Raw genomic sequence first — 462,897 nt, 5'->3', positions numbered from 1 at the left:
ATTCCCAGTTTTCTTCGCCTTCGGTTATGTTAACCATGAACAAGCAGGGCCACATACCCGCACACTGGTGTGACATTGGCACTCGGTATGTGCAACGTTCATCATGAGACTTATCAGCACAAAATCTTGTGATGGCCTATAATAACCCCATGAAAGTGACGGATGGTGTGACAGGATGTATGATGTGAGATCACACACAGTAAGTTTCATATGAGCTCTTGTGGTAATTGCACAATCACTGTGTATGAGAATAATATCAGAGAAGAAACAGTGACAACAAGTCCTCCATTGTACAATGCACAGCCTGTGATTGGGATTGCAGAGGCAATGAGCTACTGAGAAACTTTTAAGAAAGGTTTGTTTTTTCTTAAATCACAAATGTATGTTGTTTTAAAAATATATAACTGATAAATCAAACTGTTGATGTCTTCAGAGAGCTTGGAGAATTTACAAAGCCAACCAGGAGTCACGCATTGCCCATAGCTGCAAAAATAACATCTCTTTTAGCCATTTTTAGCCACGGTCTGTTTCCAAATTGTGGTAGGTGACAAGAAAGGCTAAAGTCAATCTGCAACTTAGTCAGAGATGTTTCTAATCAATCTTTTGTTATTTCCTCTAGAAACATAATGGAAGCAGATTGTACCTCTTCACAAAATAGGCCCTATGTGAAAATGAATCTGAATGTGGTATCAGGAAGACCGTTCCCCCATACAATGTCCTAGGCAGCAGATAAATCTAAGACCACTCCCCCAGTCTTGACTTCTGCTGGCATTCTGCTTGTGTGTGTTGTTGAGGCTAATATTTGGAGCTCATGGGTTAAAGTAAGGCTAAAGGCAAAGGGAGAGTTTCCAACCCTCTCCTTCTCCTGGGCTTGGGGAAGCTCACCTCCCTCTGGCTCTTCACTGTTAAGTGAGGTGAGACCAAATCCAGGCTGACGAATCTGATGTTGAAGCAATAGGAGCAGCTGGTACCTGACTAGGGAGTTTCTGTGGCTCTAAGCCTTTCCTGCAAGGAGTAGAAGCAATCCCAACACCTCACTGAAAGGAGAAGAAGCTGGGGTGTTCCATCTGCCTCCTTTCTTCAACAGCACATCAGGGTGCCGAGAGCAGAACCTACCCCTCCCTGGCCCTTTTACTTAGCTGAGCTCTATTCATCTGCACGAGAAAGTAGCATTTTCTTCCATCTGCATTAGTGGGAGGCATAGATCCTGTGGGTTGGGGCGGGGTGTGTGATTGGGCTAAAGTTACTAAACTGTGCACTTGAAGCTAAACCAGCACTATCACATTGCTGGCAGAGGTGCAAAAGTTCTGAATTGGCTTTGACCAATATGCTAAGTAACTTAATGGGCCAATTATTTCATAGACTATGTGGCTGGGTTGTCTGTGTGTTGTTGTTTTTTTTTTCATTTTTAATAATCTGCCTGTCTTTCTGCTCCCTGAGGTTATTCCTGTTCACAGCAATAATGCTATGCCAGGCTACGTTGGCACAATGGAACAGGAATATTAACAGGGCAGGTATAATGTACAGTTCCAGGAGACTAGCCAATATACACAATCGTTCTGTTGCTGATGACTGTTCTCTAGCGTTGGCTTCATTATTAAAAATATCTTCATAGAGATGCCAAATTTACCTTTCTTAGGTCTATACAATTTACCTTCATTTTAATATTATTCTGTTTATTGTGTTATGTGGCTCAGAGAATGTGCAGATTTCAGTAAAATTGTACGTAACTTCTTTTTAAAGAAAAGAACATTCTCTGAAACCGAGAAATCTCCCCTAACTTTCAAACTAACTCTTAGGAGAGGGGCCTTGACCTGTACTCTAGAGTTAAGTAGCCTCTGATTCTCTTGGACCCAATGGGTTATGCAATTCTGAAGTTGAAGGTCATCTGCCAATAATGCTTGGTCACTTCCTCACAACTGTACAGATCTAGGCACTGTTAACTTTTAGATCTGCTAAGACTGAGTCATTTGGAGACAGATGCAGGCTCTCTCTAAAACGAGTTTTTAGTAGAGTTTTCTCCCCCACACCCCAAAAAAGGTTAACTCTTCAGCAAAAAATCAAACCCCAAAATATTTCAATTTGGAAATGCTACCATAGTGCCTCATGGGAGTTGTAGTTCAGATACCGCACGCTCTCAGCCTCCTGTGTAGTCCTGTCTCCCTGCTCAGACATCTCCCATGATGTACCATGGTTTCACTCTCACCAAAAGATGGATGGAGGTAATTGTATCATAGGAGATGTGGTCCAACTGGGGAGCCCAACCCATAGAGGAGAAAGGGGACATAAGGAAAGTGAATTACAACTGCTATGAGGTGTCACAGCAATATTTTTTAATCAGAAAACTGACCAGCTTTAGTTTTTAGCATTGCCAATCTTACATGTAGCATGTAATTGGATTTTAGAGCACAGTTACTGATCCTTAGTTTTGTTAAGTTTCCATTTAACGGACATCCATCTCGTAAACACTGACAGTAAAGTAGGAATGTTAGTTCTGCTAATTGGGAAAAATACACCCCTGCTTTTACTTAAAGCAAGAACACTTTTGCTTCTTGTTCTCATTTCACCTCTAAGTCTCCAAGTGGTCATAGATGAAATGCCTCTCTGCTCAAAGGCATCCCTGACTTGGTAGTTCCAAAGTTTCACAGATCTTGTCCCCTTGTTTATATTCCCAGCAAAATGGTAATGGCTTGTGTTCTCAATAAAGTTACTTTACTCATGAAATACATGTGGATTTGTAGCGCGGTGGTTACCCGCTCCTGCCCTGAGGAGTTTGGAACAGCCCTGGGAGAAGGCTGTTCCAGGGAGAAGCAGCTACTGGGCTGATTGGGGAAACAGCCGCAGCTGGGCCATGCCCCAATCAGGCCCCAGCTGGCCCTATAAAGGCTGGGGAGCCAGGAGCTCAGATAGAGTCTTTCTCTGCACTTAGAGAGGGAGAAGGGCCTGGCTGCAGGGAGCCAAGACAGAGTACCTGGGTGGAGCAGGGCTGGAGAAAGGCTGAGGAGCTAGGGAGCTCCAGCCTGGAAAGCCCCAGGCTGCGGCCTAGTATTAGGCTAAGGGGTACTGGGGGTTGCAGAGGGCAACCCAGGTGTAGGCCAAGGCAGCAGGTCCAAACCCAACCTTGCCTGTGATGAGTGGCTGATACTGCAGTCTGCCCCAGGGAGTGGGGCTAGATGGTGACTGGCAGTAGCCTTATTCTGAGGCGAGGTGGGTTTAGTGGGTGGGGGTTCCCTGGGAGGGGAGACCCAGCGTGTGTGGGTATTGTCAGGGGGCAGCACCCAGAGCAAGGGGCACTGGGGTCCTGGGAGGGACACGGGGGCCAGTGCAGACAACAAGGTGGATCACTGGCCTGCAGAGGGCACTCCAGAGGCTGGTGAGCTAATTCTCTGGATGACCAGCAGGAGGCACCGCAGGGGTGAGTCCGACATTTACAGCATTGTGCATCTGTGGAATGTAAATGAAGCTTTAAACTACCTGTGATTCATTTTTGGAATCAATTTTTATCATGTTACAGCAGGTCTATGGCTCGAAATTTCCAGGGTCAGAAGTGCACCGTGAAAACAGGTTTGCATTACACACACAATGGTAAAGGTGGGTCTAAAACGAGCAGCACTGAAGACCTATGCCCACCTGAAGAATATTTACTTTCTCTCTTGGAGGAAAAATAACCCGCTAAACTCTGTTTTAGCCTCCAGATGGCATATGATACCATACCATTATTCTTTCCAGAAATAGATCTTTCAGGATATTTTTCCTGTTACTCTACCAACATTCTTCTTCTTCTTCTGTAATTTTAGCCCATTACTTCTAGTAACCTCCCTTTGTGCCATACCCTAAATAACTACCCTCTTTCCAGGAGGTTTAACCCTTCAAATTCATAAAGATGGTTATGCCTCCTCTCCAGCCCAAAGTGGTTGATTCAACAAAGCATATATGCACTTATTTGACTCATTGACTTCAATGGGATTTAAGTGTGTGCTTACAAGTAAGAATGTGCTTAAGTGATTTACTTAATCCAAGTTTTAGCCAAGCTATTCACAAGTGTATGCATTTCAGTTCTCCAGCTTCCCATCACTTTTGTTGCTCTTCTCTGAGCTCCCTCCAATTTGTCAATATCCTTCTGGTATGGTTGTACCTGTAAATAAAGAGATGGGCCTGAGCCACAAAGTTTGATGGGCTGTTTAGCTCCACCATTTCAGTCAAGGCCATTGTGTAGATGCAGTACAAGCCAGGCTCAAAGTCGGAATCCAGATCTCAACTTCCTCGGTTTTTGAAGGTGTTGGGTGTGAACCGAACCTGCGCTTTCATCTGTGGAATTAAAGCTCAAGATTCAGATGGCTTGTAACTTGCTACACTCGCTAAGAAATTGTAGTTTCGCTTTTACTCCATACTCGAAAACCCATCACAGGGATGCCAATGTTTGACACTCTATTTCCCCGCAGTTATTCCAAAGTCGTGTCTTGCTGAATTCTAGAGGTTTTTGAAGTGGCATATGGTGTTAATCCCATGTAGCATCACAGATTTAACAGGAAAACTGCCTAAGGGTGGTATGATTGCAGGCTGTCAAATGCGGCATTACTTCCAAGATATGAGAGTCCAAAGCACAGTAACATATAGAATGTTCTTTACAGCTTCCAATAGTTTGGCAAACCTCCGACTCCAGATAAAATCATTCAAATGTTGACCTAGAAACAGAAATTCTCTTGCTCACCATTGTGAAAGTGCGATAACGGACAAGGTAGCCCGGGTGGGGTGAGGGAGGAGGGAAGGACAAGGCCACATTGCTTATTGTAGCCACACTACAAATCAAAACTGTTTGAATGACAGCCTTCTGTTGCTTGGACCATCCTCTGGAGTGGCTGGGTGCCCGGAGCCTCTTCCCCCTCCCCCTTCCCCCCCCCCCCCCCCCGCATTCTTGGGCATCTGGGTGAGGAGAATATGGAACGTGGGGAGGAGGTCAGGGGGTTATACAGTGGATGCAGTGGCGATCTGTGCTCTTGTTACCTTTCCTGCAGCTCCATCAGACACCCGATCATGTCCATTTGCTCCCCCATTACCCTCAGCATCGCCTCCTGCCTCTTCTCATTGCGCTCACTTAATGCTTTCCTGACCTCTATTACTGAATGCCTCCATGCATTCAGCTGTGCCCTATCAGTGTGGGAGGACTGCATGAGCTCGGAAAACATGTCATTGTGAGTGCTTTTTTTTTTTTTTTGCCTTCTAATCTGCGATAACCTCTGGAGTGGACATGATAGGGGGAGGATAGAAACATTTGCACCTGTGGGGGGATAAAAAGGGAGAGTAGAATTTAAGGAGATACATTTCTGAGAACAAAAAGGAGACTCTTTCACAGTGAATGAAGCAATTCACAGCAGACAGTACATGTGCTTTAGGTACAAGGTCGCATTTTGCTTTTTATATTGAGTGCCTGCCGGTATGGTGACACATCACACATGGCTGGGCAACAGAATTCGGTTTCCAGGCAGCCATGGTAAGCCAAAGGGTACGTGGGGTTGGCTTCTTCCACCTTCATAACATGTTGGAATGGTTTCAAACTGCAGCGTCCTCCTTGCCCATAGCAAGCAATGCTGGTTGGGTTTAACATTTAAAAGGAGGGGCTGCGGTTTTCAGGTGGATGTGCAGCACACCCCTCCCCCCACCTCACTGCATGGCTATTCTCTGGGATGATCCCTTCACCCTACCACAGGGCCACCCAGAGGACTCAAGGGGCCTGGAGTCTTCAGCGGCGGGGTGCCCCCGCCGCTGAATTGCCGCCGAAGACCCGGCACTTTGGCGGTGGGTCCCGGAGCGGAAGGACCCCCGCTGCCGAATTACCGCCAAAGACCTGGAGCGGAAGAAGCTGTGGGGGCCCGGGTCCCACGAGAGTTTTCCGGAGCAAGTGAAGGACCCTGCTCCAGGGGCCCCACAAAACTCTTGTGGGGGCCCCTGTGGGGCCCGGGGCAAATTGCCCCACTTGCCACCCCCCACCCCCTCTGGGTGGCCCTGCCCCACCCCACCATGTGGCTATTCTCAGGGATGATCCCTTTTAACAGCCCAGCATGAACGGGGTCCTTTTACAGTTCCCTTACAAAAATTCCCTTATTTCAACCAGGTGACCATGAATGATATCACTCTCCTGAGGCTAACATAGAAAGAGAGAGACTGAATGTTGCTTGAATGCGACCAAAACCCAGGACCATTCGCTGCCATGCTTTGTGCTACAATGATTCCAGACTACTGGCTTGGCATGGTAAAGTGTCCTACCGTGGAGGAAGAAATAAGGCAGCCCTCCCCAGAAACCTTCTGCAAAGGCTTTCAGAGTACCTCTAGGAGAGCTTCATGGAGATGTCTCTGGAGGATTCCCGCTTCATCCCCAGACATGTTAACAGACTTTTCCAGTAGCTGTACTGGCCGTGAATGCATCCTGATTCTTCAGGGCAAATCAAACCTTAAACACACCTGCTTTTAACCCCTGTAGTGTAGTTACAAATGTGCACTCACCAGAGGTGACTTCTCCGGTTTCAAGGTCTGGGAACCCACCTTGGGAGGATATTGGCTCCAGGGTGATGAAAAGGTCCCGGCTGCTGGAGAGAACGGATTCGCCGCTTGCCTGCTGTGCATTCTCCTCCTCCTCCTCCTCCTCCACAAAATCCTCCTCCCTGTTGCGTGAGACTCCCCCCTTGCAGGTGTCCATGGACAATGGTCGGGTAGCGGTAGGGTCCCCCTCCCCCAGAATGCCATGCAGCTGATCATAGAAGCGGCATGTATGGTGCTGTGAGCCAGAGTGACGGTTTGCCTCCTTAGTCTTTTGGCAGGCTTGCCTGAGCTCCTTGACTTTCACAGGGCACTGCTGTGGATCCCTGTTGTAGCCTCTCTCCACCTTGTCCTGTGCAATTTTGGCATATATATTAGCATTTCTTCTTTTTGATCAGCATTCGGCCTGCACAGATTCTTCTCCCCATACCGCAACCAGATCCAGTGTCTCCCGTTCGGTCCATGCCGGAGCTCGTTTGTGATTCTGGGGAGATTGCATGGTCACCTGTGCTGCTGACCCCACCACACTGACCAAACAGGAAATGAAATTCAAAATTTCCCGGGGCTTTTCCTGTCTACTGCATCGGAGTTGAAAGTGCTATCCAGAGCGGTCACATTGGAGCACTCTGGGATAGCTCCTGGAGGCCAATACCGTCGAATTGCATCTGTACTACCCCAAATTTGACCCAGCAAGGTTGATTTTAGTGCTACTCCCCTCGCCGGGAAGGAGTACAGCAGTCGATTTTAAAAGCCCTTTAGGTTGACGGAACAGGGTTGATTGTGTAGATGCATTGCTTATAAAATCAACCTAACACAGCTAAATTTTACCTAACCTTATAATGTAGACCAGGGCTCAGAATAGAATATCTGGGTGGGAAGGAACCTCAGGAGGTCATCTAGTCCAATCCCCTGCTCAAAGCAGGACTAATCCCCAGATAGATTTTTGCCCCAGATCCTTAAATGGCCCCCTCAAGGATTGAACTCACAACCCTGGGTTTAGTAGGCCAATGCTCAAACCACTGAGCTCTCTCTCCCACAATAGACAAGGTACAGAGGGTAGGTATACACTGTAATGCAAGCCCAGGGTTAGTGGGATTCTAGTCAGCTGACCCAGGTTAGAGAATCCAGAGCCGTATTACCCCTACATTAAAATTTTTCTAATACAGGCTTGAAACTGGGGTTGTGCTGTCCACACTGCAGCATGCAGTAGACCTGAGGCAAATCAATCATATCCCAGACTTCCTAGTGCCCTCCCGAAATGTGGCCAGTCTTGCACTTTGGCCGTGGTGCACTGTGGGAAAACTTGATAGCCCTCCCTGACCATGACAGAAATTTTGAACAGCCTGCCAAGCAACATGGAGGAGACCCCCTTTTCAAGAAGTTCTCTTGCTTGCTCTTTCACTTCTGTGGCAGGAAAGGGACAGAGCTTCCATGAGGTGCTGGTGGACATTTTGGTGGTGTTTTCTGACCTACCAAAGGCACCTGATAGAGCGTTGGATGGAACAGAAGGAGGAGGAGGAGTATCCTGGCATGGCAGACTTGCACTGGCTAATGCTGCTCAATACACTTGGTATAGCTGCTGAGATCCCCTCCGTACACCAGCGCTTCTGACAAGCCCAGACTGGCGGGATCACATAATCAGGCAGACCTGAGATGACCTGCAGGGGGTTCAGAACTTTCACATGAAGAAAGCTACATTTCTGGAGCTTTGTGAGCGGCTTGCCCTGAGCCTCCAGCGTAAAGACACACGCATGAGGCCACCCCTGCCAGTCCAGAAGCAGGTTGTGATAGCCATCTGGAAACTCACTACCGGGTCCATTGCCAACCGGTTTGGTTTTGGAAAGTTGACTATGGGCAAAGTGGTTGCCTCAGAAACCTCTGCCATCAGGCATGTGATTTACCCCAAGGTGGTGGGCATAAAAGATATTCCTGAAGTAATTGCTAGCTCTGCGAGAATGGGGTTTCCTCACTGCGCTAGGGCCACTGATGGGACATGTGCCCATAGTTCGCCATCCTCAAGGAACTCATGAGTACATAAAACACAAAGGGTTTAACAGACCCTCATGGATCACAGAGGTCCATTTACGAATGTCAGCATGGCCGCACTGGGAAAGTTCATGATGCTGGGGGGTTTTGCCAGTCAAGTCTACATTCATGGACAGGCTAGGACACTATTTCCACCAAATGATATTATCATAAATGGCATTACTGTCCCCCACCATTATTCTGGGGTTCCCCAAACACCCCCTTTTGCCTCAGCTTATGAAACAGTACATGGATTTCAGAGACCCTGGCAAAAGACGGTTTAATTACACTCCCAGCAGGTGAATAGCTGTTGAATGTGTTTTTGGCAGATTGAAATCTCTTTATTGATGTCCACGGCCCCATTTGGATGCCAGTGTCATCGATGCTGTATTGTATGGGTTACTGTGGCTTGCCATTTCCCCCTGACAGCGAGGGGCTGCTGAATAGGGATACTCAGCCAGAAAGTGTACCTACTGCAGCTAGAGCGGGATGCATCTGGGCAACAGAAGTCAGGGATGCTTTGTGCTCCCACATTATGGACTTGCATGACCCAGTTGAAGATGGGGAAGAGTACCTCTATGAATTTGCTTGTGGGAAGGATGGGGCTAATTGATTTTGGGGGGAGTGCTTGGGGCGGGGGGGCTCGATTGCCATGCAGTGTAGGTCTGAATGACACAATGGTTTATGAAATGGTGGGGCCAGGGGGAGATGATTCACAGTATGGATTCATATGAGGAAGTGAGTGAAGTGTATATTGCTGTACATACCTGTATAGAGGAATAGAGTTTGGTTACTAATTTCTAATTGTTCCTGATCATGTGTTTTAGCTTTATTATTTCAGATCATGATTGTCTGATGAGATTCGGTGATAGCAAGAAGCTTTCTTGATGACATAAAAGGCTTTATTTATAAATGTATTAAAACAGGACAGCGTTCACCCATTGCCAGGCAGGCGAGCTGCCATTACAACACCCAAGCAGCAGTTACAAAAGAACAGTTCTAGAACAAAATAAAATAGAAGTGCATGAACAAGTGAAAACATGATATAAACCCCCTATTGCTGAGGTCCCCAGCTCCCCCCTTTCTCCTTTCCCATCTTTCATCATTTTCTGTGCACTTGGCACTGGAGGAGGTATCCACAGGAGAGGGGGTCAAGATGGAGGGCTGCATGGGCTTTAATTTCCCTGCCCAGACGCTCATGGAGCCAGATCATATGGACCATCGACCCAGGCCTGGAGTTTTCCAAGCTGTTTCCTGACTGAGGGTACATCAGAGGGTGAGGGAGAAGCAGCAGGAGCTGGTAATCTTGATATCAGCAGCTCAAACAGTTCACGCTGCTGAGCTCTGTCCTCCTTTAGCTACCATTCCTGTTCCAGGAACTGTATAGCAAGTGCCTGCTCCTGTGCTGAAACCCAGTCCTCAGGTTTTGTGGTGAGCCTCAGCCTTTCCTCCTTCCTCTTGGCATGCCTTTTTCTCTAGTCTTAAATCCTTTTGTTTCTGGTACTGGACCTAATTGATGGCCCTCTCAAGAATTTCAACTATCAGTTCGTCACAGAAACACTTCCTCTTGGAAGAGTCCGTGACAGCACATGGGGCCAGGTTTGTGCTGCACTATGGGCAAGCTGTGCGGGACAGCAGCCAGTAGAGGTTGCGGGGCCTGCAATAGGAGAAGACACAGACGGTTATTGTCTCAAATAGTTCAGTGGAGATGCACAAAATTCATTCTTGTGGAATTTCAAGGAAATAAAATGTTACATTTCAAAACTGAACTGCAATGTACTGTGAAAGGGATGCTTCAGTTCACAGAATCCCACAGCCTGGTTAATCACAATTAAAATAGTGCAGAGACAATGGTCAGTTAAAAAATCTAACTGTTCTTGTTTGACAAAAATTGCAGAACTACATGGGGTGGGGGGTGGAATGGTCAGTAGCTTTGCTCCAAAAGTTAACAGAAATGGACTCGTTTTGAAAATGGATCACGTCCCCCCCCAAAATACACACAGCGTTCACTGTTTCCAGATGGCTATGCAGACTGTTGAGTGATTACTGAGCAGCATACATAAAGGCATGGCAATGTAATGTTGTTGTTTTTAAGAAACAGGAATGGCCCTAGCAAAAATCTGTGCCTTTCCGGTAAAAATACTCTTTAAAGATGTTCTTTACTTTGCCTTAATCAGTCGCCATTTTGAACTCCATTTGGTAAGGGGGAGGAGGACACCAGGGAACTGGGATACAATCTGCCATTAGTGGATACATGCTGCTAGCCTGGGTATCTCCTAACTTTTGCATTGGTTCTTAGAGCGGAAATCCCTCTCATTGCTGTAGCAATAAACATAAAACTGGAGCCAGAAACTTACTGGGCTCAGGGATGGCTTCTGTCCCTTCTATGTCTGCTGCAGGCTTAGTAGCGGGCCATTCCTTGGGAGAGAACAAATAGCTCCTCTGAGTATGGACCTAGAATTTGCTCGTGATCCTGTTTCCAAGTGTGTTCTGGGACCAGATTCAGCCCCAGAATGACTTCATGGTTCTCACTCGGTGCCTGCTACTGGCTCCCATCAAGCCCCATGCTGGATTCTGGGGCCAGCAGGACACCATCCCGGTTGACCCAGGTTATCATGCACCACAGTAGGCTCTGTGCTGGGCACAGTACCGAGCATCCAGACAAACGCCTCATAAATCAGGCACAATGTTGGCGAGTTGCCCAAGGTGCAGTTCTGGTCCCTGGTCTTCTAGTTCTCAATCCTGAGCCACTGAATCTGCTTCCTGAACTGGTCACTGGTCTGGTAAATTTGCAGAGTTGCCAGCTTCTTTGCTTTCTGCTGTTATGCCTGTTCATTCCTGGTACTTTTACTAAAGTTCACAGTTTTGCTGGCCTTGCACCAGAGATTCTCCAAAATCAGGCTGTGCTCCCGTGACCATTAAGCAGTGCGCTTCGCAAAAGGCGTATTCTGGTCAGTCTCCATTGCAAACACAGGAGGATCTCTGATGGGGTGTTTGCAGCTCAGTGGTCAGAAGACAATGGAAAGGTTAACACTGACTCACTGAGCTGCTGGTGTATGCCAAGAAGGGTGATTTCTGTTTTTCAACTGAGTTGGTTGGAGATTCTTGGGATAGAGAGGACAAAAGAAGTTGGCCCATGGGATTGTGGATTACTTTTGTCAGACTCCCAGGACCCAAGTCAAACAGTGCTGTGTTGACACTACAAAGCAATAGGGCATGAACCCTGGGTCATGGCTTGACATGGGCACAGACCCTCTACCCCTGCAGGTTCCAAGGACTCTAGGTCTGAGCCTGAGTCTGAGAGATTTGTGTGTAGATGGAACGGGAGGTTGGGCTCAAGCCTGAATCAGAGCTTACATTGCAGGATAGACATACCCAGAGAGATTAAGTGAATTACCCAAGGTCACACAGAAGTCTATGGCATAGATGGGAATTTGAATTTAGATTTCCCCAAGTCCCAACTCAGTGCCAAACCATGAGCCCATCCTTCCTCCCCAAATCAAACCTCCACCTTTTACTCACGATAAGGACTGTCAAACATCTTTATTCTTCCTAAGGAAATTGGCATCTCTTTTTGTTCAGTACAGTATCCTGATGAGCCCCTCCCCCCAACCCCTGTGAGGAAAAAGCCCTTCTATTGCATAATCTCCTCCCCTGTCTATTACTCAAAATGACAGGTTGGATTAAAATCACCTTCTTCCTGCCTCTTGCTGGCAGCACCCAGCCCAGGAGAGTTGCTGGACAATAGCCTGAGAAAGAAGAAAATTGCAAACCACTGTACGTGTAAAAAAAAAAAAATGCAATCAAGTCATTTCTTTGACTCCTTTGCAAATAAAATGTTAAAAATACTCAACTAGTTCTCTATTTTAGAACCACTTTAAATTGTTTGGTAAATGGCAGCTGAACAATATCTGTATTGCTGGATAATTTACCTTTCTGTTTTGCAGTTGCTTTAAGATCTTCTGGGAGTTACATGATTGATTTCTTCTAAACACTTGTTTTGTCAGCAGTTTTAAGAAGCTATATAGACAGTGTGGTATTCAATGATCAAAGAGGGGTTAGCTGGATAGGTCACTATATCACTGCTCATGACAGACACATTCCATTCCTGCCTCAGGCTTTGTATTTTTAATGCATGAGTGGAGTACAGATTTTTTTTTATATATTGGCTACTCCAAGGCTCTGCTATATAGTTTTATTAATGAATATTTTCTTGTGCATCTACACATTACTTTGTGAGGATTGCAGGAAGAAATCATTCCACTGGGTCTCTACACGCTCTCTTAGTCTCATTTTACAGCAAAATTGACTTTGGATTCCGTCATTATTAAGGCATAAACTAACTTCCAACTATTTAGATCATTTAATAGGCGCTATTTATATATTTCCCTTTGTTTGCATCAGCTGTATGGTAACTAAATCGGAATTGCTGTGTTTAACCTTCTGTAATCTCCACCCACATCCCCAAAGTTCTTGTGTGCATCAAGGACGCAGTATAGATTTTCAGTCTTAGACAAGTGGGAAAAGGACGTGTAGGAAATGCTCTACTTAGGCCTTATTGCAGGCTTGGCTCCAGACATACCACACTAAAGATGTGGGAAGACATTTGCCCTGGGTTTTTTTTTAATTTTACATCCTCTTTTTTACTTAATGATTCATCAATTGTATTCAACCAGTTAAAAACGGTGGGCCGAATTCAGGATCAATGTATCACAGCATGAAAAATAGGTGGCATTATTGTTATTTATATTACAGTAGCACCTAAAGGCCTAAACTGAGACTGGGGTACCATTGTGCTAGGTGCTGTACATACACCTAATAAGAGACTGTCCTTGCCCCCTAAGAGCTTGCAGTCTAAACAGACAAGGCATACAAACAGAAGAGAAAGAAAGAAAGCTGTATTACACCCATGTTGCAGATGGAGAACTGAGACACAGAGATATTAAGGGACTCTATATAGTGTTAACCATCTAAGCTACTAAACTTAAGGTATTGTAAATTCCTGACTTTTCCATGCTAAGAGTAATTGATTAAATATAAAATACAGATGATAAATATATTGCATCTATCGTACTGTAAGATACGGTGTCCACAACTCTAATCTATGCACCGTTCTGACTTGGGAAGCTGTCGAGGTGTTTTACGAGCAAGGAACGTAATTCAGTGTCTTTGAAAAAATGTCATGGTGAACGGTGTGCTACAGTGCTGTCAATTTATTTTTATGTATGATAAGATAAGCTACATTTTATTGATCCACTAATACATAATTTGTGGGCATTGTGAGACATGCCAAGGGAGAGGCCAACATTTCTCTTGTAGCCCGTTCATGGTGTCTCTGCTGTTTTTTCAGCTTTACTTTACTAGGTCACTGTGATCTTTGCTCTGTTATTGGTTTGAGTGTGGCTCAGGAAAGAGTAATTCCAAAAACCTGATGACATTCATCTGATGGCTGTTCAGTGCCCCATGTGAATAAGTTGGTGGAAACAGTTCAGATCCTGGTGGACAAATGGGCTTCTCATGAAAGCTACAAGCAGAGAGAAAGGATGGTCTTGTAGTTAAGTAGCTCTGGGTTGAATTTCTGGCTGTTACTTCCTGTATATCTTTGGACAAATGGCTTAAGCTCTGCCCCTCAGTTCCCTATTTGTAAGATTTGAAGGATAATTCTTTCCTCCCCCACCCTTAGTTTGTTTGGTCTCTTCAGAATTTAAGCTCTTACTTTGTGTCTGTACAGTACCTAGCACTACAGGGCTTCTATGCGCTAGCATACTACACATAAGTCATAGAAAACACATTTGCTATTAATTGGCACCCTGCATTGGCAAATCAATAAAGAGGCCAGGATATGAATGGGCAATGGAGACTGAACTATCCCCTCACCTTATCACTAGAGGTGGTCCCTTCTCAACAGAGGTGAGGTAGATTAGGGGGATGGCATAGGGAAGATTGCCCCATTGAACCAATTTTATGGATGACGGGAAAATTTCAGTCCCCAGAGCCACCAATCTGGCACCCAGATGTTTCCTTTTAAATAAAGGGTAAATCAGACACATTTCAATGCTGCCAGTGTATCTTCTTAAGTAAAACTGAACACAGAGGTCAGACCTGGATAAGATGAGGGACTGGTGAGAAAAACCTGGTGGCACTTGTTACTGAAGTCTGAACTTCAGCTGCACCTGACTGACTTATTTCTTGCCAACAAATCTTGTTCTGATATCAGCCCTTTGTTCTCTTTGTGTGTTTGCAAACCAATCCTAATTTCTGGGCACACATTTGTTATTCATACGTGTTCACTACTTAATTTCTGTGAACAAATTCTCAGTCTAAGGGCTGCACATGAACTGTTCACTTTGCTTGTTCGCAGTTCATTATTTGCAGGGTGTGATAGGCGAAAAGTCACATGCTATTGTTCTCCCATCCTGACTTTGCCAATCTCACTGTGATGGAAGGTGTTTGCTGGTGGCTTCACTGAATGATCAGGCAGTTGGCCTCTGTTCACCATGCCTCTACTTTTTCCCAGGCCACCTTCACATCTGGTGGTAGTCTGTCTTTTATTCAGTCTTAGCGATCCCTGAGGTGATGGGGTTCCTAGATATGAGGTTTGGCTATTGACCCCCATGAGTATCCAATCCCTACAGTTGTTCCAGAGGGTATTTGTCCTTTCCTTTCTTCCCCTGCGGGTCTGGGGGGGGGAGCATCTAGAAAGTGAGAGGTTTTGTGCCCTTCTTAATGAGTGGAGGGGAGTTGGTTGAGGTGTTTGGGCTCTGTCCCAGGGCACTGTAAGGGTTACCAAATGTCCAGCACCCAGGAGTGCCTTAAGGCTGCCATGCTGGGCCACTTCCTACCACCCGCTCTCCTGTCAAAGTCTTACAGTCTGTCTCAAAGTAGTAAGAGAAATGGTACTAGTTGAACCTTCAGCCCTCCTGGGCTCAGCAGGCAGGCTCTTCCTCTCCTGCAGTGTCCTTCCTCAGGAGCCCTCAGCATAGGTCCCTCTCCCTGCCTGAGCTATCTCACTCCCTCTGAAACGCTACCTCCAGCTGGAGCATGCTCTACAAGTGTGGGTGGGCAGGGTCATCTGAGCCTGGAGTTGCTCCTTTTTACATGCTCCATATGGTGAACTCAACTTCTAGCCACAGAGTTTCCTTGGCTTTATGGGACTGAAGGTATGAATTATGCTAGCACTAATAATAGCTGTCACATAGGTATTACTGAAATAGATCAATGTGCATTTTATATAAGAATAATCTCTTTATGTAATATTTATTTTAAGGTAGAATTTTAATCTGAGCAGTTGTGGAAAGTATCTGCTTTTTTCTGAAGAGCACTGCTTTGAGCCATCCATCAAACACACATTTAGGTGCTTAGCTTTCCATTACATGGAGAAAAATTTGGAAAAGATTTTTTTTTTTATTTTTTTTTTTGCTTCTAGCAAAGTTATCCCAACATGGTCTGACTGTGCATGGCTGGACAGGCTGCAATTCTACAGGTCTGTCTGAGAAAGGCAGATTTATTTAAAAAACTGAACCATAAGAGACTGGCTAAAAAATTACTGGCTTCAAACAATATTAAGAGAAGCACTTTGAATATTTTTTCTATGCAACATGGCCAGTTGGTTCCCAGTGAAACATAACTCTAATAGCCCATCTATTACATAAAGAGATCAATGTGCTGTAACTTTTTATTAGACACCCTCAGAATCCATGTGAATGTGCAATACCTGGCTGTCTGGCAAAACTGTGTTAGCGTTACTGGTAGATTAGGACAAACCATGCCATTGTAATGTTTTACTGGATTGCTAATGTAACACTTCGTTTTGGGGATTAGGACTTTGGTATTCAGTACCTTTTGGAAGAGGAAGGAGGTCTGATTATAAAGGCACTGAATTATCTAGATTGAGTTCCCCTCTCTACCTCAGACCTCTTGTGTGATCTTGGGCAAGTCATTTAAGCTCTCTTTGCCTCAGTTCCCCTTCTGGAATATCTGTTTGTAACACTGCCTTTGTCAAATCCTTTGTTTGGCTTCTTTATTTAGATTGTAAATGCCACAGACTGGGGATTGACCCTTATGATATTGAATGTCCAACACCTAACTTAATGGTGCCTTGATCTCAGCTGGGGCCTTAGATGCTACGGTGATGGTGGTGATGATAATAATTGAATCTTGAGGACATTTTGTAACCAATGATATCGCCTTCCAACTGAGTATCTCAAACATTTGAGAACCATTAACTCATTTTAATTTTATTGAATGATACAGAATCAAAACAAGTTTTGAATTTATATTCGACATCTTAAAATGTTCTGAGTGATGCGTTTTAAAACATTGAGTGACGTGATTAAGAGCTGCGAGCACCTTGCAAGGTACAGCTGCTGCTGGTGAAAATATTAAACCTTTTCTGGTGGAGTCTGAAGAGTCTGCAGACCAAATTCTGTGCTGCCTCAACATGCCGAAGTAAATGAAATTGCACAGGATAAAAATCAGTGCAGACTCTGGCCCCCTGTGTTCTCGCTGATGGGAAAAATGGGTTGTATTTGTAATGCAGATCATCTCTGTAGAATTACAGAAATGTCAAGCTTCTTCTGCCAGAGATAGCCTCTTGTCATTGGCTTCATTCTCCATGTATAAAATATTGCAGTTATTTGAGGGTGCAACATTGCACCATCTGCAATATTGTACAGCACCTAGTTCAGTGGGGTCCTGACTCCGATCCATAGCTGGCACTACAAATAATGCAATACCTAGGTTATGTCTTCACTGCACCATTAACTCAGGCTCTTCCTGGGCGTTGCTCCTAATACCCCGCCTGTCTACACGCACACACAAACTTTTCACCTGAGTATAGTGGTGCTTTACACCCAGGCAAGTTGATTTGGTTGGACTGTAGGCTAAAGCCCAGGTTCTGCTTTCGCTCAGGCTGGTAACCCACCCAGTTTGCAATGAGGACATAGGCTAGAACACTTGAATCCTGATCGTCCTCCAGTGGTTTCCCACAGTTCTCCCCATGTTCCCAGAAGAACAAACAACTTCTCCCACAGGTCTCCGGGAAAGAATCATGGAGCGGCTCAGCTTATTGCAGTACAAAGGACCACGGGCTATGCCCTCAGAAGTTTTAGCAACACACACAGATCAGTGCAGCACCAGTAAGGACACAGTAACTAAAGTGTGTGGGTTTTCACACCTAGCATAATGGGGTCCTAATCTCATTTGGGGACTGTAAACCTTACTAAATTACAAATAATAATTTGTAAATAATCTGACCCCACCAGATAGGATAGCTCCTGAGGTTCCATATGCAGTTGATCCCTTCCACACACCTCTTCCAACACACAGGGCTGAATGGAGATTTGCAGTATGGCTGATGCTGAGTTTGAAAGGCATCAGTAAATGCTAATGGGCTAGAAACCAATTAGCTTCTAAAATGGGACTTGATTTGACTTTTTCCCCATGCTGAGCTGCAGAAGAAGAATTGGAGTGTGTGTGTGGGAGGAGGATATGATATGTGTGACCATGAGTCAGTCCCGAGTGAAAAGAGGAGCAGTGAGATTAACCTACCATCAGATCAGAATAGTTGGTGAGCCACAGAACCTTTCTGCATCAGCAACTCCCTTTCCCTGCACCCATCAACAGGATTTACTCCACACTTTATTACATTTTCTAGGGATTCTTTAAAAATATATATTTTCCCTGCCTTAAGCAGAGCATTTTTGCTTTTAGCATTAATACTACTTTCTATTCAGTACCTTATATTTCAGCTTCATCTCCTTGAGTCTAATGGAGAAGTAGTTTAACAGAGATTTCCTTATTTCAAGAGTAGAGTTACTGCCTCAGTGTCATCCATTGTGGCTTCTCGATCCTGACAACATTTATTCACTTTCTCCTCTTTACATGGTTGCATTTTCTTTTTGCATCATGTGCTAAATCATTCTGACACCTTGTCTTCTATAGCTTTTCAGTTCTTAGAAGCAACTTTCAGAGAACTTTCAGAGAACCTATTTTTCCATACACTTTCTATTTCTGTCTCAAGAGCAAGGCACCTATTTCTATAGTAATAGAGCCTGGAGACCCCAGCCAGGAACCAAGGACCCAGTGTACTAGCACTGTATGCACAGAACTAGAGCCGGTCAGAAGACAGAATTTCCATTCTGCCGGTAGCTCTGACCTTTCAATATATTTATTGTATTTAATTTTTGGTTCTGAACTGGAAATTTCTAAATTTCCCATGGAACAAAAATTGGGAACAATTTTTACTTGGGACTATGGAAATGTTTTGTTTCAATAGTGTCAGACTTCATTATTTATAAAGTCTAAATGAAATTAAAATAACAAAGTCAACATGAAATGTTTTTATCCTATTGAAACAAAACATTTTTACGTTGAATCATTTTGATTCTCTCATTTCATTTTGACTCTTCTCCATCAATTTTTTTGTGAAATCGACACATTCCCACGAAGCATTTAGATTTTAGCAAAACTGCATTGTCTGATGGAAAACTCTTCCATCAAAAATGTTTCAGTCAGCTCTGCATACAACAAAAAGACAAAAGACTGCCCCAAAGAGCTTACAATCTAAATATATAAAAAGATACAACAGCCAGACTCAGAGGAATACAAGGTAGCAGGCAAATTACTATCATCAGCATAAGTAGCAGTGGCTGAAGCTCATCGGCTACATAGCCATTGTCAAGGCGGACTTTCCATGTGTCCTGAGAGCACTGGGCAAGCACCACTTGTGCATTTAAGGCAGCATTGAAGAAACAGGTGATCTTGTGAAATCACAAAGCATTTCCCACTTTGAATGTGCACATGGTGTCTCATGCTGTATCTACAATAATGTAGCTGGCACCTCTGGAAACTGCATGGCTGAAATCCTGCCCTGTGCCTTGAGCCAGACCCCACGTGCCGACAGCAAGGCAGATTCTCCTTACTGCATTAGCCTCAAAGGGAGGGTGTATAGTCTCCCAGAAAGAGAGCATGTTCATCTCCCACTTAGCTAGCACATGTGCTCCAACAACAGCATGCATTAGCTGGGGTACACACTGCTCTTTTATACAGCAGCAGCAAACAGACCCTGAAGCAGGACATTCTTCAGCCTGCAAGATAGCTTTTGCACTGAACCAACCAGCAGTGGCACTGTTCTGCTCCCCCCTCTCACCTTGCATGACTACATTGGGGAAGGGTAGGATTTAGTCATAGATAGTCATGCACAAGGCCCAGAAGTAAAATGCCTACAATAAATCCAGTTGGACACCCAACACAACCACTGTCCTAAGTGGAGGCCGGCGGTGACGTGTATGTTGCATACACTCTTTCAAGCTAGGTATCTGGAAGCTTTTCAGAACATGTGGTGCTTTATTTCTCTGCTCACATTAGATGTGTTCAATGGCATACAGTGCAGTCAGGAAACTATTTGTTGGTTTAGGACACCCAAAGGCATTGTAGGCACTTCATAGAAGCCATAGAAAGATCTGCTTCCTGCTCCAAAGAATTTACAATCTAAGGCCCCAATCCAGTGATTGGATTCACATGGGCAGACTGTGATTACAATGAGATTACTCACACACTTGAAGTCAAGCATGTGTTTAAGTATTTGCAGGTTCAGGGCTCTGGTTTCCTCCATTTGTGTGTTTCACACAAATAGGGGAGAGAAAAACATTTTAAACACAGGAATTCAGGGGCAAATGTAGTACCACCGACTATTCTCAACTCATCTATGGAAATGCACTATATTTCAAACTGATGGTGGCCCTTTAACTCCATCAGCAAATCACTTGGATAGAATCAAAGGTGCTAATAGCTGAGTTTTAAGGTTCCTTGATGGAAAGACAAGAGCTTCTACATGTAACAAAGTGAATTTTCCCTGATCCCAAGAGTATCTGCCTGTACTGTGATTGAATAGTCTGTTCTCTTGGCTGTCAGGAGTGAATTGTGTTGTCTTGATCAAAAGTGCAGTTTACTTGGGGTACAGGTAATTTAATTATTAGTGACAAACCTGACAAAAGTACTTTGATGTGACAGATTCAGGATGCCTAAGTATTAGCATGGGGTGGAGGTGGGGGAAATTGATTGATTGAATAAATCAGTAACATATTCAAAGATGATTCTGAAACACAACCAAGAGGCCAGAGAAATGCAAAGCTGATAGCAGAGTGGAGTGAGCACAGGCTGACTGGGAGAGGGTCATTAATTCTGTATAAACTAGACTCTGTATGGTGAGAAACCTGGGTAAGTAAGTCTTTTGAAACTGTGTTTAGATCTTGTTCTAGCTCTTCCTATGCTAAAACAATCTAAGGACTTGATCCAGCGAGGACTTTCTTTGACTTCACTGGGTTTGGATTCGGCCCTACATCCTTGGAGATTTATGTAAGTGTGCTAATTTGTTTAAGGAGTTTACTTTCTTGGTACATCTAGCATAAATCTTAATATTTGTAAGGTGAAGGTGATCAGCATTGGCTGTAGCTGAGGCACTTAGACACAGACAGTGCCACCATCAACCACAGTGTGCTACTACAAGTGAATAGTTCTGTACCAAGCTGGATGACTCATGAGTGCCTGCAAAGCAAGGGGTTAAAATGCTGCCCTAGGTATCCAGAAACCCTTCAGTCATTGACAGCAATTAGGCTTGAGAACACAGGAGTTCCACGAGGGAATGTTGACAGGTTGGCAACATATGCCAGCTCCCCCTCAATAGAAAACCAGCAGTTTGGTAAGCCTGAGATTTGGTTGTGGGCTGAAACTCACCTCCATATTTAGAATAAAGAACTAGACTCTCTCACTACTCTGGAAGCTGGGATACAAGAACCAATGGTTAGTGTAGCTGTGAAATAAAGCGTGCTGCCGCAGTAAAAACCCTGTTGTTCTGATTCCTTCCCTTGATGACTGGCCAGTACACCAACTGTTGACACCTTGTCAGTTCTGAGAAGGACAAGAGATGTCTCTGCTTGTGAACTAACGCTTACAGAGTCTAGTGAGGTCTGACTACACAGCAGAGGGGAAGGTAGAGCGGACAATGAGGAGACAAAGGTGTCTGTGACTAATAAGAGCCAGAATACTTGACATGGTGTCTTTTATGCAGCATATTCTAAAGAGTTTTATTAAAAAAACCTGTTGTGATTAGTATACGTTTGGAAGTATCTATATTACTCTGCAAACTCCATTTTGTTTTGTGATGGCCAGTTTGATTATAGAAGTGTTCTGTGCCTTCACCTCGGCTCTGTAACCTCCATAATGAGCTGCAATGCACAGGAGGTGTCAGGAGAAATTCATGCACCTACCAAAGGGCTAACAATGGAGGGTTGTTAAACCTTAACGACCTTCCATTCAAATGGCTGCACTCTTGGACAAAGATCTGGCTAATATCCAGGGAAAACCGGCTGGGTTGGTAACCAAACAATGGATCACCTGACAGTGGACTTTGATCACCGGATGGGGGTTTGAGATTGACGATGGAGGTCACGTGACAGAAGGGATGGGAAGCTATAAAAGGACAAGGTCTGCTCTGAGTAGCTTTCTCTCACTAACCAGAACTAGAAGGTAAGATGGGGTAGGGGAGGGGCTTGAGGAAAGTCATGGACTCCCTGAACAGACACTGACCAAATCCCAACGGGCTCTTGGAATGCTAAGGAAGTTGAGGCAGGGATTTGCATTCACGTTTTGTTGTTGTTCCATACAGCTGCACCTCTCGTGCTGTCTGTGAGTCAAGTGTGATTGGTTCAGAATTCCTTTTGCCAAGGCTGTGTGTTCTTGCTTCAACTATTATGTGTCCACTATCCCATGTCCCTGAAGGATTAAACTATACACCAGAGCAGAGCTGAGCACCCAGAGGGTGGAGCTCTGGAAAGCATGTGCTTGAACAACTGGTGTGTCTTGAGGGGTCGGCACTGGTCCTGGGGAAGAGGAAAGCTGGACCATGAGCTTCCATTCCCTGGAAGTGGTACCAGATAGTTTGTGCCCAAGAGGCCAGAGACTGTGGCTGAAGCCTGCTGAGACACAGAAGAGCTCAGAAATGCCGTGACCAGTGCTTGGATCCAAGCACAGCAGCCTGGAGAGTGTCCAGCAGGGAAAGCTAAAACAGGTCTGACAACTATAAAAAAAAACAAGCAAGTAAATCAACAGATATGAGGGTAATCATAAATATGTCTACAATAAAAAGTGTGCTTTAACCCCTTCATAGCCATATGAGTCTTCAGTGTGCAATCATCAACATGCAGTGTATTGCATTGGATTGGGACCCAGGAGACCTGGGTTCCATTTTCATCTCTGCCACTGGCCCACCGTGTGACCTCGAGCAAGTCACTTCATCTCTCTCTGCCTCCATTTCTATCTGTAAAATGGGGGCAATAAGACTTACCTCCTTGGTCAAGTGCTTTGAGATGCATGGATGAAAATTGCTATATAAAGAGCCAAGTATTATTGCATACATGTCACAGATCCTAATGAGTGATCCCTAGAACTGCTGTGAGGGGAATCCAAGCCTCTGTGTTCTGGATCCCCTGGGGTGTGTTAAGCTTCTAGAGCCTCATAAGCTGCAGCACGGGTTCCTCCCTTGGCGTCTCTGGCATGTTTCCTGGACAGTGATGCTCGGTCTGCTATCCCGTCTCAGAAATGGAGCGCCTTAGCCCACATGACCTAGACCCCCCAGGAGCAGCGCTGGTCCCCCATAATAACTCACTTATTTAAACACACCCTTCTCCAAGAACTCCAACCCAAGGGTGTGAAGCTTCTGGTTTACAGTTTCTCCCTCTCAGAGGTACACAATATGTGTGGAGCGCGCGCGCACACACACACACACACACACACACTTTGCACAGTCTAATACCTTTATGCTCCTTTTATACTTAATCATCTAAAGCACAGGCAGGGCCGGTGCAAGGAAGTTTCACGCCCTAGGTGAAACTTCCACCTTGCGCCCCCCACCCCAGCCCTGCGGCAGCTCCCTGCCACCGCCTCCACCCTGAGGCGTGCCCCCCCCCGCAGCGGCGCCCCCTCCCGTGGCAGCTCCCCCTCCCCTCGGGGAGCCATGCGGCAGCTCCCCACCCCAGCTCACCTCTGCTCCGCCTCCTCCCCGAGCACGCCGCCCCCGCTCTAATTCTCCTCACAGGCTTGCAGCACCAAACAGCTGATTGGCGCCGCAAGCCTGGGAGGTGGGAGAAGTGGAGCAGCGACAGCATGCTCCGGGAAGGGGCATAGCAGAGGTGAGCTGGGGTGGGGAGCCCTGCAGCAGCTCCCCCCCCAGCCCTAAGGCACACACACCCCCGCGGCAGCTCCCCACCCACCCGGCCCGGGGAGCCGTGTGGCAGCTCCGCACCTCACCTCATCTCTGCTCCGCCTCCTGCCTGAGCACACCGCCCCCGCTCTAATTCTCCTCCCCTCCAAGGCTTGCGGCGCCAAACAGTTGATTAGCTCCACAAGCCTGGGAGGCGGGAGAAGTGGAGTGGCCGCTGCACTGGGAGAGGGAGTCTGAGCTGCACATGTCCGCGCGCCGCCAGCAGTCTAGCCCAGGAACTCTGTTTTAAAAAAAATAAAAAAAAATTGGGGCACCGCTTTTTGGCGCCCCCAAATCTTGGCGCCCTAGGCAACTGCCTAGTTTGCCTAAATGGTAGCACAGGTCATACAAAACAACAACCATGTGAAACTGCAATGTCCCTCACTGTCTAGCTCACCCTTCCCCTGTGAGTCCTTGAGGAATCATCTCAGTCCAGGAAGGTAGGGTGTCCCCTGCCCCATGAGGCATTAGATGCTGGGTTGCTTATCCCTTATGAACTAGAGAAAAAGGACCCCTGAGCAGAACAGCTCAAGCCCTTTCAGAACCTCCAGCCCCCTGTGTCAGGTGCCACCCTTGCCAGCTTCCCCACATGAGCACAGACTCCTGCCAGGTGACTTCATTGGCAAGGTGACCTTCCCCCCCTTAGGGTGACCAGATGTTCCGATTTTATAGGGACAGTCCTGATTTGGGGGGATTTTTCTTATATAGGCTCCTATTACCCCCCCCCCCACACACACACACACACACCCCGTACCCTTGCTATCTGGTCACCCTACCCCCACTGTACCAGTTCTTCTGGGCAGGGACCAGTCTTTAGTCTAGATTCAACAGATTGTCAACAAACTGGGTACTTAATTACCCTCTATTGTTCTTTTGCCACCAGCCTTTGGAATTTTTCAACCTAACATGGAGGCAAATAGAGCATACAGAAGGCAAAAGGCTGCACATTCAAAATGGAGTTTGCAGCCTGACATAGACACACATGGTTCATGAACTCATGCAGAATTCAGAAATTATATAGACATATTCCTAGTTCGTCACATTATGTAACTATATTTTAAGTCTCTTAGTTCTTTAGAAATTTTACATGCTGTAATAGATAACTAATTAATCTATTTGCCTACCATTTAGGGCCTGATTTAAAGCCCATTGAAGGCAGTGGAAAAACTGCTACTGACTTCCACTGGTTTTGGATCAGACCTATTTAGTGCATGCAACACCGTAATATCTCTTAACAAAACTACCACAGTCCACATATAAAAGGCCATCAGGTGGGCACTTTCCCTTCTTTCCCTGAATCAGCCACAGGATTTTTCTTCTCATCCTCATTCTGCTGCCTTTCTCTCTTGGAGCTACTTTTGTGGAAAAGTAGAGTAGGAGGATACAATGGTAGAAAATTCCTAGCTGCTGAGTTTGCTCCAGCTGTGGTGATCAAGGGGTTACAGATACGCTGAATATTGTTATGGGCACGCAGAGCGCTAATGCTTGTAGGGAGAATTTATTTCATAAGACGGAAGCCACAACACCCAGCTGGAATTGCCTTTGGCAGCAGATGAAAGGTGTGTGGTTGTAGAACAAAGAGCTCAATTTCGCATGTAGGAAATTAAGAGATCAGCTGAGTAATGTGATGCAAGCTTGGGGGGTTGCGAGGGGGAAATTAATGTTCTTTTTTTTTTTAACTTTTACAGTTGATGTATCTGGTGGTGATGCTGACAATGGAATGCTCTGCTAATTGAAGTTTGGATACAATACAAGTAAGGAAGCTGGGCCAACAAATGAGCTGTGTTGACAATATTCTAATAACCCACTCATGAGTCAGCACATTGGTGTTATTAAAAGATATCAAAAGTTATTGTTCAGAAATAGCCCCAGGTGCCATCAAACCATTTGGCAACAGGAGCTTTGATAATAAGTGGGTCAAAGGAAAATTCCAAATGTAAACAAAAATATTTAGGTTAGTACTCTTCTAATAAAAATTGCAGGAGCTAACAGTTTATTCCTCTCACTGGTTTATTCTTAATGTGACGTGTGTGTGTGTGTGTGTATAGGCAGAAATGCAGAGATAAGCACCAAGAGTGTTCTTCACAGAATGATTTTGAGGGGCCCGATCCAGCAAAGCATGTGCATAACTAAGGCACACGTAATCTCACTGTGGTCACTGGGACTACTCAGATGCTTTAAATTAAGCATATGCTTACGTACTTTGCTGGTTCAGGGCCTATAACCAGGAATGGAAGCAAGTTAACCAAAGCGAAAAATGGAGTAACACGAGATTCCGAGCCTGGCGTCCTCCCCAGTCCTATGACCCAGGAGTGGAATAGTGCCTATTCATAGGTGTCCTCCCTTTATTATCTCCCAAGCAGCTGACTTATTCAAGGAAGGAGGGGAAGCTGAGGTTGAGAATGTCCAGGGGAAAACCTCCCCAGCTGGCTTTCTTACCCACTTCCCTTTCTCCTGGGAAAGCATAGCCAATCTGAGCTGCTGCAGGAGTACTCTCCTACTCCCCCGAGGAGCATAGAGAGGTTATTGGATATGGGATGGGGGAGAGGGAGCAGCCATTATCATTTCAAATGAGGAAAAGAGTCCAGCAGCTGAAATGTGGGTTAGGTCCTCTCTCATGCTGGTACACCACACCTAGGGAGGGAGAGAAGAGAACCCCCTTGGAACTGCCTTCCTCCAGTGTTGAGAGGGGGTGAAGTGCCCCCACGGCTGCAGGAGGAGCACAGGTACACTAGGACAAGGTTGGGCACGGGGGCTGGAGGAGTAGGCAAAATTATTGTGTGACTGAGTGAGTAGAGTTGATATGGGACTGGGGCAGATGTGAGAACTAGGAAGCACCAAATTAACTAATTGGGGTTAGGGGGTGAAAAGTTGATGTAGCGTGTGGAGCACAAAATTAATTGATATAGGAGTAAGTAAGTAAAATCCATTTATTCATGTATGAATATTGGTGACATCATAGCAGAATTTTAGGAAGCCTTTTAGTTCCATCGCTAGCGTCAAGCACTCAACAGCTGGTCTCTCAGTGATGCGAGAAGCTCATCCATCTCCTTGCTGGTTGTCCCCTACTAAGGTGGCCTGCCAACAGTTCCTTCCATGATAACTTTCTCAAGTTATCAAGGTTGATTATCCAATCAAGATTCTTTCCATCTCTACGCCTAGTGAAAGTACATAATTTTCCACCTGTTGATTTCCACCAGCAGGGTCTGCTCTCCAATAATATTTCTAACATAATCCTTTGTTGTCTTTTCCATACCAGAGATGTGCAAGAGTCTTGCCAGTACCATGTCTCAAAGTCTTCAGTTTTCTTCTTACTGGTAGCATTAATTCCCATGATTCACATTGATAGGTCACTATGGAAGAAATTAAGCTTTTCACCAGTCAAATCTTTGTACACTTTCAGACAATGTACACCTTGAAATGTACAATGTAGGAGTGCAATGGCCAAAATCATATTTCTCACTATAAAATGGCAACACTAATTGTCTCTCACACTTTGGAAAAGTTCCAAAGTTAGAAGAGAGAGCTCAAAAATTATTTAATCCATTTTTAAAATAAATCTCATTATGTTTGTGCTACTCTCATTTTGGGGGGTCTGACTCCTGATTTTTGAATTTCTGGGATTGGCGGTACTGTGGTGGTGCCCCTCTACTGTCCTCTGTGTCCTGAGGTGAGTCTCTGGTGCTGGATGGTCACACGAGCAAACAGATGCAGAGCTTGCACATATCTGCTCCAATGTGCAGCCATCAAATGAGAGACACAACTTGCCATTATGTTAAATATTAACAGCAATTACACAAAGCCAAGATTTCCCTGATTGACTCTTTGGAACAGTCATTAAGATATCCAGCTCCCAACAAGTAACAGCTACTGCTGAATCTAATATTAATCAGGAAGGGAGGGGAAGAACGTAGTGCTGTATACAATAAATCTTCGTATGTAGAGAGCCTCAAAACACAATGGCAATATTGCTGTTTAAACCAATATCCCTGCCCATGGTAAGGGAGCACTTCTGTATACAGGTTCCACAGAGGCTGCCATGAGAACGCTTGTGTTGGGATTGAGAGGTTGGAAAATTTAAAGATAAATTGACAGAGATGCCACTGTCACGAATGAATGCTCCAAGAACAATCCTGCCATCCCTAATAACCCACTGAAACGTGTACCAAATCTTGAAAGGATAAATAAATAATGGTGCTCCATTCATAGACCTAATGGCAGAAAAAAGATCAAGGGAATAGTCAGCAATTTAAAAATAATAAAAAACTATTGGCAGCTGCAAACCTCAGGAGGAGAGAAGCAGGAGCAAAACTGATGAAAGCAATGGTGGGTCTTAATTCATCAGACATCATTTCCTACAGCACCAGGTTAAAAGAAATATGAAGCCACAGTAACAGCTCCCCGAGCTAACAGCGAGCCAGCAAAATGGGCAAGTTAACATGGAAAAAAAAGAAATTGGGAGTCCAGGCCACAGCAGCTTTTCAAGGGGTCTGATGATGAAAATCATCAAAGGATAAACTAGAGTCTCGATAGTCATAGGACCAGAAGGGACTTCCTGGGTCATCAAGCCCAGTTCCCTGTTGTCGAAGGCAACCCTATCATATAATTCCATTCATAAATTTATCAAGTTCCCTTTTAAAACTAGTTAGGTGATTTGCCTCTCTAGCTGTTATTGGGAGGCTGTTCCAGAACCTCACACTTCTGATGGCTAGAAACCTTCTTTTAATTTCCAGCCTAAATTTATTCATGGCCAGTTTTTACCCATTTGTTCTTGTGCCACCATTGTCCGTTACCCTAAATAGCTCTTGTTCCTCCTTGATGTATTTAGAGAGAGGGATCATATCCACCTTTCAGTCTTCATATTGCTAGGGCAAGCAAGCCAAGCTCTTTTAGCCTCCTCTTGTAAGATAGGCTCGCCATTCCCCTGATCATCCTACTAGCCCTTCTCTGCTTCTGTTCTAGTTTGAATTCATCTTTCTAGAACTTGGGTGACCAGAATTGTACAGAATATTACAAATGAGGTCTTCCCTTGTACAATGGCATTAATACTTCCTTATTTCTACTGGAACTTCATTACCCGATATATACTAGGATCACATTTGCCTTTTTCATGGCCACATTATATTGGTGGCATATAGTTATCCTGGAATCAACTAATACACCCAAGTCTTTCTCCTGTATAATTCATCCTGTATAACATTCCAATTCTCCTCCATTTTGACAATGCCTCTCATCTTCGTGTCATCAGCAAATTTCATTAGCACACTCCTACTTTTTGTGCCAAGATCACTAATGAAAATATTAAATAAGATTGGCTCAAGACTGATCCTTGAGGAACTCCACCAGTAATCTCCCTCCAGCCCAATAATTCTCTTTTCATCCCAACCCATTATTATCTCCCCTGTAGCCTATTCCTTACAATTCTTGTACTAATCCCCATTTTCTCCAGTTTAACTAATAACATCTCATGTGGTACTGTATCATATGCTTTACTGATCGCTACCCCTTCCTGCTTCTCCACGTGGGCACCAATGATACTGCCAAGAATGATCTTGAGTGGATCACTGCAGACTACGTGGCTCTGGGAAGAAGGATAAAGGAGTTTGAGGTGCAAGTGGTGTTCTCATCCATCCTCCCTGTGCAGAGAAAAGGCCTGGGTAGAGACCGTCGAATTGTGGAAGTCAACGAATGGCTACGCCTAATGAAGAGAAGGAAGAGCATCTTCGCAAGCAGGCTGGCTAACCTAGTGAGGAGGGCTTTAAACTAGGTTCACCGGGGGAAGGAGACCAAAACCCTGAAATAAGTGGGGAAATGGGATACTGGGAGGAAGCAAGAGCGGGAGAGTGCAAGAGGGGAGGAGTCCTGTCTCAGACTGAGAAAGTGGGACAATCAGCGAGTTATCTTAAGTGCCTATACACAAATGCAAGAAGCCTGGGAAACAAGCAGGGAAAACTGGAAGTCCTGGCACAGTCAAGGAACTATGATGTGATTGGAATAACAGAGACTTGGTGAGATAACTCACATGACTGGAGTACTGTTATGGATGGATATAAACTGTTCAGGAAGGACAGGCAGGGCAGAAAAGGTCCGGGAGTTGCATTGTATGTAAGAGAGGAGTATGACTGTTCAGAGCTCCGGTATGAAACTGCGGAAAAACCTGAGAGTCTCTGGATTAAGTTTAGAAATGTGAGCAACAAGGCTGATGTTGTGGTGGGAGTCTGCTATAGACCACCAGACCAGGGGGATGAGGTGGACGAGGCTTTCTTCTGGCAACTAGCAGAAGTTACTAGATCGCAGGCCCTGGTTCTCATAGGAGACTTTAATCACCCTGATATCTGCTGAGAGAGCAATACAGCGGTGCACAGACAATCCAGGAAGTTTTTGGAAAGTGTAGGGGACAATTTCCTGGTACAAGTGCTAGAGGAACCAACTAGGGGCAGAGTTCTTCTAAACCTGCTGCTCACAAACCAGGAAGAATTAGTAGGGGAAGCAGAAGTGGATGGGAACCTGGGAGCCAGTGACCATGAGATAGTCGAGTTCAGGATCCTGACACAAGGAAGAAAGGAGAGGAGCAGAATACAGACCCTGGACTTCAGAAAAGCAGACTTTGACTCCCTCAGGGAACAGATGGGCAGGATCCCCTGGGAGAATAACATGAGGGGGAAAGGAGTCCAGGAGAGCTGGCTGTATTTTAAAAAATCCTTATTGAGGTTGCAGGAAAAAAACATCCTGATGTGTAGAAAGAATAGTAAATATGGCAGGCGACCAGCTTGGCTTAACAGTGAAATCCTTGCTGATCTTAAACGCAAAAAAGAAGCTTACAAGAAGTGAAAGACTGGACAAATGACCAGAGAGGAGTATAAAAATATTGCTCAGGCATGCAGGAGTGAAATCAGGAAGGCCAAATAACACTTGGAGTTGCAGCTAGCAAGATGTTAAGAGTAACAAGAAGGGTTTCTTCAGGTATGTTAGCAACAAGAAGAAAATCAAGGAAAGTGTGGGCCCCTTACTGAATGAGGGAGGCAACTTAGTGACAGAGGATGTGGAAAAAGCTAATGTACTCAATCCTTTTTTTGCCTCTGTCTTCACAAACAAGGTCAGCTCCCAGACTGCCGCACTGGGCAGCACAGTATGGGGAGGAGGTGACCAGCCCTCTGTGGAGAAAGAAGTGGTTCGGGACTACTTAGAAAAACTGGACGAGCACAAGTCCATGGGGCCAGATGCGCTGCATCCGAGGGTGCTAAAGGAGTTGGCGGACGTGATTGCAGAGCCTTGGCCATTATCTTTGAAAACTCATGGCGATTGGGGGAGGTCCCGGATAACTGGAAAAAGGCTAATGTAGTGCCCATCTTTAAAAAAGGGAAGAAGGAGGATCCGGGGAACTACAGGCCAGTCAGCCTCACCTCAGTCCCTGGAAAAATCATGGAGCAGGTCCTCAAGGAATCAATTCTGAAGCCCTTAGAGGAGAGGAAAGTGATCAGGAACAGTCAGCATAGATTCACCAAGGGCAAGTTATGCCTGACTAACCTAATTGCTTTCTATGAGGAGATAACTGGGTCTGTGGATGAGGGGAAAGCAGTGGATGTGTTATTCCTTGACTTTAGCAAAGCTTTTGATAGGGTCTCCTACAGTATTCTTGCCAGCAAGTTAAAGAAGTATGGGCTGGATGAATGGACTATAAGGTGGATAGAAAGCTGGCTAGATCGTCGGGCTCAATGGGTAGTGATCAATAGCTCCATGTCTAGTTGGCAGCCGGTTTCAAGTGGAGTGCCCCAAGGGTCGGTCCTGGGGCCGGTTTTGTTCAATATCTTCATTAATGATCTTGAGGATGGCATGGACTGCACTCTCAGCAAGTTTGCAGATGACACTAAACTGGGAGGAGTGGTAGGTACGCTGGAGGGTAAGGATAGGATACAGAGGGACCTAGACAAATTAGAGGATTGGGCCAAAAGAAACCTGATGAGGTTCAACAAGGACACGTGCAGAGTCCTGCACTTAGGACGGAAGAATCCCATTCACTGTTACAGACTAGGGACTGAATGGCTAGGAAGCAGTCCTGCAGAAAAGGACCTAGGGGTTACAGTAGACGAGAAGCTGGATATGAGTCGACAGTGTGCCCTTGTTGCCAAGAAGGCTAACGGCATTTTGGGCTGTATAAGTAGGGGCATTGCCAGCAGATCGAGGGACGTGATCATTCCCCTCTATTCGACATTGGTGAGGCCTCATCTGGAGTATTGTGTCCAGTTTTGGGCCCCACACTACAAGAAGGATGTGGAAAAATTGGAAAGAGTCCAGCGGAGGGCAACAAAAATTATTAGGGGGCTGGAGCACATGATTTATGAGGAGAGGCTGAAGGAACTGGGATTGTTTAGTCTGCAGAAGAGCAGAATGAGGGGAGATTTGATATCTGCTTTCAACTACCTGAAAGGGGGTTCCAAGAGAATGGATCTAGACTGTCCTCAGTGGTACCAGATGACAGAACAAGGAGTAATGGTCTCAAGTTGCAGTGGGGGAGGTTTAGATTGGATATTAGGAAAAATGTTTTCACTAGGAGGGTGGTGAAGCGCTGGAATGAGTTACTCTGGGAGGTGGTGGAATCTCCTTCCTTAGAGGTTTTTAAGGTCAGGCTTGACAAAGCCCTGGCTGGGATGATTTAGTTCGGAATTGGTCCTGCTTTGAGCAGGGGGTTGGACTAGATTACCTTCTGAGGTCCCTTCCAAGCCTGATATTCTATGATTGTATGATATCCAGATAGATTAGATCTACCACATTGCCCTTGTTTAAAAAAAATCAATTATCTAATCAGAGAAAGATATCCCGTTTGTCTGGCATGAGCTACCTTTGGTAAATCCATGTTTCATTTCATCTACTTCTCCGTTTACTTCTATGTGTTTAATAATTCTTTCCTTCAAAATTTGTTCCAAAGCCTGCATTCTGTTGAGGTCAGGCTAACCGGTCTGCAGTTGCCTGGATCATGAGAGCAGCTGAGATGGGACAAGTTGTGCTTTGCAGGGCACAATGCCAGCCTCACCTGCTTGGCTATGGTGATAAGGGGGGATGGGTGTAAGGATCATTAGAAGATTATATATATATAATATAAAATTGACCACATAGCAGCACTCTGATGCTGATCTCAATTACATTTTAAATCAGGTGCAACTTTATTGAGGTCGGTGGAACTGACACCAATTCACCAATTAAAGTGAGAGGAATAGCTGGCCTTGGGACTTTATTTCTATTAAAAATAGGAAGCTCATATTTCAATGGCAATAACATGGCTTTATACCTGAGTGTGGTTTTTTTTTTTTTTTTTGCTTTCTGATACATTTTGCCTTCAGCAAATATTTTTCATCCTTCGTGCCCACAGCCTGGTCTGCTCTGAGCTCCATTTTTGCTCTCTGTAACTGAGAGGTTGGCAGTTGCTGGGTAGAGGCCAGTGTCCAGCTACAGATGTGAAGTAGGGCTGAGATCCAACCTAATGGAGTGTGGGTGATGGTGAAAGACTCAGAATTGATTAAATATATCAACTGATCCTCAAGCAAGTGGAAAGAGAAGGGAGTGGGTGGAGGGAGGAATTCGTGAATAATAAAACTCTGAGGAGGAGCAATATAAATAATATATGATACATTTTAATCCCAAAAGCAGCAAAGTCAGCATGGATAAAGTTTATTTTAACAAGTGTAAAGTGGGATGTGACATACTATTTATCCCAGAACATGCATGTGCTGATATTTTTCATTTATTTATATGGCCTTTTTTCCTATAGTATCTAATTATTTTGGGTAGAAAGACTATGTATGACTGAGCTGGGAATTGAAGCCAGTTCCTATGTCCCAGGCCTATGCTTTTTCCAGCAGATCAGCTCCCTCGCGCCACAACTCTCCTAATAACCCCTTTCTGCACTCAGAAACCTATGCTGTCATTTTGCTTGCAAGCATTTTCAGTTAAAATGGGTGTTTATAATGATTTGTAATTAAACAAAAACCAAGAGTTTTTAAACAAGGGACTAGGGTGACCAGACAGCAAATGTGAAAAATCAGGACGGGGGTGGGGGGTAATAAGAGCCTATATAAGAAAAAGACCCAAATCGGGACATCTGGTCACCCTAATGGTGATGCATACTAGGCTGTTCTGACCTCATACATAAAATGTACTCTCCTTCCAAATAGCTGCAGATGCAATGTAAATTATTTATATATTTTAAGTGGTTGCCTCCCTGATGGATGGTTCTGCAGCTGCCAAGCAGAGGGCATGGTCCTTATGCTGCAGCATCTGATTGCTTTTTTTTTTTTTTTTAATTGTTAGTAGATCTGTTCATATCACGTCTTCTATTAATAATGTTAGTGCCCCTGGGCTAAAATTTTGACCTCCCACCCTCAAAATTGCTTCAGATTGAATTCCAGTGCATCCATTTACTAGAAACACAGGTATCAAGAGAAAGTTATTATGCTGTCACAGAATGGTTCCTAAATTAGTCAGCATCTGCTGGAGTGCCAGGCTCAATGCTTATCAGGTAATATGTATTACATCCAATTTCCACTTCAGAAATTCCTGCTATGCCAAAAGCAACATTTGCTACTTCATCAAAGATGTTACCTCTCTCTTCCCCTACCCTGTGCTGGCTCTAACTTTTTTGCCGCCCCAAGCAAAAAAAACAAAAACAAAAAAAAACGCCCTGCCGTAACAACCCACCTCCCCCAGCGCCGCCCCGGCGAACCCAAAACAAACAAAAAAAACCCAGCGCCGCCCCGCCAAACCAAACCAAACAAACAAAAAACCCAAGCGCAGTCCTACCACTCCAAGATTGGCCGCCCCTTACAAGGTGCCACTGCCGCCCCAAGCACGTGCTTGGTCGGCTGGTGCCTGGAGCTGGCCCTGCTTGTGCCTCACTGGGGAAAGCTAAGTTCTTAGTGTATGGAATCTGATTGTCAATTGCTAGAGAGGATAAATCCATGTGGCCTAATTCTATTTCGTGCAGATGGCTCCTGGGTTTTAGACATGGAGGGCTCCAGCCAAGGGTGAAAGTAAGTTAAAGGACTTACTGGTATGCCGGAGTCGTGGGCAGGTGCGTGGCCTCAACCGGAAGAGGCGGGACCTTTAAATCACCCCAGGAGCTACCAGCTGCAGAGGCAGCAGGGAGCCCCGGGGTGATTTAAAGGGCCCGGGGATCTGGCTGCCGCTACCGCAGTGGGCCCGGAGGCCCTTTAAATCGCCGATGGAGCTCTACCGCCGCTACCCCGGGTGTCTGGTGGCACTTTAAAGGGCCCAGGGCTCCCCACAGCCGCAGGAGCCTCTGGCCCTTTAAAGCACTGCCTGAGCCCCGGGGTAGGGGCGGTAGAGCTCCAGTAGTGATTTAAAGGGCCAGGGGCTCATGCGGCTGCAGGGAGCCCCGGTCTTTTAAAGAGCCGCCCGAGCCCCACTGCCGGAGCCTGGGGGTAGTGGCAGCAGGACTCCAGCGGTGATTTAAAGGGCCAGGGCTCCCCGCAGCGGCAGGGAGCCCCGGGCCTTTTAAATCAGCAGCCTGGGGAAGCTGGTCGGGTCCAGCACGGTGTACCGGCAAGAGCCCATACCGGCCCATACCAGCTTACTTTCACCTCTGACTCCAGACTTGCTTTGTGACCTTGGATAAGACCTTGAGCCTACATCCTCAAAGGTATTTAAGCATCTAACTCCTATTGATTTAAATGGAAATTAGAAGCCTAAATACTTCTGAGGCCCTTAATCTCTTTGGCATGATCCACAAAGGTAGTCAGGCACCTAAACCCAGACTTAGGATCCAAGTCTCAGTTTAAGGCTCCACTGTGATCCACAAAACTCCCATCAAACCCTGTAGGTGCCTAAACAAACTCATCACCTAAATGTTCAGGGTAAAAGTTCCCTGGGAACCTATGTTTCTGCCTCTGGGTCCGCATTTTGATGCAGGCATCCAGGCCTCTATGCCTCCTAAGCTCCAGAGTAATCCAGGAACTGGGGGAAGATAGGTGTTTGCTCCCCTATCTTGTGTGCAGGGCCTAATCTAGTAGATGTACTTAGGGGACACTGATTGGATCAGGTTCCATTCAAAATCTTGAAGTGGTGTTGCCCACCTTATAATTTTCAGTCCAGGGGTTAGAGAACTCACCAGGGATGTAGAAGATCCTGATTAAATTCCCCCTTCTATCTGAGGGAGCGAAAGGCTTTGAACAGGGGTCTCCTACCTATAGGTGCTGGAATTAGGGATGCGGGGGAGTGGGAGGAGGAGAGAGGGGTGTGCTGCAGCACCCCCTGACTTGAAGTGGTTTCCATTATATACAGGGTTTAATGGCTCTCAGCACCCCCACTATAAAAAATTGTTCCAGCACCCCTGCTCTTACCTCTAAAGAGAGCACTCTCCCCCTAAGCTAAGGAATAGTCTGATCTGGGGCTCTAAATCTCTCCTGTGGAAGCTTTCTACTGTGGCTTAATAATGAAAGAGTGATTGGAGCTTTGGGACTGGATGCCAAGTCTCCCACCTCCCAGGTGCGTGCTATAACCACCCAGTTACAGAATCATTCCCACTCTGTGTGTGTGTGTGTGTGTGTGTGTGTGTCTCTCTCTGTGTCCCAATGGCTATTTAAGTATTTATCCGCAGTAGAACAGTCATTGGGCCAGAGAGAGAAATGGGAGGGGGGCTAACTACCTTAGATGCTTCAGAGAAAAATCAATAGATCATCTGTTACCACAGCAAGTGAAGTAAGTGTTTTTAAAGATTTTTGTTGTTGTTGTTTTCTTGAAAGTTACAATGAAGCACTAATTTGCATGGCCAGCAGTGTTATGATTTCTAGCACCCCAAATTGAAAAGTACCTAGCACAATAGTGATAATAAAATGCCCTGTTAACATTCTAATTTAGTCAGATTTTTCTTTCTTTTCTTCTTCTGTTGCCTTGATTTGCACAGGCTTTGCCTGTTTAAAAATAAACGGGACACACAAACATAACTGAGAAAAGGGAAATTGCTAAATTATCTGTTACTAATTAATTAGAACCAAAGACACCTTGACTAAGTGTAGAAAGATCAGAATATACTATTAGCCAGTGCCTTTAACATCTACAGCTATAGTTTGTGAGTGGTGAATGGGGGAGTTAACCAAACATTGTCTATTAAAAGCTCTCAGGGCATTTTTGGCCACTGTTCTGTGAGTCAGAGAAAATCCACACACGTTTCCAGTTTCTAGTACAGTGTGCAAGCTCTATTTTGGGGAAAAGCTGAACAAATAATGTCTGTCACTACTGTGAGATGCCAGCTCAATCTAACTGAATTTCTCTTCGTGTCTTAGGGCCCAATCCAGAGAGGTACTGTGTAACCACAATTCCCACTGAAGACAGTGTTTCTCAGTGTCAGGCCCATTATGAAGCACATTTACTATCTGTCTTTAGCTTGGGAAAGTCTGTTTTTGAAACAGTTTGACTGCTCTGAAATATCTTGGCTCAAAGAGAAGTGAAGTTTGCAATGATCCTTCCAGTGTCCTGTAGTGAGTTCTCCTAGCAGGGACAAGTGAGGGGTCCTGAGAAGGAGCCATGGACATACCTTCTCACGGGAGAGTACTTCACTACACCTGGGGCCTTTGAGAGGGCCAGTGTAAAAGGAGACAAGAATTTGGAGAAGCATCTCCAAAAATGAGACAGTAGTGAAAGGCAGCGTGGCCAAGTGGCTAGGGCCTTGGACTGGGGGTCAGAAGACCTGGATTCTAAGCCTGGCTTGGCTACCGACAAGCTGTGTGACCACTCTTGGAGCCATGCACTGTAGGCCACGATCTGCTCTCTTAAAGGCACACTCCACAACATCCCTGCAGGGTTTAGCTGACGCATGGTGTCGATGCGCTAAGAACTCGGAAGCAAAGACAATTGTAAATTAAATCTGCTAATTTCAACTTCATTGTCCAGGCTGAGGGAAATGCAAAAAAGAGTAAACAGTCAATACACAAAGAAATGCAAAAAGAGGAAACAGCCACTATCGATGGTAAAGCCGGCATGAAGTGATGTGGCTCCATTGATTGAGTGGAGCTAAGCAGCCTTGCATCAGCTGAGAATCTGCCTCTAAATTTAAAAAATGCTGTTATTTTTAACATTCTGAGGGCTCAGTAGTAACCATGGTTAAAACAAATATGCACCTAAACATCAGAACACTGGACAGCAGCCTCTTCGCTAGTCTCCCTTCAAAGCAGGGGTGGGATCCAAAGCTCTCTGCCAGGAGAAAGCATGATGGGAAGGGGTTGGAGACCCAAGCTCTCATGATGGGTAAGGGAGAAGATGGAGGGAGTAGGACCAGATGCTGACTATGTCAGAGGGGAAAGAGCAGGAGGCAAGTAGCAACTGAAGGAAGTGGCACAGACCACACTACTCCACACTGCAAGTGAGGAGATGAAGCAGCTAGAGCCCTGCTGACTTCTTTATGAGGCTGTTGGATCCATGGGTGTTCACAGAAGCCCATAGAGACATCTTCAGCACACAGGGTGACGCTCTCCACAGTGCAGAGACTTATGCACCAAACAAGTAAGGTACTTATCCTTCTATACTTCCCAGGCTTCATTTAAAGCAGCTGCCTCTAGCAAGCATCTGTCCTGCTCCTAACTGCAGTGGAGACATCATTGTGTAGTACTGTTTGTCTAATGCATTGTGAATGAGGCCTGTTTACCCAGCACACACACACAACTTGGGGTACCTCCCATTTTATAATCTCCCTCAGGCTGGCAATGCTATTTGCAAAGTCCTGTTACTGAACATTGTGTAGAGTAGCATTAAAAAATCAACTCCCTTGTTCTCCAAAGGATAATGGAAAGCCAGATCCTCAGCTGGAGCAAATCCGCATTGACTTCAATTGGACTATGCTAATTTACATAAACTGAGTATGTGACCCCTAATGCTTAGCCTGGTAATTAGCACCCTTTGGGTTCAGATTACAAATCCTAGGCCCCTGGATTCAGTTTGTGTGCTCCTAAAAATAAGATGGCTATTATGTCATTTCACCTTTTCCCTCTGGTTTCCTAAGCACTGTAGTGCAACCAGAGCCCCAAGAGAGCTGAACTCTGGCTCTTGTTCCCCAGCAGGGGCCCAGTACAAGCCCTTAAAGAGAATAAAGGTTTCACTTGAAGAAGAAGAAGGAGAAAAATATGCAAAGAATCAAAGCAGAAGATTAAAGGTACTGCCATATGAAAGGACAGAGCAGCTATTGCTAACGGAAGTGCTGTTGACCCTGTTCTGCTGTAATCCTTTTTCTGTCACAAAATGCTCCCTTGTAAAAATTTCTCTCTATTTCAAGATGCAAAGTCCAGGCTTTTTCAGCTTTTCACACTAGGGAAAAAGGTGTGTTCTTACCATGTGCTAGCTAACGTGGTAACAGTCTAGTGAAGATAAGGCAGTGGATAGCATGTTAAGGTAAATGTTAAGGGGAAGTCTAGGGTTATGTCTCCACTTCCAGAAAGATTATGTTTTTACAGTGAGGTAGCTATCACAAATTAGCTAATTTGTTCTAAAACCCTAATGTAGATAAGGCACAGGCAGTTTTTATCTTTGATAGCTAGTTGAGGTCAACACCACACCCACCCCCCTTTGCCCACCTGAGGTTTACCTTGACCAGCTATGCTGAGGTAAAAACTACAGAGCCTTATCTCCACTGGGATTTTACTGCAAGATAGCTAATGTGAGTTTACTATCTCACTGCCAAAAAGCACCTTTTTTTTGGCTATGAAACCATAGCCTAGGGTTTCTCTTGACCTGTTAATATATATATAAAAACTACAGACTGTCTTGTCTTCACTAGGATGTTACCTTGTATTAGCTAACATCAGCTCAGAACATATCCTTTTCCCTTAGTGTAGATAAGGCCTCAGGCGTCTCAAGTTATTTAAGCCAAGCCTGAATGCAACTTCACAAAATTTTCTATCACTTTGTGTCATGGTGATACTACCATAGAACTTAAGTCTAGAGAATGCAGGGAATACAGGACCTCTTCCAGAAGATCTAAAGACCAGATAGTGGCAGTGAGCCATTCTCCTGCACTGGGGGCACTGCAGAGTCACACCCATTGTGCATCAGTCTTTTATTCAATGAGTACTCCCCCAGCCCTCCTCTTCAGAGTTTGCTGTTGCTCCTCAATCTCATTGGGTGGGGGTCTACAGAGGCAGTTCCCAAAGGCCAGAATTTTCTGGGAATTCGTTGCCTATGCAGATCGGCTCCTCTTTCCCCCACTTCCTTGGTACTATGACCCTGAGAGCTGTTGGGGTTGAGGCTCCTTTTCTGTCCTTGCACTGGGTGAGGTACATGGCATGCTGAAACTGTGTCTGCCACGGGCACGCTCACCCAGTGGTGTGGATCTGCAGGAGCAATATGCTCAGAGAACTCCAGTTACTGTTAACCACTTTCTTTTGTTTGAACCGTCGGGAAGAGCATGAGGCAAGGTAAGTCACCAGAGTATAAGAGACTGGTGGCTTGACGAAGTTAGAAAGAAACTGATGTTTCGATGGTACACAGATCATGCCCACCCCAAACAGCTTCTTACCCTCCCCAAAAAATAACTTACGGTTGTGTTCATTGTCATTTCCTTCTTAACTAGGGTGACCAGATCACCCAAGACAAATATCGGGACGCGGGGGGAGGGGAGGGGCGTGGCGGGGGGCGTGGCGGGGGGCGGGGTCCAAAAAAAAAACAACCCTTCCTCCGCAAGCGCTGAAGGGAGGCCCGGGAAACTCAGGGGAAGCGCGGGGCCGGGGTGAGTAACAGTCCGGCCTGGTCCCTTGCAGGCAGGACTCAGTTGGGTGGTTGGGAGAGGAGGGGGGCGGCTCGTGGGGCCAGGCGGGCTGTTCTCACCCCTGGCCAGCGGGACTCGGGAGCAGCCGCTGCTGCAGCTCCCACTGCCGCGGGGGCAGGAAGCGGCCATGGCGCTCCGCGGCTGCAGCTCTGGCGCCCCCGAACCCCCCGAGCCGGGGCCTGCTGCGGGGACCCAGCAGCGCGCACGCTGCGCCCAGCCCAGCCCCTGGCCAGTCGCGTCTGGGCTGCTGCCCAGCTGGTGCTATCCCGCGGCGGCCCCGGAGCGGGGGCAGCAGGCCCCAGCCCCCCCGTCCCGCAGGGGAACGAACGGGGCTGGGCTGGGCTGCCGATGCCTCCGCCCCGGGGCGCCGCGCGATAGCACCAGCTGGGCAGCAGCCCAGACGCGACTGGCCAGGGGCTGGGCCCAGCGTGCGCGCTACTGGGTCCCTGCAGCAGGCCCCGGCTTGGGGGGTTCGGAGGCGCCGCAGCCGCGGAGCGCCATGGCCGCTTCCTCCCCCGCGGCAGTGGGAGCTGCAGCAGCGGCTGCTCCCAAGTCCCGCTGCCCGGGGGGGGAGAACAACAGCCGCTGCCTGGCCCCGCGGGTCGCCCCCCTCCTCTCCCTACCACCCGACTGAGTCCTGCCTGCTGGGGACCAGGCCGGACTCTTACTCACCCCGGCCGCTCGCTCCCTCTGAGTCTCCCGGGCCTCCCTCCAGCGCTTGCGGAGGGAGGAGGAATGGTGAGCCCGGGGAAGAGGCGGGGATTCGGGGAGGGAGCCAATCGGGGGAGGAGGGGGCGGAGTCGGGGCGGGGGGGGGGGGGTGCGAGCACTTCCGGGCTCTAGGCTCCAGGGTATTTCCTTGTTTGTCCAGTGTCCCGACCGGGACGCGGGACAAACAAGGAAATATCGGGACACCCTATTCTTAACCCCGCCCCCTCGGTGTTATGGCTGATATGCCTCCTCTGTGTCAAACAGTGACTGACACTGGCATGGACTCATGAATCCGGAGCCTGCTGTATTGCCTTTTCATGCTGAGTTCATGAAGCACCTGCTTGACTGATTGAGTCCTTTATCCCTGTTACTGTTCAGAATTGCTCTCCATCCATTTTAACTAGATGAGTCAAGTGCAAGTTGTTTTCCAGGCAGGACATCTGTGCACAGCAGTAGTGTTGAGAGGGGCTGAATATTTGGAGAGTATCACCTTAGCATCAAGCACAGTGTTTTCCTGCACTCTGATGCTGATTTTCTTCTTTACTGGCTGATGACTGAGCCCACAGTCAAAGCAGATAGAGGAATAGTCTCCTGTGGAATGGCAGCTTTAGACAATTTTATTGGCTGATGAATCAGATCTTGTCTGGCCACTTTCCACTAGCACTGGATTGCCTGAGATTAAAATGAAAAGAAGGTTGCTCTGCCTAAGGCTCTAAAGGACTTGTTCTGAGACCAACACAGCACTCATGCCTTGCTGTACAGTGAGTATATTAAGAGAATACATATAATATTTTATAGTATTGTTGCTGCAATATTTAATGAAACAGGCAGGTGCTGTGGTCTGTCTCATTCACCGCTTAATTGTGTGAAAATGTACAGTACTTAATAAATTACTTGCTGTCACTAATGTTCCATTACTGTTCCAATGATCTAAGTTGAAATACTGCATTTGTCTCCTCCTCTGATTAATTCCTTTGCTGCAAGATGTTGGTTTGCCATTAAAAAAATACAGCTGCAAGATAATGATTTTAAAATATTTTCTTAAGCTTTAGCCTTTTGTTATTAAAAACCAAAACGCCAGAGGTGCCTGTTTGCTAATATATTCTGCAGTCTTCTAAAAATTGCTGATTAATTTTGCTTTTTGTAAAATGGATAACTTCTTTGAAGTTTGATACTGTGGGTGGTTTTGGGAGTTTGGTTTCCAGCTGAGCAAAAATAGGACAGAAGTAAGTAAGAAAATGCTTTTAATTTATGTTCCCCTCCCCAAATGTGTTCTGTTTAAAGTGGCAGGATGCTGCATTGCACCTAAATTAGTTGCAAACCATTCTCCTTATGGAAGTGACTTCAAAAACTATTGCTTCCTAAGGAATTGATGGGTGCTCCAACGCACTAGAACAGATTGAAGGAATGCAGCTTTTTAGACTGCAGTAGTTTTATAATATTTAAAGCTACAGCTAAACCTGAGAACACAGCAAACCTGCTGCTTCAAAATTGCTACTATTTTTATTAACTTTAACTCTAACAGCCTGCAATGCTCCTAAAATCCAGTGGTTTGGGAATCTGTGACTTCTTAATAGCTCTTGGAATTAACCTTTTATCACCTCCGCGTTGTAAAAAAGGAGATGCTCTGAACGGGGTTTTATCACTCTTTGGGGGAGCATAATTTATTTTTTTGTGCAAACGTTTCTGTGACCAAATCGCTGCTGAGTACGGTGCAGAGATGACCTAGAATTCCCACACAATCTCTAAACATCCTGAGCCAGCTCCTCCAGTACTCTTGAGCTGTGCTTGGCGCACCTGTGTGGGAGGTCCTGCGGGGGGCCCAGTGCAAATGAGAGCAGCCCTGAGGCCCCTGCACCAGGGACCCAGGAACAGGTGGCATGGGGCCAGTTACAATGGCTATAAACCTTCTGGGGAATCCACAGCTGGCTGTTTACACCACCTTTTCATCCCTTTTGTGCCATCAGAGCTGTTTAGAGGGGACAGAGCAGGGGATGGGATCTGGCTCTTGTATTTTGAAGGCAGGGGGAACTAGGGTGATCAGATGTCCCAATTTTATAGGGACAGTCCCGATTTTGGGGTCTTTTTCTTATATAGGCTCCTATTACCCTCCACCCCCTGTCCCGATTTTTCACACTTGCTGTCTGGTCACCATAGTGGGGAACAGAGGAAAATGCAGTCTTATGCAGAACTGCTAACTGTAGAATTAATAACAATGCTACCCCTTGAGAAGGGGGAAAAAGGGAAAGATTGGGGGTTCCAACTACACTGTAATTCTTACTTCTTACCATGTGTGGGGACGCGTTGTTGCAACGTGGTTTGGTCATGCAGTATAGGCAAACCATGGTTTAACAGTGCTCTCCAAACAAGCAACGTCCTTGCTAAAGTCCAGTGCATAGCCCAACACTGGGACATGATTAAAACATAATTTACTCCTGTCTCTCGTACAAGACCAAATAATTTGTCAACCATGTTGGAAAATTACTATGTTGTGCCCAATCCCTTGCCAGTAGTAGGAAGTGCAGTATAGAAGTGGTGCGGGGATATCTCTGGTATCAAAATGCTGTAGGTTGTCAGGAAACTACAGCCCATTTCTCTATAGGTTCAGATATGACGAAGACAGCTGCATTTTGTCCAGGCAAGGTGAGATTGCCAAAGTAGCCAGACACCCTTTTGTTGCTGAGTATCTCCTTTCTCGGACCTTAGAAATGGTCAAAACTATGGGCTTCATTTTCTACACATTTCCACACATACACTTACTAATTAGCTGGGCTTTTCAAAGGAGCCAAAGGCAATTAGGCACCCAAATCCCATTGAATTTCAACCTCCCTTCGGCACCTTCGAAGCCATAGCCTTCCTCTGTGCAGGACTGGGCCTGTAACATAGTAATTTCTAATTTTGTAAACATGCGTTTTCTCATTTGTTCTTATAGCTCTATAATATTTGTCTGGACTCTTCCTCCTTCTCCCCTCCGCCCCCCCGCCCCCCGCTTATGTTTAAATCTAAATGAACATGGGAAAACATTGTGTTTATCACTTCCCTCACTATGGGCGTGATCCAAAGCCCGCTGAAGTCAATGAAATGTCTCCCACTGACTTCAGTGGCCTTTGGATCAAGATTTCTCTGAATGTTGTTATGAGTGTAAGGTCTTTGGCATGGTGGGGACGAAGGCTTCTTTTGTGTTTGTGCAGTATATTGTAGAGGCTCCTGGAAAGAAGTAATAATACCTTGGCAACAAAGGCAAAAGCTATTTTTTCTCTTTGTTAAGGTGCTGATTCTGCTACAAATGAAATGAGCGGGAGCTTTTCAAAGGATGTCAGTGAGCACCAGATCAGGCCCTTAGTATAGTAGTATTTTTGCTTGTGGTAGCACTCACAATGCGCTAGGTGTTTTCCAGCCACGCAAGAAGGTATTTGTTCTGAGAAGCTCACAGCTTGTGTTATTGCCTCATATTTTGGGGGTTGCTGAATGTTTCTAAGTCATGTGCTATTTGAACCAGTGATGCCCTGGTTACAAATAGTGGAAAAAATAAAATCTGAGGGAGGGGAATAAAATGTTTCATCCATTAGAGAATATCTTTCAAGTTAAAGATGATTCCTGCCTCGCTTGCTCTCTCTCATCTGTTTAAAAAAAAACAAAAAACACCCCAAACATTTTCACTGAGGGTTTTGTTTTTCAATTGGGGTTGTGGGTTTTTTTTGTTTTTTGTTTTTACAAAAATCCAAAAATGAAAATTGAAAAAATATACTTTTCTCCCATTTCTCTTACTTCTTTTACTTTTTTCTCCCTTTTTGCTTCTCCCTGCCACCCTTTGGTGGTAAAATAAGAGCCGGGGGAAAAGGAAACAAGGGAGAGAAAATGGTGTATGGGGAGAAATAGAATTGATTTTCAGTTTTTAATTGAAAAGGAAATTAAAATGTTTGTTTTGGAGAAAAGGGCCGTTTTTCATTTAAAAGTGTTTTTGAACAAATAACTATGACCAACTCTAGTTTTATATGCGAAGCTTCTGAAAGCAACCAGACATTTGTTAGGTGGGATGTAAGATGATAATGATGACACCTCTCCTATTGTGTCCACACTAGACTATTTTATTTTCCAATTCCCCATTGTTGTTACTGCTGGTGCAGCTCCACTAGAGGTAGCAATACTGGGACTACTAATGTAAATCAGCTACTGATTTTGTAACCACTATATTTTCCTATTCTGTTCAGAATAGGTCTAGATGGCACAGAGGTTAAAATGTCAGTAGCTTCTGGCACAGGATTCTTCATCAGTGGCAATTTTTAAATCAAGATTGGGTATTTTCCTAACAGAGATATTCTAGTTCAAACAGAAATTAAATCAGGAAAGTCCTGTGGCCTGTGTTATACAGTCAGATAGATGATCAGAATGATTCCTTCTTTAACCTTATCTACCCTTGAGCTCCCACTAGTCAAAGTATAACCAGCATAACAACCATGGTAGCAGTGTTGCAAACTCTTGTGGTCCTATCATGCACCTCACGATACTTGGAGTTTTTCTTAAAGATCAAGCTTCTGGAGTCATGTGAATATCAGAACCTCCGCTTTCATTTTAAACCAAAATTATAATGCACTCATGGGTTGTGGAGAACTGTTGGAAACATGAACAATGAAGACTCAAATACCAGAAGGCAAACAAAAATAACACAAAATGAGTTTTTCTCATGATTTTCAGGGCCTGACTCTTTTAATTCTTGCAGTTGACAATACAGCCGTAAAGCTGGGGGGGGGACTCTAATGTAGACATGTCCTTAAAAAAGGTGGCTTTATCAGGGATTTATTTTAAGTTCGTGTCTTCTAAAGTGTGTTCTTGTTGTGTGTCAATTACAGTGGAACCCCTCCCCTGAGGTGTGGCTCCAGTTTCCTCCCTGGTGCTTGCTAATTGGAGTGGCTTCTCCCCCCTCTCCTCACATGGGTTGGGTCCTGGGTTCTTTTTGTGGTGCCTCCACCCAAGGTGACTCATCACTGTACCTGGGACACAAGGGGTGCTGTCCCTTGGGGAAATGATTAATGTTACTATTGCCAGCCAGGAGTCTAAAACCCAGTACGCATGAAATGATAAAGTACATCACTGCAACCCCCCAAAAAAGAAATAACACCTCAAAAATAATAGTATAACAAAGGGGATTTTACTGAGAGCAGGATAATACGATATGGGAAAGGAAAGGGTAAAGATTAACTACTAAAACATCAAAAAATCAACACATTTCCCACCTCTTAACACTCACAACTCTTCCCAACCCTCAGTCCTTCCCAGGTGCATGGTACGCTGAGGATGAGTCCTGAAACAAATGCTGCAGCATGGTGAACATTGGTCAGTTTAAACAACAGAGCAAAATAAAAGGGGTCCTTTTACAGTGTCTTTGACCTTGAGGGGGGCAGGGTCCCATCATTTTGTGCTTTGGGAACTTTAAAAAGGCTCTTTTAGCCAATATAGTTTTGTAATATGTTAGTTCAGAATGCAGTCTTGCAAATTATTTTGGTATTTAACAGAATGGAACTTTAAATGTCGATATCTTCTTTGACCATTTTAAAGAGTAACTTCAATCTTTAATAGTAATCTTGTTTCATGAGGATTTTAATTCTTCAATTATGTATCTCTTGTATTTAAAAACATAATTCTATTAATGTGTGTGCAAGAGAGGATATGTTAAGCTGTGTGTTGTGAATCTGTGACTAGAATATTATTGAGCTATAATTTGAAACATGTACTATCAATACTCATTCAGAAGCCTGACGTGTTGTGAGTACAGTTCAGGAATAATACATAACACATGGAGCCAGACTATGAAACATGGAGTGTGTTTACTGTGTGTGATCCAAAAGCCCAGATTAATAACTGGAATAGTAACGGAAATATCACTTTTCAGGTTATACTGCCACCCTGACACATGGTGCATTTATTTTCCATTATTAATAAATAGCCCTAATGGTATATTCTGTTGCTTTTCACAAATATATTGTGTGCAGCTATCAGAGTTGGCCACTAATTTTCAATTAGTTTTGAAATTCCCTCGGGGTTTGTGTGTATGTCTTAAATTGAAATTGGACCTGTCAGGAGTGCCATTTATGTTGAAAAAAGTATCCCCCTGGTGTCCTTTTTAGATTGAAGCCTCATTAAGGCCGATCAAATATCCACTAAATCCAATGGGAGACCTTCCAGTGAATTAAATGGGCTTTTGAATTAGGCCTTTAGACAAGTTTTAAGATTTGATCCAAGAAGATATATTTGTGGCCTTCTGTGTGGATATCACATCAGTAGAGTACCTCAGCTGGAGCCTAAAAGGGGAAGAAGCTTCCCAGTGGTGTGGAGAAAACCTTGCTTGTTTTGGCAAAGAAGTTTTACAATATGCTTTAAAAAGGAGAGAGCCAAGAATGATTCTTTCAACCCATGCACCTCAATGTACAATGGATCTTCTGCAAAGCTAGCTGGGATTGTTCTCACCACATCTCTGCTCCCTCAGTTTGACTGCCAGCTAGATATGCAATGTGTTAGCTTGGCCCTTTGCAAAGCAAACTCCATGAATTCCAGCCACTTTTCTCTTATTGTAAGGACAAAAAGAAGATATTCTTTTAAATGTGATCGACCAGACAACAGAATTATTTACCCTCTAATCAGTACCGAGTTTACCATGGCACTGGGCCCAGAGTCAGAAGGGGCCCCCGACCAGCCCGATCCCCCGGCCAGCTGAGCCAGCCAGGAAAGCTGCCCCCACCCTTGCTCCGCCTCTTCCCCAAAGCCTCTGCCTCTGCCCCGCCTCTTCACATCCCTGGTCTTCTCCAGCCCCACCCCCACTCCACCCCTTCCCCTGAGCAACATCCCCAGGCAGTGGCGGATTAATGATTTTGTCGCCCAAGGCCCTGCAATAATTGCTGCTCCCAGGCCCATATGAACTTGTTTTAATTTTTTTACAAATTCATTTGAACTAAAATGAATCTAAATATCATTAAAATAATTGAACATTTACAGGTTTTATTATAAATAAAATTACAAGTACTGCGGACCCTCGCTTGAACGCGTGTCTGTATAGCGTGATTTCACTTATAGCGTGGGACCATGCATGGATCCAAAACTCCGCGTTCAGCACTAACTGATACAAAAAAGGAATCTATTTTGTGCATTTTTGCTATCATTTCATTTTCCCTTTCTTTCTTTTGTATAGCATTTTTTTAAAATTGAGAACCGCTTAATTTCTTCCTTCCCGTCATATTACGTTTAGGATTCTCGCGAGTATATTTACTAAATGGCGTTGCGCTGTCATTGGTGGTTTCAATACGCGCTATGATTGATAGAATTGCGGTGTCACTGATGCCCCGATTACAAAAATGCTGCTATTATAAATTTGCCGCCCCTGCAAATTTGCCACCCTAGGCCTAGGCCGTGTCGGCCTAGGTGATAATATGCCGCTGTCCCAGGGGACAATGCAGCAGGGGTCAAGTGCACCCTGCACTCACCGGGTGGCAGGAAGTGGAGCGACCCGGCCCCAACCTACTCTGCACCGCCAGTTAGTGCTGGGGGGCGGTTCCCCCCTACCCCCCAGTCCCAAGGCTGGGAGCCAGGGGAGCAGAGTGGAACAGGCTGGGGTCAGGTCACTCCACTTCCCAACGCCCCATGTGTGAGGGGTCAGGCCCGCCCTGCAATCACCGGGTGGCAGGAAGTGGAGCGACCCCGGCCCCAGCCCGCTCCGCTGGCTCATGCTGGGGGGCAGTTTCCCCCCTGCCCCCCAAGTCTGGGGAGGAGATGGAGCAGTGGGGAAGGGGCATGAGATGGGGAAGAGAAGGGGGAAAGAAGCAGAGGGGAAGGAAGGGTGTGGGGTGGGGAGGAGATGGAGTGGCATGGGAGGGGGAAGAGAAGGGGATGAGTGGGATGAGGAGATGGAGTGGTAGGGAAGGGGCATGGGATGGGGAAGAGAAGGGGATAGGGGAAGCGGGGGCACAGCATGCAGATCCCCTTGGCAGCAGTTGGGACTCCCCTGTTAAGCAGGCCCATCAAACCCTCACCCTGACAAGCCCGACCTCCCCTGCATCTGTACCACCCCGATGAGCCCCCCCAGACACCCTCCCCACTGAGCCCCAACCACCTACACCTGGACCCCCACCCAAATGAACCCCACCTCTACTGCACCCAGATCTTCCCATCCCCCACCCCCAGCTGAGCTCCAACCACTTTCACTTGGTCCCCCGGCAGACTCCTATTGCCCCTGCACCTGGAACCTTCCTGTGCATCTAGATCCCCCACTGAGCTGCCTGCACCCAGACTTCCCCCCACAGAACCCTCTTACCCCCATCTGGATCCCCCCACACTAAGTCCCTCTGCACTTGGATCCTGCTGCTGGGCTGAGCCTCCCTGCCCACATCTGGTGTGCCTGGCGCAAAAGGGTCAGGGCCCCAGGGTGTTTCTGTGGCAGGCATGGCCCTTGTGCTGTGTCAGAGTCAGGTTCAGCCTCACTGCCAAGTCCCTGTCCCAGGGAGGCAGGGGAGGCTGCAGGGTATTCTCCCACCTCCATGCAGCCAGTGGCCTGTGCTCCCCACTGCCATGGGGGAGCTTCCACATTTATTTATTGTTTACAAAAAAAAGGCAGAATTTTAAAATATTATGCACAGAATTTGATGCAGAATTCCCTCAGGAATATAGGGCACTGTACAGCTGTGATGGTGGGACTGTGAAGGGGGTGCTGGACAGTAGGGCATCTGTGGGTGGGGGAGCTGGGCAGGGTGTGTGGTGTGCAGGGTGCTGTGCAGTTGTGGTGGAAGGTCAGCGGGAGGGGTCTCTGGGCAGGGGATACTGGGCCTAGCAGGTCTGGGGGCACTGCGCATAGGGATCTGTGGGGGAGGTCTCTGGGTGAGGGGGTGCTGGGAATAGAGATCTGTGGGGAAGTTTGGGTGACGGGGTGCAGGGCACTGGGCAGGGGGGCAGTGTGGAAGGGGCACGCTGGCAGTGCAGGGCTGGGCGGGCCAGTGTGCATCTAGCAGTTGTGGGTTTGTAAACAGTGCCCTTGTGCTGGGCTGAATGGGGCCACTCCCGCTGTGCTGCGCCTCATTGCCCCCAGCTGGCCCCTCGCTCTGCGGACCGCCCCCCCATCACATTCCCTATTTCCCCAATGGGGGCCCACAAATACATTTGGTGCCAGGCCCACAAAAAGTTAATCCAGCCCTGCCTCTAATAAATGCATAATAAATAATTTCCACTCAGAGGAGAGGAGGCTGAAAATCAAGCTAAGGCCAAGAACTTCCATGTTTTTGTATCCAGGCAGGTGTGGAAGGACCGTATAACTGCCGCACCCTATAATCAATAAAGAAAACTCCGTTTATGTGCAGACACGTTATCTAATGCCAAGTCGGAGAAGTACTAGGGCAGCAAGAACAGGATGGAGCTTTATAGTGATTTTATCTGATATCAGGGACAGAGATCAAGGATTGTATGGTTCAGATTCAACAAGAGATTCTCTCTGAGAGAAACAGAATTCTCCTGTTCTTGAGCCAAGCCTCATGATGGAGAAGAACCAGAAGATTCTTGAAGAGATCAGGAAATCTTTTGCATATAAAGATGGAGGAACAGAGTCTTATAGTCCTGTGCCCTAGCAAGCTGAGGGCTTGATACGTGGATAAAACATACATCTTTTGGGGAAAAGGACCTGCAAAAAAAATTCTGACTACAATTCCAAATCAGAGCTATGTCATTTTTAGAAATTTCTCCCTCCCCCTCCAAATATCATTGTGGGTGATTTCAAATCTTACTTGTCCAGCAAATGTGACAAAATGGCTACTTCCACAACAAATGTGTCAAGCACTGAAGCCACCTTTTACACAGAGATGGACAAGTTCACCCAGAAAAGGGGGGGGTTTTGAAGTAAAAAATCAGTGCAACTTGATGATTTGTTTAAAAAAATGGCTACATCTTCAAGTTTGTCAGGAAATGCATAAAATAACGACAAAATCTTCTAATGTTGAGTTGTTTTGCTTTAAATAGGAACTATTTCTTCCATTTCTTTTAGAAACAGAAGTAAACAACAAGAAACCCAGTCAGTGATGCTTAAGATCGGGGAATATTAACTTGGAAAGCCCAGCCTGCTAAAACTTTTCTTTCATACCTTCAGTGTTTCATTGTCTGTAGTTTACACATTTTCAGTTACAGCTCTGCTTCCCTTCGCTTCCTTCCTTTCTACACCTGCTCTCATAGTGGATGGATGGATGATCATTTAATTAAATATGTCCCATGTAGTTCATATTCTTTGTGATATTACTGTGACCCCTTTGGTCCAAGCAGTTAGTCCAGGGGTTCTCAAACTGGGGGTGGGGACCCCTCAGGGGGTTGGGAGGTTATTACATGAGGGGTCGCGAGCTGTCCGCCTCAACCCCAAACTCCACTTTGCTTCCAGCATTTATAATGGTGTCCAGGGCCAATCAGAGGGGGGCCATTTGGCCTGGGCCTCAAGCTCAAAGGGGGCCTCAAATTTAGACACTTGTTAATTTTTTGGCATTTGATAAGTTTCACAAGTTTGTTTTTATGCGCATCCTTATCGGACCAAAATGTGACACAAACTTTCAGCTTAGAGCTGCAAATTTAAGCAAATAAGAGATGTGATTTGGTAAAAGACATAATTTTTTTGTTAATTGATATAGATTTTGTCATATTAAAGAGTTAAAAATGTTCATAAATATTAATAAAAATATATCGGTTCTGATGGCACAAGATTAGACTGCGATGAACGTGTCCTCTCAGATCAGCTGATTATATAAACAAACCACTAATGGCTCGTGCTGGATCAAGTGCATGTTGAAAGGGGCCTCAAAAGCTAGAAGTGGCCCGGGCCTCTCTGGATCTCTGAGAGGGACTGATGATGTTAAATATATAAAAACGTGTTTTTAATTTATAAGGGGAGCTGCATTCAGAGGCTTGCTGTGTGAAAGGGGTCACCAGAAAAAGAGTTTGAGAACCACTGAGTTAGGCAGTATTTGGGGCCTTGCTGGATTGTCTCTATTAGGAGACTAAATCAATAGTACAAGTCAGGTATTTCTTTGGTCCAATCCCTTTTGTTTACAAAGGCTGTAAACAAAGTCCTGTTTCCCTGAACACAGTAGAAATAAACAGCAGTCCTCTGCCCCAAAGAGCTTGGTTCTTCTTCTCCCTCTCAGCACCACACTTACAACTGCTGCTCCCACCAATTCTCTGCTTCTCTCTCATACACACAGCTTGCCAAGCAATCCCCCATCTTTTGGGGGGAAATGTGCACATCTCTTCTGCTAATATACAGATGTGTGTTTTACAACATGTTGCATTGTCGGCATACAGTGAACCTTGCTTACAGCAAACTTAGTTGTAATAAAACTTTACTTTCGAGTGAGGCAGAGTGAACTCTTAAACTTACTCCAATGGATGTCCATTCTCCTAGTGAAATTTCAGTTTACTCTGTTCCACTGTGTTAATCCCTTTGGAAGTTTGAAAAATTATCACCTCCCACATGAGTGTTAAATGCTGCCCTCCTAAAAGATTATCACCTCCCCTTCTTCCTCTTCTGCTCTGGTTGTAGAGAGGAGGTGGTGTGGGAAAAGCAATGTTGCCACTACTTCATGGGAGAAAAAAATAAACCCTGGCTCTTGGGCTTGCTAGAGTTATTTTCTTATGGCAGTGAAATTATGGGTACCTAGAGACCTCATTCACAAATATCCACTGAAGCTTCAGGAGATTAATAGAGTCCTGGCATCACTCCTGAAGGGAAATGCAAAGGATCTTTTGCCTCTCCAGTCAGAGTGAAACTCATACAATGAAGTTTCCATGTTGTGCCTGGGGGGCGGGCTGGGGGCAGGGGGAGCCCATCACTATAAAAGTTTGTCTCCATGGGAAAGTTTTACTAGTTAAAACGCTCTACTTTTACTGGTATAACTTCCCATGTGGACATTTTTATTCTGGTACGAGAACCTTTTTTTCAGTTTAGCTTAAAACCCTTTCCAAAGTGTCTCAAACTAGCTACCATTATAATTATGCCAGTAAATCTCCCTGTATAGCCAAACCCTTAGGGTATGTCTACACTATGAAATTAGGTCAATTTTATAGAAGTCAATTTTTAGAAATCAATTTTATACAGTTGATTGTGTATGTCCACACTAAGCGCATTAAGTCGGCAGAGTGCGTCCTCGCTACCATGGCTAGCATCGACTTACGGAGCGGTGCACTGTGGGTAGCTATCCCACAGTTCCCACAGTCTGCACTGCCCATTGGAATTCTGGGTTACGCTCCCAATGCCGGATGGGGCAAAAACATTGTCCAAGGTGGTTTTGGTTCCTGTCGTCAGTTGCCCCTCCCTATGTGAAAGCAATGGCAGACAATCGTTTCACGCCTTTTTTCCTGGGTTACCCATGCAGACACTATACCACACAAGCATGGAGCCCGCTCAGCTCACCGTCACAGCTGCTGTTGTGGGCAAGTCTACTGTGGGGGTTGTTGTGATCCAAGTAGCCAATGCAATCATTGACGTTCTGTTATCAAGGGTATTGACTCTGGGAAATGTGCCGGCCTTTTTAGATTTTAGGTGTATCATATTCCTGTCCTTTGTCGCTGGTGAAGAAGTCTTGCAGCCATACATTCCAGTCTGGTTGGCGCTGTAACACCCCATAGCACTTCTGTGGTTGACACATGTAACAGCTCCAGGGCTCTTGCTCTTTTGCCTTGGCCGAGGTACCTTGCCCTAACCGGACCTCCAAGCATTCAGCACAGAAGCACCTGCAGCAGCTGGCATAGCTACACAGCAGCAGCTCCTTGCCTTCGCAGCAGACGGTGCAGTAGGATGGCTAACCGTCGTCATCCACCGCTTCCACCGCAACTCTGCTCTCCTCCTGCGTGCTGCTAGCAGCAGACAGTGCAGTAGGACTGGTAACCATCTCGTTGGATATGTAGCTTGGCACGGGGTTCTGGGAACGTCTTCCCTGCCCGGCTCCTAGCAACCTCCAGGGCATGGTATATGGCTCCACCATTTCCCCTGCAACTCTGCTCTCCTGCTCCCCAGCAACAAGATCGGGGGATCTGTTCATGAAGCCTGGACAGTAGTAAGGAGCAGTTCAACTATAGGCTGAGCAAGTGCAGAATTGTGGTAGAATGTGCCTTTGGACGTTTAAAAGCTCACTGGAGCTGTTGGTCAGACCTCGGCGCAACCAACATTCCCACTGTTATTGCTGCTTGCTGTGTACTCCATAATATCTGTGAGAGTAAGGGGGAGACGTTTATGGCGGAGTGGGAGGTTGAGGCAAATCCCCTGGCATCTGATTTTGAGCCGCCAGACACCAGGGTGATTAGAAGAGCACAGCAAGGCATGCTACGCATCAGAGAGGCTTTGAAAACCAGTTTCATGACTGCCCAGGCTTCGGTGTGACAGTTGTGTGTGTTTCTCCTTGATGCAAACCCGCCCCCTTTGTTGATTTTAATTCCCTGTAAGCCAACCACCCTCCCCACTTAGATCACGGCTGACAGAGGAAATAAAGTCACTATTGTTTTGAAACCATGCATTCTTTCTTTATTAATTAAAAAAAAGTGAGATAACTGACAAGGTAGCCCGGGTGGGGTGGGGGAGGAGGGAAGGACGGACAAGGCCACATTGCTTATTGTAGTCACACTAAAAATCAAACTGTTTGAATGACAGCCTTCTGTTGTTTGGGCCATCCTCTGGAGTGGAGTGGCTGGGTGCCCGGAGTCTTCCCCTCCCCCCCCCCCCCGCGTTCTTGGGCGTCTGGGTGAGGAGGCTATGGAACATGGGGAGCGGGGTAAGTGGTTATACAGTGGATGCAGCGGGGGTCTGTGCTCTTGTTGCCTTTCCTGCAACTCCAACAGACACTTCATCATGTCCATTTGCTCCCCCATTAGCCTCAGCATCGCGTCCTGCCTCCACTCTTCATGCTCACTTAATTCTTTCCTGGCCTCTGCCACTGAATGCCTCCATGCATTAAGCTGTGCCCTATCAGTGCGGGAGGACTGCATGAGCTTGGAAATCATGTCATCGCGAGTGCTTTTTTTTTGCCTTCTAATCTCCGATAACCTCAGGGATGGAGATGATAGGGGGAGCATAGAAACATTCTACACTCTATGATTCTGGGGGGACTGCATGGTCACCTGTGCTGCTGAGTTTGCCACACTGACCAAACAGGAAATGAAATTCAAAAGTTCCCGGGGCGTTTCCTGTGTACCTGGCTAGTGCATTGGAGTTCAAAGTGCTGTCCAGAGCAGTCACAATGGAGGGGGGTTCAGGACAGAGGGATGGGGCTGTGGGGGTGCAGGGCAGAAAGAAGGCTGGGTGTGTGTTGGGGTGAGGGGGTTCAGGGCAGAGGGCTGGGGTTTGTGGGGGTGGGGGTTTTGGGGCAGAGGGCTGGGTGTGTGTTGGGGTGGGGGGGGTTCAGGGCAGAGGGCTGGGGTGTGGAGAGTGCAGGGCAGAAGGCTGGAGTGCTCGGCCTGTGAGGGTGCTCCCAGCCCCCTCCCTGAGTGGCTCAGGGCAGGGGGCTGGAAGGGATATGCCCTGTTCCACCCCCTTCCCCCAAGCTTCGTCCCTACCTCTTCTCTGCCTCCTCTACGGAGCTGTGTGCACGCTGCCGCTCTTCCCCCTCCCTAGGGCCATCAGCTGATTGGCCAGGGATGGAGAGGAGGAGGGGCAGGAAAGCACCACGCAGTGGGAAGAAGAGGGGGATGGGGGAAGCTTGGCTGCTGCAGAACCAAGCTTCTGCCTCCTGTCCCCGCAGGGGAGAGCGGTGGGCGGGGGGCTGAGTGGGGCTGGGGGCCGGGACCGCGGCAGGGAGCTGCGTGCCACTTAAAATCGGCTCACGTGCCGTGTTTGGCATGCGTGCCGTAGGTTGCCTACCCCTGGTTTGGACTGTAACTGCTCATTCTTCATGCCCTTACGCAATGTTGTGTCCACCTGAAAAATGCCAGCAAAGGTTAATTTAATTTTTTTTAAATGGAGGATTTAGTTAACGTCTCACCCTCTTTACAAGGTGTATTCCCCTTTCTGGCTAGGGACGAAGACATGAAAGACTGTGGTTAAGGAAAAATGATTTAATGCATTAACCTTTAGTCAAACGTCAGCTCCAATATGGAGAATCCAACTCTTCCCTCCCCCCTGCCCCCGCTCCCCGCACAAACATAATATCGCATGGCTTGGATGGATGCGTTCATGGCTCATTTGTTTTATTTCAATACCTTCCCATCAGCTATCCAATTTCTCTCATTGTAATTTCTCCCCCCCCCCATTCCCTCCAAAAAATCTTTTTCTTGGACATTATGCTCCAAAAAATGGTGATTCAATCTATGTTTATGTTCTCAAAGTGATCTAATTGAGGCAGGTGATGAGAGAAACAATGGCCAGGCATCTTACCAAGTGACAAGCATAGGTACGGTATGACCACCCATTATGTATGATCTTGTGTGTAAGGCACAGGACAGGAAGTTAAGAGGCCTGGCTTCCACAGACTTCGTGTGTGATTTTGGGCAAGTCATTCATCTGTGTGTGCCTCAAGTTCCTCATCCTTGTATAAACTGTGGACTTTACCTGATTACAGCCCCTGGTGTAAATGCAGAAATGCAAACCCCTAGTGCGGACACGCTTGTGAGGACCCCTAGTGAGGACATGTCAGTGCTGCTTTTGCTTGCGTCATACTGGGGTTAACCTGCATTTGTGCAAATCATGGCTTCTAGTGGTTTATCCAGTCTACACTAGCCATTTGCACTGGTGCAGCTATAGCTTTGGCTGGCTTCTGTAGAACTTTGCTGACTTACACCAACTGGTCTAGAATGGTCTGATCTCTTGAAGTGTTTTTTTAATTGTGATGTTTATCTCTCAAGAACAGTAAGTAAAACAGAGATATCATGGAAATGCCTTTCTAATTTTTTTTACTAAGATAGGATCATGCTGTGGTCATTGGCATGTATTTATTACATGCAACAAAGTTATTTCTTTGCCATGGTTTTGCTCCATATTTCTGTAAAGTACATAGCAATCACTCATGGCTTAAATCAGATGTTTTATGGTTGTTCTGTAATAGGCTGGTTCAAAGGTATACCTTTTTATTTTAACACAAAAATGATCTGCAAAGTGTTTCACTTGCATCTTTTCCCTTCTACTGTTGAGCAGGTCTGGTTATGAAGGTGAGCAAGTGATTGTCACATGCTCATAGGAGCCAATCAGATTAAATTACAATTTGGCAGAGCTTTTATGGAAGGTCTGTTGGTGTATATATTTGCTACATTGACTAAAAAAAAAGGCAGTTATCTGATTTGTATATTCATGCATGCAGATTCTAATCCTGGATATGAGCCTTATTTTGCTTTGATTTATTTTTAGTATTTTTTAACTAACATTTAGAGGAATGGAGGGCTATGCTGTGTATGTATGTGTGGCTAACCAGGAAATGAAAATACTCTATTTGGTGTGTACTGAATAAAGCAGAGTGCTGCAGAAACCATTATTAGTTTGGCCAGCATTCTTTTGAGAATCTAGTAACCTATCTATACAATTTTTTTAACAGCAAAATGGCTTTTGGATTAAATGGAAATTTTTATGAAAAAATCAATTATTGTCAAAAAATGTTGGGGCTTTGTCAAACACTGAACACAGGAATGGTTCTGTTCTTTAAAGTGAAAAGTGTTGGTTGCTGAAAAAAATCATTTTTTTTTTTACAAAAACATGAAAGACGATGTAATTTTTAATTAGTTCTACTTAGGGTGACCAGACAGCAACTGTGAAAAATCGGGACCAGGGATGGGGAGTAATAGGAGCCTATATAAGAAAAAGACCCAAAAATCGGGACTGTGCCTATAAAATCGGAACATCTGGTCACCCTAGTTCTATTTAAAACACAATGGGCTGGCTGAAAAGCTGTTGTAGAGGACTGTAGCTCATATTGAGGTCAATGGAAAGATGCTAATTTAACCCAGCTGTAGATCTGGCTGTCTGCATGTACCTACAGAAAAGAAGAAAAAATGTTAAACCCCAAACAAATAAAAATAAAAAACACCTTGAGAAATTAAAAAACCAAAAATCTTTATTTTAAAAAATCAGTTAAGTGACCATGTAGTTACTTATCGGATAATTTACAAAACCAATGCACTTAAAAGCAAGGAAATTATTAGTTAAAGGCATCCTATATTTGACAATGTCTGCAATGTTTCTGATCAAGTATAAAGAATGTGTATTTTACCACAGCATGGCAAGCCAACTCTTAAGTTTGACCCAAAATGCAAAGTGTTTTTTTTTAGCAGAAATCTCACAATATTCAAAAAAGCCAAAACCTTTTGAAAAAGAAACCTAAACTTTCTGGGTCAGCATTTTACCTGGTTAAAATTGGTGTAGCTCCATTAAAGTCAATGTAGCTACACCAGTTTACACCTGCTGAGTATCTGGCCCGAAATATATAGATTAATGACACTTATTGATCACTCTCAAATGCAAGTTCCCATAAATACTTTATCTGACCATAAACAGACCATATATGTTACGCAGAGAGTTTCTCATTTCCCTTTCAGCATAAATCTGGCAATTTGGAGCCCAAATCAGTTGTCCAAGCCAAAGCTATAGTGTGCTAAAATAGAACGGAAACTGGATGCAACATTAACTATGGAGAAGTTGCTGCCTCTCCACAGGCAACATAAAATGTTTGGTTTTATTTTCAGTCCCATGATTTGTTTAAAAATAAGTCATTTTTTGACTGTTAATAGCAAACCTCCAAGAGCTGCTCTTTTTATTTTCCATCTGAGGGATGGGGAGGCCTAGCTGATTACAGAATGGATTAGGCCACAGGGAAATAAGGCACTGCTTAATTTGTAATGAAAGAGGTGCCAGGGCTCAAGCTATTAGGTGCCGGGCCTCAAGCAATTTTTTTACATTAATAACTGATGCAGCAAGCCCAGAGGTGCCAGGGCTATAGGGTGACCAGATCACCAAAGACAAATATCGGGACGCGGGGGGGGGGGGGGGGGGTGACGTGGGAGGGGGGCGTGGCGGGGGGGTGACGTGGGGGGGGCGGGGCCAAAAAAAAAAAAAAAACAAACTTCCTCCGCAAGTGCTGGAGGGAGGCCCGGGAGACTCAGGGGAAGCGCGGGGCTGGGGTGAGTAACAGTCCGGCCTGGCCCCGAGCAGGCAGGACTCAGTCGGGCGGTAGGGAGAGGAGGGGGGCGGCCCGCGGGGCCAGGAGGCGGCTGTTCTCCCCCCCGGGCAGCGGGACTCGGGAGCAGCCGCTGCTGCAGCTCCCACTGCCGCGGGGGAGGAAGCGGCCATGGCGCTCGGCGGCTCTGGCGCCCCCGAACCCCCCGAGCCGGGGCCTGCAGCAGCGCGTACGCTGGGCCCAGCCCCTGGCTAGGCACGTCTGGGCTGCCCAGCTGGTGCTATCCCGCGGCGGCCCCGGGGTGGAGGCATCGGCCGCCCAGCCCCGTTCGTTCCCCTGCGGAACGGGGGGGCTGGGGCCTGCTGCCCCCACTCCAGGGCCGCCGCGCGATAGCACCAGCTGGGCAGCAGCCCAGACGCTGGCCAGGGGCTGGGCGCAGCGTGCGCGCTGCTGGGTCCCCGCAGCAGGCCCCGGCTCGGGGGGTTCGGGGGCGCCAGAGCCGCGGGCGCCAAGCGCCATGGCCGCTTCCTCCCCCGCGGCAGTGGGAGCTGCAGCAGCGGCTGCTCCCGAGTCCCGCTGCCCGGGGGGGAGAACAGCCGCCTCCTGGCCCCGCGGGCCGCCCCCCTCCTCTCCCTACCGCCCGACTGAGTCCTGCCTGCTCGGGGCCAGGCCGGACTGTTACTCACCCCAGCCCCGCGCTTCCCCTGAGTCTCCCGGGCCTCCCTCCAGCACTTGCGGAGGGAGGGGGAATGGTGAGCCCGGGGAAGAGGCGGGGATTCGGGGAGGGAGCCAATCGGGGGAGGAGGGGGCGGAGTCGGGGCAGGGGGGGGGGCGCGAGCACTTCCGGGCTCGAGGCTCGGGGCATTTCCTTGTTTGTCCGGTTGTCCCGACCGCACGTCGGTCGGGACGCGGGACAAACAAGGAAATATCGGGACGGTCCCGATAAAATCGGGACGTCTGGTCACCCTACAGGGCTATGAACTGCCCAGCCCAGAGGTGCCGGGCCTCAGCCCTGGCACAAATTAAGCACTGAAATAAGAAGTAAAATATAATTTTAAAAAAGGCTGACTGGCTGAGGGCAAACTGCTGAAAATATACAGCAATTTGGAGACAAGTCAATTAACTACCTAGGCCTTTGGTGGGAAGCACATGCAGGCCTGTTTAATTTGACCATATGTTGCTGCATTATAAAGTGGCTCTGGACATCAAAATTTAAGAATTAAGAGCTTCTGATTTTGTTTTAATGCTCAACTCATCTGTCAGGCGGAATTCTACCCTGCTCTTCCAGTACTGCAGGTTCATGAAAAGGGCTTTACCTTCCTCTCAGGGATCCAGTACTGGTCTGGTCACTGTTGGAGAGATGACTTTAGATTTGATGGACCATTTTCTGACCAGTGTGGCAAATCCAGAAATGAAATAATAATACTTAGCTCTTTACATCTTCAAAGCAAATTGAGAACATTGGAGTTGATCCTGCTCTGGGCTATGCCTGATTCCACCAGCAAAAGATTCCCAGTGGCAACCAGTCTTCTTTGAGAGGGAATCTGTGATGGTGCACCCTCTGCTCTGCTGGGGCGGGGGCCTGACAGCCCCCAACATGGATGACACTGGATGAAGTGAGAAGGGGAAAGAAGCCACAGCACCCACAGGATGCCCAGAATCAGAGTATTGTCAGGTAACCAACACCAGCATGGCTTGAGAGATTGCTGATTGTAGTTTGAAACTTCACATCACTAATAAAACCCAGAGGGGGAGTTTGGCATTGCAAACACGGTTAGCACTCCTCCCAGGGGAGCAGCCCCAACTGGAGCAAGCTATGTGTGTGTACAGTTTGCACCAGTGGAGATGAATCAACTCCATTAACTAATTCTTCTATCCCAAGGATGGTTAGTCTCATCCCCATTTTACAGAGAGGCTAGTTAGCAAAGAGGTTGATGTCACATGGACAAGGTCATTGTCAGAGCCAGGATTAGAAGAGAGCAGGACAGCTAAGCCACACCTATGGCTTCAACTAGCTCTTTGTCTTTTTCTTTGAGATGAGTTTGGGTTGCAAAATTCAGATTTAGATTCATCCAGATGTTGAATCAACCCAGGAGTTCAGGCGTGTTTGCATTTGGGTTTCTGATTCAGCACTTTATGCAGAGATGACCTAATTGTTAGTTTAAGATCAGGATTTGCATTTAGAGTTCAAAACAAACTTCTCCAACTCCAACTTTTGGAGGAGTTCATATAAGGGTCTCTGATTCAAAACCCATGCCTACTCCATAGCTGGGGACACCAAAATAAAACTAATATAACCTAACAAAAATACACTCAATAAACTGCCCATAAAGGCCAACCAATATATTTCCCCTGCACATCAACAAAGCTATCAATCATACACACCCAAGTTCTCTCTGTCTCTCTTTTCTTTTTTTTTTTTTAGTAAGCAGCCCTGTTAAATACGACAGCACATGCCATTCTGAAACCCGCGTGTCTGAGCATAGTGAATTAATCAATAGTGCCCATAAATCAATACAGTTAATGTTGGGAAGCATATCTGAATTTCAACCTAGTCATAGGTGCAGATAGTATCCCTTTCATTGTTGGAACAAAATGAGACATCTAATCTCCTGACTTCCTCATTTTCTAAATGGAATGGAGGGGACTGAACGAATGCTACTTAGGTTTTTTATTGTATAATATAAATTTTCCCCCCTGAAGCACATTTATTTCTGGGGCTGAATCCAAGGAAATCTGAATCCTAGCTCTGAGTCACAAATACAGAGTAATTGGTTAAATGCTCATAACTAAGAAATGTGCTTTCATTTATTTTGGCATAAAATGGATAAATGTTTCCACATCTTTTAAAATCACTTTAAAGATCTGTGTACAGAAGGAGGGGCTCAAGTCACACAGTTCAGAACCATTACAGAATCCTGACTTCCCCAAAATGTCAGCCCCCATTTGGCCTCATCTTTAGTATTAACAAACATAAGCACAACCACTGATGAGTTTTAAAAATGCATGTATTATGTATATTAGAGTTATAATACTGATCATACATCCATTGAACTCAATGGAAAGATTTCAGTGGGCATTGCATTGGGCCCATTATCTCTTTCCTTCCTCTCTCACTATTGCCTCTCCATCATTTGTCTCCCTCCTTTTTGTTGTGATCTGCAGGAAAGATAGCTAATTTTGAAAACACTAGGCTAAATTTTGCCCTGGGTTGAATAGCTGCAATACCCACCGATTTCAAAAGGAGTAGCACGTAGAACAATCGAGGGCAGAATTTTCATTAGTGGCTGCTGGCCCAGAAAGTATGTTAGCTTGCTTAGCCAGGGCCAGCTCCAGGCACCAGCTGACCAAGCACATGCTTGGGGCGGCACCTTGTAAGGGGCGGCCAATCATGGGGTAGCAGGGCGATGCTTGGGTTTTTTTGTTTGTTTGTTTTGGTTCGGCGGGGCGGCGCTCGGGGGGGTTGTTACGGCGGGGCGTTTTTTTTGTTTTTGTTTTTGCTTGGGGCGGCAAAAAAGTTAGAGCCGGCCCTGTGCCTAGCCCACTGCTTTACCAAATACTTCAGTTTTTGTGTGGCAGAGAACCAGCCCACTACTCCCCTGATTCATCAGGAGGGCTGAACCTTCACCAACTTAGTATCCCTTTGTTAGCATGGGGGGTAAAATTTCCAGAGTTTCAGACTGGGAAGAGTGGCATGAATCCAACGCTCCAGAAGATTCTAGAAACTTTCAAGGAGCGTTCAGCATGGAATGGTTGGTGATGTATATGTGTAACAGGGTGGCTTGCCCCTTAAGGCCTGGGCTTGCTCCCCTCCAAATCCCCTGATTACTGAATGAGTCACAGGTGGGAGAAATTAGGTGATTTTCCTGGAAAGAGCAGCAGGAAGTTTCAATAGGGAAGCTCAGGAAACTGTATGGAGTGAGAGAGGGGAATTTGGAAGCTAGAGCCAGAAGACTGAGCTCCAGGTAGGTAAATCCTGGTGAGAGTGGGAGCTGAATCAGAGGAGGCAATGCAGACCCCTCACGATTGGAAGAGAGGACTGGGCCCAGTTTAAAAGTGTTGTGAAGATTTTGTGTTTGTTTTGGGCTACTAGGGGAAGGATACTATTGAGTTCTGTTCATGACAGACGTTGTTGCTAGCCTGAGTGGAACTGGTGAAGGGCAAATCAAAGGGACCACGGAGAAGACAGCCTAAGCCCCTGAGGGTTTCCTTAGCGAAGAGGGGAAGGTTTGGGCAGGGCCGGCTCTAGCTTTTTTGCTGCCCCAAGCAGCAAAAAAAGTGCCGCCCCCCAGACCCCCCGCCGAGCGCCGGGCCGCGCCGCCCCCCCCCAGCCGAGCGCCGTGCCACCCCCCCCCACTGAGCGCCGCCGGAACCCCCCCCAGAGCGCCGCCCCCCCCGCCGAGCGCCGTGCGCCGGAGCCCGCCCCCCCCGTGCCGAGCGCCGCCGGACCCCCCCCCGAGCGCCGAGCCCCGCAACGCCCCCCGGCGCCGGAGCCCGCCCCCGCCCCCTGCCAAGCGCCACCGGAACCCCCCTCCAGCGCTGCGCCCGCGCCGCACCTCCCACCCCCGAGCGCCAAGCCCCGTGCTGCCGGAGCCCGCCCCCGCCCCCTGCCGAGCACCGCCGGAACCCCCTTCCAGCGCCGCGCCCGCCCCCCCCAGCGCCGCGCCACGCCGCCGGAGCGCCCCCCACACATAGAATGCCGCGCCGCGCTCCCCCCGCCGCCCCTTACCAGGTGCCGCCCCAAGTATGTGCTTGGGTGCCTGGTGCCTAGAGCTGGCCCTGGGTTTGGGGGCCTAGAGGGCCACTGGAGACTGTGCAAGATTAAATAAACTAGTCCCCTCCCATCCAGAAGGGGTAATTTTGTTTGAAATATAGTGGGCTGTGCTGTTTTTATGGGCCCTGAAGAGAAGGAAACGGACAGAGTGCTGCAGAGTGATCCCAGGCTATGACAGGGCAGTCAGGAGGCTGCTGATCCTGTTATAGTGTCACCCAGGGAGTTTCCTGTGTATGTAGGACCTGGGCTGTGATTGAGATAAGCACTTAAATGCATACTTAATTCCACAGCACTTGAAGTCAAGAAGACTTAAACAGGTGCTTAAATAGAGATGCTTTCCCTAATTGTAGCCCCCTGGTGCATTCCTAAGAAAAATATCTTGATTGAGAACTTCAAAAACTGAATTTTTTACTTTCAACTCTTTTTCAGTGGTTGAAAATTCGAAGTTAAGGTGCAGCATTCCTCATGGCTATGTTGCTTTATTACCAAAAGAAATCTGTGCACTACCAGAAACCGCAAAGAGAAATAGGTTACTGATTTCTGGGGGAGAGAGTTATACGAGATTTTACGTTCATTTGAAGTATATCTTTGAAGCTGCTTTTGCTTGAGCTTTGCTAGTGATGCCATGCCTTGCTAGACTGGTCCTCTGCCCAGGAATGTTAACATCAGTTTTCACTTCAGCTTTTTGCCCCTGAGTTTCCTTGTGGTGAACAGTGGTAGTATGACAATGCTGTACTTTGACAGCCGCTAGTTTCAATAAGATACGCAAAAGCAGTTCTAGCATAACTTTCCCTACCACAATTGTGATAAACTTAACAGGCCAGATTCTGCGCAGGTTTAAATAAGTGTAGCTGGCCCAACTTCACTAGTACTTTTAGTTTAAAATTAAACTTATTTTCTCTGTTTATATCCTCTGCTTTATGAAGCAACAAATCACTAGCCCTGTTAGTCAAACTTGCAAGTCTCCTCTCTCTACAGCCTCATGCTAGAAACTCAGTTATTATGCTAAATTCAGCAATGTTTCAGTCCTCAAAAGCAGTGTGTAACAAAGCTCCATTTTGAAACAAAAGATATGAATTAAGGCCCAATCCTGATTCCAACTAATGTGGCAGTGTGGGGTCTCTAAGTCCTTGCAGGCTGTACTGGCTGATCCTGAGGATGGTTGGGCCCAGTGTGCAATGGATCTGAGGAGGAAAGCAGGACCTGGAACTGCTTGTGGAGAGAAGGACCTCCTGTCACAGGGTTTTTTCTTCCCACCATAAGTGGTCCTACTCATCTCTGGTACAGTCTCTCAATTCTCTCAGCCATTTAATTTTGGATGCCTCCATTTCTGGCTGATTTTTATAGGTACAGAAGCATCTACCCACAGTTAATGGTAGCGGTGGGGGCTCAGCATCTCTAAAAATCAGTCCCTGGCTATCTAAAGTTGAGCACTCCAAAATTAGAGTCCATTTTTGAATATGTCACTTGACCACAGTCAGGCAGTGAGTCAGTAGCAGGACAGAGAATAGAACCCTGGGAAAACTGACTCCTGGGAACAGAACCTAAAAGTGTCCTGCTATATTCTAATTGCTACACACATTCTGACACTCTTTGGATTGTAAATGTTTTCTTGGCAAACCTAATGACTTTCATTGTCATTCTCTTTGGATGACAACAGGATCATAGCAAAAACATCAGTGGAGTCTGTTTCTAACAATGAGAACCAGATGCTTTTAGATTCCAGAAATAGTGTAGTCTCATTCTGCTCTCACTACTAGTAAATCAATAAAATTCATATTGGCAAATGAACTATAAATGAAAATAAATCTCTTAAAATATATTTAGAGGCAGGCTCCCAACATGCATTATCTATATTATAGTTCTCTTAATTAAATGCCTAAAGGAGGATGAAACCTATTGGCTAATATAAAATGCATACCAGCTAATGAAATGGAATCAATATCAGCAATGTTAAGTGACTATGTTATGGTCTCCATCAATTTGTGTTGCAATCATTTACCCTGCCACCTCTTAAAAATAATCTGTGATTGAAAAAGCATATCTATTGAAAGCCCAAGGATGATACGTTTTTGAAAAGTTTCTATTCTTTAACAGTTCCATGTGACAGCATCTAATTATATCTTTAGTAGCACTGGGATGTAGTTTTATCTTTTTATATTTCATAGATTTAGTTACGTTAGCCCTCATTTATTCTAGTCAGTCTATCTGACACTAGAATAATACAGTGCTCCCTCTCTCAAGGGCAGTTCTTAGGAGCTAAGGTTTTTTTGTATTTGAGAGAGCTGTGTATTATGGGGTGAAATTTAACGCTGTGCAGAAGGCCAGCACAAAACTTAAGCATCCCTTAAAATCTCTGTTTAAGCCTTCAAAAGAGGGTGTAAGTGGAACTTAAATGGTGCATAGGTCTTGACCTGGCCCCCTGCATGAGGTGAATTTCATACTATAGTGGGTTTATAGTAGATTTTCCTGCAAGAAAAACAAGCAACAGTATGTATGCAAGATAATAAAGCAGGGTAAGAGATTACTTTATCAGCAGTTAGGGTATGAGACTGGGATGTGGGAAAACTGGGTTCAAATTCTTGCTCTGCCTGATTTGAATTGGTCTAGGATGAAAAATCTGCTCTGAATCAGTCAGAGCAGGGACTTAAGCTTGGGTCTGCTACCTCTCAGCTTAGTTGCAGTAAAGTGGTCATGATAGGTTAACTGGATCATCCTAAGTATTATGGGATGGAGCCATCCTCTACTCTTCCTTACTTCCTGTTTTTTAAGTGGGAGTTTTCCTCCTCCCACTCTGTTGTGATGCAGTTAAATAAAGCAGCAAGTTCCCACCCTGCAGTCCTGTGAGCAGAGTATTGTTTTAGTTGAACTGAGCAGTGCCTTTACAAAACCAATACCATAGAGTGTCACTCTCACACACCCTCTCTGCCTACGACACAATTCTCTTTTCATTAAAATGTTTGAAACATTTTGGGTTTTTTTCTTCCATTGTGGAATGAAAACACATTTTGAGAACTCAAAAGTTGCCACCAAATGGAATTATTGTCCTCTCGTTTGAAATGAGAGTTAAGCCTGGAAACTGAAGATTTACAAATGCTCAGCCACTATATTCAGAAATAGATGTATGTCACCATTGGCTCAGTATCAGAGGTGGCAAATAAATTCAGCACAATGGCCCCCAAGATCTTTGGCACGAGTGTGTCCTCTACACCCATCTATATATTAGCCTCAGCACACAGCTGTTTCCACAGTAGACAGCCAAAAACAAAAGCTTTCTGCTTCAGCACATGACATGTTCTGCCAAGGAGTAAATGTGAATGCTCTATGCATGGATTACTGGCAATGCATTTAGCTGTAAAATGAGTGAAACTAAATTCAAAGTAGTTGTGAATTCTGGAAAGCAGTGTCTTCCAGTTTTCAAAGTAGACACTGAGCCCACAGTGAACTCAGGTATCTGCTATTTAAGTGTGATTTTAGATACAGTAAAGGATAGTAGAGACTATCTAAGTACTGTTCAGAGCAGTGTGCTAGCAAAGAGCCTTAAGATGGCATGGCAGGGCTGCAGAAGAGCATTAATGGAGGCAAGCATTACAGAAGACCAATGTATTGAGTGTCTTATTAAAGACTAGCAATAGCAAAGTGTGGGCTTCAGGGATTAAACTATGTATCCTATGATTGCTCAGAGTTCAGAAAGGAAGTGCAGGAGTAAGCAGGAAGCTGAGATCTAGCTAGGAATAAGGCTGCCTAGCTGATGGGCAATATTTTATTATTATTATTATAGTGGTGAAAGTGTATTGGTTCATTTATAGACAGGTAAGAAAACAAAGTCTGCACCCCACAGAGCTTAAAATCTAGCAAGTTAACTCCTATGGGGTGATGGTTAATGAATAAATAAGTGCTCCAGTAATACACACAGATGCCCACTTTCGTGTAGAGATTTTTTTTTGTCAGTCTTTAATTACCAACGCATACAGTTTTGGGTGCTAAATACATTGGGTTACCTGATTAATGACTGTGTTTTTTGGCATTGCCCCCAGTTGACATGGCAAGACAACTGTTTCAAACCTCACTCTTGGATCCTACAACTTATACTAGGGGGACTTTCTGGAACTACTTAGAAATACCACCCAAATTCAATATTTAAATAGGAATTTTTGAACAGACATTAACTATACTAATGTATAACCTGTATATCATCACGTACAAAGTATGTACAGCCGGAGTGTGTACAAAAGTACTAAGGCCTCAGTACTCAAGTATGAAACATGTTGGATACCTAATCTTGTTTGCGGTGGGAAGTAACTGGTCTGGCCTGGCCCCTTGTCATAACTATAAAGGGAAGGGTAACAGCTGTCCTGTGTACAGTACTATAAAATCCCTCCTGGCCAGAGACTCCAAAATCCTTTTCCCTGTAAAGGGTTAAGAAGCTCAGGTAACCTGGCTGGCATCTGACCCAAAGGACCAATAAGGGGACAAGATACTTTCAAATCTTGGAGGGGGAGGGGGGAAGGCTTTTGTTTGTGCTCTTTGTTTGGGAGTTCGTTCGCTCTTGGGACTGAGAGGGACCAGACATCAAACCAGGTTCTCCACATCTTTCTAAACAAGTTTCTCCTATTTCAAACTTGTAAGTAAATAGCCAGGCAAGGCGTGTTAGTTTTCCTTTGTTTTCTCAACTTGTAAATGTACCTTTTAGTAGAGTGTTTATCTCTGTTTGCTGTACTTTGAACCTGAGACTAGAGAGGGGTTCTCTGAGCTCTTTAAGTTTGATTACCCTGTAAAGTTATTTTCCATACTGATTTTACAGAGATGATTTTTACCTTTTTCTTTAATTAAAAGCCTTCTTTTTAAGAACCTGATTGATTTTTCCTTGTTTTTAGATCCAAGGGGGTTGGATCTGTATTCACCAGAAGTTGGTGAAAGGAAGGAGGGGGGATGGTTAATTTCTCCTTGTTTTAAGATCCCAGGGGGGTTGGAACTGTATTCACCAGGGAACTGGTGAAGAGTTTCTCAAGGCTTCCCAGGGAAGGGAATCCACTTGGGAATGGTGGCAGCGGACCAGATCTAAGCTGGTAGTTAAGCTTAGAAGTTTTCATGCAGGCCCCCACATTTGTACCCTAAAGTTCAGAGTGGGGAAGCAGCCTTGACACCCCTACTATTTTAGAAAGAGATGACTTCTTTGTGTCCTATTTTCTGCTGACCAGTTTGGCTCAGGCTGCAGGAAGAGATTATAGTGCAAGGGTGGGAAGATTTGTTTTACAAACAAGGAAAGCCGGCTTGATCCCAGTAGGGGGGTTTCACCATGCAGAATAAAATGCTGGTAATGTATTAGCTTCAGATATCCACTACCCTAGCTGCATTAATTTCCTTTTTACACACCAACTTGAACGAGTTTGTGGGTGACAGATTGTGGTGAGACCATGTACCTGTTGCCAGAGCTGAACTACAGGAATCAAAGGGTTCATTCACAATGTGTTTCAGTCTGAAATGAGGAATCCGCCAAGTAGTAACTGTATTAGAGACAAATTGGGTTTTTCACATCCTGCTCTGGGGAACCGCAGTTACAAAGAAACAAAAATAAAGAACAAAACCCTTCTTTCAGGTCCTAGAACTCACCCGGGGTGAGTGGCATCAATAAGAGTCAAGAAAAATTCCTTTGACTTGCCTTTAGAAATAAGCAAGTGAGACAGTGACTTACACAGGGCCAGATCCTCAAATGATGTAAAGCTGGCTTCAATTGAGCCATCCCTATTTACACCAGCTAAGAATCTAACCCCAAGGGTGCTGCTTTTTTCCTTTACTCAAAAAGGCTAGAGTTGATACTGGGGGGCCTGTAATGTGGTTCCGGTCTGTTTGTCTGTCTTGTCCGATGCACTTCTGTGAGGCCTTCCTCCTTTGTTTTGCTGTTGTTTCTCTGTGGTGCTCCTACATGGCCTTCTCTGGGGCTGTCGCCACTCTTGGCTGTCAATGTTTCATTTCTAACTGAGGAATCCTTAAAAGAGCTTATTTTCCCTGTCCTCTCATGTGACTAAGCACGCCAGCCCCCGAAGGGCAGTTTTATTTTATACTCAGTCATAAGAGTGTCAAGACCTCCTCCTTTTCCATGGGCAAACAAACATAGTGCACTTGTTGACGGAGAGAATTGTGGGGATCTAAAAGGGACCAGAAAAGGGAAATCTGCCACTGCATTTGGTTTTTATTGTTTCTATAGCTGTGCATTTCACCCACTCAAACAACAGGACGCTGTGCAGAAAAGCATCTCCGGTGAACTCGGAAGTGGTCCACAGCAAAAGCAGAGATGCACATTAGCCAGAAAGCTCTGAATAGGCTCCTGATTGCTGTGGTTTGCGGCAGTTGTAGCAGAATGAGCAGGTGAGCAAGACTGCAAGGAGGAAAAGAACTGGACAAAAGAGAGAGGAGGAAAAGAAAGTCCATCCTGTTCCTACTATGCGCCTGCTTTGCTTTGTTGAGAAGAGAAAAGGACACTTGAATAGACTGTAATCATGAGACTTCTGCTCCATCCACAAAGTTTCCTGACAGTGCCCTGGCCTGAAGAGATATCTGCACAGGGCTGGCCTTAGGTTTCATAGAATCATAGATCATCATAGATTATAGGACTGGAAGGGACCTCGAGAGGTCATCGAGTCCAGTCCCCTGCCCGCATGGCAGGACCAAATACTGTCTAGACCATCCCTGATAGACATTTATCTAACCTACTCTTAAATATCTCCAGAGACGGAGATTCCACAACCTCCCTAGGCAATTTGTTCCAGTGTTTAACCACCCTGACAGTTAGGAACTTTTTCCTAATGTCCAACCTAGACCTCCCTTGCTGCAGTTTAAACCCATTGTTTCTGGTTCTATCCTTAGAGGCTAAGGTGAACAAGTTCTCTCCCTCCTCCTCATGACACCCTTTTAGATACCTGAAAACTGCTATCATGTCCCCTCTCAGTCTTCTCTTCTCCAAACTAAACAAACCCAGTTCTTTCAGCCTTCCTTCATAGGTCATGTTCTCAAGACCTTTAATCATTCTTGTTGCTCTTCTTTGGACCCTTTCCAATTTCTCCCCATCTTTTTTAAAATGCGGCGCCCAGAACTGGACACAATACTCCAGCTGAGGCCTAACCAGAGCAGAGTAGAGCGGAAGAATGACTTCTCGTGTCTTGCTCACAACACACCTGCTAATGCATCCCAGAATCATGTTTGCTTTTTTTGCAACAGCATCACACTGTTGACTCATATTTAGCTTGTGGTCCACTATAACCCCTAGATCCCTTTCTGCCGTACTCCTTCCTAGACAGTCTTTTCCCATTCTGTATGTGTGAAATTGATTTTTCCTTCCTAAGTGGAGCACTTTGCATTTGTCTTTGTTAAACTTCATCCTGTTTAACTCAGACCATTTCTCCAATTTGTCCAGATCATTTTGAATTATGACCCTGTCCTCCAAAATAGTTGCAATCCCTCCCAGTTTGGTATCATCCGCAAACTTAATAAGCGTACTTTCTATGCCAATATCTAAGTCGTTGATGAAGATATTGAACAGAGCCGGTCCCAAAACAGACCCCTGCGGAACCCCACTCGTTACGCCTTTCCAGCAGGATTGGGAACCATTAATAACAACTCTCTGAGTACGGTTATCCAGCCAGTTATGCACCCACCTTATAGTAGCCCCATCTAATTTGTATTTGCCTAGTTTATCGATAAGAATATCATGCGAGACCGTATCAAATGCCTTACTAAAGTCTAGGTATACCACATCCACCACTTCACCCTTATCCACAAGGCTCGTTATTCTATCAAAGAAAGCTATCAGATTGGTTTGACATGATTTGTTCTTCACAAATCCATGCTGGCTGTTCCCTATCACCTTACCACCTTCCAAGTGTTTGCAGATGATTTCCTTAATTACTTGCTCCATTATCTTCCCTGGCACAGAAGTTAAACTAACTGGTCTGTAGTTACCTGGGTTGTTTTTATTTCCCTTTTTATAGATGGGCACTATATTTGCCCTTTTCCAGTCTTCTGGAATCTCTCCCGTCTCCCATGACTTTCCAAAGATAATAGCTAGAGGCTCAGATACCTCCTCTATTAGCTCCTTGAGTATTCTAGGATGCATTTCATCAGGCCCGGGTGACTTGCAGGCATCTAACTTTTCTAAGTGATTTTTAACTTGTTCTTTTTTTATTTTATCCGCTAAACCTACCCCCTTCCCATTAGCATTCACTATGTTAGGCATTCCTTCAGACTTCTTGGTGAAGACCGAAACAAAGAAGTCATTAAGCATCTCTGCCATTTCCAAGTTTCCTGTTACTGTTTCTCCCTCTTCACTAAGCAGTGGGCCTACCCTGTCTTTGGTCTTCCTCTTGCTTCTAATGTATTGATAAAAAGTCTTCTTGTTTCCTTTTATTCCCGTAGCTAGTTTGAGCTCATTTTGTGCCTTTGCCTTTCTAATCTTGCCCCTGCATTCCTGTGTTGTTTGCCTATATTCATCCTTTGTAATCTGTCCTAGTTTCCATTTTTTATATGACTCCTTTTTATTTTTTAGATCGTGCAAGATCTCGTGGTTAAGCCAAGGTGGTCTTTTGCCACATTTTCTATCTTTCCTAACCAGCGGAATCAAAGTCCATGATTGAATCAGACATGCAGGAGCCCAGATCTAGGGGGTGGGACTGTTTGGTAGCAGAAATTAAATGTTGCCCCTTTGACCCAAGTGGCTAGCCAATATGTGGGGCCTTGTTGGGCTGTTTCTGTTAGGATGAGAACTCGATGACACAAGCAAAATATATCCTTGGTGTAATCTTAATTACTCAAAAATGTACACAAACTCCAGCTTCCTTGAACACAGTAGAAACAAACACCACTAGGCAGTTTCCTTGCTCAGAAATCCTCTGAACCTGCCACTTCTGTGAGCTCCATGCCCAGGAAGCTCTCCTCTGTCTCTTAGCTTCATCTCAGGATCATGCTTACAATCCTCCAGGTTTTTTCTGCTTCCAGCACACACAGACGACAAACTGATATCCTAGCTGCCGCATTGGCAACTAGAGAAACATTTCCATCCACACAGTCTAGCTGTGGCCTGCCATGAGGCCTAGTCCTGGGGTGGTAGCCTCCATTGTTTGCAACTGTCCTTACTACTTAAAGGTGCTTGATTGCTCCTGCGGAGCCTGAAGGAAAGTGCTTGGTGCATCCATTGGCTTTGATGAGGTCTGTGATTGCTTTTGGATCCAAGACTCACAGCTGGCAGCCACTAGCACCTTTCATTGGGGTGGATGCAGGAGGATTTTGGGAAGCGAGGAAGGGGCAGGGTGTTTTTCGGTTTTGGGGTAGCTAAGAGGAGTTCCTAAAGTGGGAGGCACTTTCATTTCACAACTCATTTTACAAGATATGTGTTCATGGGAGGAAAAGGAGGCAGGTTGGCACGGAGGCTGGTAAACTGAGCTCCCTGCAGAGAAGAAAAGCTCTGTGCAATCACCTGTGAAGTGCTGGCCCTGGTCCTTGTAGCCTGGAAGCCAGACATGGCTTTCACTTCACTGAGTCTGTATAGTTTCAGATACTCTTCTCCTGCTTACACTTAGCTTTCTGCATTCAGGAATCTATAAAGTCTTTAAGCAATAACTGCTATCCCCCTTATGCAGAAGGCAAACTGACCTTCCAGTTCGGTGTGCCAGGCAGTAGCAGGGTCACCCAGAGAATTCAGGGGGCCTGAGGCAAAGCAATTTCAGGGGCCCCTTCCATTAAAAAAAAGTTGCAATACTATAGAATACTATATTCTCGTGGGGGCCCCTGTGGAGCCCGGGGCCACACTTGCCCCTCCCCCTCCCCCCCGGGCGGCCCTGGGCAGTAGCCCTCTTGACTTGAAAGAAAGGTCAGCATGTCCCTGACAATGCAACTGTCTTGTGTCCCTCCCCATCTCCCGTCAGAGCCATCCACGGGTAGCCTCCACGTGCTTTGCATGAAATGAAGCTTCCGCCCCTGGGAGTAGCTGATCTCACCGGGAATCTGTTTGATTCTGACACTTGGCTGCACTTTAGCAGCACTAGATCTAATTTTAGAAGGTAAGTGTCAGGTTTGTGAAAAGGACAAAGGAAGATCACAGCATATATCAAGAAGATATTTGAGGTATCTGTCTCAAGCCAGTTTGAACAGTTCAAAAGCACAGCTCTTATTGTTCGTCTCTAAATCATGCTGAATGGCAGCACAACTCAAGTTAAAACATCTAGAACTAACTTGTATAATAAATATAAACTACTGTCGGAAAAGGTCATAGTTATGTTTGCGACAGTAGCACTGTACAAATAGATATCAAAAGATACTATCTGCCCCAAAGACCTGACAATCAAAATAGACAAGGTAGGTGTAGGTGGGAGAATTGTTTATTGGCATTTTACAGAGGGGAACTGAGGCAGAGAGAGTAACTGACTTTCCCCAAGTCACACAGGAAGACTATGGGAGAGCCAGAAACTGAAACCAGATTTTCTGAATACCAATGCAGTGCAGTAACAGCACCACCATCCCTCCTCCCTGGATTTTAGGGCAGAGTTAATTACATATGTCATCAACTAATTACATGCAGACTAATTTACTATAAGATTTTTTTCCCCACTGTTTTAACTATAACATTTGGCTATACACACTTTACACGTACTTCTCAGACTGTCATATGCATCTGCAATGACTTCACTCATGCAGATACATTCTTCTCACAGACACACAGACATGTATGTATTATCACACATGCATCATTCTCTCACTTGTACAGTCTCTTATCTTGCACAGTTATTGTCCTTACAATCACATTCTTTCACCTCACTCATATGTGCTCACATTCACAATGCTCACATACACACTGAAATACACAGCAGTGAGCAAACCCTGGTGGGGGCGGGGGATAACTTTTCATTTCGGTGTGAAGGTCTTGGATGTTATCAATATTTATTTGTACTGCGGTATCACATAGGAGCCCGCGTTATGGACCAGGATCCGGATCCAATGTTCAGTAAAAATGCCCGTACCATAAGCATTCCATTGGAAAATCATTTTAAAACCTTAATTCAGTTTTTTTAAGTACTTGCTTTATAATTTATACATCAAATAGTGTTTGTACGTGCCTGTGCCCTTGATATGAATTGCAGTGCTATTCGTTAGAAAATCAATGTATTTGAATGATCCAGGATTGTAATTTGTCTTTTAAAAACCACTGCAGTTTTCTTGGATGTCATGCCAAAGGCTTGTAAGTGCCAGAAAATGCCACTTACTTCTTCATTGAAAAGAACAGTGCTAAGCCCTAATCCAGGAAGATGCTGAGCACCAGTGCTATGAGCCCCTTAATTTCAATGGGAATTGCCCATGTTGACTTATGGTCTTTATGATTTGTGCATGCACCTTCATCTATTTGGATGTCTTGGAACAGATGCTTCCTGAAGGAGACTGTGCATCTCAGGTAAGCTGATTAACTCCTATCAATTATCAGAAGCTGTGTGTTGCTGTTTCAATCAACTTAACCACCTTTCATTACATATTTTTAAGCTTTTCTGTCTGGATTTATGGCTATACTTTGGGCTCAGATTGCAGCAGAACTCCCATTGGTGTCAGTAAGAGTTATACACAGGAATCCAGAGCAATGTGTGGCCATGAATAAACTCTCTTTGTATTCATTTCATGAAGGTAAGGTGTAATATAATTTGGAAAGGGTAACACTGCTTATCCAAACAGCTCAGGAGAGCTATACTGTTTTCAAAGCAGTAATCAGTTTTTCAGCATATGGGGTCTGATTTTTCTCCTGCACTGATTTTACGCTAGCATAACTACATTGGCTTCAATAGCGTTACTCTTGATTTAGATCTAAATTTAAGGGGGCACTGAGGCATGTGCTTAAGTTTTAAGTCCTATTGACTTTAATGGACTTTAATTTAAATCTGTGCTTAAAGCTAAGCATTTGCTTTCAGTGCTTTCCCGAATCAAGGCTTTTGACTGGTATAAATGAGAGGAGAATCAGGCCCACAATGTGGTTGGAATAAGACTGAATTATTTTAGAGAGACAGACTCTCTCTCTCTCTCTCTATCATACCACTACCTTTTTAGAGATTTCCAAAGATTGAAGTAAGGGGTAAATACTGTATATACACCTCTAACCTGATAGAACACAACCCGATATAACACGAATTCGGATATAACGTGGTAAAGCCGTGCTCCGGGGGCCAGGATGCGCACTCCGGCAGATCAAAGCAAGTTCGATATAACGCGGTTTCACCTATAACGCGGTAAGATTTTTTGGCTCCCGAGGACAGCGTTATATCGGGGTAGAGGTGTATCTAATAAATATCCCTTTCATCTCTCCAGACCTACAGTATCTGCCGGTATTCATTTTTGGATGTTAAATCTCCATTTAGTCGTTTTTCTTGTGCACACACAGAAGAGATTGATATTTAAAGAAAAACCTAGGCTTTAAATGTTTTGAGGGTTTTTCAACCATCATCATTAGTGGTGATGGGCCATTTACTCCGGTTGCAAAGTTTCTGTAGGATTTCTATATGTCTGAACCAGATGATGACTCTTCACAGGGGTTGAGTACAGACAGCTTGACTGTTTTAGTGACTTGTATTAACAAGAGGATTAAACCTTTGGGGTTTCACAACACCCACCAACATTAGAATGTTTTTATTAGTCTTCTACTACTTCAGTGTTTTCCATGGCACAGAGCCTAATCCTGTTTGCTTTGTGTGGGCAAACTCCCACTGACTTCAATTAGAGTCTTGGCTATTGAAGGGTGTGTGTATGGGATCTGGTCCTATGACCTGATTACTACTGGTAGTGTGACAATTCACAGTCTAGCCCTCTACAGCACCACAGATCAGTGACTTGGAATCCCTGGCACCCTGCCTTAGACAGACCATTGACCCTCCAGAAGGACTCAGTTTATTGTGGCAGCCATGTTTCTCATGCCATGTATTATATGGACAGCTGGGTAGGTAATGATTTTCCCATCCCACAAAAGCTTTTGTGATTTCAAAAGTTTTTCCTGTTCCACGGTGGAATGAAACTGAGACCTTTTGAAGTTTTCAAAAACAAGTGAGACCCTAGCATAGCCAATAGCCTTGTGGTCAGGGTACTTGCCTGGGTTTGGGAGACCCACGTTGAAGTCCCTGCTCCAAGTTTTCCTTCGTACTATTAGGGTTGGTGCTTCATGTGAGGTTTGGTCTATATTTTGGCTGCGCTTACAGTGAGTGATATTTTGTGCCAGCTGTGGTAATAACTAGGAATGTGATCCTGATTCTCCACTGCCTTGTGCTTGATATAGTCATTACCACTTGCACAAAGTGGGCTTAAAGTGTGACCAAATCAGGATTCTCCACTGAAACTGGTGGTAACAGCACTTGTCCCACCAGCACACATCTACTCTGGGTCCATTAATGCTGGAGGTAGCTCTTTCTGGAAGCCCTGCTTGTATTTCCCAGCTTCTGTACACAAATTGTGACTCGCTTCCTGTGCACATGTGCTGGAGAGTGGAAAGAGGCTCCCTGCACCTTATACTCCCTCTAGCTCACCCAAATAGAAGCAGGCATAATTTGGCCCCTAAAGTGTTGAAAGCTCAGGTTCCAGGGTGCACTACCAGTACTTTTAGCCTGTGAGGACAGCAGTCAGGGCGTGATCTCTCTATCAGACCATTCCCAGGAGAACTGAGCAAAGGGGATTAAAAAGAATATATGCAGATGCCCCTGAGGACATTCCTCACCAGATCATAACAACTGTAAATCAGGTCAAATCTGGGGCTTCCATTATTGTTTAGATTGCATTCTGTGTACAGCGCCCAGCATAATGGGGCTCCAATGATGACTGGGGCCTTTGGGTGCTTCTGTAATATAAATGGTTAATAATAATTATCTGGCCATCTCCCTTTAAACTTCCATGGCTACAGCATAGGAGGAAAATTAAAAAAAAAAAAAGAAAAAAAAGAAATGCTTGCACTTCATACACCAGATGCTTTTTCCCTAAATGCTCTTAGCTCTAAGTACCATAGCATTGTCAGTAATCCTGGCAAAAGTGGCTGTTTGCTGGGGGGCAATGTAATTTTAAATACCCTTTTCAACCTCAGAGGGTGGAAGACAAACAATGTTTGGATATTAAAATATGTAGGCTCCAATATACTCAGAGACCCCAGTCCTTAAATTCTTACCCAGGAAAAATGCCCAATAACTTTAACTGTAGATTTCAGGACTGAGCCCAGAATGCATAGTGGGGATTCAGGTTTATTGGAAGATAGATAATCCTCTAGTTAGAAAGACCAGGAGTGAAATTTTAAGAGGAAATCTTTCACCTTGTTAAACAATTCAAAACCCAGGGCTGGGTCCTCCACTGATGTAAACAGACTCCATCTACTCAGCAAGAGTACTCCCATTCAGAAGCCCTATGCATATTGCACTTTGAGGCCTGACACAGAGATTTGCATCTGACTGATAAAGGAGCACTGTGGAGATCCATGTTTCTCAGCTGTTGAAATACATAAAATCAAATGTACACAGAAAGGGATTTCTTTTCTTTTCAAGTTCTCAGCAGTTTACTTGGCACTTTGTAGGTTCAGTGCATGTACTTAATAGGGCTACCTCATGTGGACAAAGAGTACAGCCAGTTGGCTGCTACTGGGAAGAAATGGATGGGAGCCAATAGCAAAAGTATTTGTCCAGATAGTTTCATTTCTAGTTAAAAAAAAAACAACTGATCATGATTCATGCGTTTCTTGTGTTTACATTAGAGTCCTTTTATGAAAGAAACAGGTCCCATAAATGCACCAATCTAGATAAGGTGTTGTGAATGACAGCTTTCAGCTCTGGTTGTAAATGGCCATAAATCATATCGTGTAATATTATTAACAATCAGACTCTCTCTGTATCTCTCACTTCTGTATAGGGTGACCAGACAGCAGATGTGAAAAATCGGGACGGGAGTGGGGGGTAGTAGGAGCCTATATAAGAAAAAGACCCCAAAATTGGGACATCTGGTCACCCTACTTCTGTATAGCACACTCAATTTATCACCAATACATCTCCAAGCTCCAGACACTTAACTCTAGTTAGATCTTTTCTATGAGGGAAACAGCCCTGCTGTTTTCATCTTCTAATTGTCATGCCATTTCCAAAGCCCTTGGACCTTGCTACAGTAGGAAAATTTTCACTGGTGTAAGTTACACCAGTGCAAGGCTCTAATGTAGATGTGCTGCACCAGTGTCTCTGAGAGATTTGCATTGGGGTGACTTAATTCAATAACTCACTGGAGTAAGGTAGAGCAATGAAGTCCTGACAGCATTGGTGCTGTCCCTCTATTTTAGTGGTCTGGTCTGGTATAACCAAACTCCAATGCAAATTTCTCTCAGGTAGTCAGGGCCTAGGTCTCCACTGCCTTGCTCCTTGTATAGTCATTTCTACCAGTGCAAAATGAAGGTGAAGTGCCTGTAAAACTCTAACATGCCAGAATAGTTGCATTTTTACAACAACTTTGCATTCATCTTGCACTACTATAAATGGCTACTCAAGGCAAAGGGCAGTGGCGAATTAAGCTCCTGGTTTGAAATTTACAACGTTTTTAGTGTAATGAATTCCAAACCAGGCAAACTGAAAATTCCAAACAGTGTCATACTCGTAGTTGATAGACCACAACCTTAGTGTATTTAAATTGTAGTGGACATGTAACAAAGTTAGATATTTCTAATATTTTCAGGCCAGATCCTCAGTTACTGTATATTGGCATAGATCATTGGAGTTTATGGCTGAGGTGTGAGACAGGCAGCTCCAAGACTGGTCCTCAGGCAAGCATTGGGCCACAGTCCTTAGAAGTAGAAAGTATTATTGTTTGTTATTACATGTCACCATCATCTCTGTAATTGTCATTACCAACCAACTCCTGGATATTTCTACATTTTTTTCCAAATTGTCAATTTTAATCAATTTGTAAACTACCAGAACATGTGATAAAAACGTCAATGTTTACTGATTCTTTAAGAAATAAACTTTCTGCAGCTGCATCTGTTATTAATTTTGGTAGGATTTTACACAGGCTCAGCACCTCTTGGGAATAGCCACCCCCAAATTTCCAACTTTACCTTTTTTTTTTTTTTTTTAATAGCAGCTGGGGAAGAAGTGAGTTTGTTTTGGTTCATTTTCTCCCAGCAGGTGTCGCTATAGGGCAAAGAGATAGGTGAAAATTAATAACAATGGAAATATTTGTTTCAGAAACTGAAATCTAATGATAATCGCTGCAAAAATGTGAGGAAAGTGAATAAGCGTGAGTGTAGCAGGGGATTCTAGCAGCTACCTGCTGATTGAGGATCTGGAGATTTTTCCTTCAGGAAATGAGTTGCTTGGTCCTTCAAACTAGCTTTGTTCCTCAGTTAAGTCATTTTATGGGCTGCATAAGAAATCTAAATGAGATTAGGGAGGTTGCAGAAAGAGGCTTCTTTCTTTAGAAATTTCTTATTTCTAATGCAGCTTCTTAGATATTATTTCCCTTCCAGCTCTGTCTAGCTAGTGGGGACCAGGATGTGATCTAAGGGGGGGGCGGGGGTTGATTATCCCACATCTGCCTTCTCCAGGGTTCTAACACCTTCCCCTGAAGCATCTGGTTTTAGCCACTGTCTGAGATAGAATACTGGTTGCAATGGACCTCACATCAGATCCAATATGGCAATTCCTCTGGTTTTAAGAGAGCAGTGTTCGACCCTGGACTTCAGCGGAACGATGCTGATTTCTACTAGCTGTGCATCTGGGTCTTTATCTTCAGGCCTTTTTATTTGCATACAGCACATCTCTTAGTGCCAAACGGGTTTATAACAATAATGAATCAAGGATAATTCAGGGTATAAGCCTCTAACCTCACCTTTCTGCAGACATACTTGTGGCACTGTAATGAAAACATTATTAAAAACCAGAAATAATCCAAATGTGAAAACATTTCAATTAATTATTTTGTTGACATTTTAAAATGTTGACCAAAACAATTAAAGAGGAGGAAGATTTCAACAACATTTTCAGGAATTATTGTTCCTGTTTTTTCAGGCAGCTCTAATTTAAAAACCAAACGCAAGAAGAACAAACCTGGAACACCTATCAATTTTTAAAAAAGAGAGGGGCATCTGAGACAAAGGAACGAGGGGGAAGGTAACAGATAAGGCCCTATTCCTGCCATGAGACCTGCCTATGTGACAGTGGGGCTCTCCAAGGGTACAGAGGACTGCCTGACTGGCTGTCACTGCAGGATCAGGCCTCAGAGGCCAGCAGTGGACATAAGAGTTTTTAAGTATATAGGCCAGGCATTGATCTTTAAATATTGCTTAATAGTGTAAAGGAACAGGCTGAAACAGGTGCCAAAGAGGAGCAAAAGACAGGTAGCAGAAGATCTATTTGTCTTGCCCCAGGCTTCCCTCCATGACAGCATGGTAGGAAATCCTACAGGGTTATTATGTACATTACATTGCCTGTGTGGACTCCCCGTATTTTATTCTCTGCCTGATGGAAGAGTGCCAATTTAATTTCCTCTGAAGACCTCCACGTCTATGGGGAAGGAGATGCAAAACCTGCCCCAATCATCTTAAAGTTGCTCAGAGGTGTCTCAATTGATGAAACCCACTGAATGTTGACAAAATATTTTTCCTATCTGTATCCCTGCGGGTTGCAGCATATTGTAACTAAGTACATGTATAGTGGTAAAAATATAAATGTATCTTCTGGCTAATTTGATAAAGTTTTCAAAAAAGCTGCATATTTTATTATTGTCATTTTAATTTTATTTCAAAGCCCAGAGTATTCAATTTTAATCACACTGTACAGTCTATAAAGTGACTTTCTGTTAAAAGATCTGTTGCAATATACAGCCATCCAGAAAACAGGATGTTGTAGGTTTTGAGTACTAGAATGTTGCCATTTCATCTGAGGGCATGTCTTCACTACCCGCCGGATTGGTGGGTAGCAATCGATCTATTGGGGATCGACTTATCGCGTCTAGTGAAGATGCGATAAAATTGATCCCTGATGGCTCTGTCGTCGACTCCAGAAATCCACCGCGGCAAGAGGCGAAAGCGGAGTTGACGGCGGCGCGGCAGCGGTCGACTCGCCGCCGTCCTGACAGCCAGGTAAGTCGACCTAAAATACGCAACTTAGGCTACGCTATTCACGTAGCTGAACTTGCGTATCGTAGGTCGACCCCCCCCTCCCGCCGTAGTGTAGACCTAGCCTCACTCTGCATTGTTATTCAGGGAAATAAAACCTGTAAGAGCCTGTGCACCCATATCTCCCATTTTTTATTTCAGCCACTAATCTGCTGTAGATTTCAGCCTTTAGCTTGGGGTTATTGGAATGGCATTGTCACTGGATAACATCTGTTTCAGTTTTCATCCATCTAGAATGCAAGCATTAATCACTACAAAAGGAATGTGAAATGGAAAGAAGAGTTAAATGCACATTTGATTCTGAACAGTCTCAGAGAAATGTCTTTCGGGATCTGTCCAAATGGAAAGCTCCACTATGATATAGTGGGGTTTACAATTGTGACTAGAGTTGAACGCCTATCACATTTTCATTAGAAATATCTCCTTCCTGTAGTTTATATTATAACTGCCCTATAAATAAATGTCTACACTTAAAAAAAACAACCCAAAAAGCAAGTTGTCTTTTGTTTTATTTAGGTTACTGGAGTGCAAAGAAAAAAAAATTCCTTGTTCCAGTCTCTTTGTGCCCTTAGCACATTCTGTGCTCCTGGTACTGTCCAATAGCTTTGCTTGTTCCATTAAAATGAAAATGTGCAGGCTATTGGCATGTGGCAAAGGATTTGCAAGGCCCTATGTGAAGTAAGATATGCGGGGCCCCTTCTAACTCCCTCCTGACTGGTGACTACCCCCTCCCACTTTTGCACACTATGACAGCTTCACCTCCTGGCTGCCAAGTGAATGCAAAGGCTGCTGGGGCATTCACAAGCTAGCTGGCATTCAAACAGCTGAAGCAAGGGATGCTGCACCAGATCACAGATGGATGGGGAAGAAGAATGGCTGAGGAGGGTCGGGGGACTTAGGGGATCTGAGAAGTAGGTGGTCCATCAGCAGCTCTGTTCCTGGGGCTGTCAGTTGTTTGGTACTGGAGCCCTGAATGCTTGAAGTCCTGTGCTGCAAATGGGTAACATGTACCAGGCTCTTTTTGGGGTCTGATGTAAATTTATCAAAGACTAGAGAAGATACTGGAGAATACACTCCAGGGAACAACCCTGCACTAGCAGAGTGAGGGACAAGAGTACACATTTATAGATATTTTTTTCCCATCTCCAATTTCCAATTCTAGAATTCCATGACAGGTGGAGTTTGATTAGAAATATTTTTCTATAATCCAGCTACTTTTACATTCTAAGGAGCAACAATAGTACTCAGTAATCATTTAAGGAGCAATAGGAGTGAAATATTGATAGACTTTTCAGCCTTCACTCCAGATTTATTTATTTTTGTACATTTTAGTCTCTCTTTTTTTTTTTTTTTTTTTAAACACCTACATTTAGTTCTAGTTTGCCCTTCCAAAGCAGTGTTTTGCTTTTACAGCTAGGTAAATTCATAGTCATTGAGCTGAAATTTGTTTTAAAGACAGGAAGGAAAGCAAAAAGACTGCTGAAGCATGGGTCTAGAGCAGGGGTAGGCAACCTATGGCATGCATGTCGAAGGCGGCACACGAGCTGATTTTCAGTGGCACTCACACTGCCCGGGTCCTGGCCACTGGTCCGGGGGGCTCTGCATTTTAATTTAATTTTAAATGAAGTTTCTTAAACATTTTAAAAACTTTATTTACTTTACAGACAACATTAAGTTAATTATATATTCTAGACTTATAGAAAGATCTTCTAAAAACATTAAAATGTATTACTGGCACGCAAAACCTTGGAGTGAATAAATGAAGACTCGGCACACCACTTCTGAAAGGTTGCCGACCCCTATTCTAGAGTTTGATCCTGCCAATCCTTTACTCATGAGAATAATCCTTGTTCAGGTAAAAGAAAAATCTCTCCTGAGGTCCATGTATTTGTATGGTTAAGGGTCTGGAGCCTAATTTTGGATGCCTCACAACAGTTTGCACATGAATATTTAGTCAAGATTGTGTTTCTCATTTTTTGCATGTTCATTCTCCAGTTACACTCTGGTAGAAGGTATACACTGCTGGAAATGAGGCAAAGAGAAGACTCAAAATCTTTTCCTTGCAGTTTTAGGACCATGTTATTGCCTAGCTATCCGTCTCCTTTTGTTCAGTGAAGCTGACATGTGTTTCTTTTACAGCTCTGTTGGGATCCACAGAACTTTAGACATTCAGATATGCTGGGCTAAAGACTTAAATAGAGCCAGTAGGTGGACAGCTGTTTCCATTCTGGCCAGTCATGTGATTTAGAACTTAGACAGTAAAAACTGTCAAACTTATAAATTTCTTTTACTGAAATTGCCTTTCATCTAGGAAGGCTACTGTGGATGCCAAAATGCTTAATGTGACTATCTCGTGTATCTCTTCGTGTTCCCTATAATCAAAATGAGGCAATTTTCTGATGGTATTGTATCTATCTAATTAGTTTAGATAGAGCAGACAGTTTGCTGTTGAGAGGCACATTGAGGGGACGTGATTTGCAAATTGCTTAATGTTGCTTATGTTGCGTATGCACGTGTGCATGAATCTCACTAGTGAGGCAAATTTCTTCATAAATATGCACCTTGGGTGAAACGTCCATGACAGCTGACTTCGGAAGGCCTCCAACACAACAGAATGTTGGGGGTAAGTGGTCACATATACATGGGGACATTGTATCCCTGAGTCCTCCCCTGCAGGGATCCTTTGTCAGAAACTTTACCTTTAACCCCTTCCTTCAGGTTTTACCCTAGGGAGGATACAATGTAGCCCTAAATTTTCTGGGGATGTGGGATGGACTTACTTGTTTTCCTGGTGCTCTAAGTGTGCCCCCTATGTTGGTGAATCCATTCTGTGGCATGGCATGTCTGTCTTGTGAGATTATGGTTATTCTCCAGACTGAGAAAACAGCAAAAATCAGCTCACCCAGGTATACTTATTTCGAAGCTACATGATAACATAGTGGAGATTCCTAATCAAGCTCTTCAAGTCAGGTGATCCTCATACAAACGGGTGTAATTAGTTTCTAAAATCTCAGAGAAGGTTGCTCACAGACGTCCTCAAAGAAAGTAGAATATAAGTCCCCCAGAGCAATCAATACTACATGCTATGTTCATTTGAAAGGTGTTCTAATCAAGATAAGGTTATATGGTTTCCTCAGTGTGTAATGTTGGTACGACTCAATAAGTTCAGCAGACTGTCTAGTTCATCTTCCCTTTTTTGTTGTTGCCCCTCTCCCCCATATGTTGCCTTTGTTAGAAACCTCTCTCAGTGCTTTAAACAGATTCCAACTACTGAAGAAAGCTATTGCTGGGTTTAATACGCCACTTTTGCCAGGCCACCGTGCCAGTCTAGCAGGTGAGTAATACCTAGACCAATGTTTCCCCAGTTTTTGAAAGTTGAGCCCTACCTTCAAGAAAATAAAATCACTTGCACTACTTTGCCATATGTTGTTATGACCTATCTATCTTAATTTATGCATGTTCTGCAACCCTGGCTAATCCTTCATCCCCCACATTCTAGAAAATGCTGCTGCAGCCCTTCATAATATGATACTTGGTTATCTTACATTATTTTGATTAGTAGTGAAATAGTTAACAATATTGACATTTAAAATATCATTGTTCACCTCTGAGTTAGCATCTTTTCAAATGAACAGGGAGTTTATACCTCACAGGTGTTGTTTCAGACTCTCTGCAAACTCAGGGCTTGTCTACATGGGGAAATTATATAAGTATCATTTAAACCACTATAGTTATACTAGTATAACTCCCCTTGCAGGCGGTCTTATCCTGGACTAAGAAGACCTTTTTCCACTTTAGCTTGTCACTTTCAAAGCAGTTAAGCTAAATGGGAAAAAAAGCTATTCTTATTCCAGAATAAGAGTGCCCATGTGGAATTATAACAGTATAAATATAACAGTATAATTAGACCAGTGTAACTGGAAAAATCTCCTGTATAGACAAGCCCTCAGGTAGCCATCTCTGCATCCAGTTATACTCTACATTTTGAAAGTTTTCTTTGCAACTTTGCAACCGTAGCAGGTCAAGACTTGCTTTTTAAAAGAATGAGATCTGAAATGCTGGAGAACAATTGAGAGGGGATTCACCCTGCACTTTGAGTAAACTGACCTAGAATTTCTACCACTTCTTTCTTCCTATAGAAGGTTCCTATCATACTTACTCCTCCCATCTTTTTATTAAAAAAAAAAAATTGTACTGCTGCTCTATCCAGACCTAATGGTTTTTGCTGCTGAACTGTATCATGAATAAGGTGGTCTCTCACTCTGTGTCCCAGGGACTGGCTCTGCCAATATACATAATATATTATTGCAAGGCCCTAGTAGTTTCTTTTTCTAGAAACAGACTTCTCTAGCTGTTTTTCCTGTCTCTAAAAGCAACTCTTCCACATCGCAACCTCCTTGGATTTCAGAGGCTGCTGTACTAGGGCATTTGTTATATGTGCTCCTTAGTACTTGGAAAAAATGACAACCCTGCAAAAGAGATTTGAAAAACAGAAAAAAAATAGAATATCTACAATAAGTGATGGAAAGGGGCCTTTTAGTGAAACTCCATATTATTAATTATATCAGAATAGCAGTGTCTAGAGGCCCCAACCAAGATTGGGGTCCTATTGTTCTAGGTATTGCAAGTAAGAAACCATCATTGATCTAAAGAGCTCTCAATCTAAATAGACAAGAGATGGGAGGAAGGGAGTGTTGTTATCTTCATTTTATAGATGAGGAACTTTGAAGCACACAGACATTAAGTGACTTGCCCAGGTTCACACAGGAAGACTGTGACAAAGCTGGGAATTGAACCTAGATGTCCTGAGTCCTATCTCCAGTCTGCATCTTTTGGCACCCTAAATCTCCACTCTGGCAGGAATGGTCCCTATGAAGCGCTTTGCCAGGGAGGGATCACTGGAGCGCAAGACCTCAGTCAAACTCCTTACGTAGAAAGTCTGCAGAAGAACCCAGAACTGAATCCAGATTTGCTGAATCCCAGTATGTTGCTTTACTTATAAGACCATTCTCCCTCTCTGCTGTGCTGTAAGTTTTTGTACACACTAACAGAATACACTTTTTGAAACAATGTTCATGTTAATAGCATGAACCTCATTTGATGAGATTCATGCAAGGAAGAAGAGGAGCACAGGATGCATTCCATATTTAATGGGAAATAAGACATGGCAAATAAGACTTTGTTCTGGAAGAGTGTGTGTGTGTGTGTAGACAGACACATGTACATTTTATTTATATATATAAAGTTTTGCAAAATTGTCATGAAAATTTACCAGCCTAGTCACAAAATCTACTTGCCCAGTCTTAGCAAGATCATGATTATAATAAGATAAAATCGCTAAATCCTCAGCTGCTTGTAAACTGACATAGCTCGATTAAGGATCTGCCCTATGGTATTTTAGAGTCGGTCTACACTGCAAAAAAAGGTTTGTTTCTAACCCACATTAGCTACCTTGGGTTAAATAGCAGTGGAGATATGGCAACTCTGCTTGTAACGCAGGTTAGCAGCTCAAGTTAAAGTTTATCAGGAGCCTGGGGTTGACCTCAAGTTAATATTCCAAGTCACAAACTGAGATGCCATGTTTTCACTGCTGTTTTAGTCTGAGTTAGCTGCTGTGAGTTACAAACACACCTTTTGTTTGTAGAGTGGACGTACATTTAATTGCCCATTGAAAATAATATTTCATGCCCTTGGGGAATAGAATTTTTCAAGACCAATATATATTTATAGGTTTACTCTGGCTTTTACAGAACCCACATTGCAAAGGTGTTGCTGAGACCCTATACTCAGTGACATTCCCAAGGAGCTTTTTGGCTGACTCAAAAACCACTGTGTTTCACCTGGTTCTGCAGCAAAACTATATGGAATTCTGAGTTTTGCTACAAGCCCATAAGCTGGCTGAGGTTTGCTCAGACCCTTGGCAAAGCTTAAAGAACCTTTTTCATGAAGATGGAATGAACTTTGAGCTTGTGACCAAACCCCAGACCAGGTAAACTTCATTTCGTTTCTAATTTTGTAATGAAACTTTTGTACCACTCTTGCTGAAGGTCACTTAAGGTTTTGCCACACACTGTAAGGATATGATTGCATATTTAAGTAATTATTTGCCTCCTGAAATAGCTTAATGGAAAGATTTTATTCTGATCTGTTCCTTGCAGCATTTAACAAGCAGGGGATCCAGTGGAGAGTAATGGGAGGTGAGAAAGAACAGCAGTTGTGACAAACTTAATAGAATGGAGTTCTGCAGCAACTCTCATCCTGGGCAGCTTAGAGCTCAATAAAGGGCCTGAGATCTAGTCTCCTTCAAAGCTCATCTAATCAACAGCTTCTCTCTAGCTCTCCTACATTAAAGTAAATACAAATATAGTACTTTGAACTTGTATGCTTCATGTACTTGAGCAATTAGTACAACTCCAGGTTCTATGCAGCCATGGAGATGGCTCTGTCCTACAAAAGCTGTACATTCAAAGCTAGCAGAGAGTGTGTCTTGTCTTTGGTTGTCAGGGTCATGGAAGTTCAGTGGTGCAATCTACCATATACTCCCCATAGCATTGCAAAGTCTCATCATTTTATTGCATGTCTTGGAATATTTGGTGTTAGATTCAAGAGTCTGCTTGAAATTCTTTGCATTTCTTTTTAAAAAAAAGTTTCTAGTGGTTATGGTTAAAAGCTAGCAGAGGTGAAGTGAGTGCTAGCTGAGAAGCCAGCAGTCAAATGAAAAGCAACCCAAGGTTGTTTTTTTTTTTAATTTCATTATTGTGAACACTTGGGGTTGTAGGGCTGCCCCTTTATGGTGCTCAGAGCAAGGACTGGAGGCACTCAGTACCATGCAAGATTTAGCCCATTGGTCCTGGCATTTAATATTTTTTTTAAATGTTGTCACAGTTACAGGGTAAGCTGCACCTTTGACTCCTCCCTGGTTGCATTTAGTAGGTAAATGCAATGATGCAGAACAACTTCAAAACAAAATATTGTTATTTATCTATAGAAGCACAGTATTCAGAGAAAAGGATTAAAATAACAAAAGGCCTCATAGGAGTCAGAGAGTTTAAGGCCGGAGGGACTACCAGATCTAGTCTGACCTTCTGCATATCTTACTTAAAGGTTAGCATTTATGTGAAAGCTTAGGTAGGCCCCCATTTATTCCAAGTACCCCTGCTATTAGGGACTGGCGTTCAGTCTGTTTTCCTGATGACTGTGCCTGAACTCAGGTTTTTATCTGCTCTGCCGTTTCTTGTTTTAGTCTTCCTGCTTGAAGTCCCCCTTGCCTGTCCCATGCCAGCGGTTTTGGCCCAGTGTGATCAATGCTAAACTTCAAAGGCATTGATAATTATTGTCTGCAAAGTACTGGTGCCTGGGTTGTCTAAAACAGTGAGCTCCTGCAGGAGTTGATTCTTTTGAACCTATATAGAAAAGCAGCATGATAACAAAAACAGAAGTACACATAATATTAATAAAAACACCACCAATATCTCCTATGTTCTTCACAAATGTGCATGGTATTTGCCTGTAGATGTGATGGTAGAGGTAAACAGACTTCACTGAGAGCTACCACTGGTCGTCAGAGGACTAATGGGGAGGAGAAGCTCAATCCCACCATTGTGGTGGTTGCTGTAAATGTCCCCATGTGATGGAGTCTCTGGTGTGCCACAGCACCCTTACCTCCTCAGAAATTCAGCAGTGCATCAGGTGTTCCACGACTTGAAAGCAATTTAGATGCTAGGCCTTATAGGTTCTTGAGCCCAATGGGTTGGGTCACTGAAAAAGGCTAATTTACAGAGGCTGTCAGGAAAGGTCACAAATACCATAGGCCCAATGGCTTAATAGCTTAGAATTGCAGTTTACAATTGGGCTTAATCTGATACGCTCCCCTCTGGGAAGTGTCCAAAGGAAGGCTGAAGCTTCTCAGGCTTAGCAGGTCCCCTTTTTGTCCATTCTTCCATTAAAAGCAATTAGCAATCCCTCATCCCTGCAGGCCCCACTGGCTTGGGTTCAGTGCCATGGTTCATCTAACCTGGGGGCCCAGCACCCAGACAGATCCACTAAACTCTTCCTTAAACTAATAAGTGTGTCTGGGCCATGTTGACTGCCACCACTTACTAAAGGTAAATGCCCCTTTCAGACTCTTATAGAGTTGCTGACTCTGTGTTCCTGACAGCCTTATTCAGGCCCTTTGCTAGTCAGCTTTCTAGCTGTGTGAACCCTGCACCAATCGCTGTTGCTTCCCATGGGTTCTGGGAAATTCTTGTTATTTCCTGCTGTTGTGGCAGCTTCTGTTTAGCTTGCTGGGCTTCTTACCCGACTCCAAAGGCTCCAGCTGCTAGATCCCCAGAAAGCCAGCTCCCTTCCTGGGAGAGATGGTTTTTAAGGGTTTTTGTGGGGGGCAGGGACACTCACTGTATGGGCTAGGACAGGGGACTAGGTCTGCTCTCCTGCTGAGAGTTGAAGCTCCAGTGATGAAGGAAGAAAAATATTGCGTCTATTGCTCAAGACCAGGCCAGGGAACTCCAGGGAGAGAAAATATCTTCAGCCCTCAAAAGGTAGAGGGTTTTTTTAAAAATTAGTTTAAGGTACAGTGGGATTTTCTGTTAAAGTAATTGAATGGAAATACAGTTTTCTAGATAAATTTGCTCCCCTAGTGCCTGCACAACTGCCTGCTCACAGCCTCACTTACAATCTAGTATGTGGAAATCATGCTGGGAGACCCGAACGTTTTCTGCTCTCAATATGTCTCATTTACATTTTCTCGCAGGAGAAAAATCAGCCTACTGTATATATCTTTGTTTAGAAGGTGTCCCCTCTTAGGAACCCATCTGATTTCAACAGCTGCTCCTCTATCATGGAAGAGATGGGGGAAGTCATTACATTTAATGAAAGTCAGCTTCTAAATGCCGACTTTAAAAAAAGGGCGTCAATGTAATCCACAGGAGAATCAGGCCTATTGGCTGCAATAGTAAGCTTTCTGGTAGCCAATGTGTGCATGCTCCCTATCTATTTTATTTATCTGGGTTTATTAAGCATCCATCCAATGCTCTGGGCTCTGCACAAAGACATTAATAAACAAAAGCATTCAGCAGGTAAACAGACTTCAAGCAAACACACATATACACAAGACTATTCCCCACAGTTTATTATAGATACATAAAACAGATGTTCTGCTTGACAACCCAAATCCCAACACCATTTCCCCTTCCTACCATACCTCAGTCAGTCTCTTGATCATGCCCCATTCCTCTCTCTTTCCCTAGTTTTATCAACATTCAATCTGAGAAAATAAGAATGGATCCAGATCTGAGTTTCCCCGGGAGTCATGCGACACAGCAAGAGCTGTTGCACTATTGCAAAGGACCAAGAAAAACAACACATGGCAGTGGAGCAGTACAAGGCATCGGGCTTGAAAACTGTGGGACATTAATAATCTTGTTTACCAAGCGATGGAGAAAATACTTACAGGATTCTATGGTGACCATCAAATTCCACCCTATTTCAGAGTCAAGTATTAGGTAAATCCAGCCATCCCCAGAGAACTGTGGTTTGGGGTCTTTTTACTTGAAAGACTACTAATCTCCCTGTGCTTTACTGCACAGTTATGATCAGTGGAGATGCTCAAGATGGATTTCCATTGGTTCAAAAGGGAGGGACCCTTGGCTCTGAGATTATCTCCCTCTACAGGTGAAAAAACAGCCCTGTTCTATTGACCTTTATGGCACACGGCAAGGTATATCCATTTGGGCTGATGGTGGGTTTTTATGGGGTGAGATCTGTGCTGTGGAAGGGAATTTTGTGTTCTGTTAGGGGCTGGGCACTGCTATTTAAGGTTTTTATTTTTGTGCTTGTAATTTGCAGCAGGGACCTTAGACAGGTGCCCCTATATAAGTCCTAAGAAATAATACAGGCTTCCCCCAAATGCAGATAGACCAGTAAGCCAGTTGCCCTTCAGCAGTTTTCTAGGCTGTAGAGAATATTATTGAAACTTTTATCTTTCTGAGCTCGTCTGAATCCCTGTGGCAATAGCAGGTGTTCTGTTCATGAGTGGCACCAACAATAATACAGCAGCCTCAAGATTAATTAACAGTGAAGCAGATTCTTATCCTAATCTCTGCTGGAGGCAGATGAAGAATTTAAAGTGAGAGCAAGAAGTGTGAGAGGTTACAGTAATTTAGCGTGCCTGAGTGAAGATTCAGAAAAGATAAAGGGGTCAAAAATAAGAACAAACATCTAATAATGATTGGAAGCAGCAGCAGACAGAAATATGGCTTAGTGCTATTGTAAAGCTAGAGATGGATTAGCTTTCATAGAATCATAGATTATAGGACTGGAAGGGACCTCAAGAGGTCATCGAGTCCAGTCCCCTGCCCGCATGGCAGGACCAAATACTATCTAGACCATCCCTGATAGACATTTATCTAACCTACTCTTAAATATCTCCAGAGACGGAGATTCCACAACCTCCCTAGGCAATTTATTCCAGTGTTTAACCACCCTGACAGTTAGGAACTTTTTCCTAATGTCCAACCTAGACCTCCCTTGCTGCAGTTTAAACCCATTGTTTCTGGTTCTATCCTTAGAGGCTAAGGTGAACAAGTTCTCTCCCTCCTCCTCATGACACCCTTTTAGATACCTGTAAACTGCTATCATGTCCCCTCTCAGTCTTCTCTTCTCCAAACTAAACAGACCCAGTTCTTTCAGCCTTCCTTCATAGGTCATGTTCTCAAGACCTTTAATCATTCTTGTTGCTCTTCTTTGGACCCTTTCCAATTTCTCCACATCTTTTTTAAAATGCGGCGCCCAGAACTGGACACAATACTCCAGCTGAGGCCTAACCAGAGCAGAGTAGAGCGGAAGAATGACTTCTCGTGTCTTGCTCACAACACACCTGTTAATGCATCCCAGAATCATGTTTGCTTTTTTTGCAACAGCATCACACTGTTGACTCATATTTAGCTTGTGGTCCACTATAACCCCTAGATCCCTTTCTGCCGTACTCCTTCCTAGACAGTCTTTTCCCATTCTGTATGTGTGAAATTGATTTTTCCTTCCTAGGTGGAGCACTTTGCATTTGTCTTTGTTAAACTTCATCCTGTTTAACTCAGACCATTTCTCCAATTTGTCCAGATCATTTTGAATTAGGACCCTGTCCTCCAAAGTAGTTGCAATCCCTCCCAGTTTGGTATCATCCGCAAACTTAATAAGCGTACTTTCTATGCCAATATCTAAGTCGTTGATGAAGATATTGAACAGAGCCGGTCCCAAAACAGACCCCTGCGGAACCCCACTCGTTACGCCTTTCCAGCAGGATTGGGAACCATTAATAACAACTCTCTGAGTACGGTTATCCAGCCAGTTATGCACCCACCTTATAGTAGCCCCATCTAATTTGTATTTGCCTAGTTTATCGATAAGAATATCATGCGAGACCGTATCAAATGCCTTACTAAAGTCTAGGTATACCACATCCACCGCTTCACCCTTATCCACAAGGCTCGTTATTCTATCAAAGAAAGCTATCAGATTGGTTTGACATGATTTGTTCTTCACAAATCCATGCTGGCTGTTCCCTATCACCTTACCACCTTCCAAGTGTTTGCAGATGATTTCCTTAATTACTTGCTCCATTATCTTCCCTGGCACAGAAGTTAAACTAACTGGTCTGTAGTTACCTGGGTTGTTTTTATTTCCCTTTTTATAGATGGGCACTATATTTGCCCTTTTCCAGTCTTCTGGAATCTCTCCCGTCTCCCATGACTTTCCAAAGATAATAGCTAGAGGCTCAGATACCTCCTCTATTAGCTCCTTGAGTATTCTAGGATGCATTTCATCAGGCCCGGGTGACTTGCAGGCATCTAACTTTTCTAAGTGATTTTTAACTTGTTCTTTTTTTATTTTATCCACTAAACCTACCCCCTTCCCATTAGCATTCACTATGTTAGGCATTGCTTCAGACTTCTCGGTGAAGACCGAAACAAAGAAGTCATTAAGCATCTCTGCCATTTCCAAGTTTCCTGTTACTGTTTCTCCCTCTTCACTAAGCAGTGGACCTACCCTGTCTTTGGTCTTCCTCTTGCTTCCTCTTTGTCTATCTCTGACCTGATTGACACAATCACATTAGCTCAGGTGACAATAACCAGATTCAAAAGTTTGAAAATCAGAATGCTAGTCTAAAAAGACAAGTGATTAATAAATCAGAACTAAACTGTACATATCTGGTTTGTTAATCAAGTAATTTATAAAGAGAGTCCCAAATTGTAAGTTTATGAACAACTAACTGTAGGTGCTTCTTCTAATAGTACTTGCTTCAGACAGACTAATCTTGTTAGCATCTGCTCTAAAACTTTTCTGGAGCAGGAGGAGAAATAGACTGGAAAAAAAAAGTCTTGTAAATCTGACCTCACGTGGAGATTTACCTTTTGTACTAGGGAAATATCTAATCTAGGATCATTCAAGAATGTGTTAGTTATCCCTGTTGATTTTGATGTTGAAATCTAATCCAGCTATGCAGGGGGAAATCACATCCATATACGCTTTAGTCCATCATTGTTTTATTAATGCTGGTTTGAGTTCTAGTTAACTCAAAATACATGGAGAACAAGAACCTCTGGAATGTTTTGGAATATCAAGCTCTTGCTTTTTATGTCATCTCTCCAATAAGGCTCTTGAAGTCTGGCCCAGATTGGGTTGCACTATTTATCAGATTCCAGGATCAGCCTTGCTTTCTAACTATCACTACCTCCTATATTTCTTTGAAAGGATGTCATTCAGCAATTATAATATTTTCCCTCTTGTTGTGTGGGCAGGTGCACAATCTACTCCAATACCACAAATTAGTTAACAGGGTGGCCTGCTAGAGAGAATGAATGGTCAGCAAACCCTTTGATCCACCTGCTAACAGAGCCCTGCTGGCACCATTCTGCAGTACTTGTCATCTCCGATTGTTATAAGAAATGAAAACAGACCAATTGCATTCCATTTTCTATCACTGGTCATCAGAAAAGAAACGAGGGAAAAAAGGACTAATCCAGCTACCATTAAAATTAATGGCAAAGCTTCCTTTGATTTTGGTGGTAGCAGGGTTGAGCTCTAGGTTTGTGCAAACCATGTTGCAAGAACCAATCTAACCCTCAAACCAGAAGTCACTAGCATAAGCCCTAGCACACATGAGATTTGAAGACTGCGCTGGCCAGGGCTCAGAGCAGGGAGAGAACACAAAAAACAAGATACCTGCTTGTAATTCAGGAGAAGGAAAAAGGGTTTGGGGAGAGGGAGCTGAAATAGAGTCCTGTTGAGATTCATAGAGCAGAGGTTAGGGTTTAGTAGGGCTTGTAGGAAGGGGACATGATAAAAATAATGAGAACATGATCAATGTATATAAAATAATGAATGGTACAGAGAAATTAGATCATGATGTCTGTTCTGCCAATTTCGTAACACAAGAACAACGGGCCAGTCAATGAAATTAGAGGCTGACAAAATCAAAATGGATAAAAGGAAATACTGGTTCATATGCCATGTAATTTGACTGTGGAACTCATTGTCCCAAGAAGTCACTGAGGCCAAGAATTTAGCAAGATTAAAAAAGGGATTGGACATTTATATGGATAGCAAGAGTATCCAAAGTTAAAATTGTTAATGCTAACACAAGAGATATTAAGTCATTAGAGATCAGCTGAGACCTAATGTGATTGCCCCACAGCTACCTACTGTAGGGCTCTGTGACAGTGTTGGGACTCACCACCCGGTGCCTCCTACTGGTTGTCTCGGGAATTAGCTCTGTCCAGTGGAGCGCCCCCTCCTGGTGTTGTCCCATCCATTGTCTCGCCCTCGGTTGGCGTGTGGACCTGTGTTGCTCTCTGGTTGCGGCGTCCTCTTCCGGACCACTGCCCTCCGGCAGTGCCCCTTAGTCCATCCACACCCCCTTCTGGGAGGCGGGGGGTTAGCAGGAGTCTGCACTGGCCTCAGCAGCCTGCCACAACCCCCAAGTCTAGCCCCTCTTACATCAGGGGACAGGTTGCAGCCTGACTCGGCAACTGCTCCACGGCCTGATGCAGCACAAGGGGGGGGACCCAGGCCCACCCGCTACTCTGGGTCCCAACCCAGGGACCCTCTGATGGCAGCCTCTCGGTCCTCTGTCTCTTCCCTTGCCTTCAGCCTTCCCTGGGTCACTTCCCCTCTGACCCCATTGCACCCTCTAGACCCTTCTACTCAGGGGCAGCAGTCTGGCAAGTATCAGGCTGAAGCTCCACTCTACTTCCCTGAGCCTGCCCAGCACTATGCTGTCCTGGGTGCTAGTCTCCTACTCAGGAGACAGACCTTCCTCCCTGAAGGTCTGGGACAGACTGACTCTCTGCTCTCGGAGCAGCCTTTTTATAGGGCTGAGCCTGGCCCTGATTGGCTGTCTGCAATCCGGGCCCTGATTGGCTCCCAATAAGCCCTTCTCTTATTGGCTGCCGGGCTGCACAGGCACACTGGCCTGCTGCAGCCCCCTCTAGCATGGGGGTGGGGCAGATACCCCACCACAGGCTCTTACACCTTTCTCTGAAGCATCTGGTGCTGACCACTGTCTGGGACAGGCTACCGGACTAGATAGACCTTGGACCTTGCAATTCCTACATAAAACAGAACTCAGATTTTTCTATGGGGCATATAAGAACCATCTCAGACTTCTGAACCTTTTTGTGGTTAGGCTATCATAATAAATTCATAATCAAGTAATGCTATCCTAGATGGTGAAGGCCACTCTGGACCATTGCTGTGATTCAACCAGAAGAACCCTTAGATTACTTGCACAATCCACCTTGTCCAGGACTGTTCTGTTGAAGACCTGGAGCTCTGGGTAATGGCTACATTGCCAAGGCCTGTCAGTTATAGCACAATATTTTTTAAGTTGAACCCAAGCCAACACAAACATGTGTCACTCAGGTACCATTACAGGCACAAAACCTAGAAGCGTGGAACCAGGGAAAAATAGATGAGATATAGCAGTGAAGTTTACACCAGACCTTAACATTATGTCATCGCCCAACTCAAAGGGCGAGTGTAAAAAGAAAACAAAAATAGTAACTGCCCTGTGGTACCATTTATGTGAGCAGACGAGTTGGAAGAAGAGTTATTAATAATGAAACACTCAAGAAAAATGTCCTGTAGTTGCCAGAGAAAGCGCAGTCAGAATTTGTGATCTCAAAGGGAAACACACACCAAGAGAGAGACACACACAATGTAGACAATATCGCAATCTTTATTATCAAAACACAAGTGACTGTGGGATTCTGTTGCTTTTCATGATTGCACGTTGCCAGGTATGCTGTCTCCACGATGCTGCATTTATACTGTGCAGTATGACAAGGGAATCTCTGCAAAGCTGAATTCCCTATATTTGTCAGTTACTGTGTGGCTTGCTAAATAAAGCTCCAGTTTTCGTCAACGTTCAGTTGGTGAAAATTTTCCTCTGCCTTTTGCCGCAAGAGGCCTCTCTCTGTCTCAGGAGGCGTCCAGGGGGTTGTTTGTGGGATTTTTTTCTAACTTCCCCAGAGAACAGCTCTAGCAATCTTGCAATTAAAGCCCGATTTAGCAATATCATTGTTTTCCAAAATGAGCAAACGTGTTAGTTCTAGCATTCACTTTTGCTAGTGATCTCTGAAGAGGCACTTTACCATTTGCTAACAAGGATGTCTCTGTCCAGCTATGGCATTAAACATTTTAGCCAATGAATTCTGCATCAGGAAACATTTAAAGGTAAAATCGTAATCTTTCTGTTTCATTAATTTTATATGTCTGTGTTTAAAAGTTATGGATAGTGAAATGATTAAATGACTCTTGGTTTTGGTCCATGATCAGCTATAAGCTTAAGGACAAATTACTTTCATTGCTGGCAAGACCCACTGTAGTGTCAGATCAATATGGTTATGACTGCAGAGGCCTTGTGTTAATTATAGTGGTATAAATATGGCATCAGAGCTGTTGTTCTCAGATTCCATTTTAATAAGGAACAATATTTACATTTGGTTACTTTTACAGACTCTAATCCTCTTTTTAATTATACATACAAGTTTGTAGTATGCTTAAAAATGAGAACTGTGTCCACAATCATTTTTTTTATTGTTCCATATTGGGTACATCGCAAGATCAGAAAAGCATAAAATACAAGTCTTGTGTACAATCAGAAATGGATGGATGTTTGCATTTCACCCAAACAAGATCCAGGGTGTGTGTGTGGGAGGACAGTCTGAAGAAAGGAGCTGACTGGGTAGATAAGGACAAAAGGTACAGGGATCAGCAAGTAAGCCTGTGGGGAGAGTGTTTTAATCATGTATAAGACTAAATTTTAAGCAGATGAACTGAACGAATTGTGTGCTCTGTCTGTTTAAGCATGGGGCAGTGCACATATGTGCCTCAGTTTCCCCTAACTTTAAAATGGGAATAATACCACATCTCACAGGGCTGCTGTGAGAATAAATTTGATACTGTTTGCAGAGTGCCAAGCATTGCAGTCTCTTCTTTAGTTGCCGCACTTTAGCCAATAAGGGTGAAACTGAAGTCAAAACTCCCATTGACTTCAGTGGACCAGGATTTCATCCCAAGTCTGTCTTTTGTAGAATACGATGAGGTGTGTAGGAGGAGAGAGAAGACATTCCAAGCAATGGAAAAAAAGGGACCTCCTGCCTTGAACAAGTTAGGAGTGAGTGGGTTGGGGCCAGGGAAGAGAAGAAGCCTGACTGTACCATACAGAGTCCTCTTGCTATTTCCCCACACAATTTCCCTTGCAGAACTTCACTGAAATTACTAGGTACAAATACAAGTGTAAATATAACCATATATAATAACAAATTACCTACCTCAAAGAGGTTGGAGGACTTATTTAATTAGTGTATAGAAAACAATTTGAGTTCCTTGAATGAAAGGGATAGTATAACCACAAGAAGTTGTTATTATTCCTTCTAAGATTTCATTTTGGATTTGTTCTCAGCAGTTTTGTGTATTGTATAGAAAATGCAATCTGTGCCTAAAGGCTTGATCCTGCTGCCTTTGAAGTCAATGGGAATGTTGCCATTGACTCCAATAGGTAAAACAACAGCCCTTAAATTAGTATGCCATGTCTGCATGCATGCTTATATTTGTTTGCAGTAGCGTCCACAAATGTACAAACAAACAGGAAGGCACTGGCCCTGCCCTGAATAGTTTACAATGCACATAAAGACAGATCTGGCTTGTACTAAAACTACCAAGAAGGAGTTAAAATAGAGTCTGAATTGTCTTTCACTCCTGGAAAGGGTGGACCTCTTCACTCCCTTGATATCAGGGTGCCTGATCTTGCAGACACTTACTGTTGAACACAGTGGTTACTGCTGTGTAAAAGTCCCACTGAATTCAAAGCAGTGAGCATTATACTTTGCAGGGTCAACCTCATAATTACCTCCAGGTAGCCTATATAAAGGTAAAAATGGGGATTGCACTCTGCTGTAGGCTCCTGCAGTCCATGTATAGTCCATGTCACAATGTAGCCTTTTGTCAGGAGTAGAGCTCGCTGACATTTTTTCTGTGAATAGGAAATTTGCTGAAAAATATATTTTTCAGAGCATCAAAACTATTTGAGAATTTGGGTTGAATTCAGTGAAGAGTTTCGGTTGAAAAAAATTGAAACAAAATTTCAAAAGTCAAAACATTTCAACTTTTCATATTAAAATGGTATTTTATTTAGAAATGTAGCTACATTTTAAAAAGAAGGTGAAAAACATCCCAAAATGACTGGAAATGAAATTTTAAAACTGATAAAAATCATTCTGGGTTGTCATTCTTTTCATTTTGGTGAGAAAAACTGAAATGCTTCACTTCAGGTTGGAACCAAACCAATTGGTGAGGGGGGCGGATTTTTCAGTTTGGCTCCCAAACTAAAAATCAGTTATTCCCTCAGCTCTAGTCAGGAGAAGGCTCTGGTCATCACAGGTGTCTTTTACTAACATGAGGGTCATAGACCTGGTCACATGAGGTGGTTTTGATTCCCTATACTACATCTAGGGTCTGTTTTTTATATGAATGGGCCAAAGACTGGAAAGTGAGAGGATAGTTCTGGCTTTGGTTTATGCCTCCTGATGTCTGGGGACATCATCTTAGATTCAGGTATCTTCTCCATGAAATTGGTTGGCAGCTCTTCAGACTTTTAAAGCTACCCAGGTAGTGAGAGGGCCATTAGGGTTGATTAAATGATTCTCCACTCATGAAGTTCTGCTGGTCATGATTTAGTTGCTATGATGACTGAGGAGAAAAATGATCTCTTTGCTTCAAGCAGGATTGTAGGCAGGCCTTGAGTTGAAGTCTGTTTCTTCTTGTGATTTCCATCATTGATGTTCAAATTTCCTTTGCTCCTCCTTTAGCATCAGAGAACCATGGTGATTTACAGGGCTGATGGAAAGAGGAGTGGTGTTTAGATGTCTGTGTAACTATAGCTGTGCTCAGTGTATAATTCTAGGGTTTCACCAGATCTTCCACATGGCCAGTTGGACAGTCATAGATTTCTTTGAGAAGATGGGATCTATGAGCAGTGGACCAGGATGGTACTCTGTCATCCTACTCTGAGGCTTGAGTTCTTATGTGTACCTATGTCCTTGACATAGGAGTAGTTTTTGTGTCCTCTGTATTCAGTGGAAATCCGACTAGGAATAGGGTATGCCCAGCTCTATGCATAAATTTGGATAATGCTTGTAGGAGACCTAGAGTGGATTCCAGTATGGATTTTTGGGCCATAGCATCTGATGCTGAGGTCTCTGAAGACAATGAGCTTTGGTGACTTCCCTGCCATACAAGTCATTATCTCTATTAGTTCTTTAAGGAATCGTTTGTGTCTGAAAGCCTGTAGATTAGTAATATGTCTCTTGACTCACAAGCTAAGTAGTGGTATTTAAAAGATTTTTGTCGTTCCTGGGGATGCCCTGCTGCATTTAGGTCCCAGTTCAGAGAAACACACAAACATGCTTAACCTAAAAATGTAAGCAACCTCATTGACTTCAGTGGGGCTACTTATATGCTTAAACTTAAGCATGTGCTTAAGAGCTTTGCTGAATCGGGGCCCTACGTTGGATGGAATAAGAATGGCCATTCTGTCACTACTCCTGTGTGTTCTCAGAGTGTGATTCACTGCATATCCCGAGGAGACCATGTGGGATAGCACTGGGCAGGTAGTGTCATTTGGCCAGTTTTCGGTGATGCTGTTACCAGGCTGTGTATGGCTTCTATGTGCAATGCACATAGCTTGAAGCTGTGTCTTCACCACTACGCCTGTTACAGGCTAATTACATGACCGCCACCTCCAGGGTTATTCTACAGGTTGAACCTCTCTTGTCCGGCACCCTTGAGACCTGTTCAGTGCCTAACCAGAGAATTTGCCAAACCACGGGAGGTCAATATTGTAGCGAGCGGGTCTCTTTTTATTTTTATCTCGCTGAGGCGAATAAATGGAACAACGCTTGCAACATCGCCTAGCCAAGGCTTACCGGCTCTCTTCATAACAAAGTGTTAGTGTTGTTACACAATTTTACTGTGTTGGCCATTGCCGGCTCCAGCTTTTTTGCCGCCCCAAGCGGTGGGGAAAAAAAAGAAAAAAAAGAATCTGATCGAGCTGCCGCCGAAGAGGAAGACAGCGAGTGAAGGACCCGCCGCCGAATTGCCGCCAATCCGGAGTGGGCGGATTGAGCTGCCGCCAAAGTGCCGCCGCCGAACCGGACCTGCCGCCCCGACAACGGACGCACTGCCGCCCCTTTCTATTGGCCGCCCCAGGCACCTGCTTCCTTCACTGGTGCCTGGAGTCGGCCCTGGTATTGGCACAAGGAAATAAGTAGGTAAAGCATAAAAAACATAAAATTAAATCATGCCGGACCAGGGATGTTGCTGGATCAGAGAGTGCTGGACTAGAGAGCTTTAAACTGTTTTCAGAGTGGTAGCTGTGTTAGTCTGTATCAGCAAGAAGAAGGAGGAATACTTGAGGCACCTTAGAGACTAACCAATTTATTTGAGCATAAGCTTTCGTGGGCTAAAACCCACTTCATAAAATGGTGTGTAAATCAAAGGTAAGGTATTGTTCATGGTAAGACCTTCGCCATTAGCTTCTTTTTACTTTAGCCTGTGCCTCCCCCCTCCCCAGTTGTTTCAGATTTTAATTAAATGCCTCTTTTGGAGATTGATTGTCCAATAGGGGGTAGCATGTCCCTTGTCTGAGTAAGCCTGCTCCCATTTTCTGTTCTGCAGGCTTTGAATGTCTAAGAGAAAGAAAATCTCAAACTCTGGGGGAAGAGAGAGCAGAGGAAGGTTTATTAGAGTGCTAGAAACTCCACATTCTGTGAGTAATAAAGTCTGTGGCACTCTTGGGTAAATAGTTGCTATACATTTATCTCGTCCTGATGTCTTGTTGTTGATTCCTCTCCCCCCCCCCGAGTAAAGTAATCCCCCCTCCCCCCCATTCAATTATAAAAGTGGGCAAACACAGTGTTAAAATCCAACCCGTGATTCGATGATCCTGCCCAGGTTTTATATGCTTCCTTTTTTTTACCCCCTTTCTAATGTGGTTGGATAAGTCTTCTGGTATTTCCTGCTGCAGACTCCCTCAAACAGCTGTACAGCTTTCTAATGTAAATGCCTTTCTCCTTCGCGCTGTGTTTCTCTGCTGCTGCTCTCCCTCCGAATCGGACCGAGAAGGGGCAGCTTCAGAGGCCGGCTTACGCGTAAATAGCCAGAGTGTTTTGACTGAAGGAGTTAGAGCAACAACTGCTTGGAAAAGGCAGGGGCTGCCTGCTTGCAACTGACAGAGCACAGCCCACCAGGCACCGAGCCGTGCATGGGGGAGACTTGGTGACGGTGACAGTTCGGAGGAGGAGGAAGGAGAAACGTGTCTGGCCCCACAGAAGGATCTTTAAATCCAAGAGCGGGGGAGGGAGGCTGGCAGCCACAACCGAGCTGGGCATCATGTCAGACACCCGGTGGCGATGTGTTGAGAGGAACTTTTTACTATGGTGAGGAGGACGCAGTAAGGACATGGGAAATTTGCTCCATTGATCCCCAGCAGGATTTGGGGCAGGGGCTCTGTCGTCCGAGCTGTCAGGGATTGCGCTCTGAGAAGGTAAGGCATCCTTTCTGCTGGCCGAAAATGTGTGTGTGTGTATTTGAGATAGCTGAGATTTCTTATGCCTTGTGAACTGGCAAATCTTCCTTCTCCCCACGAACAATACCTGTGCTATTGAAGATTAGATTGTACTGTCTCGCCTCTCTTTATTAATGCAGTAGTAATAACTGAATCCTGACAATGCTAGCAGTTAAATCCTTGTGAACTCAACATCACATTCAGAGTCTGCGTTTCTAGAAATGCACCCACACAATGGAGCAATCAGCATTCATTGGGATCTATTGCTTTGAAAATATGGGAATCCTCCTCAGACAGAAAATTAACATTTGCAAAGAAGCCTCAGGACTATTAATTTGTATAATATTTTACTTTTGAAATGCCTACCCATCCTTTGCTTGGGGCACAGGTACAAATATTTAAGTTGCACTTCACAAAAATCCAGTAGACCATAATAATAGCACCCAGGTAGACAGCGTATAACATGCACCATGTATCCATTCCTCAGTGAATCAGACAAGAAATGCACCAATACTTGCTTTATGGTGCCATTATCTTCACACATTAAATGCATGTTGCACTTGTTTTTCTGTGGCATTTTATTTTCAGTCATAGCAACATAGCATCACTGCTGTCTTTTAAAAAAATAAAATTTCCACAGTTCCAAGCTTGCAATTAGAAGCCATACTTCCAAGAAAACACTGGGTGAAACTGAGATTTCATTTCCTGTGGAGACTGAATTGTCATCCCTTACTCATGCAAAGATCCCCATTGAAATCACTAGGAATTTTGCCTGAGTCAAGATGTACAGAAAACAAAAGAAAACAAAATCTCATTGAAAGCTGGGACACTGTGTTAAGAAGAACATAATTACAGAACAACTCAGTCTTTTCTTTTTGTTTAAATGAGATCTCATCTGACTGCACAATTATATGCATTTGCTTTTGTTTTCATTCATATGCCAGAGAATATAATTGTTCTTGGAATCAGTACCCCATGGTGGTTCTATTTGTATAAGCAGGAAACCATGGAATTTTCCTGTTTATCCAGATCACAGTTTTGTTACATCCTAGGAAAGGCTGTGTTTGTGCTGAAAGTGAAATTTGTACACATTCTAGCTGTCACTTCTGTATATAAAAGAGAATAGTTTCCTTTCTGAATGAGTTTACCCTAAAGGTCCACTGTTACAATAGCTCTTTATTTAAAATCAGGCTATTTATACCTTGTTTTCTGACAGCACAGGCTAGTTACCTACAAAATGATATCTATATATCTGTACACAAGAGCTAAGGAGACGACGTGAAATACATTAGAAGAGTTTGGAATGCTCAACTAGTGAAATGATCAAAAATCTTTTAAGATCTGAAATGCGTAGTGGCTAAATTTACTAACGCTTTGTGAAATGGCTCACCAAGGCCAGCACGCACAGAGCATATTACTGTTTTTAAAGTGCATTTGTTGCACTTTGGGATTTAGCAGTGGGAGCAGTGAAAAGTCAGAATAGTTCAACTCTTTCTCCAACAACTAATCAATCAGGCACTCAGAGCACCTTTATACTAGAGCTAGAGATGGATTTGAACAGACTATCAGTTTTGGCCAAAGGAATTGGGAGCTATTGTAAGTGACATAGTTTCCTTTAAAAATACATTATGTCTGGCTGGCAGGACCCATTTTCAATGCACTTCCTGTAATATGAAGGGTAGGTAGATTATGGCTTTGATCCAAATACTTAAGCCTGTGTTTAAGTTTAAACACAGCACTAGTCCCAGTGAAGTAAATGGTCTTACAGTTAAACATGTGTTTAATGGTTTGGAGGCTCAGGACCTATATTTGTCAATTGCTTTGAAGACTAAACGTGCTGTATAATCTGAAACTAGTGATGGAGGTCAGTGTGGGACTAGCAAATTGCTAACCTTTACCATCAACACATTCATGTCACCCCACTTGAATTAAACACTCTGGCCCATACATTTCACCCCAGTGCATAGGGCAAAGGGGAACAAAGCCGAAGAGGTTCACATAGTCACTATTCTCCCGTCTGTGGGGTACCCTTCCCCCCGCCCCCAATCTTTCTCCCTGACACACAAATTCTCAGAAGGCATGACCAGGCAATGGAGGAGGGAAGTGCTGGGGAGAGCTGCCCTTTGCAGTTTATTTCCCTCGCTCTCCACAGGTAGGGTTTTTCTCACCAAAAACCTGCAGAGGTTAATGCTGCCCAGAGCAGAATTAGCTTTCCCTATAGGCTTGGTAAAACTCTGTCAGTGGTTCACAGCCTGCACTGGTAGTGAGCAATGGCAGCCACTCTGCCATTGTTGGTGAGAGGGACCCTGGAATGAATGTGAAGGTGGAGGATAATGTCTGAACTGGGTCAGTAATCTGTGGGGTTTGCAATGTATTCCTGTCTTTTTGTTGGCTTGAGGCTACATCCCTGTGGTTCCTCTGCTCCACATGGACTGCAAGGATAAATTCTGTTTTATTCAACAAAATAGGATTTAAACAGGCACCTTAATCTGGGTTTCATTTGGAGACTGGAGACCTGAGTCCTGTGTAAATGTACTGAGATTATGGAATGATTTATTCAATGTGGGTTGCATAAAAACGTAGCTGAGGCAAGGATTTGCTCCTGTATTCTTTTTATGGCCCCTACGTTTAATTTCCATATGTTTTATTGCAACACTGAATCACGAGTTGAGTGGGAGAGAGGGACCGAATTTCAGTTTCTGTTACTAGGCTGTGTGTTTAACAAGGCGCGTTACTGGACAGAGCATAGGAGAGGATGAGTCTCTCTGAACAACCCTGAAAAAGCTTCTATGGTTAGGAATCTGCAGTACCTTCAGGCTAATGCCACTTTCTGCCCTTGAATATACCCAGGGGGATCCTTTTGAAATCAATAGTACTTGCATTCCAGGGTAGAATTTAGTCCTGCTTATTTTATATTATGCTACAGTATTTAGTTAGATCAGTCTGATTTAGCGTTCGACTGACTCATTGTCTAGGTGATCCATTCATTGCCCATTCAAGTCAATGAAAAGACTCCCATTGGCTTCAGTGGCTATTGGACCACTCTTCTAGGGCTAGATCCTGCCAAGCTCTGGAACTAGAACTAGGAGGCAGCACAGATTAAGCCGCTACTGCGTATGCTGGGCATGGTGCTTACCTGCTTCTGATTCACCAAGCCAGTAGAAAGCTGTTCCAGCCACTGTATCTGCAATTTATAGTCACTGAGTTAAAGGGCAAGAAGCCTAATCTGGGGTTTCTTCATTAGTGTTGCCTCTCTGCCTTGTGTGCATTAGCACAGGATTTGCTCAGTGAAAACTGCTGTTTTTCATGGCTCCACTTTCCGTGGTGAGATGTCTCTTGCAGCACATTTCAGGTGTGCATACATTCCTGCAGTGGTTACTAAGGAGATTGTAAGGGAAAACAAGATACATCTTAAGCAATGGCAGTTGGCAATCAGAATGTGTCTGTTTGGAAAGGAATTACAGGGGCCTGTTTGCTGTTTTACCCTCACGTCTCCAGCTGCTTCTGTTCTTACGCATGGCTGGTGCTCTTTAGACTGCCTGTGCTGGGATTTGCATCGTGCTTTCCAGAATACATGACTCCGACACTGAGCACACTGCTACAAGAAGGTACTAGAGGTGAAGCGTGTAGTAACTTTTATGAAGTAATGTGGTTGTTGTGTACCTAACTGAAATGCATAGGATTGCACTTAAATACCAGGCTTCCAGCCTCACCCAACCTCACCTACCAACATGTTCTTTCTGGCCACTCGACACTCCTCGGTATTTTTGTGTGAATGTAAGAGGACAACCCTGGCTCAGAATGGTGTGGCTGAATTTCACCCTCTTCTCAGCACACTCTGGGCAGCTGTTGAGCTTAAATTCCTTAGCACTTAAGGAACAGCGCTCAACACCTCCAAACCTTTTCATATTCTGTCTATTGCTCTGTAAAATTGCCATTAAGCAGAAACGCATGCTGCCTTGATTTTGCCACCTTGGTGTCCACTTTATAAACATTCCTAATTCTAGCTTCTGAATCTCTGTTAATCAGTTACTCTCCTGAAGTACAGTTTTCCTGACTGCAAAGTTTATTACCAACATTCTGCTGCCATGATGATAATTTGACACATTTTAGCATACTGTAAATTTCCAGCCAGCATTCTGACAAGGCTGTTTCAAACATTTCCGTAGGCTGCCATTTTGCAGATGGCAGGAGCCAAAGAGATGTACAGTATGGATGCAACATTTTTTTCCTTTCTGCCCAGCTTCCAAGTGAGAGAACAGGCAAACAAAAAATCCTGAAATAACATATCCAGACTTAGAATGCTTCATTTAAGATGGATCCAGGGACCAAGACTTTATATCAGTTATTCCCACATACTGTCTAAAGGCCTTTTATTGTACTTGTATTTGGATCCAGATACTGTGTGTGCAGGTATCTGTGTAACATACGGAAACTGGGTGATTTAAGAAGGAATATTCTGCAGAATTTGTAGCAGCTGACTGGTATGTTTGTTAATATTGCCTCTCCATGACTTCAGGCCTTCACAAAGGATGAAAGAGGATTTTTCCAAGGCAGAATTGCCAGGCTACTTGTTTAATTAGCAATGTGGATAAAGAGAAACTAAAAGGTACCCATTGTTCTGGAGATGGAGCCTTCCCTTTGGAGTGCTCTGAAATCTCAGATTATTTGTGTTATGTTTGTATAGCTATAGTGGAGGTTGTGTCAATATTTCCATTATACTCCCTTTGGTTTGTGGGCTTTGTAATGTGGAGACAAAACTTTGCTCTGGGCTGAAAACTAACACGTACGAAGTCTTAGCTTGGGATTCTTTTTTTTTTCAGTTATAAAATATAACGTTCATGGTACAGCACCTTTGACGGGTGCAGGCTCTTATGCAGTTTTTCGCTCTCTAAGATATGAGAATCTCTTGTGATTCTTTGCTATGAGCCAAGATCAATAACGTTTTCTTGGTGCTTAAAGCAGCCTTCTCAATGTTTATGAAATATATTCAAAACAAAACTCTGCCCTTGTGTAAATCAACTCTAGTGTAGTGACAGTTTTGCAGCAATTCAGTTTCCATTTGAATGATATAGTATCTGTGTTACTTTTATTCAGTAACACACTGCAATCAGCCCTGGAATGGGAGTGTTAAGATTGGAAATATTACGTAGCCTTAATTAGCATCGACAATCACTGGTACACTTATGGAGCTCAGTATTGATTAATTAAGGAGGAAGAATCAAATACATTTACTATAAAAATCCCCCCCAAAGAAATAATAGTAATTAGATTATTTGTATCCTGTTAGTGCCTAGAAGTCCAAGCTGAGATTCAGACCCTGTTGTACTAGGAGATGTATAAACACACAGTAAGGCTATGTCTACACTACCACTTATGTCAGTATAGCTTATGTTGCTCAGCGATGTGAATAAGCCACCCCCCAACCCCCAGAGCAACATAAGTTACACCATTCTAAGCACCAGTGTGGACAGCGCTATGTTGGCAGGAGAGCTTCTCCCACCAACATACCTACCGCCACTAGTTGGGGATAGATTAAGTCGATGGGAGAGCTCACTTCCATGGGCTTAGAATGGCTACACTAGTGAGTTTACAGTGGCACAGTTGCGCTGCAGTAAGATCTCTAGTGTGGCTATAGCCCAAGAGACAATCTCTGTCCTGAAGAGCATACAGCCTAATAGACAGACTAAGGGTAGCAAGAAGGAAGGATTATTATCTGTATTTTACAAGATGGGGAACAGAGCCACAGCGCAATTAAATGACTTGTCCTAGATCACACAGGAAGTATGGTGCAAAACTGGGAGCTGAATTCAGATCTCCGGAGTCCCAATCAATTGCCTTAACCATAAAACCATCCTTCTTCAATTAACTCTTCCCTTAATTAGCACCCTCCTCCCCAAATAAAGATACAACAGGTGCTAACTGTCTGCACAACTTCTGCATCCAAAGAGTCCTTGCTGCAGAATATGGCTAAAAGCAGCAATCAGCATGTGTGGTTTTGAGGAATGCATGTAAATAAAATCCCGAGATAACAATCTGAATGCTGTTAGCTGGTTATTTTTTCAAATTGAAAGTCAAGATTAATCTAAAGATATTTTTACACCCACACTAATGCAGCACCAGTAGAAGCTCTGGTAGCTGCTGGGGTTTCTTCAGTGCTACAAAGAGGTCGTGATTTTTGTTACCTGTAGGTGAGTGCCAGTGAAAGCACACCAAAAAAACTAAAACTAAAAAAAATCAGAAGCCAGTGTGGCAGCTCTTTTCTTTGATTGTAATGACACAGGCTTCTAGTCTCTTGGTAAACAATTTACACATCTCATTCACTAGAGTTAGGGAACTCTGCTGTACAGCATGGTGTGGCTAGCTATTAGTCACTGTGGGAAATCTTGGCAAAATAGAAGGAACAATTTCTCCCTGTCTTGAAAATTGTCTGGCACATACCCTGAATCATTTTTCTAAGGAAGCGGGATGTGACCCTAAGGATTCAAGGCCTTTTAACATCTTAGTGAATGTGTTGCAATTCACTGAGGAAAGGCTGCTGAATGATCCATGGAATCCCTGGAAGTCTGATGTGAAATTACCACTGGAGTTACTACTGGACTAGTGGGTTCCTTTTGATAAGCTCCTGGCACAAGCACAAGTAGAACAGATATACATTTTATAAGGTTAATCTCTCAGCTTTCTGTTGCCACGTTGCTTTAAAAGGAAACCCCACACTGTATTGTAAGTCTGTTACCTTTTTCTTTTAGATGTGAGTCAAAGTCAATTCAGCTTTGAACAACATCAGCTTTTAAAAAAATTCTCATAAAGGGGAAAATCCTTACTTGGTTTATGAAGGCTTTCTCCAAACACCGAATTCATCTCATTCTGGTTGGAGCATTAGCAGACCAGGCCAATAATTTGAGCTGCATTCCAAATAGATTTCTACTATTGTCAGTCCAGAGAGGGACATAGGTGTTTGGGGTCGGAAAAGCACAACATTTGTGTTTGTGATTCTGTTTATAATGGACCAGTTTTCCTGCCTGATGTAAATCCAGTTAACTTGGCCCAGTGTATCTGTTTTACACTATTTATAATGCCCCTCATGATGGAGAAGAGACAGAATTTGATTGGAATGAATATAAAAGGGGTTTGTTCAGTCAGGCTTGCTGGACACAGATCCTATGTCTACACTGTGTTAAAAAGCCCATGGCACCGAGTTTCAGAGCCCGGGTCAGCTGATTCAGGCTTGCAGGGCTATCAAATAGCAGTGTAGACGTTTGGGCTCAGGCTGGAGCCTGGGCTCTGAGACCCTCCCCCCTTGCAGAGTTTCAGAGCCTGGGCTTCAGCCCGAGCCCAAATGTCTACACTGCTATTTTTAGCCCTGCAACCAGAGCCTGCACGCGTGAGTCAGTTGACCCGTACTCAGATGTTGTGCTGTGGGCTTTTCTTTGCAGTGTAGACATTCAGACAGATCCTGTAGTTCTTTCTGGTTCTCTAGCTCCCAGATGAAGAAAACACATCCTGTGCTGCCTAATATCACCATACACTGTCTCCCTAAATCCTGGCCTGGACTCATGGAAAGGTCTGTTGACTACACTATTATCATTATGTATTATTTATTTATATTGTGGTAGCACCTAGGAGCCCCAGTCATGAACCACGACTGTTCTAGGTGCTGTACAGACTCAGACCAAAAAATGTATTGTGCATCTAATACAATTTACTTTGAAGTAATGTTCAAGTTTTGGCTTTAACCCAAGGGAGGAAATGGATGGTTAATGAGAAAACCCCCATCAGTGTAGGTGTAGTGGACCTGCTCTTCTGAGTGGTGAGCTGTTTTGGGATTTGAAGAGGCTCTTTCTGTGAAGAACCTTTCAGACCTTGGAAAGGCAGTGTGGGAGTAGATAGGGAATTGGGGTTTGCCCCGGAGCAGTTGTTTGTTTTCGGGCATGTCACTTCAGCTTCCCATGCCACTGTTTCTCCTCCCAGCCTTTGTCTGTCTTGAGTATTTAGACATAAGCTCTTTGGGGATTGGCCTGTCTATTACTGTGTGCCTGTCCAGCACCTGGTACAATGGGCCTTTAGTCTCAGTTGAGGCCGTTAGGTACCACTGTAGCACAAATTAATAAAAATAACCCAGTAATGTTATCCCAATACAGAATAATGACTGTTGATCAGATGGGAGGAGAGATTGTGCAACTGTTCCAATTTTGCCCTTTCTATGACCAGGTACATCTTCATGAGGGAGTATAAAGTAGGTAGGGAGTAGATGAGAAAAGCAAGTGAGCAATGCTGTAAATACAACAAACGGATGGTGTGACTCAGAAGCAATTTAACCAAAATAATCCCTGCAGTGCTTGAAATTTCCCTTCCCAGAAAAGCACAATATGTTGTTCTCTGCTATAAAACTGTCCTCAAGTGATTGCGTTGTGATAACGTGCACCTTGTTGTTATCTACAAGTTGCATAGTTAATTGAGAGCCACTGCTAATTATTGGTAATGTTCCCTCAACTGTTGAACAATGGTAGCAATAAGGACATTTCCTCTTATGATGACAGGTATCAACGTACTCTGTCAAAAATGATACTTCCAATAGCAGTTCAAATATTACAAGCCAATGTTTTATTTCTTTATGAAAACACCAATTCACCATGTATCAGAGTGTCACTTGGATAGCTGCTTCCAGGCAAATGATCACTTTTCCCTATAGTGCTATAAAGTTAGTTGCTTTAAAGATGAGCTGGGCTTCTGGGGAAGTTCTCATTTTGGGATTTTCACAGCCTTCTGTGGTGCAGAAACCAACTAGCATGTAGTTCAGTCTTACAAATCTTACTCACATAGAATGTCTCATTGACTTCAATGGGCTTTCTCCCCTAAGTAGGGACTACAAATGTCAGTAAAGGTTTGCAGGACCTTTGAGCCCTTATAGTTTAATATCATGCAGTTAACTGGCATACAAACATATTACATATATCCATCCCCCTCTTGGCTTCTGTGTTTCCCTGAATGATACTGTGGGTAAAATCCTGGTCATTGACTTCAGTGGAGCCAGGATATCACCCTGTATCTTTTGAAGGAAAACCACATTAACACCAGGTCATTAGTCTGAAATTACTCATACTGCAAAGATACACATTTTTATTTGTAGCCAAATTTGAATCCTTTCTTCAGATAAGTGCTTTGGAGGATAAGATTAAAATTCAAAATGATCTGGACAAACTGGAGAAATGATCTGAAGTAAATAGGATGAAATTCAATATAGACAAATGCAAAGTACTCCATTTAGGAAGGAACAATCAGTTGCACACATACAAAATGGGAAATGACTGCCTAGGAAGGAGTACTGCCGAAAGCGATCTGGGGGTCAGAGTGGATTACAAGCTAAATATGAGTCAACAGTGTAATGCTGTTGCAAAAAAAGCAAACATAATTCTGGGATGTATTAGCAGGAGTATTGTAAGCAAAACATGAAAAGTAATTCTTCTGCTCTACTCCACGCTGATTAGGCCTCAACTGGAGTATTGTGTCCAATTCTGGGTACCACATTTCAGGAAAGATGTGGACAAATTGGAGAAAGTCCAGAGAAGAGCAACAAAAATGATTAAAGGTCTAGAAAACATGACCTATGAGGGAAGATTGAAAAAATAAGGTTTGTTTAATCTGGAGAAAAGAAGACTGAGAGGGGACATGATAACAGTTTTCAAGTACATAAAAGATTGTTACAAGGAGGAGGGAGAAAAATTGTTCTTCTTAACCTCTGAGGCTAGGACAAGAAGCAGTGGGCTTAAATTGCAGCAAGGGCGATTTAGATTGAACATTAAGAAAAACTTCCTAACTGTCAGAATGATTAAGCACTGGAATAAATTGCCTAGGGAGGTTGTGGAATCTCCGTCATTGGGGATTTTTCAGAGCATGTTGGATAAAACACCTGTCAGGGATGGTCTAGATCAGTGGTCTCCAAACTTTTTTGATCCAGCACCCCTATCAGTAAAAATTTTTTGAGCACGCACCCCCTGCCATGCCGCAGGGCCGGCTCTACCATTTTTGCTGCCCCAAGCAAAAAAAAAAAAAAAAAAAGCCGCTCGGACTCCCGCCCAAACTGCCGAAGCAAAAAAAAAGCCGCTCCTCCTGCCACGCACCCCGAAGGATCCTCTTGTGTACTCCACTTTTGCACTTTGGAGACCACTGGTCTAGATAATATTTAGTCCTGCCTTGAGTGCAGGGGACTGGACTAGATGACCTCTCAAGGTCCCTTCCAGTTCTATGATTCTATGAACTTAACTGAGGTCATTGTGAGCAAATGTAAGTGAGATGAAAATTGCCTTCTAACAGCTGTCTCGGTGGTGGAACTGAAGCCGCCTTAGCTATATGTGGGGAACATTGTGCTGCTATTCTCTAGTTATCCTTTGGACATGTAACATTAAATTCAGAAATAGACATTAGCATGGAGGAGGTTTAAATTCTGAGTTGTCTACTCACTGAGCGGCAACAAGAAAGAAAGGTCACACTATTAAATACGTAGGCCCATTTTCAAGTGACAGGGTTTAAGAGAGGTAAAGTAGTAGCTCTGGAAAGGAAAGAGTTTCCTTTTCTAAACATTTTTAATTTGCCATAATTATATTAAGTACTAAATTGAGAGGGCCTTTTCCATGATGAGGGTAATGAATAGTTGTGCTGTATTACTGTAGCCAAGGCTGGAAAAGGAAGACCATTGTGCTTTTCTCCAGCTGTGAAAGCATATTTGGACCAGTGTGGGACTTAATAATTTAGTTTCCCCATTAATAAACTGCAACACCGATTCCCAAAAGATATCACATAGCTTTTGCTTTTAAAACTTTGTGCTCTGCCCTAGGGAGGTGGCAGTTTTTAAAGGGAAATCACCAGGCACTCAAAGTGAAAATGGCTTTGGAAATAGATCTAAAGGGCTAGATTATACCTTCAGGCACAGCCCGGAAGCAGGGGTGCTGCATATGCAGTGTTGTCCTAGGAATAGCTTCAGGAGGCACTTTGCCTCAGAGAGGCATCTCTGAGGCTCAGTTCCCTCCCTTCTTCTCCTTTGCTCCTGGGGAAGCTGTAATTTGCTGTTGAAAGTTACCACACCTTGACCCCCTATTCCAGCACAGCTGGTGGTATAGCCTTGGTGCCATTCATTTCTCTTCTCCCCCACTCCCCACCCCCGGTCCCCAACCATCTGCTTTGTCTGTGAAAATAGGTAGGCACTGCACGCCTGTGTACCTGAACTCAAGGTCCAGGTAACTTACAAAGAGATGTAGGGGAAAAAGAACCCCACCCATCCCTTGTGTGGATGCATAATCCAAATCACAAGATAGACCACAACTATATTTTTTAAAAATTACAGGTTATTGCATTTCAAATACACTTTCTTATTTCATGTTTAGTATAAATGGCAGGAACTCAGTTCTAAGTTTTTTGATGTAGGAACTGCTGCAAATACAGCCTAGTTCTTCATGTTATTAAAAATGATTACTTGGGGGAGAAATTTCATTCAACCCTTTTTGAGCTTACATAGTCATTGGGAGCACATGGACTGCTCCTCTGTCTGTCTGTCAACCTTTGATACTTCTAGTATGCAGATCACCACAGTATCTAGTCTCTGCATTATTACAATGTTCTCCATCCCCATTCATTACTTGGCTTCTCTGCTGGGACTGCCATTAACTTGATCCATGGTGATTTTCATGATATGGACACTAGTTTTCTAGGAATTCTTTTCAGGACACTCCCTTATTTCACACAGACTGCCACCAGACTGGATTTGAACCAGTCACCTAGAGGTGAAAGGCTCAGTAGTTCATTACTAATCTGCTGAGCATTCCAATTCCCAGCCTAAAAAAGTTTAAGCAATATAAGTCTTCTCACGTAATTACTATGAGGTCCATATTGGCCCTGGATGAACTTCAAAAAGCTCAGAGGTTCAGTTCAGATAAGCACCAAAAGTTTGTATCCTTGTCCTAAATTCTCTGGATTGCAATATTTGTATGGAAAGCTTCTAATCATAAGTTTTTCTCTGATACTTCTGGGATCTGCTTCTAGATGGGTTGGAAATATCCCAAGAATAATTTTCCTCACCGTATTTTGGTAGATGTGGTCCCAGACGGAGTGAAGAGCATAAGCCAGCAGCCTTAGATTCAGAAGATCTGTATTCAGTTCCTGGCTCTGCCACAGGCGTCTGCTGTGACCTTGGGCAAATCACTTCCTCTTTCTATGCCTCAGTTCCCTGTTTAAAAAAAATATAAAACAGCTCTACCTCACGTGGGTATTGTGAGAGTAAATCCACAAATACCTGAGAGATGCTCAGATACTGTGGTATTGGAAAGGCCGGGGTCATATATATAAACCTAACTTCAATTAGAGTTATTTGCCATTTAAAAGTAAGGAGGAAAAACAAGGTATTCAAATGTTTTGTTGGGTTGTTAACTTTCAGTGTTTTTTTGTGTGGACTGAGTGAAAGCCCAGGTCTCCTCTTGTTGCAGCTGATTCATCCATCCTTAGTCTGCTCAAGAAATTCACTTCACAATACACTTGTTTGCGCGCACTCTCTCTCTCTCTCTCTAAAGCTAGTGATAAAATCTTCAGGCACATAAATTCTTCAGATGATAATTTTGTCTTTCTGTTAAACTTGTGAGTAAAAACTAAATGGAGAATTAAATAAATACATTTCAAACTAACTTTTATAACATTTCTTTAATGAGTTGAGGTGTAATTATAAATATATCTGGTGCCCTCAGGAGACCGAGATTTGTATGATAGATTGGTTCATGAACAATTTCTAGTGCTGTCTGTAGACCTATGGCTGAGTGAGTGTCTCCTGGGTACACTGCAGATGAGACACTCAATATTGTAAATAACAATAGCATTTATTATGAAGCACTGGAATGCATAATAGCAAATGAAACAATAAAAAAGTTAAAAAGCAGTTTTTCTGTGGCATAATTTTAAAACGGAACAGTTCAACAGAGGTAGTGGCGAATACATGCAGTGTTATAGGGCTAGGAATGTTCAGCCATTTTAGCAATACTACCTCCTCATCACTGAGTGCTTTGTCAGTTGTTTTGCAATGAGTTATATGCACTTCTTAATTGTGCCTGAGAATAGAGTTTTAGAGCTCAGGATTGTACTCTATTTATATGCTTTCCCTGTAAATGAATGAGAACCAATAGAAAAGCTAGAACTTCCATATTTGAACTGGTGTTTCTCAAAAGTAATATCATAGCTTTAAAAACCGGCAGAGGCTATTATGATCATCTTGTTTGACTGCCTGCTTAACATAGGCCATAGAATTTCACCCAGCATGTCCTGCATAAAACTCAGTAACTTGTGGTTGAACTAAACCATCTATTTTAGAAACACATCCTACTTTAATGTAAAGACTTCAAGTGATGGTGGATCTGCCTCATCACATGGTAATCTGTTCCAGTGGTTAATTATCCCCACCATTAAAAATGTGCACCTTATTTCCAGTTTGGCCTTTTCTAACTTTAATTTTCAGCCATGGGATATTTGACTGCTAGTTTAAAGAGCCCATTACTATCTGACAACTTTTCCCCGTGTATGTACTTATAGACCATGATCATGTTGCCTATTAACATTCTGTTCAATAAGCTAAATCCGTTGAACTCCTTAAGTTTTTCCTTGTAAAGTGTTTCACTGATCTTGAATTATTCGTGTAGCTTTTCTCTTAACCCTCTCCAATTTTTCAACATGGTTTTTAAAGGGTGAACATCACACAATATTTTGGCCATGGACTTGTCAATGCCACATATCGAGATAATATCATCTTCTTATTCCTGCTTAGTATTCTCCCATGTATGCATCCAAGGATTGTGTTAGCCCTTTTTATCCATGGTATCATATGAGGAGCTCCAATTCAGTTGTTTATCTACCAAGAGCTGTAAGTCAGAGCCTTTGCAGAAGACTGAGGTACCTTCCTGGAAAGGGGGTGGACAGTTGGTTTGTTCTGAGGCAATACAAGTTTTTTATTTTCTGTGCTCTCTTTCATTTACTGTTCTTACAGCACTTCAATTATCTGCTGGCAGTCTGTAGGCAATAAAAATATCAAGAAAAAAGTTCTCTCCTATAAATTGTGGCATTCGAATATTCCATTTTTAAAACAAACATGCCTTGCTTGCGAGGAAGGTGGAGCCATCCGCAGCTTTGGTAAAAGACTGGTAATTGGTTCAAATGAATGGAAAAAGCTTGCAGCAGTTTTCATAAGTACTTATGTGCTGCAATGGTGCCTGCTTATTGCATTTATCCCCAGTAGAAAGCGGAAAGCAAGTGAGGAGTGACCACAATAACAAAAAAGAAGTGAGCAAACGTTTGTGCTTGGAAAATAAGGCATTTAAAAAATCCCTAGAATTAACTCTATTCTCTGTAGTTTTCAGGTTGCCGTGAATTCATAATTTTCCATGCTGTCTTTCCAGAAAGCTCCCTTATTCCCAAAGTACAGTATTTCAATAGAATTAAAAGCTGCATCCCTATTTTTCTCCCCAAATATCCCTATTTATAGCTCTGAAATGTTGGCAGATATGTAAGCCTAAGTCTGAAACTACCATAATGTTTTCCTTGCAAAACCAAATGGCCTTTAATGATACAGAAATTATGGCACTGGAGACAGGGTTATAGCTCAATTATAGCACCAGCTATGCTGACAAAGTTGAAAATAGTAGGAGATGGAACTGATGGAGATGATAATGTGCCATGTCCATTCAGAAGGGCAGGACAAACAGCTGGGACTGCGAGTTGGGGGCAGTGAAACATACCTTACGTGGTAAAGGTGGGAGTGGTTTAGGTTTGGATTGTTTGTGGCCATTTTACACATACTATTGAAGTGAACATAGAGTTCTGTATTCCTATACAAAAAAAAAAAGCAGCTATACATTTCAGCTGGAATGCCTCTTACTCTAAAATTAAGGGGAAAGAACGAAAGTAAAATCTTTGTGAAGGAGCAGTCAACTCAATAACGTGCTGTCTCACAAAATGGCAACTGCCTCTGCCAAGAGAAGATTCCTAGGCCTTTAGAGGTGCAGTACACAGAAAACAAAATGACAACAGTTACAAAGCTACATTTACCACAAAGGTGCAGGGGGAAAACAGGAGAAGTACATATTGTATGTGGTTCCAAACAATCCTCAAAATGCAGCTGAGCAGAAACTCTTTCCAAAGGGGGAAACAGCATACATAATCCCGAGATAAATGTGTCATGTTTCCTAGAGATTGCTTAGCCTTGAGAGTTGTCATTAAGTGTAAATTCAATGGGGAGAATCTCCACATTTAGCAGTCAGGGATTTTGTGTTGCTTTTATTTGGTGTCGGAGGGAAGCCAGGTCTACTCAAAATGGATTGCTTTCAAAATGTGCCAGTTTGCTATTTCAATGACTTTATCCAAAGCACTCCTGGGTAGCTCAGTGGGTATTTTTTTTCCAGTGGTAGCATCATATGCGCTGGGGCTCTGCACCTGTCAGTTCTGGCAGTGGCTGCTGGATTATAAAACACTGAAATATACAGTAGTTAGAATGATGCCCCATCTGTGTCAGGCTTGAAAAAGCAGTCCCAGCATCTTGGCATCCCAGGGGGGCTAGTATTCACATTCAGGGCTGCTTTACCAGTCCTGCATATCTAAATGGTTTAAAAGTCCATCGTGCTGCATCAAAATAAGTAAATATGTGTGTGTTTATTAAATGAACATGTTAGTCGTCATTATCCACCAAATGGTTGATAGGTGCAGGGCACTTACAAAGACTTAATGGAAAATGCATAAAGGTTTGAAGTTAAAATGTTTGTTTATTTATTTATTTGTTTTTAAAGCATCCTGTTCTAAAGACAGCTTGGTTTTAGAGCAGTGGCTCTCAGCCATTCCAGATTATTGTACCCCTTTCAGGAGTCTGATTTGTTTTGTGTACTCCCAAGTTTCACCTCACTTAAAAACTACTTGCTTACAAAATCAGACATCATATTACAAAAGTGTCACAGCACACTAATACTGAAAAATTGCTGACTTTCTCATTTTTACCATATAATTATAAAATAAATATCGTACCTACATTTCAGTGTATAGTGTATAGAGCGGTATAAAGCAAGTCACTTTCTGTATGAAATTTTAATTTGCACTGACTTCACTGGTGCTTTTTATGTAGCCTATTGTAAAACTAGGCAAATATCCAGTTGAATTGATGTACCCCTGGTTGAGAACCACTGTTTTAGGGGACCCAGATCATCCCCTCTTGCATAAGAGAGCCTGTAAGAGGATTCCCTTGATTGTCCCATAGTCTGTTTCCACTTCCCCATAATATGCTGCTCCCCACAAAATATAATTGATCCCTCACCAGAGAGCTTCAGTAGGCCAGGGCTACCTCATCTTCTCCCTAGTCACAGCTGCCCCCAGAAACGCAAATATAGTATAATGAGTGGGGCTGGTGAAAGAGGGTCTGGTTTCAGGAGGATCTAGTCGGTAAGTGACATCTCTAGAGCCCAGGAATGCAAGTTGGTGGCCAGGATGCTATGGAACAAATGCAGGCCTCTCTGCATGCAACACTAGGGTTACCATACGTCCAGTTTTTCCCGGACATATCCGGCTTTTCGGCACTCAAGCCCCCGTCCGGGGGGAATTGCCAAAAAGCCAAACATGTCCGGGAAAATGCCGGCCGGGCACTTCCCCTCCCGCGGCTGCTCTGCTCCTTCCCTGACTCTTCGGCTCTGTTTAAGAGCCGAGCTGCCCGAGCGCTATGGGCTTCAGGCAGCCCCCTTGCCTCCGGACCCCAGCCGCCGGCCGGGCACTTCCCCTCCGGGGCTCCGGCGGTGCAGGGTCCGGAGGCATGGGGGCTGCCCGAAGCCGGTAGCGCTCGGGCAGCTCGGCTCTTAAACAGAGCCGAAGAGTCAGGGGAGGAGCAGAGCCTCTGGCCGCAGCGGCTCTGCTCCTCCCCTGACTCTTCGGCTCTGTTTAAGAGCCGAGCGCTACGGGCTTTGGGCAGCCCCCATGCCTCCAGACCCTGCGCCGCCGGAGCCTGGGAGGGGAAGGGAAGTGCCCGGCTGGGGTCGCAGGGTCCGGAGGCATAGGGGCTGCCCGAAGCCCAAGCGCTACCGGCTTCACGGTTTGCTGGGCAGCCTCCAGACCCTGCGCCCCCGGCTGGGCGCTTCCCCTCCCGGGCTCCAGCTGTGCTGGGGAAGCACCGGCAGGGGGCGCAGGGTCTGGGGGCTGCCCGGCAAACCGTGAAGCCGGTAGCGCTCGGGCAGCCCTTTTCGCGTGGCTGGGAGTGGGAGGGAGGAGGGGGTGGAGTTAGGGCGGGGTTGGGGTGGAGTTGGGGCGGGGCTGTGGGTGGGAAAGAGGCGGGGCCAGGGCCCGTGGAGGGTCCTCTTTTTTTATTTATTAAATATGGTAACCCTAGCAACACTGGCCTCTAGGCATGCTCAATAAAGATCTCTTTCCTACAGTGCTGCCTGCCTTGCTAATGAAACTCCAGGCTGTATTTTCTTTTCATGGGAATTTCTATGGCTTGTCCCCTTCCCCAACACAAACTTTGGACTCAGACAACTGCTTCTATCGGGTCTGGGAAAATGGGGTACAGTGCTGCGGGGACCATTATTACCAGCCTCCAATTTTCCCAACCCTCCATGAGTTTTTCATTGGTTCTTAATGTGTCTTTGCTGAATTGTAAACATTAAAGCATTTATCAGGCACTCCTACATTCCTAAACGTAGTCCGAGAGAATAATTCCTCCTGCCTTCTCTTATAAAAGTGCTCTCTTATCTGATACAATATTTAGATAACCATGCAAACATCAGAAACTGTTCTGACTACCACAGTAAAGGAAATTAGACTAGTGTCATGGCATTTAATGTTTTTAAATTATTGTTTTCCATTCAGACTTTTTTAGCAAATGGTGATTTTTTTTTCTATGTGTTTATATCTCTGAGTTTGTGAGAAACTGCCATGGTCAGTGCCGGTTCTGGAAAACCTGCCAGTTAAGACTGAATAACTTGTCAGTCCCAATTTTACTGGGAAAAGAGAGGTTAATGAAACTCGAAGAATGTCTCAGTACCTCAGCTCTGCTATAATAAATCTGGATAAAAAGCACAGGTACTATTAATTCAGAGTTATGTTAACTTTCAGCAAACCACAGCCTCTCACTCTTTTTCACAACTCTCTCCCTTTGTGTTGTCTCAAACCTTTCCGATAGATAAGTGTTATTATTGCCCACAATTCAGAGCTGTGCTTCTCAGGAGACTCTGCGATGGGAATGGCAAAGTATCTCTGGTCCCCACTTGTATGAAATACACGCTTTACTTCTGTCTAATATATGTAGGTAGGTAGAGCCTAATCCAGCTCCAATTGAAACTAATGGAAAGACTCACATGGACTTGAATGGAAGGTGTTTCAGGTCCTTATACTGTACTTGTTACCAGAGTATATGAGCATCTTATCTTTGTACACATTTGAATCCACATCTTGTTTCAATCCTCTTCAACCCTTCACTATTCAACCCAGAGCACCCTACAGTTGAAGATTTGAAAGTTTGTCTGTCACTCCTAATGAGGTTTGGGAAATGCAATGTCTTTAGACCTCGGGGGCGGGGAAACTTTCTGAAGGTAGCCTCTCCTGTCTGGAGGTGATGTAACTGCTAGATTCCCAAATCCCTCCCTAACTGCATGGTTAGACATACAGCATGTGCAGTACCTTCATAAGTGCCTTGACTCACCCATTCCCCACCTCAGACTTGTCCACTTTTCCTGTCATCTGTAATGTGACAAGTCTTGCACAACACTCTGTGACACGCACAATGGCCTCTGTTCTTCAGAGTAGCTTTGGGTGAATTGGCTACTCAGGTTTCTATGCCAAGAGCAGCCTTGCATATCCTAGTATGGGTTCAGGCCCCACATGGGGAGCACAATAAGTCAGAAACATCAGATAACTTAGCCCAGTTCCAACCTGACTGAATTCATTGACTCATTATTCTTGTTGAGTATATTCAACTACAGTGACTCCTATTTCACAATGGAAGGAGAGGAATAGGGATAGTGGGGATTATTAATTCCCACTTGCAGGGGAGTCTGGATTTGTTTCTTTCCTGTTTCTAGAAAGCTTCCTCAAAGCACATGGGACAAGATTGAGATGTACATTGAGGAAATGACAAAATTAGTTTTATTGTTTTTGTTTTTTTGCTATGGTAGAAATTCATAAATTTAAATGTCCGAATGTTGCTCTCACTTATACCAGTTACAGGAATGCTCTCTCTGCATATATGTAAATAGTTAGTTAATCAGTTAGGTGCCAGTGGGTTTTGTAGGGCCAGTACATCTTGTTATTTGTATTGTGAATGGGTTTCTCTGGCTGCACTTTACATTACTCTTAACAACGCCCATACAATCCTATTGACATCAGCGAGGAGAAATGGGTATAAATGAGGGTAGAATTTGACCGAAGGTTTCCCCCTCACTAAGTGTCAATACTGTTATCTTCCAGTCTGAAGTAAATCAGGAGAATTAGGGCTTGTCTAAATGGGAAAATTTACCAGAATAACTGTATTGGTATAATTATGCTGCTATAAATGCCCATATGGGCACTCTTATTCTGGAACAAGAGTGCCTTTTTCCAGTTTTGCTTATGTTGCTTTGGAAGCAACATAAACTAAACTAGAAAAAGGCACTTCTATTCCGGAATTAGTGCCCATGGGGAGTTCTACTACTATAGTTATATATAGTATAATTATATTGGTATACTTCTGCCAGTAAATTTCTCTGTGTAGACAAACCCTTCCGTATATAGGAGCATGGAGAACACTGAACTGTCGGTGGTTGAGCTGCAAACAATAGTCTAATCTGTCTTTTGTCTAAAAACCACTTAGGTCTCCTACTTTGTACGTCTTGCTTTTTCTTCTTCCCTTCCTCTTGTGCAGTCTGTACTGTTTTAATACTTGCAACATTCCATCCCAGGGGTAGCTGATTTCAGTTTCTATATGCATCCGAAGAAGTGGGCTGTAGTCCACGAAAGCTTATGCTCTAATAAATTTGTTAGTCTCTAAGGTGCCACAAGTACTCCTGTTCTTCTTTTTGCGGATACAGACTAACACGGCTGCTACTCTGAAAACAGTTCTGGGTGTGTAGGTAATTTGTTAGGTGTTTTTGAATTCTTCAGGATGTAAGAGGCTGTCTTGCTTATCTGTCTAAAATTATCGTGTGAATGACTGAGAGAGTTGAAATATCTCTGATTCAAATTATGTAATAAAGCTGATCTCCAGTAGGTAGCTTTAATCTGCAGGGCTGACCTGCATTCAGTGAGCAGAGCACAGAATACTGATCTTGGCACAGTACCACCGAGAAGTTAGTTCTACATGGATTAATTGTCATTGAACAATTCTTCCAATATAATCGTCTCCCACCTGTTTCTTCTTTTGTCCAAAAAGCACATAGTGTACAGTGATGACTTCAGTTATTTCCACTGCAGTCAGCAATAGTGCTACCCTAAGTGAATGCAGGTTAACATTGCTGATTCTCAAAATTTGCAAGAGATATAATGATCTTTGGGGGATGTTAGTTTTAATTGACCTAGATGTCCTCCAGCAGCGGGGGAAGAGCAGCCGATCTCCACAGTTATCGAGGATAATTCAAGGAAATGGCCCTTCTCCATTTCTGCTTGACTTTTTGCCTTCCAATCATGTCCTAAGGTGGCAACGAAATATAGAATCTTCTTGGGTATTGCATTTTCTGGAGGTGTCCATATAAATCCTTTTACCTTTAATAGGATATAGGTAGTGTAAAGATTCTGTGCTATAGTACATTAGGAATAGCATCATAGGGATTCATTATTATTGTTTATTCGTAGTGCCTAGAGGCCCCAAACACAGCCCACATTTTGCTAGGCACTGTATACACACATAAGGAAAGATAGTTGCTGCCAGAGTGCTTACTGATGGCACAGAAACCATTTCTGTGGCATCCCTGCATGGGTTCTCTGCCCACAGTCCCTTATATGGGGCAAAAGTGGTGCCGCGACCTTTCAGAAATTAAATGAATCCAGCTTGTAACCCATAATCAATGGAAGTTTAACGGGAGAGGCCCCTCTAAAACCATTAAATACAATCTGCTATAACAGGCAACAGAGCTCATATTATTCATTTAATTTTGAACTGCCTTGTTAAGAAGAGATCTAGTTAGGTTTTAGAATTAAAAACAATAGAACACAGACACTTATGCTTAAAAAACCACCTTAAAGAATATGAGTTACACCAGGAACGTGTAGGGTCAAGGTTGAGACAGTGTCCTAGACATAGAACCAATGGGATAGAAGGGACCACAAGGGTCATCTCGTCTAACCCCCTGTCATTAAAACATGCATTATGCACAGGAGTAGTGTAATTCACACTTAGCTAACTTGCACAAAAAAGCCCAGCATCTCTTCCCCACTTCTCAGCCAAATTTTAATAGCAAAGGGCACTAGTCAAGGCTTCAAGGCTGTTACAAAATACACTACAGAGAATTTAGCAGTATTTTGTGAAGTATTCACTGTTGCCAACTCTTGAAATTTTATTGCAAGTCTCATGATAATTGGTGTCTTTCTTTAAGATCTATCTCCTGGAGTCATGGGATTACATGAGGGTCTCCGCTTTCATGGGAAAAAAATAAAAGGAAAAAGAAAAAATAAATTTCTGATCCTCACAGATGAAAATGTGATTTTACTGTAACCTAATGGCTTGAAATTCAGCAGGCAGTGAAAAGGAACCCAACAGTTATTATTTTTTAAAAAATCTCATTTTGAACCCAATCTCTTGGTTTTTGAGGCCTTGTCTCATGATTTTTGATTCCTTGGAGTTGGCGATATTGTCCTAAACAACTAAAGCTAGACTTAACAAATAAATGAGCAAAGTACATTTCACAATGCACTGTCGCAGCTGTTTTAATTGTTTGTTTACAGACTCATTGATTTGCAACATCTGGTCATACATGATCTCTGCCTCCCAGTCATTAATATGAATTAGTAAGGGTCCCTTATGTTGCTTTTGAGTTGGAGGAGGGTGGGGAGAAAAGGAGGAAGCTTCTGAAACCCAGACAATTTTTTGTGTATTTTTCTATGCTGAGATTTTCAAAGGAGCCTAAGGGAGTTAGGCACTACCAATGAATGTCAATGGGATTTGAGTGCCTGATTTAGGCTCTCATGAAAAATCCCAGTCCTGATCAATTAATAGAAAGTATCTGACTAGATTTAAATCCTTTTTTGGAGGAGAGGAGAGAAAATATAGATTCTTAAGCATGTTCTTAATTGTAAGCTTATGAGTAACCCGTTCCCCATCCCTGTTTGTTAAAGCATTGGTAGTAATGGGATGTAAGCACATGTTCAAAGTGAAGCATGTGTTTAAATGCTTTGCTGAATTAGGCTATAGTGATCAGGCTGACAGCTTGCATGCCAACTTTGGTAATAGTAAAGGAGGAGTCCATAGCTAAACTGGTGGCCAATTGTGGCCATTTTGACTACTCAGACTACTTATGCAGTTGTGCCTGATTGTACTCAGACGGCATCACCAATCCCATCCAACCCCATTTGACTGTCCAGCTGTTGCCTTTTTTATCATCTTCCACTGTGAGCTTTCTGGGGATCAGTTTATACAGAGTCTAACACAATGGGACCCTGATCAGTGATAGGGACTTCTAGGCACAACTGCAATATAGAGTAATTCTTATCCAGGCAGACCAAGGGGATGGGCAGGAGTGGGGGGATGTACCCAAAAAGGAATGAGTCACTCTGTATTTGGCGATAGCTGGAATGAGTGATAAGCATTTTCATTGTCTGTATGATCGTATCAGCACTTTCCTTGATTCATGTGCTGTTAAAGTATTTTCTGTGAGTTTTGGGCTATACTGTTTTATTCAGGGAATGGGCAACTTCTGCTGTTGTATTTCACAAGCCTTTCACAGATGTCCTTCTCTGCTTAGGGGAAAGCATCTTTATCTGTCAAATACCTTGGTACTATCCTGTGCTGAGATTATTTGTGTTGACACAGCAGACCTGAGGCAGGTAGGGAGGTTCTCTACTCCTTTTGTTGGTGGCAGCATTAAAAAAGGAAGGTATGTAAATTATTATAGCCTAGAGGCAGCAGTCATTTGCACTGCTACGACTTGGGCTGGTTTGATGTCCAATTTTATAGCTTTTTGTAGATATATCGTATCGTTGTTCCCAACATTCCCTGGGCTGAGGAAGGAGACTGCCAAGTTCACATCCAAGTGGATGTGCTGGAGCAACTTAGTGCTGGCTGCAACCGTGAAACTTTAAAAAACAATCTCTCCCCCTTTGTCTCCTCTGACAAGCTCCTGTGGCGTAGTAGGGGGTGTCCTTCATTCTGGGCTAGATTATCAGCTGCATTGAGTTTCCCCATGGAGCAGCAGATAGGAGAGAAGCCAGTTAGAGACTCCCCGATTCTCCGCCTGGTCCTGGTACAGGTTAGAATAGCCTGAGAGTTGCTTTAATCTGTGCCAGCTGGCAGTTGTTCCTAAGGGACTGTCCAATAGGTGAGGAAAGTGCTCTGGCTGCATCTCTTTCTCACAAGTAACATGATTGTCCTCACCTCCAATATATCCCTGCACCAGCGGCTGTAAAGGAAGGTGACATAGGCTATTCTGGCTGTGTACCTGCTGGGGGAGACTGGAGATAGTAATAGATTCCATCCCTTCAGCCATACAAAGGGGACAGGCCAGGGTAGAGTATATGCGCCTCTACTTCTACATCGTTGGCAGTACAGAGATGGGACTGAACTCTGTGTATTTCATAACACAGCAGTGAGTTCACATGGAATGCATGCAGGCGCGCACACAGCAGAGGAGATAGCGCTCCCTGGGGCTAGACAGTTGATGCTGTAGGAAAATAAGTATTACAGGAAAACATGACCTGTAACCCCAAAGGAGTATTTGGGGCCAGAGCCTCAGCTGACATAAGTCTGGGTAAGTCCATCACTTCAATGGAGCTGTGTTGATTTAAACCGCCTGAGGCTGTTGCTGAGTACTCCACCACACCTTTCATGTATGGAGACTGATCACGTTCAGAAAGACAAGTTGCTTTATTTTATCCACTTTTTCCCATTTAACAAATAGAATTGACTCAGCGCTTGTAATATTGGAGGCTGAGCTGCATTCATAATATGATTCTTTTCCTAGTAAGTTGTAATTTGGGGGACCTGGCTCATCCATATGAATTACTCTGTTGTGCAGAACAAGGTCATTCTGCTCTATATCTCTGCCTTCTTTCTGTCTAACCAGACACCATGTCCCCCTGGCATTTTGTTCAATGCCTGTGAAATCATTTTCAGTTCACTTCATATTTAGGTTATATGTTTCCCCTGTTATTGGTGTGTAGGGCATATAGAAAAATCAATGGTCTGTTTTGTGCTCTAAAAAATGCAGTAAATTGTGTTATCATTGTTGATTGCATATTGTGGAAGATAATATCATGCCCAGCTCTTCTATAGCATATGTTATGGCTAGAGGCCCCTAAACCTCACAGGCCCTATACTTCCACTAAGTGTTCTGGTTGTACTCAGTCAGGCACATTTTCATATATATTAGCACTTTCATATTCAACATAGAATATAAATACTACATTTATCTATGTGATATAGCACCATACATATTGTATTCTGTAGTACAATTGGAAGTATAAATGCATGCGTATGCATATAGAGACACAGTACTTATATGAAAAAGAACGTTCCATCTTGAACGTTCAACTGACTCCTGCACCCACATGGAGAATTGTTGACTTCATGGGGTTCCACACTGGACCAGAGGTTGGCTCCCGTGTATTAACTCACAGGAATGGAGCCTAAGGGCTGGTCTACACTGGAAACTTATGTTGGAATAGCTATGTTTCTCAAGAGTGTGAAAAATCCTCACCCCTGAGAGATGTAGTTACAACAACTTAACTCCAGGTGTACACAGTGCTAGGTGGATGGAAGAATTCTTCCACTGACCTACCTGCCACCTCTTGGGGACGTGGATTAACTACTGCAATGGGAGAACACATCTTGTCGCTGTTGTGAGCGTCTATGCTGAAGCACTACAGTGGCACAGCTGCCGTGGTGCAGCTGAAGCGTTTTAAGTGTAGACATAGCCTAAATATATATAAAATGCCGTGGGCTAGATCACCCCTCCCCTGGGAAAACTTCCAAAAGGAAGTATGAGAGGGAACCTTTTGCCCCATAAATCATTCTCTCCGTAGATTAGGGGTTGGGTGTGTAGTCCCAACAACACAGGCATCAAAGTCTACTGGAGCCTAAAACTGTCTTGTGTGGATACCCTTAGAGCTGGTAGGAAATTTTTTCAACAAGGTGTTGGTTTTTTTGGTTGGAAAATGCTGATCTGTTGAAACTGAAACTGTTCACAGAAATGTGTCAGTTTGACAAAACCTTAATTGGGAAGGTTTCTCAGGTCCAGAATGATTGTTGATGGTGTGGTTTTGTTTAGGGTTACCATACGTCCGGATTTTCCCGGACATGTCCGGCTTTTTGGGCTCCAAATCCCCGTCCGGGGGGAAATCCCAAAAAGCCGGACATGTCCGGGAAAATCGGACATGCGGTCGGTGGCTCGGGTGCCTGGCCGGGGGCTCGGGGGGCCTGGCCGGGCCGGGGGCTCGGCCGGCGGTGCTCGGGGGGGGCCCGGGGCCGGGCGGCTCAGCCGGCGGCTCGGCCAGCGCTGCTCGGGGGGGCCGGCCGCCGGGCTAGGGGCTCGGCCGGCGGTGCTCGGGGGGGCCCGGGGCCGGGCGGCTCGGGTGCCGGGCCGGGTGCCGGGCCGGGGGCTCGGCCGGCGGTGCTCGGGGGGGCCCGGGGCCGGGCGGCTCGGCCGGCGGCTCGGGTGCCGGGCCGGGTGCTGGGCCGGGGGCTCGGCCAGCGGTGCTCGGGGGGGCCCGGGGCCGGGCGGCTCGGCCGGCGGCTCGGCCGGCGCTGCTCGGGGGGGCCGGGCGCCGGGCCAGGGGCTCGGCCGGCGGTGCTCGGGGGGGCCCGGGGCCGGGCGGCTCGGGTGCCGGGCCGGGGGCTCGGCCGGCGGTGCTCGGGGGGGGCCGGGGCCGGGCGGCTCGGGTGCCGGGCCGGGTGCCGGGCCGGGGGCTCGGCCGGCGGTGCTCGGGGGGGCCCGGGGCCGGGCGGCTCGGCCGGCGGCTCGGGGGCCGGGTGCTGGGCCGGGGGCTCGGCCAGCGGTGCTCGGGGGGGCCCGGGGCCGGGCGGCTCGGCCGGCGGCTCGGCCGGCGCTGCTCGGGGGGGCCGGGCGCCGGGCCAGGGGCTCGGCCGGCGGTGCTCGGGGGGGCCCGGGGCCGGGCGGCTCGGGTGCCGGGCCGGGGGCTCGGCCGGCGGTGCTCGGGGGGGGCCGGGGCCGGGCGGCTCGGGTGCCGGGCCGGGTGCCGGGCCGGGGGCTCGGCCGGCGGTGCTCGGGGGGGCCGGGTGCCGGGCCGGGGGCTCGGCCGGCGGTGCTCGGGGGGGCCCGGGGCCGGGCGGCTCGGGTGCCGGGCCGGGGGCTCGGCCGGCGGTGCTCGGGGGGGGCCGGGGCCGGGCGGCTCGGGTGCCGGGCCGGGTGCCGGGCCGGGGGCTCGGCCGGCGGTGCTCGGGGGGGGCCGGGGCCGGGCGGCTCGGGTGCCGGGCCGGGTGCCGGGCCGGGGGCTCGGCCGGCGGTGCTCGGGGGGGGGCCGGGGCCGGGCGGCTCGGGTGCCGGGCCGGGTGCCGGGCCGGGGGCTCGGCCGGCGGTGCTCGGGGGGGGGCCGGGGCCGGGCGGCTCGGGTGCCGGGCCGGGTGCCGGGCCGGGGGCTCGGCCGGCGGTGCTCGGGGGGGGCCGGGGCCGGGCGGCTCGGGTGCCGGGCCGGGTGCCGGGCCGGGGGCTCGGCCGGCGGTGCTCGGGGGGGCCGGGTGCCGGGCCGGGGGCTCGGCCGGCGGTGCTCGGGGGGGCCCAGGGCCGGGCGGCTCGGGTGCCGGGTGCCGGGCCGGGTGCTGGGCCGGGGGCTCGGCCGGCGGTGCTCGGGGGGGCCCGGTGCCGCACCGGGCCGGGGGGCTCGGCCGGCGGCTCGGGTGCCGGGCCGGGTGCCGGCGGTGCTTGGGGGGGCCCGGTGCCCGGGCCGGGCCGGGGGGCTCGGCCGGCGGCTCGGGTGCCGGGTGCCGGCGGTGCTCGGGGGGGGCCGGGTGCCGGGCCGGGCCGGGGACTCGGGTGCCGGGTCGGGAGCTCGGCCGGCAGTGCCGGGCCGGGCCGGGGGTTCGGGGGACGGGCTGGGGACCTGCGGTGCCGGGGGTGGGCCGCGCCTCCTCCCCCCCCCCCCCCACACACACACCCCCTTACCTGCTTCAGGCTTCCCGCGACTCAAATGTTCGCGGGAAGCAGGGGAGGGGGCGGAGATTTTGGGGAGGGGGCGGGGTTGGGGCGGGGCTGGGGGCGGGGCTGGGGCCCCTTTAAAGTGTCCTCCTTTTGGAGGCACTAAATATGGTAACCCTAGTTTTGTTTTTTGGCAGGGAGTGGGAAGGAGAGGGGAGGAAAAAGAGAGAGACTTCATAGCCTATTGGCTATGGGGCACTTACCTGGGACGTGGGAGAGCCAGGTTTAAGTCCCTGCTCTTAATCAGGCAGACTTGAACCTGAGTCTCCTACATCTCTGGTGAGTCTACTTTTTGTTCCAATGCAGAATGAAAACATTCTGGGGCATTGCCAGTAGATTGAGGGACGTGATCATTCCCCTCTATTCGACATTGATGAGGCCTCATCTGGCGTACTGTGTCCAGTTTTGGGCCCCACACTACAAGAAGGATGTGGAAAAATTGGAAAGAGTCCAGCAGAGGGCAACAAAAATGATTAGGGGACTGGAGCACATGAGTTATGAGGAGAGGCTGAGGGAACTGGGATTGTTTAGTCTGCAGAAGAGAGGAGTGAGGGGGGATTTGATAGCTGCTTTCAACTACCTGAAAGGGGGTTCCAAAGAAGATGGATCTAGACTGTTCTCAGTGGTACCAGATGACAGAACAAGGAGTAATGGTCTCAAGTTGCAGTGGGGGAGGTTTAGGTTGGATATTAGGAAAAACTTTTTCACTAGGAGAGTGGTGAAGCACTGGAATGGGTTACCTAGGGAGGTGGTGGAATCTCCTTCCCTAGAGGTTTTTAAGGTCAGGCTTGACAAAGCCCTGGCTGGGATGATTTAGTTGGGGATTGGTTCTGCTTTGAGCAGAGGGTTGGACTAGATGACCTCCCTTCCAACTCTGATATTCTATGATTCTATGAAATGTTGAAACCTTGAAATTTTTCCAAATCAGACTTCTTGTTTTTCAGCCAGCTCTTGATGTTCTTTGCATTTATACTAGCTCTGATGCCCCCTGCCACCTGCACCCTGGCAGCTTGACTCCATTGGCAGCTGGCCTCTGCCCTCCCCAGCTCCCTCCTGGGTCCTCCAGCACGCCATGGGCAGGAGAATTATGCCTCTGGTGTGAGCTCATTGGGGGAAAGGGCCCCAGCACCCTCTTCCTTTCTAGCTCAGATATCCAGGGAAAGCCACAATTCTGTCCTTTCTGTGTAACCTTGGATAAGTCATTTTAATGTAACTCTTATTTCCTCTTCTGCAAGTTAGAGGCAATAGTTCCCTGCATCACTGGAGTGTTGTGGGATTAATTACTGTGTGTAAGATGCTTTGAAGATGTAAAGTGCTATATTCAGTAAAAGCTAAGTATTATTATCAGACAAGTAGGGTTTTTTAAGGCAAAATATGGAACTGGTTATATAATTTAAACCAGGCATCTTCACAATGAATCTCTCCCACGGCATAGTGACCTGCCAACATTGAAAGGCTATGCATAGGGTCACACCCTGTAACTACATTGTTCTAGAACAGTGTTTCCCAAACTTGAGACGCCACTTGTTCAGGGAAAGCCCCTGGCAGGTGGGGCCGGTTTGTTTACCTGCTGCATCCACAGGTTCAGCCCATCGCGGCTCACACTGGCTGTGGTTCGCTGCTCCAGGCCAACGGGAGCTGTTGGAAGCAGCGGCCAGTACATCCCTTTGCCTGCGCCGCTTCCAGCAGCTCCCATTGGCCTGGAGCAGCGAACCGTGGCCAGTGGAAGCCGCAATCAGCTGGACCTGCGGACGCGGCAGGTAAACAAACCGGCCCGGCTCACCAGGGGCTTTCCCTAAACAAGCGGCGGCCCTAGTTTGGGAAACACTGCTCTAGAAAGATCCTAGGAGAGAGCGTGTATTAAAAGGAAAAGCATTTTGAAAAATAAAAATAAATAGGGCCTACCCTTACTGACTAGGGACTCATTTGGATAATAGGTTTGGAGCAGTGGTGGGGGGGGGGGCTTGAACTGTACCATATGGGTCAGATATGGGCCCAATCTGTACATATGGAGTGGATATGTGCAAAATCCAGGTTTGGTCCCAGATCCCAACTTTCTCAAAGAGGGAGGTGTTTTGACGTGACCGATGCAACACAAAGGCGGACAATGCAAATTGGATAAAGCATATCTCCAAACAAATTGGTCTTTATCCTTTAGACAGACAAAAGCTTTGAGGAAATGTCAAATTCTTTATAAATACCATGCAGTGCATAGCTGGTTGTTCCCTGAATTTGCTGGCCTGGCGGGTGTGATCTATTCAACAAGAGAATAGATGTAAAAAAAAAAAAAAGAATACTATCATTGTTGTGCTCCTGTTCTTAAAAGTAACCATCTGCACATCCCCAAGCCCTGAAGGAATGGGTTGTCATTATCTTCCACACATTGCAAGTGCGTCTAGAACGTGTCCACTCAGCACCCTGGGAAATCCTGGAATATTCCATAACTGCCAAGCACACAAATGCAATCCCAGAGCTGGCAAATTTGTATGAATAATTCTACAGCTCTGTAATGTGGGCTGGAAATAGCAAGGCTAGCTCCTTACAAAGGCCACAAATCCATCATTTTGAAATGTCAGGCCTTTGTTGCCTAAAATAGGCTGTTTGTCTTCTTTTCCATGCATGCTACACAAAACGTTTATTTTTCTTTAGAGCACACAGTGTAATTGCCACCAGAGACAAGAGGATGGGTGGTTAAGGAGCTAGAAGGAGCCAGCTCACAGGGGTTGGGCTCAATAAGGACTAAATGCTCCTTCCCACCCACATGTGGACAAAAGAAGCCTTAGATGCAATCAGATTGTTGTGGTGGAGTGGGCCACTGGGGTATGTCCGTACTGCAGTTAAAAACCCACAGCTAGCCCATGTCAGCTGACTCCGGCTCGCAGAGCTTAGTTTGCAGGGCTGTAAAATTGCTGGGTAGATGTTCGGGCTCCGGCTGGAGCCTGTGCTCTGGGACTCTGCGAGGAGGGGAAGGTTCCAGAGCGCAGGCTCCAGCCAAAGCCCGAATATCTACACTGCAGTTTTGCAGTCTGAGCCCCGCCCTGTCAGCTGACACAGGCCAGAAGTGAGTGCTTAATTGCAGTGTAGACATACCCTGAGAGACTGCTCAGGAAGCTCCACTCACCTGGCCTGGGATGGAATTCTACTCCACGGTGTCGCTATGCACTGCAGTATTGTGGGGTTATGGGTGTGGCAAGGATATAGCGGGTGGGGGGGAGGAGGAGCAGCTGCTATGCAGCTCCACAAGCCTGAGAGCCCTTTATTGGGGTCGTGCAGGGGTTGGAGCCGCTACTATTGCCCAGGGACAGCAGTAGTGTCATTCTAAATGACTGGATTCATAGCGTGGATTCTTGCTTCTTGCAGTGGCTCTTCTGTGTAGCCCACAGTTATCTGGATTATGCGTGAGAACGTGGTGTGAGCTGAGCTTCTGTAAGTGCCCTCGGTTCAAGACTCCTTTCAGGGACTTAAAATAACCTGACTGTGAGCAGTTTCTGGATCTGGATCGTGTTGGCTGGTGGGGAGGGAGTGGTGTCAATGTGCGTTATAGGACAGATTGTCCCAGAGAAGGAAGGAATCCTAGGTTAAGGTCCAGATTCAGTGAAGCACTTAAATGTGTGCTTGATGTCCATGGAAATTAAGCAGGTGCCTAAAATTAAACATGTGCTTAAGTGCTTTGCTGAATTGGGGCCTTAGTGTCCTGGCATTGTTAAATCTGGAGAGGACTCTGCAGCACTGGTAGTGGAGTCTGCAGGTGCTACAAGGCCATTTCAATAGGTGGTATTGTCCACAACAGGACAGGCCCCTGAGTAGAGAGGCACTAGTGGGGAAATATTGACTGTAAAGACAGAGAAAGGTTTCAGTGGCATGGTGTAAATGCCTCTTCTGAGTCCTGTCAATTAATTTCTTAATCTGGAAACATTTGCAGAGTTTGTTTATAGAGCATATAAGTAAAGTGGGATTACTTGTGTGAGTAAACTGCTCACCAATGTCAGTAAGGGGGTCACAGTCTGGCCCCAACTGACAGCTGCCTTGGGTTAGTTTAGTTGTATGTCTCTGTCACGTTTCTTCTGGAGAATGTACTGTGTGAACCGGAAGGTTTTTAACCTGTCAAGACTTGCGTTCAGTGTTTGTGCTTCTTCTGTGACTGCCACATCAGCATACAGAGTGTCACACTTTATGCTGCTTTAAGTGTCATTAATGCCACCGAGGATTGCAGAAGAAACATACGACACCAAACGCTGATCTTGGAAGCTAAATACGGGAAGGGCAGATTTTCATCTCTAATTTAAGCGTGTACATATGTCTTTTGTAGATTTGTGATCTTCCGGATTTTGTTAATTGATTTAATTTAAGAACAGTGGGTGGGGGCAGGCGGGAAGGTTTTCTGTTCTCCTTTCCCTTGCTCTTTCAGGCAAGCTCCATGAATTTTCACCTGTGTGCCACTCCCTTGGAAAGATGGCCAACCCCTATTTCCATTGAACATGTATATTTCCTGACCTTTGGGAGAGGGCAGAATATCAGGTCTGTGCTATTCTTTAAACAACTGGGCAGAGTAAAGCAGCTGTGTCGTTTTAAATGACAGGGTATCCGACATCTAGAGGAGGGTGAGAGGGGCCACTTCGACTGAGTTTGAAATGTCATTTTCAGAAACATTGTTCAAGTCCCCATTTCAAATATCTGCATATATTTCCAATGACTGGAATTTGAACAAAGGGCTCTATTTCCAGAGTGTGTGGGTGTGTGTGTAAATGTGTGTGTGTGTGTGTGTGTGTGTGTGTGTGTGTGTGTGTGTGTTGGGGCGGGGGAACAAATATTTCTGGGAAAAGGCTAAATAAAACAACATCGTGTCACAGAGAGATTTTCCGAGTACTGTTTGGCCTGTAAAAAGAGGACCTTTTTCTATCGAATACAATTAATAGAGCTTGTTGGAGACTGACCTTTTCTCCATGTGCAAACAGTATGAAAATTACATTTAGATGGACCTTCATTCGCCCAATGTGTGTTAATTAGTGAAGTACTATGTTGATTTTGACATGAATTCATTGGCTAGATAGATATTACTTAGTATGCATGTTGCAGTAGTGCTCAGCAACGGCCTATGAAATCAGGGTCCTGTTCTGCTAGGTAGACACAGTCCTTAGTTTACAGTCTAAACTGTAATCCTCCAATCCAATCTGCATGAGCAGACGCCTGTGCAGAGTCCTGTTGAATTCTACTGTAAGGTGTAAGGGTCCATTCACATAGATCAGTTTGCATGATCAGAGCCTAAGAGATTAAAAGACCTATGCTTCAGTGAGGAAAAATACAACACATATTGCAAATATGTTTCTGAGGAAAAGAGCCAGCATACCTGGGGTAATTAATATACTGCACTGTAATTTCTAACTCCTTGATTTTGACATTTTTTCTTCACCCTGGCTTTGAGATGGGAATTCACTGCTTCACCATTTGCTCATACATTTTTAGAGCTGTGCAGAGTTTTAGCCATCTGACACACCTTGTTTGATTCAACTCAGAGCTACACTTCTACAACCTTGCATAGACTCTCTGAAAGTGTATATGGTTGCAGGCCTTTCTGTAGTGCTCATCATCATAGTATTTGAGTGCCGGCTCTTATGGAAGATGGCCCTTGCATATGATGCTGTTAGAGAATAATTTCGGGGAAAGTGCTCCTTTCTGTGGTAGGGTTCAGGAACAGACAAATTATTTTGGGGAATGTGAGTGCTGCACCCTGGCAGATTCTCTAGGGAAAAATGCCACCAACAGTTGGGGCTTGATCCAAAACCAATTGAAGTCAATGGAAAGACTGCTGCATCAGTCAGCCCCCGTGCATTGCAGTTAGCAGCAGTAGCAGAATTTTATGCATATGTGCTGTGTGACTGGTACCTGACAGGGAGCTGTATGTGTCACTGATAGGATCTATAGAAGCAAATTCTCATACAGAGCAGGGAAAGCTCAGTGCTATTGTAATTTGAAAAGATTCTGTTTTACCAACAGCTTGAATTTCCTCATTTTTCTAAGGTCAGGCCGAATCATTGTAAATTTCACTAGAACATGCAGTAACATTGACTGATAACCTCAGAACATCCCATTGCTGATGTAATGTGAGCTGATTTACAGTTAATCAAATGACAAGGTTTTCACTGAACTCCTAATGGATAATGATGGAGCATCTCCATAGTGCTCTTGTCTAGATAGGAAGCAATACATTGAAAACACTCTGATCTTATTTTTTAAAATCCGCGTTGATTTTGTTTTAAATAGCTTCCTTTTTTACCTCAGCAATTAGCAAGTAGAAAGTCAGTCCTGCTGGGCTGAAGCAGGCTGGAGTCGTCTGAGTTGTTGCTCATCAACTCAGCCTTGCACAACACCCAGGAAAACTTATGACTTCGCTGGAATCCATCTGGCTTACTGCCCCATCCTCAGTGTGTCACAGATTGAGTTAAGGAACTAAGCTATCCCATTTGACCCTCACTGTTCAGCCAAACACTGTTAGAAACTGACTCTAAATTTGGTTTAAAGGCAAGGCCAGTGGAAATAGGCCCTAGAATATGATACTTTTGCAACTCCTAGGCCAGAATTTTCAGAAAGGTTCGGCCCCCATGCTTAGGAGCCAGATTTTCGGATGAGCGCAGCATGTTGAGTACTCTTTTGAAAATCCGGCCATTAGCATTGCAAGGGTAACTGCAGGGTGCTCAGCACTTTTGAAAATCTGGCCCTCATAAAGGTGCCTAAGTGGGAGCTGAGTTCTGGTGAGAATCTGGTCCCATTTGCGGGCATGGAGCCCTGGAAAATCAGGCCCACAGAGTATACTTTTACCCCTTTATTTATGCTCAGACCTCAACATAAGTGTGTTTTCTTTTGCTCTGTGAGCGCAGTCCCATTGTGGCTGTGGTTGCCAACCCTCCAGGATTGCCCTGGAGTCTCCAGGAATTACAGATTAATCTTTAATTAGAGATTATGTCGTGATTAAATCTCCAGGAATACCTCCAGCCAAAATTGGCAACTCTAGTTGTGGTCTGTATTACTGAAATCTTGTCAAAAGTAAATTTACTTTTGTTTGATCTGCATTATCAAACAAAACCCCCTGTTATTTCTCAACCCCTTCTTTGGGGCTTCTCAGCACCTGCTGTCTTCAGACTGCAAGCTCCTTGGGGCAGAGACTGTCCTCATTTTGTGTCCTGTATAGCATCAAGCATATTGTTAGGGCATAAAAATATAATAAAAAGAAAAAAGATTGGAACCCCAATTTAATATGTGTGTTTATACAGTGAATGGTACATTTGGACTCTTCCAGGACCCAAGCTTCCAGGATAGGAGAGCTCAATGAGTGAAAATACTGTGTTTCAGATGTATAGGTCTTAAAGGTACTAAGGAGAGAGAGCTGATTTGTTCCTGCCACTTCCCTCAAAACTGGGGTAAACTGAAGCACTCACATTCTATAGTGATGGACTCGCTATAAGAACCTTGATGGACAGTTTGACCTCTTGTGCTAGAACTGCAACCCTGTTAATTATACATATGGGCTTAAGCCCCAAAGTTTGGGTACAGATCCAAACTTCCTCTGAAGGCTGAGGGTATTTAGCGGTGGTACAGCCTGGTCCCTGGTTAATTAGCAGTCAATGTTTGTATTGTCACCTCAGCAGCAAGAGGTCCCATATGAAGATGTACTGCAATGCTGGAATTGTCTATTCCCTGCACACGTGAAATATGAAGCCATCGAGAATGGAACTCCTGGGGAAATGATTAATGGAAACCTTGGAAATCTGACAGCTATACCACTGAGCCTGTCTGTACTGAGAGATGAAAGGTCTGGCATCAACAGAGCTATACTCGACTTGGAAGCTTGAGAGAGCATTGCTGCCCCTGCTTTTCTCTCTCTGTCTTCCTCTTCCTTATTTGCAGCTCTCAGTGTTACCATAAGATGGATCAAGGAAACACAGACAGCTGGTGAATTGCTGAGCAAAGAGTAGTTTCCCCATGGTATCTGGAAGAGCATCTCTGTTAAATGAGATGTACTTTAATAAACATTCGGGGGTCAGAAATGTTGAAATGCATTAAGTAGTGACATCAAAAATACTTGATTTTTTTTCTCTCTTCAGAAGTAGGAAGTAAGTGTTTGGAGCCTGATATTGCTATGGAGAGCTTTGAAATACACCTTTGATAATCCTCAGGTGCCAGACATCATATTAAATCCCAGATGCCCATGTGGTTCCCGACCAGAATGCTTTTCCTGGATACTCCTCATTTTGTTCAGAAATGCTTAAGCTTCCAGCCCAGTGGCTGTTGCCAGTAGCACGTTGTGATGCCATACAGGAAATCTGAGCACAGGAGCAATGCTGAGACTTCTGTTTCCAATCTGGGCAGCAGCTGGCAAAACTACAGATGAGACTCTCCATTTCTTGGAGTGGGGGCCATTTTGCAGAATGCTCACCCCATGTCTTCTAATAGCTGATCTTGGAGGTACCTTAGCAGCAGGCGGGTAAGTTTGTTAGGATGTAGGAGATGGAGAGGACAAGGCCTTATTCAGGGGGAAATGAAGTCCCAGAATAATAGGGATGGTGAATTAAGTTCCCACTCCCCTTGTCTCTTGTTCTTTAAGAGCTAGTTGTTTGACCCTTACTCTCTTTCAGGCACACTTACTCATGCAAGCAATTCCCCTGAAGCTAACAGAACCACTCATGTGAACAAGTTGTCTTAAAACATAAGTATTGCACAGTCAAGTCCTAAAACATCAGGGGCTGGGAATTGTGTGTTCTGCTGCTGCAGGGGTGGGGGAGGGGATATACTGCATTGCTCAGTATTAACCCCTCCAGCCAATTAAGCAACAGAATTAACTGGAAGGAGTCCCATTCAGGGTACATCTACACTAAAAACTTAAGTTGACCTATGTTAGGTCGACATACAGCCACTGCAGTAATTCCTTTGGAGGTGCATGTCCACACTGGTCTCCTTCGGTCGGCAGAGTGTGTCCTCACCAGTAGCACTCCCACTGACCTAAGGGGACAGTGTGGGAAGCTGAGAGCCCAGTCTCAGCTCCCTGGCTGGGAGCCTGGCTGCCTCACAGGCTTCCGGGATCCCGGTTGGCTGTTTCACACACCCCCTCCCGCCCCCCACAGCTCCCCGCCGGGAGCTAGGTCCAGCCACCCAGCTCTCCAGGGGAACGGGGGGCAGCTAGGTTCTGGGCTTTCTTATCAATTTCACGCTCTGCTAAAAGCCAGTGTAAGTAACTCTACCAAAGACACTGCTTTGGGCCCTACATCTCTCGTGGAGATGGAGTTATTATGTTGGGGTAATAGGGCACTTACATTGGCAGGACAAGACTGTAGTGTAGACAGATATAATTAGGTTGACGTAAGGCAGCTTCTGTCAACCTAACTGTGTACTGTAAACCAGGCCTCAGTCTTTCTCAGACGGTAGCTGCAACATGGGGTCTTGAAGGTAGATGTGAAAATTCAAAATATTTTGCCATAACAAGGTGCACAATTCTTGCAAAAGAAAAACCGGGAGGATGGGGAGAGGGTGGACAGAGAAATTGGGGCTCCTTGCCCAAAGAACAGTTTCCATAATGGTAAATGGTAAATAGAGGAGGTCCTGAGGATGCCAACGCTGAACAAAACAGTTCATCTACCAAAGTAAAGGGGAAACATGAGTGTTCCCTGCCCCCATACATATTTTATTTTATTTTATCACTAGCATAAAGAAAAGCAATCAGCTTTCTTGTGCTTCATTTCCATTCATTACACTTGGTTGCGTAATCCAGTGAGTGCCTGAGAACTAGGTAGGGATGGTTTTCAAGAAGCAGCCGTTAGCATTTTTTAGATAAACAGACCGCTTCCTCTGCGGCACTTAAGACTGAACCATTTACTCAGAAAGTGAGGTCCTTTGACCAGCGTCTTTCGGGAATAGCATTTTAGCAAAGAAAATAATTTTTCCTTTAGGTTTTATCGATGTTTCTTCTCTAGGTGTATGTGAGGTGGAGGGCAGCGAGAGGGGGAAAGCAGAAGCCTCAAAAGAAGCTCACAAATGTCTGGGTTGAAATAGCACTGAACATCAGCACTGAACAGAGAAGCTGTGTTCAGATAAACTCCCCAGAGTTTGGATACTTAACCTAACCTAGTATGTCTGAAACAGCAGAACCTGAGCTTGCTCCCAATTGAAATCAACGGCAAAATTCCCACTGAAATCAGCAGCAGCAGGATGGGGTGCTTTGGCTCTGGATGCCCAATTAACAGTGTACAACAAAATGCCGCTGCTAGGCATCGGTCTGGTGATGGCACCTTACTGCAGTTCTGGCTCATTTACATTTTGCTGACGGAGAGTCAGGTCCTGAATTTACCATAAGATGACTATCTTGCTCTCCTAAGTTTTTCTGGATCCTGGTCAAAATTCTCCCTTGTGCATGCATGTCAGCTGCAGCCATCTGAAAGCTGCCCCTTGGCCTTACCACCACTACATAGATGAAGTAAAATGCTCCCTTTTCATCTTTTAAATCAACACCACACAAGGTTCACTCATGTTCTCCTTCTTCCCCTCTCCCCCCGCCACCCCAGTCATTAGCTTGGTTCTGCAGACTGTAGTCCGTATTGTGCCATTGGAATTTTTAAACTGAACTTCCCACAGAAGTCAATGAAGAGTTTGGCTTAAAAATCAATGATCCAATATAGCCCAAAGTAAAACTATTGTACATCTTTCCTAAATTACCTGGGGATGTCTTAGTAATGATCAGATTCTTACAGAGGTTGAGGAAAGTAATTGCTGTCATTCAGGGGATGGTTTGGGGGGGGGGGAGAAGTGCTGATTCATAGAAATCTGCTGTGCTAGGTTTAAAAGAACAGCCATTGTGAATTTGAGCTGTCCATGTTCTGAAACATAGTTTGCTTTGCACTACTTTGTGAGTTTTGATTTGATCTGTCCTGACATAGCTAAGTGGCTCATACCTAAACTCTCATAAAAATGCTCACTTGTCTTATGCTTGTTATTGGTTTATGGAACGGCTACTGATAATCAAAGGAAAAAGCATTGCATGCTCAATTATTTTCCCTCTTGATTTATGCTCATTTACCAGGCAAGGCAGCATACATACTATATACATACTATACTGTGAGAAACATACTAATATCTGTGTGTGATAAGAGACAAAGGTCAGATATCAACATTTTGCAATGGCTTCTTGGAACGGATGGCTTAATCTGTTATTGCAAGAAGAAATTATATTAGAAAACACAATTTACAAAGACTTGAGAGTTTTGAGTCTACGTCCCTTCTAATGGAATATTCGAGGGGAAGTTCCAGTGTCATTCTAATCCTTTCAATTTCATTCTGTATATTTGTTTTTGTTTATTTTCTGCCACGCAGTTGTCTGTTTCAGCTACTTAACAGAGCTCAACTGACATAGATTACTATTAGTATATGGGATTATTACTCTTATTTATTTATACTGTGGTAGTGCCTAGAGGCCCTGATTTGGAATCTAAACTTCATTGTACTAGGTCCTGTACACACCTAGTTTAAAAAAAAAAAAAAAAAGACAGCCCTTACCCCAAATTGCTTACAATCGTAGCACATGATGAGAGGCAACAGGCGAATAACACAAACAAATGGGGGGAAGGAGCAAGGTAACCCAGAAACATTCATGGTTAATAGAATAAGCAGCAGTCACAGCACACCACCTCTCTAGCTATAAAGTGAAAAAGGCCTGTGACTAGCAGAGAAATGGATGATAATTTCTAGGAAATGTTTTTTCCAGGTGAAACAGCCTTCAGCAGAATGTTTGCCTTTTTATTACTGTTTACAGTGCTTTTTTAGTTTAGAAAATCTTTTTAGCTACTTTTTGCAAAGCCAGAGCCAAACTCTGCTAATCTGTGACCACATGAGGCTTCTTCTATACACAGAGATTATAATTGGCTGTGAAATACTGTATAAGGATTTTGCGTGATAAGCTCTAGAAAATTATATTCCTTTGAATTGAAATGTGGCCTATTCCCTAACCATTACACACATGAGACCAGATATTGCAAGCTGCTTGACAAAGGCATTCAGGAAAGCACCTAACCATATGTTTAGCTCCTATGGAAGACAATAGGAGTTAAGCATGTGCTTTACGTACTTTTCTCAATCAGCACTTAGCCTGTGGGTCTAGTTCAGGGTCTGTAGCTCAATTTTTAAAATAAATTCTTTACATTTGTATTTTTCATTTGTTTAATATCTTTAAGCACATGAATACAGTATTTCATATGAGCGACAGAGAAATGGTGTCACAATTAGTATTATTCTTATTTATTACTGTTTTTCTCTTACCTGGACAGACAAATAGTCATGACTTCATGCCCTTTTGGTGTTACAATTCAGTTCATTCATTTTTATAGGGAAATTTAAAATATTTCAGGTGTTGATTTTTAGAATTTTAAATTAAAATACAAATTCTACAACTCAGCAGCACGTTCAGGTTTCCCAGAGACTGATAGTGCTTAATATACTGTGTGACCAAATTCTGCTGTTACATAATTGAAAATCCAAAGTAATGCTATTGAATTCAGTGGCCTTTCTCTGGTGTAACAGCTGAGTAGAATTTGGTCCAAAAAGTACTAGGTTTGGGATTTCCCAAGAAGCCTAAGTGAATTGAGAAGGAATTTGGGTGCCTAATTCTTATGTTCATTAGAAAATCTCAGCTCTAGTACAGTCAGCTGTGATCTAAAGGAAGGTGTCCAAAACCTCCACTGCCTTTTCTTGGCATGACGGTGTGTTTTTCCAGCCAGCCTGAAAGCAAACCCGTTTCTTACCTTGGAACGGTGCAGTTCATTTTTAGTTATTCAGCTGGCACCCACGAGTAGTCTTTGCTGTTGAACTTTCATTTCAGAGGTGTGCCAGACCTAGCAGGCAGATCCAAATTTAGGTATCTGCCTTTAAATGGAACACAAGGTCTAGGATGCATCCTTTAGGATATCTAGACACCATCTGCCAATGACAAACCTTACTGGCCACTACATGCGTCACTGTTGCTTCCATAGACCTAAAATATACTAGGCTGCTGACTGTTTTGTTATTAATGTAATCAATATAGACTGTTATAATGCCTGAGGCACAGTCCTTAATGAATCTGCAGTGATGTCCAAACCAAAGCAGAAAGCAGCAGCTTTCAGTCAGGGACAACATGCAAGTAAAATCCTTCGTTGTCATCAAGGCCCTGCATATTTTTGCCCCAGCCTTGCTCACTTCCTTACGTTCTGCCTGCTCCTCTTGCCCAACTGCTTCTTTCGTCTGCTTTTCGTTACTCTCAGCTTCATGACTTCCATGATGGTGCCTCTGTGTGTGGAACAAGATTCCAGTCCTCTTCTCTGTTCTCCTTCGTATCCCTTTAAAACCCACCTCTTTTAAAGAATCCCAACAATCCCTCCACTCTTTCTTAACCTGCAGTGTTTTCATATGGTTTATTTAGTGTTTATTTGCCTTGTGTTATATAGTTTATAAGGTTGTCAGAGCAGGGACAAGGGGCACAAAGGGAATATAATCTGGTGTCATCTGGCTGGGTGAGAATTCCTCCAGCAAAAGGAAGTTCTCAACTGGTATAAGGCTGCCCTGCAGGCACCGCCCCCACAGCTCCCATTGGCTGCAGTTCCCAGCTAATGGGAGCTGCGGCGTTGGCACTCGGGGCACAGGCAGTGCATAGAGGCCCCTCCCCCCCCCCCCAAGGGGTCACAGGGACGTGCTGGCCGCTTTCGGTAGTGGCGCTGGGCCAGGGCAGGCAGGGAGCCTGCCTTAGCCCCACTGCGCTGCCAGACTTTTAGCAGCCTAAAATCTCCCGGGTTGGCTTCAGTAGCCTCTGGGAGATAGAGCCCAATTCTGTGAGACTCCCGGCGAAACCTAATTGCCAACCTGGTATAGGGGAAGTGTCCTAGGAGGGAGGGAGCATAACAGGATAAGAAGAGAGTGGAGCTCTTCTATGGCAGTTCTCAACTGGTGTGGACCATAGCCAGCTGCTATAAGTTAGAACAGCACCGAGGCTACTCTAACTCACATCATGTGAGAGGTTGGGCAGCTTGAGAATCAGGGAACTACAACGGGCTCCCTTGTGTCCCCAACTCTCTGCACCAAAGATATTCCAGTGCAGTTGATAATCAGGCACCAGAGCTGGATTGATTGGGAAGGGATGAAAGTGAATGGCCCCGGGCAGAGACATATGTAGTATGTTATGTATACAGTTCTGGAGGCCAAATGTCCCCTTCTATATGTTTTAGAGTCACTGAATGATTTGATATGATTTTTTTTCTAAAGATTAACCTCATTTAAACTATTACAATGTATTTTTATGACTCTTTGCACCTTTGGTGTCAGGATCTAACAGCTGGGCAGGAGTCACTGCTTTCAAAAATTAACTCCCACTTAAAGCACGATTCTAACAGCAGCTCTATAAGCTTGTAGACTACTTACGTTTTCATTGTGTTTATCCTTCAGAAACATTTGAAGGTAAATGCATTACCCCAGGTCTGTATTTGTAGGCATATATGGATACAGCATTTTTTTTCAGATTTTTAGTAGCTAATGTTTGGCTAATAAAATAAAACTGAGCAACGCTATTGCATTTTTATCAGTTGCCTGATTTATTCAGTGCCTCTTTCACTTTGTTCATGAAGGAATTTGATTCTTAGAACCTGTACAAACAACTGCAGCTCTTTAACACATGCATCAAGTGGTGCATTCTCCATCAAGTCCTATGTTCTCCGAAGTTCTTGGTCTGTTTGAGTCCATATCTAATTCCAATAGAAGAGCAACACGTCAAGGGTTCACGCGATTAACTCAAAAAAATTAATTGTGATTAAAAAAATTAATTGCAATTAATCGCACTATTAAACAATAGAATACCAATTGAAATGTATTAAATATTTTTGGATGTTTTTCTACATTTTCAAATATATTGATTTCAATGACAACACAGAATACAAAGTGTACAGTGCTCACTTTATATCATTATTGTTATTGAAAATATTTGCACTATAAAAATTATAAACAAAAGAAATAGTATTTTTAAATTCACTGCATACTGCGTACTGTAATGCAATCTCTTTATCATGAAAGTGCAACTTACAAATGTCGATTTTTTTAATTACATAACTGCACTCAAAAACAAAACATTGTAAAACTTTAGAGCCTACAAATCCGTACAGTCCTACTTCTTGCTCAGCCAATCGCTAAGAGAAACAAGTTTGTTTACATTTATGGGAGATAATGCTGCCCGTTTTTTATTTACAATGTCACTTGAAAGAGAGAACAGACGTTCGCATGGCACTTTTGTAGCCAGCATTGAAAAGTATTTATGCACCAGATATGCTAAACATTCATATGCCCCTTCATGCTTCGGACACCATTCCAGAGGACGTGCTTCCATGTGATGACACTCGTTAAAAAAGTATGTGTTAATTAAATTTGTGGCAGAACTCCTTGGGGGGGAGAACTGTATGTCTCCTGTTCTGTTTTACATGCATTCTTCCAGATATTTCATGTTATAGCAGTCTTGTATGATAACCCAGCATATGTTGTTCGTTTTAAGAACACTTTCACTGCAGATTTAACAAAATGCAAAGCAGCTATCTATGTGAGATTTTTAAAGATAGCTACATCATTCAACCCAAGATTTAAGAATCTGAAGTGCCTTCCAAAATTTGAGGGGACGAGGTGTGGAGCATGCTTTCAGAAATCTTAAAAGAGCAACACTCTGATGCGGAAACTACAGAACCCGAACCACCAAAAAATAAAATCAGAGTTCTGCTGGTGGCATCTGACTCAGATGATGAAAGTGAACATGCGTTGGTCTGCACTGCTCTGGATCGTTATTGAGTAGAACCCATCATCAGCATGGACGCATGTCCTCTGGAGTGGTGGTTGAAGTACGAAGGGACTTTAGCGCATCTGGCACGGAAATATCTTGAGACATTGGCTACAACAGTGCCATGTGAATGCCTACTTCCGGAGGCCCTGTTTTATGAGGCTTTCATAGACTTCAATGGTTTGGAGTCATGGAATTAAACACAATAAAGCCACCTCTAAAGTTTATCAGGGTCTTGTACTAGTACTTGTACTTGTCTCCTTTGCTGAGTGCTCAGTTACCAATAGAACTAGCAGAGTGTTGCATGCATGCAGCCAATCTCTCTCTTCTATATGGCTGACAAAATGAAAGTCTGGTATATGTAGGTGCTTATCTAGACTTTCAGAACTGGAACCTTCTTTATCAATATTACAGATGTAGAAACTTCAGTCATAGGTGGCCTCGTGTCTAGCTAGCTAAACTCTTTTACCTCACAATTCTCTCATGATTTATGGAGAAGTATGTGATACAGTGCTCTGCTCACTGCTCGATGGCACCTCCTCCTGGCTATTGTGGGGTTTAGCTCTGCCTGGCCAACACCCTTTCCTGTGGTTGCACTCCACCTCTCTCTTTCTGTGTCTGCAACCCCTCTCTCACTCCAAGAGCTGCTGCTTCCTCTTCGTGACTTGGCCATCCAGTCAGGCCATTAAGTGGTTTCCTCTTCCGGGGTGGTCTTTCAAGGTTTCTCTCCACAAGCAGCATTAGGCAGTTCTCAACCCCACTGCCCTGACAGTGTTGCTCCAGCAGTGACTCCAACCGTCTTCATATCCACTGCCCTTAGCAATGCCACTCTGCAGTGGTTGGTAGGGGAACCCAGGCCCACCCTCTATTCTGCGTTCCAGTCCAGGGCCCTTTAGTGAACAGTTAAGGACTGCATCTGTACCAATCTGACTGCTCTTACCCCTGGACTCCTTCCCACCGTGCTTCTTCTCCCCTTACTTCCAGGTGTGAAACTGCCAGCTTTCTCCCTGCTACACATTGTTGCCGGCCTTCTGGCTTTATAGAAGCCCTGCCTGTTGCCTCAAAGATGAACTTCCTTCTAATTAGCTCTGTCCACACAGCCTAAATCTCCCCAATTTACAGCTTAATTGGCTGATTGGCCAAACCAGACAGTCTCTACGTAAAAGAATAAATGGACACAAATTAGACGTCAAGAATTATAACATTCAAAAACCAGTTGGAGAACACTTCAGTCTCCCTGGCCACTCGATTACAGACCTAAAAGTCGCAATATTACAACAAAAAAACTTCAAAAACAGACTCTAACGAGAGACTGCTGAATTGGAATTAATTTGCAAATTGGACACCATTAAATTAGGCTTGAATAAAGACTGGGAATGGATGGGCCATTACATAAAGTAAAACTATTTCCCCATGCTTATTTCCCCCCCCCCCCCCCACACACACACGGTTCCTCATATCTCCTTGTCAATTGCTGGAAATGGGCCCTTTTCATTATCACTACAAACAGTTCTTTTTCTCTCCTGCTGATAAAAGCTCATCTTAACTGATCATTCTCCTTATAGTGTGTATGGTAACACCCATTGTTTCATGTTCTCTCTCTCTCTCTCTGTGTGTGTGTGTGTGTGTGTGTGTATATATATGTATATATATCTTCCTACTGTATTTTCCACTACATGCATCCAATGAAGTGGGCTATAGCCCACGAAAGCTTATGCTCAAATAAATATGTTAGTCTCTAAGGTGCCGCAAGTACTCCTGTTCTTTTTATATATATTAACAGTTTCAGGTTGTTAGGATAGTGCTTCCCAGGTTGCATTAGAATAGCTGGCTTACACAGGCAGATTACAGTTTTGTGGAGCCCTGGGCCAGAGCAAGAGGGGGCCCCTCCTTACCCCTTCTGCCTGCAGTCCTCCCCAGCACTCCTGCCAGGGAAATGGGGTGGGGTCACGGGGCTTGCCCTGCCCCCCCCCCCCCCAGGCAGGACTCCTGCTGGGGAGCAGGGTCGGGCTGTGGGGGCTTGCCCTGTTCCCCGGCAGGAGCGCCAGGTGAGCGGAGCAGGTCAGGGCGCCCATTTTTCCGGGGCCCCTGGGCACAGGCCCCAGTGGCTAATCCGCCACTGCTGGCTTAGACCTTGTACATGTTAGTATGCTATTGCATTTTGTGTTTTCATTTCCTCCCGCTCCACCCCGCCCCCCGGTTTCTTTTTAGTTACTTAACACCAGTAATTGCCATGTTTCACGGAGAATGTGAACGGCGAAATGATGCTGAAAGGAATCTTGTTCAAGGATGCATAGAACAGTAGGAGACAGTTCAGAGGGTGGTGAACTTCAGAGGCAATTTGAAACTTGACTTTAAAGAAAAGATGCACCCTCCTTTTGTGTGGTTGTTCAGTGCTATTTTGTTCCAATGGCGAGAAATATTCATTGTCCTGTACAGCTGTGTATTGGAATTCAAACTTGTGAGGGTTTTTTTTGTTTGTTTTGTTTTTTTTTACTGGACGTGGCATTTTTTTAGTGGTTTCTATTCTGAATAAAAAGAGTAATTGGGTTGGGGACAGGATGGATCAGGAGGTTGCTAAATGTCTTTAATTTCTAGGTCATTACTTTAAATCCCAACCCAGTTTAGTAGGGACCACTAAGAACCATGCTTTGGCTGTTTGCTGGCCAGCATTCACTGAACTGGTATCCTCAGGCTACTGCCTAGGTGCCAGGTACCCACATCACACAGACCACCAGCAAAATTGGCACTGATTGGTATTGCTGGCAAGCATCACGAACAACATGATTAATATGTGACACAGGGCCTGCAGGGCAGGCATTAGGCAGGGAGTGGGTGGATTCCAAAGGGCCTACACACAATAAAAAGAGACACTGGTAGCTGTATCCGGACACAGGCCAGGAATTGGAAACTACTTATCTCTTTGGTGCAGAGACTGTCACTGACTATATATTTGTACATCATCTGCTATAATCCAGCCTTGACCTGGCTCTCTAATAGTCACTACTATAATATAAAAGTTAAATAATAATAATAATAATAATATATTTCCATCCTTCTCTAACTGCAGTTTCAAAATCACAGGGCGTTGGGGTTTTTACTGTTTAAATGCAACAAGTTTTATTTTTGTTATGCAGTGAGGTTGTTGGAGCTTTAAAGCACGATGGAGACAGATTGGTTTTGACAGTCGCTTGTGCTTCCATGCATTTGTTTAACAAGATGACGGCTGTCAGGATGCAAGAACATTGAAGTGGCAGCAGACTGGGGATGGAACAAATGATCGGTGGCTTGAGCGTCGAGCGATCCAGGGATGCAATGCTCTCCGGGCAGGTGGAGATGTGGTGTCTCCTTCCCAACAGAGCCAATTGAATTCTACGTTCCCTACTTTCTCCTTTCAGATACCTCTCTCAGGCCTCTCCATCCTTCAGCACCTCAGTATCTTTTAACCCCTGGCTTGCTCCCTGCATTGTCTCTGTTCTCCTTGCTTGCAGCAGCTCTAGGGTCACTAGCTTTAGTCCACACTCCCTCCCCTTCCCACAGAGCTGCAGATCATTAAATGGCCTTCTGGTTGAAAAAACAATAGAGTACTTACACCCCAAACCTGTCCCTGGCAATGGTGGGAACTGTGAATAAACCATAGGAAAAATCACCATGACAAGTTTTCAACTTTAGGGACATACGTTTCCATTTTCTAGGTTTTCTTTGCACTGTAAAGGACCAGAACTTATCCTTTCTCTTAAGTTAAAGTTGAGATTTTGGGGGAGAATGTTTCCCCCTCAGTTAGATACTGACCTTACATCCATCGATCTCACAACCTTGATTCTGATGCACATGGCTATCAGCAAGAGTTTCAGAAATATCTATGTGCAGGAAAAATGTCAATTTCTAGTAGACTTTTATTCAGCAATCAGGTGTTTATCACCATGTAAACTTTCCAAATTTTTCATTGAGCAAAAGGAGGGTAGGCAGGCCTCGAGGTAGAAATGGATATACTGTTAATATGTATGTATCTACAGTTCACCACATTTCTGTTTCATTGAGGTTTCTCTTGTCAAATATTTGTAATAACCCAGCCATTTGTTAAGCAAGCAAAGAAATCCTGACTTCAATTTTCATTGCCAATACTTAATTTTACACAGGTCCTTTTGTGAGAGAAGTTTAGATATCAATGATATTATTTAGATATCATTTCAGATGGCCTCTACAATTCCACTGCTACTGTTAGGGAACCGTTATTTCATGCTGCTTAAATCTGTCTCAGAAGCTGTTAATGTGGTGGTCTATTTCAAAATTGCAGAGAGGAGCACAAGCTCATTAGAAAATTTTAATGGCGATAATTTCAGCAAAAACTGTCAGTGTAGAGAGATTGATGTTTTAAATGTCTTATCAAATTAGTAATAACTATCAGGGATTCTCTACCACGCTTCCCAAAGGAACAGATCTTTCATAAATGAAGCAATTAAGTGCAGCACCTTCTGCACTGATCTAATGCAGACCTTTCTCGTTGTCCTATTAGTTAACTATTATGCCTACAAGTCATGTTTTATATACTTTCTTCTTGCAAACTGGCAAGGCGTCTGAAGCGGAGATGGGCAAATGTGATCAGGATTTATGGTAAGTGTTTACTGCAGATTTCAAATACCCTGGGTAGAATGAATTGTGATTTCACTGCTGTAGAAGTGGGATAAACCAGGAATATTTCCAGATACAATACAGTAAACAAACATTGAAATGCCAAAATATTTCGACGAGTGGACATGTTTAAAAAGAAACATATCTCAACTCATTAAAGGCTACAAGATGGTTTTGCTACACGCCCTGAGCAAAGAGCAGCATGTAGTTGTACCACTGCAAGAACAGACTGGAACCAATTGTGGTTCCTTGATTTTCCCCTGTGCCCTGGAAAGGAAGACCTGTACTTGGCATACATCACTTCCCCCAAGTGCCCTGGCTCAACAGCAGTGTTAGCTGACATGTTGTGGGAGGAGGGTGCCAGAGTCAAGACCATACGCCAGTGGTGGGCAACCTGCGGCCCGTGGGCTACACGTGGCCCGTCAGGGTAATCCATGGCAGGTCGCCAGACAGTTTGTTGATATTTGCACAGCCCTCCGCAACTCCCAGTGGCCACGGTTCGCCGTACCCTTGTACGGTAGACATTATTATAGCAGCCCACTGAGCTGCTTTGCCAGCACTGTTTGAGGCAGGTAAAACTCAGAACCCTGAATTCTGAACTTAGTAGGTAGCTAAAGGAACTGATTTTCAGCTACAGTGTTTTGTTTTAAAATATACTAATTTGCAATTAAATCTACATGGTTTTATGTTTTCTCTCATTATTTGTGACCATGTACAGTTTTTCTTGTTAACTAGCTACTGTAAAGGATTTTGAAGGGCCATAATAGAATGTTTTATTTTTATTTCTATCCATTGTACTTAATTTTAGAGGCATTTCAGTCCCTTTTCAATGTAGTGGGCCTGATTCTCACTTACACTGAGACCACTTGGTACTACTCTGGCTGTGCAAAGGGGCCTTATGGTGGGAGTAAATTACCTTTACATTCACTTTAAGTCCTCTTTGCACTGCCAGAGTGGCATAAGGCAGCCTTAGTGTAAATGAGAATTAGGCCCCATAGATTTTCTTTATCTGATGAGGCAAGAAATACTATAATTGCTATTATACTGTACTTTAAAATTAGAGCAGTTGTTAAAAATGTTCATTAAAAAATTACTCTCTTGCTCGAAATCTTAATGGTCACCTTTAAAAAAATAAAATGTGGACATTTTTTCATTAAAAATAAGCCATGTGGATATGATTTGTTTCTCTGTTGCATTTACCCATGTTCAGCTGATCTTATCTTTCTTTTTATGGTGATGGGGTTGATCTTTATGCTGTCAGGTCCATGGCTCATGCAGGCGCTCTGGGGATGGCTTAAGGCTTTTCACATTGGTTTCTGTTTGCCGTATTAGTCTTGTCAGCATGTTTTATTCCCTCTGGATGTATCCAAGAATGCAAATGCCAGACTTGCTCCCTGAACAAGTTTGTAGCAGCTGCCAAAGCCTTTAGCCTTGTGCGCAAGTAAATTCTCTCCTCACCCATTTATAGCAAGCCAAACGTTACCGCTCTCCAAATGTCTCCTCCTGAAAAGCACAATTAGCATGCAGAAGGGCTCAATGATATTTCATTTTATAGGGTTTTTTTCCCTGCAGCTTTTTCCAGCACAACAATATTTTAATTGAATTTATTTTAATATATAAAAGACTGCTTACTCTTTTTCTTACAGGCCCGGTTACAATAGAAAATACTGTTCTTCCAACACCAAGCATTCAAAAAATCATGAGTCAGGATCCTCAAAATCATGAGATTGTCATAAAAATCTGGAGATTTTAAAAAAAAATTGATTTTTCATTTTCCTTCCAGTTTCTGAGCCTTTAGAGCTCACTCAGTTCATGTTTTCAGGCTTTTCTGTATAAACGTTAGGGCTATAAACTTACTTTTTCTTTTAAATGAAAGCTGAGATGCTCACCTAATCACATGACTCCAGGAGCCATGGTCTTAGAAGAACATCAAATATCATGCGACGCACAATAAAATTGTGAGAGTCAACAATACTGTAAATATATAACAGTGATGACCCTTATATTACATTTCAACATGGCTGGCGCAACCCATTAGGTGACCTAGGCGGTCGCCCAGGGCACTAACATTTGGGGGGTGGCGACCGCGGTGACTGGATGTTTGGCCGCCCTGGTCGTTGGCGGTATTTCGGGGGCGGGACCTTCCGCTGCCTCTGTCGGGGGCGAATAAATTTTTAAAGGTCACTTTATTACAGCAGAATCATAGAAGTGTAGGACTGGAAGGTCATTGAGTCCAGTCCCCTGCCTTCACAGCAGGACCAAGTACTGTCCCTGACAGATTTTTGTCCCAGATCCCTAAATGGCCCCCTTCAAGGATTGAATGCATAACCCTGGGTTTAGCAGGCCAATGCTCAAACCACTGAGCTATCCCTCCCCCCGCCCCTGAAAAAAATTATATGGAGATATACCTATCTCATAGAGCTGGAAGGGACCCCAAAAGGTCATTGAGTCCAGCCCCCTGCTTTCACTAGCAGGACCAAGTACTGATTTTGCCCCAGATCCCTAAGTGGCCCCCTCAAGGATTGCGCTCACAACCTTGGGTTTAGTAGGCTAATGCCCTCCCCTTTACTCAACCATTTCATTCATTAAAATGGGGAATAAGTTATTGGCTGGTGGATAATAATCTATCTTGCTTATTTGGCAAAGGGAGGTAACTGGAGTAGTTTATTTGTAAAACTGTGTTTTTAAAATGTGGCAGGGTGCACCAGGAACAAAAAATAGGCACCCCGCTTTGTGCAATGTGTGTACAAACTGGAGGGAAATAAAATAAAACATAATTAAAGTCATAGACTTTTCCAGCCAACACAACAGTACTCATCATAATACATCAGATACAGGAGACTAAAAGTAAATCAAAGCCTCTATAACGACTTGGGAAGGAGAGGGGAGGGTTGAATACATTCGTGATCCTGGGCCTTGATGGAGCAGAAACTGAAGGTAAGAAAGTACCCTTCAGAAAGGAGTTTAGGAAGAAAGTAGGCAAAGAACAGACTGTTGTAGAGACCAGTGGATGCATAACCACTAACCTATTAAAAAAAAAAGTTAGTTTGGAAAAGTGTTGGAGGTTACAAATGCAAGACAGATGGATGGACGGCCCTCAATGAGGGTCCTGTGCATTGTCTACAATCAATTATTTGTTCAATTCTGTTTTTTTGTGGTCCAAATCTAAAGCCCCATTCATATCACTGGGAGTCATTCTATCGACTTCAATGGGCTTTGGCTTAGGAGCTTTACTACTATCCCAGGGTCCATGCAGAATGTAGGAGTTGCAGATTAATCTTGTAGATCCCAATTCAACTGTCCATAATAGCATGCACTTAAAATTAAGCACATACTTCTGTGCTTTACTGAACAGGGATGGACATGAGTGTACGCTTAAATATTTTGCTGAATTGTAGCCACAGACAAGTTGCAGAGATGGAGTTTATCTTAGGTCATTTCCTAATGAACAACTTCAATGAGTTGTTCAGAAGAAGAAACTTCCCTGGCTTTTTATGCCAGTAATTATGCTGTTATATTTTTAAAGCTAATAGACATTCTGTCACACTATCCTTGTACTATGTACACTTTTCAAGCTTTTAATTCAAAGACATTTTCAGGGACTGTCCAATTTAATAAAAAGCTTTGATCTCTCTTTATTGCCCTCTATCTTTGAGGTGAACATGCATTCATTTTCAGCTCAGAACATTTTGTTTTGAACAGTGATGTTCCTTTTATTTTAAGCAATGACACTGGCCCTGAGATTTGTTTTTGTTTTTCTCATATGATCTAAATACATACAGATGTTTTTTTCTGAGTCCTAAAAATTAGCGTGGTCTTCTTGAGGAACTTGTGAAATATTTGCATATTAATCAAAACTCAACAGCCATACCTCTTCCCTGTTTTAGTTATCTCCAAGCTAGTACTACAATTATTTATTAAGTCAAAAATTCTCAAATGTGCTCATAGAATGGATCACATTTAACCACAGAGGTTGTCTCATGGACCACTTTCCTTCCCATTTGTGGTTGTATGCTCCACCTCCTTTTTCCGTTCATGACAGTATTGCATCCCGTTGACAGTTACTGGAATTGTTTACGTAGGAACGCATTTACTTAATATGTTTATAGAATTCTCTTAATGTGATTTAGCAGCTGAAGATAAGGTGAAGCCATCACCATGTGATGAGCTAAACCCTTACAAACCACTAATTACTCTGCTGATCACCAATGGTCCACAGGTCACAGTTTGAGCATCTTTGTATTAAATTGGTTGCTTATCCATTATCCATTGTAAAATGCAAGACTCTTTTTTTGGCCTGGAAGTCTCCATCATATTGTTCCAGTTTATTTTTCTGATCTGTTACTTCATACATTTTTACAAGCGTTTCGAATGATGCTCTAACCTTGTGCCTTCCCTGCCTTTTGGCCAGAAAACAGTAGTTTGAGAATTCAGGGTCCCACCCTCCAGAATAGAATAGGAAAGATTTATTGAATTGTACTTGGCTCACAACAAAAAACTTCTGAAGCACCTTATCAGACAGAGACATCTTGAGATATTTTTAAAGTTTAATACATTCTGCAGAGTCAGTGATCCTTAGAAGCCCGTGACAACAAATATATCTTTACTTTAGAGACCTAAACAAGGAGTTGGGGACATTCATGTTTCCTGTTTGAAGTTGGCATGACAGCTAAAGGCTGAGGCCTCTAGTTATAGCCAATGGCTGACCTCCAATCGCCTTAAATGGGAACAAGACCAGGCCCCAAATTCATGTCTTAGATAGGGATAATGTTGCCAACACTTGCAATTTTATTGCGATTCACACAACATTTGGTGATTACTTTAAAGCCCCAGCTTTAGGATTCATGGGGTCACTCATGATTGCAGAGAAAAACTGGAAACTTTCAATTCTTCATAGGCTTAAATAATCAAAATGGGAATGAAAAAAATCAAAATATATTATTGTAAAAAAATCAAGAGATTTTTGATTTTTTTAAGCAAATTTCATTAGCTTTTGGGGTCTGACTCATGGATTTGTGAACGTTGTGGTATGGCATTCCGGCAGGCATGTGGGGATCCTGTTGAAGTAATTGGGAGTCACACATGCAAGCACAGAAATTGTCTTATAAGAGGAACCACTCAAAATTATTTTGATCTTCTCCCAAAAGGAAATTATGCCTGGGGTGCTCTGCAGCTGCTTGGTTTACAGATTGCAATGTTACTCTCCCTTTCTCTTAAAAAGTCTTCAACAATAAGGTGGAAAATGTAAGTAACCAACATCAACTATGAAGTCCAGAAGTTACTACTTGATGAGCGATGGTGCGCAGTGTTTCTTTTCTAGATTATAAAGGTAACTTGCTTGCAAAAGAAAATTGTACTTCAAAAACGGGGTCTAAATGTGCATCCAAAATCTTCCAGAACTTGGCATGCCAAGAACTGTAAGAATAGATTCTTTCTGTAGAAGTCTGAAAATCCTTGCAGGCAGGAAATGGGGCTGATGAACGAAGGATAGGAGTTGTTACAGGAAACAGGATCTAGAAAGCTGTCAGGAGCGCAGGCTAAAGCTATCTCCCTCATCTGGATAAGCAAAAGGCCCGATTCTGAAAACCAGCGCCACAAAGAATTTCCATTGGCTTCAATGGGAGTTCTATATCCCAAGGGCAGGAAGAATTGAGTGCACAGATGTCCTTCCAAGAGACTGGGTTCTTGCCTGAGTACCAGTATGTTAGGTTTTCACAGCATGATATGAATATTTTGTGACTTTATTTACCCCACAGAATTAACTGTTGCTGTTGTCACTGCAGCCCTAAAAGCGATACAGCAGCATCATGTGTGTCTCTGCTCAGACCCTCATGACTTTTCCCTTTCTGTCTTGGGTCTTATCTGTGTGCTGCTTAAAAGGACCCTATGAGCCAGGCCTTCTATACATAGCTGTAGCAGCATCTGGACACTCTGGAATCTCCTCAGGCAGTGAGGCAACACAATTAGTGAGCTACCGGGAAGCAATTATACCCAAAATCTTTCCTTGGTGCTTCTGTTAGCAGCGTGTTTCATGTCACATCTAGTCTGGTGGCTCTCAACTGATACCCAGGCATACTTTGTCTTGCTCCCCCTCTCATTGCTTGCCTTCCACTTGCCATAGAATCTTCCGGATCTCTTCCCCATGTCCCTGTCACAACATTCCCCATTTCAGCCTCTTTCAAATGTGAAAAAGGTCTCCGTTCAGATCAAGTGCCAGACCAATTTAGTTTTTAAAATGATCCTGTCTATCATAGGTGATAGGAAATTGATAACTTTTTTTTTTATTCTTGCCAACATGCCCCCATCTCCCTCACAATAAATAATCATGTGATGTATTACAATATAACTTTTTTTTACAGTGGGTCTGTCATTAGAGCAGTATCCCCCAAATGCTTTAAATATCAAGTTCAAATATATAATGCATGTGTACAGGTCTCTCTGGATCCTCAGCTAGTGTAAATCAGTGTTGCGCTGTTGAAAGAGGTATGCTGATTTATGGAAGTTGAGGATCTCTCTCTGAACAGAGTTTAGTAATAAATAGCAGAGGGGAGAAATTATGAGGTATATGCAAATAGGAAAAGATGTTTCAAGCTGTGGTTTAAAATGAATGATGAGTCACTGGGGCAGACATAAGGCAGTTCCCAATGGCAGGAGCAGCAGAGGAGAGTGCATTTTCACCAACAATGACCCACGGTGTGAATGAACAGTGAAGATACATTGATGAATAGACAGAGTGAGAGGAGAGTGTGGGGGGAAGATCATTTTCTTCAAATTCAAGAGAAAAACTAAAGCGCCTAGATGCTGAGAATCTGTATGCTAAAATTTCAACCTGGGAGGAGTTTTGCATTAGCGGCAGAGATGTTATAAATCCCTGAAAATAAGGGTTTAGAATGGAAGTCCTGACAGAGCCCTAAATATAGCTTTGCAACTAAAATGCTATTAATTTCCCTCCACAACTATCTGTATAATAATAATTCTAGTGGTAGTAGCTGTGCTATTAAATCATTCATCATTTTCACAAAGGGAAAGAGAGTTCCAGTTTTCAGGGGGAAGACAGCAACAATGTATAGCTCGGGGGGCGGGGGGGGGGGGGGGGGGGGCTTGAGAAGCTTGTAGAAAATGTTCATTTAAGTTTGACCCCCTCTCCCCAGGATTTTTATTCTGTTGCTTTTTATAGTTGTAACCAGGACAAAAGTAAAAGATCTGAGTTTTTCGCTTAAATAAACCTATCAAAACATGCTGACACGATCTTAACAGAGATAAACATCCTTCTCTGCGTTTAAATATGGTGTGGGTTGAGAGAAAAGGTGCTCTACAAGAGCTAAATATCAACAATATACTTGAGATTTAAAAGGATGCTATTTTGATCACATACTCTGTGAACAGAACTCCCTGTGGGTACAGCTTTGCTTTGACTTTGTGTGCTGAATTGGCAGTCGTTTTAGATTTCACGGATAAGGTTTGTGGATTTCAGCAAAATGTGTAGGGTTTTGATCCTGCAAACTCTTATGCATGTGCTTAATTTTATGCACATGAGTATTCCCATTTACTTCATTGGGATTACTCACATGAATAACATTAAGCATGTGTCTAAATCTTTGCAGGATCAGGGCCTAAGTCATTAACAACTGTTGATTTTCATCTTTGTATTTAAGTGAATCAGAATAAATAATACCTCAGATGTGGCATCTCATGAAGATCTATTAATTGAATTTGCTTGTGCAAAACTCTGTTGAGCCTGATCCTCCACTCTCTTAGTTAGATTTTTTCCACGGTGTTCTTGGATTTAATGAAGTTAAACTGGCATAAAATTGATGTAAATGGGTAGCAAATCAGGCCCATTTTTGACAATTTAACCTGCTCATATATCTGTATATAGATTGGCCAGATCTTCAGCTGATTTAAATCAGCATAGCTTCCTTGAAGTCAGTGTAGCTATGGAAGAGGATGAGAGAAAGAACAAACGACATGTGTGATAGATGTTAGTCATATCTCTTATACATAGAGCCCTACTGAATTCACGGCCATGAAAACTGCACCATGGATCGTGAAATCTGATCTCCTCATGAAATCTGTTCTTTTGTATACTTTTACCCTATACTATGCAGATTTCACGGGGGAGACCAGTTTTTCTGAAGCTGGGGGTCCCAACCCAAAAGGGGGCCCCAACCCAAAAGGGGGCCGTGTGGGGTGGGGTCGCAAGGGTTATTGTAGGGGGTCACAAAATTGCCACCCTTACTTCTGCTCTGCCTTCAGAACTGGATGACCAGAGAGTGGCAGCTGCTGGCCAAGGGCCCAGTTCTGAGGGCAGCAGCACAGAAGTAAGGATGGCAATACCATAACATGCCACCCTTACTTCTGCGCTGCTGCTGGCGGTGCCGCTGCCTTCAGAGCTGTAAGCAATGCATCCCTCTGATAGTTTAATTAAAAAACATTGATTTTTTTAAACATTTTTCTCCAATATATATCTATATAATTTGTTCTAAGTTTGTCATGTTCAATACCATTATATTTGTGGGAGAATGGGCTTTCAAATGATACCCAACTTCAACCATTTCTAACAACACTGTATGATAAAAATTTCCACCAACCGAAGGACCTGGAGCTGGGAGCCGGGTGGCAGCAAGTCTCCCCTGCCATTCCATAGAGGCTGGCCCCAGTGAAATTATGATTTTGTAGCCCTTAACGTTCTATCATTAACTTTCCCATGGAATTACACATGCTCCCAGAATACCCTTTTGCAAGGAGCAGATTCTTCTTTTAAGAGATGCTTCTAATGACTAGAGTTGTAACTCTGAATGTAACCAATGCTGTTTGGATTAAGCTGAAGTCACTTGAGTTAAGAATGAGTCATAATAAGCAAACATTCTGCTATTCAGAGGAAATGACTCCTTCCTTTCTTTTACATTCCATCCACACAAAACCAAAAAGCCACATCATCAACCGGGAAGAAAGTGCTTGCAGTCACGCAGCAAGCAAGGTACTAAAAGGGGTCTAAGTTAATCATCTTCATATAGGTTTCAGAGTAGCAGCCGTGTTAGTCTGTATCCGCAAAAAGAAGAACAGGAGTACTTGTGGCACCTTAGAGACTAACAAATTTATTAGAGCATAAGCTTTCGTGGACTACAGCCCACTGCATCCGAAGAAGTGGGCTGTAGTCCACGAAAGCTTATGCTCTAATAAATTTGTTAGTCTCTAAGGTGCCACAAGTACTCCTGTTCTTCATCTTCATATATTGCCAGTGGGAGTCCAGAAAGCAAGTCATCTGCAGCAGCAGGCAGTTTTGGACTTCTGTATACAATGGGTCTGTCTTGATGCCTTTGTAAGCTTGAGTGCGCCGTAATTAGTGTTGTAGCTTTTATTTATTTACTGTCCTGCAAAGAATGAGATCAGTACCTGAAAGATCTGCATAGAACAACTGTCATCTAAAACAAAGTTTGATAGGGTATGTAGAGTGAAAGTTCACAGCATCTTTCCAGCCAAATATATCTGGAGGTCGACAGTAGCCCAGACAATTGTAAGCGCACCTGGTTTATGAGATTTAACCACCTGGTGAGCCACAGTGTAACTGTCCACAAAGCATTGGTATACTACAAATATATTAGTGTGTAGAATATGTACTACGAACTGCTGCTGTGTTTTGGTTTCAGTTAATTTGCCAAACACTTTCTCTTTTCTCTTTGCATTGGTATTGATGGGTATGAATTTTCCAGTTGTATCTAGCAAGGCAGCTTTTAGTCAACAAATCAAGGATATTGCCATTGGACTTTTTTTTTTAGCAACTGATTTTCCTCACTACAGTTAAGCAGAGGAGTTCTTGGTAATTTTAAACACAAACACCAGGTATGTTTTTTCCCTATATTTGGTAATGAGACCTCTTCCTAGGCCTGCCTCAAAGAAGCAGAGGGTGAGAGTGTCAAGCCTCATCTGTGTGAGAAAATTACCAGTAAAATGTCCATTGACAGAGTTTAATCCCATGTATCCAACTCCAGTCGAGTGTGTTCAAACAGTTAGAGATGTAATAGTATGAATTACCAGGAACTTCTGCCCTGTTGGCCTGATTCAGAGTCCATTGAAGTTGATGGGAATCTTTTTGTTGATTTTACTGAGTATTGGAGCAGGCTCTTTGTCCATGCTGGCATAGCACTGCATTAGTTGTGGCTCATTGACCTCTGGGTATGTATGCCAAAGTTGCTGGCACCACTCTAAGGCCCAGGTTCTGGGCAGTTTTCACATGGGATTGTGGGATACCTCCAGACTAGATTTACAATCCTCAAATTGGCAGGGGCCATACAGATTGAGGAAGGTAATACATTCACTATGTGGAGAACTATTTCCTTGTAGCCTGGTAGAAGAGGTGGCTTTAGTGTCAGTGGTTTTTCTTTCTGGATTAGACCAGTTATCAACAGACATAGTAAAGAAGACTGTGAGGGGGAGCATGATATGCCTACATAACAGAGGTCTGAGATATTAAGCCGCACTTTAGCCTCGCAATACCTTTCACCATCGCCAGGGACTTTTTTGGCTCATGAGATATGTTTAAAACGAAAGCTGAACCTCTTAACTGTGGGCATGTTACTGTTCCAGGGCAGCCCTCATGTGTGACATGGAAGCACCTGTCACAGTGATTTTTCCACATCTAACAGCTTACAGCAACTGTTTGTTTAAATTCGTCATTCTGTGCAAAACATTGTTGTGGGAATGTCCACTTATTTTCTGAAATGCCAGGCTTCCATTTTAGAGCTATCATTTCACTGTGGGTACACAACCACTTGTGCATTTGGAAATGCCCACCATATTTATATGTCTATTTCTCAGAAAGGTTTCACTTATGCTTTGCACTGCTTTCATTTTTAAAGGGCAAGTAATGCAGTAAGCATATAGGGTCAAAATCATGCCTGGTGTAAGCTCTGTTTAACTCAGGCATTAGTCCAGTGCTTTACTGTAAGCTATATACATCTGTGGTCAATTATGACTTCTTCTGTTATGATAGAAACTAAATTTCCCCTTTAAAAAGAAGTGGTTGTTCTCATTTTGTTCATCTTGGAATTACTGTGGTAAACAGTAATGTGGGTTTGGTTTTATTGCTTGGTGTGCATATGGTTTCAAGCCGATGGACTGCTTGTTTGTGAAACCAAGGCCGTGATTAGTTCATTGTTAACACAGTGCGACAGCTACAGTCATCATAAGATAGGGTTACCATACATCCGGATTTTCCCGGACATGTCCGGCTTTTTGGGCTTCAAATCCCCGTCCGGGGGGAAATCCCCAAAAGCCGGACATGTCCGGGAAAATCGGGACATGCGGGGCCGGCGATGCTGGGCCGGGGGCCGGGCCGGCGGTGCTGAGCCGGGGGCTGGGGGCCGGGGCCAGGCCGGCAGTACTGAGCTGGGGGCCGGGGGCTGGCGGTGCTGGGCCGGGGGCCGGGGCCGGGCCGGCGGTGCTCAGCCGGGGGCTGGCCCGGGGCCGGCACCCCAGGGCCCGAGCCGACCCAGGCTGGAGACGCCGGGGGGGCCAGACTGGGCCGCGCCTCCCCCCCCCTTACCTGCTTCAGGCTTCCCGCGAATCAAATGTGCGGGGCTGGGGGCGGGGCCAGGGCCCCGTGGAGTGTCCTCTTTTTGGACACTCAAAATATGGTAACCCTATCATAAGAGTAAAAGGTATAAAAAAACTACTAGATCATTAAGTCCCTCTCCTCAAAAGGGCAAAATAGATCCTGGTAGAGGATGTTCCCAGCATTAAACTAAGATCATATTAATCTTAACCAGAAGGCCACTGCTTCAGAATTTCTCATGTTTGTTTACAGCCCAATCATGTCCACTTTTGGGGTATGGAAAAAATGGCATAATCCAAATTTAGCCCCCCTTTGAGTTTTTTAATGTGACAAAATGTTGTCTTTAACCAGTTTTGAATTTTCTTAGGTGTTTTATTTACACACTCTGGTAATATAAATGGTTTATTTAGAAACGTTTACATGGCCTTGTATTTCAGTGAGGACAAGTGCTTAGGACATGTCTGAAAAGAGTTGGTTTAGAAATGTCAGAGTTATAAGTGCTTGACAAATACATACTCTGCAAGCTCAATAGTTTCCTACTAAACTATTAATAGTGTTCTAAGAGGCAGAGCTCTGTGCTTATTTCAGTCCTTACATATTCAAATAACTCTGAATTGTGCTGTGCTGTATACACGCTAGCACTTTCAAATGAACACACGAAGTAGGCTGAATTCTGCACTCAAATGTATGATTGGGCCCCAATCTTGAAAACACACACTTGAGTACTTTACTCATGTGAATAGGCCCATTAGGCTTAATCGTACAAGGTGCTGAGCACTCCGACTCTGACCCAGAAATTTTTACTTTGTGTGTTAATTTACATTGAGTAAACGTGCTTTACTTTAAGTAAGTCTGTACTTTAAGTAGATGGACTCTCCATTGACTTCAATGGAATTGTATCAGGGCCTTTGATGTCAATGAGAATTTTACAATTGACTTTAATGGGAGCAAAGTTAGGCTAATGCTGAGTGCTTTTGAAAATCCCACCCTTCATGTAGGGCCATCTACATACAAGAGTAATTTATGAGTTATGACTCATAAATGTGAGTAATCACATGAGTCAAGCTACTCATGAGTATTAATGGAAGAGTCTTTGGTGATCATGAGCAGCAAAACCCAGAAGGTTTTGAGAGATATAGTCCTACAGTTTAATAAACTCGTCTAGATGCCACCTCTAAAATGTCTTATTGTTGCAATCACCTTCCTATGTGCAAACTGTCCTGCTGTCAATGTAGATAATAATGTAGCATTTTTCAGAATATATATTGCAGGCTATTATCTGGGATGCATTTTATATGGACAGGTAACACATATGCTTTGAAACAGATGTACTAGGTATATCAGTATCTGATGTAGATCTTTTGCTGCTTTTCTCTCTCCATTTACTGCAGGGTCATACATCTTTATTAATTATAATTATACTATCATTGAGAGCTCCCATTTCCCCCCCTCCTCCTGCCATCTGAACCCAAAGTTACAACAAGAGAATTCAGAGCTTTTGCTTTGTTTGCTTGTTTCCCAGTCACCCTTCATGGTTACAGATTGATAATTTCCTCCTAAATGGTCCTTTTGAGAAGTGCTGATGTGATTTATGTGCCTTCTGCGCACTGCTGTGAAAAGGTAGCCATTTGTGCCTAATGACCCTCTAGGCACTATGCCCATGAGATCTCGGTCAGTGTATTAGGATGGAAAGCACTGGGATGAAGGTAATTAGAATGGGGTTTAATGCGATATGTCAGGTATCTATGTGATTGGGTGTACAACTATGGACGGCAGTACGTTATTCCTTCAGTTTAACTGATGGATTGATTCATTAATTTAGTAAACATAGTGCCTATGAAAAGGGCTGACAGTCCTCAAGATTGGAGTTCTCAATTTATTCACAGAATAGGTACAGTACTGGCAGCAGCAGCGTAAGCTTTTCCCCACCCTGCCTTACTAACAAGCCTCAGGGCTTGTCTACACTTCGAATGTACAGTGGCACAGCTGTGCCACTGCAGCACTTCAGTGTAGATGCTATCTACACCGATGGGAGGGATTCTCACATCGCTGTAGTTAATCTACCTCTCTGAGGGGCGGTAGACAGGTCAATGGAAGAATTCTTCTGCTGACTTAGCGTTGTTTACACCGGGAGTTACGTTGCTATAACTACACTGCTAGGGGGTGTGGATTTTTCACACCCCTCAGCAACATAGTTATACTGGCCTAATTTTCTAGTTTAGACCAGGCCTTGTACTGGAAGGCTCACCCTAGGAGTGAGAATACAGGTCATGGATTTGTTATTAAGGCACTAGGACTTAGCTTCTGCTCCACTGAAGTTATTGAGAGTTTTGCCACTGAGCTCAACATGAGTAGGATCAGGTCCTAGTTGTGAATCGGTAGTTCTATCATATTGGTTTTTGTCCCAGTTCCAGTCTCTCTCGCTCCCTCCCTTCCCCCCACTCTTCATCCAATCTTAATCTCCATCCACCTGCTGGCTTCCAGGCCTGGAAGCCACCCCCATTCCCCCCCCCCAGATCTCCTTGTTTATCCAGTCCCAGTCTACCCCCAACTCCCAGTCTCAGTCCATTTCCTCCTTCTGCTGGCCCCCAATCTCAATCTCCCACTCCAGGCTACTTGTCCCAGTCTACTCTCCCCACAAGTCTAGCTGTTGTCCCTCTGCGTTCTAATCAAGAAGTTTCTTCCTCCACTGATACCTGGGCCCATCGGGGATCATTGAGAGCACTGGAGAGACAGGATCCCTGCTGTCAGTTCCAGCGCCTGGACCCAGCACAACCCACAGTAGCGGAAAGCAGCAATCTCAGGATAAGTCCTGCTCAGCCACGGACTGAAGCATGCCTAGTGCAGACAGAATCTTCGGGAACTTTAGCTATTAAAATCTAAGAAGTCTACTGAGCAACTCCCTGCGCCAAACGATGGGGGTGCTAGAGCTTTTCCGAGGAAAAGTCAGAATTTTTCAACATGAGCAAAAGAATATATTTTCCCCAGCTTCATTCTCAGAAATGGCTGGTGTATCTTGGCTGAAATTTTCCAGAAATAGTCAGCCTGAAGCATGGAAAATGTTAGCACAAATAGTTCAAGTCTGGCAAGATTTAAACAACTGATAACAGGGCCTTATATTGGGAAGTGTTGGGCAACCTTAATAATAGGCGGTGCTACCAGTTCTGCCTATAACTATCCTGTCCCTCTCATCCTACCCAACAAGAGTGCCAAATAGCACCCATTACGGGGGTGTTTTTGTGAGGACATCTGTCCTTTAGACACTGGACTGATACATTTATTAATTTAGTGTCTGTTGTCATAGCACTGTCTGAGACATTGTTGTCACAGTAAATGTATTTATAGGTTTAAAAGTGAATTTCTCAGTGTGTCCAACAGTAGCTTGCACTAATTAGTGTTGCCTTAAATGGCAATTTGTTTGTGTTACAATGTGTTTTGTGTGCACCAAAGGACAACCTCTTATTAAAAAGGCACCATATTTTTGTAGTTAACTGACCCTCCCAGCCCATAGTACAGTAGTGATAATAACAGGCACCAGTTATTTGGGAGGAGGAGGAGAATATCGTTGCAAAACAAACAAACAAAAGGGTTGTACCCAGAGATGAATGCTGCTATATCTTTTTTAAAGTACAGGGTGACATCTGTTTATCTAACAGCAGCAGCTGTGGAATAGAGCAGACATCACCCCTTTTCAAGAAATCACTCAAGTGAAACCCATGTCGGCCTGTGTGTGTTGTATGCTTCTCTTGCTCCAATCAGCTGGGACTCTTCTGGGAGCATTGTATTTGCAAAATAACCTGCTGGGTTTTTTTTCCCCCCTTCTTTTTCTAGAAAAATATGGTGGTAATGAACTGAATGAGGCTATAAGATGAGACAACCAAAATGCTTTTGGGTCATATCTTCCTTTTGGTTGCATTGCATATAAACAGAAGTCACTCCAGTGGAATCAAAGGAGTTACTCCAGGTTTACATCCCTGTAACTAGGAGCAGAATTTGGGTCAATAGACCAGATGGAAGATTTGGACCAGCAGCTTGAACACCACAAATGTTGGGGATGTTGGGCTCTCAGGTTGTGGTTTGAGCACATCCCTAACTGTTAGATTTGTATCTGAAGCCTCCACAAACAACTGTCACCTGCCTAGAGAGAGAGTGGTCTCAAACCTGAGCCCTGCTTTGGCCCCTATGTGTCACTCTGGTGGTGCAAAGGCTGTCTTAAACAGTGTAGCCAGTGGTACGGCACCCCCCTCTGATTATTTTCATAGGAGGTGCATTGGAAAGAAGCATAGCACATATGGTGAGAGGACATGGCTGGAGTACATTGCATCCAGTAGTCCCTGGCTGATGTGCAGACCCATGGAAAATGTTGCAGCTGGGCTGTAATTTAGAGTAGTAGTTCCCAAAGTGGGTTCCCTGAACTCCTGAGGGTCCACCATGGCTTATGTGAGGGTGTGACCCTTGAGCCGAGGCCAGAACAATGTTTACTGAATGGAGGACCCCATTTTGTTCTCAGTATGGCATCCTCCGCATAGCGTGACCTCTTGTGTGGAGGTGTTCTGGTAGTATCAGAAATGACAGGGGTACATGACATTTAGTAAGATGCCAAGGGGGCCCTTGGGGAAAATTTTGGGAACCCTTGGTTTAGAGCACCATCAAGACAGGAGCTGAATTGGCCTTTGGCTAATGCCAGAATCTGGCTCCTGAACTTCTGCTGCACTCAAAATTGAGCCCTGTGTGTATATTCCCAGTATATATGCATAAGGGATTGTGTATTTATTCAGGTCTGAGACTGCTCCTGTCAGAGCGTGTTTCACATTAAGTGTTTAGCAAAGTCTGGCCTGGAGAATGTGGGTGTTATGTTTTTCCTATGTTTCTTCTTGTGGTCTCACAGCTGTGCTGGAAGCACAGTGCTTTCCTCTTACCCATGCTTCTGTTACGAGTTCTGAGTCAGGCTCCATGGAACAAAAAGCCAGAGAAGAAAAGTGAGGCAAGATTTTGAATGGAATGCTGCCTTCCTGGCCATGTTTTCTTGATGCTGATATTCCTCTAGATATAGGAGACTTTTTGGTGCTGCCATCTGACCCACCACGGCTGCCTCCTCCTCCTTTTGCTGTACTGATGGTTTTCCCAATTGCTTTCCAGTTCACTCCTCTCATTCGCCTAGACTTACCAGATTCATTTTTTCTTATTGTTGCACAAACCAATGTGAGATGCTGGGGCACAGAAGGGGAGCAACGGGCAGGCTGACTGAAGGAGGAGCTCCTGTAATGTCTCTTGGTGTGTCATGGTTTCAGAGAGGAGGAAAGAATCTAGAAGGGAGAGGAGATGGGAAATGAAAAGGTGGGAAGACTCCCTTTTAGCTTGTCTAGGAAAACTCACTGTGTTTAAAAAATGATTGTGAGGAATAATTAGCCAGCCCACAATTGATGGGTCATCATAGACAAGAATCCTCATTGTTAGCTAGTCATGGTTAACCCCTGGTCTTAATAGAGTTTAACCCAAACTATTATTTAGATAATGGTAGAGTTTAGAAGCCTTGATTGAGATCAGAGCCATACTGTGCTATGTAATATACATACATATATATTAGGAGATGGTCCCTCCCCCAAAGACCTTACAGAGGTGAAGTTACTTGACCAGGTCACACAGCAGGTTAGTGGCAGAGCCAGGAGTAGAACTGGAAGTTTCTTTACTCTCAATCCAGTACATTATTCACAAGACCGCAGTGCCTCTCTGACTAGCTGGCGTCATGCTAGGTGGACTCCTCCCAGTCATGTTCAAACGTAAGATGCCCTAGTGAAGATAAGCCCACAATGGCTGGAGAGGAGAGGAGGCTGAGAGAGAAGAAACAGGAGGGAAATGTTTCCTACTTGCTTTAAGCATTTACTGTGCTATTTTCCAGTGTGTGCTATTGGTGGAACTATCAATGCTATGATGTTGAGAAAAAGAGTCAGAGAGTGAGTGTTGCAGGAGTTCACTTCAGTCCAATGTTTAATGTACATTATATATTGTATTTAGAGTTAAATGATACCCGTGAAAAAAATGTTGTTTTTTCCTCAAAGGGATGGTCCTTATCATTTTAAGAATCATCTTTCTCTCTCTGCAGTTCCTATGAAACTTGCTGTGGACATTTACATTTAATAATTGTTATGCTACCTGAATATAGAGTCTCCCAGGGAATGTGTACGGTGAGTGAGATGGTCATTTAGTAAGGGAAGTGGCCTCTTGGTTGATGTGAAGAAAACAGAATACTGAGTCACTAAATCATGGACCTAAATCATCTAAATCCACACTATCGTGGATTTTATCTATATGGCTATCTACTATATATAACTTGTGTATTACAAAACACATTAAAAAGTGTAAAAGCAGAGGACCCAATGGTTTTATTGTTTATGTATTTTAAAAACTGTTTGCATCCTAAACTCTGTTCAAGGAATGCTGCATGGGATTATTTTCCTTTTCATCTACCCTTTTAAGAATTACTATCTTTTTAAAGATGAAAGCAGAGTTAATATATGTATCCATTCCCCACATGCTGATAGATTCATCTCATGGAACACTTCCTCTTTCTTAAATGCAGAAATAAAGGCAAATTTTGTCACCCTTGCTCACATTGACACCTTACTCGTCATATAGTCTCCTTGATATCAATGGGACTACTCATGGAGAATGGGAATGAGGTTATCATAATCTGGTCTGTTTTACGAAATCATTGTTTTTTCTGTGTGTTTTCTGTGGAATCACAGGACATATTCAACCAATGTCAGCTAAGCATCCTTCAGATCTTCTGGCATAAATCAACATTGACTTCAATAAAGTTATGCCAGTTTACATCAGCTGAAGATCTGGCCCCATGTTATTAGCTTAGCTGTGTGTATTTAAATGCTGTTGGGAAAGAGATCTAAAGGCATATCCTCAGCTGGTATACGTTGTCATAGTGACAACTTATATTAGCTGAAGTTCTGCCTGCTGATCATTTGCAAAGATGCTGAGATATGTTCACCCCGACAGACTCTTACTTCCTAGTTTCCTTTAAATACATTTCCAGCCTTGGCTCTGAGGAAAGACTAAGTCCTGTGCTGAGAGTAAATTAAGACAGTTGAAGCTCCGCTCTTAAGACTAGACAAATAAACATGGTATTTGAGTTTAGACTGTGTCCTGTGTGGCTTATAATTATTACCTGATTTGCTTTAACAGAAAGGCCCAAGTTAGTCAGCTGCCACGACATTAGACTAAGTTGTACATTTTGATCTTTTTCTACAAGCAAAGTTACTCCTGTTTATGAATACTCCACATTCATCAAGCAAACTTGGTGCACTGACTCAGTAAAACGCCAGGAAGATATGTGACTTTGAAGTTAGAGTCCTGATTTGTATGAATGTCATCTAAGGACGGTGAGGTGTGGTGAGGTGAGGTGGGAGAGGAGGAGGGAAACCCTTTTTTTCATCTTGAAAGCCTCCTTATGGTGGATTTGCTGGGGACCAGATACTCAGTGAAGCTCACAGATGTCTCAGGATCAAAGAGGAGCCTTTGCCAGCTCAGTAACTGGAGTGTTATTGATAACAATTCCAGACGGAGAGGAGGGTATTAAGAGTAGCATGCTGTTTGAGCTGGCAGAAGTTAGGATCATAAAGTTGTAGCTCTCTCTGTGGAGATCGTACAGCCAGCACTTAATTGGTTTTATTCTTTGAACCTAATTCCTATGAAACTAATGCAAAAACCTTTCATTGACACCCTATGCTTCATAATATCAACATTTGGGATTAGGGACTACTAAATCCTGAGAGGTGCTGAGCAGCTCCAACTCCCATGACTGAAAAGTAAAAGGCAAATGAGGTGTCAGCTGGAGCTAAAAAGTAAAGGAGATGGGATAATATAAACACTTTAGCTTCACTCCCTTTGCCAGTCCACATCAGTGAGGTTTTTCACCTACCAGCCAGGATGCAGCAGCTAATGGGAGCACTAAGAATTTGAATATTTCCAACCTGGATTTCCATTATTCCTCAATAGTTCACCTCCATCTGGAGTGGCTCATGGCAGGGTAATTTCCTATCTCATATGGGTTCCTAGAGTAACTGTACTGTTGCCTGTGAATCGGCATTAAGAAGTTGCAAGGGAGAGATTTTTTTTCAGTCAAGGTTTGTCTGTTGTTTACCTCTAGTATGTCAAAATTTATTGTAATACATGTTCATAAGCTAAAACCTACCCCTCTTTTTACTGTACCTTACTGATGAATGTTCTGTAGCATTGCAAGAATCTTTCTCCATAAGAAAAGAAAAATTGTGACACTCAATCCCCCACCCAGTATTTTGCATTTTATGACACTGTATATGTGTATAACCATAGTGGTAAACATTCTCATTCTTGTATATTTTTAGCTTGTTGTAGACAATTCTAAAATACCACACAGCTCTTCCCTTCGGTATATATTTTTTCTGACAAACCAGAGATATCTATAAATTCTATTTTTTATTTTTAAATCAGTTTTGTACAAAGCTATAATGGCATGTGAGGGAGTACAAAGCAGGGGTCCAATGCTGCAAACCATTGCTCAAATGAGTAGCTTCATTAACTTCAAAGTGACTACTTTTGTGAGTAAGGCTTTGCTGACTTGAAAATGAGAGTATTTTGTCTTGTGGTAAATAAAGTCTTCTTACCGCAAGACGGCATTGCAAGAATAGGATAATTTCCTGTCTTACAGTGAGTAGGTATCATTGTGGATTGAAATCACATGGTCACTCACATTTGATTACCTGGGGCTGGATCCTGCTCTTTTTGAAGTCAATTCGAGTTTTGCCGTTGACTTCAGTGGGAGTGGGAACTGGCTCCCGTGTTTTGAAATCACCAGTTTCAATTATATGTCAAATTAGACTAAACTTCAAGACTGCTTATTTTTATGAGCGGTGGTTCAAATTTTGTTAAATAATTCATGAAATATATCAGTGACTTGCAAATATATGATGGGTGTAAAAACCAAGGATGGAGAGAATTATTGACGGTGATGCCTACGATATAACTAGGAATAATACAATGAAATTAAGAAAAGGAATCTCTAGACTGAATTTCAGGAAGAATTCCCAGAGAGATGGGTAAGCCTGAGGAATTCTCTCTCAAAGGCATTGATAGAATCCCCAGTACATGGGATGCTTAAAACTAGACTGCACAAAGCACTATAAAATATACTCCAAAGAACCATGTTACTCTGGTAGAGGGTGGATGAGATGATCTAATAGGTCTTTTCCATTTCTAATTTCTGTTGGTTAGTCAGCATACATTGGGTGTGAGCAAAGTAGTTGAGATAAAAATCAGAACCAGCTTCATATTTTGCTCAAAACTTAGACTTTCTAAATTTATACTTTTTTATTTTTAGTTTGGAAAATATTCAGGAACTTGCCCCCACCCCATATCACTGCCCCCATCCTCACTGTACTGTGGCATTTGTTAGGTGGCCTGTTCTAATCATAGAATCATAGAAGATTAGGGTTGGTAGAGACCTCAGGAGATCATATAGTCCAACCCCCCGCTCAAAGCAGGACCAACCTCAACTAAATCATCCCAGTCAGGGCTTTGTCAAGCCGAGCCTTAAAAACCTCTAAGGATGGAGATTCCACCACCTCCCTAGGTAACCTATTCTAATGCTTCACCACCCTCTTAATAAAATAGTTTTTCCTAAAATCCAACCTAGACTCCCCCACTGCAACTTGAGACCATTGCTTCTTTTTCTGTCATCTGCCACCACTGAGAACAGCCTGGCTCCATTCAGGTCCTTTTCAGCAAATGACCCCTAACTTATTGCCATTTGTATCTTATGATAGGTTATGAACTCAGGTGGTATGTTAATTAAATATGTTAATGTTATTCTGATCAACATTTCACAAATCACTGGCCTCTTTCTATTATCATGTTTTTTGTCAAAGTATCGAGGACTTCATTCTTCCCTCATTTTCTGCTAGATTTATGCACCTATGGGAGTGGTCTCTGCTTTCACTGTCAGCAGTTGCTTTAGCTTTCCAGTCTTACATATTCTGTGAGTTTATGTCAATTATTTACCATGCATCTGTCACCAAAAAGGCACCAGATGCCATACATAAAATAAATAAAGAATCATAAACCAGGTTCAGTGGCTGAGTTACAGGGTTCTCAACATCAACTGTCCCCGCCCTTTCCCGTCTGTGCAGAAGAATAGGCAGAAACAAGAGAAGATAAATGGTCATGAACAAAATGACTCATGCTAGGACTTCAGTTCTCAAAATAGCCACACAAGGGAATCCAATCATCACACTGAGGGAAGGGAGTTTCACTGAGGACAGCCTGCCACCGAGAAGGCCTGACCTAGATTGAACCTCAGAAAAATGAGCAAGCTCAACCTCACAGGTCTATATTACTTTGGTGGGATATAGGCTGAAAAGCAATCCTGCGAGTACCTCATTGTGGATCAGTTTTTGATTTAACAAAATCTTCCCACCTCGTCATCTCTAGTGACTTTAACACTTTTCATAAAAGGAGTGGGTTTGTTTGTCATGGATTGTCTTTCCAAGTTTACTTATTTCACCTGCTGCAGCTTCTTGAGCTTCGGACTATGATGGTGGAAAAGAGGCTGTGAACAAAGTACTTACTCTCCTGAGGAACTTGCACAAAGTTATCCTACAGGCAGACATTCTGAGGAAACAAGTCAGTGAATAAAACTAAGTTAAGTCAGGATTTAATCCTCCAGGAATCAGATTTTGAATCCTGAGCTAATAGCCTTTAAGATTTGAGTCAGGACTTTGAGAGTTTTAAGTGGGCCTAGAAGAAAGATCTTTGGAATGATTTTTATAACAGTAGTTGTTTAAAGCTGGCAATGAGGGGGTTTCAAGAAGCTGACATTTAGATGACAGTCAATCTGATTCCCATCCTGAGTTAGAAGAGAGAGGTCATTGTGTGGTGAAGAACAAATAGTGGAACTGATCCTGGTGTTTTTAAGGGAGAAGATGTATCTTGTGCTTACAACTACAAAGGGGCGAGTGTGCTTTTAGGAGTTCCTATTCTCACCTCTTCCAATGAGTTTATTTAGTTTTTCCCAATACATGTAATAGTAGAAGGCACCTGGACAACTGGTGTTTGCTAGCCTGAAGGTCTCATGCCTTTTGGATAGAAATCCAAGCGTGGTATTTTCAAAGCTGCCTAAAGGAACTGGATTCCCAGTTCCCAAAACCACCTAAGGGGTTTGGGCATCCAGTTCTTAGAAATTCCCACCCTAAGAGTCAAATCCTGCTTGTCTTCCTTATGCCTCTAGTCTTATTTACTGTGAGCAAGAAACTCCAGCACTGAGGGTGGATGAAGAGCTCATAATAACAATACTCTATATTAAAGATTATTTTAGTAGTAATACTGTTGCAATAGCATCTGGAGGCCTCAACCAAAATTGGGGGCCTATTGTGCTAGCTGCTGTACATACACATAATAAAAGTTCCTGCCCCGGAGAGCTTACAATTTGCATTGCCCAAATCAGATAATGGGTGGGAGGAAAGATTATTTTTCCCTATTTTACAAATGAAGGAGGTCAAAGACTGATAGAACGAGGAATTGAATCTAGGATTCCTGAGGACTAAGCCAATGACTTAACCACAAGGCTATCCTTCCAGCCCTTTGGAAAGGGTACTATGTTAGTGTGTCAGATGCTCCTATTCTTCCTTTATCGCCTCCCACCAGCAAAAAAAACTTCAGTCAGAAAATGGGGGAACCCCTTTGAAAGAGGAGTTTCCCTGCCATACCCACTGACCCAAATCAACAGGCGAACAAATTCAAAAGAACCTATGAGATATTAAAAGAATCCTCAGAGCCAAAGTCTTGAAGTCAACTAGGTTTGTGCAATGTGGCGCTTTTGGGTGAAAGTTAAAACTCAGCCATTGGTTCTGGGAATCAGGGCCATTTCCAGGTAGTTATATTCTATTCTGTTCTTTACAAGTTCTTATTCCACACTCATCACCATAATATTTGAGTGCCTTCCAGGAGTGAATTAAGGATTGTGAGTATCATTATCATTTGTCATGTGTGGTTTGTTGTCTCTCTCATCCCTGTCTCAAGGGAAGAAGTGTGTGTGCAGTTTTGGTTGGTAGGGATTTTTTTGTTTAGTTCTTGTGGGAGGTTTTTTCCTACTGTCTTGGACTGGCCCCTGAGAAACTGCTGTCTCCTGCACAGACAAATTTACTCTCATTGTAGAAAGTTCTCTTCTGCTAGAGAAGCAGAGTTATCAGCCACAGACTTCACCAGAAAGCATTAGGCATTTTTTTAGATATCCTGGGGCCAGGCCAGGAGTGTCTTGGAGATAAGAACCAATACCTTGAAGCAATACTTTTACTGCCTGGCAGTACTGCTACCAAAATAGGCTACCAAAAATGCTTTCAGATGTTTGCTATCTATTGATCTTTGAGCCACCCAGCCTTGGGTGAACCATCAAGAATTATGCCAGAAGGAGGAAATGTATATTCTAGTTCTGAAGGAAGTATACTGAGCACAGATGGTGAGGGGTGAGAGAGGAAGGTGGGAAGTTAGCAGTATTTATTATCACAATAAAAACCTTGCATACCTTAGTTGGGTAATGTAATAAAAACTCGTGGTATTCCTGACACTTCCATGAAATGAGTCAAGCATTGGCAGGGCTGTAGCCTAACTGTCTTAGATCTCTCTATATGATAACCCTACTGTAAAAGTAAAGCAACTTACTGTCTGTTCTTTTGATAGGCTTAACCATCATATTGCTTTGGATCATGGCTTAAGCCCACTTGTACCTAGGGTGACCAGATAGCAAGTGTGAAAAATCGGGACGGGGGTGGGGTGTAATTGGCACCTATATAAGAAAAAGCCCCAAATATTGGGACTGTCCCAATAAAATCGGGACATCTCGTCACCCTACTTGTACCTACATATATTTCACATAATTTGGAAATGACTGGAGTTTTTCATGGGAAGGAGGGCTTGGTATGGCATCTTCAACTGACTTTAATACCTTGGAAGCTCACGGTCCTTCTGAAAAAAAAAAAAAAAAAAAAGACGAGATTGGACACTGAACACTTTTTATCTTTTCTTTATCTTCTTAGTATCACTAATTTAGAATTGAAGCCTGGTTTTGAATGGAACCCACCTTAACACATGCAGACTAGTAGACTGCTTTGTGGACAATTAGCAGCCATTGTGTATCTGTTTGTAATACAGGTATGCAGCTCAGAAGCCACCTTTAATTCCCTAATACACTGGAAAGCCTGCGGGGAGTTTGGAACTTTGGCATGGATCCTCCCTAAAGCTTCCTCTACCACTTGAGTCAGATGGGCAGCTTCCTTGGTTCACAGCTGCTGCTGTTCTCCCTGCTTCGGCTGCCAGTGTAAACTTGGAAGATTTTCTTCTTTTTCATGAGTGAGATCTCCCAAGCTGTTTGGCAAGATGATAAGCTTCGAACGAACGCATTTGACTCTCACTATTAAAAATCTGCCCACTCTTGCACAATGCCAAAGCACGAGCAGGCATATATTACAATAGCACATCTAAAAATACCATACTCCTGCTTGCTCTGCTCATAGCTGCAAAAGTACACCACTCGCAACAAAGCAATTCAAAAAGGAATGCTGTGTTCCTTGCCCTTATCCCAGCAGCTGCCACCTAGCTATAGAATTCCAACCCAGCTTCCACCTTCGTATTAATTCATGTATTTCCTCTCTTTAATACAAGAGTAAATAATCCAAGAGCCAGCCTTCGCCACGCAGTCAATTGTTGCTTCTCATGGACCCATTGGACCACTAGCAGAGCCAGTTCAATGGCTTGACAGCATCTCTGGTGTCTCTAACATCATTTTCTCAGACTCACAGGAAGGTTCTCTTGGCAGAAGAGTTCATAGCAGGAATGTCTTTAGAGCATAACTCTTTGTAATATGTGCTATGTTGCATTTTTTTTAAATGGTATGTTTTGTGGGAAATGCTCTCTATTTTAAAGAACTGCCTGTTTTGGTTTAGAATTAGAAACCCAAACAAATACTCCCTCAGATGATATAGATTCATAGATTCATAGACTCTAGGACTGGAAGGGACCTCGAGAGGTCATCAAGTCCAGTCCCCTGCCCTCATGGCAGGACCAAATACTGTCTAGACCATCCCTGATAGACATTTATCTAACCTACTCTTAAATATCTCCAGAGATGGAGATTCCACAACCTCCCTAGGCAACCTCCCTATCTGTCTGTCTATAGCAACAGAAAGTGTATAAACCTCCATGGACAGGACAGAACATCAGTCCTCTCTCAAATAGCCCCCGTTCATTACTAAACACAAAGGGACAGATCCTAGGCTGATGTAAATAGGCGTAGTTCCATTCAGGTCAGTGCCCGGTGCCACAGATACCTGGTGGGGTTTTTTCCAGCAATGACTACTTAAAAGGGACGCTATCGTGATTTTTAGCTCTCACCAATGACTTTCCTTCAACCATGGTCCCATTATTGAATTACTTTCCATTATATTCTAAATAATACCTATCTCTAATGGGTTATTTTTGTCGGTGGTATTTTGGGGGGGGGAGGCGGAGAAAAGCATTGTGGATCTGAAAATATATGAAAGCTATAGGCTTTGTTTAATAGTAAACAAACTAAGGAGTGTCTGGCTTTGATTACTCACTGCCGGGTGCACGAGAGATCTAGCATTTGGTCTGTTGTGGTGCTGGCATCATTTTAAAATATTCTACACAGCTTTTGTCTGTCTAAACAAGCATATAGCTTGATGAAAAATAAGGGTGTTGGAGAGAAAAGGCTGTTTGCTTTTGATGGGAGTGCCTGGCTTTCTGTTTTAATAACAATAGTTCAGCCTCTTATAGATTATCAGTGAATGGTGTGATCTTTAAGCATTATACTTCAGAAGCAGAACACTGTAACATGAATGCCTGTTCCATTCATCAGGTCAACACAGGCTGGGTTGAAAACCCTGACCACAAAATAAACTGTTAACATAGTCTGTTAAGTACTCACTTTTAAAAAACTCTAAAATGTACATAAATATCAGTATCATGTTAGAAGGCATCAAAATAACTGATGCACTCTGTTGGCTTCAAAGACATAAGGTCTTGGATATTGAAGGATAAACCTCAAAAGGGTTTGGGCAAGTACTTCAAAGTCTGGATGCTTTGTAGATTCTCTGGAGATTGCTAAATATGGATTAAAAAACCTTAGCAAAATAGGCTTTTTTGCAGTATTTCGCCCCCTTGAGGCTCTGTTTCTGGTCAGAGTCCAGAAGTCCAGAATTGTGCAAAAATGTAAAGTAATTAACCAAACATTTCAGAACCATCCAATAGGTCTGAGTCTAAAATTGGGCAAGGGATTCCACAAAAGTACAGGATCTGCCTATGCAGAATAGCTAGCAGGGAAGGGGTTTTGGATTCTCACTGATCTCTGCCACAGTCTGTCCACTAGATTTGAGTCCATGGCTGGATTTATATTTTTTTGTATTTTTTTTTCAAGGAATTTGGTGTTGAATTAGCCTCCAGAGGGAGCCTATCCAGTTGTTGGAGTCCAATGGAAACAGATTGAAACTGATAGAGTAAGCAGTAGTGTTCAAATGTCATTCAGTGGTTCATATTGGCCTTTACATAAATGGAAACTCAAATGAAAGTCAGACATTGCTTAGTTTTACTTTTTTATTAAAGGAAACAAAAATGCTTTTGCCCACTTTTTTTCTTATCATGGGAAATAGACATGCATAAGATCTATGGGTACAATTTTCAAAAGTCCTTCAGCATTCTAGAAGCCTAAGTGCCATTTTTCAAAAGTGATTTAAACAGTAAAGAGCTAAGTCCCATTGATTTTCAATGAGGTTTAGGCTCCTAAGAACCTGCAACAGTTTTGAAAATGGCATTTAGCCTCCTAAGTCACTGAAGCATTTTTTAACCAAGAAAATAAAGCTACAGTAATTCAAAGTCTCACGTTGTGGTATTAACCTAGATTCTCCATGGAGTTTGCTTTTGCTTTGTTGTATTTAATGTATGTTTAATGATGATTTATCTGTATAAAGGCTATGGATAAACTTTGATTGCTTTCTGTAGTAGAAAAATGAGCCTGATTCTCCATGTGCAAGTCATTTACATCTTTGTAGAGTGAGCAAAAAGTGAGTGTAAAACATTGCTTTTCAGATTTGGTATCGTTTTTACATCCACTTTGCATGGAGGTAATAATTAGGCAAGGTGCAAGGCGGTGGAGAGTCAAGCCACAGGAATTCATTCTCAGTATAAATAATAGAATCACAGAAATGTAGGGCTGGAAGGGGCTGTGAGAGGTCATCTAGTCCAGCCCCCCCGCACTGAGGCAGGACCAACGTATGTATTAAATGACATTTAGTACATAATTTGGGCATTTCACTATAATGAAGCACATGTTTCACAAAGCAATATTTCCTCGCTAAGGCTCCAATTCAGGAAAACATGCCTATTGAGGAAAGCACTTACGGACATGCTTAACTTTAGACACATGCTAAGTTCCACTGATGTCAATGGGATTTAAGCACATATGTTTAAATGCTTTCTTAAAAAGCAATCAGTTTATGCAGATGCTTAAATGCTCTCCTGAATTGGAGCCTAAAGGGCCGATCCTGCAAACATTCTAAAGGACTTAGTTTTTACAACACACTCACAGTAGTAAGCACTAAGCCTGTTAGAAAGTGTTTGTGGGATCAGGCCGTAAGTAAGCCAGAGACATCCAGAGAGAAGTGATTTATTAGCTTTAACAAGGTGTTTAGACAAGGTGGTGAAACTCCTTTGGCCACTCTCCTGAATCCATCTCCATCATTGTCCAATACACCTTCTGGGCTCTGACCCTTCTCTATTGCCTTCTGATAACTCTTGTTATTTTCACACTAGGTCTCCTTACACTCCTGCATGGCTGCAGGGCTCCTTGTTTCTCAAAACTGCAAGATATACTGGCTGTAATTCCCTCATTTTTCATGAAGTCTCTTAGGTATCTATCTCTGCATCACCAAACCTGCACCTCTCTAGTCTGATACTTTTACACTAATTGCTCAATATACCTGTCATTATCATTACTTCTTTATCCTGTTACCACAGTATTTCTCTGTGTATGTGCAGTGGAGTTCTTTTGAAGGCTAGTAGGCTATGGCACTTCTGACAGATTGGCTCTGTAATGAAATGGAAATGTGTCGCATGCATTAATACATAGTGGGGAGAATGTCAGTGTTTGTCTAATTCAGGACAACATAAATTAGCACAGAACTGAACGATCGTGATCGTTAAGAATTGCAATTGTGGAGCTGTGCTACTGTTGTTGTATCAGGTGTGGTTATATGATGACCACTGTTTTTAACGTTGTTGTTATTATAGTTAGCAATTGAGATCACTCTGATTTAGAAAGTTTCCTTTTTCGACATAGGCTAAATTGTTAACAAAGCCTAGTCACAAATGCACTCTGTGCCAAGCAGCAAACATGGTTCACTATTGTGCATATCCTGCTTCCATGGCCAAATTCATTTATAGGTGAGGAACGGGTAATATTTGAAAGAAATTAATTTTTAGACGCATGTAGGACCCTGAGCATCCAGGTTTAGCATACTAATGAAAGGATGACATATTGCCAAGCTGCCTGCTCTCTCCCATGTTATTTCTTCAGACATGAAGCAGCAAGGTTTTCCATATGTGGCATTCAGCTTCTTTTCATTATTATTTTTATTATACATCCATGGTGGCATAGCACAGTGCAGTGAATAGTAATCTCAGTGGCTGGAAATGTATTATAATACTTCTAGATCCTGATTCTGAACTCATTGTCCCTGGTGCAAAATCAGGAGTAACTCCGGTGAAGCCAATGGAGGTAGACTGTTGTAAAACTGATGTGAGAGGAGAATCAGGCCTCTAATAATTAATTAAATCCATCCAGAGGAACTGGACTGCAAGGGTGAAATTCTGGCTCCACTGAAGTCAATGCCAAAACTCCAATTGACTTCAGTGGGGTCAGTATTGCACCCCAAGTTGTGTGTGTGAAGCTATATATCAAATACGAAGTGGTATCATATATAATAATAAACTGCAGAGTCGTCTGATAGATAGACTAGATATGGAACTCATGGTGGTGATTATCAGTGTGAGACTAGAATGGCTGCGCTATTCACAAGTAGCAAAGTCACCAAGTGCGTTATGCAGGTTGTCCCAAACAATTGCAGATAAAGGCCCATATTTTTTTGAAAAACGAAAGCTTGGTTTCTGAAACACAGTTCTGCAGAAAGGCGTGAAATCTGAGACAACTTTTTGGTGGAAATGGTAGGGTATGCGGGACCCTGGTTATAAAGTATAAGTGTCCTTACAAGAAGCAATTTTAAAAATAGCCCAATGAAGTTTGGCTGTTTTTTTTTTTAATCCAACTTTGGGCTGAGAATAGTACAAGAAGGTCCAGCTAACTGTTGAGCTGCTGGTTCCTTTGTCATTATAAAATGTGGAGTCCTGAATGTGTGCAGTTAATGGAGAGTTTGGAAGCAGCAGTAAGATGCGGCAAGGGTTACAGCGCAAAGCAGCTATGCCCAAGTCTGCTTGCTTCTCAATCAATAGAAAAGTAGGGTTGAATTCAGGTTCTTTTTGTTTGTATGTGTGTGGTGCTGTGGTCACCAAAAAATTCAAAGCTTGAGTGATTTTTGCCTTTGTGATATTTCAAAAGCATATTTTACGGCATTTAGAAGAGTCACTTATTTTAAAAGCTAAAAATACATCATTGAGACTGTACTAACTGAAGACTTAAGGTTCGAGGGCCCAATCCTGGAAACCCTTATTGGTGTAAACAGTCTTTATTGATGCAAGTAGTCCTATTGACTACTGTGAGACTACGCACATGAGGAAAGACTGTGCAGGACTGGGCCCAAAACTGCTGATGTTACTGAACTGGGTGTGGGCTCAAGAATCAATAAATTTGAACCATTGTATGGTGGTGTCTATTCTCTTTTTTCTTACAGTGGTCAATGTGCTTTTGAAAATATGTTCACTGGCATTGAGTCTAGAAGTACAAGAAAAGGAACCATATCGGGGTGCATAAATCAAAGTTTGAAACTCAATTGTTTTCTTGTCCTAAATTTCTAAAAGACCTACTGACCTGCAGGCAAGTCAGTCTACTTGAAGACCTGTTTCCATATAGTTTGCTGATTGAGTAATTTATAAGCAAAAAATGCACAGTGCTTCTATGTATTTCACTAAATCAGTATTTTATATTAGTAAAGTCAGTGTTTAACAGTCATTTTCACTGTTCTTTTGGAGGGTGGAGCTTGATTCGATTAAATCAATGAAAAGATTACTTTGGATCAGGCCCTTGATCGAGTTGTTTTTTAATTTTTGGAATGGCAAACAATATAACAAAACATATAAAGAAAAGCATCCGATGTAAACATGCATATGGCAGGAGAATGCAGAAATCCCTTGTAGAATAAAAGAAGCTGGTACAATGGTACTCTACCGAAACAGGCCCTAATCAAACTAAGAAATAAAATTAATAGTAATAATAATATTCTGTACGTAGACAGTGACTTTCAACAAGAGTCTCCAAAATCGGTGTAAAGATTTAATCTACATGGACTGGATCCAAGCAAACCACCACTGACTCAAAGTCAGAAGTCTAATTTAATGTTATAAGCCAGGGAGACTACACCCACGTACAGACTAATCAGAAGTTGGTTTCAATTTTGGTTTTAACCCTGAACCATTTTGTGTGGGAAAGGAAGCACATCTAACTAGCAGTGGCTGTATTTCTCCATAAACCTAACATTGGTGGATTTCTTCTCATTTTATTATGTCTGAGATGGCTGAGGTGGGTGTCATCATTTGCTAATGAGGCTCCCCTGGTTCTCCTTTTCAGATGAGAAATCGTTGTATCACATCTAGCCAGGGCCAGATGCATCATAAAGACAGGACTTGTGGTTGCCTAGGTCAGCAGAACATTCCCAAACTGTTAGTGAGAGTGACTGCAGGCTGCTAGGGGCTGACATATATTGATCTGATTAAGGGCAGGCAGGGGACTCTTAGAGGTGCCTCTGCATTGAGCCAACCAAAAATTCATCACCTTTTCACAGGAACTCCTGACTAAGGAACTGCTTGTTTTTGGTTATGCTGAAAGAAGAACAACAAACCCCAAATATCCTCAATAACCACTTGGAGACTGATTTTCCTAGAGGCCGAACACCCAGAGCACCCCCTGGTTAAAGTGGAGCTGTGGGAGCTCAGAACTTAAGAAAATCATCTCATGTGACACTCGTGCCTGGAAACCCATGTGGATTCTCTTGCACCCAGCAGGGCTAAAGAAAGTCAGCAGGGATTCCCCAGCAGGGATTCCTCTGGATTCTTGGGGCCACTGCTGAGCAGCAAAACCAGATGGCCTCTCTGCCTCCTCTCCCACTGCTCCACTTGGTGACTTACAGCCATCAGGAAGTGGCAGGTGGGCATCAGGAAAGAGTGGGCAGGACAGAAGGTGAGTAGAAAAAACTTGCTTCAGCGCCATAATCTCCCAGGCACCCAACCCAGCAAACTGCCCCAAAATCCTCCAGCTGTCTCACCACACATGCACTCAGCTTCTCAAGCACCCACTGCACACACTCACAGAGTTACCCCAGGACCCACCAGGTATCCCATCTCCCTAACAGCACAGCATCCCACCACTCATGCAGCTGACTCTGGAATTTCTCATCAACAACTTGAGTTTCCCCAAGCATCTCCTCCAGCTGCTTCCCTCACCTTCCCTGGAAATGGGGTTCCTGTGTGTGTGAGGAGGGGGCTGTCCCATCTGTCACTTCTGAGGAATAACAAGGAGCCTGCTGAGCCTATTTTCTCCTAGGGCATGAGGTGGGGAGGGAAGGAGGTAGGTGGGCCCCTTTGTCTCAGCTCTGCCACTGCTTGTGGAGGAGATTGGAGGAGAAGGAACTGTCATTCATCCATGAGAAATTTCATACCTGGAGCTGCCCAGAGCCCCGGAGCTTTGTATAACCCTTACTCCTGTGAGCATTGGCATAACTATCCTGTGGGTGTAAGCACCACTTGTGGGAACAGGAGTAGCATGACTGAGCCCTAGAAATTAAAGCTAGTCAAACAGTTTTATGATGTCTACATGGAACCTGAGTGACGGGGCTGCTTGCTGGTGGTGAGTCCTGTGCCACCGGGGGAATGACTTTCACACAGAGTTGTGGAATGGAGAATCAGAATACAGGGTACCAAGTCATTTGAAAAGAGGCTTAGTTTATATTTGAAAAATAGAGCAGATTAATAAGAGTAATTAAATGGGCCAAATACTGCTGATTTGCAACAGATCTTACTCAGGGAAAACTCCCATTGAAATTTCATGGCTGTTCAAAAGTGGCAATTTATTATTATTATTATTAACCTTACAGTAGCACCTACAGGCCCCATCCAAGATTTGGTCCTTATCATGCTAGGTATTGTACATGCACATAATGAGAGACAATCCTTGCCTTGAAGAGCTTACAAACTCAATAGGCAAGATGGACAAAGGTTGGGAGAAAAGTATTGTTCTCCCCATATTCCTGGGGAACTGAGACAGAGAGAAACAAAGTGTCCAAGGTTACGCAGGAAGTCTAGGGCACACCCAAGAATTAAACCAGGACTCCTTGTCTAGTATCTTAATAACAAGATCTCCATCTTCTTAAGTTGTTGGGGGTGCCACAATCATTCTGCTTTGCCTTACAGTTCTCATGCTCTATAGGCTCCAAGAGAAATGACTCCAGTTGCCAAATTGTGCGAAGAATGTTGTTTGTTTGTTCGTTCTCCTTGCTGTACCTACCACAGCTAGCTGCTGCAGCACACTGGTTGGATTGTTTTAGCAACTCTGCAGTTACCTGAGAGGTATTTTTGTGGCATCGTTATGGTCTGGCTCTGCTTCTGTACCTTCCAGAAAGGTTTCAGAGAGTGGTGGGGCCAATGTCCTTGAACTGAAAATTCCCACCTGTCTCTCGTGTGTCTGTCAAGGAAAGAGTGGAGAAAGCCAAATTGAAACAAACCAACCCACTTCTATATCTTTCTCATCTTACTATCTAAGGGCCAGATCTCCAGATGGTATACATTGGTGTAGCTACACCAGCTGAGGATCTGGCCTTAAATTTCTCCTTTGTGCTATCAAAACACTTCAACTATCTACATCAAGGTGAGATTTCTGAATATACTTATAGTTTAGAACTATACAGGATGGTACAGGATGAAATTTTCTTGATTGTTATTCAGAAAATGGCTACATGTGGTTTTTAGTTGAACTGTAAATCCTGCGTTGATTTAAGAATTATATTGAGCTGTGGGGCCCCAATCCTGCAACTGGTAGCATGTGGGGTATAGTGCTGTACCAGCCTGGAGCCCCATGAAAGCCAGCGAGGCTCTGCTTGGGCACAGCCACCCACGCACACATTATCCACTGCAGGATCAAGGCCTAATTCTTCATAGATAAGCAGGGCTGGATTTCCAATTAGACACAGTAGGCACGTGCCTAGGGACGCCAGCGTTCTAAGGGCGACTTACCTCTCTAAAAGTATGTGCAACATGAAGGTCAGCTGTAGGAAGGGGGGGCGCTGAAGATGCTATGCCTAGGGGCGCGTAAGGTGTAAATCCGGCCCTGTGGATAAGGCCAAAAACGCTGCCAGCCCCTTTCCTTTCACATGTCAGTAGGCCCATATTTCCCTGCTCTGACATCACTACATTCCTCACTCCATCTTTATAAGATTCATAAACTCACACACAGCAACTCGGATTTGGGAACGGGAGACTATGGCCCTGATCCTGCAAACACCTGCGCGTTTGCTTAACATTAAGCATGTGAGCACTGGTAGATTTCAGTGGCCTTGATGGTCACCTGATGCTGCTGTACGGGTTGTCATTGCCCTAGAATGGCATAATGCTAACACTGCACATCAACAAATGGCTTGTACAAGCTGAGGATGTAGTGAGTGTGTGACCAAGAAGACAACTAGTCTAAGGAGTGCTATTGCAATGAGTAGCACCTTCACCTCTTTTTTCTCCCTTCACCTTTCATGCGACTTAGGTCAGCAGAAGGCAAAAGAGTAGACCCAGTCTTAGGGTTACCATATGTCCGGATTTTCCCAGACATGTCCGGCTTTTTGGGCTCCAAATCCCCGTCTGGGGGGAAATCCCCAAAAGCCGGACATGTCCGGGAAAATCGGGACATGCGGGGCCGGCCATGCGGGTGCTCGGGGGCCGGGCCGGCGGTGCGGTGCCGGGCCGGGGGCTCGGGGGCCCGGGGGCCCGGGGGCCGGGCCGGCGGAGCGGGGCCGGGCCGGGGGGCCGGGGGCTCGGGGGCCGGGCCGGGGGCTCGGGGGCCGGGCCGGCGGTGCCGGGACAGCGGTGCGGTGCCGAGGGCCGGGCTGGGGACCGGCGGTGCGGTGCCGGGGGCCGGGGGTGCTCGGCCGGGGGCCCGGGGGCCGGGCCGGGGACCGGCAGTGCTGGGCGGGCCGGGGGTGCTCGGCCGGGCCCGGGGCCGGCACCCCAGGGCCCGAGCCGACCCAGGCTGGAAACGCGGGGCTGGGGGCGGGGCCGGGGCCCCGTGGAGTGTCCTCCTTTCGGAGGCACTAAATATGGTAACCCTACCCAGTCTCCTCTCCTGGAGAAATAGGTCGAGTGGGGAAGAAATGTTTTACATGGGTCTGCCCCAGGTAGAGATTTGGCTTTCTAGGGACCCCACCAGCAGGGGCCTGAAGCAACCTGAGGGCTGGGTGAAAAGATGAGAGCCTACCAGAGGAGCTGGCTGGTGGTGGTATACTTCGACTCCCAATCCAGAAGTCCCTTCATGTGCAGTACTCCCATCTGTAGGGTCCATCATGGTAGAGAAGTGACAGAAATCTGTTGGAATTAATATAAAAGGGAATTCTCTATTGAGGCTGCTGGACACAGACGGGACCCTGTAGTGCTCTCTGGCTTTCTAGTTCCCAGACTAAATAGAGCCTCTATTGCCTAATGTCATCACACAGGATCCACAGGAGTTTCCTGACACTCCGAGGGAGCATGTCCACTGCACAGAAACATTTCTATTCCTTCCCACATGAGAGTAGCTGATGCCCCAGGGGGTGCTAGTAGGGGCTGCAGTGGTGAGAAATCCGCATTGTACTTTGAGCACCTTGTCGCAAAGCTGTCCATGATAGAGTGCCCCCTCTAGGAGTTACATGGTGAGTACACACATCTGAGTCCAATTATCCCCCACTCTAGCAGGTGTTGTAGAGGGCTGGCGCTCCATCCTCTGGCTGAGGCCTCTGGAGTCTCGTCCCTTCTCGGGGTCCCCTGCAAAACCACAGAACAGCCCACGGTAAGTAAATGGGGTGAAACAAAAGAAAGGAAAAGAAAAAACCTGCAGGGAAAAACCCTGGGAATATCACTGTCCACTTTAGAGGCCACTGAGGTTCCAGTATAAGTATCAGTCCTCTTTCCGCCTCTGCTCAGTGGTCCTGCACCATGTATCTGCGAGGAGGGGCTCTGCAGTCTGTCACTCTTCTCTTCAGGGCTGGAGAGGCTCAACAGCCTGTTCCCTAGGTTGCCCAGGTCTGAGAGGAGTTCCCTCTCTTTTAACTCCTCCTCCAGTCCTGCCATGATTTTCAGGTGTGGAGGGGCAGGGCCGTTACAGCCCAAAGTATAACTACTTCAAGTATGGTTGGGGATTGTGCCTTTTTATTTTCTGAACCTTGGACAACTGCATAATTTATTAATAACCAAATGCAAGCGGGGTAATAATTTGCAAATGTCTGAGGGTAGGTCTGCAGTGCAGGCAGAGGTGTGACTGCAGTGCAGCAGCACAGGTGGCCGCACGGGATGTACAAGCCCACCCAGGACTCTGGATATGTATTCAAGCATCTAGCCTGTGCAGTTTCCTGCACCATCACAGCTTCACTGCTATTGTTATTTGAGCTAGGTAGATAAACGCTAGCTTGGATATGTCTACAAGTGCTGCACTCACCCCTCTGATTGCAGTGTAGACATACCCAGAGTCTTCACATGCCCTCTTCTGTACTCTGTTGTTGAGTAAATAGGTACAGGCTCTGAACCCCTAGACTAAGGATCATGTTTGTATAGTTTCCTGTCAAGGGGCAGTCATTAGACTCTAGGAGATGTTCTTTCGTGCAGCTTTCCTTGTGAACATAGCCTCCCACATGGGTTTCAGCAGCCTCCCCAGGCAAGAGTCTCTGAGATTGCTGAAATTTCTGATTTGATGAAAGATCTTCTTGTCTCAACAGGTACTATGGTTTCATCAAACCGTGTACTGACAAGCATATGGAATGATGTTTATATGCTCACTTTACTTCTTGTTTGCACAGTGCTTTGTAGATGTAAAATATCATAGGAATGCTAGCTTATTATTATTATTTATTACAGTTATTATTATCTTACTCGCCTGTAGTTTTGAACAGCGGTTATTCATGAGAAATCTGTGCAACAAGTGGGAGTTTTTCAAACCTTTTCCGGTCAGATTGTGTCCAATCACATGATGCCAGGTGTCTCAATATAACCCTGATATGATGCAAAAGCAAATAGGCTGGTGTATGACAACTGGAGAAGCCAGCAGGTATTTACAGAAGAGCCAGCAATACAAATACAACATCCACCCACCATACAAAGAATAATAAACAAAAATAACAATTGATAATAATAAGGCCTTTTGGCTGATTGCAGATGTGGTCGTGTAATTGCGGAGGCAGTTGCTAGAACCCTCCATGGAGATGCAGGATTATTTTTGCTGACTTACTCTGATATTGGTTCAGGTAAGTTCTCTTATTCCAACATTCAAGCCTATCTCTGAGATAGAGGGAACATGTTCTACGGGGAAAACCTTAGGAACAGCCACATTCAAACAAAAGCTTACGCTTACATTTTATTCTTAAAGGGAAACCCCAGGCAGGGGGAAATTTGGACCCACTTCCAGTGTCTGATGCATTAAAAGCAGGGTAAGATGTAAAAACACTTGCTTTCTGAAGGGATCTGTGTATATATTGCTAAGGGAGATAATGAATAATATCTATTTTACTATTTTTGAAGGTATAATAATAATAATACATTAGTGGGTCTGTGTTGAAAGCTATGACATTGGTGTTTGCTCCTAAGATATGTGCACGTTATGCACTATAACTGTCTGACCCACTTGATGCTTGGAAAACTGTCCTCTAGAAAATAACTTCCAAACTGCTTGGCAAATGGTGCTTGCACCTTTTCTCAGTGTAGCTCAACTGACAGGTTTCTATCAAACTTGGTATGGCTGGGACCTTTGCAAAATTCACTGAATACTTTTTTTTCACTGTTGCAGGGATTTGCCTTGTTCCTTATAGATGAATTACAAGGAAAGATTTGTAGCCCAGTGGGCTAGTTTGCCTTTATTGTATTTACTGCTTTGCGTTATATTCTGCTTTGCATTATATCCAGCAGTAATGCAAGAAACCTACAGGCCTGTGTCATGTAAGACATTAGCTTCAGCAAGTTAGCTTAAGGCTTGAGGCCTATGACCTTCAAACAAATAAACCACAGATAAATAGCCAAAGGAAACCCCAAGTATTGGGAAGCCAAAAATAAAGTGTTTAAGGGGAAGTTTTGACCACAGGTGCATGATTCAACCACAAAAGTGTCATGGCAACAAATTAACGTATATAACAGGTATATGAGCTACCTAATCACAAGAGGGCCATGGCATACATTTTAATAAGTTGAAATCATTGATATATTAAACTACAGAAGAAAAACACTCCAACATTAGCAAGGTAAGAAAATTCAAATAAGGAAAAGGAAAAAATCCCTTACAGAATATGCATCAAACATAACGGCACCCGTGTAACATATTATAAAAGTTGCATCCCAGCCTAGGGAGGGGGGAAAAGGAGATGTAGTCCGTGGGATGTGCCAGAATGATGGCCACTGGTAATGAAGGAAAAGGTAAAGGTGATGAGGAAGATGATGGCTAACATTTCAGATTGTTCTACAAGGGATGGTGAGAGTATATGGATGTGCAGATGTACATTTTGCAGTATTTTTATGTACCTTACTGAGTTGGGGTGTTTGTGACTGTGCTAAATGTGTTAATAAACTATTTGTAAATATAAACAAGTTCCTATAGTGCAAGTGTTGCAACTGGGCGTATCGGGGTTCCCAACTATATAATAATTTAAATAATACTGGGCCTGATCTTGGAACACAAACCTAGTCAACCCTCGAAGTGATAACGGGATTCTTAAGTAAACAATACATATATAATCTATAAATCCGGCTACAGATTAATCTACTTTTCTGTAGTTTGCCTGAAGGTTTTGTGAGCCAAGAAACTACTTTTTTTAAATGATATACTGTAAATGTCAAAAGCAGAATCCTGCAAAGAGATGCAGTGTTATTTTTGCTGAATCACTGTAACGTCAGTTCAGGGGGTCCTATTAGTTCTAGTGCTCTCTATGTCATCATGCTGCTCTACAGCTTTTCACTTACCCTGGAAATATTCATGAGTACATATTCCACCTTACTTTTTCATTACCCTTCTCTTGTCTCTTGCTGATGTCCAAAGGAGGGGAACTCAGAAATGCAGCTGCATACTCATCCAGAAGGCTCAAACTGGGGGGAAAGGAATGATAAGTTTCTATGTTTCTCCTATGAACCAAGTGTTTCCTACTTGAGTTGCCAAAATGAGGTGCCACACAGTGGATTGTGCAGATCTTCGTAATAGGATAGTCTCTCTTCTTTCTTGCTTGCTTCCATCAGCAGTGAAGTAGTTAACAATGATGACAATTAATTTATCGTCATTGGGCATAAAAGTAATAAACTCACTGTGATGAAGGTGGCAATTCAGAACTCTCTGGGCTTTTTACAAACTCAGACAGATGTCACAGCATCAGTTTGTGCTCTCTTAGTGTTCTCCAGAGTCATAGGTTATATGTAGGAACACCACCTCCCTGAATGATGTTGGCTAAATGGACAGAAGCACTCTTCCGTTGATATACCTGCATCTACACTGGGGATTTTGTCAGCACAGCTTTTTCAGTCAGGGATGTGTATGACTGATGTAGCTATGCTGATTTAACTTGTAAGTGTAGACAAATCCATCATAGCTAGAAACTTACTTAAAAAAAAAGAAAGAAAGAAAGCTGAGATTCTAGACACATGATGGAAACTTGTGCGTGGTATGCTCCATACCTACATGCCCCTCCAATATGAGCTCTTTGTGTGCATGTCGTCTCTGGATCACCAATTGAATCTGAGCCAACAATGTGATGCAGTTGGAAAAAAGACTAGTATACTGGGTGTATTCACAGGAATGTCATATGTAAGACATGGGAGGTAACTGTCTTGCTCTACTCAGCATTGGTGAGGCTCAGCTGGAGTATTGTCCAGGTTTGGGTGCCACACTCTAAGAAAAATGTGAACAAACTGGAGAGGGTCCAGAAGAGAACCAAAAACATGGTAAAAACTTTAGAAAACCTGACCTATGAGGAAAGGTTAAAAAAACTGGGCATGTTTAGTCTTGAGAAAAGAAGACTGAGGGGAAACCTGCTAGTCTTCAAATCTGTTAAGGTTTGTTATAAAGAGGACAGTGATCAATTGTTCCACATGTCTACTGAAGGTAGGGCACAAAGTAATGGGCTTAATCGGCTGCAAGTGAAATTTAGGTTAGAAATTAGGGGGAGAAATTAACTGTCAGAGTAGTTAAACTCTGGAATAGTCTTCCAAGGAAGGTTGTGGAATGCCTGTCATTGGTTTTTAAGATTAGGTTTGACAAACACCTGTCAGGGATTGTCTGCCTACGGTTGGTCCTGCCTCAGTGCAGGGGGTCGACTAGATGACTTCTTTAGGTCCCTTCCAGACCCACCTTTCTGTGATTCTATGGTTTGAAGCCTTGCAGATCTGAAGGTTGAAGGATCTTCGGAGAGACTAATACTCAGGAAGGGAACAGAAAGCCCTCCTATATACACACTCAAGGAAATGGGCAGAATGGCTCCTGAAAAGTGACAGTGATCCTTGCATAGGTACATCATGAGAGAGAAGAAAGATTGTTCTCTATGACTCCATTCTGCGGTGAATTATCTTGCCCACAGAGTCACTGCATGTGTAACACCGACAGACCCCGGTTGTCAGCAGGCAGGATTGAACCAAAGACCTCTAGAGCTTAGTGCATGAGCCTCTACCGCAGGAGCTAAAAGCTATTAGCTAAGGCTGTGGAGCAGATTCATTTTATCTTTCTCTTTAAGTGGTCTCCGTGCCACTAGATGGGACAAAACACCACACTCAGAAGGTGTGCGGGTTACACATGCACATAGCCTTTCCTATGTCTTTCCTTAAATCTCCCTTCAGACTATATGCTTTCTTCAGTCCTTTCTATTTTCTTCTTTCCCTTTTATATTTTCTTTTTTCCCCCTCACCCCGTCAGGGCTGAATCCCCACTCTGGCACTTCGAGTGCAGAAGGTGGGGGTCCGCAAGGATTCTAAAAATTAATACTTGCCACTCCAGGCTTGTATTAAACTCCCAAGGTTACAGCTTTTCTCTGACATTGGCTTGGTAAACGCGGCCACCACCCAAATGCAAAGAACCCCTTGGACTCAGGAAGGAACACTTGGGAATTCCTCCCTGTAGGGTACCCTCAAGCCCTTACACACACACACACACACACACACACACACACACACACACACACACACACACACACACACACACACACCAGGGAAGAGCTGAGAAAGAAAAAGAAAATTAGCTGTTGCGACCAGCTAATCAAGCAACATGCACAAACCTCTTGGTCCTGCTTTGAGCAGGGGGTTGGACTAGATGACCTCCTGAGGTCCCTTCCAACCCTGAGATTCTATGACACCAAAAATCCAATCCTGTTCCTAAAAAGGGTAAATTTTATTAAAAACAAAAGGGAAGAAAATAATCTGGAATTTAGGCTTTTGCTAGATTTTAAAAGAGCAATTCCAAAAATTAAGCACCCAAAATAGCTTTCTTGGGGGTTTAGTTTAAAGGTTACAAGCAAACAAAAGCATCTGGGTTTAGCACATAGGAGATCCATAAGCTAAAATAAAGAAATAAACCTGATCACGTTTATCTAAACGTTCCCTATCCAAATGATTCCTTCTAGGTATTGGAAGATAATTTTTCATACCTGGTTCAAACCTTACACGGCATTCCTGCTTATAGCATTGCTGCTCCGTTTCCCTGCAGCCCAGAGAGAACAGCAGACAAAGGGAAACTTTCTGTCCCAAATTTAAAAAGTTCTAGCCTTCCCATTGGCTCTTTTGGTCAGGTGCCCTTTTCTTTACCTGGGGGACTTTTTAAACTCTTTACAGGTAAAGCAAGCAGAGAACAGCTACACCAAGAGGGATTTTACAGCTAACTGACTGGCTGGGTGTCCATCAAAGGGAGCTAAACCCCCCCCCTTCATTTATCACACCCCCATATTTTTTTTCACTGTTGCAGGGATTTGCCTTGTTCCTTATAGATGAATTACAAGGAAAGATTTGTAGCCCAGTGGGCTAGTTTGCCTTTATTGTATTTACTGCTTTGCGTTATATTCTGCTTTGCATTATATCCAGCAGTAATGCAAGAAACCTACAGGCCTGTGTCATGTAAGACATTAGCTTCAGCAAGTTAGCTTAAGGCTTGAGGCCTATGACCTTCAAACAAATAAACCACAGATAAATAGCCAAAGGAAACCCCAAGTATTGGGAAGCCAAAAATAAAGTGTTTAAGGGGAAGTTTTGACCACAGGTGCATGATTCAACCACAAAAGTGTCATGGCAACAAATTAACGTATATAACAGGTATATGAGCTACCTAATCACAAGAGGGCCATGGCATACATTTTAATAAGTTGAAATCATTGATATATTAAACTACAGAAGAAAAACACTCCAACATTAGCAAGGTAAGAAAATTCAAATAAGGAAAAGGAAAAAATCCCTTACAGAATATGCATCAAACATAGCGGCACCCGTGTAACATATTATAAAAGTTGCATCCCAGCCTAGGGAGGGGGGAAAAGGAGATGTAGTCCGTGGGATGTGCCAGAATGATGGCCACTGGTAATGAAGGAAAAGGTAAAGGTGATGAGGAAGATGATGGCTAACATTTCAGATTGTTCTACAAGGGATGGTGAGAGTATATGGATGTGCAGATGTACATTTTGCAGTATTTTTATGTACCTTACTGAGTTGGGGTGTTTGTGACTGTGCTAAATGTGTTAATAAACTATTTGTAAATATAAACAAGTTCCTATAGTGCAAGTGTTGCAACTGGGCGTATCGGGGTTCCCAACTATATAATAATTTAAATAATACTGGGCCTGATCTTGGAACACAAACCTAGTCAACCCTCGAAGTGATAACGGGATTCTTAAGTAAACAATACATATATAATCTATAAATCCGGCTACAGATTAATCTACTTTTCTGTAGTTTGCCTGAAGGTTTTGTGAGCCAAGAAACGGCATTCCTGCTTATAGCATTGCTGCTCCGTTTCCCTGCAGCCCAGAGAGAACAGCAGACAAAGGGAAACTTTCTGTCCCAAATTTAAAAAGTTCTAGCCTTCCCATTGGCTCTTTTGGTCAGGTGCCATTTTCTTTACCTGGGGGACTTTTTAAACTCTTTACAGGTAAAGCAAGCAGAGAACAGCTACACCAAGAGGGATTTTACAGCTAACTGACTGGCTGGGTGTCCATCAAAGGGAGCTAAACCCCCCCCCCTTCATTTATCACACCCCCATATTTTTTTTATCTTCAGTTATTCTTTCTCACCCACCCTTCCTTTCATTACTTCCATTCCTTCCCCTTTAAAATCAGATGCAGCATCATGGTAATAAGCCAGGTTCTTTGAACATTTCTAATGTTGTGTTTAAAAACTGTTGACTGGCAGATACTGCGTATGAGGGATTTATAAATACCCTACCCGCTGTATGTTGTAATTAGCTTCATTAATTGATACTGTCGTTAAGTTAATATGTTATAAATGGTTGGCCTTGTGACTGCCCTCTGCTTCTAAATAATTTGGGTAAATTTCCAGCTGTCGATACGGGATAGAGAGGTTATTTATTTGTTAAGTAGCTTATGCCTGATTCTGGGATTTTTTTACTCAGACAAAAATCTCATTCAGTTCCACTGTCCCTTTGCCCTGGTTCTTCCCTAAATCTATAAGCTGCCACTCATATCATTGGGAGTTTTGCCAATGACTTCAAGGAAAGCAGAATCAGACCTAGAATAAGCCCACACCTTGGGTACACATAAAAGGTGTACTGCTTTAACTTTAAAGTTATAGTTAACAAGGACAACCCCCCCCAATGTGGATGCAGTTATACCATAATCAGTGTTCTTATACTGGTATAGCTTATTCCCGTATGGGAAAAGGAAATAAGTTCTACTGGTATAAGGTATCATTGTATCAGCATAACTACATCCATACTCGGGGTTGTAATGGTAGAACTACATTTGGTCAAAAATCACACCCCTAACCAACATAGTTATACAGCTACAAAAACTGTATGTAGATCATGTCTTAGGTCACATATACACATACAGTGCTGCAGCATGTCTGGTGAAGAGCTCTCCCGTCGGCATAATAAAACCACCTCTGCGAACGGCAGAAGCTATGCCGGTGGGAGAAGCTGTCCTGCCGACATAGCACTGTGCACATGAGCACTTACCTTGATGTAACTTATGTTGCTCAGGGGGGTGGTTTATTCACACCCCTAAGTAACATAAGTTATGACATTTTGGAAGGTGTGGTGTGATTAATGGAGAAGAAAAGACAGGGCATTTGGATGACTACAATGCTGTCCTATTGGAGATGCATTTTACTGTGTTACTGATGGTACTGGGATCAGCTGATTGGTTTGTTGAAATAATTACATTGAGTGGCTGGTGAGGAAAATAATGTTTACAGAACCTAATGGATTCCACTTGTTGAGTTAGTGACACCTCTATTCTATTTAATTCACATATATACTTACTGTTACTATCATTTCAAGGCTGCATTTCTGGACCTGTCTTACCACAAAACATCAAGACTGCCAAGGTCATGGCTGAGCAATGCGTTTTCACTTTCCAAACTGTAAACAAATTACTTTGCCACACACTCTGTATTGCACTCTCCCCATTAGAAATACTTCTTTACATTTGCTTACCAAGCTTTTTTCCTTCTCTCAATACCAGACATTTTAAAAAGAATTATTTGTGCTCATTTCCACATTCAGTTTGCATATTCAAATCTTGGATCTTCACAAATAAAGATCATCTTTGCTGTTGACTCGTGATGATGATATTTTCTAGACATTGTATATGTGTCATTATATGTTACTAGGGGTGTAGCCGGATAGTCAGAGCAGGGTACTGGGAGATAGAACTGCTCAAAGCCATTGACTTCAAGCAAGACATTTGTAGCTGGTTTGTAACCCTACAATCCAGCTCACTAAAGCTCAGTGCATAATCTGGTCTCTGCTGCTTCCTCTATGCTTCAGGGGGGAAGTGATCTGTTGCAGCTCGTTTGCTGGTTCAGATAACTTTCCCCTTTGCACTGGCTCCAGTGCACAGGCTGGCAGTTGAGGGATGGACCTATGGTTCTGCCCACCCCTTGCTCCTTCTTGCATATTCCCCACCTGTCTTTTTGAGGATGGGAGTAGCACTGACAGGCTGGCGGATGCTGCTCTCCCTCCTTGCAGGTTCTGGCAATGTGGGTGGCCCATGCAAGGAGTAAAGGAGTCCCTTAAGTTCCTTGATCTACCCCTTACATGCAGTTGAGTTCACAATCTGGACCCATAAAATGGGATTTTCAAAAGTGCTCAGTGTAGGCCTAACTTTGCTTCCTTTAAATCAGTTGGAGCAGAGTAGGGGAACAGTGGGGCATTTTTGGAAATCTCACTCTTAATCCCTCATTGCTGCAGTTTATCAATCTGTAAAATGGATATTATAGCAATAATATGTACCTAAATCCCATCATTAATGTCTGTAAAAGCACATTGCGAGCCTCAGAGGAAAGGGCCTATGAGTGCAAAGCACTGCCATTATTGTTACAATACGTGCTACAATATATCCAGAGCTTTCCTTAAGGATAAGAGTCGACTGCATTATTATTCTTGCTGAGAATCTAGAGGATGAAGTTAAAATTAAAGTATCTTCTTGTTCAGCTTTCTCTGGCTTCACCCAAGCTATCAGCCCAATAGACTCGCCACTTCTTTGGTGTGTATGTGTACTGCTGCCCTCTGCTGAATGGAATCAGGCCTGCTTAGGTATCGGAGGCTATTATAACCCCAGTAATAGGGCCGGGACTGCTATTTACTGTATACTTGTACAGTGACTAGCACTATTGCTGAAACCAAGTTGTTTGTTATGGGTTTTTGTAAGAACAATACTTAGAGGCATATGATATGTCATAGTGACAGAGCACTGGACTAGTACTCAGGAGGCATGAATTCTGTACCTGCCACTAACTACTGCGATGGGATGATAAATAATTAAGGGAGATTCTTTTAGCTCTGGTAGTAGAAATCTGTGTTTATGCCATATGTATGCAGAGTAGACGGTATGTACACAGCCATGGAATGTTAGCGCTTAATCCTATGTTCCCACAGACTCTGGGTTAGACCCTCTGCCGCTCTGAATATGATTATGGTCTGTGGGGACTGCCTCACACCAGGGTTATTTATTCTTTCCTTCCTTTCCTTTTCTCTCCAAAACCCATCAAGTCTTTTTTTAGTCTTTGTGCCTATAAATACATACATATGTGTGTGTGTGTGTGTGTGTGTGTGTGTGTGTGTGTGTGTGTGTGTGTCTGTGTACTGTATATATAAACTCTAAATTGTGCTGGGTTTGGAACTGTTAAACAACAGCATCTCTAGAGTGTGCTTTTGTACTATAGACCAAATTGTCCCCAGAATGAACTGTCAGCTTCACCCTCCCCTGCCCCTATTAGAACATTCTAGATCTTTTTGATATGGTTCCCTTTTGGTCCAAATTATTTGAGTGTGACTGTAGTGGCTCGATCCTCAGCTAGTGTAAATCAGCATCGCTCTAGTGGAGTTCTTGGAGCTATTCCAGTTTACAGCAGTGCAGGATCTAGCCTTAGATCACTGTTGTTATATTCATTTGATGTGCTTTGTTCCTGCTAAGCCACAACCGTCCCCTATTTTGTAATCTTAAAGTCCTTTTCCTGCAATAGAAAAAAGATTAGGCAGGCAACCCACACAGTGGCTGCAGTGTGACTCCACTTCAAACTGTCTGTCATCTTTCACCAGTTCCCCCTACTGCTTCCTCTTCACTGTGGAGATAATGGAAGAGTTTCCTGTGAGCTCATATCTCTTTTTGATAAATTGCTGTGATCTGTATTGAAAAGCATTGTCTAGCTGCTCTTACATTGTGATAAAGGAATTCTGTAACTGTCTGCTTTGTGTTTTGCTTCCTCTCAACCAGAGTGTAGCTGAACGGGTCAGGACCAGATCCTTGGCTGGGTCAAGGCTCTGCTCAGCACAGCTGAGGAAGTTCGGGAGGCAAAGATAATTTTTCAAACCCACTTTGCATTTTTCCTAGCCCCTGGAGGTGATGGAGGCTAATCTGTCCCATGGCATAAATTATGACCTGCTACAGTGGCCCCTACAGGCCTCTTGTGGATTACAGGAGCACAGCACACTCCAGCCACACTCTGCCTCCACTGGCACGTGCCCCTCTGATTGGGGAAGTGGCATGGGTGACATAGAGCATGCTATGCTGGATAAGCCAGGGATTCCTCCCAGAAAATCCTCAACTGCCTGTATCGGGAAGCTCTGTGGTCCCTACACCCGAAGATTCCAAGCTGTAGGGTTTGGATGGTTGCAAAATTTGATACTATTCAGTTTTTTGCTTAAATCCTTCCATTTAATTACATAAAAATCCTGGGCCAGTATAGCTCGACTCTAATCTTTAAAGTGATATCAACAATCCTCCCACTAAATCTAGCGCTGCTTTCAGCTTTGTATTTTTTAAAGAGTTGTATTGCCATCTTTCTGCCTGAGAGTCTGGGGGCCAGATTCTGCTCTTGCTTACATTGGTGTCAGTCGGGAGTAACTCCAATGAAGCCCATAGAGTTACCCCAGTATAAGAGTGGTGTAAGTGAGAACCCAATCCAGGCCCTAGGTGTCGGATGTTTCCAGATAATAACCACTGAAATATATTGGATACTGTTAACAAGAGAGTTTGTAATCTGTGCAGAGCATATTTAAGTCACTTGAGGGCCTTCCTTTCTCATCTAAATGAATTCAGCAGCAAAATGTGCAGTGCATTATAATTGCATTATTTCTGTGATCCTCCCAGGCTTTTGCTTATGGTTGATAACTAACACAATGACTTATCTCATCCAGCGCCATGAAAGTAGCAGCCTGCCAGCAGGCGCACAAGAATGCACACTCACAGGATGCTCTCCCGGAGTAACTGAGCAGACAGCAATAGTGCTATTGTAGTAACTATTTGGATAGCTAGAAAACAGCAAAGTCAAGTGTGTGTGCGAGCTGTGATCATTATGGGTGAGTTCACCCTCCTGCGCAAGGTTCTCTACACCTGGAAATCTCCTTTTAGCCCTCCCTGGGGAGTAGAGGGAGAAATCACCACAGAGGGAGTCTTCCCCTAGGGTTACCATACGTCCGGATTTTCCCGGACATGTCCGGCTTTTGGGGGCTCAAATCCCCGTCCGGGGGGAAATCCCCAAAAGCCGGGCATGTCCGGGAAAATCGGGAGGTCAGCCGGGCCGGCGGGGAGCCGGGTCAGCCGGGCCGGCGGGGAGCCGGGCCGGCGGGGAGCCGGGTCAGCTGGGCCGGCGGGGAGCCGGGCCGGCAGGGAGCCGGGTCAGCCGGGCCCGCGGGGACCCCGGCCGGCGGGGAGCCGGGTCAGCCAGGCCCGCGGGGACCCCGGCCGGCGGGGAGCCGCGTCAGCCGGGCCCGCGGGGACCCCGGCCGGCGGGGAGCCGCGTCAGCCGGGCCCGCGGGGACCCCGGCCGGCGGGGAGCCGGGTCAGCCGGGCCCGCGGGGACCCCGGCCGGCGGGGAGCCGCGTCAGCCGGGCCCGCGGGGAGCCGGTCAGCCGGGCCGGCGGGGAGCCGGGCCCGCGGGGCCGGGAGCTGGGGGGTGCGCCGGGCCGCCGGGGGCCGGCAGTGCTGGGCGGGCCAGGGGTGGTCGGCCGGGGCCGGCACCCCAGGGCCCGAGCTGACCCAGGCTGGAAACGCCGGGGGGCCAGCCTGGGCCGCGCCTCCTCCCCCCACACCCCCCTTACCTGCTTCAGGCTTCCCGCGAATCAAATATTCGCGGGAAGCAGGGGAGGGGGCGGAGACTTTGGGGAGGGGGCGGGGTGTGGGCGGGGCCGGGGGCGGGGCCGTGGGCCGTGGAGTGTCCTCCATTTGGAGGCACAAAATATGGTAACCCTATCTTCCCCTAGCTCTGACTGCTGCATAGCTGAGCTTTGGATCTGCTCTGAATAGGCTGGTGTGGAAGGAGTGATTGAGTGGGCACGGGGAGGGGCCAATACATCCAAGTTTATGTAGATCCATGCAGCAGCCTCAAAACACTGGAACAAAGGGCAAGTGCCAGTATGCTGCGGGGGTGGGGGGGCTGTACTGGGGCTGAGGATTCCAGCCCCCGACCCCTGCAGAATTCCATGCACAGAGCCCAGTTCCTCTGGATTTGGGTAATACAGGATGAATTCCACCCTAAATGTGCTTTGCAGGCTTTCTCCCCTAGAAAATGTCATTTTAAATCTGGAACTGAAACAACTGCAGTGTGGTCCTTTAGCCACTGGGATGGGAAAACGTGATGCTTTAGTGAGGCTTATGAAAGATATATATGTGTTAATCTCCATTCGAATCTGATGGATGGTTACCACTTCAAAGTAAGTGTAGTTAGCGTGCTGGACATAAACTACTACTTTACAAGGGGTGCTTGTATATAACAGAGTCCAGAAATCTGAGACACTAGACCAGGGACTTATAAGGATCTTTTCAAAAATAGATGCACTTCCTTAAAATGTATTTGGCCTGGCTTATCCAACCCTCCCTTGTTAAGACCCCTGATGTTTAGATTGCCTGTTTGGGTATGAAAGAGGAGACAAGAAAGCAAGAGACTGGAATTTTCACCACCATTGGAACAGCTTACCAAGAGACATGGTGGATTCTCTATCATCTGGAATCTCTAAAACAAAGGTTGAATGTCTTTCTAAATGGGTTACTCTAGTTCAACCACAATTTATTTGGCTTGATATAGGAACCACTAGTTGAAATTCTATGGCCTGTGTTCTGCAGGAGGTTAGACTGTATGCTCCTTGGGGCAGGGACCATGTTTTTGTTCTGTGTTTGTACAGCGCCTAGCACAATGGGGTCCTGATTCATGACTGGGGCTTCTAGGCACTAATGCAATATAAATAATAAATAATAATGAAAGACTAGAAAGTCGAGAGGTAATCATAGTGGTCTCTTCTGGCCACAAAATCTATGAAATAACTTATCATTAATGGAGAAATAGTCTGAAGTTTATAGGGTGAAATTCAATAAGGACAAATGCAAAGTACCCCATTTAGGAAGGAACAATCAGTTGCACACATACAAAATGGGAAATGACTGCCTAGGAAGGAGTACTGTGGAAATGAACAGTTCTGGGCACCACATTTCAGGAAAAATGAGGACAAATTGGAGAAGGTTCAGAGAACAGCAATAAAAATGATTAAAGGTCTAGAAAACATGACCTATGAAGAAAGATTGAAAAAATTGGATTTGTTTAGTCTGGAGAAGAGAAGACTGAGAGTGGACACATGATAACAGTTTTCAAGTACATAAAAGGTTGTTACAAGGAGGAGGGAGAAGAATTGTTCTTCTTAACTTCTGAGGATAGGACAAGCAATGGGCTTAAATTGCAGCAAGGGCGGTTTAGGTTGGACATTCAGAAAAACTTCCTAACTGTCAGAGTGGTTAAGCACTGGAATAAATTGCCTAGGAAGGTTGTGGAGTCTCCATCTTGAAGATTTTTAAGAGCAGATTAGACAAACTCCTGTCTGGGATGGTCTAAGACAGGGGTCGGCAACCTTTGGGAAGGGGTGTGCCAAGTCTTCATTAATTTAAGGTTTCGCGTGCCAGCAAAAGGTTTTGTGTGCCAGACTGGCAGTGCGGGCGGCAGACGGAACCCCAGACCGCTGGCCCCTGCCAGCCAGGGTCCCGGCCACCAGCCCCGCTCAGCCCGCTGCCGGCCCAGGTACCATCCATCCAGGCCGGCAGCGGGTTGAGCAGGGTTGGCGGCTGGGACCCCGGTTGGCAAGGGGCCAGCGGACGGAACCCCAGACCGGCAGCAGGCTGAGCAGCTCATCCTGCTGCTGGTCTGGGGTTCCGTAATCCAGGCCGGCAGTGGGCTGAGTGGGGCCGGCGGCCAGGACCCCTGCTGGCAGCAGCGTGCCACTAAAAATCAGCCCACGTGCTGCCTTTGGCACGCGTGCCGCAGGTTGCCAACCCCTGGTCTAAGATAATACTTAGTCCTGCCATGAGTGCGAGGTCCCTTCCAGTCTTACGATTCTATGAAGTGAGGTGCATGGATGAAATATACAGGACATTTAGATAGACTACATCGTAGCACCATTTTGATGGGAGAGTTATAATTAAAATTTTGCTGTTGTCTCAGCTGCTTTGACTTTGGTATGGCAGGGAATTCCTGAGAAGAAAACCTGGTGGAAAATACATCCACAAAAGACAACTTGCCATATTTTCAGGTCAAGCCAAAGTCCCTGTGAATGATCCTGAATTGATCTATGCCCTGGGAAATCTTTGTGAGACTGCATAGCACTTGTGCTCTCTTTTTTTCAGTGTTGTCCCCATGATATTTTTAGCGTTCCTGCTGTGTGTTTGCATTGTACTGCCGCCTTGCTGCCTTTGGGCCTACAAATTGTGAACGCCTTCAAATCCCAATGCAGTCAACAGGATTTGAGAGTCCACATCTGGCCTTTTCTGAATATAAACTTCTTACAAGGGAAGAGTGCTTTACAAACAACAACAACTAGGATGGTGCTAGGAAGACACTATTTATCATGTAAACAGGTCTTAAAATGAGATTGGTATTTCCCAGTAATTGTGTGCTGGGAGCCTAGATTTGAGGCATAATCTCTCGGATATTTAATTATATGAAAGCAAAGGTGGGTATTACAGAAAGCCATCAGTGAGGTTTGCAGTACTCTATTTTCATTAAATGCCATTAAAGCATAAAGTAGTGTCCTTCCTTTAAGAGGGGATAATTTTTTATTATGTTGTTTAGATAGCAATGTGTAACAGTAATGATGTTGTTCATATGTTCTTTTAAAGAAAAATGCAAGATAAAAATGACCCTGAAGTTGTGAGAGCCTTGAAAATGACATAACTGTGTGATGGAAAAAGTTAATTCTGTTATGGGGTTAAGAGCTCAATGGGTTTAAGATAAAGCAACTTTGTTAATTTGTCATTCCTGGGTTTTTTAAAAAAATATTTCCACATGACTTGTGTATCTGCTATTTCCCAGCCAGCACTTGACCTATACTCTATATTAATCAGGGGCCCAGTCCTACTGGGGGCTCTGCTTGTTCAACCTCCACGGAAGTCGATGAGAATTGAAGAGCTACTAACAGAGGGCCTGATCCAGCAAACTCTTACTCGTGTAGTCCTACTGGTGTGCAGTCTTGGGCCCAGAATTATGACCACAGAGAGAAAACTTCTAAACAAAGTCAAGGAACACATGGTACCAATCACCACTCTAAGGGCCTGCCAGCCACAACTCAGCCAAATAGGAGAGCATATCCCACAAATGACGGCGCCCAATTCTGTTCTCAGTTGCCCTGTTGCAAATCTGCATTGATAGCAGTGGAGTCACTCCAGATTTGTACCAGCGTGAATGAAAATAGAACTAGGCCCGCAAAAGCCAGTCTTTTTGAGGAGATGGATGTAAGCGGGTCTAAGGCTTCTATACTATGCAAACATAGACTATATCCAAGGCATTCAGTAAATCTATGCAAAACCACAAGTGAAATGTCTTCTGAAAGGAGCAATAATATCACAATCAAGATTTAAAATGTATTTCTCATCTGAGAAGTGACCATGTGAAAATGGGATTGTGGGTCCCACGTTTATTATTGCTCAATGTTTGTGTCTCAATGATTTCCAGATAACACAAGTTCAGTTTGCAAATTAAAAGTATTTTTGCAAATTGCCAGCTTGGCAGACTCAACCTTGGTGGGGCTCTTTTCTTCCCATGCATCATCATCAGCACCAATAATAACTATTCTTAAAGCCAACTTCTGCCCTCAGTGACATCTGTATCACACAGTTGTCTTCAATGGGTTTGCAGTGGTGTTAAAATTTGAAACTTAGGCTGTGTCTGCACTGCAAGTGGAGGAATAATTGCAGCTCAGGTCAGAATACCCATGCTAGCTTTAGTCTAGCTAACACAGCTGAAAATAGCAGTGAAGATGCCGGCTAGCAATGTGGATATGTAATCAGGATTATAAACAGGCTTGTACAACCTGCACTGGAGCCCATACAATGTGACTTCACTGCTACTTTTATCAATTTTAGCTAGTATGGGCAAGTTTACCGAAGCTACAACCATAAATGGGTCATAAATGTACTATATTTATCTGTGTAGTTCAGTTGTGTTTGGTCATGTGAATCACATGTTGTGGTTTCTGTTCCTTGATTGGATAGACATGCTAGCTGTACCAGTACTGGAATTTGCCCTTTTTGAACATTTGTACCTGTAAACTATATTGCAGAAAGCAAGGATGGCAGGAGCATAAATATATTCAAAACGAATTCATTTAAAAAAAAATCCAAAGATAATTTTTGTTATTCACCCAACTCTAATCCTTTGATAAACTCAGCCTTTCATCTTTTCCAGTGTTTTGCTAGGTTTTTAAGTGAATACATTTATCCGTATCTTAATACAGCATAAATAGATTATTCAGAAAAATAAAATCTAATTTTTCCAGACATCTTAATTTGAAATATCATACAGTACAGATCTGATTATCCAAAAGTCTCATGGGACTGCTATAACTTTCACAGTCCCAGGGGTTCAAATAATTGAGGACCAACAAGCTTTGAAATCCATGTGCATGCTTCCCTAATCCTACGTGTAGATTCCAGATTATACAGGCCAGATCATTCAGTTATAGTCAGAAAGCAGATTTCCCCAAGGCCAGATAGCTGTGTATTCCACTGTTGTGGAATTTAGGACTTCTCAAGAGTCAGACTTCAACCTTGGGAGACTTATCTGACCTTTGGGTAACCAAGAGTTTCAGTTTAACTGGAGTCTGGATAATCTATGTTTGACTGAAAGTAAGAAATTGGGCATGATTCACTGTTGCCCATCATCTTGCATAGTCATTTACAGGAATGCAAAGCTGGTGTTAAACTCTACCATTCTTCATTTGTAGCACGTTATACCCACTTACTTTGCACTAGAGCAAATAACTACAATAAGTGAGGTGAAACAGCGAATTAGTTTACAGCTGTTAAAAAAACACCCCACACATTTATGCCGTACTGACACTTCCTGGCATAACCATATTACTGGAAACTGTTTTCAAGAATCCATAAAAATGTGTAAAGTTGTTGCAGACTGCTTGGGATCACATTTGCATTATTCATCCAATAGCATTATGGGTTTTCTTGGTTGTGTGTGTTATTTTGGTGGTTCATATATCCTCTTCTTTGGGAGGCATTAGTAATTGGCATTTTGATTATTAAAACTGCATATATTTAAAGTAAAAGTCAAGTTAAGATCACTGGTTAACTTATGCCGAACAGTAGCCTATGGATAAGGGGTGAGTAGCATGAATAAATATTCAGATACATGATTTATACTGAGAGTGGTTTGATTGTCAACATTTTTAGTTGTGTTCTGGTCAACATATAACATAGGACTAGAACATAAGAACGTCCACACCAGGTCAGACCAAAGGTCCATCTAGCCCAGTATCCTGTCTACTGACAGTGGCCAATGCCAGATGCCCCAGGGGGAGTGAACCTAACAGGCAATGATCAAGTGATCTCTCTCCTGCCATCCATCTCCATCCTCTGACAAACAGAGGCTAGGGACACCATTCCTTACCCATCCTGGCTAATAGCCATTAATGGACTTAACCTCCATGAATTTATCCAGTTCTCTTTTAAAAGCTGTTATAGTCCTAGCCTTCACAACCTCCTCAGGTAAGGAGTTCCACAAGTTGACTGTGCGCTGTGTGAAGAACTTCCTTTTATTTGTTTTAAACCTGCTGCCTATTAATTTCATTTGGTGACCCCTAGTTCTTGTATTATGGGAATAAGTAAATAACTTTTCCTTATCCACTTTCTCCACATCACTCATGATTTTATATACCTCTATCATATCCCCCCTTAGTCTCCTCTTTTCCAAGCTGAAGAGTCCTAGCCTCTTTAATCTCTCCTCATATGGGACCTGTTCCAAACCCCTGATCATTTTAGTTGCCCTTTTCTGAACCTTTTCTAGTGCCAGTATATCTTTTTTTAGATGAGGAGACCACATCTGTACGCAGTATTCGAGATGTGGGCGTACCATCGATTTATATAAGGGCAATAATATATTCTCAGTCTTATTCTCTATCCGCTTTTTAATGATTCCTAACATCCTGTTTGCTTTTTTGACCGCCTCTGCACACTGTGTGGACTTCTTCAGAGAACTATCCATGATGACTCCAAGATCTTTTTCCTGACTCGTTGTAGCTAAATTAGCCCCCATTATATTGTATGTATAGTTGGGGTTATTTTTTCCCATGTGCATTACTTTACATTTATCCACATTAAATTTCATTTGCCATTTTGTTGCCCAATCACTTAGTTTTGTGAGATCTTTTTGAAGTTCTTCACAGTCTGCTTTGGTCTTAACTATCTTGAGCAGTGTAGTATCATCTGCAAACTTTGCCACCTCACTGTTTACCCCTTTCTCCAGATCATTTATGAATAAGTTGAATAGGACTGGTCCGAGGACTGACCCTTGGGGAACACCACTAGTTACCCCTCTCCATTCTGAGAATTTACCATTAATTCCTACCCTTTGTTCCCTGTCTTTTAACCAGTTCTCAATCCATGAAAGGACCTTCCCTTTTATCCCACGACAGCCTAATTTACATAAGAGCCTTTGGTGAGGGACCTTGTCAAAGGCTTTCTGGAAATCTAAGTACACTATGTCCACTGGATCCCCCTTGTCCACATGTTTGTTGACCCCTTCAAAGAACTCTAATAGATTAGTAAGACACGAATTCCCTTTACAGAAACCATATTGACTATTGCTCAACAGTTTATGTTTTTCTATGTGTCTGACAATTTTATTCTTAACTATTGTTTTGTCTAATTTGCCCGATACCGACATTAGACTTACCAGTCTGTAATTGCTGGGATCACCTCTAGAGCTCTTTTTAAATATTGGTGTTACATTAGCTAACTTCCAGTCATTGGGTACAGAAGCCGATTTAAAGGACAGGTTACAAACCTTAGTTAATAGTTCCGCAACTTCACATTTGAGTTCTTTCAGAACTCTCGGGTGAATGCCATCTGGTCCCGATGACTTGTTACTGTTGAGTTTATCAATTAATTCCATAACCTCCTCTAGTGACACTTCAATCTGTGACAGTTCCTCAGATTTGTCACCTACAAAAGCCGGCTCAGGTTTGGGAATCTCCCTAACATCCTCAGCCACGAAGACTGAAGCAAATAATCCATTTAGTTTCTCCACAATGACTTTATCGTCTTTACGCGCTCCTTTTGTATCTCGATCATCAAGGGGTCCCACTGGTTGTTTAGCAGGCTTCCTGCTTCTGATGTACTTAAAAAACATTTTGTTATTACCTTTGGAGTTTTTGGCTAGCCGTTCTTCAAACTCCTCTTTGGCTTTTCTTATTACATTCTTGCACTTAATTTGGCAGTGTTTATGCTCCTTTCTATTTGCCTCACTAGGATTTGACGTCCACTTTTTAAAGGAAGTCTTTTTATCTCTCACTGCTTCTTTTACATGGTTGTTAAGCCACAGTGGCTCTTTTTTAGTTCTTTTACTGCATTCTTATATTCTTATGTTCTTCTTAAGGCCACAGCTCCTAGAGTCATGTGATTAGGTGAGCATCTCAGCTTTCATTTAAAAGAAAAAGTAAGTTTATAGCCCTAACGTTTGCATGGAAAAGCCTGAAAACGTGAACTGAGTGAGCTCTAAAGGCTCAGAAACTGGAAGGAAAATGAAAAATCTATTTTTTTTTAAAATCTCCAGATTTTTATGACAATCTCATGATTTTGAGGATCCTGACTCATGATTTTTTGAATACTTGGTGTTGGAAGGACAGTATTTTCTATTGTAACTGGGCCTCTAAGAAAAAGAGTAAGCAGTCTTTATATATTAAAAGAAATTCAATTAAAATATTGTGCTGGAAAAAGCTGCAGGGAAAAAAACCCTATAAAATGAAATATCATTGAGCCCTTCTGAATGCTAATTGTGCTTTTCAGGAGGAGACATTTGGAGAGCGGTAATGTTTGGCTTGCTATAAAGAACTAAGGATCTGATTCAGGAAAGCAGTTAAGCACATGCTTAACATTAATCATGTTTTGGGACTTAAAATTAAGCATATGCTGAAGTGCTTTCTTGAACAGGGATGCTTTCCTGAATTAGAGCCTGAAAGAGATTAATAAAAAGCTCAATTTGCCGAAAATAAAATGCAGGATGTAGAACAAAGATAATAGAGAAAATTGTTACCAACATCAAGTGAAAGGTATCTATAAACCACCTTGCCATTCTGGAGTAGTTTGTTAGACAGGCTGTATTGTCAGTGATATTCTAAAGGGCAGAACTCTGCAGATGAACACTTTTATGAGGAGAAGCGATTGATGCAGATATACTAGCTTTAATTGTGATAAGTGAGGTATGATTTCTGCAGTTAGCAAGGGGACAACCAGTAAAATTGCTAAGTCAGGAATGTGTCCCATAATGCAAGTGAAAAATGTAATGTGCTTTGTTAAATTAATGAAAGGTCAGAGGAAATGAAAAAGTGGATGTAAAAGCCCTGGAGCATTTATTTCAATGACCCCTCCAAACCAGCTCTAATTCTCAGAAAGGATAAGCAATAAACTCCCAGTGTAATGTTCACTGAGAAAATGGCAACTAATTCAAGGCAAAACAAAGGATGATCATATAGTTAATATTTACTGTAAATACATTAGATCCCATTAAAATAAGGCCAGTTGCGGTGTTCTTCATCCCTTTCATCCCACCCGCTTAAGGTCAGACTGTAATTAATACTTAAAATGGGATGCCACAGTGCAGTCTTCAGTGAGATTCACTTTTGGCTGATTTTTCCAGATTTCTATCATCATATTCATAAAACTGATTGCCTTAGGCTGCTGTCCTGGCCTAGTCAGAAACATGTCAAAAGTAAATGTGCATAGGATTCATCCCTGATTTTGTTTTCATCAAAAGATGTTCCCTGATGACACTACTTCAAGCCACTGGATCCCTGTTCTGCATAGGATGACTAGGGAGGTGTGTGGTACCAAATGTCATAAGAGTAACAGTTCTGAGGTTACTTCTATCCTCCTCTTCTTCCTCTTCCTGCTCCACATCATTAAAGCTGGATTTAAAATGTCTATGCTGAGGGAAAGAGGTCCAGGGTGTAAAAGTTGTCTGAATGAACAGAAAGCAGGACACAACAAGTGGAAAGACAGCTTGAAAAGCAATACATTTCCCAGCATGAAACCAGAAATAATACTACTGATACAATGATAAATCAAAGGAAAGGGAAAGCTGTTCTGTCATCTAAAGCCAAGTCCCATATTGCTTTGGTATCAGTTTAGTGCCTACTAATAGTAAATGTTTATCCAAAGCAGAGGTGATTCATAAGATGTTCTTCAGGGTCAAGCCATACTAGACATGAACAGTTTCCAAGTGGCTCGAGCCAATTATCTGATGACTGAGCTAATTCCCAAGGAATATTATACATCTATTAAAAAACGAGTTGTTGATACAACCTGAGCTGTAACATTGAGCCTGTTATACGTGAAAGTGGTAGGTCACATGTAATTACCATGCAATTACATTGTGGTTTTGCTTTGTGATATATGAATTTTAGCAATAATTACAAGTATCTGCAAAGTTTATTACCTGAATGAAAATAATCTCAGTGTAAATACAGTGGGCCAGATCCTCAGTTGAGGTCAGTTGTCATGGAATGGAGCTATGCTGATTGACACCAGCTGAGGGTCTGGTTTTCTGTAATTAATTTACCTGGATTCTAGTAGTATAATCTGTATAAAGAGGAACTCCTAATTTGTGATAACTTGTGAGGAAGGTAGTCCATTGCTGTTAGAAAAGGAGTGTTGATCAAAAGACATTCTCAAAGATTCGGTTTTCCTTGGTTGTTTATAAATTTTCCTCAGTTGGAATGACTCTGAACATCCAAGCTGGGAAAAAACAGTTTTATTTGTACAATTCAGTGTGTTGACATGTGCAGTGTCACGGGGTGCACGGCCGGCCCCTCTTCTTCGGGGCCCGGTTGCCCTGCCCAGGGCCGGCTCCAGGCACCAGCTGAGCAAGCTGGTGCTTGGGGCAGCAGCTTGTAGGAGGCAGCATTCCGCCCAATCCTAGGGCGGCACGGCCGCTTTTTGTTGTTGTTGTTGTTGTTGTTGTTGTTGTTCCGCTCCGGCCGCCCTGTAGGGGGCAGCGGCGTGGAGGACGGGAGCGCCCTGCAGCAAACCCGACAGGGCAGCCCCCGTCCTTCCCTCCCAGCCGACCGGAGCGGCGTGGAGCCCTCCTGGCAGGGGGCACGGCGGGAGGGGCCGCGTGGCAGCGCCTTGCTGAAGCCCTGGCCGCCCCCCTTGTCTCTCTACCCCCGCTCTCTCCCCCTCCCCCGCTAGCCGGGGCACATCTGCAGGGCAGGGAATTCCCCTGCACCCCGGCTCCAGCCGTGCCGCAGGGTTTTTTTTTTTTTTTCCTTGGGGCGGCCAGAAAGCCAGAGCCGGCCCTGGCCCTCACAAATAAGTCCAGGGAGACTTCAGTTCTGTGCAAACACATGTGTCCTTTATTCTTTAAGCATTTTCCCACCACCAGTGTCCAACTATATACAATCCTTATAGGTTTCTCCCCTACCGCAGGCTGGGTCAGTAACCAACTGGAGAGGTAGCCGTGTTAGTCTGGATCTACATCTGTTGGTCTTAAAGGTGCCACAGGAGACTCTGTTGCTTTCAACTAGAGAGGTTCCACCTCCCTGACTGACCTCTCTCTCTGGCTGCCTCCCCGCTTCTGGCTCCTTCCCAGCCTTTGTAACTCTTGCCTATCAGGCTGGCAGGTGTTGCCAATCGCCAGGCAGACATAAGGCTTTTCAACCAGCCTCAATCTATCCCCCTTGATTGGGGCTGGTGTGGCAGGGGCTGATTAGGTGTGTTTGCAGCAGCACCTTGCCACAGACAGCAAATAGACAAATCTCACATATATGCAAGAGTTTAGATCCCAAGCTTGAAAAATCAAACACGTTTCATCTCCTTGGTATGCATCTCATACTGTATGCAAGCTTAGGTGTCCAGCTGGCATGTTCTGACTTGTACTCAACCTGCTGCAGCTTGTGTTGAAACTTGTTATAAAACTTTATTTGTTCAGGTCTCCAAAGTATGGTACAGGATTACAAAAGTCTACGTGTAATCTGCAATATGCTGCATTTCTTTTTTCTGCCATCAGGTGTGTACTTTGCCATATTCCCACCCAAACAGGTGGATTAATTGAGGAGAATTTGCCTAGGAAGGAAGAATTCACTGTACTACACCTTCCTTTTTATTAAGCTGTGATTAGGTGGGCATTTCTCCAATTTTGTATCCTGTAACTAGACATATATTTTAGGAATAGCATCCTGAAGTGGAATTCGGGGACATTTAACATTGGTCACACTGCTACAGCTGATGTAAATTGGCAAAGCTCCATTAAAGTCATAACAGCTACGATGATTTACACCACCTGGGGATATAGCCTGCTGTTTTCTGGTTTGCGAATATTCTGAATCTTCACTCTGGTAGGTCTATAATAGCAGAAATGCATAAGCTAACAATCTGCCCTGCTTTTTTGAACATGGAAATTTTGCCTCCTAGAGTTAATTGAATCAGGAAATGTCATCTTCTTTACATTTCATCTTCCTTTTCAGTGCAGATTCTAGAGATTGAGTTACTACTGTGAATACAAAATACAGTTTAATTTAATATCTGAGAAAATTTAATGACCAGAAAAAGAGAACGTTGCTTGAAACAAGCCTTGAATAAAATCAAATACTCCCCTTTCACTAACGCAGTCGGGAAAGGCTATACCAGACCTTTAATTAACTATTTATAGAGATGTGCATATTTCCAATCTATTTTAAACCCTGTAAATGACAGTAAGCAAACCAATCTACCCACCAGTTAGCACAAAGCATGGACAGCATAATGTCCGTGCAGTGTCTAGCTACTTGGTAATTACATATCAGCAACCCCGAACGTGTGAAGACGGAGCTGCCTAGCTTGATGCTAAAAGCTGAAACCTTCTGCCATCTTCCTCCACAGATGCAGAAGGCACCACGTGCATCATGGAGGGCTTCACTGCACATGCATGTGCCATTGTTTATCTATTATAAATATAGCAGTCATCGTGACCACCCAAAATGAGTCCGCTGAGCGTTGACAGCTCCCATTCAGTTCAAGGGAAGCTGTGGGCATTCAGCACCTCTGAACAGCCTATACAGTATTCTTACTTGTTTGTCTCTTCATTGGTTTGTACTTACTGGTGAACTCATTTATGCACTAAAGACAGCACCAGGCAACACCAGGTCCTGTCATGTTCACGGCTTTCATTGCCTTCTATTTTATAAGAGTTTGGTTCAGTGGGTTTATTTGGTGACTGGGGTGTTTCCTCTTGTGCAAGCCCTGGACATTGGGAACCAGGTACACAGCTCCCATTACATTTTATGTTGACTCTCTTAAAGAGCTGTTGACACCTAATGGGCAACCTTGAAAACTATTCTATTTAGGAGCAGTGCTGTCAATATTCTCTGTATTTCTCTTCCCTCATCTTTATGGTCAAGAATATGATGGAAAGCTGGAGATTCGTAGTTTCCAAGACTAGAAGGGACTACTATGATCATGTAGTCTGATCTTCTGTAAAACAGAAACCATAGAACTTTCCCAAAACAATTCCTAGAATGTATTTTTTAGAAAAACATCCAATCTTGGTTTGGAAATTGCCAGTGATGGAGAATCTACTATGACCTTTGGTAAATTATTCCACTGGTTAATTACCCCCACTGTCAAAAATGTATATCGTCTTTCCAGCCTGAATTTGTCTAGCTTCAACTTGCAGCCAGTGGATCGTGTTCTACCTTTCTTCGCTAGATTGAAGAGCCCATTATTAAATATTTGTTCGTATGTAGATATAGACGGTAATCAAAGTCACCCTTAACCTTCCTTTTGTTAAGCTAAATAGATTGAGCTCTTCGTCTAGCACTTTAACATGTTTTCTGATCCTTTAACCATTCTTGTGGCTCTTCTTTGAACCTTCTCCAGTGTATCAATATCCTTCTTGAATTGTGAGCACCAGAACTGGACACAGTATTCCACCAGTGGTCACACTAGTGCCAAACACTGAGGTAAAATAACCTCTCTGCTCTTCTTTGAGATTCCCCTATTTATGCATCCTAGGATCCCATTAGCTCCTTTGGCTACAGTTTCACACTGGGAGCTGATGTTCTGCTGATTATCCACCATGACCCACAAATCTTTTTCAGAGACACTGCTTCCAAGGATAGAGTCAACCATCGTGTAAGTATGGCCCAGGTTCTTTGTTCTTACATTTGCATTTAGCTATATTTAAATACATATTAGCTGCTTGCATGCAGTTTAACAAGCGATCCAGATCACTCTGTATCATTGACTTGTCTTCTTCATTATTTACTACTCTCCTGATTTTTGTGTCATCTGCAAACTTTTATCAGTGATGATTTTATGTTTTCTTGATTAAAAAATGGCAAATAGCATAGGACCAAGAACTGATCCCTGCGGGACCCCGTTGGAAACATTCATGCTTGATGATGATTCCCCATTTACAATTACATTTTGAGACCTATCAGTTAGCCGGTTTTTAACCCATTTAATTTCTGCCATGTTAATTTTATATTTTTCTTGTTTTTTAATCAAATGTTGTGTGAGTCAAATGCCTTACAGAAGTCCAAGTATACTACGTCAACAGTATTACCTTTATCAACCAAACTTGTAATCTCATAAAAAAATCAAGTTAGATTTACAGGATCTATTTTTCATAAGCCCATGCTGATTTGCATTAATTACATTACTCCCTTTTAATGATTAATCAAGTCCCGTATCAGTTGCTCCATTATCTTGCTCAGGAGCTATGTCAGTCTGACAGGCCTATAGTTACTTGGGTCATTCCATTTACCATTTTAAAAAATTGGCATAACATTAGCTTTCTTCTGGTATTTCCCCAGTGCTCGAAGACTTATTGAAAGTCAACATTAACAGTCCAGCAAGCTATCAGCCAGCTCTTTTAAAACTCTTGGGTTCAAGTTATGTGGACCTGCTGATTTAAAAAGTTCTGACTTTAGTAGCTTCTGTTTAACATCCTTCAAATATATTAGTGGAATGGAAAGAGTGTTGTTATCACCATCTGATAAGACTATATCATCTGTTATTTCCCCAAATACAGAACAGAAATATTTATTGAGTACCTCTGCCTTATTTGTATTATTATTGATAATTCTACCATTTCCACCTAGTAATGGACAATGCCACTGTCAGGATTCTTTTTGTTACCAATATATTATAAAAACTCCTTTTTATTGTCCTTCAGTCTGCTGACCATAGATTTTTCCTTGTGTCCCTTTGCTTTCCTTATCAGTTTTCTACAATTACTAACTTCTGGTTTATATTATTTACTTCCCCTTTCTTCCATTTGCTGCCTCTACTTCCCCTCTAACTAGGTCTTTTTTTAAACCAAGACAGCCTTCTTCCTCAGTTGTGGAGTTCTGATTTTTGGACATCTAGTAAGGTGTTCTTAAATGATTCCCAATTATCATTCACATTTTTCTGATAAATTCTTCCTAACAGCTGATTCGGCTCATAATTGTTTCCAGCTTTGTGAAATTAGCCTTAGTAAAGCTGTGTGTGTGTGTGTGTGTGTGTGTGTGTGTTTATTCTGCTTACACATTTATAAATGTGATCAAGTCATGATCTCTTGTACCTAAGCTACCTTTAATTTTTAGTTCTGTGATCAGTTCAACTTTATCTGTTAGAACAAGGTCTAATAAAGAATTTCCCCGTGCTGGCCGCAACTTTTTTTGAGTTAGGAAATTGTCATCTATAATATTAACAAATTCCAAGGATGTTTTAGGTGGCCTGACCTACAAAATACGGTAGAGGACTCTTTAATCTACCAAAGACATGACAAGTTCCAATGTCTAGAAGCTAAAGCTGGATACAGTAAGGCTAGAGATAGGATGTAAATTTTAACAGTGAGGATAATAACCATTAGTAAAGCTTACCTAGACATGTGGTGGATTCTCTATCACTTGAAGTCTTTTAATCAAGTTTAGATATCTTTCCAAAATATGTGCTCTAGTTCAACTAAAAGTTATGGGCAGGGCCGGTGCAAGAATATTTTGCGCCCTAGGCGAAACTTACACCTTGAGCCCCCACTCCTTCTCCCCTTCCCTCGGAGCATTGCTTATTATAAACTTACAAAAATGAATACTGCATAATGTGGCATTGTTCATTAGAATTAATACACGTTCGGCTTGAAAATTTATTAATTTCATTATTTAGTCTACATATTTAATGAAAATAAATACACCCTTTTTAGTTACGTATACTTCCTTTCTTCATTCTTTCATATCAAAATCTACTACATTTTATTCTACCTTTAGAATATCCAGTTATAGTTGTTGTTAATAAAATTTATAAAATTAGAATGGCGGATACTCTGTCATACAACAACTGACAATATCAATATGACAAATTTCAACAACAAACACACACATATTCACACATGATAAACATATACACTCAAATACTTAACATACACACACAATTGACACAAAGAATTAGTGAAATGATGCAGCAGCAACTGCCTGAGTCTTAGATCTGAAACAACTCAACAAAAATAGTTAGCCTCAGTCGACAACCTCCAAAAACTAGTAAACTTAGCATTACAAACAGCCTGTCAGAACGGGTAGCGGCTCCGCGCAATGAGAAAAACGATGTCCTTGCCACCTTGTACCGTAGTGAAGCAGTTCGCTTGTGCCCGCAATGCATAGCTGACGTAGGCCATAGCTGTAATGTACGAGAGAAGAATGACAAGTTAAAATGCAAGTTCAACGACGTTTCTCTTTTCTTTATTCATTCATTTTCCAGCAATAGTGTAAAAAATTTTGGGGCACCGCTGTTTGGCGCCCCCAAATCTTGGCGCCCTAGGCGGCCGCATAGTTGGCCTAGTGATTACACCGGCCCTGGTTATGATGCAGGAATTACTGTGTTAAATTCTTTGCCCTGTATTACACAAGCAATCAGGCTATGTGCATAAGGGTCCTATTTGGCCTTAAAATCTATGAACCTGATCTAGATTTTGAAACCCACTCTCCATATTTTTAAATCTAGGGGGTTGTTTCAGCTTGGAGCAAGCTCCAAAATACATATCTAGATCTAGGCTAGGATTTCAAAATAATTCCACTCCCCATAAAACCAATAGCAATAATGTAATGTCCGAATCCAAGGTGTTTGGTTCGGGCTCATCTTTAATAAGAACGAGAGTGCTCTTGCTTGGATGTTCACTTCTGATGTTGCATATTCTTCAGCTGAAATCCTAGGGCCAAATTCAGGCCTCAACTGATTTTTGGGTCCAGATGGTCTTACATCAGTGCTGCAAAGGCAACATTAATATGAGCCTGTGTTCTGAATTGGTTACAGTCTAAACACAGCCCCCACTCCCATCTCATATAGATTATTCTGGACAGTGGCAGGAGTAAATTATATAAGACATGCCAAGTCAGGGACTGTGTGTGCTAATCGACATTGAGACCCATACCTGTTGGACCCAGGCCTTGCCTGTCTCAGGATACCAGCTAATTTTATGAGATTTTGGTCATCTGGAATGGTGGAAATCTCACAGGATCACTTGTTCTTGTGAAATTGCACCCACGTCCAACTTAGAACCACAAAACTGGCCTCTTCCAATGTTGGATCTGACCTGGAGCCAAAACAATAGAGATTGAAATCCAGCCACTCCCCTTGAAATTCAAAGGGCTTCACACCTGCTATTCCCCTTTTGATCCCTCTCAAGTAGCAATGGGTTTGGAATGTCATCTGTGGGAAGCAAAATGAATTCCATACATGAAAGTTTCTCTTATGGGCAAAATCTGCTCTGGATCGATGGATGCTAAGCACCCCATGCATGGAGGAACCAGTGCAATACTGCTGTTGGATGGGCAGAATTTGGGAACTCATGCAAGACTCCCACATCCTGAGCATGGCACAAGGCGCAAGTCTGCAGGGGCTTCCTGTGCAGTTTTGAGGAGGAGTGAAAATGAGGCCTAGGGACAAATGAGTGGAAGGTTCAACACCCAGTAGTTCCCACTCAGATCAGTTCTGAAAATTTTGCCTCTGGTGCCTGCAATGGGTATTACCCAGAGATCTCAGGAATGCTATATAACTCTAGACCAGGGGTAGGTAACCTATGGCACGGGTGCCGAAGGCGGCACGCGAGCTGATTTTCAGTGGCACTCACACTGCCTGGGTCCTGGCCACCGGTCCGGGGGATTCTGCATTTTAATTTAATTTTAAATGAAGCTTCTTAAACATTTTTAAAACCTTATTTACTTTACATACAACAATAGTTTAGTTATATATTATAGACTTATAGAAAGAGACCTTCTAAAAACATTAAAATGTATGACTGGCACGCGAAACCTTAAATGAGAGTGAATAAATGAAGACTTGGCACACCACTTCTGGAAGGTTGCCGACCCCTGCTCTAGACAGAAACAGGCAGGAGAGCCCATATGAACAGCTATAAAAATTACAAGTACAGTATGTAATCCCAACTATCTAAAGGAATTTGAATTACACCAAACAATAAAGTGTTCTCACACACACACACACACACACAAAATTGTTTCATGTGATTTTTCTACTTCATTGTGCACTGAACTCAGGAATGGAGTAAAATTCTCTGTCTACTAAGTTAAGTCTGCATATCTCAGCCCATTGCTGAGAAAGCATCATGGGAATCAAACTCTTCACATTTTTGAGAAATGAAATCTAGAGATATGTTTACACTACAGTTAGACACCAGTGGGTGGCCGGTGCGAGCTGACTCGGGCTCATAGGACTTGGGCTAAGGGGCTGTTTAATTGCAGTGTAGATGTTCAGGCTCTCGCTGCAGTACAGGCTCTAGGATCGTGAAAGGTGGGAGGGACCCAGAGCTCGGGCTGCAGCTCAAGCCTGAATGTCTACACTACAATTAAAAGCCCCTTAGCCTGAGCTCTGCAAGCCTGAGTCAGGTGGCACAGGCCAGCTGCAGGTTTTTAATCGCAGTGTAGACATACTCTAAGAGACCAAGATCAAGTCAACATCTGTTTTCTATACTGTTTTCTATACCAAAAATAAGGAAGAAGTGAATCTGGCACAGAGAGTTTCTACACCCTAGGATCCAACATAGAAAAGGCCCTGTCACCTGTCAAATTTAAGTTGCAATGATGAACATAAGAACATAAGAATGGCCATACTGGGTCAGACCAAAGGTCCATCCAGCCCAGTATCCTGTCTGCCGACAGTGGCCAATGCCAGGTGCCCCAGAGGGAGTGAACCTAACAGATAATGATCAAGTGATCTCTCTCCTGCCATCCATCTCCACCCTCTGAAAAACAGAGGCTAGGGACACCATTCCTTACCCATCCTGGCTAATAGCCATTAATGGACTTAATCTCCATGAATTTATCTAGTTCTCTTTTAAACCCTGTTATAGTCCTAGCCTTCACAACCTCCTCAGGTAAGGAGTTCCACAGGTTGACTGTGCGCTGTGTGAAGAACTTCCTTTTGTTTTAAACCTGCTGCCCATTAATTTCACTTTGTGGCCCCTAGTTCTTATATTATGGGAACAAGTAAATAACTTTTCCTTATTCACTTTCTCCACACCACTCATGATTTTATATACCTCTATCATATCCCCCCTTAGTCTCCTCTTTTCCACTGGGGGTCACTAAAAGATGGATGGTGCATGAGGACAGATGCTTATCAGGATGAGGCTCAAGGGTGAAGTCTCAAATATAGCCAGGGTCTACAGACTACACCCTTAAGAGTTTTATAAACCAACAGTGGCAATGTGAAGCCAATCCATTACTTGAAAGGAGGCCAGCAGAGAGAATGCGTGGTGTGTGAATAGAATCACATGTGTTCAAACCAGTGGACAAATGTGCTGCTGCATTCTGAACAAGTAGGCAATGGAGATGCTCTGCGTCAGGGATCTCTATTTAGCGGGAATAACAGGAATCAATCTTCATGGTCACAAGGACATGTGTTGTTGTTGCAAGGTTATGATTACAGCCTGTACGAAGTGTACACTGGGGAAAACCTGTTCGTACACTGTCACCCAGTGGCTTCCCCCAGCTGACAGGGACATCAATGTTCCTTGCTGCAAACAAGTCCCCTCAGTAAGTATGATGAAGAAAGAAACAGAGAGTAACTTCATAATAATGAGACTTTTTCTGTGACTCAGTGATGTGAAATAATAAATGAAGAACACAATAGTGTATAAAACATGTGCCCCAATGTCATCATAAATATGTAGATACAGTAGACAAAGACTTTGAAAGTAAATGTATTCCGCCTGGCCTAAGCAAATACAGAGCACTATCCTGCTCCTATTGGAGGCTGTAGGAGTTTTGGCATTGATTTCAATGGAGCAGGCCCACCGCTCTAGAATCGAGTCTCTTGTATTATTACTGAGATGGAGCGATGCACATTCTCAGCTTTCTATTAAAAAAATCAAAGAGAAACTCTGCAGTGAAAATTGGGACTAGTGATAAGAGACAGATGGAAAATAGAGTTAAAGCTTGTAACTTATTCCTTAGCCCTCTTTCCATTGGGTGGACATTATGTTTCTGAATGATTTCTTGTAGCTATTTTTGATAAAATTGGCCTGTCTGGGCCAATGCTATTTGGGGAGAAAATCCCAAGGGTCTGCTTTTGCTTATGGCATCTTAAAAGCAATTCCAAAGGTGGAAAGTTCAGACAGCCTTTCTGGGAATGGAGACAGAAAATATCTCAGTGTGAGTATTCTAAAAAGAGTTATTTAAGCCAGTGTTATTTTTAAATATTTTTCCATGAGATAAGTGAACAGTTGCATTTTCTTTTTCTTTTTATTTAAATTAACTTTGAATTTAATGTTACTCCCCAAGTACTCTATAGTCACAACGTAGAAATTTACACAACAAATGGATCTGTCAGCATCCATACAATTATTCTCTCAATCCAAATTGGCCCCAAACTGAACACTGGCTAAGCATCCTCTCAAACCTGTGGAGCAGTTTGGATCTGGACTTTGTGGCTCAGGCCCATCTAAGATTGAGCTGTCCTGTCCCCCAAAAGCAAATACTGGGACTGATTCTCCACTGCCTTCATTGATCCCCGTGCAAAGTAGTCACAATGAAATCCTGCTACTGTGACTCCTTAGCCTTTTACATCCATTTTGCAGAGGGGTAAATAATAATATTTAGAAGCTTTAGAGAACTTTGTATTCTCAAAGCATTGTACAGACCTTAATTCATCTTCTGTGAGGTAAGTGACATTATTCCCATTTTACAGATGGGGAAACTAAAGGCAAGAAAGGTAAAGTGATTTGCCAAGGTCACAGAGTGAGTTGGGGTAGAGCTGGGATTAGAACTCAAGACAAACACTGAACTCATTCTTCTGGATGACACTGCCCTCGCTTCTGTAAAAATGCATATAATAGTGCATATTAAATTAGGTTCACATGCCCTAAAATTGATCTATGCGGAAGAAAGGAAACATCTTTCATACCATGACACGCCCCAGGATTGTGAGACACCTCGTCACCATCTGCCCTAAGTGTTAAGAAAGTGTGGTCTGTGCGTCAGTTCCCTTAAACCACCAGCCTCAGGCAACACAAACACTGCCTTCCAGGCCTCACTCTCTCTATAGGGGAGCATTAGGCCCAAGTCCTCCCAACTTTCCCTTTAGTGTCCAGACCCTTACCCACTGAACTGGCACAGAATTACCAGGCCTGCTGCTCTCTGAAAGGAACCCAGTACACCGCGGTTTATTACTTATCCCTTGGTACAAAACTCTGTTAAACACACAGCTCTTAGATATATTTATAGTGCAAACAAGAATAAATTGATTATCAAAAACCAGAGGTTCAAATGATAGTGAGTATGAATAGTGGAAGCAAATGGTAACATATAAAGAAGAACAAGCTTCCTAGAGACTAAACTTTAACTAACAAGTCTAGCTAGCTGTCTAAAGAAGCTTATCTCACCCAAAGTTCTCACCAGCATTTTCAATGAAGCCTGGATGAGACCCCCTTTTTCATGAAGCAAACTCACTCTGTTTACTTCCTAGCTGAAAGATGCCAGAATGTCTTCTATGTCCACCAGATATTCGCGAGCAGACCTCTGATGTGCACACCTTTCCCCCTCCTCCACCCCTCCACTGTTTACTTCTTCCTGCAACCTTTTTCTCTTTGAAGATTTTGCAATCCTTCATTAGTATTCGGTTCAGACTGGTGAGAGGAGACCCATTGTGAACCGTACAATACCTAATTGACATGTAAACAGCTGGATAGATTAACATTTCTTGTCTGGTGACCAGTCCCTAGACACAGACCGTAAGAACATAATTTTCAGTGTATATTCATAATTCCTTACATAACATCCGTACATGCATTTTGCAATTACAATGACAGTTATAACCCATGTCACACTGGCTTTTATTTGAGACCTCACATGACACTCTTTGGTGAACTAGGTTGAACATGCCAGACCCAGAAGATCCCAGTAACCCTCATGCACCCCCTCCGGTGCCCCTTACCAGCTGGCACTAATAGATTCCTGGCTCACACTTACCTTTGGGCAGTGTAAGTGCTATTTACAGGGCCAGCTCTGGCTTTTTTGCCACCCCAGGCAAAAAAGCCTCCCGCTGCCCCTCCCCCCCCGGCGGGGAGCCCGGCCGCGGCCCCATTCTTCCCGGCCGGCCAGAGCGCCGGGGGAGGGTGGCGAGCCCGGCTGGGACCCCACTCTCCCCGGGTGAGCACCGCCCCCCTCCAGGTGCCGCCCCAAGCACATGCTTGGAGGGCTGGTGTCTGGAGCCGGCCCTGGCTATTTAACTCAAAAACCATTATTATTGTTATTGCTTCCTATATGGATCAACATAGCAGGTGCCAGAGACACTGCCCTAGCAAAATACAAGAGGATGTTTTCTCACATTCTGCTAGATTCTTGCCCTCCCCCCCGCCCGCCTCCTGCTTTGTACTGCCTCAGTAGTGAAAAGCTCCCCCGAAGGGGCAGTTGAGGCTTCTCCTATCAGAGATGGAGTGGGGAGGGTTTCAGATGCAGGGAGGTGGTTTTCCCAGGAGCAGGGTGGAATGCACAGCATCCCCCATGACCCTCAGCCAGTACAGTGGTCCATGTGGTATCACTTCAGCCAGTGTAATTTAAAGAGCCCCTAGGCTGCTTTAAATCATGCTGGGAGCTGTTTCCGCTGTGTTATCCTCAGCTGCACCAAGGAGCTGGCCCGTTATTTCTTCATAGCACGAAGAGATGGGCAAATTTACAGGCCATTTTTCAGGAAACAGTGCCCTGAAATTCCAGTGGGTCTCCCCCAAGCTCTCTTTCTTGTGCAATAATTCATCCTGTGAGAGAAAACATACCATGTATTCCCTTCAGCAAAGCCTGAAGGCAAAGTTAACTCCTACCACTGCTCATGAGAACTCTGCCTCCAATTGCACATCAGAGGGAGAATAAAGCCTAGAAATCAGGAAGATAATCATAATACTCAATTGTGATGGGTAAAAAAGAACTGCTTGTCAGAAAGGTATAAAAGAAACCTTTAATCCCAGTCAGGATAATCTGTGCTTCAGCTGTGCGGTGGTAAATAGCACAGCACTACCCAGCTTTTGTACTGAGATGTAGGGAGGCTTTCAGGAAGATAAGTGCTGTTCCATAGCCCAATAGAGAGGAAAAGCTTACCCCTATTGATCAAACTTTGAAGCTGATCTAATGGCCATTTGAAAGAAAGTGTGATGCTGCTCAAATGTGCTGTTTGAAGAAATCGGGCAGGAGGGACACTGGTTTTTCGGTGCTAGTTCCCTGTGCAGCTCAAGTTACTCATATCAGGATCCTGGCAGCTGATCTTCCTCTATAAACCTTAGACTAGACTCTGATCTCAGTGACTGCAGCCTAAAGCCAGAACCTTCTTTTTAAAAAAGGTAGCAAAGCAATTCGGTGTTCTGCTCTTGCTAGGTCCAGAAAGTAACCATTACCTAGGAAGTATCTTCAGAGCCTCATAAAGGAATGGATGTTACACCGGCTGGATCCATGAATGGGAGTTTGTAGCAGTGTCACTCCACTTCCCCACAGTTCATGAATGGCCAAGAGTCAGAAGAACAGGAATTTGGCTGTTCCTACTAATATAGCAGTTTCTTTGAAGAGCTTTCTGGCATTCTAAAAATGGAATCGACACTCTGTTTAGGTAGCTCTGAAGAAGCAGAATCATCTGCATGTGAAACTTTGGTTTCTTGTGTCTTGGCATTAACTGTTATTATTTCTGTCCCTTCCTTTTAGAAAACCCCTACTGCTCATGCCATGAAGGAGGAGAATTTTCTTCGTCGCAGGTTCTCTCTCTGTCCTGCTTCTTCCACCCCTCAGAAAATTGACCCTCGCAAGCTGACACGGAATCTGTTCTTCGGGGCTGATAATGAGATCTACCCACTCAGCCCAGGTCAGTGCGTGCTACATGGCTTCACAATGTGCCACATGCTGCTCTCAGCCTATCTTCAATCATCTCAAATCTCAGTGCAGCGCATATGCACAAACAAACAGTACCACACCTACTGAACTAATCCTCTGGGTGGGTGAGTGTAAGTGGATTTTATTAGAGCATCTGCAAGAAACAAAGAAAAACAGCTTTATATGGAAGCATGAGCAGGAGATCAAACTTGTTCAGCAAAGGAGGCCCCCAATCCTCCCCCCAATGAGGTATTGAGTGGTTCCTGTCAAATGCTACAACCCTTCTGCTCCCATTGATTTAAGTGGGGAATGAAGGACATTCATGCCTCAGAGATGGGGCTCAGAGCTAGTTAAACACTGAATGGCCTAAAATTTAAGAAGTGATTTTGGATATCTCTGTTTTGGGGTGCCCAATTTGAGGAACCTAAAATGGATCACCCTAAAAGGCAGATCCTTTTAAGGCATCACATGGGCACCCAAAAATTGAGGAACCCAATATTTCCAGCCCCTTTTGCAAATTGTGATTACTACTTTTAAGTTACTTGACCCTACAGCGCACAATAAACGTTACAAATGCAAATGCTCTTTCACCAATGATCATAAATATCTTCAGCACTTTTCCCGGCAATATGCTCAGCTGCAGTAAGTATAACACCAGCTTCAAGAGTTCACAATACTTCCTTCAGGTTTAGTCTAAAATTGCTAGCAAACATCTGCTCTACAGGAAATGAAAGTCATGATATTGTTTTGGTATTTGCTGTGTGTAATAAATACTCAATCAAAATGTTTCTCTGATTGCAATCTGCAAACAGTGCTTCAGATTCCAGTTTGTAAACATGTGCTTTAACCTTAGATGAGGGAGCAATCATATTTTTGCAAAGTCATAATTTGTGGTTGTCATTTCTGTACTTAATAATCAAGTCTAGTAGCACCTCATTGAGTTGTCAGCACATTGATATTTCAGGAGAAAAGGACACAGCACCTGCAAAAAGCAAGGCAATATTTAGTATTTATATAGCACCCAAAAAGATACTCAGGGTTAGATCCACAAAGGAATCTATTTAACTGCCTCTTTAGGCACCTAAGTCCAACATTTAGGCACCAATGACATTCACAAAACCACTGCTCAACTATCACCTCCCCCAGTAGGTGCCTAAACTCCATAGACATCTGTGTTTCTGCCGCCAGTGGGCATATGCAAAGCTGCCTGAATCCTGATGCCACCAAGCTGTTTGATATCTGAGCTCACATCTAAGCCCTGCTGGGGTTCTCAAACCACACATTTTCTTGCCTATCTTGCTGGCATGCCTACCTAACACAAAAGATATCAGGGATGAGCAGATGAGGACTCTGGGAGGCTGGCTGGCATGAGTGTAAGTGCCTAGTGTATGCACCTGAGATATGGGAGATACCCAAATTTGAATCCCTGATTTGGAGCAGGGACTCAAACCTGATTCTCCCACATCACTGGTGAATGCCCTAACCACTGGGATATACAGTCAAACTTGCCCTACTTTTCTCTTTGGCCTATTGAATATTTAATCATTCATACTAAATGGAACAGTTTCAATAGGAGAGATTGAAACCCATCCTAGAATAGCCTGTAGCTCTGGCACTCTCCCGGGACAAGCAGACCTAAGTTCAAGTTCTTGCTCCAAATCAGAAAGAACAGAAATTTGAAAACAGGATGTCTATGTGCCAGGTAATTGCCCTAGCCACAGGGCTATAATGACATGGGAAAGGAGCGGGGGTCTGACTGACTCCCAAGAAGAGGGAAACACCTTCCTCTGGCCCAGAATTAGGCACCCAACTACCTTTATCCCGGCCGTTCTCTGTGGCATTGTTTACTGGCTAGCTTAGGCAGCTCCATGCTCAGCTTTCTGGCTTCTGATTCCCTTTCTTAGGCACCTAATTCTCTCCATGGAGAGCCTGGGCACCTAACTCAGGACTGTGAATTCTACTGGGCAGCAGGCACCTAAGAGACCCCTTTGTAAATCTGACCCTCAGTGCTTCACAAACAAAGAACAAGGTCAGATCTGGAACCAAAGAGCTGACAAGCGAGGGCCAATCGTAGGCCTGGCCGAAATGCTGAATTTTTGGTTTGGGGCAAATTTCAACATTTTGAACAACAAAATTAATTACAATTCAGAACAGAAATAACTATTATCAAAATTCCTTTAAATTGGAATTTCCTGAACAAAAAAATCAGTCTTGGAAAATTTGTTCAGGATTTTAGAATGTTGTTTCAGAGTTTCAAAATTTAATTTCAGATTTTATTTCATTAGTTTTATTCTCTTACATTTTTATTTTACATTATTTCATGACCTGTCAGTAGTGCGAGGTTAGTGTTAACAGTATACGTTACAACTATGTAGGGTTGTTAGTAGTACCACTGACGTGTCATATTATGCTATAATGTTCTATTGTAAAATTCATTAAGGGCAGCTGCAACTTTGTACCAATTGAAACATCTTATCTTCTGTAGATCGAAATGTCTCCTGTTTGTGTTGTAATGAAACAGTTTAACTAGCAGCTGCCCTTAATGAGTTTAAAAGTAACATAAAAATAATAGGATTTTAACTATCATGTCATTCTGACATGCCAGTTGTACTAGTGCATATTATACACTACTACAACTCACATCGTGAAATAATGTAAAAATATAAATGTGAGAAAAATTCCAAAGAAAATTTGAAATCCAAAATGAAATTCCAAAATCCCGGTAAATTTCTAAAACATTTTTTTCCAGTTCAAATTTTCGGTCACTCTGTCCTTTTAAAAATATTTAGATTTTGATTAAACTAGCATTTTCCATTGAAAAAAGGTGTTGACAAAAAATTTCTATCCAGCTCCAGTCAATAATTTAAAGATTTGTGGGTGTCCAGCTTGAGACAGGTTGGGCCTGATTTTGAGCAGTGCTGACCAATTGAAAATTAGTCCACAAGCTTCTCAGCCTCAACATTTAAACGTTGAGACACCTAATATGTTTGCCCACTTTCAAAAGTTTGACTGCAGACAACTACAACTCCATATAGATATGTGGCAGGAGTAAAAAGCCTTTGCAGTAGACTACTTTTGTCATTGCTAAGCCAACCCAGCTTTTAGAGTTTGGGAAGCCTATTTGTCAACTTTAGGGAACTTAAATTTTGAAGAGCATGGGCAAAGAGTTTTCCTGCTGTCATCAGCTTCCTCTGCTGCAGGATAAATGGAGATCAGCTGCTTGTCATGGGGTCCATGCAGAATAATTACCAACAGTCTCAAAAATTCAATTAGCTCATCTGTGAGGTGCTGAGTGCTCTTTAACACCCACATAAACCAAAGAGAGCTGAGGGTTTGTAGCAGATGCTCAGCACATCCTGGGTTGAGTCCCCTCTTACCACAGGCTTTGATTCTTTATCGGCCTTTTACATTGTTTCTCCTTGCTTCTTGTAGATGGAGCAGTCTAATTGGCCTGGCCTAAACCCACTGGGTGTATGTGTGTAACAAGTGCAGTGTGCTGGATTAGAGTTTTTGTTGCCTTTCTCTGCTTAGCTAGAGGAACCTGGAACATTGGTACAAGTGATGAAAACAGCCACCCATCTTTCATCCCCTCCATCCTCAATTTAGGAGAGTGTGGGCCAGAGATACAATTTAAAAAAGCACAAATTAGTACAAGTCGCTGTTCTAACTAAGAGTTCTGGGTGTGTGTCCGGGGGTGGAGGAGTCTTACTTTTGTCCTCCTTCCTTGGATTTTTATCCCCTTTATTTTTCCTTCCAGCTCAGTCTATCTCCACAACACTTCTTAAGTTTGCCTTTTATTTCTTTGAAAGAACAGACTCTCTTCCACCATCTCCTATGTTTGCTTTCTCCCCACCCCCAATTCTCTCTTCCCCACGGTGTGTTGTAGCTTCCTCTTTACTCCTTTTCTTCTATTCCCTTTTTTCCTACTGTATCTCATTCTATCTCCTTTCCAAGGGTCAATATGGTGTCTCTCCTCACTGGGAATCACCTTTCTAGTTCCCCTCCTCCCATGGGCTCTGATAGATGCTGCTACTCCTGTGAAGAAGTCTGGGTTTCCCTTCTCTCTATCCGCTGTGAAGGCTTTTCCACTGATCACTCTCTTTCCCCCCCCCCCCAAGTTTGTGTCCGGATGCTGTATTATCAGCTCAGAGAAGGAACTAAGGTAAGTTGTATGCAGCCCCATTACGGGCTAGGAAGGAGCTTGCAGTGGCCTCGCACCATCAGCAGAAGTTCAGCTATTTCTCACACAGAATCAAGTCAGTCATAGTTGCTCTCTACCACAGCTGAGGCAACAGGTTTCACAAGCCCAAAAACTAGCCTTGGGTGGCTTTAGGACATGTAAATAAATATAGTAAAAAGTTAGTAACAGAGTTTACACCCCTGTCAAACTATATTAGGAAGGTTCTCTGAAGTGAGGCAACTAGTACTGTTGTTTTGTTTTGTTTTTTAAGGGGGAGATCAACTGAAATAGCTCTTCTGGCTCTTTGCCTACTGTTACATATAACACTTCTGATTACTGTAGCTGAAATAATTTAGAGGAAGATATATTTCTCTGTATATAGAAGGTACACAAACTGGAGAATCGGTTTCATTAGTTTCTCTTATTTATGTTTTTTTGCCCGCATAAGGAAGAGAAACCATTTTTAGAAGAAAGTAGGATGTGGTTGGAAGACCACAGAATTTGGCAGGGGGAGTAACACTTTTAACCATTTTTTCTTAATTGGCTACACTTCAGGTGGATGTTCTCTCTTTAAATCAGAGCTTAGAGTAGCCCTGGCACATATAGGTCCCCCCAACATTAGAGATCCACACCTCACATGCTATGGGCCCTGCCTAAGAGCACATACCTGCAGGTATAAAGGGCCAAAGGTTCATATAAGTATAGTCCCCTGGTATTTCTACCATTCTGGGTAACACTTTCCTCCAGAAAACACAGACTCTATTTGCAGTGGAAGTTTATTGCTGTGTATAGTATCAGTTATAACTAAAGTTTGAGTGTTATCTAAATAGAAAGAAAACTAAGGGAAAAATTTAAAAACCTTGCACCTTTCAAGTGAATGCATCCAAAGCTCCCTTTAAGGTGAAGGGAGAGGTGAATTGGGTTTGTGCCCTTTTTAACTTCTTTGTCATGTATAAAGAAGGCTTGAAAATAGTTCATATAGAAAAAAAAATCAGTTCTCTCTTTGCCAGAGAACTTTGGAGAGGACTGGAGAGCTAGTGGGATAATGACATCATAAGCAACAATGAAAGGTTAGTAATTGAGAAAGGGATTTTTAGTCTGGCTGTTGAAAACCCTGAGTTTTTTTCTTTAATTTTGTGAACCCCTATTTAACAGAAACACCTGACAAACACTTGGATGAAAAGCTCTTTCTGATAGATTCACACCTGCCCACCCTCTCAATTACAGGCTGAGAACTCCCACTCCAAACCACAAAGAATTCCTCCTGCAGAATCAGAGAAAACAAGACTTGGTATAGAGATTTTTTTTTAAGTCCCTGAATGCTTTTCAGACTTTAAATATGAGACAGGCATCAAACCACCACCAACGAGCACTTAGAATTATTAGTTACAAGGAACAAGAGGATTAGTACAGGCACAGCTACCATTGTCGGAAAAGTGGAAGCAGCATTATCTACAGAATGAACTTTGTACAATTTAAAGCGAGTCTCCCTTGGAGACAAGCCATTTATGCCTATGCGAGTTGCTGAACAAGGGTGAGGGCCTTACAAAAGCTTCTGTAAGGAGACTAAAGATACTTTAAGAAATGCTTAGATACCTAAGCAGGTTAGGCGCTTAATATCTATTGACTTTTAGTGGGAGTTAAGCACTAACCTGCTTAAGCATTTTTGTAAATCCCAGATGCCTATGTGCATCTTTTGGTTCCTAAATACCTTTGTAAATCTGGCCCAAGATCCATACACACAACTAAATTTCAGCCTAATATCTACTTTATGCAGTTTTAACTCATTGTGATCACACTAGCTGGGCATCAGTGCAGGTTTTGCTCCATATTGTCTTGTTAGCGGGGAGGGATAGCTCAGTGGTTTGAGCATTGGCCTGCTCAACCCAACATTGTGAGTTCAATCCTTGAGAGGGCCCCTTAGAGATCTGGAGCAAAATGAGTACTTGGTCCTGCTAGTGAAGGCAGGGGGCTGGAGTCAATGACCTTTCAGGGTCCCTTCTAGCTCTATGAGAGAGGTCTATCTCAATATATTAGTTATTATAGCCTGTGTTTTTCTATGTGGTTATTCATATGCTATACCAGAAAGATTATGAAGCAACAATTCTCCTATTGTATTAAGCTAATCAGTGCACTCCTTATCCTGCACTTATTTAGCTTCATGTTAAGAGAAAGTGACCCTAGTAGTTATCAGTCACGCTTATTAGATTGTCACTTACTAAGGGAGAAGTAAATTGAACCTGTGGGTCAAGACATGGTAGTGAGCCTCAAGTAAAAAAAAAGCTGCTACTCTTCCAGAAAGGATCAGGATATTTATTATAACTATATAGAACAACAAACAGAAAGTATCAATAACTCAAATGCATAACATATGGTATATAACCACAGACTATATTATTACAGGCTTTCTCCAGGATGTTTTTAGCACTCAGAAAACTGATTTCACTATGCTTTCAATACGATCAATTAATCTTCCTTCTGGACCCATTGCTATTACTGAGCTCAAAGCTTTTGCTTTATCCTTTTATAGGAGCCTTTCCCAGAATGCTGTCTGTCTTAGTAGCTGGCCCTTTAAATCTGTGAGGGAATGAGCTGTAGCTCTAATATAGTCATTTTTTGATTGGGGGGGAAGGAACTGCTGCTTTTTAAAAAGCTGGTAAGTGTTTGTTTTTTTATGTATTTGCTTGTTTTTTTTTTCTGGGGGGGGATAATGTGCTTTCTGCTGTGGAGGGGGGTTTATCTTTTGGGGTCTGCTGCTTTTTTCACTTTTTGTGTTTGATACTGGGAAACTTCCAAAGATCCTTTGAATCTGCCATCAAAAGAAGGGCTTTCTGTCTCTCTGCAGTGCTACAAGAAGCCTGCTTGAGATCGTCTGTTAAAGTTACCTGAAAAACTGATATCTTACTGTGTGAAGTTCTGTGCAATTAATGAAGAGCATAAGGACACAATATAACCTAGATGCTGACACATAGAAGCATTTATCAGCATGTATCAAATGCTTCTATTTAGTAGGGTGAACAAGAGGAAAGTATTCAGCTGTGGGAGAATTACAGACTGCAGAGCTAAGTACAGCAACTGCATAGATGTGTGAATGCATTCTAACTTCCACCCAGTCTCGGATGCCTGTAGGAATATGGGGAGGAAAGTGCCAGCAAAGGTACCAAGGGCAAGGGATCAGTCAGAGTCCTGGCTCTCATTTGCATGGTTGAGCTCTGTGTACTCTCCCTCCCCTTCCCTTCTTCTTTCCCTCCCCCCACCCCCAACCTTCCTGTGGCTTTTTTCTCTGTGAGCTGAGGGTGTGAGGTTTTGGAGTACCCTGTTTGCAGGGTTGGACAGGGGTATATGAAAACTTCACAAGAAGATCTCCAAGCTATGGTAGACTGAGCATAAATTCCCCTAAAATCTATGTTTGGTAGGGGGCCAACCCAACTGAGGTCCACAAAAGCATCAGTGAGGTCAGGAGGCAAAGGATTTGGAGATTTCATTTGGGTTGGGGACTGACCTGAGGCTATGTTCTAGCATAATATGCTGCCATATGCCCCCTCCTTCCTTCACTTCAGTGTTGTAAAGAGGCCTTGAACAAGGAGCTTGGTTTTGACTGGCTGTCTGTGACAAAATATATATTGGGTCACCCCAAGTGACACTTCCCTGCAAGAGATCTTTCATTATGAAGAGATGAGGATATGCCACTCGCAGAAGTGAACCTTTTAATTTTGCTCTGGCATACATACTACACCAAGGTTGATTTGAGTTTTCTTTGTTAGTAAATGTACAATAGGTATGTAAATAAAATCAATATAAAAAGCCATATTCAGCCAATTTGTTGCAAAATACAGTTATGTTTTCCCAGAAATTATGATAGTTTTAAATGAAGTCTATAGGATCTGTGGTTTGCTGTTACGTGAATTAAGAACAGGAAACATGGGTAAACTACAGATACAAAAACATTTTAGTGTTTTGTCTTTTGCTCATTTCACACACAAAAAATATACGAAGGCACTATTTGGACACAGCTGGCTCCCAATAATCATGTTTATTAACTGTCTGCAAACATACAAGGCCTAGCTCAGTGCATACTGCTGCTCTGAGTGATTTCTGGTGGTTCTAAAACTGAAAACAGTGCTTGCAAATTACTTATGCCTTTATACTATTGTCAGTTGAAGCAGCTAGTTGAACTGTGAGACTCACACAGCAGCAATGTGGCTTGGTACACTTCAATGGAATTTGGAAAACTCTCTCTGTGGTTAGAATATCTTCACCTTCTTTGTGTTAATTCCAAAATTCCATCATAGAAATGCCAGCCCTCAGTTCGACCATGTTTGTGGGAACATGCAAAATGGTTCCCAGTGTTGTATGTTGTCCCAACAACTTTGTAGCTATAAGGACAACACCTTTGCTTCAAAAGACTCTGTTTCATGCAAATAATTTGATGGCTTATTGAACTAACCAGTATTTTGAAACATTACTTTAAATGTTAACGCTATATTCAGTTTACTTGGAAAAGAGCTACAGAGGGCAGAGGAAGGATTTTTCTGAAGTAGGGCATTTCATTTTTCTCTGATCAGTGAATGGTATTTGAAAAGATACAGGAGTTGATCACCCTTACTGTTAAATGAGGCATACATCTTTCTAATTTGAATTTTTCTGGCTTCAGCTTCCCGTCATTGGTTCTTGTTCTCTGCTGGGTTAAAAGAGCCTGTTACGACCCAGTATTTTGTCCATGTTTACACACCATAATCAAGCCATATCTCAGTCTTCCTTTGAATAAGCTAAACTGATTGAGCTCTTTAACTCATACTGTACAGCCCTTGAATCACTTTTTGTCTCTTTTCTGTGCCCCCTCCAATTTTTCAACATCCTGTTTAAATGCGGACACCGGAACTGAATACAGCATTCCAATACTGGTTTCACCACTGCCATAATCAGAGGTAAAATCATCTCCCTACTAGTATTCATTACTCCTATTTATACATCCAAGGATCACATTGGGAGCTCACATTCAGTTATTTAGCCAAGTCATTGATAAAGTTGACAAAGTGGAAAGTTTGCTTATGAAATTTGTGGATGACACCAAGATGGAAGGGGTTGTAAGCACTTAGGAGGGCAGGATTAGAATTCAAAATGATCTTGACAAATTGGATAATTGGTCTGAAATTAACAAAATTAGCTTCAATAAAGACAAGTGCAAAGTACTTCACTTGGGAAGAAAAATCAAATGCAAAACAGGGAATAACTGGGTAGGCAGTAGTACTGCTGAAAAGAACCTAAGGGTTATAATGGATCATACAGTGAACATGAGCCAAGAATGTGGTGCAATTGTGAAAAAGGCCAATAGCATTCTGGGGCCTATTAACAGGAGTGTTGTATGTAAAACCAAGAGGTAACAGTCGTGCTCTACTCAGCACTGGCTAGCCTGGGCGGAGAACTGCGTCCTGTTCTGGGCACCATGCTTTAAGAAAAACGTAGAGTAAATTGGAGAAAGTCCAGAGGACAGCAACAGAAATGCTAAAAGGTTTAGAAAACCTGACCTCTGAGGAAAAGTTACAAAAACTGGGCATGTTTTGTCTTGAGAAAAGAAGACTGAGGGGAAACCTGATAAGTCTTCAAATACGTTAAGGGCTGTTATAAGGAGGATGGTAATCACTTGTTCTCGATGTCCAAGGAAGGTAGGACAAGAACTAATGGGTTTAATCTACAGCAAGGGAGATTTAGGTTAGATATTAGGAAAATCTTTCTAACTACAAGGATTGTTAAATATTGGAATAGGTTACGGAATCCTTGTCATTGGAGATTAAGAACAGGTTGGACGAATGCTTGTCAGGGAAGGTCTAGATATACTTGATTCAGCCTCAGAACAGGGGGGCTGGACTAGAAGGCCTCTCAAAGTCCTTTCCAGCCCTACTTTTCTATGATTCTATGATTTAAATCCTTTTCAGAGTCACTGTTTTCCAGGACACAGCCCCCCATTTGATAGATATGGCCGGTATTCCTTGTTCCTAGATGAATTAAAATGGATTTTGCTTGAATCCAGATCGCTCTATAGGACTGCTCTGTCCTCCTCATTTGCCATTCTTCTAATTTTTATATCATCCACAAACCTTATCAGGAATGATTTTTATATTTATCCTGATTGTTGGTGAAAATATTAATGAGTGTTGGGCCTAGTACTGATCCCTGCAGAGCCCTCTAGAAACACCTCCATTCAGAGAACTTTGTCAACTACTTTTTGAGACCGGTCAGTTAGCCATTTTTTAATCCATTTAACATTTGCTTTAAAAAGTGAGTGCTATACAATATCAATAATCAGCATGTCATACTGTACTCAGTCAAAGTATATTATATCTATTCTGGAGAGATTGTGATAGCACATTCACTGCTGCAGTATTTGAGCACCTGGAAGTATTGTATTAAGCAACGTGACTATACATCTATCTTTCGGTGTTTGTTCTGTCATCCTCCCCCACCCCCAGGGATAGAAGCAAGTGCAGTGGATTGTCTTGTTTAGGTTTGTTTGTTATTTAAAAATACGTGTTGCTATTATATGTGTGTTAGAGAAGGCAAGGTCAAAGAAATTAGCCTTGCACTTGGAGTAGAAGGTGGTGACGTTTGTGATTGTCCTGAGTTCCTGGTGGAGTTCATTTCACAGTCTGAGAACTGCCCCCCTTGAAAGTTCTGCCTACTGCATGTACAAGCTTTATTCATAGATTCATAGATTATAGGACTGGAAGGGACCTCGAGAGGTCATCGAGTCCAGTCCCCTGCACTATATTTGCCCTTTTCCAGTCTTCTGGAATCTCTCCCGTCTCCCATGACTTTCCAAAGATAATAGCTAGAGGCTCAGATACCTCCTCTATTAGCTCCTTGAGTATTCTAGGATGCATTTCATCAGGCCCGGGTGACTTGCAGGCATCTAACTTTTCTAAGTGATTTTTAACTTGTTCTTTTTTTATTTTATCCACTAAACCTACCCCCTTCCCATTAGTATTCACTATGTTAGGCATTCCTTCAGACTTCTCGGTGAAGATCGAAACAAAGAAGTCATTAAGCATCTCTGCCATTTCCAAGTTTCCTGTTACTGTTTCTCCCTCTTCACTAAGCAGTGGGCCTACCCTGTCTTTGGTCTTCCTCTTGCTTCTAATGTATTGATAAAAAGTCTTCTTGTTTCCTTTTATTCCCGTAGCTAGTTTGAGCTCATTTTGTGCCTTTGCCTTTCTAATCTTGCCCCTGCATTCCTGTGTTGTTTGCCTATATTCATCCTTTGTAATCTGTCCTAGTTTCCATTTTTTATATGACTCCTTTTTATTTTTTAGATCGTGCAAGATCTCGTGGTTAAGCCAAGGTGGTCTTTTGCCACATTTTCTATCTTTCCTAACCAGCGGAATAGCTTGCTTTTGGGCCCTTAATAGTGTCCCTTTGAAAAACTGCCAACTCTCCTCAGTTGTTTTTCCCCTCAGTCTTGATTCCCATGGGACCTTACCTATTAGCTCTCGGAGCTTCCCAAAATCTGCCTTCCTGAAATCCATTGTCTCTATTTTGCTGTTCTCCCTTCTACCCTTCCTTAGAATTGCAAACTCTATGATTTCATGATCACTTTCACCCAGGCTGCCTTCTACTTTCACATTCTCAACGAGTTCCTCCCTATTTGTTAAAATCAAGTCTAGAACAGCTTCCCCCCTAGTAGCTTTTTCAACCTTCTGGAATAAAAAGTTGTCTCCAATGCAGTCCAAGAATTTGTTGGATAGTCTGTGCCCCGCTGTGTTATTTTCCCAACATATATCCGGATAGTTGAAGTCCCCCATCACCACCAAATCTTGGGCTTTGGATGATTTTGTTAGTTGCTTGAAAAAAGCCTCATCCACCTCTTCCACCTGATTAGGTGGCCTGTAGTAGACTCCTAGCATGACATCTCCCTTGTTTTTTGCCCCTTTTAGCCTAACCCAGAGACTCTCAACATTTCCGTCTCCTATGTCCATCTCTACCTGAGTCCAAGTGTGTACATTTTTAATATATAAGGCAACACCTCCTCCCTTTTTCCCCTGTCTATCCTTCCTGAGCAAGCTGTACCCATCCACACCAACATTCCAATCATGTGTATTATCCCACCAAGTTTCAGTGATGCCAACAATGTCATAGTTGTATTTATTTATTAGCACTTCCAGTTCTTCCTGCTTATTCCCCATACTTCTCGCATTTGTATATAGGCATCTGTGACCGGGTCGGTAGCTCACCGCTGTGGCGCCTCCTCCTGGCCGCTTCGGGGAATTAGTTTTGCGCCAGTAGAGCGCCCTCTTTGGGTGGCGTTCCGCCTGTCATCTCGCCTCTGTGGGGTGCACGGACTTACGTTGCTCCTGACATCGGCGTCCTCTTCCGGAGCACTGCCCTCCGACAGTGTCCCTTTGTCCAATCACACCCCCTTTCGGGGGTGGGGGTGGTTACACAACAGCCCCACACCCTCGAGTCCGATCCTCACAGTCCAGGACCTGGTGTAGTTCTGACCGGCCACTCCCTGCGGCCCGTGGCTGTGCGTAGGGCAGCACAGCAAACAAAGGGGGAAAAAAGGGGGGGGGGGGGACTCAGGCCCGCCCACTACTGAGTCCCGGTCCAGAGGCCCTCGGGTGACAGTCTCACTGTCTTCCTTCTCCTTCCTCCTCTGACTATCCCCCTGGACCGCTTCCCCAACAGCCCTTCACTACGCTAGGCCTCCTTCTCCCAGGCCTGCCGCCTAGCAGGCTATGGAGTAGGGCCTTCTCCCACTCTCTCAGGCTGGTCTGCACTGCGCTGTCCGTGGTGCTGGCCTCCCAGCCCTGGAGACAGACCTTCCCCTCTGAAGGCCTGGGACAGACTGACTGCTCCTGCTCTGGGCAGCCTTTTATATGGCTAAGCCGGGCCCTGATTGGCTGGCTCCAATCTGTCTTCTTATTGGCTCCCAGTAAGCCCTCTCCTGATTGGCCGCGCGTCTACGCAGGCGCCTAGGCCTGCCGCAGCCCAGTCTCTCTGGGTGTGGGGTAATCGCCCCACCACAGCATCTAAGATACTGGTTTGATCTTTCCTCCCAGTTTTGTCCTGACTCTCCTTTCTCTCTGCCAATATAGCCCACACTCCCTCTCGTTTCCGACCCATCTCCCCGGTCTCCATGTTCCCCACTTACCTGTGGGCTTTGCTCACCTGTCCCCGTCGAACCTAGTTTAAAGCTCTCCTCACTAGGTTAGCCAGTCTGTGTCCGAATAGGGTCTTTCCTCTCCTCGAAAGGTGAACGCCATCTCTGCCTAGCAGTCCTTCCTCGAATAGCATCCCGTGGTCTAGGAAGCCAAAGCCCTCCTGGCGACACCATCTTCGCAGCCAGGCATTCACCTCCATGATGCATCTGTCTCTGCCCGGGCCCCTACCTTTGACAGGAAGAATCGAAGAGAATACCACCTGCGCTCCAAACTCCTTCACCCGTACTCCCAGAGCTCTGTAGTCACTCTTGATCCGCTCAGTGTCACACCGCGCAGTATCATTTGTGCCCACATGGATGAGTAGCATGGGGTAGTAGTCAGAGGGCTGGATAATCCTCGACAATGCCTCCGTAACGTCTCAGATACGGGCCCCCGGCAGGCAGCATACCTCCCGAGATGAAATGTCAGGGCGACAGATGGGCCCATGCACTGCTACAGACTAGGGACCGAATGGCTAGGCAGCAGTTCTGCAGAAAAGGACCTAGGAGTCAACAGTGTGCCCTTGTTGCCAAGAAGGCTAGCAGCATTTCGAGCTGTATAAGTAGGGACATTGCCAGCAGATTGAGGGACGTGATCATTCCCCTCTATTTGACATTGGTGAGGTCTCATCTGGCGTACTGTGTCCAGTTTTGGGCCCCACACTACAAGAAGGATGTGGAAAATTTGGAAAGAGTCCAGCGGAGGGGAACAAAAATGATTAGGGGGCTGGAGCACATGACTTATGAGGAGAGGCTGAGGGAACTGGGATTGTTTAGTCTGCAGAAGAGAAGAATGAGGGGGGATTTGATAGCTGCTTTCAACTACCTGAAAGGGGGTTCCAAAGAGGATGGATCTAGACTATTCTCAGTGGTACCAGATGACAAAACAAGGAGTAATGGTCTCAATAGTCCAAGAGAGAGGGGGGAGGAGTTGATGGAGACAGCACCAATTCTGGGCCCCGTGAGGATTCAGGAAGGCATAAGGGAAGATAGGAATAGGCACAGGTCAGGACTAGAGGGATCGGAGACTAGATTACTAGATCGCACTGTTGCCAGGCGACGGCAGGTGTATGTAATTGGAGACTCTTTACTGAGGAGATTGGATAGGCCTGTGACCAGGGCGGACCCGGAGAACAGAAGGGTGTGCTGTCTACCGGGCGCAAGGATACGCGATGTGGACCTGCGGTTGAAAAGGATCCTACAAGGAGCAGGTAAGAACCCCCTGATAATCCTTCATGTGGGAACGAATGATACGGCTAGGTTCTCGTTAGAGAGGATCAAGGGAGATTATGCCAGGCTGGGGAAGACGCTCAAGGAGATAGAGGCTCAGATTATCTTTAGTGGGATTCTGCCCGTTCCGAGGGAAGGGCAGCAAAGGGCTGATAGGATTGTGAGAATAAATAGTTGGCTAAGGGAGTGGTGCTATAAGGAGGGCTTTGGGATGTATGGACACTGGGAGGCTTTCGGGGACAGACACCTGTTCTCGCGGGATGGGCTTCACCTGAGTAGGGAAGGAAATAGACTTCTGGGAGGGAGGCTGGCTCATCTTATCAAAAGAGCTTTAAACTAGCAAGTTTGGGGAGACGGTTGGGAGATGCACAGTTAATCTCCACGCCAGATTCCAGTATGGAAAAGGTGAGTAAAAGGAGAGGAGACATAGCTGAGGAGATGAGATTGGACATAGGAAGGACAGGAGGGACGGACACTAGGAGGCCCGCAACATATAGTGCTACTAATGGGAGACGGGCTAAACGACATACATTAGGGTGTCTATACACCAATGCCAGAAGCCTAGGTAATAAAATGGAGGAATTGGAGCTCCTGGTCCAAGAGCTGAAACCAGATATCGTAGGAATAACGGAAACGTGGTGGAATGACAGTCACGACTGGAACACAGGTATGGAGGGGTATGCGCTGTTTAGGAAAGACCAGAACAGAGGTAAAGGTGGGGGGGTGGCATTGTATGTCAATAGTGAAATAAACTGTAAAGAAATAATAGTGGATGGATTAGACAACACAGAGTCCGTCTGGGCAATACTCACAATGGGTAATAGGACTTCTAGAGCCTCTCCGGGGATAGTGCTTGGAGTGTGCTATAGACCGCCGGGATCGACCCAGGATATGGATAAGGAATTATTTAATGTGCTTAGAGAAGTAATTACTAATAGAAACTGTGTAATTATGGGGGACTTTAACTTCCCGGAAATAGATTGGGGAACAAACGCTAGTAGCAATAATAGGGCTCAGATGTTCCTAGATGTGCTTGCTGATCAATTCCTCCATCAAGTGGTAGCTGAACCGACGAGGGGGGAGGCCATTTTAGATTTGATTCTGGTAAGTAGTGAGGACCTCGTTGAGGAAGTGGTAGTAGGGGACAATTTGGGCTCCAGTGATCATGAGCTAATTCGGTTTAAAATACAGGGAAGGAGTAACAGAATTAAGTCAAAGACTAGGGTTTATAATTTTAAAAAGGCCAATTTTAACAAATTAAGGGGACTGGTAAGGGAAGTGGATTGGGCAAACGTATTAATGGATTTAAAGGCAGAAGAAGCCTGGGATTACTTTAAGTTAAAAATGCATGAGCTGTCGGAGGCCTGTATTCCCAAAAAGGGAAAAAGATTACCAAGCAAGAGATTTAGACCGAGCTGGATGAGCGACTGACTCAAAGGGGCGATTAGGAAAAAACAGAAAGCGTACAAAGAGTGGAAGAGGGGAGGGATCAGTAAGGAAATGTACCAAAGTGAAGTCAGAGAATGTAGAGATAGAGTGAGAAAGGCCAAAGGCCGTGTAGAATTGGACCTAGCGAGGGGAATTAAAAGCAATAGTAAGAGGTTTTACAGCCACATAAACAGGAAGAAAGCAAAGAAAGAAGAAGTGGGACCGCTGAAGACTATTGCCGGAGAGGAGATTAAAGACAATCTAGGCATGGCGCAATATCTCAATGAATATTTTGCGTCGGTGTTTAATGAGGCCAATGAAGGGATTAGGGATACTAGCACCATTACAGAGGGGCGTTCGGGATGGGGGATTACCGTATCCGAGGTAGAAACAAAACTTGAACGCCTTAATGGGGCTAAGTTGGGAGGACCGGACGATCTTCATCCGAGAATATTGAAGGAATTGGCGCGGGAAATAGCAGGCCCGTTAGCGATGATATTTAATGAATCTGTAAACTCGGGGGTGGTCCCGTTAGACTGGAGAATAGCTAATGTGGTTCCTATTTTCAAAAAAGGGAAAAAAAGTGATCCGGGTAATTACAGGCCTGTTAGTTTAACATCTGTAGTGTGCAAGGTGTTAGAGAAAATTTTGAAGGAGAAACTAGTTGAGGACCTGGAGGGTAGTGGCAATTGCGATAATTTACAACATGGTTTTACGAAGGGCAGATCGTGCCAAACGAATCTGATCTCCTTCTTTGAGAAAGTAACGGATTTATTAGATAAGGGAAATGCGGTGGACCTAATATACCTGGATTTCAGTAAAGCGTTTGATACTGTACCCCATGAGGAATTATTGGTTAAACTGAAAAACATGGGGATCGATTTGAAAATCCAGAGATGGATAAGGAATTGGTTAATGGGGAGAATGCAGCGGGTCGTATTGAAGGGTGAATTGTCAGGTTGGAGGGAGGTTACCAGTGGAGTTCCCCAAGGTTCGGTTTTGGGACCCATTTTATTTAATCTATTTATAACTGACCTCGGAACCGATTGCAGGAGTAGGCTGGTAAAGTTTGCGGATGATACGAAGGTGGGAGGCGTTGTAAATTCGGAAGAGGATAGGGATATCCTGCAGGGAGACTTGAATGAGCTTGTGAATTGGAGTGTCAGAAATAGGATGAAATTTAATAGTGAAAAGTGTAAGGTGATGCATTTGGGGATGACCAATAACAATTTTAGTTACAAGATGGGGACGCATTGGTTAGAAGTAACGGAAGAGGAGAAGGACCTAGGGGTCCTTGTAGACCGCAGGATGACTATGAGTCGACAGTGTGACGTGGCGGTGAAAAAAGCCAATGCTGTCTTGGGATGCATTAGGCGAGGTATATCTAGTAGGGATAAGGAGGTCCTGCTTCCGTTGTACAAGGCACTGGTGAGACCTCATTTGGAGTACTGTGTGCAGTTCTGGTCTCCCATGTTTAAAAAAGATGAACTCAAACTGGAACGGGTGCAGAGAAGGGCCACTAGGATGATCAGAGGAATGGAAAACCTGTCGTATGAAAGGAGACTAGAGGAGCTTGGGTTGTTTAGTCTGACAAAGCGAAGGCTGAGGGGGGATATGATTGCTATCTTTAAATATATTAGAGGGATTAATACAAGGGAGGGAGATGAATTATTCCAGCTTAGTACTAACGTGGATACGAGAACGAATGGATATAAACTGGCCGTGGGGAAGTTCAGGCTTGAAATTAGACGAAGGTTTCTGACCGTTAGAGGGGTGAAATATTGGAACGGCCTTCCAAGGGAAACGGTGGGGGCGAGGGACTTGTCTGGCTTTAAGATTAAGTTAGATAAGTTTATGGAGGGAATGGTTTAATGGTAAAACATAGTTGTCAAGGAAAACCAAGCAATGGTAGGTAAATAGCATAATGGCTAAAAGGGGTCAGGATGGAGACTCTTGCCTATATGCTCGGGGTCTTACTGATCGCCATATTTGGGGTCGGGAAGGAATTTTCCTCCAGGGCAGATTGGCTGAGCCTCTGGAGGTTTTTCACCTTCCTCCGCAGCATGGGGCAGGGATCTCTAGCAGGAGGGTCTTTGCCGATTGAGGTCACTAATAACAGGATTGGGGACTTCAGCAGCAGAGTCCAGGGAAGGGGCGGGGACGGTTTTATGGCCTGCAGCGTGCAGGGGGTCAGACCAGATGATCATAATGGTCCCTTCTGACCTTAAAGTCTATGAATCTATAAAAAGTTGCAGTAGGGGAGGTTTAGGTTGGATACTAGGAAAAACTTTTTTACTTAGGAGGGTGGTGAAGCATTGGAATGGGTTACTCTGGGAGGTGGTGGAATCTCCTTCCTTAGAGGTTTTTAAGGTCAGGCTTGACAAAGCCCTGGCTGGGATGATTTAGTTGGGGATTGGTCCTGCTTTGAGCAGGAGGTTGGATTAGATGACCTCCTGAGGTCCCTTCCAACCCTGATATTCTATGATTCTATATTGTAGAGTTACATTGTGCCTGAGGAGCAGAGCTGTTGACCATGGAATTTCTTCCACATCTTAGGAAATCTTCTAGATAGCCTGAACCCAGGCCATCAAGCACCTTGAAGATAAGAACCAAGGTCTTTAAATTGCTTAGAAATTCAATGGGAAACAACTGCAGAGAGCAGAGGATACATGTGATGTGTTTGTGGTAGCTTCGGTTGCTGAGGAGGTGCCCTGCAGTGTTCTGTACTAGCTGGAGCTTCCCAAATGCTGAAGGTTTCATGCCCAAGTTTATAATGTGGCTGTAGTCCAGCTGAGAGGTGACAAAGGCATGAATAATTGAGGTCGGGTCATTGCCCATGAGGATGGGATGGAGTCTCCTAGCCAACTGGAGATGGTAAGAAAGCATGACTTGTAGCTGCTGCTATGTGAGAACTTAGCGTCAGCAAGGAATCCAAGAGTACTCTTAAATTTATGGATCTAATTATAGCACAATTATAGCTCTGTTATTGTTACAGTTAAGACCTGCTTTCTATTTAAAGCTCAACTCTAAGTGCTCTAAAGTCCACATGGTTATTTGAATTGCTTTGAAATTTGGCATGTCTCATGGGGTCATGGGGCTCTGTTAGTGATTCGAATTTGGGGTCATTTGATGACAAGTTTCCCAAAATACAGCGCCTGGTGGGGGATGGGGGAAGAGACCACTTTTCTTAAAGTTGACCCATTCTGGCAATGCTTATTTGTGCACAAAAAGTGATCAAACCAAGGTTCAGATCATTGCACCAGTGCTCAAGAGTTACCCCCAAAACCCTTTGGGGGAATCAAATTAAAATGTTGTTTGAAAGAGTTTCGTTTCTTAACTTAGGTGCCTGAGAAGGCTCACGCACCCAGTGGATTACACTGTGCATGTGCAGAGAGAGGCTAACTATTTGTAAGATAACTTCTCCGTCACAGGATCTGTGTGGCTCCCGGGGTATGTTATGGTTCTCTAATCTAAGTGCTATCCCAGGCACCAAGCCAATCTGCCTCTGTCAAAGGGTTTTTTATTATTGTTGGGAAATATCTGAGTACAGCAGAGTATTCAGAAAGCTCTGAAATGATTTTTTTTTTTTTTTTTAAGAAAAACTGCACATGCTTTCTATGAAGGTGACTGGGGTGGAAGAGTAGGTGGGAATGAGAGGCAAGTGTTGGGGGATAAGGTGATGGGGGCCTAGCGGGAATGGGAGGGCCCTTCCATTTTAGAAGGAAAATGCCCTTCTTTGACAGTCTCTTAGATCCGTGGCTCTCAACTTTTCCAGACTACTGTAGGAGTCTGATTTGTCTTGTGTACCCAAAACATAGTTGCTTACAAAATCAGACATAAAAATACACACGTGTCACAGCACACTATTACTGAAAAATTGCTGACTTTCTCATTTCTAACATAATTATAAAATAAATCAATTGGAATATAAATATTGTATTACATTTCAGTGTATAATATAGAGAGCAGTATAAACTAGTCATTGTCTGTATGAAATTTTAGTTTGTACTGACTTCACTAGTGCTTTTTATGTAGCCTGTTGTAAAACTAGGCAAGTATCTAGATGAGTTGATGTACCCCCTGGAAGACTTCTGTGTACCCCTGGGGGTACAGGTACCCCTGGTTGAGAATCACTGTCTTAGATGGTATCAAAGATGGTAATCGCCGTCCTTTTGGGGAAAAGAGAAGTTAGTTGAGAGGGGCTTGAGCTAGGATTGCCAACAGTCCATTATTATTACGAGACATCCCTTATTTTTTTCATCTCTGTACAACAAGATGCTGAGTGCTGCAAAAAGCAGCAAGAAATAACCCTGGCAAATGTAGGTGAGCACTGCTGATTATTATCATCATCAATAATAATAAATAATATCTGGAGGAGGGTGGGGTGGGGTGGGGTGTGGCAAGGATGCTAAGAAATCAGTCCCTTATTTTTTAAATGCAATGTTGGCAACCCTAGGGAGCTGTTGCTGCTGCTGGTAAAGTCCAATCCCGTTTCATCTCAGGTGGTGTTTGAGATTCAGCTGGAGCTGGTAGCAGTGGCAGTGTCATCTGGCTCCCTCTCTCTGGCCTGGTCTGGTCAGGACCTCTCTCAGGATCAGGATGACAAAGGCGTGGGGTTCCAGGAAATGGTAACGGTAGCAGTCATGAGGGTGAAGCTCGTTCCACTCGCCTCCATCTGTTCTCTGTTTCTTCCCCAAATCTTTCTTTAAGGACACACAGAGGGAAGGATGGATGGAATAGCCCATCCCCTCATTATTTTGTCTACCTATTAGGCCTAATATCCGACAAACCAAAATTGGTTCATTAATTTCTGGTTCCACATTGTCTGTTTTTCCATAATCCTTGGGAATTTCAGCATAATCCTTGAATTCAGCATAATCCTTGAATTATATCAGCATGACCTTTTTGTTTGGACTCATCTAGTCTCTCTGTCTGGTTCTCTTATGCCTGTTTATAACACTTGTTATTGAAAGCAACTTGACTTTCTGTTACATTAACCTGCAGTAACAAATGTTAACATGTTGTGAACTTTCCTATACTTTTTACAATTGAGTTTACAATTAGGGTAAATTTGTAGGCCCAAGTATCAACACTCCTTTAAGGTCAGCAAGTGGTATGTCCTAGCTTTAGAACAGTCTGATGGTTGCAGAGATGTCACTTGAGGTGACCTGAGACCTAATTTGTCATGTACAGCCAGTCAAAACCCAGCTCCTTATGTGATTATTTAATTAATATATAATTAAGTAATTCGTAACTTAAATTTTTATCACAGTCACTAATTTGATAACATTTCTAACAACTTAATCTTGCAGTGCTCTATTTTAAAACTGCTTTGGCCTTTGTTCAGTGATGTGTAGTCACTATATGCAAGACATGCACTGCATGCCCCAGGACCAGCTTTGCCTGTGGGACAACTCCATCCAGCCTTCCATCGCATGGACAAAATGGCATCCTCCACACAACATGACCTCGCACGCAGTGTATGTATGAGGCCATGCTGTGTGGAGGATGCCATTTTGCATGCAAGGGTAGAATTGCATGGATGACTAAATATGACATGGCATGACACTGCCTTTGAATAAGGAGCTGGGAACTTTGAATAAGGAGCTAGTACCACAACTAAGGAACTGTGAATAAGGAACCAACTTCAGCCTTGTCTAATTCCTATGTTTGAATTTAGTGCTTTATTGTGATCTGTGGTATTATGCATGATGTGATCTGCTCCATGATAGCATATTGAACTCAAAGGCACATGACAGGAAAGTGGTGCACATGACAAACTAAGCACAGAGGCAGCTGGGTCCATCAGAGAATGAAGTGGCTATTCTGGCCTCCTTTTCTGAAGGGAAAAGAGGATTGTTAAGAGGAAGGATGAATTTATGGTTAAGGAATTATATTGGTAGTTTGAGATCTGTGTTCAGTTCCTGGCTGTGGCACTAGTTTCCTGGGGTAAGTCACTTAACCTCCCCGTGTCTCTGTTTCCCATGTGTAAAATGGAGGTAAATCCCCCTCCCCTATCCTCTCCCTTCTCTGGAGGCATTTGCTTTTTTAGGTCAATTCCTCTGCACTCCACAGCAGGAGGAGCATAGGGACTTGTCTGAATTCACAGGGGCACTTAACCATGATGCTGGAAGCTGAAGGTGCTCAGTTCAGTGATATCCTGAGTCCAGAGAGCCTTTTGCAATTGTAAAATTAAATTTGAGAAGCATTTATACTATTAACTAAAGCGATGAGGCTCTGAATTGCTGATCAGTGACTGTAATCAGCAGTTTTCTACACAGAACCTCAACAACACTGACCAGTGAAATCCTATCGACTTTACAATCACAACTCTGATTATTTATCAATACAGGCCAGCCAAACAGATTGTTCTCTCACCCATTTTATAATGAAAGTTTAACAGAAAAAATGTCATAAACTTAATTTCCTCCACAAGTTTCTGCCTGCCTCATTGCGTTTGGCTTCTTAAATGGCTGTTAGATGCATTTTTAAGACTTTACTTATTACTGACATGCCAAGTTTGTACTTGATTCAGTTGTACAGTTATTTAATATACCTCTTGTTTCATTGGCCCAAGCCGAGAATGGTACTAGAGGTACTTTATATAGGACTACTTGTCCAATTTCTATGATTCTCCATCACCATGGTATCTGAGCTCTCCTAAACATTAATTAATGTATCCACAGCACCCCATCAGGTAGGCAAGTACTATCCATATTTCTCAGATGGAGGAACTGAGGCACTAAGGTGATAAGACTTGCCTAAAGTCACACAGGATATCTGTGGCAGAGCAAAGAATAAAGCTTCAAGTCCTGACTTCCTGTCCACTGCACTAAATGCTCTAAGTGAAATTCTGGTCCCATTGAAGTTAGTGGCAAAACTCTCATTGACTTCGATAGTGCTGCACCAGGATTTCCCCCTGTGTTTTTTGTGTCTCTGAGACTTGTCTACACTGCGATAGCGTTTGGAAATTTCTCTATGAACACGTCTGATGGTAATACATTGTCACTGAGTTTTGGCCAACAGTTTTAGTGGTTATTTACTGTATCAAGCATTGTGAACCCCTAAGCACTAATAATTTTGAAAACAAAGTTACTTTGGACTTGGGAAAGAATAGTGTCAAGACAAATAAAAATCTAGTCTAATAGAATGGGTTTTTCAGTAGGGGTTATAAGTTTTCCTTTAGTGTAAGGACATCATTACAATTTACCAAAAATACAGAATTTGTGTAGATAATAACATTGTATTGTCCTGAATAGAATTACATATTTTATAACATTAAAATATTCAACAGGTATGATATACATGTACTCTGCTTTGAAAATATAAAGCCCTACATAAATGCTAACTATTATTGTTAATATTTCTTATTGTATCCAATAACCTCATGGTCAGGGGATCTTAATAGTTGATTCCAGAAAACCTGTAATCTTTTATTGTTTCATTGTTTAATTACATCTAGATACAGTTCTTGTTCTATAAGATTTTATAATTATGGTTAATATTTGTTGAAAAGAATGTACACTGTCAAATACATTTAGGTATGGGGCCATGCATTGAGCAAGGAGGATACAACAAAATATTGAAAAGCTTCTTCTTAATTCACCAGGGGCTCATTTTGTGCACTAAATGAGGCAGAAGGCCAGTGGAAAAATAGTATGTGAACATGTAGTTAAAGACCATCTCCTAATGAATAGGGGGGCCAAATTAAGAGTGCACTGGCAGCCTTAATTCTGGCTTTCTTACTCTGAGCTCTTGACTTTGCAACCTTAACACTCATTTTTTAGTGTTTTTTGGATGTAGTATTTAAATAGTAACAATTGAAAAGACCAAACATTTTAAATAGTGCCCTTTGTTATCTGAAACTCTTACAGCAAAACTGTAACATGTTTTCTGAAGTTAATTTACATATGGACTAGGTTATTTAAAGCAGCACTGTCTTCCTGGAGCTGCCCTACTGTGTCTATCACCTATGACAATTTCTCCTGCTCTCTGTTAGCAGAGGTCTTTTTAGAGTAATTGCCATGACTTTCCACAGAAATTCTCAGTTTCTTGTTTATACTGCTCTGTTGCAGGAAAAGACATGGAAGGAAACAGCCTGTCAGCACTGAAGGATGAGGTTCCACAGACTCCAGTCTCCATTAGTAAGGTATTGTGGGGCTTGTTCTTAGTCTCATTTGCATCTCTTCACAGTGTGGGTTATTTTTAAACTCCTTCAGAGAGCATCTTTGGCAGTACATACAGTAATGCTGTGTGCATGTGTGTGATATGAAAGTAGGGTGACCAGATGTCCCGATTTTTGGGTCTTTTTCTTATATAGGCTCCTATTACCCCACCCCCTGTCCTGATTTTTCACATTTGCTGTCTGGTCACCGTATATGAAAGAGAGCATGCTTAGAAGTATACAGATGAATCAACGCCTTCTCGTATGCCTGTACAGCACCTAGCACAATAGGACCATGATTGTTTGGGGTCTTGGAGGGGCAAGGGGGCTACTATAATGTAGATATTAATAATGATCGCTATAAGGTTGCTATTTAAGAGGCATCCCCTGAAACAATGTTTCTGTTCAGGGAGGAGAGCCTAAAGCTTAGTTGTTGGGAGCTGAGGCTTTTATTATGTTGTACAGCATCCACCACAATGGAACCTCTGGGCATTAGTGCAGTACAAATAATTAATAAGAGCCAAAATCCCAGATCAAAACATTGCATCTGTATCATAAGCCAAGCTGAAAACCCGGATCTGAACGCTCCTGAATTTGGAGTTCAAAATCAGGATCCAAATCTAAAAAATTGACTCAATGTAGCTATAGGATCAACCTGTGAACCTGGATCTAGATTTGAAACTGGGACATGGGATTTTGGTTTAATTTGTTTCCGAAGAATAGCTAGACATAAAATTATTAAGAGGCTTCTGTTTCTAACTTAATATATTCAGATATGAAGCTCTAAAATGAAATAAAGTTTTTCATCTGAAATTGAAATACAGCACAAAGGAAACAGCTGGAGGTTGAAGTGATTTCCTATCATACAGAGCACACTTTCGTGTATCTTTAAATGCATTTGGTTTGCCCAGGGCTTGTGACTCCCCTATAAGTGTGGGCAGAAGACTGTAAACACTTCCACAGTGGAATCCTGATCAAGAAGCAGCAGGGAGAGATGCTGTTCTAGAAAAGCACTGGGGACAGTAACCTTTCTTAGTACAAAATGGCTTTGTGTGCATGTGTATACCCTGTTGCTGTAACTAGACAAGCTGAGATCCAGTCCAACCTCTGTTTTTCAGCTGAGTTCCTAATTTGAACCCAGGCTCCCAGTTAGCTTGACAGTGCAAAAAAGAGGTCCAGTGATTTGTCCACAGTCACCTGATAGCTACGATCTGAACCCAGGGCCCTCTTTAATCCCAGTCGTCTTGGAGACTCAACCAGACTGATATTAAACCCGTGATTTAGGAAAGTGGTGGGGAGACTTAGCTGATTTTTATCTGTGGTTAGGCCACTCATGCTAGTCAAGGGACTGGCCTACAGATAATGGGCAACAGAATGGCATGTAAATCAGAGTTTGATTTCTCAGTTACATTCCTGTGCTTTCCCCCCCCCATTGAAATGCATTTATTGATGTTGCAGGGATTTGAGTATTGCTCTGCTGTATATTTCCAGGTTGAGTGCTTGCTTTCTGATTTATGTTCCTATAGGTGTGTCTAGGTAAGGGGTGAAGGCTGCAGAGCACTCAGACACCCAGAAGGGCTTTCGCTGTTTATCAAGCAGACTTTTGATTGGTTATTCTTTCCTATATGCTGTTAGGGGCATTTATCACCTAATAATTAGATAGAGATGAGGCAAAACTGAAACCTTATCCAGCCCCTTCCTGCAGCTTTGGAGGCTGAGATGACATGGAACCTAGTTCAGACCCAGGCCTGGTTCTGCTTTTGCCAAACCAGGGCCCTGATCCTGCACTGGGAGGTAGGCAGGTGAATTCCTTCACCCACACAGAGAGAACTCCTTTGAAGTGCATCTGGGCCCCCATAACTTAGATGCTGAGAGTTTGTGACAATCAAAACCTGGCCACCTCTGCTCATCCCCCAGTATTGGAAATTGGTGATTGAACATGCTAGACCTGGAAAGATGTAGTTAGTTTCCTGTTTCATTTCCTACCTAAATGATGTAAGCAGACTGACTCTCCATTACTAAGAGAGACAAGGTGGATGAGGTATTATCTTTTATTAGGTCAACTTCTGTTGATGAGAAAGAGACACTTTTGAGTTTACACAGTGCTCTTCTTCAGGTCTGGGAAATGTACTCCATGTGTCACAGTTAAATACAAGTTGGAACAGATTAACATAACTCGTTAACACATATTTCAAGGGACCATTAAAGGTGAGGTGGTCTGTTAATGTCCCTCTAGACAGAGAGGGAAAAGGCAGCTGCGGGGGTGGTAGTGAGTTATAGATTGTTGTCATAAGCAATAAATCTAGTCTCTCTATTCAGTTCATGATTTTTAATGTCTAGCAAAGTTATGAATTTAAGCTCCCAGGCCCGTCTTTTGAAATTGTTGTGCAGGTTTCCTTTGAGGATGAGGACTGATAGGTCAGATATAGAGTGATTGCTTTTGTGAAAAGTGTTCACCCACAGGTGATATGGTGTCTTTTCTCATTTTCCTGAATGAATTCAACACTCCATCCATGTCCATTACCAAGATGTCTATGTTGCGTTGTTTAGAAACTATGTGTCAAATGAATTGTAGCTCTTAATTGTCAAAGAGCCTAGAGCTGGGAACAGGCATCTCTTTTATATTTACATTTAAAATAGTGCTTCTATCTATGGTGAGTCAAAGAGAGCTTATTTAATTAGGTCATATTTGGATCAGCAATAGATAGAGAAGAAAACACTTTTTTTAGAACCCAAATTGTAATTTTCATGGATTTACAGTGACTATACTAAATAAACACAAATAGAGGGGAGTTGGGATGGGAGTAGAGAGACAGACAATAAGCCAAATGTATCCCTTGGGCAACCCTATTGGTCAGAGGGGGCAAATTGAACCAGGTTTGTAGATGTGAGACGTGCTGATATTTTCTGACCATTGCAATCATGATAAACAGGGCCGGCTCCAGGCACCAGCCGAGCAAGCTGGTGCTTGGGGCGGCAGATTGAATGAGGTGCCATTCCGCCCAATTCTAGGACGGCACGGCCATTTGTTTGTTTGTTTTTGTTTTTGTTCCACTCCGGCCACCCTGTAGGGGGTGGCGGCGCGGAGGACAGGAGTGCCCTGCAGCAAGCCCAGCAGGGCAGTCCTTGTCCTTCCCTCCCCGCTGACCGGAGCGGAGCCCTCCCGGCAGGTGGCGCGGCACGAGGGGCCGCGTGGCAGCGCCCCGCTGTAGCCCTGGCCGCCCCCTTTCTCTCTCTCTCTCTCTCCCACCTGCTCCCGCCCCCTGCTAGCCGGTCCCCCTGCACCCGGGCTCTGGCCGCGCCACAGGTTTTGTTTTGTTTTGTTTTTGCTTGGGGCGGCCAAAAAGCCAGAGCCGACCCTGATGATAAAATACACACCTGAAGTGTCAGTCCTCATCAGCCATTCGGATCAGTTCCTCAGCTCTTCCCAAGGGCTGAATGCATGAACAGGATGTCTGGGGAAGTTTAGAAATGAGGTTAAAATAGTGTTCAAAGCAGTTTATGACAAGTCTTGAGACTTCACAATGGGTCTCAAACAATAACTTTTAGTAGCAGCCCCCCAGCCTTTTTGAACTAAAGTTGCCTGCCAGCGAATGAATGTCTGGATCCACATTGGGCAGCTGCTTGTCTGCCTTTCTGGATAAAAGAGAAGGGCTGGACATGGTGTAGAAAGGAGCTGTTGCTGTATACCAGTGTTGGGATTTGCCAGAGCACACCCCTGCTGGGGCATGGTAGCTCAAGAAAGGAGCTTGTTAATTCCTTTTTATTTAAAGTGAATTCCCTGCTGGTGAAAAGTGCCAGCCTGACAGCATTGTAGGCAGGCCAGTGGAACGGGTACTGCGGCAAGCAAGCTTCTCCAGCTGCCCCACAATTGTGCCTCTCGATTGTCGCAAAAGTGCATTCTCTAGGAGTTAGATTCCATCTCCAATCCTTTGCCTCTCTGAGTTGGCCACCCAGTGAGCACAAATCTGATGTGGACACCTGTCTGTTTGGAGCTGCCCTGAGACCACGTTAACATAGGCTATGGTCAGCACTCAGATGGTCATGCTTTTCAGCCACTGCTGATCTGGGCTTGCTTTGTTCCTATGACTTTAACTGAGGCCTGGTCTACACTACGGGTTTAGGTCGACTTTAGCAGCGTTAAACCGAATTAAGCCTGGACACGTCCACACAACGAAGCCCTTTCTTTCGATTTAAAGGGTCCTTTAAACCGGTTTCTTTACACCACCTCTGACGAGGGGATTAGCGATAAAACCGGCCTTTGCGGCTCGGAATTGGGGTAGTGTGGACGGAATTCGACGTTATTGGCCTCCGGGAGCTATCCCACAGTGCTTCATTGTGACCGCTCTGGACAGCACTCTCAACTCAGATGCACTGACCAGGTAGACAGGAAAAGACCCGCGAAGGTTTGAATTTCATTTCCTGTTTGCCCAGCGTGGAGAGCACAGGTGACCATGCAGAGCTCATCAGCACAGGTAACCGTGAAGGAGTCCTCCCAGGATCGCAAAAGAGCTCCAGCATGGACCGAACGGGAGGTACGAGATCTGCTCGCCATTTGGGGAGATGAAGCAGTGATAGCTGAACTCCGTAGCAGTAAAAGAAATGGAAAAGTATTAGAAAAGATCTCCAAGGCCATGAAGGACCGAGGCCATAACAGGGACACACAGCAGTGCCGCGTGAAAATTAAGGAGCTACGGCAAGCTTACCACAAAGCCAGAGAAGCAAACGGAAGGTCCGGGGCAGAGCCGCAAACTTGCCGCTACTACGCGGAGCTGCATGCGATCCTAGGGGGTGCAGCCACCACTACCCCAACCGTGTGCTATGACTCTCTCACTGGAGAAACACACAGGGAAGACGGTTCGGGGAACGAGGAAGATGACGATGGAGGTACTGTAGGTAGCTCACAGCAGCAAGGAAGCGGAGAAACCGGTTTCCCCAACAGCCAGGATATGTTTGTGACCCTGGACCTGGAACCGGTAACCCCCGAACTCACCCAAGACTCTCAGGGCACACAGGAGACCTCTGGTGAGTGTAACTTTGTAAATATTTGTAAACATTACAAAAAAAAAGCAAGCGTGTTTAATGATTACTTTGCCCTGGCAATCGCGGCCAGTACATCTACTGGAAAAGTCTGTTAACGTGTATGGGGATGGAGCGGAAATCCTCCAGGGACATCTCCAGAAAGCTCTCCTGGTTGAAATGGGGTGATTTTATTAAGGGGACATTCAGAGGCGCCCGTTCCTGCTCTTCTGACCAGAAATGTTCCCCGCTGTTAACCACGCGGTGGGGGGAGGGGTGAAGTGATCATCCCAGAGAATCGTGTGTGTGTGTGTGGGGGGGGGGGGGGGTTACTTGTGTTTGTGCCGCATGTTAACCGGGAAACCGCAGCTCCTCCTTTTACATTGAAACCCCATTTTAAATGGACAACCCAATTCATCCTTGATATGGGAAATGCGCTGCTGTTTGCAACCTTTCCCGCATGTTAAGAAGGTTAAAAATGCCAAAACACTGTGGCCTACGATGGCTGCCTGCAAGCCGAAATATGCGACCTTGTAATGAAAGAGTGTACCCATTGTTCTCTAAAATGTGTCTTTTTTAACCACCTCTCCCTTCTCCTCCACCAGCTGCAAATGTTTCTCCTTCGCAGAGGCTCGTGAACATTAAATTTTAAATTAAATTTTAAAATTTAATGTTCACGAGCCTCTGCGAAGGAGAAACATTTGCAGCTGGTGGAGGAGAAGGGAGAGGTGGTTAAAAAAGACACATTTTAGAGAACAATGGGTACACTCTTTCATTACAAGGTCGCATATTTATTAGAAAGAGAAAACGTAGGACGAGGGACGATATGTTCACGGAGCTGCAGATGTCCGCCCACGCTGATAGAGCACAGCAGAATGCGTGGAGGCAGTCAATGTCGGAGATGAGAAAAGCCCAATATGAATGAGAGGAGAGGTGGCGGGCTGAATCGCGGGATGAACAGAGCAAGTGGCGGGCTGAAGACGATAGGTGGCGTCAGCTTGCAGACAGACGGCAAGAGGCAATGCTCCGTCTGCTGGAGCATCAAACTGATATGCTCGAGCGTATGGTTGAGTTGCAGGAAAGGCAGCAGGAGCAGAGACCGCCGCTACAGCCCCTGTGTAACCAACAGCCCTCCTCCCCAAGTTCCATAGCCTCCTCACCAAGACGCCCAAGAACACGGTGGGGGGGCCTCCGTCCACCCAGTCACTCCACCCCAGATGATCGCCCAAGCATCAGAAGGCTGGCCTTCAATAAGACTTAAAGTTTTAAAATGCAGTGTGTCCTTTTCCATCCCTCCTCCCCCACCCATCCCAGGCTACCTTGGCAATTATCCCCCTACCTCTGTAAGGAACTAATAAAGAATGCATGAATGTGAAAAAACAATGACTTTATTGCCTCTGCAAGCGGGAGGGGAGGGTGGGGTGGGGTGGGGTGGTTGGTTTACAGGGAAGTACTGTGAACCGGGTCGGGGGGGGGGGTTTGGAGGGCTCATCAAGGAGAAACAAACAGAAGTTTCACACAGTAGCCTGGCCAGTCACAAAACTCGTTTTCAAAGCTTCTCTGATGCGCACCGCGCCCTGCTGTGCTCCTCTAACCGCCCTGGTGTCTGGCTGCGCGTAATCAGTGGCCAGGCGAGTTGCCTCAACCTCCCACCCCGCCATAAAGGTCTCCCCCTTACTCTCTCAGATATTGTGGAGCGCACAGCAAGCAGCAATAACAATGGGGATATTCTTTTCGCTGAGGTCTGAGCGAGTCAGTAAGCTGCGCCAGCGCGCTTTTAAACGTCCAAATGCACATTCCACCACCATTCGGCACTTGCTCAGCCTGTAGTTGAACAGGTCCTGACTCCTGTCCAGGCTGCCTGTGTATGGCTTCATGAGCCATGGCATTAAGGGGTAGGCTGGGTCCCCAAGGATCACGATAGGCATTTCAACATCACCAATGGTCACTTTCTGGTCCGGGAAGAAAGTCCCTTCCTCCAGCTTTCGAAACAGAGCAGAGTTCCTGAAGACGCGAGCATCATGTACCTTTCCCAGCCATCCCACGTTGATGTTGGTGAAACGTCCCTTGTGATCCACCAGGGCTTGCAGCAGCATTGAAAAGTACCCCTTGCGGTTTACGTAGTCGGTGGCTTGGTGCTCCGGTGACAAGATAGGGATATGGGTTCCGTCTATGGCCCCACCACAGTTTGGGAATCCCATTTCAGCAAAACCATCCACTATTGACTGCACGTTGCCCAGAGTCACTACCCTTGCTATCACCAGGTCTTTCATTGCCCTGGCAAATTGGATCACAGCAGCCCCCACCGTAGATTTGCCCAGTCCCACGTCTGCCGGCACGCAGAGGACATATGGTGACGGTGAGCTCAGCTGAGCTGAGTGGGCTCCATGCTTGCCGTGGTATGTTGTCTGCACAGGTAACCCAGGTAAAAAGGCGCGAATCTATTGTCTGCCGTTGCTGTGACGAGGGGGGACTAGGGGAAGGAGGGAGGGCCATGTCGTCACTCGGCCCGCCCTCCCTCCTTCCCCTAGTCCGTCAGATACTACGTTTGCGCCACAGCTCAGAGAGCCGAGAAGCGGTTCGCGCCTTTTCTTTGAATTCTGGGTTGAGATCCCAATGCCCGGATGATGCAAAACAGTGTCGCGGGCGGTTCTGGGTACATGTCTTCAGGCCCCTCCCCCCTCGTCACAGCAACGGCAGACAATAGATGCTCACCGTCACCATATGTCCTCTGGGTGCCGGCAGACGTGGGACTGCATTGCTACACAGCAGCAGCTGCTAACTGCCTTTTGGCGGTAGACGGTGTAGCATGAGAGATAGTCATGGGGCTGGCAGCCGTAGGGCTGCATTGCACCAGCCCCTTGCCAGGCGATGGTATATTATGACTGGTACCCATCGTCGTCGTACTGGTGTGGCTGTCAATCATGGCCACCTGGGCAGACATGCTACTGTTTCGATGATGATGGCTACCAGTCGTAATATACTATTTTCTGCCAATTGCCCAGTATTGTCTGCTAAGCACCCAGAAGAGGCCGAGGGCGATGCTGGGTGCTGGCGGACGTGGGGCTGGCAGACGTGGGGCTGCATTGCTACACAGCAGCAGCCCCTTGCCTTTTTGCAGATGATGGTATTTTATGACTGGTATCCGTCATCATCATACTGGAGAGGCTATCACTCATGCTGCACCGTCGGCTGCCACCTTAAGATGTAAAAAATAGATTTGTTCTGTATTCATTTGCTTCCCCTTCCTCCGTGAAATCAATGGCCTGCTAAGCCCAGGGTTTCCAGTTTAATCTTTGGGGGGACCATTCTGTGTGACAGTTGTTTGTGTTTCTCCCTGTTCCTGTACCTGTATGCCATGTCGTCACTCGGCCCTCCCTCCCTCCCGCCCTCCCTCCTTCTCCTGGTCCATCAGATACTACTTTCGCGCCTTTTTTCTGACCAGGCGCCATAGCTAGCACTGGGATCATGGAGCCCGCTCAGATCACCGCGGCAATTATGAGCACTATGAACACCACGCGCATTGTCCTGGAGTATATGCAGAGCCAGGATATGCCAAGGCGAAACCCGGACCAGGCGAGGAGGCGATTGCAGCGCGGCGACGAGAGTGATGAGGAAATTGACATGGACATAGACCTCTCACAAGGCACAGGCCCGAGCAATGTGGAAATCATGGTGTCACTGGGGCAGGTTCATGCCGTGGAACGCCGATTCTGGGCCCGGGAAACAAGCACAGACTGGTGGGACCACATCGTGCTGCAGGTATGGGACGATTCCCAGTGGCTGCGAAACTTTCGCATGCGTAAGGGCACTTTCATGGAACTTTGTGACTTGCTTTCCCCTGCCCTGAAACGCCAGGATACCAAGATGAGAGCAGCCCTCACAGTTGAGAAGCGAGTGGCGATAGCCCTGTGGAAGCTTGCAACGCCAGACAGCTACCGGTCAGTCGGGAATCAATTTGGAGTGGGCAAATCTACGGTGGGGGCTGCTGTGATCCAATTTGCCAGGGCAATGAAAGACCTGGTGATAGCAAGGGTAGTGACTCTGGGCAACGTGCAGTCAATAGTGGATGGTTTTGCTGAAATGGGATTCCCAAACTGTGGTGGGGCCATAGACGGAACCCATATCCCTATCTTGTCACCGGAGCACCAAGCCACCGACTACGTAAACCGCAAGGGGTACTTTTCAATGCTGCTGCAAGCCCTGGTGGATCACAAGGGACGTTTCACCAACATCAACGTGGGATGGCCGGGAAAGGTACGTGATGCTCGCGTCTTCAGGAACTCTGCTCTGTTTCGAAAGCTGGAGGAAGGGACTTTCTTCCCGGACCAGAAAGTGACCATTGGTGATGTTGAAATGCCTATCGTGATCCTTGGGGACCCAGCCTACCCCTTAATGCCATGGCTCATGAAGCCATACACAGGCAGCCTGGACAGGAGTCAGGACCTGTTCAACTACAGGCTGAGCAAGTGCCGAATGGTGGTGGAATGTGCATTTGGACGTTTAAAAGCGCGCTGGCGCAGCTTACTGACTCGCTCAGACCTCAGCGAAAAGAATATCCCCATTGTTATTGCTGCTTGCTGTGCGCTCCACAATATCTGAGAGAGTAAGGGGGAGACCTTTATGGCGGGGTGGGAGGTTGAGGCAACTCGCCTGGCCGCTGATTACGCGCAGCCAGACACCAGGGCGGTTAGAGGAGCACAGCAGGGCGCTGTGCGCATCAGAGAAGCTTTGAAAACGAGTTTTGTGACTGGCCAGGCTACTGTGTGAAACTTCTGTTTGTTTCTCCTTGATGAGCCCTCCAAACCCCCCCCCCCCCCCGACCCGGTTCACTCTACTTCCCTGTAAACCAACCACCCCACCCCACCCCACCCTCCCCTCCCGCTTGCAGAGGCAATAAAGTCATTGTTTTTTCACATTCATGCATTCTTTATTAGTTCCTTACAGAGGTAGGGGGATAATTGCCAAGGTAGCCTGGGATGGGTGGGGGAGGAGGGATGGAAAAGGACACACTGCATTTTAAAACTTTAAGTCTTATTGAAGGCCAGCCTTCTGATGCTTGGGCGATCATCTGGGGTGGAGTGACTGGGTGGACGGAGGCCCCCCCACCGTGTTCTTGGGCGTCTTGGTGAGGAGGCTATGGAACTTGGGGAGGAGGGCTGTTGGTTACACAGGGGCTGTAGCGGCGGTCTCTGCTCCTGCTGCCTTTCCTGCAACTCAACCATACGCTCGAGCATATCAGTTTGATGCTCCAGCAGACGGAGCATTGCCTCTTGCCGTCTGTCTGCAAGCTGACGCCACCTATCGTCTTCAGCCCGCCACTTGCTCTGTTCATCCCGCGATTCAGCCCGCCACCTCTCCTCTCGTTCATATTGGGCTTTTCTCATCTCCGACATTGACTGCCTCCACGCATTCTGCTGTGCTCTATCAGCGTGGGCGGACATCTGCAGCTCCGTGAACATATCGTCCCTCGTCCTACGTTTTCTCTTTCTAATGTTCACGAGCCTCTGCGAAGGAGAAACATTTGCAGCTGGTGGAGGAGAAGGGAGAGGTGGTTAAAAAAGACACATTTTAGAGAACAATGGGTACACTCTTTCATTACAAGGTCACATATTTCGGCTTGCAGGCAGCCATCGTAGGCCACAGTGTTTTGGCTTTTTTAACCTTCTTAACATGCGGGAAAGGTTGCAAACAGCAGCGCATTTCCCATATTAAGGATGAATTGGGTTGTCCATTTAAAATGGGGTTTCAATGTAAAAGGAGGGGCTGCGGTTTCCCGGTTAACATGCGGCACAAACACAAGTAAACCACCCCCACACACACACACACACACGATTCTCTGGGATGATCACTTCACCCCTCCCCCCACCGCGTGGTTAACAGCGGGGAACATTTCTGGTCAGAAGAGCAGGAACGGGCGCCTCTGAATGTCCCCTTAATAAAATCACCCCATTTCAACCAGGAGAGCTTTCTGGAGATGTCCCTGGAGGATTTCCGCTCCATCCCCATACACGTTAACAGACTTTTCCAGTAGATGTACTGGCCGCGATTGCCAGGGCAAAGTAATCATTAAACACGCTTGCTTTTTTTTTGTAATGTTTACAAATATTTACAAAGTTACACTCACCAGAGGTCTCCTGTGTGCCCTGAGAGTCTTGGGTGAGTTCGGGGGTTACCGGTTCCAGGTCCAGGGTCACAAACATATCCTGGCTGTTGGGGAAACCGGTTTCTCCGCTTCCTTGCTGCTGTGAGCTACCTACAGTACCTCCATCGTCATCTTCCTCGTTCCCCGAACCGTCTTCCCTGTGTGTTTCTCCAGTGAGAGAGTCATAGCACACGGTTGGGGTAGTGGTGGCTGCACCCCCTAGGATCGCATGCAGCTCCGCGTAGTAGCGGCAAGTTTGCGGCTCTGCCCTGGACCTTCCGTTTGCTTCTCTGGCTTTGTGGTAAGCTTGCCGTAGCTCCTTAATTTTCACGCGGCACTGCTGTGTGTCCCTGTTATGGCCTCGGTCCTTCATGGCCTTGGAGATCTTTTCTAATACTTTTCCATTTCTTTTACTGCTACGGAGTTCAGCTATCACTGCTTCATCTCCCCATATGGCGAGCAGATCTCGTACCTCCCGTTCGGTCCATGCTGGAGCTCTTTTGCGATCCTGGGAGGACTCCATCACGGTTACCTGTGCTGATGAGCTCTGCGTGGTCACCTGTGCTCTCCACGCTGGGCAAACAGGAAATGAAATTCAAACCTTCGCGGGTCTTTTCCTGTCTACCTGGTCAGTGCATCTGAGTTGAGAGTGCTGTCCAGAGCGGTCACAATGAAGCACTGTGGGATAGCTCCCGGAGGCCAATAACGTCGAATTCCGTCCACACTACCCCAATTCCGAGCCGCAAAGGCCGGTTTTATCGCTAATCCCCTCGTCGGAGGTGGTGTAAAGAAACCGGTTTAAAGGACCCTTTAAATCGAAAGAAAGGGCTTCGTTGTGTGGACGTGTCCAGGCTTAATTCGGTTTAACGCTGCTAAAGTCGACCTAAACCCGTAGTGTAGAGATGGAATTCAGAGTCAAGGATGAAACCGGTTGTGTAGGACTGGAGTAAATTAAAGCCGTCATACCGCCCTAGCTCAATTCTGGCAGTGCAGGAGAGGGAGCATTATTAGGCTGTTTCCTAGGAAAAACCTTAGTATTGGTCAGAGAACATGAGGCTGTGAATACTTGGGCTTTATTTTGCACCAGCAGGTTTAACTGGCTTTATTAAAAATATGTGCATCTTCAGCTTAGTTATTGTGACATATGTACTTTTTCAAAGCTTGTTGACCTTTTCACTGGCTCCTGCGAAGGAGAAGAAAGAGGCCTTTGTGGTTAGGGCGCTCGACCGGGTCTTGGGAGCCCTGGCTTTGCTTTCCATCTCTGCCACAGATGGCCTGTGTGACCTCAAGCGGGTTACTTGGGCTCTCTGTCTCAGTTCCTCATTTGTAAAATGGAGGTTGCACTACATTTCTCCCACTCATTTTCTTGTCTGTTTAGATAGTGAGCTATTTGGGACAAGGACTGCTTCTTTCCAGGTGTTTGTACAATGTTCAGCACAATGGGGCCCTGATCTCAGCTGGGGTGTCTATGCTCTATTATAAACAATAAGAGCAGGAAAAACAAGAGGTATCACTTTCTTTTTACATTATATCATCTTCCTCTTAATTCTAATTATTCAAAACATTTTTAACGTCTTTCCCATCTTCACCTAGGGCCTTTTAACTTTGCTGTCCACTGGTAATTAGGATTGCCAGTTTTGGTTGGACTTATTCCTGGAGGTTTCATCACATGATATAATCATTAATTAAAGATTAATCTTTATCAGGGCCCCATAAACTTTAATTCCTGGAGACTCCAGGACAATCCTGGACTATTGCAATCCTACTGACAATGCTCATGACTGGCAGTGACGGGACTGCGAAACCACCACTAAGCTTCAACTTTCTCTAAATGCAAACTTTCATACTTGAGTCTAACATAAGACTCTGATCTCTCATTATTTTCCTCATCATCAAGCTCTGTTGTTGTGCTTTAATGTCAGGTACCAAGGTGATATGTGCCTTAGCTAAGTGGTTAATCTCTTTCTTGTCTTCCAGCTGCTTTGATGACAGGGTTACTATTACTTAGTGCCCAGAAATCTGTTGCGATCCCATGATTTGCTTGCAAAGACCTAAAATGTTGCTCATTCTAAGGGATTAACCATAAAATCTTGAAGTTGGATTTCAGTGCTAGTTTCCTTTTCCTGTTAAGTCACCATATGAGTGTCATAATTACAGCTACAGTTAATATAAGACATGAGTTCAGATGTCAGTGTACCATAATGTATTGGGCTAGCTGCAAAGCTCGAAAGCTTAGCTGAGCAGGAGTGAGGGTTTTTTGTATGTTGAGAGTTTTTGTATTGGTTTCATTGCTTGATTTGTAGTGGAAAGATGAGGCAAAACTTTTGCTAGAAGCCGCCTCCATTGGCTTTATTTTAATTGCGATACAATTACCAATAGAGTGTTTATGATATATCAGTTTGGCTTTAATAGAGTCACTACAAATCCCACATTGTCTTAAATCAGTCTTTTGAGTTCCAAGTGGCAGCGTGCCTTTAACTTTTCTGAGTTAATTAAAGCCACGTTTATGCTTAAAAGTGCTATAAAAGATCAGTCACAAGTCTGGCAACTTACAAAGTTTTTGCCATTTATCCAGTGAACCAAGAAATCAGGACCAGACTCAGCTGGCAGAAAGATCTGATAGATTCAGGATCCAGGAACAAAACGTTCTTTGTGCTCCCTGAGCATCGTTTAAAAGAGAAGAGTCCAAGCATTCCAAACTTCGCTCTTGCCAGGACACAGTCCTTGTTGACATTTTATTGCAATAGTTCACATGCAAAAGTGGGCAGTGTGTGTGCACAATTTGATATGTACTACATAATATAGCTTCCTCCATCAAGATTTGAGTATATTCTCTCCTGCTGTCCTTTCATCAGCATTTTGCCACAAGAGGTAACAATGAGCCAATCCAGTGTCACAAGCAATTTAGGAAGCCAGCTCCCACTGGAGGAGGCAGGTGGTGCGAGTCATTGTGGGCTCTCTCACTTACCTGGACAAGATAAATCAGGTGTGAAGTCTCAAGGGCTGAAAGCTGAATGAAACAGGACAAAACATGGGAAGAACCCTTGAGTTTTATTCCTCCCCAGCATCCACATGCTTTACTCCTATATATGAAATTTCCATGCCCAGGTGAGGGAAATAACTTACTCCTTCAGATTCCACCTGGTACAGTGTGTGACATTTTAATGTAACATGCACATTGTAACTGTTACATTAACAGTCATCCAGGAGTGCTTTTTCAGTTGAACTAATTAGACTACAATGCTGCTCAATTTGTACATTAGTAGACATTATTTGTGTTTCAGCAGTGCCTTGGGGCACCCCTCTCTCTTTGTGTTAGCCACTGTACGAACACAAAGGAACAGACAGTTTCTACTTGAGAGATGTTCCAGACTGAATGGGCAGGACAGAGGCTGGGTAAGGGAAAGGGGGTCTAACACATGAGCAGAGTGAGTAATGAGAACATCATGTTAATGCCACAATTTAAAAATAATAATAATTAGGGGTGGGGTTGAATGGAAAGGGGAGAAGCTAAATGAAAAACCTAGGGATGGGATGATATTTGAAATGAGGGGGATGGGAGAGGAGGCGGAGGTGTGGAGTGACATTGAGCTGAGAATATGAAGGAGAGGATTGGAGCACACAGCCAATCGGCACAAGGCAGAGAATGTCCCACTCTGGTGCCATCAGTGTCCATCAGTCCGTGCTTAAATCGCTCCTGCAGCTCCTCTGCCAGTTTCAGTCTCAGTAGAGCATCTTTCTCACGGAGTGAATGATGACCACTGCAGAATTGAATAATAAATAGCATGTGGGGTGATTAAGACTTGGTCAAGAAAGGAGAATGGTTTTCAGATGAAATTTGAAAAGAGGTGAGTCAAGGTGGAGCAATGCAAGAAGGACTCTAGATGGCAGAAGTTGTAGGGGAGAAAAACATACACACTAAGAGTGGGAAGACTGAGTTAAAAGGCAGAGACTAAATCTGGTGCAAGACAAGGAGAGGGGCCAAGAAGAAGGAAGAGACTGTGCCCATGAGGTGGGCTGGAGCAAGTTTATGGAAGGTTCAGAAAGCAAGCAAAGCCATTTTTAAGTGGCTCCTGAAATAAATGGAGAGCTATTGGAGGTTTTTGAGGAGGAGTTCTGTGTTTAGTGCTTCTCTGTTCCTTTGGAAAGGTGAGCTGCTTGATTCTGCACATATGGAGGTGTATTCTGCTTGGACTCTGGCAAGCCATTGGGGAGGGGATTGTAGTAGTTAGAAGGGAGCTGAAGACCTGGAGGAAGATTTTGCTAGGTTGAATGCAGGGGCAGCTGCAGGAATAGTGGTAAGGAGGTTGTCAGAAGGGAAGAAAAGGGCTGGGTGGAGGAGAGGAGAGTCAGGGATGGCTTGTGGGTTACTGAGAACACAGGCAAACAAGAGGCCTGCATTGGGGTGGAAAACAGAAGAAATTCAAGTGGTTTAGGATGTTTCTTGGGGTTGTTAGAAGCAATTAAAAGCCACAGATTGACTTAGTGAAGCTATGCAAAGAAAGTGGAGAGGGAAGAGGTAATGAAGTGGGGAAAAGTAATGTTAAAAATCATGAATATAAAAATAGTCACTAAAGTAAGAGGGCAGAATAAGTGTTGAGGCTAATATGGAGATACCTGATTAATGATTAAAGTGGTAGAAAGAACACCTGGATTCTCTGCAACCCCAGCGGAAGCAGTGATATGTGATTGTGAACACTTTAGGTGAAATCCTAGTGCCACTGAAATCTACAGAATTTTTGCCATTGATTTCAATTTTGCTGTTCGTGTCCAAGGCAAAAGGAAGTCATACATGGGGAAAGCAAGAAAGCACCAGTACATTATCTAGATGCACCCAGCTATTAATATTCCTAAGCACTTTGCTGAATGGAAATCATTTTCCATTTAAAAACAATAAAGACTCATGTTAAGCCACAATAGCACTATCATGTAACCTGGGGTTAATGGTGATCATACTTCCATACTCCATCTGAGGGAGGGCAGAAGAAATACAAAATCCTTTAAAAATTTTAGTAAAAGGTTTTGACAAAGCATGTTTCCAGCCCTAACTTCAACATCCCCTCAATGCCTGTTTTCTTGATATGCTCAAGTAATTTGATAACTCAACCTGGAAACCAAAGCTACACCTAGCAGAGCAGAAAGCATTTCTTTGCTTGAGAATTCTATTCGGAATCCAGGGCCGGCTCTAGGCACTAGCACTCCAAGCATGTGTTGGGGCAGCACTTTCCAACGGGCGGCATTCTGGCTCCTCCTTTTTTTCCCCCCATGGGGCACAAAAAGCCGGGAGCAGGCCCTGAGCGGAGGTGAGCTGCGGCGGTGGGGGGCGCAGGGAGGGCCGCAGGAAGTAACTCTGGGGGGGGAGGGGAGGCAGAGGAACCGGCCCTCACTGCCGCAGCTCACCTCCGCTCCGCCTGCTCCCCTGAGCGCACCACCGCCACTCCGCTTCTGTCCCCTCCCTCCCAGGCTTGCCGCACGAATCAGCTGTTTTGCAGCAAGTCTGGGAGAGAGGGGGGAGAAGCGGAGCGGCGGCAGCGTGCTCGGGAGCAGGCAGAGTGGAGGTGAGCTGCAGCATTGGGGGGCGTGGGGAGGGCCACAGGAAGTAACCTTGGGGGGGGGGCAGAGGAACTGTCCCCCCCCCCCCCCAGCTCACCTCTGCCTCCTTCCCCAAGCATGCCGCCGCTCCACTTCTCCCCACTCCCTCCCAGGCAAGCCTGGGAGGGCGGGATAGGAGGGGAAATGCGGCGCTCCCAGGGGAGGAGGCGGGGTCAGGGATTTGGGGAAGGGGTTGGAATGGGGCAGGGAAGGAGTGGAGTTGGGGCGGGGCCGGGGGGGGGCGCTGGAAATTGTTTTTGCTTGGGGCGGCAAAAAACTTGGAGCTGGCCCTGTCAGTATCACAAGGTAGCTAACTTCCCAGTGGTGCTTATAATACAATTAGATGTTCTTTTAGGTCCGTACTTAACAATAAATTAACTTTTTATGTCTCAAAGTGCAACCTATCCCCCGGAATGAAATGACACTACAGGAATGCCCCAGTGCCGGTGACCCTCCTTTATAATAATTGCTATAGTACTTTGGTGTAATGGGGAAAAGTGTTTAAATTGTTGTAGGATTTAATGCTCTAGGCTGTTATTGTGGAACACATTTGAAACTTTTAATTATGATCTTTCTGAGAGATTACCGCCACTTCATCTTATTTATTTTATTGGCTTTTCTATTGTGCTCAGCACTCTAGTATCTGAGTCTTCTCTGTGTGTGTGTCTCTCTCTCTCTCTCTCTCTCTCTCTCATGAATGCATCCTTACCATCATCATGAAGTATGTTAGACTAAGAAGCTGAGACATGGATTAAGTGACCTGCTCAAGGCCACACAGGAAGGTTATGGCAGGGCTGGCTCTGGAACGCAGATGATTTGAGTCCTAGGCTAATGTAAACATGAGACAATCCTTCCTTTTAAAGGGCCTGATCCAAAGCTCATTTAGGTCAATGGGGGTCTTTTCATTGACTCCAGTGGTATTTGGATCAGGCCCTTAAATAGCCGTCGTATAAAATAGTAGCTAAGATAAATGGAAAACAACACTGATTAAGTGCTGTTGAGGATGATGTGGCTATTCCATATTGTTTCTAAGAGAAACCCTCCATCTGATATTAGATTAAGGGTTCCCAAGCTATTTCATGGTGTAGGTCACTTTTGAAGTGTTGCTGTCTCTTGGGCCACCTCCTCTCCTATTTACAATGGCAAAAGAGCCCAATTCCTGTTGGCGTAGGTAATCCACTTCCCGGAGAGGCAGTAGTGATGTTAATGGAAGAATTCTTCTGCCAACCTAGCACTGTCTACACTGGGACTTAGGTCAGCTTAGCTATGCCCCTCCAGGGTGGGGACTTTTCACCCCCCTGAGTGATGTAGTTATGCTGACCTAATTTTCTCATGCTGACCAGGCTGAAGTGTTCTTTGTACTTAATCCCTTGTGTTTCACTTCCCCCAATGTTTGGCTCATAACTGCAGCTAAAGAACATGGCATTTTCCATGCTGACTGGTACAAAATAAATATATACAATTCTTCTGACAATTTTTGGAGGCTAATTCTCTGGATTTATTAAAAACATAATGTTGTTATAATCCCAGATAATTCTCTCCCAAAAAGCCTTCTGGCACTTAGAGAAGTTCCCTCATTAAAAAAAAAAAAAGTGGCAGTGTAGCTCTCAAATATGAAATACTGGCCTTTGAAACGTGACACAGACACTAAGGGCAGAATTCTCTCTGTATGGGTATGTCTACAGACCCCTATAAATGCTACAGCCACTTACTGTTGTGTAGATGCCAACAGAAGAACCCCTTCCATCACTGTAGTAAAATTCTCCTCTCCAAGGAGTAGCTATGTCAATTCTTTCACTGACCTAGCAGTGTCTACACTAGGGCTTACACTGGCTTAACTACCTCACACAGGGCGTGACATTTTTCACAGCCTTGAATGATCTAGTTATGCGCACCTAACTTTTTAGTAGAGGTCTTAGCAGCAGGGTGGGTCTCTGTTGTAAATCCTGTGTCTGTCAGAAGGTGGCCTATGTGGGGAGGCAATATAGAACATGCAAGAGACTGCATTGCAGCTAGAGAGTGAGAACATGGTCTTCCAGAAAAATTAAAACCCTGAATAGTTGGGCAGAGACAGAAGCTGAAAATTACACAGGAATTGTCTCTGAGTGAGACTAATTAATAAAAATGCTTGTAATATTGTTGGTCAAATCTATTTATAGAAAAAAGGTATTGATATACTACTCAAGTTTTCATTTCTAAGTGTCATGTGTAGTATTTATTTATTTATTTATTACTATTTGGTTTTTGAGTGGAAGAATACTAGCAGCAAGTATTTAAGAACCTGTAATAGGTTATACAGTGTTCCTGTCCATATTAACTGCAATTTTTGCACTTATTTTTCATACTCTCTATAGAAAGTAGTGACTAGTTAGAAATTTGCATTTCAAATACTCCAGATGGGGGTCAAACCCCTCATGTTTTAGTTACTGCAGCAGTTCTCAAAATGTAGTCTGCAGACCATTTGCCAGTGGCTGAGCACATGGTTCTAACTCTCTCCTTGTTTCCATTAGCTAAACCACAGGAAAAGAAGCAATAAAATATTCAAGTTCTTCCATAATGCTCCTTCTCAATGTAACTGATGGGCTGTAGTTGCTAAAGTGTGTTCATGCAGCGGAGAGAAGTAGGTGCATGCAATCCTAACATGAAGGAGAGACTTTGTGCGTAAGCAAGCAGTTTCTGTCCTCTTAGATTCCTTGAGGACTGAAATTCTGCTGAACACAAAGACTATTGAAAACATGTGGTGGTAAAATTGATGCTCATCAGGAAAGGCCAATTTTTACTTCAGGATGTTAGATGTCCTAAAATTTGTGATCCAAGAAGGGACAAGATGTTTTCAAAGACAGGAGTGAGAATAATGGGACTGTTTACAGATAGAAATCTGCAGAAGGAAATTGTGTAGAAATATGGGGGGTGAGGGAAATGCTAAGTAATTGTAAGTGTAAAAGGAAGTTCACAGATTACACTAGTAGGGTTACCATATTTCAGCAAGCAAAAAAGAGGACGGGAGGAGCCCCGCCCTAGCCCCGCCCCTGCCCCTCCCACTTCCCGCCCCCCCCCCCCCAGAACCCCCAACCCTCCCCCCGTTCCTTGTCCCCTGACTGCCCCCTCCTGGGACCCCTGCCCCTAACTGCCCCCCAGGACTCCACTCCCTATCTAAGCCTCCCTGCCTCTTGTCCCCTGACTGCCCCAACCCTTATCCACACCCCCACCCCCAGACAGACCCCTGGGACTCCCACGCCCCATCCAACCACTCCCCACCCCCTGACAGCCCCCCCAGAACTCCCAACCCATCTAAACCCCTCTGCTCCCTGTCCCCTGACTGCTCCGATCCCTCTCCCCACTCCTGCCCCCTGACAGCCCCCCCCAGAACTCCCAACCCATCTAAACCCCTCTGCTCCCTGTCCCCTGACTGCTCCGATCCCTCTCCCCACTCCTGTCCCCTGACAGCTCCCCCCCAGAACTCCCAGTCCCCCACCCTCCCGCTCCTTGTCCCCTGACTGCCCCCTCCTGGGACCCCTGCTCCTAACTGCCCTCCAGAACCCCACCCCCTACCTAAGACTCCCTGTTCCTTGTCCCCTAACTGCCCCCTCCTAAGGCCCCCCCAACTGCCCCCCAGGACCCTACCCCCTACCTGTACCCTGACTGCCCAAAACTTTCTCCACTCCCCCCAAAAAGCCCCCCCCGTTTCTTGATTGCCCCCTCCAGAACCTCCCTGCCCCTTCTCCTGCCCCCTGGCCCCCTTACCCTGCTGCTCAGAACAGGGTGTTGGGCTCTGTGCGAGCCGGACACGTGGCTGCGCTCCCCAGCACAACAAAACCCGGTCCCTGGCCCTGCACAGTGCTGCCGGACCGGGCTGCAGGGGAGAGCTGCCGTTGTATCAGCACAAAGTGCTCTCGCTCCCGTTTTGCTACGCTGCATGGCAGAAACCGCTCCCAGTTGCAAAAGGGGAGGGCTGCACTTTGTGCTGATACACTTGCTCAGAATGCAGGGCGGATCCGGCTCCTCTACAGCTGCTCCGGAGTCCAGCCCGGGACTTTCCTGCAGCCCTCCCAGCCCCTCGCTCTGCTCTGCTGGGGGAGGGGGGAAATCCCGGACATTGTGAGTGCTTTACAAATTCCCCCCGGACGCTATTTTTAGCACAAAAAGGAGGACATGTCCGGGTAAATCCGGACGAATGGTAACCCTAACACTAGAAATGTGCCCTTCCTGAGTGAGTTTGTCTAATGTGCTGATGAAGTCTACAATCTGCCTTCAGTGGATTCCTGCAAAATGTAATCAACTTTTCATTAAAGCATTTCATTTAATCATTTTAACATTAACACATTCCTCGTCTTTTCTTTTTCAGACTGAGTATAAGCTTTGCAATGGGTCTGATAAAGAGTGTGCGTCTCCCACAGCCAAATTTACTAAGAAGGAGACATTGAAGGTATGTACAAAACAATAAGGATTGCCTTGGGCTGCAGTGTCACCAAGCTATTTCCTTTTAGAAAATATTGATAGTTTTAAAAAAAAAAAACCCTTTTGTAAACTACTTCTCCTTTTACTTCTGAGTGTTATTTCCCATGACCCATCAAGCTGCTCACTCTTTTTTGGTCATTGCAGGTTCAGAACTGTTTGTTCCTGTATCCAAGTCTTGCATGTGGAAGTTGTTAATATTCTGTAATTAGAACAAAACAACACAATCACCATGCATCTGAACAGTTATCTATGTATTCCAGAGCCCTTCGACCAACAGGAGGATTGCAATCCATTTTAGCTCTTATTAGTAACACACAGAGTGTGCTCTAACACCATCTAGTTAGCTCTCATCACCATCTCAAAGCAATAGGTCAGCTGGTGCTTTTGGGTAAGGAAGGTGGTTCACAAAACCAGTCTTGCATAAGAGGCTACTATTATTATGGTCAGTAGTAGCTTTAGAGCTCTTCTTGCTGCCTTTGGCAAACTGGGAAATATCAGTGCCTTGTTCCCTACATTCATGTACCTTGGAAATGGTAACAAATGTTTGGCTGCCATAGGCAATTCTGCCCACATGGTAGAGCCTGCCCCTCTGGTATAACCTATGTGATCCACACAATGAAAGTAACCTTGAATACTGACATCGATATGACACCACTGCTTACTCACCACTGCACAGGTGTGTCACACCCTAAGCCTGACATGTTGATTTAAAGCAAGTGGCCAAGTTTATATCTGGTGTGATTCAAAGGTTTCAATTTGTGTACATGAGGGATGACTTTCCAGGAGATTTAGTCTAGGTGAAAATGTGATTATACATGCCTCAGTTCCAATCTGCTTCTGCATAGCTTCTCACAGGGATTCCCTAGTCTACCTCCATTGCTCTGTAGGCAGGGAGACAGCAGATGGTGTAACCTTTGTAACTGACAGAGCTAAGTTTAATTAGAAAAACATTAAATCAAGAACTCTTGTAGAATTTTGCTATCAATGAAGATACTTGATATCCTGGGTGCTGTCTGTGTTCCCTTATACTTCAACATACAATTTTGTTGATTTTCTAGGGAACCCGTATGAGGCTGGGTAAGTTTCATGAGGGCTCTCTCTGCACAATAAATTGCTTTTCCAGATGCATTATGTAAGCAGTTCCCAAAGGACATGTTTACAGCTGCTATTTTCTCCATTCTGAAACAGGTACAGAAGAAGAATTACAGACAGGAGAAGAAAAGAGCCACCAAGCAACTCTTCAGTGCTCTAAAGGATCCCATTGTGGTGATTATGGCAGACTGGCTGAAGGTATTTAATGCAAAACATCACTTATGAGGGTGGAGGGATAAATAAATGGTTGAGAAAATCCTGTAGCATTTTGGATTTTATGCAGTAATACCAATAGCATCATCATCCTTCGAGTGAGCGGAGAAGACTTGCTCGCTTTCACTCAGTCAATCTCACTGGAATTGGAACAAAGACATTTCAGATCCTCTCTCAAGTACTTGCTTCACTTAGTTCTGTCCTGAGTTGTAGTTTAAAAAGTAATCACATCTTCTCTTGAAGTTCTCTCAATCCAGGAGAGTTCTTTTGTTGGGTCCCAAATAGGCACAGAACTATAAGGTGGTAGAAAAAGAAAATCAAGTGTCCAGTTTTTCATATGCAGACAGGAATCACATTGAACCAAGGTAGGGAGAAGAGAATTCCTGTAACTAATTGAAAAGTAGTGTTGGATTCCATTCTAGTCTTCAGACAGAAGGAGCCAGAACTTCAAGGGAAGGACAGTCACAAAGGCCTTGCTGATTTCTATAAGTGAAATGGCAGGATCCCCTGGGAAACAAACAAACAACATCTTGTTTTGGTCAAATCTGCCCCTTCCACTGCCTACTCATCCAGTGTCTTGGAGATAACATGTTTACCCCAAGTCCAGCAGTTTTGGATCCTCTCAACACACATGTTAAGGAGTTGGATTCAGAATTCTCTTCTTGCTAATCTTTCCTGGTTCTTAGCCTCTTTGATATTCCTATATAAAGGAAGTTGGATCCAAGATGGATGCCTTCTATAGGTGTGTGGGGTTATTTTTCCTGACTCTCATTGATGGGGTACTTCCTTTGAAGCTCATGCAATCAGACTCTTTCCAACCAGGATATTGAAGTTGTTTTCCCACTCCCTGCCTTGGCCATTGTGGCCTGTCTATGTTTAGTAGCTCATGTGACAACCAGCCTTAACTGAATGCTCATTTGCACCCTGCCTGCCCTAGGGTTTTGTTTTTTGGCCAAAACATAGAAGCCAGCTCTGTTCAGCGCACAACTGATTCCTGTAATCCCCTCTCCATTTTTGTGTGTGTGCGTGAACTCTTTTCCCTTCTGCCTACGGATTCCTGGGTGTTGCTTTACCAAAAGGCTGGATTTTTGTCTGGCCTTCTTGTCCCTGTGATGCTGCTGAGTTCCCCACTGTGTTTCTCCCTCTACCCTCCTTCCCAAAATGTCTGCCTCCCATTGTTGCCAGGTGTGTCCAATACCAGTCTCCTTCCTCATTGGGAGTTGGGGAAAAACTGCATTTACCTTTCAGACTAGATGGTCAAAGAGAATATACATGGCTCCTGCTGCAACTTCTAACAGTTATCTGTAAAGCCATTTTACAATCTCAGTGGAGCTGAAGTGGGAATATGTGCTACTATCTCAGAATGAAGAGATGAGTGGAAGTCTCAGCACATTTCCCCTCTCAATCTTCCATCCCAGGCTTCTGCCTTGGAGATTATCATGTCCCCAGTGCTTATCTTTTTCTGTTTGGGGGGTATGAGGGAAAGTCCACCCTTGAATATCTGCTGTAAAATGAGTGTTGTGAGAATAGGGAATACCCTGCTTAACCTTGTCTAGTGATTCCATTTCTTGAAGCTGTATGCTACTAATGCTGTAATTGCCAAGTGACCCCAGGCTATGTGAAAGTGAGAAGAATGAAACGGGAACCAGGTCTCAGCAGCCATGTTGGAAAGACTTGCAGGTCTTTCCCCACCCTTTTGTCCTCCTTGCAAAGAAACGTTGTTTCTTAACTCACTGCACAAGGAAGAGATGTGGCAGTTGCCTGGAAGCAGACAGATACAAGATGTTTCATTGATGTTTGAAGTTTGTAGCAGTTCGTCTTTTGATTTTTAGATTGACACAGAACAAACTTTGGACCAGTTGACAAAATGTAATTTCTCCTTGTCCAAAGACGTATGGATATTGACAGTTTATCACTGAGCCCTGGAACTTATACATCACAGAACAAATATTTGATTGAAATTGTGGGGTGCGGATACGGGAGACTAGCAAATACGTCCATGTTTGTGTAGCATTGCTGATTTATCATAGGGACATCTTGTTCTGTACATTGATTCCTGTCACTGTAGGTGACCATCTTCTGTCCAATAAAAGATATTACTTCACCCACCTTGTCTCTCTAGTATTCTGGAGCCAACACTGCTACAACATCACTTCAAACTGTAGTTAGGGGTCAGTTGCCCTTTCCATGATAAACCCCCAGTTTCAGACACTTATAAAACAAAGGTGGTGTTTCTTTTAAAAAAAATTATGGACTTTGAGACAATAGGATTTATTTATATTTGTTACAAATCTAAAAACTGGTGTTCGTGGTCAGCAGTGGATTCTAGGCAACTGGAGACAGCATAGCCTACTAGAGAACTAAAATTAATAATGTCTTTGTACAACATTTAGGGTTTATTTTATTATTTGTCTTCATGTGCAAAAAGTTTGTCCTGAAGAGTTTGAAGCTGTTAAAACAACTTCAGCTCAGTGACAAGCCATTTATTATGTATTATCACAGCAGCAACACCAACAAAAGGGTTACATATGGAGATTCAGCCCATGTGTGGTGTTGGGCAAGAGGAGCTAGGTCTCACTTGGACACTCTTTTACCCTCAAAATGGCTAAAGCCGAATCTGTTGACCTGCAATGCATGCTATCCGGCTTCATGTGTTGCCTATGAGAGAGAATTTACATTGAGCATGACCGAAAAGTAAATCAGTCAGAGAAGGTGCTTTACAAAATGAGGATATTTAATTAAACCTATTAATTGTGGTTTCCCACAGCGGACCATTAAAGTAACTTCTAAGGCCCCTTAGCCTAGACATAACCTTTTAAATACTTACTGTCCTAACTGAAATGTCCACCAGCATTGTCACCAAATCATTCTCATGTGGTCGACAACTAAAAGATAAGTGTCTGTGTGTCCTAAAAGGGGGCTGTGAACTCACAAAATGGTAAGGGCTAGATTCTGATATCCTGACTCATGTGGAATATCTTCTTCCATGAATACGCCTACTGAAGTTGACGAGACTACTGAAGGAGTACAGTGCTAGGCAGTGTAAATAAAGGAATCAAAATCTGTCTTTGAGAGAGGGGCGCATGCTGAATACATTGCACTGGATTAAAATATTTTATGTAAGAATTTAAAAACAAAACAAACAAACAAAAACAAACCTCTTTGCTTATTTCCTTCCCAGATCCGTGGGACTCTGAAAAGCTGGACCAAGCTGTGGTGTGTTCTGAAACCAGGAGTGCTGCTGATTTATAAAACACCAAAGATCGGTCAGTGGGTGGGCACCATCCTGCTCCATTCCTGCGAGCTGATTGAGAGACCCTCCAAAAAGGATGGCTTCTGTTTTAAACTCTTCCACCCCTTGGATCAGTCCATCTGGGCTGTGAAAGTAAGAATCGTGCTGAGCTGAACAACCGTCCCTCCCGCGCCCCGCCCACCCCCCCAAAAAAATTCTCTGAGGCAGAGAGGGATATGCTCAGGGGAGGGGAATCAGGGTTCCCAGCAGGCTGCAAGGGCAGAGTTGTCTCTTCCTAGTAAAACAGATTACATTATTTAAGGCAAATTAGGGACTTGATTAAATTAAATTTGATTTTAATACCAGATCAAAAGGGATCTAGGGGTTATAATGGACCACAAGCTAAATATGAGTCAACAGTGTGATGCTGTTGCAAAAAAAGCAAACATGATTCTGGGATGTATTAAAAGGTGTGTTGTGAGCAAGACATGAGAAGTCATTCTTCCGCTCTACTCTGCTCTGGTTAGGCCTCAGCTGGAGTATTGTGTCCAGTTCTGGGCACCGCATTTCAAGAAAGATGTGGAGAAATTGGAAAGGGTCCAGAGAAGAGCAACAAGAATGAGTAAAGTATCAGAGGGGTAGCCGTGTTAGTCTGAATCTGTAAAAAGCAACAGAGAGTCCTGTGGCACCTTTAAGACTAACAGAAGTATTGGGAGCATAAGCTTTCGTGGGTAAGAACCTCACTTCTTCAGATGCAAGTGAAGAAGTGCATCTGAAGAAGTGAGGTTCTTACCCACGAAAGCTTATGCTCCCAATACTTCTGTAAGAATGATTAAAGGTCTTGAGAACATGACCTATGAAGGAAGGCTGAAAGAATTGGGTTTGTTTAGTTTGGAAAAGAGAAGACTGAGAGGGGACATGATAGCAGTTTTCAGGTATCTAAAAGGGTGTGATAAGGAGGAGGGAGAAAACTTGTTCACCTTAGCCTCTTCAAGATAGAACAAGAAGCAATGGGCTTAAACTGCAGCAAGGGAGGCCTAGGTTGGACATTAGGAAAAAGTTCCTAACTGTCAGGGTGGTTAAACACTGGAATAAATTGCCTAGGGAGGTTGTGGAATCTCCATCTCTGGAGATATATAAGAGTAGGTTAGATAAATGTCTATCAGGGATGGTCTAGACAGTATTTGGCCCTGCCATGAGGGCAGGGGACTGGACTCGATGACCTCTCAAGGTCCCTTCCAGTCCTTGAATCTATGGGAAAAAATGTGGAGCCTTTGCGGTGGGCTATATAAGTGTAATTCATAGTGCATAGATACATGACTGAAATTAAAGAAAGGGGAGAAGATTGTCTGAATACAGGGAAAAGCTCCTCGACAGTCAGATGTGTTAGACTATGAAATAATCTGCTGAATGTGGGAGGGTTAGTTAGAATTTAAAGTGCTGTACAGTGCAGAACACGAGACAATCTGCCCTGGCAAAGCGAGGTGGAATGAATGATCTGATCAGTCTTTTCCAGCTCTAATGTTCTATGATTGAGGGGAAGTCTAGTCTTGTGGTTACAGCACTGGACTGGGCCTGGGGAGATCTGTGTTCAAAACCTGGCTCTTCCACAAACTACTCTTGTGTGACTTTAATCCTTCCGTGCCTCAGTTCCCCACCCTGTAAAATGAGGTTAATGATACTTCCGTTCTCCCATCCTTAGTCCCTCTGGCCTATTGAAACTGCAAACTCTTTGGGACAGTGTACAGTGCCTAGCACAACAGGATCTTGATCTCAGTTGAAGCTTCTAGGTGCCACTATAATATCAATAATTGATTCCACCCATCTGAAAGATGTAGATCCTGCAGTTTATATTTTTTCACTAGTAGCTGAAAGGCTGTGCTGTCACATGAGTATAATTCATAAAGTCATGGGGAGGCTGAGAGCCAAAAATGGCTGAGAACTTAAAAACTGGATGGTAGCAGACCAGGAATACCAGTGATGACTGACCCTGTTGATATTCTAAACAAAAAGAACTCTCATCCATGCTCATTGCTGTTCCCATCACTTCAGGCTGACTCACCAGATACCCTAGGCTGCAGAGTGATGTTTGGGATTATTAAGTGGGGGTTCTGTTGGGAGACTTGTGTGGGTGGTGAATGAGGGATACATGCTGTGGTGAGGGGCTGTGTGTTTGGGGTTCTTGCGTGTGCTGGTTGTGTTAATTTGTGTCTAAGAGGGTTTGTGCTGAGAGGCTTGTGTTTTTATGTGGGTGTCTGTTTTGGGCCAGGTAATCCACCATCTGTTCAGTCTCCCTCATATAACTAATTGTTGCATGCAAATTAGCTGTAGAGTAAGGGTGGTGATTGGTTGAGTTACATGTGATCTCTCTATGATCTACAACTCTTGACTTAGCATAGATGCATGCCTTACTGTACCTGTACACCACACAGGTATAATTCATTATTTCAAACTCACTGAACTTCTAAAAATTGGACAGTAGCAGCCTGCAAAACTCAGTGATGAGTCAGCCTGGTGATATTCTGAACAAAAAAAGCTCTTAACCATGCATATAGCTGTTTCCATCACTTTTTGCTGACTCTGGAGACGTTTTAGGCATCAGAGTGATCTGCAGAGTGGCATTTCTGGAATCTTATAATATCAATAACGCACCCAAAGTTTTAAAGAACTATATTTATTTCTCTAAGGTTGGATGAAACAGCATTTGCCATTAGCTGTGATCAAGGAGGGATGCCCCCACTGCTTACAGACAGTAACATCTGTCTGATGCCCTGAAGAAAAAGCATTTGGCTACTCAGACTCTGTTTCACTATTAAAAATAGCATCTGTGCAGAGTTACTACAGATATAAATTCCCTAAGAAATATTACCAGTCTAAACAAGGCATTGCTGATTATGGTGTTACTGCAGGGAGGCCAGCATAGCAGAGATGCCTGGAAGGATTCATGTGCCAGGGCTGATGGCATTTGTTACTCTGGCACCAAAAGGTCTGGCAAAAATGGGAGAGCAGATGTATGAGGCCAGCTTCTGATAGCCTTACTCACATTGAATTGTGCTGTGCTTCATGGGTAGTCCCTTTGAAGTCAAAGAAACTATTTGTAAAATAAAGTTCTGCTAAAACTGGGTAAAGGGTATATGAATCCAGCTTGTGGAAGAAATTTAAATGGACCTCCGCAACAAAGAGTAAGAGCTACTGTTTCCTTATAAGGTTTTTAGCCTAGCCTCAGTCTGTGTCTTGATGCTTTTCTTTGCACTATACCCTCTTGTCCAAAGGTGTATGAGGTGTTATAGTTCACCTACCACTTGGCTTTTGTTCAGCCTTGAAGTTTCTGTTCATCTGATTCATGTCCTGCACCCAAGAAAGCTGACATTCATTTGCTGTCCATCACCACAACAATTCCTTGTGAGCAGACAGAGGTCAACTGAATTCATCTGAAAAGTGCAGTGAGAATGAACGATTAGAAAGTAGTAAGGTTTTGAAATTGGAAGCATCCTGTAATGTCAATGCTTTTTCCTTCAGCAGGACTGACCCAAAAGAAAGGAGTCAGATAAAATACATATATTCTATTTTGCATATTAAAAAGTGGAAGGATTTTCCTGAACACTGTTATGGAAAACAAGAAAATCATGAGATATTTGGGTTTTAAAGTCAGAGTAATTCATTTGAATATCTTGAGCTGGATATTAGGGAAGCTGCATTTGAACTGTGTATTAGGAACCTCCCAGGTTGAATTGTTGTGTGACACAGCCACTTTGGGCCACAAGATGAACACCAAAAGAGCAGCAAAAGACCGCCTCTAATGAACTGCTTGATGTCAAATGCTGAAGCTGCCAGAAATACTGTTTTGTTTTATGTCACTTCACTGCATACTTTTAAGGCAACCAGTGGAACATTTACTAGTGTAAATTGGTTTTTGTCTAATGGTGCAAAGAGAGCCCATTTCTCATGAATTATAGTTGGGTTCTTTGTTCCAGCACAAGTTAAAATTATTACCTATAATACTGGAACCAAGATGTGGCCAAGAATTCCCACAACCTGTTAAAACAAGATGACAGATCCTGAAATGTAGGATTGTCTAGACTAGAATTTGTGGTTGGGTTTTAACTCTAGTTAATTGATTGCCAGTTAACACAATTGTCAGTGCTAGTCTGGACGCTCCATGAACATTTGTTCAATGACACAAATATTTGTGGTTACCCCAGGGCTCAGCCATAAGCTCTAGAACAAATGTTTGTGGAGCTGTCTAGACTAGCATTTATAGTCGTGTTCATCAACTCAGTTTAATGGGCAATCATTTAATTTAAACTAAAACAGAATCTCAGACTCTGAGGTGCCTGTCAATTGATTACCAGTGTATTTAGGATGAAAGATCACTGAATTTAGTAACTTCAGTAATACTACCAGGAGTCCGGTGGCACCTTAAAGACTAACAGATTTATTTGGGCATAAGCTTTCATGGGTAAAAAAACACTTCTTCAGATGCAATAGTAATACTATTAAGGCGGGCACCTTCTAAATGTTAGTGTAACCCATACTTTAAGAACACCATCTGATTTGCATTAACTTTGATAAAAATGACTGGCTTCCACGCTATAAATTAGAATAATTTGCCTGGATAGAGCGTTTGCTTCATTTTACATGGCTCACCAGGCTTGTGAGCCTAAATAGCTTCTCTAAGTTAGCTGCTTTTAGTCTAGGATGTGATCATTCCTGCTTCCTAATGAGAACAGATTGGGCATTTTTATTTCATGGTTTTGAAAGGTGCTAAATTAACAGCACTAAGATTTTAAGTTCTCTATCAACAGCACAGGCGGTGACCAAGAGACCTTCCCCACATTATCCTGGCAATATCTTTAAACCACTTTATAACGGGAATGCAGTTTGGGTCCATGCCTGTTCAGGCTACTGCAGAGTATCAGTTAATGCCAGTACAGTGATTATTTTGGGGTTGTGTACAGGGGCACTGTATAGCAGTCAGGTGGTTAGGTTTGTGGTAATGTGTTGGATGGTCCTATTGTGCTGAAACACTTTTAGATTTTTTTTTTTTTTCATTTAAGTTATCTAAACTGGATGGACAACACAGTGTGGAAATGTTTGTTTGTTTCAATTACTCGGGCACCTATTTATGGCAGCAAATAATCCAGTGCCAGTGAAGTTGAAATCAATAAATAAAATAACAAATATACCCATTGTTTTGAACGTGCCCCCCCCTTATATTTTATTTTTAAAGTAACTGAAGTGATGGAGCATCTATCACTTCCCTTCGGAAACTTTTACAATCCGCTAATTTTTAGATCATACTGTTAGGCACACTTTCCTAATATCCAGCCCAAACTTTTTTTGCTCATTTTCATCCATGTGGCGGATACTTCTCTATCATATTTTTAATGCCTGTCTTTTTTGATAAAAGCAAAATTAAAATTAAAAACTACATACTAAATGTCTGTAGCTTCAACGTATGCATTGACTTACTACTTTTTTAGTTTTCATGATTCTTCCCGAGTCCTGACTCTCTGACATGGTAATGTAAATCCTGTCCTTTTTTAGAACTACAAACGTATCCTTTTCAGATGGTGCCCTGAAGATGAGTGACCCAAAGACTTCCCTGTATTAATTGTATTACAGTAGCTGCCGCTGAGGTTGGGGCCCATTGTGCTAGGCATTGTACATTAATGGTAAGAGACAGACCATTGTTTATTCACAGTAATATTTTTCCACTTGCATAAAGATCTCTCAAAACGTTGTGCTATCTACTCTTCTTTTAAATGTCAGTACCCTGGATCGGCACCATCTATCTGTTCATGGGCTTCCCCCTATAAGGCAGGTTTCAATCTGTGCATTGAAAATCCATGCTATGGTGTTATCAACAATTCTCCAAAGTCTCATTCAGCCGAAAGCTCCTGAAAGGAAAAATGCCACAAGGAATGCTGCCTGATTGCATTTATGTCAATAGTAATGTTTTGAGCTGCTGGGCTGCGGATCACTTATCAAATCCCAGCTTTGCCAGTCCTGCATATTAAAGCTCCATACAGATGTTTTTGGTTTCTAAATCTCAAGCACCTCATGAAAGGAGTGTTTCTTGGCTCTCCTTTTTTTGATGTGTAATAAAGACCTGTAGTTTCCCTGGCAGAGGAAGACAGTAAATGAAGCCTCTGCAGAGCCTGGAAATCCCAGGGATTAGAAATTGGGTCAGAGAGAATGAATGTAAACTACTGGACACGTTGTCAAATCCATGTCTATATCCACATGTCCCCCATCTTCTGACTTCCCCTTCTTCTCATTCCCAGCCCTACAAACAGGGCTTAAAAATTAAAAAACAAACAAACAGGTAACTTTGCACAATCCATCTGCCAGACATTCATGCACAGGAGCAATTGAGAGTAGCAGGCAATGATGAAGAATTCTAGTATGAGTTTGGGGCTTAGGTGGTCCCCCTTAACTCACTGAAAAAAGTCAGATCCTCCTGCCCACCGCACTAAATATAATTTTGGGGATAAAAATTGGTGCAGTATGGTGCACAGAGAAAACAGAAAACCATTTGTAGGAGAGGATGGGATTTGGATATGAAGATATGAAGTCTTACATCAGGCAGGAGATGCCTGCAGAGATGGAAAAAGCTACCTTACATCCATGTGCTAAAACATTTTTCAAATGCTGTGTTCACAGCTTTCTATCAATTAAAGGTACAACTTCGAATGGGGCCTTAGAGAGAGTTGTTTTAGGTCAACTGCAGGGTGGAATAAATATGTGCAGAAGTCCGTGATGTCTCCTTCTACACAGTGACTAATTTGTTTGTCATCCTTGTTCTCAAAGGGAATTCTGCTTATGTTGTTTCTTTACAATGTGATTTATCCTGCAATGCATTCGTGGGGAAGGGAGGGAACAGAGGACTAAGGGTGTCACTTTGGAAATAGAAAACCAGAAGGTATTCTCCATAGCGAGGTTGTGTCCTGCTGCATATAGGTGGAGGGCAGAGGTAGCCTCCAACCCTAACCCCTTGCACACCTGTGCGTCAATCAGGCATAGCAGTTGCTCTTAAATGTACATCACAGATGGGAGAATGCCACACTCCCTGAAGGGGTGGAACATCAAATGTACTCTTCCCTTTGCACCAGGGAAACCTGAGCTGGAGTCTGCCTTTGAGAATTTTTTATGCACCTTCCCATGGAGGATCAGTGATGGTCAGTGTCTGCCCCCTAGCTGCAGACTGCAAAGTAAAAAAAACCTCCCCTATGTCCTTGAAGTAATTCTCTACTTAGAACCCCTAAGGTAGGTGTTTCTAGAGAGAGATTGCACTACAGAACACCTAGTTACAGTGAAGCCTTCAAGCCCTCTCCTAGCTCACTTTTCAGAGCACCATATCCTTCTTTTTTTCAGTTGTGGCCTTTCAGAAAAGCTGCCACTGAAATGTCCCAGAATGTTTTTCCCTCTGTCAGCCACATGAAGCCAGTGAAGGATCCAGGTTAGAAGCCTGCACTGGGCCACTCCAATCCCCATCTGCGGACTTCCAAGCTTATCCACCTCTAACACTGGCAGAGAGATGGAAGGCACTCAGAAGCCAACAGGGGGAAGGGACAACACACAGTGATTTACAGGCATTAGCAGGACTAACTAAAAAATTTAAGAGCAAACTGGCTTACATGGCACCAGCCTGCTGGAAAGGCTGATGCCACCATCTGAGGTGTGAGTGCCACCTGCTATTCTTGCAGGGATGGAGAAAGTTTAGGCTTTTTGCCACTGGTGTTGCAATACTGCAGATGGACTCAGCAGCGGGCGCTGTGCTGAAACGTCTTGTGTAAGAGATGCAGTAAATGCACGTTTTTCTCTTCCATTTCTCTGTATGCTTGTTCACAAGCGAAAGGGACAAAATCTCTTCAGTTCTGGGGGTATACGTCTACATTTCTAGTGGTACTGACTATAAATCAGTCTTTGGGCTGAGCCAGACTTATATCAACATCTTATTACTACTTTGGAGTGGTGGCTGGAATATTGTGGCTACTAATGGATCTCTCTAAATTACTTCATCTGTTCCTCTTCTTCCCCCTCACAAATACACTCGGCCCATGTAAGGGAAAAATTCACAGAACTGTTACAGCCTCCCCCTTGCCTTACCTTTTTCTTGTTTGTGTGTGACTCTAGGGTCCAAAGGGAGAGAATGTTGGTTCCATCACTCAGCCTCTTCCCAGCAGCTACTTGATCTTCAGAGCAGCCTCGGAATCAGATGGTGAGTTCCGGTCTGCCTCTCCTCTCTCTCCAATTCTTTTCCACAGATATGAATGTTCGTCCTGAATCCGAAATAAGAGTTTGATCCTGGGAGCTCAAGTGCCTTCTCTGGTGTCTCTTTCCTATTTAGGAAAATAAAGGTTGTGAATGGATAGGCAGAAGGATTTTTGTGGCAAAGATTTTATGGCTTAGACACTAGGTTTGGACTCAGCAAGGCAGGACAGAGCCAGGGATGGGACGTGGGTTCGATTCCTGGTTCTGCCATAGATTCTCCACGTGACTTCAGGCAACTCATTGACTCTCTGTGCCTGTTAAAATGGGGATAATACTTTTTTTCCTATTCTTGACTATGTAGATTGTAAGCTCTCTAGGGCAGAGGCACTCTTATGTGTTTTGGTGTCCTGTTGTGTTGTGCACTTTACACTGTCTGGTCTTTATAGGTTCTATTGTAATATAAAAATTTGCCTTGCCAATGTTTAAAGGAAGAAAAATAGATTTGCCATGACTGATTTCAATGAGGGATCCAGCTTGAACTCTAATTCACATGTACATTTATTCTTCTTCTAGGCATGTGTCTTACAAATTTTGTTTTGTACCAAGTCATATAATTAGTTAGAAATATTTGCTCAAATATAAATCCATCTGTATCCCCACACAGTAACAAAATACAGATTTATTTGAGTTGCTAGCATTATGTATCATGATATCTTGGATGTGTCATCTTTACTTCCCAGAATAGAAGGTGGGGAGATGTATGTACTACAACAAAATTACAAACCTATAAAAGGTTTGTACACTACGTTGTGACTCGACTGAAGTTGCAACTTCCTCCAGTCTAGATGCTGCTGAGAACTATGCTTGGGGTTTTCAAAGGTGTTTAAGGGAATTAAATGCTCAACTCTCATTGACTTTCACCTTTGAAAATCCCACCCTATATGAACAATCTACTGCACCTGGCCAACCTAGAAGCCCATGGATAATATGTGGCTTAGGAAACCCAGGCAAAGATGTGAATCTGAGTGTGTTTCACACCAAGGGCCAGCAGAGCTCAGGTGGGTCACAAACATGCTCCACCTACTGCTGAGTGATGGTGGCTCACTGAACAGCCATCTTTCTGGACTGATTGGCAGTGTGTCTGGGAACAAGATACACTCTTGCAGATGGAGGGAAAGTGCTGGGTCAACAGACATATAGAAGATGAAAGGGAGGTGAACACCAAATTTGGGATCAGGAAGGGATTATCCCCTGCCTAAGATTGGCAGATATCTTGAAATTTCCCCTTTCATTGGAGCTTTCAGAAGGAAGCATATGTTGGTTTCATGGGGCCATGCTCCACATGCTCAACTTCCTGAGTGCAGAAAGCTTGGTCGTACACTCATCCTCTTTCTGCAGATAGTCCTTGAAATAAGACAGAGGGGAATTTGTAGGACGTCCACCTGGATCCTCCTTTAGGCAGGGGCCCAAAGAAGAAAATGTGTTGGTGAGGAGAGGTCTCTTCACCCATCCTTCCCCCTAAGTACTGTTCCAGGGATAGAAATGTGATCAGCACAGATAGGCAGATGTGGATCCATTGGGGACTTTCTTCTAGAATCCACAAAACTAAGGAAGGTGTATGTAGGTCAATGTATGATAAACATGCCAGCTTGCTATGTGAAAATCTCTCTAACTCTGTAATGACTACAGAAAAGCAGCGGTTTGTAAGTAGATAAGAAGATTAAAAACATGTTTTCATTCCAGTTGACCTTCAAAGTAGTGTAATTCTTGGCCATATCAAATTAACCCCTGCTGTTCCTTATAGACATTTTCTGTCTGCCCTAAAGGGGCACCCAAGTGGCCATCCATGCACCTTGGGCCTGATTTAAAATCTACTTAAGTAAATGGATGCCTTTTCATTTATTTCAGTGGGCTTTGGATCAACAGTCCTTCGGCTAAACGTTTGTTTCACCCAGCCCGATAGGTGTCAAATGAAGCACATGGGCTGCTGAATGCATTTCTGGTTGTGCACTTGGAACAGTTACATGGTTAAGTGCACCAGCAGATCAAAGAGAAGGCATTCCAGAGATCTGGTTTATTTCTTTTGTTTTTTCTTTGGGACTGTGCCTGCTGTCCTATCTTCCATTGGGAAAAGAGGGTTATTCATGGTTTCGGGGTAGGGAGAAGGCATTTTTGATGGGGAGAAGTGCTTTTTCACTACAGTGAAATTAGGTGGAATTTGTGTAAAGCCAAAAGAGTGCAGGTTTTTCTTTGAGTATGGTTGGTTCCTCCCTTATTCTACCACTCATACATCTTATTTGTGGAAAGAAATACAGAATTCCACCTCACTCTAAATATCTCCTATGTAGAAACAGGTATGCTGATTATAATACACACACCCTTTTTTTTAAGCTTTCAAATGTGCTTACCAAAAAATACAAGCATTTCAAATCTGTCAGCCCATCTGATAGAGAAACAACCAGAACTATTCCTCAGGCTTTTGAGGCAATTGAATGACTTCAATAACTATCTATCTATCCAAGCCTTAAAAGCTGCTATTTCCTTAGAGATCAACGTTACTTGCCATTCCATTAACTTAATTAGAAGATGGGCAATGCGTACAGTATGGTCTCTGTGGCATGTGCTTGTTTTTAAAGGAAAATTGCTGTTTGACCTCTTAGCATTTTAGTCGTCTTCTAAAAGAAGACTTCAAACTGGAAAAAGCTTTTCAACATCTGACTAAAATTTTAGGGCCAAGCTGGCAAAGGGTGGTGCCTGCATGCCATCTTTATGATCCCCTTATCCCTAGGGCTGCTGTGGGCTACATGTGTAAATTAGAGCAGACTCACAGCTGCTCTAACCTACACCATCTACTAATGGCCTCCAAGAAGTTGGGAATCTCCAGACTAGAGCACTGCTCCAGTTGTGCCCTATTCCTCTGGCACACCCACAATATGCCCTGATATATTGTAGGCCAGAGGGATAAAAGGGCCAGAATCCCCCCTCCCTGAGGAGTTTTCAGGGTTTAGAATCCTTTCTAAGCTTTCTGCCAAATGAATTATTATGAATTTGTGATAACCAAGGGATTAAAGTGGTGGGTTATTGTAGCATATCTTTAAGTCCAAAGCTAAGTAAGGATTCTTAGGAAGCAGATCTACACCATTCAGGTGAAATCACAGCTAGTACCTGAGATTTTTGCCTCTTCATTTGCAACAGGTGCATGTGACCTGGAGAAAAGCGAATGTGATTTCTTACTTTAAAAATGGGATCAAGGGAAAAAGCAAGAACCCAGAGACCTGAAATATGACATCTCCATTCAGAGAGTCTAGAAACAGTGATTCAGGATGAAAGATGAGAATGCTCTTGTACGGCTACAAGAATAATCCAGGGCACTCAGCACAGATTTGGAGAAGGGAAGTCATGCCTAACAAATTTCATCAACTTCTCCAAGGACGTGTCAATGAGAGTTGACAGAGGTGAAGCCACGGGCATAATCTATGTGTTATTAGCCTTCGTGAAGGCTTTTGATGCAATATCACACCAAAAGATGTTAGCATGAAACATTAATGAGTAGGGTACTGATTGTGGAAATTTCAATTGGATAAAATATTGGCTTGGTAGCTGAAATCCGTGAACAGTGATAAATGGGTATGAATTGAGAAGGAGAGATATAAATAGCCAAAGGCATCGCTGTTAAGATCCATACTATGTATTGATAATTTGGAAAATGTAATACACAACACTGCATTCACATTGGCAGATGACATGAAGTTGGTACAGTCAGTGTCACAAAGGAAGGGAATGGTTGCATGTAGAGAGTCCTGAATAAAATGGGGCAGACAAAGTAGGGACGTGTTCCTCGTACGATGGAGAAATGTTCATTTCAATATGGATTGAGTTTAAAAAGAGACAAGGAGGATTGTGCTTAAGTCATTGTAAGCTATGGGACAGTGGTCAAATGGTGACAGATTAAAATATAAAGGGGTATGAACTGAAGGTAAGAAAAGACCAGGCCATAAGGTGGTTTAGGAGACACTTGCATACAAACAGTTTTTGTTTAATGCATTGGACAACTACAGATAAAAGCCAGTCAAGAAGGTAGGCACTTGGAGAGAGCAAAATAAGCTAGGGAGATGAATAGACCCAGATGGCCTCTTTCCCATTGCATAACGTTAGTATATGTTTACAGTGTGTCCATGGATCATGAATCAGTCTCCATGCAGCCTTGACTACGTGCTTCTCGACACAGCCTCTCATGCTAATAACTAGTGAGAACATTTGGTTATGTTAATGGTAATTCATGAGGAATTCCTATTTTCTAGAGTACTGAGTTACATGATTGGTTTAGAGAACAGCCCAGACATTCAGCTACATCACAATCAGCAGCTTGGTGTCCTATTTTTCCTTTTACAATTTCAGAATACATTTTTCTGCTGCACCATCTGTGACAGACTGTTAGTAGGATTTAAGGCCCTAGCTTATGGACAGCCCATGGAAGTGCCACTAATCTACAGTAAATTTCACATTCCATAAAGTCCAGTAGCAATCTGTTGACTGCCTTGTTTTGTCACATATGGTTGTATTTGGAGACCTCTAGAAGGTCAAAACAGCCCACAAGCTCAACGTCTACAAATATAGGGTCTTTCTCTTGACATTTCTGGTAAAGCAATTTTATTCTGGAGGTTAGCTATAATGTAAATAAGCTACACGCTACACAGTGAAGATTTCTTCTTGTGAGTGGCTTTAGTGTATTGATAGAAGTTGTCATAACATGGCGCAGTCCCCCTCTGTGTACGGACTGTTGTGAGTGGACCCAACCACTGGATCCTGCATGTCTCTAAGGCTCCTGGATCTGGGTAGAGCCAGGTCACTGTTCCTAACTCTGTAAACGATATACAGTTGTCAGATAACAGTACATTGCTGTCTGATTGTTAGAGGCCTCAATCAAATAGATGTGAGGAACAAGGCCAGAAACTGAATGACTTTAACCACCCAAGAAGTGTGATATTCTCCTCATGATGCACTCTCTGGAGTATTGTATGGCCATTTGGTAATAGGACTTCTAAATAAAATCAGGAAAAGGGATTCAGCCCAACCATCCTGTGCCCCCAATTTTGTGGATGGGGGAAAAAGTGCTCCCAGACTGAAACTTTAGTGCACAGCAATAAGCTTTGGGCTAGAGCAGATTTTTACATTGGAGTTAATGATGAGCACTGAGAGAACCTCAGTTATCCCATTTGTTGTTATCCTATAATGCAAAACATGAAGATCTGGGGTCATCTTGATTGTGTGACTGATATTAGTTGATGTTTTTGAAGGACTTCAAAGGTGAAAAAATGCTTATATTCTAATTGCATGATCTTCCTATAAAATATCTGATTAGCCTGGTTATAGATCTGTTGAATGACTAGAACATGCCTACTGTGTTTTGTGACCAAGAGTTGAATAGAGCTAGAGGGCTGTTCAGGATGATTGAGTTTTCTTTTTTGTTTGGGGTTTTTTTTGTGTGTGTTTTTTTTTTTAATCATTCATTCCCCCTATTTAAAACAAACAAACAAAAACCAACAATGATTATTTGAGCTGCATGCTCGCTCCCATCCAAACTTACAACCCCAGGCTTTGAGAGCTGTAGTATCAGCTCTCCTCTGATATGAGCAGTGCATCCAGGGCTATGTCTAGAGCATCTTTACAGGGGGCAGTCGTGATTTGAATATACGTGGCTGTATTTCATTACTTGTCTCAGATGGACATTAAGAGTTAGTCCGGATACCACGCCTACTGAGCCAAAAGGCATGGGTAAATGTATAGAATAGTTCACATCAAATGTAAATTGTGGTATTGCAGGGCCAGGCAATAAATGCAAGCCCATGTTACCCTCCTTAGGCCCTTTTACTAGGGGGAGTAGTTTGGAATACAAATAAAACCATAGCTGTACCCAACATCCTTTGTTTTCAGTTTTTATTTTGTTTAAAATTTCCCAGGTATTTCTTAGTGTCTATTACAAATATTTTAAAATGGGTGAAAATCAGTGCAAAAAAATAATTTCCCAGTTTTCTGGGTAAATATCAGCGTTAATACTGGGGGGCAGGAGGACAGAAAAAAGCAACAAATAAAGAACAATAAGTGTACCGAAAGTAAAAGCAGTTTAATGCTGTGGTTTATTTCATGAATAGTCCATTAACAGCATGTACATCTTCCACTACATTGTGTTACTTTAACAGATAGCTTATTATTAACACAAAGACATCTACCTAATGTAATGGACTGCATTTGCTCAACACAATCAGCATTTTCAGGAGTGGTCCAAAATTCATGTGAAAATCCAGTAAAAACTGAATAGCTTTTTTTAAAAACCCAAGAATTGTTCAGTAAAAACTGAAAACAAAGGGCCTTTGTTGTATTGCAATATGTTTAACCAGTTTTTTTCAAGCTCTCTATTTTTATTGCAATTAATTAATCAATTGTCACTGTTTTTACTGCAACCACTGCAAAATCATGCACACAAGTGCCAGAGATGGAGTGTAAGTAAGGTCCGTGCCAGAAGTCCAGGGAGACTCCTCTTCTTTCATCATTGTGCTATGTAATCCTCCAGGACCTCTCCGAGGTTGCAAATGACTGTTCTGGAATTTCAAAAGTGAATTGGTGTCTATCCAAAATACATTTGTTGTAGTCTTAGATTTGCCTTTGTGTTTGAGTTTAACAGTTTAGTTTTGGGAATTATTTTTCTTCTCTCGCGAATGGATTTTTGTTCCATTTATTGCCCACTGTCAAATCTGGTTACAATTTTAAAAAACATTTTATCCAAAAATGACAAATTCTTCATGACATTGTGTTGCTGGTTTTGATCAGTTCTACCTGCAGTGAACATATACAGCTATGGTAGCTGTCTTTGGGTCAGGTGTGAATGAAAAGGGTATGTGAATGGTCTGTGTTTATAATGCCTGGTGGCAGAGGTGGGCTTAGGAGTGGCTGTCCAGAGCAGTGAAGTGTGTTCAGGTGGTTGGGTAGCTGGGAGGTCAATTGGTATTACAGGCAGTACAGGGCAATGGTTGGAACTCTCGCAGGGGTCAGTAGCTGGAAGAGCCAATCCAAGGGGCCAGGACAGTGGGTTTGGGAGGCGAGGTGACAAGGCAACCACCAGGCAACAACGTGTTGCTCAGACAGCTCCCTCTTCCTGTTGGGGTCTTTATATAGTCCAGGCACCCAATGAGAGTGCTGTCTGTCCAGCCAATCAGGGGCCTGGGTATGGCTGCTACAGGGCTGTAGGCCTTTAGCACTAAGGCTGTTGGTCAGTGGCAGTGGTTCAGCGCATTACTGTGGTGCTAAGGATGCCACCTGGGGACCTGGTAGACCAGGGTTGAATAGTGGGGTCCTGATGGTTTTACTGAATTTTAGCTCCATCCATCCTTTCTAACATAGAAAGTACGCTTATTAAGTTTGCGGATGATACCAAACTGGGAGGGATTGCAACTACTTTGGAGGACAGGGTCATAATTCAAAATGATCTGGACAAATTGGAGAAATGGTCTGAGTTAAACAGGATGAAGTTTAACAAAGACAAATGCAAAGTGCTCCACTTAGGAAGGAAAAATCAATTTCACACATACAGAATGGGAAAAGACTGTCTAGGAAGGAGTACGGCAGAAAGGGATCTAGGGGTTATAGTGGACCACAAGCTAAATATGAGTCAACAGTGTGATGCTGTTGCAAAAAAAGCAAACATGATTCTGGGATGCATTAGCAGGTGTGTTGTGAGCAAGACACGAGAAGTCATTCTTCCGCTCTACTCTGCTCTGGTTAGGCCTCAGCTGGAGTATTGTGTCCAGTTCTGGGCGCCGCATTTTAAAAAAGATGGGGAGAAATTGGAAAGGGTCCAAAGAAGAGCAACAAGAATGATTAAAGGTCTTGAGAACATGACCTATGAAGGAAGGCTGAAAGAACTGGGTTTGTTTAGTTTGGAGAAGAGAAGACTGAGAGGGGACATGATAGCAGTTTTCAGGTATCTAAAAGGGTGTCATGAGGAGGAGGGAGAGAACTTGTTCACCTTAGCCTCTAAGGATAGAACCAGAAACAATGGGTTTAAACTGCAGCAAGGGAGGTCTAGGTTGGACATTAGGAAAAAGTTCCTAACTGTCAGGGTGGTTAAACACTGGAACAAATTGCCTAGGGAGGTTGTGGAATCTCCGTCTCTGGAGATATTTAAGAGTAGGTTAGATAAATGTCTATCAGGGATGGTCTAGACAGTATTTGGTCCTGCCATGCGGGCAGGGGACTGGACTCGATGACCTCTCGAGGTCCCTTCCAGTCCTATAATCTATGATTCTATGATTAACTGGTCCTGCAATCAGACCCTGCACTCAGGGTCTTTCCCAGCGCCTTTTGACAGAATACCCATTGACTTCAATGAAAGTAAGATCAAGCTCAGAACACTTATGAGACTCTTGAGAGAGTTCTTGGGAAAGAGTCTCTTGCTCCAGAGAGGGGACAATATGGGTATTTTTGAAGCAACATATACCTTTTTGCATAATTTCTATCATAAAGGAGTTGTTGTATTACAAGAATTTGAATAATCTGCATTTAAACGCTATGAAAAATTCTGCCAACTACTCTAGTTGGAGACTATATTCTTTCATCTTAGCCTGTGCTTAGAACAAAGCGCTGTCCACTACAAATATAATAGAGCATATTTTATTTATTGACTTTAGAAAACTTTTATTACACTGTTACGTTACAATTTTAAAAGTGCCAAAGCTTGAAGCAGACCTCTCTAGCTTTTAAGCACTGTCACAGTCTGAGCCTTCTTATCGAACCTAGCCCAGCCTCTCTTAAGGAATCAATTCATGGCCTTCAACCTGTGTGTGTGTGTGTGTGTGTGTGTGTGTGTGTGTGTGTGTAATATATCTTCCACACACAACTACACTAAAAGAACATTATTAAGGTTGCAAAGTCAAACACTAGAAAATTAGCAAATGCCAGAATTAAAGTTGCCTGTGCAGTCTTAATTTGGGCCCCGTGTACATATGCACTATCATTCTGTCTTTTAATTACATGATCACACACTGTTTTTCCATATTTCAATGTGAGATGGTTTGGACCCATCTTGCAAGCACTACAGCAACCAAAGCAGCAGTACCTGCAAACAGGATAATACAAAGAAACCTTTCATTTTCATTGCACGTGTGCACACACAAAAGTAGTAATATCACTTCCATATGACACGTTCTGTTCAGTTCTTCAGTAATAAAACAGGCTTATCTAGCCAGGGCCGGCTCTAGGCACCAGGCACCCAAGCACATGCTTGGGACGGCACCTGGTAAGGGGCGGCGCGGGGAGCGCGGCGCGGCATTCTGCAGGGGGGGGGGGCGCGCCGGTGGCGCGGTGCTGGGGGGGGCGGGCTCCGGTTGCGCGGGGCTTGGCGAGGGGGCGGCGCGGCGCGGGTGCGGTGCTGGAAGGGGGTTCCGGTGGCGCTCGGCGGGGGGCAGGCTCCGGCAGCGTGGGGCTCGGCAGTGGGGGGCAGCGCGGGGCTCGGCGCTCGGGGCGGGGGTGCGGTGCGGGCGCGGCGCTGGAGGGGGGTTCCAGCGGCGCTTGGCAGGGGGCGGGGGCGGGCTCCGGCAGCGGGGGGCGTCGCGGGGCTCGGCGCTCGGGGGGGGGGTTCTGGCGGTGCTTGGCGGGAGGTCTGGGGGGCGGCGCATTTTTTTGCTGCTTGGGGCAGCAAAAAAGCTAGAGCCGGCCCTGTATCTAGCCTGCAAGTCCTCAAAATTATAGATGGTATGTTTTCAGCGTAATGCGCTGAAATTAGCACACAGTTGTGGTTAACTTACAGAGAATGGACCCTTTCTTCTTTGCAGAGGAAAGGCCGCATCTCATTTCTAACTTTGTGACGGGTATTTGAGTCTAGATTCACAGCACCACCCGATGGACAAGGGGCTGTGCTATAGCTTTTATCCTGATCTGTCTCTCTTGCATGCACTTTTGGTTTAAAGTGACTAAGTGGCCATTCTTTGAATATTATTGATATGCTTTGTGGGTGAGTAGCAAGTTTGAATGCTAACACAGGATGGGCTATTATAGTAGATACTCTTTTGAGTTGAGTTTAAGAATGACATTGTTAGGTGTTTCTGCATTTGAGTATTAAGACAAAGATTTTCAAAAATGGTTGGCTGAATTCATGCTTGTAGGCCAGATTTCTAAAGGTGTAGAGAGGACCTAGTGGAATCTACAGAAGTGTCTCTAAATATCTTTTTATAAATCTGGGTGCTAAATCCTTAAAGCCATGTCTGCTCTTAATGTGTCTTAAGCACATGCTTGACTTCAGTGGGTTTTACGTACATGCATTAGAGGTTTTTTTTCTGAATTGGGGCCTAAATAACATCAGTGGGAGCTGCTGGTTTGTAAACCAGACCACGTTCAAGGTCTATATTTGAACGTAGGCTCTTAGCTTTTTAACTCTATTTTTGAAAATCTTGCATGAACAAAATACACAACAAATATAGCATGTGCACTGTTTCCTAATGGAAACTGCAGTTTCCATCCGATAAGACTAAAAGATTAAATTGCAGTGCATTTTCCTCACATGGAGTAAGCTGAATTGATTCTCATCTTGATGAGTCAGGTGTGTGTGTGGGGGGGAGGTGTATTTATGCTCAGAACACCCATTAACACTGATGAGTTATCCTTGTAAATCCTCCATGTGGTGCAAAGAGAATAAATCTCTGCATGTATAGCCTTTGATATGCAATACTTGTAAAATACAAAATAATATGAAATCAATTACAGCAGTCCTGACCCTGCCTGAGCATTTATTAAACATTATGCATGGTGTTATTAAATAGCAAGCCAGTGCTGAAGGAATTTCAAGGATGAAATAAGACAAAATTACTGAGCTCTGATGTTTTACGGTTTGGTATTAATCTGGAATTCTTCAAGATCTTCATTCCTTTCTTTCTCTTACTACTCTTCTGTAGCCTTTTACAAAAGTGATTCATCAAAACATAGAAACCTTGTAGAACTATAAATATTTCTTTGTATATGTGGTGTTTAGATGCTGCATGTGATTATTAGAACTGGGAGCACTGGCTGTTGGGAGTCTGAAAGGACAGGAGACAGGAAGGACGGGGGAGGAGTTGAGGAGGCTGGGAGAGTTACAGAGTGTGCAGCTACAGCTTGGAAAAGAGACTTCCACTGTAAATAAAGTTCTGTTGAAGTTGTTAATACTTTGCTTGGTGGATACAACAGTATACAAATGACCCAGACCTTTTTGAGCTCTATTTGCTGTCCTCCTAGGGCAGAGGTGGGCAAACTATGGTCTGTGGGCCACATCCAGCCCGCAGGACTGTCTAGCCTGGCCCTTGGATGGGTTGGGGGTTCTGAGGGGGGCAGTCAGGGGGTGGGAAGTGTGAGGGGGCGGATGGGGGCAGGGGCCAGGGCTGTTTGGGGAGGCACAGCCTTCCTTACCCAGCCCTCCATACCGTTTCGGAACCCCAATGTGGCCCTCAGGCCAAAAAGTTTGCTCACCCCTGTCCTAGGACCTGGTTTCTGTTAAAGTCAATGGAAGTTTTGCCCACAAAATGAGATTTATGTGTGTTCTTGAAATTAAGCATCTGCTTTCCTGCATGGCAGTGTGTCCTGAGAGTGGGATTTGATCCTTAGTAAAATTAAACGTGAAATTCATGTGTTACCGTATTTTCCACTGCTATTGCTATGTCATCCCTTGTTTTCTTTACAGCCTCTCAAATACATTTTTAATTATTCTGTAATGTAATATGAGATGCATAAAAAACTCTCTTTTGTACATGTTAGACATTACGGAGTGCCTCTCTTGATACCTCAGTTCTTGAATGTGCTGCAGATTTGCCAGGTGTCCTAGCCTCTGTGACCTCTTGTTTGATATCACCCAGGACCTCTTATTTGGGGGCTAATAACTTTTCAGTGATCGCATGGAGAACTGAACAGGGTTCTGGGACTTCTGTGCAGAATGGCACCTCAAAACCGAGAAAGGTGGACTGTGCCCACCAGTGAATACAAGGACACTGACTGTAAAATGATATAAATCTTAATACTTACTCTGCTTTTGTTAGGCTAACTGTGGATACTCTGAGCTATTTAAACCTTTAAAATACTCTACCTGATGTCTCTGTTAGTGAAAACTAATTAGAACACTTGACTCCCAAAGGAGAAGCTTTTGAGAAACCTTAGATGAACATTTTTGCTGTCATCTCTGACCTCCTATGCTTAGATAAGTCCTGTTGTTCTACAGGCCGATGTTGGTTGGATGCTCTGGAACTTGCCCTGCGTTGCTCCAGTCTCTTCCGACTCAGCGCCTCCAAACAGGGGAAGGATGGAGACCTGAACTGCTCTTCTGATTCTTCACATGCTGGGCTGTATAACCTGTTGCACACGGCCACCATCTCTGACCAGGAGCTCTTCCAGTAAGACTGTGCTTTTAGCTATTGTACATGTAAAGGTGTTGGTTGGTTCATACACATGACTCATTTTTAACCATATTCTTTTTTCAGAATACACACTAGCCACCATTGGCTTGGTGAGGGGCTATAGTCTAACCTGTCTCTGTCTAGGTTCTTGTACCACACCCATCTCTCTTTTGGATGCTGTCCTATAGCCTACAAACTATGAAAGGCTTGGTTAGAGTTCCAGCTGTGTGAATGTGCATAACAAAGGACCCATATTGCCTTAGTTGGGCCAAACTTCTGTTAAAGCTGATGGAGGTAGACAGGGCTGTCCTTACCCAAACGCAAAGTACACAGCTGTGTAGGGCACCAGGAAACTTGGGGCACCAAATTTCCTGGTGCCCAGCGCAGCTGCATGCTGCTCCAGCCCCTGCCCTGCCTCTTCCCCAGGCCCTGCCCCCACTCCACCCCTTCCCCAAAGCCCCTGCCCTGCTCCACCCCAGCCCTGCCTCTTCCTGCCCCTGAGGAGTGCAGCAGGGCTGGACCTGCACTCATCCACCGGCAGCGGGAAGTGCAGGGCCCCGATCCTAGCCGCGCCACCGGTGAGTGTTGGGTGGTGGTTCCCCCCAGCCCGCCCCCCATACCCTCGTTGAGGCCTGGGACCCCCACAAACACCCCCATGGAGGAGGGGGGCTGTGTAGGGCCCCAGAATAGCTAAGGACGGCCCTGGGGGAAGGAGTGGGGATAGGCTTTACAGAGGTTAGCAGTCTACCAGTGAGTCCAGCCAACAAATGGAGTATGCTAATCAGACGTACTCACTCTAGCACAGGGATCGGCAACCTACGGCACGCGTGCCAAACACGGCACCTGAGCCGATTTTGAGTGGCACACTGCCTGCCCGGTGAGAGGAGGCGGCGGAGGGGCAGGAACGCACCAAGCTGTGGGAAGAAGAGGGGGAGAGGAGAAGCTTGGCTGCCGCAGGACCAAGCTTCTGCCTCCTGCCACTGCAGGGGAGAGCGGTGGGGGGGGGGGTCCCGGCCCCCAGTCCCACTCAGCCCCTCCGCCCACCGCTCTCCCCTGCGAGGGCAGGAGGCAGAAGCTTGGTTCTGCGGCAGCCAAGCTTCCCCCTCCCCTGTTTCTTCCCACAACGTGGTGCATTCCGGCCCCTCCTCCTCCCAGAGGAGCAGAGCCAAGTGGCAATGTGCTCGCTGCTTCGTAGAGGAGGCAGAGGGAGGGAGGGAGGGACGGGCCTTGGGGAAGGGGGTGGAACAGGGCATATCCCTCCCAGCCCCCTGCCATGAGCCGCTCAGGGCAGGGGGCTGGGAGCACCCCAGCCTTCTGCCCTGAACCCTCCCACCCCAACACACACCCATCCCTCTGCCCTGAACCCCCCCACACCCAGCCTTGTGCCCTGCACACTCCCCCCAGCCCTCTGCCCTGACCTTGAGTCCCCCGCAACACCCAGCCCTCTGCCCTGAACCCCCTCCCCCCCCCCCCCACACACATAGCGGGCTGAGCAGGCTGGCGGCGTAAGATCAGCATTTTAATTTAATTTTAAATGAAGCTTCTTAAACATTTTGAAAACCTTGTTTACTTTAAATACAACAATAGTTTAGTTATATAATATAGACTTAGAGAGAGACACCTTCTAAAAAGACGTTAACATGTATTACTGGCACGCAAAACCTTAAATTAAAGTGAATAAATGAAGACTCGGCACACCACTTCCGAAAGGTTGCCTACCGCTGCTCTAGCATCTGGCCACCAATTGGTAGATATGGCCGTGAGTGTGATTTTTCTTATAGTGAGGTACTCTCAGTGCTAATAGTACTATGTTATAGACAGGAGAGCACACCTGCTCCAAGGCTATAGTTTCGTAACTGCTGTCTCCACTGAGTTGGTGGGTTCGTGGTTTCCTGACTCTTCCCCAAATGCATCATAAGATAAAATTTACATTAAAAAAGTTACTGCCACCATGTTCCTATGCACACTCCTAATATTACAGTAGCATCTCATAGCACTTCACTTTAAAGACTGTTGGAGTAAACATAGGGGTTTTCTCTGCACCTTACAGCTAGACAGGTTGCCTGAAAAATCTCACTGTTCTACCAGATAGGATGCTGGGCATAAAGCCAGCCTGGTTCTGCCTCTGAGTTGTTGTGTGACCTTGGGCAAGTCATTTTGCCTTCCTGTGTTTCTGTCTTGTCTCTCTTGTCTATTAAGACTGCGCGCTTTTGGGGCAGGGATTGTCTCTTGCTATGTGTACATGCCGCAACTAGCAAAATGTTGGCCTGTAGACAATACCACACTATGAATATAAGAATATTATAACAATAGGAGAATCCAGGTCCTTTTCAGAATGTGGAAGTATCTTTGCTAATCACAAGGCAGGACACAGACTTGTCAGAAGCTCGGTGATCCAAAGCAGCAATGTATGTGCAGTTCTCTTGTTTTGCAGGCCTGTTGTATTTTCAGCACTTTATGCATGCCATTGTTCTTCAGCGCTGAGCGGAACTTCCTTTGATACACAGCTATAATTTGCACCATAAACAATGATCATTTGTTCTGAGTGTCTAGTTCTTTCAAGGTATAACATGGGGTGGGACAGAGCAGCAGGAAATCGGATGTGTTACTAGGACCTGCAGATTTAATTGTGCATATATGTGTTTATCTTACGGGTCTGTCCTTTTGATGTTGATGTCTCAGATCTCCAACTCTCTTCTTAGGAATAAGTATACAAATAATAGTGCCTGCACTGAGAGCCTTTTAGTTGATAGTGAACCAATGAGTGTAGCTAGCCTTTAAATGGGGATTGGTTGACTGTAAGGTTCCAAGTACAAAGAAACACTGAGATATATGTTATGGCAGAGAGTTTGTGCCTTTCTTCAGACATGTGCATATGCCAATCCTGTGTAAGACTAAAATCAGATACAATGTGCTGGTAATGGAAATGCTATTGGCACTTACTACCGTTTTGGCTGAGGGTGTGTTTGTGCTTGTTTGTTCGTATAATACTAGTCTTTAGGGGCTTCAACCAGGGTTTGACATGGGGTGCTAGGTGCTGTACAGATGAGTAAAAGAGACTGGCCCCTGGATAGTTCACAGTCCATATGCCACCTCTTCTCTTGAGGGGCACCATTATGATGTCATGCCACAAATAAATCCACTACTGTGTCTGTCTGTGGATCAGAAAGGAGAATGGTGCCTTGGAAATGTGCATTCAGACCTACAGCTGCAGTTAATAGAAAGTATAGGATAAAGAAGAGAATGTGTTAAGCTTCTAACTTAAAGATAAATCATGCATGTACAACAGCTACTCTATTCTCTGCTCATTGGTTGAATTTTAAGGGCCCTACTTGGGCCTCCTGATTTACAGAACTCAGCAGCTTCCCATAGGGCCAGAATTTCAAAAGAGCTCAGCCCCTAGGCCATACTTGTGGGTGCCAAACCCTCTTCAGAGTCTGGCGCACCGTGTAGATCATTCTCAGTTCTGGTGCATTGTGTGGCTCTACCACAGAATTCAGTTTTTCTCAAATTTTTTGAGCCTTGGAGAATTTGGCAGCTACGTAACGAGGGTAAAAATTCCCTAAAGCAGCAGCAGCAGTGGTGCAAAATGGGGTGGGAAGGGGAGTACGTGGAAAACCAGCTATCCAAGTGTTGAGGAGATTCTTGGTTTGCCACTCACAGGGACTCATTCATTCTAATTAAATGCCTTCCCTTCAGGGAATCCTGCCCAATTAAGTTGGCACGCTGTTATTAGGGGGCCGGTTAATTACATTTAACTGTATCTTCAAATTAGTCAAACTACTCTGCCAAAAAATAAAATGGAGCCAGATGTTCTATATTTGGGGGGGGCACTCCTCCCCTTGTGGGGAAAATCTTCTCTTGAGCCAATGCTGTATTTTTCCACTGGCTGTTTCTGTTCCTGTCTTGGTGGGAAAGAAATAGAGGAGACAACAATAGCAAAAATCAATCTATTTAATAATCGGAAAGAGGGTGAACTTTCAAAACACCTTGCAGGGTCACAGCCTCTTGACTTGACTCTATAACCCTGCAGAAGTCTATTTTGATGTTAAGCATGAGGCTTTCAGGGGCATCGAGACTTCTGTTTTTATGCGTAAGCCTGTCTGTTTGTTGTTGCTTCCCCCACCCCCATTTGTGGGCCTTCTCTAACTGTGGTCTGTTCTGTTTGACACCTTGATTGTAAATTCTCTGGGACAGGTACTGTTTACTTTAAGTACAATGGTGCCTTGACCCTTGTTTGGGGTTTCCAGGTGCTGCCATAGTAGAAATCATGAACAATACTATGCTGCTCTGATGCACATAGTGCTCTTTGATACAGTACACGTGGATGGAGGGCAGTAACATAGCCCTGAAACAAAGGGCTTCCTCTTGTTTGAGTGAGTGAAGGTCTCCCGCTGCCTTTAAACACTGTTATTACAGCTCTGCATTTGGGATTTGATCCAAAGCCCATGAAAGTCAATAGGAGTCTTTCCATTGATTTCAAAGGATTTTGAATCATGCCCATAATTTGGCTTTTGTTTTTAATGTATGTGTTTACTGATTTTTAATTTTTTTTTTAATGATCCTGTTTGAAATGGTGTGGCTCCATTTCATTCTCCCCATCTGTGAAGTTTGATATTCACTCTGAATAGCATGTCTTCCTTTGTGCTCCCCAGAGTAGCACTATAGCTCTAAGTATATTGAGGTCTGACGTGTAGCAGGCTGATTTGGTAATTACTGCACAGAGCTAATATTTGGGGAATTTCAGGTGAATTAACTCCCTCCTGTTCCACTGCTCTGGAATAACTGAAATACCAGAAAAGTGTCGTTGCAGAAGGATTTTTTTGGTTAGGAAAGAGCAGAAGTACAAAAGGAGTAAGACTTGCCCCAGCAGAAAGTTTAAATCCTCTCACAAATTACAGGAAGATCATAATTAACAGAAGTTGGGCTTTTTACAAATGCTGTTAAATTAAGCATGTGCTATTTCTCAAACATTGACACTGGCCCATATTGTGAACCTTTCTCTCAAGTACGCACATCCCAAAGAGAAGATTTTCACAAGGGAAGGGAGCATAACACTGACAAATTGTGCTGATCGTTGACCCCAAAGAAAATAAATCAAGCCTGAATTGTCAGCAACAAACAAATGATCTGCCAAACCAGCAAGTATCCGTGCTGTGAGATAATGGGATAATCTCTTGCCTCCTTTCTCTTCCCACCCCACTACCCCTTTTTTCTTTTTTTCTTTTATGGTCTTAAATTCACATATGCACTAAACTCGACTTCAGATTAACTTTTCAGTCATTATGCTTGGTAGTCATTGTCTGACACAAAACACAGAGGCCCGATCCTGGCACTGAAGTCATTGGAGCTGCATAGTTTATAATATCAGAGCATCAGTGCTGGAATGTAATAGCCATTAATCCTCTGGCCCTAAACCTATAATCATACTGATCATTGCAAAAAACTATCATTTAAATATAGAGATTACAAAAACCACTCCCACATGTATAAGACGCTACTCGCCAGACTTTCAAAAGAGCACAACGGACTGAGTACTGGGCTGTTCTAGAAATCTGACTAGAAGTGTTGCCATGTAGACTGCTGGGCGCTGAGCACTTCTTGAAAATCTGGCCCTTATACGGGACCCTAAATGGGAACTGAAAATCTGACACCAATTCTGGATTCTGAGCACTTAAAAATCTGTCTGTTGGCAAAACCTAAAAACAAAGAGAGAGAGAGAGAGTGAACAAGCGAGTTCTCAAAGTCATATAGAATCAAAATAGCAATGTCTCCAAAGAGAGCTGATGGGGGAAACCCCATCGTGGAGCCATTTAAAACTAGACAAAGCATTCTAATATACTGAAGAGAGAGATCCTGCTTTGGCTGGGAGACCGACTAGATGACCTAATGAGTCTCTTCAATCTCCATTTTCTTTGATTCTCTGAAATACGTTGGTAATGCAGAAAATCTTTTGTTACTATTGCATTTAAATTATGCATAGAGTTTGTGTGCCTGTTAGGATTCACAAGATGAAACCTAATAAGCTTAGTGTATGCTAGTAAAAATCACGATCTCTACTGTCAATATCACCTACTGATTAAAATTAGGACAGTCATTGATATTGGACTCTGGGATAATTCCCAAGGATATAAAACAAGACACTGCATGGAGGCTTCATAGGAGACTGTGACATTCCAGAGTGCAAGCCAAGTCAGTGAGGGACTCTGGCACCCCTGCTCTGCAACCTTGGTGCCTTACAATGCCTTACAGCAGTAGCTCCATCCTGGGCCTGCTCACAAACAGTCTTCCAGCATGGAAGCCACACCCTGAGTGTCTTTGTGTAACTGCAGCCTGCCAGCCACACTTCGCTTACACTCTGGCTTTTACCAACCTTGGTTATTCCTGTAGGGTGACCCGACATGCTCCCAGTCCCAGATTTCCTCCCTCTAAATGTGTGTTCGGTACTGGCTAGCCCCCTTCTGGACAGTCCAGAGATATTAGGTCCATTGTCCCTTTAAGGGAACAATACACAGCTTGCCACCTTAAATGGAATTACCCAGACAATTTAACTTAACTATCCAGTGTGTTTTCAATTAAAGAATAAAACAAGTTTATTTAACTACAAAGAGGTTGTAAGTGAGTACAAACAATGATGCATAAACGTTAGAAATGATTATAAGAAAAATATAAAACGCTTCCTAGTGCCTAACTTAACAAACTATACTTGATTCAAAGTACAATTCTTACCAAAGTACAGTTCTTCCAAAAGCATTACCGACCAACCTTTTCAGGTCAGGACCCCTCCCCCAAAATCCAGTGGCCATTTCTTTTGTCCTCTTAAGTGAAAAGAGGGAGGTGGACAGGGCAAGAGATAACGTGAGGTGTTTGCCCCTCACTTGTATACTTCAGTCCCCCTCATAAAGTTCTTTTCAGTTGAGAGCAAGTAGATGTCTGTTGAGGAAAGATGCTTCATGCTGTTTTCTTGCTGAGATGTAGATTTTCTTTGTTTCCTTTCTTTTCTCTCTTGCGGTCTGGAGACTCTGTTTACAGTTTATATGCAAATTGAGGTAACCACAAACATCCTTTTGTTTAAGACCTGCTTGACCACTTGTGCCTATTTGGAGCTTGAGATTGAACTACGTGAGTTTGAGCATGTCCCTTTAACATTAACATTATACAGGGTGGATTTTATAACTTTTCACACAATGTTGCTACATACATGTCACTGATATTATAGACCAGTGACTTACTAGTTTTCAAATGATACCTCACAAGGCATATTTTGTACAAAGATTATTACGTGAGTGTGTAGGGTGTGGATGCAGGGGTGCATTTGGTCACAGAGGCATGGGCCATATCCCAATAAAACAGTTCTTATGTTGGCATTCTAAATTGCATGGAGACCCAGAGTATCCCTATTAGCTGGAAGGAACATAGATAAATCTGTGTTGTTGCTACAGCTGACTTGCCATCTTATAACCCGTTTAAGGGGTGGGTGGGGGAACAGTGGGTTCAAGAACAGAAAAGAAAACTGAGATGTGGTGGGATTGCCTTAATTGACTGAGTGGTAGGCCCCTTCCTTGCCATATTTTAAATTAACTAAACTTAAAGTAATAGTTTCTTATCTATGAGAAACTAAGTATTAATATGGAAAATAACTGCGCACTAGGCACTAAGTTTTACTTTGAAACAAAGGAACTGCCACTCTGGGTCAGACCAGTGGCCCATCTAGTCTAGTATCCTGTCTGACATTGACCAGTACTAGCTTCTTCAAAGGAAGGTGCAAGAAACCCTGCAGTTGGCAATTCATAGGATAACCTGCCCCAAAGAACTTCCTCCTAACCCTCTTTATTTGGAGGTTTGGATTATCCCCTGAAGTAGGAAGGCTTCTATCCTTTCCAACTCCTGTTTTTGGTTTACTATACTATAACTCTGGATACTCTTGTTTTCCACATAAATGTCCGATCCTTGTTTTGAATGCTGCTAAGCTCTTGGACTCAACAATATCTGGTGGCAATGAGTTCCACAGGTTAATTGTGCATCATAGAAGGGGGGGCGGTATTTCCTTTTATCAGTATTAAATTTGCCATTGAATGTTCCCTTGACCTTTATTGTTTTGACTTAGCATCTTCCTCTATTGAAATAGAGTAGTAGCGGTGGTGGTGATGATGAAAATAATGTATTCCTTTATGCCATTCTTTGCCTTAGCCAGTAGCGCATAACATGTGGCAGGTTTTTATGCAGGCAAAAATCTCTCTTCTTTGAGACACGCTGCAGATCTCTGTCTGAAGAAGCAGTCAGTGTTGTATATTTTGCATTCATTCTGTATGTCGAGTTTTGATTGAAGCCAATAGGAGTTTATTATGGGGGCAAATGCACATATGCAGTGGAGTTCCACAGTGTGGACTCAGAGGAGAATTGTGACCTAAATGTTTTACTGCTTCCATGATATAGACCCAACCACTCAGCAAGTTGTTGTCCTTCACTCTTTCTGGTTGCAAGCCTTATTTTGTGTCCTGAGGGCTTTTTACATATTGGCTAAAATGATGTTCATAATCTGGTTTCATAAATCAAATTGAGGCAATGTAACAAACCATGTATTTTAGTTTTAATGAATCAGCCCTGGAAAATCACCACCTGGAAAATGATGCTTTTTCGGACAAGTCTGAGAGAGACAACATAGAGGAGTCTGAGAATGAAACTCAGGAGAACAGCCGGAAGACGAATGAAAGCGAGAGTGACCAGTCTGAAATCCACGGGGATATGTCCCAGGAAAGGAAAGGGACGACCTATATGGAACAAATCTATGAGGAATTTGGGGAGGTAAAAAAAACTTTCTGAACTCTATCTATTCCACTGAAATGTGTCTGGGTTCATATTGTTCATCTCTCCATTGTATTCAGACTCCAGGATGCAGGACAGTCGAAAACTGCTCTGTGGGTTCAGATATTTTACAGGTAATGCTATCTGAAGATTTCTGCCAAATTATGTTGAATTGTCCTTACTCGGTAATTGTGAGTGTTATGAACAGCAGCTCCACTATTGCCCTTTGGCATGTTTCCAGGATCAGTGAGCACTTCAACTGGACATTGCATTAAGGAGCTGTATAGCATTGCCACAGTTCATTACACTGCAGGAGGGGAGTTATCATTCCAAGCCTGTATCCTGACTAACTAGGAGGCTTCAGTCCATTGCCTGGTGCAAAATATGGTACTTTCTTTCTTATTCATGTTGCACAAAATGAACCTTTTGTATGTCCTAATGAACATCTGAGCCACTTGGTCTCCTATGCGAAACTGCCATTTAGGAATCAATTTTTCACACCGTTTAACATTAGAATGCATTCATGTTTAACATGAGCGCCTTTGTTGGCTTTGTCACTGTGACTTCTTTGATGACGATAATGTTAGAGCAGCTTGTGGAGTTGACAGTATTGGGTGAAAGTCAGCTGGAGGAGGCTGGCAGCCAGAGGTGGTGTTCTGGATTTACACCAGGAAAGCTGAGATCGGAATGTGGCCCACTGTTTAAACAATGAAATTAGATTCCTGTTGATGCATCACAGAGAAGCATTTTGCTGTAGAGATGTCTGCCCTGGGGATTTACTCTGATTTCAGCCATCATTGGCCAGACAGCGCCATAGCTGCAGCAGTCCAAACCTTTAGCATAGATGGGGTAAATAGCTACAAGCCGTGACTTGCGCCAGTGCAGTTTAACCCTGGTTTCTAGCAATGATAAGCTACACCGGTGCAAATAGTGGCGTTAGCTGTCTATATTAGTAGGTTGCATCAGTGCAGCTACACTGCTGGCCAGAATCGTGACAAACTCCCAGTGTAGACAAGGCCTCTGTCTCATGGCTTGAGACATCCCACCCATGTTTATGGCTAAGGAGGCGTGACTGGAAGGGGAAAAAAAATGTTGTTCAGGGGCAGCCATTCTTCTGCTTGGTCACTACTCCTGCTGTGTCTTGCTCACTTCAAATCCTAATGTACAGCAAGCAATTACAACACAAAGTATTATGACTCCAGAGTAAGACCTTGCAGCAGGAACAAAGAGAAATTAGCTCCGTCCATGGAAATAGGTATTTAGACCATTTCTAAAACATATGTGTGTCACATGATAGACTGTCATGAAGGTGTTAGCAGGGTAGATAATTTGGCACTTCTTGAAGTGGATTTTTGACCCAACTGACTAATCGCGCCATTCACTGGTGGAGAGTACACCTGTCTAAAGTATGTGGTGCCCTTTTTCATTTTAAATGTCTACCAAAGCTATAGCACAAGTGCAATGGATTAAACTTTGATTGTATGGAGTGGTATCTTTCATGCTGAGTGTAGCCTAAAACGAGATAAATACTGGCAGAAGATTGACTGTGCAGGCAAATTTGGCACCCAGTATGCCCTCAAATAGTTCACATGCTGTTTTGATCATTGGGTGCTGTTTCATATTTCTGTTTAGAGAGAGTGCGTGATCTTTTTTCCACCTGGACTTGCACCTGAGATAGGTGAAAGGGACCTACGTGTAATATCTCAACTAGATGATGCCACTGACGAGTAAAGTACACCCCTCCCTTCAATACTGCACTTCATTATCAACACTGGTATGGGATGGGTCTGAGATATTGAGCTGCAGTAGCCAATTTACAACACAATCCTCCTGAAATATATGCATGCTTTCTACCCTACAAAGGATGTATAAACCTGTGATATTATGGCTCAAATTCTATAATTATTTTTTTTTGTTCTGTAAATTTTCAGCAAAGTTATGGAAGCTCAATTGAGGAGTATGTACATGCACTTCTACATAACTTTGCCTTAACTAAGCTTCCATATTTGTGCTAGAAATCTGCAGCACAAAACCAGTTGCAGGAATAAATTCATGCTTGCAAAATTTGTCCCATAATATCAAAAATTACCCATCTTTATAAGATGGACTGACAGCAAAAAGAACTTCATTTGGAAAGCTTTGAGACGTATGAAAGCTTCTCTCCCCTACTCCCTTCCCCCCTCCCCACTCCCTATGACTCAGTCTCAGGGTAAGTCTTTGTATATCAAGTCCAATCTGGAATTAATTTGTATTGCCAAGATATACACACCTGAAAAGCTGGGTAAATAAAAAACAAGCTGACAGGCCCAGAATTATGAAGTCCTAGCTAGCACTACTGAAATAAGTTAACTAGTGGTTTCCATTTCTTCTCTAAGGCTTAAGCTGCGTGAATCTCTGTCACCAGAAGGATGGTAACATAATAAAAATCAGTGGAATAAAAAGGGCTTCACTGTTCCTCATTCCCAAGTTTTCCAAAATACTACTTTCACTTTTTCCAAACCTTGCTCTAATGCAAGAAGTGAGGTGACTTTGTAACATGTTATTTTAGTAAGCTAGTTTGAGATGCTGCACTCAGATCTGTTGCGTGCATCCTAAAATTCTGCTTTTGTGGCATTCATCAATGCATAATTCATCCCAAGGCATGTTAGGTCATCTGCTTCCCTGTATCTAGCACTAGACTTGGGGCAACTTTTGGGAAAGAACAGATGCTTGATCTGATGGGTAAATTTCTGCATACAGAGTGTAGGAAGGAGGGATTGATAGACTGTATAGTAGCATTCAGTACAGAGAGTTAGGTAATGCATTACGGGGGCAGGAGCAAACGCCAGCATAAGTGGCTAATTGGCATCCAGAAGGTGTGGGAGCAGATTCTCGGCTGCTGGTGTATATTAGCTCTACTGACTTATACCACCTGAGAAGCTGGCCGTTGCAGGGTGTAAAAACACATTGTCCCCCAGAATTAAATTGCATTTTCAGAAATGGACCTATTTCACTCCCCTGTAGAAATCTTTTGCCTGGGGCTCTAAAAGCAGCAGAAATCCTGATGAGATAAATAGACCATTATGTTCCCTTTCTTCATTTAACTCTAATGCCTAGGGTGGCCTTTGGGTACCAGCTCTGATAACTAATATCAGTGTTAAACTTCACAGTGTAACTTTTAATCCTGCTGCTTGGGAGGGCTGTGCATCCTGTTCAGTGATACCCCATGTAATTCCATTGAAATCAAGGGAAATACCTAAGTGACTGAAAGCAGTACGTGGTCCCTGACTTCTGGTGGTGAAAGGTGCTGGATTGAGAGTCCTGCAGGCTATAGTTCTTTATTAATTCCACATGACTGCCTCAACAGGGGTGTAGAGGAGCGGACTCACCCCTGCGGCGCCTCCTGCTGGTGACTTCCAGGAATTAGCTCTTTCCAGCTCTGGAGCGCCCTCTGCAGGCCGGTGATCCGCCTGTCCTCTGGCCCCTGGTGCCCTTTTACCTGGGGTGCTGCCCCCTGGCAGTAACGCCTCAGTCTTAGGGTCTCCCCTCCCCAGGGAACACCCACCCTCTATTCCCACCTCGCCTCAGTATAAGGCTACTGCCAGTCATCGTCTAGCCCCACACCCTGGGGCAGACTGCAATATCAGCCTACTCATCACTGGCAAGGTTGGGTTTGGACCTGCTGCCTTGGCCTACCCCTGGGCTGCCCTCTGCAACCCCCAGTACCTTTTAGCCCAATGCTAGGCCGCAGCCTGGGGCTTTCCAGGCTGGAGCTCCCCAGCTCCTCTGCCTTTCCCCAGCCCTGCTCCACTCAGGTACCCTGTCTCTAGCTTCCTGCAGCCAGGCCCTTCTCTCTTTGAATGCAGAGAGAGACTGTTGAGATCCTAGCTCACAGCCTCTTATACAAGCTAGCTGTGGCCTGATTGGGGTGTGGCCCAGCCAGAGGTGAAAGTAAGCCGGTCCGGTCCGGTACAGCGTACCGGCAAGAGCCAGTACGCCATGCCAGACCACACCGGCTTCTGCAGCCGGGATTAAAAGGGCTCTGGGCTCCCTGCAGCGGCGGGGAGCTCCAAGCCCTTTAAATCCTGCCCGCAGCTCCGGCGGCAGGGCTGAGGCCGGGATTTAAAGGGCTTGGAGCTCCCAGCCGCTGTGGGGAGCCCAGAGTCCTTTAAATCCCGCCTGCAGCTCCAGCGGCAGGGCTGAGGCCGGGATTTAAAGGGCCCAGAGCTCCCGTGGGAGTTCCGGGCCCTTTAAATCCCATCCCCTGCCCGGCAAGGCTCGGGGCTCCCTGCAGCTGCGGGAGCACCGAGCCCTATAAATCCCATCTGGAGCTGCGGTGAGGATTTAAAGGGCCTGGAGCTCCACGGTGGCCAGAGCCCCGAGCCCTTTAATTTGTCTGTGAGCCCCGGGGGCTCCCAGCCACCTCTGCAGCTGGGAGCCCTGGGTTGATTTAAAGGCCCTGGGGCTCCCAGCCACAGCCAGTGCCCCAGGGCCTATAAATCCTGAGAGGCCCTCGCCTCTTCTGGATGAGGCCATACCTTTTCCAGATGAGGCCACGCCCCCCTCAGGACTCCGGCAGTACCAGTAAGTCCTGTAAGTTACTTTCACCCCTGGGCCCAGCTGCGGCCGCTTCCCCAATCAGCCCAGCTTTTAGAGTTGCAGCCCTCTCCAGGGCCGCTTTCAAGCCCTTCCAGGCAGGAGGGGGTGTCCACCCCGCTACAAGGGACCATGGCAGTGTAAACTGTGTCATGCTTGCCCCACTAGTATGTTCGATCGTGAAGGACCGCTTCCACTCTCCATTGTCTCTTCAGCCATTGGTCCCTCTGCTAAGATTGTCAACAAGATGGTGGGTTTTGCAGTCTTTTACTCTGGACAGAAAAAAAAAAAGTGAGAATATCACTCATTCTACACAACCACCATTACATACTGTAATGACTTTCGCTCCCTGTTGACCTAAGGCAGGTTTGAACTGTTGACATGGAGGATTTTACTATTCTCAATTCCCTTGGGCCATCCAGGCATATTCGCTTTGCTTTAACCGTCACCTTCTGTGCTGACTTTTTCTTCTTTCATTTAGACGGGTGAATCCTCTCAAACAGAAACGGTCTCGGAAGAAAACAAGAGCTTGATGTGGATTCTGTTGAAACAGCTGCGGCCTGGCATGGACTTGTCCCGAGTGGTTCTGCCCACCTTCATCCTGGAGCCACGTTCTTTCCTCAACAAACTCTCTGATTATTACTACCATGCTGACCTACTTTCCCAGTAAGCAGCACTTATGGCAGGCTTAGCAGGGATGTGTTTCCCAGCTGTGTGAACATGTGCGCTAGCATTAATCTGGTTCTGGCTGGGCCATTTGTATGCTTGAGAAGTCTCCCAAATAATGCATGAGTTTCTAATTTGATCTGTGTAGCTGTAAATTAGTTCAGGAGTCAACATCAGTGACCTTTAAAAACAGACGGTTCCCAGTGGAAACCAGGGGTGTGCAGGGAAGTAAGGAAAATGGGGAAACTCTAGACAAAGCTTCCTATGCACCCTTCCCTCAAGTATGGGCTGGAATGGACAGAGATCCTGTTACTTATTATAAGCCTGCAATAATAGTACTACTCCACCTTCTGGTGTACCTGTGGAAAGAGATTTATAGGACGAAGTTTACAGGAGAATATGTTTAAGCAAACAGCCACCACCTGAAACCAATATAATTAGTGGCACTTGGAGATAAATAGGGGCTCTTCTTCTAACTCCATTGAACTGAGCAGTTTTTTGGAGGGCAGAGTGGAAAATACTAAATATTTTGCCTCTTGAATGGGCATGCTTGGTATGTTCTAACAAATTGAAAATATGCAATATTCATATATAACATCACATGGATGGTTTGTGCTTTATTATTATTCTGTTGCCTTCAGCTTTTCTTAAAATCTCGGGACATTTTCAAGTTTATTTGTCGAGATCCAGTTACACTGTTTGTAAGATGCAGCTTGCTAGGTGACTGTGTTTACCCTGGCTATTACTGATGGCTAGGTGAACCTCAGGAAGGTTGGAGGTTTTATTCAGATAGGCATCTTGAAGTCCAGACGTTACTTCTCAGTAGATTTCCAGTTCTGTATCAGGTTGGAAATACACTGAGGAATGGAAATACACTGAAGAAAGTTTCATCACAAGATCACTTCCTGCCCCACCTAAGGGCTTGTCTTCACTACCCGCCTGGATCGGCGAGTAGAAATCAGTCTCTCGGGGATCGAATTATCGCGTCTCATCGGGATGCGACCATCGATCCCTGAATCGACGCGCGTACTCCACCAGTGCAGGTAGGAGTAAGCGCCGTCGACGGGGGAGCCACGGCGGTCGATTTGCCGCCATCCTCACAGCAGGGTAAGTCGGCTCAGATACATCGAATTCAGCTACGCTATTCGCGTAGCTGAATTTGTGTATCTTAAATCAACCCCTCCCCCCCCCAGTGTAGACGTAGCCTAAAGCTGGGAAGATTTAAAGGGGTCAGGCAAGAGCTAAACTTCTGATTCTCCAAAGAAGTTAGAGGTGGTGGTTGATTTTTGAGCAATAGGACTGGAGCAGTAACTATCTTATGACCTCTACACAATTTCAGATCAGGTGGCAACTCTAAAGCCAGCTTATTGCCCTAAAACTGAAATGATTGCATTGGGATTTTTAGTGGGGCACGTACCTGCCAGTCACTTCCAAGAAATCCCACAGTTTGTGTGTTTGACTGGCGTACACCACTAAGAAACCAGTATCCACTGGGTGATGTACTTTCCCCTTCAATAGAAGCCGCATAGTGTTTGTCAAGACATGTAGGGCCTGGTTCATCACTGCCTTACTCAGTTTTATGCTGGTGCAATGCTGAAAAATCAATGGCATTAGGCTGGAGTCACACACTGGTGAATCAGACACGTAAACAGTTCAAAAATCACTTTGAGTAAACATCCCATGTCCCTTCTCCTACAGAGCTGCACTCGAAGACGATTCATACAGTCGAATCAAGCAAGTTTTGAGATGGTATTTGTCAGGCTTTTATAAGAAGCCAAAGGTAAGACCTTGCTTAAACCTTGTAGATCTAGTAAACATTCAGACCTATTGCTTGTATAGTTTGGATTTATTTTCTTGCCTTTCTCTTGATAATTCATTTCTCCTTTTGTTGTTCTTACCATTTTACTAATTTAAAACCGAATTTACATGGGATATGGATGGGGGGGTGGGCAGGGAATGGCAGCAGTTTATCAGAAATGGGCTCAGATCTCTGGCACTGGACAAAGGAAGCTAGGGTTGGTCGTGTGACACAGAGAACACTCTGTTAATTGTTAATTAGGGTCAACACTGCTTATGGTGCAATATCAGGAGTCTTTTCTCTTCACAAGTTCTAACAACCTATTACTAGATCTCTGTATCTGCATGTACCTGCTGTGTGTAGTAATAAAAATGTACTGTAACTCTTTTCATCAGTAGATTTCAATGTCCCGGTTAGCAGAGGCTATCGATCAGTCTGTGGATCAGGTGGAAGTGGTTCGAGTAGACAGAGGATTAGAGTCAGACGTGCTGGGGTTTTGTCACTGACTTTGCCATTTGATTTGCTGTAGAACCTTGGGAAAGTCACTTGATCGCTCTTTCTGTTTTTCCCCCATTTGTAAGATTGGATAATCAATTTTCATTGGTAGTAACTTTTGGGTCCTGGGGCCATGTCCACACCAAGAAGAACACAGCTCCCATGCTGTAATATTTCCATAGCTGTGTGTGCATGAGATTTGTGTCTTTTTATTTTACAGGGAATAAAAAAGCCATATAACCCCATTTTGGGAGAGACCTTTCGCTGCTGTTGGTTTCATCCACAGACAAACAGTCACACGTTTTACATCGCGGAACAGGTAAATAACTTTGTTTGCAATCCAAACTTTTGTAAGCACTAGAACTGCTTGAACCGATGTGTGAGCAACAGTGTTTCTTACTATTTCTCTGAGACTGCGTTTTTTGCACAAGGATATAGAATAGGTTATGGCCATAAACTAGTCCTTTTTTTTTTTTTTTTTTTTTTTCCCTCCTCTCCAGATTTCCTTAGCTTGCCATTTGCTTCACCATACACTTTTAGAGATTCTCACAGCTAAAATCCTTCTATACTGCTTTGTTAATATGATGAGTGGAACTGAAAAAAGAACAAGTTGTAATGGGGATCTAGTTTGTGGCACCAGAGGCTCAGAAATGTAAACCAGGGCCAGGCTGCTGCCATTCAAATAGTAGAACAGGGGTAGGCACCCTATGGCACGGGTGCCGAAGGCCGCACGCAAGCTGATTTTCAGTGGCACTCATACTGCCCGGGTCCTGGCCATCGGTCTGGGGGGCTCTGCATTTTAATTTAATTTTAAATGAAGCTTCTTAAAAAATTTTAAAACCTTTTATTTACTTTACATACAACAATAGTTTAGTTGTATGTTAAAGACTTCTAGAAAGAGACCTTCTAAAAACGTTAAAATATATTACTGGCACCCGAAACCTTAAATTAGAGTGAATAAACGAAGACTTGGCACACCACTTCTGAAAGGTTGCCGACCCCTGTAGTAGAATCTCAACATATTAAACAGCCTGAAAGGCCAGTGTTATAAAGCCTCTTTTCCTGCCTGCCACATCACTCACTTCGGACTGATGGAATACTATTCAAGTTAGTGTGGTTTGTGTCTACACAGAGTATGAATCACATGGATCAAATTCTACATTGATTTACACCAGCCCCACTGACATCAGCAGGTGTAAATGGGGGGGGGGGGGAATTGGCCCCTTATACTTCATGGATGAAAGAAAGACAGTATGTGAGTGATTTAGCCCTTTAGGACATAGGCTGCTAGGCTGATTTTTTTTCCAAAGCTGCCAAAGGCTTTTGAATCCCCAATTGAACTGGGCATCTAAATCCCCTAACTTGCTTTAAACTTCCATTTTTTTATCTACTTAATTGAAGCATTTTCTCATAGGCAGGAACTAAATCAAAATTCAAATCTCGAACCTTTTTGCTACTATGTGCCTGTTTATGGAGGTTATTTAGACAATGGCATGAATATACAGGAAAAAACCTCAATGTTCTGAATTGTGCTGCAGTGTGTAGCTGCACTATTTCCAATTGCCCACTTCATTTTCAGTGGTCTCCTGCAACATATGTGAACCCCTTATGCTTAATCTGTCTCACCTTGAGTTTAGCTTGGATGCTCAGGTTACCTTCTCCACACCTGAGGAAGAACTCTGTGACACTCAAAAGCTTGTCCCTTCCACCAACATAAGTTGGTCCAATAAATATTACCTTACATACCTTGCCTTTTTCATATCCTGGGACCAGCATGGCTATAAAACTGCAAACAACATTATTTCTAGGCATTTTGGAGCAGAGGGGGCATCAATTTTAAAATCTAGAATTTAAAGTAATGTCATGTACTACATCTGTCCTTGAGCACCCCCGCCAAATTTTGTGGTCCTATGATCATACTTGCCTATTCTAAAAATATTTCTTCTTTGCTGTTGATATGAAAAAGACTTGCACAAACAAGGAGAAACTACTGGACCCACAAGGCCAGATTTTCAAAAGCACTCATCACATTGGATGCTGAGTGCTTTGAAAATCTGGCTGCGAGAATTATAATGGGAGCTGCTGGGTGCTGAGCTCTCTTGCAAATATCTTGCACTGCACCCGTTAAAAATCTGGCCCACGCTGATCTCGTATACAAAACGTAGAGCAACAAAATAGATCTCTCGTTTGCAGTCCTCCATGGGATTACTTGGAGTGCTGCTCCATTAATCAGCTAGATAAGTACATGAAGCACTTCCTTCAGGCCCATGGACTACATAAGAATTTCATTTAAAGCCCTAAAGAACTGTTTGCAGCTCTAGAGCCACAGTTTGGGTATCACTGCTTTAGATTCACTAGGTGTAGATGGAGGGGGATAATACGGTGGGAACCTCCTCCTTCTCACTACAAACCAAAAAAGAATGCTAATTCTTCCCTAGGGCAGATCAGAGAGTCCCAAGAATGTGCCTGTTCTAGACAGCCGGTTTAAAATGTCCGTCTGCAAACACTCAGTTACATCATTTAAGGCTGGTACACACCTTTCACTCTGAATAGAATGCAGAGAGTGCTGTTAATGATGGAGGAAACTGAGAGTTTCACTTTTTTCCTTGTAGGTATCTCATCACCCACCAGTGTCAGCCTTTCACGTCAGTAATAGGAAGGATGGGTTCTGCATTTCTGGCAGCATTCTAGCCAAGTCCAAGTTTTATGGTAAGATATCAAACCTAAACACCCTTGAGGTTACATGCTGGTGTCTTTTGCTTCCTCTGATGGACTTCTTACTCACGCCAGTGTACAGTGAAGATTAAGAGCAGAGAAAGTGCCCAATTAAAGTCTGTCAGCAGCATAGCCTAAAATGTCATCAGAGCTCCCACTGGATTTTCCAGTTACCTCCTCCAAGCAGGGCAAGAGGGATACTTTCTGGGGAAACTGTCATCTACAAAAACAGAGAGATTCTATCGTGTCTCTTGGCAAAAATTCAAATCATTCAGTCGTGTTGCCCACACAGGGAACGATAGGTAGAAGTCCGAATTCTGCTCTTAGTCACACACATGACAAGCCCATTTGCTTCAGCAAAGTTGTACATGTAAATGAGTACAGAACTTTGCCCACAACACAATACTTCACAACTCAAATGATTCTTCAAGATGAGACTGGCAATGAGATCTCAACTGAGATTTTTCACATCTGCATTTTTCAAATAGAGGTGTAGGACTGTAAGGGTCTGATTTCTCCAGAATTTAAGGTTCTTAGGGATTTGTGGGTGCTCAGTTGTGCACTTGCTTTACATGTGCAATTACTGCGATTGTACTCACAAATCGGACTTTTTACATATACCCATTAATGCACACAAAATACCTGGCTTGTGAACATGTGTAAATACACAACCTACTCTGATCTCAACTTTCTAAGAGTGGGGCCCTAAAGTTCCACAACAGAATCTACAAATCTGCAGATCTGAACATGTAAAAGGACACTGCTACTTTTGGGCCTAAAGATAATGTAATTATTTAAACTAGTTTGTTATATGACACAACATCGATCAAGTAGTTACACTGGCTGGAATTTGTGACCAGTCACTGCTGTCCTTACAGTATTTATGGCATGTTTGTTCGAGATCATACATAATTAGAAGAACTTATATAATAAAGACTTTGGAAAAAATCCACTGAGCTCTAAATGACATAAGAACATAGGAATTGCCTTACCACATCAGACCAACAGTCTGCCAAGTCCAATTGCCTCTCTCTAGCAGTAGCTAGTACCTGTTGCTTCAAAGGAAGGTGCAAGAATCTCTGTAGTGGAGTATTTTAAAATAGGTTTCCACTCCCATTAATTAGTGGCTGGTTTATGCCCTGAATCAATAGGGTTTATTTATTTCGTTTAATTAGTGATCCTACATTAAATTGAAGTCTCATTTTTAAGTACTGGAAAATGCGTGAATTAGCTTAGACATTTGTTTTACAAATATTCACGTATGCTAACCTGTACTCCTATATCTATAGGTAACTCACTTTCTGCGTTATTGGATGGGAAAGCCAAGCTTACGTTTCTAAACAGGGATGAAGACTACATCATTACGATGCCATATGCCCATTGTAAAGGTAGGATGTGAACTGAGTTCAAACATTACGTCTGAAGAAAGCATGCAGAATAATATTATGGGATCCTAATGACTCTGGGTTCAGTTCTGCAGTAGTTCTGCTCTCTCACGTGTCCCACACGAAGTCAGTGGACACTAAATGCATTAGAGGGTCCTGTGGCACCTCTGTTGCTCTTTACAGATTCAGACTAACACGGCTACCCCTCTGATACTAAATGCATTGATAGTCATAACAATCAAGCCCTGTACTGGTGACAGGATTACACAACACTCATTTTTTACAGAGGTTTGGCAACTCTCACTAAAGTAATTTGAAGTTGCCAAGCATGGCTAAGGGCAGAATTAGTCTGTTGCATATTTCTATCAACACTATGCAGAAATTAGTAATGCAGAATATGTCATGTGCACTATAGGTGAGGTGTCAATGAACATTTTTTCTTTTGACACTTCCTGGCTTTTGAGTATTTATAATTGAAATTTTGATGTTAAAATACAAAGCTTAAGTTAATGCCCTTCTCTGGCTTTTTAAGAAAGACTTAAGGATTTTTATTATTATTCTTTATTAACTTATGTACTTATTTCACCCTGAATCCATTTTTGTGTAGGTAAATGTTTGTTTGTGAAATTGGAATTCCACAGTAAAATAGCGGCCCAAACCCACAGTGAGGTTACTATTCAATATTGTGTGTAAATAGTATGGACCAAAATCTGCTCTGTTTATACTGGTTCAAATATGCAGTAACGCCATTCGAGTCAGTGGAACTACTGCTGACTCAACATTGTAGCTAAATACAGAATTTGTCCTTATAACTCTAAACTTGATATGTTGGCCTGCATGAGTAAAGCCAATTTTTCAGAAGCTCAGACCACTTTTTCTTTTATTAGCTTTTATAAATTATGCTGTTTTTGAGTTATGCATGCACACAGTCTTAATCTTTTTACAGCACCAGCAGGAAAAGTACATATTCCCCCTTCCTTCCACCCACACAGTGATAAACATGCGAAAACATGGAATTCACATAACCTTAACTTGAGTGTTGTCTACCAGAAGAGAATGCCCAGAAGCCTTTTGTTAGAAGTCCTCCCCCTCCCATCCATTGCAATACATGGGGCTGGATTTTCACAAGAGCTCAGCTCCAGTTTAGGCATCGAAATAAGTGGAGCTGCTGGGTGCTGAGCACTTCTGAAATTCTGTCCCTTCTCTGCCTTCTGGATCTTACAGCTAGTATCATCACTTTTGAGTGACTGATCTCCTTCTAAAGATAACATCTTGGAACCCCTCTGCAGGGTTTTGAGAGCGTGTGAGGAAGCCGAACAGGGGGAGTGGATGCTTTGTTTAGGTTACATGGCCAATTTTAAAAAATCCCAAGCCTTTGCTGTAGAAGTCATGCCTTTGACTAAACATCATTGTGGTGCCCACAATTCAAGAAGGATCTTGGTAAATTGGAGAGAGGGTTCAGAGAAGAGCCACGAGAAAGATTAAAGGATTAAAAAACCTGCTTTACAGTGGTAGACTCAAGAAGCTCCATCTATTTAGCTTAACAAAAAGAAGGGGAAGGGGTGACTTGATTGCTTCTGTAAGCATCTACATAAGGAACAAATATTTAACAATGGGCTCTTCAATCTAGCAGAGAAAGGTATATCATAATCCAATGGCGAGAAGGTGAAGCTAGACAAATTCAGACTGGAAAAAAGCATTATTGTTTAACTGCGAGAGTAATTAACAATTGGAACAATTTACCAAAGGGTTTTGGTGGGATTCTCTATCAGTCACAATTTTACAGTCCGGTTTGGATGTTTTTCTGAAAGATCTGCTCTAGGAATTCTTTGGGAGAAGTTCTGTGGCCTGTGTTATGGAGGGGTGAGACTAGATGAGTACAAGGATCCCTTCTGGCCTTGGAATCTATGAATTTATAAGAATGTCTGAATTTAGAAACCAGCCCATTGCTTCTTCAAACATCACATCCTATTGTTTTGTTTTAGGAATTTTATACGGTACCATGACAATGGAACTTGGAGGGAAAGTTACTATTGAATGTGAAAAAAGCAACCACAGGGCAGAGCTGGAGTTCAAACTAAAGGTAATAGACATAATGCCCTTGATCTGTCTCAGGCCCTCCAGTTCTTTCTTATCAGTGCCAGACATCCGGGAATCACACAAAGAATCTTATAATGGAAGTTCCTAGTGAGGGAGGAAGTATAATCTTGTGATTTAAGGCACACGACCAGCAGTCGGGAGACTTGGGTTTTACATCCAATTCTGTCACTGATTTGATGTGCGACCTAGGCCAAGTTACTTAGGGTCAGGGCCGGTTCCAGGCACCAGCTGAGCAAGCTGGTGCTTGGTGCGGCAGATTGTTGGAGGCGGCATTCTGCCCAATCCTAGGGTGGCACGGCCACTTTTTGTTTTTGTTTTTTGTTCTTGTTCCGCTCCAGCCGCCCTGAAGGGGGCGGCGGCACAGAGAACCAGAGCGCCCTGCAAGGCAGTCCTCTTCTTTCCCTCCCCGCCGACCGGAGCGGAGCCCTCGCGGCAGGCGGCAGGAGGCGACGCAGCGGAAGGGGCTGTGTGGCAGCGCCCCTGCTGTAGCCCTGGCTGCCTCCTTCTCTCTCTCTCCCGCCCGCTCCCTCTTCCTCCCTTACCCTCCCCCCCCCCCGAGCTGGTCCCCCTGCACCCGCGCTCCGGCTGCGCTGCAGATTCTTTGTTGTTGTTTTTTGCTTGGGGTGGCCAAAAAGCCAGAGCCGGCCCTGCTTAGGGTACTTCAACATTGCAGCTGGGACTGTGCTTCCCAGTGCAGGCCGGCGGGCTCAGGCAGAGCCAGAGCGTCTAACATGCTAACCATAGCAGTGCAGTAGCAGCAGCATGGGTCTTCAGGCAGTTAGCCCGAGCTGCTGCTCTGTGCTGCCACAGCTACGCGGCTGGTTTTAGCATGTGAACTCAAGCAGAGCTAGTGCATGTGTGTCTGCTCATGCTGGGAAGCACACTCCCCGCTGAAGGGTAGCCATCCCCTTAGGGCCAGATTTTTAGACCCTGGATTCTATTTTTGTGGGTGCAGTTATTTGTGCATGCAGTTTAGGTCACCTGTGAAGTCAAAGTTTGTGGCTTGCAGGCAACACTGGGGCCTCTTGTAGGCATCCTAATAGAAGTGGGCATTCAGGAAGGATTAAAGGAGAAGGCAGTAGCCGGTCACTTTTCAGGGATGCTGAAATCACTTTTAAAAAAAAAGCATCAGTTCATTTCCTATTCTGATGAGCAGTCTCTGCCTAGCTGCAAACTAAATACAAAGGGGTGGAGTTCTGCCTAGCTGCAAACTAAATACAAAGGAGTGGAGTTGTGATGGCAGTAAGTCTCGCAAGGTGGGATAGATCCCTTAGGGCAGAGCTGGTGCATTGTTACAGATTTCCAGCAGATGCTGAATCCATTACAAATTCTCCCTGCGGGATTCTGCAGGGAAGGACGATGTTTTACTGTTTTCAACTTGTCTTGGCAAACCTACACAGTTCACTGTAGCTTCCTCAAATACCTTTTCAGCAGTGGGGCTGCCATTGGGTTTCAAACCAGTGGATTTTGCATCAGGCTCATGGAAAGACTGAAGTTAAGGAAAGTCTTTCCATTGATGTCAGTGGGCTTTCCATCATGCACTCTACATATAAAATTGAACTCCAAGTACCTGATATAACTTAATGCTTATGACCCTGAAATGATTCAGTGTGTAGACCCTGTCTTTAATGGCTTAAAAATTGTCTGCCATGGCCCAAATCTGGTTTGGGGCGGTCACTGTAGCTTGCTTGTCAGATATTTATATGTACTGTACTATGGCTATTTCTTAGAGCCGTAGCCACATTTGCAATAGACTTACGAGTAATTAAAGATGTGATTTGTGCCCTTGTTAATTTGGGTGCTTGCCTGTTCTCTGGTGGATCACATATGTTCGTTCCTGCCATGTTAATTACCAAAGAATCCTTTTTTCATGGATGATGTAGTAATGAATGTTTTACAGTATAAAATAATCCTGTGCAGCTCCAACTTGCAAACAATGTTGAAAAGCAGCAGTTAGAACTGATGAAGAAATCTTACTGGATGGTGGAAATGGAGCAGCTGGTCACTCTGTTGCCTTCATTTCCTTTGTTAACCAGGTGCAATGCGAAAAGGAATTTTCTATTGTTCTAAGGAATCTCTGGAAATACCCTTTTGCATTACCCACTTACGCCTTGTCTACGCTGAGGATTTGCGCCTATTACAGCCATTGGTGGCCAGACACTGGTATAGTTGCTCTGGTTCAAAACCCTGTTATAAACAGGGAAAACCACTATTTGTAATGCTGCTATTTACACCTGCTTGATACGGGGCTTAAGCTGCACTGTTGCAAACTTAATTTTGGAGGAGTTTACTCGGTCTGCACTAGGAATTTGCACTGGTAGGTGAAGCTAGATCAGGCTCTAGACACCAATGGATGAAATTGACGCAAATTCCCAGCATAGACATTGTTGGATATCCATATACTTGAAAGTCTGTCCCTCTTCCCTCGTGTCTGCTGCAGCAACTTCAGTATCAGAGGCAGATAGGGTGGGGCACACTGGTAAAGGGTATAAATGCCGGAATACTTGTCTTTCAGCTTTGTTCTTGCATACGGTTTGTTTTTTGGCTCTCCTCCAGTTTTATCCAGACAGATTGTGATTTTTTTTTTTTTCCCCTCAACAGCCCTTCTTTGGTGGCAGCACAAGCATTAATCAAATCTCTGGGAAGATTAAATCAGGAGAAGAAGTGTTAGCAAGCCTTGATGGACACTGGGTAACGCATCTTAATCTACACTGCTAACATTTAAAAAAAAACAAAACACAACTGTGTGTGGTCGTGGGGAGGGGGGAGGATTACAGCTTGAAAACTTTGAGAGCATTTTGTTATTTTCTCTTTGTTTGAAATGGAGCCTGGTTCCAAACTAACATCTCTGCCTTACCCCACATCATTCATAGTTAACAGCGGAGGATGGAGTTCAATGGGACGTAAAACAGAGGTCCTGACTACCTCTGGTCTTTAAAGCTCTGGTAACCTAGTCAGACTTAAGTGCAGGTGACTATAGTCTGAGTACCTGGACTTCTGGGAGCCCATTGGAGTCTTTCCAATTACTTCAGTGATCTTTGGATCAACTCAGAGCAGATATTGATGGCAGCAGACAAATTGCCAGCCCTAAACCAATCAGGATACTTGTCTGGCCTCCATTACCAGTGTATTTGAATGCCTCACAATCTTTAATACATTTATCCTCACTACATCCCTCTGAGGTAGGGCAGTGCTATTATCCCCATGTCACAGATGGGGAACTGAGGGAGAGAGAGAGAGACTGACTTGGCAATGGTCATGCCATAGTCTGTAGAGGAATTGAACCCAGATCTCCAGAGGCCTAGGCTAGCACCCCAACCACTGGACCATCCCTCCCCTCAAATGCGATGTTAAGCAGTATTTGAAATTTAGTCCGAATGTATTCACTCTTCACCATGGGGCGGGGTGTGTGTGTTTTCAGTTCCAACTCTAATCACCACTGTGTGCGCCTCTGCAATTTTGAGTAGTGCTGGATTATAGATTACATTCTCCATGCTGTTTTCTGTGAATGCTGTTGATTACATTATATAACACAGTCATGCTGTCCTAGAGTCTAATACCATCCAATTGCATGCCACTCGGCTTCCTACATTTGTAATTGGGTTTCGTCAACCCTGAAACAATTTGTTCCTCCCTTGCCTTTTGCAAGGAACAATTTGCACAATGTGTTATGTAAACTTCATGGCTTCAAAAGAGCAAATCTGCAAAATGCTCTTTGGTTTTGGGTGCTGTGTGTGTGTTGGGGTGGCATGGGGGGAGGGGATGTTATTGTTCAGGAAATAAGAATGTCAGCCTATTCTCCGAGCTCTGCCTGCTTTCCTCCAGCATTATGCAAAATCTGTCTCTTGTCCATCCACCTCATACTTTAAAGGAGCCACTGCTGATTCCATGCTTTGGGAGCACAATCCCCAGGGGACAAGGAGAGGAGCTGGTTCTGGGTCAAGAAGCAAATCCCAAAGCTTCCCTAGGCTCTGGGGTATGATGTACACGTGGAAGTTGTCAGCACCTGCAACATGTTAGAAGATATGCACGTGTTTTTTTAATGGACTTGTAGATACAGATCTTATAAACCTGCCATTCAGGCTGTTAGTGCCTGCCTCCTCCATGCTCCACAGCTGGAGAGTATCTTGGGGATCTATTATCCTGACTTGGGACCAACTCCTCTGGTCTTCCCCGACCAGGGATTGGTTCCCAGACTGAGATCTTGTCTCACCTGAGAAGGGCTATGGAAGGGGTTAGGGTTCTGGAAGGAATCTGAAGGTGAGGAGGAGACTGGGGGACTTAGCTTGGGGTGAAAGAGGAACTGTAAGTGAGAGAAAGTGGCTGGAAGCTTTGCATAAGGTGGGAATTAAGCTGAGCCTAGGAGGCAGGTTATAGGTGTACCAAGGTCCATTGCGTGGGAAGGAAAGCAGCTGGGAGGCAGGTGGATAGACAGTGATGGGTGAAATAACTATCCATGATCTAAACATGGCCTGGACAATATACACACCATGTTCAGATGGCTGAATGGCATCAACCTTCTTGCTGTTCAGCAAATGCGGTAATATATAATTCATTCCAGCCTAGTGATGTCAGGTTGTTCACTATATGCTGTGTAAATTACCAGTCTCATTCATTTTGTTTGGGGTGTTGCTTTGTCTGTAGGCAGGCCTATGAAGTCACTTCGTTAGGCAGAGACACTAAGACATCACCTAATCAATCTCTAAGCGGTGGAGCTCTATTAGTAGTTAGATGCCAAATAAATTGACAGGGAATGTGGATGAAAGGCTGGTGGTGGCATTTGAAGAACAGAGTCCCCCTTTCACATGGTATATTTCCCGTTTCTATTAAAATTGCACTGTGAGGTTCTGTAGTCTCTGCTGTACAACTTCCTTGGGGTTTCAGCAGTGATGGTAGGGAGAAAGCGTTGGTAAGGAAGGAGAGGAAGTTGCCTGATGTTGAGCTTTGGCTCCTGTAATTGTGTTCAGATACTAAACTGAGGGGGGCCATGTTAGCACCTATATAAATAGTCTTGTGGGGATGAACATGTGGTCAGCTGGTGAATGTGGTTCCTTCTCTTTTGCCCTCTGATGAACTCAGCCAGCGTTTCTTATTTTCAGTAAACTCCCTGCTCTGCTTGGATAGTTTTCAGAAAACATTTAGTGAACCTGTCTGGAGATGGGGAGGGAACCGACCTTCGAACTAACTCCCGCTCCCCAGCCTGGCACCAATCTTCTGCCAATGTTCCTCAGGATTATTTGCCTGCATGTTCCTGCAGTCACTAAACCTTGCCTTTCATTTTCCCTCTCAGGATGGGGAAGTGTATATAAATGACTTGAAAAATGGGAACACTGAAATATTCTGGAACCCAACCAGTGAGGTGCGGAGGCAGAGACTGAAACGCCACATTGTGCTATTTGAAGAGCAAACAGACTTTGAATCGGAGAGGTGGGTAGGTGGCTGGAAACCAGCCTGCTGAGCTTCCTGCTGGTTTTCGTTCAGTTGAAACTAAATAAGACTCCCTGAGACTCCAGCAAGATGCTGGTAGGATTATGCCCTTGCTTAACCTGTGCATGTTTCCCTGCTGTATGTTGTCTTTTGTTCCTTGTGTATCAGCGATGATGTATTCTCAGGGCCGGCTCCAGGGTTTTGGCCGCCCCAAGCAGCCCAAAAAAAAAAAAAAAAAAAAGCCGCGATAGCAATTGCGATCACGATCTGCGGCGGCAATTCGGCAAAAGGTCCTTCGCTCTGAGCGGGAGTGAGGGACCGTCCACCAAATTGCCGCCGAATAGCTGGACCTGCCGCCCCTTTCCAGAGTGGCTGCCCCAAGCACCTGCTTGCCACGCTGGTGCCTGGAGCTGGCCCTGTGTATTCTTTCCAAGGAGTATTAATGATAGCATGACCAAGTCCTAGATTTCAGAAATGGTAGAGGCCACTCTTTTGTCAAGTAAAATAAGATAATTTTTTCAGGACTCCGGAGAACATGAAAAGAAATCTGTTATAACCACTGGAACTGAATAACAAGGGATATGATAGATTCTTCATCTGGTGTTCTTTAAATTAAGTTTGGATATCTTTTTTTTTTGTTTTGTTTTTGTTTTTAAAGAAGTGCTCAGCTTCAACCACAAATTGTTAGACTAGAGACAGAAATCGCTGGCCTCCTGCATAACACAGGCCATAGAATTTCACACAGATTGCATGATCGCAATGGCCCCTTCTGGCTTTGAAAATCTAAGAGACATTAGATGCGTAAGCCCCAAAATCATCAATTGACCTCCATCAATGGGGGCACCATTTTTTTTTCCATACAAAACCCAGCATTTAACATGCTGATCAGGAAACTGCCTACCTGAATTACACATGCAAATGTACCTCTGCATACATAAATGCAGGGGCCGCATGCAAATGAATGCCCCTACACACTTTGCAGGCATGTCAGGAAATGCCATCTGAACATCTAGGCCTCCATTGCAATGGAATATCTATGAAATGAAAGTACTGTACCAATAAAGTCCACATGTGCAGCCTATATTTAGTGCTATAAATACTAAATAAATAAAGCTGACTTCAAAAGAACATAGACTTTTTAAAAAAATCGTTGTGAAAGATAATTTGCCTGCACCCCAAAACAAAACAAAAATCTCAGAATTTGGAGCAAATAGTTTGTAGTTTTTATTTACCAGGGTATCACCAAAGCTGCCTAGCTGGCTGACTCCCTTCAGCATGCCAAAGGCTAATATGTGCAACATGTTGTATTTGGGGGGCAGGAGGAATGGCTGTTATGGTAGTGGCTGCATGAATGAATTACAGTCTAATACTGAATCAGCTATTCATCCCACAGCCCTGGATATCACCTGCCCATGTGTAAACTTTGCAGTTCGTGATGCATATGCTGTTGTGCAGCAGAGTATGAAAAGCCTCAGATTGTGTAGAATCTGCAGCTCTCTGAGGGGATGGAGAAAACTGCCCGTGTCACAAAATTCACTTTTCCTGCTGCTTCTGAGCCTGCAAATAAAGGAAGGAAGGCCCAGATTTTTAAAGCTATTTAGGTGCTGCCATGACTGTCAACTCCCAGGAGCCTAAATCTCTTCCTAAAATGAAGTTAGGCAATGCTGAGCACACCGGGGCCTAAATATCTTTAAAAATCTGGGCCTAACTCTTCACTGCATTGATGTGTAGTGCAGTTACATCAGTAATAAGCTGGTGTAACAGAGTGGAGACCATGGTCCAAAACCTAATTTTTGCAAGACATCAAAAGGCTGAGACTATTGGACACAGGCTCACACCTATTACTATTCATATTATAGTGGGGCCTAGAGGCCCCATTGTCCTCTACAACTGCATTATACAAATGCAGAGTATGAGAGAGTCTCTGCACCAAAGGTGCACAGAAATGAAATGATTTGCCCAAGGTTGCACAGCAAGTTAGTGGCCAAACCAGGAGCAGAACCCTAGTCTTTTAGCTCCCAGGTCAGTACCGTACCCACTCCACTCTGTTACTGTTATCTGCAGTGACTGCAATAGGCTCCCTAACAAGAAAAACAAGGTAGAGGTACAGCTGCTCACCTCTCCACTGATGTGATTCCCTGCTCTTTGTGCTTTAAACTTGCTTCTTGTTGCTATCTCTTTGTCTGGTTCAGATCTAACTCTGGAAGCTCTTTCTGAGATCAGAAGAATGGGCAGTTTTCCCTGTAAAAGGTTCTAAAAAGCTGGAGGCCATTTCCTTTTCTCACAGACTTATTGGAACAAGGGTAATGGTGGCGTTGTTCTAAAAATAATGCTATCTTCCCATCTCAGCTGCTGGGAGTCCTAGGACACAGGGAGGCTTTGATCTGTAACTCAGCAAGAGCAATACACCTTGTGCTTCTAGTTACTCTAAGGAATACTTGTATGTTCATTGGAAAACTTGCTATGCAAATCTTCTGTACAAATGAGCAGACCACCTCAGCACCTCTTCTTGGCCAGTGTCAAACAGAAATCTAGAATACCGAGGGTGAAACCCAGGGCTGAGTTGCCAATGACAGGCAGAATGGTCCCATGGATGAAACACTAGGCTGGGACATTGGAGTCCTGGATTCATTTCCTGGCTCTGCTACTGACCTGCTGGGTGACTTTGGGCAGGTCACTTCCCCTCTCTGTGCCTCCAGCCCTTTGTCTAGTCTATGTAGATTACAAGCTCTGTGGGGCAGGTAGTGTCTCTTCCTAAATGTTGTGTACAGCACCTTGCTCACTGAGGACCCAGACAAAGGCCCTGATCCACCAAAACCTTGAGGAGTGTTTGTTGTTCTCAATTTAGCTAATCTGGTGCAAACCCATCAATCCCCTAGGTAGACCCTTGTAATTGAGCTGCTTCTAGCAGACAGACAACTGGCAGTTTTCAGCTGTGTGCTACTCTGTCTCCGCTGAATCCTGGGTGCTCTAACCATAGGATTTAGATTCCAAGAGTTCTGCCTTATCTTCCCCCTCCTCTCCACAAAATACTAAGTATGCTCACATCTTTCTCATGATTGTCTGAAAGCCCTACTTGCTCTCAGTACAGCATATGAACTGCACATCAAGCAGCAAATAGAAAACCTAACACTCTGCACATCTGTCTAGTCTAGGTGTTTGCAATGTGCCATCACCTGTGTACCTGAGGGCAGTTCCAGAACACAGATGCTGTGTCATTTGAGGATCTTGGGGAGCTTTACAAACATAAATTAAAGAACACCTTCAGTTTAAAATAGACTCATCTCAGAAAATGAGGCCATGTCTATACTAGAAAGTTGGGTGACGGAACTTTTTGCTAGCTTCCAGCTGCCACCATTGCTAAAATGGTGGAGCGCCTGCATGGTTGGCAGCTTTTGCTGGTGTTGCATGTCCTCGTAGCAAGAGCCTGTGAAGACAAAAACCACACTGAACAATGGGTAGCTTCACATATTGCACCTGCCCTGGAAGCCTCTGGGCCAATTATTGTGCTTGTAGAATCACTTTCCTGCATGTGTGTGTAGTTTTAAAACAAACCAAAAAAAACTTTCCCTCCCCTCTTGCTATGTGAAAGACCCACATAGAGAGGAAACAGTAAAAGTCTAATCACTAGATTATTCCCTGCCATTTTTGGATGGCTAAAATGGCTAAGCTATTATCTGTCTGACCAGAGTGTTTCAAGTCTTATTCATCCCTTTACTAACGTTTGTTTCAAGCTTAGAGTGCAACAGAATTACACCTCTACCCCGATATAACGCTGTCCTCGGGAGCCAAAAAATCTTACCGCGTTATAGGTGAAACCGCGCTATATCGAACTTGCTTTGATCCGCCGGAGTGCGCAGCCCCGCCCCCCCCGGAGCACCGCTTTACTGCGTTATATCCGAATTTGTGTTATATCAGGTTGCGTTATATCGGGGTAGAGGTGCATTTATTAGATTCCAGTGGAAAGGGAGGCACAATTTGACTTGTGTTTCCAAGGTGAAGGGAATAATGGTGGGGGGGAGAGATGTCAATAAAACATCAAGGGCCAAATCTTATAAGTTAGAAGCTCTCTGCACAGGAAAATATATGCATGCAATTGGACACCTACATTTGTGCCTTCAGTTTATGGTGTTTGCAAGTGCAAATCAGCGAATTACATATTTAATTGGTTATTTAGACCATCTAAATAGACATTTTCATCTGTGAATATCCAATTTGCATATACAGATGCAGTCCTTTTCATGTGCATTTTTCCCCACATTTAGAATTTAGGCCTAGTTGCAAGGCTACTCTGACTCAAATCTCCGTCTCCTAGACTTAAATAGTTAAAAGGGCCAGTTCAACAAAAGGTTTTCCTTTTTACTATGGTCACCTTTTAAACTTACCACTGGTCCCAGTCAACTACGCATTACTGCCTTACTATCTTTAGTGTTCAGATGATCTTATCTGAGGAGAAGATGGCCAGTTCTTAAGGTGGTCATATATGCTGTATTCATTTTCATCCTCCTGCTAAAAGTCCATTTTAAGCCAGAGCTCAGGCTGACTAAGCCTATTATAATTCTCCTAGTGCCTCTCAGTGGACTAGACAAACATTTTTTAAGGCTCCAGCTATCTGAGCGTGGTGCTGGTTTTGAGGCAGTTGTATTTGATTCCCTGTTTGTTTCTAGACTTTGGCAGCATGTAACAAGTGCAATAAACAAAGGAGATCAACACAAGGCAACTCAGGAAAAATTTGTATTGGAAGAAGAGCAGAGGAACGCTTCACGGGAGCGGAAGGAGAATGGCACGGAGTGGAAGCCGCTGCTCTTCCGACATGATGCTGCTACCAATGAATGGCACTACAAATACGAAGAGTGAGTGACTCAAAGCATGTATAATAAGTGTGGCTATAATGGGTTAAGTGCAGACATTGGTTCTTGGGGTCCAGTCAGAAATACAAGGTGCTACGTGCATACAGCATAAACTGGCCTGCTGCACTTCCATCTGATGCTTGGGAACACTGGTCCTGCTCTTGACCAGATTGCATCTTGACCAGGCAACCTTCCTCCTGAATTCTCCCCAGTGAGTACTTGAATGTGCAGTCCTTTAAAATGAAAGTAGACAGATCAGTGGAATATCTCCTGTGTATTGGTACAAATCGAGGCCAGATCTGTAGTGTCGAAAAGGTGTGTTACCCGCTGCAGGAGGTTCAGCAGCCTGTGTGATCTGAGTTGTCAGTCTCAGCTCAATTTCCTGAAGACACATCCATATTGCAAAACCTCCACCGCAGCTGGTTCTCATGAGCACCCTTGTTAGCAGCCGTGGCAAAGAAAAGAAACCAAGGACTCAGAGAACCGGAAGACTTCCCTGCCTTCCTGCTGTAGGTTTGTTACCTCTCTTTCTGGCTCAGGGTTGAGGCACACAGATGGGCCAGGATGGAAGCAACTTATGTTCATAAATGCCTAATTGCGCCCACCCTGGTTCGGTGGGCACACCAGTTAAGCCCAGGGCTAAATATTTGCTACTGTGTGTTTGGAATTCATGCATTGCTTTTAATAAACCTGCTGCAGTTCTGTTTTTTAATACTTTCTTTTTGCTTCCAAAGTTTAAGGCCCTGGGACCCTTTAAATGACATTGCCCAGTTTGAGAAAGATGGGATACTTCAAACCATGGAGAGGCACCTATCCACGAGGATGTCGTCCCACAAAACCATGTGTATAAACAACCAAGTTATACGACACAAGGTAACCAGCACTCAGCCAGAAAGCCCCTCTCTGGGAAGTGTTTTTCTTTGCATCTTTCTTCATATACTTGTATTTCTTTGATCAAGTGCTCAGCTCTGATTTGCCATGGTTTTTAGACACCACAAAATCCAAGGGCTGCATCTGACATTAGAGGCTTCTTTCTCTAGCTGTACTTTGCCTCTGATATTTCCCTGGTGCCTACTCCAGGTGCTAATCTGCTAATATTTTTTGGTAAGAGACTGACTGGGTGAGTTCCTGTTTGAAGGATCATTGTAATTGTGCTGGGATTTGTTGTAATCCTAATTACATGCTAGGACACCCAGAGCCAGAGCCGGCTTTAAGCCGATTCACCCGATTCCCCGGAATCGGGCCACACGCCTAAGGGGGCCCCACTCCGGGGGTCTTCGGCAGCATTTTGGCAGTGGGGGGTCCTTCGGCGCCGCGGAAAACCCAGAGCGGACCCCGTACTGCCGAAGTGCTGCCGAAGCCCCGGACCGCCGCCGAGTATTCCAATTGGGCGCCACAGGTCATAAAACCGGCCCTGCCTAGAGCCTGGTATAGGCAACACTTCTTATTTAAATCTAAAATAAAATCAGAATCATTGATTAATTGCCACTGTGTGATTTGTATTAGATAATATCTATTATTATTAGATAATAAACTGAACTTTACTGTTCAATATTTACAAAGCACTTCTTTAGGCTGGATGTGATCTAGGGGTCTGAGCAGAGGACTGAGGCTCCGGAACTCAAATTCTAATCCTGACTCTATCACTTACTTACTTCTGGACAAGCCTGGCAATCTCTGTCTATCCACTTTCCCCATTTATAAACCATAAATAACTAACGAGAATAAAGCAGGGAGGTAGATATTGTTCCCTTTTACAAAGTGCTTCGGAAATGTGAAGAGCTATATAGAAGTGCTAAATACTAGTTAGATATAGCCTATACCAAAATCCTGAACCTGGATCTGGATCCATAGTTCACGCCTTTTTATAATGGCCTGAATCTGAACACCTCTGAAATTTGGGGGAGTTTTTAGATTTGGATTGGGATTTCAAACTCCATGTTCACTGGTGTCTGGCTATATAGCTTTGGTACTCCCATTCTAGAGAGATGGGGTAGAATTTTCGAAAGCACGTGGGAAATGAGAACACAAGTACCTGTGACTCCTAATGGACTTGTGCTCCTAAAATCTCTTTGGTGCCTTTGAAAATCTCCCTCATGAGATTTGGATCCAGATCTAGGCTATTGGTGTGGGCCCATCCCTGTTATGCACTAGTAGCATAATTAGAGCCAGCAAGAGAACCACAAAATCCAGCAGGCCAAATTCATCCCTGGTAAAAGCCTGTTGAAGTTACACCAAGGGATGAATTCGGCCTCCTGGATTTTGTGGTTACTGAAAAATCTTAGCTTTTGGGAATCTCTTTTTTTGGGGGGTTGGGGGGGGGGGAGGGAGAGGTGCGTGTGTCTCTCTCTGGCTCTCTCTCAAAGTCAGATATTTAGGAACTGATCCTGAGAGATTCTGAGCAGGTGTTCAGTCCCCCTCATGATCAAACCCTTAGATTCCAGAGAATTTTCCCTACCAGACTGGATAATACTTAGTCAAATTGTTGTCAAATTTTTGACAGTGTTCCTTTTAATAACTCCCATTGATTTAGAGATCTGCGAAAGACTGCAGGCGTCGTAAAACCAGTGACCAACCATCCAACCACAGCCAAAACACTGAGAGCAGCTGTTCAACACCAGAGTCTGTGCAGGAGCTGTCGGACGATGATGGCAAGTATTTGGCAAACGCTGTGCCAGATTTTAATACCTTTGCTCAAATTTAGCACCTTATTGCTTTTGAGGAGCTAAGGTACTTCCCACTCTGATTACAGGTGTCAGAATCTGGCCCATTGACTTCCTTTGACATTGTTTTACTGATAGTGTATTAGAAATACCTCTCACTCACCTTTTCTGTCTTCTGTTCTGTCCTGTCCTACAGTACTAGTAGTAACACACATGTCAGTGACAGGCTGTAGTGCTTCTGAGGGCTTCCCAAGGGCTGACTTAGCAATATCAGTCATTTCTGTGGCATGAAACATTGAAAAATGTGCACTGTGACCACTCAATACCACTTTAGGAAGAGAGCAGGCCTACTTTTCCACTATTCTTTTCTCTCTCCACCCCCTGTTAGGTTTCTTGAAGGGGCTAGCAAGGCGCCCTTGAAGATGAGAGCGGGGAGGGAGGGGTTGCAAACCACTATATAGTTGCACTCACCCTACAAAGGAGGAAGCTGGGGATATTTGTGGGGGAGGGTTCTGTGTGCTGAGAGGATACCAGTCTCACTTCATATCAGCCTCTCTCCGGGGCTTGATTTTCATGATGAAAATTCCACTCCGCATTAAGTTCCATGTTAGCAGTGCCCTTTATTTGAAGTACTTCACTGCATACAGCTGCTCACTTGCTGGGGGATTTTGTGGCATGTGTCAGAGGTCTCCCTATCACCAGAGATGTGTGGTAAATCTGGTTGTCCCTTCAATGTTTTGCCACAGGTTTTGAAAGTCCATGTACTCGGTGTGGAAAGGAAATGAATCACCTGAAGGAAATCCACATGACTGTCTTATCCCTACAGAAAGCCCAGCAGGACATACACAGGTAAGATTTGCATTCATTAGCAGCATGATCTCAATAGGACCAACATAACCTCTGGTGTTTAACTCCTCTGAGTCGGCCTTTGGAGACTGGTTAATTCAGAGGGGTGCAGTTTCAAGGTATAACAATAAGTATCGTATTAAAATAGAAAAAAAAGGTTTAGCAAGCCTTCACATAAAATACTGAGAGGTTCTTCTCTTAGCCCCATCTGGGAGCATTATAGATCTTCCAGCTCGTAAAGCTACAGCATAGATGCAGACATCCGGGGAGTTCAACAGGGTACTGGCTAGAAGTCTGATTGCTAGCTGGCCATAGAAGGCCCTAATAGTCAAGGAATCCAACATGCCTACATTTGACTTGCAGCCCCAGGGATGGAGCTGCACAGAGATCTCGCTGCTCTGCTTCACTGTTTCTCCTCTGACAGCCTCAGTCATTGCAGGAGAAACAGAGGCCCGAGGGCCTATACTTGGATTTTGGCAGATTCAGTTCATGCTTTTTAATAAGGTCTCTGTTTTATATCATGTCTGAGAGATTGGTGATCACACCTGCTTACTGCACTGGCAAACTGGAGCTGCACCTTCTGAAATGGTCATGTTTGCAGCAGGGGTCCATTATGGCTTTTATACTCTGACTCGCCTTGGGGTCAGGGTGCTGCCGCTCCATCCCTGCAGGCAGGGCCGGTGCAAGGAAGTTTCGCGCCCTAGGTGAAACTTCTACCTTGCGCCTCCCCTACCCCCCCAGCCCTGCAGCAGCTCCCTGCCCCCCCTCCACCCTGACGCATCCCCCCCCCCCCCCCCGCGGCGGTGCCCCCTCCCGCAGCAGCTCCCCCGGCCTGGGGAGCCGTGCGGCAGCTCCTCACCCCAGCTCACCTCTGCTCCGCCTCCTCCCTGAGCACACCGCCCCCGCTCTAATTCTCCTCCCCTCCAAGGCTTGCGGCGCCAAACAGTTGATTGGCGCCGCAAGCCTGGGAGGCGGGAGAAGTGGAGCGGCTGCTGCGCTGGGAGAGGGAGTCTGAGACGCATTTGTCAGCGCGCCGCTGGCAGCCCAACCCAGGAACGCTGTAAAAAAAAAATTTGGGGGCACTGCTTTTTGGCTCCCCCAAATCTTGGCGCCCCAGGCAGCCACCTAGTTTGCCTAAATGGTAGCACCAGCCCTGCCTGCAGGAGTATAAGGAAATGGAGCTCCCAGGGATGCAGAGGGAACATGGCTGCTGCTACATACCATATGGGGGCTGCATTCATTCTCCTGTGCACCATGGGTTGATCCTGGGTCCAATACAATCCTTTGTAAAGTTCCCATTGACTTCACTGGGGCAGGAACAGGTGCCAGATCAGCAGAGTCTCTGTGTGCAGAAGTGGGTGGAGTCATAGGTGCTGATTCCATGGGTGCTCCGGGGCTGGAGCATCCATGGAAAAAACCAGTGGCTGCTCAACACCCACCAGTAGCCCCATGGATCAGCGTCTCCTCTCTCTCCCCTCCCCCTCCCCGTGCATCCTGCCTGCTGCAATCAGCTGTTTAGCGGCATTCAGGAAGTGCTGGGGGGTGAGGGATAGGAGCCGGGGCAGGAAGAGGTTGGGGAAGGGGGCGGAATGGGGCAGGGGCAGGAAGGGGTTGGGGTGGGAGCTTGAGGGAAGGGACGGAGGGGGGCTGGGGCAGAGAGGCGGTTGAGGGCCCCCCCTCCCCCCCAGAACTGGGGAATTTGGCGCCTCTGGGTGGGGCCATAGGCTTACTGCCTCATTCCCACGATTGGGGTGGCTGGTGCCCATTGACATGCTGGTAGGGAGCCAGTTCCTGCATTCAGGGGAGGCCAGGGAATGGGATTGTGTCTGGCTGTGGGTGGAGGGGATGCAAGAATGAGGAGATGTCTTGTGCCCTCCTGCCTTTCCCAGCCTCATGCCATCTGGCTTTGAAGGCTGATTCTGTCCATTAGAATTGTTCCAAAAAGTACTGCTCAGAGGGAGAAGTGTGAGGGTTAGTGACAATTCAGATACTCTTCGGGAAGCTAATTCTATTTTAGGCTGTTTGATAAGACTAGTAAAGATTTTTCCAATGGCAATACTCCTCCTGATGACTTTGGAAAGCTAATAAGTTTGTGTAGGCTTGAATAAAATGCAGCAGATTGCTATTTCAGTAGACAAGGCCAAGAAACCTGTTCTCTCGAATTACTAAATCCTGGCAAGTACACAGAATTTAGTGTCTTACAATGAGTTGGCAATTCCTGAATTTTGCACTGCACTCTGTTCTTTGCTGCCTTTCTCACTCTTAGTGCTAGGTTTTCAAGTAACGTGGCCCCAATTGAGGGTGCTGAACCTCAGAAGTGCTCGGCACCCAGCAGTCTCCATTGTGAGCGGGCCAGATTTCCTGAACAGCCCCGCACTCACCATGCTGAGATCGCTTGAAAACCCAGCCATTTATTTTGGTGCCTGAGCTAGACCTGGGCTGTTCCATAAATAGGGCCAGATTTTCCAGGTGTTGAGCCCTTCTGAAAATTCTTTTCCTACTGTTTCTGTTGCGTGGGAATCAACCCTTTTATAATAATTGTTCATATTACAAGTAGCACCATGAGACCCTAGCTGACATCGGGGCTCCATTGTGCTGGGTTCTTGCATGCACATAGTGAGACAATCCCTGTCCCAAAGGGCTGATGGTCTATATAGAAAAGATAGACAAAGGATAGGAGAAAGGAATATTCATATTATTCCTTTGTTAAAAGAGAAAAGCATGTGGGCCTGATCTTGTACTCATTAAACAGGCTTGTAAATTTAAGCCATGGGGAGTCTTGCCTGTGTAGGATCTCCAGGACTGGGAACAGTAGCTGAGTGTTCATGGGTGTCCAGGACGGGGCGGGGAAGAATATCTGTAAAATTCTTTCCTACATGCAAATGGATTTATTACTACTTGTTGTTTCAGAAACCTCACTGCTCTGAACAAAAAATCTTTCTACAGGAAGGCCTCTTCCGAAAACTTCCTCCTGGACTCTCGCTGTTGGTTTCTCATTTGTGTCTTTCTTACATGTCAATTGTTCATTAATTATGTCTTCAAATAAAAGCACTACGTTTGGCAGCAATAAAAGTTACTGGCTGCAGGAGGGGGACACTCACGCAAGGAGCCCATCGAGGCACCAAGCACTTTAAAACCAACGCAGCAGAGCTGGAAGAAAGAGCCAGGCTAAAAGGGGACCCAGGGAACCAGCAGTTTAGTTCCTTCAGATTGTCATTTGCCTTTTTACTTGTACATCTTCAAGGACCTCTTTACCTGTACGGGCCTTAATGCTAAAGCCAAATGTAGCTTTAATTGTGCAATTTGTTTTCTATGTCTTGTCATTTTCTGATGCAATCAATAATTACCAAGCAGTATTGGTGCCCCAATAATGGCAAACATCTACATGGTTTTAGAATGGTTCCATTGGCTTGTTTTATAGCTCTAAGGGTTGGGGGAGGTGGGAAGGGTTCTTATTGTCAATTTTCAAGATGTCTTTCGGGTACATTCAGTTATGGGACGGGAACAACAGATGAGGGTCCAAAAATCCAACCACTTGGTTATCGGTCACAGTTTCTCCTAGGATCTTGCTGTTCACACACACACACACACACACACACACACACACACACACACACACACACACACACACACACACACACACACACACACACACACACACACACACACACACACACACACACAGTTGGACCTGAAAATATGCATCACACTCCACTGCACAGAGACTGTAAATATGCACGATTGCCGCCTTTAGGAAAAGGGACTCATTCAGTAAAGTTCCTCATTCTGTTACAGAGCAGATAATGTCCTGAACTAGACCCACTGAGTCAAATGTCAGACATGCTTGTTTATAAATCCTGATCACTTTTTTTTTTGGACTATATGGCTGTTTTTACATTATAACCATACAAGAATTGTACATAAGTCCTCTAAAATTTCCATTGCCCCCTTGGAGAGGGAGCAAGTATGTGTGTTTGATCGTAGGCACATCTATTATTAAAGGTCAGGAAGGGTAAGGGTTTTGCCACTGCGTTGTTAACTCTGTTAATAGTCTTCCTATTTTACACCATTTTTTAAAAGATTTGCAATATTCTCTGTAGATTGCAGTCAGTACTAAGCCTTTCTTTTCTGGCCTGAAGTAGTTCCAATTGGTAAGTACTGCTATATATACAGCCTTAAAATACTTAGTGGTGGTGCCAGACTGGCAAACTTTAAATGTAAATGTTTCCAAATTTTTAATTACATTCCTTGTCATGTTCTCCAGTTAGGGGAAACCTGTTTGTGCTTGATATGTTGAAATAAAATTACACAGAACTTTCAATAACAATGTCTTTGGATTATTTGTGTTTGGGATTTTTTCATTTTGTAGCAGTTATGCAATGCGTGAGTTATGTTGTGCTTTCCGAATAGATAGTATACAGTAATAGATGTACAGTTGGCTACCATATGAACACAGAAGAGAGAAGCATTCCATGCTAAGTTCTGAGTGACACAATGCGTTGTCTTCCTCCCTGAAAGAGGAGCAACAGCTCATAGATGGTGTTCATGGAAATGTTTGGCAGATGTTCTCTATCTTGCATGGAATGGGAATAGCAAAATTCTATGATCTGACATTTGTCTGATTCTCAAATTAGGCCATGCTTTTCAAATGTAACAGCTGATTTTTGGATGTCTATCTTGCTGAAACACCTTTAAAGATCCATCGTAGTTGTCACCTTCTTGAAAAATGCCTTCACAGGGAGAAAATACCTGGTACTATACTAAAGGGCTCTTTCATCTAGCAGAGAAAGGCATACCAAGAACCAATGGCTGGAAGCTGAAGTCAAACTCAAATTAGAAATTATACACAAATTCTAAGTGATTTAACATTTATGAATAAATTACTAAGGGAAGTGGTGGACTCTCAATCTCTTCATCTCTTTAAATCAAGACTCTAGAGCCTTTCTGGAGGGTGCTTTAGCCAAACACAAGTTATTGGGTTCAATATAGGGGGTAACTGAAATTCTATGCCCTGTGACATACAAGAGGTCAGATTAGTTGATGAGAATGATCCCTTCTTGCCTTAAAATCCATGAGGGGGGGCCAGCTTTCAGAGGGCAGGAACTCAGCACTTTATAAAAATCAAGCATCCCTAAAGGCCTGGCTACACTTGCAGCTGTACAGCGCTGTGAGGTAAACCTGTCTTCGTACAGCTGAGTAGGGAAAGCGCTGCAGTCGGTTCACACTGACAGCTGACAGCACGGTGGCATGGCCACACTTGCAACATTTGCAGCTGTGTTGGGTAGGGTTACCATACGTCCTCTTTTTCCCGGACATGTCCGGCTTTTCGGCAGTCAAACCCCCGTCCGGGGGGAATTGCCAAAAAGCCGAACATGTCCGGGAAAATGGCGGCTCTGCTCCTCCCCGACTCTTCGGCTCTGTTTAAGAGCCGGGCTGCCCGAGCGCTACCGGCTTCGGGCAGCCCCCGTGCCTCCGGACCCTGCGCCGCCGGAGTCCGGGAGGGGAAGTGCCCAGCTGGGGGCGCAGGGTCCGGAGGCATAGGGGCTGCCCAAAGCCCCAGTGCTACCGGCTTCAGGGTTTGCCGGGCAGCCTCCAGACCCTGCACCCACGGCTGGGCGCTTCCCCTCCCGGGCTCCAGCTGCGCTGGGGAAGCGCCGGCTGGGGGCGCAGGGTCTGGGGGCTGCCCGGCAAACCCTGAAGCCGGTAGCACTGGGGCAGCCCTTTCCCCCTGGCTGGGAGTGGAAGGGAGGAGGGGGCGGAGTTAGGGTGGGGAAGGGGCGGAGTTGGGGCAGGGCTAGGGGTGGGGAAATGGGCGGGGCGGGGCCAGGGGCCGTGGAGGGTCCTCTTTTTTTATTTATGAGATATGGTAACCCTAGTGTTGGGAGCAGTGCATTATGGGCAGCTATCCCAGCATTCATGTGGCTGCAATGTGCTTTTCAAAACAGGGGTGGGGTGGGGTGGGGTGGAGTGTGACAGGGAGTGTGGGGGGAGAGAGAGTGCTTTTTGAAGCGTGTCAGCACTCTATTTTGCAAGTTCCGAACTCCCGGCCCCCTGCTCATTCATTTACTCACTCAAAGCAAGCTGCAAATTGTTTGCTTTTCTCTGTGGTACGAGCTTTGAAACCGGCACTTCCGCATTCCTGCAGCTGGTCACAACAATGGAGAGGACTGGCCACTTGACAAGGTGATCACTACAGTGCTGCAGGTTGATTCCTGGTACACACTCACAGGGGAGAGTCGTAGCCACTCCACTGTATCTCTTATGCTACTCAGGGAGGTGGAGTACCTGCAGCGGTGTACCCAGGGAGATACAGTGCTGTATGTGCCTTGCCAGTGTAGCTGGTCAGTGAATTACAGCGCTGTGGGCGGCTTTACAGCACTGTAACTCGCAAGTGTAGCCAAGGCCCAAGGCCTTGTTTACACGGCAATTTTCTCACTATGGGGTGTGAAAAAAACATCCCTGAGCACTGCAAGTTTCAGCACTGTAACTTGCCAGTGTAGACAGGGCACCAGCGCTGGTAGCTACTCCCCTCATGGAGGTAGGTTTTTTTTACAGCTCTGCCGTGACTACACAGCCACGTTAAAGCGCTGCTGTGGCAGTGCTTTAATGTTGCTAGAGAAGACATACCCTAAATGTTTCAGTCTGGACTGAATGATTCCCAAGGTCACTAGTCACTCTTGAAAATCTTGGCGTTAGCTGCTTAACAGACAGGTGTAGTTCCAGCATCCACTTTCTAAACAATGTTCATTCCAAACAACCTGCCTCCAAGCTCTTCGTTTTTAGCAGCAGCCACTTATCTGGCCTCTCCTGTCTGTCAATGCTGTCTGTGGCCTTTTCTTATGTTTTCATATTTTTGTGTTTATCTCCTTTCCAGACCTTGCCTTAGACAAGTGAGGAATGTGCTGATAGAAACCTGTTCTCTTTTGCAGGAGTGTTATGTCTTCAGGATATGATTATGACATAAGTTTTGGAAAAGAATGTCAAGAACAGTCTGAACCAAAGAGCAGGGGTGCTGATTGGGACAGGGCCGCCCAGAGGGAGGGGCAAGTGGGGCAATTTGCCCCGGGCCCCGCAGGGGCCCCCACGAAAATATAGTATTCTATAGCATTGCAACTTTTTTGTATGGAAGGGGCCCCCGAAATTGCTTTGACCCAGCCCCCTGAATCCTCTGGGCGGCCCTGGATTGGGAAGCCATTAGCAGGTGCTAAGTAAGCAAATGCTTGAAGTTGTTAGAACTCTTCCACTTTAAGAAACAAAATGCACCCTCAAGGAATTCCATTAGAACCTATTATTTATTTTTATTAGTCCTATTAGTAGTAATATAAAGGTTCTTGCAAAGAGATTTGCAGTGCAACCAATGAAATGTTACCTATATACACCAATTTCACATCAGCAGTGGGGCATGGGGGAAGTCTCCCAAATCTATCACTGTTTCCCAAATTGGATCAAAATTATTCCAGTTTAAAACAAACAAGCCATACATCCTGCTAAAACAGAAGCTGGATTAAAATCAACAAGCAATTGCTGTAGATGGAAATCAGAAAGGGAACATTCATGTGGGCATGGGAGATGAGCCATTTTTAGTGAATAGCATAGATGGAAAATACTTGTCATAGTCATCCATGAGGATCCAATGCAGGTCCTTAGTAGGTAAAAGTACAAGCCCCTTCTATACAAACTAGAGAAGAAACACCTTTATCTTTAAATCTCAGGATGTTACTGTTTCTGGGGCTAACCACTGTAGGCAGACATGATCAGAGTAAAACCATTACATTATATTACACTACTTATTCCACCTTTCAGAGAGGATAATCCCTCGAATTAAATGGCAAAATGGACACAGTTGAAACCATGCCTTGCCTACCACCTTTCCTGCGATTCACAATTGCCTGATATGCCCATAGGAATTGCTTAAACTGAAAAGTAATATTAGGGAATTTTAGTGTACTTTTATCTTCTCATGCAGTTTAGAACTGGGAAGCAGCTCATCCATAATAAGTTTTGCAGGTCAAATCCTACCATCAATAACAGCTGTGACGTCCCCTTGTTTTCAAGTGCAATGTACAAGTGCAACTGCTTGGAATTTAATAAACAATTCTGATGATAATGTGCAAAAAGGACTAAAAGAATACAGCTCACTGTTCTCTAGTGGGGTTGGCTCTGCATCACAGTTTGCAAAATTTGTGGCCTTAGGGCTTGAGCCATTTCTCATTAAATTTAATGGGAGTTGCATTAGGCCTTTAATTTGTAAAGAGGAGATTAAAAGTGTATAAGGAAGAGAAGAAAGGTGGTCCAATGGTTAGGGCACTGATTTAGGAAACTGGAGTTCAAGTCTCCGCTCTGCCACAAATGTTGAATGATTTTAGGTAAGTCACTCAGCCTCTTTCCTCCCTTCCAGCTGTAAGAATGGTGAATTGTAAGGTACTCAAATACTCCAGCAATGGGAGCCATATAAGTACCTTAGACTAGTGGTCATATTGAGTCCTATACTCTAATGACCCTGTTTATGGGTGGGCATAGGCCTCTCCCGCAGACATCACAGTTGCATGCACCATATGTAAGGGGTCCCCTTACTAACAGTCAGTGGGGGTGTTTTGGTGGGCCAACTCCCTGTGCCAAAAGAAAGGGGAAGGGTCGATGGGAAATCAGGACCCAGAGACTGACAGTTCGCAGGAACAATGGGGAGAGGCCAATGCTCCAAGTCAGCCTGATTGACAGGGCAGGCAGGCTAATCAGGGAGTGAGGAGGCCGGGGGGTCCTGTTCTCCATGTGAGCTGGAATTGCCTGAGTCAGAGAGAGTGGGGCCAAGCTGAGCTAGGGAGCAGAGCTATGTCAGATCCGGAGGGGCCAGAGAAGCAGGTCACTGCTGGAAGCGGAGTCACAGAAGCAGCCCGCAGAGCAGACCTGTCGTGGGAGGAGAGCTGCAGCAACCAGAGCCAGAGAAGCAGCCCACGGAGCTGGAAGCAGAGCATCAGCAGCAGCCGTGCTGAGGCAGAGTGGAGCTGGAGCTGAGACAGAGTGCTGGAGCTGGGGCTGGAGCAGTCTGGAGCCAGGTGTGGTGAGCAGCTGGGGAGAGCAGTGGGCCCAGCGCAGGGAGATGCCCCAGCCAAGCGGCCCTGCAGGCCACACTTGGAGGGGGATCGTAACCCTGATGGGTCGGGGGCAACGCTGGGAAGAGGGGTCCTGCCACCTAGAGCCTGAGAGTGTGTCCACTGCCAGAGCAAGTGTCCAACCCGCAGCATCTCTGCAGCACAGCCAGGGCCTGAGAAGGAGCCTGGGACCTACAAGGAACAGACTGAACTGCCCTGACCTTCCAGAGACACTGTTTGTGATGTTCCCTGCCACAGAGCGGGGTGATATTTTCCTTTAACTTTTCCCATTTTTCCTTATTGCTTTTTAAATTAATGCTGATTAGATAAATTGTATTTGATTTAAACTGTATGTAATGATCAGTGGGTCAGGAAAGTGTCCAGTGCAGAGAGAGTACCCCAGAGTGGGGACACCCTAGCCCCTGTCCTAGGTGACCACTGATGAATTTTTTTTTAAAGTGAATATGCTCCAACCTTAAAGGTCAGGGGTCAAATTCATTGCAGCTATAAGCAGCTGTAACCCTGGGCTTTAGTTCCACAAAATCTGGATTTGGGGCATTTTTTCCCCATAGTGAAAAGGTCTCAGCAACAATGTTGTGACTTAATTTCTGGACACATCTACACTACGGAAAAGTAGCCGTGTTCATTTCAACCAACTACCCTGAAGTGAAACTAAAATGTGTCCTATCTACACTAGGATTTTACAGATAAACAATCTTCTTTTAACACTTTTTCTTTCTTTTCCTTAAGTGTGGACATGGCATTGGTGGCCCAGTTAACGCAACTGCAGCATGCTTTTTACGCTATCATAGTTTTGAGTCAGGGACTGCATCTGTCTACACACGCATTCAACATGTAGCATGTGAGACAAGCCCATGGGCTGCATTAAAGGCAGTGTATAATTCAGTATATAACATCCTGCTCACTTAGGCTGTTTTCTCAGCAGCTAGGATGGCTCATTGGTCTGTTTAACAAAGAAGGATTTCTGATGTTAGAAAAAATGCTCCCTGCACCCTGTGTTCTTGGGCTAGCAGTAGCCATGGATGCCATTTTTACCCCAGGAATTTATTGTATTAGCTAGGATATCTATAATGGAAAAAAGGGGAAGGCAATTTTAACTTAAGACCCTCTGCTCGGGGGCTAGGAATGAGGAGGTGGAGGGAGACGGGCTGTCTATAAATTAAGGCAGCCAGGGAGGGGTGAAAGGAGATCCTTAATTTTGCCTGTTTGATGCAGTTACAAAGGAGGGGTTGGCCATAAAGAAAATCACTCAAAACTGCGTTACTTAACTTATTCAGAGAAAAGCAGGGGTGGAGGCGGGGTCCCTGGGGCTAGAGGGAAGGGGAGTGGGACGGGCTCCACCCAGCCGGACCCCCTGGCTCAGCACCCGGGTGGCGGGGCGGTTCTAGGGGAACTAATTACATCAGAGGCAGCAGCGGGAGAGGTGCAGGCTCCGCCCAGGACATGACCCAGCCCTAGAGCCGGGCGGTACGCTACGCTACAGGTTCTCGTGATTCCAGGCCCGGCAGGCAGCTCCTCGGGACGCGCCATGGGAGCCGGGCGCTTCTTCCTGCTGCTACTGCTGGGGGTGAGTGCGGAGCAGCGCGGGGGGCGGCTCTCCTGTCCTTTGGGGGGAGGGCAGCGGGCCATGCTGATCGCCGGGCACCAGGGCTCTGCAGGGGGGCTGCCCGCGCCCCCGCAAGCAGCAGCCGGGAACGCCCAGCCTCCTGCCTCGGCCCATTGACGGGCTGGCTGAGCTCCAGGGAGCGTTCCCGCAGGCTCTGGGCGCCGGGTGGGGGACACTGCTTGGGGGACGGAAAAGGGGTTTTGGTTGGGGGGGAAGGCGGAATCCCCTGCGGCCAAGTGTTTCCCGGCTGCCGGTGCAGGCTTTCCTGTGTTTGGGGCGGGGATGGTCTCTCTTGCTTTAAGAAAAACTTTTCAAATCTATTGAATAATAGAAACTAACTCCCTGAAATGCCGAGCCGTGTGGAGGGTTGCCAATTTTGGTTGGACCTAATACCCGAGATTTCATCACATGACATAAACTGTAATTAAATATGAGTCATTAATTTCTGGAGATTCCAGGACTATCCTGGAGTGTTAGTTGGCAACCTTAGTCATGTGGCACGTGGGCTTGGTTTTATAGGGGACCAGGAGAGAAGTTCAAAGTTTTAGTTTTTTCTCTGTGTCACAGCAAAGGTGTGTCTGGAGCTGGCTTGATTGCTAATCAGAGGAGATCAAACAAGAAATTGGCTTTTCCTAATCCTGGCCTGGCCCTTAATCACAAGTGTTCAGACCATTTCCCCCATCAATTCCTAGCTGCAGAAAACATCAGTGATGTGTGCTAGCCTGCCAGGACGATGCATGTCCTCCCAGCTCCAGGAACTGACCAGAGTCACACCTTTCCCTTTTCACAAGTCAGACACATCTGAGTCACAGAAGCAATGTGGGCTCAGACCAGCAGCCCCCTAAATTTGGTCTCAACCTGCCCCTGGTTCCACTGTGCTGCACTCTGGAATGCCAAACTGGCCCTTTCCTGTGTGTCAGGGGGCGCCTATTATTAGCTCTGTAGCTGTTGCCGTGATAAAAGAAGAACTTCTAAGTTCTCTTGATCCTGTATGTTTCAGAAACAAAAGCTCTTTCAGAGAAAGAGGGGGTTTGATAAAGCATCTATCAGTGGAAGGGGTCAGGGATGGATGGTCCTTGAGTTTTGTTTTAAACGTAAACTCCCTAAATTCTGTTTTTACAGTTCCTCCTACGATTTAGCTTGGCCTTGCTATGCTGCTTGTATTTGCTGTAGAGCAGGGGTTCTCAAGCTGGGGGTTGGGATCCCTCAGGGGGTCACAAGGTTATGACATGGGGGGTCGCGAGCTGTCAGCCTCCACACCAAACCCTGCTTTGCCTCCAGTATTTATAGTGGTGTTAAATATATAAAAAAGTGTTTTTAATTTATAAGGGGGGTTGCACTGAGAGGCTTGCTATGTGAAAGGGGTCACCAGTACAAAAGTTTGAGAACCACTGCTGTAGAGGCTCCAAGTAGGGATCAGGAACTCCTTTTGCTCTGCTCTGTATAGCATACATATAACAAAAGGCAGGTCTGTGCCCCAAAGAGCTTACAATCTAAATATGTAATGAGACAAATACATGCATACAGATGGAGGAGCACAGGATGACAGGGGGAGACAATTTTTCTATCAAACTAGCTACTGTCTCCCAAGGAGGTGAATTAACTACCCTTCCTGTAGGAAGTGTCTACACTGAAGCGTAGACCAGCCCCAAGACAGACTGAGTCCAGTGTGCTATAGGAAGGCTGTGTTGGAGCTGGGAATTAAACCCAGTCTCCTGAATCCTGGGCTAGAGCACTAACTCCTGGGCCATCCTTTCTCTTGGAAATCAAAATCATGAGTCATTGACAAATTGCTAAACAGCTCTGTGCCTCGGTTTACCTAATGTAAAGTAGGGATTCATATTCATCTCCTTGCTTAGGATGTTGAAAGGATTTTTAATTAATGTGTTTTTTAAAGTCAACATGTAGATCCTCAGGAGAAAGGTACTACTGAAGTGTGTATTTACTATTTATTTTATTTAGTAACAAATTTAATTTTCTTTTGCTAGGGATCCAGTTTCTCAGCATGTGTTATTGGCCTGAGATGTGGGTGTACTGTATATTTAGTACAAAAAGGCAGGGAGAAGTGTTATAGGTAACCTATAAAAAGGGGAGAATTGGGGAGTTGCCCCTTTTTGCTTCTTTATGTTGTGTGAAGGTGGCCTGAAAGTTGTGATATGGGTTTTTTTCTCTTGTAATACTCTGCCTTGTTTTTTCATGCTGGAAATTGAGGTCCTTGGTAGGCTGGAAGACTGGGAAACTAAAGCAATGGTAATGTGAACTAATAGTCAAAGAGATGTGGAGTTCTAGTCACACCGTCAAACACTTTCATTTTGCTTTTTTTTGTTTGTTGACGTTTATTTAACTTGAGTTAATGCTGTTGCTCCTTCTGCTGAGGTAATAGAGCACACAATAGACATGCTCTTAGGCCTGCCCAGTGATCCTGCAAAATCAAGAAAGACCAAACTTGATATTCCTGACTCTTCCAGAGTTGGGGGAGGGGAGGAAATCTTAAAACCCCAAAACTCCTTTCAGGCTTCCTTTATACGCCATAAAGGGCACAGGCCTAATCTTAAAAAAATGATCTTTTGCAGGTCACCTTTAGGCATTCTTGCAAAAACAAAGCCCACTTTGAGATTACAGTGTGGTGTTTTTTTTGGTGGTGTTTTTTTAATATATTCTGTTGCTTGCTTTACATTGCTCATGCCCCCATCATGCTGTTTTACCCTTACTGAACCATTGCAGGTACTTGTGACTTGAAAACTTAGCAAGAGGGAATTTGTTTCTCCTCTATTTCTGATTGAGTTATTCTAAAGACTTCAACATGTCCTTAGGCCTCTCACTGAGAATGTACAATGTCATGGGGGGTTTGTTCATTCGACACATTGACGTGTATTTTCCATAGGTTGAATCATCAGCAATATCTGAGAGTAGAGCTGAGCCAAGCAGTCGCAACTGTGGTGATGGAAAATATCTGCATCAAGGCTACTGCTGTAAATACTGTCCTGCTGGTAAGCACTTAGTGATCTGTAGTTCACTTGGCTAACAAAGCATTTTTCAGAGACCATGTGTGTACTGGTTGGTTTTTATGCTATAAGATAAAAACAATGAGAGAACAATACATATTTGCAAAAGCCAGTGAGGGCCATTTTATGCTGTTCCTCCTCCTATTCAGCGATGCAGCTCACTTTATAATGGTGTCCAATTTTTCACAAAATAGGGTGTGCCTGGGTGACCTTGGCAGTCGGTCAGGAAACGTGGGCATGCTATAAAAGGCAGAGTCTAAGTCAATACTAAAGGAAGCTGTTATAGCTTTGCAGGGTGGATAAAAACCAATGTGTTTTTTTAATCAGGGTTTTTTTTTTATTTAAATTGATTTTTGGATAGGTTTTTTCCTCAAAAAGCATTTTATCTAAAGATAGTTTTAATTAAGATACATTATAGCTCAAAGATCTCTCATCATGGAATGGGTATTATAAATTCTAATTCTATAGTATGAGACCATATATTCATGTAATGTTTAAGAAAAGTTTTGTAAATGAGTTCCAATAGTTCATGGATTAGGGACCCAATCTTATGGGGTTCCACAGACTTCTGTATAGATTATTTAGGTTAATCTTTCTATCTACCCAATGGGCCTCTGTGCTCAGTCTAGAAGATCCCATCAGAGATGCTTAGTTTTGCAGTTCTCAAACTGTGGATTTGTGTCAGAAGTAACATGCTTGTTAACAGCAAAAAGTATTTTAAATAAATAAATAATATCTAGAGGTGAGAACTAACAGACCTCAACTCTATTATCCCTGTGCAAATTTGTGTATACAGAGTCAATCCCTTACCTCTCTCTAAAAGTGCAAAGTTTCAAAAAGTTCAATGAATAAAAGATTGTAGGGGGCAGAATAGATCTGGAAAGGAAAAGTCTGGAGATAAATGTGAGAAGCGAGGGACATATGCTTGTTTTGTTAAAATATTATGTGTTTGCTGTTGAAGAAAAAAATCCAGAATACTTAATGTTGTTGTTTTTTAGTTAAATAAAACAATTTAAATGTCTGTCTGATGATGTTCTCCTCCTAATACAACATGGCAAGAAAATCCTCCAAATATTAATGATTAACCTGTTGAATTGGAGGTAGTTCACTCCCAATGACTTCATAAATATCTGCTTCAATTACGTTTGGTAAATGAAATAACCAAACAATCATTTCTTTTCTGATATAGTTGTAAAACTAATCTGAAAAGTTTTCAAAATAAATCACTGTTTTAAAGTGTATAGTATGTACCTTCTAAAAATGAAACCTACATCTATCTCTGAGTTGTGAAGAATATGTATTAAGGTTATAACAATCAACAAGAATGCACTTCTATGAAGAAAACCATGATTAAATAGTCTTCCTGACTAGTGATTTAAACCAACTTTGATTTAAATCAAATTCACCCTGCAGCTTTGTCTGAACTCTTGAAAACTGAGCCAATGCCCTGACCACACATTTTATTCCCCCAGCATCACCTAATTGTAATAATGCTTGTCAGATACAAACACTCAATACCACCACTCAGCAGAAATTGTATGTATTTTAAATCTACATGCAAAACTTTCTTTATTTTGTCAACTATATGCATGTCCATCTTGGAGATGGGTGTAAAATTAATTCATTCTTTATAGGGCCATTTTCACTTAGCTTTGTGGCAAGCTGCAGTCTATCCTCAGTTTGTTATAATCTCATGAGGGTTTCCCTGTGGATTTCTTAAATCTTGTGAGTGAATTTAGTACTCAAGTATCAAATTCACCCTTGCACAGAGACCTTAAACAAGGCATATACATTATTTGAATGTGACTTGAGCCCTGTTTTAAGGACTTAGGCCATGATTGTGCAGTTGATAGCAGATGGGCATAGCGGCCTATCTGAGTGCTCTCCAAAGGCTCAACAGTTCACCCACATGGTATGAACCGCAAGAGCGGAGCCACAAGTAAGATTTAAGTGCAGTGTAGGTCTCATGTGGGATGGATTTCACTCAAAGTGAGGAGGTAATGACACTGGTTTCAGAGAGAGACAATGTTAGCCAGAGCTGTATGAGCTCCCCTACACACTATCTACCACATCAGTCTCACCTAGGGTGACCAGATGTCCCGATTTTATAGGGACAGTCCCGATATTTGGGGATTTTTCTTATATAGGCTCCTATTACCCCCCCACCCCCTGTCCTGATTTTTCACACTTGCTGTCTGGTCACCCTAGTCTCACCTGAGGCACTTTCACTAATCTATTTCTAGCCTGTTCTGAGCACAAACTGTTAGTTGTGCTGAACTATAACAAACTGCTTATTAACAAATAGGGATGTGCATACGTGTCCAAATAGAACTAAGAAAAACATTGAAACAATTATTTTATTGCTAAAACCTTCCATTTAAAAATAAAATACAGACATCTTTATAAGTAGAGCATATCAGAAAAATGACAAAAACACAGGGAAATATTATTGATGGAAACTTTTGTAAAACATTTTCCCCTCTATCTATAGAGGAGGAAAAACCCCAAGCCTATTGGCCTCTTATTACTAGTTATTTACTTGTTTTTCTAATGTTATCTGGCCGCTGACGTCTAAGTGTTCTTCCTGGTTTTGTTGCGTATACTTAATCTCATTCAGCTCCACTCCTTGCAAGGAGTGGCTGAAAGGAGTCATGTTGCAGTACGCTTGAATCCAGTTAACTGTATCCTAATACTACTTGAGATATACAGCTATAGTGTTGAATTTCTGCTTCTCCCTTTATACAGGCACTTATGTTAGTGAACACTGCAAGGTTCCACATACTGAAGGAATTTGTTACCCTTGCACAGATGGAGAGGATTATACTGCTCATGCAAATGGCCTAGACGAATGCATACGATGTAAACTGTGCAAAGAAGGTATAGTACAAAGCTCGGGCTGATCTGTAAATATGTTTGGGTTGCTGTGGGCAAAAGCTTTGATATTCTTTGTTCCGCAGAAAAATCTGTTGCCTCAGTCCCATGGCTTATTTTCACAGATTTAAGAACACTTACACTTTTTTTTTTTTAAATAACTTATGCGTGGTAGAAAAGAAATCACAAATTCAGTTTGATTACATATGTAACTTGTATGATTCTTATTTTTCTCAGATCAAGTAACTGTGAGCACCTGCACTTCGACGAGAAATACTGAATGTCAGTGCAAGCCAGGCTATTTCTGTCCTACTCTAGGCTGTGAGATGTGTTACAGATGCAAGTCAAAGTATGTACAATAACTGATTTAGGCAGTTGTCTTCCATATAGTACAGTAAAATGTAGAACCTAGCTCCTCTAAATGCTTACCCACATGTTTACCTTTCGACACGTGAATAATCCCATTGAAGTCAATGGGGTTGCTCGTGTTTGAAGTTAAACGCATGCCTGAGTGTTTGTAGGATCAGTGCCTAGAACTGCATGTATATAAGTATTGCTGTTCTGTTGTGATGCTTCTGCCTGGACACAAATGTTCCCAACGTGTTTCCTGATTCCTTCACCTGCCACATTGAATAGACTTTGGAGGGCTACCAGTTAGGACAGCTAATGTCAGTAGAGCTACCCAGAATCTTATAAGATGGGACCAACTATTGAAGGAGACTAATTATGTGCGTGACTACTTAACACTTCCTCTCAGTATTATTTCCCTTTGAATAAATATTTGTGTACATTAATCTCTCCCCATGGACTTCTGTGTTTTTGCTGTGCTGCCACATAATCTTCTAGCATCCTTTATTCTTCATCTGTTTTTTCAAGTACTGTTTCTTAATGATTGGTGAGAACAGACTACTTTTTTTTTTAATTTGCACATTCTGTCCATGTATATAAGTTATTCCTGTGAGAGTAGGAGTGAGCACGAGTACAGATTTGATTTTGTAACATAATTATATTTTTATCATCAATTTTAGGTGCCCAGAAGGGAAAGAAATTGTACAAAAATGCAATGCTACAGTTGACCTGGAGTGTGGCCATCCTCCCATAGGTACAGTATAAACTATGCTTAGGGAGCTCTGATGACTTTCTGACTCTTCGTAGGTAATTCAAAAGCAGATTATAAAAGTGAGGCTTTGAAATCCTACTTTTAAGTGTTTGACGAGCCTATGTAATTCACACTGGCAGCCGCTAGATGGAGACAAAGACTCTCCAAGTGTGGGTTGTGTAACCAACCAATATTTGTGGTGATATTTAAACTAGTACAGGGGACTTGTCTTTGTAGAAAGGATTACATAGTGGACACGCCTTTCCAAGGTGTCACTTTAACACAGTTGAAAGCTATAGGTAGTATGCCTGTTAAATATTAAAACCTGAAAAATATCTGTTTTTTGGCATAAATCTGAAAAGATCAAATGCATTGAATTTATTTCCCCCTGTAGATTCCCTTCTTCTAGCTTTTAATTTGCACTGATACACACCAGCACCTAGATACTCTAATGGTGTATTAATATCTGAGAGATGGTGGTTTTCTTGGGGCAGAGACTAGAGGTGTCACTGTAACAAACTGCTGAATTTCACAGGCATTAGTCTATATTGTTATCTGCAGCATCAACATTCTTACACTGCAAAAACAACTGTCTTATGGGTGGCTTTTGTATTTCAAGCTTGCTTGCTTTTTTTTGCAGGGACTGCGACTACTACAGGTTGTATTGCTGGGGTCATCGTGTTCATTGCTTTTGTGGCTGGGTGCCTTCTTTTATTTAAGAAAAGGATATCATATAATAAAACAAATAAAGGTAATTAAAATTCCTTTCCATGGATAACCTGAGATACACAGAGACTCAAGTTTCCAAAGCTAAACGAAGTAAGAACTGAGGTTGTCCTTATGGCTTCTGTCCGCCCTCGCTCCAAGCCTTTGCACTGCTCCCAGAAATGGCTGGCATATTCCTGCGGCCCCTGGGGAGGGGGTCTCCATGCGCTGCCCCTGTCCCAAGAGCTGACTCTGCAGCTCCCATTGGTCGGGAACTGTGGCCAATGGGAGCTTCGGGAGTGGTGCCTGTGGGCAGCAGCGCGTGGAGACCCACTGGGCCCCCCGCCTAGGAGCCGCTGCCAGAGGGGTGTGCCAATCGCTTTTGGGAGCCGCCCGAGGTAAGTGCTGCACCCCTGCCCCACCTAGAGCCTGCACCCCAACCCCCTGCCCCACCTAGAGCCTGCACCCACACCCAAACTCCTTCCCAGATCCCGACCCCACACCCTCTCCTGCACCCCAACCCCCTGCCCCAGCCGAGCCCGCACCCAAAGTCCCTCCCAGAGCTTGCACCCCACAGCCCCTCCTGCACTCCAACCCCCAGCCTAGAGCCTGCATCCCAACTCCCTCCCAGAGCTTGCACCCCACAGCCCCTCCTGCACTCCAACCCCCAGCCTAGAGCCTGCATCCCAACTCCCTCCCAGAGCTCGACCCTGCACCCCCTCCCACACTCCAACTCCCTGCCCCAGCCTGGTGAAAGTGAGTGAGGATGGCGGAGATCAAGCGACGGAGGGAGGGGGGCTGGAGTGAGCAGGGGGCGAGGCCTTGGAGAAGGGGCAGGACGGGTGAGGTCTCAGGAGAGAGACAGGGCAAGGGTCTTTGGGTTTGTGCAATTAGATAGTTGGCAACCCTACCGGGCAGGCATATAGAAGCCCAGGTCGTGCTGGAAGAGCGCGCCCAGCCAGCACAGCTGGCAGCTCACTGGGCACCAGCCAGCACAGGTGCAGCACTGCCCAAATGTCAGATGGACCGCGTCCGCGCAGGCGTGGCTTGTGTGTGCTTGGGGGCCCATTGACTGTTCTGCCCTGGGACCCAGAATTGCTGTCAGCGAGCCTGCTTCCATCCTAGCTGCATCTACAGCAGGAGTTTTGGTTGACCTAATTATGTTGCACAGGGCATGACATTTTTCACAGCCCTGAGTGATCTAGCTAGGTTGACCTAAGTTTTAGCTGTAAACCAGGTCTCTGACTAGCTTTTGGAACTGAGGCCTAAAAAATGTTAAAGATCATAAACTCTGAATAGATTAAGTGGAACTAGACCCCAAATGGAACTCTTGGTTAATATCTATCTAGTATGTACAGTATGCCTCATCCATTTGTGCTCCAGTAGATTTGGCCAGAAGGGAGTCCTTCAGTTCCTTGAACTTGGTAACCTGTAGAGCAGGCTGACTACATTGAAACTTCTGGTTGAGATTGAGAATCTGTGTCAGAGCGTTATGCAGTGTAACCAATGTACTAATTCAGCTATATTTAAACAATATAACTTCTTAGAGAGAGTTTAATTTATATTCTTCATCTGTTTCAGAAAACAAAGATACAGAAAAAGATGTGGTAAGTTTCCTTTGGACACATGCCATTTTTTCTTTTACCTGTATGTTAGTTTCAATTTAATTAAATTTTTTTTATGCAATTATCTGTTTAACTATAGATGATACACACCTTAGTCACTTTCTCTGCCCTGATTGCTGTTGTATATTGGGACACTTTTCTTCACTTCATACAAAAAAAACAAAACTTTTAGGTCATCTAGTTCACCTCCTGTTAATGTTGGATTGTTCTCTACAATATAATGTATTCTTTAGTGTCTTGTTTAATTTCAAATGCCTGTTATGATGGCGCTTCCAGTACTTCTCTTGGAAGAATATTTCAGAGCCGTAATACGTCTCTATCAGGAAGCTTTTTCCTGGTAACCTAACTTTTTCATTCATTTTTTTAACTACATACCATTATTTCTAGTTATATCACCTTGTAATGTCCTAAATAGTTCCGCTTACATATTAGCGTTTACACTCTTCAACTGTATATCAATAGTTATATCTTTCCCCTAGTACCCAATCATTAGTCCGTGTTTAGCTTCTTTCTCTCACTTTAAAAATAACTTGTGTTCTTACATGAGTAGTTCCATTTGAGGTTGATAGAACTCATAAAGTGACCAAGATTTTTACCCTAATCTCTGTTCATAAATCAGTCCCTCTATGGGGTCCTGATCCATGCTTGGTGTTTGGAGACACTGTCACAATACAAATAAATAATAGCCCCATCATTTTTGCTGCTCTCCTTGGAACACTGCAATTGTAAATATCACTGTGATATTGAGATGCTAAGAACTGCACATCTTACTTAAAGACAACCTGCTTAAGGAAAATAGTAATTTGTAGGGAATTTTGGCAAAATCTTCAGTTTCTCTGTTAAGTATGTAAGGCGCTCCAATTTTTGTATTTGGATTAAAGTGTAATACTAGATATAATTGGAAGGCACAGATAAGAGTGTCTGTTACCTTTTTAATACAGACTTTTACTTAAATAATAGTAAGTAGAGAGACGGTTCAAAGACATTTGTTTATTAACTGCTGTTCCTAGGACAAGTTTAAAAAAGAAAAAAAACCAAAACTCAATTCTGCAAGATGCCTTAGGGAAGTCGGTCACTTTAAACTGTGTGTGAAACTTGAGGCCCATAGTATGTGGCTCAACTATCTGAGCACCCACCTGTGTTTTGTCATTGTTTTTGTTCTGAACTTGCTTAGCAAAGCAATAGGTTACAATAAAGATGCAGAGAGAGTACAATCGGTTTAAACTGGGGTAGTGGTAAGAGCTGGGGAAGTATTCTGCTCAGGTTCTCACAAGCCCAGAGCAGATCTCTCTGTTAAAATGATCAGCAGTGAAATAGTTAATGTTTACATTTTTAAATGCAGTTAAACTTCAGAGTTAATACGAAATGTGACTAGCTCACCTCCCTGCCCCTCAGCCTACTTGGCATGGGGTCGGTTATATGGCTGGAGAGTGCAGTTTAGTGCTAAGGGAGTTATTGTAGCCTTTTTCTTAAAAACACCAAAATCCTATTTTCAACAGATGTGGCTCTCCCCTTGCCTAACTACAGAAGCTCACATGTAACTTCTTTGCTGTTCTGTAAAGGTCTAGTGATTAAAGCTGCTCCTGTTTGTCACTTGTTAACACTTCAGCTTCTACATTTTTATTTGGGATGTCTTGCTCGCAATGAGACACTAAGTATGAAATGTTCTTCCACTGCAAGGTTCTTGAGAGCTTGCCTACAAAGTTATGTATGCTTTAATAGAACACTCTTAATTAGCACTCTTTAATAGGTCACTCTTATTCCTTACAGGAGTCTGAGGATAGCACTGAAATTTTCTTTGCACCAGAAATGGAGAATGCTAACGCTAGTGCATCCATTTTAGAGATCCAAAACTCTGTTCAGAGTCCACCAGTTTTAGTAGTTAATAGTCCTGATTCTGCACTAAGAAATGCGTTGCCTGAGGATACCAGTGTTGCCTTTTCTGAAAGAAGTGGCCTACTAAATAGTGAAAACAACTCATGGGAAGAGTCTTACCACAGGACTGCAGGATATTCAGCACCAGTAAAGCCTCCAGACAAGCCCAATTTTGTCTTTCACCCTGGACAGTCAAATGGTGGGACGTCCGTATCCCGGATGGTAAGTGGGAAATGCTCAGTGTGTCATGAAATCTGTTGTGTAATCTCATGGAAGCAATGTAATAGCTGCTTCTTTTAACATCTAGAGCAGGCCTGCACAACTCGTAAAGTGGCGAGGGCCGTATTACTCCAAAGAAAATAGCTGAGGGCCGTAACCCCCTGAGCGCCGCCAACCCCCCCGCCCCCAGCACCGCCCGCCCCACAGAAACAAACCCTCCTTCCCCAGCGCTGCCCCACCGAAACAGCAATATTGAACCTCAGTAATATGTTATAGCGGGCCCCTAAGGTAGTATAATTAAGGTAAAAGAAAAATGTCTTTTTGCTAGAAGTAGAATAAGATCTCCCCCCCCCCCCCCACTTTGTAATTAATTGCCCTGTTGAATGAATGAGGTGTGAATGAGGAAGGTGTGGAAGGCAGGCACCTCCAGACAGCTGCAACCCTTGGAGAGGGCAGGGCCAGCTCTAGGATTTTTGCCGCCCCAAGCAAAAAAATGTTTGGCCGCCTCCCCTTTCTTTTTCGTGCCCCTCTGCCCCTGGCCTCACCCCAACTCCACCCTTCCAAACCCCTTCCCCAAATCCCCAGCACTGCCTCCTCCCCCGGCGTGCCACATTTCACCCGCCCCCCATTGCTTCCTGCGGGCCCCCCGCGACCTCCCGCCCTAGCTCCCCCAGGCGCGCCACCGCTCCGCTTCTCCCCCCTCCCTCTCAGGTGAGGGAGGGCGGAGAAGTGGAGCAGCGGCATGTTCAGGGGAGCCGGTGGAGCAGAGGTGAGCTAGGGTGAGGGGGAGCAGGAAGTAACGGGGGGGTAGAGGAACCACTCCCCGCTCCAGCTCACCTCCCCCGAGCGCCCCGACGCTTGGCTTCTCCTCCCTCCCAGCCTTGCAGCGTGAAACAGCATGGCAAGCCTGGGAGGGAGGGGGGAGAAGCAGAGCAGCAGCGGTGCACTCAGGGGAGCAGGCAGGAGCAGGCGACAGCAGAGCGGAGGCGAGCTGGGGCGGCAAGGGCACTTTTTCCCCATGCTCCGGGTCGGCACCTATGATGGCCAGCGCCAGAATGCCGCACCTAGAAATGTGCTTGTTTTGCTGTTGCCTGGAGCCGGCCCTGGGAAAGGGGATGGGAGCCAGACCAGATCAGTAGAACAGGTCAGCCACTGACTCACCACTGGCCTCCTCAGCCCCCGGCTCGCTTACTCACCCTTCGCCACTGCCTGCTCGCTCGCCTCTTCAGCCCCCCCTCCCTCACCCACCACTTGCCTACTCACCCCCCCCCCCCGGGCCACACAGTGAGCCCATCTACTCAACCCCCGCGGGCCGCACAGTAAGCCCACGTGGGCCGCATGCAGCCCACGTGGGCCGCATGTTGTGCAGGCCTGATCTAGAGCTTCCTAGCTTGCAGAATCAATTGGTAATAAAATAGACCCCACCACCACCCAATAGGATATGAAAGATGCTTATCTTTATTTTTAAAAGGGAGGTATGGGAAAATTTGTATGTTTGTAGAAGTAGTATCAGCAATTTCCATAACTCATCCAGTCAATATGGAAACATTGTTTAATTAAGTGACTGCTATACTCTTCTTTCCACTGCTCAGTACCAACAAGGAAGATAACTTTTTTTGTTTGTTTGTTAATACACCTCTACCTCGATATAATGCAACCCGATATAACGCAGTAAAGCAGTGCTCTGGGGGGGCAGCAGGGCTGCGCACTCTGGTGGATCAAAACAAGTTCAATATAATGTGGTTTCACCTATAATGCGGTAAGATTTTTGGTTCCTAAAGACAGCGTTATATCGAGGTAGAGGTGTACTATGACCGATCTACTGCTGCATCCCTTATTAGCTAGTGGCAGAGCTGGATTTTCTGGCTGGGCAGTTTTGTTTACATTTTATTCAAGTTTTTGAACTTGAGTTTATTCTGTGAAACTTTTGAATTATCATACCTACCTTTATAGATACTGTGAAATCAAATCACCACATCAAGGATAGCGATTGTAAATGAGCAAAGAATATTTTGTTCTGTTTGAATAAACATAGATGTTTATATTGCAGGTCAGGGATTCTGAAGCCAGGCCTGATATAATAGTTAAAGAGCTTTCTCAAGAAGGTGAGTAGTTCAAGTAGCCCATCTTATTAGGGATCTAAAATTGGTAATAGTCAGCAGAGTACTGGGCAAAATGTGACTTTCTGTCTTGAGTTCATTGTATGTAATTATGGGACATCTGAATGAGACAATAATAGATATTAATTTGTTTAAATGTTTACAAACATTTTGTTCTGCTTACTGTATTAGCACTTGCAAACTGCAGATTGTTTGCTGCATTTTAATTATTTTTCTACTTCTAAGAAATTGCTTTAAAAACAAAACACCCTCCGCCCCCCCCCTACACATTTCATAGCAATTACCATATATACTCTTTCATAAGCTGAATTTTTTTTAGTAAAAGAGGGAAGCAGAGATGGAGGTCGGCTTATGAACAGGTATAGAGAGGGAGAGCTGGGACACAGCCTCTCCCCCCAACAGAGGGAGCAAGGAGAGGCAGCACAGCCAGCAGAGACAGAAGGGAAGAGGCTGGGCCAGAGTCTCTCCACTTCTGGCCATGCTGCTCTCCCCCCAGCCTCCAAAGCAGCTGCAGCTCTGGGGCTGGCAGGCTGCAGCTGTGCCGCTTGGCGCGCCTCCCCCCCCCCCCCCCCCCCGAGCACACTGCGGCCAGCCCGCTGGAACATGTGGCCGTGCTGCCCAGTCTGGCCCGCCGGAGCAGGCTGCGGCCGCGCTGCCCAGCCTGCCGGAGCAGCTCCAGCCAGGTCAGAGACATCCTCCCCAGATAAGGTGGAAAGGGATGGGATGGGGAGAGTGTGGGGGTCCTGGGCTAGGGGTGGGGTCATGTGAGGGGTGGTCACAGGGGTTACTCCCCTGACTCCCAGCTTCTCCCCTCAAAAAAATTTCCCCACCAGTTGCTGTCCCAGCCCGTCTGGGTAAGCAGCTGGCGCGCCGGGACACTTTGTTTACTTAGGTTTACCTCCGTGCCTGTGGACGCTTGAGGTAAACAAACCATCTCAGATGACCAGGAGCTTATCCTGATGGCCCGGGAGCCAAAGTTTGCTGACCCCTGAATTATATGGTCGGCTTATGAAATTTCAATTTTTACTTTTCCATCTTGGGGTCAGCTTATAAACAAACCGGTTTATGATTGAGTATATACGGTAATTATTTCTAGATAAGGACATCGCTTTTTCATAATATATTCATAGGGACATGGGACATAGGACTAGAAGTTACATTATGGGTCATAGAGTCCAGTTCCCTGCTATCACAGGCAACCCCTGTCATATATTCATGTTGTTAAAGATCACTATTCAAAGTGTGTGTCAATAACTTTAGGAACAGTAGCTTTTTAGAGCTAACCATGCTCTAGTAAAAGGTCCATTTTATGTACCAGCAGTGTAATCTGTAGCATGTCATGTAAGGACAGAACAGGGGGGGTTTTTTTGTACAGCAGCTTTACCATTCAAACAAATAAAATGCCAGGGTGTATCAGATACCAGTAAATACACCAGTGAACTGGTATATTGTGTGGCACTGAAGGAAGTAAACCATGTTCTGATTGAGGGTACTGGTGATATCAGACTTACCTTGGCAGACTATATCACACTGATAGCTGTGTAGATGGATGGGTAAAATTAATTGCTAAGAGTGGTCAGAAAGCTATCAAACGTGAACAAGGACCTTAAAACTACAGTGAAATCTGTACAAAAGGCATCTTCAATAGGCTATCTCCCATCTTAAGAGACCACTTTAAAGTATGCATATTGACATCTTTTTTAAAAAATTGTTTTGAATAGGAAACCAACTGGTTACTTGTTCCTTGGGTATTTACTGAAAACAGGCTTCACCACTTTTGTTGAACTGAATCTTTTTATTGTATTGACTTTCAATAGTATACACAGGTTTTTGTTTTTAACCTAAAACAGTTCAGGTTGTGCTAATCAGATTCCATAAAATATATGGGTACAACTTGACTTTAAAATCATACTCTCTGCTCCTATCCTACACTTGGGGCCTGTTTACACGGTGCAGCAATGTGTACCAGAGGGGTGAGTTCTAAAGTGCAGCTGTTTCACACTAACTGGCACACACTAAAAGTTCCTAATGCACATTAACATAGTGCAATTTGACCCACACTAAGGAACTTTTAGTGTGTGCCAGCAGGAACTACATGGGCCAGTTAGCATGCAATACGGTGGTGCGCAGAGGAAGTCATACCCCATGGCACTGTGCAGCAACATTATGTAGACAAGACCTAAGTTGTGTGTTAAAGGAATAAAATGATTCCATTTAGAACAAATTAGTCATGATTTTATTATGGCGTAAGAAAATTTCAGGTTTGTGTTTCCTGAAGTCTATGTAATGGTGCATTTCATCTTCTACAGATAGCTACCATACAAAGTAAAACATACTTCTCTATTTGTATTCCCAATTTATCAGTAGCTGGTTGAACAGATACTGTCTAGGCCAGCAATGCAGTGTGGGACTAAATGGGGTATATTGCTGAAATACTCTCTTGTTAAGAGTTTAAGCCCTTAAATCAAATTGTGTGCCAGGGAATGTTAAACTACAAAGGGGAAAGGCAGTAAAATGGCACATGAACTGGATTTATCTGATAACCTATACAAGTGTACATAGGCATCTAGAGAAATGGTCATTTTAAAATGTTCAGTGATGCTTTTTTTTTTTTTTTTTTCCAGCATTAATTGAAAGTTTTTATTATTTTATAAAAGAAGTGCCACCACGCAACTGGAACACATTTATGAGAACTCATCTAACAGATAATGAAATTGATAAAACAACGTTTGAACATCCAAAAAATATTGAAGAGGGATATTATCAGATGCTGATCATTTGGAGAAACAAATTTGGAAATGAGGCTTCCATTATTAAATTATTAGATAGCCTATGGAATATAGGACTTAGAAGGTGTCATGAAAACATAGTAAACCATTTAATAAGTAAGGATATTATAACTCTGCTAGAGGCCAAAGACTAATGAGTATACTATTATCAACAAAAGAATCTGTAAACTCTATAGATACGTTTCTATATGCAACCTTGCTTTAGTGCATGGTGCCAATTTTTTTTATTGTTGGTTTAAGAAAACTTGAAAATATCAACATAAAAACTACTGGTAAAACAAGTAGAGAAATGAGTTCAGATATCTTCACTGCGACTCATGTCATCTGGAATAGCTGAGTCTCAGAAATGTATCTTACAGGACTCTACTTGTCATTCATTAAACATGACAAGGATTCAAGTAGCTGTGTTCACTGAGAATGTGTCCTGAGTTGTAAGACATGGGTACCCTTTTCATGTTCAGTTGAGGAAAGAACATAAGTGTACATTAAACTATATAATAAACTTTGAACGCTGTTATGTCTTGGGAAATGCGAACAGTAAGGGGAACTTCACAGTAACTGGATGGAGTGATATTTGTTATTGAAGGTTTTGAAGTATATTGTCATTTTATCATCTGCCCTGATAAACAGGACCAAACAACATCCAGAATCTTAAGTTATTTTTTATGTGCAGTGAAGAATGTACTTATAAGAACACTGTAATGTGAAGAGATTCATAGAGTTTTATGCCAGAAGGGAACATTAGACCATCTAGTCTGATCTCTTGTATAACTCAGGTAATTAAATTTCACACAGTTACCTTTGTATTGAGCCCAATAATTTGTGTTTGGCTAAAGCATATCTTACAAAAAAAATCCAGTCTTGAAGTGAAGACAGCAGGAGATGAAGAATTCACCACATCCCTTGATAATTTGTTCCAAGGGCTAATTGCGCTCACTGTTAGGAATTTCTGCCTTATTTCTAATTTGAATTTATCTAGCTTTAGCTTCTAGACATGATTCATCTAGTAGAGAAAGGCAAAATAAGAAAGTACCTGGTATTTTCTCCCCATGAAGGTACTTGGATACTGGAATCAAGTACCTCATCTTTTTGATGATAAGAAAGAGCTCTTTAAGTCTTCCACTGTAAAGCATTTTCTCTAGTCCTTGAATCATTTTTGTGGCTCTTTTCTGTAACTTTTCCAATTTTTCACACCAGAACTACATGCAGTATTCCAGTTTCACTGGTGCTGTATACAGAGGTAAAATCATCTCTCTAATCTACTCACTATCCTGTTTATGCATCCAAAAATTACATTGGCCCTTTGCCACAGCATCACACAGGGAGCTTATGTTCAGTTGTTTCTTTACTGCGGCCCTTAAATCCTTTTCATAGTCACTGATTTCCAGGAGACAGTTCCCCATTCTGTAGGTATTGTCTACATTCCTTCTTCCTAGATGTAGAACTTTGCATTTGGCTTTGCAAAGTGCATTTTGTTTGAATGGGCTCAGCTTACCAATAAACAGTAAAAGCAATAAATACATAAGTCTATAAATCTGTTTTTACAGTACATTTAAATGCTGTATTGTTTTTATTGTCCAATCTAAATCTTAAAATTATGCAAATGGAATTTCTACTTAAAACCTATTGTTTATTACATACTTTATATATTTTGCTATTAAAAGATTTTCACTCTTTTAAATGTGCTGTCATTTATGAATGAATATTCTATCTCTAATTTTGAAGGGTTTTTTTTAGTAATTGGGGACTGTGCTTTTAAAAATAATGCTATTAGTAGTATTGGAGCAATTCTGTTTTATGGGCTAAATACATTGAGGTAGCAAGATTAATCATCTACTTTTTCCTGTCCTTGGACTGAACAGAAGAAGTGGTTAGTGACTATTTGTGGTTATGGGACTGTGTGTAATATCTCACATCCTTCAGTAATGACTTTTTGTTGATTAAATTAACAAATTCTTTCCCAAAGCCTCTTTTTAGGCCTGTCTGCGTTAGTGTTTTAGCCACTGGTTTAGCTGCACCAATGTATGTATCTGTGCTAGTGCAAAATTATTTCACTAATGCTGAAAGATTTCATAAGCTTCTTAATGCTTCTAGGATCTCTTTTTCAGCCCACAGGGAGAAAGCACGTTACCAGATGGACCAGAATTTAATGCACTTCAGGTTTCAATCCATATATTAACTTTCGCTTTGCTGAAGTATTATAATATTGAGGAATTGTTACACTATTAAGGGGTAAATAAAGCAAGAAAAATCTGAATTCAATCACTGTGTCCTTGCATATTGTACAGGAACTCCTCACTTAATGTTGTAGTAATGTTCCTGAAAATTTGACTTTAAACAAAATGTTAAGCGAATCCAATTTCCCCATAAGAATTAATGTAAATGAGGGGGTGATGATGATGATTGTGAAGAGTGGTTGAGGTGGAGGAATCCGAGGGTGGGATGTTTGGCAGGGAATGCTTTACTGCTAAATGAACTAGCAATTGACTGAGCCCTCAAGGGTTAACTCTCACACTCTACAAGGCAGCAGGAAAGGAGGGAGGGCAAACAGACACACACACACACCCTGTGTTTGAGAGAAAAAATGTGCATTTCCCCTTTAAGTAGCTGATCCCAGGCTTAAGTACACTGACTTGTTAATTAAATCAGCTTGCTGAGATCTGAGACCGCAGCTACTGCCTAGAAGCTCCCTCTGTTGTGTGTGTCCCCCCTGCAGTATGGAAGATGGGGTAAGTGGGGTGCAGGAGTGGGGGGGGGGGAGGAGACACCCTGACATTAGCTCCCCTCTTCCCCCTCCCCCCATACAGCAAGCAGGAGTCTCTAGGAGCAGCTCCAAGGCAGAGGGCAGGAGCAGCACATGGCAGTGCGGTGAGGGACAGCTGCTGCACAGGGAACTTAGGGGGCCTTCTGGTCAACCCTGATTCCAACCAGCTAGCTGCAGTGGGCTGCTCTTCCTGCAAGCAGTGGGCAAAACAGCTGGCTGCCAAACAACAAGGGAGCATTTCACAACTTTAAACCAGCATGTTCCCTAATTGATCAGCAACTTAACATCGAAACAAGGTTAACTGGGATGACTTTAAGTGAGGAGTTCCTGTACATCTGCGATTGTGTGGCCAGGGAGGTTGAAGTGTTCTCTTACAGGTTTTTGTATGTTGCCATTCCTGATATCTGACTTGTGTCTATTTATCCTTTTATGAGAACACACAATAGCAGATGTAAAGGTAGCCATCTTACAGCAAAAAAACTTCAGGACCAGACTCCAAAGAGAAACTGCTGAGCTTCAGTTCATTTGCAAATTTGACACCATCAGATCAGGATTAAACAAAGACTGTGAATGGCTAGCCAACTACATAAGCAGTTTCTCCTCTCTTGGTGTTCACACTTCAACTGCTAGAACTAACCTCGTTATCTTCAGACTGATTCTTGCCAGCATATTTATACCTGCCCCTGGAAATTTCCATTACAAGCATCCGACAAAGTGGGCATTCACCCACGAAAGCTTATGCTCCAATACTTCTGTTAGTCTTAAAGGTGCCACAGGACTCTCTCTTGCTTTTTATGATCCTCTGGTTGGCGCGGTGGTCCTCAGCCTGTGGGTTGCTTGCAGCCCAATCAACATACAGCTGCAGCCCATGTGACATCCTCAGGGCCATACAGGTAGTGTATATATTGTGTGGAAGCATAACACATGGAGAGCTGCATATGTGGCCCTCAATGGTAAATAGGTTGAAAACCACTGGTTTAGAGGAGCATAAACACTTCCCTTCATGAGCTTGCTTATCATGATGCTCTGGCTAGAACTGAAACTAAGTAACATCAGCACTGTTAAAACAATGGCCTACTCCTTACTTTGATTACCAAGGCAGACAAGTATAGATAGGGAAGGGAAAGCAATTTTAATACTCTTGGCTAGGAATCATACCCTCAGCTTAGATTCCTCATTCTGCATGTTTTCTTGATGAGCTGGAAGAAGAGAGTAGGTAAATACAAATCTGGATTTGAAAAAACTTTTCACAGAAAAACAGGGAAGCTGTCATTCTAGAACAGAGCGGTCCCGATCTTGCTAGCAATGACCCTGGCAGGCTGGATCCCTCAGAGTGCAGTAAAACCTGCTGCACTGCATCTATCTCCTCTGTATTTTAATTATGGTGCATCTATCCATTTGACTTCTAGCTGTATTAATTTGCAGCTATGTAATATGAACCCAGGCCTTCAGCTTGGATCTGCAGAGTTGAAGTATTCCTGCAGTGCTCGGGCTGCCTACAACAGTGCTCTTCTGTGCACAAAATATCTATAGTCAGCCAAGTGCCTTCTACAATTCAGTCTCTACCTGCTCTTATCTTAAGCTCCTTATGGCAGCTGTGTCATTATTATAGCAACCATGATGGCATGGGTAAATTGGATGAATAGAAACTAGAATTCTCTGTTGTACCAACTCTTGCGTGATTTTATCCCGACTCTTCTGATAGTTGGTGTTTTCCTTAAAACCCCCGCTCCTGGAGTCATCTGATTCAGAGAGACTCCCACCTTCCGTTTTAAAATACATGCACGTTTCTAGCCTTCGTGGTTGCGGAGAGAAGGTGCCTTGCAAGTGTGACCTGAGGGTGCCCTAAAGGCTCAGCAGCCAGAAGGCAAATATAGAGAACCCATGATTTATTATTTACAACTCATTATTTTATGCCAATATCAGGGTTTTGGGGTTGAGGAGGGGGTAGGGTGACCAGATGTCCCAATTTTATAGGGACAGTCCTGATTGTTGGGTCTTTTTCTTATATAGGCTCCTATTCCCACCCCACCCCGTCCCAATTTTTCATACTTGCTGTCTGGTCACCCTAGGAGGCGTCTGATGCATGGTGTTCAGCATGCCAGGGAGTGGCAGCACTGCCCACCCTGCAGAGAGCATAGCCTCCTGGCCTGGGGTGTGTGCAGGTCCTTCCCCCATTGGCTCAGTGGGGCGGGGAAGCTCTCAGGCTTTAACTCCTGCAGGGAAGGGGGAGCACAGTACCCCTGGCTAGCCCCGCCCCCTCTTTGCAGGGACCAAGCAGAGGGAGGGGGAGGAGCCTCACAAGCCCCGCCTCCCAGAGCCAGGCGAGGGAGGGAAGGAGCTCGCAGACCCCACCTCGGGAAGGGGGGCGGCAGCTGGCAAGCAGAAACAGGACAGGGCCATCCCATTCGCGCACGCGCACTAAGCTCTAATATCGCCGGCTCCGTCACGTGACTCCGGCGGCTTTGGAGGTGCGTTGCTCCCCGTTGCCTGGTTACCTTGCGGTCACCGGAAGTGTCGTAGAGAGGCGGAACAATGGTTTTCCATCCGGACGCGGTCTTGCATCAGCCTGTGAGAGGAGTCGGCTAGACGCGGCAGAACGAAGTAGGAGGAGGGAGCAGGATGGCGGCAGCCGGCGGGGAGTCTAGTAAGTGCCGGGTCCCGGGCTCGGGCGGGCGCGGCCCCTTTAAGGTCGCTCCAGGTGCAGGGTAGTGTGGGGTGTCGTGTCGTGTCTCGGGGTCCCGTCGGGCAGGTGTGCCGTGCCATGGCAACGGGTCACCGCGTCCTCGCGCCCTGCCAGAGCCGTGTGTCCCGGCGTGCTCGCCGCCCGGTGCTGGGGCTGCACATGGTGGAGCGTGATGTCACCGCACCCTGGGGCAGCAGGGTGTCGTGTTGTGCCACCAGTGCCCGGCTCTGGGTCATCCCGAGGCGTAGCTTTGCCCTAATGTGTCGTGGCAGCTCTGTGTTATCCTAGCACTGAATCAAGACGTTGCTGTGCTGGGATGTTGTCACCTTGCTCCTGCAGGATCTGGAATGCCCTGTTATAAACTGCGGTGAGCCTACAAAGGCCAGGACCGTGGCAGGTGTTCTAGCCGTGGTTTGTGACCTCAGATGTTTACTTTTTTCTAATATGTCAGAAAGGGGCAGTATGAATTCTGTGTTGTTTCAGGATCTCGAAGACCTAGTTTAGTGCGTATGAAGGTCACTCGGGTATCTTCCTGCCATATGAATCAGGAGTAGTGAGACACAAAGGCTTAACAGTTTTTGGGACTGAGAAATGTAAAGATATTGGATTTAAAGATACAGCTTTCAAAGGCACAAATGACATTTAGTTACCTAACTACCCTAGGTGCCTAGCTGTTATTTGTGCCTTTGAAACTACACCCTGGGAGGTTAGAGAAGATGCTATCGTGTAACGAGTCCTATGGATCTTAAGCTTCCAAGGCAAGTGTGTTGGGTTAGTGGTAGCACCGTGAGACTCTACAAGGCAAAACTTGGGATACCAGCAATACAAGCCTGAAGTATCATTACTGATATGTAAGTGGCTGGGAACCCCTGTCATATAGGTGAAATATCCTTAAATTCCCATGTTGTCCCTTCTCCTTTGTCTCCTAAAGTTGCTTTATTTCCTGTTCATTAATCATAGTACTGTATGTCAATGGGACGGACTCTTCTAGTGATGGGCTGTACAGGTTATAAGAATCGGTGCAATATGGGGTTTGTTTCTGAGGCATAAACTTGGCACACGTGATTGTGTTTAAAAGCGAAGGAGTGACAGTCTGCATTCCAGACCCCTTACATAAGACCTGTTCTACAGAATATGTCCTACACTCTCCCCATGTGAGCCATATTGTGGAACTTTTTGTGTGCTCCTTCGTCCTGCCCCTTATGTTTCAGGAAGCCTCCTCTCCAAGGGAAGGTCTTAAATAAAAATGTTTGGTTTTGTAAGAAGAGTTTTTGTTGTTGTTGTTTTGGTTTTTTTTTTTTCAGCCAAACTTACCAAAAAGTCTTGCGTAGTAGGATTGCCTATGCTTAAATATGGGGCATGGATGTTCAGGACATTGCTAATTAATATGGGAGCAAGAGCTCAGGCTCTCCTGGAGTAATTGAAAGTATTCTATCTGGGGAGCATCTGGTGTCCTTCCAATCTTCTGAAAACACCAAGTTTTTTTTAAAAATCAGGGTTTATTTTAGTAGAACAATTCAGAGTTTTGCTCTTTTAAGTGATTATTTACTATATATATTGTAGTGCAGCCCCATTGTGCAAGGCACTGTACAAACATAAAACAAAGTGATGGCCCCTCGACACTTAATGAAAATATTACCAGTAGTTCTATTTTACGAGTAAGAATAATATTCTCATATTCACCAAGTGGCTGCCAGTACGCCTCTTCTTTTTCTGATTTATTTTCAACAGCTTAAATAAGAATAATTGAAATATCAAGGCATGAGCTTTCTTGAAAACTTCTGGTTCAGTTTATTATAAGGGCTACCAGTATTACTTATTGCTTAAAAGTCCACTGTTGAGTTCTTTAAAATTTAAATTTTGTTTACTTAAAAATATATATTTGCATAGTCTAATATTATTAAAAAAAATTTCATGAATTTTTGTTTTGAAATTAAGTATTCTCCTCCAGTATTCCACCAAAGTACTGTAACTTCAGGTAAGTCTATGCTGCAAATGCCTTTTGGTGGTGTCTAGCATACATACACTACTTGCCAACCTAGCACGGGTATAAATAGCAGTGTAGATGGTGAAGCACTCCTTAGGCAAATGGAGTACAGGCATGCCTGAGCCCTGTGGGTATGTACTCAGCTGTATCCCTACATGACTCTCTACAGCCCAAGCAGTGCCTCTCTATCTATGGGCCTATTTTTAGTGGTGTAGTGTCCCGCTACCTCCCCACTGCCGGAGCCCTTTTCTGCTGCAGGAAGGTGTTAGAGACTTTTCCTACCACAGGGAAAGGCACATGGAGTGAGGGAGCTGCCGGAGACTTTCTCCACATTCTCCCCTCTGCCAGAGCCTTTCATCGATGCATGTAACTACACACCGCAGTGTGTACATGGTCTGCTTTTCACTGTGGCATGTAACTGCACATATCCTACAGGCCTCTGTAAGTGGTGTGCAATGTAGAGGTAACCTTTGTATTAGTTCATGAGAATTTGAAAGTGAAACTGACTAAAAAACAAAAATGAAACTGACTACATTAGCTTTTGCTTTATTTGAGCCTTCCATCTTACAATCCCTATTGCCAGAAAACAATTTATGCCCCCAATATACATCATTTACATTGAAACATCGTCTGTTTATCTGAATGAATTTCTATACCCTCCATTCTATTTGTGTACATTCTTTCATCCAGCAGTTGCAAAATTATTATGAAAATGTAAAAAGCAACAAAGAGTCCTGTGGCACCTTATAGACTAACAGACGTATTGGAGCATAAGCTTTCGTGGGTGAATACCCACTTTGTCAGACGCCGAAGTGGGTATTCACCCACGAAAGCTTATGCTCCAATATGTCTGTTAGTCTATAAGGTGCCACAGGATTCTTTGTTGCTTTTTACAGATCCAGACTAACATGGCTACCCCTCTGTGTGTCTAACTTACTACATTTTCATAATCAATCTACTCATCCACCTTTACCATGTGGCTGAGGATAATTTTTTGGGGAGAGAGGGTGGAAGGAAAATGACTCGCCTCCGATGAGCAGAATTTTTGCAAGGCTCCTGTAATCTTTTCAGTGACCAAGATCAGGGCCAGCTCCAGGGTTTTTGCCGCCCCAAGCGGCGCAAAAAAAAAAAAAAAAAGCCGCGATCTGCAGCGGCAATTCGGCGGGAGGTCCTTGGCTCCGATTAGGAGTGAGGGACCGTCTGCCGAATTGCCGTCGAATAGTTGGACCTGCTGCCCCTCTCTGGAGTGGCCACCCCAAGCACCTGCTTGGCAAGCTGGTGCCTGGAGCCGGCCCTGACCAAGATGAGTAATATGCAAAATGTAAACAGGCAGCAGAAATGGTGAACAAGTAATCTGAACTGCTGTTAGTAATATAGCAAATTATACTTTTATAAATACTATTTTTAAAGTGCCTAAAGAATGCAGAAGAGAACCAGACCTTTAAGGTGTCTTTTATTGTATATAAAATAAGAGTTTTTTTGTGAATCTGTATGAATATTTGTAATCCTTTCCCATTGCCAATGCCTTTGCAGACAGCAACCTTCTCTGAGATTCCCAAACTGTGTCCATTTGGCTTGTACAAATCACTGACAATGTTAGAGGAACTCCATTGAACGTGCTGAGCCCAAAATAGCTGGTACTCCACTGAAGTAAGAGATCCCCATATATTTGTGTGTGGGTACTCTTTTCCTCTCTAATGTCCTTTCTGTCCCTGCTGTGCTGACAATGTTTTTAACAGCAGAAAGGCCTTATATAGAGGGAATACACTTTGTTTGTGGGATTCTTGTCTTACAAAAGTGAGAAACTGATGACATTGGTATCGTTTAAGTAAAATTATCTAACTAATGGATTGCATAACAAGATTTCAAGGTAGTTGTTTTTAATCTTTCATGTAAATGGTATGTAGAAACTAATATGTCTTAGTCATCGGCTTTGTGTCTTATTTTAACATTCCATACAAGGTCACAATGTCATATAGCATTAGGTGGCATAATTTTCTATATATGGAAAGTAGAACACATTGACAATTATCACATGGAGGGTTCATACACCTATATTAATTAGCATACCAAAAAGTAGCACTTTATTAGTTTCTGCAGTGAAGCTAAGTGGTGCTAAACTTTTGAACATTGGGGAAATTTCAAATTTGCTACATGTTAATAGTTAGAAAAATAAGAATTTTTAAAAAGTTATGTTGCATCTCAACTACTGATGTTCAAAGTGTATATTTAAAAAGAGAGAGCTACCATTGGGTGATTTAATAATTGCCAATGGATCATTCCAATCAGATGAGTTTTAATCCTGTGTTCAGTGCTTCTGCAGCATTCTTGTTCTTCTGTAGAGAAGAAGCTGCCTATCATGTTGAATTCTAATAGATTTTTTTTTTCTTTTCAGTATGGACATTAATACATTAGGGAATAGGATGGTGGGCTTTTTTCATTGTGGTATAAATCAAATTTGAACTTGGTACACTAATTTTTTTTCTTTTAATTAAAAAAATAGTTCAGGCTTTAAATGGGTGTGGTGGTTTGTTTTGTTTTTTGCTTGAGAAGTTCTGATCACTGCAATCTGAAGTGTTCTATCTGTATAAAAGATATGGCATGAAACCTAGCAGTGCAGTCATTCCCATTCTGCCTCACTAATATGCTTCAACCTTGTTCTGGAAGGATCACATCTAAGTTTGAGAGAGGGATGTTTTATTCTTTGTGTTAATTCACTTGTACTTGGGACTGCCACCAAGAATAGTAAATGTGGAGGTGACTTCTGGTATAGCTGTTGACCACCAGGATGAACTGGACAGAGACCAGTGTATTTTATATGTCAACAAACAATTATTAGATTGTAATGACTGTTGAATTTTGGCTGAATTTGAGACCGTAACCTAACAGTAAAAGACTGTATCTTATTAACAATCCCCTAAGCCATCTAGATTCCCTTGCATTCAGAAGGACGCATGTGCTTTTGTATCTCTCAGTTAGTTGATGCCTTTGTGTAAACAGAAGACACAGGATACTATACAACTTCCCTTTCCAAATGGTTTCAGGGTGTGGAGGAAAAAGATCATTACTCAGACTTACCAAGTCTCCTTAATTTAGTTAAAGTTCATACCTGCAGTAATACTTGTCAAAAAGAGTGCTGCCTCCTTTGCAATAACTTAAGAGGGTTTTTTGAGACTTTGTATTGTGATATGAATCTTTCTCCTAAGGAGTATGTTGTTTTCCTGATCTTTCATACACACAATAAATATATTATGGGGCTCATCTGGCGATTCTGATTTCAAACAGATTGACCAGTTTACATCTTACATTAATGAATGTTTCCTTTTGTAAGCAACTACTAGAGATAAGAATAAATATTCCAATATTTACAAACATGAACCATTTAGAGAGAAATTAAGTTTATTGGCCAATCTTAATCCCATTTATAAGATTGCACATATTGTCTAGTTAAAACTACACATATCCATTTTTCTTTTTACTTCTTATCCACCATGGATAATATTGCATTGACTTAAATTTGAGGGAGATTTTTTAATGCATTGAGCTGACTCTTTGAGTGTGTGTGTGAGTGAAGAATGCAAAGCAACTGTTGTGACTGTGATTTTTCTGTCACTGGTTCTGTTCATTGCACTAAACTTTAAACATCTGGTATTAAATCCTGTGTGTATTTTAAAGGGTCAAATACACTTATCTCACTAGCATTTATACATCATCCCTCTATATTACTGTCTTCTCGAAAGGTTGCTTGATGTAAATAGACAGTACATGCAGTATTAGATATGGTTTTAGAAGTGTAATTGACTAATATTTTCCTCTTTGTTTTATAATTCTAACTGCCACAGTTCTGCATTGCTTCCAGTCATTCGCAGGGACCAAATGAGCAGCTGAAATATTCCATTAAAGCGAAACAATTATTTTGTTCCCCATAGGAAATGGGCCACCTCTATAATACACCTCTACCCCGATATAACGCTGTCTTCGGGAGCCAAAAAATCCTACCGTGTTATAGGTGAAACCGCGTTATATCGAACTTGCTTTGATTCACCGGAGTGCGCAGCCCCGCTGCCCGCAGCACTGCTTTACCACGTTATATCCGAATTCGTGTTATATCGGGTTGCGTGTTAGAGGTGTACTTACACACATCTGGAAGAATCCCCCCCACCTCCAGAGTTCCCACACCCACTTGTAACTATTGCTTTTCCCTTCAAAAGCTGTGCTGTGGCAATAAGCTTAGTGCTACAGAAGCTATATGGAAACTTTCTTTGTAGAACAAAGCAAAACATTGGTTTAATGGCCTGGAACATGGGATTTGGAGACAGGAACTCATGTGTTCTAATCCTGGCACTCACACCAACTCATTGTATGATCCTGAGTACATATTAATTTTTCCTTTTCACTTATGTACCTCATGAGACAGTTTAACGTTTGTACAGTGTTTTGAACATGGAAAGCACTATAAAGTCTAAATTGTTAGGGAAAGGTTTAAGGCTGTGTATACTAATGTGAGTGCTAGCACAGATTTTATAAACGCCACTGGGAGCAAATCACAATGCTTTCTATACACAGTGGTTCTCAAACTTTTCTTTTTCTTTTCTTTTCTTTTCTTTTTTTTTTCCACGGACCACTGGAAAATTGCTGAGGGTCTCAGCGAACCACTTAATGATCTTTCCAAATGTGGTTTGTACCATTAGCTAACTATCGTAAAGTGCTTTGGATAAAAGCACTATATAAAAATAACTTAATGATAAATTTTTTTTTTGTTCTACAATTAAAAGCACACAACTCATATTTTAATAGCAGTAGTCTTCCCTTTCTGATGCAATGGATATGCCCTCTCTCCTCCACCTCAGCAGCTCCTGAGCTGGGGCTGAGAAGTGGGGGGAGGTCTCTTCCCTGCCATAGCAGTCACAGAGCTGAGGCTGGGAAGGAGGGCCATCTCTCCCCGGCAGTCGCAGTCCTGGAGCTGGGGAAACTCGCCTCTTTCTGTGGCTGCCACAGCCCTGCACATCCCAAATTCCCCCCACCCCCTCTTTTCACACCACTGGCCCCTCCCACCTACCTCCTATTTTCCCCCAAGGCCACCACCTCACTTTACATGTGAATCTTCTCCAGGTCCAGGCACCTAATTAGTGGAGTTACATCTGCGTGGCTCCACTAATTAGGTGGGTGGCCCTTCATTCTCTTGCGTGCGGCCACCCAGGCATGCAATTTAGAGGGAACTATCCGTGGACCACCTGAATGGAGCTCGCAGATCACTGGTGGTCCATGGACCATAGTTTGAGAACCTCTTGAGTATAAAAGTTACTTAGTGCTTGTAAAATAAACTGTATAAAACAAAACCTGTTTTACATTTGCATGATGGAAGATGAGCTGAGTACGTCATAGGGAAGAATGGGGGTACATGTGGGATAGTCTACCATCTCTTCTGTCAATTAATATAACTCCTGTTCATTTTAATGCACAGGGCCGGCTCCAGGCACCAGCGCAGGAAGCAGGTGCTTGGGGTGGCCAATGGAAAGGGGCGGCACGTCCGGGTCTTGGGCGGCAATTCGGCGGCGGGTCCCCTCAGTCCCTCCCGGAGCGAAGGACCGGCCGCCGAAGAATGAAGCGGCGCGGTAGAGCTGCTGCCGATCACGGCTTTATCCTTTTTTTTTTTTTTTTTCCCTCCCTTTGCCACTTGGGGCAGCAAAAAAGCTGGAGCTGGCCCTGTTAATGCATATTACATACACATTTGAGGAAAGAAACTGATGCAGGGGACACACAGGTAGTAGCACTGATGGCTGTAATTTAACATTCTGCAAACATTTGTCAGTCAGAGCAAGTAGGGGAAAGTGGGCATGAAATTAGAACCCCATACTTAAGCCCCAGTCCTGCAAAGATTTAAGTATACTTTTATAGATTTAAGTACAACCTTTATATGTTGAGTAACTCCATTGACATTAATATGACTACTCATGGTGCATACAGTTAATCATTCACGTGTAAATCTTTGTGGGACGAGGGCTTTAATGGACTAAGAGGGTGAAGTGCTGATTAAGCCCACTAGGCGTGGAAGATACAATTTATAACAGCTATAGAGTATTTTTGTTTTCATGCAAAAGACCTGGGTCTGTGCCTTTGTCTCTGAGCCATGATTTCCCCCTGAAATTTACCATGGGAAAAAAATAGTCCTAATAATATATATATATATATTATTAGATTTTTAAAAAGGCCATTTATAACAGCTTTTTATGGTTGTTCATTACATTTGACAAAATATTTTTCCTTCAATTTTGCTGTCAATTTCTAGTATACAGCTGGTTGTTTCAATGATATTATTTGCCCTACTAGCTTTAGGGTATATTTTTGGTCATTAATATACCTTTTTTTACTTTAGTTCTGACCTTATGTCCTGTGCCTCTGTCTTTGCAGCTTCCAACTACAGTTTCATTCTGAGCATTAGTGAAGAAGAAGCCAGGCTGAAGGCTTTGGACAAGTACCTCAGCACTCGTAGTTATATCCAGGGGTTCACATTTTCACATGCAGATGTGGAAGTATTCAGACAGTTTTCAAGGCCACCTATGGACCAGCATTTCCATGTTGTTCGGTGGTACAGGCACATAGAAGCAATCTATGGTGGCAGCAATGAAAAAATTGAACCTTGTAAACTTCAAACAAGTGAGTAGTGACATGGAATTGGTGGGAAAGTTACAGATTAGTAGACATTTTGTTTATATATTTATTTTGATTGCAGAGAACCTCAACAGTTGCCCACCCATGCAATGGGTGATTTTACACAATATTAAATTTCACAATATCAAAACAATATTTAAATCCCATACAACAGGCTGCAGACTCTCTAATAATCAAACCACCAGCAAGTATAAAAAATAAACCCTTCAATCTCCCCTCATCCTCAGATGGCAAGGAAGAAAAGGATGGCCTTTGGAGAGTGTCCAGAAGTATGACAAATCTGGCTAAGGGGGAAAGCAAATTCCAGCATTAGAATCATAGGACAGGAAGGGACCTCGAGAGGTGGTCTAGTCTAATCTAGTCCAGTCCCCTGCACTCATGGCAGGACTAAGTATTATCTAGACCAGGGGTCCCCAACGTGGTGCCTGCGGGCGCCATGGCACCCGCCATGGCATCTATGTGCGCCCGCCTACTGGCCGCTGAAATGCCTCCAAGAAGCAGCAACATTAAGAAGCTCTGCTGCCAAAATGCCACTGATTTTCGGTGGCATTTCAGCGGTGACGCCTCTTGATGACGCTACGTCTCGGCGGCATTTCGGCGGCGTTGCTTGTTGGCGTTGCCGCTTCTCGGCGGCATTTCAGCGGCTGCTTGTCCGGTGGCTAGTCATCAGGCGCCCGCCACACTGAAAAGGTTGGGGACCACTGATCTAGACCATCCCTGACAGGTGTTTGTTTAACCTGCTCTTAAAACTCTCCAATGATCTTTCTGGGTTCAGAAGTTTAGCTGATTGGTCTGTAATTCCCCAGGTTGTCCTTATTTCCCTTTTTATAGATTGGCACTATGTTTACCCTTTCCCAGTCTTCTGGAATCTCTCCAGTCTTCCAAGACTTTTCAAAGATAATCGCTAATGGCTCAGATATCTCCTCAGTCAGCTCCTTGAGTATTCTAGGATGCATTTCATCAGACCCTGGTGACTTGAAGACATCTAACTTGTTGAAGTAATTTTTAACTTTTTCTTTCCCTATTTTAGCCTCTAATCCTAGCTCATTTTCACTTTCTTGGTGAAAACCGAAACTAAGAAGTCATTAAGCATCTCTGCTAGGGTTACCATACATCTGGATTTTCCCGGACATGTCTGGCTTTTTGGTCCTCAAATTGCCGTCCGGGGGGAATTGCCAAAAAGCCGAACATGTCCGGAAAAATACTAGTCCCCTGCTTACCTTAGCGCGGCTCCGGCAGGCTGCGAGCTGCAGGCGGATTTCCCCGCGGCGGCGGCTGCTGCTGCTGCTCCCCCCAGACACCTCAGCTCTGTGTAGCTGAAGAGCGGAGCTGCTTGAGCGCTATCGGCTTCACGGTTTGCCGGGCAGCCTCCAGACCTTCCCCACCGCAGCCAGAGCCCAGAGGGAGGAGGGGGAATGCGGGGCGCTCAGGGGAGGGGGCGGAGTTTGGGAGGGGAAGGGGCGGGGCCAGTGACCCATAGAGTGACCTTTTTTTAAAAAATTTTAAATATGGTAACGCTAACCTCTGCCATTTCCACATTTTCTGTTGTTGTTTTTCCCCCTCATTGAGTAGCGGGCCAACCCTGTCCTTGGACTTCCTCTTACTTCTGATGTATTTATAGAATGTTTTCTTGCTACCCTTTATGTCTCTAGCTAGTTGAGAGCACCTTGCCAACAGTTTCCCCCACCTTTATATCACGGAAGTTAGGTGTCTTTGCAGATCACAACTGTGGAAGAGGTGGTCCCTTGAATAATTAGGTCCCATAGAGCTTAGGTTAAAAGGGGAAACCAGCATCTTGAACTCCACCTGGAAACCCACAGCCAATTAGTACAGTTCCAGTGGCACTACGTTATGTGCTTCTGGTAGGAGGCTTCACTTAAACAGATGCCGCGTTCATTCTGCATTAGCTGAAGTTTCCAAATGTTCTCAAGGTGTAGCTCCATGTAGAATGTATTACAGTAATCGAGTTTCAAGGTGGCAAAATCATGGATAACTCTGGCATGGTCCATGGTAGGATAAATGTGGCTGTTTCTATCAGATGGACAGAAAATTGGGTGCCATTAGTATACTGAAGATATCATAGCACTTGGCTCCTTAGGAAATCTCCTAGTAACCTTATATTCACATAAATAAGAACAGAATGGAACCCGTCAACACCTTGTGTGACAGGGCCCTTGGACCTCACAATTGCTATCACTACACTCTGAGTCCTTCCAAATTAAAAAGAGTAAAAACACTCCAGAGTGACTACATCTGTTCCTGCTAGGTGATAGGAGATGTGTCACTAGCAGTGTAACACACACTCCAGATTACATCATTAGCAAATGACCACAGAGTTCTACACTGGGTGTAGCTAGTAATGTGGCATAATTGATGGATCCAGAGGTATTTGAAATAGTGAAGCTATTTCCTTATTTGTTTTGTTTGATAGTTTCTCTGCTTACAGAAATCAATTATCAGTGTTTTTAATAATAATAAAAAACCTAACCATTAGGTATATGACATTGTCATAGATCCACAGGATCAGTGCTATGCCTCAAACTTTGGATCTGTCTCTTGGAGGAACCCCTTCAATGTGCTAGCCCCCAGGGGCTCTCACTCTTCCTTAAGAGTAGGCCATATAGCCTCACCATCTCCTGAGACTGAACTGCTGGGGCTTCAGCGCTTCTGCATCACACCTCCGATACATCACGTCCTACTGAACAAGTCCAATTGAGATAGACTCCGGGTTAGGGACCTGTATGCTTTTCAGGGACTAATGCACGTCACACAGTATTTTCAGTGACACTCAAACAGTGGTTTCAAAACAGGGTTCATTAGTCGACTGGATGCACAGCACTGGAAGTCGTTAAGTTAGCATAGAGATATAAAGGCTAAACCATAGTCCATTCTGGTCAGCCCAGCACAATTCACCAGTCAAGCTGTAGTGAACTCCATTTTCAGGCTCTGTTTCTCTGACTTCCTTCCTTAGTCTGTTCCCAGATGAGCGAGCTCCCAAACTTCTTCCAGAGCCCACACTTGTCCTTCCCCGTCACACCTCTTAGTCCTTTGTTCTTGAGCTGGGGCTCTGCTCAGCTTCCCTGCTGAGAAGTGGGGGAAACCCTCCTCCCTCTGGGTTGTTAGTTGCTGGGTGTCAATGTCCTGGTGATTGGGTTTTCCATTGTTTTTTGTGGGTTTTCCATTGATGTCGATCAATGTTTGTAATAACCCATTAAGTCCACTCAGACAGGTAAGCAACACTCCACCTGCCCGCTCCTCCCCCCCGCCCCCCGCCCTGAGAGCAAACATAATCCTTTTCCTCACATTGGGTAGCAATGCAAAGTAAGGGGAAAACAGGCTCATATAAGAAATTAAAATGTTAAAATAAAAAATATTACCAAAAAATCCTATTCTGTCTCAGATGTATACAGTTTTTGTTTTGACCGTGTGAGGGTCCATTCAATTGGAGCCATTCCGTTTTTTCATAAAGAGTTACAGAAATACAGATTTTGTATATTATACAAGTTTATAGTAATGTAAACTGTGTTTACTAACAGGGTAAATGCACATTTCTGAAAAGAATGTAGCTTTTCCTTGGTAATTGTTTAATTACAGTTCATGTGAGGAAATTCGAACTGGTTAATCTAGGTTATTGTGTAACCTCTTGGGAGTTTGTCATTCTTCTCTGGTGCTTTCCTATGCGCCAGCTGCCTTTAAACAAATGCTTTATAGTGAGATCCCTGCTCAAGAAGTCATGTAATAGTTATTATATTATTCATAGTACTTAGCTCTGTACAATGCTTTTCAATAGCTGCATGTTAACACCCAGTCTTTTTTGATCAAGGTTATGGAGAAGGTAGTGCTGAATTAACCCCGGTAGCGTCCTGTCATCATATGTGTTGTGAATGTCTACCAGTCTGGTATTAGTTGTTAGTCTGGCACAGACAAGCTTGGTTTTGTTGGCTGATTTCCACCTACCAACAGACACAATGAAGGTTCCCGGGCTGATTTGTTGGCTCGGGCAGTAGTCTTTAATAGCACTAACTATAAGGGGCTTTGTTGATTCAACCACAGAGTTTTATGGGTGGCGATAGGATAGCCCTTCCATAGGTTTGTGCCTTTCTGTCTGAGAAATCTTACAGGGAGGTAATGAATCTGCCTTCTCCCAAGGTCTCCTGTTAAAGATATATGTCTGGCTGCTGGTGAGATAATGAGATATTATGTCTTACAGTGTCCAATAGGCAGATAAGGAGATGCAGCGTTGCATCTCCTTTTCATAGAACTTGGATATTGCTGTTTGTATTGTCCTAGTGTCCAACAGAGCTAGGGATGTGGATGAGAACAAACTCGCTTAGGCTCAACTTAGAGAAGACCAAAGTGATGGGAAGAAGCATATAGATGAATGGGCTGGGACTGTGCATTGATCTCTTATTGAAAGTGTATGTTTGAACTTTGCCGTTATAGTCTATATATATCATTGCTCCTGGATCATGAGCTGACAGCTTTGGCGCATAGGATCTTTTTTTCTTCTATGATTAATTTGGCTGTTGCCTTCACCACAGTAATCCATGTCATTGTAACCTTTGTAAATCTAAGAGTAAACATTTGTCTTCTGGTATTTGGACTCGTTTATGGATAGGCTGGTTTTGTACTTGAGGTATGTGTTAACTTATATCTCATTTAAAGTAAAAAACTTAGAACTAATGATACAGCTCAATGTACAGTATACAGATTAAATATTTTATCCTTGTCTGGGACAGGGTATTACATTAAGCCTCTCTTTTCTAGTTACCCAATTGTTCAAAAGGATAGTGGGGATTATATATAATGTGGTTCTCAGTTGCAGTACACACAGGAAGATATTTCCAGGGAAACTGAGTGAATGATGGGCATGCTAAGAGACAAAACATGAAAGCCATTTTGACAATACAAGTTGCAAACAGTTGGATAATGTTTTAGTTGCAAGTAAATTGCATCCCATACAAATTCTTAACAACAGTACTGAAGTAAGTGGGGTGGGAAAACTTGTTGTATTTCTCAGTTTTCTGTTTTGCTGTTATTCTTCCAGTTTTCTTGTAAGTTAATGTGTTAAATTAATATTCACACATCACATCACTGAAATACAGCCAAGGGTGGTATGGAGAGTGGAAGCCAGATGCAGAGCACACTGCAGCTTCTTGGAGGGGATGATACTCTGCTGCTACTTGTTTTTTAAGCACATCAGAGGTGTAATATCTAAGATTGTAAAATTTTTAGAAACATAATGGAAAAGAGAGTCGAGTTCTGCTCAGTTCTTATGTGTAGGTGGGCAAGGAAAAGGGAGTACGTGAGGCCTTTTAATCCCTCCAGTTCCCCAGCGCAAGCAGCAGGGCACCCTTCTGCCTCACAAATGCTAAGAGTTGTGCCCAGCTATTACCCCAGCATCCAGTGGGCACACACTGCATCCTCAAAGAAGCACGGTCAGCTGTTTAGAGGTGTGTCCACGCCTCCCGCTTGGCATGCTGCGAGCTACGACATACAGGGAAACCCTGCTATAACGCGCCCCGCGATAATGCGAATTCGGATATAATGCGATCATAAGGTGGCTCCCGCCGCCCCAAGTGCACAAAGACAAAAACAAACAAACAAAAAAACACACCGGCCGGAGCGCCGCCAAAGCACAAAACAAACAAACAAAAAAGGGAACGTGCCTTCCCCACTGCCTCTTTTCCCCTACCCCTGCTTCTCCTTTTGGCGGGAAGAGCCATTCTCATCCCCAGCTGCTCCTCACTCTTCCTCTGCCCCTTGGACATCTCCCCTGCTCTCTGCCCAAGAGAAATTGACCGGCTTTAAATGGTAAAATTTTCGTAACCCTGCTATACCGTGACCCCGCATTTATCGCGATCTAATTTTTTGTACCCCAATCATCGCATTATAGCAGGGTTTCACTGTATGATATGCTTCTTTTTAAAGGAGTCTTAAATATGGCCTGGCAGTGCATTGCAGTGCTTTGGCCTGAACCATCCTGCTATCTAAAATCAAGATAGCTCTGTATTAGACCTGCTCAGAAAAATTTCTACTGAATTTTTCTGTTGGAAAATACAAGTTCATTGAAATAGAAACGGTTCATGAGAACATGTAGATTTCAATTGGCGTTTTGGTGTGTTTCTACTTTTTTGTTTCACTTTCATTTTGTTTTGACCTTTATACTTACAATTATTTTATATATTTGAATATCATACTTAATATTTTGTATTTTGACATTATTGAAATGTTTCAACGTTTTCATTGTACTAGAAATTTGAAATTTCCATTCTGATTTGAAATGAAAACAGATTACTAAAATTTGGAAATTCCCACAGTATGGAAATTCCATTTTTTGACCCACTCTACACAATATTAGGACTGTAGCTAGTACTGTACTGGTCTTCATCCTCTCTTTGGCCCCCTCCTCCTCACTCCTTCCTCAAAACATAGTGCCCTCGGGTAAGGGCTGGATTTTGCCTCATAATTTATCATACTTCTTCTTTTACCATAATGATTCAGCTCCCTGCAATAAATACTTCAAAGACCAGATTGTGCTCCATTAGGATATGTTTTTGTAATAAAGGAAGGTGTTCAGAGAAGCAATGTGTGATAAAAGGGAGAATTTCTTTCTAAGCTATGCGGTCTGCCCTTTTCTCTTTCTCCCACTAAATGTCTGTTCTTTGATACTGGCGTTGGACTTTGTGGAATTTTTTCTAAATATTGCATGAATTTTAAGATATGCAGTCTTATTAAGGTGTTACAAAGATAAAATGTTACAGATCTTTTTGAAAACAGTTACCTCAATGATTGACTATATTTCAAAATCTTTGTACATGCTTTAATGCACACTGTACTGCATTTTTTCCCTGTTTTAGATTTATAATTCAAAAAGGAATATAAACTGATGGCAAGCAAGAGAATAGAAAATAAACTTGTATGGAATTGAATACATCCCTTATACCAGCTCTATGGGAAGGTCTACGTAATATAATTAGTTTGGGCTATTTTGAATGGAGCTGTTTCTGTACATTTATAAAACACCTTTTCCTTTTAAGATAATTTAAGGCAGATGGTTTTGAAAACGTGTGGAAAATCCTTTGCTATAAATCCATAGTATGGTGCTCTTTAAAGATTCTTGAGGTTGTCTTTACGTTCTTTTCTAGGTAAAGGCAAACGTACACAGCCTCACTGGTCTTCCCCAGAAGGAACAAAACAGTCTAAACTCTGCCTCTACAACAGCCTCACTCGCAACAAGGTGAGGGAAGGAAAAAACTGCAGGGTTTTCTGTAGAGATGCAAATATAATTAATTTTTTTTTAATGGTTTTCATATCTATTCACAAGTTTGTGGCATATTAAAATAGATGTATTATTTTGCTGAATCTTGTTAAATATGTGTCAAAGATACCTAGTTTAGTCACATATGTCTGTAAACATAAAAAGTGCTATGATATTCCAGGTATAATATATGACTGCAGCCTTCCATCACCCAAGAGTGCATAACATAATACAACATAACATACACAAAACCGAACCAAATCGGAATTTGTCTTGTTATGGCTTGTCTACATGAGAAAGTTTTACCAGTATTGTTATAACAGCTCCATCTGGACACTGTTGTTCTAGTATGAGTACCTTTTTTGTTTATTAGGTTTTAAGCTAAACAAACATTCTTAAGCACCATAAGCTAAATCAAAAAAAGCCACTCTTTTATATGGGAATAAGAGCATCTAAACTGAGAGTTATACTAGTGTAACAATGTTGATTTAAATTCTCACCTCAGGTTATACCGAAAATGTCTCCATGTAAACTAGGCCTCGCTCTCCCCTTTGCATGTATGGGTAATATCTGCTAAGGGTTAAATGAAGATCTGACCCATCTGGCTGTCTAGACTTTGATATCACATTTTGTAGACTGCAGCTTATGGAAAAAAGACAAATTATGTTATCTCTTTTATGTGGTGAAGTTAGCATTCTTTTCGTACAGTAAAACTGAGAGTGTAATTGTTGTTTTATAATCCAGATTCATATAATCCCATATGTCTTCAATTTCTTCTGCTCACTGAACCTTCCTTTCCATTTAAGGATGTATTTCAGCCCCAGAATGGCAAAAAAGTGACATGGTATTGCTGTGGCCCAACAGTATATGATGCTTCTCACATGGGACATGCCAGGTACCACAGAGTTTCTTCCTTGGATAAAAAGCTAACAGTTTATGTTGTAAGCAGCTAAATAACAAAGCTGAAAATCCCTAGGAATATGTCAAGCCAAGTACAGTGAGTTAGACATACTGCTAGACAACAACTCAGGTACTCTAAGGTGGAAAAAGAAAATTTTATATATATATATATAATTTTATTTATATTTGTTATCATGCAGTGAAAAGTCTGTTTGTAGTGGGGGGAAAGTTAATGTTGCTATGGGAACTTCAGCTGGGAATTTACTGACACTGTGGGATTTAAAATCTCATTCAGTGCTGCATTAACATAGTTCTTGCATATAATAGATTGTATATGAGGTATCCACTAAGTAAAAGTAAGTTCTTCCTTTTGAATTTTTTTAGGTCATACATCTCATTTGATATCCTGAGAAGAGTGTTGAGGGATTACTTTAAATATGATGTCTTCTACTGTATAAATATTACAGATATTGATGATAAGGTAAGGTGTCTTTAAAGGTGCATCTAAACGACAATAAGTTGACCAAGTCCAGGGATTCAGAGTCAGTATGTATATAGTGTGTTTTATCAATTTGGTAAGGCTAGACACCTAGACTAGTAACTTCAATTGCACTATGTAGCCTGATTCTAATCTCTGTGACAAAGACATTGATTTTCAGTCACTGGATCTAATTCAGTTTTAGTATACTGGCTAGACTTTAGCAAAACCTCTAGTAATTTAGATCCATGCTGCTTTTGTGTATAAGTAGGCTTGGCAGAATTCAATTTTTTGTATATAATTTCAGTGAATAGTATCTGTTTATTTTTAAACATTTTTCCCTTTTTTATCAAATTTTAAATTTTCACAGTTGTACAGAATTGTGAGTTTGAAGCATTTTTAATTTTCTGTTGATTTTTAATTTTCAGTTGTGGGAAGGGGCGAGCCAGACAATGAGGGGTGGTCAGGCAAGAATTATTTAATGATAGTAAATGTTGAAATTCAGAAAGTTGAAGCTTTATAGCCATTAAAACCAAAATTATCAACTTCAGATGTCAAAATATATAAAAGTAAATACTCTTAAATCAATCTCTAAGTTCTCGAGCAGCCCTTTTCTTACTTTGCCTATCTTTAAAAAACTTTGATCATGGATGGAAATATTTTGTCAGTTTGTGTGCATGGTAAAATCAACCAGTACCAACATCTACCGATTTAAAAATCTAATTCTTCCAAGCTGATGTATAAGTGAATGTGGTTAAAAACAATTAAGATTATCTCCTTTTTACAAAGGTAACTTATTTTACTGGGCTGCTTCATTATTGGTTATTAATGCATTTAATTTCATGATTACTTTATTTGATGTGCTTCAGTGGTGTTAATTATATATGTAATTCTTGTAGTATGTTGAATTTGGAGGGCTACTAAAGTATTTAGTAGGAAAGTACATTGGTATTTGGACTTTGTCTGCCCTTTTTAGAAATATGTTTTAATATTCTTGCCTTGTAGATCATCAAGAGAGCAAGACAAAATTATCTTTTTGAACAATATAGAGAGAAGAAGCCACCTGCAGTCCAGCTATTTGAAGATGTTCAAATTGCTTCAAAGGTGAGCTCATAGTTTTCCTCTGCTAGTAACTTAGGCTTTGATTCAGTAAGGTACTTTAAGCACGTGGGGAGTTCCATTGACTTATGTAGGACTGCTCATGTGCTTAAAATTAGGCATTTGCTTAGAGTACCTTGCTGAATCAGGACCATCCACAGGAAAACTTCTGATGCTGTATTACTGGAAATAAACAGCCATCTTCACAGCTGTAGAATTTTTGACCATTTTTTAAATGCCCGCCAGACTTTTCTGATGTGTTAGGCATAAAATTGCATGTGCAAAATGCATGCCTAATTTTGTCCCCAGACATCTAATCTGCATGTATGTATGTACTATTTTGAGGAAAATTCAGATGTTGGCTGCAATATTACTTGAGCTTCTGACATATAAAACACAAATTTAAGGAAAGGCCACGTATGAAAAGTATTTGTGTAAACTTTCTTTATGCAGTAAGTTTGAACATGAATTATGCTTCCTACTGTGCCATTGACAGCATTGAGCTGTTGGTGCTACAATTTAGGGGGGTTAAGGGTGAGTTTTTGGCCTTTTTGTGCATCATGAATTGTAAAAAAGACAAGCGATTCTCAACCTTATGAGTTGAAGCACAGAGCTGGGAGGTACGGGGGGGCGGGAGGGGAGGAGAGGGCTGCATTTTATGTCTGTCACTGACTTGTCACTTAACTTTTCTGTGCTTAAAATTATCCCATATATAAAAGGGGGCTTATGCTTATTCACTTTTGTAGAGAGCATTGAGATTAAATGAAGGTACTAAATAGTGGTTGTTTTTAATCTTTACAACATTACAACTATCTACAAGGAACACGTATTGTGATACAGCTGTTAATTCAGATTTAGACAGTCAAATGTGAATGGAATTTTATATTCCATATCCTTTTGGATCATTAAAACTAGTGGCCTTATTATTGCTGCTTTACTGATGTTGAGTAGTACATTATTCTCTGAGTAGTCTGATAGATTTCAATCTGACAGCATGTGGGGAAACATACTACTCATCTCAAGTAAGGAATTATGTGCTTAGAACATATTTTACATGAGGAATAGACAGCTGTTGAATAAGCTGCGCTTGCAGCACACCAGAACATGAAGAAAGTGCCTATAGTTCTGTCATCCAGTTAAAGTTCTTGGATAGATTTTTTTTTCTTTTTACTGCACATTATTTCATGAACATTTCTTAATGTAGCCTTTTTCAGCTATGTTAAATGACACCACTGATCCAGATAAAAAGCAGATGCTGGAAAGAATTCAGAATGCAGTGAAGTCTGCTGTGGAACATCTAGAAGAAGCTGTGCAAAAGAAACTTCCCGGAGAAGAGATCAACAAACATGCTGAGGTCAATATGAATGGATTTTAAATCTCATTGGCTTGTAACAGTTTTCTGAAACATATTTTATAAATGGTCTGAGAATTTCCCAATACTTAACATTCAACGCTGTAAAACCGTATCACTGAGCTCAGTTAAATAGTTTTCGTATGCCACTCAAACTAGCCTCAGACATTGCAGAACCTCATCATGATCTTTTTTGATAGCTGCTATTTCCAGTTTTCCGTAAAGGATTTTCTCCTCTACAATAAAAGACTCAGATCTTTAGCCTTATTTCATGGAATTTCTGTCTTGGGAAGGGATTCATGCCATAACTGGTTGTACATACAGATCTGTCCACAGTGCATATGGAAATACCTTTGACAGTTTTATTGCTGTGCTGCTCAAGTATTTTATGCCTCTTGTTCACCGAATTGATGTTTCCAAATTATTTCAGAAATATCTGTCCTTTGGATGTGGGCCTGAGCCAAAGCCCATTAAAATAAATGGAAAGATTCCTATTGACTTCATTGTCCTTTGGATAAGCCCCAGTAAACACAACAGATATTGTAACTAATTTCTTTTAGTAATTAGAACCCTGGATGGTATTGCCTCTCTTTCAAGCTGTTTGGTGCAATAACTGTTGGGGGCACAGACTGTGTGCTCCCTGCCTTTGTGAAATGCATCCTTTTTGGTCCAACTTATGTAAAATTCATCCAGCCACTAAAAGATGGGTGCCTTTATAAGTGTCTTTGTTTTTAAAAACAAATCTATTATGTCACCAAGTAGGCATTCTTTTTAAGCTGATTCTGTATATCTGTTCTCAAAATGCATGGTGTAATTAGAGTGTTAATGGAAAACTAAAGAGAAAATAGCCTGAATGATATTTAGGGTGCACTTTTTTTACTGAATTATCTTTATTCATTTACATGATATTTCTCTTGATCTTCAGCAAAATGCAAATCCCTCAGCACTTCTCTGTATCTTTTATCAGAACACCATTAAGACTCTCTCTAGATGTAAATTATGTACCCATCTTCTATTCGCTCCAAGCACATGGAAGGCTACATGGCTGCAAAGAATGACAGGTGCAAGAATATTCATGCCCAGGCAAATTAACAATGTGAAAACATATTTTTTAAAATGCCTATTAAAAGGCATTACAGTCTAGGCTCATAAGTAAGACTTTTTTCTAGATTTGTATTGCACTGAACTGTTATATGTATATAACTTTCTTTTCATAGAAATTGTTGGAAGAAGCAAAAGATGTGCTGTCCGAGTGGCTAGACACCAAGTTTGGCAGTCAGGTGACTGACAACTCCATATTCTCTAACCTCCCCAAATTCTGGGAAGAGGAGTATCATAAAGATATGGAAGCCCTCAATGTAAGTAAACAAGCTGTTCCATCTTATGAACTTTGTATGTGCCAAGCATGTGTAAGGCTGGCTGCACCCTTAGAAGGCCCTGAAGTAAAATTCAATAACTCAGTTTTAATTGAAGGTCTTAGCTCACCACCTTATTGATAATCTTTAACCTGCAATGAACCGGTAGCTATTAAATCAGCACCTTAAGACCCTGCTGTCCTCTTCTCATCAGCGTTGCCACCCTGCAACTGATCACATTAACAATAGTTTCTCCCGTCTGGAGATCAGGCACTTCGTACTGCATAGCTACGCCCCATCCCTTCCCCTTGACATGAACTGGGCAAATACATCGGGGTGGGTGTCTCATTCCCTTACTCATTAATAAGGTCTATTTTCCTTCCTCCAATGTTGCTAATTTCTGTCTTTCCCCATGCTGTTGTCCCAGGCTGAGTCTGGAATTTGAGATACAGTACATGTCTGGGGTTACTAACTGCGCCACCAGGGGCCCTGCTAACAAACATCAGCATTTAGCATGAGAGTCCACCATCACTGGGTACCTAAGAAATTCTGACTAACTCGATGGTGTCAATAAACAAACACACCCTGAGAATTTTATATCTGAATGCTGTTGCCTATATGGAGGTTCAGATAACTGAAAGCTGTTTTTCTACATGGCAGGTAGCTTAGAAACATGGTGGGGAATAATCCCCTGCACAGCATAGATACCACAAATTGAACAACTTTCATCTTCTGCAGCAGCCAGATCTTTAGTAACTTGGCTGATGGGATAAGAAGTTTAGAAAAGAGGTCCAGTAGCTCTTTCAAGTCCCAGAGTAGGAAACTAGGAATTAGAATGTCTGTGTTCCTTTGAGCAAGTCACTTAACTGCTTCGTTTTTCCATCTTATAAAATAGTTATTACCTATCTCACAAGGATGATGAGATTTAATTGAGATTCTGGCATGAAAAGTGGTATGAAATGCAGTATATATAAATGACCATTTATCTTTATCTATAGGTGTTACCTCCTGATGTCTTAACTCGGGTCAGCGAATATGTACCGGAAATTGTGGCATTTGTTCAAAAGATTGTGGATAATGGTTATGGGTAAGTGCCGTTATGAGTTCTGTGCAACATTTCAGAATTATCGCTGCAATTATTGTGTAACAAAGCAAAGCTCTAATGCTGAAATAATAGTTCTACAATATACAGTGGAGCCATCTTACTCTATTTCTATAAGCAATGGTACAAAAGACTGCATTCAAGCAGTGTTTTTTGGGATAAAAATAATCAGCTTGTTCCTTCACCCCCAAGAAATAATCTCAAACCTAATTTAAAAAATTTTTGTTACTGTGGTTTTCATTTTCTTTTACAAATGGGGACTTCAGATCATAAAAATATAGGGTGAAGTTACAACCCCATTTCATCAATGGTAAAACTCTGATTGACTTTAACAGGACCAGGATTTTACCTGTAGTGTTAGGCAACAATTTTCAGAAATGGAAGTGTAAAATAGGCCACTAAATCTTCATTTAAGCACTTAAGTAGAAGTGGCTTGATTTTTTTCACATGTGCAGATCTGCTTCTCCAATTGACTTCCCCAACTTTGCTGCTGCTTAGTACCTTTGAAAATCAAGCCATTTCTATACAGGTGCCTAAATATCCAGGCATCCCGACTTAACATTTTTTCTGTTTGTAGCTTAAGCAGGTACAGCTTTTCTGTATGATAGGGTTTTCATCACAAAAACATCTTATCTCTGAACAGTTTAAAAAGCAAATTGTTTTTTCTAGAACAGCAGGGAAAATTCATACACTATGGCTCAAACTGCCATTGGGTGTCTAATATACATGTGCGCAAAACCTGCTTTTGTGCCTATGCTCAAGCCATAGGTCTGCTGGAAAATTGGCCCTGTGCTCTGAGTGCTGCACACTCCTAGTGGTTTTGAAACAGAGAAGGAGGGAAAAAATCCTAAGGCTGACCCATTAAAGCCAATGCAAAATAAATTGGCCAAATAGAGGAGGACAAAATTGATTGGAAAATAAATTAGAGACAAGGTAGGTAAGCTAATATCTTTTAATGGACCCAAAGAGCTCAGCGTAGCTCGAAAGCTTGTCTCTGTCTCTTGGACCAACTTCTGTTGGTGGAATAAAAGGAATCTCACCCACGTTCTCTCTCAAATATCCGGGGACCAACACTGCAAACAACCTGGAAAGTAAATGTAACTTGTAATTGTTACGTTATTGCAGACAATCAAAAGATGGGAGGAAATGTTAACATTTATAAAGGAGAAATATCTAATAGTGTCCTTTTTATATCTTGCTAAAATATTTATTTAACAAATTAATGTTAATTGGCTTTCCTATTTACCCTGGCTTTTTACAGTTTTTACCTAAAGTTTTTACCATGCACTTTAACAATTTAGGAACAAATTCTGTCATCCTTACTCGTGTTGAACATACTCCTCAAGTACCATACTCCTCAAGTAGTCCTGCTGAAGATCTTATATAGGATGGATAGAGATGCTTATTGCTGAGTTTTAGTTTTATATTGATAGAGCCTTTGTTAATCTTTTAACCTTCTAGTTATGTATCAAATGGCTCTGTCTACTTTGATACAATGAAGTTTGATGCCACTGAGAAACACTCCTATGCTAAGTTGGTTCCTGAAGCTGTAGGTGATCAGAAAGCTCTTCAGGAGGGTGAAGGTAATAAAATCAATATTCACTTAAGTTACTACAACATGCACACCGTCAGTCATTCCCATTGACTTGGTTTAGGCCCATTAGCATAATGGAAACATTTTGTAGTCTCCACATTGCACTTCTTTTATTTTTGGAGTCACAAATGAGTAGAGTTGGGCTGGCAACAGTTTTCCTGTCTTGCAAACAATTTTAAGATTTTGAAACAAATTTTTGTCCCAAGTCAGGACAAGAAGTCAATCTCAAAAAATGTTATAAACCAAAAATCTGAAAGAAAAAAAAATCAGTTTGCATCAGTCAAAACATTTAAATTTCGACCAATTTTTATATTCTAAAAAAATTATTCTAGCTTAAATTTTGAAACAAAAAGTCATTTTGAATTGGGAAACCAGAATCTTTCATTCTATGTTGAAATAGGGTGTTTCAACAACTATGAAACTTTTTTCCAACAATTTTGAGTCAAGAAATTTGTCAAAATTGACCCTTTCCTGCAAAAAGTTTTGGTTTCAACTAATCAGAATTTTTTGATGTAAAAACATTTAGTTGAACTATTCCCGATCAGCACTACAAATTAGCTGTTTTCCTGAAATCAGTGACCAGCAATGGGGTTGGATCAGCTTGTTACAACTTGCCTGCTTCAAATGTAAATTACTTTTATATATTGAGAACTGTCCTTAGCATTGTAAATATTCGTGTTACTGTGCTGAGCTAAATGGGTGCAGCCCTCTTTTAATTAAAACTTGTGGTAGAGGGTGATGCCAAAATTTGTAACCAAGCACAATGCCCAGGAGGAAATTAATAATTCTATATTCAGTGCAAGGTTTTAATGGTCTGCAATAGATAGTACATGGGGTCACACAATGAATGATAAGGATAAAAAGAAATATTGAATAGCTACACATTCAGTGATTACTATCCATCCTGTGTCATCTCCTGAATGAGACAGAGATGCTATGGAAAAAATAGTATGTGATCATGTAATTAAAGAACAGATCATAATGCATACGCAAAAGGAACCTGAATTCAGGTTGCACAGGCCTTTATTCTGGCATTTTCTAACTTCTGACTGCTTGAATTTGCAACCTTAATATTGTGTGTGTTGGGGGGGGGTGTAATGCTGTAATTATGCATGCTCAGAGAGAGTGGCAGTTGAATCACATATTTCAGGGCTTAAGAAGCTTCACAACTGACACTTTTGTTGGTAGTCTCAGGAGCGGCAAAGGATTACTATTGTAAATTTTTAGTGTGGTGGCTTTTTGTTTTTTGGGGGGAGTTTTTGCATTGAAAGTTACAGCAGAGCCAAGAGTAGGTAACGCTAATGTTTAAAGAAAGTGCAACTATGTACAAAGTTTTCTCCATTGACAGGTGACCTCAGTATCTCAGCTGATCGTTTGAGTGAGAAACGTTCCCCGAATGATTTTGCTTTGTGGAAATCCTCCAAACCAGGAGAGCCCTCGTGGGACTCCCCTTGGGGAAAGGTAAGGATCAGTGTGTTCAAACCACACACATCATGCAGAAGCTAATCATTCTACAACTTATGAATATCATCTGTACTAGCTTGTACAACAAATGATCCAGCCTCATCTTGAATCTAATGAAGTCTAGATTGCAATAATACTTTGTTCAGTAGCATTGCTGTGTTCATTTAATAATATTCTATACCAGGGGTCAGCAACGTTTGGCATGCGGCTCGCCAGGGTAAGCACCCTAGCGGGCCGGGCCAGTTTATTTACCTGCTGACGCGGCAGGTTCGGCCGATCGCGGCCCCCACTGGCCGCGGTTCGCCGTCCCGGGCCAATGGGGGCGGCGGGAAGCCGCGGCCAGCACATCCCTCGCCTGCGCCGCCCCTATTGGCCCGGGATGGCGAACCGCAGCCAATGGGGGCCGCGATCAGCCGAACCTGCCGCGTCAGCAGGTAAATAAACTGGCCCAGCCTGCTAGGGTGCTTACCCTGGCAAGCCACGTGCCGAACGTTGTCGACCCCGTCCTATACAGTGTGTAGTTAGCCAGTTATTAGCCACTGCTCAAATAGAAGTCTGTGTGCAGAAATTTTGTCCGTTAAATCAATATTATCAATGTGCCTCTTCACATAGGGATCTGTCTACCTTGTCCACTTTCCCATTATTAACCTCCCAAAGTTTCAGTTTAGTATTCTGTACTCAAATCGAAATGCCTGGTGGAATGAATGGGGAGAAGATTGCACTCATTTGAAAGTAGTTTGCATAAGAATGAATGCCTCACTTTAAGGCAAGGGTTCCAAGACTTACAATCCCTAGAATAAATGCAAATTTCCCTTGTGATGTTAAGAAAGACAAAACCATTACCTGAATGCTATACTTTATTTTGAAAGTATTAGCAGGCCCAGGACTGTGTTCTGTATATTCATCTGCTCATAGATGCATTTGGCATGTATGATTTATTACTGTATGGGAGATATTGAAGTTCAACACTATTTTTGTATTGTATCAAGGATGATTATTAAAAATTTGTTCTCCCTCATACTTCTGTGTCATTTTAATTTATTTGTATTTATTAGTGGACAAAGGTGTGGATAGAAAGTAGTTTCTCCTAAGAAGGGTTTCTTTAAAAAAAAAAAAAATACACAAAGAATATTTAATCTGTACTGAAGTCACTTGTTTATCTCTAAACAGGGCCGTCCAGGTTGGCACATTGAATGCTCTGCTATGGCTGGATCTATTCTGGGAGAGTCGATGGACATTCATGGAGGGGGATTTGATCTTCGATTCCCCCACCATGACAATGAATTGGCACAGTCTGAGGTAGGTGACGTTCACCATCTGTCTTTAGTTTCTATTATACAAAAATTATACCAGAAAAGCCCAGAAACCCCAAACTCTTAAAGTACAGTTTCCCTTAGCTGGTGACTATCAATAAAATAGTGAAGTTGATCATATCCAATGTGGTGATAAATGCTCAAAGGAAAAAACTGAAAAACAGTTATTTTTCCTCCTTTTTCTTTGGTTACTGTAATCTTGGGTATTTATAACTACAGTAGGTACAAATTGTTGGAGAAAAACAGAGTTCTCACTCTCAGGTTGGGTGCAGCAGGTCATGTGGTACATGCACGGAATCCCTTGTTGCAGCTGGATCTGCACAGGTGGGAGTCTGCATCTATGTGGAGTCCACTGAAGTCAGTGGAGCTCCAGGCATATGCATATGCCCATGCAGATCCAATTGTAGAATTGGGGGCATAATCTGAACAGTATTTTAGCTCTAGAAGAGTAGCATTTTGTGATTCCTGATCATGTTTAGGAAATGTGCCTTCAGAAAATCCTTTTTGTATCATCATGGTGCTTTTGTTTTGTTATATTTTTTCCTGTTCAGAAACCTTATGTGTGTGGACGTATGTGTTTAAAAAAACAAAAACAAAAAAACAAACAAAAAAACCACTTATCCTTTCTGTTTGTGATTTTGCTGCAGGCATACTTTGAAAATGATCACTGGGTTCGATATTTTTTGCACACTGGTCATTTAACAATTGCTGGCTGTAAAATGTCTAAATCTTTAAAAAACTTCATTACTATTAAAGATGCGCTGAAGAAACATACAGGTAAAATCTTATTTGTGGAAGAAACACTTTTCTATGAAACTTGTAAAATGTATTTTTTAAGAAAATTAAGCCAAGAAAAGTAGCAATTAAAAAAAAAAGCCATAAATTGAACATTATTTCTTGTACTATATACATTTCCTGATTAAAATGGGAATTAGCAAGTTTGGGTTGTTTGTTTATTTTATTTTTTTATTTTTTTGTAATTGAATTTGTGCTTAACAATTCTTTTTAGTTCATACTACAGTAGTTTAGGAATACAGAGCATTGGAATCAATTTCAAGCAAAATCAATTTTGTGGGTAAGAGAGGATGGTTAAGGCACTAGCCTAGGACTTAGGAGACCTGGGTTCAAGTCCCTACTCCACCATGTATTTCCCATGTGATCTTGGGCAAGTCTCTTAGGTCCAGATTTTTCAAAGGCATTTAACCTCTTAAAAATGAAGAGAGACACCCAGTGGATTTTAAAAAGTGCCTTTGAAAATCCCACTAGGCACCTATCTGCTTCTTTCAGCAGCTAAATACCTTCACAGATCTGGCCCTGAGCTTCTCTGTGCCTTGGTTCTACATCTGTAAAGTGGAGACAACAGTATTTCCATACCTCACAGCAACATTGTGAGGATAAGTACATTAAAGATGATGAGTTGCTCAGACACTATTATTTTGGGGCCATATAAGTATATTAGATAATGATGATTTTCCATCTGTATCTTAAAATTCCTAATAGCACGACAGTTACGGCTGGCTTTCCTGATGCACTCTTGGAAGGATACGCTGGATTATTCAAACAACACCATGGAATCAGCTATTCAATATGAGAAATTCCTGAATGTAAGCAAGCTTTCCTCTCTTCTTCCTTATTCTTTAAAGTTTGTGCTATTCTATACCCCAATAATGTAAACCAATCCCCAAAGGAGCTAAGTGCACTCAACTCCACTGAACTCAGTTGAAACTCAGGGCTAGATCACTTCTCAGGACTGGGCCCATTTTTTATTACTGTAGTGAATGCGATGACATTTTTTGTGTGTTATGGAAAATCAAATAAAAATTGATTTTAAGGGTGGTAGCACATTATCCAGTATAACTAAATTAAAGTTATAAATTATTTACATTTGTTTGAGTTAAGGCTGCTACTCTCGATCTATAATTCTTCATGCAGCAATCTGAGACCCCTCATAATTGTGTGGGCTGGAAAACAAAACCAACCTAACAGCTTCCAGAAATGCTGTCTAGTGAAATACTTTAGCTATTGCCTCTTTTTACATATATTTCTGACATATTTCCTTTTATGCCAATAATACCTAAAGTGGTGAGGAAAATGTGGAGAGATGATTAGGTATCCAGGTGGCACAAGAATCACACATGTTCTGCTGAATATATCTGTTGTCTTTCATTTAAAAAAATTTTTTTAGTACCACTGCCAGTATCTGCTCCTTGTCCCTACGTACACACATCTCAAAACCACCACACAGTTCTGCACAATGGAAATGTCTTCTTGAGTCAGGCCAGTTACTGAAATAAAAAAACTGGTGCATGTCAGGGCTGAGCTGCATTTGCAGAGCTGTCTGGAAAAAACTTGCATGGCACTTGTGCACTGTGAGCAACTTAGATCACTCCAGTTAAGCCCTGCCTTTTCATGACGGGTAAGTTGACACACTGTTTTGTTTTTTAAAGTGTGGTGTGCAATTAGTTTTGGTCTATCAATTAGTGCTAATGACAGTCGATTTATTGTGGTGATAGTAAAAGCATTAAGCAATACACATTACTCCCTGCATCAACACTAGAATGAAATTGTTGCTTGAGGGAAATACACAAGTCTAATGAAGGAAAGTTGTTATGTACTAGAATCAGAAACACAGCAAAAAGACTTTTCTTCCAGACAACACAATTCATATTTCCACAACCTGAAATACAGTAAGCAAAGGAGAGATTCATAACAAATGTAAGTTATCATTACCTCACTTTGTTCACAACTGACAAGATTGTTACAGGGACTCCAAACTAAAAAGATCATAGTATAAAGAAATTAAATTGCAATGGTTTGTTGTTAATGTCTAATATGTTGTGTTAGGTCACAACCTTGACAAAGAGCAGCTTAATGCTCATAATGGGTGGGTAATGCAAAATAAGTGTATTTTTCTTATTTTGGGAGGTATGTAGCAGCAGAACCTTGCTGAAATTGTATCTAGGAACAAGTATTAAAATGGCTAACTGAAAATTTACTTTGGTATAGTAAGCATAGGTTGTGTCTGGCTTACGCTGATTTCAAACTGCATCCCTATTTTTTAGGAGTTCTTTTTAAATGTAAAAGATATCCTTCGGGCTCCTATTGATTTGATAGGCCAGTTTCAAAAATGGGAATTTCGAGAAACAGAGCTAAATAAAAGGTGAGTGAGCTACGTTTAATTTCTATATGAATAGCCATTTATATGCATACTTAAGGTTCCCATTTTTCTAATGGGCATTTCCTTTTCTTGAAAACGGATCTAATAATAATACTTTACGCTCTTACTGCACCTTCCACTGAGAATCTCAAAGTACTTTACAAGCTGATGAATTTAACCTTGCAACAGTTTTATGAGGTATTTTTCAGCATATAATATATGGAATTAATCACATCACTTCTATTGGCATTAATGCGACTTGGGTGCCTAATTTTTGAACGCCACTCTGTATATGTGTGTTGAAAGGGAACTTCTTTCTGTTTTGAATCTCCTCTAGGTTATATGGCTATCAGTTTCTTAAGTATACACCTATCTGAGAAGGAGCAGATCACGCTGATGTAATGTGTTTCAACTGTAGTAATAAAATAATACTTGGCACTTACAACACTTTGAAAATGCAAAGTGCTATGGGGAAACTGAGACAAATGGAAGTTAAGTGACTTGCCCAAAATCAGAGAGCAAAGATAAGAACTCAGAAGTTTCTGACTTTTGACCTTACCCTCAATCCAGTAAAACAAAATAGTGATATTGACATCATGGTCTCTTTCCACTTAGATAATCCTCCTTCACATTTTAATGAAATCCCACTTCAGTGGCTGTAATTTAAACAACACTGTGCATGATTTGGTTCTTCTTTTTAAAGTCAAAGCAACATATAGTTAAGCGTGTCCTTGGGAATTACCAGAGTCATTGTGTACCCAGTGCTGGAAAGACTGGTACCTGTTTCTCAGTAGCAGATAATGCTGCTTCTGAATTTTCAACTTTGCATAGCAGGCAGGTGGAGCAAATTGACTGTTAAAGGGGGGGAATCAAAACATAGAAAATGTGGAGTAATGGAGAGTGAGAAAGGAGAGAACTAGACACAGGAGGGAGAAAGAGGATAGGAACAGGAAAAAGAGAAGTAGTGGGGGAAGAGAGCATTTCCTTCCTCCTTTTTCTTGTCTTTCTCTACCTCCTTTTCTTTCTCCTTTCCCTTTTGGATCTTAAGTTTAAAAAAAAAAAAACTACTTCCTTAAATCTCTTTTGCCTGACGAAATGGGGGACACATACCATATGTATTACAAATCAATTCATGAACAGTTTAAACAGTTTTTCCATGGAAATATTCATGATTAAGGCTGCATGTCTGTCACGGAGGTTGCGGCTGTCACGGATTCTGTGACATACCGCGACTTCCGTGACCTCTGAAGCAGCCAGTGTGGCTGTCCTCAAGGCCAACCAAGTAGCAAGCCCTGTGGTCAGCTGTTCAGGCGGCCCCGGGGACAGCAACACCAGCTCCTGCTGGAGCAGCCCCACAGCCAACCGTTTCAGCTGCTGTTGGAGCGGCCCCGGGGTCAGTCGCTGCTCGGGCAGCTGGCCCTGGGGACCACCCGAGCAGTAGCCCCAGAGGCAGCTGGAGCAGCGGCCCTGGGGGCGGCCAGAGCAGCTGCTACTCGGCGGTTCCTGGACCCAGGGGCTAACTGGGCAGTGGCTGGTGCAGCTGGACGTGGGGGCAGCTGCACCACTGCTGCTCAGCAGTCCCTGATTGCCTGCTCCAGGAACCACCCGAGCAGGGGCTAGTGCCGCTGGCCCTGCGGACTGCCTGAGCAGCAGCCAGAGAGGCTGGCCTCGGGCACCGCCAGAGAAGCAGTACCCCAGAGCAGCAGCGCCACAGGGGCCCCCAGCTGAGGTTTAGTCAAGGGTATTTATAGTAAAGGTCATGGACAGGTCACAGGCTGTGGATTTTTGTTTATTGCCCATGATCTGTCAATGATTTTTACTAAAAATACCCATAACTAAATCATTGCCTTATTCATGATACCTGCTTGGAATGGCTTCATAACATGTAGCTTCAGAACAAGTTTCCCCAAATTAGTGGCATTGCATAGGAATTTATTTAACAGAACACTCAGCTGGCACATTGTGAGAGTAAGCAGCACTATAATGAAGCAGTGAAAAAGGGAAGAGACTGAACAAGCGAATTGTACTGCTTCTGCAAAACATACAGAAAAGTGAGCTCTGAAGTTATGCTAGGTCTGATTTATCTGACAAGTAATAGCTGACAGGACAACTCACCCTTTCTGAGACTTTGTCAGCAATATAGAAGCAATATTTTATTATGCAGGTAAAATATTTTAACAAATCACCTATATAGTGGACACCAACACCTGTCTCTTAATCATCTGTTTTTCCTTCTTCAGGTATCAACTATGACCAAAGAAAGGGAAATCCTTCCCCCCCCTTTGCCCCTCTTACAGAAGCACTCCAGTGTACTGATGGAGCACAGAAATTTTGACATAAATGTTATAATGACGATATAAATTGTAAACTTGTCTGCTTTCCTCTGATTTAGTTTTTATGACAAGAAGGCAGCCATTCATGAAGCACTGTGTGACAACATTGACACTCGCACTGTCTTGGAAGAAATGCGATCTTTAGTCAGCCAGAGCAATTCCTATATTGCTGCTAAGAAAACTGCCAGGCAAATGCCAAATAGACTGCTGCTAGAAAGTATTAGTTCTTATCTCACTCAGATGTTAAAGGTAAGTGATAGTGAGATTTTACATTAAATTAAAAAATAATAGTTGCCATCACGCTATGCAGCTGCTACAGCAATATTTTCCAAACATGTATGGATCAGTACAGTCATTCTGGAGATCTTGCAGGATTCTAAAGAGCCAGTTGCTTAAAAACAAAATCGTAACATTGGGGGGAGGGGAGGGGAACTACAGTTCTTTATCATTTTGTTTTACATTCATTTGCATTTGGTGAATGGCAGAAAAACCAGTACATGGAAAATTGGATATTTGACAGTGAAGTTGTGCAATCAACATCACTAAGGCAACATTTGACTGTCAACTATTTAAGATGCTTTAAGAATAAAGAGCAATCTCCTAGTAGGTTGCCAGAATATGGACTAGATGAGCCTTGTGGCCTCTTCAAACATCAGTATGTCTGATTTCAGTTAGCCTACTTCTATTGAATGAATGTGTCTTTAATTTCCTTTTCCTTGACTAGATCTTTGGTGCCATAGAAAGTGATGAAGCTCTTGGATTCCCTGTTGGAGGAAATGGCCAAAACCTAAATGTAAGTGGAGAACAGAGTACATTCTACTAACTTAGGGTACGTCTATACTTATCTCCAAGTTCCACGGTAAGCAATCGATCTTCTGGGATCGATTTATCATGTCTTGTCTAGACGCGATAAATCGATCCTGGAAGTGCTCGCCATCGACACCGGTCCTGCTCCGCGAGAGGAGTACGGAGTCAACGGGGGAGCCTGCCTGCCACGTGTGGACCTGCGGTAAGTACCTTGTAGTTCGAACTAAGATACTTCGACTTCAGCTACATTATTCACGTAGCTGAAGTTGCGTATCTTAGTTCGAACTGGGGGGTTAGTGTGGACCAGCCCTTATTCTGACTACATATAGTACTTGCTAAAGTACGTGTCTCATTACAAGTACTACATGTATAAATATTTTTATAAATAAAAACACAAAATTATACTGATTAGGGCTCATTGAAGTGCACCAAAAACTAGCAGGGAGGCAGTTGGATTTTGATTTTTGATTTCAGTCTCACTTTCTGATCTCTTTGTAACCCATAATGGTTAGTTAATGGATAGTTAAAGGAGCAACATTTATCTGGCTTCTATAGGCAGCCTTGTTCTGTTCATCTAGCAGTACTACTGCAGTGAGGTATTTCTGCTGAGAGCAATTAGGACACACCTTTTGGGGGATGCTGATTAAGTTCTGTCATGTAGGAGCAATCTTTGGGGGGCAATAGGGGAGTAACACTCCAGAGTGAGGGGAGGCCAGTGATTGTGGTCTTTGCACTGGAGCAAAATCTAACCTGAAAAACGGCACTAGATCTTTCAAGTGTTTTTCCTTTAGCTCGACATCTGATGCCAGTATTTTGAAACATGGTCACATGAGACCATTCAGATTTAAGTGAAGTACATTTAGAAAGGTATTTTCTGTTTCTCCCAAAGAATAGCAATGAAAACATTCACAGAATATTCTAACTTTTTATAGAATAACAAAACAAAACTACACCACCCATTATGACTCACCTAGGAAAAAAAAACTTCCTGTGTTTGGAGTTGAAGCAGATGGATGATGAACACCCAGACTGTGTCTCTGTCTAGCTAGGTATTTATATGGTCCCCATTGCTGTAGTACTGAGTGCTATAGCAGTGGTCTAAATAAATATTTACTAGGAGTTCTGTACCTTTTTCTCTTTTCCAAGACTGTATGGGAGAGAAGGCTGTGTGAAGAAAATGGTACTGTTCCATATTAGAAATCATGAATATTGGATTTCTAATTTAGTTCAGAATTAGCAAACACCATTATCTCAAATTCCAGCAGAAAAGCCAGGACCTTGTTAGTAATCTTTCATAGGTGAGATTAAAAACTTATTTTTTAAACAGTCCTCACAGTGCTAAAAGCAAATGTGCCTTGTAGAAGGACTGGCATTAGTGCAGAACAACAAACAAAGCCTTTCACTGTTAAATACTGCCAAGGTTAGTAGGCATTAAAATGGGTTGATCTTGGAAGGGGTTTTAACATCTGTTTGTAAAATCCATGTAATTCTTTATATCTCTTCTTTTGTAAATCAAACACGCTGGCAATTTTAAATATGAAAAATGAATGTCATCAGCCAAGCACACATGAACAAGCCTATAGTCTGTTTTTTAAAGAAATAGACTTTCATTTCCAGCATCCATTATATTACTAATGATTTGATTTTGACAGTGTCCACCTTAAATTTGTTACTTTCCTTGAATCTTTTGGCAGCTTTCCTTCAAGGTTTTTGTTGTTCTTCTTCTTCTTCTTAGCAAAGTTATGTCCAATTACTTCATTTGGGACCTGACCCATAGCCTGTTGAAGTCACTGAGTCTTTCCATTGATTTCAGTGGGCTTTTGTTCAGGCCCACATTCTTCTTGTTCATGACTGAACATGAGGGGATGAGTAAAAACTGAAACAGGCACTCTCTCAACAAAGTCATAGTCTTTGTTTGAAAACTTTAAAAATTATGACTAGTATATATCCAGTGCTAACCCATTCCAGTTGGTTAATTCATTCAAAATCCATCCTTGTCACTTTGCAATTTGAAAAACCCAGATTCCAGAAGACTTAGGTTTTCAAGTGAATTTAGTGATTTTTTGACAGGTTCACTACTCTGGAAACCAAACTCATCCATCAATATCCACAGAAGAGAATACCGCAAAAGTAGTGGCAGTGCATGGTTCCCCATACCGCCCTGCTCATGTGCCTTAAGCTAGCTTCAGTGAGGAAAAGATAGTGGGAACAAGTGTTTTTCATTCTCCATGGCTTGCACCATTCTTGGTCTTTTTGCTGAGACTGACAGCAGCTGTGATAGTGGTTTTTGTAGTGTGGATTCTTGTTCATGAGGATCTGGACTGAGCCCATCAACTCATTTCACGTAGGCATTTCCATCTTTTAACTGGGTAGGAGCCCTAATGCAAAGATGTTGGGACTCCCCCAAGGCCTTTTCCACTCATTTCCAAGAACTCCATTCACCTCCAGTCTCCTCAGTTAGGTTCATTTATTTGGCATACAGCAAAGCTACGCTGAGTTGATCAGACTTAAGCGTAGGGGCTGAATATAGGGTGCACCAAACATCCAAAGTTAAATAGCAAACCTCTTCCTGTATATACAGGACTACAAAAGGTTTAACAGATGGGAGAAACATTTGAATGGAAGACCTATCATGGAAAATAAATGTGTTCACATTTTTGTCTCTTTTCCTACCCTTTAAGAAATGAAACATTCAGGATAATTCTCTTAAACTTTTGGATTCTGCACTTGGGATTTCTAGAGAGCTGCCCAGGTGCAGTGCTGTTGTATGAACAGCAACAGCTTGTGTTCCCCAGACAGAGCACTAGTCTTCACTAGCCTTGCAAACAGGAGTCTTCCTGTGGGTTTTTTTGCAAGTGGTATTATCTGAGTTTATTTAATATTACTTTCTTGCCATAGCAGAGCCTAATGATGCAAGTAATCTCTCTCTCTTGGAGACACTCAAAGGAAATAAATACTGTATGTGTAACCTAAGGTCTGAGAAAAACTTCAGCCCAAGTGCATAGTGAACATTGTGTTTCGTACAAGAATGATACAAAATGTTAAACATGAAGTGCAGTTCCTCAGCTGATTTAAATAGTCATAGCTCTGTTGAAGTCAATGGTGGTAGCTATGTCAGTTTTCACCAGTTGAGGATCTGCCCTGAAGGGTTAGCTTCTACTTTATATTATATTCTGTCAAGCTTCCTTCTCCACTCTGAGTTTTAGGGTACAGATGTGGGGACCTGCGTGAAAACCTCTAAGCTTAACTACCAGCTTAGATCTGCTTTTGCTGCCACCACCCAAATGATTTATGAGTTATTTGGGAAACTCTGTCTTCCCCCCCTCCCCAAAACCTTTCCCTCCCTGGGTAGCCTTGAGAGACTCCTCTACCAATTCCCTGGTGAACACCGATCCAAGCCGCTTGGATCTTAAAACAAATTAATCATTCCCCCCTTCCCTTTCCCCTCACCAATTCCTGGTGAGTCCAGATCTAATCCCCTTGGATCTTAAAACAAGGAAATATCAATCAGGTTCTTAAAAAGAAGGCTTTTAATTAAAGAAAGAAAGGTAAAAATCATCTCTGTAAAATCAGGATGGAAAATACCTTTACAGGGAAATCAAATTCAAAGAGCCCAGAGGAACCCCTTCTAGCCTTAGGTTCAAAGTTACAGCAAACAGGTAAACCTTCTAGCAAAAGGTACATTTACAAGTTGAGAAAACAAAGATAAACCTAACACGCCTTACCTGGCTGTTACTTACAAGTTTGAAATATGAGAGACTTGTTCAGAAGATTTGGAGAGTATGGATTGATGTCCGGTCCCTCTTAGTCCCAAGAGCGAACAACCCCCAAAACAAAGAGCACAAACAAAAGCCTTCCCCCCACCAAGATTTGAAAGTATCTTGTCCCCTTATTGGTCCTTTGGATCAGGTTTCAGCCAGGTTACCTGAGCTTCTTAAACCTTTACAGGTAAAAGGATTTTGGTGTCTCTGGCCAGGAGGGATTTTATAGTATTGTACACAGGAGGGCTGTTACCCTTCCCTTTATAGTTATGACATATCCCTTTTAGCTCCAGAGAAGAACAGGGCAGAGTTTGGCCCCGTAAGTGCATACATATGAAACAGTTAAGGAAAATGGTTTGAATTTAAATTATTAACTAATCCTAGAAATATTTTGTTCTACAGCTTGAGTCTACAGTGATGCCATACCTACAAGTGTTGTCTGATTTCAGAGAAGGAGTGCGACAAATTGCCAGAGAAAAGAAAGGTAAGGGTTAACTTTTCTAACATTATTGTAACTGATTTCAAGGGGGGGGAGGGGGGAGAGAAAAAATTAAATGTCGTTTTTTGATTATCTGATTTACATAAATAGCGTCTCTCTGCTTTGCGAATAAAAATGGCATATTTTTATTCTATACATATACACATTTATCTGTGTATACAAAAGTAAACCAGAGTTAGTTTGAATCTTTAAATCTTTGCCAGGTGTTCTTTTAATTTATGATTAATTTTCATGTTAACCTGTTGTTAAAGTATTCAGAATTTTGTATAATTGGGAGAGGGAACATGAGGAGTGTGAATGTTCTATTTCCTGTAGTGCCCACAGTGTGCCAGTTGATTGCAAACATAAAAGAAGATGTAGTCCCTGACCTGAAGGGCTTACACACTCTAAAAAGTGTAAATTGTAATTATTCCTTTTATTGGAACCCTCAACCAGTTTGAATACAAACAGGCTCAGTTGTTTCTTCGTGGTTTGATAGCATAGTCTGATCACAAATCCCCAGATAGTATTTTGTGATCTCTTTGGAGTATTCATAGGGGAGTTTGCTGAAGGTTGCTGTGGACTTTTTTCTTCTCCTTAGAAGCTTTGATGCTGCTTTGCGTATTGGCAGCAGAGCTGTATTGTGTTACAAATGCTGTTCTATTAATCTCTCTATGCTTTCGCTTGTTGATGAGCTCCTAATGGATTTCTTGTTCTGCCTACTATTCCCCATGGGTTTTGTGCATCTTCAACATATATTTGATACTGATTTTCTTGAAATTAGTTTCATGACAGAGAGAGAGAGAGTCTTGAAGGCAAAATAGGAAATATTGATTGTTTTTTTTTTAGTAAAATGGCTTGGATTGAGTAGATTGATAATAGTTAGCAAGGAATTCTAATTCTGTTCCCATACTGAAACGTATTAGCCAGAACAAACAGAATAAATATATTACATACACAAAAATGCTTCCAATGATGTGATCATTCAGGTACAATCAACAAACTTATGTTGGCCTAGTTGATCTTAAACATAGTCTTACTGGCTTCAAATTTTATATATTTTAATTTTGATATATTTTTTTTTAAGTTTCAATTCTTCAGTTCACAAGATGAGTTTGAGTGCCTTTTACTATTTAAAACATACATAAAATTTATTTTTTCTTTATGCAAAAAAACCTCAGCAGTTGAGGTCAGATGATTCACACTCTAATAGTTGTGAGGTTTGAATAGCTAGGGCAGGGGCAGGCAAACTTTTTGGCCTGGGAGCCATATCGGGAAATTGTATGGAGGGCTGGTTAGGGGAGGCTGCGCCTCCCCAAACAACCAGGCGTGGCCACCCCACTTGCCCCCTGTCAGCCCCCCCCGAGACCCCTGCCCCATCCAAGCACCCCTTCTCTCTGTCCCCTGACTGCCCCCCGCCACCTCATCCAACCCCCCCTCCTTCCTGACTGCCCCCCTGGACTCCTACCCCCATTCAACCCCCCTGTTCTCCATCCTCTGACCACCCCGACCCCTATCCACACCCCCGCTCCCTGACCACCACCCCGAACTCCCCTGCCCGCTATCCAGCCCCCCACTCCCTGCCCCCTTACTGCGCTGCCTGGAGCACTGGCGGCTGGCAGCACTCCAGCCACGCCTCACAGAGCACCAGGACAGGCAGCCACGCTGCCCGGCTGGAGCCAGCCACGCCACCACGCAGCACAGAGAACCGGGTCAGGCCAGCTCTGCAGCTGCACTGCCTGGCAAGAGCTAGTAGCCCCGCAGCCCAGAGCATTGCACCGGCGCCGGGGCGAACTGAAGCTGCGGGGGAGGGAGAACAGCGGGGAAGGGGCCGGGGACTAGCCTCCCCGGCCAGGAGCTCAGAGGCCAGGCAGGACGGTCCCGTGGGCTGTAGTTTGCCCACCTCTGCTCAAGGGGCTGCTGGTAGTATATTTTCAGGAGAAGAAACCCAGTTCTGGAACTCATTTACCTTGTTGATCCAACAGAACTCAGATTTGTTAATCTTACAGGGCTTCTGCCTGAAATAGGTCTTTTTAAATGGTTTTGATTAGTGGTTGGGAATATTGCCTCTGAGTTTATACTTTTTTTTTTTTTTTAATTGAGGTTGTTGTATATTAAGGGAATGTCGTCTTTTTTTATAGCCAATTGCTGGCAGGATAATGTTAAATATGAATAATTGTGTTCTAATTTTGTAAATGCATCCAGAGGCTTACGTTAATAGGTATGAGTCTTTTATAAAACTAACTATAAAAATAAATGTAACTTTTTTGCCAGTAAGGCAAGCCACAAAGCATTCCACAACCCAAGCACCTGTAATCTGTGAATCTTGTCAGAGGACCAGAGGGAGCTATAACAAAGTGTGTATTCAAACATTATTCAATAAACTCTGTCTTCAACCAGAATGGCCTAATTGTAGGACATTAAAACATCATGTGAAAAGAAGGCTTTATCCATTTCACAAGACTGGCAGACATCTGAATCTGAAACCTGCATTATTCATTCTTAGTGGAGTCTTGATTAACCTGTGACTGTTTCTATTGATGATGATAAATGGGGAAAGAAAAATACCGATGGTGTTTGCTAGTGTACAGTGAGCAGAAATGACTCTAAATAAAATGCTTTTCATAACTTCCAGGAAACGTGGTGGGTTTTTAACTCATCCCATTGTGTCAAGTAACTTCACATCATGTGCCTTTAGGTTCTGTTTCTGTACTTGGGCAACTGCAGAGTTCCTCTATCTCTCCCTCTTAAAGCATACACATTATAGTAGATTTGCTGATCTGTCATGGGGTTCTTAATGTTAGAGAATGCTTGACTCTTTTTGCTTGTCCTCTATTTTAACTTCATTCTTATTTCTTGGATTCCCGCTAAGTCTATTACCTTACTGTAAAGTCTTCCATTACTGAAATCTTGGTATTAGGGAATCTGTCACAGTGTATTATTAGATAGTGGGGGTCTCCCTATTCTACAGCCAGAACAGAGTTGGGAGAACCTACTCCATTTTCCTAATATATCAGATAGACTAAAAGTAGAACTACGCCTCCATCCTTTTTACTGTGCATCCTCTATCTTCACTATTGGCTATAATGTATATTGCTCATTTAATCTTTCAGGGTGACTTATGAATTAACCCTCTTCCCCCTCCACATCTCCCCCCCAAAAAAACTTATTTTACTAGTTCCTGCCCCCAGCTCTGCCTGGCTTCTGAAACCCATTACCTTGAAGTTCACAGCAAATGTCAAGAATGGGCTAGGAGCATCCTAATCAACAATGTGCACCTGGGCAGTGTTACTGAGACAGCGCCAAATCTGGTTTTCCTATCCATTCCCTTCTGTGGACAACAGCAATCTTTGGTGACAGTGACAACTTACAGTTGGTGCAACTGAGATCCATAAACAAGTTCCCCCCCTGTCAGTTAAAGCCTCTTGCTGGCGTGGTGCTAAAATAGAGAATTGGCACAGTTCAGCCGTAAGGTAGTGCATGGAGCCACTGTGCTGACACTTCTAGAGGCACCAGTTGATAACCTCCTCTTATAAATTATGAATTTCTCATGTATAAATTCCTCATTCTCCTCTACACTGAAGGATTTCTTCTGCTTCTTATATTTAATTATTCATAGGTTCAGACTGGTAAATATTTATAACTCAAGCAGACACTGCTTTTATTATACAGTCAGTAGATTTATCATATTAATTCCATGCACGAGATATCATCAACACCTTTCAGTATTAACAGATAATGGGCTAAACTAATCTCTGGTCTCACTCGTTGACTTTGTTAGACTTACACCGAAGATGAATTTGTTCAGCCGTGCCCACCTACCCAGGATAAAGAAAAACAAACAATTCACTGGAGATAGACTGCAGACTAAAGCAAACAGTTCTTTTTAAAATGGAACATTTTCATATGCATACAAAGGCCAGGGTTGATTCCAGCTCTTCAAGCAAAGAACAGATGAGACACAGGTTCATAACACCAAGCAAAGCCAAGGACTCTGATTTTAGTAGTTTAGACAGTGAGGAGGTGTGCATCTGCACCTATATGTGTCAGTGAATAATTGAAGAAAATAGACCCTCTAAAATAATAGCTTACGTTATCCCAATTGGATACTTTGATTCCCTTATCTAAGCCTCATAATGGATGCTGAAGACTTTCCCTGGTATGTGCAAGGTATTGAGAATTATCATCAAATGTTAGTGTTTCTTATACAATATATCCACTAAGAACTACTTGGAAGTGTTGTTCAGTATATTGAACCTACTGAAACATGGGTGCAAGAACAATTTACTGGGGGGGAAGAACCTACTTATTAAAAACTCATGATATAAGTTGACCCAAGTAATCTTGTCACCATCAGCCTCCTCTAGGAAAAAATGCTTACTATGAATCAAACAAGGATCCTAAATTTGGATTGCCAGCAACATAAATACATCCAGAAGCTCTAATTTCTGTACTTGCTCTTGGTGTTGTGTGAACCACTTCTGTTGCTTCTCAAGTAACCAATGTATTTCCTCTTTTCATCACTTTCTTTTATCTCTGAGTAAATACGTGTAGTTTTTTCCTCTCTTTACATATGTCTTTGAACAGTACTTATTTTTGCTTGAGTGATAAATCTGAGACCCTGATCACTTGTGGCCATTAACATCCAATGGCACTTCTGCAAGAAAAGAGATGTTAGCCATGCTGTCCTAGTCAATTTCCAATTCAGCTAAATCACATTCTCCTAAAATCAATCAGTGCTTTTGCAAGTGACTGACTTGGAGAAGGCTAGAGTGAAATGGATAATGAACAGAAAAGCACTTTGGGAAAGATTTTCCATAGAAATGGCCAATGCTTTTATTTAGCACAGCTTTGAAAATGTGTGATATTGGAAGGATACAGGAAAATAGCTTCTCCACTGTCCTGTTGTGTGTAGGTAGGATAGATGTGATTCAGTAGGGCAGTGGTTCCTGATTTTGGATGGATTGGCACTTCCCTACATACCCTCATGCCATGCCTTGGCAGAATTCACAGGATTTAAGCCAGAAAGGACCATTCTGATCATTTAGTCTGACCTTCTGCATAACACTGGATAGGATTCCACCAAGTAGTTTCTGCCTCAAGCCCATACCATTGTTTATCTTTAAAAAAGATAGCCAGTCTTGAGTTAAAGACTTCAAATGATGGAGAATCTGTCAGATCTCTAGATACATTGTTCTAATGGTTAATTACCCTCACTGTTAAAAAATGTGCACCTTATTTCTACTCTGAATTTGTCTAGCTTCAGCTTCCTTGCTGTATCCCTTCTAATTTCTGTCTCTCTTTTCCTCATCTCTCTCTGTTCCACTCATCCCCTCCTTTCTTGTGATGTCCTTTTCTTTACTACTTACAATTTTATTCACTTTTACTGTTTTCCTTGGGGAAGCTTTTAGTGTATTTTCCCCTGCCAACTCATTCTGCCACTCACCAGCAGGCTACAAACTAATTGGGGCAGGAGACATTTTTTGATAGCTTTGTGTTGCTGGGACACCTGCTTTTGCAGCAGAGCTATGTTATGAGAGCAGAGACAAACACAGCGCTTAGTGTAACAGACCGCTTCCTATATCTATAGTACTGTACACAACCTACTCCTGTGGCTATTTTTATTAGGGGACCACATATCACAAGAGCAGGGAGGTTTCACGTATTTTCCTAGAGCATTAATCACAGCAGTAAACTCACAAAGAGCAGTCAAGTGGCTCCAGGCAGGGTGCAGCTTTTCCAGCTGCCTTGAACCCTTTCTTATCCACTCCACTCTGCCCCACGCCATCATAGACTAGGTTAGGAAATGCCATCCAGGTTAGGAAATGCTGCTTTAGGGAACATTGCTGTGAGAAATTCTGAAACCACAATTCAGTATAGGAAATAGAGCTACTAAGAAATGCTACCATGAAATAAGGCCATGTTTTCATTCATTTAGCAATCAGCCTGAAAGAGAGAGTAGACAGGAAACAGTGATAATGACAAAAGGCACTTAATATCTAGAGATTTTTAATATATAAAAAGCTAAAAAAGTTCTGTGTAGTCGCATTTGTTCTGGTCAGCTCCGGTTTCTTTCAGTAGTGATGGCGCTTTCCTGTTTTGCGAGCCAAAACTAAAACTCGGGCAATCCTGCCAGAAAAAAACATGCTTTTAATCTAACCTCCAAAATGTTGTGTTAGAAACTAGATGTCTATAAAGATTTGCTAAATACTTATCTGAATTAGTGAATCAATATTAAACATTAAGCTGCCTGTCTTTGAAATTTCTCTTCCCCCTCCATTGCTAGATTCTTCAGCAGGTTTTAGAGGATTTGACTAAGCACTTGGAAGTAGACATTAGGGGAGCCTTAATATACGTTTGATTAGGTGGGGCTGGAGATTTAAAATATATTTGAACAAAAATTTTATTTCAAGCTCGAGCAATTAAGATTTCTTTATTAAAAATCTTTTTAATTAAAACTAAAGCATGTTAAATTATTTCCCCTGACTGACATGATCAACTGATAATGGCTACATAGGTGATCTGCTTCAAGTCTTTAAAACCTGTATTACCGTTAACCCATCCTTCCTTCCCCACCTGTTATATTTGATTCATCCATCTGTTACGTCATGTCATTAATGTATAATGTAAACTCTTTGGGGTTGGGGCTGTCGTTTTATTGCATGTATGCTACACCTAGTAAAATCGGGCCCTGATCCTTGACTGGGGCTTTGCGGCACTACAGATAATAATGGTATCAAACATTTAGGTAAAATATATCCTCAGTTTCACACATGTGTAGTTCAATTAGCCCTCTGTGAAAGAAATTTACAGTCATGACATCCAGTTGTTTTACGTAACTTGCACTGATTTTTTAAATTATACTTACTGACATTCTGGAAGATAACTAGATGTAGCCGGCAAAAAAAATAGTGATTATAGCTTTTTGTGTATAAAACATTCAAATTATAGCTCCACTTTTACAAAAATTGTTTAAATAGTTAATCAAGTGAAGGAAGAAACAGTTTTGATAATTTCTGAGAAAGGAAATGAGAGGACATGATCAAAGTATATGCAATACTGAAAAGTACGGAGGAAGTCTCTTGAGTTCTGAACTCAAGTAAGGAGACAGTCAATGCAATTAAAAGTGGCAAATTCAAAACTAATAAAATGATTATATTTTTTTACACAATGAATAAATAGACTGTAGAACTCATTGCCACAAGAAGTCATTGAGGCCAACAGCTTAGCAAGATTTAAAAAGAGACTCGGCAATTATATGGCTATCAAGAAGATCTAAAGTCATTAAATCAACAACATTTTGGAAAGGATATTAAACTTCATACTTCAGAGCTTAAGTCAGTCTAACTATTAGAGACCTGGCTGAGACCTAATGTGAGGGGGCAGATTTTCCCACATCTGCCTACTGTGAGGTTCTTACACGTTTCTCTGAAACGTCTGGTTTTGGCCACTGTCTGATACAGTACATTGGACTAGATGGACCTCAAATCTGTAGCATGGCAATTCCTATGTTCCTTCTTACAGGAACTAGTTGGACACCAAAAGTTGCTATTTTTCATCCTTGTATAGAATGTTGAAGAAGTCGTTAGTAGAAGAGCCGGTGCAAGGATATTTTGCGCCCTAGGCGAAATTTCCACCTTGCGCCCCCCCCCCGCCCTCCCACCCCCCAGTAACATCGGTTCATTGAGGGGCAAATCCCAACAAGCCTTTATAGATCACAGGGGCCAGCCGTGCCCAGGGGCTGCTCCCCAGACCAGGTTCCCCCCTCCCTGCCCCCTGAACTCCCCTGGAGGGTGCACAGCCCCCTGTGAGCCGTCCCCACCCCGAGTCCACTCAGTGGCTTTGCCAGGCTTGGGCCGCTGCAGCAGCTTGGCAGGGAGGAGCTGCCTTCTGGGGGCTCCTGCAGCAGGTGCATGTGGGCAGAGGCCCCCGTGCATCCCCCTGGCTCCCCCCTCACCGTGCTCGGGCTCTGCCACTCCCAGGAGTGTGAGCTGCCACTGCACCTCCCGGAGCAGGCTCAGGGCCTTGCGCCCCGGCGGCGGCTCACATGCCCGGGAGTCATAGAGCCCGAGCGTGGCGAGGAGGGACCTGGGGGGCGCATGGGGGCCTCTGCCCGCATGAATCTGCTGCAGCCTGCAGGAGCCCCCGGAGTGGGCACCAGACCGCAGCCTGGGCAGGAGGGGCGGGGGGCGCAGCTGCTCCCCGCTAGCGGTGCCGCTGCCTTTGCAGGGCTCCTGTCCCCCTGCGCCGCGCCGGCTCCTCCATGGCTGGGGCTCACCACCAATGCTCTGGCTGTCTGGTGCCTCCGGAAGGCGGCTTCTCCCTGCCAAGCCAGGGCACTGCTTTTTGGCGCCCTCAGAGCCATCCTTAGGATTTATGGGTCCCTATGCAGTATTATTAAACTGGTGCCGCTATGCCCGATGGCAGCCTGAGTTTGCAGCCCGGCGGGGGCGGAGGGACAAGGCAGAAAGAATAACAAGACGCCCAGCCCGCCTCACGGTGGCAGAGAGTCACAGTTCCCCGCAGAGACCCCTGTAACCTCTCCCTCAGGCAGAATGGACATGCAGAAGGTACCTAATTAAAAGCACTAAAATTGGGAATAAAAAAAATGTCAGTCGCAGGTTTTTTTATATGCCCTGAAGTTTCAGACATTTATTTGCAAAAACTTTGTAGCAAGGGTGAGTCAGCTGTCTTGCTGAATACAACATTAAATATTATGGAATACGTGATGCAGCTCTTCTCTGTTTTACATTTTCTTAATCAGTATTTCTAAGCTGATTTTATATTTTAAATGTACTCTTAAGCCTTCATAAAGTAATCATTCCAGATGACTACATATTTAACTCACTGAAACAGACATTATTTTAAATTAATCTGTCACAGAGGTTTAGTGTGTTCATTACAATGTTCATTGCTTTTAGAAAAAGGGAACACTAATTTACTCTGTGTGATCTCCATAACAATCCACATGTTTATGAAACTTCACCAACTTCAAAAAATATGTTACCAAAGATTTTAGGCATAACAAAGGATTTTATATCTTACTAAGGTACTGATTTTGCTTAAAACTAGTTCATCAGATAGTCAGAAGTAAAGAAAGAGAAACTCTCTGTCCAGCTATCTGGAAGCAAAGGGCTGTTGCTTCCTTCAAGTGGGGGGGTGGGGGGTGAAGGGAGAAATGGGTGGACAGAAAGGACAGGAAGACTTTGGAAGTAAGTTTTTGTGGTGTGTGTATGGTTTTGTTTTTTTTTTAAACTATAGTAATTAAAATGTGTATTTTAGATAAGGGTGGTCTTTTGAAGAATTTATTTAAAAAACCATATGTCTGAAGATGCAGGCATTGAAGGCTAAAGATGATTGTGCATCTAAAAATCTATGCAAGGATTTTTTAGAGATGTGATTTTTATAATCTTCACCAAAGAAATATTTTAAAGCAAATTTTACATTAAGGTCCTGTAGACTGACATGTTCTGAGTAAATATTAGTCGTGCACAACTTTTTTTGTCAGTACATTCAGAAACTGACAGTAGATACCTGGGGGTTGGCAAATGCCTGTTTCAGTGTTGTGCTAATAGGTCTGGCAGGCTGGAGACTTCTTCTCTTAACTACTAGATCCCCTTCCCAGGAAGGCTCAGAGCCTGCAGGAAGGGTCAGAACAGGGATAGGAAAACTAGGAGGGTGGACACCAAGACCCCATGGTGCCCCAAATTTTCAGGTGCCCTACCCAGCTGCCTATGCCTGAGGACGGCCCCGGGTGCCCCCAACCACTTGCCGCCCTAGGCCACTGCCACTGCCTAGTTCGCCTAGTGGTTGCACCGGCCCTGGTTAGTAGCATGCTAAAGTAATTTTAAGAGACAAATTCACAAAGTACAAAAGGCTAAATTCACAAAATATTTTTTTTCTTAAAATGCTGAGATGAGGAATTATATTCAGGGCTAGAAATAGCGCATTGTAATGCCACGTGATTAGAGGTCTGTTTAACAGCAACTGTGAGACTCCTGGGCCGCTAAGCAGTTACATCACAGAGCTTGAGGTATCTTGTTGGTTTTTTGGAGTAGTAGCAGCAGCATCTTGGGAAGAGGCGACAAATTCCAGGTCTGTCTAGAAGAAACATGCTTCTCTGGCACACAGGGTCAAGAGATTAAAAGTTCTTTCTTCCTCTGGCTCAGTGTAACCTTACTTACACCTATCACTTAAAAAAAAAAAAAAAAAAAAAAGAGAGAAACTGGTCTAACTAGTAATTCTTTACTTGCATTATATAACTACATAGGAGTGTGGAAGAGAAGTAAATTTTCATTTTTAAATTGTCAGAACTTTTACTTTTTCTGTGCATTGTAGTAACTGAAGTACTGCAGTTGAGTGATGCTCTTCGAGATGACATTCTTCCTGAGCTTGGAGTTCGATTTGAAGATCATGAAGGTAACAGTCTGTCTGTATTGTAAACTGTAGCTGTTGCTAAAATATGGTGAATTCTTTTCTTAAGATATTGAAAAATGTCAATATGATCAAGAATCATCAGAAATCCTTGTCAAATTTACTGAATGCTTAGAGCTTTAACAGATTTAGTTTTTAAACTTGTAAAAGCATTCAGATAAAATGTATATTTGCATCTCCTTGTATGGTGGTTAGCTCCTCAGTCATTTCTAAATGGTCATTTGGTGGCATTTGCATTTAACTTAGTAATACAATTTGAAAAGACTACTGCAGGATGTTTTTCAAGAAATGTTTGTGGTACCAGACATGTAAGTGTTGGAACTGCTATGTATTTATTTTTCTTTGTTGTTTCTCCAGGACTCCCAACTGTGGTCAAATTGGTGGACAGGGAGACCTTACTAAAAGAAAGAGAAGAAAAGAAAAAGGTTTTAAATTCTTTCATGTTAAACTAGTTTGTGTATTGCAAATGTAAAGTAAAACACATGTTAATTATTGACATTACATATTTCCTTGCTGATTTGTGAGAAATTACAATTTTAATACAAACAAATGGAAAATAGCGCACCCAAACTGATAGCAAAACTCAAGTGGCACTTGAGAAAAGGAATTTGAGATAATTGCTTGAAAGTATGCTATGGGGGATTTAAATACCTTTTCAGGTTTCAAAAGCCTTTATACAATTATGATGTGCTGAGTATGACCTATTTTTGCTTGTCTCTCCCTGGTAGAATAATTCCTATGAGTAAATTATTCTGATATTTGTCAATACAAAGCAAAGGTAAATATTTCCATATAGTTAGCAGTACTGATTTGACATCTGCTGATAAAAACAGAATGAAATTGCTAAGTCTTCAATAACGTAGCACTGAATGAGGCAGGATTCCTTTGGAAAAATAGCATGTGATCATGTAATTAAAGACTGAATCGTAATGCACACCCACAAGATGACTGAATTAATGCTGCATAGGAACCTTAATTCTAGTATTTCCTAACTTTTGAGTGTTTGACTTTGCAACCTTAATAGTCTTTTGATGTATTTTTTTTTGTGTATAACGTCTATGTTTTAAAATAAAGTGGGGGAAAAAAGGCAATTCCATCATTTGCAGTCATAGTGACTAAAGCTGGTTTGGAAAATTTTGTTGTGTTTTTTCCATGGAAAATTTTTGACTCTGGCAAAAAATCAGAAATGGAAAGTTTTCATCCAAAAATTTGAATATATTGATTAGGAAATGTCATAGTGCCGCGTGGGAATTGCAGTTCTGGTCCTTGTGCCCTCATTCTTTTCTGTGGGCTGGGCTCCCTGGCTAGACTATACATCTCCCCTGCTGAAGTATGCTCAGTACTGAAAGAATCTTTGGAGAATTTAGCTGTCAGACTCTAACAAGTCTGAGCTTGGTTAAACTGAGGCTAGGTCTACACTGCGCGGGGGGGAGGTCGACCTGAGATACGCAACTTCAGCTACGTGAATAGCGTAGCTGAAGTTGCGTATTTTAGGTCGACTTACCTGGCTGTGAGGACGGCGGCGAGTCGACCCCTGCCGCGCCGCTGTCGACTCTGCTTCCGCCTCTTGCCGCAGTGGATTTCCAGAGTCGACGGCAGAGCCATCGGGGATCGATTTTATCGCGTCTTCACTAGACGCGATAAGTCGATCCCCAATAGATCAATTGCTACCCGCCGATTGGACGGGTAGTGAAGACGTGCCCTGAGACTTTTTAGAGATTCATAACTTGGCCAAATTTGGATTTTTTTTCCCCATGGGAACAGCAAAAGGCTCATCCCTGATACAAAGATGACCCGCCTCCCAAATTTCAAACACTTTTTTCAAAGCATGGCACACTAGAGCTTCTCAATTACAATTGTAAGGATTATTTAATATGGACCTAATAATGTATTGATCCCTAATCTCTTTCTGAGTAATGGCTGAAACACTTCTGTTGAAACTTCCCAAAAATATTCCGGCTGAGGCAGACACCAAGCAGGAAAAATTTCAGTGTGAAGAGTTGTTTTGACAAAGGTATAAGCAACTGAAAACAGGGTCTTATAATAGACGCACTGAGCAACCATAATTATAGGTGTCATTACCAGCTTTGCCTATAATCAAACATCGAAAACATAGAGCTACTTAGCTGACATTAGTAAAAAATAACCTAATGCAATGGTTTAATTTTGATTAAGTAATGCTGTTTTTCAATTTGACTTTTTATAGATTGAAGAGGAGAAAAAAAGAAAGAAGGAAGAAGCATTTAGGAAAAAACAAGAACAGGAGGTAAATATTCAAATATCTTTTTAATTTACATTAAAATGGGCATTGTTTTTGAAGATGTGCGTTAATGGCTATATTCTTATGCAGGCAACAATATACTGTGGGCCGAATTTTCAGCCCAGCCTCAGCTGGCCCTCCATTTTTTATTTATTTATCTTTGGGGGGTGAAAATTAATGGGGTGGGCAGTTTTTTGCTCACAATTATTTGTGCCTACAAGTTAGGTCACTTAGATGTTCATGTCTCTAATGGCACCATTAAAAAAAATTTACCACAAAATCTGAACAGAGGTGGTAGGTGCTTCTTAAAATACCTTGTAGCACATTTTTTAGTGCATAGCTGTGAGTAGGATACAGCATGCATAACCGTTTTAGAGCTCTGGCAATTAAGGAATATTTCACTTAGAGAGGCTTCTGCCTGTGTTGTTTATAATTTCTTCCCTCTGTTTATTATTGTATAGATATGCATGAAAACAGCATCTTTTTCCTTAAGAGTCCATCTGTTGCTACTTATGCTTCACCTGAAGTCTAATTCTCTGTGAAGACACATTCATCTCCATAGCATCCAATTGTGCTTAGCACAAAGACTTAAGACTTCAGGTGAGGAATAAGCACCAGGAGCCAGATGCCCGCTTGTAGAGCAAAGATCCTATTTCCATGCAAATCGCACTAGTAATGCAATACAGGAAAGTAAACCTTCAAAGTATGATCTACAGGGAAAATTGTCTGTAAATAGAATGTTTCCTTTTCATGAATCTCCAAGCATATTTATCCATTCTTTTTAAAATTGTTCATGACTTCATTGCTTTTAATGATCTTGAGAAGCCACCATTTTCATTAAAACCAAAGTTTAATTTTCCTTTAATATGGTTTAGTTATTTTGGGCCCTGATCCTGCTATGCCCTGTATGGAGCCCTATTCAAATCAATGGGATTTCTGCTTGGGCATAGGGAAACATCTGCAATGAGCTCATTCCCAAATAGCTTACTTTCTATGTTTGTACTTAAAATACAAGAGCTCAAATTAAACAAAAAGTACATGTGGCTTCTGCACCACATAAGCTGGCTATTCTGAGCTGTTGTAGGGGGAAACAGCACTTTTTTTTTTTTTTTTTTTTTTGGTCTTAATTGGATCCTAACTGAGAAATTGTTGCAACAAAGTACTAAGTTAATTACTTATTCCCCCAGACAGATATGTTCAAGATTCATATAGAGTTGTCCCTCACTGATAATTCCTTTCTCTCCACATAATGGACAAGTGTGATGTGGTCTCCTTGATTTGCAATTTAGATGTTCTGTGCATCAATTCATGTACACCCAGGGACAGCTTTTCAGAAAAGGACAAGTGACAGTGTAATTCGTTAGGATGCTAATTAACTGTAAAGTTGTAATGCATATTTTATATTGTAGGCAGCAAAACTGGCAAAGATGAAGATTCCACCACATGCAATGTTTAAATCAGAGCTTGACAAATATTCCAAGTTCGATGAAAATGTAAGAAATATGGGGAAATTTTCTTTATGCTAATTGAAAAGAAAGAACTTAATAACTGACTAAAGTGCCTGATCATTTCCCCACTTAAGTCAATAGAGCATTATCAGTTAATTTGATGGGAGCAGGTTCATGCTCTTAAGTGTTCACTGAATTGTATAACACTGATTCCTGTGTAAGGGTGTATGTAAGAGCCATAACTTTTAGGGTGGGTCCATAACATGTCTTTGTCTTCCTGCTACTGGGGAAGACTTCTATGACTTTTGGGATAGAAATCTTCTGAAGGATTAAATTGCAGAAACTTCCAGTTGGGAGGTAAAGATTATGCACACACCCTGTCTCCCCCCTCCTCCCACTCCAAGACCTGGCAGATTCAGGGGATTTGTTGGAGACCCAGCCCATTCAATGCTGTTACTCTCTTCTAGCAGTAATGCATGATTCTGGTGGAAAGAGGTGATAAAATCTAGCCACGAATTTATCAGATTGACCAAAGGCAAACAAAGTATCTGGATGAAAATTTCTAAGATATTAGTGTTCTTAATATTCCAGGGATTTCCTACCCATGATACAGAAGGCAAAGAACTCAGCAAAGGACAAATGAAGAAACTGAAGAAACTTTATGAAGCACAGGAAAAAATTCACAAAGAGTATCTACAAATGGTTCAGAATGGAACTGCAAATTGAGAACAAAACCAGGACATTGTTCTTTTTTAAAATAAAGGCGAGAGCTGGGTTATTATAGGAACAGTAAAGAGCATACATTGATGCTCGTATTGTGTTTACATGTTCTACTGTGGACAAGCTAAAAATACTTGTTTATGTGGATTAATATATCATCTAGTTTAGAGTGTCAATAAAATTTTATTATTAAAAATAAAAAGACCCTGTAGGATGTTTGTGTCATAATCATTATAGATTGAACACTTCTCTTGGGGAAGACACTGTTCAGTCAGCAAATCCACATAGGTTTCTTGCTCGTTATAATCTCTTCAGGCCCCTGGGTAATTTCTCATGCATGTCGCTCTTTAGCTAACTAATATCCAGTGTAGCTTGTGCTTTGGAATAGTTAATGTCACCACAAGTAGAACTTACGGAGACCTACAGCAAAGCTGATCAGTTTGTCCCACAGCAAGAACCATAAATATTTCTCAAATGATTTCAGTGACATTACATAGGCAGGAAGTACTATAAATAGTTCAGGTAGGATGCTTCTGTTGCTGGTTTTCAAAACCCCAATTATAGACAAATCTGTGGTATAAGCTAACAGTCATTTCTAGAAGTTGGTCTGTCACAGCCCTCACTTGGCCAAACAGGGAAGAATGTTTCTCCCTGTTTGGCCCAGCTCAGCTTGTGACTTCAGTCATGGAGATGAGTGTAGGGGCTAATCATCTGCTCTGTACTCTGGGTGGGGAGAGAATGGACAGGGCCAGAGAGTGGGAAGAGGCCTGCTCTCTTTCTCCCCCACCCCTCACTGGCCAGAGGAACAAAGGTGCTCCACATAAAAGGGAGAAATAACTCTCAACCTCCTCTGAGCAATATGGAAGCAAGGGAAAAATTTTGAATATTACAATTCACTGTCTGGTCTGCTCCTGGGACAGTGCAGTTATGCACTCTACTGAACTAAAAACATCTAACACTGTTAAACACCGCAAATTCTGAACAGATGATTGAGTCTTTAAAGACTCAGCCTATATTGTTTACTTTCAGTCCCGTGTTCTATCTTATGTGAATTTTATAGCTCAAACAAGATATTCAGAAGTGACTAGTGGTTAGGTGCCTCAATTTTTGGATGTTCAACCTGAGACATCTTAAAGGGTTCTGATTTTCAGAGATTGAGAATTTAGCATTCTGAGAATGCAGATTTCAAGTTGTGTACGCCTAAATCACTGGACACTTCTAAAAATCTTGTCCTTGGTATCTGGCGATAATCTACATTGCAACAGAGGGGTATATGTTAAAACACAACTACTTCAAATTCAGGTGATCTTAATAAAAAAGAAACTGCAGAATGGATGTCATAAATAAAAAATTTAAATAGTGGTTTTCCTGTGGGACATTATCTAACTTATCAAAATGCCTAATGTCTAAACATTTAACAGCAAACAAACAAAAAAATTAATATTGTTTGCCTAAAGCATTGTCACCACAATGAGCATTAAGGCCTTCCTTACTGCCATTTGGTGGGCAACTAGAAACAGAAACAAAATGCTTTCATAAATCATTTTAAAGGGGTAATGTTGGAGTACAGACATTTCTCACAGTGTACACTGTTATAAGGACAATAGGTTCCTCGGCAAGATATGTTTAGCAATGCATGACAAGGTGTCTCTCATCATGCTTATCTACATATGATAGAATAAATTTAAGGTAACCCAATACTCTTGTTGACATTTGTTTCCTGTGCATAAACTAGGCAACACCTGTCTAGATTCACCTTTCTTTGCTGGGAATCCCTAAAGCTAGTTCTCTTGCTGGGCTTCTGCCATTGCTGCTGGAAACGTGTAAAACCCTTCACAAGCGATGACCCCATGGTGATGGCCTAGGACCATTGCCTTGTATGGGAGAGATTAATTTTGTGGCAGCATGAATGATATGCTCGTTGTAAATAGCAGCCAGTCATATAGAGCCTCATTTGACACAATGGACCATGCATAAGATATTGTAGCAGTAATAAGGGACATTGCTGAAATGAAAGGCGTAACTGCCTTTCAATAGTACAAGGCATTCCTAGAAGATGGAATCAATCAGTAATAGTGGACATGTGCCTCAAAATACTGGAAATTCAGCATCCCTCGAGCTATCCTGTAATCCATGTAACTCAACATAGGAGGTTTACCAAGATAATGTCTAAATATGGACTAAAATAGCATCAGCACAATTGTCTCTCTCTTACTCTGCATTTTTCAAATTCAGCCTCAGCCATGGAGAAATGCTCAGATGCTGCTGCAAGCTGAGTATGTCAGAGTTTCTTCATCCACAGCCCTGGGACGACAAAAGCCTTTCTACCAGGTAGAAGTTGCTGGATGAGGAGGCACACCCTATAAACCTTACTCCCTATGGAGGGGACTTGTTTATAGGTAGTGAGTAAAGTTAATACATTGCAGGTATTATTTTATGGAAAGCGGAGAGCCAGACATGGTAGCCGTGTGTTTCACTTGAGCAATCCCCTGTTGACCACCAAACAGCAACATATATCATTTCCTCTCAACAGGGCACAGCAGGGTATTTCCATCACTTGCAGCTTGTTCAAAATGCAACAGTAAATTAGCTTGTAGTATGTGCAGCCATGGTGTAAGTGTGCTCAGACTCACCCGGCGGCGCCTCCTGCTGGTCGTCTCTGGGAATTAGCTCTCCAGCCGTTGGAGCACCCTCTGCAGGGTGGTGTCCCACTGCCACTTGGCCCCTGTGTCCCTCCTGGACCCGGTGCCCTGTTGTCTGGGGTGCTGCCCCCTGGCAGTAACCCCTCACAGCTCTGGGTCTCCCCCTCCCAGGGGAACCCCCACCCACTATCCCTACTTCACCTCAGTGTTAGAGACTGGGCAGTAGCCTATCTAGCCCCCATTCACTGGGGCAGACTGCAGTATAAGCCACTCATCACATGCAAAGGGGTTTGGACCTGCTGCCTCTGCCTACCCAATGGCTGCCTCCTGCAACCCAAGTGCCCCTTTGGCTAGGGTTACCATACATCTGGATTTTCCCGGACGTGTCTGGCTTTTTGATCCTCAAATCCCCGTCCGGTGGGAATTGCCAAAAAGCCGAACATGTCCAGGAAAATGCTTTGCCGGCATCCCTGTCCCCTGCTTACCTTAGAGTGGCTCCAGTGGTGGTGGCTGCTGCTGCTCTCCCCAGACACCTCAGCTCTGTACAGCTGAAGAGCGGAGCTGCCCGAGCACTACCGGCTTCACGGTTTGCCGGGCAGCCCCCAGACCCTGTGCCCCCGGCCGGGCACTTCCCCTCCCGGGCTCCAGCTGCGCTGGGGCAGTGCCCGGCTGGGGGCGCAGGGTCTGGAGGTCTGGGGGCTGCCCGGCAAACCGTGAAGCCGGTAGCGCTCAGGCAGCTGTTTCGCATGGCTGGGAGGGAGGAGGAGGGGGAAGGCGGGTGCTCAGGGGAGGGGGTGGAGTTGGGGCAGGGACTTGGGGGAAGGAGTTGGAATGGGGGCAGAGTTGGGGCAGGGCCCCATGGAGTGTCCTCTTTTTTAAATGTTACAATATGGTAACCCTACCTTTGGCCTTACCCTAGACCTGCATCCTGGGGCTCCCTAGCTCTGTTGGCCTTTCCCCAGCCCTGCTCCACTCTAGGCACTTGGTTAAGCGCCCTGCAGCCAGTCCCTTCTCTCCCTGAACACAGAGAGAGACCATTGAGCCCCTGGCTCTCAGCCTTTTTATACTGGCCAGCTGGGGCCTAATTGGGGTGTAGCCCAGCTGCAGCCGTTTCCCCAGTCAGCCCAGGCTTGCTGCTTTCCTAGCAGCAGCCCTCTCCCAGGGCTGATTTCAAGCCCTTCAGGGCAGCAGCGGGTGTCCACCCCACTACACATGGTCATATTGCCCCAAACCTGCATTCTTTAGCTTGATCTTAAGTTGAGCAAACTGGGCCCTACTTACATTCAAGACCTCCTCCTTGAGCCTTGTTCTGTTAGATATTTATACTGAACTCTTAGGGCTCCCCAAGCTGCATCCCAAATCAGCAGACAATTGTACCTTTGTCAAAGTGCTCCCCTCTCAACCTCTACCTCCTCACTTTTTTTTTTAAACTACACTTCACATTTTACTTACTGTTGTTTTTTTGTCAGACCACTGTTAGCACCTTATTTATTATTTCCTTTTCTTTCCATGTGTTTCTTGTGTTGGAGTCTACTACTACTCAGTGTAGTAGACTCTTCATTTTAGAAGAGGTTTTTATTCAGTATAACTTTCTAAAATTATGTTTTAGAATTTTTTAAAGGTACGTGTCAAAAACAATGTTAAAAAGGGTATCATATACAACATTGCTTCAAGTTCATCGCTGCCACTAAGTATGTATGTGACGTGACGTTCGCCTGATACAGCACTAAAGCATATTAACTATTTATTAGTGTGACTCTTGACTTAGTGATGATCAAAGCAAACACAAGAATACAAGTAAAATGTTATGATTTGTTTATTGCTAGATCCTGAACACTATTGTTATCCAAAAAAAACTTGAGTTCCAAATATCTGGGGCTGTACTAGTATAGTTGATTGGCAGTCAAGTATCAGAGGGGTAGCCGTGTTAGTCTGAATCTGTAAAAAAAGCAACAGAGGGTCCTGTGGCACCTTTAAGACTAACAGAAGAAAACATTACGTTTCCATTACTTGCATCTGAAGAAGTGAGGTTCTTACCCAAGGAAGCTTATGCTCCCAATACTTCTGTTAGTCTCAAAGGTGCCACAGGACCCTCCGTTGATCGGCAGTAACACTAGTTGCTTTCACATTTCTCCAGAGTATACATACACGGTATAGAAAATCCAAATGTAATGGTCTCCTAGAGTTTGGCTTTATTGATAACTGAAATAAAACAAGACTCAGCCTGAGCTTTCCCTCTCAGCTTGTCTGTTGCTAGTGTTTCCCTGCAAGACCACTGTCCCTTCTGCATCAAAGAAATGCTCCTAGCCCTCATATATATCTAAACCGGACACATCTGTTCCAGGCCCAAGGTGACGCTGCAAAATATCTCCACGTTTATGCAGGATCACTGAAGGAAGGACCCTGTTTCCCCATGCAGAGTCCTAGAATGTGCCAGCATGTTACAAAAGGTTAGGCAGCTGTCAGTACAATACTTAATATAAAATGGGGTCTCAATCTGAGGGGGAGCACTAAAAAACCACCCAAGGAGACAAAGTACTTGAAATATACTAGTTTGCTTAACATTTGTAGGAGTACATGTATTACAAGATTCTGTCCTCCTCAATACTTTGGTTCTTACACAGTCTGTCCACAGCCTATCTAAAATGGAATTTAAAGGAGGGGTAGTAGCATTTACAGGAGTAACTGCTTTATTGTTAAATATACCCTTGAACATCCATCAAATTCATTCTTTCCACAAGGAATGCAATATTAGAACAAAATCTGAATAACAGCAATAGACATCTTATTGAAATAGAAACAAACAGTCTGATTCTGCACTCACTAAAGCCTACATGGAAAAACTCTTATTGATTTCGGTGGGAACAAGCTCTGGCATAAAATAATTTATTTGAAAAATGCTTTTAGCAGAGTATTGGGGATACTTCTCCAGGACTTTTATGAATAACAGCCATAAAAATCTAGAAGAATCCTAAACAACCCTGAGTCAGAAAACAACTGAACAGAAATTTTAACTGGGAATGCCTGAACACCTTCTGGGATCTCTCCAGATCCTCCTTTCTCTACAGTACTGTATCATTAGAGATTTGCAGGGAGTCAGAGAAACATGTGGCCTCATTTTGTTTTTACTTATGCCAGTGAGAACTGAGAGTAAATCAACTGATATGAATGGAATTACCCTGGAGTAAAACCAGTGAAATTGAGAAGAGAATTAGGCCCATACACTTGTTAGTGACTGTAAAGGGTTAGTTTGGGTGAACAGGAAGAAAAAGGGTGTGGGTGGGTGTGTGCGCACACAACTGATTGACTGTGTCCACATTAAACTGAATTCTCTTTCCCAAGCTTACAGGATTCCTGCAGTAGTTCAGCTCTTTAAATTTAATTTCCTCATTAGCCTTATTGTCTAACTACAGTATTAATACTTAATGTAACTGTAATTTCATCAATTATTGCTGTATCTTTAAATCCCTAGAGTAACTGAATTCATCCACGATACCTATCTAATCAGTAATTATATTATGTGGTAACTGACTCTGGAGATTAATTACTAAAACCTCAGGCTTAATCAGGAGGATTGAGTGATTGAATCAGTTCTTTCTGTAAAAGAAGTGCTCAGTGAGAGGTCCACAGATGTTTAAGGTTTAAATATTTTTGCCACACAATGAAGGTAAACTCTAAATGATTCCCATAAAGTCAAAACTGCATTGTTCTTCTTCGAGTGCTTGCTCATATCCATTCCATTAGGTGTGCGCGCGCCGCGTGCACGATCGTCGGAGAATTTTCTACCCTAGCAACACCGGCGGGTCGGCTGTGGAGCCCCCTAGAGTGGTGCCTTCATGGCGCTGAATATATACCCCAGCCGACCCGGCGCCCCCTCAGTTCCTTCTTACCGCCCCTGACGGTCGTTGGAACTGTGGAGCGCGGCGTAGCTGTTCTCCACTCTCCCTAGCTTATTCAGTCATCACAGTTATAGTTATAGTTCTAGTTGTTTATAGTTAAATAGTTGGTTATTCACTTGTTAATAGTTGTTATATAGTTAAAGGGGATTAAGGGGGTTGTCTCCCCCTTTTTCCCCCGGCCGCGTGGCCGGGCTCATGCCCAAGGCTCCCGGCTTCAAGCAGTGCGCCTCCTGCGCTAAGCCTATGCCAACGAGTGACCCGCACGACTCGTGTCTGAAGTGCCTGGGAGAGTCCCATCAAACAGATAAGTGCAAGATCTGTAAGGCCTTCAGACCGAGGACCAAGAAGGAGCGGGACTTTCGGCTCCGGCAACTCCTTATGGAGGCGGCACTTAGCCCGGACGCTCCATCAGCGCGTCAGGCCCCGGCACCTAGCACCTCGGTGCGCAGTGCCCCGGCGGCACCGACCATTCCGACCACGCGAGTGGCGTCGGACAAGCCTCCACGGCACCGGACCTCGTCGGCACCGCAATCACAGCAAGTGCCTCGGCGCCGTTCATTATCCCCGGGACATAAAAAATCCCATAAGATGGGGACCTCCGTGCCGAAGACGCCAGCTCCCCCAGTGCCGGGGGTAGAGCCGCGTCCGCCTGTGGAGCACCGGAAACAGGTGCCTCCAGCACCGTCGACTCCGGCTCCGAGGCCGTTGAGTCCGGTGCAGACAGGGTCACCACCGCGACCGGCGGTGATACAGTGCCTCCCGTCGACCCCAGAGACCTTCGCGACGGCGAGAGACTTGATCGCTCTCATGGAGCCGGCACCGCCCCAACCACCGGCACCGCCGGCACCGTTGACTCGTCCGGTCCAATCTAGGGGGAAACCTGCCTTGATGCGCCCTCCATCGCAGGGGCTGGAACCACGGCACCGGTCCAGGTCCCGAAGCAGGTCCCCACGCCGCTCGCAGTCCCGGCGCCGGATATCACCTCGGCACCGGTCGTACTCGCGGCCAAGATCATCGTCGCGGCACCGCTCTACGTCTCGGCACCGCTATGATCGTCGGCACCGATCAACATCGAGACGTAGTTCTCGGCACTGATACGATCGACGCTCGACGTCGAGAGGCCGCTCCCGGCACCGGGCCTACTCCAGGTCATCGTCCAGGTCCAGATCCGACTCCCGGCACCGGCGAGGTCATCGGCACCGATCGCGATCTCGGCACCGATCGCCGGCACCGCGTAGAGATAGAACATCTCCGGACCGGCACCGTGCGGCACCGCATCCCACGGGATTCGTCTCGGCGCACTCGGCACCGCCATGGCCATCGAGATCGGTGTCTCGCTCCTCTGAGGACTTATCGAGATCGGCATACCCCCCTCAGGGGCAAGCCGAAGAGCAAGACATAGGCCATTGGCAGGAGGTAGCAGAGGACCCTGCTCATGGCCCATCTCACTGGTCGTTCTGGACCCCGTGGGCGTACCATCAGGCGCAAGGGGCTCCAATAACTTCAACCTCTCGCTCGGGTCACTCCGATAGAAGGGCCCCAGAGTCCACCATCTCTTGCTCTCCGCCAGGGGGCATGGAGGCTTCCGTGTCCGCACCACCTGACGTCCTGGACCCAAGGGCAGGTGATGCTCCGGCCCAGGAGCAGGGAGACCAGGACCCTCCTTTGGATCCCTTACCACCGGAGGCATCTTCCTCTTCCTCTCCGGATGAGGCAGTGGCGGGCACGTCGTGCACAGGTCCACCCCCAATGGATCTTCGGGCTCATCAGGACCTCTTACGTAGGGTGGCCCGTAATATGGACCTACAGGCGGAGGAGATAGTGGAGGTGCAGGACCCCATTGTAAATATCCTCGCGGCGGATGCCCCATCAAGAGTGGCGTTACCCCTGATCCGCACGATCCAGGCTAATGCAAATACGATATGGCAAACTCCTGCCTCCATCCCACCCACAGCGAGAGGGGTGGAAAGAAAGTACTTTGTCCCCTCCAAAGACTACGAGTACTTGTATACCCATCCCCAGCCGTGTTCACTGGTGGTGTCATCAGTGAATGCAAGGGAGCGCCACGGTCAACAGGCCGCAGCGCCCAAATCGAAGGAGGCTAAGCGCCTCGATTTGTTTGGCCGTAAAGTTTATTCAGCCGGAGGGCTGCAACTTAGAGCGGCTAACCAGCAGGCGCTCCTGAGCCGCTACAACTTTAATTCCTGGAACTCTATGGGGAAGTTCAAGGAATTGGTTCCCCAAGAGTCCAGGGAGGAGTTTGGGGCCTTGGTAGAGGAGGGTAAGAAGGTGGCTCGGACCTCCTTACAGGCCTCCTTGGACATAGCGGACTCGGCTGCGAGAACCCTGGCTTCGGGCATCGCTATGCGAAGGACCTCCTGGCTCCAAGTTTCGGGTTTGCCCCCTGAATTGCAACAAACCCTGCAGGATTTGCCCTTTGAAGGTCAGGGGTTGTTCTCGGAGAAGACGGACTCTCGCCTGCAGAGCCTCAAGGACTCCAGGACAATCATGCGCTCCCTGGGGATGCATGTTGCGGGTCCTCAGCGCAGGCCATTTAGGCCTCAGCCTCAGCGCTTCTACCCCCCCCACCTCGTCAGAGACAGGACTCTGCCCGGAGGCGAGGGCGAGGTGGTAGACGAAGGTGGACCGGCCCTCAACCCGGTCAGAACCAAGGGCCACCAAGGCCACCCGCAGGCCCCAGGCAGAACTTTTGAAGGTGCGGTCGAGGACGGCGCCCCAGTTATCCCCCAGGATCCAGCCCCCTCCTTTCGGGATCGCCTCTCCCACTTCCACCGTGTTTGGTCCCTTATAACTTCGGACCGTTGGGTCCTTCGCTCGGTGGAGAGGGGATACGCTATCCAGTTTTCTTCAATCCCCCCCTCCCACCCCCCTTCCCCGTCCCTCTTCAGGGACCCTTCTCACGAGCAACTTCTTATACAGGAGGTTTCCATGCTCCTTGCTATGGGGGCCATAGAGGAGGTTCCAGTAGAGTTAAGGGGCAGGGGATTTTATTCCCGTTACTTCCTGATCCCCAAGTCCAAAGGAGGTCTGCGACCCATCTTGGACTTGCGCGGACTCAACAAATTCGTAGTAAAGTTGAAGTTCCGCATGGTCTCTCTGGGGGCCATTATCCCTTCCCTCGATCCTGGAGACTGGTTCGCCGCCCTCGACATGAAAGACACATACTTTCATATCGCAATTTACCCGCCTCACAGACGCTTCCTGCGATTCGTGGTAAGCAAAGTGCACTATCAATTTGCAGTCCTTCCCTTCGGCCTATCCTCGGCCCCAAGAGTGTTCACGAAATGTATGGCTGTCGTGGCAGCGTACCTTCGTCGGCAAGGGATACAGGTGTTCCCGTACCTAGACGACTGGCTGCTACGCGGTCGCACCAAAGAGCAAGTTCGAGCTCACGTCCGCATAATAGTGCACACATTCAACGAGTTGGGCATCCTACTCAACAAGGACAAATCCACTCTAGAACCTACCCAGAGAATAGAATTCATCGGCGCAGTCCTAGACTCCAGACGTGCATGAGCCATCCTGCCAGACAGCCGCTTTTGTACCATCACGAGCCTCATTCAAGGGCTCAGGGCCTTCCCAACTGCCACGGTGAGGTCGTGCCTCACCCTGCTGGGTCACATGGCTTCCTGCACATACGTAACCAGGCATGCCAGACTTCGGCTTCGCCCACTCCAGACCTGGGTGTCATCGATATACCGCCCACATCGGGACAGCCTGAACATGGTGGTCACGGTCCCGAACTCGGTCCTGACCTCCCTCACCTGGTGGCTAGATCACAACGTGGTTTGCGAGGGGATGCCATTTCACGCCCCACAACCCTCTCTGCACCTGGTCACAGACGCTTCATCTCTGGGTTGGGGCGCCCATCTCAACGAACACCATACCCAGGGCCTGTGGACTGCATCCCAGCTAGCCCTGCACATCGATGTTCGGGAACTGATGGCGGTACGCCTGGCATGCCAGGCATTTCTCAATCTCCTACGTGGCCGCTGTGTGTTAGTTCTCATCGACAACACCACGGCCATGTTTTACATCAACAAGCAAGGAGGAGCACGTTCGTCAATTCTATGCCAAGAGGCCATTCGCCTGTGGGACTTCTGCATCGCCCACTCAATCCATCTCACGGCATCGTTCCTCCCTGGAGTCCAGAACACTTTAGCGGACCGACTCAGCAGGTCCTTTCAGACGCACGAGTGGTCTATCCGTCCGGACATCATACATTCCGTTTTCCAGAAGTGGGGGTTTCCCCAGATAGACCTGTTTGCATCTCGAGACAACAGGAAGTGCCACGTGTTCTGCTCCCTGCAAGGTCGAGCTCCGGGCTCCTTCTCGGATGCGTTTCTCCTTCCCTGGAAAGACCACCTGTTTTATGCCTTCCCTCCGTTTCCTCTGGTCCACAAGGTACTGCTCAAATTGCGCAGAGACCAGGCACAGGTAATTCTGGTCGCTCCAGCATGGCCAAGACAACATTGGTACACCACACTGTTGGAACTCTCGGTTCAGACACCGATCCCGCTTCCATTATGTCCAGATCTCATCTCTCAGGACCACGGCCGGCTGCGTCACCCCGACCTGCAATCTCTTCACCTCACGGCGTGGCTGCTTCATGGTTCACCCAGGCAGAGCAACAATGCTCACTCTCGGTCCAACAGATTCTGTTGAGCAGTAGGAAGCCCTCAACACGAGCCACGTACTCGGCCAAGTGGAAGCGGTTCTCCTGTTGGTGCGAACAACGGGCCACGTCCCCGTTACAGGCACCTATTCCTCTCATATTGGAATATCTCCTCTCCCTAAAACAGCAAGGGTTGGCGATATCTTCAATTAGAGTTCACCTGGCTGCTATATCAGCCTTCCACCCAGGAGAACTCGCGTCCTCTGTATTCTCTAACCCGATGGTCGTTAGATTCCTCAAGGGCTTAGACCGGATGTACCCACAACAACGTCAGCCCGTTCCGACGTGGGACCTCAACCTGGTTCTCTCCAAGCTCACAGGTCCTCCATTCGAGCCACTGGCCACCTGTTCACTTCTGTACCTATCCTGGAAGACAGCCTTCCTCGTAGCCATCACCTCAGCAAGGCGCGTTTCTGAACTCAGGGCGCTTACATCCGAGCCCCCTTACACAGTTTTCCATAAGGATAAAGTGCAGCTTCGTCCACATCCTGCCTTTCTCCCTAAGGTGGTTTCTCCATTTCATATCAACCAGGATATATTTCTCCCAGTCTTTCATCCTAAACCACATGCTACTCGCCAGGATCAACGTTTGCATTCTCTGGACGTACGCAGGGCCCTGGCTTTCTATATTGACCGCACAAGGCACTTTAGAAAGACGACGCAACTCTTCGTTGCAGTGGCCGACCGAATGAAAGGCTCACCGGTCTCCTCACAACGCCTATCCTCCTGGATTACGTCTTGCATCCGGACTTGCTATGACCTGGCAGGTGTCTCAGCACCGCACCTCACCGCTCACTCTACGAGGGCCCAAGCTTCCTTGACGGCTTTCCTGGCGCAAGTTCCGATCCAGGACATTTGTAGAGCTGCGGTTTGGTCATCAGTCCACACATTTACAGCTCACTATGCACTAGTGCAGCAGTCCAGGGACGATGCTGCTTTCGGATCAGCGGTTTTGCACACAGCAATGTCTCACTCCGACCCCACCACCTAAGTTGGGCTTGGGAGTCACCTAATGGAATGGATATGAGCAAGCACTCGAAGAAGAAAAGACGGTTACTCACCGTTGTAACTGTTGTTCTTCGAGATGTGTTGCTCATATCCATTCCAAACCCGCCCCCCTTCCCCACTGTCGGAGTAGCCGGCAAGAAGGAACTGAGGGGGCGCCGGGTCGGCTGGGGTATATATTCAGCGCCATGAAGGCGCCACTCTAGGGGGCTCCACAGCCGACCCGCCGGTGTTGCTAGGGTAGAAAATTCTCCGACGATCGTGCGCGCGGCGCGCGCACACCTAATGGAATGGATATGAGCAACACATCTCGAAGAACAACAGTTACAACGGTGAGTAACCGTCTTTTCCTTGTGTGTTACTTGGGCCTTGTCTACACTGCCACTTTACTTTCTCGTTAAGGGGTGTGAAAAAACACACCCCTGAGCACTTCAAGTTTCAGTGCTGTAAAGTAGCAGTGTAGACAGCGCTCCCAGCACTGGGAGCTACTCCCCTCATTGGGGTGTGTTTTTTTATAGCGCTGGGAGAGCTCTCTCCCAGCCCTGGTGCCACACTACACAGCCATGTTAAAGCGCTGCCGCGGCATCGCTTTAACGTTAATAGTGAAGACATACCCTTACTTAATACCATTACTTTTAGCACTTTATGCTTGCAAAGCACTGTACAAACACAAGCCAATTAATTTTCACAACGGGAAAGAATCATACCTGTTTTTACAGATTGAGAAACAGACACAGAAAGCTTGAAGCCTACATTTTCAAGTGACTATTGATTTTGGGTGCCCAACTTGAAACACCTTAAAGAAGACTCCTTTTCAGAGATTGGGAGCTCAGCACTTTCTGAAAATTGGACACACATAGAATGTTTTAAGTTGCTTTAGATGCCTTTAATTTTGAGTGTTCCATTTTTAGACTCTTAGGGCCTGATCTTCAGAGGAACTGATCACTGACTGCTCCTAATGAAATCAATGGAAGGGATAGGTATTCAGCACCTCTAAAAAGCAGTTGCAAACTGTTCAATACTTGACACTCAGAGTGACACATTCAGGCCTTCTGGACTGATTTCCAACATGACTCCCCATCGCTTAAATTAAAGCTGTGGCTCATCGGCACTTCTGACAGGCACACCCTTAGTGAGCTCACCATGCCCACACAGGAAGTCTGCAACAGAGCTTGCCTTAACCATTATCCTTCCTGTCTATCTTTACGATCATACACATTCAGGTGGTGCAGCAAAAGGCAGGTGTCTATTCGTATAAGGTTGTCTTAACAGTTGGCTTGACAGAAATGGATCACTGAAATGCATTAAAATTGCACTAAAAACAAGTAATGTCCAAATTTTAAATATCAAATTTTAAACATCTGATCCTGAAGACTCTTAGGGCTTGCCTACACTACTGTGCGGGGTTGATCTAAGATACGCAACTTCAGCTAATAGCTCTACTTACCGCGGTGTCTTCACTGTGGTAAGTCGACAGCTGACGCTCTCCCGTCAACCCTGCTTGCGCTTCTCATTCTGGTGGAGTACCAGAGTTGACAGGAGAGCGCTCTGCAGTCGATTTATTGCATCTATACTAGACGCGAAAAATTGACCACCATTGGATCCATCGCTGCCCGCCGATCGGGCTGGTAGTGTAGACACGCCCTACATCACATAATTATAAACCCATAGAAGTCTGTGCTCCCACTGGGGTACTGCATAGGTGGTACTCACTATAGGGCAGGAGTAAGGGTTTACAGCATCAGCCTCAGAAGCTGTGGTAACTAAATGCTACTGATTCACTAACTGTATTCTATCAAAAGAGGCTTCAGACTCCTGCAGGCCTATACAACAAGAGCGCTGTATGTAGGCACCTTGCTGCATACAGTTAACTCGGGAAGTGCAAGGGGGGAACTACCCACACCTACCACAGACAAGCGAGGGGGCTAGGCAAGCACTTGCTCAGAAGGGAGTTGGACATCGTACCCCCTCAGTCTGACTGACTCTAGCCACTGAAGACACCGAGTTAGGCCACAAACATGGAGGGCAATAAAAATAACACACGTGGGGGCCTTATTTCACCTGGGTTTTCCTGGATCCTTCTCCTTGCAATCATTGGGGACAGAAATGTACTCAGGGTGAGTCACAGCCATGCCTGCAGGGATTTGAGCTTTAAAGACAAACTAGGGTTACCATATTCAAACATTTAAAAAAGAGGACACTCCACGCGGCCCCGGTCCCGCCCCTGGCCCTGCCCCAACTCCGCCCCGGCCCCACCCCAACCCCACCCCTTCTCCGCCCCCATTCCAACCCCTTCCCCAAAGTCCCTGCCCCAACTCTGCCCCCTCCTCTGAGCACCCCGCATTCCCCTTCCTCCCTCCCGTTCTGATCTTGGTTGGGGGTTGCTAAGTGCTTCCCTGCTCCCCACTCGCCCCGCAGCCCCTGCACCCTCTATGCCCTTGCCTGCCCTGCTCCTCCTCACCCTGCAGCCTCTGCGCCCCCCCGCCCCTGCAGCCTCTGTGCCCCCTGCTCCCCACTTGCCCTGCAGCCTCTGCGCCCCCTGCCTGCCCTGCCCCTGCAGCCTCTGCGCCCCCCCCACCCCTGCAGCCTCTGTGCCCCCTGCTCCCCACTCGCCCTGCAGCCTTTGCACCCCCTGCCTACCCTGCTCCTCCTCGCCCTGCAGCCTCTGCACCCCCTGCCTGCCCTGCCCCTGCAGCCTCTGCACCCCCCCGCCCCTGCAGCCTCTGTGCCCCCTGCTCCCCACTCGCCCTGCAGCCTCTGTACCCCCTGCCTGCCCTGCCCCTGCAGCCTCTACACACACCCCTCCGACGCCTGCCCGGCTCCCCCCGCTCACTCGGCAGAGGGAGAAATGCAGGCTTCACGTGGAATCAAACACTGCCATGCTGCTCTGTGGAGGAGGAGGGGGAGGGGGAGGGACTCTGGCTGCTAGAGGCCCTAGTGGCTGCGAGCGGTTTTCAATCAGGCCAGGCGCTGCACTCCGCATGAGGGGAAGGGGGAAATCCCGGACATTTCTACTTGATTAGAAATCTCCCCCCCAGACGGCCATTTAACGCTGAAAAAGCCGGACATGTCCAGGGAAACCCGGACGGATGGTAACCCTATGTAAATCCTTAGATCATTAAGACAGTCCACGGCCTTGTGGCAACTTGGGCCTCCTTACTGCTTCTGGATACTGTGACAATTAGGGTCCAGACACCCCAGAGGGAAAACAGGGGCTCTGACTCCCAAATATTAAGCAATTAAATCAGCTGATTGTATACAATATTATTGTACTATAAAAGTGCATCAAGCAAGGTCTTCTCTGAAAGCTGGTGACATACTGGTCACAAATATCAATGTGTGATGCATGTATGAGTGGTGTATAAAGAGTTATGTATGTGTGCTGGAAATATGTTCCTAAACTATGTTGTGGAGAGAGTTGATAAACCAGCCTGCATTAGACAAAGGAATGTGGATGTACCTGTCTGGATCAAGCTTTGTAAGCCAGAGGACAATGAAAGTACATTTACTTATAAGGTAAACAAAGCTAATGAGCACATCAGGGGACAGAGTTTTCACCCCAGCCACTTCCTGGCTCTTGAACCAAAGACAATGGACTTTGGAAAATAAAAAGGGGTGCAGAAAGACAGTCTAGTTATCCATTACTTAAGGGGCATATGGAACAGCATCCTCTCAGCCTGTGAAATTTGGGTCCTCTTGGTCTGAAGGGGGAAAAAAGTGCTGATAACTTGCTGTGAGAAACAATGAGAAATTGTTTTAGACAAAGGTATACCTTGCTAGGATTAAGTTTTAGTCACTAGAAATAATGTTTTGTTTGTAACCATACCAGTATCTTTTTCTCTTGTTTAGTACCACTTAAATCTCTGTTCTTTATTAATAAACTTATTTTTAGTTTATTACAAAACTATCTCAATGCTGTGTTATTACAGCAAAGTGTGAGTTTTCAGCTAACCTAATAGGCTGGTGTGTGCCCTATCTCTTTGGAGGTGGCAAACTTCATAATTTCTGCGAGAGGAACATGACACTTCATACAGACATCTCTGGAGGAACTTGGGAGCTGAGGTTCACTGTCAGTTACTTGCAAGGCAAGATTCAGATTGGCAGAGTCTCAAAGAGTTTGCTGGTGAAACAGACAGATTAGTGTGGCAGGGAGTTGGCACACAGTCTAATCTCCAGAAAAGCTCTCACTTGCTGAGGCAGAAGTGTCACAGTGGGTTACAGTTTTGGGTGCCCTGAACAGAACATCACAGATAATCAAATAGTCATGGCTACTAAGTACACCATTTTCCATCTTTCTGACAAGAAGCCTGTGCCTCCTCCTTGCAGATTTAGACTTAGTGACAGTAACTCATTCATTTGTGATCTCCAGGCTTGATAACTGTAATTCTCTGTGCCTAGTTGTTAAACCACCAACCTAATAAAAAAGTAACTACAGTTGTTTCAGAACACAGCAGCCTAGCTGCCAGGCTGCTTAGCAACACAGGTTGCAGAGAGTACATCACCTCAGTACTTCAATGCTGTCCACACTGGCTGCCTGATGAATACTGTGATGGATTCAAGGTTTTGGCCCTATATGGAATTGACCCAAATTACCTGAAGGGCTGCTTCACACTATGAGATCATGACTTCCCAAAACTATGTTCTACTACAAATTTAATCTCATGTGTGCAGTAGACAGAACTTTCTTGGCCACTGGCCCACAAATCTAGCATTCACTCCCAGAAGATTACAGGATAATCATAAACCAGAGTATCCTCAAGGCAAAATGAAAAATGTGCTGCTTTGAACAAATTTTTCCACAATAGTACCACATTAAAAATAACTAGTCTCTCTCTAATTGACTGGACAAAAGAGAGAGAGAGAGAGATAAATATCTTTATGTATACATTGTAATTCTGGGAGGTGTTCAGATATGATGATGGGGGTCCATATGCGTAGGTACATTGGTAGATATTTTCAAGTCTAGAAATGCCAAAGTTAACATTGCTAGTACAACCTTAACCCTTGTATATGTGCATTATGACAGTCTTCCATTATATGATCACATACTACTTATCTAGAGTACCTATAACTCATTCTGTGTGAGGATGGACAGTGCTCTATAAATGAGGTAGCTTTTAATATCTGTTTTTAATCTTCATTGTTCAATTGTGGCCCCATGCCAAATACATTGGACACTATGCAAGTCTCAAACAGAATGAGGTAGGGTTCCGCCTTCCTGACACAGTCATTGCATACCAGTCAAATTCTATGGTGAAGGAGGCACTACACCTCCAGAAACTTACCTCATTTACTACAGAATCCAGCCTTATTCAGGATCTTATCTGTATATCGCAAGAGGCAGCAGTCAATAATCATACATGAAGTTGGGCATCTCTTCCATGATTAAATAATGTACGGCAGAAACTTTTGCCACTAGCCTTGCATTAAGTAGTATGAAACAAAGTGCAGAGAGCCTGAAAGCTAATGCCTTGAGCTCACAAGATGAAACCTCCAGAGAGACAGATGGAATTGATAACTTGTTTTACTAAAGCCCTATGTCTGAAGACTCTTCCCCCTTGCCTATTCCATATTATCATAATTTTTATCTTATTTATTATTTGTATGATGCCAACAAGGTGCCTGGAGGTTTATAAGCATTTACAAAGGCAAGTTTCCTGCCCCCAAAAGATTATGATCCATACTGACAACATACAGACACAGGAGGAGAGAACAGGAGTTGACAAAAGAACAGTGATTGGCTGGTGAAGTTTTAGTAGACAGCAAAGGAATCAGACAGCCAAAGGCCCAGAAACAATTATCTCATCCTCCTTTCACATCCCCAACTCACCACTGCATTGCTTAGTCTTCTCAACCATTGAAAAGATAGAGCTGTCACAGCTGGGTTCTCAAGGAAGCACCTCCAGCACAAGGCACTAGATCCAGAAGGCTTTACAGAACATGTAAACACTCCACATCAAAAGGGCCCCAATCAGATGAGAGAAAAACTTCAATCCCACCTCCACGTGCATAGGAACTACACCCCCTTCTGTCAGTGATCCAGCCGCCAAGATTAGGTAAGGGGAAAGGTCTGCCTGAGGGATAGTGCTCAACCCCTTTGGTTCTCCTGCCATTCAGTACAGATTAACTTTAAAATCCAGAAAATCCTCCGCCACATACAAATACCCTTAAAATAAGAAGAAACAACAAACACCATTGTACTTATAATGGAGAGCATATACACACAATCAAACCGGATCCAACTGATAATACCCAATAAACCATCCTCATCCCACCCATCCCACCTCAACAAACCACTCCATTCATAATCACAACTTTTACCCCCTCCCCCTCGCCACAACTTTATCCCTGTTTTCAACTCACAAATTACCTTATACCTCACATCCCTTCTAGGAAATGCATCATCATGTACACCAAACTCAGTAATTCAGGCACCCTCAAACAGATTCTTAAATCATTCTAACATTTTGTGTCCTTTTTTGACTACCACTGTGCAGATACATTCATTGAGCTGTCCACGACTGCCCCTCTCATCTGCAACTTTTTTCCCTGAGTGGTTGCCGTTAATTTACAACCCAGCAATATCTATGAGTCGTTCAAATGGCTCCTTTCAATGTGCCCTGCCTTGCACTTATTCGACATGACTTTCATGTATTATCAAGTTGCCCGTCACCAAGTCATCCTTCAGGCTCAAACAACAGCTACAGAGCAGCTCTGTAGCCTGTGGGAGGAGAATTTCTCCTTGCAGTGTTCTTCAGTACCTATTTATACTTACTTGTGCTGGATGCTTGGAAGAAGATTTGATCTATATTCAACACAGCACCTAAGCCTGACCCTGTGAATTAAACGGCTGACCCTCCCCTTTGTTCCAGAAATAAAATTCAGTATAATTAATTACTCTTTCAACATTTAGATAAGTATATTTTGCTGCAATCAAATCAGCCCATCTCCTCCAAGATTAAATTGTGTTTCTTTCACTTGCAGGCATTCTTTGACCACTTAGTAAAATACTGAATAAAAGGGGATTCACTGGGTGTAATGTACTTGGAATTTCATAAAGATGTTAAAAGTGTCCCTTATAGGGCTGGATATTTTATGCAGATGTCTTGCAGGTATAACTTCTAAGAACCACATTCTGATACCCTTATTCACATTAACTAGTATCTTACTCCCCAAGTAGTCCCATTGATTTTCATGGGACTACTTTTGGAATAAGAGAGTCAGCATCTGGTCCTGAATTTGGCTCCATTTCATCCATGTCTACAAAATGTTCCCAAAATGTATAAATGCCACCACCCATTGGCCCAACTCCTTCCCTTCACCCATCCTGCTGACCTGACTCACTTTTGCCATACCATCCCAGCTCCTGGGACCCAATCACATTTGCAAGGTTCACTTCCATCACTTCTTCTCAACTTCTGGGCCCCTCTTCTGTTTTATCCCTGACTAGCTTGCCTCCTCCTGCCATCCCTGTGACTTTATCATTAAACTTGCCAGAACTTTTCACACCAAGGGCTTGATTCAACACTGTTGTTCTAGTTTTCTGATCGTGTAACTCTCTTGAAATCAAAGGCAATACACTGACAAAAATTGGAATAACAGTGGTGAACCAGGAACTAGGTTTACAAATTTTCACTTTAATGGCTTTGTAAAACTCCTAACCTGCACAAGAATCTATTAAGAGAAACACATCACCGCAGGATAAGGGGCAAAGTCATATAATATTTTAGCCCCTCTCGTTAATGGTAATAGACATTGGGGCCTAGCAAATAAGTTTCTCGTTGGAGGACAAATCAGTTATGCAGAGTGTGTGTATTTCCTTAGTACATGTTGTTTATTTTACATTACGTATAGCAGTCCTTGGATACAGGTGGTCATAAATAGCCGGCTGGCAAACCTCCCTTTCAGAAATCTCAGCCCAAACACCAGAGCCAACTCTGTACAAAGAACTGATTCTAGTTAGATTAAAGCAGAAAGCAGACTCTCTTGCTGTGTGCAACAGCTCCTCACACAAGAATTTACATCACAACACTAACAACTGTACAGCAGGTGTTCAAAAACTGCTCACATGATACTAAGAAGAATGTATAAAATTATGTGTAACAGTGCCACCTGGTGATTCCCATCATTACTATATATTCAAAAGCAGTTATAGGAAATGGAGTAACAATAAATGGCTGTTCCTCAGAATGGTGAAAAATAAAGAGTGGAATATCAGGGTTAGTATTACAGAGTGCTAGCGAAAAACAGGCGACTCAAGCAATACAAGGAGCTGACTTTTCCTAGGGACAGAGCGTTCTGTTTTTCTGCTACAAGCCCTGCTAATGTGCTAATTCAAGAAACAAGAAGCCTGAATGCACATCCCTGGCCTCCAGTACAAAGTGCAGCCATTCCAACAATTCACTAGACCAAGTCATGTTTTTGTTTCACAATTCTAAGACTTGCCAAGGAAAAATGATTGAATTTTTTTCACTGTTCCAAAAATAGCAGCCCATTTTTCTCCTGATTTATGAAATACCGCTTATTTAAACAGTAATATGTTAAGATGTAATATATTATAGAATACTGTAGTTATGTATTTTTTTGTGAGATATAGTTGTACAATAAATTAGAACGGGAGTTGGCAACCTTTCAGAAGTGGTGTGCCGAGTCTTCATTTATTCACTCTGATTTAAAGTTTCGCTTGCCAGTAATATAGAAAGAGACCTTCTAAAAACATTAATGTAAGTCTATAATATATAAGTAAATTATTGTTGTATGTAAAGTAAATAAGGTTTTTAAAATGTTTAAGAAGCTTCATTTAAAATTAAATTTAAATGCAGAGTCCCCCAGACTGGTGGCCAGGACCCAGGCAGTATGAGTGCTACTGCAAATCAGCTCGCATGCCGCCTTTGGCACACGTGCCGCAGGTTGCCTACCCCTGAATTAGAAGCATCCAACCCCTCATGTATAGAATTACAGATTTTTAGATACAGTTTTATTTCCAAATCTGTGCTGCTGGACCTAATCCAAAACCCACAGAACTCAATGGAGAGACTCCCATTGACTTAAGTGGGGTTTGGATCAGGCCCATTAGAGTGTTGTCTAATGGCAAAATTCTGCTCAGTACCAGACATAATTTTAACAGTCATTGCAAACTACATGAAGCCCTTTCCACCCAATAAATAAATAAATAAATGGACATGTGAGAAGATCATCCCAGTGATAAAAGTGATAATTTACCCAGACAAATGGCTGGTTTTTAAGCTTATATAGAAAAGCAGGTTTAAGACTAATTTCCAGTTCTTCTGCCTGAGGAGTAAGGTTTATAATTCCTACAGAATAATAATAAATAATAATAAAGACTAATAACATTCTTGACAGGGAAAATTAAGAAAATAACAGCAGGTGCAGGAATGACTGGTAAAATTATGTAATTGACACTAACCTGAAGATATAGGTTTAGACAAAATGTATAATGGGGAAATGATGGATTAAGCCTTTGAGAGTATAAAGAGGCTTTCATCTACTTCTGATTCCAACAAAGATGAGGAGATTATTTTATGACATGACTTGACAAATTGATGCAAGAATTATGCTGATAAAAGAGAATAAGAGTCACAAGTTAAAAATACATTGTTCCAAATACATTTGAGAGGGACACGTAGAACAAATGCAGCTAAAGATAGCAAAATTAATGCATTTTTATTATAATGCTGCTTGAATTTAGTTTTTCACACCTTTGTCCTTTCATTTTAATACACAAAGAAAACATTTTGTGTCATACAACAGCCTCAAAGTTAGAAATGAAAGTAACTGATGAAGGCTAGGCAATTTCAGTAAAAAATGGTTCATTGAAGAAGTTAAAATAAAAGGCACTTTGCAAAAATTATTTTGCTATTTCCCAGATGCTTTTACACATCTATCTAGTCTGAATTCTAAGGGTCACGCAGGTCCTGGCTGACAGAATATCCCCAGTAAATGACATGAAGTGTTGAATAAGATTTGCAAAGTTTACTCTTCACATTGATGTGCATTCATATTTAAATACTGCAAGAAATAAACTATTCCCAAATTATCCATATAAGACTGTAGAGCTGCATTTTTACATCAGGGTTCTAGTGACATGTTTAAACTAATATAGCCCTGCTTTTCCTGTCACAGGGAGAACATAATTGCAGGTAGGGGGAGACCTAGACCAATATATGACCTTTTCCTCTATCCTGGGTCTTGCTACACTCTAGTAAAAACACTACCTGCCTTTAAACCTATGAGGGATACTGTATCTCACACTGTTCAAAAACCCCTTCCTTCCACACGTTTATTCCTATGGCACAGCATAGCCTAGGAGCTGTAGAAGAGTGAGGTAGTGTCTAGTTTATCTTGTACAATAAAATTAAATTACCAGCAAATTTGTGGTAAGGTAGAAAGCTCTCAATGTAGTTTTCAGTTCTCAAAAGGAGTTTGCAGGACCACTAGTTAGAAAACTCAGTTTATGCCTTTTAAACTGAGCAAATTTGATCTGGCAATCATTGAGGGAAACAAAATTTGGAATCCCCTTTGTGTTATTTTTATCATCACTTTACTGACTATAACTATATTTAAGATAAATAAATAAATAATAATAATTATTATTATTACTGACTATAACTATATTTAAGATAAGAAAAACCAGTAGAACTAAAATGTCCAAAAGTGAACATGTGGAGTATAAAGGTAGTGGGGTGAGTTTGTGTTACTTTTTCACAAAAACTTGAGAAAAAGAATGCTTACATTTGCAAAACATCAATTAGTATATCTGCTGCTTCTGTCTGAGAGTGACAAGACTTGTGAGTATTCATCTAAGTTGTCACTTTTTAAAGGTATTTTTTTGCACTGAAAATATATGACAACCTGACATAACCTAATGTAATGCACTAACTGAAAATATACTGTGCTTCTTGGAAATAAGTCTATGCTACAGTGGGTGTGTCATAACTATAAAGGGAAGGGTAACAGCTGTCCTGTGTACAGTACTATAAAATCCCTCCTGGCCAGAGACTCCAAAATCCTTTTCCCTGTAAAGGGTTAAGAAGCTCAGGTAACCTGGCTGGCATCTGACCTAAAGGACCAATAAGGGGACAAGATACTTTCAAATCTTGGGGGTGGGGGAAGGTTTTTGTTTGTGTTCTTTGTTTGGGTTGTGCGTTCGCTCTCGGGACTGAGAGGGACCAGACATCAATCCAGGTTCTCCCCATCTTTCTAAACAAGTCTCTCCTATTTCAAACTTGTAAGTAAATAGCCATGCAAGGCGTGTTAGTTTTCCTTTGTTTTCTCAACTTGTAAATGTACCTTTTACTAGAGTGTTTATCTTTCTTTGCTGTACTTTGAACCTAAGACTAGAGGGGAGTCCTCTGAGCTCTTTTAGTTTGATTACCCTGTAAGGTTAATTTCCATACTGATTTTACAGAGATGATTTTTACCTTTTTCTTTAATTAAAAGCCTTCTTTTTAAGAACCTGATTGATTTTTCCTTGTTTTAAGATCCAAGGGGTTTGGATCTTGACTCACCAGGAGTTGGTGGGAGGAAGGAGGGGAATGGTTAATTTCTCCTTGTTTTAAGATCCAAGGGGTTTGGATCTGTATTCACCAGGGAATTGGTGAAGGTTTTTCAAGGCTTCCCAGGGAGGGAATCCATTGGAAATGGTGGCAGCGGAACCAAAGCTAAGCTGGTAGTTAAGCTTAGAAGTTTTCATGCAGGCCCCTACATTTGTACTCTAAAGTTCAAAGTGGGGATACAGCCTTGACAGGGTGGTAAAATAGTTGCATTACATAAAAGAATGGCAGGTATCACCTATTTTCCTCTGTTTTATAATCATATAGTTTGCCGCATCTTAATTTTATTACCATATGAACATACCTGCATCTTGTATGAACCAGTGCCTTAAAAATGAAAGGCCTCAAATACAGGGAAACCTTACACTGTGGGGTTCTTGTTTTTTGAATTATTTCTATACATTTTCTATGCTGAACAAGGAGAATGGGATTGTAAATTTAATTCTCAAGTTCATTTATTTAGGTGCAACATAGGATAAGAGTTCATGTTTTTACACATTGCAATTTGGCTGAGGGTCTCTATGTGGAATGCCCCTTTGTCTGTCTAATGAAAGACCAATCCTGGTGAGACAATGAATTAACTTTGTTTCAGAACCACCACATTTCTAAAAATCACCATTTTGCTGTGTAAGTCACCAAAGATAACTGCTGCATCTCATGCCGTTTTCTCTGGGACTCCAGGAAACGTAGCCATTAGCTACATACAAACCCGTTGGACAATCCATAGAAGAAGACTGTCTGCAGCTAAGGAACTACATCTTGTCTACCCTCATGTTTAAAGCAGCACCCACCACATTTCCAAACATCTTTAAGGGGAAAGGATTAAGACAGTCAAATGGTAATGCCAGAATGGTGAAATCTAGCATACTCTGGTCTTTGCCTGGAGAGGCTCTGGGTAGGGCCATGGAGAATCAACACACAGTTAATGAGGAAAGCAAATGGGGAGGGAGGGAGAAAGGAAAAAAAACAACAACTGAGCAGCACCACTCAAAAAGGTATATAATGGAAATTTTAAAAGCAAAGTAAAGAAACCTTCATAGTTCATGGTTGCTATGAAATTAAATGCTTTTTGTGATACCTCTCTTCCCTGGGATTCAAGGTTGTGTTCCTTTTAGACAGTCTTTATATCACACAGAGCCTAAGCAGCATAAAATGTGGCAAGTACTTGTCAGAGCAACTGTATATAAAAGGATCATGTAACATATACAGTGGTGATCAGTACAAAAATGACTGCTGCTCCAGGGCTATAACAACATTAACAGCCCTGTAAAGGAAAATGTCAAATTTATCTTTAGATTGAGAATATGAATATTTTCTGACCATTATCTTGTTTTGACTCTGCCACGTAAAAATTTTTCCCTCTGGGTTTCACACAAATTTGATACACAAGTTTGGGAAGAGGCCCAGCTGCATAGTCATGTAAATATTGTAATGCAGGAACCCGACAGAAGTGGGCCAGATAATTTTTATTGGGTCAGATACAGTGTGCAGGCAAGGAGCTTATCAAATAAGCCTTACTGCAACTGGCAGGCATGGCATCTAATCAGACTACTGCAGCAACTTCACAGTGAATTGTCCTTTTGGAGCTGCAGAAATCATGCACTATTTATAATGACCAATCTGTATTAAATTAGCATTGACATATTAGCTTGTAGGAGAATTTTTTATTAAGAAAATATTTAGGTTTGACTCTCAGGTTTTAAATGTTACATATGTAATTGTAGGTAGTGCAGTTATCAATGCAATTTTACATTCCTTAAGAGAATGTAAATATAATTGGCACAGGAAGAGTTTGTTTTCATTGTACATGTTGAAAAGGATGATAAGTCTTATGTTTTTTTTATTTGGAGCAAATAATTTCTAAACATGGTTTGTATTTCATTTATCTTAGAATGTCAACTGCATGTAAATAAAAATGTGCTCTTTTGGATGTAAATCTTAAAAATGCACAGTGAATGTAGGTTATCATTAATTAAAATTTTTTTAATCTTCCTATCCTCTACATTATGTACACACAGTGAAACTGCTCACTTTTGTTTGCTTAAGTTGTATGAAAGTGACAGTTTACCTCTAATTTTTTAGTGTGGTACCCATAATACTAAGAAGCACGGCCAAGTTAAAATATTGTGTATATATTTAGAAAAATTCTTGATTGGTTGATTCTCAACCAGTGATTTAAGGAGGACAAAGCTAAGGTTGAGTAGGCAATAGCATTTGGTAGGAATTATAGTAAATCAGTTATTACATGGCATTGAGGAATTGGCTGGACAACTCAATTGTGCATTTCCAGATTTTCTAATATTTAGCTTTTTGGTGTGAATTGGGAAACTTAATATTTAGGTGTTAACACTTACTCTGGTTGATGGCCCTAACTATTTTTAAAGTTTTGTTTTTTGTTTTATGGTGGGAATATGGAGTAGAGTGTCTGACTTTAACCCCACAAGTTTAAAAAAGTTCCTAATTTATTATGCTTTGTACCATAGTGATTTCCTATATCGGATTTACTAATTTATACTGGTTTTATCATGCTCATTTACTCCACTTGTACTATCTTTTCATCAGTTATTTACATCTAACACTTCTACTTTGTGCTTTAATTATATTTGTTCTGCCTTTCTGACTCTGAACAATAAAAATTAAGGGTTTCACAATTTAACTCATCCTTTTGGAGTCTTCTTCCTTACCCTTTGCTCCCATGTCTCTGCTCGTGGACCTAGGGTTACCACCTTGCCAGTATTTGAACAGCCTGGCTTTTTTTTTTTTTTAAACGAATTTGCCAGTTGCCAGAAAAATTATTTAATCTACCAAAGTTGTTTTTTATGTAGGTCTAAAGATTTGTGTAATTATCATAATACACTGGGATATCTAACGTTAAAAGTTTGTGTCCAGCTAAAGATGCTGCAGTGTTCCCACTTCCACGGTTTAAGCAATAACAGATCAAAACTGTTGAAAATACAGCAGCTGTATGTTAGGGTTTTCAGGCATCTGGTTTTCGACCAGAATGCCCGGTCAAAAATGGACCCTGGTCGCTCCGGTCAGCACCACTGACCAGGCCACAAAAATCTGGTCGGCGGTGCAACAGGGCTAAGGCAGGCTCCCTAGCTCTGCACGGCTCCTTGAAGTGGCCAGCATGTCTGGCTCTTAGGCACAGGGGTGGTTACGGGGGCGCCGTGTGCTGTCCCTGCCCTGAGCGCTGGCTCCGCAGCTCCCATTAGCCGGGAACCAATTGGCTGCGGGGGTGGCTTCTGCAGGTGGGGATAGGGCACTGAGCCCCCTGGCCTCTCCACCTAGGAGCCAGACATGCTGGCTGCATCCAGGAACTGCCTGAGGTAAGCGCTGCCCGGCTAGAGCCCATACCCTGGACTCCCTCCTGCACCCTAACCCTCTGTCCCAGCCCAGAGCCCCCTCCCGCATCCTGAACACTTCATGACTTCACCCCCAGAGACTGCACTCCCAGCCAGAGCCCTCACCCCCTCCCGCACCAGTGAAAGTGAGCAAGGGTGGGGGAGAGCGCAAGTGATGGATGGAGTGAGCAGCGGCAGGGCAAGGTTGTTAATGAGAGATTTGCCTCAGATGAGAGTGAGACAAATGTTAATCTTATCTATATATGTTATCCCCATAGATACTGTAAGTGGCTGTTGGGGGGAAGGGAGGAGTTGCCTTGTGACTGGGGGTTGGCGGTGCTGTGGGCTTGCCTGGGGGGGCGGGAGAGGACAGGTTTTTTGCATTTCAAAGGTGGTAACCCTCCATGGACCTGTAAATCCACATGCTGTTGAAGTCTATTAGAATAGAATTGCTTAAAGGAGTGAATGTGGGAGATCATTTAACTACATTTAAAACGTTTGCAGGAGCACCTACAGCTATGGCTCTGTGCTCATTTTAAGTTTATTTTTAAACACCAACAAAGACTCAGGCACAACAACGCTAGTTCACGCCAAGCGTTTGGAAGTCGGGTAATGATACGGTCGTAAGGATAAAAAGGTGGGCACTAGAGGGCAGCACGGGGCTAGGGCCCTGAGAAGCCGTGTCCTCCTTGCATTAGAGCTCAGGGGGTATCAAAAGACACCTTGGTGGTTTTCTCCTTAAGCCTCCAGCTTTGTTTCCTTACCCCAACCTCTCCCCCCCCCCTTATTCTGAAGTCTCCGTGCTCGCAATGCATGAGTACACGCTGCTGAGCACTGTCCCCACGAGGGGAACAGACGGACCCACTCAAAATGGCCGTTGCCGGGCTGGGCCGGAAGCAGCGTGGTGCAGAGCGCGCTCTCTGGTCCCTTGCCCTCCGTCCTCCCAGCATGGAGCCGGAACGGGGATGGAGGGGGAAAGGCGGGAGTTCGCTGCGGGGCGAGGGGAAGGTGAAGGAGGCTGCAGCCTGATCGCCCCGGGGTAGTGAGCACATCCTGTTGCCCCACCCATGGGGCGGGGCATGCTCTCCAGCCCCGACATGGGATGTCCCACTGCACATCCCCCTCAGCTGCGGGGTGATCCCGGGATTGGGGGTCCCAATGCACATTATACCTGCAGATAGAGGGAGTATCGTGAGCCACACATGGGAGAGCTGTCCCTAATGCAGCCCACAGTGCTCTGGCGGAGATGGGGGTCACAATCCAGCCTCCCTTGTGCCCCACTGGGGATCAAACCCATGTCCCTCTCATATGGGGCAGGCTCAAAATCCAGTCATACGCACAGAGGGTTGAGGCTCATGATCCCACTGGGGTCCCCGTCTCCCCTTTCTTCTTCTGCAAATGATAACATAGGCAGTGTTTAGAAACCACAGTGTACTAGTTCCTCCAGACACCCCATCCTGGAGTCTGGGCACTAGTTATTTCTTGCCCAGATCCCTGGAGATTCTGGATGCAAATCTATCACTCCGGCTCCTAGGCACAATAGGAATAATAAAACCTTTTCTCTTGTCACTACCCTTCTTTGCACTTGCCCTGTTTTCTCTCCTCTGTCCCCTGGGGTTAAAGGATTGTACCTATGTCTCCCCACCACACTCCCGTCTCCCTTGGGGTTGAATATGAGAATCCATCCCACCCCCCTTTGAGTATTGAGAATGATAGTAAACTAGTCTTCAGGGTATGTCTCTCTGTTATATATTTGTAGAGTGGCTAGCACAATATTGCCCTGGACTCTAGGCACTACTGTAATATAAATAGTATTTATATGGAGCTAACGTGACTAACAGTTGCTATAATATAACAAAGTGTTGGATTTGCATTTTTTAAAAAATTGCTAAAATTTCGGCTGCAAATTCAGTTCTGGTTATGAATTTTGCCAACATGTGGGTTTGTTTGGAATTAGACTTCGGTTTGGGCTCACCTTTAATTGTGTGTGTTTGTAGTTTTGTTAAAACTATGCTATTTATTTTATAGAGGAAAGACTTACCAAGAAGAATTTTGATCTAGAAAAGTTACATATCCCCAAGGAGAAAAACAGATATGAACAAACTGAGATTCCAACTGTGGCTATGGAAAATCAGACACTGCTTGGTGGAATTTCAAGTACAGAAGATGGATTTATCACTGAAATATTTAGTCAAAATACTCCATTTAATTCTGAAAACCTTAACTTTGAAAATACAGTAATTACTGTATTTTCTGGCGTATAAGACTACTTTTTAACCCAGGAAAATCTTCTCAAAAGTCGGGGGTCGTCTTATATGCCGGGTGTCGTCTTATAGGGCGGGTGCTGAAACTTCCGAGCCGGACTGGAGAATCTGCGGTCGCCGCATATGGTGGGGGGGAGCTCAAAAACGGCCGCGGCCGCATCCCCGCCCGATGACGAGGTGAGGGGGCACCTCACCGGGAAGGTGTAAGTGAAGGGCGGAGCAAGCTGCAGGCGTCCGGGACGCCCGGGGTATGGAAAAAAGAGATAGAGCGGTGCTGTGCCCAGAAAAACACGCCTCTTTCACCCGTCTGGCCCGCCCTTGTATCCTATTACCGTACCTCCTTCTCTGCCTCTCAGATCTCGCTCCTGAGGACTGCAGTGAAGCGGCGCAGGCGCGCATGTGCGAGATCTGAGAGGCAGAGAAGGAGGTAATAGGATACAAGGGCGGGCCAGACGGGTGAAAGAGGCGTGTTTGCGCTACCGCTCTGATAGTCTTGGAGACAGGGAGGGCTGGGCAGGCAGGGAGAGCTGACCAATCCAAGCAGGCTTTGTATACAACAACCAGCCAATCGCCGGTAAGGTACATCGCTTGCCGTGATTGGCTGGTTGTTGTATACTGGGTACCACATACAGTACAGCACCAGTATCTGTACCTGTTCATACAGTATAGCACCAGTACATACAGTACAGTATACAAATGTCCAACAGTCAAAACCCCATCATGGCTCCACCAGCAAGAAGAAAGAAATATGAAGCCAGTTTCAAACTTAAAGTTGTAAACTTTGCCATGGAACATAATAACTGCGCTGCTGCAAGACAATATGGAGTAACAGAAAAGATGGTTCGGGACTGGAAAGCAAATGAAAAAGCATTAAAGAGTATGCCAAGGGGTAAGTGTGCATTAAGAAGAGGCACTCCACATTGGCCAGAACTTGAAAAACATGTAGCAGACATGGTGAATGAGCATCGCCAAAACGGTTATGTAGTGACACGAAATAAAATACGTTTGTTTGCACTTCAGTGGGCCAAATCTAACCCAGATCACAGCAACAGATTTAAGGCCACTGTTACCTGGTGTACTAGATTCATGGGAAGGCATAATATGGTACTGAGGCAAAAGATGAAAATTGCCCCAAAATTACCTGCAGATCTTGATAGCAAAGTAAATAGTTTCCATCGATATGTAATACAACAGTGCACTAAACATGGCTATGCGTTAAGTAGTATTGGAAATATGGATGAAACTCCAATGAATTTTGATATGGTTGGAAATAAAACTGTCCATCAAAAAGGTGAAAAAACAATTTTAATTAAAACAACAGGACATGAGAAGTCCAGTTTTACAGTGGTACTAGAATGCACAGCTGATGGCGCCAAACTGAGACCAATGATTATTTTTAAAAGAAAAACAATGCCGAAATTCAAGTTCCCTGTTGGTTGTTTTGTACATGTGAATGAAAAAGGCTGGATGGATGAAGAAGGGGTAAAGCTATGGCTTGATAATGTATGGCGCAGGCGACCAGGTGGACTTATTCAAAAATGTAGTCTACTGGTGTGGGATATGTTCAGGGTTCATTTAACTCCCAGCACCAAGCAAATGCTTGCAAGACTAAACACAGATGCGGCAGTTATTCCTGCAGGATTGACATCGTTGGTACAGCCACTGGATGTGTGCCTAAACAAGCCATTTAAAGATCGCATTCGAGAACAGTGGAATGAATGGATGGTTAGCGGCGAAAAGTAATTCACAAAAGGAGGAAACATGCGTGCTCCACAGTTGGATGTTTTGTGCAAGTTTGTCATAAAAGCCTGGAATGATATTGATGCAGAAACAGTAATCAAGTCTTTCAAGAAGTGTGGCATATCAAATTCATTAGATGGTATGGAGGACGACTACTTGTGGCAAGATGAAGAGGAAGCTGAAGCTGAGACCACACCATCTGATACGGAATTCGATCCATACGATGACTGCCTTACAAATGTATCACAAGATGTCATTGATGTACTTATGATATCAGATGACGAACAGGAGGATTTTGAAGGCTTTTAAAGGGAAACTGTCATGCCAGCAAAACCTGTAAAAATACCATAGCTTGCAGTTATGATGGGCGTTGCTAACTCGCCAGGGACTTGCCCGGCACTTGCTCTCTCTCTATTGTTTGTTATCTTCCTCCTATCATCATCAGTTCCAGTTTGGTTGACAGCTTAGAAAACAAACAGCATGGCAGCTCCCATGGGTTTGTCGTCTTATCCTTCCTTTCAGCTTTAGAGTGAATTAGGAAAAGTTTAATCCACTTGCACTGTTTTATGTTTACATGTTTGATGACAAACAGCCTTATGTTTATAAGTGACAGTTTTCCTGCTAAGTACCTGCATGTCATAAGCATTTGAATTAAAATTACCATATTGAAATCAAATCTGATGTTTTTTTAATTTTTATTTGGTGTGCGTTGGAAGAGGGGTAGTCTTATACGGCGAGTATATCCCAAACTCTATATTTTAACTGGAAAAGTTGGGGGTCGTCTTATACGCCCAGTCGTCTTATACGCCGGAAAATACGGTAGTTTTGATCTTTTTTTCTAGCCTAAACTATTTGCCAAATTTGACCAAAATTTGCAAAAATTTGCAGTGTCCCCCTGAAATGCATTTTTTGGTGAATTTAATATTTGTCCCTCCAAAAAATTGCCCAACTTTCTTTGGTACCCAGGCCTCCCTTTAGAGATACAGGGATTTACAGCAATTTATGCTTTATTAACTGTAGCTTCCACCAGGTGACATCTTTGGAGGAGGAGATGAAAAGGAGTTCCTTTGAAAAGGATCTCATAAAACCATAGAATCTCCACAAAACTCTGTTGCAATATCTTTGGGGAATTCTTTAGGGGCAAAGAAACCCTCAAATTTCTCTCAGTGCTTTTCTAAGGGTCACCAGGACAATGGAGTAGAGGTGTGATTCCATGTTAGAAGCATCAGTCTCCTTTAGGGCTTTGTTTACATACAGTTTCTGCATCAATGTAACTAAATCTGTTTAGAAACCAATTTAGTTAAATCACTGACACACTTAAGTCCATTTAAACTAAATCCATTTAAGGCATTTGTAGGAGTGTTTATTCCAGGGTTTTGCAGCAATTTAACTAACAATTTCTAAACTGATTTAGACTGGAGACAATTGGGGACAAAGTGATGAGAATCTTTAGGCTACGAGTGTACAATGTGAGAACAAGAAATCTGATTTCATAGATGTGAACCTCTACCTACCACTATAGTTTTAAAAAGAAAAAAACACCCAACACTTCTTACGAAAAGGGAGAGATCATGGAGTATCAACCTAAAAGTTAAAACATGAGGATACTAGGGTCTAAAAAGTGCAATGGCAAATAGGAGACAATAACTAGAATCAAAGATGATGCTGAGTTGTTTCTTGAGACTAAATAAATCATAATAGTAGAAGACCTGGTGGTCCACTATAATGTGATCCACATCTCCATCCACATACCTCCATGATTGAAAGCATCTCTATTCAGGAAGGGTACTTAAGCACATGCTTAAGATTTCTTAAATAAGGATTGATTTAAGCATGTGCTTAAGTGTTTTTCCTCAGTCAAGACCTAAGGATGCAGTTCTGCAAGATGTTGAATGCCCTCAACTCACCAGACTGGGAATTAGGGAAGTTCAGCACCTTGCAAAAGATGCTCATTCCTGTAGTGCTGAATCAGGACCCAAGTTATCTGACCCCAGAAACATTTCCGGGAGGGGGAAGGAAAGCTTCTGAAATTATTCAAACATTTACAGTATGTTATATTTACTTTACTGGGAATTGGCATACACCTCTCACAAAACTAAGAACTAACAAATAAAAGGTAATAATTAGTTATCAATGCATTTTTATGCCTCCAGATTTTACTAGACCCACTGAGATCCACATCAGGAAGTTGAAACAGTTAAAGTCAGAACATGGTCAGCTGAGTGCACAGGTAGCAGTTAAGCATCTTGCTAAACGTTAAATGAACCTTGTCTGGTGAAAATATCTGTTTAATTATAATCCATAGGATTTAGTACAATCTATGGCCCATACCTGCCATCTGATTTGCTCTGGTTCAGCAGCCTTGTGCTTGGACTCCCAATGAGGGACCTAAAACTGCATCTTTTTAAGGGGTCAGAAAAAAATTCTAATGTATCTTCTTGTGAAGAACTGAGTAAATTTCTTATTTACCAGTATTTATCAAAAATTGTTCTAGAGCTCCTGTCTTTGGCTTGGCTTTGGTTTTATTATTTTATTTATTTTATTAATAGCTACACCATGCTCCCTGCACATAACTTTTGAGAACAGTTTGGATGACGAACATGCAGTGAGTAAAAAGCATACCTCGATAAGCATCCCTTATGAATGCTCCAGCATCAGTGAACCAGTTCTGGGCACTGACACACAGTACCAGGGACAACAACAACATGCAGTTGTAGAAAGTCATCATGATCGGGAAGGTATTGTGAAACAGTGCTAAATCAGTCCTGCTCACTAGCCCAACAGAATTCTATGACTTGTAAACACAACAGACCATAGCTGTACTGTCCATTCTCAATGCCCTGTTGACCAATCTGGCTTTGAGCTTTCTGGAAGCTTTTGGAAGTGTCTACATTCAACAGTAACAGCCTAGACAGCAAAATGACATATTAGGCTGAATCGTGTAATTTTCCATTAATCTTACTCATTTTATTCCCATGAGCCTCTACATTTTTTTAGACAAACTCCAACTAGTCTTGTAAAAAAAGGGAAAGATAACTCCTAGGTAGTGTTATCCTGGATAGAATTTACTACTTGTAGTAACAAAACTGTAGAGATTTAGACGCTCAGTAGTCCCTGAGCTACACCTGCATTTTCCCTTAGATAAACTGAACTTGCTGGATACCACTCATTATAATGCATTCGTTTTTCAGACCCTCTATGATCTGCCTACCAGAGACACTGCACATCATCATTTAAAGTAGCAGTGGGTTGTATAGCTGGAGCTCTCCTAACAGTGGTATTTAAGGTTATCTACATGTTTCCTTTAGCCCTCTTTTCATTCACTCAACATTCTAAAAACATTCAAGCTTCTGGACTGCAATTTTACAGGCCTGGTCTCCACCCAAAAGGAAACTTTTTTTTTTTTTAATTTGAAACAAAATCCATTCAGTACATTTTGTCCTATTATAACAAAAAAGTTTGAAGGGCAAAATGACTGGAGATAAACAATTAACATTTGGTAAGTTAAAAGGAAGTTCCTTGTAACAATACTTTGGATTTGGCAGGCATGCGGGTTTAAGAATCTCACCTTATATTTAAACACTGATTGGTATGATTTTTCAGCACTTTTTAACTGATGTCCTAAGAACGAGTATGCTGCTGTGGCTAACTTTGCCATGCAGTATGCCAGCCTTCGGATCTTCACAGTTAAAATGCAAACAGTATGAAGCAGAGTGCTGGTAATTTACAATATCATGCAGACAGTCCTTTAACATTCCTCAATGTTAAAAGCTTCATCTGTTCCATGTCTAAAGTTGTCAATTCAGTAATATGCATAATTCAGTGACATTCAGGGTTGTTCTTACAGAATATGTTTTTCTTTTCTTTTAAAAGCTTAAATTCCATAACTTTCTAAAGTTCTTAAATTTACACAGGCAAAAATAAGATTCCACAGCTGGCTGTTTGCATAGTTGAAAACACTCTCAAAGAATGCAGTTATAGTATTTCTACAATCTTGTAAGAGGAGCGAAGAGTGATATAGGGCCCTGGCCCTATTAACTGTAGATCTTGTGTATAAACTATTTTCACAAACTTCATGTGTGACTTATGGATTGTACACAGGGATATAAGTGTCACACAGGTGTCTAAGGCCATCAGAAAAAATGGCATAATATATAATGTTATCAAAAGTTTGACAAAGTATTTGAGGGCGGTATAGTGATGCATACATGCACATAAGCAGTGTTAAAGCTGCACATTCAATTTTAACGTTGGCATTTCCTGACTTCAGCATGTTTCAAGGTAGAATCTTTATTGCCCTTATGGAGTTTTTTAAATGGTGTTTGTGCAGGGAACACACTTGACACTGACATCACATGCACCAGCCGCAGGCTGCATGAACCTCTTGCATATATACAATCTTTTTCATCCACAAATCTCCAAGTGTTTTACATAGGCAGGTAAGTATCTTCAGTTTACAGGTAGAGAAACTGAGGCACAGAGACACAATAGATCAAAGGCCACAGCACTCACTGGTAGAACCCAATTCTACTGATTCTCAGCAAGGTTGTCTTATCTTTTGAGACCTACCCCACCTCACTGAGAAGATATCCAAAAGGCTAGGCTTATTGTGAAAAGTTGGAAATGAGCCTGGGCATTCCAGTAAGACAGATGATTAGGGATCTAATGAGGAAAGGTACAGTTTCAGTCACAGATCAAGAAAGTCCTTTCAGTTTGTCCAGCAGAAGATGTCTAAGCATCAGAATAAAGTGCTGTCCTCATGCTTGCAGGGTAATACCTCCAGTTAAACCCAAGATTGCCCTGTTTGTGAAACCACATGATCTAATAAAACCTAATTACGGCTAAAACAGAAGTCAGAATATTAGCACATCTTCTGAGTCTTAAGAACACCATGCATCCTCCAGAGGAGTCCAGATGCTTTTACTGGATACAGAGTGGCTGGTGATTTTTCTAAGAGAGGGGATATAATGTTCTGGTTCTTTCATGTATAATATTTGACAGTTGAGTCTTTTGTATTTTTTTCTTCTGTTAAACAATGTACAAAAATGTAAATACACTTAGGTATTATTGCAACTACACCTCTTTGGGGGTTTGACCAACATATTTGGATTCTTGTCTTGACATACAAACCTACTATACAGACAATCTTACTATTAAGCCAAGTGACATGATTTCACAAAGAATTAGCCAAAAAGGTTAAACACAAGTGTTAAATGGCTCAGAACGTATCTGGGTGACAGACTTTCCTTTCTTATGCTAGCAGTGTGCAACTGCAGCATTTCTTAGGATGAAGTCACAATGTGGTCACGTATCCTTCACATCTTATTCACATATAAATGAAGAAATCAAGACTAAGTCAGAAACACTTTTCTTTTTATTGAAACCTCTTAAAATTAGTTGAAACCATGGATACAAGTTCATTGTAGGTGCAATAAATTTAAAAAATATTGTATAACTGTGGTTAATATGAACAGTGCTATGCAAAATGAAAAATAAGCTCTTTGAAAGAAAGTTTGTGATATATTGTAAAAGTCAGCATTGTTAACTGTGCGTTTTAAAATAAAGGTTATTCTGTACTGTGATAGACCCAGGCCAGTTGGGTACAACAAAGTAGTAGAGGCAGATATACTGGCCACTGGATTAGCAGTTTTCTGTTTGCTGACTGACCAGAGCAGGGGCTGCTCTAGATTAATGAGAACACTTGACTCCAATTAACCTGCAAAGAGTCAGGTGAGTCCATTAAGGTAATGTGAACACCTGACTCTAGTTAAGGCCCTTTTGATACTATAAAAGGGCTCACTCCAGTCAGGCTGGAGAGAGTCAAAGGAGAGGAAGTGCAGCTGAAGGGCTGGCTAATGAAGACACCCTCAAACCATCGGTAAGGGAGCCCTAAGGTAAGGGGGAAGAAGGGAGAAGCAGGAGAGCTATAGGGAAGTGGCCCAAGGAAATGTAGCAACTCTGGCAGTGAAAGGTTGACCATACTCTCCCTGGGCCGGAACCCAGAGTAGAGGGCAGGCCCGGGTTCCCCCCAACCTGCCACTACAGAAACACCTCCTAGGAAGGGAAGACAGGCCCCTGTCAGGACAGGAGGCTAAACTGTTCTGAAATAAGCCCTAGAGACAAGAGACTGTGGGAGTTCTCTCACCAACCTCCTTGCTGGCTTATGATGAAAAGGGCTCAGTAGACTGTAACCCTGGCCTTAGGGAGAGAAGGGCTACGTGGAGGGTCACAGGTGAGCCACTGAGGCTAGCATAAACCGCCTAGAAGCGCAGGACCCACGGGGACAAGGTCAGAACTCTGCCACAGTACACAAAGCTTTCAGCTGTTTTTCCATGTCACTTCATCCTCTAAACTGAAAAGATTTCACTAGACTTCTCCCAAAGAGAACTGGTTATGTATTTTCCTGAGACAGATGATTCTTTCACTTATATAGATCTTTACTTCTTTGAAGTGCTGTATAAAACTGAACCAATTAATTCTAACACCCACATGAGGTAGAAGTGCTCTCATTTTAGAGGTAGGGAAACAGGCACTGAAAGGTAAAATGATTTGTTCTAAGCTTCATGGCATATCAATACCAAAGTTAGGACGACAGAAGAGTACCTGACTTCCAGGGCCAGTTCTAGGCACCAGCATTCCAAGCATGTGCTTGGGGCGGCACTTCTCAAGAGGCGGCATTCCGGTCCTTTGGGGGTGGTACTCCATTTTGGGGGGGGGGGGTTTGCTTCAGTGGCAGCACTCCAATTTTGTGTGGCTTTTTTTTTTCTTTTTTTGCACTTCGGCAGCGGCAAAAAACCTGGAGCCGGCCCTGCTGACTTCCAATCCTTTTTACACCTATAATAAATAAGACCATGGGGTGCCTGAAGGGCTAAGATGGCACATTTGTGCTGTTTCCAAACTTCAGCTGAAAATCTCAACCCCAGGAAATAATGAAGCTGAAAGAGGACGTTTTGTTGGCTTTTCACAGATAGAAACCTTAAGGTATGAAATACCTGCCACTGGGCCTATTTCTGTAGACATTTATTCCCACACGAGAAGAGTTATGAAACGCTCCACCACAAGGGAATGACTTGTTCTCACAATTGAGACAAAGGTTACCCATCCAACTGCAGTTTTATATATCAGACCAAACTTTACAGATAAAACTTACATTGACCAAAAAATAATTAAATTTTAAATAAAATAAAATCATTAATTTGGAATGCAGCGAACAATGGAGACAAAACTATATACATAAAACATATAAAGGCTCTTATTTTAAAGGAATACTGTCAAATAAATTTACTCACAAAATGTTGGTGTAGGAGGAAAAAAATGACCTTTTTTTATAGGGAGTTAGTTCTTTGGGGTTTGACCACTGCCTAGATATTATAGCATTGTGCTAGTGAATAAGGCTCTAAATTGAAATGAGTTAAAACCAAATCTCACTAGTCTGTTTTCACTATCTAAGCTCTAGGAAGTTCACAGAGTAAACAGAATAGGTATAAAGCTATTTTTTGCAAATAATTACATAAAATTAGGTGTTAAATATTCAGTTTTAATAATCTAATGCTTATCTTAACAGAGGTAAAGGTTTTTAAAAAAGATTCTTAACTTGACAGCATCCCTTTAAAATACTTTTTAAAAGGCAATTTTAGATAAAAAGGTATGCAGTTGCATCATTTCATCCAAAAAGATCAAAAATCAGTTATGAAATATTGACATCTAAAGATATGTTGATCTCTGTGGTAACTCATCTGAAGATGACCTCGTGACAGATTCATAGAATTTACGAATGCTGTGTTTACAGTTCTTTCCAGTGGTCTATTAATAAATGAGTATTTCAAAGATTTAATGCATATTTCAACACTATGCAATCAATATCCCATAACATTATTTTACATAGCTCTTAAGATAAAAATGTAGCTATTCCAAGAAATAAATCAAAAAAGTAAATATTCTATACAATTAAGGAAAAATCTGCATTCTTGCATGCGTTCACTGCAGCTATTGGCAAAAGTGAATGTCAGATGGGAAAACAGTTTGGGTGAGTCTTAATGTTTACCAGCAGGGGCTGCTCATGCTGGCAATATACACAGAATTAGTCCTTTTGAAATTTACATCTTAACCAACCTACAGAAAAGTTGCTGAAGGCAAAATGCACTATTTTTCAAACCTAATTTAATGTTCAAAGGACTGTACTTTTAGCCACTGTTTTAATTCATTCAGAGATATTATCAAATTCATTCATCACTTTTAATCCTATTGTAAAAAAACAAATCTGTTAAGACACTTGTGGTCTTAATTTCAACATAAACATTGGAGTATTTCACTCTAACAATTTCTGAATCCTGTTTTAGAAGCATGTTTTAAAATATTTAGGAAGAGCTGGAGAAGAAAACCCAATTCAGGTGCTATTTTCATGCAGTGTGGCTGAATACACTATTGTGTGGACAAGAGTTTGTTTCTTAGAGGTGATGAAACTTAAGAGGCAATTTAATGCAGAATATGCACAGTACACAACTTCATTTCAGTGTTTCCTGGCATATTTGCTATGCCTGCTGAGACCACAGAAAACGGTCACACCTTTCCAGCATGGACTGTATCAGGGCTCTACAGACAAAAGAGAAAAAAAATAATCAAACATATTAGTTTTACTAATTTGCTGGACACTAGCTTTTAGAAAGAGTTTAAACTGGTTGATGCAGTGATAAATATGATTCAGTTTCAGAGAGCCCTATCGTGCCCCTGCCTTTAAAGATTTTTCCCTAACCTGAATAGACAACATGAGTGGCAAACTGTAAATAATAGAAAATAGATAGCAGGGTTTTTTATTTTATTGTATTTTTTTATTTAAGGCTAGTATTTAGGGCTTCCTAGATTCCAGGCCTTCACTCTTGCTTGTAACCATCCCTCAGGATTGATGTAACATACAATAGGACCTTTTCAAGTGCCATCTTCTAGAACTTAATTCACTTAATTCCAAAAACTTTTACATTTTTCCATGCATGCTTTTTTTAAGGGAGTTAAACAGTGTATCTGCGGGTGAACTACTTCGACAGCAACAGCTGCAGTGTAAGTAGACTCCCGAATTCCAAATACTGTAATGTCTCTTTGCACTATTACAGCATTTATGGAGCACCCATCAGAGCAGTCTAGGTCTAGGAGGATGTAGAATTCTTCAGCAATGGACATTTGATAGTTTAGTCATTTATTCTCTCTCTTCTCCCCCCCCCCCCTTTTTTTTTTGAAACATTTATTCTGAATATATTTTCTGATAAAACATTTTTCATTTGTAAGCTATATGTCTCAAATATACCTCTTAAATTGGGGACAGAAGTATTTTCAGGTAGTTTTGCCACTCTGTAACACTGTTTAAACTCTTGTAGCTGAAGTCTGAAGTGTTTTCACTTTTTTTAAATTTAATGAAAGAAAACTATGGCCTAGGACGGCACTGAGTGAAGTATCAATAACTGTTCTCCACACACACACACACACACACACACACACACACACGTCTTACCTTTGCCTTTTTTCAGCAATTCTCAGTATTTCGCAGATCCTGGTAAATCTCTCAGACAATTCTGCTGTCAAATCACATTCCTGCAGTATTGGCAAGGCACGATCTGGGCCAATTACCTTAGCCAACAAAAGAGCTACATTTTCAACAGTAATGCAGTTTGACCAATTAGTGCTACCATTGCTGATAGTATTCCCATTCTGTGTACCATGACAGTGGAAATCAGTGCTGTGACTTTGTGCAAGATGGAGAAGGAACTTCCATTCTTCCACAGTCTCTGGAATTGAGCCTAAATGCAAAATTAAATGACTGGCTGTAGTTATCTGTGAGGAAAAAGCATGTAGCAAACCTAATTTTACATCTATTTGCATTTAAAAGGAGCTAGTTTTCTAGAGTCAATATTCTACATTCATATCTTAGTTAAATGGCTTAAAATGCATTTTATTTTTTGAGTTGCACAAAACTGTTAAATTTTCAAGTGTATTGGAGCTAATTGTTAGGACTGAGGGATATTGAGCAATAAAAACAGCTTTCATAGCCATTGCTGTGATTTTTGGATTAAAAAATTCCTTTGTGTCTTTTTAGGATACTGTAGATTTTCACTGCAATTCTGCCATCTTATACAGAAACTTGCTCACTATAGCCTAGAAAAACCACTAGATAGCGCTAGTGAATTAGCTGATTCTCCAAGGTACGGGGCAACAAAAACTCGGAGGGAAAGCTGAAGCCAAAAAATCTGATTAAAATGTCAAGAGATTTGAACCACTCAAAACAAGACTGTTTTTTAAACACTGCTGTTTTGTTGGAAGACAAGAATTAAACTACAGTGTCACTGATTTATACACTCAATTATATTTATGCAGTACAATATACTACATTAAGTGTTACAAAATGCCAAGTGATCTTGCTATACCAGTGCTTAAAAAAATACATCATTCAACTCTCGATAATGCTTCTCTATACTTAATCGGTAATCAATATAGATCATGTATTATACTGGTGTGCTCAAGGGTTAGGATTCACTAACCATGTTCTCCATCCAATAGGTTCATATCATCCAAATGAACAATATTAGTAAAGGCTTCTATTCTTCTATCCAGTTCCAAGCAGAGAGAGAGATATCCAGGCCAGAAGCTTAAAAAAAGAGATTGAAGATTTCCAGAATCAAATACATATCTGCTTTAAACTAAAGTCATTGGTAATGAAATGCTGATTTAGCAAACTCATCAGTAAGAGCAAACCACCCCAAATATTAGGAATAACCTGGCCATTTCAATGTGGCAAAACATAGGCCATGCCATAAGTCCCCAGAATTGTCAGTTTATTGAATGAACTAGAGCCGGCCTTTTGTCAAACACCACCCTCACAAAAGTCATAAGTGCTCAATGATAAACACATCTAGGTCCCATATTGCAGTGAGGGTTTTTTTGTGTATGATAGTGGGAAAGGGTCAAGCGGAAAACAACCATCATATGGAGGTAAGAACTGCATAAGGAAAAGAAGGGAAGTCATTAGGGAAATAAGGAAGTGGAGGTCATTAGGAACAGAGGGAATGTCTTTATGCATACAAGAGGTCCATGAAGTCTGGTGGGTAAATTTGTCTCTGCTAAAGCAGGTTAAATATGGGAGAGGTATTAGTGTAATTATGAAGGTACAACCCTTGTGACTTGCTTTGGGGTTATTTCCTTGGTCACATTTTAGGTCAATAACATTTGTTTGGAGTAAACAGAGCTTAACACGTAATGGTGTAGAACGTGTTATAACATGACTTTGTTGCTTCTTTGCTACAAAGCAAGGTAATACTACAGAGGTAAGTTTTACATTGACTATTTATAACCTAAACATAATGGCACTTTTAAATAAAGCCAGCCACAAAATACTTCATTTAAATAAATTTAGTTGACAGTACACTAGCAGGAAACATATTGGCTTTCATTTGTATATTCAGTGGGCCAAGATACCAACTAAGCCAGTTTCAAGAATAATCATAATTTTTCAGTAAACTACAACGTTTCCAACTTACCCATATGACTTGCAGATGTCAGCCATCTTCTCTTTTGTTACAAAATCAGCTGGGAGTTTAATCAGAAGCAAAATCAATTGGCTATAGCCCCAGGTAAACAAATGTGAATGTGGTCTGGGAAGACAGTTTAATTCACAAGTTAAATGTTAGCAGTCTCATGACTTTAAAAAACGATTGTTTTATCAGGAGGCCAAATAGATGAAAGGGATTGTTTCATCTTTCACATGAAGTTTTGACAATATTAATTCAAAGAGCATTGTGTTCAGCTATCGTCTTGACAGACTCGCTTAAAATGAGATTTTCCCTGTGATTAGAGAGGGACAGAAAAAAGTTAATGTGGCCTTTTTGTGTACCAGCATCCATGTTAGGAGGCATGTGCACAGCTCAGGAAATGGCATTTTTTATACTCTAACTGAGCCAGTAAGGGAATTTTACACATTTTAAAAAAATGTGTTCCCCAGAAACACACTGAAAATTATTCTTCAAAACAAAGTGGCAGCTTCTTAAGAGAGATGTATTTATAGTGGTTAAAGAGCTCATTTCTGCCTGGATTATGAAGATAGGAAAGTTGTTTAACTCTTTGGTTGCTGCTGTTAAACATCTTGAGGTACATGAGGTAACATACCCTAGGGTGAAATTCAACCTACCGCAGAAGGGTAAGGCAAGACTATGCCTCACTTACAGACCTGTGCTTAATTGAAGGCTTTATGGGGATTCTCTCCATTGGGGTGAATTTCACCCTCTAGGGAAATGAAATTACTCTGAGGTAGCCAGCTCCATCATGGAACACATAGCAAGTCTGGACAACTACGTCTAGTTTGCGCAGTGCAATTAAATATACATGATTTACTACCTTACCTAGGGTTTCCTTCAGCATCCACCGTATTTGTTCTTTGTAGCGCATCATGGGAAACTGCCAAACACAGCCAATCCAGTCGCAATGCTTCAGGATTAAGAAGAGACTGAAGCAGGGACGACCTAAAAAAGAGTGGGAAAATCCATGGGTTTTAAATGGACCGAATATGGAAGTGTGATAAACTTTGTGTATATATACTATTTAAAAAGAAGAACAGGAGGACTTGTGGCACCTTAGAGACTAACAAATTTATTAGAGCATAAGCTTTCGTGGACTACAGCCCACTTCTTCGGATGCATATAGAATGGAACATATATTGAGGAGATATATATACACACACATGTATGTGTGTGTATATATATCTCCTCAATATATGTTCCATTCTATATGCATCCGAAGAAGTGGGCTGTAGTCCACGAAAGCTTATGCTCTAATAAATTTGTTAGTCTCTAAGGTGCCACAAGTCCTCCTGTTCTTCTTTTTGCGGATACAGACTAACATGGCTGCTACTCTGAAACCTTTCATACTATTTAAAAATACTCATGATCAGTGCACTGGAAAGATGATTTCTAGACAAGTTATGTGTCCTTTAATCTTCAGAAATATTACAGAATACATCCATATTTGAATTTTAGATATTGAAGTGTTGCCCATTTCTAGTTTGAGTTAATTTGATACTGTTTTATTATACTGTAAACTAAATCATTAAAGAGTTGTTACAAAAATCTCGATAAAATGGAATCTGCTTTGTAATGAGGCAAGGGGAAGAGATTGGTGAACAGAAATTAACTGGCAAAACAAAAGGTTATTTAATGTTAAGTTCCACTCTATTTTTAATGAGCAGCCAAAGTAGCATTACATTAAAAAAAAAAAAAAACCCACCACACAGCTGCATGATATCCAGTCTTTTCATTACGTAACCATTTCCCAACAAGAAAAAAAGGCATACAGCACATGTGCAGCCCCTTTACCTTTCATCTTCTGGCTTTGATTTAACAAGGCTGTCTAAATATGCTAAAAAGTTGGCAGGGTGATGTCTACAAAGCTGCATGATGTCAGAGGGCAAGATTGATGGGTAGAATTTGATCAAGGGCCTTACAGCTGTTTCCCCAAACTTTTCATAGAGCCTGCACAAACAAAAAAACATCTTTAATGCCAAATCACAGCAAGATTGCCACTTTGATAAGAAAATACAACCCTATTTCAAGATTCTAATTTATTTACCAGCATGTTTCAAGTTCCTCTGCTTGAACACTGCTAACACTAGAACTATCATTGCAAAAAAAGTCTCACAAAACATTGAAGAGGCTAGTGCGGATACAAATCCAGAGCAAGGCAAACAGAAGTGAATTGACAGTCTGAAATTTGTCATATTAACGAACATGGAAAAAAAGAAAATCATGCACTACAGACCTTTGAGCATGTGCCAATAACAGAGGACTATCCCAGGGCCCCAAGTCATTTAACAGTTTTAATATTTTCAACATATCTCCATTTTCCATTGCCAAAGTCACTGGACTAGCGTGAGTCAGTTCTGAAACACAAAACATTGTAAATGTTTTAAGTTTTTATTTTTTTTTCAACTCAGCTAGTTTAAAAAATAATTAAAGAAGAGAAAAATTTCCTTTGGAAGAATAAAGTCCCCATCATGGAAATGTATCTCTAGCCTGCAATGGAAGCAGGTGAGTAAGTCACACTTAAGCTGTGTGTTTGGCTTTGATTGAATTACCATCAATAGTGTTATGGCAAATTTAACATTATTAAATTGATTTTTTTTGTTAGGGAATTTTTTTTATATAAAAACTTCAAGATAAAGTTTACAGCTTCTTCTTCCCTTTAAGATTTAAGGCAACTTACTTTCTACTATATAAAGTTACATAACCCATATGAAATTTCAAAACATATGCTTCATGTGTATAGAACAGACCAACCTCAATTTATTTTCAACACCAACTGTTAATGAACCACAAGTTCAATTTAAAGCTTAAATTACCAACAAAGGACATTATTAAATTCATAGGAAGCAAACTGGGCACATAAGCCCTGATCTTGCGAAGCCTCACATCCTTAACTGCATGCATATAAGCAGTACCACTCAAATCAATGCAAGGATGCAATTAATACTTTTCTACTCTAAACTTCGCTTAAGCCAACATGGAACAGATTTCTGCATGCCCAAACATAGTCCTCCATCCAGCAAAGAACTTAAGCATGTGCTTAACTTTCTATGCTGAATCAGGGTTCTATCAATTGGTTGCCTTGAAGACCTGTCTATAAAGGTTTTGTTTCAGTTTTAGAAGTTGCATATAGCAGATCAAATTCTGTTCCGAGTTACATCTAGGAAGCCTCATTCATTGGGATTGCAAAGGTATGAGAAAGGGCAGAAGGGACTTCTGGCGAAGGAAAGGATGCCTGCGCTGATCAACTGCATGCCAATATGGGAAATGCTTTTCCAATTCACTAATGATCTTCATAAATGTGCTGTTGTCCAAGCTTTGGAAACAAGCTGAAATATTTGAGCATACTTGTGCCTACTTAGCCACTGAGGATGCTGAAACTCTTTTCCTAATTTTAGCTTTATATGTTAAATAATTGAAATTATTTGAGTTCAACAGCACCACATTTTTTCAAGTTCTCTTTCAACACATTTGATTCATATCACTACCGTGTTCAGCTAACTGAAGTTGTACTATATATTAACTTGTTTAGAAATAATGTCACTGTAGTAACTAAACAAGAAGCATTTTCCCCTAGAAGTCACTGGTTCTTATTAACTTAGTTTTGTTTATTAAAAAAGCTAAAGAGCACTTGTTTCAGAGGTGATTCAGAAAGGAATGTCCCCTCAGGCTGGATTTTTTCCAGGACAAAAACCTAAAACTTAGCTTCAATTGGTTTAAAAGTGAAAACAAAAAGCCACCACAGTCATTACCTTTCAATCCTCCAATGTAAGTTTCCCAAACACTGGGACTGCTAGTGTAATTGATTGTAATACATCGCTTCAGTCTTTTTAAATCCAAGAGAAAGAAATAGTCCTTTATGAACCGACAAGCCAAGAGCCATGACACTGTTAGCTGTAAATCCTGTTCAGCACTTTCTTTCGCATTCCCATTCTCGCAAGGAAACACATTTAATTCAAAACATAATGTTGTCAACTCTACTAGGTCCTTTTGAATATCGCGTGCTATGAGACATGGAGGATACACTTGAAAAACATGGTCTGAGGCTCCCTTTGAATTGGCATCATTTTCACATACTTCTCTGCCAAAATGAGCTTCACTAGTTTGATCCTGTGCAGTATTTCCTTGCAAGGCATCTGTCTGTCCTTTGCCTACATGATCTTCACTGTGTTGATCTGGTTCAATATTTTCTTCTAAAACCTCACTCTGTTCTTCAGCAAGCACATTCTTATCTTTCTTAATGGATAAGCAGTCATCTGAAAAGGAAGGTTCTTTGAAACCAAATGTTTCTTCCAGATACAAAAACCACTCCTGCAAAACTCCTCTCAAGCACTGTGGTTCTAACAAAACCAGTGGATCTTGTAGTTTGTTTCTGTAAAACAAAGTGGAAATGTGTTGCACTTGCTATTTAATAAATAGCCAAGAGATGCCAGAGCTGATTATACATATCAAATGGACAACTCAACCATTAGTATATTCCTAGATCAGGGGTGGGCAAACTTTTTGGCCTGAGGGCCACATCGAGGTTGCGCAATTGTATGGAGGGCCGGGTAGAGAAGTCTGTGTCTCCCCCAACAGGCTGGTCCCTGCCCCCTATCTGCCCCCTCCCATTTCCCGCTCCCTGACCGCCCGCCTCAGAACCCCCAACCCATCCAACCCCCCTCGTGCCTTGTCCCCTGACTGACTCCTCCCGGGACCCCTGCCCCTAACCACCCCCTAGAACTTGACCCCCTATCCAACCTCCCTTCTCCCTGTCCCCTGACTGCCCCGACCCCTATCCACACCCCCGCCCCTGACAGGCCCACCGGGACTCCCACACCTATCCAACCCCCCTGTCCCCTGACTGCCCCGACCCCTGACAGCCCCCCCCGGGACTCTCAACCCCTATCCAACTGCCCTCTGCTCCTCATCCGCTGACCACCCCGTCCCAGGATCCCCTGCCCCTAACTGCCCCCCAGGATCCCACCCCCCCTGCTCCCTGTCCCCCGACTGCCCTCCCGACCCCTATCCACATCCCCACCCCCCGGGACACCCACCCCCAACCCTCCCTGTTCCCCAACCCCTG

General features: G+C 43.6%; 5 protein-coding genes and 1 long non-coding RNA gene across 17 annotated transcripts in view; 3 read left to right on the top strand and 3 right to left on the bottom strand.

Annotated features, from left to right (window-relative positions):
• The first annotated feature begins 102,866 nt into the window (after nt 1–102,866).
• OSBPL5 (oxysterol binding protein like 5) lies at nt 102,867–334,345 on the top strand. 9 transcript variants are annotated; one of them, XM_042858786.2, is made up of 24 exons: nt 102,867–103,416; nt 182,839–183,233; nt 223,602–223,758; nt 247,876–247,949; nt 269,066–269,146; nt 270,367–270,468; nt 273,665–273,868; nt 281,855–281,939; nt 294,168–294,339; nt 302,931–303,147; nt 303,228–303,281; nt 308,204–308,388; nt 310,087–310,168; nt 310,902–311,000; nt 313,294–313,390; nt 314,686–314,784; nt 316,767–316,864; nt 319,483–319,572; nt 322,172–322,308; nt 326,976–327,161; nt 327,893–328,031; nt 329,692–329,809; nt 330,568–330,670; nt 333,578–334,345. In XM_042858786.2, exons 3-24 carry the CDS (start codon nt 223,623–223,625, stop codon nt 333,711–333,713), a joined length of 2,694 nt encoding a protein of 897 aa, XP_042714720.1. In that variant the 5' UTR covers nt 102,867–103,416; nt 182,839–183,233; nt 223,602–223,622; the 3' UTR covers nt 333,714–334,345. The 9 variants fall into 9 exon arrangements, with proteins under 9 accessions (XP_042714720.1, XP_042714719.1, XP_065450791.1 ...); XM_042858785.2 differs by lacking the exon at nt 182,839–183,233 and having other exon boundaries at nt 102,868–103,416; XM_065594719.1 differs by lacking the exons at nt 182,839–183,233; nt 223,602–223,758 and having other exon boundaries at nt 102,868–103,416.
• Nucleotides 183,232–192,983, bottom strand: LOC112059036 (uncharacterized). Its single transcript, XR_010600953.1, has 3 exons — nt 192,886–192,983; nt 186,510–187,051; nt 183,232–184,733 (listed from the first exon to the last, which is right to left on the bottom strand). It is a non-coding gene; the product is annotated as an uncharacterized LOC112059036 (long non-coding RNA).
• On the bottom strand, nt 257,894–260,011 carry LOC135983366 (uncharacterized). The gene is made up of 2 exons (XM_065594722.1): nt 259,111–260,011; nt 257,894–258,513 (listed from the first exon to the last, which is right to left on the bottom strand). The coding sequence occupies exons 1-2, from the start codon at nt 259,649–259,651 to the stop codon at nt 258,011–258,013; spliced, it is 1,044 nt and encodes a 347-aa protein (XP_065450794.1). The 5' UTR covers nt 259,652–260,011; the 3' UTR covers nt 257,894–258,010.
• A 6,836-nt stretch (nt 334,346–341,181) lies between the features above and the next one.
• On the top strand, nt 341,182–359,372 carry LOC101954090 (tumor necrosis factor receptor superfamily member 6-like). The gene is made up of 10 exons (XM_008164493.4): nt 341,182–341,344; nt 344,268–344,373; nt 347,134–347,265; nt 347,497–347,608; nt 348,288–348,361; nt 348,999–349,109; nt 350,645–350,670; nt 352,459–352,785; nt 354,833–354,887; nt 357,527–359,372. Exons 1-10 carry the CDS (start codon nt 341,306–341,308, stop codon nt 357,823–357,825), a joined length of 1,281 nt encoding a protein of 426 aa, XP_008162715.2. The 5' UTR covers nt 341,182–341,305; the 3' UTR covers nt 357,826–359,372.
• Nucleotides 359,373–360,351: 979 nt separating this feature from the next.
• Nucleotides 360,352–415,316, top strand: CARS1 (cysteinyl-tRNA synthetase 1). 4 transcript variants are annotated; one of them, XM_065594713.1, is made up of 24 exons: nt 362,980–363,102; nt 366,662–366,778; nt 371,540–371,785; nt 378,949–379,040; nt 379,868–379,956; nt 380,346–380,442; nt 381,445–381,543; nt 382,742–382,891; nt 384,106–384,246; nt 385,242–385,330; nt 386,807–386,928; nt 388,288–388,400; nt 389,574–389,702; nt 390,364–390,493; nt 391,217–391,320; nt 392,779–392,876; nt 395,266–395,455; nt 395,931–395,999; nt 400,177–400,258; nt 410,591–410,671; nt 411,044–411,111; nt 412,893–412,952; nt 414,356–414,439; nt 414,986–415,316. In XM_065594713.1, the coding sequence occupies exons 3-24, from the start codon at nt 371,689–371,691 to the stop codon at nt 415,118–415,120; spliced, it is 2,319 nt and encodes a 772-aa protein (XP_065450785.1). In that variant the 5' UTR covers nt 362,980–363,102; nt 366,662–366,778; nt 371,540–371,688; the 3' UTR covers nt 415,121–415,316. The 4 variants fall into 4 exon arrangements, with proteins under 4 accessions (XP_065450786.1, XP_005293990.1, XP_008162717.1 ...); XM_065594714.1 differs by lacking the exons at nt 362,980–363,102; nt 366,662–366,778 and adding an exon at nt 360,352–360,420; XM_005293933.5 differs by lacking the exon at nt 366,662–366,778 and having other exon boundaries at nt 362,889–363,102.
• A 36,317-nt stretch (nt 415,317–451,633) lies between these two features.
• LOC135983252 (BLOC-2 complex member HPS5-like) overlaps nt 451,634–462,897 on the bottom strand; it is a 28,824-nt gene continuing 17,560 nt past the window's right edge. Inside the window, exons 7-14 of the mRNA XM_065594057.1 lie at nt 461,585–462,204; nt 460,069–460,189; nt 459,627–459,782; nt 458,658–458,777; nt 457,800–457,913; nt 456,804–456,910; nt 455,780–456,065; nt 451,634–454,869 (exon numbers count right to left, since the gene is read on the bottom strand). Of these exons, the coding sequence (XP_065450129.1) occupies nt 454,809–454,869; nt 455,780–456,065; nt 456,804–456,910; nt 457,800–457,913; nt 458,658–458,777; nt 459,627–459,782; nt 460,069–460,189; nt 461,585–462,204 (1,585 nt within the window). The 3' untranslated portion in view covers nt 451,634–454,808. The remainder of the gene's footprint in view (nt 454,870–455,779; nt 456,066–456,803; nt 456,911–457,799; nt 457,914–458,657; nt 458,778–459,626; nt 459,783–460,068; nt 460,190–461,584; nt 462,205–462,897) is intronic.

The sequence above is a fragment of the Chrysemys picta genome, chromosome 4, assembly GCF_011386835.1.
Source record: "Chrysemys picta bellii isolate R12L10 chromosome 4, ASM1138683v2, whole genome shotgun sequence".
In the NCBI taxonomy this organism is placed as follows: Eukaryota; Metazoa; Chordata; order Testudines; family Emydidae; genus Chrysemys; species Chrysemys picta.
Note: the sequence above shows the minus strand (reverse complement) of the source record. Positions and strands in the feature narration are given on the sequence as shown.

Bases quoted from the DNA above. Each gene is read 5' to 3' on its own strand.
- LOC135983366 (XM_065594722.1), bottom strand. From the start codon at position 259,651: ATGGAGTCCTCCCAGGATCGCAAAAGAGCTCCAGCATGGACCGAACGG. The intron at 258,514-259,110 runs GTGAGTGTAACT...CTCCTCCACCAG, and splicing joins GGGCACACAGGAGACCTCTG to CTGCAAATGTTTCTCCTTCG.
- OSBPL5 (XM_042858786.2), top strand. From the start codon at position 223,623: ATGAAGGAGGAGAATTTTCTTCGTCGCAGGTTCTCTCTCTGTCCTGCT. The intron at 269,147-270,366 runs GTATGTACAAAA...ATTCTGAAACAG, and splicing joins CTAAGAAGGAGACATTGAAG to GTACAGAAGAAGAATTACAG. The intron at 313,391-314,685 runs GTAAGATATCAA...CTATATCTATAG, and splicing joins AGCCAAGTCCAAGTTTTATG to GTAACTCACTTTCTGCGTTA.
- LOC101954090 (XM_008164493.4), top strand. From the start codon at position 341,306: ATGGGAGCCGGGCGCTTCTTCCTGCTGCTACTGCTGGGG. The intron at 348,362-348,998 runs GTACAGTATAAA...TTTTTTTTGCAG, and splicing joins GTGTGGCCATCCTCCCATAG to GGACTGCGACTACTACAGGT. The intron at 350,671-352,458 runs GTAAGTTTCCTT...TATTCCTTACAG, and splicing joins AAGATACAGAAAAAGATGTG to GAGTCTGAGGATAGCACTGA.
- CARS1 (XM_005293933.5), top strand. From the start codon at position 363,078: ATGGCGGCAGCCGGCGGGGAGTCTA. The intron at 386,929-388,287 runs GTAATAAAATCA...CTCCATTGACAG, and splicing joins AGCTCTTCAGGAGGGTGAAG to GTGACCTCAGTATCTCAGCT. The intron at 390,494-391,216 runs GTAAAATCTTAT...AATTCCTAATAG, and splicing joins TGCGCTGAAGAAACATACAG to CACGACAGTTACGGCTGGCT.